This window comes from Sciurus carolinensis, chromosome 2, assembly GCF_902686445.1.
Source record: "Sciurus carolinensis chromosome 2, mSciCar1.2, whole genome shotgun sequence".
In the NCBI taxonomy this organism is placed as follows: Eukaryota; Metazoa; Chordata; class Mammalia; order Rodentia; family Sciuridae; genus Sciurus; species Sciurus carolinensis.
In genome coordinates, this window is record NC_062214.1 from 1,771,854 (window position 1) to 2,341,273 (window position 569,420).

Consider the following 569,420-nt stretch of genomic DNA (forward strand, 5'->3'; position numbering starts at 1 on the left):
TGCCTGGTGGTCAGGGACACTCAGACTGGGCACAACCAGTGTTTTATCCCCAGAGTGCAAGGTGCCTCCCCTGCTTCCTCATTGGCTGAGTGCTCGGGTGCACACTCTTCCCCAACACCTGGTCTCAGTGTCTCCTGTTGGGTTAAAGAAATACACCTCTACCTGTCCAACCTCCCTTGGTTCTCCCGTGGTGGGAGGGTCCCCTTGGAGCGAGTGCCTTTTGGCACTTGCACAGTTTTTCTCTGCTGGTCAGGTGGGGGGCTTCCTTCTCCCCTCCTGTCTGTCAGGGACTCTGACTCTTCACACTCTGGGGTCAACCGCCTGACCTTTCCATCCTGCTCTTCCCTCCAGCCCACTTTCCTACATCCCCAGGTTCTGACAGCTGCAGCAGGAAGGGGTGGAGGGCACGTGCCTACTGACGGGTGTGCCCGGGAGGAGCATCATGAGGCCAGCGTCAGGCTGTGCGGCCTCATGGGTACCCTGCTCTCTGAGTTCTCGGGGGGGGGGTCCCCAGTTTCCTTGGCAAAGCTCTGCTGGAATTGGATTTCTGCACGTGTGCTGAGTAACTTCCGCTTTTCTGTTTGTCTCCTGGATCCAGTGTGACTGCCAGGACTGTCCTGGTGCAGGGCCCAAGTCTTCCCCACAGACGTGGCCCTGGGGCTCTGATGGTAAGGCCCCAGGTGCCGCCCAGCAGCACCTAACCTGGCCTCGGCGGAGGGGCTGGATGGGGCAGTGCCTGGGGAAGGACAGCTTGGCCACTGCACCCCCAACTGGCAGCTCCACTCTGGTGAGAAGACGAAGGAGACAAGACGTCGGTCTTGGCGGAAAAACACACACAAGGTGCACCAGGTGCGCCCGAGTGCAGGGTGGGCGGGAGCAAGGGAATGGGCAGCAGGGACCTGGAACACACTACTGTGGCGATCGAGGCTGGGCACAGAGGCTGGAGGACCACAGAGCAGGAGCCTGGAGCAACCAGCACTTGAAGCGCAGGGACAGCTGACCAAGGGGGGCACACCCCGCAGCTCCTCACAACACACTCCTCACTGCTCACTCTTGTCTCCTCACTCTTCTCTCCTCTCTCCTCTCACTCCTCACTCCTCACTCCTCACTCCTCACTCCTCACTCCTCATTACTCTCTCCTCACTCCTCACTCCTCACTCCTCTCTCCTCACTCCTCACTCCTCTCTCCTCACTCCTCACTCCTCACTCCTCACTCCTCTCTCCTCACTCCTCACTCCTCTCTCCTCACTCCTCACTCCTCACTCCTCACTCCTCTCTCCTCACTCCTCACTCCTCTCTCCTCACTCCTCACTCCTCACTCCTCACTCCTCACTCTCACTCCTCACTCCTCACTCCTCACTCCTCACTCCTCTCTCCTCACTCCTCACTCCTCTCTCCTCACTCCTCACTCCTCACTCCTCACTCCTCACTCCTCACTCCTCACTCCTCACTCCTCACTCCTCACTCCTCACTCCTCATTACTCTCTCCTCACTCCTCACTCCTCACTCCTCTCTCCTCACTCCTCACTCCTCACTCCTCTCTCCTCACTCCTCACTCCTCACTCCTCACTCCTCACTCCTCTCTCCTCACTCCTCACTCCTCACCTCACCTCCTCACTCCTCACTCCTCACTCCTCACTCCTCTCTCCTCACTCCTCTCTCCTCACTCCTCACTCCTCACTCCTCATCCTCACTCCTCACTCCTCACTCCTCACTCCTCATTACTCTCTCCTCGCTCCTCACTCCTCACTCCGCTCTCCTCACTCCTCACGCCTCACTCCTCACTCCTCACTCCTCAACTCCTCACTCCTCACTTCTCTCACTCTCATTACTCTCTCCTCACTCCTCACTCCTCACTCTCTCTCCTCACTCCTCACTCCTCTCTCCTCACTCACTCCTCACACTCCTCACTCCTCCTCTCTCCTCACTCCTCACTCCTCTCTCCTCACTCCTCACTCCTCACTCCTCACTCCTCTCCTCCTCACTCCTCACCTCTCTCCTCACTCCTCACTCCTCACTCCTCACTCCTCACTCCTCCCTCCTCACTCCTCACTCCTCATTACTCTCTCCTCACCCCTCACTCCTCACTCCTCTCGTCCTCACTCCTCACTCCTCACTCCTCAATCCTCACTCCTCACGCCTCATTACTCTCTTCCTCACTCCTCACTCCTCACTCCTCTCTCCTCACTCCTCACTCCTCACTCCTCCTCCTCACTCCTCACTCCTCACTCCTCTCGCCTCTCTCCTCACTCCTCACTCCTCACTCCTCACGCCTCACTCCTCACTCCTCACTCCTCTCTCCTCACTCTTCTCTCCTCACTCCTCACTCCTCTCTCCTCACTCCTCACTCCTCACTCTTCTCTCCTCATCCTCACTCCTCACTCCTCTCTCCTCTCACCTCTCTCCTCACTCCTCACTCTTCTCTCCTCACTCCTCTCCTCCTCACTCCTCACTCCTCACTCTTCTCTCCTCACTCTTCGCTCCTCACTCCTCACTCCTCACTCCTCTCTCCTCTCTCCTCACTCCTCACTAGTCACTCCTCACTCCTCACTCTTCTCTCCTCACTCCTCACTCCTCACTCTTCTCTCCTCACTCCACACTCCTCACTACTCTCTTCTCTCTCCTCTCTCCTCACTCCTCACTCCTCTCACCTCTCTCCTCACTCCTCTCTCCTCTGTCCTCACTCCTCACTCCTCTGACCTCTCTCCTCACTCCTCTCTCCTCACTCCTCTCGTCTCTCTCCTCACTCCTCACTCCTCTCACCTCTCTCCTCTCTCCTCTCTCCTCACTCCTCACTCCTCTCTCCTCACTCCTCTCTCCTCACTCCTCTCTCCTCACTCCTCTCTCCTCACTCCTCACTCCTTCTCCTCACTCCTCACTTATCACTCGTCACTCCTCTCACCTCTCTCTTCTCTCCTCACTCCTCTCATCTCTCTTCTCACTCCTCTCTCCTCTCTCCTCACTCCTCTCTCCTCACTCCTCTCTCCTCTCTCTTCACTCCTCTCTCCTCACTCCTTTCTCCTCTCTCCTCTCTCCTCTCTCCTCACTCCTCACTCCTCACTCCTCACTCCTCACTCCTCTCTCCTCTCTCCTCTCACCTCTCTTCACTACTCTCTCCTCAGTTCTCTGTCCTCACTCCTCAGTCCTCACTACTCTGTCCTCTCTCCTCACTCCTCTCAACTTTCTCCTCCCTCCTCACTCCTCACTCTTCACTCCTCTCTCCTCACTCCTTCTTCTCACTCCTTACTCATCACTCCTCACTCCTCTCAACTCTCTCCTCACTCCTCTCTCCTCACTCCTCTCTCCTCACTCCTCACTCCTTCTTATCACTCCTTATTCATCACTTTTCGCTCCTCTCCCCTGTCTCCTCTCTCCTCTCTCCTCACTCCTCTCAACTCTCTCCTCGCTCCTCATTCCTCTCTTCTCTCTCCTCACTCCTCACTCCTCACTCCTCACTCCTTCTCCTCTATCCTCACTCCTCACTCCTCACTACTCTCACCTCTGTCCTCTGTCCTCACTCCTCTCTCCTCACTCCTCTCATCTCTCTCCTCACTCCTCACTCCTCTCACCTCTCTCCTCACTTCTCCTCCCCTCTCCTCACTCCTCTCTCCTCACTCCTCACTCCTCTCTCCTCACTCCTCACTCCTCACTACTCACTCCTCACTCCTCTCTCCTCACTCCCTCACTCCTCACTCCTCACTCCTCTCTCCTCACTCCTCACTCCTCACTCCTCACTCCTCACTCCTCACTCCTCACTCCTCACTCCTCACTCCTCTCTCCTCACTCCTCTCTCCTCACTCCTCACTCCTCACTCCTCACTCCTCACTCCTCTCTCCTCACTCCTCTCTCCTCACTCCTCCTACTCACTCCTCACTCCTCTCTCCTCACTCCTCACTCCTACTCCTCACTCCTCTCTCCTCACTCCTCACTCCTCAGCACTCACTCCTCACTCCTCACTCTTCTCCCCTCCTCACTCCTTCACTCCTCACTCCTCACTCCTCACTCCTCACTCTCTCCTCTCCTCACTCCTCACTCCTCACTCCTCACTCCTCACTCCTCACTCTTCTCTCCTCACTCCTCACTCCTCACTCCTTCTTCTCACTCCTTACTCATCACTCCTCTCTCCTCACTCCTCACTCCTCACTCCTCACTCCTTCTCCATCCTCACTCATCACTCCTCACTACTCTCACCTCTGTCCTCTGTCCTCACTCCTCACTCCTCACTCCTCTCACCTCTCTCCTCACTTCTCACTCCCCTCTCCTCACTCCTTTCTCCTCACTCCTCATTCCTTACTCCTCACTCCTTATCCTAACTCCTCCGTTATCACTCGTCACTCCTCTCACGTCTCTCCTCTCTCCTCACTCCTCTCACCTCTCTCCTCTCTCCTCACTCCTCTCTACTCTCTCCTCCCTCCTTACTCCTCACTCCTCACTCCTTTTCCTCACTCCTCACTCCTTCTCCTCACTCCTCACTCCTGTCTTTTTACTCCTCACTCTTCTCTCCTCACTCCTCACTCCTGACTTGTCACCACCTCACACCTCACTTCTTTGTCCTCACTCCTCACTGAACTCTCCTTACTCCTCAATCCTCTCTCCTCTTAGTGCTCTCAATACCTCTTGGTTCAGAGTCAGTTTGAGCCTCCTAAATATGTTAGAAGTGATATCACTAGCGATTCAGTCTTTTCAAATGCAGGATCATAAGAAGGAATTGGGACATCGTTCTCAAGATACCAAGAGTCCTGCCCTGCCCATTCACATTGTCGTGGCCCCAGGTGCTAAGTTTGTCCGCAGCAGTTTGTGTCCCTTCGCTGATGGACACATGATGGGCACTGTGGCCATGCTGGAGACACCAGTTGACCCTCCAGGCTTAAGTGTCATTTCTGTGGGATTGAGATTCTCCTTGCTCAGAGCGTGTCATAGGATTCCAGCTACTTTTTGGTTGTGACACAGTGTGGGAATCTTCATCTTTGGTTTTGAGATACTCAAAACACAGAGAGGAGTCTTTCTTGACCTGGACTCTGTGTTCTTCCCACTGGGGTAGGTGGTCCGCAGGCCTGGTGGACACCTGCCCTCAGTGCCTCCCTGAGTTGGCTCAGTAGTGACGGCCCAGTGGTGGGGACGTCAGCACCTTGGAGAGCATCCCGCAGCCTACAGTGGCCTAGGAGGCCAAATGCATGTCCAGGCCTGCATGGATTGGGGTGAAGTGGGCTGTAGGGTCCCTGCCGGGGGTCGACCAGGTCTCTTCGCCACCTTGCCAGTGAGTCTGTTGACACCTGGCTCAGCAGCCAAAGCCTTGGGCTGTTGGCTTGTCTATGGCTCTGATTCCTCTGGGGAGAGAAGGACTGCCACCTCTGTCCAGCGAAGGGAGTGAGCTTCCTGGGACTCCCTGCCCGGCGGCCCAGCAGTTGCCTAACTGAGAATGTAATTAGCTGCTCAGCACACTCAAAATTAGCAAGTGGCTAATTGTGCCTGCAATTATCACTGCACCGCAGTTAACCGTGTGAGTGATTTTGTTCTGCAAGTCATTGTGAATGCAAATTTGTGCCTAAGAAAAGGCTGGGGAGTGTGGGTGGAGTCAGAACAAGCACCTCTGCCCAGAAATGGGGAGGGGCTAGGAGGGAAAGCATTGCCCACCTGGTGCACAGACCTCACCCTGGTGGGACCTGGACTGACCTATTTTCCGAGCAAGGTTGTGGCTGCAGGGTGGGGTGCGGCTTGGGGCTAAGGTCTGGTGGCACCACTAAGTGGTGGCCTGTGGGGTTACTCAGCCTTCCTGAGCTGCCTTACCAGGGAGGGCAGGCCTCCGCATTCCAGGTGGCCTGGACAGGTGTGGCCGTAAGCTGTGAGCTGCTCCGGGCCCCTCCAGTGTGGGCTCAGGCCCGCGGTCAGGGCAGCTGGGTCACATGGTGGGGCAGTCTGCCGTGGAAACTGTTGTCTGGTACTGGCCTGGGGCTGGCCCTCCACCAGGCTGCAGGGCTGGGGCCCTGAGACTCAGAGGGCACACTGGCACGGGTGAGGAGCGAGGCGGAGGAGCGCGAGGCCTGGGAGCCCATGAGCACCTGCTCTGCTCTTGCTCTGGGAGTGGGTCCCTGTCACCACTGAGCAAGCAGCACCCAGGGCTGAGCCGCAGCCTGTGCTGCAGGAGCATCTCAGTGTCTCGCGCCTGGCTCCCTCGGTTCTGTCTCTGGGGTGGGGAGGAGGGTCTGGTCCTGGCCCAGGACCCCCTACCCGCTGACCAGGAGTGAGGGGTCCTCCCTGGGCAGCACCCTCAGCAGGACCCTGCAGCCCTGTGCTAGGCAAAGTCCAGATGAGCTTGTGGAGGGGCTGTGGCTGGGGGTGCTAGGACTTTGGGTGCCTGCGGGGGGCAGTTAGACAGTCATCTGCCCTGGGCAAGGCGCCTGGCCCTGGCCTCCCAGCGGCTGGCTTCTCAGTGCAGACACCACTGAGCTGGCCCCACAGAGGGCCTGGTGGTTCCCGTCTCCCACAGTCAGGCAGGAGTTGGGGGTTGAGGCCTGTCCCCTGCAGGGTCTCCAACCTGAAGGAAGATCCTGAACACCCAGGACCTCCAAGGTCAGGTGTCAAGAGGAAGCTAAGGTTTGACGCACGCGGAAGAGACCTGAGGCTGCAAAACCAGCTAATGTCCAGGTGAGTCCTGGCAGGCACTGTCCCAGCCCACAGTCCCGATTCATCTCTGGGCACAAGCTGTGGGCAGCTGGGGGTTGCACTCAACCAGAACGGTCCAGTGACCAAGAAGGACTCGTCTCCAGGGCCCCAGGATGAGAGCCCCTGCCTTATCCAGGGAGGGACACCCTCCGAGACTTCTCCACAGGAGCGTCTTCAAGCAGGAACAGAACCGGGACTCCGCCGGGATGCGTGGAGGCTGCCCCACAGCACTGCGTGTGGCAGGTGCCTGGTGGGCAAAGGGGAGGCCTTGGGTAGAGGGGTCCCTGGGGAGGCCGGGGCAGCCCAGCCCCGTGGAAGCGGTGGAAACGCACGAGGAGCAGGACCTGTTCTGAGTGTCAGGGGCTTTGCTTTCCCTGGGGCCCTGCAAGGATCACTCCGTTGTGTGAGGCCGAGCAGGAAACCGCCTGCTAGCTCTCGGGTCCTGGCTGCTTGGGCCATGGTCTTGCTCACCGCCTTGCTTGCTGGATGGTTATAGACACAGGGTCTGGCCTCCTCTTCTGAGGTAGAGGCAGCAGGCTGGCTCCCTGGGCTGGTCAGTGTAGACCACAGTTTGTTTCTTAGGCTGGTCAGGGCAGGTGGTGGACAGGCCTCCTGGGCTGTTGTCTTAGTTGTGTTGTTATTGACAAAACCTGATACTGGGTAATTTATAAAGAGCAGTACCTCATCTCAGTTCTGGAGGCCACAAAGCCCAAATCTGCACCAACAGGTTGGTGATGGGAGGGTTGCTCTGTGCTTCCGAGATGGAGCCCCTGCCGCGTCTTCCAGGATGGCTGGACACTGTCCTCTCCTGGTGGAATGTGGCAGGGCCTCGGGGTGGCTGGAGCTGAGCCTGGACGCTGCAGCGTCCTCCGGGGTTCTGAGGCCCGAGCTCCAAGGTGGCACTCAGAGACAACAGCTGCTCTGTGTCTTCCTGCTGGCTGTGTCCCTGGGAAGCCACCAAGGATCCAGGAGGCTCTTGTTCAAACCCTGCCCCTGGAATGTGGGTCTTTGGCTGATTCGGTGGGACTTGTAGGAGCTCGGGGACTTGTTCCTGTCCTTCTCTCTGGGAGGGGTTTTCTTAGCACAGGGGAGGCCTGGATGCCCCCAGAGCATCATTCTGGGACGAATCTGGACAGGAAGGAACCTGGACTCTCATCTAATGAGCACTCTGGGGGCCAATGGTGACCCCCCAGCAGCCCCAGCTGCCCCAGCTCTGGAGGAGCCCTGGGTGATGCTGGACCACAGGCCCGCTGAGGGCCAGGTCACTTTAGCCACCAGGGTCCCAGTGAGTGGGGAAGTGGTACTGCTCAGGCCTGAGCCACACAGTGGTCACTGCGATGACCTGTGACCACCACTTGGTGCTCAAGCCAGGGAGGGTTTGTGAGTGACCAAAGGCCTGTGTGCGTGTGTTCCTGTCCTTCAGCGCTTGCGTAGCTGTGCCCCGGGGGGTGCGCAGTGCCAGGGGCCCGTGCAGCCCTTCAGATCACTGGGCACCAGGAGCCGCTGCTCCTTGTGTTGCTTCCAGCCTCCCAGCCTCCACAGGCCTCTTTAGCCCATGTGTGTCACTTTTCTTTCTGTCCTTCCTTTCCTGTGCGTTGAACCCAGGGGTGCTTCACTGCTGAGCTCCATCCCCAGCCCAGTGTATTTTATTTTTAAACAGGGCCTCACTAAGTTTCCCAGGCTGACCCTGAACTTGTGATCCTCCTGCCTTGACCTCCTTAAGAGCTGAAATGACAGGTGTCACCACCTTGCCTGGCCACAGGTGAATTTTTATGAGATGGACCCATCCAAAGACCCAGGGGTGCTGCTTTTGTAGGTGAAGCTGGTACACTCAGGCTGCGGCATCCACAGGCACGCGGGTCCCGTGCAGTGTGGGACTGAGTGGTGGTGGGGTGGGCCGTGGCCTGGGCCTAATCATTCCTTGCTGCCACTTTCTGGCTCCAAGGAGCCTGAGAATTCTACATTTGAACCGGCTTCTCCTGGTGTCACAGAGGGGTATTTGCTGAGACAAGAGGGGGAACATATTTTGTTCGCTTGTTAGCTTGATTTAAAACTTCTAAAAATGTTAAATGTTTGCACATCTTGGGCCTGGTTGGGTTTGTGTCTGCTGTGGGAAGGGACCCCATGACCACCCCAGCCACCCCGTCCTTCCACCGCTGGCCCCAGTGCGTGGAAGAAAAGCAAGCAGGTGAGGCGACTCTTCAAAGGGGGTTTATTCGCTCCTCCGCAGCAGCGAGCGGTGCCTGGCCCCCTCCCCACCGCACCACACAGAGCTGCTGTTCCTTTGAACCAAGACCACCGGGCACTAAAAACACATTGAAAACATCGACTTTCTTCCCTTTTTTTTTTTCTTCTTCTTTTTTTTTTTTTTTCGGTACAAAATGATACAAACAACAATACAAAATAGTTGTGCTGTTGACGGTTACAAAAAAAGCCGGAACACTTGTCTACGGCGATGCTCCGCGTTGCAGTGTGAATACGTCATACTCCGGAATCTTTCCAAGACAACCACGGTCATGCGGGCTGCTACACAGTCTGTCCATTTTCAGAAAGAAACATGCAAACAAATAAAACAGTCAGAATGGAAAAAGGAGAGAAAGAAAACGTAAGATGCGTTCCAAGGACACACACTCAAGTAGTGCCCGCCTGGAGCCACTCGCTGCCCAGGCCTCTGTGCACGGGAGATGCTGATTTTTGGTGTTATTCCTTTTAGCTTGATGGAAATGGAGATTCCCTTCCCCTGGCTTCTTACCTCGGAGAGGACAGAGTGGTCACCTCAGTGGGCCATGTGCTCTTGCTAGGGAAGCGGAGGCACCTCTGAGGGCCCGACATTACTCTGACACTTGGTGGTGGAGGCCTAACATTTTGGATGTGCGGAAAGACGAGAAAGAAGAAACCCGCTGGCCAGGAGATGGGATGCACAGGCGGCCAAGACCGAGGTGTTCTTGACACCACCTTGTAGCACAGGCCTCTTCCACTCTGGAATAAAAATGCCCTAAAGAAACTAAAGCATGCCCTGCACCCTGCCGGCCAGCCCGGGCCCTGCGGCAGGGCTGACCTCAGACAGGTCACATCTACAAGCTACAGAAGAGAGACGTTGATGCTGATTGTACATTGGCTAACGCTAACTCGTCGGCCTCGGGACAGAGCTCCGAGTGCATCTGGTATGGGAACCCCATCTTTCTCTGACCCCAGGGGCTGCCCAGGCTGTGGGGTGGAGGGGCAGAACTGTCCAGCTGTCACAGGAAGCCCCCGTGGACACCACCCCAGCTGGTGCTGCAGCCTCCACCTGCATGATGCAGGGGCCTGGAGGTGAGGAGAGGAGGGGAGTGAGGAGTGGAGCCAGGAGACACGTGCGCAGCAGGCCACGGGCTTGGCTCTTCTAGGGCAGAGGACCAGGTTAGCTCGGGGTTCAGGGTTCACTGCTGCCCACTGCATGCACGTTTCAAACGGCCCACTCTCACTCGGCTCAGAACTGCTGTCCAAGGACGGAGTGTCCAAACAATAAGCAGAAGGGTCCAGCTCCCATCCCTAGCCCCCAGGCCTCCCATGCCTCCTGCCAATGGCCACGTCCCTAGATACTTGGGCCCATTGGCTGCTAGTCCAGAGCGATTTGCATAGCACGGCTTGGGACTGGGGACCCCTTCCTTCATGGGCCCATCTCCTGGACTGGCTGTCTAAAGGCAGGGACTCCAGGCAGGACAGGATGGCTCCCTCCCTCCTCCCTCCCCAGACGGTCTCAGGAGAGGTCAGAATGGACAGAGCTGAGCTTGTGACCCAGCTCAGCTCTGGGAGAACAGAGATGGGGAAGAGTTTGGTTTGGGGAAGAACCCTGACGTCCAGTGGGACACACCCACAAGTTTGGCACACATAGAGTCCACTCAGGTGCGTCTTGAGGCCAAAGCTATTTAGAAAAGGGGACAATGTTAGTGAGGGGAAAGACCAGAGGCTGGGGAAGGAAGGGATCAGAGCCCTTCAGGTGGGGAGCATGGTGCCCCTCGCACCCCCAGGCTCCCCTGCCTTCTGAGGCTCTCCTGACCACAGCAGCAGTGTGGGCATCCTTGTCCTTCCTCAATCCTCGGACCTCCTGCTCCCCGAGGCGCTCTGACACCAGGTCCCCAGGCCACTGGTTCCCTCACCCTCACAGTGTCACTGCCTGGGCTGAGCCAGAAGCTGACCAGGCACAGGACACCCCTCCCAGGGCCTGCCTCCTGCCCTGGCCCGAGGTGCCTCTGAGCCCAGACATGGAGGTGGCCCAGGCCTGCTGTCTTGCCCAGTGAGAAAGGCAGATGCCCCCTCCTGGGAGTCTTTGGGCACGACCTTATCGATTGATGTCCTGCAGGACTGATAGCCCCCAGGCCTGAACCAGACCACGTGTGGACAGAGCAGTGCCAGCTCTGGGGGGCCCATGGCCAGGCAGCTTGGACCTGGGACAGGAAAGGAGGGTCCTCTCTGCACGTGTCGCCCAGAGTCATCTGTGGACAGATGGCACAGGAAGGCCAGGCCTTGCGCTGGCCACCTGCAGCAGTTCACCCGCGTCAGGAGCACAGGTCTGACGGCTGGGGGAGGGAGCTGCCGCATCTGCACAAGCCGGTGCTGGTGCCAAGCCCGAGCTGTCACCGAGAGGCAGGCGACTCCAGCCACGGGCCAGGCGTGGCTCTGTCCTCTGCACAGCCCTGGGGTGGCCAGTGTCGTGGGCGTTCAGGGGTTGGGCCAATGCGTGTTCACTGGCCTTCGATGGGGTCCGGGGAGTTCAACCCAATGCGTGGAAAGCTTGTCCCAGGGTTTGCAGGAAGCTGTGGCTTCTTGGACCAAAGGCGAGGGGCACCCCCGTGGCATGGGGGATGACCGCTGGCTCGGAGAGAGGCCTTCTGGGGGACTGGGGTGCTGGGGTGGCCAAGGCAGAGGTGGGAGCACCCGGGGCAGGCCCTGGCAGCCCACCGCCCCAGCTCTCCACAGCATCTGGCCGGGGTGGGGCAGCTGCCAACTTGGGTGAAAGCGAAATCCACACAGTTGGGCGCCATGGCCAAGGGGTGGCCAACTCTGGGGTCTCTGCTGCTGGAAAGCCCCTGCAGTGGACGCAAAGGCTATTAGGACCTGGCCCCAAGCTACACTTTCAAGAGTCACACGCCTTCTGTTTCTTAGTAAGAGACGCAGGCACACACACAAAAACAAAACCCCAAACCAAAACCAAAATAAAAGAAACAAAGAAGGGCCTTGTCCGTCCCTTCCTGGACGCCTTCAGCCGGCAGGGCTGCGGGCCTCTGGGGCCGGGCCGGGCTGTCTGCTCGCTTTCAGTCACTCCTGAGTTGGGGGATCTGACACGTGTACCAAAGGCACTTTCGTTTTTGAAACAGTGCTTCTGTTCTGGGAAGTTCAAGTCAGGACGGTGCCTCTGGCTCTCCCTTTGCGGTAGGTGGCGACTGAGAGGGCGGTGGGCCTGGCCACGACAGGGACAGGTCCTGCTGGACAGCTCCACCTGGGGAGGGACCTCCACAGCAGAGCCGCTGTCCCTGCAGGAGCCGGTGCCTGCCTGGGCTTGGTCCTCGCCGGGTCCGGCTGCTCTCGGGTCTGGGCGTGAGGGAGCTAGTCCTCCTGGCCGCCTCCGTACATGTCGGCCAGCTTCCTGAACCGCGGACCCCAGTCGTTCAGGTAGTCGTAGTCCTGGTCCCCGGAGCTGGAGGAGCCCAGGGAGCTGACGGAGCCCGCGGGGGAGCCGCTCCCCTCGTAGTCGAAGACCAGCAGGGAGTCATAGGGGGGCGCCGTGGGGTCATTGTCAGCCGCGCGGAGTCCCTGGGGGTCACAGAGACACGGGGTTAGGGCTGGTGTGCCGCCTCTGCTCTGGTCGCCCAGAAGAGGTGGCAGGAGGGAGGGCCTGAAGTTCCACGACTTTGCACACAGTAGGCGCTCATTAAGCACCCGGGCGTTTACCTGAAGAGCATCGAGAGGGCCCTTTTGGGGTGGATGTGAGAGCCGTGGGCAGGGACGTGGGTGCCCGCCATGCCCACCAGCGAGGGTGAGGCAGGTGCCTGAGCTGCAGCAGGCCCCGTCCTCACCACCCTCCATGCCTGGTTGCAGCTTCCAGGGACGAGGACCCAGCCCGAGGTCAGGAGTCGGTGGCATTAAAGCAGACAGGGCGTGTCCCTGGAACCAGCCCTCTCCTCCAGCGCTTGCCAACCGCCTCTGCCCGGCCTCCTGCACAGCCTCCTGGGAGGCCCCGCAGCAGTGGGGTGCATGTGCACCCAGCTCCCTTGCCCGCGGGGCAGGGTCTCTGCTGCCAGCCTGAGGTCCTTGTGGGAGGTGGCCCTGGGGCCTGCAGCTGTCTCTGGCTGGCCGGGCCCCTCCCTGGCTCCTTCCCCTCTCCCGTGCTACCTGGGATCAGCCCCCAGGTGAGCCGCTTGCCTTCAAGTCACGTCTTGAGTCTGCTTTTGGGAAAACCCACTGAGACAGGAAATGGACTCAGTCTAGAAGCAGACTCGGGTGGGTGACAGGCATATCGGGGACCTGCCTGCCAGTTCAGGGTGACCCTGGAGTCTGCAGGACGAGGCGGTGTTCCCACTGTGCCCCGTGGGGTGCGGGGCCCGGCCTGGGCGGAGCTGGAGCCCGCAGGTCCCTGCGGGTGAGGGAGGCTGTGCCTCTGGGTCCTCCATGGAGCAGCCGACTTCCTGTTAGGTGCCTGCTGTGCGCTGAGCCTGCAGCCTTCACCTCCCAGCAGAGGTGGGACCTCTGAGGCCAGGCTCTCAGGGCAGCGCCCCACCTGAACCCAGTCTGACGCACTTCTCACCCTGGGCTTCTGTTGATGTGTGCACGGGATTTGATTTCTAGAGGACACACCCTGCCGAGGTGTCTCACTGCCAGGGCACCTACCTCGGTGATGAAATCCCCGATGTCACCTGGGTGGGGCACCACAGGCCGGACTGGGTACTGGGGCTCGGCACCCACTGGCCGCTCGTCCACCCGCCTCACTCCAGGGGCCTTGCTCAGCACGTGCTCCATGGCTTCTGGCTGCTGCAGTTGGCTGAGGTCATAGTCCTGGGGACGGAGGCCAGGAGCGTCAGGGAGGCCCTCAGGTGGGCGGCAGGGAGGGTCCCAGAGTCCCTGAGCACACCTTCGTCTTGTTCCACCTGCCCGAGTGCAGGCCGGCCATCCGGCTGCCCTGCTTCCTTACCCACCCGCTGCCCGCCTCCCCTGGGGTCCCCTCCTTGCCGTTTCCCAAGTCCTGGCTGACCCCGGGCCTTCTCTGGCCTTCTCTGGCCTGCTGCTCCCCGAGAGCGACCCTACCCCCCCACTGTTTGACGACTAAGCCTGCCTGCTCTCACCCCGGTCCTCCCCACAGGAGAAGCTGGCCCTTCCCCCTTCCCACTGGGCAGCTCTGGGCCATCCTCACCCCTGTTCCTGCAGCCGCCTCGTGAGACTGTTGGGCAGGTGGGCACTGGTGTGTCCAGTGGACCCTGGTCCCTCTCCACTAGGGTACAGGGCAGGACTGGGCTGGGGCTGCTGGCTGGAGGGAGGGAGGAGGAGAACAGGGGTGGGAGGACAGGCCCCTTGGGGAGGACACAGGGTGCATGGCTCAGCCCAGGGTCGGAGGGGCAGGCGTGAGTGACCCAGGTTGGAGAGCTGAGAGTCCTGTGCTCTCGCCCTGAAGGCACGCTTGGCATGGGCCCTCCAAGGGAGAAGACGGGGCAGCTGACGGGGCCGCAGGCGGCCCGTGGAGACCGAGGGCCGTGCTCCCACCTGGTCCTCCTCGCCGCCGCCCTCCTCGTCGTACTTGAGGATGTTGTCCCGCACGTCGTCCTCGGGGTCGATGAGTAGCTGCTTGGTGTGCCGCTCCTTCTCCCGCCGCTTCATCCACACCACGAACAGCAGGACCATGGCTGTGGAGTGCAGCGCTGTGAGCGGGCGCGCCTGGCGTGTGCGCGGAGGGGCAGTGTGTGCATGCCTTCCCACCCGCGCCAGCACGGCTGGTGTTTGAGGGCGTGCCATCTGCATGTGCAGCTTGGGAGCACACGTGATCGTGTGCGTGTGTTCCATGCATGTCCACACGTGTGCACATGTATGTGTGCGTGTGGAGGCACGCTGACTGCGTGTCTCGGTGCACATTGTGTTCCCGCGTGCACACGCGCACACCTGCATGTCTCACCCGGGTGCAGCGTGCATGCCCCAGTGGCTTCCCACCCTGACTCGGCACTGCCCAGCACGCAGGAGGGTTTCAGGACTTCGCGGCAGTGGTTCCCGGCACCTGTGGGGCGTTTGCTCCAGGGGACGCCACCCTGTGGGCACCCCGACCCACAGATGCTGGGTCCCTTCTATAGAGTGGCGGAGGGTCGCCCCAGGGCCCACAGCCCTCCTGTGTGCGGTGAACCGGCTCTGGGTGGCAGGATGCCTGGCGTGGTGTGAATGCCCTGTGGGTAGCCGTCCCCATGCCACTCAGGGACTGAAGGCGGGAAAGGCCGCACATGTTCAGCACGACCCTGACTGGTGTCTTCCTGAACATTCTGCAACTGCAGTTAGCGGGGTCCACGGATGCGGAGTCCGGGGTGCAGAGGTCTGGCTGCACCTCCTGCCCTGCACCCCGCAGGGGCCCTGGCCCAGCACATGCCTTGCCACTCGGGGGCAGGGGACCGGGTGGGAGCTGAGGGGCCCACCCACATGTCCTCTGGCCATTGCTCTTCTGCACAGCACAAGGGTGAGGTCAGAAGAGGAGGTGGAAGGGTGGGTTTGTGGGCACCACGGGTCTGGGCAGGAGAAGCATTTCTGCCCATCGGAAAGGGATGGGGAGGGAGGGGGCCCATAGAGGGCCTCGCCAGCCGGGAAGGGAAGGAGAGTGTGGGTCCCCCCTGTGCAGCCTCGCCCAGCACCAAGGGGTACCTGGGAGCAGGCTGAGGGTTCTCCCACCTCCCAAAGGACTTGGGGTGCTGCTCAGAGGTTCAGGCACAGACCCACACTTGTGGAGAGGGGGCCTCTCTCTCCCCACCCATCTGGGCCTCCTCCCTGCCTTTCGAGGTCTGTGCCAGGCCCCTCGCCCCCGGATGCCCCCGTGAATCTCCAGCCCCTTGGGGAGAGCCTGCCCAGGCCCCTTTGCCACCCTGTCCTCTGCTGTCTGCACCTGCACCTGCTCTGGGGCAGAGTCTGTGGGCGTGGCTCTGGCACCCCCTACGGTGCACACGTCACACCCCCTACGGTGCACACGTCACACCCCCTACGGTGCACATGTCACACTGTCCTGGTACTCAGCTCCTGTCATCTCCCTCTTTCACAGACTTGGAGACCAAGGCCCAGAAGTGACAGACAACTGGGACACCACCCCAAGGACAAGTGAGGTGGGCGCAGGGACCCGCCCCCGAGGACAGACAAGTGGTCCCTGGGTGCGAACCCTGGGAGAGCCCGTGACGGGAGGATTCTGCTCAGAGGGAGTAACAGTGTGTCCCCAGAGTGTGGAAGGACAAGTGGTGGCCAGGGGACTGCCTGTGGGCCCAAATTGTGGAGAGCGAGGAGGACCCCAGTACATTAGTGACTGATCCAGATCCAGAACCCGAGACCTGCCTAGCTAAGCAGGGAGGCAGGAGGCCAAGTCTGCTCAGGCAGTTCCTCTGCAGCCAGGGCCTGGGGCGTGTCCACCCTGGGAGACGAGATGGGAGGCTGTGGGAAGAGGAGGGAAGAGGAGGGGGAGGCCCCGGGGCCTTGCCCTGCGCCTGGCGGTGCTCCTGCCGAGCCTGGGTCCTGGCCCAGCCCGCAGCTGGACAAGCCGCTCAGGCAGCCTCCCTGAGGCCGGGCCCCAGGTGAGTCAGGCCCCATCTCCCTGCTCATGCGTGCTCTGGGCAGGGGGTCCCTCCCAGGCCAGGTCTTCAGAGGAGCCAGTGTCCCCACCCAGCCGGGTGCCCCCGCAGCCTGTGGGCAGCTCCGTCACACTGACCACGGTGGTCAACGTAAGCCCCGGCAAGAAACCCGGAGTTCAGAGCCGTCAGCAGACTGGAAAGGGAAAAGCAGCAGAGGCCTCAGCGGTGGGGCAGCTCGGAGGTGCTGGCGCCGCACCTGCGGGCAGGAGGCCAGGGCCGCCTGACGTGTGCAGGGAGGGAGCCGGTCTCAGGGTGCGGGGCTCTGGGAGGCAGAGTGGGCGGCGGAAAGGGGCCAGGCCATGACACCCTGAGCTGCTGGGTCGGGCCCCTGACCTCCATGGGAACAGGCCGTCCCATGTTGCCACAGTCCCCGGTCAGGTGGACGCGGCTGAGGGTGGACTGTGGTGCCACCCTGGACCCCCTCCGCCCGGCCGTCCCCTGGCAGAGCGCCTGCCCGCGAGGTCCCTCGTGCGTGGCGGCACTCACTTAGCAGGATGACGATGCAGAGGAGGATGGCCACCATGGCGCCCGTGCCCAGCCCCGCAGCCGCCACCGCGCCCGCCGCCGTGCAGTCGCCGTTCTCGTCGCACGGGCACACCTTGACTTTGATGACGGACGTGTTGGAGAGCGGAGGGTTCCCGGAGTCCGTGACGGTGACGGGGACGTCGTACACCCCGGCCTCCAGGTACAGGATGCGCAGGCCCAGCTGGGCATGGTCACCTGGCACAGAGCACGGTGACCCTCAGCACGCGGCCAGCCTCCTGTCCCAGCAGCTCTTCTGAGGGGACACCAGGGCTGGAGGTAGGGAAGCCTGAGCCGTCCATTTGGTCAGCAAGGACACGTGCATGCCAAAGGCGCACACGCACGCACACACACACACACACCACACCACACCAATACACACACACACCACACCAATACACACACACACACACACACACACACACCACACCACACCAACACACACACACACACACACACCACACCACACCAATACACACACACACACACACACCCCACACCACACCAATACACACACACACACACACCACACCACACCAATACACACACACACACACACCACACCATTACAATACAATACACACACACACCACATCATTACAATACACACACACACCACACCATTACAATACACACACACACCACACCATTACAATACACACACACACCACACCATTACAATACACACACACACCACACCATTACAATACACACACACCACACCATTACAATACACACACACAACACACCATTACAATACATACACACCACACCATTACAATACACACACACCACACCATTACAATACACACACACACAACACACCATTACAATACACACACACACCACACCATTACAATACATACACACCACACCATTACAATACACACACACAACACACCATTACAATACACACACACCACACCATTACAATACACACACACACCACACCATTACAATACACACACACACACCACACCATTAAAATACACACACACCACACCATTACAATACACACACACCACACCATTACAATACACACACACACAACACACCATTACAATACATACACACCACACCATTACAATACACACACACACAACACACCACTACAATACACACACAAACACACACACCACACCACACCAATATACACACACACACACCACACCATTACAATACACACACACACAACACACCATTACAATACATACACACCACACCATTACAATACACACACACACAACACACCACTACAATACACACACAAACACACACACCACACCACACCAATATACACACACACACACCACACCATTACAATACACACACACACAACACACCATTACAATACATACACACCACACCATTACAATACACACACACACAACACACCACTACAATACACACACAAACACACACACCACACCACACCAATACACACACACACACACCACACCATTACAATACACACACACACACCACACCATTATAATACACACACACAACCCACCATTACAATACACACACACCACACCATTACAATACACACACCACACCATTACAATACACACACACACAACACACCATTACAATACACACACACCACACCATTACAATACACACACACACACACACCACACCACACCAATACACACACACACCACACCATTACAATACACACACCACACCATTACAATACACACACACCACCATTACAATATACACACACACCACACCATTACAATACACACACACACAACCCACCATTACAATACATACATATCACACCATTATAATACACACACACACACACCACACCATTACAATATGCACACACACCACACCATTACAATACACACACACACAACACACCATTACAATATACACACACCACACCATTACAATGCACACACACACTACACCATTACAATAAACACACACACCACACCATTACAATACACACACACAACCCACCATTACAATACATACACATCACACCATTATAATACACACACACAACACACCATTACAATACACACACACACACTATTACAATACACACACCACACCATTACAATACACACACACACACCCCACCATTACAATACACACACACACAACCCACCATTACAATACATACATATCACACTATTATAATACACACACACACACACCACACCATTACAATATGCACACACACCACACCATTACAACACACACACACACAACACACCATTACAATATACACACACCACACCAATACAATGCACACACACACCACACCATTACAATAAACACACACACCACACCATTACAATACACACACACAACCCACCATTACAATACATACACATCACACCATTATAATACACACACACAACACACCATTACAATACACACACACACACCATTACAATACACACACCACACCATTACAATACACACACACACAACCCACCTTTACAATACATACACACCACACCATTATAATTTGCACACACACCATTATAATACACACAAACACACCACACCATTACATTAATACACACACACTACACCATTACAATACACACACCACACCATTATAATACACACACATACACACCACACCATTATAATACACACACACACCATTATAATACACACACACACACCACACTATTACATTAATACACACACACCCCACCATTATAATACACACACACCACACCATTACAATACACATACACACACACCACACCATTACATTAATACACACACGCACACACACCACACCATTACATTAATACATACATGCACACACACCACACCATTACATTAAATACACAAGTACACACAGCACACCATTACATTAATACACACACACACACACATCACACCACACCATTATGTTAAATACTTTGACATTACAAGGAAAAGGTCATTGCAGCGTGTAGGATGAAGACACAACTTCCTGCACATATAAAGAGTTTTATCAAATCAATTAGGAAAAAGCCCACCTGGAGGAAAGCAGGCAAAGGCATTGAACACCACTCACAGAAGGACACAGCAATACAGAGTTCAGACATCCCTCTGGTAGTCAGGAGACGAAATGAGAGAAAGGTTTGGCCATAAACTGACAGCATGCTTTGAAAGCAATCGCATTCTGTGTTGGTGGGTGGGACGCGCCCTCTGCCCGCAGAGTAGACCCTGATTTGGAGAGGGCGTGTTCAAAGTGCGACCACACTTCAGCTTCTGGAAACGCTTTTGCACCAGCCCGCCCCTGGGGAGGGGTCCCAGGACACTCGGCAGCCAGGTCTGATCCACCCACCTGAGCACGGGGTGTGGCCAGCGCATGGTCACTGCTGCCGGCGTGGTCACGGCGGGGCCGGAACAGCATGGACGGGGGATAACCTGGTGGCCTGGTGAGCTGGAGCGGGCAGAGCTCAGCCCTGGAGGCCGGGCCACGGCCCAGCCTTGCTCGGGAGGGCGAGGGCTGGGGGTCCTCCAAGAGGACCACCTCACCTCGCAGCTCACTTGTCAGGGGTCGGGCCCCGGGGGCCTGAAGCCCAGATGGGATCTCCCCAGGCGCTCGCCCAAGGGCTCACCGTTGAGGCGGGTGATGGTCCAGTTCTTGCGCACGGTGGCCGGGACGAAGGGCAGCTCGAAGACGTAGGGGCCGACGTTGGGGTCCACGTCCGCGTCGGCCGCGGTGATGTTGATGGCGCTCAGGCCCGGCTTCTCGCACACCTGCGCCTCCGTGGGCAGCAGCTCGGGGGCGTTGTCGTTGATGTCGATGAGGTAGATCTGCAGAGTCCCAGTGCCGCTGGCCGGGGGCATCCCTGAGGGGCAGGCACAGGGAGGCATGGGCCAGGCCTGCCCTCCAGGCAGTGCACAGACAGCACCCGGCACTCAGCAGACACAGCTGTGTGCGGCTGACCCGCCCAGCCCCGCCCCAGCCTGCGCCGCAGCCAGGGGCCTCGAGCAGCTCAGAGCCATCCTTGGACCAGCCGGTCCAGCCGGGCCGGGGACCTGCTCCCTTCTGGGGCCCAGGAGGGGCTCTGCAGGGTGCCAAGGCCTGGGCCTGCCCTCTGAGTTCTTCCCTGCTATTCCTGGCCCTCCTGTGTCTCCTGCCTCACAGCCGGCCTCTCAGAGGCTGGGAGCCCCAGGCTCAGGTGCCTCGTCACAGAGGAGGGACAGGCACTAACTGTCCCTGAGAAGGACCTGGAGGGTCCCGAGATGAGCTCTGGGTGGAGGCAGTCTCCACAGAGGCCCGTTTCCTCTGGCCTCCGTGTGGCACAGGTGCTCTGCTGAGCTCAAAGCCCAGTCCTGCTGCGGCCCAGCCTGGAGGGCCTGGTGGGCACGTGCGTGGCCAGGATCTAGGGCAGAGAGGCCCATCTGCTCCTCAGACGTGGAGGCAGTGGCCGCCCAGCAGCGTCCTCACCGCGGCTGCCTCCTGGTGGCCACTCTTGGCTCAACACCAGAGCCATAGTTTTTGGCTGAGGCAGCGCATCTCCTGCAGGATGTCTTCAATCTTCCGGAAAACGCATCAAGGCAGCGAAGCCCCACAGGCCGCGCTTGCCTTTGTGGATGGAGTTGAGCCACCCACTCGGGAGAGGCGGGTGGAGTCTGTTGCAGCCCAGGCCCCGCCCCCGCCCCCCCACGAGTCCCCCTGTGCGGACCCCAGATTGTGCCCCCTCCTCTCTGACCCAAGCCCCTGGGCTGGAGCTGTGGCAGGCGAGGACTGGAAGATGTCCCCAGCCGGCTGGGTGGTCATGACAGGCTGACTGCAGAGCAGCTTCGTGAACCCTGGGCCTGAGGGTGGGGTGGCCCAGGGTGGTCGCCTGGCCTTGACTTTGGCTTGCCACGGGTCCAGCTCTTGGGCGGCTGCTGCTCTTGTTCGTAGGTCTGCCCACCCCGCGACTCCCAGAGCCCCCAGTGCGGCGAGGTCACTGCCTCTGGGCACGTGCTTTTCCTGACCCGTGCACCCCTCTCCCGCCCGCTGCCTCTTCTAGCTTCTCCCTCTGGTCACGCGGGGCTTTGTCCCAGGGGCAGGTCCTCACCAGAGGAGCCCCTGGCCGCTCTCCCATCCTGGTGTTTCCTTGAGCTTCTCCATACTGAAACTACCTGCTGACTTGTGTCTCAGCTGCCTCCCTGCGGTGGAGACTGCAGGGATGCCCCCAGCGTCCATTTCTGCTTTCTTTTAATGAAAGAATTGGGGCCCCAAGTTTTACCTGGGGACCCACTGTCCCCTGAGAAAGCTATGTTTCCCAGCATGCCTTGCAGCTGGCCAGGGCAGCGTGAGTCAGTCTGGCCTTTGTGCACTCCAGAGGCCTGTGTGGCTGTCCCTGAGAGCCTTGGGGGTGTGCCCTGGCCTCCCCTCCCAACTCTGCTGTGTAAGAGTGTGGTCAGGGGCTGGCGCTCCAGTGGCCGTCTGGACCCACTCTGGCCCAGCCAGCGTGGCCGTGGTCACAGAACCAGGCTGGGTCATCAACCTGGCCCTGGGCTCTCATGAAGTTGCTGTTGTCCGGCGGCTGCACTGGCTCTGGCCAACAGATATGGCAGGGAGCTGCCTGCTGGGCAGGGCTCTGGTCTGCTGGGCAGTGGGGTCCCCCAGGTAGAAAGGGACCACCAGAGACGGAGCAGGAAGAGGCCCGCTGAGCACTGGCTGCTGCTTGCTGGTGCCAGCCTTGCCTGGGCTGTGGTCATGACTCACTTGGTTGGAGTTAGCAGGGTTCCCCCAACTGTGCAGAGGAGCAAATGGAGGCACAGAAGGTTCAGGTCCCCTCCCATCAGGGAGCGGTGGCCCTGGACTAACTGGCTCCAGAATCTCCCTCCCGCCCCTCTGTCTCTGTAGGGAATGACCCACAGGAGCCCTCGCTGGCTGTCGGGGTGCTGTGGGTCCTGGGGGACCTCCTGGCCGCAAGTGCCAGGACCCCGGAGACCGGGCCTGCGACCCTCAGATCCCCCGCAGCTCCAGGCACAGCTCCTCCGCTCTGCGGCCAGCCTGGCGTCCTGGCCGCTCTCCCTCCTGGGCTCCAAGGCCCCGAGTATGGGCCTTGCTCCGATGGTCGGCTATAAAGGGCGGGCAGCCACCAGAGGTGCTGTGCCAGGGGCACCGCTCGGTGTGCCGGGCCTCCCGCCCTCTCAGCCGGCTCAGCCGGGGCCTCTGGCCAAGAACCTGAGATTGTTCACAGGTGGAAGCTGAGCAAGGGCTCAGGTCATGGAGTTCAGCAGGGATGGGCTGGGACGGCCACGCAGTGAGTCCCTGATCCCGACTCCCGGGTGCCAGAGGTGAGTGAGGGCCAGCGTGAGTGGCCAAGTGGCACATGACCCGGCCCCCCGGGAAGCAGAGCAGAGGAGGCAACAGCAGGTTTGAAAGGTGGGGACAGGGCCCCAGACGTGCCTCCGGCTGCCTGCCGCATCCTGCGTCCCGCCCTCTGGGTGCTGGGGCCTCCGGAGCCCCAGGCTGGCACCCCCTCCCCGGGCAGCTGCAGCAGTGCCTCCCTGGAGGGCTCACCATTGTCGGCTGCCAGGAAGGTGGCCTCGTAGACGTTGTTTCTGATGTAGAGGGACTCGCGGTCCAGGACGGCGGCCGTGGTGACCTGACCGTTGGAGGCGTTGATGTGCAGCCAGTTTGCGGGGTCCGACAGCTTTGAGTACCTGCCGAGGGGGGCGGCGGGAGGTGGGCCCGGGGCTGGGTGCGCGGGCTTCCAGCGGGAGGGACCTGCACCAGCCTGCGTCTGCCTTGGCCTTCTGTGTCCCTTGTGTCCCCTGGGAGTCCCTGGAGGCCGTGAGCGCCTGGCAGCCTGCCTCCCACAGCAGGTGACACAGCGGGGCTCCCTTGGGGTGCTCCTGCTACTGTGGCCGTCCCAACCCTTTGAGGACCCCAGGAGGTAGGTAGTATGGGGACACTGAGGAACAGAGTGAGTGGCCTGCCCCATCGCACAGCTGCTGAGGATGAAGCCAGGACCTGCCGAGGGTCCAAAGCCCTCCCCCCAGGGGTTCGGAGACCCCACGGTGCTGCTGTGGGTGGGACTGGGGGCCGTGCACCTGCAGGCGCTGTGGAACAGCACGGGGGGGAGGGGGGACGCCCATGCTAGGGACTCTTGGGTAGGGAGCGGGGAGTGCTGCCCCGGGGACTCTTGGGTAGGGAGCGGGGAGTGCTGCCCCAGGGACTCTTGGGTAGGGAGCGGGGAGTGCTGGCCCCGGGGACTCTTGGGTAGGGAGCGGGGAGTGCTGGCCCCGGGGACTCTTGGGTAGGGAGCGGGGAGTGCTGCCCCGGGGACTCTTGGGTAGGGAGCGGGGAGTGCTGGTACGGGCGCTGAGGCCAGACCCACCTCACCGCCTGCTGCATGAAGCGGTCGGGGTCCACGGCCGAGAAGGTGGTGAGCGCCGTGCCAGCCGGCACGCCCTCCTCCAGGCGGATGAGCTTGTGGTTGGAGGGGAAGTAGGGGGCCTCATTGACGTCAGTGACTGAGATGGTCACCCCTGCTGTGGACTGGAAGGACATCTGGATCCCGCTGGCCAGGGCCGCCTGGTTGGACACCATCACCGTCAGCATGAAGGCCCTGTTCAGCTCGTAGTCGGCCGCCTGCAAGGAGGGAGTGAGCCGGCTCCCGTCCGCCCCTTCCTGCCCATCCCGTCCCCCTGAACTCCTGATGGGGCCTCCTTGAATTCAGTTAAAGGTCTGGAGGTGAGGTCATCTCTCCAGATGACCCCGAGCAGGGCGCTTGGGCAGCAGAGGAGCGGGCCTGCAGGGATGCGGCTCCCGGCTGAGGGGCCCAGGGCAGGGACTGGGAGAGGAGGAAGGTGCTCTTGGAGCCTCCCTGGCAGGTGGCCGTCCCCAGAGCCTGCAGGGAACACACTGGGTTTGACTGGGGATTGATCTCAGGGTCTGGCATGAGCCAGGCAAGTGCTGGACCACTGAGCCACAGTCCACCGCGCTGTGGTCCGAGCCCCGCCAAGGGGGCGTGGGATGCCGCACACCAGGGCCCTGACCCGGCCCTGCCTGGGGAGGGCAGCACGCGGCAGCCTGGTCCCTGGTGCTAGCAGAGTGGCTCTGCTCCACCTCCCCTCACGTTTTGGGAGGCGGAAGAGAAGCTGCCGGAAGCAGCCGGGGTCCTGACCAGGAGCTTCTGGGTTCCTGAGTCCTGGCAGGCTCACCGGACACTGCGCAGCACAGTGCCTGCACCCTGAGAGGGAGGAGTGCAGCGCTCCGCTCAGGCCAGCCAGGAGAGGGTCGAGCTTCGGCCTCGGTGGAGGCAGCGGGCCGAGAGAGGGGCCAAGCAAGGGGCCGGACGAACACCTTCTCTGCTGTGGCCGGGTGGCTGTCCACCTTGAGACATCCAGAGGGCGCAGCTCACCCACTGTGCTGTTCAGAGGGGCCTGTGGAGGTGACCGGGCCTGAGGGCCGCTGCCTGTCTTCGCCTGCGCCGCCCGGGACTGCCAGCTAGAAGGCTGTCACCAGAGCGGCCCCGACCGGCGCCTCCAGCACCACCAGACAGGATGAGCCCCCCTCAGTCCCCGGGCACGAGGTGAGCAGATGCCAGCATTGAGCACTGAGCGAGAAGCAGGTGCCGGCTTCTGGTGGAGGAAGCAGAGAAGACGACTTTCCTGTGGGTGTGTCCATGTTTGCAGAAAGCCCTTGGCAAGGATCCAGCAGAGCCAGTAGCAGTGGCGGCCTGTGGTCGGCGGGATGGACTCGTGCAGGCCGGCTGCCCCCCTCATGTACAGGTGGCCTTGGAGCAGGTGGGTCCTCCCACAGTTCAGAGACGTGAAGCCAGCTCTACAGCACACAAAGCCACCATGTGCCATTGGCCCAGTGTGGGGAGCCCAGTGTCCCTGTGGGACTTGCTCAATGGCCAACAATGGTTGCAAAGAAATCCAGACTCGTTTGGTCCTCGAGCTGCCTGGGACGCCTTGGGTGTGTCATTTTCGACATTTTGTGTCTCGCAGGGTAAAGTAAATAGGCCATTATACCAAGGACGGGACCCAAGGGCTTTGATGAAGAGGAGCGAGACAGGCGAGGGTGGCCGCGGTAAGCCGAGAGCCAAACGCCACTGTCAGGAACGGGGGTCAGCACAGAGCTCCTGCCTGCGCTGCCCTGCAGACGCCCAGGCGGAGGATGGTCAGCCCCCAGGGACGAGGGCGGCCTTGTGACTGCAGTTGCACACTCAGGGCTGAGTCTGGAGGGGGATTCGGTCAGAATCCGCACCTGCCCAGTGGTAACGGGGAGCGAAGCGCAAACCCAGGTGCTCCTCTACCGCTGCGGAGCTGAGCGGGGCCTCCGGAGACGCCTGGTCCCGGCTCTGGCCAGGAGACAGCCGCCCTCTGTGGACAGGGCTTTGTGGCTGAGAGAGAACCCGGGATCTGGGGACCTGTGGCAGCCACGGGGAGCAGGAGGTCACTCAGACGGGGAGGGTGACGGGGAGGGGAAATGAGCTTTGGTCCCCTTCCTGCTGGACTCAAGAGCACTGTGCTCCTGTTGGTGGTTTCGAGCAACAGGAATCTGCTGAGGAGACACGTGCACGACAGAAATCAGTGGGTGGTGGGCTCAGTCGTCTCCGCTGGGGCGACTGGATGGACTCGCCTTGGCGGCTCGGCTGCCAGAGGTGTGGGGCCAGCCCGTGCCCCCGGGCAGGAGCCAGCTTGGGGCGAGTGCGGCTCCCAGCATGCACTCTGCTCCCCAGCAGGAGGGGAAGCACCTTGTCCCTGGCCTGCTCCTTGTCCCCGTGCTCTGGAGGGTCCCAGGCTGTGGTGGGCCTGCTGCCCGGTGCTCCACCCGGGAGCCTCCTGCGGGATTCTGGGCCATGCCCCACTTGTGGGCTCAACCTCCTGAGGCAGGAGGGTGGGGACAGGGCCCTCCTCAAGCCAAGGGCAGGCTGGACAGAGGCGTGCCGGCCCTGAGCCTTCTCCCCACGGCACTGAGGTTCTGTGTGGAGCAGGGGTGGAGGGTGGGCTCCTGAGGGTGGCGACAGACGCTCCTGACCTTGGGATGTGGGAGCAGAGGGGCTGTGCATCCAACCCAGGGGCCGCTGGGAGGGGGCGGGGTTTGGGCCGGAAGGTAGGGTGCAGGGCAGCGCTGGGGTCAGCCAGACCCTCCCTGACCTCGCTTCCTGCACTGACATCCTCACGGCAATGGGGCGCCTCCACCACTGGGGGCGCCCCTGTGCCGACACGTGGCCACCGCCAGGGGAGGGGGAGGCCAAGGCGGGGCTGCCTTTCCTCCAGGAGCTGAGCTTCAAGGTGCACAAAGGGCCTTCCTGAGGAAGGACGCTCTTGTTACAGAGAATGCCTGGTAGTGAATGAAGAGAGACAGACAGAATCGAGCTCACTTCACAATCCCCAAGGAAACAATGGACACCCACCAAGGATCTGGACTCTGCTGGAGGGAGGGGAGCTGGCACGCAGGCGCGGGGCGCCTGGAGGTCTGCACACGAGGAGCAGGGAGGGAGTGAGGTGGGGCTGTCACGCTCCGTTGGAACTAGCCAGCTGGGGAAAGGCTGGCCTCAGAGATGACTCCGGTCTGGGACGGTGGTCTTGGCGGTAGGATGGAAAGCCCTCGCTGCTCAGGGACACGGCTTGAGGCACAAATGCCAGACATGGCAGCTTACTCTCAAGCACCCCCACCAGGAAGGTAAATGGGACACAGCAAAACGCTAGCGCTCGCTGGGCCGGGTGACAGGCATCGGGGCTCAATTGCTATTGCTTTTGTGCATCTGCGTTTGAGGAATTTCATACAGAGATAAAAACAGGACTTCATGGGGATTTTCAGCAGAACTAGCACCAGCAGCTTGCTTGGGATGCTGGGGAAAGGTCATGTTGGGCCCAGAGAACAGAGGAAGGGCCTGGAGGAAACCAGAGGCAGAGGTGGCACGGCTGCTCCTCTTTCCTTGGTAGCAGAAGTTTGGGAAATGTGTCCGCTGACAAATTGTGTGATTCAGTATCTCCTCTGGCTAGGAAGGACCATGTGTCCACATTTTGCCTAAGAAACCATGAACAAGTGTTTCCAGAAGGTCCCAGAATAAGAGGAGGTCCTTGAATAAAGAGACTTTGTTAAGGGTCCAGACAGCTCTTCGGTAGAGAAGAGGCTTTCTTCTCTTTTCTTTGTTTCCTCTTTCATGCTGTCTGTAAAATTCTTGTGCTGGCTGGAGCTCTTGCAGTTGTTTTGGACATTGAGGCACCCTCTAGGATGAAAGATTTGCACACCGCAGAGAGAGAGAAGGATCTGGGTTTCTGCTGACTGAAGCTGTCACAGGGCTCCTCTCGCTTCAGAGAATAAAGCCCTCAAGACTTGACAGCTCTGTGGTGAAGGTTCTGCTACCGTCAGCTGAAGGCAGTCTCTGAAGGATTCAGCCTCAGTTAGACTGGCGTGTCCGCCTCCCTCACCTGGCCCACGTGGCTTTAAGCTCACCTTCCGCTTCCTGTCCGTGCTCTATGGACACCGGATTCTCTCTTGTTCTTCTTGTTCTTGTCTGTTAACACTTGCTTGGGGCGAGCTGCTCGGCCGCTCCGTACCCAGGTGTCCCTGACTGGTAAGTTTCCTGTCACTCCCGCCTGCTCTCCGGGGAGGCGTGGCTGTGAGTGCAGGGAAGGACTGAGGCGGAGGCCAGCCCTGCTCCTGCAACACCAGGCTGCCTGTCACTTAGAGAGTTCAGCTGAGGCAGAGGACGTTCTAGAAGAGCAGACCTGAAGAAAGACCACTAAAGAAGCTGGACCGTCCTCAGAGCATTCCCACACCAAGAGGAGGACAAGCAGGAAGGGATCCGAACAGGACCAGGGCCACCCGTGTGACAGCAGGGCCACAGACCTAGGGCACCCAGAGGTGCGTCACCCAGAGGTCCTCGGGGACGGGGACAGAAGGAACAACCGTCACATGTCCTTCTGGTCAGTCCATAACCTGGGCCCCAAACCCAGGGGCGGCAGCAGGGGAAGGAAGACTGGAGGCCTCCTCATGCAGAAAAGCAGGTAGCCGGGTGTGGTGTGCCCGCCTGTGCTCCCAGGGAGGCCGAGGCCGGAGGAGTGTGGGTTCAGAGCCAGCCTCAGCAACCCAGCGAGGCCCTAACAACCGTTTTAGTGACGTCCTGTCTCTAAGTAAAAAATAAAAGGGGCAGGGATGTGACTCGGTGGTTATGCACCCCTGGGTTCAACTCCTGGTATGAAACACACACACACACACACACACACACACACACACACTCCCGCGAGAACTTCACGCATCAGGAAGTCCCTGGCGTCTCTAGTGCACCCTGCTTCCCACCTGGGTTCTGCAGGGAGGCCCGGGACGCTCGCTTGGGAGTCTTCAGAGAACCGCCTTCTTCCAGGTCAGGGGAATGTGGTCAGGGGACGGGGTGGCTCGTGGGGTGTGCTGGAGTCGGGTCCTGGTGGAGGCTGGCCGTACCTGGCGGACGCGGCCCGCACCCTGGGCTACCGGGGAGGCAGCCGTGGAGCCAGTTGGCCTCCGTGTGCCCAGTCCTGGCAGGTGTGGGCAGTCACTCACCTTCACCACGGTGACCATGCCCTCGTTGGTGACGGGGTCCGTGCGCACGCTGAAGTGGCCCGAGGGGTCTCCGCTGATGATGCGGTAGACCGCGTTCCAGTTTGCAGAGTGGGGCTGGTCTCGGTCCATCACGGTCAGGTTGGCGACCACCGTTTCCACCCGGTTTTCGGGGACCTCCCCTGCAAACTGTAAAACGTCAGAAAAGAGGGCGTCACGACCCTGCGTGGAGCCTGAGGCCTGAGGCCTGGGACTCTCCGCCAACCCTGGGAGGTGCCAGGCTGCTGCTCCAGCCAGGGCGCGGGGTGGGTGGGCAGGCCGGGCACCCGTGGAGACTGCGGGCCTCCAGCCAGACCAGCAACACCGAGGCTCCCGCTGCCGACACTGACGGAGCAAGCCTGGCCCACACGCATCTGCCAGGACCTCCTCAGGACGCTCCTGGCCGTTCCTGTCTGTGTGGAGACCAGGGCAGGCTGACGCGGGGCACAGGGATGGCGTAAGCTCGCCAGACAGGAGAAGGCGGTGACGGAGAGGCAGGTGCCAGAGGCTTCCGGAATCACCTCTGGGCTCCTTCCATCCCCTAGTCCCTGCCATGGGTCTGGGCTTGGGGTCGTCCACTGTGGATAAGCAGGTGACCTCCTGTCACAGCCCAGGAGGGCTGCAGCCACGAGGAGGCACAGTGTGTGCGAGTGTGAACCACTGGCCGCAGAGCTCTGGGCACCACCCAAGGCTGAGAGCCCAGTTCAGAAGGGCTGAGCCCAGTCCAAAGCACCGCCATCTTGAAACGGGTCCTGACTTTTGTACCAGAGGCTGCATTTGTGCTCTGCCTTGGGCCCTGCGCATGCGTGCGGTCAGTCGGGCGCTGTGCAGTCTGTTTTTGAGCCACAAAGACATGGAGACCCCAGCCAGTCCCTCTCAGCTCCCTAGAGCTTAGGGACCTCAGGGGTTCTGCAGGAGCAAAGCCAAGTCCGCCACCTGGACGCTAGGTGTGTCCACCCGTTTCCAGGGGGCTGGGGTCGGCCTGGTGAGCAGGGGGCGGAACTCAGGCTCACGCTGCTCTGCCAGGTCTTTGTTGGCACCCAGACACACCCATCAGGAGCTTCCCGGCGCCCTCCTTTCCTGCTCTGGCTCAAGTTGAGGAGCCACGACAGAGACCTGGCCCTTCATAGAAAAGGTTGCAGGTTCCAGTTCTAGACCCTGTGGCCCCTGTCTCAAAACCTGCTCAGAAGTGGGCATGTGGCCCCAGCTATCAGTACTCAATGTGTCCCTGTCTCTGGCCTGCACTGGTAACCACAGGATCTGAAGGGGTGAGTGGGGGAACTGCCACACAGAGCTTAGGAACAAAGCCAACCCAGGGGACGTGTGGCTGAAGGGAGGGTCTAGGGATGCTGTTGGAGCCTGGATACAGCCATGCCTGATGTCGTGCTTCAGGACCTTCCAGCCTCTGTGACGTGAGGTGTTTTCTCTTTGCTCATGTTGCCAGGGTCAGCGTAGTGGACATCAGTTGGGCTTCCTGGCTCTCTAGCGCCTTCTGAACTCTTCATTATTTCCTAGAAAACTGCTTTTCTAGTCTCCTCTGTGGCTACATCAGGGCCAGATGACCCAGGACCTGCCAGTCAAACTCACCTGTGCGGCTGTGATGCGAGGCAGAGGCGGGGGCAAGGTTCTGTGCCCAGTGTTGGGGACAGAAGGACCTCCCTGGAGCAGCCTCCAAGCCTGGCACACTGGGCAGCTTCTCTCTGCCAACGTGCCCGGGGTTCTGGCATCACCAGTGAGTTCAGTGGGCCCCCCTTGCCTGCTGCCCGCTCCTGCCCTCCGAGTCTGCCTGGGTGCAGTTCACGGGAGGAGCCTGTTTGAACCCAGTGGCCCCCAGAGGAGGGCCGGGAGGATGACCCTGGCTGAGGCTCCTCTTAGTCACCTTCCTCTCGCCACGAGGACGTTTTAATGGCGTGTTCAGGCTTCTGGGCGGAGGGAGAGCCCCTCACGCCCACGGGAAGCAGAGGCTGTGTGGGCAAGGAGGGGTCTCAAGGGCGTCACGTGGGATCTCTTGCCTGGGAGGAACCAGAGCCCATGAGGGCAGCAGCTTCCTGCTTCCTGAGGCCCCTCAAGCACAGTCCCAGCTCAGAGCAGAGCCCACTGCCCGCTCCGGGCGAGGCCCCTTCAGCAGGCAGGAGGGCGCTGGTGGGGCCGCGAAGCACAGACAGGGCCAGGGGGACCTGCTCAGAGGCCTGTCCATGGGAAGTGAGAACCCCGTCCTCATGGTGTCCAGCAAGCCCAGTGGCCTTCAAGGGGCCACATCATGCAGGACCCCAGGAGGGACGCTGACACCTGCCCCGGGAGCAGCCCCGCCTTCATTCCTTGGTGAAGTCTCTGGCCTGTTAGTCAAGGAAATGGAAACCCAGAGAGGTTGGACAACCTGCCCATGGTCACACAGTTCTAAGTGGTGGAACTGGGGCTTGAGCCCAGCCTGACTCCCGACACAGTGTGTCTGAGAATACAGGGCCTTGGGGGACGCCCGTGCTGCCCACACCCCTACTACCTACTGGCCACAGAGCAGGGAGGACCCTGTCCAAGGGACAATGCCAGGCCCCTCCTCACCTTCCCCCACGGTTGCTGGTAGCACCGTGAGGGCCAGCCCCGTGCATCCCCTCTGGCCGCTCCAGCAGCCCTGAGGGAATGCCTCCCTTGCTCCCAGAGCGGGCTCAGCCTGAGGGCCTGCCTGGGACGTGTCCTCCACGGGCGCCGCCACCCCAGGCCCTGCTGCCGGGGTGGGTTCTGGCTGGGCAGGTGCATTGCTGTGACCTCCTGTTGCTGGCACTCAGGTGACTGCGTGAGCTCAGGTGTCCTGCAGTGGCCCCGCCCTGCTGTGTGCCTCAGAGCCTTGTCCTGGAGGGCCCTGGTCCCCAGCTCAGGCGGGCCCATCGGGAGCCCTTCTGCAGTGGCTCGGGAGGGCCTCTGACCGCTTTCCCACTCTCCTGCCCTGGAGCAGGGATAGCGGAGAACCAGCTCCCCATCCCCCGCACGCAGCCGCCTCAGCAGCCTTTTGGCCACCGTGGCCCTCCGCCTGGCCTGCTGGGGTCCTAACGAGGCCTGTGGTCCTCTGGCTGCTCTCCACACGCCCCTGGTCCAAGGGCAATTCGGGGCTGTATCCCAGGCTGGGCTCTGGCCACCAGGGCCACCAGGGCCACCAGGGCGCTGGTTGGTGGGGGAGGCCCCCTCGCTGGTCCGCTGCCAGCGGGAGCTCAGGACGTCCCTGGGGTGAGCACAGCTGCAGCCGGCCCTGGCCACTCTGTCCTCCAGAGAGAGGAGAATTCCCGGGATCCGGGTCTCCGGGGTCTCCGGCATGATGCTTTCAGATTTTGAGGTTTAGTTTTCTCTTCAGGAAAACGACTGGGGTTTCTGTTTTGACTTCAGAGACCAGAATCGTGGGATCTGTGACTCTGATTCCTGCGAGGACCTCGGAGGCTGGATTCTTTCCTCCTCTCTTTGTGGACGGGATTCTTGCGGCCGGGGCCGAGGTGCCAGGGCAGCCGTTAGTGGGACTGCCAGCGGTCCCAGGGCAGGTACCAAGGCTAGCCCTAGCCCGTGGCGTGTCTCGCGCCGAAGCCGCGCTGCCTCCCCACACCAGGCAGGCGCTCCGGAGGGCAGCACTGCGTGGGCCTCTCTGGGTGTCCAGGCAGATGCTTCCAGAACAACCGCAGACACTCAGATCCCTGGTGGAATCACTTCTGACTTGCGAGTGAGCGGCCTCCGTGTAACCCCAGTGGTGTCCACTGTTGGAGGCCTGGCCCCAGCCCCTGGTGCTGCGGAAGGGGTGGCCTCTAGAGGCAGCCAGTGCAGGAAGTGAGGCCGTGGGGCCTGCCTGAAGCGGGCAGGGGACCCGGCCTCCTCCCTCAGCTCCTGGCCACTTGGAGGTGAGCAGCCTCTCTCCCCCAGGTGCTCCTGCCCTGAGTGTCCCCTGCCACAGGTCCAGAGTGACTGGGCCAGTTCACCAGGAGGCCTCGGAAACTGCGAGCCAAAGTAAGCCTCCCTCAGTTCAAGTGATCTGTGTGGTCAGAGCAGCAACTGACCCCATGCTAACACCTCCAGCTGCCATGGTCCCTGCGTCCAGCTGGGAGGGACTGAGGGCCACCGTGATCTCCCACCCGCCTCGGGACCGTTGGGCCCAGTCCTGCCCACACCCGGAAGCACCTCCAGTGCTAGCACACGCAGAGGCTCGCTCTCAGCACCTGGACGTTAGAGGGCCTCAGGGACCAGCCTGCGTCTCCCCCACGCCCCTGGTTCCCAGCACGGAGGACATGGGGCGTAGAAGGCTCTGGCAACTGCTCAAGCCCCTGGCCTTTTGGGAACTAGCTGGGCAGGACTCCAGGCCTCTGGATGCCCAGCAAGAGTCCGGATGCTTCTGGGGCCGTTGAGGGCACAGTGTGCTGCTTGGTGTGTCATACACAAGTGTGAAAGGGGGACAGATGTTCTGAGGTCAGAGAGGTCCAGCCACCAGCCTAAGCCACACAGCGAGGAGGGACCAAGAGGGGCTCAGGTGTCCTACCTCCAGGAATGTGCATGGGGCTGGGGGCACTGGTTGGGGGAAGCCAGCTGATGTGGACTCCAGGGTGGCCCTGTGCCAGGGGGGACGTGGCCCAGAGGCCTTCACTCCAGGACCTGTGGATGTGGCAAGCAGGAGACCCCTGGGAGGGGTCTGAAGGCAGGTGGACGCTGGCCCGAGAACAGGCTGCCCCTCAGTGCCCGCAGCTGCAACTGGACCAGGAGGGGTGGGACTTTTCCTAGAGCTGGAACAGGACGGGGCCCTGCAGACCCCGGCAGCCCCTAGCCTCTACCGATCGCTCTCCGTCAAGCCTGATGAAACGCTGGGAGGCATGTGCGGCCAGCCTGCCCCACCCACTGAGCCACCCGGCCTGTGTTCCAGGACCCCTGCCTGTCACATCGCAAGGGGGCCTGTCAAGGGCCACCTTGAACCTGGATGTTATGAATGGCCCGAGGGCCACACTGGAGGTGGTGTGCGGAGCTGGTGGCAGAAGGTGGGCATTCTCTGTTCAGCTGAATCAGTACCACGATCCCTGTCCCAGCCCTGGCCCAGCGTCCCAAGGAACCAGGCCTCTCCATGGCCATGGTAGTAGGGAGGTGGGACTTCTCCTGGGGACGCTCCGTGTCATCTTGGGTCAAGCGCAAGACCTCACCCTGGTCTCAGTGCATCTCAGGCAGAGCAGGTAAGGATGGCCCAGGGTTTATGCTGACGTCCTGCATGAAGAAAGGTGGCCATGCGCTCCGCAGGGCTCCTTCCTCCCATCGCCCGTCCCTGACCCCCAGGCCATCCTAAGACCCTAGAGGGGACCTGGCCTGGGTTCCCATGTGGCCGGCATGCCTGAGGGAACACAGAGTCCAGCCCAGGGCCAGGCAAGGGGCCACTGGCAGGCCGTCCCAGCTGCAGAACCGGTCACCTCCGAGCTGCTCTCCTGCTGAGCGAGGTGAGGCCCCGCCTGGGCCCACTGGTTCTCCATCCATCCCTGCAGCCTGGTGTCCATGTCCCTGCCCTCCTGGGCCAGCATGGCCTTCTCCAGAGCACATGGGAACAAGCAGGTGGCACGACCCTGCTTCCAGATGGGGGCTGAGCCTGGACCAGGATCAGGAAGCCAGCTAGGAGCTGGCCCCTCCACAGCCTGAGGGCTCCTCCACTGGCCTGCCTGCAGGGGCCCTTCCTGCGGGCAGGCTGCACCTTGTTCCCTCTGCTGCGGGGGATCCCAAAGCTGGGCTCGCCTGGCTTCCTTTGCCCTGGTTTCCATGGCAGCCACCTGGTCCTGAAGCTATTTCCCAGGGGAGGTGAGGGTCCCTGCGGCTGGGAGAGCAGCCACAGTTGCTGCACCCCAAGAACTAGACACCAGGAAGCTGTCACCGGGAAGGTTGTGTCCCTGGGCGCTGTCCTGAGCCCCTGGCCTGGAGCAGAGGTGCCTGATCAGCAGGGGCTCTGCAGAGGGTCCCGGGCTGCTCTGGGGCAGGCCCTGCTCCTTGCTGAGTTTCCGCTCTGGGTGGACGGTGCCTCCTGGGGCTTCTCCCAGGGATGCGCTTGCTCAGGGAGCCCCCACCCCAGTGGGCATCCTGCATCTGCACAGAGCGGGTGGGGCTCTGGGCCCTGCACTACCCTCTGTGGTGGGAAGGATGACTGGGCCCTGGGGTCTTGGGACCTGGGTATCGTCCTCTCAGGCTCGGGGAGTGGCTGCTTCCCCTGGGCCCACTCCCTACCCTGGCCTGGCCTTTCCTGCCATTGCCCGCTGTGCAGAGCAAGCAAACTGCAGCCTGAGAGATGGGCCTTACCGGCCAGCGGGACGCCTCCCTGGTCAGGCACACCAGCACTTCCCCCTGCTGGGCCCAGTGGGGACAGCATCCAGGGCCCCTGGCTGCCTTTGCTGCCCTCCCAGGTCTGCTGCCTGGAGCCTGTGGGGGCACCCAACCCAAGGCTGTTGGAGGGTGGACCAGCTGCTCCCTGCTCCGGCCACCTGACCAGCCCACTAGATGGCGCCATGAACTCACGGCCCACTGCCTCCTAGTCCAGCTGGGAGGGTCGTTGCAGGGGAGCGCTCACGGGGAGGAGCGCTGGGCTTCCAGAGGTCCTCCCAAGCTGACCTGCTCACCACCAAGGAGCCGTCTCCTCCCCCCGCCCCACTTACCCCTCCCTTGGTGGTACATTATCTGGAGTCCTGTGCCACCCGTTTCCTCTGGGCAGTGTGCCACCCAGAGCCCCGTGTCCTGGCCACCCCGAGTCTGACCCCTCACGGGCTTGGCGGGTGCCTGATGGGTGGACGCTGGCGGGCTGTGCTCGAGTCCATGGTTACTGTTGCCCACATAGGTCCCTCCTCACCAGGCCCTCGGGAGAGGGCGGGCAGGGAGGGGGTCACTTGTGGGAGCACCGCCAGCCCTGGTGACCCTCCTGCTCCCTGCCGCCCTGCTCTCGGCCTCTGGGGGGCAGCCAGTTGGACCACGTGCCTCTCCCGTCAGCACTGCTCGCAGGACCCAGAGGACAGCTTGGGGCCGCCGCACTGCCCACCCGCCAAGATCTGTGGAGTCCTGGCGGAGGGTGCGGTGAGCAGGGTGCCGGGAGCCTCAGACCCGTGGGTGGCACAGGAGGCCAAGGTGTCCTGCCGGGCCTGAGCCACAGGGTCCCGCGGGAAGGGACTCTGCAGTGGCTTGGTGTTCCGTGGGGCTCTGGGGGAGTGCAGCCCTGTGGGCCACAGTGCTGATCTGGGGGACAGCGTCCCTGTGACTGGGCGAGGGGCCCACGAGCCAAGCTGAAGGACGCACGCGGATGGGACCTGACCAGCATGGCCACTCTCAACCATTTTCCTCTCTGCTGATGGGGGTCACACAGGGCTGCCCACTGTCCACTGCCATGCAGGGACCCACCTGCCCTGGCCAAGGCCCACTCAGGCCTCTGCCATGCAGGACCCACTGCACAGAGCTGCATCCAACCTCTGTGGGACGGGACGTCAGTCCACCCTGCTGCTCACCACGCCCCATGCCGCTCACTCTCAGGAGGCCAGTGCTGACCTGGAGCCCAGGCCCCCACCCAGGCCACCTCCCTGTGGAGCCTCTGGCCTCTCTCCTCCAAGGGGACCTGACCCAGGGCCCGCCGTGCCTCAGCTGGCCCTGCCCAGGCCTTCCTCTCTCGCCTGTCAGTTCCTGGCCCGCAGAGCAGCGGTGCCGGCAGAGAAGCACCAGCAGCGGCCAGCATCCCAGCCTGGGGCGCCCTCGCCGGCCACGGTACTCACTGTGCTTGTGGTGAACTCGGGGGGGTTGTCGTTCACGTCCGTCACCGTGATGATGGCTGTGGCCGTGTTTGAGAGTCCGTAGTTAAGATTGCCTTCCATGTCGGTGGCCTGGACGATGACCGTGTACTGCTGCACTTTCTGAGGGGAGGGTGCGGGGAGGACAGAGGTCAGCCTCCTGTTAGTGGACGGGGGTGTGCCTTCCTCTAGAGCCGGCCACTGCTGGGGTGGGTGCAGGGCAGTGACCGGTGACAGGAAGAGGTCGGCTGTCTCCATATTAGGGGTCTCAATGGGTATGGGTCTCCTCTGGTGCCAGATGGAACCGGGAGATTGGGGCCAGAGACCAGTAGCACTGTCCTCTGTTTGGAGGAGCAAAGGGAGGGCCCAGCCCACAGCCTCGGCCACGGGTGGGGAGCGTCTGGCTGAAGAGCCAGTCGGGACTCAAATGGGGGAAGGAGAGGAGGGGTCTGGGAGGCCCGGGAGCCTGCCCAAGCGGGCCACCTGTGCCGTGTGGCTCTGGAGGGAAGTCAGAGCCGGGCAGCCCCGCTCCCGGCCCTCGTGGGAGTGCAGTGGAGCTGGAGGCCGGTCAGCCACGGTGGCCTCTGCACACCTCTTTGACTAAGTGGTCAAGCCTCTTGGAGGATAGCAGAGGGCCAGCCTGGGGGCAGCTACCTGTGGGACCCTGCCCCTCTCTCACTGGCACCATGTGGGGAGCAAGGACTCTGGGGACCAGCAGAAAGGGGCCCTCCAAGTGCGGCATGACCCTGACTCCCGCTCCTCCAGGAGCAGAGGGGACGAGAGCGGCTCCCAGCCCTCGACACAGTGAGATGTGCCCTGGTGATCCCAGCAGGGCCAGCCAGGATGGCTCTGCTGCCTGGGTGGCCTCTGCATGCAGGGTGGACATGCCACCTGGACAGGCAGTCCTCGGCAGCAGCTCTGCTGGGCCTGCCACCAAGGCAGGTGGGAGTGTGGGTTCGCAGGTGACTGGGCACTGACCTTGGGCATCACAGCACTGCTTATGGCAGAGGCCCCTTGTCTGAGGTCCTCGGGAACCCAGAGGAAGGCTGGGTCCCTGTCCTTCCCCACAGAGACCCGCCGGCCCACGCTGGCCGTGTCCCTCCTGGCGCTTCCTCCCTTTGCCTGTGGGCTGGCAGGCCTCCCGTGGCAGGGGGGCCTGGTGTGGTGGGGACAGCTGTCTTCCTGCTGCTGCTTGGCCCTGGCTGGGATGCTGCAGAGATGGCTGGGGCGGCGGCACATTGGCAGACAGGGTAGAGAAGTGAGTCCAAATGCCAGGTACCCGTGCCCTCTTGTCGAGGGCAGAGCCCCTTCCTGTCTACGCCTCCCTGTCACCTGGATATGCAGTGTCGTGCGGGCCAGCCCTGTGACTTCCCTCCTCTCTCCCCAAGGAGACTCTGTCCAGGAAGCTGCTGCCTCTTCAGAGACTTTCTTCATTTCCACCAGTTTCTCTTGTCCTTTACAAATCTGAGTTTTTCCCTCTTCTCAGGACCAATTTGAGCATCTGAGCTGCAGGGAGTCCTTAGCTCATCTTTCCCAAGTCCGGCAGGCGCTGTGGCCCCTCCTGGGCTGCCCGGCACCTCAACTGAGGGCCCAGCTCTCTCTGCATGGGTGGATGGGGCTTCTCCTCTCCACTCCCTGTGGCCCTGGAGAAGGGGCCAGACCTAGAGCCCCAGAACAACACAGGCCCGGGCCAAGGCAGGGACAATCAGAGAGGAAGAAGGCCACGCCAGAGGGTTGGGTCTCTGCCTGCACGGTGGCAGGAGGCACCCTCGGCCATCATCACAGCCTGTGCACAGACCCACTCAGAAGGTACTGAGGAAATGAACATGTTAGAAATAGACACGTGCATGTGTGCCCATGGGTGTGCACGCATGTGTGTGCATGTGTGCACGCGTGAGTGCTGGTTTGCGTGTGCCTGCAGGTGTGCCGCAGGCTGCCACTAGAGGGCAGGCCAGGCTCGCTTCTGGAGGCAGGACTGCTGCTTCCCACCACTGGGGGCGCAGTTCACCTGCTAAGAAGGCAGGAATGGCTGCAGGGACCCCGAGCAGCCAGTGGCCTTCCTGTGGGGCACTGACCCCCGGCAAGCTGGCCTGGCCCCGGGATCAACAGCATCCCCAGGCGCCTGGGAGGAGGCTCAGGCACTCTGCTGCCAAGGTCACCCTGCCCCTTCTGGAAGTGTGGGCGTGTGGGAGGGGTGGGCAGGGTCCCAGCTCCTGTCCCCGAGCTGGGCGGGGAGGGATCCCTGGAAACAGCAGCCTGAGGTGTGTCCTCTGTGTGGCAGGGGCTGCTCAGCTAGGGGCTTCGTGTATGAACCGGTGCAGGACTTTGTCCTAAAGTGCATCTCATTCTTCAGGAAGCAGATGGAGGAACCCTGGGAAAATGGCAGGCAGGACAGTGTTCTGGGGTCTCTGGCCCCAGCTGGGCCCTGAGAGGTGAGTTTGTCACATGTTTGTGGGTGAATTCAGCCCAGCCCTGCCCCCGGCCCCCATCTTGCCAATGGCCTATGTGTCCCTGGGAAGCCAGAGGCTTCCCTGAGGCCAGGGCTGGCCAAGGTTTGTCCTGGAGTCCAGAGATCTGTCCTGCCTCGTGGGCCTGAAACATGCAGCCTGCGCTCCTGATCAACCCTTCACTGAGATGAAAGGAAGTGACTGTGCGGGCAGTGTCCAGGGTCACCCCCACTGGACACCTGTGAACATCCAGAACCAGACTTTCTGGTGGCCAGTCCATGCTGGCTGCCGCTGGGCACAGAGAGCAGGGTGGACGCCCCGGACCTGGCCCACTGTGTACATTAGCACTGCAGTGAACTCATTAGAGTGAGCTGACCATTTTCAAGTTGGAGAGCAAGGAAGGACACACAAGCGCTGACCCTGGGCTTTTGCTCACCTCCTCACAGCTCAGCATGCAGGTTCCGCAGAGCATCTGTCCATAAGGCCGTGGCTGGCTTGCCCAGGGGAGCCTCCAGGCCTCCCCCACAGCCAGCCCCTCACACGACAGGCCTCCCTACTGGGCCTGGGCTGCAGGACGCACAGCCAAACACACTTCCTGGGGCATGTGGGGCCAGCAGCAGGGACCCTGAGGTTCCCTTGGGCACTACCCCACCCCGTGACCACTGGGGCCCGTTTTGCCACTAGGCTGCTAGCACCTTCCCCATACTCTGGGCTCTGTGCACCAAGCAGTTGGTCAGCATGGGGATAAATTCAAGCCAAGAGCCTAGACTTGCAGACTTGAGCATCCCTCCCTTCCTGATGAGGCTGGAAGCAGGGCAGGTACTGCCTGCCGCTGCTCTGGAAGGACTTCCAGCCTCTCACAGAGGTTATGCTGCTCTGTGCCAGCTTCTCATGGCCCTTGGCTGGGTCTCATGCCCTCTGGGGCTCTGCGGGTGGTCACAGCTGGAATCTCCTTCCCTCTGCTTCTGAGCAGTAGAGCAGGCTGGGGGCATCTCCCCAGCCCAGGTGGCTCCGCACCCACTGTCTGCCCCGGCCTGAGCACGGTCAGAGGACTCCCAAGGTGGCTGCCATCGCAGGGTGTGTGTGTGGGCACCGTGGAGACAGCGAGCAGTGGAATCCTGGTCACCACAGGACTTGGAACCCTCACTGTAGGGAAGAGATCTGAGTGAGCACTAGCCACTCACAGCAGCCCAAATGCCAAGTGAACACAGAGACAAGACGCAGTCCATCTGCCCAGTGAGGTGCAGGAGAGTAGGGACATTCACTGCCCTGGGGAGGAGCTCAGGCTGGGCAGGAAAGTTCACCCTGAGTGCTGCTGCCCCTGTGCGAGGTGCCAACAGGCAGATCTGCAGGGACAGACAGAGCAGTGGCCGCAGGGCTGGGTGGTGGGGCAGGCCCTGGGAGCTGGGGTGATCCCCAGCAGAAGGGGCCTCTGGGGTGAGTGGTCACTCACCTGGAGCGTGCCCCGAGCCCACTCTGCAGGACACAGGGTGAACTGTGTGGTGTGAGCTATATCCCAGGGAGCTGGCAGCAGAGCCCACCTGTCCCTGCTACGGCTCACTGGCGTGCACCTCTGGTGGCCCCAGGACTGACTCCACCTGGAACCTGCAGGATGGCCCCAGCTGCCCCACTCACACCTATCACCACCAGGCTGGGCCCTCCCTCAGCCCCTAGCCCTTTCCTGCCATGGTGGCCCACTCTGTGCTTCGAATACAGCCCTTGCTGCTCTGCCACTGCGACCTTTGAAGCGACCTTTCCTTCTCTTCCTTGCTCCCCCATCCCTGACCTCAGGGGAAACAGGATTACCTTTCTTCCCCATCTCAGGCCGAGATATCTGTCTTGAGCACACACCCACCACAGGCATGAGGACTTGGGGGTGGCACTAGCAGGTCTCAGAAATGACTGTCTCCCAAATTAACAAGTGGATTACGACTCCAACAGGGAACGTGTGGAACGTAGCCTTTGGGTCACCTCTTTGGATCATTTCTGTCTATTGTGATCATTAACACTGTAGATGTCATAGCAGGAACTATTTGGTTTAATGCTGCATATTGTTTGTGTTAATTGTTGTTATTATTTGTCTTCCCCTAAATGGTGAGGTACTGGAAACTTTCAGGGACACAACAACTCCACAGGATAGAGACTCTACTGCCTCAGACCCACACTGTTAGGCAAGCAGACACACAAACAACATGGAAAACCAAAGGAACAAACTGCCCCAAACAAACCAAGGTACTTCAGTAACAGAATCCATCAACACCAGAGTGGAAGAAATGTCAGAGAAGGAGCTTAGAATGTACATAGTTGAACAATCTGCAAGGTAAAGGATGATTTAAGGAGTGAAATCAGAGAGAAAATACAAGACATGAAAGAGCACTTCAATAGAGAGTGATTCTAAAAAAAAAAAAATCAAGCAGAAATCCTTGAAATGAAGGAATCAATAAACCAAATGAAAAATTCAGTGGAAAGCATCACTAACAGACTAGACCACACGGAAGACAGTTTCAGGCAATGAAGACAAAATAAATAGCCTTGAAAATAAAGTTGGCCATGGAGAAGAGATGTTAGGAGACCATGAAGAGAACTTCCAAGACATATGGGATAACATGAAATTTAAGATTTAACAGGATAGATGAAGGCTTGAAGACACGAACCAAAGGAATGCACATTCTTTTCAATAAAATAATATCAGAAAAATTTCCAAATCTAAAGAATGAAATGGAAAATCAAATACAGGAAGCTTACAGGACCCCAAATATACATTACAAGAGACCCTCACCAAGGCACATTATTTTGAAAATGTGTAACATACAGAAAAAGGATAGAATTTTAAAGGCTGCCAGAGAAAAATGACAGACCACATTAGAGGGAAACAAATTAGGATCTCAGTTGATTTCTCAACCTAGACCCTCAAAAGCTACAAGGTCTTGGAATAATACACAATAAGCTCTGAAAGAAAATGGATGCCAGCCTAGAATACTGTTCCCAGCAAAATTAAGCTTCAGAATTGACGATGAAATAAAAACTTTCCATAATAAACAAGTTAAAAGAATTCACAACTAGAAAGACTGAACTACAAAACATACTCAATAAAATATTTCATGAGGAAGAAATAAAAAGTAAAACTGAAAACCAGTAAGGAGAGGAACTAAACTAGAAGAATAGTCAAAGGAGAAACTACTTCAAATTAAAAACCATAAATAAATAAAAATGACAGGGGATAAAAATCATTTCTCAACAATAACATTAAATGTAAATGGCCTAAACTCATCAATCAAAAGACATAGACTGGCAGATTGGATTAAAAAACAAGATCCAACAACATGCTCTCTCCAAAAGACTCACCTCCTAGGAAAAGACATACACAAACTGAAGGTGAAAGGATGGGAAAAAACATCATTCATATGAATCTCATAAATAAGCAGGTGTTTCTATTCTCACATCAGATAAAGTGGACTTCAAGCCAAAATTATTCAGAAGGGACAAAGAAGGACATTTCATACTGCTTAAGGGAATCAATCATATATCAACAAGACATAACAATTGTAAATATTTATGCCCCAAACAATGGAGCATCTATGGACACCAAACAAACCCTTCTCAATTTCAAGAATCAAATAGACCACAACACAACAATACTGGGTGACTTTAACACACCTTTATTACCACTGGATAGATCCTCCAAACAAAAACTTATAAAAGAAACTATAGAACTAAATAATACAAATAATCATTTAGACTTAACAGACATATAGAGAATATTTCATCCATCAATGACTGAATACTCTTTTTTTTCAGAAGCACATGGATCCTTCTCTAAAACAGACCATATCTTAGACCACAAAGCAACTCTTAGCCAAGTACAAAAATAGAGATAATACCCTACATTCTATCAGATCATAATGGAATGAAATTAGGAATCAATGATAAAACAAAAAATAGAAGCTACTTTAACATCTGGAGACAAAATAATACACTATTTAATGATCAATGGATAGAAAAAGAAATCAGGGAAGAAATTGAAAAATACAGGTAAATGAGAATAGTGATACAACATATCAAAATCTCTGAGACACTGTGAAGGCAGTTCTAAGAGGAAAGTTCATTGCCTTGAACTCATAAATTAAAAGAATAGAAAGTCAACAAATAAATGACCTAAAATTACAACTCAAAGCCCTGGAAAAAGAAGAACAGATCAACATCAAAAGCAGAAGACAGGAAATAATTAAAATCAGAGCCAAAATCAACGAAATTGAAATAAAAAAACCCAAAAATTCAGAAAATTAACAAAACAAAAAGTTGGTTCTTTGAAAAAAATAAATAAAATGATAAACCCTTAGCAAAGTCAATGAAGAGAAAGAAATATGAAAGAGAAAACTCATATTACTGAAATTCATGATGACACTACTAAAATAAAGATGATAATCAGAAACTATTTTGAAAATTTATACTCTAATAAAATAGAAAATCCTAAATACATTAACAAATTTCTAGAGCCATATGACATATGACCTCCCCAAATTGAATCAGGAGGACATAGAAAATTTAAACAGATCAGTTTCAAGCAACAAAATTGAAGATGCCATCAAAAGCCTACCAACAAAGAAAAGACCAGGACCAGATGGATTCTTCAAATAAAAACTAACACCAATACTCCTCAAATTATTCCATGAAATAGAAAAGGAGGGAACCTTTCCAAACTCATTCAATGAAGCTAGTATCACCCTGATACCCAAACCAGACAAAGACACATCGAGGGCAGAAAATTTCAAACCAATATCCCCAATGAACATAGATGCTAAAATTCTTAATAAAATACTGGCAATATTTTGCATACAAACATATTCAAAAGACAGTACACTATGATCAAGTGTGGTTCATCCTAGGGATGCAAGGTTGTTTTCAACATATGGAAAACAATAAACATAATTCATCACATCAATAGATTTAAAGGCAAGAGTTCATATGATTATCTCAATAGATGCAGAAAAAGCATTTGACAAAATACAGCATCTATTTATGTTCGAAAATACTAGAAAAACTAGGGATAATAAGAACATACCACAACATTGAAAAAGCTATATGTGCTAAACCCAAGGTCAACATCATTCTAAATGCAGAAAAATTGAAAGCATTCCCTCTAAAAACTGGAACAAGACAAGGATGCCCCCTTTCACCACTTCTATTCAACATAATCCTTGAAACTCTAGCCAGAGCAAGTAGGCAGAAGAAAGAAATTAAAGGGATATGAATAGTAGAAGAAGAACTCAAAGTATCCCTATTTGCTGATGACATGATTCTATATTTGGAAGACCCAAAAACTCCATCAAAAAGCTTCTAGAACTCATAAATAAATTCAGCAAAGTAGGAGGATATAAAATTCACACTGATAAATCAATTTTGTTTCTATACATCAGTGATCAATCAACTGAAAGAGAAATTAGGAAAACTACCCCATTCACAATTGTCTCAAAAAATATTTGGGAATCAATCTAACTAAAGAGGTGAAAGAACTCTACAATGAAAACTATAGAACACTAAAGAAAGAAATCGAAGAAGACCTTAGAAGATGGAAAGATCTCCCATGTTCTTGGATAGGCAGAACTAATATTGTCAGAATGGCCATACTACCAAAAGTGCTATACAGATTTAATGCAATTCACATTAAAATTCCAAAGTTGTTCTTCATAGAAATAGAAAAAGCAGTCATGAAATTCATTTGGAAAAATAACAGACCCAGAATAGACAAAGCAATCCTTAGTGAGATAAGTGAAACAGGAAGCATCACAATACCAGACCTTAGACTACAAAACTATAATAACAAAAACAGCATGGCATTGGCACCAAAACAAACATGAAGACCAATGGTACAGAATAGAAGACATAGAGACAAACCCACGTAAATAGTTATCTCATACTAGACAAAGGTGCCATAAACATACATTGGAGAAAAGATAGCCTCTTCAACAAATGGTGCTGGGAAAACTGGAAATTCACATGTAGCAGAATGAAATTTAACCCCTATCTCTCACCCTGCACAAAACTCAACTCTAAGTGGATCAAGAACCTAGGCATTAGGCCAGAGACCCTGTGCCTACTAGAAGAAAATGTAGGATAACTCTCCATCATGTTGGCTTAGGAACCAAATTTCTCAACAAGACTCCTAAAGCACAGGAAGTAAAATCAAGAATCAATAAATGGGATGGTATTGAACTAAAAGCAAAGGAAACAATCAAGAACATGAAGAGAGAGCTGACAGAATGGGAGAAAACCTTTGTCACTTTTGACACCTGCACCTCAGATAGAGCATTAATCTCCAGGATATACAAAGAACTTGAAAAACTTAACACCTAAAAAACAAATAACCCAATCAATAAATGGGTAAAGAAACTGAATGGACACTTCACAGAATAAGAAATATGAATGGCCAACAAATATTTGAAAAAATGTTCAACACATCTAGCAATTAGAGAAATGCAAATTAAAACTACATTGAGAGATCCAAGATGGCGGACTAGAGGGAGGCTGCATTCCGTGTCGCTCCGTAACTCCGGTTTCAAGCAGAGGATATCTGTTTCTTGGTGAGGCAGTTTTTGCTGCTTATTGATCCCCTGCTGTTTACCTCATTTGTCTGCTGTGATCACCTGCAATCTGCCAGCATATGGAAGCCTTTTTTGAGTGCAGATTGCTCACTGTCAGGCGTCTATCATCTGCCATTTGCCTGCCTCTTGCCTGTCCATCGCCTGCCTTACACCTATCCATCACCCAGTGCATGAGGTTCACCTCCCGATCATCTGACAACAGCCAGCAAACTGATCACCGACTGCCAGTGGAGCACCAGCTGCCTGCTGTAGCCTGGAAGTTCTCTTTCACAGTACCTGCAGGTTTGATTACACGTGGCTGCCGCCATTTTGAGACAATAGCCAGGCCCCGTAGGACCCCTGGCCAAACTGACTGAGCCCTGTCTCCAGGATCCCACAGCTGACCGATCACTCCCTGCCTCTGGGGCCTTCACATCGACTGATTGCTCCCTGCCGCCAGGACCCCCAGACCAACTGACTGCGCCCTATCACCGGGACCCCAGACCGACTGTACCCAGCCTCCAGGATCCCACAACCACACCAAACACACCCGACCTCCAGGACCCCTGCCTGACCAACCGCATCCCGCTTCCAGGACCTCCTGCTGACCTCAGCCACACCCTGAGCTGCAGCTCCCCATTTGCCAACACATCTCGAAGCCAGAGCGGCCATCTTGGGTCATCCTGGAAGCCGTAGCTCCTATCTTTAGGTGGGGCAAATCCCATCCTGAGACGCCTGCTGGAGGCTTCAAGCTCATTGTCAGGTACCTCTCATGCATCAGCCACCGAACTCTGGGAGGTTTCATTACTATATGACTGTTATACTGTAGATTTTCTTTTTTCTCCTTATTGAAAAATTTTAAGTTTTTATTTCTTTACTTTTCTTGCTCTCTTCCTTTTGTTTACCTGTTCCCTCAGAGTCTCTTTCTCCCTTTTTGGCATGCTAACATCCAATTTCTTTTGATTACACTCTCACCCTTTCTATTATCTAGAACTTCTGTATATTCTTTTCTTATCCTTTTAACAGCCACATTCTACATCTCTCTGCATCCTCTTTATCCTCCATTAGAAACTGCAGACCTTATTGCAAATCTGTTTGTTTTACTGAAGATAATATTTGAACTCATTCTGTTTATTATGACAATTTTGTTATTGTCCTCATAGGGGCTATTTGGTCTAGGATTGCATAGTGTCTGAATTGGGCACTGCTAATACTGATCTCCCCTTAAAGAAAAGGTTTTGGAAACCTCTAGGGCCACTATAAGCCTATAGGGGGAAATCTGCAATACCCCAGATCTGCATTGCTAGAGGGGAAGATACATAAACAACATGAAAAAACAAGGGAAGAAAATGATCCAAACAAATCTAGATTCTATATTAATAGAATCCAATGAGAGTATGTTAGAAGAAATGTCAGAAAAGGACTTCAGATTATACATGATTAAGATGATTCACGAAGCAAAGGATGAGATAAAAGAGCAAATGCAGGCAATGAATGTTAATACCAATAAGCTGAAAGAGCACCTGCAGGAAGCAAAAGATCATTTCAACAAAGAGGTAGAGATTCTCAAAAGAAACCAAACGGAAATCCTTGAAATGAAGGAAACAATAAACCAAATAAAAAACTCAATGGAAAGCATCACCAAAAGACGAGACCACTTGGAAGACAGAACTTCAGACAATGAAGACAAAATATTTAATCTTGAAAATAAAGTTGCCCAAACAGAGAAGATGGTAAGAAATCATGAACAGACTCTCCAAGAACTATGGGACATCATGAAAAGACCAAATTTAAGAATTATTGGGATTGAGGAAGGCACAGAGATACAAACCAAAGGAATGAACAACCTATTCAATGAAATAATATCAGAAAATTTCCCAACCTGAAGAACGATATGGAAAGTCAAACACAAGAGGCTTACAGAACACCAAATGCACAAAATCACAACAGATCCACACCAAGGCACATTATAATGAAAATGCCTAACATTCAAAATAAAGATAGGATTTTGAAGGCCGCAAGAGAAAAGCATCAGATTACATATAGGGGGAGACCAATACGGATAGCAGCCGACTTCTCAACCCAGACTCTAAAAGCTAGAAGGACCTGGAACAACATAGCTCAAGCTCTGAAAGAACATGGTTGCCAACCAAGAATCCTTTACCCAGCAAAACTAACCTTCAGATTTGAAGATGAAATAAAATCCTTCCATGATAAACAAAAGTTAAAAGAATTTACAAATAGAAACCCTGTGCTGCAGAATGTTCTCAACAAAATATTCCATGAGGAGGAAATGAAAAACAACAATGGAGGTCAGCAAAGGGAGGAACTACCTTAGAGAAAAACCACTCAAAGGAGAAACCAAGCCAACTTAAAAACCAAAAATAAGCCACATGACTGGGAATACAAATCATATCTCAATAATAACCCTGAACGTTAATGGCCTAAACTCATCAATCAAAAGACATAGACTGGCAGAATGGATTAAAAAGAAAGACCCAACAATATGCTGCCTGCAAGAGACTCATCTCATAGAAAAAGACATCCACAGACTAAAGGTGAAAGGATGGGAAAAAACCTACCACGCACATGGACTCAGTAAAAAAGTGGGAGTTTCCATCCTTATATCAGATAAAGTGGACTTCAAGCCAAAGTTAGTCAGAAGGGATAAAGAAGGACATTTCATACTGCTTAAGGGGACCATAAATCAGGAAGATATAACGATAGTAAACACTTATGCCCCAAACAATGATGCATCCCTGAACATCAAATAAATCCTTTTCAATTTCAGGAATCACATAGACCACAACACAATGATTCTGGGTGACTTTAATGCACCGCTGTCACCACTAGATAGACCTTCCAAACAAAAACCAACCAAAGAAACCATAGAACTCAATAACACAGTCAATAACCTAGACTTAATAGACATATGTAGAATATTCCATCCATCAACAAGCGGATTCACTTTCTTCTCAGCAGCACATGGAACCTTCTCGAAAATAGACCCTATGTTATGCCACAAAGCAGCCCTTAGAAAATGCAAAATAATAGAGATACTGCCTTGTGTTCTATCAGATCATAATGGACTGAGAGTAGAAATCAATGACAAAATAAAAAACGGAAATTATTCCAACACCTGGAAACTAAATAATATGCTATGGAATGAAACATGGATAATGGAAAACATCAGGGAGGAGATAAAAAAATTCTTAGAGGTCAATGAGAATGACGATACAACATATCAAAATCTCTGGGACACTATGAAAGCAGTACTAAGAAGAAAATTCATTGCATGGAGCACATTCCAGAAAGAATGAAAAGACCTAACATTACAGCTCAAAGCCCTAGATAAAGAAGAACAGAAGAACAGCAAAAGTAGTAGAAGACAGGAAATAATCAAAATCAGAGCTGAAATCAATGAAATTGAAACAAAAGAAACAATTAAAAAAATTGACAAAACAAGAAGTTTGTTCTTTGAGAAAGTAAACAAAATAGACAAACCCTTAGCCACACTAACAAAGAGAAGGAGAGAGAAAACTCAAATTACTAAAATTTGTGATGAAAAAGGAAATATCACGACAGACACCACTGAGATACACAACATAATGAGAAGCTACTTTGAAAATCTGTATTCCAACAAAATAGAATCTACCGAAGACATTGACAAATTTCTGGAGACATATGCTCCTCCCAAACTGAACCAGGAGGACATACACAATTTAAACAGATCGATATCAAGCAATGAAATAGAAGAAGCCATTAAAAACCTACCATCCAAGAAAAGCCCAGGACCAGATGAATTCTCAGCCGGGTTCTACAAGACCTTCAAAGAAGAACTCATTCCAATACTTCTCAAAGTATTCCAGGAAATAGAAAAGGAGGGTATCCTACCAAACTCATTGTACGAAGCTAATATCACCCTCATATCCAAACCAGGCAAAGACACATCAAGGAAAGAAAATTTTAGACCAATATCCTTGATGAATATAGATGCAAAGATCCTTAACAAAATATTGGCAATGCATTCTGCTGTCATGTATAACTAATGAGAATAACTAAAAATAAATAAAAAATATAAGCAACAATAAATGTTGGTGAGGATGTGGGAAAAAAGTTCACTCATACATTGCTGCTGGGACTGCAAGTTGGTGCAGACACTCTGGAAAGCAGTATGGAGATTCCTCAGAAAACTTGGAATGGGACCACCATTTCATCTAAGATATCCCACTCCTCAGCCTATACCGAGAGGACTTAAAATCAGCATAATATAGTGACACAGTCACACCAATGTTTATAGTAGCTCAACTCAAAATAGCTAAACTGTGGAATCAACCGAGGTGTCCTTCAACAGAGGAGTGAATAAAGAAAATGTAGTATATTTACACAATGGAGTATTACTCGGCCATAAATAAGAATGAAATTATGGCATTTGCAGGTAAATGGATGATGGAACTGGAGACTATGATGCTAAGTGAAAGAAGACAAATCCCCCAAAACCAGAGGCTGAATGTTCTCTCTGATATGTGGATGCTAACACACAATAAGGCAGCGGGGAGGGAATAATAGAAGTTCTTTGGATTAGACAAAGGGAATGAAGGGAAAGGAGAGGGGATGGGCACAGGAAGACAGTAGATTGAATCGGACGTCACTCTCCTGCGTTCATATATGAATACACGACCAGTGAACTCCACGCCATGAACAACCACAGGAATACTCCACGGGCGCACAAGATGTCAAGTACACTCTACTGTCACGTATAACTAAAAAGAACGACCACAACAGAAAATAATCCAGCTACTGGAAACAAGAACAGAAAACCCCTCTGCTCTGCTCTGCCGAATGGGCAGAACACAGCCTCTGGGACAGGAGTCCCCTGCGCTGCTCCTTTGCTGGCAAACAATAACACTCTTTCTCCTTTTCCTCAAAACCCTGTCCTTGTTACTGTGCTGGCTCTGGGCACCAGGACAGCTTCAGTAACACTCCTCTGAGCCTGCAGCCCTTTGGGGTGTGCCGTGACCTGTGCAGGGAGGAGCCGCTACCTGGGCACACATCCCACCTGGCCCAGCTGCATCTTGGGGCACCCCGTGGCCCCAGAACAGTGGCCGTGCAGGGGTGCCCTGTGCTTCCCCTCTGAGATTCTCCCCAGCGGGTGGCTGAGAGTGGTCCCCTCAGAGGTGCCCAGGACAGTTCTGGATGGGTCACCCAGAAGCCATCTGAGCTCAGGCCATGGCTTCATGGCAGAGCACCCACTGCCAGCCCTCTGCAAACCCACACTGTCCAGCCTGCCCGGGGACCTGGCTTCCCACAGTCCTTGGCCCAGGACAAGGGCCTCCCCACACCCCAGGTGGTCCTGCTGCCCAGCTGCTGCGTGGCAGGAAGCGCCTGTCACTGCACCTCTCCTCTGCCTTTGCACACCAGATGTGACTTCTGCCTGCGCCCCCGCCCGGGGCCTTCGGGGCCACCACCCAGCTCCCCGACCCGTGACTCCGGGAGGCCCCTCTGTCCAGGGCCAGGAGCTCCTCCCTGGCTCGAGGCTTCCAGGCCAGCAGCATGGGGGAGGTTCCCAGGGCCTCACGCCCCATTTCCTCTCCCTGTCTCTGTCTCTCATCTCTGTTGGTGCTGAGGAGAGATGAGCTGCCAGGAAAGGCTGCTGATGACCAGTGAGGGCTTCCTGGAGGAGGTGGTAGATTTGGACGCAGAGGTAGGAGAGTACCTGGTGGGGGACAGGCAGGGATGCGCCCAGGGGGTCCTGCCAGGGCCCCAGGTAAGGAACGGACACTGTCTGTCTCAGCAGGCCACCCCCAGCTGCTCCCAAGGGCCACTGCCTGTGACCAGGCCCCGGCTGTCCAGGGTCCCTCTGCAGCCTGGCCTGGGCAGTGAGCCCCGAGCAGGAACGGCTGCCCCCCACGGCAGAGCACTGTGATCCCAGCAGCTGCCCCTGGGGGCGCGTGCGGCAGGGCAGCCAGCGGGGGCTGGGAAGGGCAGCTGCAGGGTCCTGGAGTGTGGCCAGTGCCCTGGGCGTGCGGAGGCTCTGGGATGGCTTTGAGGCCTCGCCGGCCTCAGACGGGACAGGGCCTTTCCTCTGTGCTGTCCTCCTTCTTTGGGGGCAGGTGTGGTGTGCGGCCTTCTCCTGGGCCTCTCTTCCGTGCTGAGAGAGGTGGAGGGCAGTCGCAGCTGGAAGGAGAGCTCTGGAAATCCAGGAGCCGGGATCCTTGAGGCCAGGGCTGTGGCACGCGTTCCTGGACGTGTCCGACGATTTTAGACATCTCCAGGGTGTTGGCCGTGCCTGGACAGTGTGGGGCACACTGGCATCTTCTGACGGACCTGGACCTGTCTGGACATTCCTGTGCCTTCCGAGACGTTTCCAGGGTGGTGTCTCCCTGTCCGGGCGTCCCTCCGCAGCCCTGCTCCACGGCTGGTCTGCTCTCAATGAGGTGTGTTCTCCAGGAACCGCACGGTGATCAAGACTCTCCCTGAAGGACGCAGGAGAGCAGCTCCTCTGGTTTTCTACAAACCTCCTTTTCCAGAAAAGCAGCACTTCACCATCAGAGGCTCTTGCAATGGTGACGAGGGTCCACCAGGGGGCGCCCGCCCGCCTCTCCACCTGGCCTCTGTGCGCACACCTGGGGCAGCCACAACAGGGCAGGGCGGGAGCTTGCTTGCCTTGGCCCTCCTGCCGGGCCCAGCCCCTCTGGCTGTTGGCTTCTGAAGGGGCCAGAGCGGAAAGGCTGAGCCTTGAGGCTGGAGGTGAGGAGGGCCCGCCTGAGGTCTCGGCACCTTTCCAGCATTTCCCCAACTATTTAAAGACACAAGACCTCGTCTCAGCCCCAGGCTGCCCAGTAGCTGGTGGCCCTAGGGGGTTTGGCTGGTGGCCACAGTTTGGCAGCCCTGCTTTGGTGGCTCCCTGGGGGTGTCTGATTGCTGTGGTACCCTGGTCAGTGAGGAAGCCGCCCATCCTGTGAGAAATAGAAGCGTGGTGGTCCATTTTCAGAACGCAGTTTCGGCCTTAACTGGATCCGAGGGCAGTCGTTTTAACTGCAGCCCTTCCCCCTTGCCCACTGCAATTTTAAAACTAGCCAGTTGCGTAGATTGTACCCCTGAGTCCTCCAATCAGGGCCCAGGGCAGCACCCATTAGGGATGTAGGCAGCTGGACTGCCTGCCCAGGTGCGCTTGCTGGCCCGGCTCCGGAAGCCCGTCAGGCAGCAGCAAAGCCTGGCCACCCGCTTCCGAGCAGGAGTCTGGTTCCTGACAGCGCTCGGTATTTCCAGCGGTCCTTCTGCAGGCTGTGTGGAGAGGGGCCTGTCTGGAACCATGGATGAGCCTCCTGCCTGGCCCCCCACAGCAGCCCCTCTCCCTCCCTGGCCACTTCTCACTGGGTCACCATTTCTGGGTGGCCAGGCTGCCCACGGAGTCTGCAACGTTCCCTGGAAAGTGGACAGAGTCTTGCTGAGACCCACTGTCCTTCTGGGGTGGAGTATCCTCAGTGGCCTGGATGAGAGGAGCAACCCTGCTGCTCACCTCTGGGAGACGAGGCTGTGCACACGGGCAGTGCCCACAGCAGAGGCACACAGGCAACAGGCCCACCTGTGCACACGAGTGCACACACACCCCACCTGCCTTTGTCCCTGGAGCGGAGTAGTCCACAGATTGCTCACTTGGAGGGACAGCAGGAGGAGGGACCCAGTGACCATGGAACAAGAGTGGCAAGAGTCACTGCTCATACACACACGTGGCTGTGGCTGCAGGCCTCCCTGCTCCCAGCAGGGACCCCTGAGGAAGTGCCCGGCCCCGTTCCTGCCATCCCACTTCTGGGGACCTCTGAGAAGAGCAAACAGCCCAGAAGAGCCTGTGGCAGGGCAGGTGCCAGGGAGGGAACCCCAGAGGCCCCCCAGGGATCTGCTCTAAGCAGGGTCACATGCCCCTCTCAGTGGGGACCTGGTGCCATGAGCTGGATGTGCAGGCGTTGGCTTCCTGGGGTGTCCTCAGCCTCTGGTGCCCGAATTACGCCTGTGCCCTGCAAGCCTGCCACACGTGATTCCTGGGCCTGGAGAAGCCTGCTCCGTCCCTTGTGTCTCTTATGTCCGTCGTGGGGGCCTCGTCACCAGCTCTGTCATCCCATCCAGCCATGTTCCCAGGAGCTCATGGTCTGCCTCTGCCCTGGGGAGCTGTGAGCGGAGTACAGCCTGGCGGGCAGAGCCCCACTGGCGCGGGCAGGATCGGAGAGTGGTGGGTAATACAGCCAGTGCCGCCTCAGTGCTGGGAATAGGCTAGGAACTGGGACGCGCACCGGTCACCCTGGTGGCCCTGTGGGCATGCCTCTGCATCCTGCTCCGCAGGAGTCAGCGAGTTCTGAGGGCTGATCACCTCCCCTGTGCCTCGGAGACCCTCACCAACCTTGGCCCCAGGCCTGGCCGGCGTCATGGGTGGCTTCTCTGCTCCGTGGTCTGGAAGCCTAGGGTCTCTCCTCCTCAGGAAGGGTGTTTTAAAAGTGAGATCCCTCCTACCACTGCAGAAACTGCAGGGATGTCCCCGTCTCCTTGGGCTGCCACAACAAATGGCCATACACTGTTTGGCCTCAAACACCTGTCTGGGGACCAGAGCTCTGAGGTCAAGGGGTCACAGGTTCCCCTCCTCCAGGGGTCCTGGGAGAATCCTTCTGCCTCTTCCAGCACCTGGTGGCACCAGTGTCCTTTGGCTTGTGTCCACATCCCTCCAGTCCTTGCCTCCATCTTTGTGTGGCCATCTCCCCCATGTCTGTCTCCAGTGTCCACCACCTGGGTCTTATCAGGATACCGGTCCATGGATGGGGGTTCACCCTAACCCCAAAGACCTCTCTGGACCCTAACACTTCCTCATGTCTGCAAAGACCTTTTCTGAGATAAGGTCACACTCAGGGGTCCCAGGGGTCAGATGTGGAGGTCTTTTTAGGACCTCCTCTCAAGCCAGACTGGCTGATCAGACCAGTCTATGCCCAGGTGGCACCCCAGGGGACCTGGGCCTCTGGAGATGGGCTGACGGACAGGCTGCTGCTTATTGGTAACGACCACCACAGACAGCACAGGGTGCACAGGGGACAGACGCTGGCCACGGACAGCCGGGCAGCATGAGAGCGACGACCATGGTCCTACCAGCATAGTGCCGCCCATGTGACTGGACAGCACTATGGTGCTGCAAGCACGGCTGGTGGGGACACACGTCTGAGGACTAGAGAGGGTGGCCTTGGGCTCAGGCGACCTGCTCGTTTTGTGTTGCTTTCTTTCTGCGTCTGTTTCCACCACTGGCAGGTGGCTTTTGGGGGACGAAGCCTATGGTATGACTATAGGAGATGCACACCCCCAGTGGCAGGGAAGGGCTGTGGCCTCAGGCAAGGGACCATGTGCCCTGTGTCCTGCATTTCCCACGGGCGTCACCCTGCTTCTGAGGAAGAGGGAGGTGCTGGGTGTCACCAACAGCATCTCTCTGCGAATCTGAATACCTTGAATAACTGACCAATCACAATGAAGACACGCCTCCCAGTGGAGACCAATCACAATGGAGACACGCCTCCCAGAGGAGACCAATCACAATGGAGACACGCCTCCAGAGGAGACCAATCACAATGGAGACAACCCTCCCAGAGGAGCCCAATCACAATGGAGACACACCTCCCAGTGGAGACCAATCACAATGGAGACACGCCTCTAGAGACCAATCACAATGGAGACACGCCTCCCAGAGGCGACCAATCACAATGGAGACACGCCTCTAGAGACCAATCACAATGGAGACACACCTCCAGAGGAGACCAATCACAATGGAGACACACCTCCAGAGGAGACCTTCAGAACTGAACCGGGGGTCGAGCTCACCTTCTGAGGAGGCCCTAAACACTCTAATTAGGGTCTGCGCGGGGGCGGGGAGCCTCCAGGTAGGAGAGCCGCTCAGCGCTCCACTTGGAAGTTCTCCCGAGTTTAACCACGTGGGAGCGCTCAGTTCACCCAGCGCTCCCCATTAGACGAGGGCCTCTCCGGGCCCTTCCCTCCTGAGGAGTCCTGCTCTGCGCGAGGAACCAAGCTCAGCGAGGCCCTCCAGGCCCTCTCACCCTGGCACTCTCCTGAGCGCTGCCTGCTTCATGGTGAGGGGTGCACATGTCCTCAAAGGGAAAAACCAAGAACTGTTGATGTGCTTTCCAAGCTCCCTTGTGTCCAACATAACCATGTTGGACTGCTGTGCAGCCAAGGCAGATCCAAGAACCTGGGTTGAGGAAAACGGCCATTTGGCGTGGCCTTCCTGCAGGCCAAAGCTCAGGCCTGAGATGGGAGGATCCCTCAGGCCTGTGCTGGCATGACGGGTAGGCTGGTAGAGGCCCCCAGTGAGGCGAACATGCCTGGAGATGGGTCATCTCGACCTCCACCTCTGTTGCTTTATTGCTGGCCACTGATTTCCCAAGCCCTGTCCATCCAAGATGAGCCTCTGCTTCAGAGGCAGTTGACCAAGAGCTGTTATTCAGATCTTCCTGTGCAGCCAGCTGGGGAGGAGTAAGGAAGCTCAGACAAACCCACACTGGAAAGACACTTGAGCAAGGCCTGCTCACCCCAGGGCTCCATCACTTCTACCTGGAGGCAAGAACCACCATAGGGTGGCCAAGAGACTGTGGGCAGAGAATCCAAGTGGTGGGAGGGAGGGGGAAAAGGGAGGGAAGGAGGGGGAGATCAGGCAGGAGCCGGGAGGGTAGGGGCAGGAGGGATAGGCTAGGGTAGAAGGGAAGGGGAGAGGAGGAGCAGGAGGGCAGGGAAGAGGAGGAGGGTGGGAGGGATACAAGGGGGAGGGGGAGGGGATGGGGAAAAGGAGAGAGGAAGAGGAAGGGGGAGGGGAAGGGGGAGATGGTGAGGAGCGTCGGGGAGGAGAGTGGGGGCACTGGAGGAAGGAGCAGGGGACCTGGCAGCACCATTGCCCTGCGACTGTGGCCGAGGCCAGGTCAGCCTGCCTCCCCAGCCAGGTGGGGAGCTGAAGTGTTGTGTCCTGCGCCTCGATGGCCAGCTGGGCCTGGGCCTGGATGAGCACGTGGCCTGCTTCTCCAGGGGAAGCTTCGGGCCAGCGACTCCCAGGGAACACGTGGAGGTTGACGTGGAGGGGCAGGACAGTCCTTGTGGATCACAAGGAGCCTGGGGACACCCGAGGTCACCCTCAGTCCCCAAGGCAGTCAGCCTGGGCCCCATCAGTCTCCAGGTGCCCATGGAGGGAGCAGCTCAGACATTGGCATCTGGGCCCATTTTGAGAGGGACAGTGGGGACCCATGTAGACCTGGTGGCCAGGGGAGGGGCCAGCTGTCGAGGCATCATGACCCTGGAGGTCTTACTTTTACTGCGGGGGCGGGGGGAAGAGGACCGTCATGGCCTCCGACGGGCCCTTGCCATGCCCAGGACCCCAGGACCATGCACGGAAGTCATGGTCTACCCTGCCCTGTCAGCCCTGTGCCCCTGTTGTGGCATCTCACCCACCAGGCTCACAGTTCACTGGTTTACCTGCTCTGCCTCCCAACCTAGAATGGTGTCCCAAGGCAGTGCCCAGATCTGTCTGTTCAGTGCAGGGTACACAGTAGGTGCTAAATAAATACTCGTGTGATGGGCCTGCTCTGTGTCACCCTTGCACCCCCACTTTGGGGGAGGCAGGTAGCAGAGAGACATGGGTGGGGAACATGAAGTTAAGGGGATAATTCTATAAACTGGGTCCACTGTGCTGACCCCTGCATGCTTTCTTTTAAAAAGCAATTTACCTGCAGCCCCACCTGACTTAAGGTGACAGGATAGCCACCTTCCTCAGCAAATAACCTGTTGTCTGCAGGAGAATCACAGCCCTAAACTGCTCCCTGCTGTTCGGAAGAATAGTCCCTGAAGGGACCTTTACAGGGACCAGATTCCAGGACTTAGGGAGACAGGGTAAGTGGAAGCAAAGCCCCAGTGACAGAGTCCGTGAGAACAAGTTCCAGTTAGAACAGGCAGCCGGGTGGACTTGGCCTCTCAGCAGTCACTGCAGCAGCCAGTCTTCCTGCCATGGGGTAAGACCAGGCACCACGGGGACCTGGAAGTCAGATGGGATCCTGCCGTCAGTCAAAGTCACAAAGTGGACCTGGGCGGGATCCATGGAGACTTCCTGGGACCCGGAGAGACTGGAGGAGAGGTGGGTGTGTGCTCCTGACCCACTTCTAGAGAGCCCTGTGTGCCACCACTGTGTGCCACTAGCCTCAGGCAGATCACGAGAGCCATGGTCACAGGCCCCACAGTCACCACGGCTCCTTGGGCGGATCTCACTCTGTAATGACTGAGACGCCCTGCACCCCACCCTGGACCCCCACTTCTTGCTTCGTAGGAAGCTGGGGTGCTCTGAGATGGTGTCCTATGTGTGGCTGGCAACACAGCATTCTTGGGCTTGGCCTGAGTTAGCAGAGGAAAAGGGGAGCTGGAGGCCATGGTCAGGTCTTGGCCCTGTGGCCACAGCTGGGAGGTCAGGGTTGGGTCCTGTGCTCACGTGGGTCAGGGCCTGTTGAACTCCCTGGTGTGGTCTCCCTCTCTAGCCCCGTGCCTTAAAGTCCCTCCTCTGACTGCCCTATAGCTGCCCACTGTGACCTGCCTAGTTAGGGTGACACCCTGCCTTGCACCCTGTGACTCTGTGGAAGGCTGGGGTCCTCCCAGTCACATCGTCACAAGTGTACCCCAAGCACTGAACAGGGGTCACACCCCCAAAGCCCAGCCCCACCTCGAGGACGGTGGCTCTGGTGTCCACTTCCACGCAGCGCCCACTTGCTTGGGGCCCTGGGCTTCAGCCCATCAACCAGATTCAGTGTTGTCAGCACAAGATGGAAATGGTGGAGAGAAATGAGACCTTCCCTGAATTTTCCCTGGATTGAATGTTAGCCCTGAAGCCAGCGAGCAAAGTAGAGGCGGTGAGTCCCAGCCCGAGTCCCAGCAAGTCCTGGAGGAGCAGCGTCCACTCCTGCACGCTCAGCTACGGCTGGAGCGGGGCCTGTGCCTCAGCCGGAGCTCCGCTGGTCTCCCAGGGCAGGCACGGTGTGAGCACGCCTCCTGGCCTCCCTCTCCACCACGAATTTCTGTTAACTACACCTCTAATGGCTTTTAAATGAGCGTTTTCATCTGGAACATTCTGCAGGCTGTGCTCAAGCCCTGGGATAGCAGCAGATGCAGCACAAGCTGGAGACACGCTGGGGGCTGTTGTGGGTTGGGGCAACTTGGAGCCTGGAGAGCAGGGCTGGTCCAGCCTCCCCTTGACCCCTGCCTGGGAGGACTCCAGCAGCTGCACCACCCCACCACCCTCATTGGGGCCTGGTTGGCGGTAGGGAGGTCTCTGTGTGGCCAGGATGCCACGTCTGCAGGGACACTGAGGGGCTGAGCCTCGGAGGTGGGACTTCGTCCTCAACATCAGTGCTGATCTGCCCACAGGGCCACCTGCACCCGGGCCAAGGGGTGTCCTTCCCTTTGGGGCCAGGCCAGCAGAGGAAGCCCAAGCACCCCCCGGCACAGCGCTCTGATTCCCTCGACCTGGAGCCCACACCCCCATGCTTGCTTTGGAGGTGTTAGTAATCTATTGGCCGTGGCCACAAGACGGGACACAAGCAGGCCATTTCTGGCCAAAGGGCGGGGCCTATGGTTCTTTGTGCCAGAGTCGGGGTCTGGCCAGCTGCACTGGGGGCTGCCCCATTCAGACGCTGGCCCAGGTCCTCAGGCCCTTGTCTGCTCACCTGTCAGTGGGACGAGGCATCTGGGGCTGCTCTGAGCACCATGAACATGGCAGACCCCTGGAAGTTACCCTCCTGCCCATTAGCCTCGGGCTCTGCTCTCTGGTAGATGCAGACCTGCCTGTTTCCCACTGTGGCTCTGGACACATTCAGCTCCCCTGCAGCTGGTATCTGCTGCCCGCTCCCCTCTTGCCCATCCCTGCCACTGCGGGGAGAAACGTGAGGGCAGACACGGTCCACCCAGTGCCACATCCCCTGGACACCACCCCGCCTCTCTTTCCACATTGTTGAACAAGAAGAGGAACTGAAGGGGCCCTGGACTCTGCTCCGGGGGTCTCTAGACCTCCAGCAGGGGCCCCTGGGAGCAGGAAGCACCTGTGATCACCCAGGCGCTACCTCCCACCCATGTGGCTGCAGGTGGTCCATGCATAGCTTGGGTCACGCCACTCAGTGCTTGAGCGGCTGGCCAGGTGCCTGGGAGTGGAGGCAATGTCCACTCTCCCCACACGTTCCCAGGCTCCCTCTCTGCTTCTGCACATCGCTCATTGTGGACCAGGGGCAAACAGCCTGTGGACCAGGGCAGCCCGGCAACTCCAGATACAGCTCCTTCCTGCATGGACACCTTGGGAGCAGTGTCCATGGCCTGATGCCCACTGTTCCCCTCCCCCTTCTCCAAGACAGCAGGGCTCCATGCCGTGCCTTCCAAACCTCTGGGATGCTGTGCAGGCACGTGTGTGTAAGGCTGTGTGTGTGCCGTGCACACCCGTCAGGCCACATTGCTCTTCACAGGTAGGAGATGCTCCAGGGGAGGCGGCAGGCTGGAGAAGCAGCTGGGGCAGCCCTAGGGATCGTGTCTGGTTGGCTGCATGTCGGGTGGACTTTACTGATGGCCCTCCACACACAGTGTTGCTCTTAGGCCCTTGGGACCTCTCCCCAGCTGAAGGACAGGAGCCAGGGTCAGGGCCGGCCTCAACCACAGGGCCTTGTCCAGGCTGGGCAGGCACTTGTTCTCTGTCCCTGGGGCAGGGTGACAGGGCCTCGATGGAGCCTCTAGTCAGCGTGTACGGTGCTGGGACTGACCATGGCGCATGCGCCCTGCAGCTCTGGCCACCCTCCGCTGCAGTTTCCACCAGTGCCAAGCAGGGAACCCAAATCCTGCAGAAAGGCCCTGTGTGTGCCCTGCACACCAGCCTCGCCCTGCCGCCTCACGACGCCTGTCTCCAACTCCTGGAGCCCAGGGGCCTGTGGCGGGGACCCGCCATTCCTCTGGTGTGCCCAGGCCCCCGCCTTCCTGGTGCACCGCCCTTCACGTTCAGGGTTTCCAAGATGCTCCCGTCCGCTGGGGCAGGAGGACTTTCCTGGTTGCAGGGGCACTGCTTTTGCAGGTGGGAGCCGACCGGTGGTGGGGGCATCCCAGTGTCCAGGGTCGAGGAGGGGCCTGGGGCCTCCAGCCCTCCCTCCTGTCAGGACCCCTCTGGGGACACCTGTGGTGGGAACCTGTGCTTTCCCACCGGCCTCGGCCCTGCACACCGGCAAGCCCACCCTGCAGCCGGCAGTCCAGCTCATGGTGCTTGAGAAGCAGCCCGCTTGGAAGGCACACTTGGGGCCACCAAGACAGAGTAGGCCGTGGCGGCTGTCCCTGTGACCACCCTGACTTCTCTGCGTTCTGTCCCAGGAGCCAAATATTTCAGCGAGTACCTCATGTCTGCCATGGCCCTGGCCTGTGGGGTCACAGGCAAGCAGGGGGCTTGGGCAGGAGAAGGTGGGCACGCTCTCCTATGGCCTGGCTGGGGCTGTCAGCCTGAGGCTGGTGACGAATCTTCTGGGCCTGGGGCTGTGTCCAGAGGGCGCAGGCAGGCAGGCACCTGGAGATGCGCCCATCCCTGGGGGGCTCCCCGGCAGAAACAAACCCACCACCTCTCGCCCGCTCGTTGGTAACATCCCACTGGGGACTGGCTGTGGGCCGTGGGCAATGGAGTCACATGCTGGCGAAGGAAGGCCAGTGGCCTCCTGGGCCATGGAGGGCTGCGCAGGTGGAGGCTGCAGAGCCCCTCCCAGACGAGTGACCAGTCCGTTTGGCCCTGGTCACCTGGCTGGTGCACAGTGCAGTCTCTCTGTCCAGGACAGCACCGAGGGCCCCAGCTGCTCGTGGGGGTCCTGGGATGGGAACTGAGCTTTCCCGGCAGGCATGCGTGCAGGTCCCCAGGTGCTCTGTGCACCCTTGGACCTGGGGCTCTGTGTGGGCCGGACCCTGAGAACCACCAGGGTTCATCTGGGCTTCTCCGCGCGGCCACCCCTCTCTGCTGCTCACACAGCAGGGCCTGCCCTGGGGACCTCTCACGGCGCCAGCTCAGGGGCTGGTCCACAGCAGCTGCAGGTGCGCCTCTGCTCACGCCCCCCAGCCCAGGCAGGAGACTGTCCTCCCCTGTGCCCATATCCCAGGACCCGCGTGGCCCTAGCCCACCTCACCTCGCGGTCCAGGCCTGCGGCCACCGTCACAATGTCCCCTGTCTCACTGTTGATAGTGAACATGTTCTGGGACGGGCTCTGAGGGGTCTGGGTCACGATGCGGTACCGCACCATGCCGTTGGCTGTGGCGCTGTCGTCTGCGTCGTTGGCCGTGACTGTCATCACGTAGGTGCCTGCAAGGAGGGAGCGCAGCTCAGGGGGTCTGCACCAGCTCTGCCCCCGCCACGCAGCCGGCAGCCATCTCCATCCAGCCCAGGGCGCTCTCAGGGCAACTGGGTGCAGCTTGCGCTTGACGCCTGCCCGGGGGCCCAGGCGGCACCGAAAGTGAACCCGGGATGCCCTGCCCCAGCGGGGAGGAGTCTCCTGAGGTGCAGCGAGCCCCCCTGCAGTTGCCTGCTGGCCAGGAAGATCCACCGCCTGGAGCTGGAGGCCCTTCTCCAAGCCCTCCCTGGGCGGGGCGTGCTCAGGAGAGCAGGCGGCCCCAGTCTCTGACCTGGAGCCTGTTTAGCTTTCAGTTGTACTGAGTAAAACATCCAGGAGACATAGCTTAGGAAAACAGGAGCAGGAGCACAGGAAGGGGGACGTCTCCAGCAGGTACGCAGGAGCAGACCGTCCAGGCTCAAAGGAAGAGAAGCCACAGCCGGCAGAGGGTGGACCTGGAGGTGGCACGATGGCCGGGGAGGTGCCCAGTGCCAGGGGCCCACAGCTGCCAGGCTCACTGCTCCACCATTTGTCCCCATCACCAAACACTTTTATTGTAAAAAAATGCACAGACCACAGACCACGAAGCTTGCCCTTTAAAAGTCCCGTTGCGTGGTTTCAGCGTTCCTGCGGGGTCGGGCGGGGCGACACTCTGGTCCCAGGGTGTTTTCCACGGCCTGCAGAGAGCTCGGCACCACGAGCACTCCGTCCCCATCCTCTCTCCCCAGCCCCTGCCTATATGTGAATTGTTAATTTATGTGGTTAATTATCAATACAAGTTCACCAAAGGCACTGGGTATTTAAAAAAAAACTCAAAGTTCTGCTTTTAGCAAAAGTGGGCTATGTTTTAATCCAATCTTCCTAAGAAAAACTAGAAAAGTCAGACAAAAATAAATAAACAAAATAAAACGACCTGTTTAAAAGCCCTGGAGAGCTCCCGAGTGGCACCGCTGGGGAATCGGCACCTGCACCCAGGCCCCTCGCCTCTCAACGCATTTGCTGATGGCAAAACTGGAGGTGGAAAGGCTGAAGAGCCGCATGGGACTTTCAACAGGCTCACGGAAATGGGAGTCAAAGCCCTCACTTCAGGTTTGCAAGGAGGACGGCCCCTGGTAGGACCTCTAGTCTTTGGGTTAGACCTTGAGGTGTAGCACCCTAAAGAGAGTGATGTGGAAATGAATAGTCCTACCAGGTAGAAACACAGGTCTAGTTAAGGAAGATTTGTTAAAATGACCTGAGGTTGTTATATCCCATAATAATAATCCTCCAAAGAAAAAGGTAGCAGCACATTTAGCCTCAAGTTATCTCTACAACTTTTCATATACAGTGTGCAGCATTTGATTAGTAAGCATACAAGAAGACCAAATTTGACTGAAAACGAAGAGAGAAAATAGATACCAAACAGCTCCAGAGGAGAGTCAGGTAATGAAGGAATCAGATGCAAACTTAAAAAAGAAACAGCTTACTATGTTCAGGGAGTTAAAATGATAAGAGGAAATTTTTTTTTTGCCAGAGAATTAGTAATTATTAAAAAAAATAGCATGGGAAAACTATATTTGAAAAACAACTGAAATTAAGAACTCGAGTGGGTTTAACAGTAGATTAAATACTACTAAAGAGAGAATTAACTGGAAGATATATCAAAAGAAAATATACAGGCCAAAACAAGACAAAAAAGTGCACAAGAAACATATGAAACTTTAGTAGAACTTTCAAATGTATAGCTGGAGCCCAGAAGGCCAAAAAGAAAGATGGGGCAGGAGAAATATTTGAAGAGAAAATGACTGAAAAAATTTCAAAACCAATTGAAAAACAAGTAATGGATTTACGAAGCATATAACCTTAAGCAGGCTAAATCAAAGAAAATTAAAGTTGGTCACATTTTGGTAAATGGCTAAAAGCCAACGCCAAAGATAAAAAAAATTTAAAGAAACTAGAGATTTTTTTTTTAAAAGGGATAAAGACTTTAATGGAGCAATAAGACTTAAATCTGACTTTTCAATAGAAATAAAAGAAGTCAGAAAACAATGGAATGAAAGAAAGTGATGAAAGAAAGTAACAGACATTATTCTTTGTTCAGTGAAATCCCCAACTTTCTAAAATGAAAGTACAATAAAGACACATTGAGACAATCAAAACAGATAATTTGTCACCTGGACAAATTCCCTACACTAAAGGAAATACTGAGGGTATTTTTCAAACAGAAGGAAAATGGCCCAGGAGGAGGCTAGAAATGTAGAGCTGTGGAGTTGCCCCCACACTCAAAACCATCCACACGGAGATGGGCGTGAGGACGCAGCTGAAGAACTTGGAGCGCTTAAGGCGGAAACAATGGCGCTGCTTACCAAAGTCCATCCACCCTCCGACACAGGCCAGACCTGCAGGCTTCGTTCATAAAGTGCGTCCCAGCCTGAGCGTGGCTCTAGCCTTCTGGAAGCTCAGCCCGGATCAGGAAAGCCTGGGTTCATGTGTGGGCAGTATTTGAAATGGCCCGTGGCTAGGGAAGCCTGGGCTGGAAAGTCACCAGGGTCGGAGGCGACAGAATGGCCTCCTTCTGTTGGAAGCCCAGAGAGCAGCCACTCCAGCTCTCTGAAGCTGGTGGCTCCCTGTACCCCACGCACCACTTCTCACTGGTGAGTGTTCCCCGTGAAGCCTGCAAGGATCGCCCTGGCAGACGGGCTGTGCCACTAGTGGGGCGGGTGTGGGAGGGATGGTGGGGGACAGGGCTGGACTACTCAGAGCGACAGGAGCAGGCTGGGCTTCAAGAGGCACCCATGCTTCTGGCTGGATGGGGACTCAGACGTTTCTAAGCACCTTGGCCGGCTCCCCTGGGCCCATCACTGGGTCCTTCCCACCAGCCCTACCTGCCCAGGGCCCAGGAGCACCCTGGGGCTGCACCTGTGGTGGACTTGGACAGATCATGCAGTGCACAGGTGGAGGCCAGGCCCAGGCCCTGAGCCCAGAACTCTTCTTCTCTGGGCCCTAACGACCAGGTGAGGTAGAGGGACAGCGAGTGGACGCAGGCTCCAGGGACCTGGGATCAACCTGCTCAGAAACAGGTCAGCGTGTGCCACCCTGGCACCTGCCTGAGTCCTTCATTTCAAGGAGAAGTCAAACGAGCAGAGGAGCCAGGAGCCCTGCACCCATGGTGCTGCGGGATAACCTGACCACACACCACGTGGGCACCTGCCACCCAGCTTGGGCTCACCCCTCACTCGAGGGCACGCAGGGCCTGGACTGTCACTGAGAGAGGCCAGGTACACAAGGCCACACGAGAGCCTGCCCCACCAGCCAAGGCTGCCCCCTCCGAGTGGCCTCCTCAGGCCAACCACCCCCTCTGCAGGCACAGCTGGAGCTTCCAGCAGTGGGCTGGAATAAAACTTTATTAACCAAGCCAAGTGGCAGGCAGGGCTTGGCCCACGGTGTGCTGACCCTCGCTGAATGCCAAACTTGGGGGCCAGGTTGGTTTAACAAACACACGGTGAATCTACATAGGGTTTCCATCTTATCATGGGAAGACAGTAAAGAACACACCCAGCTCCACTGCTTCATGAAAGGAAGAGACAACGTCTCGATGTGGACGTGGTAGGAGGACAGAGTCCAGAGTGCAGGTCAGTCCTTGGCATTGGTGGGAATCAGCAGACTGGGGGCTGCTCCTTCACCCTGGGCCTGTGAACTGTAGACCAGGCTCTGCTCATGGAGTCAGGCAAGGGGTCACTGACTGGCAAGGCTTGACCCTGGCCCCCTGTCCAGCATGCACCTGGCAAGGCCACCCTGGAGACCAGCTGCCAAGTGTGGGGGGCAGTGCTCCAGCAGAGGAAAGCCACAGGACAGCCAGGGTGGAGACACGGCTCAGGCCATCTGTGGGCTGGTCCTGTGGCACCTTGCTCCTGCCCTCTCGGCACGTCGACTGTCCCAGGACCGCGGAGCTTGCGAGGAAGCGCCTGGCTGTCTGTGGGCATGAGGGGTCCCTCGCTTGCCCACCGCCCCCCACTGCCTTAGCAGCAGGGCCTGGGGTGTCCTCCCCTGACTCCTCAGATGGCTAGCTCCTCCAGTAACTGAACGTCCTGTTGGATCTGGTCCTTCCCCTCCGCCAATCCCTGTGTCCCTGTCCTGTGAGCTCGAATGGCCCAGGATGGCTGCCCTGGCAGGGGCTCTTGGTGACAAGCCCCGCTCTGTGCAGTGCTGATGGCCCTGGCCTGGACCTAGTGTGTCAGTGTGGACACTGCCTGCGTGGGACGTGAGGTGCTGTCCTGCCTTCCAGGGCTAATCTTCATTAACCAAAGGCTAACTGGGTACTGACCAGGGGTCCAAAGTCTGTTGGCTTTTTGTTGAAAAATAACCATGTCCCTCAAGTTGGACATAAGCAACTTGTCCCCGTTTGGAGGTGCTCCCTCACGACACGTCCCCGTTTGGAGGTGCTCCCTCACGACACGTCCCCGTTTCGAGGTGCTCCCTCACGACACGTCCCCGTTTGGAGGTGCTCCCTCACGACACGTCCCCATTTGGAGGTGCTCCCTCACGACACGTCCCCGTTTCGAGGTGCTCCCTCACGACACGTCCCCGTTTGGAGGTGCTCCCTCATGACATGTCCCCATTTGGAGGCGCTTCCTCACGGAGAAGAGCTGGCGCCCTCCGCGGTGGCCAGTCCTCAGGACTCGCCGTCCTCAGCAGCGGGTCCGGCCTGGGAGCTGCCCTGATTCAGCCACCTGCCCCACAGTGGGGCGGCTCATTAGAAGACCCTGCGGTGGGTCATGGGCCCTGCCCTTGGCCTCAGGTGGCGATTCTGCTTTCACCTGCGGGTGCAGGAGCAGCGGGGAGGGCGGGCGGCGAGGAGGAAGTCAGTGAGCTCCTGGAAGCCTCCACTTTCCCTGGGCTCAGCTTAGCCCTGCAGGCCTTGACAGCAGCACCCCGGCCCCAAACAGCCCTGCCAGGCCAGCCGGAGCAGAGCCCTCGGGACGCAGGCCGCGCTCCAGAGCGTCCTGGACGGCACCTCAGGGGGCCTGGCTCCTCCTGCTGGCTCCTCCTGCTGGCTCCTCCTGCTGGCTCCTCCTGCTCTCCCGAAGAGGGACAGAACCCACCCTGGTCCAAGGTCCGCCACAGGAGCTGCTCGCAAGTTTCTGGCTGATTTAAAAAATGTGCAGGATCTAAGTAGCAGCCTTTCTGCTAGACTCAGGGGTCTTTTCAGAACCAAACGGCACACTCGATATTGGTTTCTGTGGCAAACATGGGGCCTGTGCACGGAGGCTGGCTCGTGCCCTGCAGCAGGCCAGGCAGGGCGCAGCGGCCAGCACCAGGTCCCCCGCCGGGCCGCAGGCTTCTGCGGAGGCCTGGGCTTCTAGTCGTCACCACAGCTGGCTCTTGCTCCTCTTCCTTCTTTTGTCAACTTTATTATTGATCAGAGAAATGAAACGAGGTGTGCACACGCGCCGGATGAGCAGAAGCTGCTGAAGCCAGGCACAGGGGTGCCCGCTGCAATCCCAGGGGCGGGAGGCTGAGGCAGGAGGACCCCAAGACAGGCCAGTCTCAGCAGCTCAGCAAGGCCTTGTCTCAAAATAAAACAGAGAAAAGGGCTGGGGGTGCAGCTCAGTGGTTAAGCACCCCTGGGTCCAAACCCCAGGACCACAATAAATAAATAAGTAAATAAATAATAGAATAAAACCGTGTTGTCGTAGAGGAAAGAGACCAGAGGGCTGTGGGTGCCAGGTGGCCGGGTGCAGCCTGGTGTTCCCTTTGTGTCTGTGTCCTCGTTTCCCTCCAAGCGTGAGGGTCACTAGGGTGTCAGAAAATAAAGTGTGAGAGGGAGAGAGAAGCCAGGTGACCGAGGCAAATGGGAGATGCGGGTTTCAGAGCCCAAATCACTGTCTGGTGTCTAAGAAGAGAGATGGTGACAGCCTGCTGTGCCCTGGGTGGCCCTGAGGATCAGGTGGATGCGGAGGAGGAAACTGGCAGCGGCCAGCTGCAAGGGGAGCAAGGACGCAGCAGTGGTCACTTCTCCCTGAAAGGCGTAGGGGGAGAAAGCGGTCAGACCTCGGGGCCTGGACAGATGCCGGGCTGGGGCTGTCGTGTGACCAGGGATGTCTAGGCCCCCCCTGGTCCCAGAATGGTCCACCCTCCTGGGGCTTTAGCTGCAGTGTCCTCCTCCCTGGGACCAGGGCGGAGTTCAGCAAGGTGTGGGCAGGTGGTGCCCCCTGAGGCTCTGAGTGCTGCCAGCCTGGTGGTTCTGGGCTGGTGGCCACCTGGCTCCACTCTGCCTCTGTCCTCGCGCAGCACGTCCCTTCCTGGAGGACACCAGCCTTGGATTCAGGGTGCACCCTACTGACGTCATCTTGACCTGGACCTTTCTAACCACGGGTCTCAATGGCTTTGGTGACCTCAGAGTCCAGGTGGGGCTCAGCCTGCTCGGGTGTTCTCAGCCTGGACCCAATCCCGCTGTGCCCTCCCAGCACGGGGCTCGGCCTGGCCGCTCTGGCTCCTCTCTGGGAAGCTGGATCTGAAGGTGGTGGAGCTGCTGGGTCCCTCAGGGGGTCTGCAGAGGAGTCAGCTGGGCTCAGTGGGCAGGTCATCTGCTATTGACCACAGGGGCCAATGTGGCCATGCCTTCATCCTGTATCCTGAGCAGCGCTGGCCTCAGATGTCTGGGAAGGTGGGAATCTGGTGTCCAGCATCCCCTGCTGACCGCATGCCCAATGTGAGCTCCCAGTCGCCCCACCCCTCAGTGCTGTAGGTCTGCAGAAGCCAGCAAGGTGTAGCCGCAGGCCCTAGCGGTGCCTGCCGGGGAAGTGCCCACGCCATCGGCCTCTGTGCCAACCCAGGGTGCTCAGTGGAGAACCAGGCAGAAGCCATCTTTCTAGGGCTTTCTGCAGAGGCCGCCTCAGGTTCCCTCTCCTGAAAGACTCTCCCTAACAAAGGGAGCAGCGAGCCAGGCCTGCCTGGGCCCCGCGCTCTGGAGGGTGAGCAGCCTCTCACCTGGAAGGTGCAGGACGTCTCTTTATTAACTGTGCTGACAGGTGGGGGAAGCAGAGAACTCCCAGCTCTGCTCTTCCTTGGAATTCATGTACCAGGCTGCCACGCACCTTAAAGGATTAATTTCACAAGCCTTAAATTGCAGTTTAATTTGAAAACTAATTCAGCCTCATAATTGGCTTTCTGCTCAAATCACTGAGGCTAAAGATTTAAGTTCTTAATATTCAGGTGACTTTCAAGTATCGGGTGCCATCTGTGCATTAGTCTGTGGCATTAATCTCAGGGGACTTCCACCAACCAGAAATAAAATAAATACATGGGGCCCCTGATAGAATAATCTATGTAACCCAAAACTCTGCCTCGCGTCGATGGTGGTCTCTGACTCCATTTGCAGCGTGGGGTTTCTCTGGTATTTAATATTGTGAAACGCCATTACTTTCAGAACTGGTGCCGAGGGCCCGCATCCTGCCGTGAGGGACGGGTGCGGGGCATCGGATCAGGGCCTCTGCCGCCAGAACAGTCCCTGGTGAGGCAGCTGTTCTGGCCCAGACTCCACCCTGGGTGCCCAGGCGATCCTGACCCAGGCAGAGGTGCTGGGGAAGGAGACGAGCCACCCCAGGAGGGCCCCTGAGCCCGGGGCCCGAGGCCTTGAGTGATCGGAGTGGCAAGCGGGGCCGGGCAGCATCAGTGGCTCGAGGACCAAGAGGACCAACACCTGCCAGCCGTCCCGCCTCAACCCAGGCTGAGCCTCAGAGCATTGATTCCTGAGCCCCCTGGAGCCAGCACTGGGGTGGTCCGTGAGGGGGTGTGTCCTCCAGAGCTGCCCACCCCTGCTTGGGAACACAGGGTGAAGAAGAAACTGACCTGGTCTGTCCTGCCAAGGGGCAGCCTGGTGGAGACACACTGGCTAAATGAGTCACCAAATATCAGTGGGGAATGCCAAGGGTGTGGAGAGGCTGCTCGGAATGGGGACCTGGGCGGGAAGACGTCTCTGCAGGAGTCAGTGTGGCCCAAGGAAGAACAGGGAAGAGCCTTGCAGAGGATGTGGGGTGGGTGCTCCAGGCCCAGCACGTACAAAGGCCCAGTGGCAGGGAGCTTTCCTGCTCCTGGCAGTCTCTGCCTTCTCCAGGTGTGTGCCGGAGCCGTGTGTCAGCACCCACAGCTTGCAGGCTTCCTGGTTCACTGCACCCCAGACTTCTTGTGGGCGGGTCCTGCTTCTTATCCTGCCATCCCCCAGAGCGCCTAGCTCGGACGCCACCTCAGGTAAAGGCACAGCCACACAGCACGCTTTCCTGGGCCCCTGCACGCCGCCCCTCTCCCCTCTCCTCCCTGCCGAGTGATGTGGCACCTGGGGGCAGGGCGACCTTGACCCAGGACCTGCTAAGGCCCCTCTCCCCTGCCCTCAGGGGGTCTTTCCTGGAGGCACACATGCTTCGCCCAGCAAAGCCCTGGGCCCAGAGCTGGTAGCAAGGGTGGCCGGGACAGGCCTGCGGGTCTGAGGCAGCAGCTATGTTTAATGAGCTGTTTGCTCTTGTCAAAAGAGGTCAAGTTAAAGGAGCAGAAGACGGCCCTTGAAGACCCACGGGTGCCCCCGGGGCCTGCGTGCTGAGTGCAGTTGGGCATGCCCAGGGTGGAAGTGTCCACTCGGGTCAGAACCACCCGTTTCTCCTGCGGGTCTTGGAGGGTCTGAGAAGACTCCTGGTGAAATAAACACCAAGATCCACCAGGAGGGGTCTGCTCCAGGAAGCGTGGCTTTGGGGTCTCACTCCAGGGATAGTGGGGGCCCGCAGGCCCGAGTGGGGGCAGCGTCGGCTGGTAGTGGCCCTGCAGGGCTTCCACCAGGCCCCTGGACAGATGGCCTCGACCGAGTCTGACGGCTGTGCTTTCCGGCTCCCTCTCCTCTGTGTAGAGAGCTCCCGAAGGCTACCTACCGAGCACAGGTGCTGGGCGCTCATGCCCTGGGGCCACGGCTGGGACCTGCGGATGCTGAGCAGTCAGGAACTGGAGGCCCTGGGGTGGGGCACGTTCTGCACATGTGCACACACACCTGCGGTGCAGGTGATGCTGGAGGCTTAGTGAGGCTGGACGGGGGGCAGCCTCCTGGATGCTGCGTGTGCCACAGCCCGCAGGAGCCACCGCTGGGGCAGCCGCGTGGAGGGTGGATGGGATGTGGCTACACCGTTTCTTACAACTGCATGTGAATCTATGATTCTCTCAAAACGGAACAAGTTTTATAAAAGACGCTTCTTCCAGCGAAATCCTACCCACCCGAACCTGGTGAAGGTGGGTGCTCGGGATGGTGGGAGGGACACGAGCCTCAGCTGTGGGCTCCCACCCAAGACCCTCAGGGACCCAGGCCCTGGCCCTCCTCCTCCGGGGCCTCCTGTGCTACTTCAGCTGGACCCTTCCTCTGGGGAGTCTAATTTGGGTCCCCTTCTGGTGGACTTGAAGTCACGGCACTTGCTTCTCTGTGGAAGACAGATGTATCGATGGCCCAGCAGGACTCTCCTTCCTCAGTCTGAGCTCATGAGGTGCAGGGTTGGTCTGGAGCAGCGGGTGTGGTGTCGGGGTGCCGGAGACAGAGGACGCGCTCTTCCTGTGCAGCACGGGCAAGATGCTGCCTGAGAGGCAGGTTGGCGATGGACGCAGGGAACCTGCCTGGACTTGCCTGGGACCTGGGAGGAGAGGCGCGGCCTCCTGGGGCCTGTGACCTGGAAGACATCCCGAGGGGTGACCCACAGCACGGAGGACAGCAGGTCAAGGACTGGAGCCACAGTCTGGAAACTTCCATCTCGGCCGTGGGAAACCGCCCCACCTGCAGCTGCCATGTCTCTGGACTTGAGCCGCGTGGGCCTGAGCATGGCCGTTCCCGAGGGGCCCCGAGGTGGGCTCTGCCGGCTGCTCTCTGGGGAGATCGAAGGGTCGCCACCCGAGCCGCAGGGAGTGCTGCTCTGTCCAAGGGGGTGGCCGGGGGCGCCACGCCGCCTGCCCACAGGGGCCGGTCAGCAGCACAGAGGGCTTCATGAAATGAGGGGTGGGCTCTCTGGCCCTGGGCCGGGCCGCTCCCTGCCGTCCCCAGGGGAACTCTCCAGCGAGTCCGTATTTAATCTCCCCCGTTCGTTTCCAGCGGGGCTCTCGTCGGGGCTCTCGTCTGAGCCCTTCGCCAGCCTGTCATTCCAGAAAGATGGCTGGCTTCTGGTGGCAGCTTTTCCTCACACACAAAGCCCCGGTAAGGCCCCCAGCACCGTCATTTACCGATGGCAGAGAGGAGGCTGCCGAGGCGGTTTCCAGGTGCCGGGGACTCTGCCGAGGGGCGTGCCCGCCTGCTCTTTTTGGACGGTGCGTCCTCGCCCTTGAGGGGCTGAGCAGAGGAGGGCATGCTGGGCTCAGGCTGCACACTGCGTGGCTGCTTCCAGGACCAAGGCAGCCCGCGGGGTCCCTGGAGCTCTGACAGTCGGCACGGAACGCACAGTCCTGGAGAAGCTCAGGCGTGCGAGGGACAGGGGCGGAGCAGAGCACGTGCTGGCCAGGATGCAGGGCCAGCGCTGCCCACGCCGCCTGTCAGCCAGGATCTCCAGGCTTAAAGGCTTATGGGGATTCTGCGGAGTCGAGGTGATTGCTGCTTTTGTTACCCTAATGAGTAAAGCCAGCTACACATTTGGGAAGACTTTCGCTATTGATTTGTTTTAAAATAAGATGTGGAAAATCTGATTTGTGATAGAAAGGCCAGGAGGATCCTGTTGCCTTTAAATAGGCCTGGGTCCCGGGGAGAGCGGCCACCTGCTCCCGGCTAACGGGAGTGCCCCCCAGCTGAGCCGCCTCGCTCCCGGCCCTTCCAGAGCTGCCCTTGCTGCCTCATTCATCTTCTCTGGTGGCTTGTGGCCACTCTGCCCACCTACCGCCTGTCCCTGCCCCTCAAGGGACTGCTAGGGACGAGCTGCCCATGATGCTGCAGCCCGTTCCCTCCAGCGACACTGGGCTCACCATGTCTCACCCTTCCCAAAGACAACCAATCCAAGATGCGATGCTTGTTGGGACGGTGGCCCCAGGGACAGAACGATGACAATGCCCCTTCCCGTCCCGGTGACACCGTGGACCCCTTCTCGGGACCGGCTAAGCAGGTGGTGCTTCTAGAGCCGGCCTCACCCGGGCTCCGTGCACCTGGATGTCATCGTGGAAATGGCCACAGGCTTCCCCAGAGCCCAGAGCCCACCCTGCCTGGGGCCCTGCCGGAGAGCGGGGTGGGCGGTCAGCTGAAACGCAGGACACCCCGGGAAACCGAGGTGCAGCTCAAGAGAAACTTCTAAATGTAAGTTCGTCCCCGAAGTTGCTTGGGACATGTGCATGTGGAACATGTCTCCCTGCAGAGTGCCCAGCTCCTGGGTGTCTTGTGCTTTGGTGGCCATGTCCAGCAGAGGCCTTCTAGTGGCCTCGTCTGCCCCTGCCCAACACAAGGCTATTCTCACAGAGGACCCTCCTGCCCCCAGGAGACAGCAGAGTGGAGGCTGGTCTTTCCCAGCAGAATCCACCGGCATGTTCCCTGGGATCTGCTGCTGCCTGTGGGCCACATGCCACTGGGCAGGGGCCAGGGTGCCCCTGGTTTCTGACCCCCTTACCCACTTGCTCCACTCCCTTGGCCTCAATGCTGCCGAGGAGGGACGCCTACTTCCTGGCAGTCACAGGACACATGCTTAGCAAGCGCCTGTGGCACATGACCAAGCCGTTGCCATCAGTTGTGCTACATGGGAGTCCGAGGAGGGACAGGCTCTTGGGTCAGCTTGGGGGGACAGAGGGCCCTGCACATAGGCTCACCTCCGGGAGCTGGGGAGCCGGGCTGTTTCCATTGTGTGGCACCAAACCCAACGTGGAGCCCACGGGACCTCCGATGTGGGTCTTGGCCTCCAGCCTTGCTTCCTGCCCAGGGCCTGTGCATGAGCTCCCTCCTCCCAGCTCACCTGCAGCTGACCCCAGACCCGCACTGGGCTCTGCTCCTCCCTGCGCGCCAGTCGCTGGCCCCCTGTGCCCCAGTCCCTGGCCCCCTGTGCCCTGCAGAGGGGCCTTCCTTGTTGACAGTGTCCCCGTGACACCACCCCCGGGCTTCCTCCCAAGCTCACGTCACCGTGGCTCATGGTGCTGCCACACCTTGGTCTGCACCCTGCTGGACCCCGCTGGTCCGAGGGCAGGGCTGTGAACCTGCCCTGTGCGTCCCTGGCGCCCTCAGAGCGCGAGGCCCTGAAGACCCGCCCCAGGACCTGCCGAGCCCCCGGCCCCGGGCTTGGGCGGCTCACCTGGCTTGGAGCCCTCGTCCACCGAGCCGTTGTAGACCTGGTTGAGGAACTCCGGGCGGTTGTCGTTCATGTCGATGACGTAGATGTACAGGTCGATGGGGTTCTCTACCTTGTTGCCGTTCATGTCCACGGCGTGGGCTCGCAGCTGGGGGGACACAGACAGGTCAGAGCCACAGCCGCCTCTGGCACCCCTGCCCTGCCCAGGGCACTTCCCTTGGACCACAGCACCGAGGAGGCACAACAGCAGGGGCAGCTGGCAGGGGTCAGCGGGCTTTGGATAGATCCAGAAACTTCTCCGACTCTCCGTTCTCTGTGCAAATGGGGGCCATGAGAGCAAGAGACAGGTGCGTCCAGTCTCTGCTGTCCGAGACCACCCAGGACCTCCTGGTCTCCTCAGGTGTCCCCAGGAGCCTGGGGTGGGGAGGAACCCTGAGGTGGGAGTTCATGTCCACCTGCAGTGGCCACAGGAAGGTCACTTGTGCCCGATGGAATAAGGGGCTTTGAGACTGCCCCTAAGGGTTGGCCCTGGGGAGGCCCAGGGCACAGAGAGGACCCCGTGAGGTCTGTGGGTAAGTGGTTAGGGAGGCTGGACGGGGCTCACCCCATTTGCTCCTGCTTGCTGTGTCCGTTCTAGGGCCTGGCCCAGCCGGGCAGGTGGGGACCAGAGCTGGGGCCTGCGGAGGGCGGCTGGGAAGGCCCTCCTGCCCCCGCTGGGTCAGGCCCCAGGGGCCTCTGTGGGAACTGTCTTGGAGGGAGAAGGGAAGACACCCTGACCTGGGGCTCGGGGGGCTGGCCAGGCCCACCCCTCAGGTCTGGACCTGTTCACTCGCCCTCAGCGAATGCCTGGCATGGTTGGGCCTTAGATGTGGCCGCCTCTGCAGCTCTCGTCAGGTGGGAGAGCGCACCAGGGAAGGAAAGAGGCCATCTATGCTGGTTAGGCCAGCGGCCCCGGCCTGGGAGGAGACGCGTGGCCCCTCAGGGGAGGGGCACTGGCCGAGACTGAGAGGAAGAACAGGGACCAGGACACAGGCCGGCAGGGTCCTCAGGCAGGGGAGGGGCTGGTGGGGCCAACAGGACCGAGATTTCAGGGGAAGAACCAGCACTGGGGGGCAGAAGCCGTCAGCCCAGCTATCCCCACGCCAGAGCCATGATGGCCACACGTGGTGACTCGACTCACATCTCTGCTGGGGGCGAGTCACCCCTGCCCTTGGACTCAGAAGGGAGGAGTGGCCCCCAGCCGACGGGGCCAGGAGAGGCACCTGTGGGGGCCTCCCCGGCCTGGGGACCAGAGGAGGCGCGTCCCCTGCCTGCGAAGGAAGCGCCAGGGCCCATGGCGGCTGCGGGGCTCCTGTGTTTGTGGGGTTCCACAAGCCAGGGGTGGTTTCGCCCTCTCGGCTGTGTTCGGGCGATGGAGAGGCCGCTTTACCAGGAGCAGGTGCCCGGGCATCTGCAGGCGGCCCTGCCGGGGTGGTGGCACAGCACGCCAGCTCCGTGCCGTGTTTGGAGATCTTTTTTAAAAAAAATGTTTTCCTTTAGTTGTAGGTGGACACGATACCTTTGTTTTATTACTCATTTCTACGCGGTGCTGAGAATCAAACCCAGGGCCTCACACGTGCCAGGCAAGCGCCGTGCGCGGAGCCGCAACCCAGCCCATGTTCAGAAATCTTGAAGCGCCACTGGGTTGTGTCAGCTGCGGCCCCGGGGGCCATGGGCAGGCAGCTCGTGCCATGCCCACAGGGAGGAGGCGTCCCACGGTGGCCGGGAGCTCATCTTGTCACGCCCAGCCACACAGTGGTGTGCAGAGCGAAGCTGGGGAGCCTTCGAGGCAGGCAGCTCTGAGGCGAAGGCCGTTTCCTCCTAATGAAAGCGTCTTCAGCGTCTGCAGCAGCCCAGGGCAGTAAGGAGTGTGCCCACAGGGGCTGGGGGCTGGCAGAGCCTCCGAGGGGTGGCGAACATCGAGAGGGGCTGTCCAGCTTCCCGCAGCTTGCAACCTGACGTCCTGGGCAGGTGAGTCTCCCAGGGTGCGCTGAAGAGGCCACCTTTCTGTCCTCAACAGAGGACGCGTGTGAATGCGGAAGCGTGGGCTTGGTCATGCTGGGAGGAAGGTGCTGGGGGTGTGCGCCTGTTGGTGGACGGCCTCGCAGCCCCTGTGGAAGCCGGTTCTCTCCCCTTTGGTCGCCCCTTCTCACAATCTGACAAGTGGGTTCCTCCAGGGCCACAGAACCCCGAACAGCCCGCGGGGCTGTGAAGGCCGCCTTGGTGGGCTCTTTGGTGACCTTCTTCATCATGGCAGACGCCTCAGCCCACCTCCCTGTTCGCAAGTTTCCACGAAACGGACATTACCTCCATCCCTGCTCTGCGGACGGGAGGCCCAGGCCAGGATGGTCAGGAAACTGGCCCAAGAAGACAGCACATGGTAGGATTCAGTGTGTCCTCCTCATGGAACCCTTAAGTGACTCTCGAAGCTCATCATTTTGCAAAACAAACATTTGAATGTTTACATGCTGGTTTGCTGAGGTGACGGGTGTCCACAAGTCACCAGCACATTCTCCAACTAGGGACCCAATCACGCCTCCCTTGTCAGCTGAAGGAAGCAGGTGGAAATGGAGCAGGGTTCAAGGGCTCTGTGGGGTAGAGACTCCACGGGGGCTTCATGGGTGTTAGGTGCTGGTCCCAGAAGTGGATGATGTGACCCCGCCTGGGGGGCTAGGTTATGTTGCTTGGCACAGTTGACCTGGAGGCTGGGTGGCTTGACCTGTCTTCCACATGGACCTTCTCGGCTGACCTGGTAGCTGGAGGGGACAGCAGGGGGACTTCACTGTTGCTGGGTGGAAGTGCAGGCCCGTGGGCCAAGCAAGGCATGGGTGCTTTGGAGGTGAGAGTGACCCAGGTGAACAGCCAGCAAGGACCTTGGGACTTCAGTTCTGCAACCCCAGGACTGGGAATCTGCCAAAGGAGCCATGATGCACGCTCTCCTCAAGTCCCCAGGTGTCCAGGTTGGCTGGCCTGCTGACTTTGGCCTCTTGAGGCCCTGAGCAGAAATGCTAGCCAGGCCCACCCTGCATCTCACCTGGTTTTGAGCACCAAGTGGTGCTAATGTGTCGCACAGCACACATCCTGCCTGCCTGCTCGGAGCCCTGACGGGCAACCAAGCCCTCCCAGGGGTGGGAATCCAGGGGTCCACTGGCGTCCCACAAGGAGGGCCATGCCCCCAGCAGAGGCTCCTCCTCTGTGGTACGCAGAGTCAAGGCTCAAAGGGACTCGAGGTTTTTACCCAGAATTCGGCAAATGGATCTAGCTGCTTCAGGTCGGGCTGTCGTTTCCTGCTGACCTGCTGTCCCCACAGTGGACGGAGGAGGATGGGCTCTGTGGCCAGGGCATCCCTGCTTGGCCCCTGTTCAGTATTCCTCACCCTGGAGACGGGAAAGGAGGTGAGGACAGGCAGTCCCGAGACGCTTGCTCGTGTTGGAGGCTCCGCTGGCGTAAGCCTTGAACCTTCAGGGCTGTGGTGGGAGGCGGGGGGGTGATGTTGGCAGGTCCCTGACACCACGCCTACTGTGGGCAGCCTCCTTAGGCTTAGGGTGACCGCTTCCTGCTGCTCAGCTGGCGGAATGTCACAACCGGTGGACTGTCTCCCTGTTCTATGGACGAGCCGAGGCAGCTGAGGTGGGCCAGGGCCACGAGGAGCGTACGGGGCCCCAGCCACTGAGGCCAGGTGTCCTCCCCAGTCTGGCCCAGGGCAGTGGGAGGAGCCCACTGCACACGTGGGAGGAGGCGTGGAGGAGGCCCTGGCAGGCCACGGGAGCCGAGCACCCTCGGGCGCAGACTCAGCCACTCACCCTGTCCTCCTCTGGGAGGTCCACCCTGCTTACAGGGTCTTCAGCGTCAGGGTTTTGCCCTTGGTGAGGACGAGCACAAGGGGCTCCAGACTGCTCTGGACACAGAGTGGCCCCGGGGAGTGCCCGGAGCCCCTCCCTCTCTCTTCTCCTCCAGGCAGGGCCTGCGGGTTCCCCTGCTCCCTGGAGGTGACGCCATCCTAATGCCACCTGAAGGGTTTGGGCGTGCAGAGCCAGCTCCAGGCCCAAGACCTGAGGTCACACAGCACTCTGCTCAGAAGGGCCCGCGCGAGGCTCAATACGATGCTCTGATCTCAGCCCCTTGAAATTCTCGATCGATTCAGGTCGAGGGGCCTGCATTCCACTTTCCAGCACGTGGGATTGTGTAGCTGTCCTGGACACAGAGGAGCAGAGCAAGGTCCCGCCCTGCTCACCCCGGGGCCACACCAGCAGAGGCTGCAGGTCCTGAGCCGGCCTCGTCGGCGGGGCAGGCTTTCTCTCAGTGGGAAGCTTCTCGGGATGTAGAAGACAGCCCGAGAAGACGCCGGCTGCAGCTGGACACCCCCAGCAGGAACACCAGCCTCACCAGTGGCCCTGCAGAGAGCTACCACCTCCCAAAAGCAACTCAAGCAATTTTGGAGACACGTGACTGACAAGAGCCTCATTTCAGGAACAAATCAAAGAGCTGCGATTGGGGCCTGGCGTCAAGGCCTCCGGGAGAAGAGGAGTTGGAAAGAGAGGGACTTTTCAGGCCAAGGAGCTTTCTCTTAGAGACCACGATAATTAAAAATTAATCTGCTAATCTTGGAAAAGGTGAATTTAATCAGCAGCGGCCTCCTCATTGACCCGTGTGGAGGCAAAGTGCCGCCATAGCCGGCCAGCTTCTGAGGGGGCCACCAGTCGGGCAGAGATGGCGGGCGAGCAGAGACCTGAGCCGCACACAGCGGGCTGCGGGTGGGTGGAGGGCTGCAGGGGCCGGAGTCCTGTTCACCAGGGGCAGGACTGCACCTGTCTCCTCCCCACTCGGTGAACGGTCAGCAGCCCGGGGCCTGGCGGAGCACCCTCTAGACTGGGCACAGCCCCCATGAGTGTGTTCTGGGAGGGCTGTGTGCCCTGGGGGTGGAGGTCAGCAGGGGAGGACAGGGCGAGGGGACGGAGCATGTGTGTGTCTGCCTGAGCACGACGTCCACGTGAGCCTGTGGAGCTGAGAGGGCCAGGAGGCGGGCGCTTCTCTTCTCCAGGGGGACTTCAGGGTGGCCCTGGAGCCTCAGCAGTGAGCAGAACCTTCCCTCTTGCTCAGAAGGACACAGTGGCTTCCTCCAATGCCCTGGTTCCCGAGGGAAATCTCTTCCTCCGCCAGCTAATAAGACCGTCCTTCCCCTTTACCTCCTCTCCCTGACCCTAGCCACCACTGTCCAAGAGGCAGCGTCAGAGACGTGCCTCCTGGGCCAGGTGCAGAGGTGTCCTGTCGCCCCCTGGAGACTGGGGCACCGTCCTTCTCAGGGGCTCCAGGCCGAGGAGGATTCGGGGCCTCTTCCTCTCAGCACTATGCAAGCTCCCCGCAGCAGCACCTGTCGGCTCCATTCATCGCTCCATCCCAGCACCCGGCCCTGGGCTGGCACATGAAGCCTGAATGGATGGACAGCTGGACGGAAGGTGGGGCGTGGACGGATGGATAAGCAGATCGGTGCATGGAGGATGGGCGGGTGGCGGGTGAGGGGATGGGCAGACACACACATGGACGGCTGGACGGCTGGGCGGCTGGATGAGGGGCAGGTAGCTGTGTGTATAAGTGAACAAAGTCCGGAAGCCGGGGACGAGGTTTCTCTTGGAAGCTGCCATGTCTGATTCCAGTGAACTGGACATCAGGTGCTGTGAGCCCGACTCTGGTCCACCCTCCCTGGCTACTCACGTGGTAAGAGGCTCGCTCCTCCCGGTCCATGGGCCTGGTGACGTACATGCGGCCAGACATGGAGTCGATGCTGAAGACCTCCGTGGGGGGCTGGTCGGCGCCCACGCCGGTGATGCTGTACCGAATGGGGATGTCGTTGTCTTTGTCTGACCGGATCTGGAAGGGAGGAAGCAGGCGGCGTCAGCCTGTCGGGGACAGGGCTGTCCCCAACACAGCCACACCCGAGGGTCTTGTGCTTGATGAATTTTGAGGTGCACTGGGGACCATGCGGATCTTCCATCTTCTCTGGGGACAGGAAGGACAGTCAGTGGTTAGCGTGTCCTGTGGCCCCTCAGGTCACAGGGAGGTACAAAGTCAGCACTCCCAGGTCGGCGTCCGCACGGGGACTGGGGAGATCTACTCGGGTTGGTTTGAAGACCTGAACGTCTGCCATCAAATCAAGGAGACCGAGCTGAGAACAGAGCAAGCTCCACCTGGGTGTGCAGAGGCTTCTGGGAGCCCTTGCTCCCTGGACGGAGGCACTGGAGGGAGGGCCTGGCCTCCATCACAGGGGGGTGCCAGAGGTGGCCGTGAGCAGTGCTTGGGAACAGGAGCCGAGCACGGAGAGCCTTGTCACTGTGACCTCAGAGCTGCGTCAGCACAAGACCTCACTCAGAGAAGCTCATCGTGCCAAACCACAGCTTCGTGGGGCCTGAGCCCCAGTGCCAAGGCCCAGACGAGACCTGGAAAGAGCTCAGGCAGGCACCAGGGCCTGCGTGTGCCTGGTGTGACCAGATCAGTGGGCAAACAGAAATCTTTGGGAAGCAGAAAGGATAATTGCAGAATTAAGAACTGCTTGTCTCTCACCAGCAGCAGCCAAATGTCTGTGGAGGGGAGGGACATGGGCTGGCGCCCAGCCCTGGACAGAGGGAGGCACCTCACCGCCTGGGGCACTGAGAGCCGTGGTCCATGAGGTGGCATCTGCAGACTTGCATTCAAGCTCGATGACGGCTTAGGAAAACACAGCTTCTAAAGAAACCCAGCCTCATGGGGCCTCCACGGTATTTTATGATAAAATGGGCCATAGGGAAAATCTCACAAATATTCTGCAAAACAAAATTGACCATGACCTTTTATTGAAACGCTAAAATTAAAATTTAGTGGTAGAACTTAAAAAGAAGACCTTTTGTACATTTAGAATATGTTCTGAAAGAGCCACCAGGTCAAGTAGGAATCACAAGTGCTGTTTAAAAATATTTATGATGCTCAACAACAGAACCAGGAGGCTATGGCGGGGAGAGAGGCAGAGACTGCGTGCAGCAAGCACACACCCTCAAACACACTCGCACTTCAACTAGAACTGAGGGGGCGAAGGAAGGACGTGTGAGGCGGCAGAAGGAAGGCACCCAAAGTGGGGTGCTGAAGCTTCTCCAGATCGGCAGGGACGGTGGCGTCTGACCCTGCAGACGGCAGGTCGGGAGCCATCCTCGGGGCGTGTTTGCGGGAAACCTTTAGCAAACTTACAACTTTTTTTGGGGGGTACCAGGGACTGAACTCAGGGTTGCTTCACCCCTGATCCACACCCTCAGCCCTTTTTTCTTTGAGACAGGGCCTTGTTAAGTTTCTTTGGGCTTCATTAAGTTGCTGAGGTTGGTCTTGAACTTGCCATCCTCCTGCCTCAGCCTCCCAAGTTGCTAGGATCACAGGCCTGAGCCATCAGGCCTGGCACCTTTGGTAAATTTAAGAGAGAGATAAAAAAGAGGTTTTTTGACGTCCTGTTCTTTATATGTCACACTACCACAGCTGAGAATCTCGGTGACACTGACTGTGGCTGTGACTCGATGGGAGAGAGTGGAGATTGGACAGGAGGGAGGGGTGGAGGGAGGCGACAGGCCTCCTTGTCTGTAGGAAGCCCTCGGCCTGGGGTGGCTGAAGCTGTGACAGCAGAGGAGGAGAGACACACAGCCCTCTGGGTCTTACAAAGCCGTGAACCAGGACAGGCTGTCCCTCCAGGGGGCGAGTCACAGTGCTGCCAGCCAACCCCAGGTGCGGTGGGCATGACCCCCAGAGGGCACCGGAGCCCCTCACCACGCGTGAGCAGGGGTTCCAGCCGCACCTCTGCAGTAAGGGGTCAAGCACAGGGGCCTCCACGGAGGCCAGAGAAGAGTTTTATGATGATCTTTCCTGTTCAAGGTGTTCCCCAAACCGCAAGTCACACCCCAGGAACCCCAGTCCTTAGAAAGCTCAGCTGAGAAGGCAGTCCTCACAGGAGCCCCGCGCACTGCTCCTGCCACCCCCACCCTGGAGCAGCACCAGCCATGGCCATAGGAAGCAGATGCCCGTCACCTGTGAGTGGGAAGGAGACGAGGTTTCCTCACACAGGCCTCAGGGTCCCTGTGCGTCTGGGGTGGTGGCGGGTGGGACTGAGGTGCAGCGTGTGCTGCACATGGCACTCTCCTGCTTGTGCACACAGCACCCAGGCTTCGAGGAACCTGCTGGGGCCCCCGCTGCACCTCCTCACCCACCGCCAGGCATGTGCTGGTCAGGCTTCAGGGAAAAGGACCAGAGAGGAAGGTCCGTCCCTGTGGGTAGCAGGGACACATGTGCCCAAGATGCCTGGCTTCCAGGTATGAGAGCCTGGGCTCTGTGCCCACGGGCCTGGGCATTGCCGGCAGAGGCTCCGGCCAGCCTGAACGACCCCCTCCTCTGCAGGGGGCCACGGGGTAGTGTCCCTCAGAGGCACCCTGGCAGAGGCACGGTGTCCCCCTGGTCCTCTGTGAGCAGGACCTGAGCGGAGTCTCACAAAGCCTTGGCCACCAGGCGAGTCAGGATGGGAGGGAACCCTCCTCCCGCTGGCCTGTGTGACTGTGCTCCACGCTGGCAGAAGGCAGAGACCAGCCCACGGAGCGGGAGGAGCCGTTGCCTCCCGGGCTGCAGCGGGGGCGCGGGAGGCCTGCGTGGACTGGCTTGGGACGCGGACACAGCAGGACCTGGGGTCTGCTGCTGAGTCGCCCCGGACCCCAGGGACACGCCAGCCGGGGGAACCTCCAGAGGCAGGCAGGGCATGGACGCGAGGGTCGCCAGCAGCCATGGAGGATGGCACTGGCCCATGGAGTTGCTCCTGCCACGTCCTCAGGCTGAGCTCCCATCTTTCACGGGAATTTAATTACAGAACTGCTGAAAAGATCCCGCCACATACTTAAAGATTTTATTTTTGAAAAGAAATCTCATTATGTTTTGACCACTGGGCCTCATTTTCTTAATTCTTCAGGGCTGCTCGGCGGTGCCTGCTGAAATTCACGGGCAGTGGGCGGCTGCGGGCCGGGCGTCCGTCCGGGGCTCTGGGCAAGGGCTCTGGAAACGCTCAGAACTCTCCACGGGGCGCCACGTAAGGAAGAAATACTGTGCAATGAATTCACTAGATCAGGGGGAGCGCGTTCCCCTTGATTTGTGTCTGGAAAATGAGGAAAACATCACAGGAGCCCGTGGCGGGCCGGGAAGGAGGAGCCAGGCAGTCATTTCCAGCACACTCTGGCTTTATGGTGCCTCCGAGAATCAGCCTCTTTGCATTTGTTATTAAAGGACAGAACAGATGGTGAAAGGTTAGTTTAAAGTGATGTCTGCATTAAAATAACTTACGGCGCCGCGATTCTGCTCGCCCAGGGACTTTTGCGAGGCCGGTTCTGTCCTTGGGAAAGGCTGGTAGGGGGTTCCGGCAGGACCAGCCTGAGCAGGAGCAGTTGCCGGGCTCCACCTGAGGCTGAAGCTGAGCAGACCCCACGTGTGGCCCTGTGCTGTGACCAGCGGGCTCATTCCCTGAGCATGCCGGGGGCGCGGGCTGCAGGCAGGAGTCGCATCTGGTTTCCACTAGAGACCCTCGCCTCTGGGGAGAGACCCTTGACCTCCATCATGGGGCCAGAAGGGCAGCAGGACCACACGGCCCTGCCTGGCAGATCATCTGCCACTGCTAGAGCCATCTCCCAAGGGGACACCTCCAGTGACAAACACGCAGAGGGTGTGGGGACGGGACAGGGAGCAACCCAGAGGGAGTCAGATCCACCCTCAGCTATTTGCTCTTGTACACTGCCCTGCACATTTCCTGAGCACACGGAAGCACACCGCACACACAGAGCACATGCACACACAGCCCCTCACATGCACACACAAGCCCACACATGCACACACAGACCCACACATGCACACAGACCTACACATGCACACACATAAACATGCACACACAAGCATACACAAACACAGCACACACACCATATGCACACAAACACGCCACATGCACACACAAGCACAGTACACACAGGCAAATAAACACAAACATACAACACACACACTTCACAGAAACACATGCAAATACTCACAAATATGCATACACAGACACACACAGACACCAAAAACAACAGATAAGCACACGCAAACACACAAGTGCACTCCCACGCGTGTGTGCCCCACCACCGGCCCCTCCCCGGCCCCCTCCCTGCATCACCTCCTGGAGAAGTGACAGCCTGTGGCTGGCGGCTCTGCCATCAGCTGCCTCCCTCAGTCCTGCATTTCAAAACGATGCTTTTACACTCCTGGGGTCAAGTTCTCCCGCCAGGGTGTCGCTCCTGTGAGGACTTCGGGGCCTGCTCCCTGCTCTGCATTAAACCTGAGGTCCCAGGAAAACAGGTGCGAACCCTCGGTTCTGTCACTTGTTGGACCCTCGAGCGGCCTGCGGGAGCCCTGAGCCCAGGCAGCTGGGCCGCCTCCTCCTGGCGCCAGCTCAGGCAGGCAGCTTTTTCCTTGGCCCCGGCCGAGAAAGGCAATTTTGTCTTGAGCCCTGACTCTCGCGGGAGCCCAGAGGTAAGATGCGGGTTGCTCCTAGATACATTTGCAGCTTCCCAGGGCTTAGTCGGGTCTCATGTGACGCTCACGCCTGTGCTTGACTCTCATGTTGCTTGTTTTCCCAGGCTTCTGTATCTGCGCTCTTGCTCCACATAGAGGGCTTCCTCCTCCTGCCTCCCTCCGCCTGCCTCCCTCTGCCCCTCGGGCCTTCCCTTCATTTCTGAGCACTGAGGATGCCCCACGGCTGCTCTGGGCCCTGGGCACACAGCAGGGTGGTCTGCCCCAAGAGCGGCCCGCCCAGCCCAACACCGTGGGCTCAGCTGGTGCCTGGTGACTACTGGATGAATAAATGAATCAAGGAGGCAAGGTCCAGGGACAGGGTGGACAGATAGCCACTGGGTCACCACCACTGTGCTGCGGGCGGAGGGAGGGTTTTGGAGGAGCCGCAGCCTGGAGATTCGGAGGACGAGAAAGGGGCAGTGTCGCGGGCAGTGGTGAGAGCAGGCTGCCCAGCCCAGGCTCGGCACGCTGGGGTGCAGGGGCCAGGTGGGAGCTCTGAGCCGTTAGCTTGTGCGGGGACAGGAGGGGCAGGAGGGAGTGGGGACAGGCAGGAGGAGGCACCCCCAGGCTGGCGGTGGGCATCACCCGCAGCTTCCAGGCCCCGCTCTGCATCCTTCATCTCGGGGCTCTTTGCTCAGATGCTGTTTCCAGCTGACCGTCCTCACCAGGCCTCGCAGCACAGCCGTTAGCTCTGGCACCAGCATGGGGGTCCCGAACGGGAGGGGCCAGGAACCTACGCCCCGCAGCCCTGGAGGGCCCCAGACGACCACCAAACCCGAGTGTTAGCCCCATGGCCACCACGCGCAGCCCGCTGTGCTGATGGAGACTTGGAGGCCCGGAGAGGAAGCCTAGGTGTCCACAGCTAACTAGGGATCGGGGTCCAGTTCCCTCCGTGGCACCGGTGCCTGTCCAGGGGCCTCTAACAGCAGAAAGCACAGCCTACCGTTCAGATGGGAGGACTGCCTGGTCTTGGAGCCTCCTCAGGGTCTCACTCCAGCCAGCTCTGCAGAACCGGCCTGGGGCGTGTGTGCTGGGTTTGGGAAGCCCCAGGTTTGAAGTCACCCTAACTCTGTCTACATTTCTGGGTAGAGCGTCACTTAATTGCTTTGGAAAGTGAGCATGAAATTGTAACCCTGTCTTCAGTGAGACACTTGGGACTTTGCGGCAAAGCTTAATCTCAAAGCCTTTGCCACAGCACCCGGCTGGCAGCAGATTCAGCAATGTCAGAACTTCTCGTCAAATTAATGGGACGGACTTGGGCACAGTGACTGTTTTCACTTTCCCCCTTCAACTCTTCCTGAATCACGGAACATTACTTGAAGGGGCTCAAAGATGTTTGCATGTCTTGCATTTTATGAAATGTTTTCCAAGCACGATGAAATTCAGCCTCCAGCTATTTTCAATTAGGTTCTTGTAACGAGTAGGAATCCTGGAACGCGCAGCGAAGAGGCACTTGCTCTGTGGCATCCTCTGACGTGGACTCTATCACACATCACGACTCACAGTTACTTTGCATTTTACAAATTAGGAAAAGTCCTCAAAGTCATATGAATACAAATGAAAGCCACGAACGTGCTTTTATGAGCTCTGCCTGGCGGGCAGGAGCGGGCGGCCACCTCGCGAGGGTGGCCTCAGGCTGTGCCCTGTGAACGAAGCTCAGCCCTACTTGGTGTCTGCTGTGGGGTTTGAGCGGACTCGACCACAGAGCCACCATGTGGCAGTGTCCCTGCCTGCCCTGCTGGGAGCAAGGACTAATATCCTTTTGGGGGTCAGTGATCCCCAACTGGAGGCAGTGTGGGGTCACAGTAAGGCCCCTGCCTTCCCTCGCCACAGGGCCAGCAGTGTCTGTCTCCAAGAGAACTTGGGTCGTGGCAAGTGTGGCCGGTGGCTTCCTGGCAGTGCCAACTCCCTGCTGGGGGTAGGTAAGAGGGTGTGGGGAAGGGACAGGACTGGCGGAAGAGGTGCCGCCCCAGACCACGCACGCCTGAAGCCCTCCTGCGAGGGCAGACGCTGGGGATGCGAGGGGCACTCGGGACCCTGAGGGAAAGTCCCTTTAGACTGGAGGTCGGGGTGCCCAGTGGCCTGGGTCCTGGGGAGGCTGAGGCGGGGGCTGCCTGTGAGCCTGCTGAGATGCCCGCTGGGTCGGGTATCAGGGTTGAGTGGGCACAGTGCCACAATGTCAGGCAGAGGACAGCAACAACGGGGAGACCGATGGAGGCCGAGACCACCCCGGGGTGCTCAGGGTCACACTGGGGGTGGGGGGCGGAGGGCGCTCTGTCCTGCAGCCCCTGCAGCCGCTTGGGTGAGGCCCGGCTGCTCTGGAGGGTCCTGGGGGTAGGAGGCCTTCCCAGAGAGGAGCTGCTGCCTGCTCCCTGGCTTGAGGGAGGAAGACCTGCTTCCTGCTTCCTGGGAGTCGCCCTCAAGTTTCTGCACCCTGTCGGGAGCCATCAACTTAAACTAAAGTGGCTGCTTCTCAAGTGGAATCAGCTGGGCCCAGAGGTCAGCTCGCCACAGCCACCACCCGGAATCCCCCACGGCCATCTATCCGTTTAATTGACATTTACCTCGCTGTTCCACCCTCTGTTGGGGCCTTGCCTGTTCCTGGCCGTCTGTGCCATGCCCCAGTCTGCATGCATCCCTGCCCCTGCCCCCCAGGCTTGGAGGTGTTCAGCTGCAGCGGGGCCAACCCACTGCAGCACACAGTAGGTGCCCAAGAAATGCCCGGCCCATGGGGACCCAGGGCCCCTCTGTCGGGCTCCGGCATCTCAGTCCCACCCTCTCTGGAGTTTCTGGCCATTTCCTTCTTGGGTCTGAGACCTGAGCCTCCATCTCTAGATTCCAGGCACACCTAAGAGCCAGGTCCTGGCTTCCTGAGTGGTCCCCGGGGTCCACAGACCTTCCACGCAGACCAGTGCTCGGCAGGCTGGCGTCTGCGCCGGCTGGTTCTCTGCAGGGTCGCCTGAGCACTCTCAGGTCTTAGCAGCCTCGCTGGCCTCGGCCCGCCAGATGCCAGCACACCCCCTGCCACCTGAGCAGCCACACTGTCTCCTGGGTACAGAGCTACCTGGCTGGGGACCTCCGATTCAGCCCATTAGCAGGGAGCCCTGTCTTCCCAGGGTGTCCTGACCCTTGCTCTCTTGGTTCTGTCTGAAGGGGACCAAGGGCCCAGCGGTGCCTCCTCTTGTCCACCTGGGGACACGATGAGGGAGAAGTGGAGCCCCAGGGAGCTGCAGCACTGCAGGCACCTGCAGGAGTCGCCTGAGCTGGGCTGGGTCGGCTCCTGCACCGGGAGGTGCTGGCTGTTTCCTGGCTCCACGGAGGATGACGACAGACACGCAGCACCGCCTGCTTGCGGGAGCCCAGAGGCAGGAGGCCCCTGCCCTTGCCCACTGCCCCATCTGGCCCCTTCCATCCCGAGCTCACAGGCCCTGGTTCCAGCAGCACGTCCTCCTGCAAGCACCGTATTCACAATGGAACACGTCCTCCTATCTTCCTTTCCACTTATCTGCCCATGTCTCTATTTTAGGGGAGGCGGTTTTGTGGTTCAGGGAGGATTCAATTTGCTGAGATCAAGAAAAGCAAGTTCTAGCTGTTGCCAGGCTCCAGCTCCCTGGGGGGTGTGGATGGCCACGCTGCATGGAGCTCGGCTCTCGGGACCCTGGGACCACTGAGAGCAAAGGCACTGCTTGCTCACGCTCTGGCCAAGTCCTGTGTCCCTCAGGAGGACTTGGAGTGATGGTGCCATGGCCTCCTGAAGGCCTGCCTCCTGTGGGTCATCTGTAGGTCTGCACGACGTCTCCTGTGTCTGCAGAGGGGGCGATGGCCCACGGTGCTGTGGATCCGCAGGTCAGCCTGTGAAGCTCGACACACCGAACCCCATGAAGATCCCTAATGAGAGGTGCTGACTGACCAGGTGGTCAACTGTTGAGGATCTCCGGTCATTTCTGAGTTCAGAGAGGGCAGCAAGGGCTGAGGGAACACCATGCTTCCCCTTCAGGTACACAGGCTGCATCTGCTGTGTGTAAGAGAGTGACTGGGGAGACAGGCAGGACCCAGCACACATGGACACGCTACACACTGTCCTGATTCCTATCACTGGTTCTTCATCAAGCAGTTTCAAGAAAATCCAACTTGGGGAACCATCATATCTCCTCCTGGGTCTAGAACTACTCAGGTCGGTCCCCTCCCGAAGTGGTGATGGTGGTGGTGGAGTGGCTGCTGATGGCAGTGATGATAGTGTTGTTGATGATGACTATAGTGACAATGTGAGTATGGTGGGGGTGATGGAGATAGTGGAGGTCACGGTAGTGATGGTGGTGGTGGTGTTGATAGCAGAGGTGGTAGTTGTGATGGTGGTGGTGGTGTTGATGGCAGAGGTGGTAGTTGTGATGGTGGTGATGATGGTGTTGATGGCAGAGGTGGTAGTTGTGATGGTGGTGGTGGTGTTGATAGCAGAGGTGGTAGTTGTGATGGTGGTGATGATGGTGGTGTTGATGGCAGAGGTGGTAGTTGTGATGGTGGTGATGATGGTGGTGTTGATGGCAGAGGTGGTAGTTGTGATGGTGGTGATGATGGTGGTGTTGATGGCAGAGGTGGTAGTTGTGATGGTGGTGATGATGGTGTTGATGGCAGAGGTGGTAGTTGTGATGGTGGTGGTGGTGTTGATAGCAGAGGTGGTAGTTGTGATGGTGGTGGTGGTGTTGATAGCAGAGGTGGTAGTTGTGATGGTGGTGGTGGTGTTGATGGCAGAGGTGGTAGTTGTGATGGTGGTGATGATGGTGTTGATGGCAGAGGTGGTAGTTGTGATGGTGGTGGTGGTGTTGATAGCAGAGGTGGTAGTTGTGATGGTGGTGATGATGGTGGTGTTGATGGCAGAGGTGGTAGTTGTGATGGTGGTGATGATGGTGTTGATGGCAGAGGTGGTAGTTGTGATGGTGGTGATGATGGTGGTGTTGATGGCAGAGGTGGTAGTTGTGATGGTGGTGATGATGGTGGTGTTGATGGCAGAGGTGGTAGTTGTGATGGTGGTGATGATGGTGTTGATGGCAGAGGTGGTAGTTGTGATGGTGGTGGTGGTGTTGATGGCAGAGGTGGTAGTTGTGATGGTGGTGGTGGTGTTGATAGCAGAGGTGGTAGTTGTGATGGTGGTGATGATGATGGTGGTGTTGATGGCAGAGGTGGTAGTTGTGATGGTGGTGATGATGGTGTTGATGGTAGAGGTGGTAGTTGTGATGGTGGTGATGATGGTGTTGATGACAGAGGTGGTAGTTGTGATGGTGGTGATGATGGTGTTGATGGCAGAGGTGGTAGTTGTGATGGTGGTGATGATGGTGGTGTTGATGGCAGAGGTGGTAGTTGTGATGGTGGTGATGATGATGGTGCTGTTGATGGCAGAGATAGTAGTTGTGATGGTGGTGATGGTGCTGGTGCTGTTGATGGCAGAGGTGGTAGTTGTGATGGTGGTGATGGTGATGGTGGTGTTGATGGCAGAGGTGGTAGTTGTGATGTGGAGGTGGTGGAGGTGAGAGTGATGTTGATGTTGGCAGTAGTTAACATTTAATACCTCATTGCATGCCAGGTACTCGCTAATCACTTTCCTCTCATGATCTCACTTATCCTCACAGGCTTTCTATGAGTCAGGTAAAACCATCATTCCTTACTCTTGGATGAGGATGCAGAGGCCCAGAGAGTAGAATGCCACGTGGATATGAGGTGCAGGAACTGGGAGCTAGCCAGGCCAAGATGGCTCCTGAGGTGGACTACAAGCAAAGGAAAGAAAGCCCCCTGGGAGTACTCTGTCCTTGTCCATCTCCAGGAACTCTGAGCAAGGAATGGATTCCACGGAAGGTCTGCATGCTGCTGATTATTCTCTCAGACCTCCTTGGATCTAAATTCCTCTAGACTTTTCTATCCTACCATGATTTATGTTGAAGAAACTGGATCATTGATCCTATTGTGTTTTCCCAGGTCTGGGTTCCATTGGCTTATCTCCAAGAGGAGCCACTTGAGATGAGTTTACCCATCTTCCTTCTCTGTGGCTCTTGAGTGATGATGAGATCTAAGGGCTGGTTCAGGATCTGCTGTGATAACAGAGGAAAATGCTCCATGGGTGGTGCAGGCTGTGTGCTTTCATTCAAAGCAGATAATGCCTGGTTTTGTGTCTTTTTTATTTATTGATTTTTTTGGGGAGGTTAGTAGCCACTAATGGTCACAGTCTGGGTCCATTATTTCATCAGGGACTATGAAACAGGAACACTTCATCACTTCTACTTCATCAATCAGGTGTTTAAAACTCCTATAAAGTACAACTTACTTGCATGTTACACTGAGGTATGGGCCACATAGAAATGTAAGGAAAAATGCTTAGTTCTTTAGCTTTATTTTCTTGTTTTCAAAATAATGCGTTGGCTACCTAATGCCTCAGGTAACTATGAAATTGATTTATATTTAAAGGATCATTAGGAGTTAATGAGTTTAACCTAAAGAGCATTTCAATCTTTTGCAATTGCTACACTAATGTGATTCTACTTGGCTTCAAGTTGACCAGCACGACCTCTTGGCATGACCTGCAGGCTGAGTGCTTCTGCACCCAGGTGTGACAAGGTACTCTGGGCTTATCTTGTACATTTCCTGCTCTAGACCTGGAATTAGAAGTTTTCAGAAAAGCCCTGACTCTTTTTGGTAGGAAATGCTTTTTAGAGACCATAGTCTGGGGGCCTGGGGTGCTCAGAACTATTGGGCTTGGCTGTTATTTCTTTATGGTGTTTAGAGCTAGGAAATACATTTAAAAAAATAATATAATATATTAGGAGTTCATTCTGATACCTCAAGCCAAATCAGGTCTGCAGGTTTATACTTAGCATCACTGGTTTTACATTTGTGTCTGTTCTCTCCCCAATCAACAACCCTGGTTCTCAACATCTACTCATGTCACTTATACATAAGACATAAACAAGCACCTCAAAATCCAATACCAATACTATCACAAACCCTATGATTACTGAAATCAGATTAAAGATTTTCTTTTTAGTCTTAGAGTACATCTTGCCAGGGGTATAGAGTAAAATTGTCATGTCTTTAGGTCACTTAAAATAATTCCCACTGGTGTAGCAAGGTCACCAACTTGATAGATTGATTAATTTCACTTGTAATTTTTAGGGATTTCTTTTATAAATGTAATTTTGAAAATAACATTGTAATAAAATCTTTGAAGTCAAACCTAGCAAGGGACATTCAACCAAGTCCAGCTTCTAATCCTGTCCCTCATCCTGGGCCTGAGCCCTTTCTCCCTACAGATAGCATGTGCTAGTTGTCTATTTGGGGACACACACAGGTGATCTCTTCTCAGGTAAATGCTCATTCCCAGGCACTTTGAGTCCACTTTGTTAATGTTTTTCTTTTCTTTTTTGGGGGGTTGGGGGATTGAACTCAGGGGCACTTGACCACTGAGACACATCCCCAGCCTTATTTTGTATTTTATTTAGAAACAGGGTCTCACTGAGTTGCTTAGTACCTTGCTTCAGCTGAGGCTGGCTTTGAACTTGTGATCCTCCTGCCTCAGCCTTCTGAGTCACTGGGATGAGAGGTGTGCACCATTGCTCCTAGCTTGAAGTTTTTCTTGTTCACCCTAGTTCAAGGTTCACCTTCGTACAAGGGTTTGCCACCCTAGTTCAGACTCCCTGTGGGCAGTGCAATTTATGGACTAGAAGGGCCAAGAACAGGGGCAGGAAGATATGAGGGAGGCCCAGAGGAGTGAGGATGGCATCCTGCTCAGAGCAGGCACATCTCAGGTGTCAGGTAGGCTTCCTGAAACAAAGGGGTCTTGAAGTCTCACAGGACCCAACACACTCCTCTGTGCAGTCGGTGTGGACCGAGAATGATTCATTCAAGAACAAGTCTTGGAATAGAGAAGTGTGTGGGTGTGTGTGCTAGGGATTGAACCAGGCTGCACGAGTGCCAGGCAAGCACTGCCACTAAGCTACATCCCCAGCCCTCTGGAGTCAGGAGGTCCTGTAAGACACTCCCTTTGGGAACACTGGCCAGAATGACTATGTAAATTTCCACCTGCATTTGCCTCTGGACACACTACCCCACCCAGTTCTGCAGGAGTTCCCTGTGGCACCAGGGGTCACAGACATGGGCTTAGATAAGGGCAGCAGCAAAACCTTCCCTGGTAAGGTGACACTGGGGCTGAGACTGGACAGAGTGAGGAGACCTAGCCACAGGGACACTGGGGGAAGTGTTCCAGCTGAGGATGACTAGGAGAAGCTGCGGTGGGAAGGGATGCAGAGCTGGGAGCTTGGCCATGACGGTCTAGGGCTGGCAAGGTGGCCAGTGGATAGGCATGTGAGGAGAGCAGAGCAGGAGCTCACAGGAGGTCAAGGAAGACCTTCCGAGGACGCTGACCTCTCCCCTAGCCGGGAGGGACCATGCTGCTGAGGAGGGCTGAGAGACTTGGGTGCTGGTCTTGCTGTGGATGGTGGGGGAGTGGAGGGCAGAGGCAGGGCGACCAACGCAGAGGCTGTAGCGTAGGACAGGCAAGGGATGACCCAGCTGGGGGTGGTCTATCCTAGTCTGCCTTGAAGGTACAGTTGCCAAGGTCTAAAGACGGACCGGATGGGAATGTGGGCAGAGAGGAACACAGCAGAATCCCAGGCCCGGGGAGGGGGAGCTCTTGCTAATTTTGCGGAAGCCCCTGGGAAGTGTGGGCTTACGTCTGAGGGGTCCAGGCCTGGCTGGACCTGCCAAGTTTGCAATGATGGAGCTGCCTCAGCCTGCCATGGGCAGCAGTTCACTCTGGGCTCGGCTGCCCAGGTCAAGTCCTGGCTCCACCCTTCTACTTGTGAACGTGGGTGCGTTGCTTAGCTTCCTCTTTGCCTCAGTGTGCTCATCGATGAAGCATGACGGGGGGAGGGGAAGCTGCTCCCACCTCCACAGACGAGTATGTGGCAGGGTGTGTGCAGGGCACAGGTGCAGCTCCCGGGCTGGGCCAGCCCTACGCCTGCACCCATATCCTGGAGTTTAGGATCATGGGATGAAGGGGTGATGGAGAGGACAGAGGGAGACCATCTGCTCCGCAGCCCAGTATTTCAGGAGAGAAGGCTCTGAGCCCTAGACCAGGGCATTGTGGCTGAGGCCGCGGGACCAAGCACAGGGCCTCAGGGACACGGGAGACCCCGCCTTACACAGCATCTGCGAAGTGACTGTGCGTTGCCTACGCTCAGAGCCTCAGCTTCAGCTCGCGGCCTCCGGAGGGTTAAGCCTGTTCTTACTGCGCATGGCCCAGCGAGCACACGGGTAAGCAGCAGAGCTGTAGAAGGTTAGGATGGGCTCCAGAAGAAGGAGGCCTTCAAAGTAAGGTACCACTGCTCGGGTACCTTCGGCCTGGCCTCCTGTCTAGCACCAGCTTGTGAATTCTTATCAAGACCTCTTTTCTCCCAAGCTTTCCTGCCAATTCCAAATAAATTAATGAGGCCAGCGTAGGAAACAGGAGCATGTGTTCACACAGCGTCTCTTAGTGGTTCGGCACAGGGGTGAAAACGATGTGACCTTGGTGGCCCTGACCCGTGACCCTGCAATGACGCTTCCCAGGGGCCTCTCCGATTTGATTCCTACCTGCTCTGCCATCAGGGATGCACCCTTTCCACTGGCCGGCGCAGGGAGGGAGAGCACCCTGTCCGCATTCTTACCCACCTTCGCAGGATTCAAGAGTCAGTTCTCATCTCGGTCCTTACCAGTTACCTGCAAGTCCAGCCAGCACAGCCTGCAGTGGACAAGGTACTGGGGAAGCCTTTCGGTGCCATGCAGGATGGGGGATGCTGGACTCTGGGGGAGAGCCCGCGAGACCCAGAGCTGCCATCCTCGGGCTGTGAGGACAGCGAGATGGTGTCTGGGGAACCTGTGCTCCCAGCACTGGGAGGAAACTGCGGTGCAAAGACAACACGCCGGCGCGATCACTGGTGAACGCAGTCAGGGCCTTAGGGACTGCTTGCTCCCGCAGTTCCTCGCCTGCTCAAGGAGCGCTCCTCTCAGTACAACGCAGGAGGGAGCCACCCACGTGGGCTTTCAGCATAGCCTTGCTTGAGAGGTCGTTCTCTGATGTTAAGTTTACTTAGCAGAAAACAGCAGGTCTTACTTTCTAAAGCAAGCACACGAAACCAGGAACAGAAATGTGGCGTTCACGCGAAGTCCTATGCTGTGACCATGAAGTGGACACCCAGGACCCCGCCATTCACATGGGCACACCTGACACAGATTCGAGGGAACACGCCCTACCATGATGTCAAGCATGTGGAAGGCAAATGGGTTCATTTCCTCATCGTATCACTCATTAATGTATCTTTGGACAAGGTTGACTTTCCTAATTTTTAGTCTGTTCTTCTGTGACACCTACTACATTAAAATTGCAAAGAGGATTAAAAGCAAGATATTTGTAACTTAAAGACTCAAAGTAGTGAAGAGATGGTAGTTAAAATTTCTTCTATGACCATCAGCACCATCAGCACCACCATCACCATCATTATCATCATCACCATCATCACCATAATTATCACCATTACCACCATCACCATCACTGTCACCACCACCACCATCACTGTCACCACCACCATTACCACCATCATCATCACCTCCGTCACCACCACCATCATTATCACCATCACCATCACCACCACCATTACCACCATCATCATCACCTCCATCACCATCACCATCACTGTCACCACCACCATTACCACCATCATCATCACCTCCGTCACCACCACCATCATTATCATCATCACCATTATCATCATAATTACTGTAATGATGATCATAATCACTTCCATCATGTTTATCACATGGTCACTGGTACCACCACCACCATCACCATCACCTTCATTACCATCATCCTGAGTGTCACCAGCACCACCATCATCATCACTGTGTGAGGGGCTCCTTGGCCCAGAAGGAGGGAGAATAAGATAAACAGCAAACGTGTCACCTACCCATGCTGAAAAACTCATGAATCCCAAAGATGGACACACCTTTGCCCTGTGGGTTTGGGCTGAACGGTCTCCAAAATGCTCTCCTGCCTCCAAGTCCCTGCCTGTGTTGCTACAGAGCACAAACCCAGGGAGTGGAGCAGGATGCAGCTCGGTGGCCAGTGAGCCTTCCTGAAGCAGGAGGAGTCTGACTGGCTTCATTTCTCCTGGAGTCTAAGAGCCAGGGTCACAAGAGTGGCCTTCACCTGGTTGCCTGGCTTCGAGGCAGTGGGTCCTGCTGCAACTGCCCGCTGTGTTTGTGTGCGGAGACTCTGTTCTCCACAGGGGTCACAGGCAAGGGCCACAGAAGCAGGATGGCAGGTGCCCCAGGAATGGTGGATTCTCTCAATCTAGTCAGCAGAACTCAAAGATGGAGTGCACACGGGAATCTGGATTTCCGGGTCCTCTTGGAAATTAGGACACCTGGCCACACTGGGTTCCAGACCATAATCAGGGTGCCGAGAGCTGCCCGCTCTAAATGGGCCACATGCCCTCAGGCTCACTACAGGCCCTCTCCCTTACCGTCTCACATCCAGCCTGGCCTCCGATCCATGGCCCAACGCCCAGGGCCAGGTTCTGCGAGGGAAGCTGGCCTGAGGGACCTGTTGGGCTTGCCTGAGCCCAGCTGCCCGGGTCAGCTGAGACCCACTCCATACGGCCACCACCCCACCGGTCCTGTGGCTCTTAGGCCCTGGCCTCTCAGGTCTAAGCTCCAGGCAAGTCTCGAGGGGGCTGGACCTTCCTCCCTGCAGTCTTCTCAGTCATGAGGGACCTGAGCCCCACAGGGAGGCAGAGAACACCTGGGTTGCAGGAGGTCTGGGCAGGTGTTGCCCCACCTCCTGCCGCACACACACTCCTGGACAGTGCCCTGCGCCAGGGGTGGCCTGTCGGCCTGATCTCAGCAGGCCGGGATGGACAGGCCGGCCCTGGAGATAGCGCTTCCCTTCGAGGACAGCTCTGGCCTTCAGTACCCTTCACTGTCACCCACCCCTGACAGCCTGTCAGGGGTGCGGCGGCTCCTGTGACCCCAAGCCCCCTTCTGCGTCCACGAGCGTCCTCTTCCGTGTCCTGGTTTCAGTGTCCCTCACAGCCCTGTCCCAGCCCTTCTGAACCCCGAGCTTGCTGGGAGTTCTGCTGCGCAGCCCTCATGCAGAGTGGAGCAGACTTGCCCGTCAGGGGCTGTCAGCCCCGAGCAGGGGGCTCCCGCCTCCTCCGTTCTGGTCTCCCTGCTCCACTGACCAGTCCCTGGTGACGTTCCGTCCCTGCAGAGCTCAGCGTTAGCCAAGGTTGTGCTGCCAGGCTGGTGAGAGGCCACCTGGGCAGCAGCCCTCCTGCACCCGGCGGGGGAGCTTCCAGGGCCTGGGGCTCTGCGCCTCCCCCAGTCCCACCCTGGGCACTAGTTCCCGAGAGGCTATTTTTGGGTGGGGTTGGTGTTTAAACAGTGGACTTCGGGGGGAGCGGACTGCGCTGCACCATGTGGGTGGGCTCCTCCTGGTTTGCTGAAGCCTGAACAGGAGAGAAAATCAGGCCCTCCAAGCAGGAGCCGTTCCCGGAAGAGGCCTTCAGACCGGAACTCCGCCCTGTCCGCCTGGGGCTCCTGCCGGCCATGCAGCCGCTGTAACTGCGGGCCCAGCGCCCATCCTGCCCAGACCTCCTCCCCGGCACGCGCCCTCTCGGCGGTTTCTTAGGGACCCTGGCCCACACCACCCTTCCCTCTCCACTGCACTGGAGACCAGCGGGCAGCGCCCTGGCTCTCACCTCCGCTGGCTACATGCACGGGACCTTGGTGCTGCTCTGGCAGCCTTGCCTCCCACCATGCGGGGAGGAGGGAGGTGGAGGTGGGCAGGTGGTCCCATTGGTGGGGCAGGAGGAGACGGCCCTACCTAGGCAGGCCTGTGGCCTTCAGTGGGCTGGGCGTGAGGAGAGTTGGCCTTCCCCACCACGAGCCCAGCGAAGCCTGAAGGGGCCATCGTGGCCAGCACTTTGGCCCCTGGGAGGTGCTGTGCGCTCTGCCTACCTTGCCACTGGTGACTGAGGGGCACCCTGTCTCAGAGGCACTGGTGACGGCCAACCGTCCACTACTCTGTCACCTGCTGCTTTAGCACCAGAGTAACAGTCCTGGTGGTCTAAACATGGCGACAGCTCTGCTCTGTGCAAACGGCCACCCAGGAGGTGCCACGGCCACACAACTCGAGACCACGTGGACGTCGTGTTGGAATGGGTGGATGGCAAGCTTCATTCCAGGAGTGAAGCTCTAGGCACCGAGGGGTGGACGCCAGGGGTGGACGCCGAGGGGTGGATGCTGAGGAGTGGACACTAAGGGGTGGACACTGAGGGGTGGACACTGAGGGGTGGATGCCAAGGAGTGGACACTAGGGAGTGGATGCTGAAGTGTGGACACCAAGGGGTGGACACAGAGGGGTGGACGCCAGGAGTGGATGCCGAGGGGTGGATGCTGAGGAGTGGACACTAAGGGGTGGACACCTAGGGGTGGACACTAAGGAGTGGACACTGAGGGGTGGACATCGAGGGGTGGACACTGAGGGGTGGATGCCAAGGAGTGGACACTAAGGAGTGGATGCTGAAGTGTGGGCACCAAGGGGTGGACGCAGAGGGGTGGATACCGAGGGGTGGACACTGAGGGGTGGATACCGAGGGGTGGACACTGAGGGGTGGATACTGAGGGGTGGACACTGAGGGTTGGATACTGAGGGGTGGACACTGAGGGGTGGATGCCAAGGAGTGGACACTAAGGAGTGGATGCTGAAGTGTGGACACTGAGGGGTGGGTGCGGAGGGGTGGATGCCAGGGGTGGACACCGAGGGGTGGACACAGAGGGGTGGATGCCAGGGGTGGATGCCAATTGGTGGATGCCGAGGAGTGAATGCCGAGGAGTGGACACTAAGGGGTGAATGCTGAGGGGTGGACGTGCAGCTCAGCAGTACACTCAGCCCAGGCCATGGGGCTGCAGGCTGTAGGCCGTGGCTGCCAAGCCATCAGTGGTCGACGAGACAGTGTCTAAACAGAAAAGTGCAAGGCCACCACCCTTCCTGAAGAAGGGAGAAGAAGCGCCCAGGAACTCCAACGCCCAGACAACGTCAGGTCCCTGCTGGCTGAACAGCATCCCCTGAGGAGCCAGGGATCCTGTCCACACCTGACGCGAGGAAGCTGGAAGGACACTCCTGGAGACTGTGAGAGAGTGACTGACCCCACAGCCCGAGGAGTCCCTCCTGTCCTCTTCCTTCCCACAGAGGCTGGAGTGAGGCCAATCACTGGCTCCCAGCCTCCCTAGTGGCTCAGGGTGGTTTGTGACCCATTTCTACATGAAGAAACACAGGGAAATTCCTAGTGGCTCAGGGTGGTTTGTGACCCATCTCTACATGATGAAACACAGGGAAATTCCGTGATAGGGGCCCGAGAAGTTTTTGCTTTCCTGATGACAAGCATTCAAAGATCATTACTAATGTCTTTCCTTGAAGTGGTCAAGATGGCAGGGGCTTTGGCATCTCTCTTGCAACCATGAAGACACAGTGCCAACAGCTAGGGTGGGGAGCTGGGGACAAGGGCCTGAGCCCTTGCTGGCATGACTGGGCTAATGTTACCTCCCCAGCAACCCCTCTCTTCACGTCTCCCACGTGAAACCAAGAACGCGCAGGCCCAGAAGGGAGGTTTGCCTGGGAAGCCCAGCCTCAGGGAGGCGGGAGGAGCAGGTTGTCTTTCTGGGACGCTGAGGGCGACTCAAGGTGCAGGAACAGAGTGAGGGTCGGCTCTTGTCTGGGGTGTGGAATTCCAGGTACTCCAAGTCTTGGGGCGCTCAGACTTGGGGGTACTGCTGGGCTCCTCCCCCTCTAAGGGGTCTCCCCGCAACCTGATGCCAACCCTACTGGCCAGCAGGGCCATGCTGCCAGGACTGCTGCTGGGCCCTGCTGCCTGGTGTCCCTGCTCCCTGCCTCCCGAGGGCATGGGCGCACCTTCCTCACCCTGCAGCAGCAGGCGCCGTGTGCGTGTGCCCCAGAGCCTACTGGTTCTTTGAAAGAACGTGGAAACAGGTCGGGGGTCGGGATGCTGGATCTCCATTTCCAGGCCGTTACCAAGTGTGGCTCAGAGTGTGGCAGATGGGATGGCTTTGCTCACTGAGCAGCAGAGGGGGCGCCTGACCCACCCCCACGCCGGCCTGGCCCAGCCCAGGACCAGCCCAGGACCAGCCCAGCATCTGCCCAGCCCAGCCCAGGACCAGCCCAGGACCAGCCCAGCATCTGCCCAGCCCAGCCCAGGACCAGCCCAGGACCAGCCCAGCCCAGCCCAGGACCAGCCCAGCATCTGCCCAGCCCAGCCCAGCCCAGCCCAGTCCAGCATCTGCCCAGCCCAGCCCAGCATCTGCCCAGCCCAGCCCAGCATCTGCCCAGCCCAGTCCAGCCCAGCATCTGTCCAGCCCAGTCCAGCCCAGCATCTGTCCAGCCCAGCCCAGTCCAGCATCTTCCCAGCCCAGCCCAGCACCTGCCCAGCCCAGCCCAGCCCAGCACCTGCCCAGCCCAGGACCAGCCCAGCATCTGCCCAGCCCAGGACCAGCCCAGCATCTGTCCTGTCCAGCCCAGCACCTGCCCAGCACCTGCCCAGCCCAGCCCAGCATCTGCCCAGCCCAGCCCAGCCCAGCATCTGCCCAGCCCAGCCCAGGACCAGCCCAGCATCTGTCCTGTCCATCCCAGCACCTGCCCAGCACCTGCCCAGCCCAGCCCAGCCCAGCATCTGCCCAGCCCAGCCCAGGACAGGTCCAGCATCTGTCCTGTCCATCCCAGCACCTGCCCAGCACCTGCCCAGCCCAGCCCGGCCCAGCCGTGTCCCCACAGTCTTACTCCGGGGTTCCGTCCCAGGCACGTTTCCACCATGACCTCACAGTCCCCTCTGTCATCCCTCAAGGCAAGGGATGCCCCTATGGCTGTCCCTGCCTGACCAAGGTGGGAACTGAGGCCACACTGAATGGGACAGTAGGGGGACGGTTCCTGCCCAGGCGACCCCTGGGCATCTCCTGGAGCACGGCGAGGCCAGGGTCTCCACGGTCACCCGGATCCTGTATTCACGTCCTCCTCCTCAGTCCACCAAAGCTCTTTGGCTGGCCCAATGCTGTCCAGTATGGAGTTCACAGTCACATGTGGCCTCTGGGCACTTCCAAGGTGACAAGGCTCATTGAGCTGTCCTGTAGGTGGCATTACTTATATCAGCCAGCAGGTGGACCCAGGAGTCCATCGATTACAGAGAGACCCGCGTCCGTCCATGCAGGGGAATGTGCTTCGCCTGGTTCCGACCCGTGCTACGGTCCAGCGAGGCCGACAGCAGGACACAGGGCAGGGCTCTCTTGTGGAGACAGAGCAGAGCGGTGGCTTCGGGGCTGGGGCATTCCGGCGCTCTGGGGATGGTGGTGGCCACGCACGGCTGTGTACCTACCCGTCCCTGCCGCGGCGAGTGTGCCTCACCTTACTTCACGCAGATTCTCTGCTTCTGGTCTGTCTTCTCAGTGGACCCAGGAGGGCACAGGCTTGGTGTGAGGCAACATCGTCTGTGGCCCTGAGCTCGCCTGTGAAGTCCTGGGGCAGGAGCTGTGGTGGCTTCCCACCCCGTGTGCACAGGTGGCTGCAGCTCTTACCCACATTTGGGTGACGCTCACGCCCCGTCTCCCTCCCGGGACTCTGCCTGTCAGGCAGGCGCATGGACACTTTGGGGAATGGAACTGAATCACAGTTCTTGCATTTTTCTCTCCTTAGTTCCTCCATTAAAAAGCAAAATCATCCTAAATAAATCCCAAACGGACCCACCAGAAAGTCACACAGGTAGCACAAGTGTGGGGCCACACCACAGGGACATGGAGGTGAGGGGCTCAGTCACACTTCCCTCCAATGCTGCCTCTGCCTCGGAGGGACCCCCACACAGGCCCTTCCCAAGGGAACCCCCACGGCAAGTCCTTCCTGAGGGGTCCCCCATAGCAGAGGCTTCCCAGGGACCAGGGAGAGGGCAGGTGGGGAGGAGGCCCCTGCCTCTTCTTTTTGCCGGTTTCTTTCTAATGACCTCTGCCCCACATTTGGGGGAGCAGGGGGCCTGTCCAGGAGCAGCTCCAGAGCTGGGGGCCTGTCCAGGAGCAGCTCCGGAGCTGGAGGCCTGTCCAGGAGCAGCTCCGGAGCTGGGGGCCAGTCTGGGTGCATCTCTGGGCCCAGAGCCTGGGATGCAAGAGGCATTTTTGAGGATCATTCCAGAACTTGGCATGGTGGTCCTGGTTCCCACCTGGGTATCTTGCTTCTCCAAATGCAGGAAGGTCCTGGGCAGGGGAGGGGTTGTGCCCTCCCTGTCCTGGCCACCCTGAGCTGGCCTGGTGCCACCTGGTTGGTCAGCAGCAACAGCAGGGGCCCGAGCCAAGGCCTGTCCAAGGCAGTGTGTACAGTTCAGTGACCCCTCCCTGCCTGTACTCCTGTGTCTCCACAGGGCTGATCCAGTCCTGGAGAGCCAGGCCTGCCGTGCAGTCGGGGCTCTGTAGCCAAGTCCCCAGTGAATATGCATTTCATCAGTACAACTGAAACAGCTGCTTTAGAACATCCTTCCTCCACGCAGTACAGAGAGGGAGAAGGGCTTGTAATTACATGCCTCACATGTCACCCCGGCCTGGGGGGTTCTGAGCCATCACACAAATTACACCAATCAGCTGCTGAGGGAGGGAACCTGCTTGGCTACCAAGAGCGAAGCCTCCTTCTAACGGACCAACACCGGTGCTAAATCCTGCAAACGGAGCTGGGGGCGGCAGCACGGGGCAGCAGCACGGGGCGGTGTGGGGCTCCAGCCTGGCTGCTTCCGCAAACGCATGATCATCTCAATGGTGTATCTGGGGAGAGGTGATGATCACAACGTTATGGAGGCTGTGGAATCCAGTGCACTCACGCTCCTGGGAGAAGACGGATGTCCGTAAACGCACCTGAGACCCGGCTACCCACACAGACATGCTCTGTCTCCGTCCTGGTGGTTCAAGTGGTCCTGGTCTCTCTCTGAGGGGACAGTTTCTAGTCTCGGGTGCTTTCCTGGCTGCTTGGTTTGGTCCCCACTGGCCTGGCTCTGATGCTGTCCATGCAGGTCCTGCAGCTGCCAGACCCCACACCTCAGGGTGAGGAAAGGGCTGCAGTGGAGAACCCAAAGGACGACGAGCCAGGGACCTCCGTCTGGTGAGGCCATCAGGGGCCGTCACAGAGTCCAGCGGCTCCCCCTGCCATCTGGAGCAGCCAGGACCCGGAAGGAAGAGGCGTGGAAGAGCCCACTGCTACTCTGTCATTAATGAGGTTGACCCGCAGGCTCCTGCCCGGATTGTCAGGGGGATGGAGGTAACCGAGGAGTGGCTCAGGAGCATGCACTTTCTCTTCCACAGCTTGGACCCCCCCAGGCACCTGAAACCCTCCCAGGCCCTCCAGCAGGCCCCTTCCTGATTTCTGGAACTTGGGCCTGGAGTTGGGGGCAAGGCAGTTTGGAGCTGGATGGGTCCAGCAGCGGCCTTGAGGGCTGGGCCTGGGCCAGCAGGCACCCCCTCTTCACTGTCGGAGCTTCTGAAATACACGAAAGTGAGAGCGTACTGACGGGTGAGGCTATAGGCTGCGGCCCGGCCAGACCCATGTCCTGAGGTCCCTGGTGGTCAGCGAGTCCTGGTTGCCCGCTCAGTGTGCGTGCTGCAGCTGAAGAGCCCTGGCTGGGTCCCTGTGGCCTGTGGGAGGTTGTCCAGGCAACCACAGCTCCCTAGTGTCCACTTCCCAGTCCAGTTCCCATCCAATCCTCACTCTTGGCTGTCTGCTGCTGAGAACGGCCATGCTGACCAACTGTCCAGGCAGGCAGCAGTGCAGGTGTCCCCGCATGCTAGGGAGACAGTTGCGGTGAGATCAGGGACTCTGGGGGTTCACTATTGATGCAGAAGAAAGCGAACGTGAGTGGGATTTTGGGAGGCAAGCTCGGGGGTGCTCCAGCAGGACCCAGCAGACCCAGTGGTGGGCTGGGGCAGGGAGTCCTCCTGGAGCTCGAGAATCGGGTCTGGGGTCTGAAGCCCAGCAGAAGCAGCCTCCGCAGGCTGGAGGGCAGCCAGCTTGGTGCCTCCAGGCATCGTGTGCGAGGGGAGGGGCCTGAGCATAAAGAAGGGCTGGGCACACACGCAGGCCCTGCTCGGGGTCCCGAGTGCTCCTCCAAGAGTTCACTCCTGTGATCCAGGGTTCAGACCCTGGAGTCAGAGGCCTCAGGTCCTCTTCCTGTGTAACCTGGCCGAACGGCTTGGCCTTTCTGGGGCAAGCTCCTCCTCAAAACGCTTGGAGAAAAAAGGAGCTCATGGTGGCCCTGAGGGTGACTTGGTGAAAGGGGCTCGGCCTGTGATGGCGGGGACCCTCCTGCTCTTGCTCTGTCCTTGTATTTGTGGTTTTACCTCCCCCACATTCAAAGCCCACGCTCCCCACCCCACTCCAGGAAGCCATCCCCGTGCAGCCTGCCTGCACTGAGTCCTCCATCCTCACAGCTCTGCCCCTGCCCGGTCCTGCCTCTCCATCCTGAGGAGCTACCATGTCCAGGGGTGCAGAGAACCTCCTGGGGATAAGGACGTGGGACTGGAGTTGGAAAAGCAAGCATCAGGTGAGGTGAGGACTCCTCACCGTGCACCATGGTGTGCTGTCCAGCCCGTGGCAGCTGCCCACTCCTCTTCCCCAGGTGCAGTGCCCTCTGGGGCCCTGGGACCCTCCTGTATACATGGCCACTAAGAGCTGATTTGTGGGAACTAGTGGGGTGACAGAAACGGGGTTGGGGACAGACATAAAAGACCCTGAGAGCCCCACAGAGGATGTGGCAGACTCCAGGCAGCCTGTGGGCAGAAGGCCCTGCAGCGCTGGCTGGTGTGCCTCCTGGGGAGTAGGCGGTTCCTCCGGACCCCACCAGGCCCCGTCCTGTCTCCACCCGCCTTGGGTGGATTGTAGGCTTCTCCCAGGAAGCCAGGGGGACAGCCCACGGCTCAGGTGCTCATTCTGCACATCTGAGTGGAGGGAACGGTTTCGGCCTTCGGCAGGTTGTAACTTGATGATGCTGACCGGCAGACCTGTGGCCCGTGCCATGAGCAATGCGTCATGTGAGCATGGAAAACAAAGCGTGTCGTGGGGGCTCCTGGGGTCTCCCTTGTCTCTGCCACCGGGACACTGCATCTCTGTTTGGAAACTCAGGCAGCAACTGAGACGCTCTTTGATCTCGCTGGGCATTTTGTCCCGTGAACGCTGGGGGAATGTTCTGGGGCATGTGGTGATGCAACAGGTGAGGACGTGGTGGGTCAGGTCGGAGGGTCGGCCGGGCCTCCTGGAGGTGGCCTCCCTCTTCTCCTCTTCCAGCTCCCTCTTCCTGAGGCTCCCGGGAGGCAGTTTCAGGTCACGGGCTCAGGCCTCCCCGCTCCCTTCCTGGACATTTCTCCAGCAGCACTGGCCAGACCCCTGCAGAGCCGCCTGGGAAAGCTCTCTGCTCGCACCCAACGTGGAGGCGCCTGCGCTGCACGGGTTTTATGTGACTTTAAGCTCCTCTGTGCCAAGGCCAAGTGAAATTGCTTCCTTAAACCTTCTTTTGTGAATTAGAGAAGGGGAAGATTTAAAACGTAAGTAGGACCACTGCTGATCTCAAGGCAGCTGGGTGACCAGGGACAGATAACAGGTCCTGGCTCCAACCTCAGCCATTGTGAGCTTTTCATTCGGGCTGGGGCACATTTTGCTCTTGATGATCTAGGATTAACAGTTTCAAAGATTTAAAATAAGGACACCAGTAGTCCTTTGGCTTCTTTTAATTCTACCTTGGAGTCCCTGTAGCTGGGGCTCCGGGGGCCTGAGAACATGAGTGTGGAGGCTGCTGGAGGCTCCCTGCCTCTTGGCTGGCAGAGGACTCCAGCAGTCCCTTTCTGCCTCGGGGGCTCCCTCGAGCTGTCTTGGGCACATGGAGCCTCCTCCAGATCTGAGTGAGGTTGCCTTTCACTGTCCTCCTGTGCGTCCTCTGTGGGTGAACGTGGCCACAGGTCCAGCCGGGGCTGGGAGCTGGACGGCTGCAGGGACAGCCAGGCTCGCTGATCCTGCAGCTCAGAGGAGCAGGAGTTGCTGGGGTCATTACTGAGCCTGGACAAACACCTCGTGCCACAGATCCATGACGTCCAGCCCTGTGACTTCCTGGGCAGTGACCTCCTGGGCCCCGGGTTGCTTTCCCTGGTGGGTATGTCAGACCTGGAGCCAGGGCGTCTGGGCTGGGAGGACACAGCTCATCCTCCTCAGCCCTCTCCACCCCGTTCTCAGCTCAGCCCTGTCGCCTGCAGGCGTCAACGCCTTCCCTCTGCTCTTTAGAGCAAGCCCAGCTCTCGAGGGCAGGGTTTTCAAGCACCCTATCCAACACTGTAAGAGGTCCTGGGCTGCTCCAAAACCAGGCTGGGGGTCCCCGTGCGAGGACCGGCAGGCACTGACTTGAGGGGCCACCTCCCGGGTCTACCTCTGTGCACACAGGAAGCTGCACACCCAGTGCTCAGAGCCAAGGGGCAGAGGCAGATAGGATTCCTGCTATGGGGCCGGGACCCCAGCACCTTAAAGGGACATGGAGGATTGCCCCTCACAAAGAGATGCTAGAACACATACGGTCCCTAGTACCACGAGGAAACAGCCCTTAAAATTTCATTAGCCGGGCGCAGTGATGTACACCTGTTATGAGCACTAGGGAGGCTGAGGCAGGAGGATCACACGTTCAAAGCCAGCCTCAGCAAATTAGTGAGACCCTGCTTCAAAATAAAAAAATTAAAAGGGCTGGGGATGCAGCTCAGTGGTTAAGTGCCTCTGGGTTAAATCCCCAGTACAAAAAAAAAGAAAAAGGAAAAGCAGCTGAGTGCATGCCCGGTAGCCAGGCCTCCAGAGTCGCCCTGCTCATGGCCTGCTCAGCACAGCGCCGGAATTCAAGGGGCAGCTGCAGACCCCCATGTCTTAGGTGCCTACTAGCAGTACATGCTTTGAACGGGGCTCACATTTGCCTCTCTGCAAAGCAGGCTTCACTTGCAGCTACAAACACGGTCTGGGCACAGAGCTCGGGCTTCATCGCTCACCAGTGAGCTCTGCAGGTCAATTGGGGGCCTCCAAACATGGCGGGAGAGGGTGGGCGGGCATGAGTCCCTCCACTCAGGAGGGGGCACAGGCCAACATCACGGGGCTCCCTGGGCGGGTTTTCCCGCTGTGGCCCTGGAGGTGGGTTTCCCTGGAGGTGGCTAAATCTGCCCAGGCCACCTGGGTCCCTGTCCTGCCCCCACATCCTGCTGTGCGACTCTGGACAGGGACTTGTCTCTGCATCGCTCTGCTCAGTTACAGAGTGGGGTGACTGCTGGCGGTACTGAGGTGGTTCCAGGGAGGTCAGCCACTGCCACCTAGCCAGGAACGGGGCCTGGATTTAATGCTGACCCCTCTCCCAGCCTCAGGGCTGTGGTCCCAGCCCTGGGTGGTGGGGAGGGCTCAGTGTGGGCTGGGGGCCTGCTGTGCTGCAGGGACTCTAACCTTCCCCAGTTCCTCAGACCCCGGTGCTGCCTTCCTGCCCCGTTCTGAGGCTAAGAAGCCCCTGGTGGAGCCCGGAGCTCTGTTCTGCATCCCTGGGAATGGGACAGCCTGGGGGCCACCCACAAACACTGAGTCCAGCTGCTGAGCCAGACTGGGAAGCCCTGGTGAGCAGGAGGGGCCCGGCCTGGAAGAGGGCCCCCCACCGGCTTGCCTCCATGAGGGTCCTCCACGGGGAGGCTGTGGGGCCCTGGGCAGCTCCCTAGCAAGGGCCACAGCCAAGGACCGTGGAAACAAGAGGAAATGAGGCAAAAACCAGAACGAAGAAGCAGACAGCCTGAGAGAGGACATCCTGACCATGAGCGGAGCCCCAGCAGGACACTTGGAGGGTCCCTCGCTGTGCCCTGACTACTGCAGGGCCCTGCCGCTCACAGGGCTTGAATCCCAGGCCTGGGTCCTGCTGTGTGGCCTGGGCAGCAGCAGCCTCTGACCTAGGCTCCTTCCCTGGGAAGTTGGCCCTGGGGTGCAGTTGCAGCGGAGGGGATGGGGGGGCACGGCCCTTGGCAACGACGAGCCCAGCAGGAGGCCCGACATTGTCACCAGCAGGTTCCTGGAGAAACCATGAGGCCAGCCGGGGGATGGGGGAGAGTCCCGGCTCCCAGGCTGGCAGGGCGAGGCCAGGGAGCTGGGGGTCAAGAGCAGGAGGGAGCTCACCCGAGCACGGCAACCCTGCAGTCTCGTTCACACTGCTGGTTCTCAGAACCGAAGGGCTTGCCAAGGACATAGGGAATTCTATTTGAAAGTGTGGCAGTGATAATTAAGCCCTCACCCTCTGCTTGAAGAGGAGGCAGCGGGGCCTGCACCTGGGTTGCCCGGGTTGGTCCGGCGACAGGCAGCCCTGGGCTGCATGGGCCTCTTGCTTTGCCATTTCCCTGTGGGGCCATCCTCCCTGGTCTGTCCCATTTGTTAGCAGACGGGCTAAGGCACTGTGGCAACCCAACTGGAAGAAAGTCCTGTGACACCGTTAGGATGTCTGCCAGCTGGGTCCCTGAGGCGCAGGAGGGGAGGTGGTTGGCGTTCGTCTGCACAAGGACCTGTCAGTCACAGGGAGGACAGCCATGTCACCTGTCCCCAAGCCAGACAACATTCACTCTGTGGTGACTGTGGGTGCAGCAGGTTGCTGGCGCAGTGTGACCCAGAGCAGGCTGGCTGGGCTGGGTACCAGCATCACTGAAGAAGCAGTGAGCCTGGCCTGGACATGTGTCCAGCTATGGAAGTGACCAGTGACCCAGTGCAGTGTCATCCCACACAGACGTGAACCAGGGGCCATCACATGAGGTCAGCGACTCTCCCACCATGTTTAATAAGCACAAAAACTGCCTTCGGGCAGGCGTGGGGTCTGTGGTGTGGCTGTAGGTTGCAGAGTGAGGGAGACCAGGTCCTGGCAAGCGGGCAGGAGGGGCGGTCAGGTGGGGAGGGCTCTCACCCCAGCGGAAGCCCTGGGTTCAAGAGCACCACGTCTGGGGGCACTGAGAAGGTCCCACTCAGAATTCCACAGGAGGCTGGGTGGTGGGGAGCTGGTCCTGGCGTCTGCATCTTCCACCCAGGGGCCGCTGTGGCTGGCCAGCTTGTGGGGCCTCCGCTCCCCACCTGGCTGCACAGGGACTCACACTTGCAAAGCCCTGTGCTCAGGCCTGAGAGCAAGACCAGGGCTCAGGGCACCGAGAGCTGTCCCTGTGGCTAAGCCAGAGCCCTGCCTGTGACCCCTGGGCCTCCGGGATCCGTGGGCTCTCTTAGGCAGCCTGGACTCACGGGGTCCCTCCAATCCAGTCCCAACCCACAGTTGCCTCACTTCTTACCCCAGTGCCCGCCCAGCAACTCCTGTGAATGTCACTCAGCCACCAACACACGCCCCTTTGGTGGCTTGTTTTCAGAACCACTAGTCCCTCTGCCCGGAGATTCTGTCCTGCCTGTCCCCTCTGCCTGGTGACCTGCCCCTCCTTCAATCCCTGCCAACGTCACATCCTCCAGTGGTGAGGCCCCTCTACTCTCGCCACACAGCTCATTCCCGTGAATTTCTTTTTTGGGTGGAGCAATTCACAGACACGAGCCAGTACAAGTGCCCACAGCCACACGGGCCCCCACCTGGTTCGGACCCTCTGTGCCCAGCCACGACTGCGTGAGGACAGCCTCTAGCCAAGCCCTGAAGCCTGGCGGCAAGAGCAGCAGCCCATCCTGCCCCTGCGGGCAGGGGTGGTGGACCCGCCGCCTGGCCACGCTGGGTGGTGTCCTCACAGCCAGCAGGGCTGTGGTGCTCGGCTCTGTTGCCTGGGAGATTCAAGGCCCTGTTCACTCCCCAGAGGTCCCAGCCCCTCAGAAAGCCCCGGAGAAGGTTTCCTTGCTCCCCTCTCTCGGGGGCCTCTCTGCTGGGCCCCACCCCAGGCCTCTGTGCTGACCGTCCTGGAGCACACGGTGACTGAGCCTCTGGGCATTTGCCTACATAACCAGCAACCAGTTTTTCCTATTTACCACCCAATTGCTTTCCAGGTGGTGGGGCCAATTCCTGCACCCACTGAGGGCTGGACCACCCCCTACTTCCTGGACAGCCGCCTGACGTCACCCCTTTGGGTCTGTGTCTAGGGCAACCAGAGAGCACCGCCCAACCTGCTCACCCTCACTGTCCTGGCTATGGAGTACACACACGTTGCCAGCCAGAGGCAAGCTTCCTGGGGCCTTCAAGGAAGGGGCCTGAGACCTGGGGCTGTCCCTCCCTGCTGTACGCGTGTGCCGGGGTTCCTCTCCGGACTGTGAGCATCTGAGGCTGGGCGCGGTGTCCCAGACAGGTGGCCCCATCCTCACCGACCTTCCTGCAAGCATGATGTCCAGGTGCAGCTGTGCCTGGCAGGCCAGAGGCTGCGGCCCAGCCCAGGCCCCCAAGCAACGGACGGCAGCCTGGCTCCTTGCTGTGCTTGTCCTGTGCCCCTCTCTTCTTCGTTGGTGGAGGGACCCCAATATTCCTCAGGGAGCTGGTTCTATGCTCCACTCTGTTCAAGGGGTTTGGCAGGGATGAGGCCCACGGCAGGTCACATGACCTGGGACTGGTCAATCAGAGCCTTGGACCTTCTCAGCACAGTGCTAGCTTCCTGCTGGATATGGGAACCAAGCAGAGTGGACTAGACGTTTGCTGAAACTGCTGGAGGCAGAGAACCTCCCTCCAGAGCTTGGAGTGGGGCTTGCAAACTTGGTGAAAGTTCAAGGCCTGGTGAGATTGGGGCTAACGTCAAGGACTGACCGGCACAATGAGGAGGGAGCTGCCCAGCGACATCCACAGCACCTGGGCTCCGGACCCTGCCGTGCCTGAAGCTCTAAGCTTCACTGACATGTGCTGTAAATCTGGCCCACATTTCTGGCTCTGCCTTCGAGAGGTGCCTCTGCAGTGAAGGAACCGATGTTCCGCTGCAGACCTCTGAGCCACTGTCTAGCCCCGGGTCTCCTGCTCACCCCCGCTTCCCCCACCTGGGCAATCTGCCCACGACTCCCTGAGCCTCTGTGACTAAGGTCACTCTCTTCTCTACCAGATCCCACTCTGGGGCGCCACCGCAGCTGGAACCCTACACACCCAGAGCCAAATGCCCCACCAGTGAGGGGTGGGTGAGCCAGGAGGGGCCCGGAGGTGCTCAGAGAGGGACGTGCACAGTTAGGCAGAGGCAGGGCTGGGGCTTCAGGAGGAAGGGGCATGGGGAGAGCTCAGCAAGCTCCAGGGGTCTGGTGCCTGGCTAGAGGCAGGCCAGAGGGGGAATGGAGGTGAGGGGAGGCTGGGGACAGCTCTTGGCCACCGTCCCACTGTCCCTGCCTTGGGTCTGCACTGTGTGGAACCACGCATGGGAGCTGTCTTCACGGAGCCTGGCCCAAGGGCTCAACTGGGACAGATCTCCACTCCCCTCTGCTGCTCTGTGGCTCCAGTGACCCTCGGGCCACTTGGATGACTGGATACTGCCCGTCTGAAGAGGTCTGCAGCTGGCTCTTCTCTGTGCCCCCTGTGGGAAGCACACTTGGGGGCAGGAGTCTCCTCTGGCAAGTCTCCTCTGGGCAGCGCTGAGGGCTGTTCCGGAGGCCCCCAGACACAGGAGGAGCAGCGTCCCGCTGCCCGGCTTTTCTCGGATGGTGTGCTTTTGGCTCCAGGTGTCCTGGACTGCAGCACCACTGGACGTGGAAGGTCTTCTTGCAACTGACTTCCAGTATTTGACAGTTTGTCCACCTAGTGATTGTGGGACATCTTCTTTTAGGTGGAGCGGAGAGCTCTGGGGTCTCTTGCCACAGCCATGCGGGGTGACTGCAGCCACACTGCCTCGGGTGCTGCCCCATCGCCTGCGAAGCCCCGCCATCCACCTGGTGGCTCCTGCCAGTGGCCGCAGAACTGCATTCCTAATTTGGATGGACTCCATCGTAGGAGGATAAACTCAGAGGTGACCCACCAGCCAAAGCTACCCTGACACGTAATCGAGTTGCTGCTTCATATTTCCAAATAAAGTTGAACAGTCGAACTAAAAGATCTCACTTGGGAACTGAACTTAAATCTACATACTGCCTGCCTCGCGGTATTAAGAGTTCTAGACTTTGAATAACCAGGTCCGGGAATTGGTCTGGCAGGCTCTCTGGCTGCACCTCTCTCTGCGGCACTGTTAATTGCCAGCTTGGACAGATCGTACCGAGCATACCAAGTACCCAGCCGGTGCCTCGTGATCTGAAAGCAGCCAGAAGGAGGTCGGAGCTGTCCTGTCCTGGCCACCCAGAGGGACCTGCGGCACTGAAGGCCACCCAGCAGTAGCAGAGACAGGGACGGTCCTTGCACACATGGGAAGCTGGCAGTCACGCTTGGCCTGTGAGGTGTGCTGGTGGGAGGAAATGCAGAAGGGAAGGTCCCTTGTCCAGTCAGACCACAGCAGGGACGTGCAACATGGCCCCTGTCCCCCTGCTGAGCCCAGGCCCAGGCAGGCAGAGAATCTGGAAGAAAGAGCTCAGAGCTAGAAGGCCTGTGCACATCTCATGGCAGACAGTAAGGACATAGGAGGGAGGTGGCTGTGCGACTAGGGCCTGCTGGGGACCTTGGTGACCCCAGCAGAAAGAGGGGTGGCCTGGGCACCTGCTCTGGGTCACCGTCCCGCCCCAATCTGGAAGCCTGGGGAGGGGCCTCCAGCCACCTGTGCTGCAGGGTCCTCCTGTCCTCAGTCTTGTCTCCCCTGCAGCCTCCCGGAGCCTGGGAGCAGCTCGGGAAGAGGGTGCAGGTTTGCACTCACATCCCCCCAAGAGGGAAGCTGTTTCTACCCCAGTTGTCCTGCAAAGGAGAACCGTGCAGGAAAGGTCACTTCTTCATAACTAACTCAGAGATGGTAAAAGTAGCAACAGGACTGCCTGCGAGTGGGGTGCCCGGCGCGCCCTGGTCCCTTCCCAGGGTGACCCGCCTCCTCCCCGTTGCACACAGCAGGGGGGTTGTGGGGTGGGAACTTTGGTCTGACTTTTGGGGTTCAAAGCCGGTTCCACCTTGAGTGACCTTGGGCCCGACTCTGGCCTCTCTCACACTGGCAGCAGTGTGGCCAGAGTGTGCACCGCCTTCTTGGGGCTGTGCCAGGCAGGGAGGGGCACCAGCACCCAGCATGTGTGCCGTGAAGGCGGCTGGCGTAGCCTCCCTGTTGACCAGAGAGAAGGGGCCAGGGGCACCCAGGACTCCGGCTGGGAGGCCATGTCCCTGAGGAGGAGCGGCTGGTGTGTCTCGGGAGCTGTGTGGCCCTCCACCTCCCAAACCACCAAGGGCCACGGGTCCAACAGGGAAGTGGAGCAAGCTGCCGGGCGCGGGGACGGGAGGCCAAGCTCCCGTGAAGAATGTGCCCACGACGCAGGCCCGCAGGCCTCGAGCGCCCCAGGGAGGGCTTCCAGCTTCTGCTTGCCCCCAGACACCGGAGACACGGAGACCACCTCCATGGACGGCGTGTGCTTGACCTCTCCCTGGAGCATGGCAGCTGGGCGCCAGCCCGCCCCACACGCACAGGAGCCAGAGGCGCAGACTGGCCTCTTCTACAGGCCCAGTTACGGCTATTTAAATGTGATTTAGACATTTAAGCTATTCAGATATTATCTGATTATTTAGGAACATTTATAGGGGCTAAGCGTAAGTAACAGTTGATCAGAAACGTAGCAGCTATGAAATCGATCCTCAAGAGCCACGGCTCTGACAAGTGGCTGGTATTTATTTAACGTACATTAAAACCTTTTAAAATTTGCATTAAGAGAGCCTCGAGCTTAGTGAAGTCTCAGGGGACATGCATTATGATAAAGATGCTGTCACCACTGGCCCTCGGTGTGGAACGAGGCCAGGTCAGTGGAGGCTCGTTTTCACTGACTGCCAGCCTTAAAAGGAGGCACAGAGCAAGCAGCTGAGAGGAAGGGCCAGCTCTGCCGTGGTCGCCTGCGACACAGGCCACAGAGATTCCTTGCTTCTCCCCTGGCGGCGAGGTGCAGCCATGGGCCTGTGGCCCACGTTGGCGGCTGACCTGGGCAGGCCTGTCTGCCTGAGCTCAGATCCGTGGGGACGTTTACCAACCTGCGCCCCAGGTCAGGGCATGGCTAACGATGGCACTTCACGGTGCCCAGACGCGGCTTGCCACGTCCAGCCAGGGACAGGGACAGCGAGCCGCAGAGGGGTGGCTGTGGAGCCCTGCTGGAGGCATGGCTTCTACTCGGGCTTAACCCAGGAGCGTGCACCCCCTGCAGCAGGCCCGAGCGCACGGCTGGCCTGGCCCTGGCGTCTGCGCTCTGTGCCCAGGCCCTCACCTGGAGGCTTGAAAGTACGACTCCTGGGCCCCAACCTCCTCCCCCAGAACCTCGGGTGGCGGGCTGGCATCTCTGTCCAGACCCCGGGAGATCTTGTTCCCTTCTGATACAGCCTTGGCTCTGCCTAGGCCAGACTGCTTGATCTTGAATCCTGGGCCAGCGAGGAACAGGGCTGTGCCCCAGGGCCAGATGTCCCCTGCTGAGAGCCAGCAACCGCTGGGCACCCATCGGGCTTCCCCACCTCCAAAGTGGAGGCCATGGGTGGGGAGACTCCTTTGGCTTGGCGGTGAAACTGGCGTCCCTCAATGCACAGGAGCAGGAGGGGCTCGTGTCCTCACGGGCTCCAGTGTGGCGGGCAGCTCCTGTCCTCAACCGCAGAGGACAATCTGCAGCCCTTTGGGCCTGGCTGGGCCCTTTCCCTTCCACCCAGAGAGAGGGTGGCTGGCCCTGGGCGACTCCTGGGGACAGTGTGTTCCGCCGTGCAGGCACCTGCTGGTCGCGCCTGGAGAGCAGTGTGGCCTTGAAGGACTGTGAACAGAAGACACCGCCTCTAGAAGGCCCGCTCTGCTTGCAGCTCTGCTTTCTCCTCCCTCCCACCCTCTCAGGGGCTCCAGTTCCCAACGTTCCCAGCAGATGGCCTCCCACACTTCAGAGGCTGGCCTCAGCCTCCCCCGCAGAGCCAGCCCAGCCCCAGGCCACAGCCGCGTTCTCACCCACCTGCCTGGGGCTGGAGGCCGGAGAGGAGAGGCTGCTCTGTCCTCCTCTCCCAGGCCGGGTGGATCAGGGCTGCCTCTCCACAGGGCTGTGAAGTGCCTTTCAGGAGAGGTCCTCAGACTCCTCTAGCTGCCAGCTTGTTTTGTGCCGTTTTCGGAGTGGTTTTGGAACTGCCTTGTGAAATCGGAACCCTGGGCACTCTGTGTCACCTCCCAGGCGGCCTGCACTGTAGAGGGCACACCGGTGACCGTCCAGGTGTCCACCTGAGGCCTCCTGCAGCTCCACACCAGCCCTGCAGGAGGTGCTCTGGCCCAGCGACTCTGCTCCCGGTGCATCACATGCCATCCACACACGTGGCTTTGCCGTGTGCTGTTTCGGCTTTGGCGAGTTGGTACGTGGCAGGGGGCAACACGTCTGTTGGAGGAGCCACCAGACTCGCCCCAGGAGCGGAGACGAGGTCACCAAGGGCACTGCCACCTGCACGTCCACAGGAGGGAGCTGGCCGGAGGCCCTCCTCTGGGCCACAGACAGGGTCCACGGGACAGCTGTCCTACCTCCAGAGAGGGCTGGGCTGAGGCGTGAGGGGGCTGGTTCCAGAGAGCCGGGGCCTCCTCGGGAGGCCCGGCCAGGCAGGCTGAGACCCCGGGCTGAGGCCCTGCTGGGCGGCTTCACTTTTGACTGAACCGGCAGCCTGCTGCTCCCGGAGTCCCCAGGCCGGGCACAGGACCAGGCTCCTCTGCAGGGTGCAGCACAGAAGGCGGAGCCCTCGGTGACACTGGTCTCTGGGGTGGAGCCTGATGTCCACGGCCCACCGTGGCCCTGTGCTGGGGTCTGGCTGCAGGAGGCTGTGGCTCCTGCCTTGTGCCGTGACGGAGGAGTGTGCCACCTTCTCCCTTAGCAACCGGCCGTGAGTGCCGCCCGTCGGGGTCTCAGCCCTGCAGCCTGCAGTTCTACTCCTCGCCTGGAAGTCTCTGTCCCAGGGAGGGTGGAGTTCGGCAGGCGCCATCTGGACTTGCTGCCAGAGAGGTGGGAGCTCTGGGGCTCCTCGGCGAGTTCCAGGGGTCACTGAGGTCATCCGGTGACAGAGGCAGCGCCTTTCTCCGCCCAGGCACCGTCCCACCATGGCCTCTCTCGCCCCGCCGGTGTCTTCTGAGGCTGGGCAGAGGAGTGGGAAGGGCAGGTGTGTGGGACGGGGGTGCAGCACAAGCCGGGGCAAGCCCAGCCTCCCTTTGCGGCCTCAGGAGAAGGTGACCAGGGGAAGCCTGGCCCCAGCATGCAGGGCTTTCCTTGGATGAAGGTCTGGGTTTGGGAAGGGGAGGATGCAGCCCCAGGCCCCGCCTCTTGCCCTGGTTCCGCCGGCTGCTCCGGGAGGCGAGCGGCATTACCAACCAGGGTCTGACCACCAGCCGTCTGGCCACCAGCTCCCAGAGACTCCGGCCCCTCTGGGTTGAAGTGTACCCTTCCTGGCCAGCTGGGAAGCTCTCTGCCACCCATGCCTTCGTTCATTCTCTCGACATCTCTCTGCCCTGGGCGGTGCCCCAGGCCTGCATGTCCCAGGGCCCAGCCTCCCTCTCTTCTGACTCACACCCCTGCTCCCAGCTCCTGTACCTTCCAGACACACTGGAGCTGCACATCCGGGTGGCCTGCTGACCTCCCGGTCTCTGCTGTGTGTGCGGCACCCTCTTCCTTTGGGTGGACGATCCCCCCTTGTTCTCTTCTCTGCTCATGCCTCTTTTCCAAGCCCGAGGTGTCCTCCCCAGGGGCTGCTAGTGTCACTCTGGGTGTCGCATTTATCCCACCATGGGTAACTTGTCATTCCTTCACCTGCCTGGGAGCTCCCTAAAAGCAGATCTGCAACTCATTCATAGCAGTCATTCAGTCATATCATCACCATCGCCATCGTCCCCATTACCATTGTCACCACCATTGTCACCATCACCATCATCACCATCACCATCACCACCATCATCACCATCACCAACATCACTACCACCATTGCTGTCGTCACCACCATCATCACCACCATTACCATCACCACCATCACCATCACCATCACTATCATCACCACTATCACTATGCCAGTAACCACTGACTGCCATGTAAGTAACCACCATCACCATCACTAACATCAAAGCATCATTACCATCACCACCATACCCAACATTGCCATCACCAGCACCATCGTCATCACCACTGTCATTATTATTACCATTATCACAGTCATCAGCACTGGTTGGCCAGCTGCAGTGGCCAGGTAGTTCACAGCAGAGGAGCTCAGATGCGCACACATCTGGTTTGGGTCACCTTTGGCAGCAGAGCACCCTCCTGTAAAATAGAGTTACTCAGGGTTCCTGGGGATGCCCCTTGCTGTACCTCAGCAGGGCTCCCTCCAGGATGGATGGGGCTCGACTGGTGGTACAGTCACCTCCTGCTCTTTGGAGCCCCAGCTCAGAGAGAGGGAGGACTCAAGGATCTTTCAAGTCCCAGGGCATTGGCTCCCAAATCTTGAATTTTACCAAGCAAACTTAAACAGTAAAAAGATTTATTGTGGTTTCAACTTTTATTTTAATTAAGCAAGATATTAGCCCCCGTCCTTACTGTCTCTGGACAGGAGTCCTGCAGAAGCCCCCTCGTTGGCTTCCTCCTGTGGCACTTGCCCCTGCTCTGTCTCACGTGCAGCAGCATGGGGTTTTTGGTGACCACATCGGGTTCCCCTGGGTCTCAGAGTAAAATGCTGAGTCCTCCCACAGACACCCACCCCAGGACCTGGCTCTGACACTCTGAGCTCATCACGCTCATCTTTTCCCTGGTCATGGCTGTCCATTGCTCTGACCTAGTGACTCTTGCTTGGGACCCTGAGCCTTTGTGGTGGCTCCTGCCCCTACATCACCACCGTTCTATGGCATTGCAGTGGGTTCCCTCATCAGAGGTGACTTTTTCAGTCACCTTATCTGAAAGAGCTTGAGGCTATCACCCGTGTCCTCTGGCCCCAGGTGTACCTGTTATTTGCTTACCCTTCTCCTCCAACAGATCCATGTGGGCTAGACTCTGCCCTATCTGCTCCTCTGCAGACTCCCCCTTCAGAGGGGCAAGCTGGCCTCAGCCTGTGAGGACTTCATGAGTGAATGAATGAGCACATGGATTGCTACTCACTCAGCTGTCACCTGGTGTCATACGAGGACATACTCACAGTATCTGTAAGAAGGCCACCACTTTAGAGTGAAGGGTACCCCTACACAATATGGGACTACCTTGCCCCGACACCCTGAGAAGACTCCCCACCATTCACCTCTGGTTCTCAGGGTAGTGCACCCTTAAGCAGCTGAACCCCACTACCTAGCACCTTGCTCACATATGGTCTGTATACAGGACCAGCTACATGAGGCCTCATGGTCACTGCTGGACTTGGGGTGGCCTTGGGCACCTGCTGGAGCCCTTACCCTAGACACCTACCTGACAGAGCGCTGCAGCTCAGTGACTGCAATAAATCCCCAAATATTAAATTGATGATGGAAATCTAAAATATTAATGCATTCTAATTGAATATTCTCTGATAAATTATCTGAGCATTTGCAGCAATTTGATTTTACTTTCATTTCTTAAGAAACTTTCAGTTGCATAAATACAGCCATTAAAGCAATTCAAGCAAGGGAACATTTTCTGCTCCTAAGGGGGATGGTGCACACAGAGTGCCTGCACGTTTCCTTCACATGATTGATCAAACCACAGAACCAAGGCAGCCAGGTCCTTGAACGATGCTTTCTTCATGTCCCTCTGGCTTTAGCAAGGATGGTATGAATTCCCCAGAGTTACAGGGAGATAGTGGGGATCCTTGGGCACAGCTGGAGACCAGTCCATCTGGCTGCACTGCAATGACTGGGGCCACTGGCCAGGCCACATGCGTACCTGCCCCCACCATGGGACAGGAGAGGGCAACCCCTGCAGGTGATGGGCAGGGCCAACTGCCACCTTGTCTCCATGTCAGCGCTTCCCCACAGAGGCCATTCCCTGAGGGCTGAGCTGATGGCCCAGGGATGACTCCCGCAATCACTCTTAGATGGTTTCCCCACTCCAGCCATGGACACAGTGTCTGTACAGAGGGCCGGGATGACATTGTCACCCTATGTCTATGGGGGAGAAAACCCAACACACGTGGACTCTGGGAACATGTTGGCTCCTTCCCAGAGACTAAATTCTTTATGTTCAACTAACCCATGGACTCTCTGGCCCTAGAGAACTAGGTTCATCAGGGGTAAGAGGTCAGCACTCTGCTCTGCGGGGACTTAGCTAGTGCTAAAACTTGTGTATTTATAAGGAGATTCTATAATTCTAGGCATCCTAACAAGAGAAGTATGGCAGCCCACCAGAGCTGATACTGAGCCAGTTACCAGAAGTAGAGAAATGGGCACCATGGGTTCTATCTACCCGTCTGGTTTTTGTCTAGTTGAGTTGCCATATTGTCATGCTTTACATCTATGCAAGTTATAAAAAAGTACAACACTATGCTTTTGCTTTACATAGTGAGCTGTCTTTTAAAGAAATTAAGAGAAGCTCACTATCTTTCACATTGGCCTTTTCCTGTGGATCTGAATTTTGAACTGATGCTACTGGGTTTTGGCCTGAAGAACATCCTTTACATTCCTGTGGGTATGCTGGTGACATATTCCCTCAGTGTGCATATCAGGGATGACTATCTCATTCTAAATTTTTGAAGAATTTTTTTCTGAATGTAGAATTCTTGGTCATTCCATTGGCCTGTGACTCCAATGTTTCCAGAGGGAAATCAGCGATCTTCCTCTCTGTGGTCAAGTGTACATAACTTGGCTTCTCTCTGCTGTAGAGGTTTTTCTGCTTAATTTTGAATTTCAGCAGTCTGACTATAAGGAATAACTTTTTTTGGTATTTGTCCTGTCTGGATTCATCAAGTTTTTTAGATCTATGTTTACTTCTCTACCAAATTTGGGGAAATTTCAATCTTTATTTTTTCAAGGATTTTTCTTAATATCTTTCTGTTCTTTCTCTGTAACCCCCACTTAGACAGATATTGGGTCCCTTGTCATTGTCCCACTAAAACCGTATGTTTCAGTCTCCCCACCAGTCATTATTCAGATGGGATAATCTTATTGATCTCTTAAATGTACTGACTCTTTATTTTGCCTGCTATGTTCTACTTCTCAGCCAATCCAGTGGGGTTTTCATTTGAGGGAGTATACTTCTCAATTTCACCATTTTCATTTGGTTATATTTTTAAAGATTCCATTTTCTGCTGTTATTTCTCATTTATTCATTCATTCTGACCACATTTTCTTTAATATATTTGAAGAAAATATATTTTCTTCAAATATATTTGGAAGAGATATTTAAAGTTTCTAGTTGCTTGTTTTAGTAAGCTCTTTTTTCACTGTTCTGACAAAAAGACCTGACAAGAACGATTATAGAGGAGGAAAGGTTTATTTGGGGTTCCTCATTTCAGAGGTCTCAGTTCATAGATGGCCAACTCTGTTGCTCTGAGCCTGAGGTAGGGCAGCACATTCATGGTGGAAGAGTGTGTAGGAAGAGAGCAGCTCAGGACATGGCACTAGGAAGCAGAGAGACAGCTCTGCCCATCAAGAACAAAATGTAAACCCCAAAGGCATGCCCCCCCAATGATTCACCTCCTTCAGCCACACCCTACCTGCCTACTGCTACTGCCCAGTTAATTTAAGTGGATTAATGCACCGATTAGGTTGAGGCTCTCGTAACCCCATCATTTCACCTCTAAACATTCTTGCATTGTCTCCCACATGAGTTTTTGAGGGACATCTCACATCTGTATCATAACACTGCTAATTCCAATATATGCATAATCTCAGGGTTAATTTCTTTGGGCAGTTTTCCCTTTTGATTATGGTCACGTTTCTCTTTCTTTATGCCTAGAAATTTTTGTTTGTGTACTCATCAGTGTAGACAATATGCTGTATAGACCTGGTTACGATCTCTCTGAAGTAAGTTTATTTTTGTCATAGCAGGGAGTTAACTTGGCTGAACTCAAACCTCAATCTCTTTCCCTTATAGAAGGTGGCAGCTGAAATCTCTGCCCAGTTCTTCTGCTTTCCTAACTTCTCTGGAGTGACCTACACGTGCACAGTTTCAGGGGCCTCCAAGGATCTGGGCAGCCTTTAAAGTCTGTTGGGGAGTCCCTGCCTTGTGGCTACACATTTTCTAGGACATAGCTTCTCACATTCCAGCTGCTATGTCTGCTCCCATGCCCTCTATAACTTGGGTGACCACTAAGACTGGTTTTGTGCCTGAGATCTGCCCACGATTCAAAGCCAGGACTGAAGGGAGGCCACACAAACAGGTCTCACCCGGTGTGGTTTTCTTCCTCCAGGTAGAGTCTTGAACCATTCCTGCATGCTACTGATTAGCACTCTCAAGTAATTTCAAATAGTTAAAAATTTTCCCAGAGCTCATCATCTGTAGAGAGTTAGTATGATATAAATTACTCCATGATTACTAGAACTCCCAACCTTATTATCATTGGGTACTTGTCACCTAACATAAAACTTCATAATGATCACAAAAGGCTGACCAGGAGAGATGGGCCCGAGGTTTACATCAAGCATTCTTTTGGTAAGTCCTTAACGACATCTAGTCCATGCTCAGCATCATATCTGATAGGAGGCCTATCCCTCAAGGAACTTTAGGTTAGTGGGGGACACTGAAAGACTGTCAAAACCTGTGACAGAAGGAAGGAGACTGTCATGACCCATAGGAGGGTCTCTGCGGGGTCCTGGAAGCAGGGCTTTCCCAGAGGATGCAGGAATAACCAGGTCAGGGAGGTATCCAGTCAGTGGAACCCTCCAGACCACAGGTCACTGAATGTGTGCATGAAGCTGGAAGCCGTCACCCAGCCTGGCTGGAGTTTGTGTGACTTGCGGCCGAGGGGACCTGTGTGACAGGAAGAGGAGGCGGACCCTCTCCTGAGGACAGGAGACCAGAAGGGGAGCAACACGCGTGTCCACACTTTGGCAAGATCACCTAGCTTCACTGGAGAGTGAACAACAAACACAGCCATTACTCATTCTCAAGCGGACACCTTCAGAGTCCGAGAAACAGGCTCCTAGTGGACTCAGGACTCGTCTGCCAAGTGACCCAGCTGGGTCTGTCGGGCTGACATGCTGGTTCAGCCAGCTCATCACGGGGTCACCTTCAAGCATTACAGAGGGTCCCCATCTCTCAGCACAGACCCCAGCGCACACGTTTACTCCACGAGCTCTGGAGCCTGAACAGGGAGGGTGTGTGTCCTTCCACTCCCTGTTCTGGAAGGTTCCTGAGCATTTCTGGCTGGCCTGTGGCACCAGAGCACAAAGCGGAACCCCATTTACCAAGGAAACATGAAGACGCCACTCTGTCACTCAAGGCCGGTGGGAGTCCCCTGGTATCCGAGAGGATGTGAGCCGCCCTCCCTGCCACGTGCGACCTCCTGCTCCAGAAATGGCCTCCCACACCTTCGAGTGGCTGCCTTTACACAGCCGCTGAGATCAAGAGGACTTCCTCCTGGAGCTCTGGGCTGGAGTGCCTCCTCCAGGGCTCACCCTCTGGCAGGACTGGTGACCAGAGACCTCCCACTGGCCCCACTGCTTCCACCGCCTCCCATAGCACCAGGCTGGGGACCGAGTCTTCAACACAGGGCTCTTGGGGACACTCCAGATCCGACCACTGCATTCTGTGTGCTGTCTCCCGAGGCTGCCCTGAGCTTCGGGTCTCTCACTGAAGCCGTGGTCTAGTTCCACGGGCAGAACTTCCAGGGGTGCACACGGCTCCACCTCCTGGCCAACGAACCACTCCCCACTCCACCGGGAGCCCCTCCGCCCTGGGGAGGAGGCGCTGGGAGACTCTTCGCCCACAGGAAGAGCCTGCCATTGCCCAGGCGTGGAGGAGCGTCCTGCCGCCTCCCGCCTGCTTTCTCACTCAACACCCTCCATCAGAAGGAGAGGCCTTAATGAGCTTGGCCCTGTGGACCCCAGCTGAGATCCCCGAGCATGTGCCCGGCCTGGTCGGCCTGTCCAGCCACACTGGGCTCTCCAATTCAGGCTCTGCCAGGAGCACCTTCCCACCCTGACAGGAAGCCGGGCTTCCTGTGGATGGAGGTGCAGGAGAGGCCCAGAGGCTGAACTGGGGCAGCAAGCAACCTCAGTGTGTGGAGAGGGTGTGTGCGTGTGCAGTGGGGTGTGTGCATGTACATGGCGGGAGTGTGTGTGTGCACGTGGAGGGTGTGTGTGTTCATGCAGTGGGGTGTGTGCATGCATATTAAGAGGGGTGTGTGCATGTACATGGAGGGTGTGTGTGTGGTCATGCAGCAGGGTGTCCATCTGGGGGGTGGTCCTGCAGTGGGGTGTCCATACAGTGGTGTGTCCATGCAGTAGGGGGCACATGCAGCAGGGTGGTCGTGCAGTGGGGTGTTCATGCAGTGGGGTGCACATGCAGTGGGGTGGTCATGCAGCAGGGTGCTCAGGCAGTAGGGTTGTGTGTGGTCATGCAGTGGGGTGTCCAAGCAGGGGGGTGTCCATGCAGCAGGGTGCACATGCGGTGGGGTGGTCAGGCAGTGAGGTTGTGTGTGGTCATGCAGTGGGGTGTCCGTGCAGCAGGGTGCACATGTAGTGGGGTTGTCAGGCAGTGGGGTTGTGTGTGGTCATGCAGTGGGGTGTCCATGCAGGGGGGTGTCCATGCAGCAGGGTGCATATGCAGTGGGGTGGTCAGGCAGTGGTGTTGTGTGTGGTCATGCAGTGGGGTGTCCGTGCAGCAGGGTGGTCATGCAGCAGGGTGCACATGCAGTGGGGTGGTCATGCAGTGGGGTTGTGTGTGGTCATGCAGCAGGGTGGTCATGCAGTGGGGTGGTCATGCAGTGGGGTGTCCGTGCAGGGGTGTCCATGCAGCAGGGAGTTGCTGTACTGCTGCTGAGACCTTCGTGGTGGTTTGGAGTCCATGTGCTGAGGCAAACCTTTTGCTGGAGCCCAGGTGGAGAGTCTGTTCCCATTTGCTACAGGTTTGTCTCCACCCAGAGCCCAGCTGGGCCTGGCTGCTGTGCTGGGCAAGTGGTGGCTGGATGTGAGGCTCCACACGGAGCCTGAGGAGCTCTGTGACTGGGACAGCAGTGCTGACACTGGCCGGGCTTCCCGGGCTGGCCAGCTTGGACTGGGGCTTCACTGGGATTGTCCCCGCTCTTCACCACGCGTGCCCTCTGGTCCACCGTGTGCCAGTGTGGTGACAACACGGGGTGAGGCCTGCCCTTGGTGGGGAGCCAGTGGACAGTAAGCTGTAGACATGAGGCCGGAGTGCACTCCATGGGCCAGTGGCTGAGAAGGGACAGGGGCGAGGGGAAGGGCTGCTCAGTTAGATCTGAATCGCTTGCCCAGAGCTGCCTCGGGTTGCGGGATCCCCAGCCACTGTGGGAAGGGCCATGGCAGAGACCAGCTGTCCACTGACACCTGTGTCCAGGTCATGCATCTGGACTATAGTTCCTGGGGTCCCTGCAGCCGGGTGTGGTCATGAGACTGGGCTTTGGGTAGATGCATGTCACCCCCGAGCCTGGCCAACCCTGTGGTCCCTGTCCTGAGGTCTTGGGTGGCCACAGCACAGGGCCCCTCCCTGCACAACGAGAAAGAAATCACTTCTCTTGTGTTAACTTTCTGACGTTTTGGACATGGTCCCTCTATAATGGTGGCCCACTCTGTGCTTTGAATACAGCCCTTGCTGCTCTGCCACTGCGACCTTTGAAGTGACCTTTCCTTCTCTTCCTCGCTCCCCCATCCCTGACCTCAGGGACAACAGGATTACCTTTCTTCCCCATCTCAGGCCGAGATATCTGTCTTGAGCACACACCCACCACAGGCATGAGGACTTGGGGGTGGCACCAGCAGGTCTCAGAAATGACTGTCTCCCAAATTAACAAGTGGATTACGACTCCAACAGGGAACGTGTGGAACGTAGCCTTTGGGTCACCTTAAAAACCCTGCTACCCCTGGTGGGCAGAACCACAGCCTCTGGGGCAGGAGACCTCTGTGTTTCTCCTTTGCCAGCAAAGCAACAAAACCTCTCTTTCCTTTTTCTCAAAACTGTGTTCCTGTTATTGGACTGGCACGGGGGACAAGGACCGAGCTTTTGGTAACAGGTCTAGCGGCCGAGCACCCCCCCACGCCCCGCAGCCTGTGTTGGAGTGGCACTTCCGACCTGGAGGTACAGTCCCCAGGGGGCACAGGGGGCACAGGGGGCACGGGAGCTGCCGGAGATGGTTTCCTGCCTGCGGATCTGCGGCGTCTCATTCCCACACCTAAAGGCCCGCCCTCTGTTCCTCCTGCACACTTCAGGCTCAGAACCTCGGCACCGCAGGTCGGGGGTCGGGGGCGGACCCTGCCCCGCTGCTCTCTCAGCCGCACTCGCTTGGGGGTGCACGCGCCCTGCTCTGCAGCTGCTGAGTGGACAGCCACCTCCCTGCAGGGCACTCAGCAGGGAGCAAGCCCCCCTCACTGCACGTCTTGAGGAGACAACCCGGCCCAGCAGGGCACCACCCTCTGCCGGCCCGGGGGGAGTGGCCCTTTTGCCAGCCCGGCCCGGCCGACTCCGTCCTGGCTGTTGCTCTGCAGCGGCAGAGGGCTCACGTGCGTCTTTCCCTGGGGTCCAGCGGAAGATGGATGAGCAGGACCAGTGAGCCCTGCAGACCCCGCACAGCCTGGGAGCCCTTCTGGGCACTGCTCTGCTCACAGGAACCTTTCTGCATGTGGCAGTGGAGGAAGAGAGACCCCCAGTCGGTCCTGGATCCTTAGCCTGAGGAGCCGCCAGCCGGGCAGACGAGGCTCCAGCCACCTTCAGGAGCTCGCCTTCTGTGGTGGTGGGCACGGGAGGCCCGAGCCCCCTCCCTCGCTCGCTTGACAATGACGTGCCACCGTGTGCCACCAGGGGTCGGTGGGCTGGCGGCTACCAGCCGTGGTCCTGGCCTAACCTGGCCCAGGCCCCGTTTCCTGAGTGTGGCCCTGACCCACAGCCCGCCCTCCCAGGCGTCTCCAGGCCTCTGTCCCACTCTGTGGCCTCAAGCCGTGGAGTGGCCCTTCTCGAAGGCAAGCCAGCCCCTCAAGAGCCACAGCTTCCCCTACGAAGGGCCTGGAAGTGCAGTGGAGAGCTCAGCGGAGAGCTCGCTGCCCTCCTTCCAATTCCTTCCCCAGGGCACCCTGAGGCTCCCGCCGCCCGTCGCACACAGAGGTCAGCCTCCAGGTCCCTCGTCTTTCTTCTTATTGTTTTTTTTTTTTTTTTTTTTTTTTGGTACTGGGGATGGAACCCAGGGTCACTTAACCCCTCAGTCACACCTCCAGCCTTTTACCTTTTGAGACAGGGTCTTGCTAAGTTGCCCTGCTGGCCTCCAACTTGGGATCCTCCTGTCTCAGCCTCCGGAGTTGCAGGGCTATAGGTGGGGGCCACCATGCCTGGGGTGACTTCCCTCGTGTTTTTGGCCGGTTCCCATCTAACACCACGCAGGCTGCAGCCACAGTCAGACATGAAGCCTCCTTTAGAACATACTTATTTACGTTAAGAACAAATTGCTTAGAGAAAGATGGTAAGGAACACCAGCGACAGCCAGGTGGAGCAAACACCTTGAACGTGGGGAGTGTGGCATGGGGACCACAGAACTGCCCCCAGCACCCTGGCAGAGAGCACTGGAGGTGCGGGTCCTGGATGGCTTCCCTTCATCCTGAGCCCTGTCTCACTGGCCGGGCCACCCTGGGGCCATGCTGACTCAGGAAGGCCACCAGCACCAGGGGAGACGTGGGGTGGGCACCTGGTGCTGCTGCAGGCACCGACCCTGCAGCTTCTGCTTGAAACAAACTGCCATTCCTGCCCCTTCCTGGCAGGGTCAGAGGACCCCTCACCGCTGTCATTGGGGTCTGCTTTCCCGGCCCCTTCCCTCCATTCTAAACACAGCCCAGTTCTGTGTGCTCAAAGGAACGAGGGACAAAGCAGGTTCCTCAGCACCAAGAACAGGACGTTCCAAAGAGAGGGGTGAGGCTTTTCCAGGGGGTCGAAATCACTGAGCAGAAGCTCACCATTGTTTTATCAAATCATTGCTCAGATCCGGTTGTGATTTTCTTTGAAGGGAAGAAGACAAGCGGGCTGCTGGGTCAGTGTCTCAATTACAGACACAAGTGCCCCCTGCAGGACGGGCAGCTGCAGAGGCCATGGGGAGCCAGGAGGCCCGAGGGTGACAGACAGCGCTGGGCTGTCCCGGCCTTGCCGATGCCCACTCGAGACCTTGGTTTCCATGCCAGGACCATCAGCCCAAGGTGCCACCAGGCCACGTGGAAAGGCGTGCGCACAGCCAGACCACAGGGCCTCAGAGATCACAGGCCGGCTCCATGTCCCTGCCCCACCTGCTTCCGTGCATGAGACAGTCCTTGAGAGCGACCTGGAGAGCCTGGGCCACGACCACGGAGGCCTCTGCCCTGGGGCACGGGCTCCCCACCCCGCTGGCCTCTGCTCTGCACAGCGCGGGCCTCACTATGGACAGGACCAGCCTCGGCCTTCCTGACACCCCGTGCAGAACCCGCCTGGCTCTTGGCGCCCAGGAAGAGAGGGGCCCCACTCACCCTCACGAGTTGCTGCGGGAAGGGCCCGCGCGAGTTCTCGGGCACATTGATCGGGGGGATGACCCAGTCCCGCTTCTGCCGCCTCAGTCCTCCGGAGCTCTGGTGCTGGGGCCACGGCCGCAGCGTGTCCCTCGGTGGCTGAGAGGGGTCCAGGGTCACGTCTTTCTTCTTTCCTCTCTGCGGCATTGTGTGGGGGGAGAGAGTCAAGGAGGTGTGGTTAAGTTCTGCACCAAGGAAAAGCGTGTCTGTCATTCTTGGTAGAGGAAAAACGTGAACTCTGGGAAAGGGGCTGAGACCAGAGAAGAAGTCGGGCAAGGCCCTCATCTGTACAGAGGCCCTGGGTTACCGTAAGGGAGAGAGAGGCCTCACAAAGGAGGCACTGCATCTCCAATTTAACCAGCGGTGTGGATAAGGGCTTTCGTTATTTATTTATGTTTTGGTGCTGGTGATTGAACCCAGGCATTCATGTTGCTAAGCACACATTCCACCATGGAGCTATATCCCAGCTCAATAAGGGCTTTGTAAACCCCAAATAATGGGGGAAATCATAAAAGATAAAAGATAAAAGAATGTTTTCTAATTTAAAACTCCTGTTTATAAAAATATAACCAAAAAGCAAATGACAAATTTGGAAAACATAATATATACCAAATTTGATGAAGGGTTAATAGCTCCTATATAAAGAGCTCTTACAAATCATTAAGAAGTAATGGAATATTTTTTCACAACAGGAAAAGGACGTAAAAAGATCATTCCTAGCAAAATAAATATCAATGGTTAATAAGTTTATGAAAATATTCACATCTTCCAGAAATAAAAAATGCAAATTAAAGTGATGCACCCTTTTCACCTATCGGATTGACAAGAGATAGCAGAATTAACACTTAACACTGAGGAGCACATTGTGAGTTAGGGTGTGAGTGGGGGCGAAGGCCGTGGGTGTGGGGTTTGGGTTAGGCAGCCTCACGTTCATGTGCCTCTCTACAGCAGCGTCCCTGCATTCTCTGTACCACCTCCTCTTTCTGAAAGGGGCGTGGTGGCGAGAGCTCTGGGTCCAAGGAGGGATGACCAGGAGGGACGGTGGCGTGCACCCAGGCTGAGCCTGCATGCCCTGCCACTGTGGCTCCAGCACAGCCTCCCCCACGAGTTGACCAGCAGCTAACCAGAGATTCAACGGCGCCTGTCCTGGTGACCCAGCAGCTCTGGAAAACCACCCTGGAAAACCTGGGTGGACGATGTTTTCATGACAGTAAAACCACCAGGGAGAACCTGGATGCCTGAGCATAAGCAGTCACTGTGGCCACATCTGGGACACCATGGTCACTGCAAGCCACTCTGACGTCGCTGACCTGGAGAGAAGGCACCAGAGGACACGTGTGGCCCAGCACCTCTCTTTTATAGGCGGAGGAAGAGCTGGAAGGAGGCACCTCAGGGTGTGTGCTGGTTTGCTCTGGTGGCCAGCGAGTCCTGTTTTGGGCTATTTGCTTTGCTCCTCTTACGTTCGGGGCTCCCTGAATGTTAGCACTCACACGACATCTGTCCCACGGGGAGCCAGCACGCCCGCACGGTGTGCATGGGGACGGGTCCAGGTCTCCTCTGCGCAAGCTCAGCCCGCCTGGATCCACACTGGTCTTGGGCTCAGTCTCTGGGAGCCAGGCGAGGCAGAGCCTGGGTCAGCGCAGCCCAAGGCAGAGGCACCGTGCGGGGGTGTCTGACCACAGGCTGCCCCTCCAGCCACAGACCCAGCGAGGGCACCTGCTGTCCTGGGCTCTGTCCTGCGGCTGCCGCTGCCCTTTGCTACAGGACAGCATAGGAACAGACTGGCACCCAGAGGCAGCTGCCCGCCCAGTGCAGAGCCTTCCTCGCACTGCCCTGCGTGCTGAGCTTGGAGCCACACCAGTGCAAGAGTCCACCTGGACGGGGCAACCAAGGCCCCTGCGCCTGCCGCCCCTCAGGGCCCCAGCTTGTGGGCCAGCGACTTGCATTCAAGAGTCTTTGGCAATTAAAAACCCAAAGTCTCCCTGGGTCCCCATCCCTTGTCAGAACGAGGGAGGTGTGACCTGTCCCAGGGGTCGGCTTCTAGGTCAATGTGACCTGCTGCCCACTTGGGTTCCTCTCAGACTTCCTGGTGCCCATGACTCAGGTGGCCTGCAGGGCACTGCTTCTAGCCAGTCCTGGCTGCACATTCTTCCCATTTCCATGGCCCAGATGAGGCTCGAGGGGCTGAGCATCAGGTGAGGACTCACCACGGCCGTGGACCCTGCTCTAAGACCTGGTCTCAGACAGATAGCACCTCCTGGGGCTCTGGCCTGACTGTCCCTTCCCTGCCTTGGAGACACAGCACTGGGGCTGATGAGAAATGTCAGATAAACCCAGCTACAGAAAGTACCTCCGAATGACACCAAGAGCACACGGACGTCAGTAACTGGAGCCTTGTTCTGACACTTAGGTCCCAGGCCCTGGCCAAACACTGTTCCATGTACCCTCCCCCAGAATCCTCCTGTCAGAACTTCGGTGGGAAGCTCGAAAACCTCACTCTGCTAGGGAGGAAGCAGGGGGACCTTGGAGAGGACAGGTAGCTCCTGAAGGTCACACAGCACCCAAGGCAGAGGTGGGCTTGACTGACCTCAAGGACAGAGCACCTGGCCATGTGCCTCCTTCCGGGGTCTGACTGTCCGAGGACCAGCATCCTTGACCTGTCCTCATGGGAGCTGTGTAGTGGGCGGGGTGGCCTGGGGCCCTCGGGGTGTCCCCCTGACCTCGGGGTGTCTTTTAAACTGAGGGGGGAGGACTCAGCCTCAGGCTGGTTGGGCCGGCACCAGGCCCTCTAGGAACACGCCTCCTTGGCTTTGGGGTGGGACCCCGGCTCCCACTCACTGGACTCCAGGCGAGGGACGTCTCCAGCTGGAGGATCCGCTCTGCCCACGCGCCCTGCCGCAGGCCTCCCGGCCCATGGGGAGCTAGGCTCAGCTGTGCCCAGGCACCTGCCCCCGGAGACAGGTGGGCTAGCATCTGTTCTGGAGCCTGGTGGCTGGCAGGGACTCTGCCCCGAGGGGAGGAGGAGGCTTGTCCAGAGGCTCCCCTCTGGGCCCCTCCTCTCCCTCTGGGCAGCAATGGCCAGGCTGCTGCCCGGAGATGCTTCTGGGCCAGCAGGCTCGCCTGAACAGTGCATCCCGGACCCAGAATCTCACAGGCCCCAACACAGCTGGTCTCAAACCCGCTCTCTCTCCTCTTGCTAGGGAGGAGCTGGCATGCCGTTAATTTCCCTAGTGTTGTTTAAATAAATTTCACATATTTGCTACTATTTTAAAGCTGTGAGACAAATGTAATAACAAAATCTGGTGAAAACCAATGCCATCTTCTGCCTGGAAGATGCACCCACTTCTTTGGAAGAAAACCATCCGCGACAATTAGCAGTTATCCCGTTGCATAGCATGTTCTTCTGAGCATGCGATCATCTGGGGTCTTTCAGATGCGGCAGATAAACACGGGTGCACGATCACAGCAGCTACAAGTCACGCTTCCAGCTCCTCTCAAAATATTTCCTAGCGGATGTCACCACTGCACTGTCTTCACCCTGCATTTCTGAGTGGATGGCACCAGTGAGTGTGAACTCTGCTCTTAGCAGAGATGGCGGCGGTGAGTGTGAACTCTGCTCTTAGTAGATTCTACAGAGTACACCTGCGTGTGTGTGTTACAGCACTCTGTATGGACATATGCACGCCCGCACGCACACACACATGTGGGGTAGTTGTGTGTGGGCATATGAGTATGCATGTGCAGAGTGTGTGGACTTGCAGTGACATACATTTGCCCATGTGTGTGTGCGAATGCTCATGTCTTAGACACCTGCATGTGCATCTGTGTGTGCATGTCCTCTCTGGGCGTGGAACATCACAGTTTTCTCAAGACCAGCAGCATGCGGGGCTGGTCAGAGCCATGAGCTAGTGGTCCTGTAACTGTGGGGTCTGAAGGGTCTCGCTGGCTAGGCTGTCCTTTGGTCCTGTGAATCTGCAGAACCAGGAGTCCCAGGAAGTCACCTGCTCCAGCCTGAGGTCATGTTGATAGCTAGAAGCTGAGGTGAGGAGGATAATCGGCGGGAGCTGCTGTGAGCTTGCAGGATTCCTTCAGGAGAGTGTTCCACGGAGCCTCCAGCCTTCTGTCCTTTGCCCCACACAGTGGGCCCTGACTCTGCTTTCCCCAGGCCCTTGGATTCTGCCCTGGTTCAGACACTACTTCCCACCTTGTACCAGCTGCCCACCGGGCTCCCTTGAAACTGCCATCCACACGACAGAGCGAGTTCCACATGGTGCTGCCTCTGGCCTCAGGTCTGGGAGGCCCAGCTTACTTCCAGAAGCTCAGGCCCTGTCAGCCAGCCTCTGCCTCCCCAGCCCAGGTGGCTCCCTCTTCCTCTGTCCACACTCAGCTTGACCTGGAGGCCAGCATTGCCCAGGGCCACCGATGTCCCTTTAGCTCACACCTGAGGGAGAAGCCATAGCCCAGGAGGGTCAGCAGGGTCCTGCTAATCACTCAATCTAACAGCAAACTCAGTGGACAGTTCCACACCAGTTCCAGGGTACCAGGCTCCAGGCAGGAGAAGGCAGAAGGAATGGCCCTTAGGCCCTGCCCTGAGTGCTCATGGGGTGGCCACCAGCCACCTGCGCACAGTGCCGCCATCAGGACTGAGCTGCAGAACTTTGTGGGCTCTCATCCAACCTCAGGACAGCCTGCAGGGGCCACGGGCACAAGGGCTGAGGAAAAGCCCAAGACCGAGGGTGAGGACCAGAGCCCAAGACATCTGCTTGGGGGTCCCTTGTCCAGACGGTCCGGCCCCCTCCTCTCCCACTGTGTTGAAGTCAGTACAGAGCCAGGGTCAGGCAGGAGAGCGCGGTTCTACAAGCAGTTTGACCCACGGAGGGGAATAGAGATGCTGGGGTCCTAACCGGGGCAGGGCGCTGCGGGGTGAACAGGAGTGTGCAGAATGGGCCCGGAGGGGCGGCACTCGGGCGAGCCACACGGAGGCAGGCCTGTGCGACACCTCCGAGCCACGCAGACATCACCACGTTAAAGGGATACTTGGGACCCAGAGGAGACGTGGGGAACGGGTGGCGTCACGGCTGCACGTTCACCCCAGCTCCATCCTTCGCCTGTTGAGGGGCAACCAGGGGCCTCCTGCCCAGGGTGGGGCAATACCCAAGGAGCACTTGCAGATGGAGAGGCCTTCAACCATTGCCAGGAGGGAGAAGGCTCAGTGACCCAGGACCTGGGCACTGGAAGGGCAGCTGTCCGGCAGCCTGCTCCCGGAGCACAGGGGTCTGAAGCAGGAGACGGTGTGAGGGTCATTCACTGGATGCAGGGGGACAGGTGTGGGGGAGTCTGCAGACTGTTGTCACTCATCTTCCCTGAAGAGCCATGTGGTGTCCACTGCAGCCACAGCTCTGCCCTGAGGTCCAGCAGGGAGGGACATGGACGGGTCTGCCTGATGAAGTCACAGGCCAAGCTCCCAGAGAGCAACCACAGCTGGTGCAAGGGGGCTGTCAGTCCAGCAGCAAGAACTCTGGACCAGAAAAGGTGGAGCAGGGAGTGACCCAGGGAGGGTAGAGATGGCGTGTCCAGGGACTCAGGTGGCCAGGCCTGAACAGAGGATGAGCATAGACACCAGAGCTGTCCAGGCAGCACCCAGCATCTGCAGGGAGCTGGGCATCAAGGAGCCACAGGGTTGGGGGTTAGGAAGGGAGAAGGGACATGTGGAGGGGCCAGAAATGTGGGAGGGGGTGATCCATGCCACGGGGGCCAGGCCCAGGAGCCGCAGCCCCCGGGGATACTGGCAGGGCTTCTACTCTGCCCATCTCAGGCCTCAGTCTGGGCAAGAGAGCCTACCCTTCCCACTGACCTAGGAAAGTCCTCTGCTGGAGGTCCCCTGTCCTCCCTGGAGCTGCCTCTGCTCAGGAGGAGCGCCTGTTCTGGTTGGCTGGCTGCTCCTCAGGTCTGTCCCTCCTGCCTGGAGGAAACCAAGGCCAGGACATGGGTGCTGGGGTCCCCACTGGGCTACCAGGAATGAGTCTGGGCCCATATCCCCTCCTGGAAGGCCCATGGGCCAGGTCAGGAAGCCCATGTGCTCAGCCTGCCCTCACCAAGCCTTCCCAGGACCTCCTCCCCACACCCCTGCCCCAGGCTCCAGGGCAGCTCCCCGATGGCAGGCACTTTAGGCCAAGCCTTCCACCTCCCTGTGCCCCAGCTCCCTGTGATTATCAGGGTCTAAGCCCCAAACCCATCCACCCCAAGCCCTGTGCCCTCCCAACACTTAGGGCAGGTCCCAAACCAGCTCTCCAGGACTCCTGGGCATGGCCCTTGCCACCCTCTCCCCCTGCCAGCCTGAATCCCTTCTTCAATGGGACCCTCTGGCCCTGATCCCCTGCAGCTCTGCCCAGTCCCTGGTTTCCTCTGGCAATGGTTGAAGGCCCCTCCATCTGCAAATGCTCCTTGGGTATTGCCCGCCCTGGGCAGGAGGCCCCTGGTTGCCCCTCAACAGGCAAAGGATGGAGCTGGGGTGAATGTGCACTGGGCAGTGAAGGCCAAGCCCCCGCGGGACCAGCTCTGCTCTGCAGCTGTGACGCCACCCGCTCCCCACGTCTCCTCTGGGCTCCAAGTATCCCTTTAACGTGGTGATGTCTGCGTGGCTCGGAGGTGTTGCGCAGGCCTGTCTCCGTGTGGCTCGCCCGAGCGCCGCCCCTCCGGGCCCGTTCCGCACACTCCTGTTCACCCTGCAGTGCGTGGTACAGGTCCACCTGACTCAGTATAAGCAACTTATGGAACCTTCTGAATCAGATCTCCATGGGACACACCAGCAGAGCACTTGCTGCTGCTGTGTACCAGTGCCCTAGTCAAGGTGTCCCCGTCCCTGCCCTCACTCTGTGAGATGCCATCTCTGGCTTTCATTGCCCAAGCGCTCGACTCTTTGGGAAGGTCCCTGTGTGAACCAGTTTCTCTGATTGGCACCGCAGACTGTGACCTGCAATGCTGAGACATGGCTTCCACAGACCTGGAAGCTGACTTGTGTGAACAGATAAGAGCCTCTTGCCTGGCAGCGTAAAGCACAGGAGCGCTGGGGCAGTGCTGTGCTGTTTCCCGCTCTCCTGGGCTCCAGGCAGGGTGGCGTGTGCTGGAGCATCCGTCAAGGCAAGAGGGAACACGCGGTGACAGCCAATGCCGAGAGTCCTGTCTTCCCCCTTGAACGCCCTCGGAAGCTCTGCACCAGACAGGAGCAGAGTCCCCTCCTCCTGCCAGGACAAGGACAGAGGCGGCGAGGGCCTCCAGAGGGAAATGCGGAGAGCGGCGGTGTTTGTGGTCAGTCGGTGCATCACATGTGCTGCCGCCACAGGGAGACCGAGATCAGAGAACGTTCTAGATGTGCAGAGACGCCGCGGATCAGCTCACATCCAGGGTCGGCCCATCCCACCTGCAGACTTTGTTCCCCTCCGTGGCTGCAGAGTAGTGGGGGATGCACAGCAGCCTGGAGATGCCACCACACATCCTCACGCAGACTCAGAGGGCTGAGGAGGACAGTGAGTAGGTGGAGCCCTTCGGCCCAGGAGGAGGCCCCAACACCTTGTGGACTCCTGGACGGCACCCCTGCCCGCGGGCTCTAGACCCTGATCCTGAGCCCAACCCTCGCCCACTGCCCTTCAGTGTAGCACCATCTGCACAGCCGGGCAATGGGCAGCGCGTGGATCTTACGGCCACCGAAGCGTCCTGGAGAGGGAGCCTGCTATCTGTGAACACAGGAAGAGCGAGCTCCCCGGGAGGAAGGTTCTGGGGCTGAAGCCCGGCGTACGTCCTGTGGCCCCGACGAGGCTGCCGTCTTGCTCATTGTCTACGATAAATTGTCCCTTACTGCCCACTGCACCCTGAGGTCACCAGCCACTCCCAGCCCCTCTTTCCTGTTCTACCTGCCTTTGCAGGAGCCCGGCCTCTGGCTCCGGGGCACCTGTGGCTTCTCATGCAGCAGAGAGCTGTGGGGTCACTGGCCTCAGCTACTGCAGTCCTGTTGGCCTGGGTGCTCTAGCGTCTGGGTAAACGTGTTCCCAAGTCCCAGACGTACAAATAGCACCATGTCTTGGCGTCCTGTGTTCTGAGATTATTGATTGCATAGGGATCTACAGTCCAAAGGAAACATTTGGAACATGATAAGCCATTTCTGCATTACGAATGAGTAGGACTGATGTTGGAACAGGAAAAATGAGATTTATTCCCCAAATATCGGTGCTATTTATGGCTCTTCTCTTGCTCTGCCTCGCCCACTCCCAGGTTCCATTGCTTCTTCAGAGCTCTGGGTTAAACATGCTCCAATACGGGAAGCAACAGGCCGGCCCCCGTGTCAAACCTATACTGATTTTAACTGAGAATAATTAGGTTTCTTAAAGAGGGGGCACTAGGGTCTCCACAGGTGGTTCATTCCTTTACTGCCTACTGGCTTTTCAACATACCTTTGAATAGGGGGATTTTACTTGCCTGCAAACATGTATATTTAAAATATTTAGCTAGGGTATTGTCTGTAGCCTGCTGGCGCGTTTCCATGGTAGCTGAGGATGGACAGAATAAAATGGTATTTAACAAACACAAAATAAAACAACAGAAAGATACCCACATCCTTGACAAATGGAGTTCGGGAGCTGTTCTGGACATTTGCATGAGTGGGTTCTGCCAGGGCCCTGGGGCTTTCCCTCATGCCAGCCACAGCGAGGGGGATGAGGGTGCTCCCTGCCCCAGGGGCCCAAAGCCATTTCTTAGTCCAGATCTCTTGCGAAAGGGGAGGTTCTGAAATTCCCATAGACAATATGTGAACAGCTTTTCCTTTAGCTTCTTCTCCCACCAGAACCAAAGACGTGGGCAGCAGGGAGCTGTAGCCAGTGTGGGAGCAGGTGAGCTCACCTGTTGGCCTACTCGGGGTGACCAGTGTTCCCTCCAGCCCTGAAAGCTGGGCAGGAGGCTGCAAGTGCTGGGTATGAAGAGACCAGATGACGTGTGCGTGTGTGTGTGTGCGCGTGCTTGTGTGTGTGGCTGCCAGGTCACCTGCTCAGGGCACGCAGTGTCCCTCCCTCCCCAGCACTTGTGAGGCCCCCAGACCCAGAGGCGTCTGGGTGTCCACTGGAGGCTGTTGGTCCTTGGCCTCTGCCCACATGATGCCAGGAACCCCTCCCACCAGACACCCAAATGGGTCAAGACCTCGCCAGATGCAGGGTTGAGAAAAACTTGCTCCAGAGAGTTAAGAAAATCATGTGCAGAAAGAAAACACCATAAACAAAATCGGTCTCAGACGTACAGAGAAGACACATCCTCAGTAAAGAAGTTACACTACAAGCCCAGGAGACGCATGTCCCTGGTCCTGGAGCCACTCCTGCGGTGTCCATCAGGGAGCGATGCTGTGTGGTCAGCCCGAGCCTGGAGGTGGGGCTCAGGGTGGGAGAGGCTGGTGGGGGCCTTGTGGGCAGCTTCCTCCTCTGGAGTCTCCCCTCTGCCTCTGCTGTCCACTGTGTGACATGCCTCGAGGGCTGGCTCTGGCCCTGTCGCTCCCAAGCCCTAGGTTCCCGGCTGACAGATGCCCTCCCCTTGTAGGGATCTGGATGGCCAAAAGGAACGTGTCCACAGCCTCCTCTCCTCCACGCTCAGGAAACTCGGCCATGTCGCTCTGAGAAATCCTGCCGCGATTTTTGCTTTCAACCCCAACAGGAGGGCTTTCTTCCCAGGGGGCTCTTCCCAGAGAGTCATGTGCACTCATGCACACGTTGCACAAACTCACATACCTGCACATGTACACATGTGCACATACACACCAGCCCAACCAGGAACTGAGGCCCGGGAGGAGCTTGACTGCCCTACACCACACTCTCCACGGGCTGGCCCTCTTCAGCCCCTGTGCCCTGTGGGCAGGGGGCCGCTGGCCTCAGCTCACTGTTGAGAGGTTGTTCCTGGGGCATCTTGCCCAGTTTCAGAGGAGGGGCACCAGGCCTTGTGACGGCCTCAGGATGATTTGAGGCCGTCATTGTCCTCTCTTCATAGAGAGCCTTGGAAAAAGGTGGGCCAGGCCGACCCCAGCCAGGGCTGACCTGCAGCACCTCTGCCCCTGCCCCTCATGCCAACTGCAGATCTGGGGACCCTGCACATGGGCAGCAGATGGGGTGACACAGCACATCTTGCTCCCTGGCCAGTCGCCCACAGGCCTGGACAGGCCATGATGCCTCCCGTTACCCTCCACCTGCAGAGTGAAGGCCCCTGGATGCTGCCCAAGTCCACGAGCAACCCAGAAACACCACCCAGGTTTGAAGGCTCAGCTATGGGCCCACACCCACCTGGGCAGCACAGCCCCACTGGAAAGATGCTTTGGGCTTGAAGGCCGTGTGCAGACCTTGCTGGTGACCGAAGGAGGTGAGGTGTGGAGTCCAGCGCACGCCCAGCAGAAGGGCACTGGCACCTTTCACATCAGCTACAGCTACCGCTGCGATTCCTGGGGGAGCCCTGGACACCCTCAAGTTCTGGCATGGACACCCATTGCCTGCCAGGAGCAGGGACCTCGGGTCTGGAGAAGGAACAGCCTTCCCTCCGATGGGTCTGCCTGGCACGTGGGCTGTCGCGTGTGAAGGAGCCTGACCAGGCCGCCCAGTCCCAGGGGCCAGGCCAGGCCTGCAGCAGCTTTGGAGGTGGCAACGTGGTCTGAACTTGGGGGTCGTGGGGTCACTGCCGTCCCTAACACAGTCAGCGTCTTCAGGGGGACAGAGAGGGGGCGGCTGTCCACTGCATGCTGGCACACGGCCACCATGTGTTTCCTACGACTGCTGCCCCTCAGCCTCCTCCAGGAGGACTAGAGAGCGCTGCTGCTTTCTGGGCTGCGGCCTTGCTGCCTGCCTCCCACCTCCAGCTGCTTCCTGCAGACTGTGGCCGTGCACAGCCGCCTCAGAGGGGGAGCCTGTGGCCGTGCCCTCGCTGCGCTGGCACCCCTGGCATCGGATGAGACCCTGAGCCCTTGGGCGCCAGGCTCAGGGGCCTCCACACCAGGCCTCTCCTGCTCCCGGAGGCTGCTGGTGGTCCTCAGCATTCCCTGCCCTCTGCCTTGGCCCTCCCGTGAGGTTCTCCTGCGTGCATCTCTGTGCCCAGTGCCCCTGTTGCAGAAGGACCCCAACCCTATGGATCAGGCAGCCCTAACGGCTCCCCTTAGCTAACTGTACTCACAAAACTGTTCCCGAATCTGGGCACGCACTGAGGTCCTGGAGGACTTCAACATTTGCCCTTTGGGGTCACAGCTCGGCTACGGACGTTTCCCAAGTTCAGCCTCTGGAGCGCTGACTCCCGCAAAGCCCGATATTGGTTTCATAAACCACAGTTTCTCTGTGGCAAACTGCACCCGCAGGTCCCATCGCCAGCTCCGGCGCTGCACCAGCTAGGCTGTCCGTGCTCGGTATTTACCGTGAGGCCCAGGGCTGGCTGGACTCCTCAGGGGCAACTCCTCGCTCCGGCGGGAAATATGTGACCTCATTTGCATTTTCTAATTGAATTGCTATCAGCTTTCCTGCAAGACTGCACAAGAAAAGTTCTTCTGGCTTCTAGCCCTGCTGTGTCTCCCACAGAAAGGCGCCTTCGAGGGCTGCCGGGGAGGGGTGGAGGGGAGGTGCCCACCGCCTGGCCCGTCTCACCAGGGAGCGTCGCTTTCACCCAGCGCCACAGAGTCACGGCGCACGGCTGGCTGCCTGTGCCGGAGCCCCCACAGGGGACAAAAAGGGCACAGAACCGGGCAATGAGCCGGCTCTGGCTGACGGGCCTTGAGCGACTGCTTCAGCGACCCCTCTGGCAGGAGCAGCCTCTAGGCTCTGCTTTGCAGGACGCTGTCTGCTGCTCTAGAACCTTCCACAATGGGGCTCCTGCTCAGTGGGCACCCCCTCTGCACTCCGGCCTCTCCAAGCCTCTGCATGCGACCACACACTTGAAAACGCACAGAAGGGAAGTGGCTGGGGAACAGCGTCTTTCCCTCCTCCCAGGCCCGGCGCCCTGGCTGCCTGCTGCAGGCCTCCTGCCCGCCGTCCCCGTGGCTCCTCCCGGGACACAGTGCTCGCCTTCCGCCTGGCACCAGCTTCCCGCCCTCAGTCCAGCACAGGAGCCCTCGTCCTGTGGCTACTAGCCGGGCTGCCACGTCACGGCCACTCTGTCCCTCTGCATGGAGCACCAGTTCACAGAGCCCTGACCGTGGCGCCTGGGTGTTTCTGGTTGGGGCCATTGTGAGAAATGCTGCTCTCAGCCCTCCGGGGCAGGGCCCTGGTGGCAGTACCCGTGTCCACGGGCACACAGCCAACACCACACACCTGCGGTCACCCGAGGTGGGAGCACCCGCTGCTGGGCAGGGTTTGCATGCTCCACACCCCCACAAGCCTTGGCAGAAGGCCACTGCGTCCAGTGGCTGCCCTCCATAAGGCCCTCTCCCCTCCTGTGAACCGCCTGTTCAGGTCTCTTGCTGTTTCTACCTGTGGCTTGAGGTTCTCCTATGGTCCAGAGGGAGTCCTTGGAGGACAGCTCACGTGGCCAGCATCCTCACTTTCTTAGACGTGTGTGTTGATGAGCAGAATTTCTTATTTTTACTGAAGTCCTATGACCTGTCTTCCTGGCTTGCTAAGTCACCCCTCTGTTTCAAAGCTTCGTGAACTTGTCTCAGCCATGTGTAGGGTCTCACACAGCTTTAGGGAGGTTCGCTCCTATCACATGACCGTTTATTGTGCTGCTGCTGACCTTAGGGACATAGTTTGGACTCCCCTTTCGGACCAAAGGCGTTTGATGGCTAGTAACATCTGACCTCACCCATCGATTCCAGTCTGACTGACAGGCTCTTCAGACCTTTGGCACTGGGCCATGTTAGTTTCATGTATCCTGATTTTTTCTTCTTATCTTACTGCATTGACTTGGGCCTCTGGTGTATTACGTGAAGTCCTCAGGGGAGACTTGGAAAGTCTCAACAGCGACCGAATGGCTGCTGTAAGATTTCTGCTGATGCACTTTGTGATAAGATGCAAGGCCTTAAGGAGCTGAATATTGTCATTTTAGTGGAGGTGAAATTTTAATAACTGATACTCAGAGGATCACACAATTTTTAATTCTACATGAATCATAATGATTAAATCTATCTTACATTCTTGGACAAATCCAATTGGGTCATGATTTATCAATCTATGAAAACAGCTAGATCCAAGTTGGTTAATTCGCTTAGGGATTTGCATTCATTTATGGGCAAGACTGACCCATAATTGTCTGTCACTTTTTTTAAAGGTTCTTGTTGTTTCTGGACACAGTTTTTGCTAGTTTTGGACATGGCTTTTTCCAGCATGGACAAGATGTTGGCTGGTTTCAGACATGACTCATGTAGGATTTGGGATGTGTTTCTTGCTCATTTGGGGCAAACCTCTTGCTAATTTGAGATGTGGTCCCTATTAAGGTTTGGGATACCAAAACTTTGAGGTAGTGACTCCTTGTTTAACTCTCTGAACAAGTTTGTGCGGGTTTAATTTTCACTTTGGAAAGTCTGGGAGGAGCTTACCAGGGCCGTCAATGAGATGTTTTTCTCTGATACAAATTTTGTTTGTTTATAACAATAAAACAGTGAGGATCTTCTTCTGTAAGTTTTGGGGAGTTGTTTTTTGTAGGCTCTGATCCATGCCGTGTGTATTTTCTAATATTTTAGAATACGTTTATATTGATTTCAGAGAATCCTGCCAGATGCCTTCTCCAGCGTCCACCATGTGGCCACCATGTCCTCTTTCTAGTCTGTTTTTCAGTCTGATCACTCCAGGGCTTGAGACCAGCTTCTGCCAGTTGCTCCTATTTCTTCCCCTTCCCTGTCTTCTCACATGAGCATAAGAAAATTCTTTCCCACCTGGGCAGACTTCTTCCTCCACTGTTTTGTATTCTTTCCAATGAGTTTATTTTTTCTATTCTTACACTTTTTTTTTTTTTTTACAAAAAATGTATCTGTAGTAAAATGCATATAGTTGGATTTTTCTTTATTCATTTTTTCTTTATTCAACTTTTAATTACATGTTAATATATTTTCTTTTTTCATAATTACTTAGAATTTTTTTCTAGTTATAGATGACACAGTATATATTTTTTTATGCGACGGAACCCAGTGCCTCACATGTTCGAGGCAAGTGCTCAACCGCTGAGCTACAGCCCTACCCCCTCATAATTACTTTTTTATAATTACTGATATATTTGTAAATCTATCACTTTACTCAAAAAGGAATGCATAGCCCATCTATTGTTTTTCTTTCCCTTCTCTTGCATTTTTTGCATGAATAATTTTCATTTTCTATTCTTCCTATTTATTACCTTAGAACTTACTCAATCTTATGAGTCAGTGAATTCCTAAAACCTTTCAACGAGTATTTTTGTTTTATTCAAATGTAATATGACTGATCACCCTTCATCCAAAAAGTCCAAAATCAGAAAGGCTCCGGAACTTGGAACTTCTTGGACACTACCACGATGTCACAGGGTGACACCCGTCCTGGGTGGTGAGCAGTCAAAACCCCGTCTAAGGCCCTCACACTACCATAGGAGGCACGTGTGAAACAACCAGCCTCTGTCTGGACTTGGTCCCCTGCCCTGGGCTGCAACGTGTGCACACACATATTCTGCAACCTGAGAAACCATTGCTCCGTGCGCTCTGTCCAGGCCCGTGGATAAGGCTCGGCCTCTGCGCTTAAGAATGCCCGCCTCTCGTGGGCTCAGTCACCCTTCCCGCGTCTGTGTAGTTCTGCCCGGTGCTCGAGTCCCCTGGTCCACACCGGCGGAGTTGCTCCTGCTCTCCTGCCTGCTCAGCCGTCCCCAGTGCTTCCTCCCCGTTCCTCCCTCCCATCTCCGCTGTCTTTGTAGCAGACACTGGACACAGGCGTGTGGTGGGATTTGAGGCCTGGTGTGATGTCACCCCTGGAGAAGGTTCACATTCACTTTGGTGGGCAGGCGGGGACACTAGGAACTGGTGTCACCTCCACCCATTTATAGAGCAGACATTTGAAAGTTGGCATTGATGCCTTTCAGACTGTGTCCACAGAGTAACCCAGAGTGCCGCAGCTGACCTTCCAGGTTCCAAATGGTTCCTTGTTCCCTGTCCCCCAGCACTGCCTGGCAGGGCCCATGGCTGTGATGAGCACGTGCTGTGAGGGTGGGGACAGGCTGTTGGTGGCGATGACCTCTGTGCTCCTGGTCACCTGACCTCACAAAGTTTTGTCGTGTACTCTCAGCAACCCTAGGAGAGTGGCAGCAGTGACACCCTCCTTCCAGGTGCAACAGCCAGGGGAGCCTCAGCCAGAATCCACCCCTGAGCTGCAGGGCCCCTTGCTGCCTGGGCTCAGCCACGCCTGCAGGGCCCCTTGCTGCCTGGGCTCAGCCACACCTGCAGGGCCCCTTACTGTGCTGGACTCAGCCACACCTGCAGGGCCCCTTGCTGCCTGGACTCAGCCACACCTGCAGGGTCCCTTACTGTGCTGGACTCAGTCACACCTGCAGGGCCCCTTGCTGCCTGGGCTCAGCCACACCTGCAGGGCCCCTTGCTGCCTGGGCTCAGCCACACCTGCAGGGCCCCTTGCTGCCTGGGCTCAGCCACACCTGCAGGGCCCCTTGCTGTGCTGGGCTCAGCTACACCTGCAGAGACATGTTCACTCCTTCCTGCAACACAGCCTGAGGTGACAGGGATCAGCTTCACCTTTTGTGACAGGGACAGTAGCAACCCCTGCTCCAGGCACAAGGTGGGGGTCAGCTGAGCTGACGCCACTGAGGGTGGGTTAAGTGGGGCCCTGGAAAGTCAGAAGGAAGTCACCAGCAACGGAAGAGATGTAAAGACCCGTGGGGAGGAGGACTGGCTGCACCCACAGGCTTGGGGTGAGGGGCTCACGTAGTCTGATCCTGGACGTGAGCTCTATGTCCCTGCCCCAGGGGTGGTACTTCTTGGGTCAGCCTGACGAGGGGCTGGAAGGTGACCACCCTGAGGCTGCCCACCTCAATCGCCACCAGCACTCGCACCTTCCACGGAGGACCAGGAATTAATTCAATCAGAACCTGCTGGTTTAACATCCTCAAGAAAAGCCTTCAATTAGTGGCTTCATCTGAGGCCTCCTCGCTATCAGGGCTCTGCCTTCTGCTCAGAAGGCATCCCAGTGGGGACGCAGGGGTGGCCTAGCTCATGAGGACACCCAGCTTCTGGAGGAAAGGCTTCTGTGGGATGGGGCCCCAGACATGGCTGCTGAAATCACCAGGAGACAGTGACGGACACCTGCTCTGTCCGAGAGCCCTCAGCACCTGTGGAGGCCACATTGGGGCAGAGATTCTTTTCCATGTCTGGTCCACCATGCCCAGGACACTTGAGACTCCTTTCCCAGTCCGACTGGCTCCCTGGATGTGCACAGTGACCCTAAGGAGTCCCTGATTTATCTTCCTGACACCTCTCCTTTAATTCAAGAACAAGACAAAACACTAATTTTCACTGGGCGCAGTGCATAGGCCTATAATCCCAGTGGATCTGCAGACTGAGGCAGGAGGATCTTGAGTTCAAACCCAGCCTCAGCAAAAGCAAGGCACTAAGCAACTCAGTGAGACCCTGTCTCTAAATAAAATACAAAATAGGGCTGGGGATGTGGCTCAGTGGTCAAGTGCCCCAGTACAAAAAAAACCAAAAACCAAAAAACAAAACAAAAACAAAAAAACCCACAATAAACAAACAACAACAGCAACAAAAACAAAAACAAAACAAAACAAAAAAACCCCAAAAAACCAAACCCCTAATTTTCCCAAAATTTTCTATTTCCAAAGTGGGTTCCTTGGCATACCTGCCTTGCTAGCTATTCCATGAGGATGGGTTCCTTGGTCAGACAGGTTTGAGAAAGCTTCCACTCAGGCTCACAAAACACACTTAATCATGGCAGGTTCTCTCCTTTCTTCCCTCCATCTCTTCCTCCCTCCATCCCCCTGAATTAGTTTTGTACCAGCTTCCCCAGTCCACTCTGCCAATCATGTGGTCTGCCTGCCTGTCATCCCTCCAGGCCTTGGGAGCCATTGGGGCTGGTGTGTGCAGCCCCCAGACAGGTAGGCCACAGAACGAGTGATGTCCATTTGGAAGTGGGAATAAGGGACCACGTACAACACTGGCAAGGAACGCTGAGAAGGTGGGGTGTGGTGAAGCAAGTGTGGCTGTCTGGTGGTCACCTGGGTGACTCGCCCATGCCAGCAGCCCTGCAGCAGGATAGTGCAAAGGCCAGGGCCCTTGTTAGGCATGGCTTTCTCTGCTGGCACAGACACAGAACTGCTGACCCTCATCCTTAGGGAGCCTGGGCAGAGGCTCTGCACGGGACCATCAGAGAAGCAGGACCCCTGGACTCTGGGTGCAGACTCTCCCACCATACAGTCACCCCTTACCTTGTGTCCAGGGTGCAAGGACCAGGTCTGGGCCACCAGCAGCCGCACCACGGCATCCCATTGCTCAGCTGTCCGGCGGTCCCGTGCGGTCACTGTGAAGGCCACCTGCTCGGAGGGGATGCGCAGCTCCCGGGTGGCGAAGACTGTCCCGTCGGCCCTGACTTTGAAGTCCAGGCTGTTGGTCTCGTATTGCATCCCCTGGCTCCCCAGACAGCTGCTGAACTCGACTGCAAGAGGAGGGAGGAGATGGTCAGCGTGCTGGGCGGGCCCAAGGGCGGCAACCAAACCGTGGTTCTGGGTCTGCAGGGAGCCTGGGGAAGGTCGCTGTTCTCCACCCTCCTCCCCGGAAGGTGGCGCGCCCTGTCGCTGTCCTGAGGGACTCCACAGGACGAAAGCTGGGGCCCACTCTCCTAATGCAGCCGGGCCCCCTCTGTAGACACAGCTCCCACGCTCCCCCACATCCGCTGCAGTCCGTGAGCTCCCCGTGGGCTCCCTGGTCTCTCCCCCTGCCTCTCGCAAACTCCTGCTGCCCGTAAAGCCCTGATGGATCTATTTCTACCCAAGAAGGCTGAGTGCAGGAAGGAAGCACAGGAAGCTGGCATTCGGGGACTGTCCCCTATGGCAGGGGAGTCCTGGGAGCGGAACCCAGATCTGCTCGTTTAGCATGAATGGCAGCTTGGGCAGGTGGGGCGGGGGCCGGGCGGGGCAGGCCTGTGCAGCCACGTGCTCTCTTGGTTAGTCGCCAGTGGAGTCGAGGAGACAGTTTCTTGACACCGCTGGGAACCACACAGTGCTTTGCTTCCAAAACATTAATTGGGTAACCAAATTGCCAGCCCCCTCCCGGCGACTGCCGTGCCACGACCGCGTCTAACTCTGTTGCAGAGAAAGGCGTCTCTGAAGCAGCACGCGTGTGGGCCGCATCAGCGCTTTTCGACATGCACGCTCTGCAAATGTCGCCTACTGCTGCAGAAAATCACAAAGCACCGACGGTCAGTGTCACATCTGCTGACAGAGGCAAGGGACAACGTTACCTAGTGTTCATCAAAATGTGGGCTCCAAGCACTGTGGTGGAGGGCTGGTAGGAATGAGTCCACTGTCACCGCACGCATCAGTAGATGACTATTTATTACAAAGCAAAAGCAGCGGGTCAGTTGCTGCCGTGTCTGCCAGAGCGTCTCCCTTGAGCTCACCTTCGACTGTGCCTGCAGGTTCCCTCCTCTCCAACCCCAGATGTCTCCCGGTTCCCAGCACCTCCCGCTTGTGGGTCCCATATCAGAATGTTTTTAAATGTGCTGGCACCAGGGTTACCCCCGTGGTCCACAGCAAGAGCTTGCCCCCGAGCTGCCAGGCAGTGACTCCGCTGGCAGCCCTGGACTGCGGCTCCTGGCACTACCCTGCCTGGAAGGATGAAGCCATTATGTTTTTTTCCAAGTGACAGGAGAATCCCAAACTGCTTCTAAAGCAGTATTTGCCCCACTGGCAAACAAAGTAGAATCGGTCACAGACTGAGCGGGTCAATCATGTCTGACATCCAGACACTGACCAGGATAAAAACAAGAGCTGGGTGACTGGAGGGGGCTAGCGAGATCACCTGTAGCTCCTCTGCTCTTGGAGAGAGAATTTCTAGTAAGACGACGGAGCTGGGCAGCACCGGGGGGTCGTGTTTCTGTGGGGTACATGATGGTGTTGGCGCAGTTTTATAATAACCTGAGCTGCCACACAGGCAGAGTGGAGCCACTGTCCGCAGGATGTCCCCAATTTGCAGATGAGGAAACCGAGGCTTGGGGACATTCCCCACCTTCTAGAGGTGACAGGAGGAGGAGGGATTTGAAGTTCTATTGGAAGATCTCAGTGGACTCTGGGCCTCCACTCGCCTGGTTCTGTGTGGCCAACTGGAGAGCTGGCCCCAGGTGTCCCTTGTGGCACAGCCTGCAGGAGCCCTTCTGCTGGACTCCAGTATTGCCGCCTGCAGCAACAATCCCGCGGGAATTTATCGGAGGCAGACTGGGAATGAACTACTTCTATTTCGGGGCTGCTTCCTTACTTGCTTTTAGAGGAAGAGAGGCTTTGCTTAGAGGAAAAGAGGTTTGCTTAGTTTTAGAGGTGCTACGCTTTCAGAGAGGCTACAGTTTCAGAGGTCTACTGCTTCTTAGAGGTGGGTCACTTCTTGGAGGTGCGGGGTGCGGCTTGCGGTGTGCGGCATGTGGCCCGCGTCCTGCAACCTGCGACCTGCAACCCAGAGGTGTGTTCTTAGTTCTCTGTCCTGCGATCTCCTCCCAGGTGAAGAGAATGTCTTATATACACTAAGGCAGCCAATCAGCTTAGGATTAAGTAGCAGGGTTGGAGCATGCGCCACGGTACCAATCAAGAAAGAATGAGGAACACGTGTCGCCCACTAGCGCAGAAGAGACATTAACCAATCAGACAAAAGTAGATCACGCCATGTTAACACTAATTATGAGCCACCTCTTGGCCCATCGCCAGCTGCCATCTTAGGGCTACTTAAACATGTCTCTACCCTCCAGGGGACGTCCGTGTGGATCACTGAGGCCTGCCAGGACCCGGGATGCCTGTCCTTCCTTACCTGTGCCTCACAATGCTGAGTGCTGCAGGGGAGGCTCGGGAGAAGTGGAGCCAGCCTGCAGCGCCTGGCCTTCAGGGACATGGCGGCCCTGGAACTAATGAGGGGAGAAAGCAGCCATGAGGAAATGCGGGTCTGAAGGCCTCAGGTCCTTAAAGGGCCACAGCTGGGACTCTGGCTGTGGAGGCCACTGTGCACGAGGCTGTCTGCTGCACACCCGCTGGGCACAGCCCTGGAGGCTGGCAGTGGGTTTCACCTGCCTGAGACGGAGCCCAGGCCCGTGGTGGCAGTGGGGGACAGTGGCCAGACTGCTGACCTGCCCAGACTGCTCTAAGGTCAGATGAGGCCCTGGCCAGGCTAGGGGTCCCTGAGGTGGGCATGTGGGATTCCCTCTCCTGCTCTGCTGGGGACAGTCTGTGGGGTGACGACTTTTGGAGTCCTGGGCACCCCTGGGCGTACTAAATGCCACTGACTGGCACTTAGACACGGTGAGACATGCTACGCGAATTTCACAATTTAAAGAACAGCAGTTTCTGGAGCTTCCTGAGACTGAGGTCCTGGCTGCTAGAAGGACAGGGAGAATGTCCCTGGGACTGCCAGCACCCACGGTTTCAGTGTCCCTGGAACCGGTCATGAGTACTGCCCTCCATCCCTCTCTCCCAGAGGCCTCCAGACCTGCTGAGGAGGGGGCTGCCCACGTGCTGTTCCACATGCCACTCACAGTGGCAGACCTGAGCTCACTGGCAGGGAGAGAGACCGAGGAGCCTGACATCTGGGAGAAGGGTCCCCAGTGCCACAGAGGACAAACCCAGAGCCCCAGCGAGGGCTGCGCTCTGCAGCCAGGGGAGGCAGATGGGCGGCACTCAGCGGGCTCTGGGGTGTGGGGATGGCTGTGCTGGCTGCAGCCCCAGGGCAACGGTTCCTGCAGGTGCTGGGACGTCCGCCCTGCAGGAACCTGTGCACGGCACAGAGACCTCCGCCACAAGTCTGCTGCTGGAATTCCTGGGAGTCACGCACCCCCTGCGGCCAGGACCAGACTGGGACGCAGAGACGCTCAGGGATGGGGAAACCCAGCTCCGAGAGAGACGTACGTGGTGCACTCCCTCTTTGGTGATCCCAGGACCTCCGAGAATCCCTGCGGTGTGCAGGCCCCGGGCTCACAGAGGCCACCTCCTCCTGGACTCAGGGTGCTTTCAGGACTCGTTCACCAACGACAACAGCAGGGCCCAGGCAAGCCCACGCCCTGCCTCTCGGGAGTTTCGCGTGTTCAGAGAACCTGCAGCTCACACGCCGAGCTCTCTGGATGAGCCCTGGTAGCGGTGCCCCTCCCAGCTCCGGTTCTGGAACCTGGGGATTGCTGGTTTCCTGTGTGCTCGCCATCCGCACCGGCCTCCCTCCCGTTTCTCCAGGATGGCGCCTGTGCCTCCCATGCCCTGCTTCTCGGTGCCGCCAGGCTTGTTGGAAACTTCTGCTAAAATGCGCCTGGAACTGGGCCGGAGAAGGGGCGGCTCCTTGCTAGGAGGTGGGCCCACCCTTTAGCTCATCATTTTTAATTGCTGGCTCCAGGGAGGTGGACGAGTGGGGACAGGTAGCCAGGGGCATTCGGCCGCTGCTCCCCGTCTGCAGAGGAAGCCTGACAGGTGGGGGCAGCAGGCCGCGTGGCCTCAGGACGGGTTTACTGGAGACTCGTGCTGGGGCCACGAAACACCTCTTTTGTTATTATTCTCGTTAGGTGAGTTGAAAAAGATCAGAGGTGAGCCTGTAGTGTTCAGTGTGGAGGAGCGTCACACCTCCAGGGCCACCAGCAGAGCCTGCCTGCCCCCCACCCCAAGGCTCCGACCCTCTGGCATGCTGCAGAAGGGGCACCCAGAGACCGTAAGGACCAGAAGGGGTGTCAGGGGCTGGAAGGAAGAGCAGATGGAGCACAGAGGACCTCAGGGCCACCAAGCTGGCCTGTGCAAGGCTGTAGCAGTGGCCACTTGCCTCAGGCATCCACACCTGTGGCTGGCACAGTGTCTATTGAGACTGTGGGCTCTGCCTGGGAACAGTGGGGGCTGGTGAGACGGGAACCATGGAAACTGCCAGGCAGGGAGGGGGTCCATGGAACTCTGCTTCCTGCTCAGTCTGTCCATAGCCCCCAAACTGCCCTAGAATATAAGGTCTAGTAAAAATGGACATGGACCACCATTCCACACCTTCTCCAGGGAGAACAGTGCCTCAGCAACGTGGGGGACTCAGACCGCCCTGACCTTCCTTCACGCAGGAGTGTAGACCCAGTGAGCCCTGAGCTCTGCTCACCGGGGCCAGCGCCGCCGTCCAACATTCACTGACTGTGTCTCCCACGGATGGAAAGTACCAGCACGCTCTTCCTGCCAAGAAAAACCCGCCCAAGTGGCAGTAAATGTGTGCCTCATGCTGCCTGGTGTGTCCTCCCCCAGAAAATACTGCACTAATAAACTCTCCGAATCTTTATTGAGTATTTATGGCACTGTGTGAAAACTGGTCTCTGGAGCGGAGAAGCAGCTCTTGAAAGGCTGGAGCAAGCCTGTGTGTGGCTCCCACGAGCCCGGCCTGGGCAGGGGAGGGAGTTTTCTGGTTCTGGACTGGCAGCCGTCCTTTCTTTAAGGAGGCAAAGCTGCGGGCGTGTCCAGAGGTACAGAAATGGGTGGCCAGGGGCAAGCATCCTTGGAGGGTCACTCTGGTGTGTTCCTGTGAGGTGGTGGCAAGGAGCCTTGAGCGGCTGGTTGGTGAGCCCCACGGACGCCTACTGGTGTGGGGGGCATGGTGGCTCCCACTGAAGCTGCCCTCGATGGCAGCCTCCCCGCCCCACCTGCCTGGGAGCCCAGGGAGCACCCCAGGTGAGGTGCCATGGCCCTCAGCACAAGCAGCCTGCATGCAGGGGACACAGGGGAATGGCTAGTGACTTGCCCCTCATCCCTGAGTCTGCAAGCAGGGCCGGACATCAACCTTCTTCCCTGGTTGGGATGCTGCCCCTCAGGCCTCCCTTCCCAGGCAGTGATGGGGATGACATCTCAGTGGCCTGACTGTCCGTCAGGGAAATGGTGGACACGGGGATGCCTGCGGACCCTGGAGGAAGGCCCCGTGTGCCTTCACTTTCTCATTCAAGATGGCGGGAGTCTGTTTAACTGCATAAATGGGAGTGATTTGAAGGACTTCAGAAAAGCCAGCTTTTAAAAATCAAATATCTGAAACTATCATGTCCTGAAGTAGCCGTCCGAGTCTGTAGGTCCACCCCTTCTCTCGGCTGCCCGCTTGGCATCAGCTCAGCCTCTGCTCCGGGTCCTGCTGGCCTGGAGCAGTTACTTCACTCACCAGAGGCCGAGCTATTTCCCTTTTCCAGAAGAAGCAACGAGGGTCAGAGAGAGCAGGTGGCCTTCCAGGGGTCCCATACCAGTAAAAGTCAGGGCCAGTGCTCACTGGGGCCCAGCTCTGTCCCCGCTGCCAGTCTATCCTCCCTTCTCACTCCAGACACGGCCTGGAGACTTCCTTGGGTGGTTGCAGAGTTACAGCTGAGAGGACAGGATGGTGACCCTCTGCAGGTCACCTGCTCCTTCACAGTGGCATTGCTTCCACCTCCTCACTCCTTGGGTGTGACGATTCAGGGTGTCTGTTCACACACGGGGTCACGCCCACCAGAGTGTGGCAGCCGGCTCACTCAGTCCTGAAGGCAACTTCGCCAAGACCCAGAGAGGCCAGGGCCACCTGGGGCAAACCTCCTGGCCTCCCCAAATGAGAGGAGAAAGGGAACAGCAAAGGGTGCCACCCAGGGTGCTGGAAGCTCCTGGGCAGGAGGCAGCTCACAGGGCTCGTCCCCTCCATGGAGCGTCATGGCAGTCCGACTGCTGCCGTGGGTGGGAGGCAGGTGCTGCTGATGCTGCCGGGAAGGAGCTGCTTCTAATTAGGGCCCTCGTGACAGATGACAGTGATGAGGATGGCGGCCACTCTTGCACACTCAAGGGGAGCATGTGTCAAGCCTGGACTGAGGCAGCAGCAGACGCCCCAGGGAGGGACAACACCTGTGCTGCAGACAAGCACACAGAGAAGGGACACCGGGCACGTCCCAGCCTCTGAAGTGCAGCCGGCTCCCAGGATGCAGCCGGCAGGTGGAGGCTCCCGAGCGGAACCACAAGCCCCTCTCGAGTGGAAACCTCCTGGGCATGGCTTGCCAAGCCCCCAGCTCCGGAGCCCAGCACAGGCCTGGCACCAGCGTCACTGTGTGAGGGACAGCACCCTTCGGTCTCCGTCCCCAGCGGCCTCTGATGCTCCTATTGCTACAAGAAGGTGCTGATCACGTCCTTCAGGGTCAAGCCATCTTGTTGCTTCTCCTTCCACAGGACCCTCGTCTTGGTGACCAGGGGCAGGCCGCTGTCTCCTCCCAGTGCTCTGGTCACACATTCAACGCCCACACACGTGAGGTGGTGAGACGCTGGAGTTGGCAGCAGGGGCTCAGGGGAGCCCAGCCGGGATGTGTCTTTAAAACACAAGAAACAGGACCGAGCGGGCTATTTTTAGAGCTGCCAGCCTCTCCCTCATTAGTGCCTTGCACATCAGGACTGCTAATGAAATCGTTTGCAATTAAGGCCCAGGTGGAGAGACGGCTCTCTCCTGTCCTGAGAGGCCCCGCCCACTGCTGCAGGAAGGGCGCCTCGGGTGGGCTCGGGCCCTGGTCCGCTGGTGCTCCAGGTTGGCGAGGGTGCAGGCCAGGCTGCTTCCTGCTCGCTCCTCTGTTCCTGCTCTGGCTTCGTCCCTTCAGGCTTGAGGGCGGTGGGGTCAGGTCCTCTTCCCCTCCAAGCTGTCACAAAGCTGCTCCGAACAAGTGGCAGGAAAGGAGGGGGAGGCTCTGGTGAGGCTGGGGCTGCTCCCGAGGGCCGTGGAGCTGTGATAACCCCGCAGTGCCCGGTCAGAGAAGGAGCTCTGGCGGAGCGGCCCGTGCTGCCCTGCCTGCCCCCGCCGGCCCCCGCCTGCCGCACAGTCCCGCAGGGCCGTCCTAGGCTGGTGTCTGCAGGTGGACGGAGGAGCCTGGGCGGGGCCCTTCCTGAGGCCGGTGGGACCGTGCAGATGTGTGGACAGGATCTTTCAGGACCTCACACCCCTCAGGGCGGCTTTCTTCACTCTTTCTGTCTTTTTGAATTAAAACCACATACATAATTAAAAAAATGTATGTTTGCTCTTGACTGTTGATGTACAACCCTGGAGGAAAGCTCAGAGGGAAGAGCTAAAGAAGCAGAGTCCTCACCCAGGGGCAGCCTGGGTGGGTCTGCTCCTCACTGCCCACTGCAGGCGCCCACAGCCTTGGCCATGACTCACTCAGGAAGGGCCTTGGACTCAGGAGCTGACCCTGAGCCTGGGATAGGCAGTGCTTGGCCTTCCCAGGGGCAGGACAGGAGCCCGGCTCTCTGATAGTCTCAGCTCACACAGTCCAGGATCCTCGGGGTTTTGAGTGAGGGGTCTTTGCTGGGGTCTCACAGGAGACAGGTCCTGACCTCTAGCCACAGGCAAGCGCCTGGTGGGTGGGACGGCTGCTTGGAGCACATGTGGAGGAGGCGGGCAGCAGTGGCTGGGGTGCAGGAGCCCCTGGGCCTCCCTGTGTGTGCACGGGCGCCGGCAGCCCACTCGTCTGGCTCATCTTCAGTGTCAGTTTGCTGGGGCCGAATCCAAACATGAGCCTGAACTTTACCAGCCTGGCTCCCTCTGCAAACACGCTTGGGTCCGCTGCCAGCCATTTCTCTGCGGTAAATAAGAAATGCAAACACATTTCCTCCCTGTAACTCACAGCAGCCTCTCCCGGGTCCTCGGGTCAGACCTCGTCCCACGACACATGCGGTTTGAGACGCAGGGGGCCTGGAGATGAGCAGACTCTGGGGTTTCTGTAGCCCTGAGAGGAAGCATCTGGGGCGGACCGTGCCCTGCATGCTTCTTTCTTACCCAGGGCCCAGGCAGACCCCACCTTGAGCAGAGAGCAGCCTGGCCCTCAGGAGGCTCTGGGTGCCCAGAAAACAGAAGCCACCAAACAGGCGCACGGATTCACCTACAGTGGTGGTGCCAGCAGCCACCAGCGGTCGCCAGGGCCTGGCTGGTGCTGGGCTCGGGGAGGCTTCTTGGAAGGGAAGGCTGGCAGGGATCCAGGGGAGAGCAGGACCTGATACCCCGGGGTGCAATCACCCCTGGGCAGAGGGAAGCGCCCTGTGGCCAAGGCCACCACACCCTGAGCGGGGTCTGCAAGGCCCCAGGGACGTCTTAGGGAGGCTTGTCAGAGGTGGGGCCACTCCTTCCCAGGACTGGATGCTAATGCCTCCTTGGGACTCTGGTCATCTGGGTCCTGGGAAAATGGGTCAGCAAGGACAGTGAAGTCCACCCCAACATGGAAAGAAGGTCATGATTCTGCTTTACAATGGTCTCCAGGAAAGGCCGCCTCACCACGGGCTGTCCCCAGGGCAGCCAACTGAGCTGTGTCTCAACCTGCAGGGTGACAGGAGTGCAGACTCTGGGGCCATCCTCATCGTCCCAAGGAAGGCAGTCCAGAGCTGGTGTTGGGAGGGACAGGGACATGTGGTCCCTACGTCTGCTGGGGAGCTTCAGAGAACTTCAAAGGGTCTGTGTGGTTGCTTCACCCCAGGAAACTTGTGACATCACTGGAAGAAACTGCACATTTAGGGCAGCCCGGCAGACAAGGCTGGGCTAGGCTGCCTCAGATCTCGTCACCTGGAACGCCAGGGCTTGGTTTCTAGTCACAGGGCAGGTCAGGGTGGCGGAGGGGTCTGCTCCCCTGACAGCTGAGCAGGGGCAGGCGACGGGGGGTCCCGAGCGGCACACACTGGCTTCTGAGGCTCCGAGGGCCACACCTTGCTCTTCTCCCAGGTCACTGCCAAAGCCACCCCGGCCTCCAGGAGGGAGGAGGTGAAACCTGGCCGTGTGGGCTCTGTGTCGGGCACATGGGGCTGTGACCTGAGCAGCAGCCAGCGCTCAAGCCGGTGCCTTTCCTGACTGCCTGGTGCGGGGGCCACACGCTGGCTGCCCTGGCGACGTTGCCAGCCTTTCCGCCACAGACGGAAGAGCCTCTGCACACAATGGCCACTGCCCTGCTTCTCTGTGTCAGGCAGCTGGCCTCTAGGCCTCCACATCAGGGCAGGGGCTTGTGTACCTGCCGCTCACAGGAATATGCCCCTAAGCTCCGCCTGGGCGGCTGGATTTGTGGCTGGCCAATGGAGTCAGCGTGGTGGCCACTGGCATGGACCCCACGAGGCATGTGCCCCAATTCCAAGAGTCCTCAAAGCCACCTTCCAGGGACGCCGCACGAGCCCCCTCCTCCCCAGAGAGCCGGGCGCACAGGGATTGTGCAGGCGAGGCCCTTCTGGAGAGGGATCACCCCGCGCGGTTTGCACAGATCCTGATGAAGAATCATCTTCAGGACAGCGGTGCCCAGCAAGGGCATGAAAGTTAAGTGGCGTTCCCCTCCTGGGCCAGCACTAAAACGTGCGGACAGCTCAGTGGAGCAGGGGTGAAGTTTTCCAGCTTAGACACCAGGAACTGGGAGGGCAGGGGGCTTAGGGAGAGCTCTGGTGACCCTCCTCCATCCTGTAGGGCTCTTCCCTGAGGCGGCCTGTGCAGCCACCTGTGGAGCCCATCAGTCTGACCATTCCTGCTGCCCACCCACTGTGCAGCCCACCCAGCTGAAACTCCCTTGTTCCCAGTGACTCGGCTCCTGCTGAGCGCACAGCTGAGGACAGTAGAAGAAGTTCCAGGCTTTCTTTAGAAAGAAAAGCCTCTCAGAGAAAGGTGCCTTCAGACTGCACCCTCCTGGCTGAGTGCGGAGGCGTGTCCAGGCACCTGGGCCTGCGTCTTGCTGAGCTCCCACCTTGTGGCCAGAACCTGCTCTGTGCTTCAGAAAGGGACCAGGCCAAACAGCGTGCATGCTGTCTTGGAAGAGGGCAGGGCTGTGTGGCTCAGGAGCTCCGAGCATCTCTGCACGTCATGTCTGATCCAGCACGAGCCCGCAGCCCCCAGGCATGGGCCGAAGCCCCCAGTGGGTTCGGGAAGTCACTGTGGTGAGGGAGACTGGAGCCAAGGCTTCCTTCTCACACACGTGGAAATGACAGCCTCCACTGCAAGGGCATTGTGACGATTAAGGCTGGGACTCCCAGCACGGTGCCTCACTCAGAGGCCACCCCAGCACGGTGCCTCACTCAGAGGCCACCCCAGCACGGTGACACACTCAGAGGCCACCCCAGCATGGTGACACACTCAGAGGCCACCCCAGCATGATCCTGCACTCAGGCCACCCCAGCACAGTGACACACTCAGAGGCCACCCCAGCACAGTCCTGCACTAGGCCACCCCAGCACAGTGACACACTCAGAGGCGACCCCAGCACAGTGACACACTCAGAGGCCACCCCAGCACAGTGACACACTCAGAGGCCACCCTGGCGTGGTGCCACACCAGAGGACATGTGCAGATGAGCCGGGGGGAGCACATTTGCAGATGATCACACCATCAGACTGCGGAGAAAAGCGACCAGCACGGCACAGGAGCGGCAGGAGGAGGTGGCCGGGAGGCAGCCCTGCACCTCTACCCGCAGATCTTGAGGCAGAGGGAGAAGCAGGCAGGCAGCCAGGACAAGACGGCCAGGGAGGACATCAGGGCAGGGCCAGACCCAAGGAGCAGGAGAGGGTCTTCCAAGGAGGTCGACAAAAGCGCTCGTGGACACAGCGGGGCACCGAGGCAGACAGACAAACCCATGCTCCCGAGCAGGGAGCCCACAGAAAAGCTAAGGGTGGGGGCGCCAGTGAACAAGAGTGAGGAGCACATGGACAGCGGAGGAGACAGGGAGGAGGGCCCAGGGCCCACAAGAAGAACGGGCAGAACTCCCCCAGGGGACTCCCCCTGGGGCCGCTTCTCTCTGGAGAATCTGCTATTGTGGCTTTTGCAGTAAACCTGCTGCTTGCTTGCTCTCTCTGTGTCCTGACTTCAATTCTTTGCTGAATGGAGACAGTGAACCCAAGACCCTGGACCTTAACGCTCTCGCTGAGAGTTGCTTCCCTGTCTCCTGCTGAGGCCAAGATGTGGAATGTCCCTCAGGGCAGGGGCCAGGTAAGGGCACCCAGGAAACCAGCCCTGGACATGGCTGCTCAGCACGAGGAGCCTCTCTCAAGCCCTGATGCCACTGGACACGTGAGTCGGCTCCTGTGAACACTGCCCACAGGGAAGCCACCTGCACACCCAGAGGACGCTGGTGACACAGCCAGGGCCTCCACTCCTCTTGGTTGCTGAGAAACGCAAGGCACTTGGAGGAAGCAAGACACTGGCTCCTCCGTTAGCAGGCGGCCAAGCGCCACACACGGTCTCGCGGCCCCCGCATCACAGGAGCAGGGCCCGTCCGCCCAGTCCAGGCCGCACATGCATCTCAGTTTAAGAACCAAGCACAAGCGAAACAGAAACTCCCAGGATTCCCATTCCTCAGAAAGAAAGAACAAAGGAAACGGCAGGAACAGGAGTCGCGGCTTGTGGGAAAGGTTAACGCGATGCCCACAGGCAGGACGAGGGCGGCCTTCCCGGCTCCCCAGGCTCCTCCTCCCGAGGCTTCTGGTGAGCACCCTGTAACTCTGCCCTGAGGGTTCCCATTCCCGGCTCTACTGGCTTTGTGATTTAAAGTAGCAATAATACAGAGGACCAGATAAAGACTGGGGAGAATCTTCTGTGTTGGGAGGAGAGAGAAGCAAACAAAGGTTAAGTAGTTAGTGAAGTGTTTCCAGTTATTTCAGGAGAGCCTTCTCACACCTTTCACCTTCCTCTGGGGGAAAGCAGCCTCTGAGTTCGAAATCGAGGAACAGGAGCCTGGTAGGCCTCCGCCGCTGACTTGTGCCCTGGAAGATCCAGCCACCAGGCTGCCTGGACAGAGAAGTCCTCACGTTGCATTCTGGAACCAAAAGGTGGGCTAGGCCTGAACAAAAATCATCCAGACAGAAGAGACCTGGGGCTCCTGGTGCGAGTCCTCACGCCGGGGGCCAAGGAGGTGGCTGTGGGCATCGTTAAGAGCAGGGCCACATCTGGATGACCGGCCTGGCCAGGACTTCCATGAGCACAAGGGTGCCAGGGAGGGCCCTTCTGCACACCAGGGTTCCTCACGCCTAGGGCCCCTGGCCTCTGCTCCTTGGTGCAGGCGGGGCAGGCCTGGGGTGACTTCACTGCCTCCGCTACCCGACCCATCGGAAATGGCCGAGATCAAGTGGCAGCAGAGTACTGTCCTCAGTCTCAGGGGACACAGGGGAGTCTGGGGGGCACATGCCAGCAGCCTCCATTCCTGGGGACAGCATCCTCTCCAACTGAAGTGGGCACCTGGTCGAGGGGTGGAGGTGTCGTGTTGGCTTCACGCTCCAGTGCCAAGAACATCTGTCGTGAGATCAAGCCGAGCCTTGTGATGCTTTGCTCTGCTCCGCAGATTTGGTTTAGATGATAAAGACGATCCCCTGAAGGTGCCTGACCATCTCACTGGGCAGGTGACCCCAGCACCCACCTGTCCCGACTGGGCGCAGTGGGAGGCAGCTGGCCGTGACAGCCCAGATCATGGTGGGCTGCACAGGGAGGGAAGCACAGCCCTGTTTTTGTATGACACTGCCCAGGCACTGTCCCCACACGGGTGGGCACTGGCAGACATGGCTCTGTGTTCCGTGTGTCCAGACCCAGGGGAGCTGCCCTTCACTCCCGAGGCCTCTCCTCCAATACCCAGAGGAGCCACGTTTGCACCCCTGGGCTTGCTGCGGGAAGAGGAGCACCAGCTGAGGAAACAGGCTCGGTGTGAGGAAGCTGGGCAGAGTGAGCCCCGGGCAGGTCCTGGAGAGGTGTCCTTGGGTGGACCACGGACTGTGTCATGTGGAGGAGCCTTGGTCGCTCTGCTCCTGCCCATGGCTACCATTAACCACTTACCTCGTGAGCACAGAGAAACAGGGTCTGTCGCAGGTAGCCGGCTAGCTTAGGTCCTTGGAGATGAGCACCAAGAATTCCAAACTTCTTCCAGGAAAAAAAAAAATCCATAATGCTTTTGAACGACAGCCAGGAAACAGGGCTCTGCTTGTAGGCACAGGACCCACGACTGCTTGTGTGCATTCGACCGTTGGTCCCAGGTCTCAGGTGGCACCCTTCAGCCCCGAGGAAGGTCTGGGAGCGGGTGGGGTGCCACGGGCATGACAAGGCTCAGCATTCCAGAACAATCCCTGGTGGAGCTGGTACACCTGCAGCCCACTAGGGCCAGAGCGCCAGGCAGCCTGCTGGGTTGGGATGAGCAGCTACTTTGCAAAAGCATCTTTCTTCTCTGCTCTGTTGGCAGGTTTTACCCATCTGCCCAGATAGAGAGGAATTAGGCTTCTCTGAAATGTCAGGAAGAGAAACAGGCCCGCGTGGCCACGAGGAAGAGAACGCTCTGTCCAATGCCTGCCTTGGCCAGACCAGTCTGGGGCATTCTGGGGAGCCTGTGAGGCGTCTGCTCCTGTTTCTGCTCATGTGAAATGTGATTTCCTGCCCACTGACCGCCCTGGGGAGCTGGATGTGGAGGGGTCCCTTTCCTGGCTGCCCAGGGCCTAGGTGTCCTAGGGCAGGGGCTGCCCTGAACTGGAGCCCAGCAGGGGGCAGTAGTGCTCTTACCAGCCACTGCCCCTTCTTTGGGCCCACCCCCACCCAGCCCAGTGCCACCTCTGGACCAACACGCCCTTTCCCCCAGGCCTTCCCATTGTCGATACCCACCCACCAGCCCAGGCAGCCACCATGCCATCTCTGGGGACCTCCTGTGTGCATGGCCAAGCCCTCCTCTTCTGACCACCCCATGGTCTCAGGGCACCTGCAGGGCTCCATGATCCTGGAATCAGGTCCAGGATCTAAACAGCCTTCCTGGCTCACAGGAGATGGCCCCTCAGAACACCCAGCCTCATGAGCCTCTCCAGCTCCCAGCCCAGCGTCCACGGTGTGGGCCTCCCATCCCCGCACCAGCCTCGCCTTGCTGACTTGGTGCCTTTGGCGCCTGTCTCCAGCCTGCAACGTCAGTTGCAGGGTCCAGCCAGCTGCTACGGGTCCTCCTGTGGCCCCTTGGACCTGTGCGGGGCTCCCCATGACTCATCTACATGTGCATCCACCCACTATCAGCACCCCAGGGCATTTGCACCTTCTGCCCTGGAGTTGCCTGTCCTTCCCTCCCCCAGGGGGCCATTGTTCCCTCAGAGACCCCTTCCCTGGTCACCCTGCCCTTGTCCTCCCTCTCATACCTGCTTTCTCTTTCCACCCAGCACAGAGCAGCATGATGCTGTGCAGCGTGATCTGTGGGTAGAGGCCAGGTAGGGGCCCCCAATCTCTGGGTGGGGGCCCCCTACTGCAGAGGGCCTGTGTGGAGGGGATTGGGCTAGGGATCTTCCAGTGGGGGATCGTCCTGGGTTATCTGGGGGGCCCACTGTCACCAAGGTTCTCTAAAGAGGGAAGCTGGAGGAGGGAGCAGAGAGGTGGGAGCTGCTGTGCCGCAGGCTCTGAACTTGGAGGCGGTGTCCAGAGCATGGAGGCCCCCGGGAGCTGGGATGGCCGCCAGGGCCAGGCCTGCGCACACCTGCCTATAGCCTGTGAGGCTTGCGGCCTTGAGGACTGTAAAGTAATATTTTATATTGTTTAAGCCAATAAGTTTGTGGCAATGTGATCCAGCAGCACCAGGAGTCTGATCCCCTGCCTGGCAGACTCTGCAAGGGCAGGGCCCCTTCCGGTGGACACGTCTTCTAGCACCTAGCAGTGCTGGGCAGTGTCTGTGGCTGAGCCCCTGGTCCAGGTGACCTGAACTGTAGGAGCTGGTGACCCTCTGTCCACTCCCTGCTCCACATGGACCCTGCCCCTTGACAGTCCCTCTGGGGGCAGACCCTTTTGTAGCCCAGGGCCTGGGACAGGGGCTGTGGTGAGTGGACAGAGTCTGTGCTGGCCACCTTGTGCTGCTTTGAGCATGACCCAGACTCAGCATTGGAGCAGAGCTCCCTGGGAGGGTGCCTGATGCACAGGTGAGCTCCAGGGGCTGCATGTGGAGGACCGAGGTCACTCCCAGCATCCTGTGTTCACCCTCTGGAACCTTCCATCCTCTTGTCTGTTCTGGGATCGGGAGCCCTGAATGCTCACTGATGGGAACTTTGCTAGGACACTAAGTTCAGAGAGGTGGCTAATTTGTCTGAGGACACATAGACAGCTAGCAGCAGAGGGACTTTGGCTACTGATTGTTCTGGAAAGTTCTCTGGGTGATCATTAATATGGACTGGGTAGAACCACCAGGGTTACTGGGGGAGACCCTCATGGCCTGGCCTCACACCCCTAGGTCAGGTGCACCCGTAACTGTGGGCTCTGCTCCTGCTGCTCCCAGGTGAGAGAACTGGGGGTGAGAAAAGTCCCTCTCAGCTGGTGTCTCAAAGTTTTCAACTCACTGCTGGTGGCGAGCGTCTCACTGAAATACACAGATGGTCCTGCTGATTCTGTTAATGAAAAATTCTCACGTGGCTATAAAAACGGACCTGATCATCTGTTTTCCAACATTCTGAAAAGAGTTCACAGAGGTGTAAGGTGCTATGCAAATGAGAATAATTAGCTTGCACCATCTGTGGGAAAGGAAAAAGGGAAGAAAGAGGACCCCTGCCTCCGGTCCACGCCACCACCTCAGGCTCTGTGAGGGCAAAGGGGTCTCGGGAGTGGTGGGAGGCCACCGCGCGTGGATGCCCTCTGCTCTTCCTTAAGAAACTGCGTGCTCCCTGCTCACCTTGGGATGAGTGGCCAGAAGGGGCCACCATTAAGAAGCACACAGCTCCAGGACCCATCCCACAGCTAGTGGTCAGTGTTCCGTGTTCTGCTGTAAGCAAAGGCCTTCCAGTCCCTTATATGTATGTATCTGTGTATCTATGCATTTTTATCTATTTATCACTGAATGGTAATAAATTCCTATAGTTAATGACAAAAAAGAAGTAACCACGGCTGGGGCATGGTCAAGCGGGAGCCCTTGCCTGGCTGCGTGAGGCCCTGCGTTCATAACCAATCTGATGCTTTGATGGCACTTCTGGTGGTCCGTGGTCAGCAAAGCCCCTGGAAGTGCTTTCCATGCCCTCTGGGCGCTAGGTCTGGGCCTGCCTCCTTGCTCATTTGCTCTGACTCTAAGGCTGACAGTATTGACTAATGCCCATGGGGGACAGCCCAAGGAGCTGGTGGCCCTGCAGAGGTCCTGGCCAGGCCCCCATCCATGCCCTGTCCATCTGTCTGGGGACCAATCTTTGCTCTTAATATCCAATCTCTGTCACATGCTGGCACTTCTATAACACATGGTAAGAGTGAATTCTCAGGGGCAGATCCCAGGCGGGGCTCCTGCTGCAAGTCTCCCAGCACTTCTCTGGACTTCTGTGCCCATCTGGTCCTGACCTCTAACAAGCAGCCCATGGGCAGGGGCCTGGCATGGCTTGGAGAAGCACCCACAGCAAGGCTTCCTGGAGGGACCAGGGGCAGACGGATAGGACCCTCAGAGGAGTGAGACGAAGGAGGAGCCCCCACCATTTTCCCAGGACCACCCTGGCCAACATTCTGCTTCCTGACCCCAGGCAGCCAGCCCTGAGACAGCGTCCCCTCCCTGCCTCCTCCTGTGTACGCTGTGCTACCTCCTCCTACACCAAGCAGGATCAACTCACATGACACTAGAAGACCACAGAAATGACCACATATGGCTTACAAGACTGGGTCTTGCACCTGGGAACCAGCCACCAGGCTTGAGGATTTCCAAGCAACCCTGGGGACGGTGACCAGTGGAAGGAACTGAGGTCTCACGCCCACGGCCAGATGGAAGAGTTTGGCTTTCTAAGTCCCACCAGGCCTTCAGGTGAGCAGCTTGACCTGAGCCAGAATAGCCCCAGAAGCCGCTCCCCAGGTCCTGAGCCACGGGAGGTGAGGCAGGAGGTGCTGTTTTCAGGTGCTAAGTATGCGGTGATGTGTCACTTTTGATACTCGACGACACATGAGGACATGTGGCCTCAAAGGAGGGATTCTGGGCCAGGCAGCCGAGTGTCGGCTGGAAGTCAGGGGCTGGGCGTGGGCAGCTCACTCCTCTCCACTCCCGGAGGAGCCCCTTTCCCCACAAGTGCTCCCCGCATGCCCCCTCACTAACCCTAACCCTAACCTTAACCCTAAACCTCAGCCTGTAGCATCCCACCCATTTCCCCCAGTGTTGGTCCCCGTGGGTCCCATTGCCAGCCTCTTGGGCAGGCAGAGTGGCCCTGGCCATCAGTGTGGGCCCTGTCACAGGCCTGGCAGGCATGGGCATGGTAAGTGCGAAGGACCGGAGCCCTGAGGCTGGGCCTGCTGCTTCCCTGAGGGTGAAGTGCTGCTGCTGAGCAAGACAGCGGCAGCAAACTGCAGTGTCTGGGGACAGTCCCCCCACTCACCCCAGCAGGCCTTGGACCACCTGGAAGAACAACACCTGCGTCCACCATGCTTTTGGCTAGCTTTTCATTGTGTTTCCAGGAAAACAACAGAGGTAGCTGCCAGATCCAGGGGCTTTTAGAGGTGGTTGCGGATCCCAGGGACACATCTAGACACACTGACCTGGAGGAGGAGAGCCCTCCATGCAGGGTCAGGGTCAGGCAAGGGCAGAGGAAGGCCCAGTCTGGGAGGCTACTCCACCTCACACTGGCCTGGCCTCCCAAGCCCTGCACAAGCAAGGCCGAATGCTGGGCCCGAGGCGGGTCTCCCAGGGGCTGGTCACTTTCCCAACATTGCCACTGTCCCTATCAGAGCATCTTCTGCAGCCAGGGTTGAGGCGATCCTCATGGTAGAGACTCCTTCCCAGTCACTTGGCTCTCCAGCATTTGAATGCAACACTGGCCACCGACGCAGCAAATCTTTTGGGGTCTCTGAAGAGCAGATCCTTCGAGGGGCGATTGCTGCTTCCGCTGCCACCCATCGACAGTAACGACACGGGGAGCCACGCCCCCGATCTGTCAGCCTGACCTCTGCCTAGGAGTCCGTTCACTGACCCAGGGGCCAGCAGTCCTGCACGAGCATGGCCCCAGAACAGGGCAGAGCTTCTCTTACAGAGTCTCCCCGGCCTTCCCCGGTGTGCTCAGAATCGCAGGTTTGGCCCGAGTCGTCTGGGGAGGAGGGCTGGGCAGGAGTCTGTCTGCTTAGCTCTCCTGCACACACAGTGCCTGGCCCCAGGACGTGGGCCGAATGAGCAAACAGTGGACAGAGCACTGGGCATGGCCAACGGATCCCAGCCAGGGTTTGGAGGAGAGAGAAGGGAGCTGGGAGGGGCACCATGCAGCGGAGAGAGTGGAGTGCGTGGGGCAGAGGTGGACAGAGCAGAGGCAGGGCCACTGAGGCCCACATGCCAAGGTGGGCGTTGCTGGAGGTGCCTGGACCCTGGAGCCCTTGCCACCGAGGCCACTGCAGCCTCTTCTCAGTTGTCAGGATCTCGGGTGACAGGTTGGGGCAGCTGGGGGCCTTGGTTCCTCGTGATCCCCCTCGGCTCTCTTGATGGTCCTCCAGTAAACCAATCCAAAGGCAGCACTGGCTACGTTTGTCACTGGGCCAAGCCCCAGGCCCACTGAGGAGGGGAGCACCCCCCCCCCCCCGTGTAGCCTCCTGGGTCACTGTGCTGTGGGCAGGAGCGCAGCGGGGGAAGAGCAGGACCATCCACCCCAGACCCAAGCTGGGCAGCTAGGCTTGGACCCTGGGAGAAATCACAGACTCTTTAAGGGAAGAGAGCAGTGCGGAAGTTTCAAGAGGCCACGCGCTCGGCACACCGCACGTGGGATTGGGCACAGCTGGGGAGTTGGGTTGCCTGTTGGTGACGTGGGTTGTCACTGTGGACACAGAGCCCAGCAGAGCCGGGAGGCCCCGGCACACAGCCTCTGGCCATTCTGCAGGCATCTGCCGCACTTAAAGCCCCACTGGTGCAGACTCGGAGCTGCTGCGGCAGAGGAGGCAGCCTGCGGCTTGTGTGACCTGCAGCCAGGCTGGGAACCACTGCAGGGCGAGTTTCCTGCCTGTCACGTGCGTCCCATCCGGACAAGCAAGGCTCAGCCCGTGCGCTGGTCTCTGGATGGAGGTCCCCTTGAGTGGTGGGAGAAGGTGTTGCTGCTGTTCCTCTGAACAGCCTTCAGTCAGCCCTGGCCTCTAAGATGCAGAGAGGCTGTTGGGATGGTGGCCGGAGTACCTGCACCCCTCATGGCACGGCTGGGGGAGCCCCGGAACAATCAGGTTATCACGCAAAAGCCGAAATGTGAACGCAGAGCCACAGGGCGGTGCAGCCCCCTGGCTGGAGGGCTGCAGCTTCCTGGGTCCCCTGGAATTCCTAAGGGTGGCCTGGCCAAGGGCCGAGGACTGCAGCCTGTGCAGGTGAGCCTGCCTCCGTGGAGGGGAGGACAGCGTGGCTGGGCGGAGGCCCTGACGGTGTGGGCGGGTTGGCGGTGTGACAGGAAGGCGCTGCAGGGTGAGGCCGAGGCTCAGCTGAGCGCCAGTCCCACCCGGGGCTCTGGTGCTGCCTCAGGATGGCCCAGCCCGCACGGGGGCACGTGGCCCAGGCGGAGGCCCCTGGGGTTGTGCTGCTGGCGTCCAGTGGGCAGAGGCCAGGGATGCCGCTCAGCATCCTCACATCCAGAGCAGCCCCGCAGCCGCCAACTGCCCCGCCAGGGTCCTCCTGCCAGGGCTGTGAAGCCCTGGTCTAGACTGAGACTGGAGAGCAGAAATTTCACATGCTAAACATCCATATTTTCTGCTTGTCTTGAAAATCACGATTGTCCATAGGGGCCCTCTCTGCAGCCTTCAGAGGAAGATGGACATGACCATGGCCCCCAGACAGCAGCCCGTTCCCAGGCTCCCCTCGGCCTCCTCCTGGAGGACCCAGAGGCGGCTGCTGGGCTCAGTGCTCCATGCCCAGCCCGCTAGAAAGCTGACCTCCCCCTGGAAGCAAAGAGGAGCCACAGCCCAAAGCGCACACCAGGCTCAGCCTGGGGGCAGGGAGGAAGCAAGCCCCTTGGCCTTCCCACCCGAGGGGCCGTCTCCTCTGCTCCAGCATAGGGACAGGGCTCCTGGCCACCAGCGGCAGTGCCCGCACCCTGCCTCCCCTGTTCCTTCAACCTTTCATTTTATTGGAAAAGCTTAATTGGGATTCTGAAAGGTCACAATTAATATTTCCAGATGAAAAATACAAGGTAAAGCAGCTTTGAGTAAATATGGTTAAAAGCCAATGTTCTTAAAATTAAAACGAAAGGACAAGATTGGCAGGGGCTGAACAGGGCAGGCTCTGCGGAGAGCAGCCGTCCCCACCCGGAGCTGGGGCAGCCTCTCCAGGGCAAGACCAGGGCGCCCAGCCCCCTCTTGGTCAACAGGGGCTGCCCACGTCCAGGCCTCTTCTGGTGGATTCCTCTGCTCGGGGTGAGACCCTTCTACCAAGTGGTGTAGACAGACGTCTGCTCAACACTGTTGGGGCAGGATCGCCCCTGCCTCGCACCCCCTCGTGGAAGTCCACGGCCAAGGCACCGCCACGCCGCTGACAGCACTGTCCACCAGTCGTCTCCTGACACTCACGGCCCCTTTCCCTTTGGCCCATGAGCTTGGACTCGCTGCCTGGGACCTCGCACCAGGGCAGGAGCTCTGAGACATAGGTCCCCACGTGGACAGCAGCCCTCAGCCCGCAGTCGGAGCTCAAGTGCACAAGGACAAGGAGAATGGCTGAGGCTGACTGCCCGGCACGTCCCAGGGACCCCGCTGATCGTCGGCAGGGTCCCTGCTGCGTCCGTAGAGCCCAACGGTCCCTAGAGTTCCACAGTCCCACCCACCCAGGTGTAAATCCAGCAGCGAGGGGTCGTATCTTCCACGTTCATGGCTGCACTCCAAAATATCGCGACAATCACGGCACACGGACGCAGCACCACTGGCTGAGAATGACCGAGCCCACACTGCCCTGGACCCCTCCCTGGGGATGCCCTGCTGCAGCCAGAGGGCCGTCAGGCACACCACACCCCACCTGCTTGGTGAGAAGGCACAGAGATCAAGAACTCCAAATTTCAATCAAGTAAAACTGCGGATTGATTGCAAAATCCCCCAAAACACTTTGGGACAAATGACATAACAAGCTCGACACAAACGCCCAGGCCCGCTCTGCAGATGGCGTGCAGAACGGATTTGCAGGGCGCTCTTAGATCTCGCGGTTTTGCAAGTCTAGGACGCAGATGCAGGTGGCTCCGACAGCGCACCCTGACAGGCCGCCATCCGCGGGCTTTGACGAGGGTGGCTTGGAGCAGGCCTGAGCTCACCCCTCAACGTGGCGGTGACAGCCTCACTCCAGAGTCCACGGGTCTGGCGAAACACAGAGGCACGGCACCATGTTGGTGCCCCTGGCTGCATGTGGAGGATGGCCTCTGTGTCACTGCCCTGTCCTGTGCTGACCCTGCCAGGGTCACCAAGTGGGCAAGCACCAGCCACTCTGCCATCTCCCTGTGGTTCTCAGTGGGAAGTGGCCCCATGAGAAGGGCACCTGGGCTTCCTGGGGAAGGCAGCCAGGCCTGGGCACATCATGGCGTCTCAGCCAACTCAGCAGGGAGCCCAAGGACAGAGGACACCGACCGAGAGACCCTGTCTGCCGCAGCTGCCCGAAGCACGTCTCACTCACCTCAAAGGGCGGCTTCGTCCAGACTGCCCACCCCCGGGCTCCGGCTTCAGTCCTGTCCCCGCCCTTTCCACCTGGACCAACAGGGCTGGGGCCCCTGCCCGCCTGTCCTGCTCACCCCTCATCACAGCTGCCGGGCCTCTGCTGGCCCTGCCTCTGCTGCCTCCCAGTTGCCCACTCCCTCGTGTGCTCCTCTGCCATCTGTCCCCTGGCAGGGGACGGTCAGCCTGATCACCGCCGTATGTTCAAACGGAGGCCCAAGGAGGGGTGGCCCAGCAGGGGAGTCCAGGGGCCTCTGCCTCAGTTTATTCAGCCACAGAGTGGGCTTCTGCCCCTGCTCCATCCCCAGTCAAGCCAGGCCCTAACCACCAAGGCAGGCCGCACTCCAGGAGGGATGCAGGTGGCAGGTGTCCTCATCACACGGCGCTCTGCTCCTGATCTGAGTCGATGCTGTCTCCAGCCGCCCCTCGGGGCTGACATCCTGGGGTCTGGGTCGAGACCACCGTGGCCGTCCTCACTCTCTGCAGAGCCTGGCCTGCCCTTGTGCAGCGGGCAGCCATGCAGTGGCCTGGGACGTGAGGGCTCCCCCGCTGTCCCGGAGAGAGGTGGCTCAGGTGGGCTGCTCGGCCCGGCTTCCTCCCTGTCTCCGCCCTGCTTGGCCTCGACTCCGCTCTCATTTTAAGGCCTAATGGCACACTGACCTCCAGTTTGCAATGGCCCAGCGGCTGCGGAGGCCGAGCGGGCCACCTCTGGCCCGTGGCCCAGGGAGACGACTGCTGGGTCCAGGATGAGGCTTCTTGAGTCGACAACTTGGAGCGCTGTGCAGGGCCGGCGCCTGGCGCTCCTGGCTGGGGTGGGCATTGCTGGGGGCACAGCTGCCTCCCGTTTCCTGCAGCTCCGGGTGCTGGCCGACCTCGTCACGCCCGCCCTCTGTGAGCCCTGCGGGAGCTGGCCACACGTGGGCTCTGGATGACGTGGCAGGGTGTGTCACGGTGGCACGCCCTCTGCTCTACCTTCCAGTCCTTCCTATCGGGCCAGTGTCCCCCGCCCCCCTGCAGAGTCGGCCACGGTGACCTTTACCAAGGAGAGGCGTCCAGCCAGTTAAACTCAGGGACATGGAGAAGGTCAGAGCGGCTGCCCACCAGCTCGTGCTCCACAGTGAACGTCTCACGAATCATGCCCGTGGCCAGGCTGTGACGTGGCCAGGCTGTGATGAGGACAGCAGGGCCGTCTTGCTCCAGATGAGACCTCACACACACATGCCACGTGACAGCCCCACAGAGGGACCCGGAGGCCATCCCCCTTCCAGGAGGGCTGGGTACCCTCCCCACTGTGTCGTGGAGCAGTGAGCACTGCACACCCGGCTGGTGCTCGGGCAGTGCTGGCCCTCATCGTGCTGGCCGCCGGGTCCTGTTGCTCTTGCGCCTTCTCCTCGAGGCTAGAGTGCTGTCCTGGCTCCCCCATCCCCGGGTGCTGAGGGTCTTCCTAGGCTGTGGGATGTGAGGGTGCAGGCCTCTGAGCGTCCCCCTTAGCGGGGAGGACACATGCGTTCCTCAGTCTTCAGGCATGACCAGTGGCCAGGCTGTGCGGGAGGGGCACGCAGACACGCCAGTCACCCTGGCACGGCACACCCTGCTTCCCCTTTAAGCCCGTCCTTGTGTTAAGGCCAGGCCTGGTGCAGGGCTCAGGCAGGTGTGGGGGGCAGCCCCTCTGGGCTGCAGGAGCCCTGGGACAGGCTGGTCAGATGCCAAGAGCTGGCAGCTGAAGGCAGGGCAGGGGAGGCCAGGCGTGGGGACCCACCGGTGCTGTGCTGCCTCCTTCCTCCTGCAGGGCCCATGCAGCAGAGCACGAAGTCCAGAGGACGAAGACTGGACCCAACTCAGGAGAATGGGCTCTCAGGGGTCAGTGTTGTAGCCACAGCTCTTCCCCGGCAGCCTGGTGGCAGCCTGAGCTTTTCGCTTCACATGTGGGCTGAACTGGAAGGTCCAGAATGTCCACAGTGGTCCCTGCAGAAAACCATCCCACGGCTGAGCCCGTCCAGGTCTCCCCGGCTGGTGGGTCTTGGGTTTCTCTGTGGTCACATCCACCATCTCTGAGGCAGCATCAGGCTCACGTAGCAGCAGCTTGAGGGGCTTGTAGGGCAACCCAGAAGGCGTGATGACTCAGCTCTAGGACCACTCGGGAGTGGAAGGCCACGTGAGCATGACTGACCCCCCAACAGCACTCAGGAGAAGCAGAACAAAGCAGATCTCTCCCCGTCTCCCTGTGCCCACTGGCTGGGCCTCTCCAGAGGACGCGGGCCCTGTGGTGGAGGGGGGCGTCTGCCGAGCCGTGGGTGTCTCTCCTTGTTTGGCCACCCTGTGCCTCCTGCACAAACTGCTAATCACTCCGTGCAGGTATCTCTGCTGTGGCAACGTTACAAGCTGGAGGCGCGGTTTCAAAGCATTAAAATTCTGCTCTCAGAAAATGCGGCTGTTTTGATCTTTGTATGCAGCCAAGCAGTCAAATCGCTGCACATATTTTCTGCACCTATGCAAAGAAATTTATCTTTCACACCCTGCTTCATGCCATATGTCGGAGCTGAAGGAATGAAGGATCTGGCTGTCAGTCTCTGAGGCACGACAGGCCTCACTCAGCTCCTCAGTGGCACATGGATCCCAAACGGTGACATTTCACTTCAGTTTCTGTCAGCACTATCTGCTACGTATCATTGCTGTGGAAAAGGCGCCACGGTGGCCCGGCAGAGGAGGAAACCATGGCTGGTCTCCTGCACACCGTGGGCAGAGAGGGGATGGCTGGTCCTTTCTCAGGATGCAAGAGACTGAAAATTTCAGGTGGCCACACGTGCTGATGCCATCTGGGAGCTGGCGGCCCTGCCCCTGCGGGATCCAGGTGGGGAGTTGTCCCTTAGACCCGTGTCCCTCTGCAGCCCTCCTCAAAGCGAGTCCGTTATGGCGGCCCTCGGGCCCCGAGGAGCACCGGGTCAGGAAAGCCTCTCGCTTTTGGGTCCGAGATCCCAGCTCAGCTTTCGCCAGGCGAGGTGATTCAGGCACTCGCCCTCCTCTGGGGTCATCCGTCCCCTTCCACCAGGACCTCAGTGAGAGGGGGATTTCTCCTGTGCGTTAAACTTGGGGGGCGTGGGCAGTGTTGACCGGCACTTGGCTCCTTGCTAAGGAGAGAGCAAAGCAGACACAGCCCTTCAAACACTCCAAGCGGAGGAGACGATGCTCCCTGCCCGCCCACCCTGCTCGTGGGAAGGTGAATCGGAGGCTCTGAGAAGCGTTTCAGGTGGGGGTGCCCTGGAGCCCCTCCTCAGGGCACGAGGCAGTCACCATGCAGTCTCCCAGGCGCTGCCCGCCGGGGGGGACTGGAGTGCTGACCGTGTTCCAGCAGTCCCGGCTCGAAGCGGATGAAACGGGGCCTTCCCTCTAACGTTCCCACCCAGGAAGCTGTGAGCACCTGACCAACAGAATCCCAGGAGGTGACAGCGCTGCAGGAGGCAGGGCAGGTGGGCACAGGCCAAAGGTGGTGTGGTGGGGCTGGGGCAGTGACAAGGGACAGAAGGGCTGATGCCCTCACCTGACATGAGCACGCAGCTGGCTGAGTGTGGCCCCTAGGGATTACCCTCACTCCCAGGAGCCCAGCAGCTTCATCAGAGGCACAGCACAAGCACAGCGAGTCTGCGGCTTGGTGGGCGACCCGTGAAGACTGCCTGAAAGGTCAGCCAGGGTGGCGTGGACAGGGACAGCCTGGACATGCCAAGCCTCTTCCTCTCCGGAGGCCCTGCTGCTTTCTGGCGTGTCCAGCAAGTGACCAGTCCCTCTGGTAGTTACCAGGTTGAGGAGTGACTAGTGGCCTGGTGGGGGCTGGTGCAGTCCTCACCCCCACGCGAGCCCTCAGAACCCCAGCAGCGCTTCCCGGGACGCCCTCCTGGGGCTGGCGGTCCTCATGGGTCGTTTTAATTGGATAACTGGAAAAATATTCTCCTTTCCTAAGCCTATCAACACCGTTAGCTCGAAGGCTTTCAGGAAAATGTGCTGACTTCCCAACGACACCCACAAGGGCATCTTCTAGTTCCAATCTCAATGTGCAAGAAAACCCGCTTGCTGCTGGTAGAAAACAGAGCATTAAAATGGACTCTAGATCAATTTTTCTAATCAACTGCTACAGAAATGTGTATAAGTGGCTGCAAATTGAGTCCCCTGGAGCCAGATGGGCTCTGCAATGCTGTGAAGTGGTCACACGCTTGCCCCTGCCCCTCGTGCCTCCACACATGGGGTCTTGCTGGCACAGACACAGATCCGAGAAAATTTCCTGTCCAATCAATAAATGCTTATGAGATATTGTGGCTTATGATGCCCCTGGCGGCACATGCACGGGGCCCGGGTAGGGCCAAGTCTTTTTCTCATCTTATTTTTCTCTTTAAGCCTAAAGGGAGATTAGCCTCAGGTCAGTCTATCTTTTAAAAAATAGATCCTTTTGGGAAGATGCTGGCCAGAATGGAAACAGAATATCTTGATATTTCTGAAAATAAATAAAATTTCCTCTAATAAATTCCTTGTTTAAACCTGAGGACCTGATGAAAGCAAATATAAAACCAAGTTACACACACACACATACACCTTATCTCCTTGAACTTCATTTTCTCTTATGTCTAGAAATGTCTTTGCACCAAAATAAGGTGAAGAATTTGGTACACCTAGTATTTATATCAGGTATAATATTTATACACACCCACACATACCTAATATCTATACCTACACTTCTACACAACACAAACGTACCTTGTATCCACATCCAGGTGTGCACAGATGCACACACACACACCTAACATCCATACCTGTGCATATACACAGGTGCATGCACACGCACCCCTAACATCTATACTTGTCCATATACACAGGTGCACACACACACACCCCTAACATCTATACTTGTGCATACACACAGGTGTACACACACACACACACATACCTCTAACATCTGTACCTGTTCATATACACAGGTGCATGCACACACACACACACACCCCTGACATCTATACCTGTGCGTACACACAGGTGCACACACACACACACACACCCCTAACATCTATACCTGTGTATACACACAGGTGCACACACACATACCCCTAACATCTATATCTGTGAATAGACACAGGTGTACACACACACACACACACACCCCAACATCTATATCTGTACATACACACAGGTGCACACACACACACACACACCCCTAACGTCTATACTTGTGCATATACACAGGTGCACGAGTGTGCACGTGTGCGCGCACATGCACACACACACACACACACACACCTAACATCTATTTCTGTGCATACACAGGTGCACGCACGTGGGTCTGGGACAAGATGCAGGTGAGGAGGGAGGAAATCGAGCCAGGACTCACCTTGGTTTGGGGGTCATTTGCATGGCACTGCTCACCCTGGTGGTGGTGGAAGGACTAGGCATTTGCCTAAGAGCACTATGGGTCATGATGTCAACCCCTGGTGCTGGGCCCAACGTTCCAGCTTAGTGAAGTCTCCATCAATGCTCAGAGGCAGCCACAGAGCAGGACTGGGACCGGCCAAGTCCTGAGGCCCTGCCCACCCCACCCTGGCTGACTTGCCCAGCCCTTGGGTTGGCTGCTGTACTTATTAAACACACTCTGCAGGAAGCAGCTAGTCCTCTGTGCCTGCTGGTCCCATTGCAGGGACTTGCCTTACCAGCTTTGAAACCATTTTTACAAAGTTGCTCTGTACTGAACACTTGCAGACTTTTCTCTTCATTATTCACAAACAATACAGGATAACAGTTATTTGCATGGATACATTCGAAATTCTAAGTCATCCAGAGAAGGTTTAATGTATAGGGAGGGTGTGTGCTTTCTGTACCATTTGGCACCAGGGACTTGAGTGACACAGATCTGGTGTCTGTGGGGCTCCTGGACCACCCTGAGCGATACTGAGGAGCAGCACTGCCGTAAGGGCTGGGTAAGCTTGTGGTCTTTACCAATGTGCCTCGAGTTCCTGCTGTGAAAGGCATAGGAGATTAAAGTGCCACAGGCCACCAGAACTGCCCATGGCAAGGCTGGCTCTGGACGTGGAGCAACATGGCTCACATTTCTAGTTTTCTTTAAATAAGTTTTTGCCTCATGGAGTGCTCACAGACTAGCAGGTGCTCCTGCGATAAATACTACCTGTCAAGCTTCCTTTTGATTAGACTTTAAGGAGGAAAGAAATTCCGAATCATTTACTTGGGAATTTAAAAAACCTTAAGTGCATTTGTTTGCCGGAGAGGAAGCCCTGGCCTACTTTACATTGTCAGATCTATTTTTAAATAGAGTTCTTCTTTGTGCTTAGAACTGCTCCCAAAAATAACTCCCTGGCTGGTTTGTGGAATTAAAACAGAATCACTGAATAAACTACGCTGAGTCAGCAAGTGCCCCCTGCTGGCCACAACCAAGGGGCTGTGGGCCTGGGACACCAGCTGCAATTGCTGCCTTCCTGGCCCCTGGCACCCAGAGGCCTCCCAGGAGGAGCATCCGCAGGGAAGATTGTGGGCTGCGGAAGAAACTGTTCTTAACAAATCACATCAACAGGGGAAAGGGGAGAAAAGGATGCCAACCCATTCCGCCCAGTGGGTGAGGCCGTGTCGGAAATAAGAAGGGGAGGGGGCCCTGGGGAGAGGCTACCACTGGGCTTTCCAGGGTCCTGGGCACAGCACTTCAACGTCGCCAGTGAAATCTGATGGTACTGGCCAGAGCAGGCAGGAGGGATGCTGGTTCCCCAGTGGTGGCTCTCAGTGACTGCACTGCCCAAGCCGAACTCCAGGGTTGGCAAGATGACAAGACAAGGCATCTTGTTAGTGAAGCAGAAGAGCCACTGTGGGCTTGAGGGGCTCTGCCCGACTCAGGGTTCAGCAGTAAGTTAACCACCCTCTGTGGGTGCACATGAGTCACACGCATGCATGCACACATGCACACACACGCACACAGAGAAGTGCACACACAGGCATGCATGTACACATGCGCACACATGCGCACACATGCATACACATGCCCACACAGAAGCGCGCACACATGCATGCACACATAAGCACACACAGAGGCACACATGCAGCACATGCACATACCTGCATGCATGCACGCACACACACACACACACACACGGACATATCCACACAGCAATGCACACACAGCAGTTGCACATGTGCACACACCAACACACATGTACACATGCTCATGTGCATGCACACAGGTACAAACACATGCACTTATACACACACACTCAGGGACCTCTGCATCTCTCTAGGCTCTGTCCCCTGGTCATAGGCCTCCTCAGTCACGCATGTGGGACAGGCTATGACCTAGTAGAGAAGCTGGCTCTGCCAGGACACCAACTGTCTTCACATCCATGACAGTTTGTAGAACTCCAGGTTTTCACAGAAATTATGATTCTTTTAGGAGAAGCTGGCAAGACCCTGATTCTCTTGGCAGGGAAGTATGTGAGATCATCTGTGCAGAGGCTGTTGGTCTCTGTTCACTAGGACACCTCTGCGGGTGCTAGGGGGAATCTTGTTTGTACCTTCAGCATTTATCAGAAACTTCGTGAATAGGGAAATTCCTCGATTGGGGAGGGAAAGGGATTGGGAGGATGAGGCCGTCTGGAATGCCGAGTGGCACAAGGTGCCCATCTACAGGGATCCCACGGCTAGTCGGCCCCACCTGCATTTAACGGGACGGTTTGTGGCTGAGGCACACTGTAGGCTTCAGGAGGTTGGGGTGCACACGGGACCAGGGTTCGCTCTCTAAGAACTGGAGTCTGTGGCGGTCAGAGGGTGAGTGCCCGAGTCAGCAGTCCCTCACTGTCCCAGTGGTGGGAGGGTCCTGACCAGGGCTGTGTGTTCCCCTTGAAGCAAGGTGGTCACTGATTGGATCAGGACCATAATGGAGAGGGCCAGAACTAGCGTGGGCAGTCAAGGAGCAGCCTGTTGCAGCTCACAGGGGAAGGGACTAATGGAGACCACCGTACCCGTACCCGTTCCTGGGGGTGTCCTGGGGCAGGCCAGGGAGAAACTGGCTTTGGCACCAGCTTCCCCTCTCCTGTCCCCAGGAGGTCAGGGCCCTGCCAGTTGCTCTGCAGCTGGCTCCCTGGGCTCCATCCTAGGGCTGCAAAGCCTTGGGGTCAGGCCCTAACCCACAGGGTCTTCTTGGGTAGCTTCATTTGCCCTGTGTCCTGAGCTCCATCAGCACTCTGGCACCAACAGCTCCCAGGTTTGCTGATGCAGGGCAGCTACTCCTTGTGTGGTCAGCTGTAACCCACCGGTCCACCACTGACCACCCCTTGGGGGGTAGTTCTAAACCTCTCTTGAACCTTCAGATTATTAATGTTTGTTGGGTCCATTTGTGACAACTTCACTGAGGCCCAGGGGACATCATAATGTCCACCTGCACTGTGCATAGCTCAGTGGCCTCTGGCCTGAGGAGCGCCACGTCTACAGGGCATGGCTCAGCGAGGAGCTCGCGACTTGACGAATTCCGCACCTTCCCATCGCACCACAAGGCAGCCCGTCCTCCTGGGCATCACCGCACCCTCCCGCCTGGCCACCCTGATGCCTGTCTTTCTGCTGCTGAGTTTGGCTCCTCTGCATATTTCGTATGGGGGATCGTTCAGCGTGGGCGCTTTGGTGACCGGCTTCTTCACTTGAGCACCAGGTTTCTGAGGTTTGTCATGTGGCTGGAATCTCTGTTTTGCTCTAGATCCTGTCTTGACAGCCACTCTCCCTGAATGGGGACGGCTCTGAGAGAGTCAGCGCAGGTGGCAGCACAGGGTAGGGTCCTGCTGGACACTTCCCTTGTGTGGCAGACGCTACCCTGAGGTGGTCGCGACCTCTGGTGACTGTCCTCCCCTCTGCCATGCTGCTGTGGGCTCCGACACGCAGGGATGAGAATTTTCTGAGACATACATGTGGCTCCCAAGACGAATCACACGCCCTGTGGCTTCTGGATGTGAAACGCAGCTGTGTGTGCTTACTCTGCACATCTGCATGGGCGTGAATCCAGACAAACACGATCCGGGGAGAAAACACGTGTCGAAGTCACGTGACACAAGTTCCATGCCAGCCTGAGTGCTGGGGCAGCTTCACATCTATTTCAATAGTCTAGTCTGTTGTTTTCATCTCTACACAAAGGGCAGGTTATTTTTTTTGAAAAGTAGGCAAGAGAGCACCATGCACAATGTGTTTTTATGCATCTTTTCACTGGGTTCATTTTCCTAAAGATGGGATGATGCTGGAGGGTGAGCAGCCTGTATCTATTTTAGGGAGAATTGCTTATGGGTATATTGCACCCCCAAAGTTTTCATGATGAATGCTAGAAACTTACAAATCTGAGAGTAATATAGCACTCCACATTGTAGAATTGTGGGGGATTTTCCATTTCCTCTTCACTAAGACAGAAACATTGAGCATTCCTCGAGGGGGGTGGGGAAAATCCATGCTTCCTCCGATTACTGAATGATCATTAATAAATCTCTAATGGCCTAGATTTCTCTTTTCCTTCCTTCTATTTTCCATCCATCCACCCACTCACCCATTCATTTCTCCTTAGCCCCTTCCATCCATCAGTCCATCCTCATATCCATCTTTCTATCCATCCATCCATTTGTATCTCTACATATCCCCTTCCATGCATCAATCCATCCACCATCTATCCATCCATCCATATCTCTCCATAGCCCCTACCATCATCAATCCATCTGCATATCCATATTTTTGTCCATCCATCCATCCATCCATCCATCCATCCATCCATCCATGTCTCTCCATAGCCCCTTCCATCCATCAATCCATCTTCATATCCATCTTTCTGTCCATCCCTTCATCCATCCATGTCTCTCCATAGCCCCTTCCATGCATCCACCACTCACTGCCCACCTTCCTCTACCTGCTGAAAGTCACCAAGCCAGGAAACTACCCAGACGCCAGGATCCAGACAAGGAGCAGGCACTTAGTAATCAGATGTCGATGAGAGTCACTGAAACCACTGGTTCTCTGCATGTAGCTGAAACTCCCTGGGCACTGCCTGCCCGCATCACCCTGGGGTTCCCGGCCACGGCCGCAGGTTCACGGCCCCAGGCACCAGGGTCTCATTACCCTCTACTGGACTTGCTCCGGCATCTGCCACATACACCTCAAAACAAGAACATCGCAACACATCTCTGTCCTCCCTCTGGTCAGGAAGCTGAAGCTGGGTCAGCTGAGCAGTCCAGGAGCCCCTGCTGACTGCTGTGCAGCTTGAAGCTCGCCTCTCTGGCCCAAGGGCTCCTTGAACGCACGTCTAGCTCTCGAGTTCTGGGAGTTTCCGTTTCCTTTCGGGTGACTTAAGCCTCATTTTTATGTGTGGCAGAAAATCTTAACAATTCAGAAAGGGTATTTCATAGGATCGGACAAAGGAGAAAATTCATACCAAGCCCTGCTAAAAGCTTCTTAGCTGAAGTACTGTACACAATTTGTAGGCAATTCACATCAAATTATGCCTCAAATTTGTATGTGGGCTGAAAGAGGGGAAAAGCTGTCAGGCTACGAGGCTGGCGTTGTCCCATCCTGAGGAAGGGCTGAGTCATCGAGGGCCCTCACTCTCTCCCCTCGGTGACACCATTGCATGGCTCTTTAATGAACATGGCACTGAAGGAATGTGTCCCAGAGAAGCCACCTCCCTGATGGCATGCCCTCCTTGCTGGGAGGCAGCCCCTTTCCTGAGGGGCAGGTGGACATGGAGGGGGGAGGAAGGAACCCTCCTCTAGCCTCACTTCCCAGAGAATGTGGTCCCTTGAGGCAGGTGCCGACTCTCTGGTCGTGTGAGTCAGGTAGTCCTGGTCCTCCCTCTGTCAGCTCTCTGAGGACACCGGGTAAGAAGCCACAGGACTCACAAGAGAGTGGGGCCCCGGGCTCCTGCTGGGCTGTCCAAAATCCTGGGTAAGACAGGCTTCCCTGAAGTTAGCACCTGATGACCACCACCCAGAAACACTGGGAATGCAGCTGGACTCGCTGGAGGCTCCTTGGAGGAGAAACCTGCTGGCCACACCTGGCTCACAGGGGAGGGGCGTGCTACATTCCCAGACATTAGCAGAGGACGCTGAAGTTCCTGGCCACCAGCTGCCTCCTGGGTGTGTCATGGCCTGGGTGACAGGGCTGGAGTTGACCTCAGGATTTTTGGAATCTAGAAGAGCCTTCCTTGTTTTCTTTGGTCAGTGGTCCTCAAAGGGGCAGGTCTCTGGGCACAGCATCACCCTGCACCCCAGGACCCACCCCAGTCTCCAGGTCGGACCTTGTGTAGGAACTCTAGGACCCTGATGCATACTCAGATCTCAGGACCATGGCTCTGCCCCATGCAGCTAAGGAGGCAGGAAATGGAGGAAGAAGGACATGACAGACCCATCCACTTGACCTTCCTGTAGCGGACACAGGGGCCCTGATTGAAAAGCCACTCCAGGCCACGACTGAGCTGCAGCCCCCGGGCTGGGATGCATGTGGTATGAACCTACTCCGTGTGTCTGTCCATCACTCGTCTCTCTCTCGAGCCTCTGTGTGTCCTGTATGAACCTGTCATCTGATTTCGAGCCATCATGTATGGATGCAGTTTCTACGTGTCAGGCATGTATCTGTCATGGGGGCACCTCTCCGTCCCCTGTCCATCACGTGTCTGTAACTGACCCTCTCTCGCCCACACATCTATTCACCATGTATGTCTGTACCTGTCCTTGCTCACCCAGTCTGTGTGGCCGTCCCTCCACCCTCTATGAGCAGCCATCCTGTGTGTCTGCACCTCTCTCCCCGTTGCCTTTGGTGGGCTTCCTGCTGACTGCTCTACACTTAGACCCACCCGGGACAGGCTGCTGGAAAAGGAGGCAGTCTGAACTTGAGAAAAAGTCAGAAGTGTGAAGTCTGCTGATTTTTTTAAAGAAAAGCAGCTGCGTTTGTCCAAGCCCGCACACCCGCACCAGCTCGGAGAGGAACAGGGCCCCGAGGGCTGGGCGCTGCCCGCAGCAGCCTGGCAGGTCCTCACGCGGCAGGGAGACGGGCTCCTCTCGCACCTTCCCGAGCTGCTTGTTGTGTGTGTCCCTGTGCCAATGGCACTGCCAGAACCCGCACGCAGGCCATCCCTGCGGACCTGCCCGTCTCTGCTCCAGGTCACTCCAGGGATTTTCCAAACTGCAGGCCCTGGGGGAGCGTCAGCCACACACTGGTCACACACCACACACCGGGGTCGAGGACCAGTCCTTGCTGAGGGTGACAGGGCCTATGTGGAACCCGTCTGCCTGGCCTCTCTCTCACCCTCCTGGACACCTCTGCTCTGGCCGCAGCATGGTCCTGCTCCAGGACCCTGGACTGGGCCATGTGCTCTGCAGCCCTGACTGCCCCTCCTGGTCATGGCTCAGGTGCTGTGGGTAGGAGGTCTGCCCTTGCCTCCCTCTGACAAACCTCCCTGTGCACAAGGACTCCTGACTCCATGTTCCCCTTGTCACTGCAAATGCCACCTGCTAGCACGTGGCATTGTGATACCAGCATCCCACTGAGGTCTACCATCTGGCCACTTCCCCAGCTCTGGAGGGGTGTCTGTTCAGGGCACACGCAAAGGACCGACAGCGAGGCTGCGTGCTACGTGAGCGAGCTGATGGACAGCCGCCCCAGAGCCTCCAAGCACCCCTGTGCTGATGGGGACACCTGTCCATTCTGAAAGGGGTCCGTCCCTGGAGCAGGGGACCCCAGGACCATGCCATCTGCCCTGTCTCCCTGTCCAAGCAGTTCTTTGTTGTTCAGGTGAAGGTCTCCCAAGACCAGAACCGGACTGGCAGGGAGGAGAGGCTGACAGCCTCCGGGGCTTTAGTGCTCCAGAGCAGCACTATGTCCTGATCTGAGCTTCACGGGGCTTGTCTGTGGCTGGCAAGTGGACCTGGTCAGTTACAGCCATCCTTGCTGACACCCCGTGGTGTTGCAGAGAGGCCTGGCCTGTGCACATTGCTGGGGCGGCTCTGCCTGCAGGGGCCCCGACCAGCCCACTCCCGACGGCACATCACACACCCTTCAGCAGAGGTGCTGGCAGGGTCCCGTCACCTGGAGGGCCTGTGCTCTGGACTCCAGGTCTCGGCAGGGGGAGAACGTGGCCTGGGTGCGCAGGGGACTCCTGCAGGAAGCTTGGTGGAAATATTCTGATCCCAGAGCTGAAGGGTAGGGGGCTCTAAGAGGACAGTGGGTCCCTTCCCCCAAAGTGCATGCTGCACCAGCTGGCTGCCCATCCCCACTGCAGGCCACCTAGCAGCCGGCAGGAGTCCTGCCCGCAAGACTGCAGCATGCCGTCCTGCCCAGCCCTTCCACTACCCCAATGAAGCCCCTCGTGGACATGGCAAGGTCCACCGTGCGAGCAGAGATGGCACCAGCCGGGCTCCCCACGAAGGGCAGGGGACGTGTTAGGCTGGACAGGCGGAGGCCTCTTTCCAAACCACTCAGCTGGTCCAACAGCAGCACAGACCACATCTAAGCAGCGGCTGTGGCTGCGTCAGTAGACTTTATTTACTTATTTAAGGAGACAGAGGAGCCAGATTAGGCTGGAGGACCTGGTCTGCAGCTGAGGAAGCACTTGAAACTGTCCCAACTGAGCTCAGAGGCCAGTCAGTGGAAATCCACATGGGACTTCGCCCACACCCAGAATGGAGACCTGCCCCTGACCGCCGCTTCGCACGCACTGCGGGCTGAATAGCGTTCTGGGTGCAGAGCAAGTCGAACGTCGAATCGGAGGTGCTTCATCCGCTTATTCTGACCCTTCTGACGTGTCCTGGAGAACCCAAGAGGACAGAGGCTGCGTGTCCCCATGGGCGAATGCCACTTCTAGGGGTCGGAGCTGGGCGGAGGGCCCCAGGAGTTCGGCTCAGCTGAGTCCCCTGTCCTGGTCCCTGGGGCTGCTCCTCCTGCTCCCTGTGAACTGGCTCCTGCCCTCTGTCAGCTGCTGCCCCACTGTCCCTAACTTCCTGGTTGACACCCATTCTCCTACCTGACCGCCATGTCTAAAGGGAGCTCTCTGGACGTCCCCAGCACTACAGGGCTGTTCCCATCCCTGACGCGGTGCCCTGGTCGCTGGTCTTCTGCACTTTTGCCCCTCAGTCCATTTTGTACCCCCTGGACTTGTGCCTGGTTGGCCTTCTGTGTTTCTCCCATGAGCCTGGTGGACTTGGGGTATTGGTGGAAGATCGTGGGCTGAAGAAGGAAGCTAGAAACCAAGCCCAGGTCACACTCCCCAAAGCCAGCCATGTCCCCCAAGCACCAGGAAACTCAGACCCTTCTTTTGAGGGTTTTTGTTTGTTTTTATTGAGATGTAAGCTAAGTGTGCAAGACACGGTTTTTGAACAGGTTCCCGTGGGGGGGCCGCTGTGTAAGCAAGTGCAGGAGGGCCTCTGGTTCCTGAGGCCGTGCCAGCCTGCCCCATTCTGCCACACCGACTAGGACAGAGATGTGGCCTCCTCCCTGGAGCAGCACGGTGACTAGAGACGAGCAACTGGACTGACAAGGCTGTGCTCCCGCAGACCCTCGCAGCTGCGGATGGTGGGGACGTGGAAGCAGATGCACGTTAAGGGAAGGGTCCTCTGGGCCCCCACCATGTGTTCTCGAGACAACGAGGCCCTAATGAAGATGCAGAGGCTCATGAGGAGCATCAGCGCCGATGCTGGGCTTGCCAGGACAGCCCCCGCTCCCTCACGGCCCCCTGCAGGCACTCAGGACCCAGGCCCGCGCTCCGGGTCTCACTGGGCACGAGACGGCGATAGCCTCCCCCTTGCCAGTCGAGCTGCGGAGTTTTCTAAAGGAGACCGTGGAAGAAAGCCTGAGGGGCAGGTGGGCACCGCTGTCACCCACACTGCTTCCAGGTGGGTGCCATGGGGCCAGAGCTACCGGTGACAGGAGGCCCAGAAGCCCCGGGGCTCCTGGGCTGCCCCAACGAGCACCTGCTGCCGCCTAGGCTCTGCAGGCCCTGCCAGCACAGGTCTCCCTGGCCCACGTCAAGCTGCAGTGGCCTCCTGCCCCGGGGCTCTGGGGACCCGTCTGCTGGTCCCATGGCTCCTGGACACGGCCAGCCTTCCTCGGCTCCGGGCCCTTGCTCCACGCGCAAGCCTGCCTCCACCTACCTCTCCCTCTCCTCTGCCTCTCCCTCTCCTCTGCCTCTCCCTCTCCTCTGCCTCTCCCGTTCTGACCCTCCTTCCCTCGCAGGGCACTCTGCACTCAGAGCCCACCCAGAAGACCCTCCTCGCAGGGACTCACCACAGGCCACATACCCACAGGTTGTGGGAATCAAGACGTGGACATTCTATGGTCTGTCACCTGCCTATCACACCTGCAGACCAGGAGCCCTGGTACAATGCTGAGGCCTGTCCTGGCGATTTCTAGCTCCTAACAGATGCCCCAAACAGGAAGTCCCTGACTCGGACGGTCTCTTGCACCTGGCCACAGCCTCCAGTCCCCGTGTCCTCTTCTCATGGCCGCCATGCTGCCTCCCATCTCCTCCCTGGGTCCAATGTGAGCTTCTGGGCTTTTCCTGAGCTCTCCCTCCCCTGCCAGGACTGAAGGCTGACCATGCGCCCACCACAGCCTCCTTACCTCCCCTGGCCCTGCGGGGATGCAGAGGCATCTCAGCCGCATGGGGCGCCAGGGCTTCCCTGGCTTTTCTTCCACCCGCTCCACCACTGCTTCAGTCCATGCTCATGACCTCAAGGGCCTGTATGGAGTCACTGCACCCCTGGCAAGTGGCTTTGCTGTCCACCTCAGAGACCATAAGCTCAGACCCCTGCTCCTGCTGTGGCTGCAGGGTTGCCTTGCCTAAGGGCCTGTCTCATTCACTCACTGGATCATGACGCCCCACTCATGGCCACCTGGACAATCAGGAGAGTCTGGGCGCTGGAGCTGTGACCTCACCCCCCAGGCGTGGCCTTTGCCCTCCCGCAACATGCAACTGGGGTCTGTGTGTCTAACAAAGAGATCCTTGAGGGAATGGGCTTTGTTGATCTCATCTTGGAAAGAACAGGACAAAGACAGAGCCTGACCACATTCCTCTCATGAATGGAGCACACACGTGCCTTAGGAGGGGTACTTCACCATCCATCCATCCACCCACCTGCCCAGGCAGCCAGTCCTCATCCACTTGTCTACCCACCCATCTATCGACCTAACATCTACTCAGCCAACATACGTCCCTTCTTCCTCCCTCCACCCATCCATCCACCCATCCAGCCATCCACCCATCCATCCACCCATGTATCCATGCATCCATCTATCCATCTATCCACCTAACCATCCACCCATCCATCCACCCACCCATTTATCCACCTAACCATCCACCCATCCATCCACCCAGCCAACACATGTCCCTTCTTCCTCCCTCTACCCATCCACCCATCTATCCATCCATTCATGAATCCATTCACCCAGCCAACATACCTCCCTCCACTTATCCGTCCACCCATCCATCCCTCCCTACATCATATGCACTTGAGTGTTGAGTACACACCAGGATTTGAAATGCATGTAGTTCACTGAGGGCAGGGACCACAGCTTGACTCTGGATGCTCACAGGGTTTTGAAGCCTGTGTCTATTTGTTCGGGTTCCCTTCCTAGAAGACCCTCCCCTGGTGCTGAGCTGAGCAAACTTGCTTGCAGTGCTCACCAGCAGACCTGCATCCCTTGCCCCACACCCCAATTCCCCCGTTTCTACCCTTCCCTTGGTCCTTGCTGACCTTCCCCCTATGCTGGGTCACAGAAGTCACAAGGATTCTGAAGAGCCACTGGGCTTCTCCTTTCCCGAGCTGCTTCACCAGCCTCCATGTCTGAGGGCAGGGCTGCCTGCCCCCAGGTGGCTCCCTCTTCTGGAAGCCCTGCCCTTGCTGTTCTGCAGGGAGCCACCCCTCCCTCCCGTGGTCCCCTGGTGGGCAGGGTGGCCTGATCTCACTGTTGGCCCCACTGGAAGGCACAGGACACTGCTCTTGCCAATGCATGGACCCCATTATCTCAGCCTGAGGGTCAGAGATGGACATGCCACTGAGGCTGTGAGGAAGGTAGTTGTTCCCAACAGTTTCCAGCAACTACGGGGGCGGGGCAGTCTTTCTCTTTACGCTAGGGGGACTGAACATCAGGAAGTCAGCACCTCCGGGGACCATGAGGGTAGGGGTCTGCCTGGGCATCCAACTCAGAGCAGCCATAGCCTCCTGGTGGTCTCATCCAGGCACCTGGGTCTAGCCGTTCCTGAATCCACATTTCCCTAGGTGTTGTAGGAACCCCCACGAGGCCACTTGGAGCTGTGTCTTAAGGTCTGTACCGGGGCGCCACCCAATGCCTGCCCCCTGCCAGCATCGCCATTTGGCCACTGCTCCTGGTTCTCTGTGGGTCAGTGGGTGTGGCAGCATGGCTGACCAGATGACTGGTGTCCGCTGCCCGGCTCAGCTCTGCCCCATAGCGCGGGTCTACCAGTAACCGCACGGAAGCAGAACCTGGCTCTGCTTTGCTCCAGGGTCCATGTCCTGTGCAGATCACACACGCTGGAAGTCCTGTCCCATCCCACGTCTCAGAAGAGCTGCCAGGGGCTGTTTCAGTGAGGCCCTTAGATGCCGAGGGAGGGAAGTGGGGCACCCGCCTTCGCCGTGCAAGAGGAAGAGCAGGGACGTGGATCTCTGTGGCTCCGAGGGGCTCGGGTTCCAGGAGTGCCGCTGCAGACGCGCGGCTGGGTGCCAGGGTGGCCAGAGGGCCCGGTGCCCTGGGTGGGAGTGTTGTGTCTGTCCAGCCGTCGGCGGTGCGCTTGGGGCCCAGCCTGGACGTTGGCGTGTGGCCACACTGACCCCACGTCCCTCTCGCCTGGCTCAGCCTGTCCTTCCTCGCTGGCTGCACCCCGGCAGGTCAGCTCGTCTGGGCCTTCCGCTCTGTGCAAGGTGGCCGCAGCCTCCTCACCGCCTCCCCACATCTCCTCTTGCCGGGCGGCCGGTGAACTCGTACAAACACCCGCCCCAGTGTGCCTGTTCCCGGCCCAGGGCGAGTGCAGGCCACCCACACCCCATGCTGCCTGCCCGCGGCTGCGCCTGCCCTGCTCAGCCAGCTGTGCCCTGGCCAGCGCCTGGGCCCTGCCGGGACCCGGCCGGTCGTTTACGGAGCTCTTGGTTCAGGTGTCGCCTTGTCACCTGGGCCTGCCGTGCTCCGGGCCCTTTCGGTTTGGATTCCATGGGGCTGCTCTTCCCAGGGCCTCTGTGTGGCCCCCTCACCACCCTCGTTCGGAGGGTGAAGCCTGCTCCACGTGGGGCCACTGATGACCGACGCTTCCGTCACTCGACAGCGCCTGAACTCCTCCGCCCTGCGGACACGAGCTCTCCGTGCAGCCCGAGGCCAGGAGAGAGCTCCGCAGGGCCTGAGCCGCCCTGGCACTGCCAGCCCCATGCTAGGCTGAAGGAGTCCCAGCTCCCGAGCAGGAGCAAGGGAGAAGCAGTGGGGAACGGGCTGGACTGGTCACCACCGCCCGGCCTCCATGGGCTCTGGCCCGGTGACCGCACCTTCACATGGCAGCAGGACCCCAGGGGGTCCCTGCTGGGAGCCAAGGTCACACGCGGGTTTTTGGCAGCAGCCCCATCCTGGGTGACTTGGGAACAAACCTGCATCTTGTCAGGCCAGCCAGCGGCCCAAGGGACTCCCTACTTGAACGTGGGTCCACTGGACCCGCACAGGCCCCGCCTTCTTACCCTTCCCGTGGCCCCTCTGCCAAAGGCGCCAGGGACACAGGAGGCTGGAGACTCCAGAGGCGTCCCGGCTACTCGCGCACGGAGCTTTCTCCCACCACATTGTTTGAGATGCCCCGACCCCTGCATGGAAAACCCGGCCCACTCTGTCACTGCCCACATCCGCACCCACACACAGGTGCACACTACACACCACACACACACAGCTGGAAACCAATGTCATGTCACTGATAAAAAGCAGCCCCCAAGACAGTAGGGGGCGTTTCTACCCCCTGCAGGACGTCGCTCGGGGCAGGGTGGTGTGATAGCTACAGACAGGAACCTGGGACTGGACTGCCTGGCTGAAATGCTCTCTGGAGCTTCTCTGCTGTGACTCTGGACAAGTTACTTGGACTCTCTGTGTCTTGTTTGCATCGACTGAGATGGGGTACTGGGAGGACCTGCTTCACTGGGCAGTGTGAATCAGTGAGCTCGACCCCAATAGGCGTGGAACAGTGCCGGGCTGGGGGAAGAGCCCAGCGGCCCTTGTCATCATGATGACCATGACCGCTAGGCTTGCCCTGACCATTGTTTCCTGGCTGAGGCTCAGTGCCTGAGGCAGTTCTTGCAGGGAAGCGAGGCCTTAAAGACACTGCCACTCTCCCCCAGACGCAGGCCCTCGCCCTGCAGGACAGGTGTCCATGTGCTCCCTGCGCCTCACATCGAAGGCCTCCCTGGACCTCCTGCTTGCTAAGCTCAGCCAGCGCTGGGCCTGGGCGCCCTCCTGCTATCCCTGCGTTCTTTGCAGAGGCTTCAGAAACATCCGTGAGTCTTGTGCTGGGGCAGGGAGGTGGGAAGGCTGGGAGCTCAGTGGTTTGCAGACACCAAGTCAGAACAGCACAGGCCCTGGACATGGCCTGCTGTGGGACCCAGGGAGACAGAGCATGGCTGAGCATGGCCTGGGGTCAGGGTCTCTGCTCCCCACCCTGCCCCATGGTCCAGCATCGATTCTGGGATGGGGCAGATTCTCCACGGAGCTGAGATTTCCCAGGTTCTTGGGCACAGAGCTCAGACCATGCTCAGACCATACACCCAGCAGGGTCACAGGCAGAAGCCCGACTCTGCCCTCAGCTCCCTGCTCTTTCAGAGCTGCCCAGCCTCAGCTGTGGGCCTGGCAAGCTGCCCCTCTGCCTGCCTGTGGCTTGCTTTCTAGAACCCACGGGTCCAGTTGGTGAATGGGATTTGACTTTAATGCTGCTTCCTGGAGTGACTGGAGGTTGGGGACTTGGGAGCCCCTGTGCAGTCACAGGGAACCCAGGGCCCCACAGGGTGCTTGCTGCAGGAGGAGGCTCCTGTCCTGCTGGCCACTGTTCAGGAAAGGAAAGCATCAGAGTGACTGGGCAGATCACAGGGACCCACCAGAGCCCCTGGGGACAAGGCTGCCCTGTGCTGTAGAGCAATTTTCCAAGAAAAACTCCCAAGGTACTCGAGAGTCATTGCTTCTGCTTGGAGTTCCCTCTGGGCTGCGTCCCCGCCTGCGTTTCTAGGACCTGCAGCCGAGCACACAGCTAGGAACACGTGCACAGCGCCCTGAATAGGAGCACGCGGGGCGCCTCCTGAGGCAGATTCTAGGGGCCCAGCCCAGGAGACCGATAGGAAGTGACCTCCTAACGCACCGCGAGTTCAACAAGTTAATCCTTTTGCTGTGAAATAGCTTCATGCCGCAGGGAGCTGGGACAAGCCCACAGGACACTCATGCTGTCCAGCCAGCTTCCTGCAGTGGTCACCTCTCACAGGACCAGTGCACGGGCTCACACAGGAAGTCCTCTTGGTGGGAACCAACACAGTTGGGGCCACCCATGGTGCCTGGGGAGCTAGTCTGCCTTCTGCTGCCACAAGAGAACAGAGACTGGATGGCATATGAACAGAGGTTCACAGAGCTCAGATCTGGAGCCTGGAAGTCCACTCAGCATGGTGCTGGCACTTGGCTGCCACACATGGTAGCAGATGGCATCGGGACAGGAGCATGTGTGAGGCAGAGATCACGTGGCAGGACAGAAGCCAGAGCGGGCAGGGCTGGGCGCCCTCCTCCACAAAGCTCCTCTGTGGAGCTCTGGGGTCCCAAGGGGCTACCTTGATTCTCTGAGGGTGGGGCTCCAATGGCCCAGTCACCTCCACTGGGCCACCATCCGAAGGTCCAGCACCTCAACACCACCACAACGGGGACCGAGTGCCACACAGGAGCCCTTGGGCGACGCGTCACGTTCACACCGCAGCACCTACAAAGATGGCGCCACGTCCAGGCCACGTCACAGGCGTTCTGTGGACACTGGGCTCTGTGCAGACAGTCCAGTCACAGCAGATGTGGGGAGGGTGGGCTGGACAGCTGGAGGGCCTGGGTGGCCAGGCTCCTGCTGGGTGCAGAGGCGCATGGTCCCCAGACCTGATGGGAGACACCGGAATCAGCTGTCCGCCCAAGCTCACAGCCACGTCCTCCTTGGAGCTGAGAGGGCAGCTCCCCCAGGCTGTGCAGAACCTGACGCCCAGGCCTCCTGTGGCCTCTTGCTGGCAGCTGACCACAAAAGCTATTGGGGTTTCATGAATCAGGACTTAGAGGGGAAGAGGAGGGATTGCCAACCTTCCGATTGTGCTTGACAGGCACAAGTCCTGAGGGACCCTGAGGGACCCTGCGTCCAGTCAAGGTGGCCAGGCTGAGCCCAGGCTGTGTGGAGATGGGATGCCCCCTGCCAACGACTCTGGGGGAATTCGGAGGCTGGCAGGAGCTCCAAATGTCTACCGACCAACTGATGACTGTTTAAAACCAGCTCGGCCAGACAGACAGAGCCTGGGTGAGGATGTCGGGTCCAGGTCAGGGCTGGGGTGCTGGGACCCTGGCGCCTCGGCCTGCTTGGACAGCACAGGTTCAGTGACCGCTGGGTGGATCGCCACCATCCTGCCAGGACTGGCTGGTTGGTAGGTGTACCTGTCCCTCCTCTGCCACAAACAGCAGTCTGTGTTCAAGGAGCCAAACACATCAGCACCCAGCAGACTGATGACCAAGACGTGGACGCGGAGACTGGAGGGGCGAGCAGGGCCAACCGAGGGCAGGCGCACAGATCCTCCTGATCGGTAAGACTCCCGGTGGCTTGATGGCCAGCCTCTGCAGGCTGCTGTCTAGCGGGTCTGACTGCATGCGCAGCACGGTGGATGGTGACAGTATTAAGGCTTTTTGTTTAATTCGGACAGAATAGATGCCTCGGGGTTGTCCTGTCCGCAGTCGCAGGGAGCAGAGCTCATGTCCAGGGGACAGATGGGCTGGAGACACAGGAGGCTGCAGCCTCTGCCCTGGAGGACTGCCCAGCTGCAGAAAGAGGCTCAGCAAGAGGAAGGTCACCAGGTCATCCCCCAGGGGACGGACTGGAAGACTGCGACCCATGATTGGGACATGACTCCTTAGGGCTGGGAGTCCAAGTCCCCTCTCGGCAACCCTTCCACCCTGTGACCTTGCAGCTGTCAGCTGACCCTTTGGAGCTCAATCTCCTCTTTGGAAAAATAGGAATCTTACAGGGTTATTTCCTGGGATCCAGGAAGTCAGCCACCTGGCTTGCACAGTGCACGTCTGCAGGAGTCAGAACCAGGTCCTGGCTGTCATCGACGGTGACAGGCCGCAGTCTGCGCCCACACTTACATGGACAGACACAGGGCGAGGGGTGGCTGGAAGGAGGGACCAGGAGGGGAGAGAAAGGGCTGGGGTGGGGAGCAGTGCGGGGGATGAGGGTTGAGGTGCAAGGAGACGCCATCCACAAGGACCCCCCCTGGCCTTCCCTGATGTGCTGGGGCTGGGGCCGGAGGGTCTGCTGAACACGGAGCCAGTGCAGAGAGGAAGCAAGCCCAACCCAGCCCCAGGAAACCCGTCGTTCTGAAACGCTGAGCAGCACAGCCTGGTGACACAGGCAGGCGGTTCTCCAGGAGCATCTCCGCAGGGTCCAGCTGGGACGCACAGCAGCGAGGTCTGCTCTGCCCTCTGTCCCTGGCACACAGCTCTTGGGTTTGTGCGGGGCAGGCTCACTGGGGTCCTGGTCCCTGGTCCTGCCTGGCAGCTCCCCACCAGAGCCGGGAAGGCAGGTGTCCCTGGCCAGTGCGACTGAGAGCCCCTGTAGCCCCTTGCTCCAGGAAGAAGCGAGGTTGTTATGAGTTGAATCCTTAAAAGGAAAGATGTGACTGGAGTTATTTTATGGCCCTGTTTTTGTTTTGTGGTTTCTTTTTAATGTAACACTAAAGGTTGAAATTGTTCCCTGGTGTCCTTTCAGTGCCTGAGCCACGCAGCAGTAAACTCAGAACAGGGCCGGCTTGGAGGAGGGGAGCTGAGAGAGCAGGAGGCAAGTGGACCGGCCCCTTCCCAGGAGGCCCTGCGGCAGGGCCCACAGCTCCCGAGAGCCCTGCCAGGCCCGGCTGACCGCAGAGCCCTGCCCTGCACCCCCGGGCAGCCCCGCCAGCCTCATGGCCCCATGCCCAGCCCCCGGCAGGGCCCTCGGCACCCCGGGGCCTGGAGGGGATTCTGTGGGGACTTGCCGGCTGCCTGTCCCCACGGCTGACCCCTCCCCAGGGGAAAGGGCCGCTCGTGGTTGTCCACGTGGCAATGAGGCAGCATAAGCTTCCCACTCACTGCCGGCGAGAAGCCTGTGCTGGCACAGGGGGGCTGCCGGGGAGCGCGGCCCAGGGAAGGAGGGAAGTGGGGTGAAGGAACGGAAGCCCTGGGCCGCAGCCTAGGCCACAGTGTCCAGGGGCATCCGGCTCCATCAGCCCTGGGGGAGTGGGGTGGCCCCACAGGCCGCACACTGGGCAGGTTTCTGGCCTCCGTCGGGGTGGGTGTGCTTCAGGACTGACCCCGAGGCCAGCATCCTCCTGCTGGGCCGCGCCTCAGGATGAACGGTGTTGCTGCCATGACAGGCGGCACCTCTAAGGACAGCCCTCTGGCATCCCTCCCGCCCCCGGGGTCCTCCTTTCCTGGACAAGGTGGCAGAGCAGGTCGGGCAGGGGCCCTGAGGCAGAGACAACTCCCTTCCCTGGCCCGCAGGCCCTTAGCTGCTGGCCCCCTACCACTCTGGGTGGTTCTCTGTGCCCTCCCGAGTCTCCCCCAGCCAGGCTGGGAAGCCGCCCAGGGGCACACCAGTAGGCTCTTAACGGATCAGGCCTTTCACCACTGGGATCCAACACTACCGATTCTGGCCTCTCACCCACCCCACGTAGTGCTCATTTCTCTATGCTCACGGGGCTGAGGTTGCTAAGGATGCTGCATCCTGCAGGAACACCGAGCTCCACACCACCCGCACGCGGTGTGTCCCCCTGCCCCTGTGGCAGCCCTGGACTCTGCCTCTCACCTGGGATCTTCCTCCTCAGAGCCTTCAGGAGGGTTTCATAAGTGGGCGAGGGGCTTAGAGGGCATTACCCAGCTGCCTTGGAGACGGTCTCGTGTCCACAACCCCTCAACTGCAGCCACGCACGCAGCATCCCAGGAACGTGCTCCCCAGGAAGTGCAGAGGGACGGCCTCGCTCTGCCCACGTGCACCGTGTGCTCATGTGCCAAAAGCACCTTTGCAGGACGTGGGATCAAGACCCGAGCCCTGGGGAAGATGGCAGTTAGGCTCTGTTTGTCTGCCCTGGGAGGAGGGCTGGCTGCTGGGCCCGGCAGGACAGCAGCTGTTCCGCTCAGGAGCAGGAACACTTCCAGACGCCAGGACACCATTCTCCAGAGAGTTGAGCCAGGAGGGTGACCAGCAGGAGCTAGCAGCTGTACTGTGTCCCTGCACAATGGCCCAGAACCCACGCTGGGCTGTCCTTCCTCAGCTGAGAACAGTGCAGTCAGACTCTCCCAGGGCCACCTGGCTGGTCTGCCAGCTATGTCCACATTCTTCTTAGAAGAATGGACCCGTCCTTGGACATTGCCTGCTGTTCCTGGGCCAGAGCAGGAACCTGGGAGGGGAGACCCTCTGAGTTCACTCCCATGCAGAGTGGGGAGCAGCCTGCCAGGAGCGGGGAGGAGTTGTGCTATGGTTCGGGAGAGGGCTGTGCAGCCCCTGAAGCGCCCCGTGGTCAAGGCTGGAGAAACCCAGAGCAGGCAGACCCACCTGCCGGGAAGGAGCTGCTCCGGCCACGATCCACCCCAACGAGCAGCCACCCCGAAGCACCAGCTCCAGCACCCAGCCCTGCTGCAGTGCTCACCGGAGCAGGTCAGAGGGCAGGCCCACCCCAGAGAGTGCTGCCCACCCCATGCCCCACTTGCGGGCCCCTCCCCTCGCCCCTCTGATCGGGGCTGCGTCCCCTCCCCCTGGACTGCCCACAACTCTGAGGACCACTCTTGACTCTCCCCACTTTCCTAACAGGGTGACTTCACAAGCTGTCTTCCTGGAGCAAAGGTACGTGAGCATGGCTGCTCTCCGTCAGCCGCCCCTGCTCCTGGCTCACCGTGCACGACGGTGCTCAGGCTCCTTCTAGGCGGCAGCCTGGTCTCTGACGGCAGGGGCCTGTGCCGGCCGCCACTGTGGGAACCAGCGCCTAGAACAGGGCACAGCCAGGAAGCAACGGGAGAATAAGCCACGAGATGGAACCTGCTCTCAGAGTGGACCGAGGGCAGGCCGATGGCTGACCTGAGGACAAAATGCTGTGCTTCCACCTGGCCAGCGAGCAGGGTCTCTCCTGCAGGGGGTCAAGGATGCCAGGGCACCCGTGAGAACAGCCGTTTCTGTAACTAGATCCCAGTGGCCACGTTGCTCCCCGGAGGCGGAGATCAGGGTGCGGACCTGCAGAGACGGGTGTGTTCACATTTGCTGCTTGTTAGAGAAGCAGCTCCTGCTTCCCAACAGAACTGGAGGCAAAGACACCGGCAGGGCAGGGCAAGCACAAGCCCACCCCCCAGGGCCAGCCTGCTCACACTCCGTGTGGGTTCCCACCTTTCCTGTGCTAGTGCACGCATGTACTTGTCTGCACACAGATGCACACGTGCAAGCACACTGTCTTGACATGGTTGCAAGCGTGGCATCCTTCTCAAGGACACAGACGGAACTTGAACATATGGAATAGATACGGAAGTCCCCCGCCTGCTCCTCCAGGGCAGTCAGCTCAGGTCGCTTGCTAGACAGACTGTCCAGTGGTGTCAGGTCCAGAGTCTCATCGGGGCCTGTCCCAGCGTATGCAGCCTGCTGAGCTGCGGCAGACAATGGGCTTGCCCTCTCTGGGACAGTATGTGGAGGGTCCCAGGCCAGTTTACCAGCCAGTCTGTGCAAAGTCCCTCTCGGGATCTTGCTCCATGCAGAACACAAGGCCTGCCTTCCCCTGAGCTGCGCCAGCGGTGCCATGCAGTTCACTTTGTAACATTTTAAAAATGCCACTAATGCAGAACAGCCTCAGAAGTAGATTGACACATTAAACAAACACCTGCGCAATAACTTACAGAAAGGCAAGGAGAACAGATGGAATGATCTTAACTGGACTAGCTTTAAAATCACACTGCTTCTCATACAATGTAAGTAGACAACTAATGGACAATTAAAACTCATTAAAAATTCTTGAAATTTCTTTGGCATGATGGGAAATGAAAACAGATTTTCCAATGAAAAATTAGTCGGTGAATTAATGGCCAAGTATTATCCTTGAGACTATAATTGGGTAAAATTAAATTCAGAATCTCACAAATTTGAATGGCTTTTCTCAAACACCCATGGTCGGGATTTGACAATCAATTATGTTCAAAGGACGACATGAAGTGTTTACCAAAAGCTTTATAAATGTCCACGCATTGTGACCTGACGATTCTATTTTAAGAATTTATCCTCGGGAAACAATAGACAAATGCAAAGCAGATTAAGAATGCTATCACCACAGTATTTATAATGTGGAAATATTAGAAATAACCCAAACATCTGTCACCGAGGACCGTGGTTTCCCCGTAATGCCGGGTCTGGACGTTTAGATGAAGACATGAACGGTGTGGACGGGTCATGTGGAGACCCGTGGTGAGGGCTAGGTTGCCAGGGAAGCGCTGCGCAACCCCGCAGGCCAACCGAGGGGGCGCGGGGCAGAGGAGGCACGCTGCCGAGTGTGGTTCTCAGCCCAGGGACCAGGGTGTTTTCTGCCTTTTCTACCACGGCTCTGTGCCCTTCTAGAAGGTCGAGAAGAGGTGATGAGGACTCAAACACCATCCCATCCGCCACCCTGCTCTTAGCGCTGCTGGGGGGCCGCATCCCAACCAGCACTCCCCCTGGTCGGCTCCTGCCCAGCGCCCGTCCCGAGGGACGCGGCCCTCCCCTGGAGTGTCCCCCTGTGCCTTCCCCAGGCACACACAGCTCTGGATGACCCGCCATCACCCTGTAGCAGCCAGGCGGGATGAGGAGGAGCAGCACCTTTTCACTGTGCCTAAGATTAAGGGACAGAATCCTGGGAATGCACCCAAATCCCGAGATCACCAGAGAATAAAAGAGCGGATATTTCACATTGGGGATTCCTTAATCGGGAGAAGAGGAGTGGGTGGGATTCCCTAGGGCAGGGCTGACCAGAGGGCCTCAGTCGATCTGCAAGGTGGGGCCACTTGCTGAGATCACAGGGCTCTCAAGTGGGGCGGCCGGGGTTCAGGCCCAGGTATGAGTCCAAACCCATGCCTGGGTCAGCGTCCGTGCTGGGAGGCGGCCAGCGAGGAGTTCACTGGCCCAGGGCCCTGTGGCACCAGGAGGCTAGTCATGGGGCAGGGAGGTAGAAAGTCAAGGAACACCTCCAGGCCACCTGTGCTCCTGGACTTGGGCAGCTGGGACGCGCCACTGAAGGGGCAGGTATCCCCCGAAGGTGGGACCCGTATGTGAAGTCACAGCTCCAGACCCTGTGGACTGGTGACCACTGCCTCTGCATGGGCCGGCTACGAGGCCTTCGGTGGCAGTTTAATGTTAGCCCTGGGTAGAAACAAATATGAGGGCATTTAAGAACATAATTACATAGAGGATCTATGTATGGATGTGTTGATTAAAACCCTGGCTCATGTCTGAGTGAAATAAATCTCACACCAGTGAGAGACGAAGCTAATTATTAGCACTTGGAAAAACTAACATAATACTACTTATTTCTGAATTAGAAGTACTAAAAACCTGTAATTACTATTATTACCTTTAGGTATGGAAATAAACCTTTTAAAACGGTGCGCACAGTCTCCATGCGACCCCACTCGAGGCTGGAATCCAGTCCGTGGATTAGGGGCGGCAGCCCGCCCACCTTCCTGCAGGCTGGGATTCCCCGCTTGGCCCAGGCCTCACTGCAGACGCTCGGGGGCTCTCAAAGGGGCCTTGCTCACAGCGATGCTTCTTGCCATGTTAAGATACCGGGTTTACATGTGTCAGACGGTTCCTGCGTGCTTCTGGCATGTGGTGATGTGACTCCTGAGTGTCCACACAGGGGGACATCTGTCCCAGATGGCAGCAGGTGCCTCTCGACCAGCACACACAGACAGCCGAGCACACGAAGTATGGTGAAGGTCAGGGACTCAGTGCTGAGCAGGACACAGACCTGTCCTCAGGTCCCTTACAGCCCGGGAGGACGTGAGCCATGCACAGTGGAGAAGGTTGGAACCGAGCGGGAGTGGGCATGGCTGGGAGCACAGGTGCCTGCTTAGACCCAGGTGAGCCTCTTGCAGGGCAGGGTGAGGCCTGAGGACAGGAGGGACCTGGCAGAAGTCTGGGGAAGAGGCGCTCCCGTCACTGAGCCTCGGTGCCTCAAGCGCTTGGCTCCATCTAGGGAGCCAGAGAAGGGCTCCCAAGGCCCACACGCAGCCCTGTGGGGACTATCCTGGTGTGGACGCGGAGATCGGTGGCAGCAGGGTTACAGAGGACCTCGCAGAAGAGTGAACACGACGGATGCACAGCCATCTGTGGGCTTGAAGCCAGGCAGACAGGATCGCTATAAAAGTACCAAGTGGCCGACAGCTGCTGAAGGGGAACAAATGGAGAGGAAGCAGAGGCAGCAGGGATGACGGGCCAGGCGACGGCTACCTCCTGGCCATCTGGGAAAGCCCTGCTGTGGGTGTGGCCTATGCTGACATGGGGGCCGCCGCAGGGCCAGGGGTGGCCACCCTGCCGTGAGCCTCATCCTGTGGGACCACAGACCACCAGGCCTTGCGGCCTGCACATCTCCACGAGCCTGCTGCTCAGCCACGCCCCTCTGTGCATGCAGGTGACAGTCTACCCAGGTCCTGCAGCCTTCTCCCAGGTACCAGGGCCCTGGAAAGACCTAATGAGCTCCAGGGACATCCCAAGAGAGGGAGCTTGCAGAAGCTGCTGGCCCCTCGTCCGCCTTGCTTGTGAACACACCACAGACACCTGCACTTCCTGCCAGTGGCCTGCAGTTTCCAGACATCCAGTCTCCTAAAGTCAGCCTGAGCCCTGGCTCAGCCGCACAGCAGGAGCCACGCCTGAGCTCCCCTGCAGGACACAGCACCTGTGTCCACTGTTGAGTCGACCAACAGCTTTGGTTCCTTGTGTCCACTGCAAGCAGAGAAGTTGACGGCACTTCCAAAGCAGAGATTTATGACAGTTTATGACTGTGACCTGGATGTACAGCTGACAGAATTTCAGTGACTACCGCAGAGTGGCGTGCAGCAGGAAGACTTTTAAAAAGGAGGTTCCAAAGAAAGCTCAGAGGAGTCAGAATAGAATGTTAGCCGCACTCCTGGCCTACAGGATGGGAGAGCTGAGCCCCGCCTGAGGCCCCTCCAGATGGGTCACCAATCAGTTCACTGTGTCCTGACTGAGCTCTCTTAAAAACAATGTGGCTCAGAGGTGGAGCAGCTGCCTGGCATACACAGGCCTCCAAGAAAGAAAAATCACCTATCTGAATCAATTATCTATTGCTTCTTATTCATTTACGTTCATTTGTATTTTTAAAATCTGTTAATGGTTCTTCTCAGCTGGCATATGGCTCTCACAGGAGTCAGGGTTCCTCGAGGCCAGAGACCGTGGGAAGGGAACGTGATCTGTGCTGAGAGCTACGGGCAGGTGGAGCTGTGTGGTCAGGGCCTCTGGTGGACAGAGCACTCCCTGTAATCAGGGGCTCTCGAGGACCAGTGCTTTGTCCTTCCCTTCTGCCTCCTTTAAGCAGAGCATCACCAGGAGGCCACTGCGCAAGCAGCTGTGAGGGCAAGTCTCTGCTTGGTCACTGTCCTCGCCGCCCTCTGCCAATGCATGACCAACCCACCAGACTGCACCCCCTCTGGCCCTAATGAAGAGTGCAGTGGCCTCAGCTGGGTGACCCTGAGGCTCTCCTGGTGGGGCCTGAGCAGGGGGCTCCAAAGGGGAAGTGGACACCCTGGTTTCTGCACAGCTGGAGTCCGTGGTTCCTCCCTGAGCGCTTTTCTCTCTCGGCCCAGGGCGAAACCTGTGTTTCCTTGAGGCTCTGAGCGTGGGGGAAGCTGCTCGTCGCCTTTGCTACTTAACCTTGCTGCTCTCAGCCCCTCTTCCTGGGCACAAAGTACTTCAGAACCCACAGAGGCATGCAGGGTGCTGTTGGTGAAAGAAGCCATCCAGCCCCTGGGGCCTTGCCAGCTTCACCTGTATGGCCACACCAGTGGACAGCCAGCGCCACCTCCGGAACCTGCACTGGTGACCTTCCACCTCTGCTCTTCTGGCACTCACTTGTCCGCGGTGGCTCCCCCTTGTCAAAGCCTCTTGCAATTCAGAGTGGGTTCTGCAATTCCTTTATTATAAAGAGCTGAGACCAGATCTACAGGGAGCAGGGGAGACCGGGCAGGACGACAGAGCTATTGAAAGCCTGGAGCAGGGTCCCCGGGACTGGCTTTGAACCCCTCCACTCCTCAGGAGCCCGGCGTGCTTCTGCATGTTCATCAGGGACGACCAGTACCTGCCTCCAGGGGCTGCTCTAGGATTAATTCTGTGCCTGAGACCGACTTGAGTCAGCCCTCTTCTCAGCTAGCCATGGTCCAGTTTTAGCAAAGAATCCTGCAAGGTGGTTTATCAAGAACCTCCCTTGCCCCACCACTTCCCTCGTTCCTGCCTTGGGTTGGAACTCCTGGTCATGCCCCTAGTGGGAATCCCACTGGGTCCCTGTACAAGGGTCCTGCACCCTGGCTATCTGGTCAGGGTCCCCTTAGCAACGTTCCACCTGCAGACTCCTCGCCCTTCTCTGGTAGCAAATCCCAGGGGCCTTCACGCATTCAGCAGAGAGCTCAGAGACCCCTTTGCCCAAGCCTCCAGGGACATCTTTGCTGAGGGTCACCACCCCCTTTCTCAGTGACAGCTGCAACGTAGTTGTGGCTTGATATCTTGAAGATGTTTCAAGCCCTGAACTGCACAAGAGGAGGAGTGAAAACTCACGGGAAAAGCTCGACCCACGTCAGAGCACACAGGGTTGGAGCCCGCGGTCAAGACCCGGCACGGCTGCCACTGGCACCAAGCAGAGCATGCAGCACTGCCTGCTGAAGCCACAAGGCCACCACTGCCAGCCACAGCTACAGGATGCAGCACGGCAGACTCCGAGCTGGCCAGGCCCCTGGCCTCGGGAGGAGATTGGTCTGATGTGCAGGCTGCAGTGCTAAGTGCTGGGTACCTCAACACGCACGCAACACAGGTGAGGTGGAGGTGGGGACAACACCCGGGTCCCACTAACTCAGGCCTCAACACAGCCTCTGCTGCCCCCAGAGGAGCGGCCAGAAAAATGGCTGGAGAAGAGACGTGTCCTTGAATTCCTAGAGGCTGAGAGTATGTGAGCTGACGTGGCAAAAGGGGCCTTGTGGGTAAGGACTCTGGGAGGGGCTGTGGTCCTGGCCACCCTGTGGGTAAGGACTCTGGGAGGGGCAGTGGTCCTGGTCACCCTGTGGGTAAGGACTCTGGGAGGGGCTGTGGTCCTGGCCACCCTGTGGGTCCCACGTGCCATCACAGGTCTGTGGGTAAGGACTCTGGGAGGGGCAGTGGTCCTGGCCACCCTGTGGGTCCCACGTGCCATCACAGGTCTGTGGGTAAGGACTCTGGGAGGGGCAGTGGTCCTGGCCACCCTGTGGGTAAGGACTCTGGGAGGGGCTGTGGTCCTGGCCACCCTGTGGGTAAGGACTCTGGGAGGGGCTGTGGTCCTGGCCACCCTGTGGGTAAGGACTCTGGGAGGGGCTGTGGTCCTGGTCACCCTGTGGGTAAGGACTCTGGGAGGGGCTGTGGTCCTGGCCACCCTGTGGGTCCCACGTGCCATCACAGGTCTGTGGGTAAGGACTCTGGGAGGGGCAGTGGTCCTGGCCACCCTGTGGGTAAGGACTCTGGGAGGGGCTGTGGTCCTGGCCACCCTGTGGGTAAGGACTCTGGGAGGGGCTGTGGTCCTGGCCACCCTGTGGGTAAGGACTCTGGGAGGGGCAGTGGTCCTGGTCACCCTGTGGGTAAGGACTCTGGGAGGGGCTGTGGTCCTGGTCACCCTGTGGGTCCCACATGCCATCGCAGGGGTCATGTGGAGGAGGCAGAGGTGGAGTCTGACTGTTGGCTTTCAGGGTAGATAGAGGCTGGGCCTCAGGTGGCCTCTAGATGCTGCAGAAGACCTGGAGCTTCCGGAAGGAGCAGCCCCCCATCACCTGGTGAATTCAGCCCCAAGTCCCCCTACCTCCAGCACTGGAGCTCACACCTCTCTGACCCTTGTTCATCTGGTCAGCTGTCACAGCAGCACAGGACACCATTAGGAAGGCCTTTGTGTGCATCCCTGGGCACTCCCAGGCTCACTGGTTTCTGTCCCTCCTCCACCCCACTGTGCCCAGCACTCCTGTGCCATCCAGCTCACTGCCTGCACCATCCAGGTGCTCACGGGCACTGGCCTCTCCGCCCTCTCCTTTGGTAGGAGCAGGAAGGAACAGATAACCCCTACCGTGAGGCTGCCTAGGGCCTCACGGTAGGGTGGCGCAGCGCCTCCACTGCCTTTGGAAATGCAGGCGGTGGCTCCCTGAGCAGCCTTGCAGCTGGCTGCCTTGGCTGAGGGTCACACATTTCCCCCAGCTTGGAGCTAGAACTTGCAGAACTGGGGAGTTCTTGGTAGAAACTGAACCAAGAATCACCAAAGATGGACAGACCCACTGCACCGCCTGAGCCCTGCTGCTCTTCAAACACGGATCCGGGTCTCGTGTTAACTGACCGTCCCTGAGTTGGCGGGTGATGGAAGGGGAACACACCTATGTGTTCCAGGCTCCTCCAAAAATTCTCTATCAGCAAATTCCTGCCGAGTCTCAAAACTCCCGGGCACCCTCACCACCCGTCCAGTGAGACCTGGACCTGAGCCTGCAGGTTTATTTCCACCTGATGGTGGAGGCCGTACTCCCACCATGTGATACTGGCTCATGCCCTTGTCCAGACACTCCCGAAATCTTAGAGTGTGGCAGCACGTGTGGGCCAGGCAGCATGGGCTGGGCAGCTCGCCTGCACCCAGTGGACCTCTGTCCCCCTGCACTGCTGTCACCCGAGCCGCCCCTGCATTTGTTCAGTGAAGGTTCACATTCACCCCTGGAGGCAGGTCCCCGCGCAGCCGGACGGGCCTGGGCCATGAGACACGTGTGCACACAGCACTGGGAACTCTCTGGAGCCTTCACACAGGAAGGTGGACCTGAGACACACCCAGGACAACATGGAAAAAGAGGAGTGAAGGATCGGGGTGACGCCGACCCAGTCACAGAGACCCTGCTGCTTTCTCTGGGGTTGATGTAAAGTCCACCACGGAACATCAGCCGCAGAGCCTCACGGGGAGCTGGGGCTGGACGCCCTTCACCTGTCGGCTCTCCCAGGTGAGGCTGCACTTAGAAGGAGAAGGCCATCACTCAGCCACGCGGAAGGCGGCACGGCCAGGCAGAGCCGGGCTCGGCTCTCCTAGGACGGCTCCGTGATGGCAAGCGCGGGCATTTTCAGTACAAGGCACGATCACATTTTCTGAGTGTGGAAAAGGACGTAAAGCACTTGGCCGGCTGACCCACGCCCACCAAGATGTCCACACGCGATCCTTGGGAGCACGCGTCTGTGGGAGCACGGACAGCCCGAGCAGGCGAGGCCGGAGGTCCTCTCGCCCTGGCACTGTGGCGACGGCCTGTCGCAGAGGACGCTCCGAGAGCCTGTGGAGGTCGGCGCCTGCCAGCCCAGGCCGAGTGCGAGAGCTTGTGGGGTGGCCATCTGTCCCTCCTCGGGTGCGCCCTGTCGGGGGCGTAGGCCAGCTGGGCCCCCCTGGCGCCAGTTCAGCGAACAAGGTCCTTATTCTCAAGTGGTCCTTCCTACAACCTCAGGATGCTTCATGCCGAAGACGGCAAAGCTAGCGTTTCGTAAGCTCTCAGCGATAGTTCAGGGAGATCGGGGCGTGACTGGCAGAGGTGGGTATCAGGAGAACAGGAAAGAGGAGGGGAAATCGGCAAGGGGCAGCGTCTGTACAGACACAGAGCTGAGGGGGAGGGCTGAGGCACGAGCCTGGGGGTGGCGCGACCCGTGGAGGGCCCAGGGCCACTCGCCACGGGCTGGGACCTTGTCAGCCTTGGGAGCCGGGGGTGACCACGGGACCCTGGAGGGCGGTCTGCGGCAGGCAGACTGGATGGTGACGTGAGCGCACACCCATGAAAAGCGGCAGAGCCGTCCCCGCGCCCACACTGGCTCTGGTGTGATCACGATGTAGCGGGGGTGGGGGCCCAGAGCCTTCTCTGTGCTGTCCTGGCAACTCGCTATGAACCCGTAATTACACACTTCAAAATTATTAAAGAGTTTGAATGATCAGAAGAAAAACAAGTGAAAACAGAAAGCAAAGCATGCCCAGAGGGATGGACCCCTGAACCACAGGTCCCCACAGACTGCTGCCCAGGCCTCTGGGGCTCAGCCGGGCGTTGGCGCTGGACCAGAGTCCAGCTGGTCCCTGCAGCAGGACAGAGTGCACAGCCTGAGTCCAGTTGCCGGAGGTGCAGGGCAGGCAGGGCCGGCGAGCTCACCAGGCTCCCCACCACCCAGCAAGCTTGCTGGGCTTCCCGCTGGGCCGGTCACACCCTAGAGGGGCAGGCTGCAGTCACAGCACTTCGAGGTGGCGGACGTCCCCTCCCACAGTCAGGGGTCTGGACAGACTCCCGCCCATGTTGGTGGTGAGTGATGCAACTGATACTCAGAGTGAAGACCCCCACTCCAACCCTTTATGAAAACACACTTCGCTCATTAGGGAGCCAGACCTTAGCTGGTCTGCCTCATAAAATTAACTTTCCTCTCTTATTTTTTAATGATTTGAGCCAAACTCTCCCACGTTTCTCATCTGTGCCTCCCGCCGCCATCTTGGTGTCTCCAGAGCCTGGAGGTTGAAGGAGTGGTAGGAGGGGGCATGCCTGAGCTCGGAGCGGGCGTGAGCCCAGCATGCCAGCGAGGGCAGGGGAGAGCTCTACGCTGGAGAGGAGAGGAGATGAGGACATGGCCCTCGAGTGAGCCAGGGCCACTCCCCTGCAGGAGGAAGCAGCACTAAGGGCCTGGGGCAGCGGCGAGCCTCTGACCCCCTGGTCTTTGCCCTCCAAGGACTTGGGGCTGCTGGCAGCCAGTGCATGCTTCCCGGGGCTCAGGAGGCTCTGCTTCTCCCTGGCAGGGCTCCTGGTGCCCCACCCCACCCAGGGCACCTTCCAGAGGCCCCTTCCTGGCAGCCGCAAGGCCTCTTTGATCCCAGAAGGCTCAGCTCTGGGGACACTGAGGGGAGGTGTGGGAGCTCGGAAGCTGGACGAGGCAGAGGGTCCCCAGGTGTGGGGTGGAGCCATCTGCGTGAAGGTTCCAGCTGCAGAATTCCAGAGCTATTCCCTCCAGGTGCTCCTCCTCAGGTGACATGCATGACAGCTCTGTCCTGTGCAGGTGGCCCCCAGCCTCCCCTCTTCCCTTATGGCCCAGGATTCTCAGGGGCCACCACCATGCTAGTGGTCCGAATGTGGGGCAGACAGCAAGCCCACAATAACAAGCACTGATGAGCATGGACAAGTGCCACGTGCCGCTGATGGGGACGTGAGGCCATGTGCCTGCTGTAGGGAACTGTCATCAGTTCCTTATGCAACTGGAACCACCCGAGGACCCCACACGGCCCACCTACAAGAGCCCGCACAGGAACTGAGGCGGGAGCGTGAAGAGCTATCTGTAGGCCAGAGTTCTCAGCACATGCTCGCGAGGGCTGCAGCAGCTTCCTGGGCCTTCCTGGGTCCCTCTGGTCACCACCGCCACTGGAACTGCTTGGGGCCACAGGCCAGGTGAGAGGGGCACCCTGTGTGCCACAGGTTGACCCCAGGCCCTGTGAAGCTCAGCCGAGGGCAGAAGCTAGAAGCCAGGGAGGCCCGGCTCAGGAAAGGCCAGCTGTGTGCCTCCCTCCCTTGGCTCTCTTGGGCCTGCACGTGGTCCTGAAAGGCCGCGTTCCTCTCAAGTCAGCCTGGAGAGGTGCTCTTGGCGGAAGGCCTTCAGGGCCTTGGAGGGGCCAGACAGGGGGACTGATTACCCAGAGGTCCTCCTTTATGATGTTCCTATCGCTTGATGGCTCAGGGGTCACACACCCTGGGCACTCTGGGTGGAGAGTCAGAAGGAGCAGGTGACTTCTTCCAGCTGAGAAGCTGGCTGAGCAGATGTCTGGTGGTGACAATGTGGGGTTCTACGAGGGCCAGCCCAGGGCCAGCTCTCGACTGGAGGCCGGCTCTCCTGCTCTTAGCGAGCTCCTCCTCCCTCAGTCCCACTGCCACAGGAGTGCTCGCCCCCAGGGTCCTACTCATGAAGCTGAGCAGAGGATGTGGCCTCAGAGCACCCCTTGGTGTGCCATGCCCACCACAGGGGGCCAACGTGACTTGCTAGTACTCCTGCCAGTCTTCAAACTCTGGTGCCTTGACACTGGGAGGTGGCACTGAGCAGACTCTGGGGGCTCTGACCCTGGGAGGTGGCACTGAGCAGACTCTGGGGACCTGACACTGGGAGGTGGCACTGAGCAGACTCTGGGGACTCTGACACTGGGAGGTGGCACTGAGCAGACTCTGGGGGCTCTGACACTGGGAGGTGGCACTGAGCAGACTCTGGGAACCTGACACTGGGAGGTGGCACTGAGCAGACTCTGGGGTCCTTGACACTGGGAGGTGGCACTGAGCAGACTCTGGGGGCTCTGACACTGGGAGGTGGCACTGAGCAGACTCTGGGGGCTCTGACACTGGGAGGTGGCACTGAGCAGACTCTGGGGGCTCTGACACTGAGAGGTGGCACTGAGCAGACTCTGGGGCTCTGACACTGGGAGGTGGCACTGAGCAGACTCTGGGGTCCTTGACACTGGGAGGTGGCACTGAGCAGACTCTGGGGACTCTGACACTGGGAGGTGGCACTGAGCAGACTCTGGGGACCTGACCCTGGGAGGTGGCACTGAGCAGACTCTGGGAACCTGACACTGGGAGGTGGCACTGAGCAGACTCTGGGGGCTCTGACACTGGGAGGTGGCACTGAGCAGACTCTGGGGGCTCTGACACTGGGAGGTGGCACTGAGCAGACTCTGGGGTCCTTGACACTGGGAGGTGGCACTGAGCAGACTCTGGGGTCCTTGACACTGAGAGGTGGCACTGAGCAGACTCTGGGGGCTCTGACACTGGGAGGTGGCACTGAGCAGACTCTGGGGACCTGACCCTGGGAGGTGGCACTGAGCAGACTCTGGGGCTCTGACACTGGGAGGCGGCACTGAGCAGACTCTGGGGCTCTGACACTGGGAGGTGGCACTGAGCAGACTCTGGGGTCCTTGACACTGGGAGGTGGCACTGAGCAGACTCTGGGGACTCTGACACTGGGAGGTGGCACTGAGCAGACTCTGGGGCTCTGACACTGGGAGGTGGCACTGAGCAGACTCTGGGGACTCTGACACTGGGAGGTGGCACTGAGCAGACTCTGGGGACTCTGACCCTGGGAGGTGGCACTGAGCAGACTCTGGGAACCTGACACTGGGAGGTGGCACTGAGCAGACTCTGGGGTCCTTGACACTGGGAGGTGGCACTGAGCAGACTCTGGGGTCCTTGACACTGGGAGGCGGCACTGAGCAGACTCTGGGGTCCTTGACACTGGGAGGTGGCACTGAGCAGACTCTGAGGGCTCTGACACTGGGAGGTGGCACTGAGCCGACTCTGGGGGCTCTGACACTGAGAGGTGGCACTGAGCAGACTCTGGGGACCTGACCCTGGGAGGTGGCACTGAGTAGACTCTGGGGGCTCTGACACTGGGAGGTGGCACTGAGGCTCTGGGGACCCCGACCTGGGCAGTAAGCAGATCCTGCAGTCCCTGACATAAGGAAGAGAGAGGGAAGTGACAGGACACAGAAGCCATGGACCTGGCACAGGGACAGCTGTGCTGGGGATGGCTCCTGCAGGGACGTGGTGACCCTGGCTCGTCTGTGGCTTCTCTGTTCTTCCCCGCAGCTCCAGGCCAACTTGGTTAATGCCGGCAAAGCAGTAGCTGCCTTAAGTGATCATTATTAACAGGTTTCCTGTAATTGGAAGATAAACCTTCCAAGTTCATTGCTGTCTCAAATTCATCTTTAACTTAAAAAGGAGTATCAATAATTAAAACCAACCGCACGCAGCACGGTGACATGTGTGCGGGCAGATAACAGCCCGCCATGCCTTTGATTATGGCTCGTGTTTGCCTTGGGGAATTTTAATCCTAGACCTTTGGAGTCCAAGCTCTTAATTATTTTTTTTATTTCGTTTCTGGTGTCAGTGAGCCATGTGCCACCTCCCTGAGCAGCTCTCCCCGTGGCAGCTCCCAGAGACCCAGTGGTTTCTGGGGTGGCCAGGCTGGTGTGGTGCAGGGGAGCTTCTCATTCTGCATGGCTGTCCTGCCCATGGCCGTTTCTCTCTGGCTCCACAAGACGGGCATGCTCCAGCCCCGGCTCCTGCAAATGAGGAGGCGGCCGCCTGGGGTCTGCGGCTGAGCCTGCTTAGGCTGATCTCCTGCCGCCTGCTGGGGATCAGAGGCGGCTCCCACAGAGAGAGCCTAGGCAGCTTGCGAGGCGCCCAGATAAGAGGCGCTCACGGGCGCACACTCATGAGGTCTTTATGAAGCCCTCACTGTATACAGTGCACTGCCAGATAAGGGGACGGAGAGACAAAAAAGCCCACAACATGTCCTGCCCTGCAGGCGATGCTGGTCCTGTGGTCCATTCCTACTAACCACCCACACGCGGAGCCGCATCTCAAGGCGGGCACTCAGAGACCCTCTCAGATGCCAAGGTGAGGCCTGCTCAGTCCCAGGGCTCTGGCTCTCAGCTGTGTGCAGTTCACCATAACTGTGCCTCAGTGCAGGGTCCCAGAGGTGGCATGCGCCTGGCAGCTGACCCTAATGAGCCCACTTGGTGGGGTACACACAAGCCGCCCATCCCAGATGCCTGGCCAGCAGCGATGAGGGCCCCAATGCCCCAGGAGGGCATTCTTCCACATCCAGAACAGTAACTGGGGTCCCTGTAGGGATGGACACCCTCGTTCACACTGTGTGCAGAGAACACGGATGAAACATGAATCTGGGAGGCGCCCACTACAAGCTCCACACAGGAATGGATGGAGGAGGGGCAGCGGGTGCCAGAGGCTGAAGGGCAGTCCCCAGTCATGGTGGCAGGGCAGGCCCAGCAGGGTGTGAGAGGGTGCCCAACTCTGCATTGGATGGGACCTGGGGGAGCAAAGCCTTGGCAGGGTGGGGCACCCCCTTCCCAGAGAGCGTGGACACGGGCATGTTTTTAGGCTACACAGTGGCCTGTGGTTGTGGGAAGGGGAAACAGCACATGCACACGGACCTGAAGAGCTCACAAGGGATGGGTCTGGGTCTGGGGAGAGCTGTGACCAAGGCAGGAAAAACCCACCCAGGACATGGGAGAATGGTTAGGGCCGTGAAAGCAAGTTGGAAATTTCTGGTGATGCCGCTCACTTGATGCTGCAGAGGAGGTGTGATGGGGACCCTCACAAGGCCATGGAGGAGCTGGTGGGGACAGGAAGCAGCTGGCCTGCAGGGAGGGGCAGGAGAAGCAGCTGTGGGCACCTCTGGGTGGATGTGGACCTCAAAGGGAGAGAGTGTGGAAAGGCCACATGAGCCCTCCGGGAGGTGACCAAAGTAGCTGAGCAGCACCTGCCCTCATGTGGGCCACAAGAAAGGTGGCTGCACAAGGCCACCTGGACACCCAGGAGAGCAGGCACCTGGGCCCTCGGGTCGGTGCCTCAGAGGCCCTTCTCGCCCCGCAGGGGCTGACAGGGTGATCCGCCTGCACCATCACTGAGGGGCCAGAGGTTGTCAAGGAGCCAGGAAGACAGGCGCCAACACTGCACACTTTTCCTGTCTCCCTTCTCTGGCCTGAACTTAGGTTTTCTGACTCTCAAGCGCAGGTTGAAAAATTCCAAGTTGTAACTCTCTGGTTTCTTGTAACTGTCCACAGAATGGGGCCACTGGGTGCCACACGCCTTTGTGCCTGGCAACTGAGCTGTCCACGGCCACAGAGCCCCCTCTGGTGGGCGGGCTCAGAAACTGCCCCAATCAGAGTGGACGTTCCAGCCAACGGAGACCTAGGGTGGAGCAGGTCCTGGAGAACGGACCACAAGTTCGGGCAGCAGCCTCTCGGCCCTCCTTCCCCACAGCGAGGGGCCCTCCGGTCTGTGCACGCCCTTCTTCAACGTTCAGGACTCCCTTCCCTTCCCACCAATGCCGGAACACCGTGCTTCTCCTGCCCTCGTGAATATCTACACGCGTGCACATGTGTGTGCTCTGGTCTCCTGAGCCCAATCAGACGTCAGTCAAACCTCCAAGCCAAGGACAGAGAACACAGTTCAGAAATGAGGCCTGGGAGCTGCGCCCACCACTGCGATGGCTTTGACGGGAGCCCAAGTCATCTCCAGGTGGCTTCCTCTGCTATGCCTGCTCCCCAGCCCAGCCTCCTCTGTCCAAGCCAAGGCACCAATTTTTGGTGGCCAGTGCACCTCCTGAGTGTGTCCGGATGCCCTGCACCCTGAGCACCCACTTCCCAAGGGCAGGGAGCACCTCACAGGGTGACAAGGGCAGCGCCATGCCAGTCAGCCTCGAGGGACTGGAAAACCTCGGCCCACCACTGGGCTGCAGGCACAGGGAGGCCAGACCCGTCTGAGCCTTGGCTTCCTATGGCTAAACAAGGACCACGTCGTGGTCCTTGCTGCTCTGAGCCAGCATGTTGGAGTGGGTGCAGACTGACACTCGAGTCTGAAATCCAGAGACGGAGTGTCTGAGCAGCACCTCCAGACAGAGCCAGCCTATCCGTACCACACCGCACGCGCCCTGGAAGACCATGCCGAACCGGGCCCCGCAACTCCTCTCTAAACGGTGCTGTTTTCACAGCTTTTGGCTCTGTTTTCTCTGATCTGCTGCTACTTGCCTCTCAGTATAGGAGGGTGATCATTATTTCTGACCCTAACACTGCCTGTGTTTTTCGAGCTTCTTACTCCTACAAGAGCCTTTTGGAACAAGCCACACAGACAGCTCAAAGCTGTGGATGCCACACGTCCAAATCCTTAGTAAAGCTGCCAAGTTGGTTCAGCAAAGGTCAGAGATTCCTGGTGTCACGGAGGAAGAGAACAACCTCATTAGGCATTTGATCGTTGAGTGTATACGCTTAGTAAACACAGGAGGCCACAGACTTGTCCAAGCTGCCCCTCCCTCGTGCCATTGGGGGGACGGAGCAGGACCAAGCCTGGGCTTGGTGGCCCTGGACACCTGGGCACCCTCAGATGAGTCCTGACAGGGCCCCAGCTGCCCTTGAGGGAGACCTGGGCCCTGGGCCTGCCTGGTGAGTCTTGACTTTGGGACCCTTCCACAGCCCGTGTCAAAAGGCGACTTGAGAAGCCCAGGGAGGCCCCAGCCCATGACTCAGAAATGCAAGTATCCCACCCGGGTCTGAGCTCACAACCTGTCTCAGTTACAGTCAACTGGTTCAGAGACTGACGGTTAGTTGTTCAGCTTGGCTAGCTGGTCTTAGCCTCACTGCTGCGGGTATGCAGGTGGCGAGGCTAGGTTGGGCAGGGCCAGGAGGGCTCTGCAGACTGTGTGGTGCCCCTTAAGGCTGTCTGGCCAGCAGGTCCACTTTCCCAGCTGACTTTGTCCACCTCTCTTCCTCCCCAAACGCGTCCCAGCTTCCTCTGTTCCTCAGCAGAGGACCCCTGCTTCCCTGGGCTAGTGCGTCTAAGTGCTTCTTTCCTCTCAAAGTTGATGTGGTCTCTTTTCCTCTTCACCCTATCATCTTAGTGAAAATATTGATTCTCCTGCTGACAGGTTTGGTGGAGGCTCCACTTCACTGTCCATCCACTTGGCCTTGGCTTCCATCTAAAGAAAACAGTCCTTTCAGAATCATCTTCTTGGGGAGTCAGAAGAGGGAGACAGCCAGGTTCCTGGTGTGGCCCAGCCTGCCTCCTGGGTGCATCTGTGAGACCAGAAAGGAGTTTGAAGACCAAAAAGCTCCAAGTTCCCACCTGCCTTAATCTGGATTTTGACCAGTGGACTTTGGGTCCACAGTCACTGATACGGCATCGGGGAGCCACTGTCTAATTGGGACTTGCCTCAGTATGCCACTAAGCTATGTTAAGATCTTTCCAACTCCTGAGGGACGGCGCCACAGTGTGGGTGGCCACTGGTTCTCTGCTTAGCAGGATGGTCTTGTGCATGTTTACTGGATGCTCAGGGCATCTAGATTTTTTTCTGCCAAGAGCCTCCTGAGCTGAGCGATGATCCCCTCATTGTACAGATGAGAAACCGAAGCCTCAGCAAGAGTGAGATTCTTGCCCCAAGACTGACCGAGCAAGCGAATGGAGGAGCTGACTTGAGTACCAGCCATCTGGTCCTCGCTGCTCGCGCTGAGGACTGTGTCGATTCTAAGGTAATTTTTTCATATTGCAAAAATACTTCACACTCCATAACACGTGATGGTCTTTACTGTGGATGGCTGGTCCCCAAAGTGACATGGTGGCATGACAGAACCTCCCCAAAGATGGGCTGTGACGCACTAGAGCAGAGGACCTGACCGCAGGATCGGCCCTCCAGCAGCCCGCCGGGGTCTGGGTGCACACGTGACTACGGCACTGTGCTTCCAGGTGTCAACTGGCTCTGACATGGCTTCCATCTTAGTGGGCTTCTAAAAGCTCTGATGAGGGTGTGAGCTGCATAAAAGGGACCCAAGAAGGGAACAACCCTCCAGGCTTCACCCAGAAGAGCAACCGGGGACTCAGTAGCTATCTGCCGGCGATGGTCTGTCCTGGACGCTCGAGGACCAAGCAGGTGCTGGTGGCTGACACGGTCCCACCACAACTCAGGCTTGGCTCCGTGGGGAGTACTCACCTCTGCCTGGAGCTGCAGCTGTGTGGGGTGGACCTGCCAGAACTCTTCTGGAACTCCAGGTTGCCGCGGGGGTACTCCCAGGCAGCCACGCTGGGTCCCGCTGCTTCTCCACGTGGACCCTGAGCTGGGGCTGCGAGCAGGCCCCACACTCCCTCTCACTCCATCCTCGCGAGGACGCCCTCTTTCTGGAGGAGGGGCCTGGGTCTGGAAGGATGCCATTCCTGCAGCCCCAGCTGGCAAGGGCAGGCAGGATTTGAGGCTGGTCCTGCTCCACCCCAGCTCACCCCAGACCTGCTCCTCTGCCTTCATTTCTGCCCCAAGGCTTGGTGCCCGCCATCTGCATGCACATGGTCTCGAAGGTAGGCAAACTGTCTTTAACCGAGAGGCTGGGTCACTCCCTGGCCCCACCACACCCAGGCTCCTCCCATCACCCCGGGCTGGAGCGGTGATTTTTAGTCTCCAGGACTGACAACGGCACTGGCCCGCACAACTGCCCCCAGCGCTCAGTTCTTCATGGCTGCAGCAACTCCTCTACCCAGGAGCAGAGGATGTCCGGATTTTCCACAGGGCAGTTCTGCCCTCAGGGGGACAGGTGGCAAGTCTGGAGACATTATGGTCGTCACAACTGGGTATGGGGGTGTCTCTGGCAGCTCCTGGATAGAGCTCAGGGTTACTGCTCAATATCCCATAACGCACAGGTTGGTCCCAGAACTGAGGTGCCCCGGTTCCAACTGCCGGGATCAGGAAGCAGTGGTCTGTTGTCCCTGCTGTGAGCTTTTCTGATGTAGAGTTCTCGGCTGGCCTTCTGCAGCAAGGCCGAGGCATCTGTAGAGTCAGGCTCCTGGCCACAGGCAGCCGTGGGTCCCTTCCACCTCCTTACCAGATGCTCGGGCACTGGCCACCAAAGCCTGGCCTTGATGGGTACAGGCTGCTTCCTCAGGGTCTAGTGTCAGCCTGTGACACACTAGCTGTCCAAGGAAGGTCTCACGCCGGCGCTTGGTTAGTGCCCAAGAGATGGTGGCCCTTCCTCTTCTCAGCAAGCTCCCTGCCCTGGAGGGTGGGTGGCAGTGCTCTCTCCTTCCTGAGGGCAGTGGTGGCCACGGCACAAAGGCCCTATGACCACAGAGGTTCCCCTCTGTGAACACAGCACCAGAGAGCAGATGGCCGTCAGCCACAGGACAGATGTGGCAGTAGGCTTTGAAGTTACAGGCTCCGAGCATCACAATCAAGCTTTATTTTCCTTACATCTCCTGACGCTCTGGACCAGTGCAGGCCCTGGAGGACTCGTCCAAAATGGGGCAGGACCCAATGATGCAGCAAAGTGTCCATCGTCGCAAACTAACTAACTGCCGCTGAAAACCTCCAGAGACAGGTGGCAGGCAGAGCTTTGACGGGAGCATTTTCTAATAACTATAGTTTATATACTTCATCTATTTTTGTTTTTAAATTAAACACCGGAGAGATCCAAGATGGCGGACTAGAGGGAGGCTATGTTCCTTGTTGCTCCATAACTCCGGTTTCAAGCAGAGGATATCTGTTTCTTGGTAATGCAGTTTTTGCTGCTTATCGATCCCCTGCTGTTTACCCCATTTGTCTGCTGTGATCACCTGCAATCTGCCAGCATATTGACGCGTTTTTTGAGTGCAGATTGCTCACTGTCAGGCACCTATCATCCGCCATTTGCCTGCATCTCACCTGTCCATCGCCTGCCTTACACCTATCCATCACCCAACGCACGAGGTTCACTTCCTGATCGTCTGACAACAGTCAGCAAACTGATCACCAACCGCCAGTGGAGCACCAGCTGCCTGCTGTTGCCTGGAAGTTCTCTGTCATAGTACCTGCAGGTTTGATTACACGTGGCTGCCGCCATTTTGAGACAACAGCCAGGCCCCGTAGGACCCCTGGCCGGACTGACTGAGCCCCGTCTCCAGGATCCCTCAGCCTGACTGATCACTCCCTGCTTCTGGGGCCCTTACATCAACTGACTGCTCCCTGCTGCCAGGACCCCCAGACCAACTGACTGTGCCCTATCACCGGGACCCCAGACTGACTGATTGCAATTGGCCTCCAGGATCCCACAACCACACCCAACCTCCAGGACCCCTGCCTGACCAACAGCATCCTGCCTCCAGGACCTCAGGCCACTCCCTGAGCTGCAGTTCCCCATTTGCCAACACATTTCGAAGCCAGAGTGACCATCTTGGATAATCCTGGAAGCCGTAGCTCTGATCTTTAGGTGGGGCAAAACCCATCCTGAGACGCATGCTGGAGGCTTGAAGCTCATCCTTATATCAGATAAAGTGGACTTCAAGCCAAAGTTAGTCAGAAGGGATAAAGAAGGACATTTCATACTGCTTAAGGGGACCATAAATCAGGAAGACATAACGATAGTAAACACTTATGCCCCAAACAATGATGCATCCCTGAACATCAAATAAATCCTTCTCAATTTCAGGAATCACATAGACCACAACACAATGATTCTGGGTGACTTTAATGCACCGCTGTCACCACTAGATAGACCTTCCAAACAAAAACCAACCAAAGAAACCATAGAACTCAATAACACAGTCAATAACCTAGACTTAATAGACATATATAGAATATTCCATCCATCAACGAGCAGATTCACTTTCTTCTCAGCAGCACATGGAACCTTCTCGAAAATAGACCATATGTTATGCCACAAAACAGCCCTTAGGAAATGCAAAATAATAGAGATACTGCCTTGTGTTCTATCAGATCATAATGGACTGAGAATAGAAATCAATGACAAAATAAAAAACGGAAATTACTCCAACACCTGGAGACTAAATAATATGCTATTGAATGAAACATGGATAACAAAAAACATCAGGGAGGAGATAAAAAAATTCTTAGAGGTCAATGAGAATGATGATACAACATATCAAAATCTCTGGGACACTATGAAAGTGGTACTAAGAAGAAAATTCATTGCATGGAGCGCATTCCAGAAAAGAATGAAAAGTCAACAACTAAATGACCTAACATTACAGCTCAAAGCCCTAGAAAAAGAAGAACAGAAGAACAGCAAAAGTAGTAGAAGACAGGAAATAATCAAAATCAGAGCTGAAATCAATGAAATTGAAACAAAAGAAACAATTCAAAAAATTGACAAAACAAGAAGTTGGTTCTTTGAGAAAGTAAACAAAATAGACAAACCCTTAGCCATACTAACAAAGAGAAGGAGAGAGAAAGCTCAAATTACTAAAATTTGTGATGAAAAAGGAAATATCACGACAGACACCACTGAGATACACAACATAATGAGAAGCTACTTTGAAAATCTGTATTCCAACAAAATAGAAACTACCGAAGACATTGACAAATTTCTAGAGACATATGCTCCTCCCAAACTGAACCAGGAGGACATACACAATTTAAACAGATCAATATCAAGCAATGGAATAGAAGAAGCCATTAAAAATCTACCATCCAAGAAAAGCCCAGGACCAGACGGATTCTCAGTCAAGTTCTACAAGACCTTCAAAAAAGAACTCATTCCAATACTTCTCAAAGTATTCCAGGAAATAGAAAAGGAGGGTATCCTACCGAACTCATTCTATGAAGCTAATATCACCCTCATACCCAAACCAGGCAAAGACACATCAAGGAAAGAAAATTTTAGACCAATATCCTTGATGAATATAGATGCAAAGATCCTTAACAAAATATTGGCAAACCGTATCCAAAAACATATTAAAAAAATTGTGCACCACGATCAAGTGGGGTTCATCCCTGGAATGCAAGGATGGTTTAACATCCATAAATCAATAAACATAATCCATCATGTCAATAGACTTAAGGATAAGAATCATATGGTTATTTTAATTGATGCAGAAAAAGCATTTGACAAAATATAACACTCCTTCATGCTCAAAACACTAGAAAAAATAGGGATAGTAGGAACATACCTGAACACTGTAAAGGCTATTTATGCTAAACCCATGGCCAACATCATTCTTAATGGAGAAAAACTGAAATCATTCCCTTTAAAAATGGGAACAAGACAGGGATGTCCTCTTTCACCACTTCTATTCAACATTGTCCTCGAAACTCTAGCTGGAGCAATTAGACAGACTAAAGAAATTAAAGGGATATAAATAGGAAAAGAGGAACTTAAGCTGTCACTATTTGCTGATGACATGATTCTATATTTAGAGGATCCAAAAACCTCCTCCAGAAAACTTCTAGACCTCATCAATGAATTCAGCAAAATAGCAGGCTATAAAATCAACACGCATAAATCTAAAGCAATTTTATATGCAAGTGACGAAACAGCAGAAAGGGAAATGAGGAAAACAACTCCATTTGCAATAGCCTCAAAAAAAAAAAATACTTGGGAATCAATCTAACCAAAGAGATAAAAGATCTCTAAAATGAAAACTATAAAACATTGAAGAAAGAAATTGAGGAAGACCTTAGAAGATGGAAAGATCTCCCATGTTCTTGGATAGGCAGAATTAATATTGTCAAAATGGCCATACTACCAAAAGTGCTATACAGATTCAATGCAATTCCAATTAAAATCCCAATGATGTACCTTACAGAAATAGAGCAAGCAATCATGAAATTCATCTGGAAGAATAAGAAACCCAGAATAACTAGAGCAATTCTTAGCAGGAAGAATGAAGCAGGGGGTATCGCAATACCAGAACTTCAACTATACTACAAAGCAACAGTAACAAAAAAGGCATGGTATTGGCACCAAAATAGATAGGTAGATGAATGGTACAGAATAGAGGACACGGACACAAACCCAAATAAATACAATTTCCTAATACTAGACAAAGGTGCCAAAAATATGCAATGGAGAAAAGATAGCCTCTTCAACAAATGGTGATGGGAAAACTGGAAATCCATATGCAACAGAATGAAACTAAACCCCTATCTCTCACCCTGCACAAAAATCAACTCACAATGGATCAAGGACCTTGCATCAGACCGGAGACCTTGCATCTTATAGAAGAAAAAGTAGGTCCACATCTTCAACTTGTTGGCTTAGGATCAGACTTCCTTAACAGGACTCCCATAGCACAAGAAATAAAAGCAAGAATGAATAACTGGGATAGATTCAAACTAAATAGCTTTCTCTCAGCAAAGGAAACTATTAGCAATGTGAAGAGAGAGCCTACAGAGTGGGAGAATATCTTTGCCACTCATACTTCAGATAGAGCACTAATTTCCAGAATCTATAAAGAACTCAAAAAACTCTACACCAAGAATACAAATAACCCAATCAACAAATGGGCTAAGGATATGAACAGATGCTTCACAGAAGAAGATCTACAAGCAATCAACAAACATATGAAAAAATGTTCACCATCTTTAGTAATAGGAGAAATGCAAATCAAAACTACACTAAGATTCCATCTCACCCCAATTAGAATGGCGCTTATCAAGAACACAAGGAACAATAGGTGTTAGAGAGGATGTGGGGAAAAAGGTACACTCATACATTGCTGGTGGGGCTGCAAATTAGTGCAGCCACTCTGGAAAGCAGTGTGGAGATTCCTTAGAAAATTTGGAATGGACCCACCATTTGACCCAGCTATCCCACTCCTCGGCCTATACCCAAAGGACTTTAAATCAGCATACTACAGAGATACAGCCACATCAATGTTTGTAGCTGCTCAATTCACAATAGCTAGACTGTGGAACCAACCTAGATGTCCTTCAATTGATGAATGGATAAAGAAACTGTGGTATATATATATATATATATATACAATGGAATATTACTCAGCTATAAAGAATAATAAAATTATGGCATTTGCAGGCAAATGGATGAAATTGGAGAATATAATGCTAAGTGAGACAAGCCAATCTCAAAAATCCAAAGGACGAATGATCTCACTGATAAGAGGATGATGACACATAATGGGGGGTGGGAGGGGGGCAAGAATGGAGGAAGGAGGGACTGTATAGTGGGAAAAGAGGGATGGGAGGGGTGGGGGGAAGGAAAAATAACAGAATGAATCAAACATCATTACCCTATGTAAATGTATGATTACGCAAATGGTATGCTGTTACTCCATGTGCAAACAGAAACAACATGTATCCCATTTGTTTATGATAAAAATAAATAAAAAAAAAAAATTAAACACCTATGTGTATTAGGGATCTTCAGAGAGAAGCACACACACTTAATTCTAAAGAGGGTTTTCATCTGTGGCAAATTAAGAAAAATACAAAAATTAACAAATGTAAATAATAAGAGCAATCTCAATTAAATATTATAACTGTCTTATATCCCAACAACTGCATTTTACTTCCAAAAAGGACCCTGAGCCGGAAACCCCCCACCAGCGCCACGCCCAGCTGCTTGGTGCTGCTCGCTGGAGCTGCAGCTGACCTTTCTTCGGCAGCTCGGCTCTTGCTTGCTGTACTTCTGCCAACCCCTGCGAGCCAGTGACGCTCTCCCAGGGAAGGACGAGCTGACGGAGGCCCGCTGGACAGATGCAGCGTCAACGACTCTGTTACTCTGACTGACAGCATGGTGTTTTAGGCAAATTAACCTGTCCAAAACATTCTTTATTACTGCGCTCAGGCACAGATGGAAATATGAACTTGACAATTCCGGGTACTGGCTTTGCAATTAACTGAAATGTTTCAATAGACTAATGAACTTCCACGAGGCACGTTCTCTTTGGCAGAGGCGGCAGGCTGTGTTGGAGACAGTTACAGACGTCAAGCAGCTGCCGACGGCGGCGCTCTGTGGAGCCTTGGGCAGGGCCGTGCGGGGCGACAGGGCAGTGCTGCAGGGGGGGCTCTGGGGAGCCCGGTGCCCTGCTCCGTAGCTGTGGCCCCTGCGACTTTCTTCCACTTTCAAACTTGCCTTCCATGCACCTGTCCACCAGTCCATCCACCCATCCGTCCGCCTTTCTCTGAGAGCCCCAGACCCCTCACTGTGAACCTGAGTTAATTTTTAGTTAACTGAAGACTCAGTCCCTTCCATGAGCATGTCCCGAATCCTGGAAGTGCCACACAGCACTCACCCACGGGTCTCTATCCAGCATTTATTGAATGCCGGCTCCATGCCAGGCATTGCGCCCACCAGGCACCTGTCCCAGGCACCGTGCTGGACACTGGACCTGCCCTCGCTTGGTCTGGGTGACTGACCTGTGTTCCGAGGTGTGAGAGCACAGGCTGGGGTGGACTCCCAGCAGTGGACCCAAGGGGAAGGAGCCACCTCTGAACCACGGGTGAGCCTCCCGTGTCCCTCTCGCCATTTACTCGCTCATCTACGAACGGTGTCCCACTGAGCTCCGCCACCTGCCTGGCGCTTGCATGTGCTGGGGATGCGTCCGCGGACGGTGCCGTGTCCTGCCCTCTTGGGCTCGCCTTCTGAAGGGAACAGAGCACAATGCCGTGACCGTTACCTCGGAGAGACGACAGCTGCACAGCACAGAAAGTGTCCGGGGGGCCGGAAATAGCTTCTGAGGAGGGACGCGAGACCCAGGAGCTGGACAGGCACGAGACCAGGTTCCCCTGAGCCTGCGTCCTGCACTGCTGGCCCCTGACCCCACGGCCACATCACCGGGCCCTGCTTCTCTGCCTCCTGCCCCCTCGGTCCTCAGGTGTCAGCGGGCAGCGCCGGCGCTCCTCCCTTCTCCACCTCCCTCTTCCACGCCCTCGGGCCTGGAGCCTCAGGAGGGTCTTCCCACGCTGGGCTCCAGCAGTGGCACGCACAGTGTGAAACGGCTGTGCCTCCCATTCCCAGAGGACACACGCCCTCTCTGTCAGGGCCATCGGCTGGGCTGTCCTCCCAGTGGCTAGTTCTGCTGTGGACGCTTATCTCTTCCTGGGCCGTGCCCCTCTCCCCAGAATTTTGAAATCGTGGATTCACTGAGGAGACTACTGGGCAGCAGGACACAGTCACAGTCTTGAAACCTCGTCTGGAGCTGGGAGGCTGGAAGGAAGTGGCCGTGTGGGTGTTCTGTCCTGAAACTCACATTTCTGGTCCAGGGGAGAGGCGTCAGTGTGCAGTTCTTCTAAGTCACTTGGGGCTTCTATCCATCCCTGAGTCACAGGGGCAGGTCAGAGGCACATTCGAGTCCCTCTTTGTATCTTGTTGAAACGCATCGGCTTGGGGTCTGATCCACTCGACTGCCCCTACCTGCCAGGCTGCAGGGCACGGCCTTCCCGTGGGACCTTGCAGCCTGGTTGGGGGCTTTCTCCCAAGCTCGAGTCTCTCCCACGTGGTCAGAGAAGGCTCCCTGGCTTCGTGGCCTCTCCCAGCCTGCTTTCCTAGCTTTAGATACAGTTTTGTGCCCTTATGGGCCTTGGATTCCTGACCCTATGGTGGGGTGCCGTGCTTCCTGGTGCTCCAACCGTAGGTGGTCACAGAGGCTAACAGGCTGCTACCACCGAGGCCTCACCCTGGGATCTGCCACTGTGGCTGGGAAAGGTGCCCAGCTTGACTGACCATCCCCAGCTACGACTGTCCTCATGGTCCCCTAAAACCAAAGTGCATGATTCAGCTGTGCTCAGTTTTGCATGCACAGATCTTGTAGAAATCCTTAATTCTGCTAACTCTCGAATCCCTACATTAGGGACTCCTCCCCGCCGCTGGGACACGGAGCTGGCCTGGGTCTATGCTCCCCCTCAGGATGCTACAAAGAGATGAGCGGAAATGCCAAGCTGAGAATCATGGTGTCAACAGGCAGCGTATTTAGCAGGACACTCTGCAGCCACCCACCTGCCATTGACTTAAGTTTCTTCAGGAACTATGAAAGCAGGAAGCTCAAAAGTCTGTGAATGTGCCACACTAGAGCTCTTGGAGGCTTAGCTGATGATAAATGTCTTTCATCATGGAAAGTGGCTCACTTATAAAAATCACAAAATAGGTCAGTAAGTTCTGCAGGCAGAGGCTGAGGAGCGCCCGCAGTCCCCTCTGGAGGAAGGCCGTCCCCCATCCTGAGCTCCCTGCAGGCAGAGTCCCTGTCCTCACAATGAGCTTGGACACAGTGAGGGGAAGGGCGGCTGGGGCTGTGGGTCTGAGCAGGCGGCTCCTTGGACCTCAGGATGTCAGTGAGAACGGGTCCCCCACTGAGTTCTGAGGAATGTAGTCAGCTGCGGTCACCCCTTTCCATCGGGTTTCGCCCACCCCTGGGGTGCCTCTCTGATGCCAATCACTTCTCTTATTCTCCAACACCCAAACCAGGAATCCCACAGTTGGTTCAGCTCTGACACCCCTCAGACAAGTCCCCAGGCTTGGGCCACCTGTACCTCTGACTGACCTGCTGCAAAGCAAGCTTCCTAGGTCCTCTCCTCGGAGTCCTTCACAGGGCGCAGGTGGGGAGCCCTGTAGGCCGCCAGGCCCTCTCGGGGACCCACCCTCCAGCCTCGAGGCTATTCAGGAGCTTCAGGGTCTCCTGGTTCAAGTGTTCGTACAGAGTTGGGTCTCCAGCCCGTCCTCCTGCCTCTGCGAGGGCAGTGCAGGGGGTGAGGAGCCTCTCTGTCACTCGGCCTTCCTACCTGAGTCCCACATTAGCACCAACTCAGGTGTGGTAGGCCGGCTCCCTACGAATGACCGGAGATGCTCTAACGCTCAGGAGGGGCTAAGGGTCGAGTGGCCCTGAGCCAGGGACTGGGGATAGGCACCAAGTCTGACTGTGTGGCTGCCCTGCATCCCTGGCAGCTGGCCTAGCTCTCCCGCCTGACACCTGTCCCCTCTGCAGGTGACACAGCGGCATCAGAGGCTGCTCATCTCAGCACTCGGGGTCCTCAACACGCATGCCTCCATGCCGCACGTGTGGAAAAGCAAGCACCAGGAATCACCGTGGGGGACAAACAGGCTTGTCCCCAAGGCCCCCTATCTGAGCCTTGGGGTGCCAGAGCTGCAAAGAACAGAAAGGCTGTGGGGCCAAGTGCCCTGGTGACCACATGCAGGTACTCAGGGCTCCAGGATGACGTTCCAGAGGCGGAGGATGGAGGGACGAGGGAGCCGGCTGCGGGCTGCCACACGGCACCCTCCTTCCTCCCACCTTAGAGTGACTTGTCCCCCGGGGTTAGCCATCCAGCTTACTAGAGGGTTCTCTTTTGCAGCCTTTTTCCTAGAGTTTTAGTCCACATTCCAGAGTCACAGAGAGATGGATGGTATATAAGTAAGTGACCGTTACTGACAGGACAGGAGAAGATGAGGAGACGCCAACACGGAGCCACCGTGCTTCTTGGAATGGAGGTGACGGTACCGCGCCTGTCCTTGAGGTCACTCCCCTGGCTGATACTGGCACACAAAGCCAGCCAGCTCTGTAATGAGGGGACCACGTCTGCTCTACTTCCCATGGGCCGCTGGGGCACCAGATCATCTGGCTTGCTGCGCCTGGAGGGCGGCTGTCCCTCCAGCGGCTCAGAAGGTATTTGCTTTCTGCAGCACTTAGGTGAGACCTGCGGGGGTGTGAAGTGACCCCTGAGAGGGAGCAGAGAGGGAAACCTGCTTTCCCAGGAAGCACCCTGAGGCGAGAGGTGAAGAGCAACAGGCACCCACCTCTGGAGGGACAGCAGGAACCTCTCACTCACCTGGGTCCCCAGGGGGTCGTCGGGGTCACCTGGGTCACGGTTGTTTTTTTTAAGCACTGGTTCTCTGTGTGGAAATTAGCAGAGAAGGTGGCCAGGGCCCAGGAGGCCGCGAGGATGGCAGAGAGTGCAGGATCTGACGTGCTGTCCCTGCCTCCCACCAAGGCCACGGCAGCCCCTCGTGGCTTGCAGAGCTGAGCGTGAGGCGTGGAGCCAGCTTTCCGAGCCTCGGTGGCAGGAGGGAGCTTTAAACAAGCCCCAGGGTCTGAGCTGTGATGGTGGAATGAAGGATTTTTCATTTGGCGAAGTCAGTAACTGACAAAGCCAACCCACGACTACTGGATCAGAGACCTCCTACCTGCTAAGACCAACTAAGTGAATGACGTCCAGGAAATCTTTGCCAATTACAGAAAAAAAAAAAAAAAAAGAGACAGAAAAAGGTAAGCATGGTGGATTCACAGACGGGCTACTGGGAAGGAAACAGGCTGAGAAGTTGCATCCTGTGAGACGCTGAGGGGCCAGCTTGCCCAAAACGCCAGGCCAGCCCAGCCCTGGCGTCCTCCTGCCACCAGGACGGAGATCTGGGGTCTGCAGGGTCTGCAGGACCCTGCCAGGTGTTCCAGGGCTCGCCTCCACCCTCGTGCCAGCCGCTGCCTCTCTCTAGCCTGGCTCACAGGGTTCCTTCCAGGTGGCCCCACAGGACTCTTCTTCAGGCCTACGAGTGTCAGCGCTCATGAAAACAAAGATCCAACGAGAAAGAAAAACGAAAACAAAAACCCCAAACCCTGCAGACTTGTGCTGCTCGGACCTGAAACCACACGGGCCAGCCTGCTGCAGAATCACAGCAAAGGCACCAGGCAGACCCGGGAGAGTCCCCAGGGGATCCCGGGGCAAGGAGGAGGCGAGTCCTCCCCACAGCTCACTCTGGCCTCCCGGCCACAGGGCGCGTGTGTTCAGCAAGGAGCATGGTGGCTTCGTCTGCTCGGCTTTCCAAAGATGAAAGCTAGAATGCCAAGCCTGCCCCGTGAGACCTGGCTGGACTGATGGTCAGCCACGTTAGCCTGCCCTGAACCTTGACCCTTGGAGGGCTGTGGAGGGGCGAAGGCAGCCAGGGAGAGTGGCCAGGGAGGAGGTCGGGGCAGGGCCAGACCCAAGGGGCAGGGGAGGGTCTTCCAATGAGGTCAGCTTCCTGGTTGGTGAAAGTGCTGACGGACGTAAGCGTAGACCAATCCGCCAGACACTTCTGCACTCATGCTCCTAAGCAGGGGACCCAACAGAAAAACCGAAACAGACACGCAGACATGGGACTGAGGGGAACAACAGAGAGCAGAGACCGGACCGGAGGAGGTAAGGAAAGGTGGAAGTGCTAGACACACGAAAAGGTCCAGCCTAAACTCCCCCACCTGACTCCCCGCTCTGGGGCCCCTTTCTTCAGAGGCCGTCTGTCGCTTTTGCCATAAACCCGCTGCTTGCTTGCTGTCTGTGTCCTGTTCTTTGGTTCTTTGCTGAGCAGAGATAACGAACCCAGCACCCTAGATAATAACAAGACTGGCCTGTGATTCTGCAAATGATGGAGGAGTCTGGGAAGGAGCTCAGCTGGGTGCAGCGCTTGTGGCCTCTGCAGGCTGCATCTTGCTGCTGGTGCCACGAGAAAACACTGCAGCCACCACCTAGAGGAGGCGGCCAGTTGTGTGCTCTGACCCAGGAGGTCCCGCCTGGTCAATCGCATGACAGCTATGTTGGCAAAAGCCTCAGAGACCCTCCATTGGGCCGCCTGCAGCCTGCAACCTCTGGCACTCGGCACGGATATTTACTGCAGGTGGGTGGGTGGCATGGAGCTCCTGCAGAACAAGGTACCGTGTGAGCAGCAGTGACCTGAGTTCTCGGCTGCATGGAACATCCCTAGAGTGCAGAGCAAAGCAGAGAGGACACAGGACCAGAACAACAAGGTCCAGGTCCAGGCTGCGGCCCCAGGGCCCCAGGGAGTCCAGCTACATCCACCTCACGGGAGGCCCTGGCTCCAAGCTGAACACTCCATGCAGGTCCTGATGACTGGGCTCCAGCTGCAGGGCCCGGCTGCTGCAGGTGGGTGGGTGGCCATCGTGTGCAGCACAGAGGCAGCGTGTTGTCCAGGGAAGGGTGCTTTTTGGTTGTGCCACCCACGGGCTCTTTTCCTTTATTCTAATGACAGCTGCAGCTTCCCCCTGACCAGGGCCATTTGGTAAATGTATCGTTAACCCTTTCTGGACAAGACTGAGATGCCTCCCTGCCAACCTGGGGGGCTTAAAAATAGCTCTGCCCTCGGCCAAGTTATGCACGCCGGTGGCAGGGCTCATCCAGCTCTGTGACAAGCTGCAGGTTCCCAGGCTAGACCCACACAGCTCCACATTGTCCTACAGCCCTCAGGCTGTACTGGGGAGGAGGTGGGAGGCCAAGGGAAGACTCAAGCAGGGGACAGGCTCTGCTTAGACTGGTGGGCCTGAAACCAGATGGGGGAAGACTTCTGGGTCTGGGTGCGGGGGGAGGAGGAGGAGGAGGAAGAGGAAGAGGAAGAGGAAGAGGACGAAGAAGTGGAGGAGGAGGAGGGGGAGGAGGAGGAGGAGGGGGAGGAGGAGGAGGGGGAGGAGGAGGAGGGGGAAGAGGGGGAGGAAGAGGAAGGACCCAGGTGGAGACCCCAGGTGGGTTGGCAGAGGCAGTGTGGAGGGTGGGCCTCAGCTGCAGCAGGCCTGGGGCAGAACCAAGCAGCCTTGGCTCTTGAAAGTGGCTGGCCAAGTGCACCAGACCCCACTGTTCCTCCACTGCTGTTCCTGATGAGACCCCCGAGACCGCCCTTGCATCGCCTGGGTGAATATGTGGCCAGGAGGTGGGAGAGCCTCTGAGACGCCGCTCACTGGGAGATGCCTGGTGGCTCTGGGGCCCAGGTTCCACGAGGCCCATCGCTCTTCCCTCTCAGGCTCCCCGGAGGCTGCGCATCCCAGGATCTCGAAGGCAGTCACGTGCTCTTCCTATCCTCGCCCAGCCCTGTCTGTTTCCTGGCTGCCAACCAAGCCGGAGGATTACCTCCCCGCTTTTTGCACTAACATGTCGGGTTTTACATCTGTTTTAAAAAGTTAAAAGAAAAATAATTTATGAGAAAATCATAAATAATGGGTGTGGGGCACAAATGTGTTTTCAGAATAGCACTCTCTTTTCTTAAGTGGAATAAAAAAGCTTTTTCAATTTAAAAAAAAATCTCTTTGCATTCCAGAAGGTCATGGTATTATTTAGTGCTTTTACGAAAGGGAAAAAAGAAGCAGACAAATGCTGAAAATGAAAATGTCCGTCAGTGCCGTGCGGCTGGGAGGAAATCCCACCGACACGTGTGCGTATTAAAATCTACCTGGCCCTGCATCAGGGCTGTTTGGTTTTCCGTTGAGTTTGTATATTCAGTTTGGCATCTGGGTTTTGGGTCCATGTGGAGAAGGCAGATTAAAAGTGACGGTGTTAGAACAAGATTGTAAAGGTTAACAGACCAGGAAATGGACAAATTACTGTCGCCACGCGGACAGGCCAGCAGCTCTGTCCCCTCTGTCTCGCCTCCAGCTGCTTGTCAGACCTTTGGTCCCATTTCAAACAGGCCAGTCAGAAAAATAATTTCTGGACATTTGGGCCTCCCCAGGGCATCGCAGCAGGTACCCTGAAGTCAATTTGGAGGTGACAGCATTCAAGCACTGTCCCCTCCCTTCTCCCCTGCCTGGGCCCTTGTGTCCTGGGGCCAAATCACACCAAGTCATCAGCATCACCAACTTGACCTCGACCCGAGTTTCCGCTCTTCCTCCGCAGCTTTGGCCACTACTGGGGTCGATGTCCCCTCTCTGCACAGGGTCCAGATTCTATGTGTTACAAAGACACCATTCCTGTGCAAACCTGCCTCTGTGTGCGGAACCCAGCAGACGAGAGCATCTGAGGGCGTGCGGCTCACTGCCCGGGACTCGGAGGAGCTCCCGAGGAGCAGGAGGACGGGAGAGGGAGGGAGAGCGGGTGACAGTCAGAGATGAGCGGGAGGGGCAGGGGAGAGAAGGGGCTGGGAGAGGCCAGCGCAGATTGAGAATCGCAAGCACCAGCCACTCCCAGGCACAGAACTCGGTGCCTTTCACCCTGGGGTCCTCAGGCCAAGCACCCCAAAGGCGGCCATCAAAAACCAAATATCTGTGTGGCAAAGCCTCACCATCTACCCGTGCCAATGTGGCAGGAGCCATTATTTCTAATAACAGCAACTCAAGCCCGTTGCTGGCCTCAAAGGTGACCTCTTCTGCTCATTCGGAACTGCATTTCGTGGAGAAGAGAAACCCACCCCTGGAGAGCCCCAGCCAACCCTGCACACACCACTGTCCCCTGCACAGATCACTCTGAAAACTCACATGAACCCCAGCAAGCGGGGACCTGGCTCTGGTCACGAGGGTGGTGATGGTGGCAGCAGGACCTGTCCTTCCACTTCCCCAAATTATGAGGACCCCCAGCTTATTTTGGTTCCTCTGGTGACGCCCACTGCAGCATCCCCAGAGCTCCATACTTAGGCCATTAGCACAGCTGCTGGGTTGGAGAGTGGACCCTTTGTCAGCTGCTTCATTCAAGAACAATAAAGGAAGGATAGGTCCACAGGTGTGGGACACCTGGGGCTGGGAACACAGGACACCTCCTGCCCGGCCAGGGCCTCGTGCTTCCTGCATGACCTGCGACCTGTGGAGCGGGGTCCTGCGGGCTTGAGCGCCCAAGATGCCCCAACAGCCAGTCTCCTGGCTCTCGGCTGCCTGGGAACGTGCCCCAGGGAGAGCCAGAGACCTCTTTCACCACTCTTCCTGTGCTCTTCATGCAGTTATTTCATCTGCTTCCTGGTATCAAGAGCTCATTGGGCTCATTAGGAGTAAGGTCAGCGCTGTGGTCAAGTCTGCACTGCACACTCTGCAGAGGTTCCCGGCCTCTGGCTATTGAGGTGGTCACTGTCTCAGCCTTCTTCCTCCAGGACTGGAAAGCATCGGACGCTTGGCTTTGGACACAACAGGTAGTGGGGAAGTGCAACCTCGGCACGTTGGACTGGAGGTAATTCCACCAAAGCGACACACAGGCTCGACTGTGGGGCTGGCCGCTTGGAGGGGCTGCCTTTCTAAAGACAAGTACCTCTGTGTATGCGTGGCTGTGTGTGTGTCTGCATATGTGCACGTGGGTGTGTTCAGAGGCTCTGCACGAGCGTTCTCTGGGCTCACGGTGTGCCTGTGCGTCATGAGTGTTCTCTGGGCTCACGGTGTGCCTGTGCGTCTCCTACATGACAAGAGACTCTCCTCAGTCACAAAGGGCTCAGAGCTGGCCTCGCTGCTGTGCCGAGAGGCCTGGGCACATCCCTTACCCCGTCACGGCGCTCCCCCAGGAAGGCCTCACGGCGCTCCAGGTGTGTGCCACACTCGTCTGCCCTGGTGGAGGCAGGATTGGGAGGGCTGTGGAGACAGTCCCTTCAGGGAGGCTGGGCCAGGCTGTCTGCTTGGTCCTCCTGGGCTTCCCTCGCCCCAGCATGGCCTCCACTGCCCCACTGCCTGACCGTGCTTCCCCTCCTGGACTTCCTTGCCTGGAACTGTGTGGTGGCCCTGAGGGCCCGTGACTCTGTGGAGGGAAAGGGGTGGCGTGGAGGCCCCTGGCACTCTCCACCCAGCAGCTGGCGTGCCCCCTGCACTTGCCCTACTGTGCTATCTCAGGGGGCAGCCCGTGCTCTTGTGACCTGGCAGATCTGGGGCACAGCAGGCACTCACATATTTTTGGAACAGAGGAATGCATGAACTCAGCATCAGAAAAGGACGCAGAGAGTGGGTGGCAGCCCCTGGGCCTGCCTCTGCAGCCAGAGTGATCCTCCCGCCAGGTTCCTCGTGGCCGTGAGGACACCGCACGCAGGACAGAAGCGGGCTGCACTTCGTTCCGTCTCCTCCGTTTTACTGTTTCCCTTTGACTGCTTCCTGTCCACCTGGGCAAGACCTGTGCACCCGCCCCTGTCTGTCCAATGTGCGCAACAGAGCGGCCTCTGAGGCCCTCGGGTGTCCTTTTGAGGACGTGGGCATCCTATCTGGGATTTCTCCAGAAGGGTAGGACCTTCTGTCCACTCTCACTGGGGGATGAAGTGCCCCTTGCGTTGGGCAGCAAGCCCGCCAGTGAAAGGCAGCGAGAGCGAAGCCCGAGCTCCTGCCGCTTCCTGCGTGTCGGGGGCCACCCCTCCTGGCCCAGAGACAGGGACAGGTCGGGCTCTCACCATCTTCCTCAGAGAGCTCCTGCCCACGTGCACCTGTGGAGCAGAGGCTGGCATTGGCATGTCCCCACCTCCCGGGGGTGGTTGGCCTTGCTGCTCCCGCTGGCTCTGGGCAGCATGCTGGGGGTTCTCCAGGGGGCACACGCCTGACCTTCCCACCCTCTGCCGGATGTCCCCTGGCTGATGTTCAAGGCCACATTTTCTACAGGGTTCCCAGCTCAGCCCCATACTGCTGTTCCAGTGTTGGAGAATGGTGCCCCCTAGGCACCATGGCATCGGCGGGCACCTGCACCACAGCTGAGCAGGCAAGCAGAGGCTCGCTCACAAAGGGGAGCGGAGGGCAGAGACGGGGCACCAAACTGGGTGCATGCCCACTGCTACCAGAGAGGCTAAAAAGAGGTGCCATCTCGGTCTGCCCTCCTGTGCCCACCCTGCATTGTGAGGGACAGGTGGGCACACAGCGCTGCAGAGGGAGGCAGGCAGGGCCCGGGAATGCCTCCAAGAGGCACAGCAGGAGCAGAGCAGGTGGTTCCCCAGCCTGGCCTGGCAGCACACGCCTGCCGCCTGGGCACTCAGGGACTCGGAGAGCTGCTGGGCAGACACCAGGGGAGACCCAGGTGAGGAGCACTGGGCGATGGGGCACCAGGGAGGGAAGCAGAGACGCTGCTGAGGAGTGACCATCTCGCCAGGTGTGGAAGACTGAGTAGGAGCTGGCCAGAGAAGCAGGGTAAAGGGGACTTCAGGAGGTGGTGACAGTGACAATAACCAAAGCAGCTGTGGTTGCCGGGCACTTTCCAGGCACAGGTGCCTCCTTACTGGAGGCCCCTGGCCACAAGCACAAGCCTTTGCTCAGCACAGATGAGAGTCCACAGCAGACAAGCTGCAGGAGCCACTGGGAGCACCCTGCTCTGGGAAACCCATGAGCCTGCAGTTTGGAAAGCCTGGAATCCAGCTGCAGTGACCCGGTCACATCTCTGTCCGCTGCACTTGTCCTCAAATTGAAAGCACAACCTTTTGGTTTTACTCTAAGAGCTGCAGGGCCAGGCCCTTCCCACTGCACCAGCCTGCAATCCCAAGTCCTGCCCAGGTCATAGGAGCCAGATGGTTCTGAGAAACAGCTCTGGACAGTCAGGTGGTCTGTTCAAATAGAGACTCTCACATCCTAACAGACCCTCACGTCCTCGCCCTCATTGTCACCACCCTGTCAATTCGACTCGGGAATCGCGGCATCTCCAGCAGGCGGACGGGCTCGTGCCTGGCATCCCTCCCTCCCTCCCCTTCCAGGCTGCTGAGAGACGCTCCTGGGCTGGTGGGAAGGCGGCAGGGCCGAGGCAGCGTGGTCAGCAGGGGGGAGGGGAGCGGCGTGTGCAGGAGGGGCGAGGGGAGCCGCGCGCCAGACGCGGACTTGCACCTCCTGCAGGGGCCACCTCTGGGGTGTTCCCACATCTACTGGGGCCTGCCCTGCTGGGAGGGCTCACGTCCTGCTGCCCCTGCTCTCCACGGGGAGCGGGCGGGAGGTGTTCACAGCTGCTTTTCTTCACCTGCGGGAGCAGCGCAGGGGCTGATGGGCTCCAGGGTGATGGATAACCCACTGGTGAGCAAGGGTGGGGCCTGAGGCAGGTCTGCTGCCCAGACTCTTGCCCTGGGGCTCACCCCTCAGCAGCCCTCCATGGCCAGCAGAGCCTGCCCAAAGGGAAAGCCCCCCCAGCCCAGCCCAGCCTGGCTGCCCCTGGCCCAGCCTCCTGACAGCCACCAGGGCCATCTCTGCGGCAAGTCACTCACATCCTGCCCCCTGCCCTCACCAGGATTCTAAGGCTCACCACCAGCTCAGCACCCTCGGCTCTACATGAAGTCCAAGTCCTGCCCTCCGGAGACTGGAACTGCCAGGCTGGAGCCTGGCGTGGGTCATGGCACTGGCTCTGAGGGTCTCCTGCCCAGCTGGAAGGCAGCAAAGCCAGTGCAGTTACTGCTGTGAGCAGGAGAGGGCCAGGGTGACCAGCAGGGGCTGAGAAGCTGGCCCTCCTGTGGCCACCTCTTGGGGGACACATGGGTGAAAGCCCCAGCCTGGAGGGCAGGTGGGACATAAGTGACCAGAAGGCTTTGCAGGGGTGTGGCTGAGGAGGTCAGTGCAAGCTGTGGGTTAAAACAGAGAGGGACGCTGAAGGTGCAGAGGCCATCCACTGTGGCCCTCAGAGGGAGCCCGGGGTCGCTCAGTGGGCTTAGAGACTCCTCTAAGATAACCCTGATCAAGGGCAGTGCACGCCTGGCAGAGGCTTCCAGAACTATGGGCACTGACCACAGTCTGGCAGATACCTGCAGGAGCCTGCAGCTGCCCAGAATGTCCTGCCACGGAGGACCCATCTCGGGCTGTACCCTGAGCTCTCGGGCTGCTGCCTGGTACTGCGGATCTCTGGGACAAGCAGAGAGGAGACAGGCACACGGAGAGGCCGTCCACCTCTCTAGCAGGGTTCTCAGGTGACCCAGTCTCAGGACGCAGGCCCTGTTCTACAGAAAAGCGAGAGCCCAGAGGGCGGGGAGGCTGGCTCCGGGTCTGCAGGCCCCTCCTCGGTGCCTCCCAGCTTCACTGTGGTGCAGGCAGGGCTCTGGCCTCTCTGTCCCTCTGAAGGGCCACAGGTGGAGCAGACGCGGGGGTGTCGGGGCTGTCGACAGGAGGCCACGTCACCATGGAAGGAAGGGGTGCCTGTCCTCTGCCAGGGTCCAAAGGGAGTGTTTTGGGGACACACACACTCTGGAGGGACCCCTGGGGTGACAGTGGCAGCAGGAGGGAGGATAAGTCCAGGGGGTGGCCCAGCACTGGGAGGGACTGGTGATGGGACGGGCAGGGAGAGGCTGAGTCCTCCCACTTGGAGCGACCCTGAGTGGAGCCTGTGGCCCTGAGCTGGCCCTGCTCAAGCTGTCCAGGCAGCAGCAGCTGACCGTCAGGGGTCATTTGGGTCAACTCAGTACACGGAGAGTGGGATGGGATGCCTGGCCCCCAGACACAGCCTGGATGACCTCAAGGGAGGGGACCAAGTGGCCTTCATCTACTGCCCATGCCCAGCATGTGCTGACCTCAGAGGAGAGCCAGAGCAGGGAGGACACAGGGGCATGGGGCTAACCAGGTGACAACGGGGAGCCCTGAGGCCTTTCAGAAGCAGAACATCTAACTGCAAAATGAGTGTCTAAGGAAAAACCTTGGAGAAAATAGAAAACTAAAAAACAAAATCTGCTGATCTACCTGTTGATCCAGGATCAGAGCCGAGATTGCCCTTCTGTGGCTCCTGCCTGGATTCTCAGGTCCCGCCAGAGTGGGCCCCACCTTAACCCCAGCCATCTGGGCAACTCTGTGCATCTCCCCGAACAAGGGTTGGCTTCCCTGTTACCCCACTACTGCGCACAGTCTCCCCACAACAGCCAGAGTAACCAAACCTTCCAGCCCACAAAGCCACACACCCAACAAACCCTCCAGCCCACAAAGCCACACAACCAACAAAACCCTCCAGCCCACAAAGCCCTGCAGCCCACAAAGTCACCCACCCAACAAACTCTCCAACCAACCAAACCTTCCAGCCCACAAAGCCCTGCAGCCCACAAAGCCCCGCAGCCCACAAAGCCAACCACAACCCTGATGGAAAATCCTCTAGTGCTTCCCGCTGCTCTTGAAATAAAATTGGAACCCTCAAGTCCCACTTGACGCTGGACGCTCACGCTGGCTTCCTCTGTCCGTGGAGCCCACCCTGCCCTTCCCCTCCTGTGCCACCTGTCCCAGCTGGGGCGCGGTGGCTCTTTCTGCAGCGTGTGACCGAGGCAGCCTCCCAGCCGCCCCACTCTGCCGTCCGGCGCTGAGTCCGCGGGCACTCACTGTTGCTAACCATGTGGCTGCTGCTCGCTCTCTGTGCCCTAGTGGCCTGGGGGCTCCAGGGGCTGGGCATCTTGTCTTTCGACCAGCACGGTGGACAAGGGTGGCTCTGAGTCTGCTGGCTCCCGCGGGGCCTGCACGGTGTCTGAGCCTCGCCCGTTGAACTGTGTGTGGGGAGAAGAATGGCACCTGAGAAATCTCTCACCTGGAAACTCTGCAGAGTCCACACGTGGAAAAGAGTGAAATCAGGTGGGTAAAAAGGCCAGCTCCACAGCGTCCCGCACAAACAGCTGGAAACCCAGACCAAGAGAAAAGGCTCCCTTTGAGTCTGACCCCGTCTTAAACCCAAGTCGAGCCCTTGGGTTGTGACATCACTCAAACCTCAGCAGAGGAGGCTGTGGGTTTCTATGGAATTTTGGGGGGACTGCGGCACTGGGGATTGAACCCAGGGGTGCTCCGTGAGCCACCCCAGCCCTTTATTTTTTACTTTGAGACAGGCCCTTGCTAAGTTGCTGAGGCTGGCCTGGAACTTGCCACCCCTCAGCCTCCGGCCTGGCACTGGGAGACAGGCATGGCCACTGCCCCTGGCAATCTGTTCTTTTTAAGGGAAATGCTCGAGTTTACCTGCAGGTCGCCATGCAAGCACAGCTAGCTCTAGGAAGCCTGTGTGGCAGAAGCCAATCAGACCTCAGAGATCAAGCTCTTCCTTTATATTACTCATGCATTTAAAGTTGTGAAGAAAAATTCTAAGCAAATAAATCATGTTTTACAAATTACTAATACCCACGGAACAGATTAGATAAGCAATGAGCCACGTTTAAGCCTCTGATGTTTAGGTACATGCGTATCTCTGATCTATCGTCAAACGGCTCTAAATAAAACAATTATAGATGTTTGCATGTATTTATCTTCTCGTGGGTTTTTACGAGCCCAGTGCCAAAAGTGTGCTTGGAGCTTCACAAAAGATGAAGCAGGACGAGGTCTCAGCCCGCGGGCTTACAATCAAAGTAAGACAGATAAAACAATCCAGACACGCGGAACACATCAGTCGAAGAGGCTGTTAAAATTTATGAGGTGCAAGGTTTTCTGGGCTTTTCCAGGGAAAGGCAGAACCAAAAAGGAGGGCAACTGACGGCAAGCCACGGTGGAGCGCCAGTTCTTGGGGACAGCTGGACAAAGGTACAGGTGCCAGGAGTGGGGGGTGGGGCAGGCTGAGGGGCGGGTGGGGTGCAGGAGGCCAGGTGCAGGAGAGCCAGAAGGCCGCAGATCCTTGGCCTCAGATGGGCGGCTGCTTCCCTGGGGAGACTGCCACTGCTCAGGTCCACGGTCCCGTGTTCGCAGGTGGCGACTCCACTTAGAATCCGGGGTCTTTGTTCTCATGGGGAAGGGCCCAGAGACGCTCCTCACACTGCTAGCCACGAGCTGGAGGCAGCAGTGGAAGTGTCCCATCCCCTACTCTGCAAGTGGGTGGTCACCAACGCTGCTGACTGCTGGCCCAGGCCAAGCTCTCCAGGGGCACCACAGCCCTGCTTCCCAGCGCTCCCCGGCCCTGCTTCCTCGGTTTAACCACCTGGGACGCCCACTCACAAATCTGGAGTCTCAGGTTTGCAGATCCAGCTCCACCTCTCTCCTTACTTGGATTTGAGAAAACCCACAACACGACAGGGGAGACTTCCAGAAGGCTGTGCCTGCTGAGCACTGGACTCCTCTTGTTGGGCCTTCTCTCCAAGCATCGCCAAGGTGGGTGAGAAACGGGAAGCGAGGTCTTTATTTCTGCTCTGGGGCATCACTGTTTCCAAAGTGCCACGGAAGACAAATCTGAGTGCGTTCATGTATTTCTGGCTGCTCGGGAGGAAGGCACAGGAGCAGGGAACACTGGTGGACGGGGAATGGACCTAACGCAGGTCCTGGCGGGCGGGGAAAGCCAGCAGCCCGTGAGGGAGGCACCAGACTAGAACAGTCAGACACCATGGAACTGGCCTGCACACTGCCATGCCCTGTCCTGGACACAGGAACAAGGTAAGTGGGTGAGGCCATGGCCCTGCCGGTCACAGGCTGGCTGGAATGGACGGGAATCAGTGGAATCACTTCTCCCCTGGCTCTACCCAGAACCCACCTCCGGAAGCAAGAAGGCTGGTGAGTGGCTCAAACGAGACCTCCACAAGAAGACCACAGCCTGTACTGTGGGCTTCAGACTCGGCCTTGCCTTGGTCAGACCAGTTGTGAAACACGTGAAAGGTCCGCAGAGGAGCCGTGACCCCCTGCCCCACACAGCACAGCAGTCCTCCCGGGGCCTCTACAGATGAGGAGGCCAGCCTCTCTGACTCTCAGCTTCTCTTCGGCATTCAGACCTGGAGTGACAAGCTGCACCGCCATCTCCAGCTCTTGCTGACACCCTCACCCCCTGCCTCCCGAGTGCCACCATTCAGGAGCACCTGCTTTGCCATGCTTTTGTCACCAGGCTTGGAGCACCTTAGATGCTCAGGTGTTAGGTGAGTGAATGGATTAACCACTGAACCTTACTAAGTTGTTCTGAGCTCCTATCTAATGGCTGTGTGTGTGTTGTAACCCAAGAAGCTGGTGGGATTTCCCAGGGCAGGCAGGATGGAGCTCAGGAGTGTGACCTGCGGTTCTAGGGGGCTGGGGTTCAGATCCCAGCTTGGCCACTCACTGGCTGGGCCCCCTGGTGAAGTCGCTCCAACTCCCTGTCTTAGGTTCCTCATCTGCAGAAGGAAGGTGCTTCACAAGGCTACTACTGTGAGCATCAAGTGACTTAATGAGCATGAAAGGCTTAGTCTATGTGAGGACCCATTGGTGTTACAGGTAGTTGTCATCATCACTATCATTACCATCACCATCATTACCATCATCACCGTCATCATCAGCACCACCATACCATCAATCACCATCATCACCATTATCACCACCACCATCACCACCATCACCACCATCATCACCACATCACCATTACCAGCATCATCAGCATCATCATCACCACCACCATCATCACCATAACCACCACCATCACCACCATCATCAGCATCATCATCACCACTATTACCATCATCACCATAACCACCACCATCAACACCATCACCACCATCATCACCATCATCACCACCATCTCTAATGCTCCACCATGTGCCAGGAATCTCCCACAGTAGATCCTCAGTAAAATTCTATTGAACTAAGCTTAACCAAATATTTAAAAAGATAGTGGGAAGAACAGTGGAATGAATCAGTCATTATCATCTCTGTGCATACATGATTCCACGACCAGGGTAATCCGACATCATGTACAACCAGAAGAGTGAGAAGTCATACTCCATTTATGTAGGACGTCGAAATTCATTCTATTTTCATGTATGGCTAATTAGAAAAAATAGTGATTAAAACAAAAGATAAAACTTCCCATGGCCGTGAGGATCAAGTACTAAGAGGAAAACGGCAGGTAAGCGGCACGCATTCTGCAAACAGACATCTGCATGTCAGCGGATACTGGCTGCACCCAGACAAGATGGAATGGAAGTAATTTTGCTGGTGGGTTCTCAGTCGAGGAGGGGTGGCTGGGCGGGGAAGGCTGAGGCTAGGAGACCTTCCGCAAGGTCAAGGGGAGAGGCTGGAGAAGACCGGCCACCCACCACATGCACCTCTGCCCCGCATGGCACTCCTCCCTCCAGCTGGTGCCTTTGGCAGTTGTACTGGAGCGTTTCAGAGCAGAGCCATGGCTGGGTTCCAGCTCTGCCACTTACTATGCTGGCCACCCTGAGCCAAGATTCCTCCATGCCGGGGCCCCGTTTCCTTATCTGTGGTGTGCAGGCGGGAAGTGGAGGGGAGCCCAGGCCTGGAGAGCTCTCAGTGGTGGTGGCCTGAAGGTCGAGGCCCCTCCACATACGCGGGCTCCGCACGAGCATGCGTCTCCCAGGGACCTGCAGAAAGAGGACCCGTGCTGCTTCCTCAGGGGTCTGCCCTGCGGCCGGGTCCTGCTTCTGCACCGGGGGTTACTTCCCCCGTACTCATTCCCGAGTTCCCCTCTGACCCAGGCGACCACGCCCCCTGCACACACTCTCAAGAGCATCTGTTGGGCTCACCTACATTTCACTATTGTTCTAGCAAAAATCTACCTGTGCATTTATGCAGCTGAAGTGCCCCCGGCACCCACTACAGCCAGGCAGTGGCCAGACCATGAGCTACTAGCTGGAGGCAAAACAGTAGGGGGGGAGAAGCTGTCCCTGCCCCTGAGACAGGTGTGCCCCAGAATGGGTCCCCAGCCCTGTGACCCAGAGCCCATCTGGCCTCCCCACCACCTGTCTTCCTCAGAGCCCTGCCCCTCCTGAACCCCTGCGGGTGGAGCACAGGCAGCTCCCTGGAGCCACTCAGGTCTGTCTACTGAGGCCTGGGGCTTACACCTGCTGATGGCCACTTACGCCTGTCCAGCGACCCGTGTGGCTGATGCCAGAGGTGGGGGCCAGGGAGGCAGACCCCACGTATGGGGCCAACTCAGTGAGCTCAGAAGTTCAGTGAGTGACTTTCAGATGGCAACAAATGTCACCAGCAGCCTAACGGGGTTGGCCCCGGAGCCCCTGGCGGCATCTGCACCCCACGCAGGAGACGAGCCCCAGGAGCTGAGCCTGGCTGCCCTCTGCTTCTGGGTTCACTTGCTTGTGAGCCTAAGGACGAGTCCTGGTGCAGGGACCCGGGGCTCCCTTCAGGGGCCTGTGCCCTGGGCCAGAACTGATTCCTGGGCAGTCAGGAGCCTAGAGCTGGCCATGCACCCAGCACAGCTGGTGGGTGGGGTGGGGTGAGCCCAGGCTGGGTGCTGCCCACTGCTGGTGGCCCATTGCACCTGGGGACCTTTCACAGGCCGGGCTCTGAAGACAGTCTTCTATGACAGGAATGTGGCTGCAGCCAGCAGCCCTGCAGAGGGACAGTTCCTCCCCCAGGGCCGACCTCAGACGTCCAGGAGTGTCCTTCAGTGGGTGGCCACGTCTGGGCAATGAGCCTGCAACTCCCACCTAAGACAGGAGGCTGGAGTGCACAGGCGTCCCGGGCGCCCAGGAATAGCAAGGAGCTAAATCTTGAAACCAGAGTTTGCCCGGTTTCCATGCGAGACCCCTTGCCTTTTCTTCCACAGCAACCCGAGCATCGAGGCCTCGGCTGCGCTGGCGCTCCAGTTCTGTGGTGGCCAGTTCGCCGACCAGCTTGCGCAGGAGCTGGATGAGCTTCGAGAGCACAGATGTTTATGATACGGCTTTTTTTTTTTTTTTTTTAAATTCAGAAAGTATACGCAATTTAATTAGCCATTTTATTTTGCAGAAATAAAAAGGAACGTGTCTTGGCTCTGAGAGTTTCTGTGTAGCTGGAAACAGGGGGACTCGATTCATGATCAGCCCCTCGGCCCTGCTCCAGCCTGCCCATCCCCACAGGAAGGCAAGTGCCACCCAGTCTTGCACAGAGGCCCAGGCGGGTCTGACTGCATGGTCTGGGTCAGGTGCCTGCGGTGAGCTGGGGAGGGTGGAAGGAGCAGAAGCTGGGCCTTGTGCGCTGAGTGGTGGACCTGCCTTCTCCAGGGAGGGTGTTCAGACAGCCTGCAGGAGTACCCTGGCTCCAGTGGGCAGGCTGGGTCCAGGGAGGTCCACACACTGTCCACCTATGACCCTGCATTTCCTAGAGAAGCCCCTCCCCCATCCCTGGGTCCGAGGTCTGGGGAGCCGGGAGGACTCACACCGATGGACTTGCTGTCCCTCGGCCAGCAGGGGGGAGCGCAGGGCAGCCCAGACTCTGGGAAGCAGAGGTGCTGCTCTTCACAGCACCCAGGACAAGACAAGAAGCTGCTTCCTCCCGGGCTCGGGTGTGGAGGGTGGCAGCTGTCTGTTGCTCACTGCTTGTCGGGAATCCAACCTGCCTGGGCTGGGCACGCAAGCGGCACAGCAAGGCCAAGGGAGGAACGAGACACCATGTGGAGCAGCATCAGCTAATATCACCACCTAGACCTCGGACCAGCTGCAATGAGAGGGCCAGACGGGTGAGCCTGAGAGCCCAGTCCGCAAGAGAGCTGGCAGGCCACCCGAGCCCCTGCGCAGTGGCTCCCAGCACCAGCAGTGGCCCTCGTGTGAGGTCACTGGTGTGAGTGGAAAATTCCAAGCTGTTGGAACTGCTTCCCTTTGATGAGCTGTAAGTGATCCTTTGGTGACTTTCACTCGTCTCTAGGAGCCCAATGCCTGGGACGCAAGCAAGTCCCAGTTATCCTGCATTAATTTGAGAGAAAGCTGAGAGCTACATCCAGCTGCCTCAGCACCAAGGAACAGAACCTCTCATAGAAGCCCTGGGTTAGACAGGTAGGGGGACCGGCCTGCAGGGCTCCGCCCCACAGCACAGCTCCCCAGAGTGCCCGCCCACTCTGGGAAAGGACCTCTCCAGACAGGACTTGGAGGGCAGTGGGCCACCTGGAGAGGGCTGGAAGGAGGGAAGAAACTTAAAGGGGAGACCGGAGAGAAAGACAGACATTCCCACCCTCCCCACACGGCCTCAGGCTACTGTGCTTCTAGGAGGACACAGAGGCCAACAGTCCAGCCGAGGCGCACTCTGGTCCTGAACTCCTCAGGTCCTCCTGGGGAAGCCAGGCCACCTCCCGGAGACTTGGTTAGCCAGGACCACAGGCCGAGCCACCTGCTCCCACCCTCCCTGTGCCCAGAGACCCCAGGGCCACGGTCAGACGAGGCTAGGCATTTTCACTGTGCAGATCCACCCACAGGCAGACACACAGGGTGAGCAGAGGGTCACCCCACGTGCCCGCGGCCCTTGATCACGGTCCCCACATAGTTTCTAGTTTCCTCTGGCACTCTATGGCTCCGCAGTGACATTCTTGTCTGGCATTAAAAATGCATCAATCTTCCAAGACCCTGGAGTCCCAAGGTTTAATAGGGCTAATGGTGGATTTGCATTTTTAATCTTCCAAACAAGCCTCTGAAGGGCATGGTCGTTGCCAGAGAAATGCACACACCTCATGCAAGCCTCTTCCCTGCGTCCGTCCCGCGACCAAGTCCACCACCAGAGCACGGGCTCCCGGCTGCTCCTGAGCTCAGCCAGGAGGGGCGGCCACGAGCTCCAGCCTTGGGCAGCCCAGGGGAAGGCAGCGGGGTGATGGGTGATGTCTGCCCAGCTAGGGGAGGGAGGACGGCTGCAGAGGCCACATTTTCACCCAGAGTCCACCTAGGTGTTGTTGGTAAGGCCAAGGCCACGGCGGGTCCAACAGAACCTGGAGAAGCTGAGGACGTGGGTCAGGGTAGCCGGTTCATGTGCATCGGGCACCGGTGGGATCTTCGTTTTCTCCTGAACTGACCCCCAGCTAGCTGCCACCCGGCCGGAGGCAGGCCAGGAAGAGTCAGTCACAGGGGACAGACTTTGTTCCATGTTCACCGAGACAAAGTGTCAGCACACAGCCGGGCTCCCAGCGGCCTGCTCCGCTCCCTGCTCAGCCTTGGTGCAGCCCACGCCCATGCCTCCTGCCCTGCGAGCGGCACCCCCGCCGGCTGTCACCCTCCTGTCACCTCTCCTCCCAGTCACAACAGGAGCCCCAAGAGCAGCACCGCGCCCCGGAGCCAGACTCTGGATGGGAGGGGCCAGGACGCAGGGCCCCTGCCGCCCCGCAGCCCCTGTCCACTCAAATCCATTTATTCCTGAGGCCCCAGTTCATGTGTCCAGGGAAGAACCTGCCTGTCGGCCCTCTGTGGGTCCCTGGCCAGCTGGCAGACAGCGGGAGGCGCCCACCCTGCTCTGGGACGGGCCAGGCAGACAGCGGGAGGCCACAGCCGCTGCCACTCCACCCTGCTGTGCAGGGAGCCGCGGCCCCAGGCAGGGGAAGCCCCGGTGTGGCGATAGCCAGCAAACTTCACCTGTGACCCAGGCAGAGGCTGGCGGGGCGCACGGGCCGCAGGGTACCGGCCGTCACTAGACGGGGCTCCTTCCTGCCCAGCATCTTTCTTCATTCCAGGGTGGTAGGTACGTCCGCCTCTCACTTCTAGATCTAAGCCCCTCACACTCAGGTCTGTCTTCCAGTCCCACCGTAGCCCATCTGACAGGGACACGGAACCTGCAGTGGACCTAGGCTGACCCATAAGTGCGCGCCCTGGGGTTTCTGTTAACAAAAACCCTTTCTCTTTCCCCCTCTATTTGAACTTGGGGATGTGTGGGCATGGACCTGCTCTGCCAGCTTGCCTCCATGAGAGGTGAGTCTGACAGCAGGAGTGGAAACAGGCCCTGATGATGGCTTCAGCCTCTGGACCAAGCCATGCCTGAAGCTGTCATTCAGATTTCTGTTACCTTTCTGTGCTGGCCATTGTGAGTTCAGTGTTTCCATTTGCAACTGATAACCAATAGAACCAAGAGACCCCTAACCAATAGAAATTGATTAGTGAAGGACCAGGTCTTGGTCCTGTTTGGGCCCTCCTCAGGCCTGGTGTCTTAGAGTGGCTGAGCTGTCGTTAGGTATACGAGCAGCCTGACGTACCTCTGCTCTATCCCCAGTGGCTCTTCCTCAGCAGAGGCTCCACATGTTAGTTTCGCCCTTGCTGGTCACAACCTGTGGGCACGTAGCTTGCTGTTGCTCTGGCATATGGTGGAGGGCGTCCCTATCCCGAATTTGGCCCAGAGTCTTTAAGCGGCAGGGCTAGAGCCCATGGAGCAGAGGTTAGGATCAGACCCTGGGGCAGAGCCCAGCTTCAGCCCTGCAGCTGCCCAGCAGAGGCTTGGTGGGGGGCGAACACTCCCGCCGGGCCAGAACCACTGCTTCCCGTATGTGGGTCATTCGCTGGAGCTCTGGGGTATTTCTTTTATTTAAATTGTCAAACATTTTTGCTCCATAATTAAGATTCACAGGTTTTAACAACGTTCACAAATGGGGAGGCAGGCAGGAGGGGAAGCGAGGGCGAGTTGAGCCCAGGACTGTGAACCACGTGGAACCGCATCTCCTGTGGTCCCGTAGCTCCCCGTACGTCAGAATGCAGGTCTGTGGGAGATGGGGCTGCAGCCTCTGTCCTGGGGCCCGAGGCCAGGTGCCCGGGTGGGGAGCCCACATGCAGCCCCAGCCCTGCACGGCCCGGTGGTCAGCCAGCGCCTGCGCGCCACCAAACCACAGTGCATCCTCCTGCTACCAGACGCACCGTCTCCCTGCAGCCCCGCACCAACGCCGAGACCCACTTAAGCACCTCCACGCTGACGGCTCAGGAGGAGCTGTCAGCTTAACAGCCAATGCACATCCAAATGCGGCTCACTTGGAAGAGGGAGAAACAGCAGCCCCCCGTGGAGCGGGAGAAGGTGATTTAGCATTGATCACACACAGCGGCAGCATCAGCCAACCTGGGCTGCAGAGCCCACCGGCACGCCCGCCGCGTCAATCAAGAGCTCCGCTGTTTTGGCATCATTTCCCTGACAGTGCAAACCAAGCATAGCAGGGAGGTCCAGCAGGCAGGAGTCCTATGGGGCAGTGGGGTTCACATCTGTGTAAGGGGCCAGTAAGGAGCCAGCATCTGAGCAGAGCCCCGAAGGAGGCTCAGATATTCCTGCCTGAGCAATAGCAGTGCAAAGGCCCTGAGGTAGTGACTTGGCAGGAGGGTCACAAGTCTGTTAAAGTAACTTCCAGAAGGTGATGTAAAGAAGCATTCAGACCCCACATCTGGCGAGACCAGCAACACCACACCCAACAGGGAGAGTGTATGCCATTCTAACAGAACTCTGACAGCTACTTCTGGATCTTGTTTTTCTATTTTTAGGTTTCCATCAAAAAGTGTTCACTAGGCCAGGCATGGTGGGGCACTCCTGTAGTCCCAGTGGCTTGGGAGGCTGAGGCAGGGGGATGGCCAATTCAAAGCCAGTCTCAATGACCTAGCGAGACCCTGAGCAACTTAGTGAGACCCCGTCTCAAAATAAAATATAAAAAGGGCTGGGGAGGGGAGGCGGCTCAGTGGTTAAGCACCCTGGGTTCAATCCCTGGTACTAAAAAAAAAAAGAAAAAAGTATTTACTTAAAAAATCCTTCTCTCCCTTATGACCACGTAAAAGCACGTTCACATGCCCAGCACTTCTCGTCTGCCCTCCTTCTCCTGGGAGGACCCCGCCTGCACTCCTAAGGTCTTCTGGGCTGAGGGCTGGGTGCCTGGGTCCCAAACTACCACATGGAGACCTAGCCCCAGGCCATGGTGGGAGGAGGCAGGGCTGCCGGAGGTGGCGGGTCACCAGGGTGGAGCCCCTCCCTGCTTCTGCCACTTGGGACACAGTGACAAGGCAGCGGATCAGCAAGGGCCCTCCCAGACCCTGAATGTGCGGGCACCTTGGTCTTGGACCGAGGACTGAGAGGTGAGCCCTGCCTGGGCGCCTGGCCTAGCAGCTCGGACGGCTCAGAGCTGCAGCCTGTCTGAGAGGACGTGCCCTGCAGGCCCCTTACACAGATGTGAATCCCACTGCCCCACAGGACTCCGCCACTTCTAAGAGGCGCTGAACCTCGGTTTTGGACAGTGGTTGCTGAATTAGGGAGATGGCCATGCCCAGGCTAGGGGCTCAGGGGTTCAGGCAGAGGTCCACTCTGCCAGCGCTCCCAGTGCCCACACAACAGTGCCCCCTTCCCTGGCCTGTCCTGAGGCGGGAAGCCACTCAGCAGCAGTTGGGGCTGGAAGGGACCTGAGTCCCCGGGACCCTGCCTGCTGGGTGGGGGTGAGTAGATGCCCTGCCCAGCCCAGCACACCCCCACGCGGGGCAGGCCCAGAGTCACCCAAGGCCGTCAGGGGTCCCGGGACCCTCCTCTGACAGACCTGGCCCTGCTCAGGGCTCTGTGGCTTCACCCCTCCTGCCTCCCAGCAACGCCCGCAGGTGAAGTGTGGGCGATCGCGGACCACGGCTCCAGTCTCACGGGTGCCCCGCGGTCACTGAGGCCTCGGGCGCACTGCGCGGTGCTGGGCGCCCCAGACACAGGGCTTCTCCTGCCCCACCTACACTCGGCCGTCAGCCTGGACTCAGCAGACAAGGCAGCGGCTCTTGCTGGGCACTGCAGAACTCGCTTGCTCTTGGCAAATGGGGGACCTTCACTCTGCCGGCTCAGAGCTATTGCTCAGTGCAGTGCCTCGCCCCAGGTGGGGGCGGAAGAGGAAGCCTGAGAAGCGGCTGCTCGCCGGGAGAGCCACATCGCTGGCAGGTGACGTGCTGAGCCCCGCTGTTTTCCCTCAAGGAGGCACGGAGACAGCGTGACGGGACGGGGCAGCAGGGACATGGTGCCTCTGTCCCTTCCAAGAGCCCTGGGAACAAGGAATGGGGAAAGAAATGAACTCATGTGACCATGGCTGGCTGCAGGACCGAGCAAGGGCCCAGAGGAGCCCGTAACGGGACTAACCATGAGTCCCCAGGGCCAGGCGGCAGCTTGGCACATGTCTCAATGAGCCACCCCAAGTCAGGTCCATCCTGCCCAGTACTGGACCTCGGGGACTGCTCCTGAAGCACCCGATGACACAGTATCCATGGGTGGACACTTAGAAATGGTAGGTGTGATGGTGAATTTGAATTGTCAACCTGACTGGATCAAGGGATGCCAATGGTTACGAGGCTCTGGGTGTGTCCATGAGGGCGTGTCCAGGAATGACTGGCATGTGGGATAGCCAACTGAAGTGGAGCCCCTCCCGAAGCGTGGGCAGCACCGCCCAACAGGAAGGAATAAAAGCTGGAAGAACAGGAAGCAGATGCAGAGCAAGCTCAGCTCTTCCTGAACCGGTTCCTGATCGCTGCTTCAATCGTCTGAGGACGTCAGACTCTCGCTTCTTCACTCTTCCAGAGTGGACTCTGCCAGTGATCCTCCAGGTAGTTTCCAGAAGCCGTGGTCCCGGACTAGGGTGGCACTGTTGATCCTTCTTGTTCTGGGCTTCTGCCTCTTGGACTGCTTGTTCTTCCATCTCTCCAGCTGCAGATGGGAGAGTGGACTATCCAGCTTCTGGTCTTGTAAGCCAATCTAAAAAAATCCCCTTTTATAATCTTGCTTCCCGTGGATGCTGCTCCTCTAGAGATCATGACTGATACAGTAGGCTTGCACCCAACAGCATCCTGAGAAGAGGGGGAACACAATGCCCACGGTTTTAATGACATGTATTGTTGTTATTTGTTGTTATTGTCAATCTATTCCTGTATTTAATTTGTAAATAAGACCTTCCCATGGTCTGTATGCACAGGAAGAAGGGGGTGTGTAGGACTGGGTATGATCTGAGCATCAGGTACCCACCGGCTGTCTTGTAACACCTCCCCCACAGACGGAGGGGTTATGTCGTGTGGCTCCAAGAGACAGAGCCATAGCAACAAGCACCTCGAACAAGTCGGGACAGGGTAGGGCGGGAGCTGGGTCCTGGGATCCGCAGGCCCTCCATCCTCTGCCTTCCAGAGCCAGGGCCCTCTGCCCATGGCTCTCTGGGAGCAGAGCTGCACGCTGATCCCCAGCACAGCCAGCACCTGTGGTTTCACATTGAAAGGGGACTTTCATGTCCCTCTTCCAGGGCCAGCAAGAGGCTGCTGGGGAGGAAAGAGTCCACGAGCTCACGCCCTGAGCCACAGGTCCATGCAGCTGCAGCTGGCGTGGGCAGAGGCAGCTCCAGCAGCAGCCTGACCCAGCCTGACTTCCAGAGGACACTGCCATCCCTGGCTGAGGGCCCCTGGTCCTGCCGTTATGTCAGGACCCATGGGATCCTGGCTCTGGGGTCACACAGTCCTCAGATGACGCGTGCACCTGTTGGGCCTGATGGTTTGCTTGACTAATTTACATATAAAGTCGGTTTATTCAACTTCTGAAATTTAAGCCTAAGAGCTTTTAATCAAGGTAATAAATCAGAGCACCGGTCTCTCCCCAGCACCAGGGCTGGCTGTGGGTCACTCTCCCCTGCTCTGCAGGCCTGGCCACCAGGCTGCCAGAAGCTGTAGGACACCAAGTCCCAGTGGTAGGAGTGTCAATGGCCAGCGCAGCTCTGTCCCTCTGGTTTCCCACAGGACGACTGTCCTGAGAGTCAGAGAAGCTGCGGCTCCACCCCTCAGGCAGGCTGCCCGTCTCCTCCTGGGAGCCCAGGGTGTCAAGTTTGCCCCTGGCGTGGCCACCTGCCCCGCCAGCTGCGGAGCCTGGAAGCAGACGCGGGGCGGGGGCTGGGCTGTCTCCTCCCGTCTGTGTGCGCGAGCAGGGTTGGCCGATTCCTCTGCAAAGGCCGGAGAGCTGAAAGCTTTCTGCCAGGTGGCCAGACGGGTCTTGGTTGTAACTACTAGACTTTTAGCACAAGAGCGGCCACACTGGCTGTCACAGGGCCCCGTGGGCGTGGCTGTGGTCCAACACGAGCTCCATTGTGAACACCTGCAGCGGCCAGATTTGACAGGGGGCACCTCCAACCCCTAGGAGGAGCATCGCGCTCAGGTGGCCCCATGCACCGGCGGCTCTCTTCAGGGGGACATCCTGAGGAGCTGTCATTGGCAATCCCATCGGACGCACACAGGCCCCCAGAGGGAGGCAGGGGTGCAGGCCCATGCCAACACCCAGCTTGCTTCCCTTGCTGTGTGACTGGAGGCAATTACCTGCCTGCTCTGTGCTCCAGTTCCTTCTATGAAGAATGAGGACATCAACCATGGCCTCCCTTCAGGCTTTGGTGAGGACGTGCATGGGCTGGGCCTAGGGTGCTACTGGGCAGGTACTGGGCTCAGTCCCCAGATAAGGGTGTGGCCCAGGCGTGGCCCCAGGTCCAGTGGATATGAACAGAACTGACATCTGATTCCCTACATTTACTGTACTGCCAGAAAGAAACACTTAGGATTTCCTAAGTCGCACATGCCCAGGGTGGCAGGGGTGGGGACAGTTGTGTCCACCAATGGCAGAGATCCTCTAAGTGTTCAGGTACCATTGGTGGCCTGTCCTTGGTGAGGGGTGTAATCAGTGGCCTCACCTCCCACATGACAGCACCATGGCCCCTCCTGCTCATCTGCCCATCTGGGTACAAGCAGCCAGTCCTGAAGGAACTCCCTGGTTCGTCCCCCCCACAGGGCTGGGGGGCTTCAGGGGCCAGCAGCCTGCTGTTTTTCCTGGGTGCTCCTGATGAGAGGCCCCAGAGGCCCCTGGCTTGACCTGGCTCCTTCAGGACCCGCGCGGGCTCTCACGGGGGCACACCAGGCACTGGTCCAGACTCTGGGTCAGCCGCTCAGTCCTCAGCAGAGCCCCACAGCTGGGAGGTATTCCCCTCACCTCAGAAAGGGCCAGACCCCGGAGGGTCAGGCAGCTGCTAGAGGCCTATGCCCGGGCTTGGACCCAGCGTTCTGGACCATCTCTTTGAACCACGCGGACATACCTCCAGAAACATCCACGGGATCACGGGATCCCTTGACTGCAATGGGAAAGGAGCATGTAAACTTCCAAGCCTGAAGCAGGCTGCCCCATAGCTGACCAGGACAGGGTGGTGCTGATGACCGGAAGGAGCGCAGTTCAGACGTGCGGTGCTCTGGGGTCAGGGTGAGTAGGAGAGGCCTCCGCCCTCCCAGTGTGCCGGCATCTGCCCAGGAGCAAGCAAGAAGACCTGTGGGCAGGGAGGGGGCGCCCAACAGAGACCTGGGGTAGAGCTCCAGCCGCCGGGTCAGACACCGACCCTCTATGGCATGCTGATTCTTGCTGGGCTCACGAAGGCCCTCCGTTCCCTGAAGGCACCTGCCCCACTCTGGTTTGCTGTATTTGCTGAGTTCCTCCCAGGTCTGCCTGACAGGAGAAAGAGGAGTCTAAGGCCACCTAGCTAAGCGGATGACTCTCTGTGAGGGGACCCTGCGGCTGGCCCAGCTGGAGGCCAGCAGACCTGTCCAGAGGCCCCATAGCGTTCTCTATGTGGGGGTTTCCTCCATGGGGATCTCTGCCCTCCACGTGACCTCTGTCCTCCACGGTGACCTCTGCCCTCCAGTGACGCTGGAGGTGGAACTTTCCCTAGAGGCTGTTGTGTACAGAACGGATCTTCGGCAGAGGCTGGTGCTGGCCAGGTTGCTGCGCGTGGTGACCTCTGGTGGGGAGTGAGCAGGCAGAGGACACTGGCCCCTTAGGCAGGCCTCTCCTGGACCGTCTCCTGGTGGTGTCATTGCAGCGTGCCCGGGGTTCCCACATGATCCCTGTGGTGGCCTCCACCCACCCACTTGACGCGCTGGCTGGACCAGGCCTCCACGGCGCAGCCCCCGGTGCAAAGGAGAGCGACTTGGAGGGCACGGTGCGCGTGGGGCGGAGGACGGCCATGGAAGCAGAGAGGGCCTCTTCCACCCTGCAGCTCTGGAAGCTGAGCACGGAGCCGGAGCGGCCCAGGCTTCTGCCTTAAAACACCCTCCCCACGGATGCCGGTGGTGCCGACGGGACGGAGAAAGAAAGCAGGCCTGGGCACAGCCAGGGGAGGACCTCCGAGGGCAGGGCTGGGGTCGGGTCACTGTGGGGTCCCGAGTCTCCTCAGCGTGGACACAGAGGGGAAGGGTGCGACCTCAGCCCGAGCCACCCGGCTGAGCAGGTCAAGGAGGTGCCGCTGCATTATTAACCAGTCATCGCGGTTGGCCAGGTTTGCTATTAGAGTCTGGCTAAAACTGTGTTCAGAGTTTAATGAAAATGAGTAAAGGAGAATTACGCCACCAAAATCCCAACTTGAAACCTGGCTGTGCTCATTCCAATGGGCAATTTCAGCACAAGCCACAACCTACTCCTAGAACCATTTTATTGTCACAGCTTGAAATTTGTTTTGAATTACCTTCATGATAATACGGCCATTCATTTAGCAATGGCGTAGCACACGGCTAATGGATCTCGGAGGCCTAATTTCTAAAATCCAGTGCTGCGCAGTTGCTGTGGAACTAGAGCTAGGGACGCTCCACCCAATGGAATGGCCTCGCTCGTCTTTGCATGATTAAAACGCAGGTAGTTGCCCGTTAATGTTGTTAACTAGACTTTCTGGATTACAGCAGAGCACCCGTCTACGCCAGCCGCCAACTCCCGGGGGAGTGCAATGGCTCCTTTCACTCTGGAAACCCAAGTGCATCCAGAAAACGAGTGATTCGTTCAAACAAAGGCACAATTTGGAGCAAGACCGTAAAAGAGCAGTGATTCTGTTCATGAATTTTATCTCCTCTCGTCCCTCTGAGCTATCTGAATAACGGCTAGCGCGTAAGAAACCGATTAATAACTGCAGACCAGCAGCCCTGTGAGCAGAGCCAGGTCCCGTAGCACACCAAGGTGGCTCCCCACTCAAACGCTGCCTCCAAGCGGAATTTGCTTTTGCAAGGCCCAGGGTTCCCCCAGTCGACGTGCCACAGAGCCAGGAGCACCGAGGCCAAGCCACCAGCTGATCTCAGCCTTGCTGCTGAGCTGCCGCCTGGCCCTGTCCACAGTCCCACCCGTCCACGTCACCTGTCTGCTTTTGTGCCCCCAGGATGGTGCAGAGACCTGGCAGCCACGCAGCTCTGAGCCTGCAGCACCGACCACCTGGGCCTCTGCAGCGCACACGGTTGCTCCCGTCTGGAGTCCACGCCCTGCGAAGGAGTAGTCCGGGGCTGGCAGACCCTCGTCACCCGGCACCCTGCCTGCTTCTGGTCAGTGCTGACCTTTTCAGTTATTAGCTTTGGCCCTCAGGATGCCCCCTCATGGAGAATGCAGCACCCAGAAACACCCAACAGGAAGGCTAACTCAATAAAGTCTTCACTAGCTCATCAAGGGATGACCTTATATTTGGAAAAGACCCAGAAATCCATTTCTCTTTTGATTAAATTGAAAATCAATTTCCAGTGACATTTCTATTCATCAGGTCCCAACTGAGGCAGGGACCAGAGCTGCCATGAGGATGCGGGGATGCAGGAGCTGCTGAGCAGAGAGAACCGCCAGCCACGGGCCCTGAGGCAGACCCAGCGCCCGCCTATCCTGGGGCAGGGCACTAGTGGGACGCAGCCGTGAAGACAGGGGCCACCAGAGGCACGTGGACTCCAGAGGGACGCTAGCAAAAGTGGGAGCTCCCCTCCCAGCGGCACCTGGAGACGGGTCAGCCCCCGAATCCACTGGTCTCGGGGAGGCTGGGAAGCATGTCGAAGCTTCTGGCTAGACTGTGGTCACTCACCTGTGGGCTCTTCCCTTTTAGTAACTGCAGGACCCCCGGCCAGGGTTTATAGAGCAGCCTCTGCACGGAGGCCTGATCCTGCCACTCGGCCCACCCGGGGCCTCTCTCCCACACTTGCTTCCCTCTCAGTCACAGAAAGGTCTGAGGGACTTGCCGCCACGCAGGGCATTCTGGTGGCACATGCTGGGAGCCCACAGGAGAGCAAAGCCTGACCTGGGTGGACACCAACTTCAGAGGAGACCCGAGCGTGAAGACACAGTGATACCCAAAGGCACATTCTTGTCTCCGCCTCTCAAGCCATTCCGCAAACATCTGTGGTCAGTGTGCCCTTGAGAGGGAGAGCAGGAAACTGTCCACACAGCAGGGACACCCAGGCAACCGAGGTGCACCTGAACGAGGGAGGTGGCTCGCGCTCGGAGGGCACACGCAACACACACCTTTCCCTAAAAGCTTTCTAAGCGCACACGCTCCCGGGCCGGCCGAGGGGGAGGCGGGATGGCACCGTCACTGGTTGCCACCGTGAAGCCTGTCAGAGAGGGGTGGCATCGTGCTTCCTCAGCAACACTGCCGCTGCCTTCAGGTGGGTGTGATTGTTTCCAAGAATGAACCTTCTGTGTGATTTAAATAAACTTAATACGATAAAGGAGTGCGCTCGGCTACACTAATGAGCCCATAACTCAACCTACGGGTCCAATTCATCCCAAATGGAATCGCTCTTTATGTGGAGTTTTGAATAAAGTGTGTGATTTTGTGATTCATCACATCAAATCTGTTTTAGACTCTGCACAAATGGCTCCAGAGGTGAACGTAATCAGGAAGACAAAGCAGGCTGCTGCCACAGGCGTGGGGCGGGACGGTCACAAGCAGAGCGGCAGATGGCGAGGGAGGCACTGGGGCAAGCCCTGTCCTCAGGGCCTCTGGACCCAGGCAGCACCCGGGTCACCCTGCAGTGGCCACCCTGGGGAGTCCACTCGGTCCTTGCAGTCAGCTGAGAGGCAAGACGCGGGCTGGTGTCGGGGCCCTGTGGTTCTGCCGCCCACTGAAGTTGAAGGGAACTTGGGCGCTGAGTTCTTCTCCACTCCTCCTCTCACTCCGACAATACGCAAAGCTCCACCCAAAGAACGAAGCCCACGCCCTCACCCCACGCCCTCCCGGGTGCCCGGACCTCAGCAACAAGCAAAGGGAGGAGAGCAGCTGCTCGTGGTGCAAGGGGGGCCTCGCACACACAGGGATGCACGCCGTGCACATGGCCTGTCAGGAAGAGCATCCCTTACATGCCAGGGTGTGCTCAGATGTGCACACACATCCGCCCCTGGGTGTGCGCACACACACATGGCTCAGACAGCGGGGCCTGGCCATGCATGTGCACCTCCCTGCACACTGATCCAGGCACACACGGCACGTGTTCTTATTCTCACATACACACATGCATGCACACTTGCATACACACACACACCCACATGGGCTCATGCGCACACACTCGTGTGTGCCTGCCACGCTGGGTCCCCTGTGGGAGCAGGTGCAGCCACCCAGGAACCTGGTTGGTTATCTGCCATCAGCCCGGCTCGTCTCCTGCAACCAACTTTGACCCTATGGTCGCCGCCATCTTTGGACTGCTGAGCCCCCCCAAAAAAGTTCTTGGTTCCCAGCAAAATGGATAAAAAAAAGAAAGCTCCTTCCAGAATCCCCAGTCTTAGCGCCCTCTGACAGGCACATGACTGCTGAGAACTTTAAGAAAAGAGATCAGGCTCTCGGATCACAGCTGATGGAAGCTGGGAGGCAGCAGAGTGGTTCTGAGTCTCCCCCCGCCTCCCCCTGCGAAGCTTCCCTGCCTCCTGTGCTCCTTGTCTTGGGAGCAGCCCCTCTCCTTGGCTGCTGCTGGAGTGGCAGTCCAAGGTAGAGGTGACTCAGGGAAACGAAGCCCCACACCAGCGATGACAGAAATAGGCAGAAACCAGGCTCTGGCTGATGGGTTCTGGCCTGTCCTGGGGAGACGCGCCTGACCGTGGGGACCCTGGGGGCAGAGGGGGCCACCGGCATGATTGCACGGGGAGTCTCCACCAGCTCTTGGGGTTACATCTGGCCCAGCAAAGAGCTCCCCGTGCTGTGGACTGTGAGTGGCCTCTAGTCTTTGGGGCCATGACGGGCCTGGGTGGAACGTGTCCCAGGACCCTGGTCATGGGATACGCCCATCAGCAGAGTGTGACTTGACAGCCACGGTGCTGCTCCAGGAGCCAGTCAGGAAGGCGATGGCAAATGGGGTTGGAAAGTTCTTGGTTTCTGGCAAAATGGATTTAAAAGAGAAAGGCAGACGTGGGCCTGAGCCGGGCGCCTGTGCAGATGCGCTGCTCAGTGGAGCTGGTGGGGTGAAATCGGGTCCACCTCTGGAAACCTGGGCTGTGTCCACACAACAGGCCAGCTCCTGTGGCCTGAGGACTGCACCACCAGAGATGCACACATGCCTGTCCAAAGCCATGTCAGTCAGGTGCAGGGGCATAGACCTGTGATCCCAGTTACTAAGGAGGCTGAGGCTGGAGGATTGCAAGTTTGAGGCCAGCCTGGGCAATTTAGGGAACTCCTCAGCAAGACCCTGTCTTGAAATAGAAAATAACAAGGGCTGGGTGTGTAGCTCAGGGGCAGAGCACTCGCCTCGTGTGCGGCCCTGGGTTCACTCTCCGGGGCTGGTGGAAGCGCCAAGCCAAGCCATGAGCAAGGGCGCTCATGCACCACACTCACAAGGGCCCCAGGCTGTCTCGCCCCTTTCTGAAGTTACAGCACGAGTCACATGGTACAAGTTCACTCTTAGGTGTAAAATTCCATGTTTTTCAATACACTCCTGAGGTTGTGTAACCAGCATCACCAATCCAGAACACTTTGATCCCCCACAAAGAAACCCTGTGCCATTAGCAGTCTCTCCATGCTCCCCTCCAGCCTCTCTGGCACCCACGCAGAAGCCTGCTGTTTCTGTGGATCTCCTACTCTGGACATTTATGGTAAATGGAGCCACCCGACGGGCAGGTTTCTGGTTGGCTCCCTGTACTAGCATGATGTGGGCAGCGGCCATCTGTAGGGCCGCACATGTCAGTGCACCCTCCTGGTGCAGGCTGAACCCTGCACCGTGTGGACACACCCTCCTGGGCTAGCTGGCCACTGGCTGATGGACGTTGGGGCTGTTTCTACACTAGGGCTGCTATGACAGGTCACGTGTCCACTGTTTGGGTGGAACGCTTTGCAGTTCTCGTGGGAGGGTCTCCAGGGATGAAATTGCTGACCCACAGTCTATTTTCCACCTCTTGAGGGACTGCACAGCTTTCTCCGAAGGTGTCTGGGCATTTCCTCTTCCCTCCAGCAACGTGTGCTGGTTCCAGTGTCTCTACATCTGCACTAGCAGTGCCGCTGTCTCTTCTTCACCATGGCCGCCCTCGTGGGCGGGTAGAGAGAGCTCTCTGTGGTGTCGATCTGCATTCCCCTGGTGACTAATAGTGTCTAATCCGTCTTCACATACTTATTGGACATTCGTATGTCTTCTCTGGGGAAATCTGTTCAAGACTTTTGCTCATTCGAAGCTCCTTGTCTTTCTTACTGCAGAGCTCTAAGAACTCTCACTACGTTCTAGATACTGGACCCTAACACCCAGGGCTTACAAATACTTTTGCTCATGATGTGGGCTGTCTTTCTCTTCTTGGATTCTGTCCTTCAGAGCACAGACATTTTCAACTTTGAGGAAGTCCGATTTCATTTTTTGCTGGCTTGAGCTTTGGGTGTCATATCCAAGAAGTCACTGCCTAATCCAAGGGCCCAAAAATTCCACGTAGGTCTTTTGCTAAAAGTTTTACGGTTTTAGTTCTTACATTTTCAACTTTGATCCATTTGGCGTTGACTTTTTACCTATGGTGTGAGGTAGGGATCCTGCTTCACTCTTTGGCACATGATTATCATAACCAGTTGTCAAGGCATGATTTGTTGGAGACTGTCCCTTTGCCACTGAATGGCCATGGCACCCTTGCCAACGAGCAGCTGACCGCAGGCCTGGGTTTCTTTCTCGATGCTGAATTTACTTCTATCGATCTATGTGTCTCCTCAGCCCCATGCCATGTGTCTTGACGGCTGCAGCGTCACAGCAACATTTGAAGTCAGGAACTAGAGCGTCTTCACGGTGATGCGCTTTATTCTACAACGGTGCTGTGCCACAAGAGAGTGAGCGGTGACACCTGCCCACTAACTGGAGACCTTGCTGTCACAGGGTGGGTGCAGGCAGTCCTTGGAGCAGTGGCCCTTGGTGGCTGTCCAGACGATGCTCACAGCAGGATGGGCCCCCTTCTCCCTGCGGCCCTGGGAGCGGCACCCAAGGGGAGATAATGGGCTTTGGAAGAGCCGGGAACGTTATGTTGCTCAACCCAGTTGCTCGTTACGCATCTGAGCTCATTTTAAAAAATACGCGGAGGCATTCACCAGTGATCTGGGAACTTTCTCTACTATTTTACAAACCCATAAAATTTACCAGATAAAATAAGAAGGCTGAGTTGACATGGCGAAGGCACAGACAAGACAGTGAGGACAGTGGCCCTTACCAGTCCATCAAGCCCACTCCACACGCATGGAGATGCGGGCCATGGCAACGTGCTGACTGGCTAACAGTCCTGAGTGCGCCAGGATCTAAGTGTCTCCTGTCTGTCCTTTGGTATACCTCTGTCAGAGCCCAGGTTGAGGAGCACGCTTACCTGCATATCCTGTTGGAGGGCTCAATGTAAATCTTAAGCAATCTGACCCCAACCCCATGGCTAGTGGGTAGGCCCCCAACTGACTCAGGATCCACTCTCCACCTCGCTTCCCTGTGTCCCTGCTTGACTGCAGACAGTGGCCCCTTTAGAGCAGCTGGCTGGGGTCTGGCCGCACGACCACCTTCCATGCAGTGACTACACTGGGGCCACTGTCTGGTGGCAGAGGCAGGACCTGGTCCAGAGGCTGAGTGTGGACACCAGTGGGGAAAGTGCTGGCTCTGGGCATCCTGCATCCCCAGGGAGCCCGAGGAGAGAAGTGTCCGGGTCAGGGCTTATCAGTGGTCACCGGTGGCCACAGGGTAAGTATGGGTGAGAGGCCCAAGGTCTTGCAGGATGTGGATGGCTAGGGGGAGAAGGGCGGGCGTCCTGCAGGGTGAGGGTGGCCACAGGGGTGGTCAGGCGGGCAAATGGGGTAGGGTCGGGTCACAGGGAGCCCTGGAAGCCTGCGGAGGGCAGAGGCCCCCATGGTACCAAAGGAGTCAGGAAGGACAGTTGGAGAGAGGCGAAAGGGAGCAGCCCTAGGAGCTGTGAGCAGGTGTTTGGCAGGAGCAGGGGAGGCCGGCCGGGCTACACAAGCCCAGGTGGGACCAGGGCTCTGTGGGCAGAGGGTTTTGCAAGGAGTGGCTGGGGCCCCCTGACCAGCCGGTGCCTCCACCAGGAAGCTGACCAGTAAGCCCGGGCAGAGTGCTGCCAGCCTGGCCTGGCTGGCCCCTCGTTGCAGTTCTTCCTGGTGCGGCTCCTATGTGCTGGGTGCCCAGGTGTCCTGTCTGGGGGACAGCCCAGAGCTCTAGTCCAGTGTTTCTGGCAGGCCAGGGGCTTCGCCGCTTGGTGCCTTGGCCTCCGCAGGGTGCTAGGACATGGACGGCACGGTTCCCACGTCCGGCCAGCACACTGGAACGTTCTGGACTCAAGAGTCTGTCAGGCATGCCCTCAGCAGCCTCTGCCCCTCTGTCAAAGCCCGCAGCACTTTGCTTTGCCCGCTGAGTGGGACCTGGCTCCTGGACACCCAGCCTGTGCTCCTGGGAGCCCCTGTTGGCTCCTCAGCAGGGAGAGGCTGCAGGTCCTCTGCGCCTCCAGCCTTTGTGGTGAAACGCACGAGGGGGGACGGTGGCCTGCTCCCCGCTTGTCACCCCCTCTGGTTCCTGCGACTCCTGCTGTCCCACCACGCAGCCGGGCATAGTTCACATCCCTGGCGCCTGGCTGCCCCGGGTCAGAGCGCTGTTTCTCAAGACTGGGGGAGGACTTCTCATCGGGACGCTGAAGGCAGGGGATGACATGCTGTTCTTGGCCTGGAGCGTTGGCACGGCCAGCTCCACGTGGCAGAGGGAGGCTGCCTAAGCAAGGTCCCCGCCACTCCACCTGCCCCACTGTCTCCACCTGCCAGAGAGCCAAGGCCGTGCAGCTGAGGTGACTAGATGGCTGCGGCCCCACTCTGCCTGCTCCCCACCCGAGGGAGCCCGACCCCAGGCCTCCTCCAGCAGGGTACCCCGGCCGACCTCCTCACCCCCAGGTCACTCCTCATTCGTGACGATCTCCTTGGGAGTCAGCACCGTGGTGGGTCCACTGCCTGTCTTCTGAATCCTCGAAGGCTGGGCTGCGTGACCAGCAGTTACTAATTTCTGACTTCTCTGTGAGTCACTAAAACTCTTGCTTTTAGAGGCAGTTTACTAAGGAGATCCTGGGAATTCACATGCAGGCAGGCAAGACATGGCCCCCTACTCAGGCACAAGGTGACCCTTCTCCATGAGAAAGGGTTTTTGCAAACAGCAGTGCATTGAAGCACCTAGCCAGGGCAGCACCGCACCCAGTCACCTTGGGAGCGGACATGCTGGCTCAGTCCTAGGCCTGCATGGGACTCAGCCATGTCCTGGATGACGTCCCTCAGGGAGCACAGGCCTGGCCCTGCATGGGACTCACCCGACAAACCCACAGAGCAGCTGGTCCAGGGCACCGAGGTGACGAGGAACTAAAGACAGAAGGGGTGCTGCCGGGATGGAGGAGCCCCAGAAGGAAGGGACAAGAGTGGGGGGCCGGGGACGGGCGGACTCTGCAGTCCTCACTCTCGGGAGACCAAAGCGGGCAAGGGAAGTTTTCTTCAAGGGGACTAAGCAATGCGAACTTCCTCCTGGGGAGGGAGGAGGGGTCTCCCTCTGGTCAGGAAAGAGTGTTTAGAACTGGGCACAACCGGCCCCCACCAAGGCAGTGGAAGCCACAGCAGTTGAGGGCTGCTGATGCCCGAGGAGGGGCCTGAGGCCGTAGCCTGTTTTAATTTCCACTCTGCTCTTAACGTTATGTTCATGGGCTCCTCTGACCAAAACCAAAGCCCACCCAGACAAAGCCACCTGACCCTGGCTTGAGCACACTGCGTGGACACCACACGCACTCTCTGGTACACAGGAGCCTTGGGCTGGAGGAAGGGCAGGGGTCTGAGTATCACGGTCACTTGGAGCTGAGCGAAGGGGCTGTCTGCACGGTGCCGGAGCTTGGAAGATAAAGCAGGAGGAAACGCTCTTTCATTCAGTTCTTAAAGGCACGTGGAAGAAAAGGAACCTGGGAGGTCTCACCTGCAGCCAGCACGCTCCTGAGCGCCCAGGGCCTCCCACGTGGAACGGAGGCCACGTCCCCCATCTTCCCCATCCCTGCTGCCCAAGCGTGTCCATCCACTTCTCCACAGCAACCTAGGCCCTAGCCTGGCCATGGGATGGCTGCCCAGGAGGGCAGCCCTTTGGGGAGCAACATGGGAACCAGGTGGCCCCGGGAGCACTCAGGGGAGCACTCAGAGGAGCACTCAGGGGAGCACAGACCACAACCATCAGCCACGTGAGAAGCCAGCACTGTGGAGGCAGGGGACGGGTGGGGATGGTGTGGACACTGGGGCTTCCACTCCACATTCAGGCATCTCGAGAGATGTGCTGCCCTCCTCTGAGCCCAGGCCAGCTGGCCACGTGCCCACAGGGAGGGCGGCCCACACCGTGGCTCCCCACCCTCTGCCCGCCGTCCTGCCCTCCCTCCTCTGACGATCCTCTGCCTCCATCACCCTTCACCCTCCCCCACCCCCTTGGCCATGCCAGCCCCTCTCTCCTGTGGCCACCCCTCGTTGTTCCTCTCCCACATCAGAGACACTGCCCACGGCAGCCACCTGCTTCTGCCCAGTCCTCATGCACTGCTGCCTCCTGCCCACCTGCCCCATGCCTTTTAGTGAGGAAATCACTCAGGTCTGAGGTCCTGCTGAGGCTCCCCAGTGGGCATCAGGGCACAGCCAGCTGCCTTGCCACCCAGTCTCCACCCTCCAGCCCACCTTGAGCCTCGCTGCCCAGCTCGGGGCCCAGAGCATGGAGCTGTGGCCCATGGCAGCTGAGGAGCCACAGCCTGGGTACCGGGGGTCGGGCAAGGAGGGGAACGAAGCCAGTGAGCTGGCGAGGGCAGGCCCTGCTTTCTGCTTGTTTACAAATGTCCAGGCGATGTGCACACCCTGCCAGCAGGCCTTCCGCAGGAGCGCACCCCGACGTCCCTCCAGAGCCCAGAGCGGGGCTCTGTTTCTAGTGCGAACGTGCGTCCGCACGGCTGTGTGCACCCGGGGCCTGTGCCTCACCCTGAGTGACGGCTTGGTTGCTCTAGGAAAACCTCAGTGGCACTGGCCTCACCTGCAAGGCAGAGTCTGGGTTGGGGACAACATGGCTCCTGCCCAGGAGCCGTACTCAGAAGCATTCTCACTCGGGGGTGTCAGGAGATGCCTGTTCCTGACCCAGCCTGGGGACAAGGGACCCTCTCGGCTAAGGCCCCACCGCTAGGGCAGAAGGCACACACTTGTACAAAGACCACACACCCCGCAGAAGGCTCCCGCCACGCTCGGGGCTAATTAGTTTGAGAGTGCGTCTAGTGGAAGCCATTTGCTCCTGGGAGGGTCTGTGGGTGCTGGGAGGTCTGTCCTGCCCAGCAGCTCAGCGCAGACTGCTCAGGACCTGGGGCGCCCCAGGAGGCATGGTCATCTGCTTGCCCTGACACGAGGCCCAGCACGGGGAATGTGCGTGTGTTGACTGGGCCAGGCGGGGGCACGGGGACCCGCGCACCACAGACAGGACAGGCGGGTGTCCCATCAGCCTCTGAGCAGCCCTGCCCACAACTTGCTCGCCCAGCCCTCTGCTCTCTGGGCTGCTAGCCCAGCACCCATCCCAACACAGGCCCGCCTCCCGTGCCTCCCGGTGGCTCTGTGGGCCACATCCCCACAGGGAGGGCAGCCCGCACCTTGGCTGCCAGCTCCTGCCATGCTCTTCCCAGCAGATTCCCACCCTCCCTGGGGCTGCCCTGGTCCTCCTGGTGAGCTTCTTCCTCTTGATCCCACAGACAGGAAGCTCTTCTCATCCAGGGCTGGACCTCCAGGCAGCAGGCACAGCCCTTTCCAGCTCTTCTCACACCGTGCCCTCCTGATGGCTCTGCCACGTCTCCAGCAGCTGGACGGGGCTGACAGGAGACGTGGGTGCACATCGATCGTGCAAAGGCAACACACACTGCTAGCTGGCCTTCGCAAGGAAGAGCACAGCGTGGGGTGGGAAGACGGCGCCCAGACAGATGGCCGGCTCTGCGGCCTGCACTTGGAGACGGCACACTGGGGGCCAGCACAGAAAGTCCCCTGGGTGGCGGGTGTCCATGCTGCCAGATGCCAAGAGCCGACCCTACGAGAAAGGCACACGGGCCTGGACGGGCCGTCTGAGCTCTAACACGCAGCCCGCAGTGCTGACGTGCTGATTGGCTTCCCTGGGACTCACTGCCCGTTCCCAGGTGTGCCCTTGTTGGATACGGCCATAATTTTAGCATTTTAAGGTAATTTTCAACATGGCAAACTGCTCAGCCTCTTAGAAAAGTGGTGGTGTTCCTGCGTGGGAGCAATAAATGCCCACATGGTCCCGACATCACTTGGCAAGGCCCTGGGCTCACGGCGTCTGCTCTTTAATGTCCCACTCTGGTCCCTGAAGGTGGCCCAGAGACACTGTTGTGTTGCCCCTGGCAAAGCCCAGTTGCTCCTGTCATCTCGGGCAGCCCATGGAGTGGGGTGGGGTCCACCAGAGCCCAGCAGAGCAGCTCAAGAACCAGTGTGACTGACCCCTTACCATTGGCACGGTCACCTCCTCGTCACCTAAGTATGACTGTACGGGCGTGTGTGTTTCCCACACTCCAAGGTTCCATTGGTAGAGCCCTTCACTAGCCCGGAGGGCCACGTTAGTAATGGATACAGACCTGCTTCCTCAGGACAAGGCAAGGGGACCCTCTCACCCTGTCGGGCAGATGCCTTCAGCCCGTGGCCCAAGCCTAACTCGCTTGGCTTGTTCTGCTCCTCAGGCCTGCAGACTGCCCGGGTGCCCTCGTGGCAGGAGGCAGAAGTGTGGTCACATGCTGGCCATGAGGCCAGGCAGGGCAATGTGGGGTCAGGGCCCTGCATGTCCCCGACCTGTCCCATCACAGACCGGGTCTCTCCACAGTCCATGGAGACTCAGTCCTCCACACTCCAGGTGTGCTCTGCTGCCGTGCTGCCCTCACGGAATGCCCATGGGCAGGGCAGAGCCCTAGGCCACTTTCCTGGGCAAGCTGAATGTCCAGGGAGGGTTCCTGGTGGCACTCATGGCACATGGACCACAAGGTTCTGTGCTGGGGTATCCTGTGCCTGGTCTGACCTGCCGAATGCTCCCACACCTGGAGCAGCCACACCTGGAGCCGGCGCCATGTCTCCAGGTGAGAACTGCAGATCTATGAGACACCATGGTCCATTTCTGCCAGGGGTCAGCTGAGGGCTGACAGGAGGCTCTGTGGGCAGGTGCCCTTGCTGAGGTGGGTGGAGCCCAGGTCGCCTCCGGCCAGCCTCCAGGATCCCAGGACCTCTGTGGCTCACTGTAGGAGCTGCTGGCTAGGCAGCCACCTCCTATCTGCCCTCCCTTCCCTAGTGGCTCTGGGGCAAGAAGGCGGAGTGCTGACAGCAAGGCTTCTGAAGGCCACCCGCCCCTGCGGGCTCACCTGACTGGCCCGGCCAGGCCCCGTCACGCCCCTTTGCCTGCTTCAATCCTGCAGCCTTTCTCAGTCCCGGAGGATCAGAGGTGCCATCAACTTTGCTGCTTTTTATATTTTAAGTTTTACAACTAAGTTAGAAAGCAAATAGTGCTGGTTTGGCAACGTCGTAAGTGACAAATGAATCTTATTAGGTTGTGAAATCGGCAGAGCTAAGGGACATGAGTGAATTCAGCAACACTTATTGCTCAGCCAAACACTGTCATCCAGCTTTTACCCACAAAGAAATGGTCCCTTCTCTACGCACGGGAGCCGCACGCCCCTCCAGAGCCGCACGGGGCAGCCGGCAGGCAGCCTTCGTCCAAGGAAGCAGGCCGACGCCCCGCCAGCCCGCACCGCGAGACTCGGCCGTCAAGAGGAAGGGATCCCACCTGCCGACATGCCCGCCTGCTTACACACATCTGCTCAGCTGCTCAGGGCTTTGTCTTTTTTCTTAGACCAATATTAAAAGAAAACAAAAAATCCCACCAATTGCGTGTAAAACGTTCGCATCCATTAAAAGGGTTGTGACTCAGGATCAGAGAAGACTGATGTCTGGGAGCCTCAGCGCTCAGACCCTGTCCGTGGAGCAGACCCACTGCCGAGGGGCCTCCCCGAGCCGGCTTCACACTGCTCGTGAGCCCCGGGACTGGGGACGCCGGTGACGAGGCTCAACTGTACCCGAGGGCGCTGCAGACACAGGGACACTTACAGGGCGGGGTGCCTGCGCAGCCAGGTGTCCCCCACGGGGACCTGTGAACCATGCCTGTGCCACCTGCCAGGTGCCTGGCCCTACCTGGGAATTACCGGGAACTGGGGGCTGGTGCTGTTCAGGCAGGTGGGTGTACTTCCTCCCCCGCAGCTCTGCAGGGGCTGGGGTGACCCTGCTGCGGCCAGCTGTACTGCCCAGGGCCAGCACTGCTGAGGACCAGAGAGAACAGGCTGCCGCCTATGACTCCCGTGGCCCCTTTGTGACATTTCTCCAAGCCAGTTCCAACACCTCAGCCTCCAGCCCCAGCAGGTGCGTCTCAGCTGCTGCTTTGAGAGGCCTGGCTCCCCAGGTGTCGGCCTTCGAGGCTGCAGGAAAGGGAGGAGGGCCGGCTGGCTAGTCTCGGCCGGAGGGGGATGGTTTCCTTCCAGGTTTCCGTCCTGCTGTTTTCAGCGTGAGACTGGAGGCAGGTTGTTTCCTTGAAAGGTGGAGACGGTACCACCTTCCCACCTTGCCGGCCTGGGGCTCCTGGACCACCTGAGGACACAGCTGCTCCCACCCAGCCCCTCCCGCCCGTCAGGATGGAGAGGCCGGGTTGGCGACCCGCGTCTCTATACCCAGTGGTTATGGGGGCGAGAGTTTCAAGATGAGAAGAGAGGAAGGCGGGAGGTCAAACATCAGACTCCGGGGGCCTGAGGAGAGGCCTGGTAACAGTTTCTCCCCACTCACCTGCCCACCAGCGTCTGAGGGAGCTGGGGCAGCGCGGAGCTGCCAGGGCAAGTGGCCAGGGAGTGGGTCGGGCAGGGCAGACCCAGGGAGCAGGAGAGGGTCTTCCGATGAGGCCGGCTTCCCGGTAACAAAAGTGCTCACAGGCACAAGTGCGGGACACAATCAGACAGACACGTTCTCACACTCCTAAGCAGGGTCCAAGAGCATTTTTTGAACTGGGGATCGAGCCCTCGGTGGGTTTAACCACTGAGCCACATCTCCCCTTCATATTATTTCGAGAGGGTCTCGCTAAATTGCTGAGGCTGGCTTTGAAACTTGAGATTCTCCCGCCTCGACCGCGTGAGACCACCATGCACAGGGTGTGCCACTGCGCCCGGCTGCAGGGATCCAACAGAGAAACTGAGACAGACAGTGAACGTGGGGTTGGGGCACCATTGGTCAACAGTGAGGAGCGCGTGGACAGGGGAGGAGACAGGGCAGGAGGAGATTCCAGGGACCCAAGAAGAACCGGCCGAAACTCCCCCTCCGGACTCCCTGTGCTGGGGCCCCTGCTCTCCAGAGTCTGCCTCGGCCGCTTCTGCAGAACACCTGCTGCTGGCTCCCTGTCTGTGTCCTGTTCAACCCTTTGCCGAATGAACCCCAAACCCCTGGTCAGTAACATGTCCACAGTGGCCCACATGACAAGGGCACAGGGGCCTTTGGGAAGAGGACGCGGCTGCTGGAAGCGGGAGCTGCCTGTGTCTGGGGCGGAGGAGCTGCGTGCCAGTCCTGCCTCAGGTCTCTCCGTGCCTCGGGGCCACTCGGGGCACCGGCCACTCGTATGCTCCTCCACACCCAGGGGTCCTGAGCCCTGGTCCTCCCTGCTTGGTGGGCCGAGGCAAGGCCTTCCTGGGTCCCACCGTGCTGCCCGTTCTTGCCAGTGATCCTGCTCCGCAGGGGCACCGCAGGGTGTGGGGTGTTGTCCTTGCCCTCCCCACGGGCGCGGGGAGCAGCTGCCAGACATGCCACCCGAAGGCGTCTCCAGATGTGCGTGTGTGGGTGTGCGCACGTGTGTAAGGAAACGGGTCGTAGGCGCGGGTTTTAACCTCACTGTGCTGATGACAGTCTGGCGGGGCTGCAGCTCCCTCTGCTGTGCTCGGCACAAGCACTGAGGCTGTGCTGCAGTTCGGGACGTGGTCCCTCCTCCTTCCACTGTCACTGCCTGTTGGAGACTTTTTGTCAGGTGGCCTCCCTGTCCCCTGCCTTGGTCAGTAGAGCCTCCCTTGTGTGCCCTGAGGATGCTGGTGGGCAGCAGGAAGGGGTGTGCTGGGGCTCTAGGGTCCCTATGCAGGCGGTCACACCCTGGGAAGCCCAAGGAACAGGAAGAGGGATGCAGGACTCCTCCCAAGCCCGTTCATGCTCTGGCCGTCCAGCGGGCCTGGCCTGCAGGGAGCCCACGGTGGTTTTCCAGGGACAGGCTCGCTGGCTGCAAGGTGCCCGAGTGCTCTCCTGGTGGTCCCGCCGGTGGGCAGCAGGCCTGGGCTCAGGGTGGGTCTGCTGCGTCCTGGAAGTCTCAGTTCTGTCTGAAAGAGGGCCCCTGCTCTCGCTTTGCACTGGGAGCCACAGATACGCTCGGTTCTGACGCTCCCATGTATGATTTAGTCCTAAAACATGCCACTTAAGAGCTTTTCTGGACAACTACAAATTGATTTGTTCCAAGCCTGATACTATGACCATGATTTTTTCTGTGTTAGCAGCTACCTCAAGAAATGGCCCCATGTTTCCCCAGATCCAGGCCCTTCCTGCTCTGTGGGCGTGTGCAGGCATCTGCATACACTAGGCCTAGCCCTGGGGTATCCCCTTGGTCAGGGCCGCCATCTGACTCAGCCCAGCCCACCACGGGGCTGCTGGGACACTACCCACCAGCAGTGAAATCAGTACATCAGAACTCTTTTCTGACCCTCGGCTTCCTCATCTGGGAAATGGGAGTCACAAGAGCTGTCCGGCCTAGAGGGAAGGCTTCCGGGCCGTCGACCTTGCAGAGGGCTCAGCTGACCCCAGTCATCCTGCCCCTCAGAGGGAAGGCTGTTTATAGCAGAAGCCCCATGGGGAGGAGTCCAGATGGTTCAAGGAAACGGCTCCTCTGTTCAATGGTCCTTCAAGTCATTGGCTGGCCCTTGAAGGAACCCAGGATGAATTTGCCTTTGCACTGCCACGCTGGAGGCTGCCACCAGGGGGACCCCCAGCAGTGCGGCCTCGGGTTGGCCCAAGGTGGCTCAAGATAGGGAGGGGCCTCCGAAGAAGTGGAATCCAGCCAGGGCAGGAGCAGAGGCAGCAGCTCAGCAGTATCCGGGCCTCCAGCTCCTCCCCAGCCGGTGTGCAGGCAGCAAGCCTGAGTTCTAGACAGCCCGCCTCTGGCCAAGGGGCAGGCCGGTGATTTGCTAACTCACCAGCTTAAAAAAATATCTTAACTAGGGAGTGTATACGGAAAGCCACGCATGATTACAGAAACCCGGCAAAGGCAGCAGGGCTCTGCCTCGCCTCTGCCATCTGACCGTCCCGCCCTATTTTCATCCAGCCTGTTAGGATCCCAGATCCACAGTGATGCCCGCATGAGATGCGGGAAGCAAAAATGGAACAATCTCAATCATATTTTAAGCCACGAAGTAATATTTCCATAGCAGAGTGCAAATAGAATTTTACATAATGCACAGAATAAATGCCTCTGAAAATCAATATTTCCAGCTGGATGTACAAATTAAATGATGATATTCAAGTGCGAGATTAAAACAATGATTTAAGATAGAAATTGAGTTATGCTATCTCATGCCTGCCTGCTGCTGAATATGTTAATAGAACAAATTTGTTAGCATTCAGTCCATTTATCTCCCTAAACAGAAGGCGGTGGATTCCTGTTTGAGGGTGGAAGAAGTGGCCAGCGAGATCGGGAGGGGAAGGCCGCACAGCCGGGTGTGCGTGGGGGAGGCTGGGCCTGGACGCACTCCTCCCGCCTTCCAGGGGCCTGGGCTTCATTTGCCAGAAGCACTTTTGTTCTGAACCTGCAGGTCCAACTGCCTCTGCCCATCTTTAGCTTTGCTGCCTGGGAGGGAGGTCTGCGGCCACCCAGGGAGGGCTAGCTCCACAGCCAGGCCCAGCCCTGCCCACCCAGCCCGAGATGCCCGTCAACGGCGCCACAGGAGGTGGCACTCGCTCTTCTAACTGCAGGGCAAGCCAGCGGAGTGGCCACTCTGCATTCTCTGGTGTGGCCTCGCCCTCACAGGTGGCCTGTCGCTCAGCCCACCCACGTCCTCCCTGAGGCAACCAGCATCCAGCGAGGGAGGCACTGGCCTGGTTTCCGAGTTGCTCCGCTGCAGGGGCATGTCTCCTCTGGAGGGAGTGAGCACGTTGTCCTTCAGCTACTGTGGGCACACGACCACTGGCAGCCCAGACCTGTCCTGTGCCAGGGGTCCTGCTATCCCCTGGCCACCCTGCAGTACAGGCTGCCACAGATCCTTCCTCCTTAACTTGCCCCTCAAGTCACCCCGGGCCCCCAGCCTCCAGGCTCCCTCCTCCCTGCAGCACCCTCCCCAGTCTCAGGGTCTTGCCCCAAAGCTGTCCTCCCCACTCCACACCCCCAGGCAGCGTCCAGCTGGCATTCCACCAGGAAGGCACCGGAGGGTCCCGGGAGCTCAGGAGGCCCCAAGCCCTGGAGGGAACTGCAGTCCTGACCAATACCTTGATCCTACCCCATGGGGCCCTGGGCCATGCTGGCCCTCTATCCTGCAGCACTGTGGGTGTGGATCTGAAGAAGCCGGGGAGGCTCCGGCAGTTGCCGCCTGTTGGACCCAGCCCTGGGCAGGGCCTCCTCTTCCAGAGTGCACCCTGCAATGCAGGCGGCCTGCTGGGTGGACCCAGCTGCTCCTCCACCAGGGCTCCTTCCAAACAGCCTCTGTGCAGCCGAAGCATCCCCCTGCGGCCTGTCTTCCCAGCACTTCCCAGCCTGCTCTTGTCCAGCCTCCCTGTCTGGCTAAGGACCTGTCCCATCCTGATGGATCTTTCTGGAGGCATCAGGGTGAGGGCCTGCTTTGGAGGACACAGTGAGGGGACTCCAGTTGGTAGGTCGCAGCCTCCTTATACCATGGCTCGACTTGACCCCCTCACGGCTTCCATCCACAGCCACAGACCCAGGACTGCACGGGAACAGGCTCCCGAGAGAGGCCAGGTGTACTGGCCCTCATCAACTGGAGACAAAAGAAGGCCCAGCAAGCATCTCTTGTGATCAGAGAATCTAGAGAAAGAAGAGGTTCTGAAGCAACCTACAACTCCTCAAGGCATCCTGCCATAGATTTCCTACAGACCAGCCCACAGCACCTTAGGACACATTTTATGAAGTTATGAAACCAATATTCACAGAGCTGGGGCTGCGGCTCGCTGGCAGAGCGCTCGCCTAGCATGTGCGAGGCACTGGGTTCAATTCTCAGCACCGCATATAAATAATAAAATAAAGGTCCATCAACATCAAAAAAAAAAAAAAAAACAAAACAACAATATTCACCCCAGGATTGTTCAAAAAATAGAATACAAAAACAGCCAAGAAGCACCTCCAGTGAGCGCTTCATCTCTGATCCAAATTTTAATGGTACACTCATAATGAGCTAAGCAGAGCCGCACCTGAATAATCCGGTCATGGCCAGTTTTATCACAGGTCCCCATTTATTCCAAGTGGCTGCACGGCTTAAGCACGGGTAAATGACGATCGGGAGGGACACCAGGAACAGAGTCGCGGTATTTGCCTTTGTAACTTCTGCCCAACATCTCAGGTCACTAGACTTCGGCAGTGAGTGAGAGCAGAAAGGACCCACAGAAGTCAGAAACATGACTTGGGTCTCAGGAGGGAAGTGTGACGGTCTGGCCTGGCAAGGTCCTCTCCAAGGCCTCGGGGCTTGACTGGCATCTGGAGCAGAACACTCTGGGCCAGCTGGAAACCGAGCTTTTCATCAGAGACGCTCTGGCCTCTGCGGGCACCTTTCCCACACCTCTGGCTCCCTGCACTGTAGGGACAACTATGGACAGTGGGCCCTCCCTAACCAGGGACGGGGCCGTGCATTTGTCAAAACAAAACCAGAGAGCAAGGGAGCAAGAGATTGCAAGGCCAGGAAGAGCTGCGGGGCTGTTGACCCCCAAGTTCTGGCCATCTCTAGGTTCTCTAGGAGAAGGCTTCCGCAGGAGCCCGGTGGCCCTGGCCTTCTCTTCTCTCTCGCTGGGTGCTTGGTGTTTCCTCCAGTTTCATTTCCAGTGGTTTGATGTGTGCTATTCTCTGGCTACTCAGTAAAATCTTTAGGAGAAGGAACCAGGCCAGCTTTGCTGTCCTGAAACCCGGGACAACAGGCCCCCTGTGGGCGGCCGCAACGTCTCGAGGCCCTGATGACCAATGGCCGCCCTCAAAGCCAAAGCTCCACAAAGTGCACGAGAGGAAGAGATGGAGGAGTCAGCGCCTGGAGGGCCGGGCAGGTGGGCGGGCCGGCTGGCGCTCCTTGGCCCGGGGCCACTGCCAGGGTGAGTGGCCCTGTCCTGGGCAGGCGGGCAGCCAGGGAGGGACCGACGCCCCTGAGGGCAGAGGCAGCCGCCACCAGGCTCCCCCAGGCCCTTGGCCTCCCTGGAGAGGCTGGCAAGTCTTCTCCTGCCTGGTCACAGGGGCACGGAGAGCAGGCTGACCCCAAACCGGGCTGTGGCTGAATGGGCCTCCCCGTGGTGGGGACCACCCCCTGCACCCGGCAAGGCCCTTAGCGCTTTTAAAAAATCCTTATTTAGGAATAATATGGGTGCTTGTCCTGAGGGGAGGCTGGGTTTGGGAAGGCCGGGCTGTGGTCTCTGGATGTCCAGAGGGGCTGCCACACATTCCGCTTTCCGTGTTGTCCTTCACGCGTTTCACCTCAGCAAGAGGTCCCCAAGCTCCAGTGGTACCCAGAGGCCATGAGCCCCGTTGGAGGCCCGGAAGGTTCCGGAACATCCCAGATGGGCTGTCACCACTGCCTCGGTGGCAGAGAGGCTGACAGAGCAAACCTGAGTCAACTTCAAGAGAGCTGTCTGGAAGAACATAATTAGATTAGGACGTTACACTTGTTAATTTTTCAGCTGCTCATTAAAATTGACACGTCATTTGATTTTGACATAAGCCTTTTTATCTTGATGTAAGGCGGTAGGATTAAAAAAATAAAGCTATATTTGGGGAGTTCTGAGATATGACAATCGCAAGACTGAAACCAAAGCCCGGCTCCGCCATTCACACCCGAGGATCGCCAGGCAGACGCCTCGCCCGGCTCGCCATGGGAAGACCAAGGAGGACGCCGTCTTCACCGAGAGACTTTTAAAAATGGAGTCTACAGCCGGAGGAGCTCCTGTGCTCTGGTGGGGCGTGTGGCACAGGGACGGGTGGAATCCCGGGGGGCACCTCAGGCTCCTGGAGGAATCCCCTGGGGTCGGCCTCCTGTGGGACGGCGCTCCGCCTCCTCCTGCTCAGAGTGAGCCTCTCTGGGCGCCCCTGTGAGGTGTGTGCCATTTCTTCCTACCCAGGGAAGATGCTTTGGTGTCTGGCTGGGTCTGGTTTAGCCTTGGTGGGTGGGTGGTAACCATCAGGCCAGAGACAGGCCCAGGGACACAGGGGACTGGGGGAGAGGGGAGGGCCCGGCGTCCACACCCCCTGACAGGCTGCGTGTGTGCTCTGGACGAGGTGGCTCGCTCCTTACACATGGTTCCTCGGGGTGAAGGTGGTCTCAGTACCAGCTTTGTGCAAAGCCAGTCCTGCTGCCAGGGGCCAGCGAGGCCAGCCTCCTCCACAGGTGCTTCCTTCCTGGTGTGGCTAGGGATGTGGACCCGCCTGGCACAGCGGTCAGAGGCCAGGGCGGCTTCCCCTGGGTCTCTGCCAGCTCCCCAGCTGAGTGAGGACCCGAGGAAGACAGACGTGGTTCCGGAAGGAGGGCGAGCAGGGGACACCTGTGGTGTAGCACCCCAGGCCTCTGTGTTGTAGGCCTCCGACCAGACCGTGACGGTGAGCGCACAGAGGCTGGGGCACGGCCCAGCACTGGCCGCAGCAGAGGACGGGGAGTCTTGGCTTCCCTCGTCCTGCGGGTGGAGGCTGGGGTGGGGAGGTCCTGGCGAAGCAGTCCCGGGCAGGTGCATCTGAGAACCTCCTGGCCGTGGTCCCTCGGCGGTGCCTGCAGGAGGTGACCACAGCCAAGCTTCCCAGGTGGGGCTTGGGCTTTGGAGCCATGGGAACCGCCCAGAACTGTGCCCCGCAGACCCTGCCCCTGGGCAGGGGATGCCATGCCGGCTCAGCCTCTCCCGGGCAGCTGCCTGGCTGGTCATCCAGGCACCACAGATGCAGCAGCAGCCCAACTCCCAGCCAAACCTCGCTCTGCTCCGTCTCGTCACCGGAACCCTCGAGCTGAGCTAAATCACAGGGAGGGACAAGCAGCGGGGCTGGGACGCAACCAGGAATCATGCCCTGAGAAGTCCAGCAAAGGCACCACTCGGGTTCAGAAACCACGGCGCTTCGTTCAGAAAATGTCGTGTCTGGGTCCTGGTGACGCGCAGCTGGTGTGAAGCCAGTCTCGCGGTCTCCATCAGAGGGAAGGGCTGCGTGTGAGGGAGCCCGGGGGCGAGGAGGCGCAAGGGACAGAGAGGAACTGCTTCTGCTCGTGAGATTCTGGTTTTTCTGTCAAAAGGTGGCTGTGAACCAAAGGCATTGCCAGCTGCCTAATGAGTGAGAACACAGTCTTAAGAATGCGCCCTTAAAAGTTGTGATTTTGAAACTTTAAGACTCAGAGGCTGCAAAATCCATGCAACGAGCTCCTGAGTGTTCTCACCCAGCTTCCTCGGTGACGGTGCAGAACCTCAGAGCTCTCACCGTCCACTCCGGAAGCGGCACGATGCCGTTGACTGAGCCCAGGCCTCGTCCATGCCCTCCTTGACAACAGTCAGTTCAAGGTCCCCGCCTGCTGCCTGCTCCTAGGAGTGTTTCCCTTTTAAGGCAAAGACTGCTTTCTGCAGTGCTGCCCTACTTTGCAGGGAGGAGAGCTCCCACAGTACTGGCTCTCGACTCTGGAGAACAAGTACGAGTGTGCTTCCCGTGTATTTCGAAGCGGGGTCCTCGGTGCTGTGTTCCTGCCTGCTGTTGTCACCGGGTTCCTCCTCTCTGTGTCCCAGCCTGGCCCCCTCAGCTTCCTGGGCACTCTTAACCACAGGGCTGCCCCTTCCCAGCCTTTCTGGCTCCCAGGACTTTCTGGTCCCCCACCTCTGGGCACCACTTATGTCTGAATTTAAGTGAACACTTACATTAAGGATTTGCCAAAAAGGCCACTAGAAAGGGAGCTCCCTGGGTCGATAACAGGCCTGTGAGCCCACGTGCACGGGAGTCCGTGCACGCGCACACAAGAGCACACGCCTGTGAGCCCACATGCACACACCCACGAGAGCACACGCCTGTGAGTGCTCCTATCCTCCCATGTTCTCATGAGAACATCTTATTATTTATATCTCAGAAGTAAATTTTTTGGGAGTGAGGGTAAAAGAAAGAGAACAACGAACAGGGTTTTCTCTTAAGAATTTCACATACATACAAATCTGATTTCCTTCCTATTCTTTTCAGAAAATTTTCACCGAGGTCTGGACAAGTAGGGAGGAGGTAGGTGGCTTTGCCGTTCATGCCCCTCAACTCCAGACAGGCACCAACCAACCAACCGCCACCAGCTGCTGCTTGTCCTCCTGCCCCCATAAAAGGCGTGTATTTAATTTGTCAGTGTTTTCCTTTGTTCCAATTCAAGTTCAATTAGTTGGATTAAATGGCATAATAGTACGAGAAAGCTCTGAAAGAGTCTAAAGCCCTAGACGGTGTCGTTCTGAAGACCGTGGAAAACAATTTGTCCCAATCACACTGGGGTGACGTGTGTGGGCATGGCAGCCAGCTCCCCACTTACAGAGCAGGCGTGAGCCAGGGGACGCAGCTCCACAGAGCCGCGAGTCCAGCCATGCGCGTCCTTCTCCCAGCAGATGAAGGGGGCAGGGGACACTTGCCTCTTCACCTGGGCCATGCAAGCCAAGTGGTCGGCTTTATTCTGGAGGACGCCCCTCCACAGCTCTCCTCAACGGGACCCTGTTCTGGGTCAGCCACGGTCAAGTTCACTTGCCTGGCACAAGTTGCCCCAGGGAGTGGGCGTGGACATCCTGGTGCAGGGACTCCCCAGCTCTGGGCGACAGGAGCAAAGTCACCCACCATCGTCCTGCAGGCGACAGCCAGTGTCCCCTCCCCAGGCCTCAGGCAGACACGGGCAGTGCCTGCACACACGTGCCAGCCATCTGGGTGGACTGTGAGGACACCCTGGGTGCATTCTCTGCGAGGCCCGAGTCCCCAGCTGTGACCGGCGGGTGTTTATCGAGTGGGTTTCAGGAACAGTTCCTGCTCCCAACTGGTGGGCTCCGGGAGGGAGAGATGTTTACAAAGACACTGGGGGTGAGGTTCCAGCGGAGGACGTGGGCCGGGGTGGCAGAGGCCGGGGAAGGGCAGGAAGAGCCGGATGCGCGGGGCTCCGCCTCCGTGGTGGGCAGGGAGGGCCGTTCCCTGCACAGCAGACAGCTCGGGGTCACCACGCTGCCCCAGCACACACTCACCCGCGGACACAGGCTGCGGCCTGAGACTGCCGCCCAAGGAGGGACCGAGGCTCGGCCCCCACGTTGAGGGTTGTGAGATGGGCGGAGCTGGATGGACGAGGCCAGCCCGCCGGGCGGCTGCACCCTCCCATCTGTGCGTGGGCAGGCCCAGGAGGGCACTCCAGGCCACTTGGCAGGCTGAGCACAGCCTGAGTGTGCCCGTGCCTGCGCCAGCCCTGGTGGTAGGACCCGCTCAGCAGCCAGCAGGGCCGCTGCCACTGCACGGCGGGCGGAGACGGGCAGCTCCCTGGCAGACGGCACAGCCAGAGGGCAGCGGGCAGGCATTAAGGGTCCTGCAGGCCGGGTCCACGGGAGGGAGGCACTGCCGGCACGTGGCCAGCGGCTCTCCTAACCGAAGGGGGAAATGAATCAATTAGTAAAAACAAAAGGCCTTTAACCCAGTTAAATAACAGCTGACATGACGGAGTCGCTGGGCACGTGGCAGATTCATGCCAACCGCGACCACTCCATTCCAAGGTGGACTCGCTGAATGTGATGCTCAAAGATCAAATTACACTTTGATGAATGCGAAGCCCAGTGTCAGAGACGCCCGCACGCCCTCTGCATCTGCACAGCTGACGGAGGGCCAGTCCTCCTGGGTCCCCTCTCAGTGCTGCAGGGCGGGGCTGGAGAGGAAGGCTGGCCCCGCTGGCTGGCCGGCTCCCTCCCCACTCTGTCCACCACTCAGCAGAGACAATGCTGCTTGAAGAGGAAGCAGGTGGACAGGTTACAGCCACGCTGGGCCCCAGCTCCCGAGGACCATGGAGGGTGGAGGTGGGGGAATCTGGTATACCAGGCAAGAGACCAAGTCCCCATGAACAAGCGACCTCCTGTTCCTCCAGAATGGGCAGCAAGGTGCAGCTGGTCTTCACCAGCCCCCCGGGACCTGCGCTCACCTTGCACAGGATACGGTTGGACACGCAGAGCCCTGAGGCTTGAGGACGCTGCGGAGACTGGCCAGCATGTGCAGCGTGGGATCCTCCCCCTTAGCCGGGTCCAACAGACAGGGTGTGACCATAGGCAGGGCATAGGAGTGAGGCCCTCCTGGGTTCAGACCCCGCTGACCTATGGTTTGTGGACTTTGATTTTCTGGGCCTCAGTCTCCCCTGCACAAGGCAAGGCTGGGGGGTGGGCTGGGCGGCGGGCACTCCCCAGACTCGGGCACACGCTTGCTGGGTCTCCACCAAGAGGCCTTCAAGCCAGGGCAGACCAGCCACAGGCGCCTCTTCTCCCCTTACACGCCTTCTCAACTCCTCCTTCCCTCCTTCCAGAAGAGACGGGGCTTCAGCTCTGACACCATGGGGAGTTGGCCCGTCCACCGGCCTCCTTGGTGCAGAGGTCACTTGGCAGTGCTCTGCCCCACAAGGCCCTGGGACACAGCTGCTGGGATGTGCTGGTCAGGACACAGAGCCACATACTGAGGCCCCATGTCCGCCACGTCACAGATCCTAAAAAGGAAGAGACAGAAACCCCGTCCTTCCTGGTGGGAGTGATGGTGGAGGAAGGCAGCCACCCTGGCAGGTATCCTGCCAGTCTGAGCAGACCGGAGCCCAGAGTCTGAGCTTCCTCTTGAAAAGGGTGCATTGCTTTGTGGGCGGGAGACCCCCAGCATAGCCCACCCACCGAGGAGACTGTCCCTCTCCAGTGAGCAGAGTGGACGCCTGCCACCCTCCTCCCCTGCCCATCTGACAACTAGCCAATATTTTCCCTGCCAGACTGGGAGCTCCCGGAAGCTCCAGGTCCACTCAAGTCTACCTTTATGAAGGAGAGACACCTGGATGGGCCGGGGCCCAACTCCTGACGGAGGCTTTGTAGCTCAAACGGAAGGGAGACGGCCTCCGCCCTCTCTGGCCACTGTCGGGTGTGGGTGTCTCCTGTCTGCTCTGGACAGTGCTCACCAGTGGCTGCTCCTGGGTCACGGGTGGTCTCCTGGGACAGCAGTGTCCTTCCATGCCCCTCCGGACCCTCCTGAGCTCACCAGGGTTCCCGGGCCACGCTGTGCGGTGTGAAGAGCGGGTGACTCCCACCTGGCTGTGCACAGAGGCTGCACAGCCCTGGGCCCTGCTCTGTACCAGCAGGAAGTGAAACTCTTCGTCTTAAACAAGAGCCAGGCTTCCTTTCCTCTCAACACACGATCACCAACGGACCCTTTGGCAGAGACTTGGAGACGGGGCATCCTGGCCCCAGATGAAGGGCCAGCTGTGCCACTGGCCCCTGGCCCAGGCCGAGGCTGAGGGGAGGTGAAGGCCCACCTGCCCTGGGCTGCCGGAGACTCCGATTCCCTCCTGCCTCCCCTGCTGTTGGCCTCCTCTGGTGACCACCCAGGAAAACATATTTATGACCCTCAGAACCTCCCGCCATGGTTCCAGAGCTGCGCTCAAGGTAAAGAATATTCGGGCTGCAATTCCACCTCTATTTCCCAAAGCAAAATAAATCTGTTGCTTCAACTCAGCTCCACTGTGGAGGGCCACGTCCTATATCACCTGCCGACTTCAGGGCCAGGTAATACGTGGCCCTTTCACAGCCCAGGGATGAGGGCAAGGTCAGAGGCTGGCGGAGACTCGGGGCGGGGTCCTGAGCCTGGAGTGGCCTGGGGATGAGCCAGCGGGAGGGCAGCCCTCCTCCCAAAGGGAGCAGCCAACACAGGTACCGCTGTGACCGTGCTGGCACACAGGCCGTGCGTGTCAGATACTTTAAAATCGTTTTTAAAAAAGAAAAGAAAACCGGCGGCGTTTCAGAGATGTGATGTGCTCAAAGGACACGGCAGTGTAAAGTCCACGTCATGTGCAGAAACACCAGGCCCTCGGGGTCCCAGCCTGGCTCACCCTTGACAGTGGGCCACTAGGCCCACCTTATCCTTCTCTGCCTCAGCTTCCTCCCTGGGGATTGGGGAGGATGGCAAGGGCGTGACCTGCAGGCTGCACGTTAGAGCAGGATGGGCTTGGAGAGCTCTTGACCAGGCCCTCCAGGGCTGTGGGGTGATGGGCGGCAGAGACGGTTCCCAGGACGGCGCCCTCCTTCCACCCCCACCTGGTCGCCCAGACCATGGCAGCTTCCTCCCCACCCGCCCTGTGCCTCCTCCCCTGGCAGCAGACAGGGTGAGAGCTCGGATCCGCTCCAGGAAGGCAGTGGCCTGGCCAGGTTGCTGTGCCCGTGGGGGCCAGTGTCCCCCGCTTCAAGGGTGGCTGTGCTGACAGGTGGGGTGGCTTCTGCAGGGGACTTAGTACTTGGAGGGCAGGCATCCTTTACAAATGGAAAAGAGGAGAAACGCAACTGGTGTTCTGATGCTGTTATTAAAAAATCGATTTTGATGGACTGAACTTGCAATTTGCCAAAACAAACCCAAACAAAACGCAGACACTCCCTCCAAGCAAGTCACCGAGGAGCCCACCCTCAGGAACTCACGCTCCACCGCCTGGCGACGGGCTTCCCAGGAGAGCAAGGCTGGGCTGTGCCCGCCCCTGTTGCCGCGGCCTCATGAAGCCCCTGGCCAGCTCGCTGGCTGCACCGGGAGCAGAGCAGCGTCTCTCAGTGGCGGCGCTGGGCTGCTCGGTGAATCTTCAGAAGCCAGCGCTGGGCCGTTTCAAGGGCTTGCCCTGAAATGCCCTTCCCCCTGGGTTCCTCTCTCTCACGACCTACTTTCAGTCCTTCATGACGCCTCCTGGGGAGCTGGGTCACGGTGTGCACAAGGCACCAGACGCTTTAGCAGGCTGTGATCCATCCAGCCTCGGTTCTTCCAGACCTTAGACAGCGCGAGGCTCGTCACAAGGTGGGAATAGGGGACTCAGGAAGGACATTTAGATGTCCGGGGCTCATTTTCTCTCAAGCTGGAGGCCCCTTTGCAGGCCTGGCTACAAAACTCCTGGGGCATCCTCTCTGAGGCACACAGGTGCATGCACACCTGTGAACACCAGGCACGCCCCAGGGAATGCCTCAGGCGAGGGAACAGGAGACACAGTGCTGGTTAGAGTGGCCACCTTCTGCAGGCCAAGTCACTGGGTGGCCGGCTTCCGGGCTGCAGGACAGGAGCCTCGCCCTGATTGATCATGTGGTCATTAAGAGACAGCCACCTCGCCTACATCCTGGGAGGCTTGGGGGGCTTGGTCGACAGCTTTGCAACAGTGAGACTCGGGGCTCTGGTGGTTCGGATCCGCTGGGCGCCGCTGCACTCAGGGCAGAAGGAGAGTTTCTCCGTAGGTGTCTCCCCGGAATGCGGGATTTCCAGGTGTTTATTCTACAGCATGGTCATGGAGAAATGAACTTAAGTTTAGCTATCAATGTCCTCAGGGCAGGAGGAGGGCGGCCAGGACGACTCCGGCTCCCAGGGACCGTCTGGTTCTGCTGTGGATGCTCAGAGCTTTCCAGGGCCTGGCACCTTCCCTTGTCCTTCTTTCTCTGTCTAAAAACGGCTGCGGTCGCCGCGTGCACACGCCAGTTTCACGATTCGGGAGCACATTTCTCAGCAGCTCTGAATCGTTTTAATGGAAAGCTGTGCAGCACCAGCCTGGTCAGGTGAACAACCAGCCCCTCAGGAGCCCCAGCCTGTGAGTAGGGAGGGCACCCCACGTGCTCCACGGCCTTTCTGAGCCTCTGAGTGGACGGCTTTCTGAGTGAGTTCTCCATTTCAGTGAAAGAGACAAGAGAATCACAGAACAGACGGTAAAATCAGAGGAAGTCTGGAGAAACAAGAAGCCCGTGTCTTCCGGGCCAGTCACTCCAGGTGTGGATTTCTAGGTCCTGGTGGAGACTCTGAACAGGCTCCGGCAGGCACAGGGGTCGGTGGCCGCCCAGAGAGCCGACCTCCAGCTCCACTGGTAACACAGTCTGGCCCTGCCGTGATCCTAGCTCAGGACGCGCCTCTCTGCTCCCTCCGTCATCTCATAACCCCAAACAAGCCTGCCACGACATTCACACTGAGAGGCAGCAAGCTGATGGAGGTGGGCGGCAGCTCCCCGCGCCCAAGGCCATGCCTCAGAGGGCAGGCAGCCGTGGCCTTCCACGCAGGCTGAGTCTCTTCTTAGGGCGTCGTGGGCTCAACTGGCAAAGCGGCCTTTGGGTCACAGAAGAGCCCATGGCCTCTTAGATGGAAGCTGGAGAGAGGGGCAGGACAGAACCACAAACTCCCTCGTCCCAGGGTGGGGGCTCCTCCAGGACAGACCGAGACCTCAGAACACAAAGTTAAGGCCCTCCAAGTGACACGGCACATGACCAGTCCCTGGTCCGCCCTTTCCTAGACGTGACTCAGAAGGCTCACCCCAAAATGTAGGCTTCAGCGCATTTCAGATCACTGAATTTCTGGGTTGAAGCTCGTTCTGATCAGATTTTCAAACACCTTTAATGACTAACACCGCACTGAAAAGCACAGGCAGAGCTACGGGCTTCAATGGGCCAACTCCGCATGCTGAGTATAGACGCAGCTGATATCGATAATGACTTCCAAAGGATGTTAACCCAGCCGCTGGCACGGCTGACAATTGAACCTAACGAGAACTTCACCATTTGGAAAGGCCCTACCTCTCCCCTCCCTGCTCCTTTCTACCCTCCAACGCACTTCTGCAAGGCTCCATGATCCTTAGTACCCAGGGAACAGCTGCAGGGTGGGGGCTGCCTGCTTCTCACATCTGGGGAGGGATCTGCCTCTCCCCCGACTTCAGTCCCTTGCACTGCTCACTGCCCAGCGTGGCCTCAGCGGCCTCCACTTTTCAGCCTCTCCTCCACATCAGGACCTCCCCCAGCACCAGTGCCTCCTCCAGCTTGCAAGCCACCCACCCCTAGGCTCCTGGGGCACTATCCGGGACTCACAGTTCCTGTACCACTGCTACAGGCACAGCTGGGACCTAGCTGGTGAGGTTCTGAGGGCCAAAGTCCACGCGGGCTCTGATACCAAGTTGTGTCCATCAACACTGTGTACCTGGGTCTTTCCAGAGGTTCCCACATAGCAGGTGGCCTTCCTGCTGCAGGGACACCATGCCCTTATGCCTCAGTCCACTGCCTGCCAGGGTGTGGGGTGACTGGGTGATCCCATCCTTCCTCCAAAGGTGGGCACGAGGGGTGGCCCCTGGTTCTGGAGCAGGTGGTGGGCACTTACCAGAAGCAGGAGGGCAGGTGCTGGGAGATGCTCCCCTCCTGAGGAAGCTCTCAGAAGCCAGCACTGGGGGAGGCCCGAGGACAGGGTGGAACCCAGTTCTCCCCACCCCCAAGCCGTCACCAACCAAGTTGGAAGCCATCCTTGTGATGCAGGTGTGACTTAGCATCATGCTGGTAGAGTAGAGGTCTCTGTGCCAGCCATGGGCAGCCTAAGGGACAGCTGTCGGAGTCCACAAGGCCACCATTCCAATCCACTCAGTGCGGAGGCAGTCCAGCTGGCCTCCTGGAGAGCGGCCCCCGCAGCCCTCACTGTCGGCTGGTGTCTCAGTGTGACTAGAGATGGGTGCAAACACCCACGTGCCACCGAGTCTCCCAGTGCAGAGAATGGAGCTGGGTTAGCACCCTTTGGAAGTCACTGTGGCTTCAAGCCACAGTGCCCATGTCCAGACCCACCTCCCTGCTGGAATCGCAGTCCTGGGGCCCGGGCTGCCACCTTCTCAGCCTGCACAGCTGCGTCTGGGCAGAAGCGCCATGCTGCGTGCCTAGGCTGGTGTTCCCCTGGGTCTTGCGCTCACTGAACACGCTCCTTCTCCGTTTGGACTCCTGGCTTCAAAGGAGAACCAGGAATACACTGAATCGACTTCCGCCACAGGTGTCGAGAGAGCTGACGGATCGCCACGTTGTCTGAAGCCAGTTATTACCATCAAGATGGCTCCGCCTGGCTCTACAACCTCCTAATTAGATGTGGCACCAAGAGCTATTCTGGCTTTTTGAAAAATCACCTTTGGAGAAAATGTATATATTGCTAAGTGTCTGTGTATGTGCGCGCCTGCATTTATTTTTAGTTGTTTTATCTGACTCAAGACACACATCCATCCCCAAACTGAAACACCACGCTGTTGCCAGCTCACTTGGAAAAGCAAAATACTCCAGACTCCAACGTGGCATCCTCCTAAAGCCCAGAGCAGAGGCTTGCAGGGGGGTGTCCACAGCTTCTGCCCGAGTTGGACCTTTCCGCTCCTTCCCTGCGGCTTCCCGGGCACTCCTGACCTGCAGGGACCAGGCTCCTCTCTGGAACATTTCCACCCCCACAGCACCACCCCTGCCCCCAGTTCCCACCCAGGGGAAGTGGGGAGAGCAGGGCCAACTAAGGGCCTCCCTGGGACCTGCAGAGGCCTGGTCAGTGGCTATGACCGCAGCATGAGCCCCTGTGCTGGAAGGGACTGTCCTGTTCTCTCTCCCCTGCCATCCAGGCAGACGACTGTTTGTTTCACATCAACACTATTTGCATCCAGTAGGTGCCATATACGTATGCATCAAATTAATTCTTGGATGCCATTCAGCCTGATTCACACATTAGTGAAATGGAGCTTTATCTCATTTTAAGGGAGAAAGAAAAAATAAGATACAGACACAACATAATGTATTCAGCGGCTAGTTTTTTGGAATGCCGGCGGCAGCAGGGCCCAGCTCTGTGGTAGGGCCCATGAGCTTGGCTGTGCACAGGAAGGTCACTCCTACACTTCTGCTGCACGCAGCCAGGCTGAAGGTGACAGCTGGGCGCCTGGGTGACCTGGACAGAGCCCTGCCTGGAGGTCTGCCTGCTCCCAGGGCTCACAGGAGGACGCTGGGGCTTCCCACCGGCTCCAGGAGTATGAGCCCTCTGCCTCATGAGTTAGAACAGACTCGCTCCCTCCCAGCGTCAGACGCTGTGCTGCTGATGCGCCACGTGATACTTAATGCCACCTGTAAGCCCCCGAGTCTGCCATAGTCACACGAGCACGTGGTCACCATGCGTGCCCAGCGGGCACCTGCCGCACGATGCTTCATGGCGCTTTTCTAATCCCAGCTCCGCACTCCGATGCTCTCTAGGCTCTGATGGGCTGGGCAGTCTCCTGTGTACCTCAATTTCGTTCTTGGCCTAGCCAAAGAACTCCCCACGTTTACCAGTAGGGGAGATTCAGCACAGACGGGGACACTGGGCCCTCGCGTGCCTGGACTCCTCCATTCGCCTCGACACCTGCAGGCGTGTGGAGGGGGTTCCCTGGAACACGCAGTCCCGGCTTCTTGGGAGGGGGCCCTCCGCCCCGTTGTGCCCCTTTCTCTCCCCAGCAGCTTGTGTTGAGTGTCCCTTGTGCTCGAGGCATGATGCCAAGGGTCAGCCTTGCAGAGACTGGAAGCACCCACAGGGCTCCCAGCACGGCCCACCCACCCGGGCACCTCGGAGAGGCAGGGCAGCCGAAAAGGCACACGTGGCCCTCCCGGCACAGCCGAGTCAAGCGCCAGGCTCCCTGCCCCCAGTGCTGGCTTCTCTCCTGGGGACCCTGGAAGCACAGATGGAAAGGCAGTCCCTCAGGGCCGCCCCTGCCTGGACTTCACATCCCATTTCTGCCGAATGGTCACGTGCGACTGGAAGGCTTGCTCACTCCTGGAGGGCTGGGGACAGTCGGACCCTTCTCAGAGCCTGGGATTCCCTGCAGTGCACCTGTGTGCAGGCTGCTCAGTGCCGCCGACCTTCCCGCTCTTGTCTGCTTCAAGCTCTCTGCAGCTACCACCTCGCCGTCCACCCTGGCCTGACCCTCCCTGAATGGAACCTGCCCATAGGCCTCACATCCCAGCCTGCTCTTCCACCACGTGGGTGAACGCAGACGTGGATCTAAGAAGGATTTCCACAAGAGAAACAGCCTGGAGCCGCATCTTAAGCAAGATGTTGGTGGGGGGAACACAGGAGCGCGGCGCCGGGTCTCCTTGGTGGCTTCATCTCTTTCCCCATTAAATCAGACACTTCCGAATCAAGCCCTCGGGGAGGAACCGGGAGAGGCACGAGCGCCGCGCGGGTCTGAGCGGGAGCTGTGTTCTCGCTGCCGCTGCTGCGATCAAGGGGCGTCACCACCCAGAGACATGGGAGCATCAACATGATTGTGCTTCTGATACCAATTAGGCCGCCAGTCAGATCTGCACGGGGCATGGACACCGTGCCTCAGCCCCCAGGGGCCTGCCCAGGGCGAGCCAGCTGCCTGAGAAGCCTGGCTCTGAGTCCCCCAGGGTGGGGGCAGGAGCACGTGCACCTGGCAGGAGGGAGCTGCCCCTGCACCAGGCCCTACTTATGGTCCTACTCCCATCGGGGGAAAAGACATGGGGAATGAAGCAGCACCGGCGGCAGCCAGGCCGGGGTCTCGGGCAGCTGTCCAACCGGTATGAGCCTCAGTTTTCCCATCTGCACAGGGTGGGCAGAACCACAGGTACCCCGGGGTTGGGGCTGAAGGATCTGGTGAACAGAGGCTCCCTGCCCTCTCAGCCGCAGCCCTCAGGCTCACTGTCCACACCTGCTGTCCCTGCTCGTCAGTACCGACACTTCCAGAGACGGCCATCGCCACGGCTCAGGTCCCTCAGTCTCCACCCCTCTGGCACTTGCGGTGGGTCCAGGCTTTGCTGGGGAGCTGTTCTGTGCACCACGAGGCACTGAACCCCAGGCATTCTTGACTAGCCGGCCACAAGCGAGACGAGGCACCCCCTGGACTCGTGACAACCAAAATGACCCGGGGTGCCCAGGGTCCCCTGGTCATCATCAACCTGGCTGAGAGCCCCTGAGCTGAGGCAAAGAGGCCCAAAAGTCACCACAGAAAACCCTCCAGAAAATCTGTTTTGGTCATTTGAGGTCCAATGCTGAGCGTCATTTTAGGAGCGAGGCATCTCTGGGGCCGTGGATAAGCACCAGGTGTGAAGTTTGACTATGTCATCGGGCCCCTTAGGGAGAGGGCCCTGGGCATGACACAAGCCTCAGCAACACGAAGACGGGCATCCGGGCAGCTCAGGTGCCAGCCAGGACGGCGCCAGCCCCCACCAGCGACACCCACAGGGTGTCCTGAGCCCTGGATGGAACAACCCAGACACCTGCAAAGGCCGCATTCCCAGCACAGGTGTCCTGACCACACGCCAGGACACAAGCCAGGTCCTCGCAGTCCAGAGAGGGTGTGGGAGGAGGAGCGCCCCCGACCCCGGGCGCAAGCAGAGGGCATTTGAGGTGGGATTTCACAGAAAACCAGGCCAGGGCCGAGGGCATTCTTGGTTGACCGGTTCACGTTGGATCCCTCTCCTTCAGGGTGAGCCGAACACCCAGAGTTCTGCGGCAGAACCCTGGTCATCCTGAGAACAAACGCACTTCTCAGGAGAAGCAGAAGATCACGCCCAGCGTACCCACAAGCCCGCTGCACAGGACCGGCAGGAGCCAGCTGGTGGTCACCAGAGCAGGCCAGTGCCCAGAAGGTGGCTCCTCACACCCTGGGGCAGCTGCCACCCCCAGGTCCCAGTGTGCACCCCGAAGTCCCCATGACAATGACCTCTGACATGACTGTGTCCCTCCATGGGACTGGGGGCCGGCGGGTATTGACCCACCCCAGCATCTGGGACCTGCTTGTGCCAGATCCTGATGCCTGACCCGGCCTCTGGGCTGCTTCTCCAAAGGAAATTCAGGACGTGTAAAGCTAAAGCGGCAACGCAAGCTCAGAGGGTGACAGTCAGCTAGGCAAGTGCACGGTGGGGCCCTCACCTCTGGCGAGGTGCCGGGAGCCTCCTGACCACACAGTCAGTCCAGGAAACGCCGCCACAGCCTCTTTAATGAGCCGACCAGACTAGCCAGCTATGCCTTTCACGTGTCTTTCTTTAACCAAAACCACCACTGAACTCATCACCACAAACCAAAAGGACCACAGCCTGGTGAGAACCCAGCTCAGACAACTTGGGGAGTGGCAGGCTCCTCCCAGGAGCACGGGAGGGCGTGGAGGCTGCCTGGCTGCCTGCGGGGGAGACCTCGCCAGGCGCTGCGGAGATGGAAGGAGCCTTGCGGGGAGGTGGGATCCTGGGCTCCAGCTGGGCGGGGCCTGTGCTGGCCTAGGGAGATGGGCACACCCACTGCCCTTCCCTGCCGCACAGCTCGGCCTCACAGTACCCCTCCGCTGGCACCAGCAAAGCTCCTCGGGCCGGGAAGATGGGACCGACGCCCTGCGCGCTCCCCAGGGCCTCTTACTTCAACCGGGTCTTCATCGGGCATCCTCAGGGGAGCCAGGGACACCTCTGGGAGGCACAATAGGCAGGTTCAAGGACCCATGTGTCCAGCGTTACAGCGAACCACTTACCTAGAAAGAAGAGAAAAGTCTCATTAGTTGAGTCCAGTGGCCTATCCGTGAGGTTCCCCGATGGTGTCAATGGCCCTGGCAGGGTAGTGCCCGCGGCACCAACCAGGGCTCCGTGGCAACTGGTGTCCTTGGGGTCACACACATACCAGCTTTCCTGAACACGCCCCTCTGTGTGCCCGGAGTCTCACAGCAGCTCCCTGGGCAGCTAGGGACATGTCTCGGGGACCTGGGATGACATATGCTCAAAGGATTTGAGATTCAGTGACCACTGTCTCCTGGCCCCTCAGCCTGGCCTCTTACAACTGTGTCGCTCGCTACTGGTCTCTTGGTGGCCAGGTGAGTACCAGTGACTCTGGCTCTTCTAAGTGGGTCCTGAGGCCCCGTCGCTCTCCCGAGCTCTCCCTTCAGTTCAGAACAGCTCTTCTGTGCAGGACCCACCGCTGTTGACCCACAGAGCTCGGGGTCCAGCCGGGGAGCAGGCAGGTGGGCTCCGGTGCCACCTCTGGTTCCACTCTAGCTCAGGCAGGAGCCTGTGCGGCTGTGGAGGTCTCTGAAAGTCACATGCATGTCCTACCTGGAGAGGGCTGGAAGCTGTTAACTACCTGCAGGATTGGGGCCACCCTGAGTGAGCACGGGGGTGGGGTGCTGCCTCTGGGGGACATCTCAACCCAGTACTGCAAAGAGGGCTGAGAGCCCACAGCTTCAAGAATCAGGAGTGTTCGTTTCCTGCCCCACAGGAGAGTCTGCCTGGGTACCCGAGTGCATCTGCCGGGCGCCGACGTCCCAGGAGCAAATCCCGCCCGAGGCTCGTGCAGGATTTTCGAAGACAAGGCTGGGGAGGAGCTGACAGGCCGAGGTTTTAAGAGAACAGGATTTAGGAAGATTAAATATTAACATTTATAGGAGAGGCCTCCACCTAATGCTGAAAGACACCGCCAGACAGCCTGCTTCTCACGATGACACCTTTTATGGTACGCGGTGTCTGAGCTCCCTGTATCTTTCCTCCCCAGGTCTCAGGAGGAAGGAACACGAATCACAAAGCGCAGCATCTTTTCTTCTGCTTCCCGCCCAACAACCATGGTCACCCAAGGGCCCTGAGGCGAGCCTCCACGGCCGGGCCGGAGCTGGTGGGCATGCGCCAGCAGCGGAGAGGCCAGCTTGCACCTCCCACCACTTGCACAATGCAGGGTCTTAATGGGCAAGTACTGCAGGCTCTGCTCCCAGGTACATTTTCATCCACTCCAGGCCACCTGCAGGTGAGGTCAGCGATGAGGCCATCACTTGTGGTTACCCCGCCCAGGCTTCCTGGGGCGCAGCCCTTTTCATTACCTCGGTATATCCCAGCCAAAGCTTCCTCTCCACGTCCAAGCACAGCCTATAGTATTCCGACAAACTACGGTAACGTAAAGGGGTCACTGACACACGCGCCCAGGCCGGTCGGCTGGGCCCCCTCTGCCGGGCTCTGAGAATGCCCTGCAGTTCCCGAGGGGGAGGCTGTCCTCACACCCATGCGGTTGCCATGGTGATGAGAGCCATCCTCATGCTGATGACAGTAGTTCTAATGGCCCAGCCGAGTGCTCGGGAACGCCTAGGCCGTGACTGGCACCCTGAGTGCTCCCCGCAACAGCTCCCTGGCCGGCTCCGGCCCCGGCAGATGGCTGTCACCCACAATCTGGGCATGAGCAGGGGAGGTTCAGAGGACCTGGGGGTCCAGTCTCACCTGGGGACATCTGGCTTGGGGCCTGGAGGTTTGGAGTCCACACTGTCCTCCAAACCTGCCCTCAGGCCAGTGTTCCCATGCGGGGTGGGGCTAGGGCTTGAGAGCACTGCCTCTGGTTCCTGCCCCCACAGGATGGCAGGCAGCCCAATGGCCACCTGTGGGGTGGACTGTCCACAGGCTGAGATCCCAATGCTGGCCGGGCCACCTCCTCACTGTGTGACCTCAGGGTCACAGGGGCTCAGTCACATACAAGGCGGCCCATGAACTACCATGTGCACCCCCACTGTGCTGAGACCCTTGCTCTCAGTGAGACCTCACTGAAGGCTCACGGTCTCCCCCATAGCTACTCAGTCCTCAGCACCCCAGAGCAGGAGGAGGTAGGGACACTGAGGCTTGGAGGGTGAAGGGCTTGTCAGGGAGAGGAGTGGGCTTGCCCAGGGCCTGGTGCTGGGATTTGGTGCTCTACCACTGAGCCAGGTCCTCGGCCCTTTATATGTCTTATCTTGAGCAGGGTCTTGCTAAATCTCCCAGGCTGGCCTGGAGCGCGGGTCCTCCTGCCTGAGGCACCAGCCAACCCTGAGTGTGATCTTGATCTAGGGCGAGTGGAGAGCTCTGTGCCCCCCAGCGGCCCCAGGACCAACCAGCACAGCTGCTGGAGGGGCCTCCCGAGCACAACGCAGGTGGCCTCAGGGTCCTGGGGGAGAGGGACCCCTCCTTGGGGGTGTAGGACCATGGCCCGTGCTGTGCAGCCTGGGGGAGCGGCTCCTGGGAAGTCCCCTGCTGGGCGCTGGCCTCTTGCTGCCCGAGGCCCATGGTGTACGCTCTCCCCATCCCGGGGGAACCCGGGACTTAACTCCAGGCCACCCTGCCACAGAGGACGGCAGCATGTAGGTCCCAGGCTGTCCTCCCAGGACCACAGGAGACCGCCTGCACAGCATGATGGGCCAGAGCCTCACCCATCACTCCCCGGAATTCATCTCCAAATTCAGTGTTTTCAGAGCAAGAGTGCATTTTACAAAACAGCAGTTACTGGACTGAACTCTTCAAAGGTGTAACCAGCGGCCTGCATCTGCTGGCCTGCTGCTTATTAAAATGCGGGTGGCCTGGTGGGCAGGGAGGGTTGGGCAGGCACCTGGGGCCAGTCAAGGTGGACATCTGCACATCCCCTCCACCAGCGTGACCCCCATAGGCGCGTCAATCATCCTCCCCACCCCAGGCCTCTGTGCTCACCCGATCTGCTTCTACCAGTCTTTATCCTCAGTTTTAATTTTTAAATTTTTATTACTATTTTAGTCACACATATTTAGGGGCCACGGTACGATGATTTGATGGTGTATATGGAGTATAATGATCAAATCAGGGCAGTTAGCTTTTCTATCTCTCCACACATTTGTAAAGTTTTTTTGAAAGACATGCTATCTGCACATATTTATGGGGTACACAGTCTCAGGTGTGTGCTGCGATTCCTCGCGCAAGCCCTAAAATGGAATGCAGAGAGGAGGCGCTCAACATTCAACAGAGAAGTAAAATAAGGTTCAACTAACATAGAAAAGGAGGGAAAGGGGAAAAGAGAGGCCCTGAAGGACAAAATTCAAGGGACAGACACCGTCCTGCCCACCATGAGCCCAACAGGGACAGGGTAGGGCGAGAGTGGTCAGGAAAGACGGAAAAGAAAACCAAGATCCAGCTACAGCTGCAGAGAGGTTCAGGTGCAGAGTGACAGGTGGGACTGAGGAGATGGGGCCACGTGCCTGCCCCCCACAGGCTCAGGAGACGGTTACCAGCCAGTACGACATCCCAGAAGAGACTCCAGGGCCAAGCACTCTCGCCAAGCAAGGCCAAACCCTGGCCCCAGAGACCCGGGTGTTCCAGCAGCCCTGGTCCTCAGAGCTCCAACGGCCAGCTGCCTTCCAACTGGCCAAAGGCAAAACAGAAACCAAAGCAGACCTGTGTCCAGAAAGAGGCCACCGCTGCCCAGGCACCCAAGGCCAGGCCAACCACACCAGAGGACCCCCCAAGCGCCTGCACTGAGGTGCCTGGGCCTTGCCCACACAGGCCGGGCCTCGTCAGGAGCTGGAAGTTGTGCTTAATGGGGGTCTTCTCTGTGAAACGTTATCTGGAAAACGTGCGTGAGTGCGGAATCCTCCCGAGAGGCGGGGGTGCAGGAGTGAGGACCACCAGAGAGGGGTGAGCAGGAGGGAGGACACCAGAGGCACAGTGTGTGGGAGGGAGGACACCAGAGGGACAGTGTGCGGGAGGGAGGACACCAGAGGGGGGCGTGCAGGAGGGAGGATACCAGAGACCGGGGTGTGGGAGTGAGGACCACTGGGCCTCCCCTTTCAGCCTCCGTGGGTTCTCTGCTCAGCTCACTCAGCTCTCCTGAGTCTGAGGCTCTCTCTGCCCTTCCGGGGGAGGCTCCCCCCACACCGAGCACCACCTGGGCCCCTCCTCTCCTCCTCTCCCACCAGTTGCTCCTGGATCACTGCCCTGATGTCCCAGCCTTCTTTCGGTCTCTTAAACGTCCATGCTGCCTCAGCCCTGCCCAGCTGCGCCTTCCTCTGGGACCCTCCATGCCTGCAGCCTCCTTTCTCTCTGGTCTGTCCCTGGACACCTGCAGCTCAACTGCACCTCATCAAAGAGGCCCAGCACCTGGGGATGAGGCTGGGCCTCCACGGTCACCTTTCTGGACTCCTTCCCACTCTTCTCTGGTGATTCTCACTACATTTCCTAGCTAAGCAGAGGCATGTTCTAAGAGTGTCCCCCGGGTTCTTGAGCTGGGGCTTGGGGTCCTGTCCCCTGCTCATCTGTAGTTCTAGACCCCTACACAGGGCTGTGAGACTACAGTCAGCTTGGAATGGAACAGGTGAACACACTCCCCTCCCTCTGGCTGTCCCCTGGAGGCGACTGCATTTGGTCAACAGGGCCTGGTGGTGACTTTTGTCCCTGCCTGGGCCACCTCCTCCACTTGGGGCCCTGGCCTGGAGCTCAGTCCCTGCTGCTCTCAGCATTCACGGTGGCTGCCTGTGGATAGACCTATTCCAACCTGTTTCCGGTGTAGAGGGAGCACGTGTCCAGGAAGACTGGCTGGGGACTGGAGGCCAGCTCCCTGGCTGTGGTCTGTTACATACTCACGCAGAAACGGGAAGACCCTGAAGCAGCCTGCAGCCCAAGAGGCTCCACCTTCCAGAGGAACCAATCGCCAGAGAAACAGGCACAGAGCTCTGTGAACGGGGCCTGATGCCAGCTTTCAACAAGTTCCTTTCTCTCCCAGACTTCGTTACCCCAAATTGATGCTTTTGACTAAATGTCTTTTAGAAAAATTCTTAACTGCTATGTAATAAAATCTATTAGAGAATAATCCCAGTTCTCCCACATATGGATTTTTGTAGATACAGAATGCTTTAGAAGAATTATTCTCTTGCACATAATTTTATTAAAAAGCCTGGCGCTAAACATCGCTCTTCTTAAAACAAAATTACTACCTGCAAGGAAATAGCTGTTTTTGAAAGAAGGAAAGAGAAAAAAAGCCCTTTCCGTTGAGCCCCCCGTATTTCATTAGGAGCTGCTTGTTAAGTATTGAAGGGATAACGGATAACAATGCATTTGTTAAATGACGAAACTTCACGTGTAAAGATCCTTTTATGTTCCCCTTTCACAGCAGCGTATGATTTTCCGAACTTATTCCAGGGTTGCAGATTTCAGCGATCTGCACACAGACTGAAGGCAGAGGCAGGGTTTCCTTATTAGGTTCAGTAAAAGCAGGGAGAAGGAGCCACGTCCACACAGCTCCTCCAGATTCAGAGGAAGAGCAAAGCGGGATTTCCAGGGTCGTCAGAGCCTCCAAGACTCAGGGGACCGTGCTCTGGTGGGGTGGGGTTCTGTCCCCCCTGGACTTCGGGGAACGCTCCCCTCCTCGTGGTGCCGGGGACCTAGTTCTGTGTCACAGGGGCAGCTTGGCAACAAAACGTCCCCTTCCTTCCCTCCCTGTTTCCAGGCACTGAGCTGAGAAAGGTTGTCACAATGCACACCAGGAGTTTTGGGGTCTTCTCCAGGAGCAGTCTGGAGGCCGTGGAGGATCACCGGGCGGGCCCTGACCCTGAGGGCAGCCCTGCCTCCAGTCTCCTGCCCGGCCATGCTGTCCCCAGGGCTGGGGTGGGGACACAGGTGGAGGGATAAAGCCACCTGCTCTCCCATGGGGTGGACTGTGAGGCCATGGTGGTTCTGAGCCCTGCGTCGCCCAGGAGGAGACAGCCTGCCTGCCTGCCCAGGAGGGGAGGGAGAGAAGGAGGGAACAGGGGCCCTGGAGGGAGGGGAGGGGGGGGGTAGAGCAGCTGCACAGGAGGGGAGCGGCCACCTCTGAGGGGGACCTGCCCTGGCAGACCGCCACCCCAGGGGCACACAGGGCCATGTTCTCTTTCATCTGCTGGGCGGCTGCCGCCACCACAGGAAGGAGGTGCATGAGCCCAGCTCTGGCCCTGGAGGCACTTCCGGTGCCCCCCCGTGGTTCCGGCATTCCAGAGGGCTCCCAGAAACTTGTCTCCAAAGGGCAACAGAGGCAATGTCCTCCAGAGGGGAAGACTGTTCCGCAGGAAGCAGACAATTCAGAGAACTGGAAGGTCACTCCTGGGCATTACAGGAGGAGAAAACAGATCTATAAAGCAAGCAGGGACAGCTTGTGCTCGGGCTCGGGAAAGGCCCACCCACGAGCAGGCTGCAGGTTGGGGGCTTCGAGCCAGCTTCTCCTGGAGAAAGGTCATGAGATGAAAAACCAGCTTTGGTGAATTTCCAAGAATGTTCCTGAGCTGTGGTTGAATGGGTCTGCACGCTTGACCTGACGGAGCCCGGGTGAATTACAGACGTCGCCCTCTCACGCCGCACGGCTCGAGGCCAGCAGGAGCTCCACTGTGCCTCTCAGACCCTACGGGGTGCTCTTTCACCCCTGCAGACCCAGCATGCCCCCCGCTCAGGCCCTGGATCCACGAGTTAGGTCACCTCCGTGTCCAGCTGCTCGGACATGGACGGTGTCCGGCCACGAGCTCCATCTTCTCATCCGTACTCCAGCTCTGCTCGGAAGGCAGACCTCCCAGGAATCTCCTGGGGACACCGCAGGGGTCACTGGGTTTGTGGTCGGGGTGGCGGCACAGGCGTGGGAACCTCAGCCTGCCTCCTGCCTTCTTGCTACGTAAGGCTGCTGTGGGCGAAAGAAATGCTCAGTTGTTCGCTGAGCTGTTGGGAACGGGAGGCACAGCTGCAGTGCTCAGCGGGCTCCGGGCCTAGAGGAAGCTCTGCTCCAGGCCTGGCGGTCTCTACCCCCAGCTCTGCGCCGTCTGAAGTGGCAGCCAGAGCCTGCGGAGCAACGGGCCCTGCACTGCTGGGTGTTTCAGAGGTGCCGGAGAGGAAGGAGCCCAACGATGTCAAACAGGGTGTGGTGATAAAGGGACGGGAAGGGGCTCTCTGGTGTGTTTGCGCGTGGTCCTGGAAGAAGCGGTCCTCTCTGGCACGCTGGTTCAATACGAGGCTTTCCTTAACTAACGCCACCGTTCCTCCTCACTCTCTAATGGGGCTGCTAGACAATCCCTAATTCCACGGCGGGCGTTATCTTCCCATTGGACCACTCTGTCTTTCCAGACTCGCCAGGCGGTGCCTCAGCTTGGCTGCCCAGGTGGCTTGTCCCTGATCTCTCAGGACAACTCCAGCTCTCGTCCCAGCTCTGGCTTAACCTGCCCTCCAGAAGAGGTCTTCCTTGCCCTCGGCCATGCAGTTTAGAGATGCCTTCCCCGAACTCTGTCTCGTGTTGCCAGTGTTTGATATTTTGATTCTTGCTTTGTGACATCATCATCATCTGTTGACTGATCATCACGTGCCTCCCACTCCCAGATGCTCAGCTCCATAAGGGCGGCATCTCCTCTGCCCTCGTCACCAGGCTATCAGGAGTCTGAGCAATGCTTGGCGTACGGCAAGAGTCATCACCAGAAGACTCACAAAGAGCCCGGCCAGCACCAGCCTCACCAGCCGCAGAGCCACGTCAGCACCTGCAACACTGGCATGGCCACCACCAGCATCGACGTCGGCATCGCCACCTGCACCACCATCGACGTCAGCAATGACACCAATGCTGTGGCATCGCCACCAACGTCAACATTAGTGTTGTGGCTGGAATATGAGCTCATGTGAGATGATGCAACAATGCTCATCGTGACTAGATTAGGAGAGATGCAACTTAATCCGTGGATTAATCCACTGACATGGGTTAACTGGGGTGACTGTAGATAATGAGGTGTGGCTGGAGGTGGAGCCCACGGGGGCGTGCCCTTGGGTTCAGGTTTTGTCTGGTGAGCGGAGCTCTCCCTCTGCTTCCTGCTGTCATGCTCTGACACCTGCCGTGCCGTTCTGCCATGATGTCCCACCTCACACCAGCCCAGAGGTATGTGGCCAGCTGACCACGGCCTGCACCTCTCAAGCTGTGAGCTGGAACGAGCCTTGCGTCTCTAAGTCGTTCCTGCCAGGCCTTGGCCACAGTGAGACAGAGCACCGTGGCTGACTAAGAGCTGATGGACGCAGCCGTCAACACTACCGGTCTCAACAGCACCAGCGTCCCGCCCGCACCCCGTGTCACCAGCGGCAGTGCCACCAGCAACACCGCCATCCACACCACAACGCTGCCCAACGCTGACACTACCGAAGCGCCACAGAAGCAATGGCAGCCCAGACAACAAGGAAACCAGGGCAGACCTGTCTTCAGTCTCCCTTCTCCATCCTGCAAGGCTGCTTCACGGATTTCCGGCATCTTTGACGTTGGACGCCTTGCGCGGATTCCCCAGGACAGGGTCTCCGGCTTCGTTCTGGGTCGTCTCCCTCCTGTTGTGTCTAGCTTTCTGCTCACTTCCACTTGTGTCACCAGTACCCTGAGTCACACACCACCTGTCAGAACAGCTGTCTGCAGGAGGTCTGGGGAAGGAGCTCTGGAAAGCCCACCTTGGTGTGTGGGTGGTGGACATGAGAACCAAGCTTGGAGCCCACAGCAGCCCAGGCAGGGCTGAACCTGCTGAATTCCAGCTGCTTTGGCCCAGCTCGTCACCCAGGAAGCTCCACTGGGAGCCACGTTCTACCTCTAGGCTCTCCGTATGATGGACGTGTGCTGGGACAACTCAGCATGAGGGAAACCAAGACTGCGCAAGGCTGCATGGAGGGCCGTGTCACGTGCACATGTGGTGTGCTGTGGGGTCAGCGGTAGCGTCCTGTGGTTCTTGCACACGGTGCTTCGTTCCCCAGGACTTGGCACAGCAAAAGGGTAGACTGATCACGTGACCAGCCAGATGTGCACAGTGTGGCCGCACAGACCTTACGCAGGTTGCCTGTTGTCAGATGGCCGACGTGCCATCTGCCATCCCTGGGAGCACGTGGACCATCCCAGGGTGATTTTATACCCTCTCGTGATTCAGGAGGGATTGCAGCTTCCACAGGGGTCTCTTACATGGCGGTCACGCAGCCCTGTGCTGCAGGCAGGGCTTGGTCAGGGCGTGCCCACGCGCAGTCTCAGGACAGCCCATGTCCCGGCTGGAGCTCAGGTAATGCTGGCAACAACCCAGCGTGAAGGTGGGTGTCCGGGACGTGTGCTGTGCTGACCACTGGCCAACCATGGCCTCTGCCCAGAGTGCCCCTGGAGCAGCAGCGTCATCACTGGGCACAGGGCTTCTTCCTGGACTCTCTCTGGGACATCCTGTCCTCACCGTCATCAGCCAGGTGAGCCATGGGAGAGGCTTACAGATGGCGAGGGCCCCGGAAGTACAGACCCCGGTCCTCTCAGCAGCAAGCACGGAGGTACCCTGTGCCCAGGCCACACGGCACTGGTGGCTTTCCCACCCGCTGCAGGCGTGTCACGTGAGCACAGTGCTGGACCCTGAGCCCACCCCGGCAGGAAAGGCCACGCCGTCCAGAACAAGTTTGACCTGCAGCCTGCCGTCCCACCTCTCAGTGACCAATAAGAGACCACGGTCACCTTGTCACTGTTGAAGTTGCTGCTATTACAGGACAGCAGCGATCTCAATGGAGTGACGACAGTACCTGGCGCCTCGAGGTACCAAAGGCACCCACAGCAGTGGCCGCCAGCGTCCGTGGACGTGGCCCTGCGCTGGCCACCACCCCTCTGCCATCTTTCCTTCTTCTGTAAACAGTTGCAGTCAGGCCTCAAAATAAAGCCCAGGAGGCGGAGGGACCACCAGGCTTGGAGGGCAGGAGTAAGCCGAGTGGAGGTGTCCCCTCCCCTCGAAGGACTGCTGCCAACAGAGTCCAGTCAGGGCCAGTTGTCTGGGGGCTGTGCTTCCTGGGCCAGTTCACTGTGCGGAGGCAGCAGGACGAGGCTAGGAACCTGAGCTTGGTCCCCCTTCCAGATCCTGCCCGTCCCAGAGTCTAGGTCTGGTCCACTCTGCTCCCCACTCAGCTCCCTGTATCTCAGCCAGCCTGAGGGACAAGGGGCCACTCATACCTCGGTGGCTGAAAACTGCGCAGGACCACTGCTTGGCGAGCAAGAGTCCCCAGACGTCCCGCAGGTAGCTAGTCACAGTGACCGTGCTGCGTCTCAGATCCGCCTGAAGGAAGACCACTGCAGTCCGTCCACAGTGTTATGGTCTCAGGTCATTCACCCAACTGTTCGGAAAAATAACGTGTCCCTTAATGTCCCCAGACGTGACAATCCATTCATTGGCATCTCTGAGACAGAGCGGACTCCCAGATCTGGTGTGGAGGCCTCTGGGCATCCATTTCTCACCTGAATCACAACCTCTCTTTGCTGTGTCACGTGTCTGTCCGTCTCTCTGTCTCTTGCTAACCCACCTGGCAAGCCAGCTGGACACATGGTCACACACCCATCAAGAGGCCAGTGCTTAACGTGGCTGCCGTCCTTCCAGGGCAGGTGTGCAGAGTGACCTCCCCCCAGGACTCAGGCGTGTGCTGTGCACACCTAGGGCACGCGCCCTGTGAGTGCCTGGGGGGTGTGGGGACAAGGCCACCCACGTCCCGCAGCCCCAGGACGGTGCGCACAGCGAGACGCCGTGTCCTTGCCTCCCCCGACTCCCCTGCCAGCAGACGCAACGCCTTGGGAATCTTCAAAACATCCAAGGGTTGGGCTTCTCCCCGAGTCCCTGTAGATGGACCCATGCGGGCCTGCGCCCTGGCCCACCTGTGGCCTCGCTCCTTTGCTCCCAGGAGTCCTGCGGTCTGGAGAGCCTGGTGCCTGTGTCTCGGGTACCCCGGCTTTGGAGGTGCTCAGGAGTGCTGCCTTGACGTTCTCTGAACCTCTTTAATTTCCCTGATAAAACCCAAGGGAGGAATTGCTGGGCCACTTTGCAGATGTAGGTTTGATGCTCTTGGTGGAAAACAAATTATTTGACTTTTTTTGGCCAGGAATTTGTGAGCAGCTCCAAAAGCTAGGCCACCATCTGAAGAGATTTTTAAAAGGCAGATCCTTGGCCCGCTACTGACCTGCCTCCCAGGAGGACTGTCGGGGTGGCTGGGACCGCAGCAGACAGCTGGGGAAGGGGCACAGGTGTGGGTCTGACTGCTCCGCCTTGGTATTTTAAGCTGTGGACTGTGGCTCAGGACTTCCCTACGTGCTAGGGTTGGAGAGAAGACAGCTTCCTGAATGTGTCTGTGGCACTCGAGTCCCCTGGGAGCAGGGGTTCCTGTGGTCACTGCTATCAGAGCCCCTGGATGCCTGAATCGGCCCCGTCCAGGTCCACTGGACCTGGGCCACAGCCACCGGCAATCAGCACTCAGCCTCTGGGGGACGGGGAGGGAAGAGTCCAGTTTAGACGCAAGCTCAACGCTGCTTCGTCACAGTGCTGCTGGGCAAGCCCGGGGGCGGGTGTGAGCTGGGTCTGTCTGCACCGCAGGACGGCGGACAGCGCCACGGGCTGCAGACCCGCTGGACAGGGCAGATCCACATGTGCAGAGTGCGCCTCTCACACGCCTGTGAGGGGGAAGCAGAGCAGAGCCATTTCCAGCCTCACGACGGTGGCCTGAGGGACGGGCCCAGGGTCAGCAGCACCAGGATTCGCTCCTCTCTGCCTCTCCTCGCTCGGAGCTCCTGCTACCACAGGCCCCTCGATACCTTTTACCGAGTACGTGCTTCTCGTACCTTAGAACTTATACTGCAATTTAAAACAACTCAGCCCGGTATAAATCCCTCCACAGGTATCATTCACCACACGGGAACAACCCTCAAGCAATCACCGCCGTGGGGCGTCTCTGAGCCGGAGCCGCTTAGAGGGGCCATTCCACAGAGACCCCCGCAGGCTCCATGCGTCTGTTTACAGAGGTTGGAACAAACAAGTTAATCTGGACCATCTCTTTACAACTCAAGAACTGCTCTGTTCCACTACAGAGGCAGGAACTTGGTGCTAGCTGTTAGTCACACTCATGTCCCCAGTCCCGAGCTGTGCAGAATGCTGGCAGCGAGCGTGGAGCCCCCTCTCACAGTCGCCAAACTGCCACGCCAAGGAGAGGTGGGACGGCCCAGGGACACGTCGGCCCTGCTCGAATCACACCCTCTCTCCCCACAGCCAGGGAGGAGCGGCTGCCCTCAGATGCCACCTGTTGAACAGCCAGCCACCAGGACAGCGTGGCCCCTGTGGAGGAAGGCCACCGCAGCTTGCAGCTTCTCAGGCCTGTCAGGAGCAGATCTCTCTGTGGACGGGAGCCCGTGGCTCCGAAAGGGACGTGGGTGACCTGGCAGATGGGCATCCTGAGGAGTCCCCGTGGGGTGACCATGGCAGCTGGGGACCCAGCTGTCAGCTGATGAACACTGGAGGGTCAGGGTGTCACTGATCCTGGCAGGGACACTGCGGGGTTCATGGTGGCCCAGAGACTCCATTGGCAAAGCACCAATGGGTGGCTGGAGCCGTCCCAAGGGCAAGCTGAAATGGAACCCCACAGTCGTTTCCCCAGAGCCATGTCCCCCTCCTCAGGACGAAGCTGACACCACCAACGAGAAGGCACAGAAGCCCACGTTGGAGAGCAAACCATTAAGTATGTGGGTCAACGCTGTGCTCAGAAGGCTCCCTGGCAGTCATGCAGTGGACGCAGGTGACCCGCCCAGGTGGGGCCCGCTCCTCGCCTCCCCAGGAGCGCTGTCACCACCAGCCCCTATTCCTCCAACCCCCGAGCAGCCAAAAACCCCTCCACATACAGGTGACCCGTCACACTGCAGCCAGCCCGGCTTTGAGAGGAGAAAGGCAGCCCCGTGGGGAAAGGGCTGCCCGGGGCATCAAAGTCCCTGGAATAAACAGGCAAAGAAGGAATCCAGACCCAGGACCTCCGCCCTGCACAGAAAGCAGGCCACAGAGGATCACAGGCTCACTCAGAAAACGGAGGCTGCGAAACGCTTAGAAAACAGCAGATGGCGGTGACCTTGCCTGACCTGGGTTGGTGATGGCTTTTAGATAAAGCGCCCAGGGCATGGTCCACGACGGAAGGACCTGCGGAGCTCAAGACACCATCAGGAGGGGAAGAAGACCCCGGCCGGGAGAAGACAGACCCCAGACACGTCGGACACGGGCGGAGTGGAGACCGTCCACCGTATCCACAGAACTCCACAGTGGGCACACAGCAGCCCGACCTGAGAACGGATCAAAGGCACAGCAGACACTCCCCGAAGGAAACGCACAGATGACAAGAAAGCTCGTCACCAGGATCTCAAGTCAGAACTACAGGGGTGCTTCTGAGCCCTGATCAGACCTGCCCGGTGGCTGCGTCCTCGCTGCTGGGGACACAGCCTGGCGCTGCCACGGTGGAGGGAGGCCGGCCCCTCCTGCAGAACGTTAGCTCTCACCAGGGGCTGCGGGGGGAAGGTGTGTGTCCACACATCCTGCGCAGGACGCCTGTGGCCTCACCCGTGAGCCCCGGCGCGGAGCAACCCGAGGCCCCAGGGCACGGGTCAGCCGAGGCTGGGTCAGCCGAGGGAGCACCGTCAGCAACGGAAGGAACTGTGTGGTGGAGCTGAAGAGGCCGGGCGGGCCCCTAGACTCATGTCCTGGAGGGAGGGAGGCCAGTCTGCGAAGGCTGCCGCCGTGGGGCTCCTGCCCCGTGATGCTCTGGGGGAGGACAGCTGGGAGACGGCAGAGCAGAGGTGCCAGGAGAGGGAGGGGTGGCCGAGGCAGGGGACCGTCCGGCACGGTGCTGGTCCTGACCCACAGTGTGCAGCAGTCAAGGCGGCCTACGGTGGACCAGGGCTCCAGTGACCTGGGCGTCCACATGGGCTCACCAGGGTCGCAGGGGCCCACCCACATGGGGGAGGCTGATGGGGGAGGCTACGTGTCCTTGGGGCAGCGTCTGGGAAAGACCCACATTCCACTCCATTCTGCTGTGAACCCAGAACTGATCTAAAAAGTACAGTTGTCACACAAAAGCCCCTTCTGGAACGGGACAGGACCGAGCACGCAGGCGTCCTCTGCGTCTGCAGCAGGTGGGGGTCATGCCCTCGCTCCAGCCTGGCCCTCTGGTGGCTCCAAGCTACTGTCAAACCCACTCCTTGACCTCTAACACTGGGGACCAGGGAGCTGGAGGTCCCCGGATCACGACCCTCAGGAGGTGCATCTGATTCCTCTGGTCCAGCCCGACCTTCTCAGAGGCTGGCCCAGAGTGGTGCTGAGCACACGAGTCCCTCCGTCCACCAGGCACTGGTGGGCGTAAACAAGGGCGAACACGGTCCCTCGCTTCGCGCACCCGAAATGTTCAGGGACCCACACGTGCAGCTTAGAAAGCAGACTCTTAAGTGAGGTGCTCACAAGTCGCTCACGTCTAGTAACAGGGAGAGTCGCAGAGAGGGCCCGAGACGACACCGGCACCAGGGACCTGGTGTCCCTGAGTCATGCACGCAGAGGTGGCTTCTCCCACAGAGCTTCCACCCCGTGCGCCCTGGAGGATGAGGGCAGGATCCCAGCAGGACAAGGGAGCCCTCCTGGGACCGTGACGTCCACGCGTGAATGTCACCGGCCGCACTGCCCGCCACCCCCTGCGGCAGCACCAGCCCCATGCTTGAAGCTCCCAGGCTGCTGGGGCCACAGGCCCTGTGCCAGTGTGTCCTCCCAGGCTGCTGGGGCCACGGGCCCTGTGCCAGTGTGTCCTCCCAGGCTGCTGGGGCCACGGGCCCTGTGCCAGTGTCCCCATGTCACCGTGCATGTTTTGGGATGTGTGTACACGGGACTAACAGCCAGAGCTGGACACAGCCCTTCGCTGAGGCCCTGTCTTGTGTTTGAGGGTCTTCTGGCCCCGGGCCTAGGACTGGAGGGAAGCAGGCTCTAGGCGGCAAGCTCCACCCTCCTCTCCTCCGCCACGCTCGGGCCTGCGTCCTGGAACTCCAAGCAGAGAGGGCGACCTGGGCAGGGAGCGACGCTCTCTGGACCACAGGTCTTGGCTCCGAGGGGACGAAGCGCGCTTGGCTCTCTGGGAGGGGCTCTCCCTGGAGGGGGGTTGGGAGGAACTTGAGTCCAGGAGGAAGGAAGCGAGGGGCGACTCCCAGGGCCGCGGCTGGGAGGCCACCAGAAGCTGCACCTGGCGCGGGTCCGAGCCTGGCTCCACAGCACGGGCAGCTGGACCTCCACACTCCAGACGGTGACTCCTGCTGACGCTCTGCTCTTGCCTGCTCTCAGCAGTCAGGAGCATGCTGCCTCATGGCCTCCAGGATCCAGCCTCGGAGGCTGCAGGGGCCCACGGGCCCCTTGCCCCTCGCTCTGCTCACTGGGCCACATCTAGCTGTGAGTCAGGAGGTCCCTGCCTGGGCCCGGGCAGCCCAGGAGGATCTTCAGTGTCCAGGGCCTAACTCTGCCCTCAGAGTGGATGCGCTCTGTACAGTCCAAGGCTGGACCCAGGGGTGCCCAGGGGCACTGGTGAGCTCACCTCCCACCTCTGCCAGATGTCTTCCTTGGGAATTTTCTGGAAGGCAGTAGGTGCTGGGTCCACAGTCACTGGAATCCAGGCAGCAAGGTGGGCACTGGAGAGGCACACGGCAGGCAGGTTTCCCTGCCATCCCGCGATCGCATGGAAAAGAGAACTGAATACCATTCTCAGTCGGCGGCTCTTCAGAGGCTATGGCAGCCAGTCACCTCCTGCGAAGAAAGCTGGGTGCTGACCTCAGTTCCAAAGGGCCCAACCCCTTTGCCAAGTGCTCAGAACAAAGCGCAGGGTGCCCGTTCATTTCACGAGGGGAAGCTGCCTGCTGGAGAGGGCTGGTGCTCCGGTTTCTTCGCGGGGAACTGGTCTGACATGCTGATTTTTCAGGCTGGATGCCTGGGCGCGTCCCACCCGTCTCCTCTGCCAGCCCCAGGAGAAAGCGTTGGCAACGGGATGCTCGATCGTGTCAGACCTGATCTGAAGACAGACGAGGCAGAAACACCGTCCACCCTGATCCTGCGGCTCTCCACACGGAGGGAGCCTGGTAGTGAGGACTGGCTCGCTCTGCGTGAGGTCAAGTCCAGCCGCAGTGTCGCGAGCGCTGCCTGGCGCGCAGGTGTCACTGAGCAGCACGTCCCTCACCCGGCTGGTCTCAAGGATCTGACGCATGCAGCCGCTGCTGCCCGGTGCCTCAGTGAGGCCTGCTGCCGTGGCCGAGCCTTCCAGGTGTCATGGAGGATGGTGGGCAAAGCTGGGTCTGGCTCCCAGGCTCGCTCTTGTCGCCTGGCCCTGGTAGGAAGGGTCAGAAGCCATGCCAAGGCCACTAAGCACCCAAGGTGCCCACCTGTGAAGAGGAGTGGTCCCGACCAAGGGCTGGCAGGCTTCACAGGCACTTGGCCCAGGAAGTAAAAGTGCGGATCAAGGGACTCCCTGCCATGAGGAGGGCAGGAGCTGAGGGGCTGGGAGGTGGTGGGACCTCAGGGAAGACCACCCGCACTGTTCTGGGAAGAGCACGGCAGGGCGAGAGACCAGGTGTGGTGTCCAAGCACGGCTGCGGGTTCTGTCCCGGGTGGAGGATGCGGGGGCTCGCGGGGTGGAGACTGGAGAGGCAGCAGGAGGACCCCAGGCTTGGCCGGAGGGGCAGGGCACCCTGCAGCCCATACTTCAGGAGACGCTTAACGATGGGGAGGAAGGAGGCCAAGCCCAGAGGATGGTCGGGGAAGGAGGAGGCCAGAGGAGGGACTGCCTCAACATGGCCGGCCAAGAGGGACTGAGGACATTGGGAGCCAAAAAGGAAAGACAGAAGTGGTGGGATAAGATCAGGACAAGAGGAAGGACAGAAAGAATGGGGTGAGATAAGATCAGGAATGGACTCCTCAGTCAGCTTCAGCAGTCCCGGCTACCCGACAACTCGCCCCTCTGTGGGTCAGCATTTGGCCCTGCTCAGCAGGACAGCTTGTGGGCAAGTCTCATCCGGGAAGCCCACGGTGTCTGGTGCCTGGGGCGGCGTGAGCAGGGGCACGTCCGTCCATCAGTTCTTAGCTGTTGGTGTGTTCCTCGGATCTCCCACAAGCTCAGCTTCCCAAGAGGGCTGGCCCAACGCACAGGTCGGGTCCAGCCTCGGCTGGCTCATATTGCTGATGCTCCACTGGCTACAGAATGCCCAGCGGGCAGGCCCAGGCCTCAGAGGAAGGAGAGCCAACTCCAAGCTCCAGGGTGTGCACAGGGCTGGGTAAGGACCATAACCACCTCCATGAGCAATCCATGGGGGCCGAGATCAAGAGGCATCCCAGGGTCAGGGTCACCAGGGTAGCATAGGACAGTCCGGCAGAAAAGTCACACAATTCAGCCTGTGGCAGCTGAAGTAATAAAAGGGAGGGTTCTGTCTCGGTGATCCTCCCTCAGGGATGGCTGGATCCAGGTGTCCTGTTCTCTAGGAGAGCTCCAACTCTCCCTCTACCTGTCAACTCTACCTGTTGCTCCCAGGAGTCTAGTAACTGTCTGGCCCCAGTGGCTCCAGGGGACAGAAAGCCTGTCTGAAAGTTCACCTCGGCAGGACAGAATGCTCTGGACCATCCTGTGGCTGTACCGTGTGATGGCTGAGAGCGCCTTCCTGGAGGAAGTTCATCTGAGTTCTAATCCCACTTCAGCATCTCCTGGAAGCCTAAACATGGAAGTCCAGGGCCTCGGTTTCCCCATCTGTGAAATGAGGATGATGAGGGCCCGAGGCACCTCGTGGAGGTCAGCTGGCATGTGCAGAGGGTGGACGGGGCCCACACATGGTCCTGCAGAGGGTGGACGGGGCCCACACATGTCCAGGCCACACTGGCTGCTGTTGCTGTTGGTGTCATCTGGTCCACACCTGGGGTCCTTGTCCATCTGCAAGGCTGGCAATTCAAGACCTGTGTGCAGTGGGCATGCAGCACGGGCAGCAGACCCAAGCCTGACCCCCAGCCTCCCGGGAACGGCACTCTGGGGCTGGGCAGTTTGCCAAAAGATGGAGGGAAACTGAGGCAATTGTGGTGGTCAAGAATGCCTCGTGGATGAAGGAGCTGCAGCTGGAGGCGGCCGTGAGCCGGAGGTCGAGAGCCTCAAGGGTCTGCCTCTCCGGCTCTGCGTGCCTGCATCTTCAGGGCCCTCAGAACTGCTCCTCGGTCAGCCTGGGTTCTGCAGCAGTGTGGCAGGTACAGAGGGTTTCAGCAACCTGGATGGAGGGGCTGCAGGAGAGTGGAGTTCCAAGTCCCAGCTCGGCAGAGTGGGGCACCTTCCCCTGGGAACGAAGCGTGGGCCTTTGGCGCAGGGTCAGCCAGCAGGACCTCAGGAGGAGGAGGGAAGGGATACTCAGTCGTCTTGGCTGAGAAACAGGAAACCATGGGTAGGTGTGGGACCAAAGGAAATGTCGTGTGGGAGCATTTTATAAGTAAAAATTTATGAGCATTTTATTGCATTTGAAAACCATTGGCTGAAGCAATTTGGTTCCTGGAAGGAAAAACTTCATCCTATATTCTGATGTTCTCTTATACACATAGAAAAGCACAGGCGGTTCTGACGAGAGGCTCCGCGCCTGCCTTCCCTGTTGCTGCCTTTCAATGGGTTGGTCCAGAGGTCCGAGTAGGCGCTCAAGCCCGCCCGTCGGGGCCCCAGAAAGGAGCAGGCCGCCTGTGGCCTGCTGGGACCTCGCACTCACTCGGACCCCCTGCCCCTGAAGAAAGGATTGCCGTGTGTCTGAAGCCCTGCTGGAGGGAGCGGGATGGCAAGTCCACCTGAAGGGCAGCCTCGGCGCCTCGGCCCTAGAGCAGGAGGCAAGGCCTCGTTGCTCCCTTGGCGACGGTGGTCGAGAGCCAACAGTGGAGCCAGCTTGCTGAAATGGCCTCCTGACTGAGCAGCGCTACCTCTGCTGTTCGGATCCACAAGTGGACAAAGCGCCCAGGGTCCACCTAACACGGGGCAAGCAGACGGGCTCAGAGGGGCCTGGCTCCCGCCAGTGCAAGCAGGCACGTCATGACCCACTCGGGCGGGGCTGCAGAGCCCGGGCGGGTGTGGACCTCGTCCTTGCCCAGGGCCCAGCCCGATGCCCACGCAGAGCACATCAGAGGAGACCCTCACCCCAGGCCTGCATGCAGCCACCTCTGCCTCTGTCCACGGGCGGCTGGTCACGGCCGGGGAGCACGGGAACTGGTGCCCCGAGGCTTGCTGCCCGCCTTCCCTGGCTCTGTTCCTGTGGGTCGTGGGCTCCCACCTGCCAGGCACTCGGACGAGACCTGGACAGAGAGCGGTACCAGAGCCTCCGCTGCACGTGTTGCAGGACCCTGTACCCAGCACCCCTGGGAACAGCTGACAGCTATAAGCACAGTGTTCAGGTGCTGGACGCGAGGCAGCACAGGGCAGTGTCTGTGGAGGAGGGGACGTGGGACAGGAGGCAAGCCCCTCGACTGTTTGGCCAGCTGCCCGGACGTTTCCAGGTGACAGCACAGGGAGGGGAGCCCGGCCGTTCCCCACCAAGGAGAAGGAGCTTAGGGCCTGTGGCGGACAGAGTGCACCGGGCGGGGTCTCGCTGGGTCCTCGGCTGAATTCTGATCCTACCTGGGGAGAGCCACCAAGAGAATTAGAGGGGCCAGGAGTGGTCAGCGTTCCCATGGCCAGCTCCCACTGGTCAGCTCCCCAGAGCAGATGATGCAGGAAAACTGCCTGAGCAGTGGTCAGACAGACAGCCTGGCTATGGGCATCATGCTGCGTGTCCCCCGGGGCTGTGTTCAAGGCCTGGCCAGTCCCCAGGGTGGTGCCCTTCCATGAGGCGAGCACTTTGCTCCACCAACACCCCCACATTGCCATCTGCTCCACACTGAGGCCCAAAGCCACAGGTCCTGCCAATCATGGACTGGAACCTCCAGGACTGTGAGTTGAGTGAACCTTTTTTCTTGTCATTTAATTACCTCAGGTGTTTTGCTATAGCGATGCAGGGTCAACCAACACAGCCCTGGACAAATACTCTAATCCTGTCTCACAGAGTTGAAGAACAAGCCCCAGAGGTACCCAGCTGTCTCCAGGTAACCTAATGGTGCCTAGAGCAGCAATCAAGGATATCAACAGGCAGACAAAAATGCTCACATCCACTGGAGCAAAAGCTGACTTCCAATAAACACATTCCAAGCCTGCAAAGAAGCACGGCCCGTACGGGGGTGAGAAATCAATCAGTAAACCTCAGAAGGAGGGAGGTAGTACGCTAGGAGCTTAAGGAGGTGTGATGCCTATTTCACACGCTCAGGAGCAGAGCCAAGAGCCAGCAGAGAAACGCAGAGGTGCCCAAGCAGAAGTCCTGGTGACGGAAACCACACGACCCCACCAGGAGACTGGGCTGCATGGACGGGCATGAGCTGGACGCCACAGAGGGGACAACGTGGACCTGAAGGTGGGCAGCAGAGGGACCCAGAGTGAAGCCAGGAAAACAGGACTTGTCCAGGGCCCAGGGCAGCAAGCTGGCCCTCTCCAGAAGGCTGGTGCTGGTGGCCAAGCCTCACGGGGGAGGCAGGCACCTCCTCAGAGGAGCCATGGGCACGATCTTCTGGACCTTGCGAGAACTAACGGCAAAGACCCAAGAAGCCAGCAAACAGGCGACCGACGCCCAGGCCTCTTAGAACCAGGGCAAAGAGAACGCCTTCACGCAGCCGGCGGGGAGCCCGCGCAGGGGCGCCCGGAGGAAGGGCGCTGGCCCACGGCAGAGGACGCTGCGGCAGAGGACGCTGCGGCGCATTTTTAAAGCACAGAAAGAAAACAAAAGCCCTAGAGCGCTAGACCCTGCAGAAGCATCTGTCACAAGACTCCATGGAGAGCCATTCAGAGGAGGAGGCTGGTCGGGACCCGTCACCAAACCACGGGCTCCAGGGCCGAGAGCTGCCTCCTCACAGAGCAAAGGCCAGCCCGGGGGCCGCCAGGAAAGGCCGCTTTCTGATGTCCCTCCGTAGGAACGGCAGAGGAGCAGCTCTGCCTCCCTCCTGTCTGCCTGCCTGCCTCGTCCTCGGGTCTCTCCCGGGTGCGCTGGCGCCCACTCCTCAGAGGACGCTCCCCCAGCACAAAGCACGGCGCCCGGCACGCGCCAGGCCCCCCAGTCCTGGCTGACCAAGATGATGGGGGCGTGTGGCACCTGGACACATCTGCTCCACAGCCCCTGGCTCCTGGTACTGCCCAGGCCACCCCACTGGTCCGTCCTGACGCCCGCGAGGGCTGGCAGTGCCTCCTCGTCCTCTGGCTGACCTGCACACGCCGTGGCCGCTGTCCTGCAGTGTGGGTGGTGTTTGGGACCCAAGTCCCGTCTGGGTTGTCTGGGCGCCTGCTTCTCAGTTCCCGATTTAGAGGTGTGATTTGTTCCCTGAACAGCTCCGCTCCCGGCCGGCCAGTCACGGAAGGAGTGACGTCGCTCAGACAGGCCCAGCCGGCCAGCTCTCATCCCGGGAGCACTGCACTCACCAGGACACATGGCCACTGCTGGGGAGCAGCTGGAGCCAGGAGAGGGGCAGTGCGGGTGCCAAGCCTCATGTCCCTCCTCAGTCCACTCAGCCCTCCCAGGGTGACTGCCAGGCTGGGGCAAGGTGGAGACCCTCCGGACGAGAACGTCATCGCAAACTAGAAAGATCTCCCGGGTCGCGCGGGCCTGTGGTCCACATGCCTCCCAGCCTCACTCCCTGAGCCTCGCTCCCCCTGAGGCTGGGAAGGTGGAACGGCGTGACCCTGGGGACGCTGAGCAGGCAGGAGGTGAGCACCTGCCTGCCCAGCCTGGGCCTGGCCCAGTGCTGGAAACCAGGCTGTGACGGGGACTGACCTGCCACTCTCTCTGTGGTTCCTTGAAACCCACACGGCTGCAAGTGGCTGGTCAGGGCCCTGCTGGGCAGTGCAGGCCCAAGGCGCGAGGGCTCTGGTGGGAGGAAGAGGTTAGCTCTCGGGTCTGGGCCACCGATCCCTCTTGGCCCCAAGTGGCCTTCCCGGGGTCCCAGCCTCAGGCCTCTTGGAAGCTCACTCTCATCTCTTTGGTCCCGAGGTGCCCAGCCTAGATCTGCGGGCACTTCTCCCACTGCCCACACACCGTCCTCCTGTCCTCTGGTGCCCAGGTGCACCCCCCTTCCACCGCTGCCTGACGGGTGCCCACTCCCCTTCCTCAATGGCAGACTGAGCGCCCTCCCTCACTTCTGCTCACCTTGTAGGGCCTGCTCACGTCCCAGCCTGTCCTGAGACCATGCGACACAATCTGGACGCCACTTCTTACTGCCCACTGGGGCTGCAATTGTGGTCAGGCCTGGAATCTGCCCTGCCCTCCCCGCCCTGGGCCCTAGTGCGAGGTGCTGGCCCCCCTCCACCCACCATGTGGACGCCTACAAGATGAAGGCCGTGGCTGAGGCATGGGGGCTCACGGTGGCCTTCCCACAGCACGGCCCAAGGGGAGGCAGTGGCAGGGCCCTTCTGGTGTCGGAGGGGCTGGCTCTGGCCGCCAACTGTTCTGTGGCCAACTCCAGCTCCTCTGGGACTGCGCCTCTGGCAGCCACATGCACAGGTAGACGCAGGACCACACTGTCAGAGGACAACGTTGCAAAATCTGTACAACAAAGCACTGCAGATTTATCCCAGAGCGGGGTTCATTTGTACTCCATGATCAAGTGCAAACACAGAGGTGTTTACAGACCACTGTGGGAGCAGGGCTGGTTACTGTGCAGTGCGGGGCAGCATCTCCCAGCAACAGCCACATCTGTGCGTGTGTGCGTGTGCGTGCGTGCGTGTGCGTGTGTGTCAGCAGGTACATGTGCATGTGATGTGGGGGAGGTTGGAGGGAGGAGGCTGGACGGAGGGTGAGGGAGGGAGGGGGAGGGAGGAGGGGGTGGAAAGAGGGGGAGGGAGGGAGGCCAGTGGCAGGGCCTCGGAGGCTCCAGTTCAGAAGGCCTGGGTTTCCGATAGTGCTTTTCTGGATTGGCATTCCAGGTCTGGGCACTTAAAGAAGGCCGGAGTGCCACAGGACACTGCTGAAGGCCATCCCTGTGTGTTAGTGAGGTTTTTCTTCCCGATGCAAAGTCAACAGACAGTTTCCTTCTTGCTTTTTAAGGCTGTGCTCAGAGTGGTCATGGGGAAGTGTCACCTGCGCGCCCACCACTGTCCAGCGGATGTCCCTGCTGGTCCATAGGACGCATCCTTACATCAAGCACATGATTAATTACATGGTGGCCACTACGACCAAAAGGCACCACGCAGCAAAACTGAACAGAAGCTGTCCTTGCTTTATTTGAGTCTTTAATATGTTCAGAGATACCAGGAATACATTATATTAGGAAGCACTTTTCTAAAACAGCAAAGAACCCTAAGTTCACAACCTGACTCTGCAGCCTGCACTTTGATGTAACTTTCCAAAATGTTCAATGGTACTATAAAATCTCACCATGGCTGAAACCACAGACGGCTCCAGACTCCTGCTGCTAGCAACTGCCGCGGCAGGGATTTCTTAACAGGACACGCGGAAAGCACTTGCAGAACCAGAAAAGGAACCAGGGGAAAAGCAAAGGAAGGGTAATTCGTGAAAAGAGAATTTTGGAAGCGACCAGAACTGTGTTCTAAGGAGAGGGTTTGATTGCTGACTCGGTGGCGCGGCAGTGATTCCAGACCCCACCTCCCTCCTCCTCCCGGGGGCGGGGCCTTCCTGAGAAGCTGAGCGTGAGGCCGTCTCTCTAGACCCGCAGCAGTCGATGGCATTTACCACCCCCAGGCACCGTGTCGCCTGTGCATCAAGGGACACCGGTGAGAACCAACGGCCACCTGGCCCAGGAGGAGTTTTCTAAAGCTCCAGAGAGCGAAGGTCTCCACACCTCAAGCGCGGTGGCCCTCGACTCAACAGCTGGGTCCGTGCAGCAGACTGAGCCGCCCCACCCTCTGCAGGGCCTTCGCAGCAGCCAGAGAGAGGGGTCCCCAGAGGAGACTGGGGGTGGCAAACAGGCCAGGTGGGAGACCCCAGCAGGCGCTTGCTGCACAGCTCTCTGGAGCCACCCTCCTCACCACCCTGACCCAGAGGTAAAATGGGAGGCCGTGTGCCCACCACCCTCCCTGCCTTGCGACAGCCACCTGAACACAGGGGTCGAGCCGTGGACATCGCCCACAATGGGCTTTGCTGCACGGTCGCAGGGCTGAGGACCGTAAGCAATCTGCTCAGTGAACCGGAAACCCAGCTCTTTGCTTATGAATGAAGCTATGATGCCCCCAGTTAGCAGTGAGCTCCTCAAAGGGTCATTTTTGGAAGTGAAGGCCGAGGTTGAGTTAAAGGACGGGCTGACTGACAGACCAGGTGGTCACTGCTCTTCAAGGGAGGAGCTCCCAAGTCCCTGGCCGCAGCCCTCCCCGAGGGACAGATGGCTGTGCTCTGCTGCGGGCTCCTGCGATCTCACTGGAGCCTGCTGGTAAAAATCCAGAAGATCTGCCAGCCTGTTAAACAGGCGGTCACACGTCGCCATTCAGAATTCAGTCACGGACTCACAACGAAGGTGTGAAACTGGAAACAAAGGCAGCCTCTCACTTCCTCCTTGTCTGGCCATGTTTTACTGCCATCTATGCAACTGAGTTATTCAGATAATTGCCTGAAGGGAAGACATACTGCCAGGCACAGGATCACAGCACAGTGATGGACCATCTTCCAGGCTCTGTCACCTGACTGAGGTTCGCTGTAGGTCAACTGGTTGCGGTGCTGCATCTGACGGGAGCTGGGTGGTCCCAGGAGGGAACCTCCCCAGGTTGGGCCCGTTTCTCAGCAGCGCTCTCAGACTCTGCCGCGGTTGTTCACGAGACCTGGCTGTGACGGTGATGGAGGAACCTGGACAGCAAGGACACGCAGAACAGCAACTGCCAAAGCAGAGAGTGGCTGCTCCGATGGGAGAGAGTGGGGACAGGGGCGCAAACTGGAATGCATGGGGTGCACAGGAAATGGGCAGCCTAAGTCCCCATGCTGGGCGGGCCTTCTACCAGGAAGGGGCCGTGTCCCTGCAGTGAGCGGATGCACGGTGTGACTCGGATCGCCCGAGTCCCCTCTGGGCTTCTCTTTTTGTTGGGGGAGACGATTACTCTCTGTGGTTTAACACAGTAGTGTGCAGCCCTATCCCTTCCTAGCACACGAAGCAGCAGCACAAAGAGGACCACAGAGGCTCCACTACCCTGTAGAGCAGCCCAGCTGTGTTCACACATCTGGACAGAAGCTTGGCCACATCTGCATCAGCCAGTCTGACCCGTGGGCTAACGAACGGGCTCTGCAGGCCTTTGTAAACACCCGTTAAACTCTGCTGCTTGGGGGCGGCTGTGGCCCGAGGGCAGCCAACGGGGGACCTTCACAGCTCCTTAGGTGGGTGGGTGGTGGGAGCACCTCCCGCCCAGGCCACTGGTGAGTTAAATGTGGTGCACTCTCAAAATTAAAACTGTCCCAAGAGAAGACGTGACCCGTGCCTTCCAGCCGCAGCCGAGGCTTTCTTCCTCTGTGGACTTGGGCAGACACAGTTGTCTGGAAACTGGAGAACGTTCCAGAAAGTCGAGAGCTGCGCCCGCCCCCTGAGAGTCCTATTTTACACCCTTCAAAGCCATCCGCAGACTTGAGAACCTGTAATTTGGTCTATGGTTTCTAACAATTTCCTAAGCCCCAAATTAAAAGTAACCTTTGCAAGCAGGAGTCTTGCCACAGAAGTCGAGTTTAAAGTGTATAAAGATGGGCAGACAAACACCAGGAGACAGATACTCAGAACTCGGTGCAGCCACTGACCGTCCCTGCTGACAAACAGGACTCCTCAGGTGTGTCCAGCAGCTGTGTGAAATAGCATGGACACGGGCTTTTCAGGAGGGTGCCACGTGCCACCAATCATGCAGGGCCCACTATGCCACAGGATGATAACGTCTTAGAAAATAAAAGCACAACTCCGTTATTGTGGGTTGGTGTACTAGGCTACAAAGTACCTGACGTGTGAGGAGAGAGGAGAGGGGACTGGGGAGAGACTTGAAAACCCGCTCCAGTACATGCTGCTCCCTCCCCGTTATCATAGCTCCCTGGAAAGAGTTTTTTTTTAAATGCTAATTTCAAAAGAAATTCCATTCTTTCTGGAAGCTATACTAAAAACTAGGAAGTAACAGGTTTTCTATTTTCATATAATCAAGCACAGAATCTCCAGCAGACGCTCTGACAGACTCTCGTTCCCAGAGAGGCAGAAACGTACCCACTGCACCGCCCCCCACCCCCACCCCCGGCCAGGTCAAGGCCTGTGTCACAGGCGCCGGCGAAGCCGGGGCACAGAAAACCCACACGTGGGCAGGCCTGTCCACGCCTCAGGCCTGCTTAGTAAAGAGTCCAAATTCGACATCTTCAGACTTTTAGCTGATTAAACAGGGAGAATGGACATGCCTGCCCTGGATGAAAGGGCCGTTCTTCTCACTGTGCTCTTGGTTTTGAAGCCGGCATCTTTGTTCTCAGTGAAAATGAGTTTGGTAACAGCCCCGACGCCACAGTGTGAGCTGGCAGGCGTGTCCTGCGGGCTCAGGAGGGGACTCGGGCTCAGCTCACACAATGACTGGGTCACTTCTCACCCGAGAGAGCAGGTCCAGTCAAGGCAGCTACGGGACATTTAGTAAGGCTGGATCCTAGAGGCCTGTGGCCCCACTGGCCACTACAGCCTCTGTCCACAGCACGGGGAGAGCCTTTGTGTCCAGCATCATGTAAACCAATTAACCTCCCTGGTAGTGCGCCCTGCTCAGGGACCAGTGCTGCATGCAGGAGCAGAAGGGTGCCTGGCCTGTGACCAGGCAGGGCCTCGGAGGCCATCACGGACGCGGAGATCCCTGGTCACAGCCCAATTCGACTGTCGCTTCTCAACTGAATCATAGGGCCGTGGCAACGTCTCATCTCCCACACCGAAAACAGCCCAGAACGCCCCCACTCACGCCACCCACGCTGGGCTGGACTCAGCAGGCCCGCAGGTTACACCCACAGTGGCCACAGGAACACCGTTGTGAACTCCCGTACAAACGCCCTCTGTGGCATCCGGTCAGGGGTCCCCTCTGTCCACCTAAGTGCGGCCTGCCCCTCCTTCCAGCACCTCACTTCCAACCCCAGTCTGGCCCTGACATGTCCAGTTTCCTGAAAAGCAGCACATTCTGAATCAGTTTTTCTTTTATTTAATTTTTTTAATTTATTTTTAAAATTTGTTCTAATTTGTTGCATTTGTGAGACGATTTGGGACAGAACCCAGGGAGGTGGGACGGGGCCCTGGGGCACCCAGAGTGCAGCCCCAGGCAGTGCAGGGCAGGGGGCCGTGGCCTGGGGCGGGGGCTCCAAGGCAGGCCAGGGAGGGGGACTCGGCCCTCCGCACTGGAGCAGGTGCAGCTTCACGGGGCGTCCGCGGCACACTGCACGGTACAGCGAGCTGTCAGCGAGAACGTTCAGGCAGACGGACTCAGGCCCCGGTGGTGGGGCCCCTGCTTTTGCAGAGCGACAGGAAGACACTTTAATCAGGTTACTGGCTGCACAGAGGCGGTCCTCCCCATCCTGCCTTGCTCCCCCTCCCCCCAAGAGCGCAGAGCAACCCACCCGTTTGGCTGGATGGGGATCTCGGGTGCCAGGAGGCTGAGGTGGTTTCAGAAAGGCCAGGAGGAAGGCGGACGCCATCTCCATCCTGCGTCTCCTCCGACAGGTCCAGTGCCACAGGACGCCCAGCCGGCTAACTCAGAGGAGTTCCCGAGTACAGCTAACACACGTCCTCGACAACTCTCCCGCCAGAAAGCCTCAGTGTCACCAGATGATTGACGTGCAGGCCAGCACGGGGTGGAACCTGAGGGGAGTCAACAGGGGCAGTCCTTCGGTCCAGCCCAGTTTCCGTGGGTAGCTCAATTCTTCATGCACTTGGCCTGGGCTCAGGCTGACCCCTCAGCTCATCCGTCCTCACTGGTGGCCATGTTCAGGGAGAGCCCTGTAAGGCTGGCGTCTCTGGCGGGGACAGCATACAGGCTAAAAGGACAACCTCCCAGGTGCAGAGACCACGCTGGAGGACAAAGCACCAATTCCAGAGAGTGGCAGGTTAGGACAAAAGCCATAAGCTCCTCTCCACCACAGCTGCCCTTCCTGGGGGTCCCTGGCACTGCAGGGCCCGGGCACCAGGGCTCAGATCAGGGCTCAGGATGGGGCCCACCCGCTGCCCAGTTCACAGCCTCCAGGAGCCTGTGGGAAGAAGCCACCATGCCAGGCCTCAGCCTGGTCCTTCCAGCAGGGACAAGTCACTTTCAATTTCCTACAGAGATACTCCACGGGGCGGGGACGCCTTCCCATGCTGGCGTGTCAGGTGCTGACAGTCAACACATTATTGTTCCGAGAACCAGTGTAGTTCATTAACCCTGCACAGCAGAGGGTGGGGGCAGCGCCTGCTCGGTGCTTCCTAAGACCCTTCCCTCTGGGGAGGTGGAAGTGGCTGTCCGCAAGGCCGCCTGCTTCCCCACAGCTCCCAGGTATACCTGCCTGAAATTCCAGACCCAGGGATTTGGCTTTTTTTTTTTTAAACATCTGCCTCCTAGATTGTCACTGTTCACTTGTGTAACACTGGGGACAAGGACATGACACACATTTCCCAAGTTCAGCATCAGGAAACTGGCCCTCACTGCCTCACTGGTAAGTCAATTCTCACAGTAAGGGCCCCAGAAGCAGCAGGGCTGGTCTGCAGCAGGGTGTCCAGTCAGGGTAGGGGGCTGCCCTGTTGGGGGGCAGAGGTCTGGAGCAGAGAGCCTGAGCTGGCCACAGGCTGCCCGGAAGCACGGTAGAGCTGTTCGCAGCAGCAGGTGACAGTCCTTGCTTCTTACTGAGGCAGACACCCCCCCACAATGACCCCAGTGACCCCAGGGAGCATGCGGCCACCCTGCGCCCAAGTGCAACCCCCTCTCCCACGGTGAGGCCTCTGCTTGGGGCCAGGCAGCTCTGCTGCCCGAGGGTCTCCAGGATACCCGCTCAGCACACTCCCCTCCTGCAGGGGCTACCTGGCCACCTGGGATCCCTCATTCCAACCTGGCCAGGCAGCCTGGTCCCTGCATTCTCAGCAAAGCCCTTCCATGCCCAGAGCCCTTGGCCCCAGACACAGACCCCATGAAACCAGGCTGTGCCCAATGGCTCAGGGACCACTGTCTGCGTCCCTGAAGGTGGGCACACTGGAACCGCACCCTGTTAGTCATTCCAACAAGGCCAGGCATCAAGGGGACTGCCTGACCCCCAAGTGGAGGTCACACTGAGATCACAGGGGCACCTGCAGAGCACCTTCTGTACTATAAAGGACCAGCATCAGGAAGAGCTGCTCCCGTCACTCACGTTGGCCGTCTTAGTAACAGGGCTGCATGGACCACACCAGTAGTGGAACCCACAGTCAGTGTCCGTTACTTGCCAGCGGGGTGAAGTGCTTCCAATGCTGGGTGCTAGTTCGCACCCGTGCATACCTCCTGCTTCCTGCTGAGGTGGACGAGCCCTGACCCCAGTGTGGGCCCAGAGCGTGGCGTCAGCCTCTGCTGGCCAGGCTTCTTTCCTGGGTCTCTACCCCTGGTGTCCTCACGGCCCTACAGCTGTTTCTTCCTTGCAGACCCCGGGGTCAACTTGGGATGGCTGCTCAGACAGCACCTCAGGCACGACATGGTGGCTCTGTCAGGCCCTGCACTGGGACCTTCCGTGGTCACTGAGGTCCCGCCTCCCTTCTCCCATCCTGGGGTGGGCTGACTTCTGCGCGGTCCTACCTCTGTCTCTAATGCATGTGCAGGCGGAACCGCGGGGAGCCACCGCGGTCTCAGAGGTCTTGGCTGACCTTTGGTTCTTTAGCATCAACATCAGGAAGAGACCTGAGGGCACAGAACACAGCCCTGCTCCCCAGAGGGTGACAAAGGGAATCCTGATGCCTGGGACACCCCTCGCCATCCCAGATCTGTGACATCCTCCCAGAGGTCTGCCTGCTGTGTCCCTCCCCTCTGCCACCTCCTAGCTCTCTCTGTGGGTACACTCTCCTGTGCACTGGTCCTCAGCCTTGCCCAATGTGGACAGCCTCTAGGGAGCTTGATGGGTGGCCAGCACTAGGGTCCTTGGGCCCAAGCCCCTGCCACTCCAGTGGCTTCAGTGAAGAACCACCGGTCATGAAGGACCATGGCTGTGCTTAGACGGGGTCCTAGGTAAGCTGACTGTCACTCCATCTGGCTGGTTCCTGGCAGGCCCAAGAGCTGCCTGGACTCTGACCCAACCCCACAACGGGTACAAAGCTATCAGCAGGAATTCTCGCTGACAACTTCCTGCTTGAGGACCATAACCTGAGGACAAGGGTACAGCAATGCCCCGCACGGCTCCCGATCTCACAGGACCACCTTCTAGAGCAGGCGAGGGTCAAACAAGCCAGAGAGAAGCAAATCCAGACCCTGGGCAATGCTGGTCAATGAAGACAGACCGTGACGGGGCCGTCGAGGGATTCTCCAGGGGACAGTGTGAGTCGCAAACTTATTGACCAAAAGGAGAGAGTCAGAGGGAGACCTGGTGAGGCATTTCCACAGAGGATAGAAAAAGGGACTGAGGCCAGACCCAGCTTGCTGGGCCGCAGGATGGAAGGAAGTGCGAAGGCTGGGGCTCAGATGCAGGTCGAAGGGAGGAGCAGGAGGCTCGAGGCATGAGGGGTGCAGGTCAGAAAATGCAGCTCATCCATGGGGTGGGCAGAGCCAGTGGCTTGCTCTGCTATCTCTGCCGGGGCTTCACCCATTGAGGCCATGCCCAACAAGCCATTACTTCCTGTTATCATTCCTGTGTGTCCATCACTGCCTTGACCACCATAATCGTTATCATACACAATGTCACTACCACCACCACCATCTTCGTCATTATTGTCAGCACCATGTACACTACCATCACCATCATCACCATCATCATCGTCACCACCACCACCATCTCCATCACCACCATCATCACCACCATCTTCATCATCATCATCACCACCACCACCATCTCCATCATCATCACCATCACCACCATCACCACCATCTCCATCATCATTGTCATCGCCATCACCATCACCACCATCTTTGTCATCATTGTCACCACCATCACCTCCATCATTATCATCATCACCACAACCACCACCATCTCTATCATCATCACCATCACCACCATCTTCGTCATTATTGTCACCACATCACCTCTACCATCATCATCATCACCACCACCACCACCATCTCCATCATTGTCATCAACATCACCACCATCTTTGTCATTATTGTCACCACCATCACCTCCACCATCATCATCGTCACCACCACCACCACCATCTCCATCATCGTCATCAACATCACCACCATCACCACTGTCACCTTCGCTGGCCACCACCACCCCATCACTACCAGTGCAGTTCAACAGTGTCACCACCATTGTCACTGCTCCTGCAACTTCACCACCACTGCCACTGGCATTCTCACATCACAGGCACTGCTGCATTCTGAGTGCTTTGTGTGTGAGTTTCCTCAGGTGGCTCCATGTCTTGCTCACGCCTCTGGCTCTCTGTCCAGGTGGCACCCTGCACAGCGTTACTCATAGGAGGAGGCAGCAAGCCTCTCCTCCATACCTGGCACGTGCAGACAGGATGCTCTGGGGTGCGAGAACCTGGCTGGAGATGAGGCTCATGACCCAGGGAAGTGGAGGAGCTGACTGCCACAGCCTGCAGCAGATGAAGGAGGCAGTCCCGCCTCGAGAACGGCCCCGTGGTCATGGCAGCACCGTGGCTGGTCTGCAAACTCCACATAAGTCCTCATCGTCCTCACTGTCTGCTCTGCTTTGTGGATACTGTCAACACAGGTTTTCCCTCTTTCAAGGAACATTCACACTCTGAAAGAAGAACTCTGGTCCAAGGCACCTCTCACCATCAGTAATTTTCTGACAAATTAAAACTCTGATTCTTCTTTGTGCGCGGATTTCCATTTATGACCCTGGTGTGCTTCCAGGCCTCTCATCTCTGTGTTAACTTGCTCACCCCAGAAGAAGCCCTCCTAGTATTCTCAGGAGCTTGGCTGCATTTACAGGACAATTGTGTCTTTACCTAAGTGTATGTAATCACGCTAATGTCACGTTCAACATGCAGGACACATTGTTTCTCTAAAGACACCCCGAGAAACATCCTCCCAGAGCCCCTCTCTGAGCGGCCTGCCCCACGGCCTTTGTTCCTGTCTGTGCACCAGCTCTTTCAGCATGCATTTTGTTCCAGGAAGTCTTTAGTACTCTGAGGACTATATAAGTCACATCACTGTGGCTTTTAAAAACAATACAGCTGGTCACCTTCAGTGGGTTCTTCAGCCCCAGCACTTTTGACAATTGGGATGGATCATTCTGGGATGGAGGGGCCACGCTGTGCATCAAGTGATGTTGAGCAGCACCCTGGATTCTACCCACTAGAGGCCACAGCGCCCACCCCCAAGTTGTAACAATCAGAAATGTTCCTGGAGCTTGCCAAATGCCCATGGAGTGGGGGAAAAACCAGCCCGGCTTGAGAACCACTGACCCACAGAAAAGCCTCGGATTTTTAAATACCTTAAGGTTCTTACAACAGCAAGCTTTTATGTCACCTACCACGTTACTACCACGGTCTGCCTGGGGTGGAGAGGCCCACCTGTACCACAAGGGCAGCCATGGCGAACTAGCACATAGGCTCGGCAACAGGCTCCTGGGAGTTTTGGAGGAACACTAACATTTAAAACTCATCCATCCATCCAGTTATCTTCCTATCTTCCTTTCCTTCTATCTGTCCATCTAGCCATCCTTCCATCCACCCATCCACCCATCCATTCATCCATCATCCATGCATCCATCTACCCATCCACCTATTCTCTCTCTCATCCATCCATCCAGCTCTGAACTCACCCATCCTCCCTTCTACCCAACCATCCATCCATCCATCCTCCACCCATCCACCCACCCACCCATCCATCCACCTCCCCCTCCGCTCCATCCAGCCACACAAGTGTGCCTGTGTGGCCCCTCCACACCTGCATGGGCCCACCTGAGGTACAATATACAGACCACACACGGGGTCTTTCAGGACCTCAAAGTCAAGCAGTGGCTCTCATGGGTTGGCACCACCACCAAGGGCAGTTTTGGGAAAAGTGGGAAGACATTTTAGTTACTTCAACGTCTGGAGTGCTTGCACCTTTTAGGCACGAGTCAGGAATGCCAGGGCATCCCGAGAGGCACGGAGCGGCCACTGCAGGCACCTCGCATGACCCGCTGGCCATTCCTGTAAGTTTAGCATTGAGTCCAATCTCACACCCACCCCACACTTGCAGGATTTGTTAAAATTGCACATTGAATTTTCAGGGGGGCAATTGCCATAGACACAGAAGGAAGTCACCCAGAACCTCCCCAGAGTTCTTCGCCATTCCAGAGCAGCACGTCTCGGCCTGAGCCAACGCGGCCCTGGGGCCTGCAGTCCACACTGTGTTGGTGACATCTGTGGACATCACCTTCACACAGGCCTGGGGGCCAGCCGTGGGTCCCCTGCAGTGTGTCCTGCAGGGTGCTTACACGTGAAACTCCCCCTCTACACAAAGCCTTCCTGCTTGCCCTCCTTCACGCTGTTGCTCACTGAGTATTGATTTATGGAAAGGTATGCTCCTGCGAGACAGAACAGTCAGGGGCCTTGACTGGGTAGCGACCCAGATCTACACCTGGGATAATCACATAGGACTTTCTGTGGGATGGAAGTTTTCTAAAATCAGATAGTGGTGAGGTTGCATAACCGTGAATATACGGGAACCAATGAATGGTGCATGAATCATATCTCAGTGAAGTCACTCCAAATTCCTTAAAGGTCCTGAGCCACCACTGCTGTGCAGACCAAGCTTTCTACCCGTCCGCAGGCTGTCCAGCAAGGAGCCGCCTGTGGCTGCTGAACCTTGGCCTCACCGAGGCACAGCCTCACTGAGGCATGGCCCACCGTGACCCTGAGCAGCGCTGGGGAAGCCACTCGGCTTCGGGCTCTGAACGTGCTGCAGAGACCTGACCTTGGGCTGCTGTCTCCGCTGCTCCCTGCCTGAAGTGCTCTTCCCTCACCTGCACCTGATTGGCACGTCTCTGTCACACTCTTCCTCCTTGGTGGTAATGTCATTTACTTCACTGTCCCCTCTTAATAGTCACACCCAGGGAACAGACCATGTCCACCACGGTCAGCAGTGGAAGAACACGCGGCTTCTTGACCCAGAGCCACCAGCACAGGCAGGGGCGTCCTGAGAAGCCTGTCGGGCCAGCACAGGTCACCCAAGCTGCTTTTCAGTCTCAGATGGCACTGCATACTCCCACAGAGGGACAGACACAAAGCACCTGGCTGTTCAGTAGGTAAGAGCACATCAGCTGCAGGGTGTGGGCAGGTGAGTGGCCCCACAGGGGCCGCATGGCCGTGAGGGCAGAAGCAAAGGGCTGCTCCCGGCACAGGCTCCTCACTCCCAGGGCGGGGAGCTGATGGCAGCCTGCTTGCCTCCCGGCAGGACTGTGCAGGGCTGAGAGGCCCAGGCCCTTGCCCGGGGAGACTCGCTCTGCACCAGGACCGGACAACTGTGAGCACAGCGGCCTCAGCCTTGCCTGCTCGCTGGGCCCCCAGCAACCTGCATCTTCAGAGCACAGTCTGGGCTCCTTCCTCAGATACCAGGAGGTATGATCCCCATCAACGCCACCGCTCCACGACAGGAAGATGATGCTTCCACTTGACAGTTTCGAGAACTACAAATTGTTCGTGTTCCTGGATATCAAACGGTGACATTAAAATTACTTAATTTAATATCCTCAATGTACTCTTTGCTGGTTTTTTTTTTTCTTCCTTTCAAATTTCTATGACTTATTATAAAGTGATATAATTACTTCCCAGGAAGTTTGATTTTCATTTCTTCATCTGCTTCTTAATAAAACCTTTTTCTGTGCTGCTGACTTGGGAGGAGACACATCACTAGTGTAACTTTTAAGAAGTTGCAAGATTAAATGCCAGGTATACTTTTTCTCTGGTGTATTATTATGGAAGTCAGATCCGTTAGAACACGGGGTGGTGGGGAGGACGGACGGATGGGAAGAGGTAAGAAACTGAAGCTTTCCCCTGGCTGTGCCGGTTCAGGACCCAGCTCTCTGTCTACGAACTACCTGGTGAGCAGGCATACCCTTGAGGTCCTTGCCTGTCTGAAACAATGCCTCCAAAGAAGTGACTGCAAAGAAAATAGACAAAGGATTCATCTCTCCTTCCTTACTGTCTTCTGTACAAAGCGCTGGAAAATCTTCAACAATTGCAAAAATTTAAAAACTGAATAAATAACAACACTCAAACAGCAAGCCCACCAGATCAGACGCCTCAACCACCAGCTCCACCTTTGAAATTCATTAACAAGGCAATTCACCGAGCCTGCCACCAATGCATTATTCACCCGAGAAGAGTCGCATTTGATAAATATGGAAACCTGGGCTATTCTGCAGGGGCTGAACGCTTTTACATAAATTCCCACTAGGATTAGCAATCTTTTCGGAAATCAAACTACACACATAAAGCTACTTAAGGATGGTTCTTCTTCTCCATCAAGCAGTGGAAGGAATCCTTAAATGAGGAACTAAGATCCATTACGGACCAGCGGAGTCAGGCATCATCTCGTATAATTTCCTGACACATGAGATAAATTCCAAGGATGCCTGGAACTGGGCGTGTAAAGTCGCTGCCTGTTTGTGGGCCCAGCCGGGAAATGAATTGCGATTACTTCATCACGCCCTGCGCACAACACTTCGGCAGTTCCACAACTCGGCAGTGGGGCCGGAGTGCTTGGTGGCTGCTCCTCTGACACAACCAATGATGGAAAAGCAGCGGGCCTGGTCACGTGGTGGGGCAAGGCGGTTTCCCCAAAGACACAGGGTGAGTGTGTCAGACGACAAGCAAGTCTCACCCTATGAAGTGCAGAGCTAGGCAAGTAACTGCTGATTAAGTTTCAAACACTTTCTTCCTAAATCATTTACAAATGAAGAAATCCTGGGGACAGTCTCAATTCCCTTCTGGAGTAGGTCCTGCAGCTGAGCTGCAGCCATGGTGGTCTGTGACAAGGGGTGAGTCTCACCTTAGGACTCATGCAGCTTAGAGGCATCTCGCTGCGGTCCTGGGGTGGCAGGACCAGCCAGCGCTGGAGGCTCACTTGGTTCAGGGGCTGGGGAGGTCCCGCCTGCACTTCACCTTGCAGCAGGAGCTTGGGAAGCATGTGTCTTGGACCCTCTGCCTCCTAGTCTGCAGAGGTTGAGGAGCTGATGCCTGGTACAGTGGCCACCCAAGACCTGGGACGGACCTGGGTGTGGTGGCAGTAGTCCAGGTCAGCCACCTGGAGGCTCTGCCCAGCCCTCTGCCTCTGCCTCCTCAGGGGTCTGTGCGAGCTGAGCTCAGATCAGCCCCCCCCCGCATGCTTGTGCTCTGGCCAAGGGGGTCTTCAGTCCTGGCGGCTCATGCAGACACACACTGGCTGCCGCACGGATCCTCACCCCCAGGCACAGACTAGAGAGCAAAATGGAGGGTCAGGGAGACACAGGTCCACTTCCTCATGAGCCCCTCCAGGAGGCCCTGCTGCGTCAACATGCTACGGCCTGTGGGTTGAGAGCTGACCACGTCCTGAGCCTTTCCTGTGCTCTTGGTTAGTGTGAGTGCTGTCTGCAGTGGGGCCCTCATGCCCCATTTGCAGGCTAGGAAGAGGGTCTTCCCCTACTTGCAGGTCCCTTCCCCTCCCCTGGGAGCAGGACCTGGCAGGTGGGGAAGAGGCCTGAGGAGCTGGGGTGAACACAGACCTCAACTCTGCAGGCACAAGATGCATAGGGACCATGAGGACCAGCGCTTGGGTCAGCAGGGACCTCTGAGGACACTGGATGGCAGATGCTTGCTCATACCCTGCCTGGGGGGCAGTCACTTCTCAGCAGAAGCTACTCCTCCGAGAGACGCCAGACCTCCCAAACCTCCAGGAGGAGGGGCAGAGTGAGGTCTGTGATCCGCCGAGCTGGGAGACCAGCGCGCCCTTGGAAGAGGCCTCTGGAACCAGCAGGCACAGCGAGGGCACTGGGGCCTTGGCCAGGCTTCCCTCGCCTCCCACCAGCCAGCTCACCTGTCTGGGTGGGCAGGCCTGAGCACTCGCGCCTGTGCAGACCCTCCCCTTGTTCTGAGTGACCCAAGCCTGTGGGACCTGTCACAGACAGGCTGCCCAGGGTCTGGTCCACAGCTTCAGGACTCGCTCAGCAAAGTGCCAGTGGCCATCAGCCATGGGGTCTGTGCAGAGGAAGTCTGCTCCGCACCACTTGGGCAAAGGAGAAGATGGACCTGGGACTCAGCTGGGACAGAGTGCTCACTCAGATAAGGCCACTGCTCTGGACAGCGGAGCCCACCAGCCCTCGCAGCACAGTGGACATTGTGTTTGTTTGGGACAAAGATGAGGGGACTGAGATACACACATTTAAGCCATGCTGAACAACCTGTCGCTCGTTCCTGTAAAAGCGGCACTTCCAGCCAAAGCCTTCCCTCGTGAACCCTCTGCGGAGTGCAGAATCAACATGGGGAGTGTCTGCTGGTATAAACTGAGTTCTGGGGCAACATAGGTGGTGCTGCAGCTCACTTGCACCGAGGGAGAACAGAGCCAGATGGGCGAGGAGGGTGTCTGGGGATGCGGACCCTCTGCTGTGGCTGGGTGGCCAGGTACTCCGTGCCCCACAGCTGCTGTGGTGTGGTGCTGTCTGGTTCTCACTTAGCTTCCCAGGGAAACATCACTCCCCTGATCCCCAGCTGGTCCAGAAGCTTCGTTCCTGGGGTCCCACAAAGGCCCATTCTGGGGGACAGTCTCAAGGAGGTGGGTCTCAGGAGACAGCATGGCACCCTGGGGTTAGAAGCTCATAGTAGGTCATCCAAGAAGACTTAGACCACCCACTAAGACAGCCTGGACCACAACTGAGTCTTCACCAATACGCAGAAGGAGTCAGGGGTGTCACCTGGAATCCCGCTGGGAACCAAGTCACGGGGCAGAGTCCCACCCCACAAGTGGCCCCCCTCCCATGTGGAACCTGGAGAGCGCCTGTGGTGGTGTGCAGGCAGTGTGTGCAAAGGCCTTTTCCTTGAGGGGTGGGACATGAAGAGCAGAGTCCCTCTCCCTCCTTGGTGTGGAGATCCCACTGCGTGGAGGTGGCTGCGGAATCCACTCCACTCTTAAGAAGGGCACAGAGAACTCTGTCCAACGTGGGAAGTTGCCACAGCAGATGGTAAGTTGAGGGGAAGAGCAAACTTGTGATGTAGTTTCACCTTTGCAGTTTAACAAAGACTAGAATAGATACTTGCAGACCAAATGGGGACTTTGTGTTAGGCTGTCCGTCATTACGAGCCCTGCCCACTGTGGACGCAGCACTGTGGAGATAACTGAGAAGGCGGAGCGGTGGGCGAGCCCGTCCCACCTTCTCCCTGCCTGCCCTGCAGGGAGATGGAGACTGCCTGCCACGAAGCAGGAGATGCCCCCAGCACATGCTCCAGGGTGGGGGCCTGAGGGCAGGAGCAGTGCCCCCTGGCAGAGGGACGAGGGAGCAGGGGGTCATGAGGACGTGGGGACGAGGCTCTGCACAGAGCAGGGAGGACGGCACTGGAGAGCAGGCAAATGGATGGCTTTCATTTCCCATCCTTGGTCTGGCGGCAGCTGGCCCAGCCACCCACGCTGACCTTTGTTCCAAGGCCCCCACTGGAGGTGGGTGCACAGGTCCCACAGGGCGGCTGGCACCAGTGCCCAAACAGCAGCAAGGATTAAAGCCTGTGCAGACGCCAGGGTGGGCAGGTGCCACCCAGTGCCCTGTCGCCAGGAGGCAGCCTGGGAAGTGACCCAGAGGTGAGAAGCGGCTCGGCACAAGGCAGCCGGAGCAGCGGCCTCCACGCGCCTCCTGCACAGTCCAGGCTGCGCTGCTTTCCTAACGAACACTTAAATATTCTAGGGCCTTTTGATTTGGTTTTATTTCTCTGTGCTGGTGTTATTATTATTGTTATTGCTATTTCTCCATCACTAAGCTAGAAGATTGGCCTTTAAAAAGGAGAGAATAGCCTTTGCACACATAAAAGGAAGGCCGCAGCTGCCACGCCTGTGTGCACGTGGTCCCGGAGTGGAGCGTCCTCGCAGGGAAGCTCATCAGAAGGAGGCCAGGCTGTCGCGGGCGCCGACTCCCACCCCAGGACGAGATGACGCAGTGCGAGAAATCCCTCTGCGCCCACCACTCCCCCAGATGAAATTGAGGTCCCTTGTCCTTTCAGAGGGAGCCATTATCTTACCAAGAGCACGACCTGTGTTTATCCTGCAAACGTGACACAGACGGAAATAAAAAGCACATTGTGGAGATGAGAGGAGCCGCGTCGCCTCCCGTGACTGCCTGCATCCGCCAGCGGGAAGGCCAGCAGCGCCCCCCAACGCGCATGGCGAGGAGGCTTCCTCCCCGAGTCCCGTGTTCTACTCTTCAACGTTCAAGCACCTTTCCAGCCTGGAAGAGCACAGGCTTGTCTTCCAGGAATCGGTAGAACGACGGTGCCCCCATCCCAGCCCGCGGGGTGGACCCCACCTGAACACGTCCACCCGCAAGGCTGGGACTTCTGCAAGGGGTGTCTGAAGACCTGCTGGGCAGCCCTTCCCCGAGACCCCTGGGCTCACCTCCAGAGGACCCCGTGTGGAAATCAGTGTGCCAGGTTCCAGCCACGAAGGAGGCTGGACTGTGGCGTCCAAGAAAGGCAGAGCGCTACTCAGTGTCAGGACAATGAGGGGAGGAAGAGGAGACTCCTGGGAGAGCATGGCAGGAAGGCAGGGGCGCCAGTGCAGGAGATGGAAGCAGGGAGGAGGAAGCCCTGGAGCAGGGCGGCCAAGGAGCCGGCAGGGCGCAAAACAAGCCTCCCCAGAGCCGAGAGGGCGCGTCAGAGCTACCCCGGGCAAAACCAGAGCCAGGGGACGCCAGCCACAAAGGTCAGTATGTGACCCACACAAACCACTCCGAGCCAAGATGTGGGGGAGGACAGAACTCCAGCAGGATGAGCCAGGGAGCGCGGCCCTCAGGAAACCACAGAGACCACCAGCTCAGAGGGAAGCAGACGGCCAGAGTAGCAACCGAAGCTTGGCTTCCACGATCAGGACACGCACAGCTTTAAGGAGCAATTCTCCCTAACAAACTGGCCAAACTCGATATTTAGAAACAGCGATGCGTGATGTGCAGATGTGTGCAGGCACGTGCACTGGGCTGAGGTCGGAGTCTCTCGCAGCTCATGAATGGACCTCGGCCGGGCTTCTGGAGGGCAGGCAGTCCAGCACCACGTGCAGAAGCCTGAGAAACGCCCCATCCAGCAGTCCTTTGAGCCGAGCTCCAGGAAACCGTCAGAGGCGTGTGCAAACACACGAGCACGCCCGCTTGAGGGTCGTGCTCTCTGACGGAGACGGAAGCCCCTGAGAAGCCACGTGATGGGATACTTGGCAGCCAGGTGTCTTAGATGACCTGGGACAGCAAGAGACCAGCAGGATGGAAATATTTGTTTAAAAGCCCAACTCCCAATTTTGTTTAAAATTGTTTTAATTTAAAATAGAAGTATGATCAAAGTGTAGACTTTCCTTTCCGGAAAAGCAATTTTTTGGGCAAGGCAATTAATCAAATATTTATTTACATAACATTAAAGCCTTACACTTTACTTATTTTTAAGTCTATAATTGAAATCAAGGTAAATTTATGGAAATCAGTTTTACTGGAAAATAGCAGCTGGCCTTCTGGCCTCACAGATGCATCCTGAACGGCCATCTCTGGCTGACGGTGTGTGGGGTGGGGGCCCAGCTCTCCTCTCGGTGGATGACAGGGGGCTGGCTCCCAGACAGCCTCGGCAAGGTGCCCGGCACAGGCCGACAAGGCTCCATCTTCCTGGGCACGCACAGCATCCCGAGCTCCATGTTCTGTAAACAAGTAGCTGGTTAACTGTGGTGCCTCTGAAAGTAGTTTTTTCAATTAAAAAGCCTTCACACTGTACCATTTTCAAGTGAGAGGATAAGACCTGCGTCAATTCCTAGAGAAGCCTGAGCTCGTCATCTTTCCTTTCTGGTCGTCCTTCTCGAGCAGACCTAGGAATCAACTCTTCTAAAGAAGCGCCCGCATTCCTCCAGTCCCGCTGCCCTGTCTGCTGCGTCCTGACCTGTCCTCAGAGGCCTGGGGAGTGAGAGGCTCCAGGGCTGAGGGTCTGGAGGAGGCAGCAGGCATCCGACCACTGACTACAGCCAGGCCAGAGCGGAACAGGGCAGGAACATCACAGACGGCCCACAGTCCCACCCCGTTACACGGGCGGGGGTGTGAAGCTAGGGACTCACCCCGCCAGGGGCTTCAGATGCTGTTTTCTTTCTTGGATTTATTTAACTGCAAGCACATTAAATGTAACAGGAACCAGGAGGATCCTGAGGTTGGTGATGGGATAGCAGCTCTAGGGCCAGAAGTAGGAGTCGCGGACCCTGCGTCCACACTGAGGGGCGCTGGGTTTCCAACCACACTCCCACCCTCCTGCTATGGACACTCGCATCTGCCATGGTATCCTCACAGGACACTCCTGCCAGTCTTTCTGCAGGGCACTGGGGCCACCAGCTCAGGACCTTGGCTTGGTCGGCTGGACCCTTCTTTGCAGATGGCCCTGACCACTGGTGCTTCCCCTGCCTGAGGCTGGTCAGCAGAACAGGCTGAGGGTTCAGTTGAGCAGCCAGATGGGCCAAGTCAACCTTGCCTGGAAGCCCCCTTCCTGTCCCTCTGGGTCCCCTGCACCATGCAGGTCTCCTGGCAGTCCCAGGTTGCTCACAGTGACCAGAGGTGCTAGGGTCAGGCTCCGAGTCCTGCCATCAGAGGGCAAGGAGATTGACCAGAGGTGCTAGGGTCAGGCTCCGAGTCCCGCCGTCAGGAGGGCAAGGAGTGCACAGAAAACAAAGGGAGAAGGATACCCCAATCAGCAGGAATGGAACGTGCATCCCTGACACCTGTGCACACGCAGACACACACAGGAGCATGTCCCTCCATGCTCACATGCAGACACACGCAGATGCACACAGAAATGCACGCCTGCACACTTACAGAGGCCCACACATACAGATACACCCAGGCATGCACATAGATCCACACAAACCACCAAGCAACACCCAGCCCTGCCAGTTCTGCCCGTAACATAAATCAAATGAGCTGTATTCCTCACACAGGCTCATTTTAATAACTTTGCCCGCAGACTTCTCTCAAAATTCATATCTGTTCCGGCGGCTTCCAGCTTTGCCTATGGAAGTAGCGGCAGTTAATGGGGAAAGGGCGGCCGAGCGCCAGACTCCGGGTACTGCTGCGTGACAGTTTTGTGACGGCTGGAAGAGAGGTGTGCTAAGACAAAAGGCGCGATCGGAGTGAGCACAGAGCCAGCCCTGGATTTAATGTTTAAATGTTTTAATTTAAAAGAACAATGGCTCCTTGAAGTGTCTTCACAGCCGCGCTGACAACCTGCCATTTATTAATCAGCGTTAAGTAACCACGGCTCGGGTTTGACACCAAACAGCAGATGATGTGTGCTGATCCTAAAATAGCGGCCACGTGGCACGGCTGACTCCAAATGACTCCAGCCCACACGCGGCCCTGGGACAGGCACCGCGCCAACCGAGAGCCCTGGGTGTGTGCTCGGGTGGGCCACACCCTGGGCGGCGTGCTTCTCGCCTAGGTGGGGTGGGCGATCCCGGCCATCTGGAGTCGAGAAACAAGCAGCTGGCGGAGGTGCCCAGGCTGCGGGTCCCAGCCGGGGCCGTTTGGTCTCCAGAAGGCATTTCTGATGAACCTAACGGGGAGCAGGAGGGTGCTTCTGGGTCCTCTGCTGGGGGCGCCCAGGGATGCTGCCCACCAGGCCCAGTGCACAGGCGCCCTCGCTCCAGGATGTGGCTCCGCCCCTGATGTGAACGGCTCGGAGGCCGAGGAGCCTGGGAGAAAGCCCTGCAGCCACACTGGAGAACCGCGTCCCGGATGTGTGCTCCCGCGAACACGGAGGGTTGCGGCTCTGCACGTCCCTGGGCCCCGCGTCTTGCCTTCATCCCCACCTCACACACTCCGGCCCACGACTGCAGAAGCCTCAGAGCGGTCGGTTAAGATGCCAGGTGAAGCCCAAGGGCCCACGGGCCACCCAGGAGGGCCACCCAGGAATGCCACTTCTACTCCTAGTGGCGGCGTGTTCTGTAGTCGCCGTATCCGAGTCTCAGAATCTGCGATGTTTTCAAGCCATGCGCAGTTTCACAGCAGAAGGATGAGCATGAGGAACACGGGCTTTGCTGACCTGCCACGGTGATGTCCGCTTAGCAAGGGGTCCTGAGGCGAAGCGTCTGGGGTGCCTGTCCCTGAGGGGAAGCCATGGCTCCGCCACCGGGCATGCAGGATTCTCGCGCTCGCCCAGCAGGCCACCCCAGCAGCCTCTGGTGTGGGGCTCGTGAAGAGGGCGCTACCTCTCCTTCAATGCATCTGAGACACCCCCTTACCTGCTCAATCTGACACCCCCTTATCTGCTCAATCTGACACCCCCTTACCTGCTCAATCTGGGACACCCCCTTAACTTCTCAATCTGACACCCCCTTACCTGCTCAATCTGACACCCCCTTAACTGCTCAATCTGACACCCCCTTACTTGCTCAATCTGATACCCCCTTACCTGCTCAATCTGGGACACCCCCTTACCTGCTCAATCTGACACCCCCTTACCTGCTCAATCTGACACCCCTTTACCTGCTCAATCTGGGACACCCCCTTAACTGCTCAATCTGACACCCCCTTACCTGCTCAATCTGGGACACCCCCTTAACTTCTCAATCTGACACCCCCTTACCTGCTCAATCTGACACCCCCTTACCTGCTCAATCTGACACCCCCTTACCTGCTCAATCTGACACCCCCTTACTTGCTCAATCTGATACCCCCTTACCTGCTCAATCTGACACCCCCTTACCTGCTCAATCTGACACCCCCTTACCTGCTCAATCTGACACCCCCTTACCTGCTCAATCTGATACCCCCTTACCTGCTCAATTTGGGACACCCCCTTACCTGCTCAATCTGACACCCCCTTACCTGCTCAATCTGACACCCCCTTACCTGCTCAATCTGACACCCCCTTACCTGCTCAATCTGGGACACCCCCTTACCTGCTCAATCTGATACCCCCTTACCTGCTCAATCTGACACCCCCTTACCTGCTCAATCTGGGACACCCCCTTACCTGCTCAATCTGACACCCCCTTACCTGCTCAATCTGACACCCCCTTACCTGCTCAATCTGGGACACCCCCTTACCTGCTCAATCTGACACCCCCTTACCTGCTCAATCTGGGACACCCCCTTACCTGCTCAATCTGACACCCTCTTACCTGCTCAATCTGGGACACCCCCTTACCTGCTCAATCTGACACCCCCTTACCTGCTCAATCTGGGACACCCCCTTACCTGCTCAATCTGACACCCCCTTACCTGCTCAGTTTAGCAGAGGTGATGGATGCAATCCATCATGCTAAGCAGCAGCGTCTGAAACAGTGATAGCCACTTCCTGAAGCTCAGCTGCAGGGGCACCTCGGGGGTCTTCTAGTGTGGTTCGCTCCTCATGGTCTCCTGCAGGCACCAGAGTGCGAGTGCAGACTCTGGAGACCTGGGATAAGTCCCCCGACCCCCACCCGGGGCTCGAGCTCCTCTGAAGTCACATTGGCTCGTCGGGACACCAGGACCCTGGACGCGCACCCTCGCCAGTGAAAGTGCCGCCTCGCCCTCCTTTCAAGACCCGTCTTACTGGTCCCAGCTGCTCTAACAAAGTGCCTTCGACGGCTGCAGAAATCTTTGCTCTCAGTCCTGGAGGCTAGAGACCGAGGAACCTGCAGAGTCAGTGTCTGGTTAGAGGCTCGCCAGGTCCTCACGGGAGGGAAAGGGGAGGCACTCTCCGGACCTATTCTGAGGAGCCCCTCATGGCCTGGACACCTCGGGACACCATTCCCTTGGTGATCAGGTCTCATCTTGTGGACTCTGGAGGTGTCAACTCAGGCAGGGCCAAAGTGGCAAAATGGCAGGGGGAGAAAGTGGCTCTTCTAATTTGAGGACAACGAGCAGTCTGAGCCCTGGGGCCTGGGCAGTGCTGCAAGTGTCTGTGTCCTGGCCGGTCACCTGGCCTGACTCCTCTCTGACCTCAGGGCTGCCTGTGGCTCCCTCTGCCTTCCTCTCCTCCCAAAGTCCCGACTCTCAAATTCAGCCCTCTCTTTACTCGTCCTGGAGGATGGCTGGGGCAGCAGCAGGGCTTGGACCCGAGGCTGCAGCCCACCTGCTCTTCCAGGAGCAGGGGAAGCCCTCGCAGAGTGCAGGCCTGGAAACTGCTCTGAAATGACGAAGAACTGAATCTTTTTCACACCAACACCAAAAGCAGAGGCAGAAATGTCTTTGAAGCTATAGCTGAACTCGATGAAACTTCCATTCAGACGCAGCCTGGGCTGGCTCCAGCACTTCAGGAGAGCAGTGGACCTGCAGAGCTGCTGACCCCGGCTCCTCCCGCTCCTACATCCTTCCTGAACTTACCATGGGACCTGTGTGCCAGACCTAGCTCCCCACTCCTCCCATCTCAGCAAGGCACCGGGATGCCCACCCTGGATCCAATGACAGCTCTGTTCCATGGAACTCACAGTCCGGCAGGGAGAAGGCTGGAATTCCAGTCCCGGCCACCTAGATTCAGACCTCAGGAGGGCCTTGTTCCTGAGCCATCCCAACTCCCAGGCAAATCCACCCACACCCAGGGTAGTATTTGAAAGTGACAACTCAAACACTTGTTTAATACCACATATGAAGAACAAAGCTAAGGTGGGCGTTGTGGCCACTCAGGAGGGAAGCTGAGGTAGGAGGATCACGAGTTCAGAGCCAGCCTTGACAACTTTGTCCCTAAGCAGCTTAGCAAGACCTTGTCTCTAAATAAAATATAAACAGGCTAGGGTGTGGCTCAGTGGTTAAATGCCCCTGGGTCCAATCTCTGGTACCAAAACCAAACCAAACCAAACCAAACTAAAACATACTGAAAGTTGGTGTTCTTTATTTGGTAATACTTGCAAATGCGGACTTTTGAGTGAAAGGTGACTTAAGCAGTGGCCTTTTCTTTTGGTGCAGTCAGTTAGAGGTGTCCAGCAGTAAGCAGCTGTCCCTCTTACATCCTCCCCCAGAGCCCATGCTCTGGAACGGCTTTTACAAAAGATAGTCCAGAATTCCATTGATTTCCAGATGATGTTCTTTTGCTGGTTCATTGTGTCAGCTGTAACCCTCTTTTGATTAGCACATCCTACCTCTGGCTAAATAGGTTTAGCCTGCCCGGTGGCCCCTGGTGAGCTGCACCCCTGGCATGGCCGTGACCCTCAGCTTCCCAGCGGCAGCCTCGCTGTCCTCCTGGAATCCCACGCCTGTGTTATCTGCACTTGTACTGGGCACCCAGTGTGCTTGGTGTGGGGAGTCATAGGGCACTTACCAGACTGGCCCAGAGCCTGGCGTGTCAGGGTCTCTGTGGTGAGCAGGAGGCGTGCTGGAGCCAGGATTCCATTTAGGAGGGGTCTGTACGGGGACGCCTTTCTTTCCCCAAACAACCACACCAAGAGGTAAGCGGGGAGCTGGCCTCCCCAAGTGCTGCGTGGTGGTCTCTGAAGAAGGCCCACACGTCCTCCCTTCTCTGTATGTGCAGGCTGCTCCCCTCTTCAGGGGTGATGCCGGTCTCCCTGGCACCCTGGGTGGCCAGCACTGCTCCGACCAACAGGATGCAGCCCCTAAGGCTTGGAAACAGGAGACTTCGGCTTCCACACGGCACTGTGGAATGTTCCCTTTGGTATGTGCCCTCTCAGAACCCCGTCCTCCTGGTATGAGAAGCCTGACCCATGTGCAGCCTACAGCCACTCTCCAAGCTGATGCCAACTTTAACTGCCAGTCACGTACACGCACCATCTTGACATCCAGACTGGGCATGGCTTGGGAGGACTCCAGCCCAGAGCCCCACCCAAGAGCAAGGGCATGAAAAGCCCCAAATTTGAAAAGCCTGCTAGGCCTTGCCAATCCCTAGAACCATGGAGGCCATGACTGTTGGCTGTTGTGGGTTTTGGGGCTCCGAGGGGCTCGCTTGGCTCATTGGACTGCAACGTGCCTGGCGACATCCCTCTGGGGCTCTTACTCTTAAAAGACAGGACAGCATCTTCAAATCACGACTTCAAGCACTGGTGGTGTTTCGACCGTTTTGACAAAAAGTCAAACTATTTTTCAGTTAAGAGACAAGTCTTTTAAAAGTTAAAAATATATTCAGTCAGAACAGTCAACACATGAGACATGTTAGGCTGAGAGGAGAAATAAAAGAAGTGGAAACACACTTCACCCAGGGACTTGTGCTGTGTAAATAACAGTCTTGTTATCTCAACGCTCCTGCGAGAACTAAGTCTTTGGCTAATTATTACTATTTGTTTGGGGGCACTGAAAAGGAATCGGGCTTCCTCCCTCAGGTTTCTGGGTATTGATTTAATATAGGTTTAATAAGATAGCAGGGTCTGTTTTTGCCTATGATGTGTTTCTGAACACTGTGTAAGCCATTTACTTAATCAGCCCAGGGATAGGTTGCAAAGTTTTGCCAAAGTTTTTTGAAGCACAGAATACTCTTTTTATATAAATGCTTTCAGGGCCACTCTCTCCACCTTATCCACTCAAAGTCCTGACACTCAAATAAATTTTGCATTAAGCAGAAATGCACGACATCCACAGTTAAGGACTATGGCCAACCAATTATACCTACGTGCCATTTTGTACTTTTATAAACCCCTGATAAAAGAGAAAAATCTTGAAGAAAGCACTTCACACATAAAATATTTCTTTTATAGCAAAATGTGTCCAATTGATTTATGAGGTTCGCTCAAGGAGAACAAAGAACACACTATAAAACCGAAACTTGCAGAAAGGGCGCTGTCTTCTTGAGAAGTTCCATCCTCGGATTGCACAGGTGTGGGTTTTCACAGCTCCTGGTGAGAATTCTCCGTGAAAGAGGAGTTTTCAGACTAGGGTTATGTTCGTGTTTTTAAGAAGGCAGTAAATCTTCTCAAGATGCTTGGCCTTGAATTCCAGGCACAACTGGAAATTTTGATCCATGAAAAGTTTTGATCCATGAAAAATTCCCAGGTCTGGAACTTCTGAATCAGATCTGTGGACAGGACCAGCTGCATGTGAAACACAGCCCCTGGGCCAGATCTGGTCTGCACTGCATGGGAGTGGAATGTTCCAGCTGGTCATTTCAGTGTTGCCCTGCCTGCCTTTGTATTCAAAGGTGAAGTCCAGTGGGCGTGAGGGGAGGTGCCCAAAGCAGGTGGTTACAGCTGCCTCCATGGGAGACATCTGCAGACCGCTGGACTGACTGAGAGCAACCAGTCTCTTTGGAATCATCCTTTACCACCTGTTGTCCAAGGAGACATCCATTGGCTGAAGGATTTTCCCATCAGTCTTCTGGGGCATGTCCACTAAATGGCACATGGACATTAGGGTGGTCACTAAAGGGTCCTCAGTGGCTTAGTTCCTTCTAAATGGAGCAGAGAGGACCTGGATCTGACAGGAAAATCCTGTTGATTCCTATGTCCCTGCTGACACACTGAAGACCTGTTTTTAAAGGGTGACCAGCCAGCATTCTCTCCCTGCGAGTCAGGCCCCGTGGCTGAAACTCCATTATGGCTCCTCTTCAGATGAAATGGTTAGAGACCAGATACCTCTTTTACTAATTGGTGCCCTGCACAGGGATGTGCTGAGCCCACTGGAGGGAAGCAAGGTGCTTAGGTTTGTCGCAGTGTTTGTGCTGTGTCCTGACAGATGGAGGAGGGGCTGCTACAGTTTAAGCATCATTTCAAAGAAAACAGGGATCGCACCAGAGGAAAACGGCATACAGCAAACAGGGAAAAGAACATCAGGGCTCTACCTGCCTTCCAGACAGGTGCCTGGGTGAGTCCTGGCCTCTTGGCTGCTGCTATCAGCTGCTGCCCTGCCACATCACACCAGCTGGCCGCCCCTTTAAGGTGTTGGCATCTGGGGAGCATCTGCCCTGTGAGAGGCACTTATTTATGCTGAGTATGCTGCATTCTATGTATGTATTAAGCATGTATGTACACAGGCATTGCATGCCTGTTAAGGATATACACGTGTATAAGCAGGTGTGCAGGCCTGTATGCGTGTTAAGGGGTACAAATGCATTTGCACATGTGTAAGTATGTCTGCATGTATGAATGCTTTATGTAAATATATATGTGTTAGGTAGGCATGGTATGCTAAATGTATATGTGTGAAATCATGTATGCATGCAGCACATGTGTGCATGATACACACGTCTGCATGCAGTACATGTGTGCACAATACACATGTCTACACACAGCACACATGGGCAAAATACATGTATGCCTGCACACAGCACATGTGTGTATGATACACATATGTCTGCATGCAAGCACACAAGCTCCTCTGTATGGGTTGAGTGCACGTGTGTACATAAGTAGGAACCATATGCATGTTAGGTGTGTATGCATGTGCATGCATGTAAATATGCAAGCACCTATGTGTAGGCTCTATGTGTGCTCAATGTTCATGTCTGAGCAAGTATGCATACATGTAAGTAGCACACACATATTAGAACAGGAGAAAGAAACGCTAGACAAGGGTCTTCCTGATCCCACCAGCAGTGAGGCAGATGAGAATGAGCAGACAGACTTCTAGGTAAGGAAGATCCAGTCTTCGCCCCTGGATCCTGGTATACCTTCTAAGACCCTTGGATTCCTGGGAAATGGGAGTGTCTCTGTTGTGCTAATGAGGTAGCCCACTGCTGGACCGTGGGTAATTTTACGAACTGGGATCCTCCCCAGGAAGACCAGCCACATGCTGGAGAAGGGACCTTGAGCCAGTCTGGCCTCCAGGGGTAGGGGCTGGGGATTAGGTTCAGTGCTGGGGTCCAAAAGCTCCTGAATCAAGCCTTTGCAATGGAGCCAGAGAGAACTCTGGACACCAAATCTCACTGGGGCTGCCTGGTTGATGAACAGAGGGGACGGGTGAACTGGGAAGGGGCGGTATGCAGACACATGGGAGGGGATGGAGCTCTGCCCACCCCAACCTCGCCCTATAATCCTCGATTATAAAACTGTAATTTTAAGTACAGAGCTTTCCTGATGCTGTGACTCGTTCTAGCAGATCATCCATACTAAGAGGCTGTGGGAACTTCTGAATGTGTAACCTGCTGGTCAGGAGCTGGTCAGACCTCGAGACCCCACCCTGAGACACAGGCTCTTAGCCTGGGCTCACAGCTGCATTCTGGGAGAGAACTGCAGGGTGCCAGGGGGCTAAGATAGAACCCTCAGGCACGGATGACGGGGCAAGGCACCAACGTGGTACTCATCTGGGTGAGGTGAGCCAGACAGTGGGATCAAGGTTGAGACCAGCAGGTCCCCAGGTTGGGCAGGCCCTGGGGAAGTGTGAGTGAAGCTGAAGGTGAGCAAGGTGGGCCAGGCCTCGTGGCCGCTCCAGGCAGAAGCAGCAGCTCACGCCAGGGCCCACGGAGGGACTGGAGAACACTTCTGCCTGCCCGGTCCCTAGCAAAGGGTGGGACCCCAGCGCCCGCCCCAAGGCTGCTGCTATCACCTCCATGTTAAGTACTTGGGACTGCTCAGGGACCCACCCCTCCTGTGTCCAGGAACCAGATGCCCCGCCCACTGCCTTTAAGGTATAGGCTGCAGGGAGTCAGGGATCAATCTGTGGGTGGAGGCTTCCGCAGGGAAAGAGGCAAATCATGTATACAAGTGGCTCAGGGCCAGGCCTGCCCGGAAGCCACCAGTTACCTGGACCACAGATGAATTCGGGGGCCAGGCAGCAGAAAGATGGGGAGGCCCAGGGAGCCCACTGCCCAGCTGGGCCTCCTCGGCATGGAGGGGCATGCGTAGCCCTGGTGTCTTACAGGGACCCAGGGCGCTGCCTGGAAACAGGACGGCCACATGTCAGTGGCCTCCAACGTGACGTTGGTGCTGTCCCTTTCCCCGTCGTGCCTCCAGCTGGGAGTCCTAGCTTGGCTGGGCAACTCGGGCGGGGTGGGTAGTGGCGCCTGTAGAGATCTCTGGGAGACGTGCAGGCCCACCAGGTAGGAGTCTCAGAAACGGGCCCCCGGGCTGCAGTGCAGACGCTGGTCCAGAGCAAGTCATGGTGCCGTGGGGTTCACTTTTCTGTAAAATGGGTGCAACAGTGGATCTGCAGGGGACTTTGGGGACATGTAGGTGTGGGGTCATAGTTACTAGAAAACAGACAGTCACCAATCCCTTAGAGGAAAAGCCACGTTGTCTCTACCACCTGCCTTGAGCAGAGGGCACCCGATGCCACAGTGTATGCAGGGTGGGGCTGGGCAGGCATCCACTGCAGGACACCCAGGCTCCAGGGAAAAGCCCAGGAACCCATGGCTTAATCCATTGCTCCAAAGGCTGAGCGGTCAGCAGAGAGATTACCAGAGGGTGCAGGGAGAGGAGGGCGGGCAGCTGCCCAGATCCACGAGCATCACAATCCAGGACTGGCTGGCCACAGCCTGGCACAGTGCTGGAAGAGGGTGGCTCTGGCGGGCTCTGTGTGACAGCGGAGAGGGGGCTGGGCCTGGCATTAAGTGTCCTATGAGCCACTTAAGTGTTCACGACCTTCACTAATGTGCTTAAACGAATACAAACCAGGTACTTGCTGGCAGGACCAGAGCCACAGAAGCAATTTCCACCACGGCTTTCGTACTTAGCACTCGCAGAGGGGTACTGGATTACGCAGAGGCCCCTAATGCAACCCGATCGCGGCCTCGCTCGCACAGAACGCATCTATCTCATAAATGCACCGCAATGTTCCACAAATCATCCACGTTCATCCCTCGAGATGTCTTTAACTCAGGGCTTAGAGCTACAAATGAATTCTCCTATGGATCTATTATGCTATCAGCTAACAGATAGGGGACTAGCTGTACAACCCCTTCTTAGAGCCAGGCTAAATTAGATCACGCAGCTCTAAAGATGCTCAGCAAACCAAGGGCAGATATGAGCTGCAGGCCAGCTCTCACCTGGGCAGCTGTCCGAATGCAAAGGTCCCTGGTGGATCAGGTCCAAGTGCTACTGGGTGACTTGACCTTTGACACTTTGGTTACACTTCTTGGAAGTAACCATTATGTAGCATCAGCTCCTGGGCAAAGCCCTGGGGCAGTGGAATGTTCTAGAGCATAGAACCTGGCTTTGCACAGGACATCACACCTCCCCATGTCACGCAGAGTATGAGGGGAAATACAAAAGAGTCACCACTAGATACAGAGCTTAGTTTGGCAGAGAAGTGGGTCCAAAAAAACTGGAGTTAGAGGCAAATCCCTGTTCACAGCTCACCTGCCAGTTACCATATTTTATTTAATCCATTCAACAAATGACTGTGTGCGTGTGAGGGTCAAGGAGTGCAAATAACCCCATAAGCCCACAGGCACGTACGCTGGGGAGACGCTGTAGGATCTGCCCACAACCGCCACCACTCCTGGCCCCTCATCTGCCCACTGCCCTTCCCCTTCCCTGCCCCCTCTGCCGGTCCCCTGAAGTATGTGCAGCCTGCACACCAAACCCTCACACACCGCATTTTAGAGTCAACCCGAGAGACTGTCAAGAGAGATTTTGACAATTCCAATAAAAATCCCCCAGGTTTTATTTGCTAAAATTGACAAGCTGATTCTAAAATTTATATGAATATGCAAATGACTTAGCCCAGCAAAAGTGGTTTTGGAATGAATGAGGTTGGATGATGCGCACAGCCAGGCTGGAGACGTGCGCTCTAGTACGGGAGCCCGACGGGACAGTGCCTAGAACCTGGCAGAGCGCAGGCCAGAGGCCACACACAGGAGTCACGGAGGTCGGCAGTGCCAGCAGGGGGACTCAACATGGAGACGGAGTCCTTTCAACAAATGGTGCATGGGTCGGGGTGTCACATGGAAAAGGTAAAAAGCAAAAGAACTCTGGCCCCGACGCAGCCCAAACAGAAATTAAAACAGAAGAGAGATCCGGGTGCAGAAGCTAAAACTGCAGAACTTGCAGAAGAAAACAGGAGAAAAAGAGATTTCTTAGAACACAAAAAGCATAAACCATGGAAGGAAAGGTTGGTAAACTGGATTCTGTCAAAGTTAGAACTTTCTCTCTTTGAAAGGCCTTCTCAAGAAAATAGCAAGGCAAGCCACAGATGGCAAATCCCACCAAAGACGGAAACAAACCCCAAGTGTGCACACACGTGCTATCTGTGCACATCATGCAAACTTGTGTCCAGTGTATGTGGACGTTTACAACTCAGTAACCAGACACGCAGCGCGGCCTAAGGAAGGGTGAGAGGCTGAGGTCAGAGGGTGCACGAACGACCGTGGGGATGTGAGACGACTCCCAGCCACACTGGACGCTCCCTCCCCACTGGCTAGACGCCGTCATTCAGTGGCCGACTGGGCCCCAGGGCAGGATGCGCAGGAACTCAGCTCTTGCCCACCAGTACTGGAGGCACAGAGGTTCGACCACTTTGCAGGACGGCGGTCAATTTCTCATGAAGTTCAAGTTGTGCACCTGAGGCTCAGGCCCCAGGCAGGTGAAAACAGAGGACCGGACATGTAGGTGGATGTGGACGGTAGCCTTAATCACGCAGCCCAGGGTGCCATCAGGAGGGGACCACAGAGGAAACAGGCAGCAGACCTCCAGATGAGTAAGCTGACGGCAGGGCTGAGGCAAGAGGGCACCTGCCCAGTGATCCCGCAGACATCGCCTTGACCTGGAGGTGCCCCTGGCACACAGTGCCGGGAGTGGGAGGGCAGGGAGACCACAGAGGGCCAGCTGGGACTCACAGGCTTGACTACAGTGGCTTCAAAAGTATAGTCAATTATTGAAACTTACTTGATTGAAAAAAGAGTGATTCTGACCAAGCCTCACTTTTTCCTGCAGTGGAACTCGAGCAGCCAAGGTCTCTCAAGTGAGCTTCCTTGAAGAGCATTTTAAGGTTGGAAAGAGTGGGGCGAGTGGGTTTTTAGAAGAGAACCCCTAGAAGGAGACTCGGGAGAAAACGTCGCCCTCTCCTTTACTGTCCTGCTCAGCCAGGATGGGCCCTGCCTGCCTGTGTCTGACCACTTAGGAGCTGGGAGAGGCCCCACTCCACCCCCGGCCAAGCCCACAGCAGCCCCTGCCCCTGAGCAGAGGCCGCGTGGCCTTGTGGAGAAAGCTTGGCGGGCTGGCCGTGCACCCCGTCCTTCACAGGGAGCCGGGGTTGGGGGCTCGAGCTCAGGGGAGCGCCAGTGGGAGGGAAGGAGGCACTCTCGGCTAAAGGGAACTGCAGTGTGTGGGCGGGGCGTCGTGGATCAGACGCAGGCCCTAAATAAAACTCAATTTTCAGGTAATGTGAGGGGCAGTGCGGCTGCAGAGCTGCTTTGCATATCGCAGGAGACAGCAGGTAATAAGGAGGGGGCAGGGCTTGCCGCGGATCTGTCACCGCGAGCTGGGATTGTTTCCTTCCTTCCCTCCTCTAATCGCACCATTGCAGCGTTGATTCGGAACACGGCGGCCCATGAAAAATGTCACCGTTCTGTCGATGGTGCGGATCTGCTGGCAATTCCAGCGAGCGGTGGCAGCACACAGGGCGATAAGGCCCCGTATCCTGCCATGCTCAGCAGGTTTCCCATTTCCTCCTGCAATTACACATCAAACTGCTTCAGCTTCACAGGCAGCAGACTACAAATGGCCTGGAGGCAGAAGGCTGCCTGGCACGGTGAGCAGGGCTGCAGAGCCCAGCGTGGCCCGGGCTTGGGCTGCAGGAAGGCGTGCCACCCCTGCACACACGCCCACCTGCAGGGCCCCTGGGACTGGCCTGAGACAGCATTCTCGCATCCTGCCTACCAGGTCCACTGTCGGAAGGCTTGGGGCCCAAGGCGGGTGTGAAGGCTCTGCAGAATCTGGTGTCCTCGCCCCTTGCAGGACCTTAGGGATGGGATGGCAATGCAGCAACCCGGGGAACCTGCTAGAAATTCAGGGTCTCCAGAGCCATCGAAACCTGCCAACGCAGGATCTCTGGTGTGAGTACAGAAATCTGCTTGAGGGGCATCTCCAGGTGAGACATGGTCCCAAGCCATACTTGGCACTGCAGGGTGCTGAGTTTCTGGTGCTTTTCTCAGGGACTGTTCAACACCAGAGCCAGACAGCAGACAGACTCAGAGGCAGGCTACAGAGGGGCCACTTTTCGCGAATTCCATCTGTCCATCCATTTATCCATCTATCCATCCATCCATCTGTACCTGCATTCATCCATCTGTACATCCATCCACCTATCCTTTGTCCACCTATCCATCCACCCACTGATCCAATAAACAGATAATGGTCACCAATTTGATGGTGGGTATTGAAGACACAGGGAAGAGGAACCTCACTGGGTGCTGGGCTCTTTGTGGTACCTGGCACATAATTTGATGTAAGGAAACTCTTATCAGTAGAAGAGGTGAGACAGACTGACGGCCAGGCCTGCGTGGGCTCTGGAGCCTCACGCTGGAGCAACAGGCTGGCCTTAGAACCGCTCTGCCGTTCCCTGGTGGTGTGACTCTGGGCAAGTCCTACCTCGAGGGCCGCTCACAAAGGTTAATGAGTGAATTCCCAGCGGCACTAGAATGGCATCTGGAACAAGCAGCAGCCAGATGTGAGCCGTCACCATTGTCTGGCCATCATCGTCTGTGCAGAAAGAGTCCACGGTCTTGAAGTGCAGCGATACATCGTGGGAAGACGATGTGGACAGAAGTGGCAGATGACACAGACACAGAACACGAAGAAAGAGATGCAACTGCCCATCAGTCCCTGGGACACCGGTGCTCTCTCTGTCTACCTAAATGGATCTTCCAGTGGACACACACATGGACAGTCATCAGCTGGAGGCATTTTCACGGAAGCACAGCCAGAGCTACTGGCGTCCAGGTGGAGATGAGCACATCGGGAGGGCACAAGTCCCTTTCCTGCCCCCCTCCCGTAAAGGTAAGCTGCGTTACCTCCCAGCACCATAGGGCTCCAGAGGCATCCTGATGCAAAGGGCAGTTGCCCGTCCTTTCTGGACGGTGTGTAGTACTCCCCTCTGGGAAGACCCCAAAGTCCACTCATCCGTCCTGTTGTAGACTGAACGTTTGGGCGATTTCTAGTTTGAGGATTAACCCATGATGTTGCCATGAACATCATGGGTTAATCCATGTTTGTCTTCTGATATGTACACACACATATATATATATATCCATCCCACGGTTGGGGGACACTGCAGAGGGGGGCGGTGCAGAAGTTTCCCCAATGGGGGACCAGCATCTCCTCCTCTGGCTGTGTGCCAGGAGTCCAGATGCTGCCCATTTCTGCTAGCACCTGGCAGCACCTGACTCCCCCTTTACATGGACTGAGTGAACCGTCTTCCCACGTAAGGAGCCAAGCAGCTGGAGCGATGCCCAGCCTGAGCCACTTCTCAGCCTCTCAGCCACTGCCTCCTGTTTGGCGTCTCCTCCTCGCAGCTGAGGAGTCACACAGCTCAAAGGAAACATCACGCACAGGCAGCACCTCACCTCTGTTCTCCTCCCTGGGATTTCCGCTACTCGAGTCCTAGCTGTCTTGGGTGCTTTCAAAGACACCTGGGCCCCGCTTCCACTTCCTCTTCCCTCCCTCCCTTCTTCCCTCCCTCCTGCCTTCATTTCTTCCTATCTCATAAAGCCTTTGGTTGCTGCTGCCCTGAGACCAACCCCAGCCATTCTGTCATATTGGGGCCAGAGGTGCCAGCAGAGACGACGGCTGGGCCGCCTGGCGCGGTGGGGAGGGAAACCCCAGCAGAGGGCTAGCGGCCACTGGCAGGCCTTCTCCTGTCCTGGAGCTGGGGCCTGGGGCGGCCCTCCAGGTAGCAGACAGCTCGGGCTGCACAGCCTGGGGCCCGGGTGGCCAACCCAGTCAGGACACAAAATGGAGCAGCGTGGCGGTGTGGACAGCATGGAGGGGCGGGCACAAGGGTGTGAGAGGTGCGCCCAGGGGGCTGGGGGCCGTCAGGGGTCCAAAAAGTCAAGACCCCAAGCAGACCTGCTGTTGACGCACACAGGCTGACCTACCTACGAATCCCGCGCCAGAGAAGGTGAAGCCCTGACTTCACACGGCAGGTCCCCAAACCTACAGAACCCTGCTGACACCTCTGACTCGCAGGACCCGCGGTGCCAGAAAGAAACGTTGCCTCTGTCCAGGCCTGGGCAGAAGCAGCCAGTGAGTCGGAGAGCGCAAGGCAGACAGCGCTCAGCAGGAGGCGCCGGGCACCGGCTCGCTGCCGCGACTCCCTCTGCGGTCCGGGTGCAGAGCTGGGAGGCCATCAAGCAGCGCTGGGCCTGCCTCCACCTCTGCAAGGGCAGCAGAAGCTGTGCGCCGCCTTCAAGGTTGCTTCTAATTGCTAGTTTCAAAGACGCCAGCCTGCGAAGCGCTTACTTTTCTGATTTTTCTTCTCCCTAATTAGACTTGGAGCGGCTGTCACACACAGAGTGTCCCTTCAGTCCTTCAGTCATAAATGAGTGACACGAACATTATTAAAGATGATCGTCACCTGCCTGGAACACAGTCCCCAATAACAAAAAATCACTGACAATTAGCCCAGGACCGTACAGCTGGCTCTGCATAACAGGCCTCCGGCAAGATCTGAACGCAGAACGATTCATTTTGACTCCTCCGCACCTGCACACGTCTCCACGCAGCTTGCCCTCCTGGGCGCCCGGGGTGAGGCCCCCGAGGCGCTGGGCAGGGAGGTGGCGCTAGTCTGCCGAAGCTGGGGACAGTCCGGCCTGCCCCACAGGGCCATGTCTGTCACGGCTGGGATCCAGGACTCACTCAGACATAAAGCAGAAACGCAGGGGCCAAGAAAGGGCCTGGCACACGGGGAAGCAGCCCCTGAGGTCTCAGAAGCTGGGAGCTGAGGAGGACACCAAGGATGAGCCCACGACCCTCCCGCGGCTGCAGTGCAATCATGTCACAGGGAGCAGCCAAGGACATGGACCCTGCCCACTCCGCATCCCCACGCCTCCCCTGCTTCTCACCTGTTTAATCAGAGTGGTTTCCGAGGCAAAACTGTCGGCTCTACCCAGTTGTATAAAACAGTGAGATTATTCCTTTCAAAAACACAGAAAATGCATGTCCATCAAATCTTGCCTTTACTACTTTTTCACTGCTTTTTTTTTTTTTTTTTTTTATAAACTTAATTCTTCTTTCTAAGTATTTTGCCTGCAAAGGGTTACTTAGGGTGTAACCCCCCAGAGGCGCCACCCCAGGTCAGCTGTTGGCCTCTGGGCTTGTGATTCGCTGGTGTGTTCAGCAAGGGCAGCAATAGGGCTCCCTAGACCCGTTTCCACCTGGGCCCAACTGCTGCCCAGGGCTCTGAGGCTTGTGGGCCCTTGTGCCTGTCTGCTTGAGCCAGGTGCCACGCCTGTGTCCCACAGACTGCGGCGCCTGCTGCCCTGCCTGGGCCAGCTCTGATGGGCCATGCCCACAGGGTCTAGGCTGCAGGCCAGGCATGGCTTCCCTCCGTACTCAAACAGGGACTGGACCAGCAGCCCGTCCCTCGGCCTCCCTGGCCCCTGCTCCATCTGGCCGCCACGCCTAGGTTCCCTCGGCCCTCCCTCTGCCAGGGACCCCTTGGCTCACATCAAGTGCTCTGCTGCAGCAGCACCAGGTTCAGGGTGCCGTCACCTTCCTGGTCACCCCTCTCTTCTAGCCCCAGCCCCCACTGTGGCGAGCACGGGTGCTCAGGAGCCAGGCTGGTGTCCCATAGGCTGGGTGTCCTTGGCTGCTGTCAGCTGTGCACACTGAGCCCGCACAGCACTCAGCTGGCACTACAGTGGCAGGCTCGTCACCTTCTCAACAGGAGTGACCTGTCCCACCCTGCTCCCATGGTGTCTGCAGACCTTTCCTGGGTGGGCAGTGAGACTGAGGGATGAGGCCGCAGCGCTTCTGCAGAGGGGCCCTGGGCTTCATGGGGTGGACCAAGTTTAAACTGCTCCAGGTGGACCAGGTTACCCAGTGCCATTCCTTCCCCTCCCCCAGGGCACTGGGTGGGGACACTAGAAGGGGCAGAGCCTGAGATGGCTGGCTCTGGAGGACACCAGGGGGCGAGGAGCACAGAAGACTGAGGCCCCAGGTCAAGCCTGGCCTGCTCCCCACCCTGAAGCGTGGGAGATGGGAAAGGGTGGAGAGGAGAGAGCTTGGGGCTGAAATCCAGAAGAAGTGAGATCCAGAGGAGCCTGCGGGGACCCTGGGGCAGGGAGGCCCAGGGAGGCCCGGGCGATGCAGCTGCGGCTCAGGGTCTACCGTGAGTGTGCATGAGCACGCAGGCTCCTTGGTAGCACATGCACGCACGTGTGCACCCGGAGGGACCGGCTGTGAGGCTGCGGACAGGAAAGGTCTTGGGAGCCTGTGACATGCCATCTGTGTGGGGCTGTTGGCTCAGGGAGGCCAGGACACGTCACCAGGAAAGCACCACAAGTGACGCAGACGTCAAGGGTCTACGTGTGCAGATCTCAAAACATAAGGGAAGGAAGGAAAGAACTGGACCCACTTGCCAGCAGAGGAGGGGCCGCGGCCCGGCAGGGCACCCCAGCCTCACTGCGCCCAGGGGCATCTCCGGCCCTCCGACTGCAGCTGCAGGCAGAGCCCACCCCAGCGAGGGGAGAGGGGCCTCTCGGCCTCAGTGGCCCTGCTTCCACCAGGTGGATGCAGTTCCCCAAGCAGATCCGGGTGGGACAGGCAAGAGGCCCGGCGGCTGCTGGCTGGGGCCAGGTGTGCGGCAGAGGCACAGGCTCCCTCCTGGACCCGCCTGGCTCCAATGTCACCTGTTGGCCCCCTAGTGCCCCCTCCCTAGGGTGCACCCAGCTTCCTCACAAATGCGCCTGTGCAGAGCGACGCCTGGCTGTGATCCTTCACCGTGTCAGAGTCGCTCTGGCTGTGTCTCTGCTCCACCTCTGGCCCTCCTACCTGGTTCTGCTTCCCTGATGGAATCCTGACTGGCAGCTCACTCTCCCGTGGAGCGTGGTGGGATTTAATAGCAACACGAGGGGCCCCGCAGGCAGCCGAGTGCCCAAGAGGGGCACCCTGGTCTCTGTGTGGCCCCGCAGTTCACGTGTCAGACATCAACCTCCAACGCAGAGTGGGGCTTTAGGAGGCGAGGAGGTCACGGCTCTGCCCTGGAGCACGGCCCTCTGCGGGGCAGGTCAGTGCCTGCACTGGGGTCCTGGAAGAGGCGTGTGCCTTCTCTCCCCTCACGCTCTTGCCCTTCCACCCTGCATGCAGGACGAGAAGGCAACAGGGCCTCACCAGGTGCAGGCCTGACCTGAAGCTCCCGCCTCCAGAGCTCCAGGCACTCTCTGCTCTCCCGAGACCCAGGCTCCCACCCTTCTACAGCAGCCCAGAACGACGCAGGCATGGGGTCGGGGTCAGCCTGCAGGCGAGCACCGCGCCTCCAAGCACAGGACGCAGGGGTGAGGGCGGCCCGGGATCCCAGCTCGGCGCTCATGGGCCCACTGAGAGAAGGGAAGCTGCGGTGCCACCTGCTCACAGTCAAGGACGTGTCTGTAAGTGCGCCAGCATCCCTGGCCAGCACCCGAAGGCGGGGTCACCCCCGGGGCTGGGGGAGTCTCTCTCAGTAGCAAGGTGCAGGGGTCCTCATCAGAGCGGTCCTGGTGCGTCCCATGCGTGGGCTGATGTCCCTCTGTGACCAGTGCTGGTTTCCTTTGCCTCTGTGTCCGGCCTCAATGGTGGGTGGGTAGGGTGGGTTTCAGCATGGCTGCTCTGCACCTGAGTGAGGGACTCCAGGCTGCGTCTCCCTGCGGGAGATTGTAAGGCTGCTTCTCTGTTCCATGAGGGTGAGTTCAGTTCAAGCCAGACACTCAGTCCCAAGAGGGCAGCAGCCCAGTGGGGCAGGCGTGGCTTGACTGGAGGATGGAGAGGACCCGAGACCCAGGCAGGCAGCGCCTTCCTGGAGGAGAGGACGGGAGGACCCGAGACCCAGGCAGGCAGCGCCTTCCTGGGCAAAGCTCAGTCTGCACGGGAAGTCAAGCACGGCCTTGGTCCGCTCTGAGCTGGCCAAAAGACCCTTGACACGAGCCAGGCAGTGTAATGAAGCCGCGCCTGGCAGGGAGCGTGGACTCTGACCTCTAGAACTTTAAGAGGACACAAGAGTGTTGTTTTCAGGTTTAATTTATGCTACTTTGTTACGGAAGCCCCAGGAAACCCGCGCATGGTTTCTTTGTGGTAAGTGCTATCAGGAGCCCATTTTACAGACAGCAAATCAGAGGCACAGGGAGAAAACTGGCTCAACCACGACCTCACTTAGTGAAAACTTCGTGGCTAAAGCTGGAGTCCATCATCCACCCGAATCTGTCTTGAGATGAGAGGGCAGGACGCCAGCAGCCACCTTCCCCTCTGGTGGGCATTTCTGCTTCATGGCCCGAGAGCTTCTGCCCAGCCCCGTGGGAGCAGGCACGGGGTAGAAGGCTCCCCACCTCCAGAAACCCACGGGTGGCAGGCTGCCCTCCACCAGCGAGCGCCTGCACGGAGGGGCACGAGGCTGTGGCGCCCACTCCGGCGGCACCTCACACAGCCTCCCAGGAGAGCCCAGACCGCCTGGCCTTGGGGCCTGGGCGGGTCAGGGCTTGTGCCCCTTCCAGCATGCGGCCTTGGTGGTCTCCAGGCCTGCTGCCAGTGCCTCAGCCAAAAGAGAGATGCCCCTGGAGGGGAAGCCGGCGTTCCGGAGGCAAGAGGCTAGAGACCTCCTCCAAATCACGCTGCCGATGACTGCGGTCAGACATCCCATAGGAAGGCTCTCCCGCCCGAAGCCGGGCTGGGTGCTGCTGACCGTTGACGATCACCCGCCCAGAGGGACGGTCCTGATGGCCTGGCTCCAGCGCCTGCGGCTCCTCACACTGGAGGAATTTTTAGAGGCAACAGCTGGGGCCAGGGCCTGTGTCCCACACGCTGCAGCTGGCTCAGGGTCCAGGCGCAGACCTAGCCGGCTTGCTGGGCAGGGTGGGAGGAGGAGGAGAGTCAGCAGGACGTGCAGAGAGAGGAGGGAGGGGGAGAGAAGGAGAGAGGGATGGAAGGAGGCAGAACAAGGAAGAGAGGGAGATAGGGAGGAGGAAAGGGAGAGAAGGGAGAGGAGGGAGGGGGAGAGGGAGAGAGAGAGGAGGGAGGGGGAGAGAAGGAGAGAGGGAAGGAGGGAGAGCAAGGAAGAGAGGGAGAGAGGGAGGAGGAAAGGGAGAGAAGGGAGAGGATGGAGGGGGAGAGAAGGAGAGAGAAGGGATGAAAGGAGGGAGAACAAGGAAGAGAGGGACCAGGGAGGAGGGAGGGGGAGAGGGATAGAGAGAGGAGGAAGGGGGAGGAGGGGGGGAGAGGGAGAGAGAGAGGAGGGATGGGGAGAGAAGGAGAGAGGGATGGAAGGAGGGAGAACAAGGAAGAGAGGGACCAGGGAGGAGGGAGGAGGAGAGGGAGATGGGGAGGAAGAAGGAGAGGAGAGGGAGAGGAGGGAGGGGGAGAGGGAGAGGAGGGACGGGGAGAGGGAGAGGGAGAGGAGGGAGGGGGAGAGAAGGAGAGAGGAGGGATGAAAAGAGGGAGAACAAGGAAGAGAGGGATGAGGGAGGAGGAGAGGGAGAGGTAGATGGGGAGGAGGGAGGGGGAGAGGGAGAGGGAGAGAAGGGAGAGGAGGGAGGGGGAGAGGAGAGAGGGATGGAAGGAGGGAAAACAAGAAAGAGAGGGATGAGGGAAGAGGGAGGGAGAGAGGGAGAGGAAGATGGGGAGGGGGAGAGAAAGGGAGAGGAAGGAGAGGGGGAGAGGAAGAGGAAGGGGACGAGGGGGAAGGAGAGGGGGAGGAGGAGAGGGGGAGGGGAGGGAGAAGGAGACAGATCCAGAAGGTTGTGTCTGGGCCTGGGCTGCGTGCCCCCAGGGTCTTTTCTGAGGAAGGGTCTCTAGGCCCTGGGCCTCCCCATACCTGCCCCATGCCTGGGTCAGCTCTGGGCCACATGGTATTCTGCCCAGCAGCAGCAGGGCCTGGGGCGGCCTCCTGGGTCCTGGCCGATACCCCTGCCTCCCCAGCTCGGCCTGGCTTCCCTTGCCTGGCAGCCACTGAGGCAGTTCTGAGTCAGCCACACGAGACGAGCCTGAATGAAGGTGGGCGCTCAGTGCAGGTGTGCTGAGGGTGGCGCCAGGAAGCTGCAGTGCCCACTCCCACACATCAGGGGTGGTCAGGAGGGGACAAGGACAACATCTGACCTGTGCAGCCAGGGACCTGGTCAGCCTGATGGTCAGAAAACCCCCAGTGTCCAGCACAGACAGAGTGATGCTCAGAGGGTTGGGGGGAAGGTGGACAGGTGGCTGCATAGACGGGCAAATGATTGACGGAACAGATGGACAGACGGAAGGATGCATGGGCAGGCGGCTGTGTGGGAGGGTGGGTAAATAGACAGCTGGAAGGATGGAAGGTGAAGGATGGGTGGGTGGATGGACAGCTGGAAGGATGGCCAGGTGGACGGACGAGTGTGTGGGCACGTGATGGACGGGTGGATGGAGGGTGAACACAGGTGTTCCTCCCAGGACCCTGCAGGAAGGCTGCAAGCTCACGGGCTCCGTGCACCCCTCCTGCAGCCCGAGGTCGGAGCCGACTGGGGCCTGCTGCCCGCTCTCAGCACTCACGCAGATCCTGCCCCTCCTGGGCTGCACCCCTTCACTTCGAGAATGGGGTGAAGTTGCCCTAAGCTCGAGGCTGGGCAAGGGGAGCAAGATGGGCCAAGAGCGTGAGGCTGGGTGGCGGTGGCCCAGACTGCCTGTGGTCCCTGCCCTTCTATTTGGACTCTGAGTGGACGTTTCCAGCTCTGTGACTCTTGACTTCTCCCCTTCCACGTGTCCAAGTTGGGGCACTAGATGGTCGAGAACATTCATCTGCAGGGAGGTCACATCGTGACCAAGAGCCACCAGAGCTTCTGGGGGGTTTCTGGGCCTGCCCAGCTCATGCACAGTGGCTTTTGCTGCCTGGACTATGCAGGGTGTTCTTAGCTCTTTTCCTCTTCAAAGTGATTCCAAAACGCACAGGACGGGCTCCATTCTGGCGCCATGCAGACAGCTGGCCCGACGTCCCCAGCGGCCCCTGGTCCCCAGGGAGACCTTGTGTTTGGTGCTCCGTCTTCTGTGTGCTTCTTCACCACGGTGACATTTGATCCAGAGGAGTCGGCCCATCTTGAAACACTCACCTGTCAGGGTCCCACTTTTGTTCCTTATGGGGAGGGGACCCTCTCAATGAGCTTCTCCCCGAGTCCCAGCTATTGGAGGTTTGATGCTGGCGCTGGGGGCTCAAGACCAGGAGCACTGCCCGACGGTGGGTGTGCTTGCCACGCTGCGGCAGCCTGGAGCCCCCACGGCAGGGACCTCTGCGTCCTTTGCAGGTGAGGCAGCCCTGCCCAGCCCATGAGCGTTCCTTTCCGCACACCTGGCCCACCACTCTCTGAACTGTACGTGTGCAGAACCTTAAATGCTGCACTAGAGAGAGGAGAGGCGCAACAGACTCGGTGCCTCGAAGGCCAGGCGGTGTGTGGTCCCAGGTTCCAGCAGGCCCCTGACCCTGCAGCCGTCTGGCAGGCACTGGGAGGACAAGTGGGGATGGGTGACGGTGATGGCCTCCCACAGACGTCTGTCCAGGGCTCGCTGGAGTCCGTGGGGGCCCCTGGAGACATAAGTCCCCCACACTCCATGGCTGGTTATTTCCATGGGTACCAGAGGTGAGATGGAACCAAAGGGGAGACAGCAGCACGCCAGGCTGGCCCCATGCTCCTTGACTCACCCCACTGCCCCAAGTTGTCACCAGGTGGCAGCGGTCCCATGAGCCAGGTTAGTGCTGTGGCCCTCTGGGCCCAGGAGGCCTGGGCTTCCTTCCTTCTTGAATGGCATGTAACACGCATGCAGAAGGGCGCCGGGTTAGGGTCAGGCTGGTCAGTTTCTGGGTCTGGGTGGGCACAGGCAGCAAGTCTGAGGTCGGGTGCAGAACAGTGCAGCCCTGGACAGCCCCGTCCATCCAGGCACCTGCCAGTCAGCCCGCAACTCCACTGCCGTCGGGTAGTGTGGGAAGGCTTCCCAAGTGCCATGCCCCACCCCAGCCCCTATGGGGCACAACGACAGTGCTGGTGTGATCACGCTGACCTTGAGATGGGGGAAGGTCCTGGACTGTCTGGGTGGACCCAGGTGTTGCCACACGGTCTTTATAAGAGGGAGGCAGGACGCACCATGAGTCCAGTGAATGGGGGAGAGCATTCCAGCTGCTATCCTGGCAGGATTAATACCCGGAATATACAAAGAACTAAAAAACTACTAACACCTAAAATACCAAATAACCCAGTTAACAAATAGACAAATGAACTAAGTAGCCATTTCTCAAAAGAAGAAATGCAAATGGTCAACACATACGTGAACAAAGCATTCCATAGCCTTAGTGATCAGGCAAATGGGAATCAAAGCCTCATGGAGGTCTCACCTCTAGTGGGACGATAGCCGTCAAGAACAGGGCTAGGCAGGAGGAAGTCCCAGGCCAGCCTCAGCAACTGTGGGAGACCCCGTCTCAAAATAAAAAACAAGGGCCGGGGATGCGGCTCAGTGGTGAAGCACCCCTGAGAAAAGAAAAGACTATAAATAGTAAATGCTGGTGAGGGTGTGGGGAGAGGTGAACGCTCGTACACTGATGGTGGGCTACGAGTTAGTACAACCACTGTGGGGCGTGGCCACCATGGGGCACGGCCACCATGGAGAGTGGCCACCACGGAGCACGGCCACTGTGGAGCACAGCTACCACGGAGCAGGGCATGGGCTCCTCAAATACAAGGCCTGGAACCCCACGTGACCGGCTACCCCGCTGTTGGTATTTAACCAGAACTGAAATCAGCATCCTGGTGTCCGCAGCAGCACAGGTCACAATAGCCGAGCCGTGGAACAGCCCGGGGCCCATCCACAGAGGAATGGACGAAGACGACGTGGTCTAGGTACCCGATGGAGTTCTGCTCAGCCATGAAGAGGATGAAGTGATGTCATTTGCAGGTAAATGGATGGAACTGGAGAACATCATGCTAAGTGGAGCCAGACGCAGAAAGTCAAGGCTCCCGTGCTTTTGTCTGCATGTGGAAGCAGGGGAGAAAACGGGAATGGAAAGGGGTGAATCTCATGAAAACAGAAGGGGGCTGGCAGGGCGGAGGGGAGACTGGGAGAAGAACAGAGGTGTGCTGTGTGCACGTGAGTGTGCACCATGCCGTCCACGGTCAGGGAGGACGATGATGGGCGGGGGACGGGAGGGGAGGGCACGGGCGGTTCTGGGGCTGAACTGGAGCCAGTCATGCCGCGTGCACACGTGGATCTGCCTCAACGCACCCACTACTGCACACACGCATAGTGCACGAGGAAAACACCTGGAGAAGAGGGAGGGCGGGGGGAGGGGAGGTGTGAAGACGGAAGCAGAGGTTGGAGGGAGTCGGGGCTGCGGCCAGGGCAGCAGGAAGGAGCCAGGTTCCCCTCAAGCCTTAACAGGGAGCCCAGCCGAGGTCCCATCCCAGACGTCTGACCTACAGAACCAGTGGTGCGGCCTGGCCTGGCCGCGGTGCCCTGTGGAGCTGCCCTGTGGAGCCGCCTGCCTGCCCCTCGCCTGCGCCTCGAGGTCTCCACCAGAGGTCTGCCCCGGGCCTGGCCCTGCTCGGCCCTCTGTGCCCTCGCCTGTGCCACCTGCATGGCATGACACCCAGTCACCTGCATCCACTCCCAGTGTGCAGAGGGGCCGTGAATGCCCTGGACACGAGTGCTCGGTTCTGCCCCTGAGTGCGAGTTCTGCAGAAGCCACAGGAGAGCTCACGCTCGGCCCCAGGAGACCCGGCCAGCCCTTGCCAAAGCGGCTGCCCAGTGCCCGCTCCAGAGCCACCTGCTCTCCCTGACATGGCGTCTGAGGAGCCGCTGCAGGTGCAGGGGCTGGATGGGATGCAGGCACAGGCCGCCTTCCACCTGGACCCCAGGCCTAGGGAGGAGCCTGCAGGGCACCAAGGCCACCCCGGGTTCGGCTGCTTGTGCCTGACGGCGCCCCCAAGGAAGAACCGCCCATCTCCACACAGATCCCCCCAGTCTTCGGGTTCATGGGAAGCGGGTCTTAGGAGACAGGCTGGGGCGTCTCCGCGTTGTCTCCTGCCCCAGCCCACGTGCACCAAGGGCTCGGCCTCCTCTCAGGCCTCCTGCTCGCAACTGAGCTGCCAGGCCCCAGGAGGGAGCCAGGTGCCCGGGGGCTTCCCTGCCGCTGGCGTTTCAGAGAAGGCAAGACCGTGAAATGCACCCAATGCCTGGACGTGAACCCCTCTGCCACCCAGGGCGCGGGCAGCGTGGAACCAGCCTGGCAGACGGGCACCGCCGCCCAGCATGCACACAGCTGTGCTTGCTGCTCTGGGGACCCCGCAACCAGGAGAGGCAGAAGCGCGGGAGGCGCAGGGAAGGAGGCGCGGGGTGGACGCCTCCTGGAACGCCGTACCTCCTGATCACCAGCGTGCGAGAAGACACGGCCTTTCATTGCTGCTTAACTGAGGTTGTCAGTCACCTAATTGCTTCAATAAAATATAATTAATGAGGAATAACATGTGGAGATTTTACACGAGCTGAGTGCGCTCTGGGAGGCCGGGATTTTCCCCACAAGGTGGAGCGGTCCCGCGGACGGTCGTTGCTGCGTCAGACGCGGGGGCACCGCGGCCAGCAGAGCTGCTCTCCCGACGCTCACCAGGCTCGGGGCCACGTAAGCTACACTCTTTGCCCCCTGTGCAGTTCCGTGAAGAACCAGGCACAGACCCAAGCGCCCAGGGGAGAGTCCAGACCAGCCCCTCGGGAGAAGGAGCTGGCGTGATGTGCTGAGGCCGGGTGCCCACCGGGCTGCAGGACGGGCCGCGCACGGGCTCGAGTGCACACGTCCTGGGTTACTGCTGTGGCTGGGGAGGGGTGGCCCCTCTCCAGCGTTCTGATCTCCAGAGGTGACCAAAGGCCTAGGACTGATGACCACCCAAGAGGAGCAAAGGAGGGACCCAGCACCCCTCTCCACACTCACCACGCCCAGGGAAGACATCAGGTATTCAGCAGGAAGGGCCGCGTCGGGCTGAGATTCAACTGCATACAACGGAATCGCCTCCAACTCAGGAAGGGTTATTTGCTTGTTCAAATGAAGCCCAGAAGTTGGCAATCCAGGAAGCTTACAGTGGTGGGGGAAGGACAGAGGCGCCTTCCGTTTCTCTGCTCTGTGTGTGTGTAAGCAATTGTGGTTTCCATCTCTACCTCATGGTCCAAGGTGGCTGCTGCACCTCTAGCCATCATTTCAATGCCCCGCACAAGAAAAAGAAGATAAGGAGAAGCAGGGGGTGAGTAGAGGGAGCAATTGCAAAATCAGTTCTCCAGGGTCCCACAGATTATTTCCATGTGATTTCACTGACTGGAACTTATTCACGGGGTGACACCCAGCACAAAGGCTCATTTCCCAGGCTCTTCGGTAGATGGGTGTCACTCTGTGACTGGTTCCGAACTCGTGAATCTGTAACTAAGGAAGAAAGGGAAAAGCGCTTTCTCCCACAAACCTCACCACTCTGACCGGGGGGCATGGCTTAACCCTTCTGTGCCTTTGCACTCTGGCTGAACACCTGCTTCAGGGAAGGTGATATGGAATACATGCTGTAAGCCTGAGCCTCCATGTGAATACGTTCACAGCTAAAGGCTGGGCAGAGGCTGTACAGGGAGGTCCCGGCCTCCACAAGGGGCTGGCCTTGAACGAGGTGGTTAGGAAACCAGCCTGCACAGACCTGCAGGTGATCAGAGCCCCCACCGCATTCTTGCAGGTAGCTGTGGCCTCTGTCCCAGGCTTCACATGTCTATGAGCCTCCATTCCAGGAGGTTAAGGCAGGAGGGTTGGTCACCAACTCACCTGGGCCTTGGCTGTGGGTCCTCTACCCAGGCCCAGTCACTGTGTATAAACATAGCACTCTGTCCCAGGTCAGACCAGACGGAGGGATCTTTCTGTTATCAGAAGAGACTGGAAAATAAAAGGTCTGACTGTGTCACAATGCCCCCAAGTGGCGAGATGAAGCATTTGAACGCCTGGATCCAGCCACGCCTGAAACCAGATAACCTTGCACTTCAGAATACATGAGGAATCTGTTCCCTTTCTGTTCACACCAGCACGAGCTGGGTTTCTCTCATTTGCAAGAGAGTCCTTTCACGAGAGTCCACAGGTGCACGGGTGTGGGGGTGTGTCCACATCAGAACGGACTTCTGAGCACCTCGGGTAGGGCACAGGGTGCCTGTGGGGCTCAGCAGGGGCACCCTCCCTCCCCTGGAGTCTGCTGGCCTGCGGAACAGTGTGTGGCCTGGCAAGCGTCACTTCTATTATGAGGATGGCCCTGGGGTCACCAGAGGTCAGGGCCATACCTGGGGCTGGCAGGGAGGTGGAAGGGCATCCGGGACCAGAAGGCAGGCCAGCAGTGTGCCCTTCTGCCCCCCAGTTGCCTCACTGGCCCTCAACTACCATAGGCAGCGTAATGGATGGCGAGGACCATGCCCCTGGGAGGCCGGGACTCTCTCTGGCTCCTCTTCAGAGGCAGCAGCTGCCCAGCAGCACTGAGCAGCCCAGTCTGACAGCTGGGCCCACGCGTCCACTTGGCTGGGCGTGGTGCAGCCTGAGCACCTGGAGAGGGTCTTGCAGGTGGGAGTAGCCAGGAGGCCGGGAGGCTGTGAGCAGAGCAGTTGGCCCTCCGTGGCAGGGCCTGCAATGTGTTGAAGGGCTGGTCGGTTCCCAGCTGGGCAGGGCCAGGAGGTGGGGGAACCTTAGAGAGGTGGGCCCGCAGGTCTGTGGGTCACAGGGTGTGCCCTTGAGGACAGCCTGGGACCCGGTCTCTTCCTCTTTCACTTTCTTTCCCAGGTGGTGGACAGACTGCTGCACATGTGTGCCTGCCATCAAGGGCCACTCCAGGGCCAAAGTCGCAGGCTGAATGGTCATGGACTGACACATTCAAAACCCTGAGCTAAAATAACCTTTCCTCTTGGTAAGTTGATTGTCTCAGGTATTTTGTCACAGTGGAAAGCTGACCCACACACTGAGTCTGCCTCATCCCATCAGTTGAAGACTTAGGAAAAAAGGATGCAGCTCCCTAGGCAAGAAGTCTTAAGTCCTGGTGTGTGCTCCTCCTGGCTCACCAGCACAGGCCAGCCCCGCCACCGTCGCTTCAGCCCCATCATCCTGCGCACCAGCTCCCAAAGACAGAGCTCGCTGCTGCCTCCAGTCACGCGTGAGCTCAAGCCCCGCCGCTCCCCTCACGCTGCAGTGACACCTCTCCAGGGTGAACTTTCTGCCCCTTCTTTGGGATTTTGCAAACAGTACACTCAGGAACAACATGTCTTCCATGCTTAACTTGAAAAAAATCTAGGACGCAAATCCCTCACCACACAGGCTCGGCCTCTGCAAACACTGAAAGCTGAAAATCTTTGGAGGAACATTACCAATTCCAAGATAAATAACCAAGACTGATGCACGCAAATGCCGCCCAGCCCTAACGTGAGGAAGCCAGCCGCAGGAGCAGGCAGGGTGCCTGCAGAAGGCAGCCCTTCCAGGACCCTTCACCGCGGGGCTCAGCCTGCGCAGGGCCGGCACGCAAGGCTGGCCATCTGGTCACCACGTGCAACCTCTGGGTGCGTCTTCCCACCGCCACCCAGCAAGCCAGGCCAAGCCCCAGGGACGTACCTTTGTTGAAAAGGCCCAGCTTAAGAAGCACAGCAACACAGACATGGTCCCTCGGGCCACTCCCCGAAGCAGGTGCTCGGGGGCCTGGGCACACGCACAGCAAGGCCGTGCTCAGGGGCAGCACCCCTGCTCCCCACACCAAGTGCAGAGTGACTTCGACCTCGGCTTTAGTGTGGTCACACTTTAAGTGGGGAAGCCGCTGGGCACTGTGACCCTGCTGTCCTGCAGAAGCCGCAGGATCGATAACAAGCAGCACGCCACACGGCGCCACGGCCACGCCCACGCCCACGTCCAGTCCCGCCCAGGCTCTGCGGGAGAGGTCGTGGTCTGCACCCTGGACAGGGGTGGACTCTGTGCACCTGTCCCAGCACTCCCAATGTTCCACCTGGGGCCCCACTGCTGCTTGGAACAGCCAGCAGGCTCTGAGGACCTCGGGGTCTCGGTGGCCGCCACTGGCACAGGTCCAGCCCTGAGCCAGCAAGACAGTATCCTTCACAGGAAGAACCAGCGGCCACAGCTCCAGTCCCCATCCAAGCTGCCTGTCGGCCACGTGCCGAGGTTAAGGACGATCAAGGATGCGACCACATGCGCTAACACCATCCCAAACCTCCGACATTAGCGAGGACTGCTGAGGATGGGCTCGCTGCCACTAGGGCGAGGGACGGCGTCCCGAGTGGTTCACGTGCCCGAGACGGCAACGCCCGAGAGCAGAGTTGGCGAGGGCTCCGAAAGCCAGGCGTGTGGAACAGCAGCAACGTTTGCCGAGTGGCACAGACACGCGGCAAGGCCACGCGTGTAGAAACGCTCTGTGCACGTGCACGCATGTCTGCCGTCCTGCGAGCTGCTCCTTAATGCGGTTGGGCCCTCTGCTCCCCGCCCTGAACACCACAGCTCCGGCTGCAGGCTCCCTGGCCGCAGTGGGCCGGGAGCCCCTCCATGGCTCCTGAAGGGCCAGCGCCTGCGGGGCTCAGTGGTCAGACTTTTCCTCGGGTTGACACCGCGGACCCAGGATGAGTGCCCAGCCTGTGACTATACAAGCCTTGAGATTTCGGGTCAGAGGGGGCGAGAGCGAGAGGCTGAAGGTGGCCCCACCCTGGTCTCCCCAGCCCCACGCCCTGTGCGTCCCACCCACCGGGGAGCTCGGGAAGTCTGAGCTGGGCTGGGACCCTGGGGGGTGCAGGGGCCGGCTCCAGGGTGGCCCCAGGGTGGGCACGCAGGGTGAGGTGCTCGAGTGGCCGGCCTGGTGAGTGCGTGATTGGCCCTCCCAGCACCTGCTGTCTGTGTCTAAGGAGGCCTCCGACGTCTAAGGGCTAGAGGAATCCTCACCACAGCTGGACTGGCTCCTTCGGAGCTGCTGAAGACGTGGCCGTGCTGGCTCCATGCGGCTGGCGGGGCGGGTGGTGCTCAGATGGTGCCAGGGCCGCAGGCCCTCCCTCCAGCACGGGCTGCGCAGAGCCTGCCAGCAGGGGCTGCCCTTCCGCCACTCTGTAGGGGGTATCCCGCAGGGGTTCGAGAAGCCTCCCCTTCCAGGGGCAGTGATGTGAACTCAGAAGTGGGCGGTGCTCCCAGGGTCTGGGGCCGAGGCAGCCAGCTCTGCTGAGGAGGCTGGGCAGGGCCTCAGGAGGGCACTCCAGAGCCTTGGAGAGCAGGGAGATGCAAGGAAGGGCCTGTCTCAGGGGGTGGAGGTGCGGCCAGGGGCCTGGCTGGAGAGAAGAGCCAGAGCCCTGTGCTTTGCCTGAGGCTCTGGCCCAGGAGCAGACCAACTCCTCGGGGTGTGGTCAGTTCTACAGCAGGAGTCCTGGTCAGGACCCCAGCTGCAGAAGACAAACAACACCCTAGAAGGTGACATGCCTGCCTTCCTCTCTTCTGCTCTCTAAACACAGCACAGTACCAGACTGATGATACTGCAAAAGTCCGTGTGTTTTATTACAACTTGGGAGACACGCATGTAGACTAAGGTTGGGGGCCACTGTGGTGACTTGTGGCAGTCATCATCCGGGCAAGAGTGCCCACATGGGTGGTGATGAGGACCAACATCGAGTGCACACTCTCCCAGTTGCATTACAGACCCATTTTACAAAAGATGGTTGCAGGACACATGTGTCCTGGTGGCTCGGCAGATGCAGCTGGCATTCACCAGAAGACATCACGGTGCAGTGGTCAGGCGAGCAGTGTCCTGGTCAGGTCGGAATCAAGGCTCTGCTCTAGGCTGTAACCTCAGAAAAGCCACGTAATGGCCCTGTGCTCCACGTCCCCTGATTGTGCATCTGAAGAGTTTCTCCGACACTCTGGTCGTGGGCTGATGTCCCTGGGATGCTGCGGGACCACAGCTCCGCCCCTGCAAGGACCCGGGAACTCAGCAGTGGCTGTGACTGGCGGTGCTGATCCTCATTGCCACGGGACACAGACCCCTGGCTCCTGCTCAGCTCGAGTGTGCGTTACCCCAGGGACTCCTCGTGAGAACCAGCAGCTGCAAACCTCACTCCCCCTGGGGGGCGCCTCCAAATTCCTGCGGTAACCCCGGGGCATCGGGCACCTGCCACCTGCCGGCTGCACTGCCCATGCTGAACAAGGCTCAGTTCCAGCAGCGGCCTGGAAGTCATCTGCTGAGATGGCCGAGCTGGACAAGGACTCTGGCCCAGCTTGTGTCCACACCAACGATGGTGAGAGTCTGATTTAGGGGTGTCCTTTCTGCCACCCATCGAAGCACCAGTTCTTGGCAGTCCCCAACTCAGGGGCTGGTGGCTGCTCACACTTCACCAGACATGGGTAGGGATGGGCACACTGCCAGGCACAGGGTCCTCTGATACCTCTTCACCTTATGGGGACCAGGACCCACCGCCGTGCAAGCCCCTGGGAGGCCCCACAAGCAGGATGTCTCTGGCCAGGGTTGGCTGTGCACAGCAGGGAGGCGGCCAAGGGAGGAGTTAAGGACTCTCCGCCCAGCTCAGCGGGAGCCTCGGAGGAAGCAGCTCCAGTCGGGAACCCCCAGCAAACGGGGAGTGCTAGGCAGGAGGACCGGGTGCTGCTGGGGCATGGGCACTGCCCCTCTCCCCAGCGGGGTCTTGGCGTTAGTGCTCTTGTCCCCAATAGAGTGACTGGCGGGGGCAGCCCGGGGCCAATGTATACTAATGCACCTGACACCCAGAAGGCCAGGGGGCAGGTGTCCACCCAGGAAACAAATGCCCCATAAGGAGCTTCTGGCAAATGCTGAGGAAGAGCCCCAGGTTCTCCGAAAACGTCAGGCTTCAGAGCACGGGGACGTGGCTTCCGGGTCAGAGGAGGACTTGGGAGCTGGGTCAGCAACACGGCACAGGCTCCCCCAGAGGGCCACATCTCCAGGTTGTGGGGCGCTGCTCGGGGCAGCAGTTAATCTCTTGAGCTTAATGAACTTTTGAAACTACTCCATAAATACTTGAAGCTGTGACAAGCTCTGTCACAAGATAAATCCAGCCCCACTTCAATGGACTATATCATTTTTGTTATTAAAAAGGTTGATTTTAATATTCAAGGAATCATCTCTCTGGAAAACGATGCCGGGTCTCCACGTTCCGTCCCGGTGGCTCCTTGTGACGGCGCATACTGAGCAGGAGGCGCCGCGGCTTCCAGAAGAACCTGGAAACGGACAGCGAACGCTCACTGACGGGGGACTGGTTGGTCCTCCCTTGCTGACCCCAAGGGGGGCGTTTGTCCTGGTGAGAAGGTTAGTGATGTCCAACTAAACCAAGGGCTGGCCTGCTTCTCCCCATCCCTAGACCGCGTCCTGCAGCTCGAGAGACCCCTCCTTATTCTGCAGAGTCCTCGGGTGTGGGCTCTGGAGCCCGTCCACTGCCACACGGCTCCAAGGCAGGCAGGCCGGGAAGAAGTGGAAGAGGGCGACTTGGCCCCTAGTCCACACTGGCTGTGGCCCTCTACACAGTCAGGGCCAGCTTCCCCTCCCCGCTTGTCATTAGCTCGCCCTCCGGGGGGCAGGGGGGTTCCTGCAGAAATCGGTTCCTGCAGCCTGCGGGCCATGGAGCCTGTCCCTCTGGCCGGCTTGGTGTCCCCAAGGGCTTGCCTCAGGAAAGCTGCCGTTGCCGGAAAATTGGACACAGGGCGGGTAATTAGGGACAGACGATGTCCTCCCACTGTGAGTTCTCCTCCCCTGGGTGAGAGGAGCCACCAGTGCACAAGCCTCGTTCCCCATTTCTTTACCTGAGGACCACACAGCTCACGTCCCCTCAGGGAGGAGAGCAGGAAGTGGACCAGGCCCCTAGTGCTGGTGCCAGAAGCGTCTCCACAGAGACAGGCACCCTGCCATCCAGCTCAGTCCTGCGTCTCACAAGCAGCTTCCACCAGGCTGCCTGAGCCTCGTGCCCTGCAGAGGATTTCTGGAAGGGCTGCAGAGGCAGCAGGGCGGGGGCAGGTGCGTCCAGCTGGGACAGCACCCTCAGTCCTCAATGGAGCAGCTTGGTGGCTCAGGGGGTGGTCGCTCTGGTCCACTGAAGCCAGTGCCCTGGCCAGTTGGTCACCAATGAATGGCTGAGCCCAGAACTTCCTCCTCCTGTTGCAGGTACGGGACCGAACGTGTCTGGCCAGTCCCCAGTGTGACCCTGCTAGCCCTGACTATTCTGGGCTGACCACAGCGCTTAGCCCTGTCCCTAAATGATGATGTTTCTGTCCATTTGTGTGGATTTCTATGTGCCTGCACTTTCTAATTTGGCAGCTCCCTGAATAGGTATGTCTCAGGGGTATTTTCTAGAACATTCTCTGCACTCTCCAGTGTCCTGAGGCCTGAGGACAGGAGCAGGCATTCAGGCTCACAGCAAAAAAACTTCCCACACAAGACAAAACCTGGATCACGTGCCGTAGCCGGGACCCTCCTGAGAGCCGCTGCGCTTCCCACGGCTTGGCTTCATTAATAATACCTGCATAATAAGTATTTCTTAACTACAGAATCACTTCAGAAAATTTGCAAAGCTGATACAATGAAAAGGGAGGCAAGTGCCTCTGACTTCGTGCCCAGACGGTTTCCCAGGCCTGGCCACACTGACCCTCCGGGCTGCACGGTGGCTCCGTGGGGGCTCTGCAGGGTGCTGAGCAGTGTTCCTGGCCTCTGCCCAGGAGGTGCCAGGAGTGTGCAGCCTGCTGTGACAACCCCAAATGTCCCCAGCTATTGCCCTGTGACCCCGGGCCCAGCTGGGACACGCCCATCTCTGTCACCAACACGGGCACACATCCCTCCCACCTTTCCTGATGCACTGATCAGATCAAGCCACACCCACACTGCACACAGGTGAAGCACCCACTGGTGCCAGCCCTGGAACCTGGTACCAGGGACACTGTGTCAAACAGGAGGCCAGGCTCACCTGACAAGTTGGCGTCCCTCGCAGGGACCCCGCTGGGGTCTACAGCTGTGCATAGTGCTCAGCACTCCTGCCAACGCCACCCACAAGGGCACAGCCACCTCTGCCTGGGGCCGGGATGGCCGACGTCTGCACACAAGAACCCTGGGCAGTTTGACCTGCACAAAAGGAAGTGTCTCGGGTGCGTCCTGTGGCTCAACACTACAGGTCCTCAAAATACCTCCAGAGGGGACAGACACTCCAGCCTGAGGATGTGATATCCAGGCTGAGTGTCCCAAAGTGACTCACGATGGTGCAAAACCAAAAGAAAACACATGCAACCCGTGACACTCACATAACGCTCGTTCTGGACGTGGGACAGCAGAACTGACTGAGGACAGAACTGACTGGTCACGTTCCAGACCCCAGGCTGAGCATGTCTGCAACCTTTTCTCTTTGGACACTGACACAACTCTAGAGTGGGTCCATTGTCCCCAGTGGGAAAGTGACTTTTCAGAGACATGAGAACCTCCCTGAGGCTCCAGGAGGGGCAGGGCCAGGGGCAGGTGCCCCTCGGGTCCAGGGCCACTTGGCCTTCTCTGCCCATGGAGGGGCTTGCTCCCGCTCCCCCAGCGGGAATGAGTCTGTAGTTGGGAGGCTGGTGGAGGAGAGAGGAGGCAGAGCAGGACCGCCAGCGGGGACAGGGCTGACCTGTTTAGAGGGTGGCCGCCAGGCGGAATCCAAAGCCCATGCTCCAGGATCCCTGGCTGTCACTGAGGAACTCTGTCAGCATGGCAGCGAGAGGCCTCCCTGGGGGACCGCGAGGCCACGCTCGAGCGGCCTTGCTGGGGAGTCTCCCCAGGAGCACCCCAGCCAGCAGAGAGCAGGACAGCTGGCAAGGCAGGGGCAGCCCGCCACCACACAGAGAGCGCAGGCTTCAGGATGGGCGTCCCGCTGACAACCGCGAAGCTGACCACGGGTCCACAGGACATGCCCCGGGGCACCCGTGCACCCGAGCAGCAGCCGCCCTGGCTCCAGCTTAGGTCAGATGTCAGGTGCCCCAGCAAGGACATGATCGCAGCTACAGGGTCAGGAATGCCACCTGCTGGAGCCTGGGCAGCCAGGGGTCCTAGGAACAGAGCGTGATGTTGAGGTTCAAAGGGCGGCCGGGCAGCAGTGGGCAGGTGAAGAGAAGGAAGACTCCAGGCAGTGGGCACTGTGGCGTTCCTGAGGCTGCGGGCCTGGGTGGGAGGTGGGTGGCTGGGAGCTGGACACAGTGGGAGGTCTGAGCTGCCTGGGGCCACAGTGGGGCAGCTCAAACCAGGCCTCCCCTGACAGCTGGGCACACTAGGAGAACACAGGATGCGCTCTTGGGCCAGCCCTGGGCTGTGTCCAGCCCTTTCTGCCCAGGAACTTGCTCACGTGGGCATCCCAGTCTCATAAGGAAAGCAAAGCCCAGCCTTCCAAGGCGGGCAGACTCAGGAGACCCCAACCCCAGGGAGCCAGCACCTCATGTGCACGCCTTGGGGTGAGGCTGAACTCGAACCTTGTGCCACCCCAGAGCCTTCAGGCAGGTGGCCTCGAGGGGTTCTAGGAGGTCACAGGGATACACGGCACCAGGGGTTCCAGCACAGCCCAAGGTCCTGTGCCCAGCAGGGACCATTGCAAAACCTCTTAGCCCTCACCTGCTTCATCCTGGGCCTCAGAAAGTCCTCCCCAGTAACATCCCAGGGGAAACGAGTAGCTCAGAGTTAAGCTAAGTGACTAAGAGATGGCGGCGGCCACGCCTGGCCTCCTGGGAGGGCCCAGTTGGACCTCCCTGGGCAGCCTGTCCCCACTCCCAGCCCTGCTGGCCTACCTGCCTCCTCTGGCAGCGCACCCCCCTTACGATCCCGACGGAAAACGCCCCTCCCTCCACCCCATCCTACACAGCGAGCTGGAGACGCTGAGCTGCAGACCTTGGCTGGGCCCGGAGGGTCAGCAAGCCTGGGCGAAAGTCGCTCCGGTTCTCATTTCTTATGTTTACTCTGAAGCCTCCAAGCAAATGGGTATCGCGGTTCAGCAGTGGATGTCCTTCCTATTGGACATGTCTGTCATTGGTGTTCCCTTTAAACTGGTCTCGAAAACACACGATCTGACGTCTTCCCTGTCACTCAACTCTACAGGGCCAAAAAGCCAAGAGCGGGCACGCGCTGGGGCGTGGGTGGAGGGGCTCCCTTCTCCCTCGGGGCTTCCCCAGGAGGAGACCTCGAGTCTGCAGGGAGGCTCCTCAGCAGCTTGCGCTGCTTGTGCTCTGAGCCTGGAGACGGCCCCAAGGGGTGGGGGCAGGGGAGCACGCCCTTTGTCACCGAGCTTCTCCTCTTCTAAAACTAAGAATCTTCGTGCTAAGTGGATGTTTTCATTTATCGTCAGCGGTCGGAAAGTGCGATGTGGACTAATTATTTCCACGCAGTCTAAAACAAGCTCAAAAACAATCGTCTACATTCTTCTGCGTTTGCTTTCTCCTTGAGAACTCAAGTCCCTGATTGGGCCCTGGCGATACCATCTATAAACATAAGCAGCAGCTCCTCAAGAGTCCGGGGGACCTCAGGGCCAAACACCCCTCACCTGCCTCTCTGAAGACAGGGCTGGGTGAGTCCAGGACTCGGAGCCCCGTTCAAGCACGGTGGAGAAGTTGCTGAGCCAGTCTCTCTTCTCTCCCCACCTGCTCCCCAAATGTGAGAGTCTCCACCCCATAACCCACCTGAACTTCCCCTCACAAAGTAGCACTGCATTCCCATGTGCTATTTTCAGAGGGTGACGAGGCGCTGTACACAGCTCATAGTTTCAAATATTTGCTGGATGACACTCCAGTGTTGCATTGCATGCAAACCTGCCCACTCCTTCCCTGCGCTGGCAAGCGTCTCAGAAGGCTTCGCAAGTGGGTGTCGCTCTGGAGCAGCAGAGCACAGACGCCACACTGCTCTGTAGAAGCCAGACCTTCCATTTGCCAAAGCCACGACCGGCCCCACACCCTCTTCTTGCACTGTTAAAAATCTCCGAGTTGTAATACCCACACGGCCGCCACGCTGAGACGTTTAGCGGCTCACATGGTCTTCAAACGCACACCCTGTGCTGGGGCCTGGATTTATGAATGACAGCTTTCTATTAGAGCTGCCTTCCATCCACCCCAAAGATATTATCTTCCTGTCGTTGCAACCTCTCAACAACATCTTGAAAGATCAGGGGACGGGCGGAAGCCAGAGGGCAGTCTGTGGGCGGAGGGTCAGTCCTGGGTGGGCGGTGCCGAGAAAGGGGGAGCCCTGGGAATCAGAGCCCCTGAGTGACAGGACTTCACAAAAACTGGAGGATGCGTGTGTGTGCAGCATGGGTTCAGTGAGATGACCACAACTCTAGCAGGAGTGGCCAGAACTGGGTGGAGTGGACAGCAGCGTGAGTACAGTGTGAGTGGTGTCCACTCGACCAGCCAGGCGGTGATAAAGGTATTAATTTAGCTGCAAACATTAAACGTGTACAGTAAGATGGATTTTTTTAACAGTTCAGTGTGGCATAACCTTAATGCAGAACATTAAAATCATTCATTACGATGAATAAATAGCTTAATGAGATTTGAAGCATCGAGCACTCTCCCGGTAAGCCTGTGATCAAGTGAAGCGGGCAGGGCTGTTGCTGGGCATAAATTATGCAAACGTAATACTCCTAATTCCTGCATTCTCGCTTTTGTTGAATATTCAAAGGGACGGCTCCCCAGGACAATATCAAATTAGTCTGTGTAATAAAAAAGTCTGCAACAAAATTATCTACACAATCCTTATCTGCAAAACCGTCCACTTTAAACAAAGGCCAATTACGGCTGATTTCCGTGAATGGCTTGCCCTGCTCCGAGGGAGGCTCCCCACCACGAGCGAGTTTCTTTTTTTGAAATATTCCTGAGGTTGACAATTCCCTACTAAAACTTGCAGTGGAGATTGAAACAAAGAATGTGCAAGCACATTCTTTGAAAAATCCTTAGAAAAATCCACTCAAATCCATGCACTTAAATGTGGCAGGGGTTCCCTGAACTAACTGTAAGAATCTCGGCTTTCCTGCCATGTCCCACGTGGCTCTTCCAGGGAGCAGTGCAGGACTGCTCTGCAGGGCTGACCATCAGGGAGGGTGGCCCTGGAGCCTGGGCCCCCTCCCACACCACTGCCGTCTGCACCTGCCCTCCGATCCTCCCACCACCAGGACCTTGGAGTGCACTCTGTCTGCGAGCCCAGCCCTGCCTACCTGAAGGAGCAGCAGGTGCAGGCGCGCGCTGGGCCGGGCCCGCCATCCTCCAGCTGCCCCCACCTTCTCGCACTCAGCACTGCACAGGTAGGAAACAAAGGTGCTGGGCACACTACTGTGACCCCTGCCTCTTCCTAGGCCTCCTCTTCCCTGGTGCCCTGCGAGGATGCCACCTTGGAATGATAACCCACCTAAAACCCGGGACCCCTTTGTCTCCAAATTCCTGAGGCCCAGAGGGGGTCCTCCGGGGTTCACATGCGAACCTGATTCAAACTCCTGCCCTCAGGGGAGAACCAGGCCTAAAACCTGCGGATCGTGTCCGTCCACGTCCTGGTTGTGACAGCATGCCGCAGTCAACGAGAGGTCACCTGAGGGAAAGCCAGGGCCTTTCCCTGCCGCCTTTGCTGGCGGGGCACCCTCTGGATGTGTCAGAGCCCAGGGGCTCCTGCTCTGTCGTTTCCTGAGGGAACCAGCAGGTCAGAGCAGGAGGGCCCAGCTCCTCTGGACCCTGCCCCTCCTGGCCCCTCCCGGGCACCCAGCTCCTCCTGGGCACCTGGCCCTCTCTTCCACTTTCTCAAGTTCCAAATCTCCTCAGCTTCAGACTGAGCCACAGGTCTCCAGTAATTACACAGCTCTGCTTGCAAAGTATGTCACTCGGCTGTCCCTTCCAAATCCCCAGTTTCCTTGGCAACGCAGGCACGAAGACCAGAAGCTCTCTCACTCGCTGGGGTGGGTACACGTTCGCATTTTGATCGTCCCCAGCTTCAGGCTTGCCTGGCTAGGGTTGGATGAGTCAGCCCTGAAGACATGCAAAGCAGGCTCTCCCCTCAAGAAACGTGCCCGTCCCATCGTCCCATCGTGTGGGGCTACCCAGCAGGCAGGCGCTTCAGGAGAGTTAACAGGAGGACGTGCGGGCAAGGAGGGCGGGGTTGGTGGCACCTCATGCTGAGAGCGGCCCGGTGATCCTGCCCTGCGCGCTCATGTGACCAGGTCATCTCTGAGCCCATGCTCTTTGTCTCTGAGGAAGTACAGTCACCACCGCCCAGGGCCTGGGCGAGGAGCTCTAGGGCAAGAGCTGAGCTGCTGGCCAGGTGGAAGCGTCTGCAGCCCCTCTACCCGTGGCCATGAGGACTGCCTCCCAGGGAGGAGCCTCCAAGGTCAGGCCCCCTCTCTGACTGCTCCAGGTCACCTGCCCACTCCACACCGCTCCCGTCGCCAGCCCCTGAAAGCTGGCCAGCCTTCCCAGGCCCGTCAGAGGCTGTCCTGCTCCCAGCAGATGGCCCCAGCTATTCCTGCTTCCTGCCCTGGAACCTCTCCTAACAGCACCCTCTCCACACCGCAGGGGTCCAGCGGGAGGCGTCCTTACGGCCACTGTCTCAGGGTGTCTCCTCGTCTCACCAGTGCCCAGGGGCTGAGAACACAGCCCACCACCGCCATCGAGGCTGTGGATACCATCATAGCTGCCAGCACCGACGGAGCCCAACCGCCAGCATCCACGTCAGCACCATCTCTACATCACCACTGCCCTACGGCCACTGGTGCAGTTACCCTCACCACCCGCCACTGTCACCACCTCCACCACCAAGCTGTTACCCCTGTCACCAGGAGCACCAGCACTAGCATCACCACCAGCACCACTACTGCCAAGTGCTCTTCTGAGCACCGACCAGAGACACCCCTGGGAGGTGGGTACTGCGACTACCCCCGCAGCTGGGAGCCTGAGGTCCAGCCACCTCGGCAGCTTGCCCAGAGTCGCAGGGGGAGCAGGGACCTGGGTCCAGGTGCTCTGGCACCATTCTCGGCTCACCTGGAAGCTGCTCAGACCCCTGGAGCTCCCCAGGGCAGCGTGGCAAGGGTGCTGAAGGACGGCCGGTCCTGGTCCACACCAAGTGGCACACTGCCCGGCATCGCCTCCCGAGAGCCTGGAGTCCTGAGCAGGGGCCATCCCTGACCTGCCCCACGCAGCTCTCCACGGGACGCTGCACAACGCACTGTCCCGCGTCATTCTCCCCGATGGTGAGCTTCAGAGACAGGCTGCACTCACACGCCCGCTCCCCGCTCCAGGCCTGACCTGACAGACGCTGGGCAACCGTCAAGAAGCTGGGACCCTTACAGCCCTAAACATGCCTACGCCTGCGTATGCCTGGCCAGCCGTGCCCCACACCAGAGCGCTCTCCTGCCCTCGGAGCTGGATGCCCATTCCCGTCACTTTCCGGGGAGCAGGAGTCTCACATCTTTAGAGGGACCAAGTCCAAGCCGTGTGCACAGACGCCACACAGATCTGTGTCTCTGAGTCTGGGTGTCCCTGGGACAAACCACCCCTGGTGCCCCTGGTATCCCCTTCACAGCACGACGACGTATTTGACAACCGATCCAAAGAGCACCCGAAGGTGTGCCACTGTGCCCCACGGCTGACAGAACGGCCCTGGTCCTGTCCCGTTCAGGAGTCAGGAGCGGTGGCAGATTCCCCAGCTCCTCAGCCTGCTTTGCTGGGAGGCTGGACACAGGAAGGCGGTTCTACTGCCCAATCTGCTGCTTTTTCTCCATTAAGTCCAATCGGCCCTGAGGGGGACGTCCATTATGAGAAGTGCAATGGAGGACCTCTGCTACATTATCCAAGGAACAGAGTATCACTGTTGCTTTTAGAACGATCACAAGGCCTTTGAATGGCCTCTGAGGAGTCGCTGTGCATGGGGAAAGGAAGCACACAGCCCGTTTCGCTCCCCACTGGGAGGGTCCCACCAGCTTCCTGGGGGTGGATGGCTGCCGCTGGCCTGGGCCCTCAGACTCCCAGAGTGGAGGTGGCCATGCTGATGACCACAAGTGTTCCAGGCCACAGATGCTCAGGATGTGGTGACCACCAGGCCTGGGTAGTCATAGAGCACAAGCCCTGGTCATTTGCAGCCAGCTGTTGGACACCCAAGGAATGTGCCCCTGGCAGCCGAGTCCTCCAGTTATTTAGTCAGTGAGCCAGGACTCGGGATATCTGAAAACAACCAGAAGCATCAGACAGGACAGAGACTGTACCGTGGGCTCTGGCCCCTGGGTGGAGTGGTGCCCCCTGCTGAGTGCTCCAGGTTCACACGCCTCTCACTCACCCCAAGAACCACCAGTGCACTCTGGCACAGCTGCAGAGGTGGCGCACTGTCCTGCTCTGGTGAGCATGTTCCCTGCTCTGCGCTGGCCGTTGCCACCACAGGCAGGGACCTGGAGGACACCTGTGCTGCTCCTCTTCCAGCAAAACCGCTACCTGGCCTGCTTGCGGAGGGGTGTGCAGGCCCTGGCTGGAGCCCTCGGGAGTGACACAAAGGTGGCCAAGTTCTCCACAGCCCCCCAGGGCCACCACAGCTCTGGAGTGACCAAGAGTCCCCGGCCTCGAGGCCCAGTGAGGCTCTGCAGCAGTTCCTAGGCACTGCTGCTGGGCAGAGAGACGACTCTGCCAGCCTCGGCTGGAGCAGGACCCCGCGTGCCCGAGGTCGCTGGGCAGGCGAGAGCCTACGCGTGTGCTTGGGCTGTTTCTGTCTGATAACACGCTGGGAGGGGAGGCCGGGTGCCTGGTCTGGGCGGCTGGTTCACATCTGCCGTGTCACCACACAGTCTATGTCACCACTGCGTGACTGACACAGGCAGCCAAGCCACAAACGAGGGGTGGGCCACTGGGAAGACCGGCGCCTGGCCCTCTGTGACCATGGGCAGCCAGTCGGTCACATGCTGCATTCTGGGGCCAAAATCCCAGCCCAGCGAAGAGCGAGACGTGTCTCCACTGTGCAGGGGACCCAGGACAGGGGTGGGCGGAAACCCGGTTCTGATGTGAAGGCAGGATGCCGGCCTGCGTGGTCCCCTTATGGAAGGTGAGTCTGGCCCTGAAAAGGACACTGTTTACAAACAGGAGTTGTCACGTCAGCCTGTCACCAGATCAAAGTAGCTCTGAGTCATCTCTGGAGCCTGGGCTTGGTGCCTCTCGGGCCAAAAGGCAGCCGCACCAGTGTCTGGCTGGGGTCAGGGCAGAGCACGTTCCCACCACCCTGGGCCCAGCCTGGCCCAGAGGTGCACCACACGCTCCTGATGGGCTCTCCCCTGCCCGTCCCCACGGCTCTGCTCAGGGCTGCTGGGGATGACCAGGGCCCCACCAGGGACACAGGGCCCCCTGCTCCAGAGGCTGGCCTAGTGACAAGACCCTTGCAGGGACGGGGCCCATGGAAGAGGCCTGCCAGGCGCCCCAGGGGTGGATCCTTCTGCTGCAGAATGAGCCACGAGACTGAGAAGTCCCAGGAAGAAAGACAAGGAGTTTGGGGACAACCAAGTGGCCCCTACGTGGCCATCAGTGTGACAGGTTTTCCCAGCCCAGCTGAGAGGGGACAGGTGGGGCTCATGCAGAGTGTGTGCAGCTCAGGAGTGGGCAGGGAGGCTGCACTGCTGAGTGCCTGCTGGATGCAGGGGCCACGCCAGGGTGTGGGTCTCTGACTCTCCACCGGCTCCTAGGACCTCAGAGCCCAGGTGCCTCCTCAGGAGCCCCCGATGGCGACGGCCCAGTGGCCTCCGAACCCGGTGGAGCCCCCCGCGGCTGGCGCCCACCCCTCCTAGCTGGTCTCCCACCCTCTTGTGCCCCGTGGCTGCCAGCACTGCACAGCCCAGACCAAAGCAATCACTGCTGCTCCTGAGCCTTCTGCAGGGCTCAGAGCACCCGGCTGCAATCAGATTACACGCTCCAGCGCCCAGCCCAGCTCGCTCCGCGCAGAACGAATCCATTCATTAACACCAAGGCCAATTAAAAAGCAGGCACGCTCCCAAAGAGAAATCGCCGGAGCCGCGCATTCCCACCCTCCCCAGGAAGCGGCCCCAAGCGACCACTGCCCGCGCAGCGTGGCTCCTGGGGCACAAATGGGTGGAGCCAAGGGAGAGAGAAAGGACGAATAGCCGCCACTGTTCCGTTTCCCCGGCAATGACAAAAGGGCCGTTCATCTGTCCCTTGGAGCCCCGGCCACTTCAGTGCAGCATGAGCCCCAACACAGCTGGTGCCGGACCAAGTTTTATTCAGCTGTTTTGTGCACTCTGACTAAAGAGCCTGATATCAAAGTGACAGGGGGAGAATCGCCTTCTCACTACAGAGTCCGTGAACACAATATTGTAAAAATTGACCATTTTCAAAGCCGAAGGTGTAATCAGTATTCAAACACTCGCTGGGAAGATCCATCCTCCAGTGATGGATGGGGCCATGGCACGAGGACTGACCAGCAGCATCTGTTTAAACCTTTCTCCCAACCGACTGGAGGCCCTGTGCACCAGGGACCGAGTCCTGGACTCGGGGACTGGCAGATGCAGGTCAGAGGCATCCCTCAGAGCCATGAGCGTCTCAGAGGACAGGGCTGGCGATCCAGCCCTCCACCCTCACCACGATGACACCCCCCACAGTTGACCTGAAGGAACAGGGTCATCCAGGAGTCTCCCGCCCTGGCTCAGCAGCACCTCCTCCAGAGCCGTTTCTAGCCACCCACTCCTCTCCGCCACTCCCAGGGAAAGGCCCCCATCTTCCATGCCCAGCAGCAGGGCCGTCCTGGCTGGAATGGGGAGCCTCCCCCACCCCAAGCCCCACCAATTCTCTGATCAGCCACAGAGGATGCATCAACCCACGGAGCAGGCTGCGACCCACAGCTCAGGACTCCCAGGCTGGCCAGGCACCTGCATCAGATCCAGGCCCAACCCCTGGTCCATCAGGCCCTGTGTGCTCTGGCCTTGCCTTCGTCTTGAGCTCCACGGTCTGGGCGCTGACCTCGAGAGGCTCCCCGCCCTCCATCGCTGCGTGGCCAGTGCTTCTTCCTGGCTCTCGTGAGACCCTCTCACCTGCTCCTGGTCCCAATCCTCCCAATGAGGGGCTCCCCTGCTCCTTTGTTCTCTTTTAACTTTCACTTCAGTCCAACATCAGACCTCCAGCAACTGTGTGAAGAGGGCCACGGGCTCTGTAGTCCTCCCGGAGACCCACAAGCCCCTGCCTCACCCCTGCCCATCCTCACCAAGCTCTTCTAAAAGCTAGGACACCCTCTTCCACCCCACTGTTCACCTGTCAGGCCAGCAAGGTGACTTCACCACAGCACTGCCTTCCAGTCCACAGCCAGGTGGACCTGCCCCAGGCGGGCCTTCCCCAGGCGGACCTGCCCCAGGCGGGCCTTCCCCAGGCGGACCTGCCCCAGGTGGGCCTTCCCCAGGCGGACCTGCCCCAGGTGGACCTGCCCCAGGCGGACCTGCCCCAGGTGGACCTGCCCCAGGCGGACCTGCCCCAGGTGGACCTGCCCCAGGCGGGCCTGCCCCAGGCGGACCTGCCCCAGGCGGACCTGCCCCAGGCGGGCCTTCCCCAGGCGGACCTGCCCCAGGTGGGCCTTCCCCAGGCGGACCTGCCCCAGGTGGGCCTTCCCCAGGCAAGGCCGCTGTCCCAGGACAGTCTTACAGTAAAGCTATCCTGGGTCAGCTTGCTGTCTTCACATGAGTTTTCTTTGATCTGGAAACTTCAAAAATGACACTGCCCTCTTCTCAGGGGAGGCCCAGGACAGCGGCCAGTTCAATGGTGGGTGGTGTCAGTGTGGACCCTCCTGAGGGGATGCTCAGCCTGTTAAGGCTGCCGTGACAGCACACTACAGGCTTGGCAGCTTGCACACTGCAGAAACCTGGGGCTACAGTCTCGGAGGTCAGAGGTCCAAGGTCAAAGGCCTGAGGGGTCTTGCTGCTGCAGAGGAGCCTCCTCGCCCTGGCCTCAGGGGTGGAAGGACGAGGGCCCAACCCCTTTCAGGAGGGCACCACCCCTAACACCCCACCTTGGGGTGCGGGCCTCAGCAAAGGCACGTGGGGACCCAGGCACTGGGACAGCAGGAGGCACCTGCCATCCTCCTCCAGTTTGCCTTTCCTTTTTCTGCTAAGAATCCAGGAGGAGGTCCCACCCGAGGAACGTGCCGTGACTCCTCGCACTCTCTCCCTCCCTCTGGCACCTCCTGATTCCTCCGGCCCTAAACATACTCAATACGTAGCTTGTCAAATGGCGATTCCCAGTTCTGCCCCCGCCTCGCGATGACCTGGCCTGCTGGGCAGAGGGGGGCTGCCGCGCCCGTGTCCCCGTGGCTGGGGACGCCATCACTCCAGAGTCACCAGGCGCTACCGTCAGTACTCATTTCTGATGCCCCGTTTCCCAGGCCAGGTGGGGGAACCCTTGGCGTTGGTGCCTGGGCCTGTTTTGTCCTGCGTCCATTGCTCTTAGAGGGCCTCTCACCGCCCACATTGTCCTTCCATTGTTTTAATCAGCTTTGCTCACAATTAGCTGGAGATTTGCTGTGTGCTCAGTCCTCCACTGACGGTGCCTTATCGGCAAACGCACTTCGGCTGTGTCCTCGGCCCCACAGTGCCTGGCACAGAGCTGGCACTGACCAGAGTCCAGTATCAGGCATAGGAGGAGGACGAGCGGGAGCAGGAGGCCCGGGACACGCCTGGCACCTGCCCAACCCGCAGCCCCAGGGACTAGCCCGTCAGCGGGCCATTGTGGCATGGGGTCTCTGCCTGAGGACTTGCACATTTCCTCCGCCTGGACCGGGCAGGCTGGGTCTCCAAGGGATGACCCCCATCACTCTCCACCAGGCATGGCTTGGGTACTGCTCCTCACTGTGCTGCTGGTTCCTCTCACGGGTCCCCAGAGGCCCTGCTAATGTGCCCTTTGGGCCCCTCTGTCCCACCTCCCGGCCTTCCCTCCGTGTTTCTTGTCATCGTGTCCCCTGCTGCAGGAGCCACTTCTAAGGGACTCTAAGCAGTCAGGATCTCATCTTAGGACGAGCCTGACACTGCAGACACCTGCTAGAGGTGACTTAGTGCCAAACCCAGTGTCACCTCTGCAGGAGTTTAGTTTATTGATCCTGGAGAACTGCAAAAACTCCAGTCTTTCTCCAGAAAAATCTGCTTTAATTAAAACAATCTCTTCTCACGGAGTCCATGCTTCCTTCCCATCCCGCTGGCCTGCTCATTTGAAGAACTGCAAGCTTCAGGAAACCCTTCTATACCGACTCCGAGACTCCAGCTCTGGGCCGTGTGCTTGGCCAGATCTGCGTTTGGGTAATTTACTGGTGCAAGTTTCCTTCCGGCTCGGGCACGCATTGCCATTAGGAGAGAGCACCTGCTCCTCCTGTCTCCGTGGAATTCCCACTGTGCTCACATGGAGTTCACCTTGGGTCCCAGGAGCAGATGGGTGCATCCACTGCAAGTCCTGGCAGCTGAGTCCTGACCTGGAGATTCTTGCCAGCCACACCCAGGAGCTTGGTAGCTCTTTCCCAGGGAATGAAGACAGTCCCTAGAAGCACGCCCAGGGCCCAAGCCTCTGCCCACCGTGTGCACACATGCACGGCCACATCAGAAGCAGGGCTGCCTCCGCCCACACACCGGCCCTCAGGCCCAGCCTGCTCCCTGTCAGCAGCACCCCCAGCTTACCAGGACTCCATGCTGCACCCCACCTCCCCTGGCTTCACCCTGGAAACCTCTCTGAGTCCTCTTGGCCGTGTGGGGTGCTGCAGTCTGTGAGTGCCCTGGTTGGTCCTCTGTGGTCCTCACACAGTGGTACAGGTCCCCTCTTGTGAACTGTTTGGGGGGCAGGGACTGTGCCCTTGCTGGTCCCACCATGCCACACTCCCGAAAGCTTCCTAACAGATGAGAGCAAATGACAGAGAAAAGGGTCTGCAGAGAGGGTCACCCACCCCCGTGAAGTGACCAATGCAGACTCTGCCCTCCCCTGAGGAGAAGGAGGGTGGAGTACATTCACAGGCAATGTCCCTGGGCAGGTGGCAGGCAGAGACACAGGCAGAGGGCTGGCGCTGTGGCTCAGCTGGGGCCTCACAAGTCCTGGGTACAGTGGGCCTCGCACTCTCTCGGCACCAGCTAACCCACCGAGGGTGTGCGGCAGCCCCTCTTCAGGCCTGGGGTGTGCTGTGTGTCCTCTTTGGAGGACAACTCCATTTCCAAATGTGGTGGTGTGCCCTTGGTCTGCTTCTCAGCCTACACCACAGAAGGCCAATGCTACCTTTCGCGATAACGCTGCCCGGTAGTGAGCACAGTGCTGACAACAGACCAAAGGCTGGGTCTGGCTGTGATCAGGGGATGGCAGGGCTGGGTTTGGGCCAACTGCCCAGGATCACACACTACCTGCTTGACAGTGCAGATTCCTGGGTCCTGGCAGACTCACTGACCCAGAATCTCCACATCTGAGGCCAGAAATCTGTGTTTAATCTCCACCCTGGTGCCTTGGATGGCCCTGGCATTGGAGTCCTGCTGGCCTGGAGGCTGGAGGCAGGGCTTCTCTGCTAGCAGAGATGTGGCCCTCTGCGTGGCGTGTGCAGCAGAGCCCGGGCAGGTGCAAGGCTGGGCTGAGCAGCCTCGTCAGTGCACGCAGGCCCGTGGCGGCCCCAGGCTCTGGAAGCTCACAAGAGCTGCGGGAAGCGCCCGGCTGCCTGCTAGCCAGCCAGAACACAGGTGCCAGGTGGGCTCAGACTGGTGGAGCTGATGGGGCAGCTGATTCCTCTCCTAAAACAGAGGGTAACTAAGTCACACACCCGACGCAGGCTGGTCTTCCACCTTCCACCACAAGCCCAGCCGCAGAGCACCCTGGCCCCCAGCCCCAAGGCTTTCCCTTTGAGCCAAGGCTGCGGTTAATGGGAACCACTCTTCCAGTTCATTTCTGCTGCTCTCTGCTATGCCCAGCAAAGGCTGTCCCCCCATGGCTGGGATGGGGTCCAGGGAGCTAAGAGCTGCCAGCACAGAGCTTCCTGGTCCACCAGCGTCAGAGGTCTCCAGAGGCCTGTGAAGTGCAGAGAAGGGCATGGAAAGAGGCCCAGGCAGGGCACTGGCTACGTGCTGAGCCATGGCTGTCTCTGTGGTTCTACAGTATAGGGCTGGGCCTGCCCTGCTGTGGTGCCGCTGCCTGAACTCAGCTCTGCTGCTCCTGAGTGCTGGGACCGGGCCAAGCTTTGGCTTCCTCACACTAAAGCCAACCTAAAAATAGTCCCTCTCTCAGGGCTTGGGGAACTTACTTTGAGATCATCCTTGTGAAGATGGCGAAAAACACAGAAAGGAAGAAACAACCCTGGCCTGGAGGGTCGTGTGCGGAGGGAGGCGGGGTGCACGCGTCTCCCATGGTATACTGACGGCACCCAGGAGACAGAGGCAGTGTGAGCCCCGCTCTGCAGGCAGAAGAGTGGCAGTGTGCCCAGGACTCAGCCCACAGACGGAAGCCCCAGGTTTGGGCTGGGACAGCCTGCACCCTGTGGCACATGAGGGACTTTGAGGATGTCAGGGAACCTACCTGGAGACTTAGGATCAGCAGTCTTGGGGAGGGCATGGGATCAGCCAGGAGGAGGTACAGGAGAGGGTGTCTGCCACAGAGATCAAGATGGCAGCATGTGAGAGGAGGAAGGAGCGGGTTCTCTTGGGCAGTGTCCCTGCTGGCTGGGATGTCCATGCAGGAGACCCCAAGGCCGATGCTGAGCAGATGGAGCACCTCAAAGGCATTCTGTGCTCCTTCCAGTCATCTGCTGAGCCCTGAGCACATGTCAGGATGGGGCGGAGGCCAGGGAGGCCAGAGGAGCAGGACCAACCAGACTGTGTCCTCATGAGCTGCATCTGTGGGGCCTCAGAAGAGAATCATTCAGGGCTGTGGTAGCAGCTAAGATGTGCTGAGCAAAACACAGAAGCAGAGACAGGGGGGCGGGTCTGCCCTGGGCAGATGCACTTCTTAAGGGCTGCCTTAAGAAGCCACAGTCACTAGGACGCAGGGATGAATAGGGACCAGCACACAAAGAGAGTGGCCATCACGGCTACCACGAGGTCCTCAGGCAAGAAAGGGGACAATGGACTTAAAAGTTAACAGACCGTGAAGTACACTGGATGGGCACCAACAAGGGCAGCCGAGGCCTCCTCCAGCCTGGGCTTCCCAGGAAGGGCGGGTTCCAACAGTCCTACTTGGTCTGCATTTCCTACCGCCACCCTGGCTGGTGAGTGGGCACGGACAGCCCTGGCATGGAGCAGGTGCAGGGGAGCAGCTTTGTAGCCATGAAGGGAAACAGCCCGTCGTCCTCAATGGTCCTCACACACGCGCACATACGTGCGGTGCTCTCACACACATGTCCGCACACACACAGCCCTGGAGACTTACAAGCACCCTCTACCCGCTACATAATCTCACTCAGAGCAGAGGAAAGGGGGAGCTCGCTCCTTTTTGTTTCGAGAAGTTGGGATCCCCTTAATTCCCAAATCAAGCAAGTACATACACATGTGTGGAAAAAAAATCAGAGGCAATTTTACCCTTGAACGCAGCTGAAAAGTTATGCACCAAATGCAGAAAGGCATGATAAAGTTGTGGTGACCAGGACCAGCTTACCTTGGCAACTCACACGAGACCCGACAATAGTTGGTTTATTAATATAATTTTGCATGTTAACAGATTAAAGGGGAAAATTGTCCAATTACCTCCACAGAAGAAAAAAATCCTGATAGATGGCATGAAGTGAGTGACAGGGAACTTCCTAAATTTCACAAAGGCAGTTCTTCAAACCTCCCAGCAAGCATCATGGTGAAAGATGCATCGTTAGTCGGCTTGCTTTTAGATCAGGAGCAAGACAGCTACCCACCATCAATTAACACCTCTATTTAACATCGACTAATTAACAAGGAAGAAGAATCAGTGATTGGAAAGAGATAATTAAAATTAGCACCACTCATAGATGATAAGATTCTCTACGCTGAAAAACTCTGAGGAATCTACCATTTATTAGAAATTAGCAGTTGAACCAATTGCTAGATGCAAGATAAATTTACAAATGTCCACTGAGTTCCAACACTCCGGAACAGGCAGGACCTGCCATTTACCAAGAGATAGTAGAAGCGAGCCCACTGAAAAGAAGTACCTGTGAGGAGCTGTAACACCAGTTGCTCAGGGACTTTCATGTAGAAAATGGCCCAACCGTACAGAAATAACTAGAATGTCTGCATAGATCAAGACACAAACCTCTATTGTAAATCTAGATTCTCAGATTTGGGTTATAGGTTGGGTTATAGGTTCAAAGACATTCTAGTCAGAATTTCAGACTGTGTTTTGTGGGAGGTAATTCCAAATTTATATGGAAGAGCAGAAGATCTAAAAGAGGCTGGAGAGTCCTGCTGAGAACAGTGGAGGGACCTGCCCAGCCTGAGACTGAGACTGAGCACAGCACAGTGAGAATCCTGGGGATGCTGTCCAGTTCACATCCAAGACAATGAGAATCCAGAGGATGCTGCCCAGTTCACACCCAGGACAGTGAGAATCCAGGGGATGCTGTCCAGTTCATACCCAGGACAATGAGAATCCAAGAGTTGCTGTCCAATTCACACCCAGGACAGTGAGAATCCAGGGTATGCCACCCAGTTAACACCCAGGACAGTGAAAATCCAGGGGATGGCGCCCAGTTCACACCCAGGACAGTGAGAATCCAGGGTATGCTGCCCAGTTCACACCCAGGACAGTGAGAGCCCAGAGGACACTGCCCAGTTTGCACTCAGTACAGTGAGAATCCAGGAGCTGCTGCCCGGTTCACACCAGCAGGAAACCCAGATACATGCCCATACCCACATGAAGGTCCATCCACAGGGTTGGAGACACGGTGCTGAGAGTCAGTAGGGATGGGACCCTGGCCTGTGACTCCTGCAGCAGGAGCTGCCCCTCGGATGAAGCGAGGTGGTGCCCATCTCACACTGTTCCAAGTCCACTCCAGAGGAACTGAGGAGTCACACGCTAACAGCAATGGACTTTGAGAAGACGTCCAGACGCAAGTGGAGTAGGATGCGTACAGGACGTGCGTCTAGGAAAGAGTTCTTAAACAGGACAACAAAGCCCAGCACACCTTGGGCCCACAAGCTTGGTCCCCTACGCTCGAGCTCCGTCCCCCATGCTGGAGCTCAGTCCCCACGCTGGAGCTCAGTCCCCCATGCTGGAGCTCAGTCCCCACACTGGAGCTCAGTTCCCAGCTCAGTCCCCCATGCTGGAGCTCGGTCCCCCACGCTGGAGCTCAGTCCCCACGCTGGAGCTCAGGTCCAGCTCTGTCCCTCACACTGGAGCTCGGTCCCCCACACTGTTCACCAGCAGGTGCTGTGGGAAAGGCAAGACGCTCGCTGGAGATGCATGCCTGTGGGGAGACCTGCCACACACAGCTCTGGTCAGGGCTGGCATCCACAGCAGCTCCCAAGGCGGACAGTCCCCGCAGAGCACGAAGGAGCCACAACTCAGCAGAGGGACAGGTAAAGGCCCCACGAAATGCAACCCAGGAGGATGTCCGCATGGCACACATGTGGCCTCCTTGGCTCGCTGGTGAGGTAGAGGTGCTGCGGGTTTCCTCCGGAGTCACACGGTGCCATTCTTACAGGCCACGCCTGCAGCACCTACGCGGGAGAACTGGTTCCGGTCTCCAGGACAGCGAGTCACAGGTTCTGAGTGCAGCAGGCCTGATCCACGTGGGAGAGACCGTCACTGCCACACACTCGCTCTGTCATTGACCTCACTCATTCACTACCCAGTGCTCATCCGAGTGTTAGGGACGCAGCGACCAAGGGACGAGCAGCAGAAGAGATCATCCCTGGTGGGCCTGTCCTGTCAGAGGCCAGAGATCTCCCCCTGTCCCTCACACGCACACTCTTCCTCTCTCACACCCACAAGTAAAGTGAAGACCAGAGGTGTGAAGTGTTGGACAGGGGTGTGGCCAGGTCTGGGTGGCAGGAGCTTCCCAAGGAGCGAGCGTCACGCTGATGCCAAAGCACAGAGGCAGGTAGAGGTGCCCAAGAGGGTCCCGGGTTCATGACAGAGGCAACTGTACATGTGCCCGGCCAGAGGAGCAGCTCAGTTGCTCCCCTGGGGAGAGCCAAGGAGGCCAGAGCTCAGGGCCAGCCAGGGGAGGCCTGGCCAGTGAGCAAGGTGCCACAGAGGTGTCATGTGCCACTGCGGAAGGACACGGGGCACAGGAGGTGGTGTAAGGGGTGTGAAAGCATGCCAGCCCAGCCAGGGCTCTGGAGTCTGGGTCATCTGGTGCTGACCTCTGCTCACCTCGGGACCCTTCTCTAAACTACCCTGGCCCAGGCCAAACCAGGGCACTTCCCCGGCCCACGAGCCAGACACCAGGCAAGTCCCCAGCAGGCCGAGCTCTGCCCTGGTCTTTCCTTCTCTGCCCACCTGGGCTTGCCTGGCTTCCTCTGCTCCTCCAAGCCCAGCTCACAGGCCTGGCCACCTCACCTGCCCACAGAGCACGTCCGTGGACAGAGGGGTCCGCAGCAGCCTGGCCTGGACTGGGACGGCTCTGGCAGTGACCTGGGCTCATGAGAAGAGAGTGCTAGGCAAGGAGACCCTGGTCCTGGGATGGGGCTCTCAGCACATGCTGCAGCCTCACTTTGCCCTTGTCTGTGGCTCCTGTGGCGACTCACCGTGCTCGCCTTCCTTCCGGAGGCTCCGTCTGGCCCGCCAGGCTGATGATGCTAATCACTCAACAAAGAACCTGCTTCCCAGGCCCTGCCTCGCAGACTCATGGGGGCCCGTTGTCCCCTCTGGACTTCCCTGCCTCGCAGACCGACTCTTAGGCGTGTGCAGACCGGTGGGAGCAGCCAGAGAAAAGGCACCTTCAGCCTTGCCCTCCCCTCCGCGTCCCCGTGAGTGCGAAAGATGTCGGATGTGGGGCAGAGATGATGACTGTAAGCCCCTTGCCCCAGAGAATGGCACCGAGGGTCTGCCGTGGCGGGGGCCCAGAGCTGCATGCTTCATTTACCACTTTGTGGGTCAACACAAAGACCCAGCTCAGACCTCAGTGGCTGGGAGACTCCCCTGCTGGGGCGGTGGGCAGAGCTGCCTCCTGGACAGGCATCTTGGGCAGGGAGGGGCCTTCAGACGCGAGTGTTCCTGGTGTGCACCTGGACTCGAGCCTGTGTGTTGGGACCCTGCTTTTCACGTCCCCGTAACAGGGCAGCTGGAAGCACACACCTGCGCACAGTCACAGGACTTGGGCGAGGTCAGAGGGCTGGTGAAGGAGCCGCCTGGCCACAGGTCCCTGCCTCCTGTGGAAGTGAGGGAGGGGCGTGACGAATTCCCAGGCCTTGGAAGGGGGTTCTGGGGGGAGACGTGTGAGTTCATTATTTCTTCAGGCAAAGAAAGCCCCAGGAGAAGTCAGTGACCCAGAAAGTCCCCTCCAGTTAATGGACTTGGCCACCGGGGAGGGAGATGCTGCCCGGTCCTCTCTGCTGGTCTCTGGGCAGCTCTGCCTGTTCTCCACATCCTGGCTCCCGACCTGCCTTTGACAGGAGAGAGGCTGTTCGTGCGGGGCCACTCCGGCTAGAGACGCCCGGCCTACCCCAGGCGCTCTGTGGCGGGTGCTGGAGCCTCCCCCTTCCTCTCCGTCTCAGCTAGAATTTATGGCGAGCATTTGGCCCACGACTCCCTGCAGAGCGAGGGTCGTACGCTTTATGGAGGTTCCCTCTCTTCCTCCAGCAGTAATGGGCCTGTTTTCTCTGGGAAGAATTACTGTCTTCGGCCCCAGGCCAGGTTTGCCTGAGCCTCCACACTCAGCCTGCAGGGACAGAAGCAGGTCTGTTCTCAAGACAAATTCCTCAAGGTCTGTTGCGAGGGCGAACCCGGGAAGGGCTGAGCATTTGACCCTCGTGGAGTGACGCTCTGGCACAGCCGTCTGCAAGGGGCTGGATTCAGGCTTCACTAGTTAGCAGGATAATACCGACTTGCCCTCCTTTGGACTCCAGAGACACTGGGCAGGAGTGACAGGGAGTGAAGAGTCCACGCGGCCCTCATTTGGCAAAGCCCTGGTGGGGCGGTCGCTCTGCCCAGCCTGGGGGGCACTGGGTGCCAGAGAGCCAACCAGGCATGGACCCGCCTTCCTCGGAGCACACGGTCAAGGGGCCTGCTGCGGGGCAGAGGAGGGTGGGCTGCACACCTGTGGAGATCAGCACGGCTTCCTCGCTGCACTGGAAGTCCAGGGCCTGCGGCCCACAGCCCAGCTCCAAGCAAAACCACCCGTGTGTCGAACACGACCCCAAACCACAGCAGTTAATCCCTCCCCAAAATACTTGCTAATGACTATGAACCGCTCAGTTACATGGGTGTCCCTGGGAACACAGGGACAAATATAAAGCAGAGCTATTCCTGCCCTCAGAAGTTCTAAACTCAAGACCGGAGATAACTGGCCAGACCAGTCCTGTGGGCATGCGGTTGGCCTTGTGGCCACACAGTGTTTGCAGGACACTTGAGTGGCTGTGTGGAGGGAGGACGTTTCTCCAGGAAGTCCTCCAGGAGCACATGAAGAGGTGGTAATGCTGGGCCACGTCCATGCTGGGGGACCAGCTCCATCCCCAAGATGGCCATGCCTTCCCAGGTCCTGTTGGATGGGATTTGGGACCAAGAAGAACGGGCAGCAGAGATGCATCAAGAGCTCATCCTCAAGCTGGAGACTGATCCAGGAGCCCAGCAGAGCCTCCCAACAGGGAGGGCAGTGGCCACAGGGAGCATGAGTCTTGCTCAGCTGTGCTGCTCTTCCTGCCTGGACTCTCAGCAAAGGCTCGGGAAACTCTCGAGGTCAGGAGAGACCTGGACGTAGCTGACACTGGTGAGAGAGTAGGAACAGGAGCCGGCGAGGAGGAGAGGAGACAGATCCAACTGACCTGCGACAGGACTTTCCCAGAGCCCCCTGGGCACACGGGCCAGGGCAGCTCTGGTGACTGCGGCGGCCATCTGAGCTGACAGGCTGTTGGGGGTCAGGAGATGACAAGGCACCCAGCATCGGACTCGGTGGCGAGCAGATCGCTAAGGCTGATGCTGACCCAGAGGGCTTACCCCACTGGGCGTTTCCTGTCTCCCTATAAGACCCACCTCATTCATCCAAATAGCTGCCAAAGGGACAGGAAACACCAATAACCTTGAACTGCACCTCACACTTCCAAGTCTGTCCAGCTAATCCCAACCTAGATCCCAACTGCTGACTTTAAATAAGCATCCCAAGCTGGCTGATTTTCTGTTGCTTGGGTTTATTTTTTATTTTTTTTAAAAAAGGAATATTTTCTAATAGACAAAAAAATTCCTTTTCATGCTTCACTAATGCAAAAACAGCTGAACCAATTTAGCTCAAACTTTCTCAATAGCTTGTTACAATCCTAATTAAAATATCCACATACGGTGCAAGCTTTGGGGAAGGAAATACCGCACTGTCAGTCAAATTCTGGCTGAATATTTACTATCAGCTAAACAGAAAAGCTGCGGCCTGGCGTTCACTCTTTGTTGCTTCTTGAAGAAAATGTAGTCAGACAATTAATGGTGAGTGTACGGGAGCAAGGAAGAGGGCCAGCGTCTCTCCGCTTGGCTTACCTCACAAACAACGGGGTGGCAGGCGCCAGCGCTCGGCCGAGCTGCAGCAGGGTGAGAGCCGCAGACCTCATTTACCAGGCTCCCCAGGGCAGGGGCTGTCCACTCAGGGCAGCCAGTCAAGTGGGAGAGCGAAGGCGCTGGGGAGACAGGACGGGGGGCGCCCCGTTGGAGCCCCCAGACGCAAATCCCTGGGCAGACGATTCCTCGCCTGTTCCGTGGGGCAGTGACGGCCCACAGGCCCTTCATGCAAGAGCCCCTGCACACCATCTGGCGCAGTTGGTGCCCCATAGACGTCCTGCTCCATTCCATCCTCCCACCTCGGTGGGATGCCCCCGCGGGGTGCGGGGGAACACAACCTCTTGAAATGAAAAATGCAAAGACAAACGGTAACCTTTCTGGGAGAAACCTTTTCCAAGTGTATGTTCTCCTGATGACCTGATGGATCATTTCCAGAACATTCCATGAGCCTTCTGTTGCACAGATACCTAGACCCTATGGGCCGTGAGGATGGTAGACAACCTTTCACACATGTGAAGTAACCCAGTGGCTCCTCATGCCTTTCAGTTCTCATGACTGGTGTGTGTGTGTGTGTGCACACAAGTGCGTGCTTCCACAGATGGGCAGACAGGCCCGGTGGATGACAGACAGGTGTGGACAGTGCCCACGCACACATGTGCGTGCACACGCTGTGGGCATGCACACGCAGGACACGGTTCCTCCCTATCTCAGGGCTCACTCCTCCTTCCCAGCGTGTGCATCCCTGAGTCCCAGTTTCTTCTAAACAGAAAGCCAGGCGGTTGACCTTGTGTGCAGCAGCGGCCCAGCCCTTGGTGAGGACAGCGCAAGACCTGGCTGGACCTCCCGTTCATTTCTGATGCATGTGGTCTTTTGCTTCACCTTGTGTTTGAGGTCTGTGAATTTCCACAAGCAGGTGTCCCCACCAATGTCCCCTCAGTCCTGCCACGGTCATGCTAAGCTCCAAGGACGTTCGAACCAAGAGCGACCCTCTCAACCACATCACGGTCAGCAGGGGCAGAAGCCCTGGAGCTCCCCACCCTGTCCCGGACGCTGCCTCCTTGTCACCGCCGTGACTCCCAGCTCACCTCAGGGCAGGTTTGCTCAGCGCTCACTGCCCGGAAATGAGAGGATTGGGTCTTTGCTAAGGGAAGTAATGGGAGCATTTCTCCCTGTTCCGGGTGCTTGCCGGCCACACGTGAGGAACGCTATTCCCACAGTGACTTGTCTGATGTGCTGAGTATGAAGTCAAAACCCCAAAGCCAGCAAGAACAGTGTTGGCTTTGATCTTCTCCACGAGAAAGAGGCGTGTAAAACCCTAACACGTGGCTCCAAGCGTGGCCAGAGACGCCTAGTTAGGAGCAAGCCGTCAGCAGCTGGGGGGCTCCTGGGCTCCACTGTCCCCTCGAAGACCATCTGCTCAGCCTCCTGGGAACCCTGGAGGCTCCAAGGGTAGAAATCATGATCAGGAGGGTGGGAAAGAGCCTGGGAAGGACATCATCCCCAGGACAATGGGCTGAACACCTGCGAAGTCCAGGGCAGGTGCTTGCACAAGCAGCTGGGTGGCGCCCCAGACGGCCAGCAAGCCCCCAAGAAGCCAGGCCAGGAAGCAGTCCAGGCAGATGCAGATGGCCCGGACGCAGGCTGGGGAGGCCACATGCCTGGTGGGAAGGCTGGGCTTCCCTGTCCTGTCTGAGCCACGCCAGCACCTCAGCAGCAGCTGCCGTGGGTGCGGCCCTCTCGCTAAGCCACCGTCACAGACCCATCCCTGTGGGCAGTTACCCTCAGCACACTCGGCAGGAACTGGCTCAGAGGTTGAGATGCTAAGAGGCCAGGCTCGGGGCTCCAGAGGTGTGTGACCTGAGTGCAGAAGCATCCAGGAGCACCCGTCCTACTGGATGAACATTCCGGTTCCAAAGACAGCGGCCTCTGGGCCACTGTGGGAGAGTCCTGGGCACAGCAGGATGCTAAGCAGCATCCTGGCCTCTGCCCACAAGATGCCAGCAGCACCTCCAGCTGTGCCAACCAGGAATCTCCCTGTCATTGCCGAGTGTACCTGGAGGACAAAGTCACCCCTAGCTAAAGCACAGGGCTCCAGAATCCTCAGATTTGTCACCATCGCTGTGAATGATCTGGTCCCCATGCCCAGACAGGAAGGAAAAGGCTTTGACGCGGAGCCTGAAGGCAGGTCCTTTAAACACAAGGCAGGCCCGGGGGTGAGAAAGCATGGCTCTCTATTATGCTCAAAGATAAATTTCATTAAAGCAGCCAAGCTAGAAAGCAATTTCCATTTTCAGATGTTTCTAACGCGGCACATTCCAGGCCTGGGTGGGGAGTGCCGTCCTCAGCTATTGGGAGGTGAACTGGGACGAATCGTAAATACCGCATTTCATCGACTTTTCCAGGCAAATCAAAAGAGGGGAGGAGGTGGAGGAGGGTGGGGAGGGAGAAGGAGCGGAATTAACCTGAATTAAAGGCTGGGCTGCAGCAGGAGTGATTAATTTGAGCAGCGTCCACTCTCAATGCTGCGGAATAAAACCTCGCCTTACAGGAAGACTATATTCTGTGGAGCCTCAGTATATTAAGGCAGTTCACAAGGTAATGAGTTAGATAACGGTGGTGAAATGAATTTACAGGCCAGAGTCGCAGCCATTATGCAATCCACGATGGCTTGGCACGTCACCAGCAATTGCAAAATTAATTTTAATGGAAGAGGAAATGTTGGTCGGGAGACAGGCTGCCTCAGGGTCCCAGCCCTGTGCCTTCGCACCCCAGGCACTGCGTCCCTGACCTTGAGACCCCTCCTTCCTGACCAAACTTGGCCTCTAGGGGAGGACGAAGCAGCCTGTCCTTCACAGGCTGCACAAACCTGGAACATCCAAGAGCAAACCCCCACGCGGAGCCTGGCCAGGCAGGAGTGGAGACGGCACAGCGTGTGCTGTGGTGGGGCTGGAATCAGAGGGGCCAATGTGACCTCTTTCTTCCATCGACTCTAAGAGTGGAGGAGAAGAGACCCCAGGATCCCCAGGCACCCGTGAGCCGCTGTGGACCAGGCTGAGCAAAGCAGTCTCCTCCGTGTGCCCGAGTTCCCAGGGCCCTCCACCTCCTGAGCCGTGAGAGGGGACGCTGACCCTGGGTCCCGCCCTCTGTGTTTCACATGTGCTCAGGCATCAGGTCCTGCTGCACAGAAAGCTTAAGAACATAGAAGAGCTGGAGAAAGGCAAGCAGGGGCCCACCAGAGAGTGGTGAGGAGGAGGAGCACGTACAGAAACCCACACGGCCACAGCCACGCGCAAAACAAGAGCCGTCTGCCCCTCTTGTTACCACGGCGATAGAGATGGAACAAAATGCAATGCAATGAAATGAAAATACCAAGGAGCACCGCAGACACGGCGGCCTGGGAACCAAAGGTCAAGGTGGAGGGTCAAACTGCTTCTCAGGGCTTCAGACCGGCTGGCCCAGTGGAGGTTGCTGGCTGTAACAGAGTGACCCTCGCACAATGAGAAATGGCTAAGCGAGTTAACGTGATCCACGGGACATGGGCAGTTTTGAAAGAAAGTAAATAAGACTATCGGTCCTGACACGGCTGGTGCTCCACGTATTAAAATGTAAAATCAACTCCAGAACAAGAACATGGTGCCCTTTCTGATTGAGCAGCAACGTGGGCGCAGGTGCTAGGGGTCAGCTCTGCAGAGGAAGAGCCAGAGGTGGTGAGTGGCCTGCCCCTGCTCCACGCCTACCATGCTGGCTGAGCAGGACAGTGAGGACATGTTCATGTGCATCCATGATGTGGGGACGCCGCTCACTGCAGTGGGACCGGAGCTGGCACAGAGGCCACACCCAGGGTAGCTCCTCCAGACCGGCTTGTCCTCCTGGGACTGGTGCCACCCAGGCAGGATCCCACGAGCACAGCACGGCCTCTCCCCACTTCCTCCCTTTCCTTTACCTCCGGAGCAGCAGGCTGCCAACACCTGGACACAGGGCTGACCAGGGACACGCTGAGCTCGGAACTGAAAAGAGCTGGGAGTGTCACATGTCCCCACCACCAACCTCCCTGCACAGGTGTATCTGTCCCCTGAATCCACGCACATCCCCAGTTGGCACCCCAGTGCGGCCACGGCCAGACGACACCTCACTCTCCGCCTAGTCACAGAGGGCAAGATGGCGCCGGGGGACAGGTTGTTTCCTTGCTGATCTTAAGTAATTGGTCCCCACCTGAAGTTGACAGTTCTCCCCAGGGTAGATACACAGTGACCCCTGGCCATGCTCAGGATGACCCACTTCCACGGTGGACACCGATCCTACCATCCCAAGGTGGGTGGGAGGAGTCCAGGTTCCTTACTCCTGCTGACCACCCACCCACCCACCCACCCTGTTGTCCAGCAGCCACCAGCCAGGGGCAGGGAGGGTGCACCAGCGGGACAGCACCCCTTCCCTGTGAGGACCACCTCCTGAGTGTCTGGACCTCAGGGGTTCTGGGTTTTGGCCTGAGTTGGGACTAGCTGCACCCCGTCCTGCAGCACAAGTGTGCTCTTATAAGCACAAAATCCAAATGTTAGTGCGACACAGCAAGAGAGAAGAGGAACTAAAAAGCACAGGAGCGTTTGTGACCCAGGTGGCCCCACCCCCACTCGTTATCCAGGGATGGACGCGGACACCCACCAAGGGAAGGGCTGCGCTCCAGACGGCGAACCTGCGGGCATCTTTATGCCTTTACTTCAAAACGTAGCTTGAAAATAAAAGCAAGAGTTTTTAGAGGCCTTGTGTTAATTATATTAAAAGCCCAAAGATTTCCTCTGCACAGGAGAAGCCGGCTCCCTGCCGTCTGAGTGCTTCCTTGGAGCCAGGAAGAAAGCAAAGCTCCTAAACCCGAGTCCTTTGTATTTCTTGAGGTCTCCCCTTTGCTTCCCCACGCTTGACCTTCCTGCCCTGGGCCATGGCCTTCACCCACTGGCAGGAAGTCGGTCGAATCATCATCAGAAGACACCTTGAAGGGTAAACGGATTCGGGGTTACTTAAACACAGGAAGTGGGAGAAAATCAAAGAGGGAAGAAACGATGTTCTCACCGGGAGCTCAATCTTAAGGTCAGAGGAAGTTTGGGCAGAATTCAGGTCTTCTGCCTCCGACTGGAGAGAAACGCTGGCAACGATCCCATCGAGAAAGTAAGCGCTCTCTGCTCCTCCTGCTCACTGCCTCCGAGGTGGCAGGAAACGGCCACTGGGAGCCCCTCTGTGCTATAGGAAACGGGGCGCCTCCCGCTTTTCTCCAACCACCACAGGCGTCCTGATTTGGGGAGTCCATTGCCCTCCCACAGAAACTCGGGCAGCTACTGAGATGCCCGGCCCTCACGCCCAGCCCAGCTGAGGTCGCTGGCCAGACCAGGGACCAGCCCTTCACTGCTCTGAGGCCAAGGCGGTGCACGGCACGGTGGCCTGGGCTGCGCGGTGCTGCCTGGGAGCGCCCGCAGCCCCTGCTTAGGTGCCTCCAGGTGGGCCGTGGCAGGGCCACCTCGCGTCTCCCAGCCTTTCCCTCAGGGCGCCGGAAAGGCCTGATTCATCTTAAATAACGCTGCCAGCTGCCAGCAACGAGTCCTTCTGTGACTGTCACAGATATTTATATCTAGGTGCCACAGGAAGCGTTGTGGGAGTCGGAATCCAGTTCCGCTTTCTCTTTGGGGAAGCGTGGAGAGGGGATTGGGTTGGTGGGTTCCGTCCCTTTAAATGAAATCCAGGTAAGAACACAGAACATCTGAATGGAGGCTCCTCGATGGATCGCAGGTGCCTGTCTAACCGTGAATCAGCTGTTGCTCAGACTCGGTCCCTGCGGATGGGTGCCAGGCCAAGGGACAAGTGAGCGCCTTTTAACTTCAGGGCCTGGTCTCGGGGCCACGTGGGCCATGACACCACGGCGTTGGCCACTCTCGGAGGTCAGGTTCCGAGGGCCGGAGTCAGTCAGCTGGGGTCCCTGGGTTCCCGCTGGGAAATCAGGACCTACCCTGGGTCTGGAGTGAGGGAGAGTGAACTGTCAGCCACATGATGCCGTAGGCTACGGGGCACGGAGGGGGCAGCTAGCAGGCAAGGGACGTGCAGGTCACTGGTGTGCCTACTAGCCTGCATCCCTGGGGACGTGTCAGCCACGAGGGAAGACTGGCCGGCCAGCTGATGTGGGGTCAATTCCAATAACATCCCTGTCCCACGCCCTCACCATAGCCATCCCGGCCCCCACTTCCCTATAATCCACCCCACCGCAGCGCCGGGCTGCCTGGATCACGAACCCCTGCCACGCTCCTCTGAAGCCCTCCAGAGCCCTCCAGGACACCGCCGCTGCAGCCTCTGAGAGCCACAGCTGGGCCGCTCCTCTGCCCTGCCAGCTGCCAGCTGCCACTCACCCTCGTCTCAGATTTTCTGCCTCTCGGACTCCCTCAGCCACAGAGGTTGAGCCCCGGGCCTGACCTGCCAAGTGGCCACCCCATTAGAGGGAGCTGGCGAGGGCCATCCTCCGCTTCCTCCAGGAGCTACAGGGGCTCCGCACACTTGTGTTCCTGTGTCTCAGCCCCTCCCAGCAGCACAGTCCCCACAGGGGAGGAGCAGGCACAGCCGGAATGCATAGGAGGGTCCTGGCTCCAAGCACCACCCAGCAACCATTCCTCAAAGGGACCGGGTCCAGGCGCACCGAGCAGGTGCCGCGGGACACCTCTGGTCCCCCACCACTGCCTCCCCTACGGCCAGTAGCCCCTCAGCACAGGAAGCCCTCCTGGAAAGGAGCCCCGGGCCGTGGTCCCTGGGAACCACCTTCTTATTCAAGTCCTTGGCACCCAGCTGTCACTCAAAGCCTGTCTTCCTCTTGTCCCCAAAGGCGAGTGAGCCCACGGCAGTGAACGCCCTCTCGTCTGATGGGTGACTGCGCTATTAACCAGGCAGGATGGGATGCTCTTGTGGATTTGATACCCCATTGTCCACCGACCTGAGCTTTGTTCACCCCACACGACATTAAGCTGAGTAAAAGGAAACACTGAATGTTCAGCGAGACGTCAGATTCCCGATGAAACACGGCTCGTTACTGACTAGAAGGAACACTGCTGCTGCGATCCAGGGAGCCCGCTTCCCCGCGTGAAATGTGCGGTGGTGAGCTTGGGGTTTTAGGTACTCCAGGTGAGCAGCGGGGAGGACCACACACACCGCCCACCCTCGTGTCCCTGGGGCACAAATGTCGCCCACAGGGGATCACACCTATGGGTACGTGGGCAGTGAGGGGACAGAGGAGGACATGCAGGAAGGCGCAGTCCTTCAGGGTCTCAGGAGAGTGGAGGGTGCTCTCCAGGATGAATCAATGGTTCACCAGAAGAGACAGCAAGGGACAAGCACATTTCAGAGGGCAGCTCAGCCCGGCTCCCCCTGCACACGCAGCACCTGAAGCGGCTCCTAGCTTCACCGCGGCACCCAGGCTTGAGTCCACGGGTGCCTGAGGACTGTACTCCGGCAGCACCACCGCCAGGGGACAGAGCTACTGGTTTCACAGAGGAGACGTGCCACATCAGAACCCAGAGCCTAAGGGTTACCTTCCTGCCCATTCGCTCCCTTTATGGGGGGACCTCCTGTCACCAGTATTAAACTTGGGGGGCCTCATTTGAGAGTCTGTGAGTTATGTTAGTCGTATAGGTGCCACCAAGAGATCAAACTGTGAACAAGGATTCGAGGCACTGGGAAACGAGGATTCAGCCACAGTACCCAAGGAAAGGTAACACCGAGGATTCAGCCACAATACCCAAGGAAAGGTAACACCGAGGATTCAGCCACAGTACCCAAGGAAAGGTAACACCGAGGATTCAGCCACAGTACCCAAGGAAAGGTAACACCGGGACTGAAAATCCACAGGACCTCACGAACTCACACGCAGCGGGAGCCTCCTGCTACCTTGTGCAGGAGAAACGGCAAACCAAACGCAGAAACCGGAACTGCCCGGGTATTCAGAGGCCAAGAGACGCCCTCTCCAGGAGTCTCTGTCGCTCTGCGTCTCAACACCCTGAAAGGACGTCTGTGTTTTGTTGCCAACTACCTGACATCGTTGTGAACACAGGCAGATGAGCCACAAATACACAATGAGGAAACCCAGAGTGGCCGCGGGAGGGCTGTCCCACTGTGGTACCCAGAGGCACCTGCAGATCCAGGGCCAGCCTCCTCATCTGCTGAGGGACCCGAGGAGGGGCCGCATGCCCCCCTTCCTGGGTCCCACGCAGACCACGAGCTGCCTGCGTGGCGGGCTGCCCCCTCCCCTCTGCTCGCCACTCTGCCTCCTGCTGCACACTCACATAGAACTGGCTGTCCCTGGCAAGTTCTAAGGGTTGCCCGTCCCCTGTCTTTGCTCAAAGTTGTCCTCCCAGAACAGGCCCTCTTTGTCGCAACTGGGTGCCCTTTCTCTCCAGGCCAGCCAGCCTCTCCGGAGCCTCACCCGTAGCCTGAGGGCTGTGCTCTCGGCTGACATCTTTGATGGTCTTTGCTGTGACTGCCACGTGAGGCTGGCACAGTGCCCTGTCCCCTGTGGGGCTCAGAGCCTCACAATCCTGCCAGGCATTTCTGATATGAACGGTGACATGTGCTTTGAAAAACAGGTACAGGGATGAGGAGAGCCGCTGGCCTCTGCACCAGGACTCTGGGATGAGGACATGGTCACCCACAGCAGCAAGTGTGGGAGCAGACACGGCTTCCCGGTGCCACCGGGCTTCTCGGGCCAGCTGTCCCTGCAGCCGGCACCTCCCAGGGCTGATGGGTGTAGCACAGGAGTTTTATGCTCTAACCCGGTGGCAGAAGTGGGAATTCATGCCTGGTTCCTGCTGTGGGGTCTTAACCACACACCTGCACTGCGGGTGGAGACCTGCCTGGGTTCTAACACTGAAGCTCGACACGCACACACCTGCGCACACACACGTCCTCATATAACCACTTGAGAAGTCTTGTTAAATATTGTTGTTTCTGTGTTCCTGGCTCCCGGCCAATCTTGCAACAGAATCTGAATGAGAATTACTTTCTGGCAAGGTCTACTAACCTTAAGTTTCTCTAACCTTAATTCATAATCACTTTGCATCTAGTCTTTGGGCCTAGAACAGATATTCATCCACTTATCCACACTACATTTGCTGAATGAGAAACCTCTTCAGGAGCATAACAAGTGGTGTGGAGAGCGCCCGCCTCCCCAGCCACAGCGAGCTGCTCCAACCTGCCACCCGGGGCTCGGAGCCCTGGACCTGGGAGTACGGTGACCGGGGAGCCAGGCGGGCGCATGTTCAGCCTCCACTTCCTCCTGACCAATGAGGCCATCTGTGAGGAGCCGCAGCTGGGTGATTTCAGATCCATCCATGTTTAAGGGTCTTCAATTCCTGGTTTTGCTTTGGTTAAAAACAATATAAGACACATTTTCCTTTGAGATGCTGCTTTTGTCCGGCCAGCATCTCGGCATGGAATTTCAGAACAGGGATGCTCCCTTGTGAGGCCTTGGCCACCCTCACTGGCTCCACAGCCTCCCTAATTAGAAGGGGATCACTTCCAAGGCCAAAGGGGGCAGGGAAGGGTTCGCACGCTGTCCTCCCTCCCACCAGGGCAGGAAAACGGCACAGGTGGAAGGACCTGTGCTCCTCGGGGAGCCGAGGCCCAGCACGCCCTGGCCCAGACCACAGGCGCCCTCCCACGCACCACTGCCTCAGCCTCACGCGGCAGCCGGTGCGCACGGAGCGCCTCGTAGCCTGATCTCGGACTAGACGGCCAGGCCTCCCCGCACCCCGCACCAGGCTTTGACCCTGGGTGAGAACAGGAGATGCCAACCCTGCAGTCCCCACGTGAGCCTGGCACCCAAAGGCCCACGCTCGGGTCTCGGGCCAACCGCCAGCCACGGAGGCCACTCCGTCTCACCTTGAACGTGCACCGCACTGGAAAAGCCATAAAAATGCAATCAGCAGAGAGCCTACAGAGTCTTCTGCCAATCACCTCCAATTACTCAGCTTCCTATTAATAGCACGCGGCAGTTAATCAACAAAGGTGTTTATCATCTGAGAAGAAAGAGCTCGGGCTTTGGAATAATGTTATTTGCCAATCTTTTCATTTGCCAGTTTTTGAACTGCCAAGAATTGTCATCTCGAGCTCCTTCCTCAACACCAGTTTATCTTAAAACAATTCACATTCTTGAAGCCAAGTCCGCCTCCTGACAGTTTGGTCCAACCAAGGTATTGCTACTGCTTGGCTGCCGGGCGACTCCCAGATGGGTCCATCTCAGGCCATGGAACTGCTCTGTCACCAGAGTCATCTGCTGCTCCCCTGAGCTGGCCCAGCTGGAGCCAGAGCTGGATGAGAGTCAACGATGACCAGCACTTGCTGGGCTCAGGCCTGGCCTGTACCCTCCGTGGCCAGGGCTGCAGCCAGGGTGCCCTCCTCTGTGAACACAGCAGCCAGGCCGCTGGGGGAAGCCAAGCCCTCGTGGAGGCCGGGGTGCGGATGAGGGTGCCTCCAGGGTGCCTCAAGTGGGCAGCAGGGTGTGCGGTGCCCTGGGCCCCCACTCTGCCCCTGGGAGGGGTAGGAGGCAGGGTTCCTATTCACAACCACGTCACGCAGCTTCAGCCAGCGTCACCCTCGTCACTCGAACGCCATGTCACTCTCTTTGCCCCTCATGACCAGGGGTGGGTCAGTGAGCAGAGCCAGGCATAAACCCCCGGGTGAGACACCGCCTCTTCCGTGCACTCTGCATCCTTGGCCCAGAAACACTTGGCAGGTGAATCACTTCAACGTGAAACATCATGAATCACGTTTGAAGGTCCCTGAAGCCACCTCTGGAGACACCGTGGGAAGATCAACAGCCCCCAGCCTTGGCATTACTTAGGGGTGTTATGTGGGGGGCAGGGTGTGGGCGTGGCCTGCTGCAGAAGGCACTGGCTGTTGGTGACTTGTCCGAAAGTCCACCTGTGTAATCTCCTGATGTCCCCCTGTGCACGGCCACCTGAGGCCCAGAGCAAGTCCTCTAGCTTGCCCCTCGGTGCTCCAGGTGCTGTCCCTGTCCTTGGCCCTCCCTTTCTGTGCACAGCCTTCCTTGGGGATTGCTTGCACCGCACAGTCAGATCAGTGTTTCCTTGTCTCCCATTTAATTTAAGGTTTTAAATGGGATTACACCTACCTGGGTTTTTAAATTGTGTCAAAGAGGCTTTTGGGGAATTATAATCTGTTAATTAACTCACCTTAAACACAATAATACCCTCTGTACTCATACAAGGAGCTCAGAAGCAACAAGGCAACCCTGGGAATCAGCAGGCAGATCACCCTAGAGGTGGGGCTCATACGGGGCCTTGTCCCTCTGTGTCACATGAGGTGGTGGACATGGGGCCCCAAGCTCACTGCTCTGGCCACACACGTAGGTGGCCCTTCTCAACTCCTAGGGTGCCTCCTAGCTGAGCCTGGGAGGGTCCCTGCTCCTGGAATCCTGGTCTGGGGAAAGGCAAGGAGCAGGAGGAACGCATGTGTTCCCACCCGTCTCTGGTCCTTCACGCAGCTCCGGCAGCCCCCCACAGCTCCGGGCCTGCGCAGGACTTTCTCTGGATGTAAGGTCGCACCTCCCATGAGAGACCATGATGCTTGAAAACGATCCCTTAGCAACTCTTCTCTCAGTCTGTCACTGGATAGCACTTGCAGGTTCCAGTGTGCAGAGTGGCCTCATCCACACACACACACACACACTCCCCATCCTTGCTCTGGGTCCTCAGGACCTATTGTGCCTCATGGTGGACTCCTGTCCCCACATTGTGCCACCTGGTCTCTCCTTCCGGGGCAGCAGCCGTGACGTGGAGATGGGTCCACGCCCTCTTGGTCCTGTGCAGGCTCCGCCTCCCATGGACATGAGCCCAGTGCAGTGTCTGGGTGTGCTCTACACATCCTGTCCAGCTGTGCCTCTGTCAGCATCACGCTGAAGGTCCTCGTGCCTTCCTGCTGCAGGGGAGCCATGGGGCTCTGTGTCTGTCACCAACTGCACTGTGGGAACATGCCGCGCGTGGTACACATGGTCTCCTGGTGGGGGGGCTTTTGTTTGCTTGGGCTGTTTGCAGTATGAAGCATGCTGCAGGGACTCCCCAGCCTCCTCTTGGGACACAGGTCAAGAGCCTCCCAGGTGTCTGGTGCAGAAGCAGCAAGTCCGCTCACTGCAGGACTTCTAGGCACGTGAACAATGGGCTTTCACCACGACTCTGCCCTCCAATGCTGTCAGGCCCCAAGGATGGCTCGATGATTAAAAGCAAACACTTTCTGGGGAGTCATTAGTGCCCTTAAGAAGATACTTTTCAATTCTAATCTAAATGGTGATGTTGGGCCAGGGCTTGACATTATTACTGACCATCAACAGAAATGGTCAATCAGGGAGCAAGTCTGGAGGGTCAGGGAAGACCCCATGAAAAATCAGAGTTGAATCCATGTCAGGGGATTGGGCAAGTGTTGGGGCAGGGGACAGGGCAGGGGACAGGGCAGGGGACAGGGCAGGAACAATTCTGAGGCCCCCACGCTGAGGTGACGGCACCCGCCCTGCTGTCCCCGCCGCTGGCACGTGGCCCAGGAGAACCACTCGGCCAAGCCAACGGAGGACGTCCTCCTGGCAGCGTTCAGGAGAACCTCCCGCTGGTTCTCTTCTCATCGGTCCTCCCCGATCTCCTGCTGGAAGCGTCCTGATACCCTGTGCTTTGAGACCGTCCTGAAGCCAGGTCCGTAGAAAACGAAGAGCTGAACAACGGGGCCGTGTCTGAGGTCTCTCTCCTTGGTCAACCCAAACGGCGCAAAGGGCAGACGGGGCCCGTGACCGCTCGAGGACATGGGGTGGGGCTGTGGGTCCTCCACCTAGCCTCTCGGTCACCCCTCCCAGAGGCCAAGCAAAGAGGCTGCGTCTTGGGAGTCTGCCCAGTTAATAAGAAAGCCCTAACCTGATTGTGGCGTATCCAGACTAATCAACCCCCTGCTGCGGGAGAAAACTAAACCCTGGAGCGGAGACTCACGCCGCAAAGAGACGGTAGAAAGCAGCCCCTGCTCCTGCACAGCAGACACATTAGCGGACAGTGCTGGGCGGACAAGAGTGAACCCACACAGCCGCGGAGAACCACAGCTTCAAGATCAGAAATCCCACAAACTGCGAAGGGCCCAGAGTGAACGTCAAGCCTCCCAAATGGGCTCTGCAAGGTGTGGAAATGTGAGGTGAAGGACTTGGGGAGAGGGTCCTGAAAACGAGTGTGTGCGAGGCTCGTGGATGCAAATGCAGGATTAGACCCAGGAGGTGTCTGCAGCAGCAGCACCACCACCATCACTACCACCACCATCACCACCACCACCATCACCACCATCACCATCACTACCACCACCTTCACTACCACCACCATCACCACCACCATCACCACCACCCTCACTACCACCACCACCACCTTCACTACCACCACCACCACCACCACCACCATCACTACCACCACAACCACCATCACCATCACCATCAGCACCACCACCACCACTACCACCATCAGCACCACCACCATCACCACCACCACCACCACCACCACCATCACTACCACCACAACCACCATCACCATCACCATCAGCACCACCACCACCACTACCACCATCAGCACCACCACCATCACCACCACCACCATCACCACCACCACCATCACCACCATCACCATCACTACCACCACCATCATCAGTACCACCACCATCACCACCACCATCACCACCACCACCATCACCACCACCACCATCACTACCATCACCATCACTACCACCACCTTCACTACCACCACCATCACTACCACCACCATCATCAGTACCACCACCATCACCACCATCACCATCACTACCACCACCTTCACTACCACCACCATCATCAGTACCACCACCATCATCAGTACCACCACCATCACCACCACCCTCACTACCACCACCACCACCACCATCACCACCACCACCATCAACAGCACCACCACCACCACCATCCTCATCCTCATCATGAAACATTGTGCACCATCCACAGCAGCAGCACCATCTTCATCGTCATCGTCACTGTCCGACAATGCTTTCTGACAGCCACACTGAAAAATCAACTCGCTTAGCAGGTATCCCTAGAGTATCACTGCCTGCACCATGCCCACTGCACGGTGTGGCACAGGTCACTCAGACGATGTAATTGTCCAGGGCCATCCCAGCAGAGAACAGTCCCATCAGGATTCCCACCCAGGCCTGTCTATTTCAAGCCCTTGCTGTGGCCCTCGGAGTCGGAGGGAGCCGAGCCCAGGGGAGGAGGATGGTGGCCCAGGTGGCACACCTGTGTCAACCACGACCCTCCCAGGCCACCTGCTCTCCCTATGTCCGCTGCTTGCCTTTGAGTCGGGTGTGCCTCTGTGGGCGCTGGACCACACCTTGGTTTGAATCTGCTGCAGACTCTCTGGTGGGAAGCTGAGAGGTCCTGGCTCTCCGATGTTGTCTGTTAATTCTCTTTCTAGGAACAACTGCTGGTGCAGACAGTGCCCCATGGGGCTGCCTCTCAGCGGAGGGACCATCATTGTCCCCGAAGGCCCAGCTGAGTAACTGGCTAGCAGGTATTCAACCCAGATATGAGTCATTCCTGTTGCCAGTAACCACCGTGCGTCATGAAAAGGGTGCAGTTAAGCTCTCAAAACACTGAGTCCCTTTGCCTGGAATCCTAAAGTTCTTCCCAGGGCCTTATTCCTAAGTTTGGAACAAAGTGACTACAGTACCTTCAACTTCCCTAGCACTAAATACACTGCACCTTTGCTGCACGGGGCAGTTACCGTGGCTGACGGCCCCTCCTTCAGTCCAGATGGGCCAGCCATTAAGGGGGCACAAATATAAGAATGCTGGCCTTCCTCAAGGGCCACGGGCCCTCTTCTCACCATGGTGGGATGCTGGAGCTGAACCACACAGAACCACCTTGGGGGGTGTCAGCTTCTTCCTGTGGCTGCACGCTCTAGGGTGCTGCGCTTGGCAATGCGACACAGAAGCCTCTACATCTACCAAGAGGCCTCAGCCAGCACCCTGCGCAGTCGGCTTGCATGGGGAGGGCTGCTGGGAGTCCCTGTGGGCAGGTGAGGGAGGGCACCACCGTCACTGCAGCCTGTGGGAACCTGCGGGAGGCTTCCTGCCCCTCCAGACTGTTCCCTTCCCACGTCACCGCCACAGCAGCGCCCACAGGCCTCCATCCGAGTCTCAGAGCCCTGGGGACTCACCCGGAAGCAGGGCACAGGTGCTGGTGCTCAGCGGCCCCTACTGTGCGCCAGGCCAGGGGAGCAGAGCAACCAGCAGACAGATGCTCTGTGTCCTTGCTCGCCAAGGAAAGGACGGCATGCACGTGGGACAGTGTCAGAGGGTGGCGAGCACCACCTTGAGTTGCAGGGACATGCCCTGAAGAAGGCCAAGGTGGGGGACGAGGGGCTGAGGACAGGTGCCCCTTCACAACCCCATCCCCAGGAGGGGCATCAGGGCTGAGCCCTGGGCAGACGCCAGCTTAAGTGGGCAGGGATGAGGGACGAGGACTGAGGGTGCTGTGGGAACCAGGAGGTCGCACGAAGGTCACCAGTGGATGTGGGATGGGGAGAGGGGGCTGGTGCTGGCGGCCTGGGAAGAGGAAGGGGGCAGGTTCGGGCGGATACCTCGTAAAGCAAAGCAGGGAGGCGAGAGTGGATTTCGGCAGAACCAAGGACATCTCGGGCACGAGGGAGACTGTTCTTAGGAAACGAAATACCAACGCTCCTTGCAGAGACTGGAGGTCATACACTTGGCTCACACAAGGTAAGGCCACTGGCAGGCGGAGGTCACCTTGAAACAGCCCCAGTGGGGGGTGTTCAGCTGGGCCAGGGGGAGACAGGTCATGAGGGCCCTGCGTGCAGAACCGACCTCTTGCCATGGGAAAGAGCCCATGAGGCTGTGCTTCCCCTCTGCCAGCTGGGGCACAGACAGGTGCCTAGGTAGGGAGCAGAGCACAGCACCCACGTGACACTGGAGCTGCTGGCCTTGACCCTGGCCCTCCCAGTTCCAGTGCAGGGGCGATGCCTCCCTGCTGTCTATGGGCCACCCAGCTCCAGGTGCACGGTCAGAGCAGCCTGAACAGACCAAGAAGAAGGAACGCCCTTCCCAGTCCTTCAAAGTGCAGGTGCTGTGTCCTCCCACCCGTCACCTCCCCATGGCCAGTTGTGTGGTGCCCCGTGGCTAAGCCTGGCAGGCTGCAGATGTGGCAAGAAGCTAATGGTGGCATCAGGCTGCACGGAACCTGTTCTCACAGCAGGTCTCCAGGCAGCCCGAGCTTAATTCTGAGTCACTTTGCTACCAGGACAACTTTACATTATGACAGACCTTGTCTGGAATAGCAGCCCACGGCCCCTGAGGAGGCATGGGTGGCCCAGGCAGGAGCAGATCTGCTGGCCATGCTCAGGCTGTCCCGGGCCTCCCTGTCAGCACAGGGGCCACAGAACCCAGCACAGGCAGCTCCCTGCACAAAATGCTGCTGCCTGTCCCCTCCCCTAACCAGAGTCCTGAGGCTGTCCACTAGGCTGAAGGGTCTGTCGTCCAGGACAGTGCCATCCAGGGCTTGCTAGGCTAGAGCTGCCCAGCCAGGACCATGGCCGGTGCCCGCCACGGATTTGCCAAACATTTAAGAAAAGAGAAGGCGATTGGCTCCCAGCCCACGTGTGTTTGAGCACGTGTGTGAGCGTGTGTGAGTGTGTGTGCGTGTGTGAGCGTGTGTGAGCACGTGTGTGAGCATGTGTGTGAGCGTGTGTGCGTGTGCGTGCGTGTGTGATTACGAGCAGTCATCATGCCTACTTTTGTTTCTTTATAAGAGTTGTTAGAATGCCTCTAAAATCGCTCCCTGCTCTCTAACTGCCAAGGCAGGCACACCCACGGGGGCTCCTCAGAGCTCAGGGGCTGCTCCTGCCCCACACGACAGCCTCACCCAGCTGGGCCGGAGGGGGCAGCCCTGCAGGGTGGCGCTTTCAGAGGCTGCCAGTCCGGGAAAAGACGGCGCCTCAGACCCTGGGCTGGGCAGAGGCCTGGCAGAGGCGGCTCTGTGACCACAGCCCTTCCCAAAATAGCGGGAAGTGGTCTAAAATGCAGGAGGGCTGAGGGCGGGCTGGCGCGGTGCCCAAGGCAGATAGCGACACCTGCTGAGAAGGCCAGTCTCCCAGTGCAGGCGGCAGAGGGACGGCGAGGGTGAGCGAGGGCACCCTGCCCTGAGCAGGGGTGGAGGCGGCAAGGCCGAAGCCCAAATGGGCCCAGGCCTCGCCCTGTGGACACGGAAAGAGCCGCGGATTACCTACCACTCGGCAGGAGCGGGAGGGAGGGCTGCATGCGGCTGGGCCAGCTGGACGGGTCTGCTGCCCGGGAGGAGGCCGGAGGGCACATGGAGGCTGAAGGGACGCTCGGAACGCCCCCATCGCTCTCCTGAGGGGCGAGGGCACCAGGGCAGGCCCGACCCTCCCCTGGTCTGTCTGGGGTCATGCTGGATTCTCGCCTGTGTCACAGGAGGTGACACTCCTGTGGCTGGGGACACTGCTCCCTGGGCCAGCAGTGGGGGGTTTCCTGGGTTCTCAGGGAAGCAGCCTGGCCTGGCTGGCTCTGCAGGTCCATGACCATGGAGACCCTGACCTGAGTGGTCAGGCCCCTGCCACACCCCTCTGACCTCTCTGGAGAATGGCCCAGGGGCACCGCAGTGAAGCAAGAATGCATGAAGGGAGGGCCAGCACAGGCCCAGGAGGGCGAAGGAGATGGAGGGCCGGCGGGTGTGCGGAAGCAGCTCGCCCCGCGAGGCCAGCCAGCTGCCCGGAGCTGTGGGACTGCGGTCACGCCACGGCGAAAGCTGGACGCACCTCCGCTCAGACCCAGACCTGGGGGCCGAGGCTGGAGAGCTGGCCCAGGGGCGCGCCCTCGGTGGGACCTGGCTGCAGGAGCCAAGAGCAGCAAGCCCTGTGCCCCGGACGCTCTCCACCACGCACAGAGCAGACAGAGGGAGCCCCGCAGCTGCTGAACGGTCAGCTGGACTCCACGGGGCAGGACTTGGAGCACTCTCATGGGACTGACTTTCAACAGCTCCTCTCCCGCGGGAAGCATGTTTGCAGCGGGTACGTGCGTTATGATGTGTGTGTAACGGGGCGTCCTGCCGCGCACGTCGGTACCCATGGTGACTCCTCGAGGCGGCTGGCCACGTAACCAGCAGCAGGCCAAGGGGCTCCTGCCCAGAGGCAGTGGCTGAGGCTGAAGCTCCGGGAATTCTCGAGGGCACTGCCCACCCTGAATCTTACTCAGCCGAAGCACAGGCTGCTCGAGTGACAGTCCAAGGCAACAACCCAGGGTCTGCGGAATGTGGCGGATGAGACCCAGGGAGACAGGCCTGGCCTTCCAGTGTGAGGAAGAACTGCCATTCAAAGAGCCGGCGAAGGGGCAGAGCAGGAGAGAGCGGAAGGAAGGCGTGCGGGCACGGCAGCCTGTCCCACCCCCTGCACAGGGACAGAGCCACAGGACGCACGAGGGAACGGGGTGCCAGGGCCTCTGTCCCGGGCATTTCGGGAACATACTTGTAACAGACATGGATGCAGTGATTGGAATAAAAATTCATGCCCACGTGTTTTAACACGTGTAAGTATGACAGGAGTTTTGACCATCACCGCTACCCCACAGAAAGGGCTTGAGTCCTCCACCAGCAAACTGCCTTCAGTTAGCAATTTCATTAGAAAGGAATTCAAGTCCACCACACAAAATTCGCAAGGAAAGCCTCTCGTCTTCCTCCCGTGACCCAGTCCCCAAAGGAGCTGTGTGACTTTGTAAATGTGATGAGCACGGTGACGACCAGCCCCACGCAGGGCAGCGTAGCAGGCGCTGAGACAGTTGCGGACAGCCGCCAGCCACTCGGGGGCAGAGCCCGTGCCTTCTGAGTGTCCGCTCCCTCGGGGGATGTTCCCCACCCGCTCGGAGCGCCTGGGACAGTCTCACACCTGTGAGTGCATCTGCAGGACAGGGTTCCGTAGGATAACATGGAATTGGATTTCGACGGATTCCGAGGTGGAACCACTAGGCTGAGGGTGTGCACCGAGCCCCGGAGGGTTCTGTCGAATGGCCTCTAACTGGCTGCCTGGCCTCCCACAACCCCTGCAGGGGGGCAACTTCCCCGGGGCCTCCAGGCCTGAGTCCTACTCCTTAATTTCTGACTGTGTGATCAATAAACAGCAGCTCCGAGCTTCGTTCTGAGGTAAGCAGATTGGCTCCTCTGCACCGCGTCCCGGGGTCTGAAGGGCTTTTTCTTCGACTGCTGGTCCCATCATCTCACCAGTTTTGTCAACACCCCTCCCACACACACCAAATCGAGCCACTAGTTTTCTTCTCACCAATCTTAGAGTTTTTACTTCATTAAGAACAACATCCAGGTGTATTTTATAAGTTTCTTCTAGGTTTCTATTTTTCCCTGTAAAATTTCAATGGTGTGAATTTTGATAGTCAGGAACTTTCATTTTTATGAGCCAAACATATCTGCCTCTTCGATGGCCTTTGGGCACATGAATTTTTCAGGTGAAATATGAGACTTCAAAGCAAGCATTTGCTTCCAGCAGACCACTGGAGGCGAGGTCCACAGGCCCAGCGCGACGCCCGCCCTCTCCTCTGCGGGGAACAGCGGCCGCCTGGTGGACGTGCATCTTAAGCCTCACAGCCAGCAGACGTGCACCTGGCCCTCCAGTGACGTGGCGTGACACAGGGAAGGCAGGGTCACAAATGCCAAGTCACAGAGGCGCACACATCAGAACAACTCCACCTGGGTCCTCGGGATACTGAAGGGCAGCCTCCAGGAGAGGCGGCCTGGCGTTTGCCTGTGTCTGCCCTCCACCTGAGGCCACAGCGCTGTTTCCCTCCAAAGAAATGAAAGCAACTCGTTCTCGCTCCCAACCCACGTGACCTAATACAGGCTCCGTCCCGTGGCCTCTTGCCACCAGATACCCACTGTACAACTGTGTGTAGCCAGCAGGGTCGCCAACGAGCCAGGGTCTGCAGAATGCCTGCCTGCTTCCTGGATGAAGGAGGAATCCGGTCCACACAGCACAATTTTATTGTGAATTCTATTTTTTATGCTGGAACTTTTTAAATGGGGGTCTACACAGTGGGGCATGCAGGGTCACAACACCACCGCAGCAGTGGGCTAACCTCTCGGACCCTGCGACCACACTACTGCAGCCTGGGCTTCTGGGGCATTGAGAAGCCACCCAACATCCTGAGAGTCAGGAATCTCCTAAGAGTAACTCACGCCTTTCCTCCAAGCGAGTCTCCTGTGGCACGCTGCTTCGTATCGAGTCAGCAGAGTTGGAGACACGTCTCGGTCACTGGCTCATTCAGGATTCATTCACGGAAGCAGAGGCACCAGCCAAGCTCTGGCCCAGGCCCCGCACGGCAGCCCGGAGGGCGGGGGGCAGCAGCACGCCAGCGGCCACTCAGGAGTCTGTGGAGAGAAACTCCCTCTGTCCCTCCACGTGCTTGTCACCTACACGTAGCGTCTGGAAAGGGGACACAGAAAGGGGACACACTGTCCTCCAGAGCTCACCCACTCTGAGAGCATCTGTGCCTGGCGGGTGCCGCCCACTGGGCAGCGTGAGCAGTGAGTGCCAGGCCTGGCCGCCCCACGGGAAAGGGCAGGCCGGCCAGAGCGAGCACCCGCGAGGAGAAGCAGCAGGGAGGCCAGCGGACCTCGCAGGAGGCGGCCTCCACGGTCGGGCCCACGGCGCTCTGCAGGCTGGATGGCCCTGGTGAGAGCAGTGCCCCTGCCCGCCCTGTCGGGGACCCTGTGCGGGCACCGGGGTGCTGCCACCCTCCCAGCACGACGGGCCTTTGCACTGCTTCCCTGGCTCCATCCGCCCAGGCTGCTTCCTGCCCTCACCGCAGCACTAAAAAGGAACCTCTGCCTGGGACCCCCTCCCCAACCACCTCCCACTCTGACTTCTCTCAAGAAGGACCCAGGGTCCTGGTTCTCTGCCTGCTGTGGGGACATGAGGATCACCAAAGCCCCACATCTGCAGCTGGTTAAGACAGTGTGCTCACCCCAGATGGGGACGAGCACCTCAGATCTGCCCTTCGACTACACGAAATGACAGCTGGGCTCTGGGTTCCTTGGAGCCCCTTTGAGAGATTTCTATATGCAAGAACTTGAAAGTCAGGACTTGTGTTTGTGTGTGTGTGTGACCACGTATTTATGACCCGACAGGACAGGGAGGGATGACGTTAGAGAGGCCAACGGGAACACCGCCCACTGCTTCCTGAGGTGGCTGGGTGCTGGGCACGGAGCGGAGCCTGGGTGTGCTGTTTCGGCATCCACGGGGCCCGTGGTGTGCTCATGGCTCGAAGCCTGGGCTCTGGCAGGTCACGTGACTCACCCAGCGTCGTGGGGGAAGCCAGGGCTGCCCTGGGAGCCCACCGCCTCAGCCCAGGCGCACGATCTCTAAGAAGCCGCCCTCCCACCTCCTCACTTGACACACCCTGGCGTGCTCCATGTCTGGACTCCTCCCACAGGCCTGGTGCTGGCACTCCTGGGTCCGTGGTAGGGGCTCGTGGCCCCGCACACAGTCCTGGTTCCTCGGGCTGCTGACCTGGGGAATGGCTCAGAGCCACCCTTCCCAGGAAGCTCCTCTGGTCCTCCTCTACCCTCACCACGACCCAAGGCTGGGCTGAGCAGTGGCCCTGTAATTCATGTCCATCCGGGAACCTGAAATGTGCCCATACTGGAAACGGGGTCTTTGCAGATGCCATCAAGTTAAAATGACGCCAAACAGATCACAGTGGGTCCTGGACCCACTGCCCCTATCCTTACAAAAGAGGGAAATCTGGACACAGAGCCACTCAGACACCTCAGGGAGGCCACGTTGTGGGGGCGGCAGATGCTGGAATGCCAGAGACCACCAGCCGCCACCAGGAGCTGGCGGAGGCAGGAAGGACCCTCTCCCGGAGCTCTGGAGGGAGCAGGGCTCTGCTGACGCTTTGATTTCAGCCTCTGGCCTTCAGACGGCCTACTGTCTGAAGCCATTCACCTCGGGACTTGTGACCACAGCCCGAGAGCAGCGCGACGGGTTCAGCTTAGCACGCAAACTCCTCCAGGAGGCAGGGCCCACCCCAGCTTGCCTGCTGTGCTCCGGGTGCAGGGGGCGATGCCAGCCGTGCCAAGGCTAGGCCCGTGCCACACAGTGGGGGTCAGGCTACTTCTGGACCTCCAGGGTCTACCCAGCACCCCACACGTTCCTACACACCTCGGCAGCCAAGGACAGACAGACGGACTTACGCAGAGGTAAGGAGTTGCTGCGGTGTGAAGTTCTAGCTCAGGGGAGGCATCCTCGCGACCTCCCTCCACATGTGTGGCGCCAAGCTCACCCGCTACCTCAGGAATGAAGGCTTCCTCGCTGGGTGGTCACACCTGTGGGCTCCTCTCTTCCAGTCTAGTCCACAGCACTGTGAGCCCCGCTTCCCTGACAGGAAGGAGTCACTGCAGTGAGCCTCTTGGAGGGGCTCCAAATCTGCACGCAGAGAAGGTCACAGCAGAAGGCTCTCACGGGAAGCCTCCTGCAGACCTGGTGCCCTGTCCACTATAGTCCAGTGGGGCCCCAAAGGCCAACAGCAGCATCCAGGATGAGCGCAGGGTGCCTTCCAAAGCTGGTGGCTGAAGCCACCGGTATGGATGACTATCTCAGAAAGTCATCTCCATCAGGGACACAGAGCAGAGACGGTAACATGACAAAATGGTGGCAGAAGTCAGGTCCCTGGCCTGGCTTCGGGCCGCCCAGGAACGGTGCACTTGGTGTCCGGTGCGCTGCTCTTCCCGGGGCGCGGACGCAGCTGACTGGAGAGGACCGTGCAGGCAAACCCACCAGAGCACCCGTCGGGAGGAAAGGTCCCCACTCAGGCCGAGCTGGAGCTCCCGCCCTGGCAGGTCCAGGAACGAACGCGCAGAGTCCCAGCAGAGGCCAAGGGAGGGCCAGGGGCTGACCTCGCCGTCCACTCAGGTCACCAGGCCAGCAGGCCCATGACCACTTCTCACGAGGAGAAGCTTCTGACGCACAGGACGCAGTGGGGACTGGAGCTGACTCTTGGCCAAGCCTCCCTAGCAAGGGGCGTCCAGCTGCTCACCACCACCCTCCTCACCGGGGAGCCTGGGGGCAGGGCAGGCCCCGGCACAGCTCGGACAGACCAGCAGGACCTGACGCTGGCGAGGACTGCCCACCACCTGCAGGTAACAGCCGCTCAGTTCCTGTGAGATGCAGGCAGGAGGACCTCTGCACAGCCTGCTGCGGTCGCCAAACAGGACAATGTAGGTGGAACGTGTAGCTCAGGCCTGGCGCAGAGGGCACCCAAACCCTAATGAGAAAGGGTCAGAAGTCGGGGCAGCGCCTCTCCACAAACTCCCAGCGGGAACTCGACCAAGAAGGCACGTGCCCACGCCGTCACTTCCGCCTCCAGCGGCAGGTGGTCCACCCCTGCCACCCCCGTCCCCCTGACATCCCCCCCAGCGGCTGCACCTCAGCGTTAGGTGAAGTGACTGCTGCGTGGCTGGCATGTGCCCACGCCTGGGAGGGCTCTGGGCCACAGGCTGCTCCTGGCACAGCTTCTCACTGCCAGAACAGCCACCCGACTGCCCCGGTGAGAGCCGCTGTGCACACAGGGACTCCAGAGGGCACTCGGGTGTGGAGGAGGGAACCCAGCTCACCCACCCCACCTCCTCACCCTGCTGCTTCTCCCTCTGCCAGATCTAGGCAGGAAGGGCAGGAGGCCCAGTCACCTACTGCTCTAGGTGAGGCACAGCTTTGGGGTGGGCTGAGGATGCCACGCCTGTGCCTTCCAGGGTCTGAGAGAGGCCAGACACACACGCGCCACCAGGAGAAAGCTCAGGTGTGGAGCAAACTCAGTGCCCCTCCTGGCTCCTGTGTGCATGTGTGTGTTGTGTGTTGTGTGGTGTGTGTGTGTGTGTGTGTGTGTGTGTGCATGCACAGTTGGTAAAATGAGAGACGTGAGATAAGACCCACAAGACAGCAGAGTGGGAAGCAGAAGCTGTCGCCTCTGTGTGTGTTGGATGAATATGTGGCCACTGCACAGGTGACCCCAGTCCTGGGATTTGTATTCTGGCTTGACCTCTGACCAGGCACGGAACCTTGAGCACAGTTGGTCCTGGACCTTGGTTTTCCCATTTGTAAAATGGGAATAATGCAGTTGCTTCCTGTATCATACACATACTGCATATTATGATAGCGTAGACTGTGGAAACGCATGTCGTCAATGACTCTGTGGTCCTGGAGCACGAGCAGACCGGCTGGGCAGCCCGTGGTGAGATTTTTTTTTTTTTTTTTTTTTTTTTTTTTTTTGCGGTGCTGGGGATCGAACTCAGGGCCTTGTGCTTGCAAGGCAAGCACTCTACCAGCTGAGCTATCTCCCCAGCTCCTGTGGTGAGATTTTTGCTGGCTCCTGAGCGGTGTCATGCACCGTCACTGCTGAGGTCAGGGGAGCAGACTCATCTGTTGCTTTGGGGGCTCAGGTACAGAGTGGAACCGCCACGCCCATCCTCAGGCCCCAATTCTGTAGCCCTCCAGGGAGCATCCCACCACCAGGCAGGGGCCGTGGCTGGTTCAGCAAGGCCCAGGGAGTCGCTGGCTCACTGCAGAGCCTCAGGCAAGGCCCTGCACACACAGGGCGTGTCTGGGGGCAGCAGGGCCATGTGGCGTCCCCCGCAAGCTCACCCTGGGGAGAGAGCACTGTGTTCTCACCACACACAGACACACACAATTTGTTTTTTTTTTTTAAGGAGAAACTTAATAGCATTAGTATTCTAAGGCCACATTTTTAAGACATCAGAAAGTGATAAAAGAATGAGAAATCGAAGAAGCAGGGTGATCAAGGCTTTTTGCTGTTGAAAGGCGACCTCGCCTTGGGAATGGGAACCTGCCTCGCCCCCCACGCTGTGCTCCAGAGGTGGAGTGCAGTTCCCTGGATCAATGAGGAGACTGCATTCACCTCCCAGGAAATTAACTGGTCTAATTTGCAGAGTTAAATAAACGCCGGCGCTCTCTGACCTCAATCAACTGCTAATGAGACCGCGGAGGCCCTCCCGCTCCCGCTCCCGCTCTTCTCTGAAACCTGTGCTGGGACTGACCAGAAGTTAGTCCAGGCAGGTCACTACCCCACAGAGGACCAAGTGCCAGGAGACCCCAGAGGAGGAGCCAGGTGGCTGAAAGGGCTGGAGCTGGACGAGGAGGATCTACTGGACTGATCGCAAGGTCCGAGGGACTCCCCGAGCAGGGCGGAGACCAGGTCCCACGCTCCTGCCAAAGACCACCCTGCACCCCTGCTGTTGTCCCTCCAGGGTGCCCACCTCTGGCCTCTGCCCACTCCCAGTGTTCTCTCCCCCTGCTCCCTGCCACAGGCCCTCTGCACATGCCACTCCCTTCGCCTGGGTGGCTCCTCGTCACGTTCAGGCATGAAGCTAGTGCTCCAGCGGCCCCACGTGGGGTCGTCCCAGAGGCTGAAGAGATGTGGGCCCCACCAGCTCCCTGTGGTGCCACTCATGAACGCCAAGGGCAATACCATCCCCGGGCCACGCAGGGTGCAGGGGCCCAGAGGCACCAGGCTGCTCCACGACACTGCTTCACTGCAGCCCCTGGGAGAGGAGGGGCAGCCACTCTCATGGTGGAGCCCTGGAGGGCCGGGAGGCTCCACCCAGGCCCACACCTCTGCACAGACCACCACACCGTCCCTTGGAGCACGAGGGTCCGGGGCCCCCACGCCCGGGCAGCACAGGCACAGCAGGCCCAGCAGCTGCCTGTGGAAGGAACAAACGAGGGGAACAGCGTGTGCAGAAAAGGAGCAGGTCCTGCCCGTGATCAGCCCACGGACAGCCAGGGCTACCCTCTCCATGCCGGGCACGAGGTGACGACGGCGGGCACCCCACAGGTCCAGCGCACTTCCGACCTCGTGGGGCTCACACCGTCCAGGCGGCTGGTGTGCACGGAGCATCTTGTTCCACACCACTCATGTCACCTGTGTCACTAGGCTCTTCAGGGAGCCGCGGCCCAGCCCCCCAGCACCCCAACCGCTCCACGACCTCGTAGTAGAACCCTCGCCTCGGGGGAAGCTTCCCTAGGAAGGAGGCAGATTCCTCCTGGGAGGCAAGCCAGGCGGGGCGGATGCAGTGTCGCTTCCAGCCATTTGCACATGTGGGGATTTCATCGTTTGAAGCCGTAGATCCCAGTCGGGACCCAGCACACAAGGCTGCGTCCCCTGGCCCCTACTGGTCAGTGAGACCGGTGGACCCGCTGCCTGGACAGGAGCTGGGCCTGTGTTGGGTGGCGCTGGCCTCCTGCACGCTCCCAGAGCTGCAGCAAGGCAGAGCGAGCCCCCCAGCACGGCCCACTGCTCTGGGTCCGTTCAGGTTTGTTAGGAGCAAACAAGACCAGCAGTTCTCCCCCAAAAGTGCCCAGGGCACAGCCCTCCAGGAGAGCAGGATATCCCATGCCCCCAGGCACTGTTTGGCATGGCGCCCCACTTTCTGACACACCCCCGCAGAGACCCCAGCCAGTGCACCCTTGCCTCCTGGACAGACACCCACAAGTAGACACAAAGGAGCTTTGCTGGCCTGTCCCCAACTAGAGCCACAGGGGTCTCCACCAGTGGGCCTCTGCCCAAGGATGTGGCACGACACGTAGGCAGTTTTGATCGTCTTGGATGGGGGTGCTGCTGGCACCTGCTGGGTGGAGGCAGGGTGCTGCTCTGCACCCTCAGCACACAGGACGGCCCTCACAGCCTCACCCAGCCCAGCGAGCCCATGTGCTGGGGCGGGAAAGCTGGCCTAGAGCAAAGACGGGAGAGCGCAGCTGGCCGCAGCCGCCGGCCTGGGTGGCATGCGGTGGGGCTGCGGTCCCGTGGGATCAGGTCCCGTGCTGGGGCTGCCTCGCAAAGACTTCAGTTCAAAGACAACTTGACAGAACGTACAGGGCAGCTGCCTGGAGACCGGGCCGCTTCACTCCTTAGTGTCTCCCTTTGGAGAAAGAAGAGGCGCACAGGATTGGCGCTCCACGCAGGTGCTCTTCAGAGCCGCCGGGAACGGTGGCAAGAGTGCCGTGGAGGCCCTCCGGCTCAGCTGTGACTGCCCTGCTGCAGAGGAGGCTCAAAGACAACAGCGGGCCCAGCTCTGGGGACCAACCCAGGGACTCTCTCCCAGCCCCCAGTAGTGCAGCAAGGCCATCCCAGTCAGTGGGCCTCCACGTCCATCCTTTCTCAGGCGGCCAGCGCCTCTGCACCACCCATCCACCAGTCTGTTTGATTAAACCTGCTCCGTCAGTCAGCAGTGTCTGTGGCCTAAATTAACTGCTGAGCAGCAACGGCTCTTCCTTCCATAAGCAAAGTCGTCCTGCTGGAAGGCTTGGCAGATGGTGGGCAGAAGCAGGAGAGCTGCAGAAACCCAACAGGAGCCAGGGAAGGCTTCGCTCTTCCTCAGCCAGAGGCTTACTCGGTCCCTGCTGAAATGATACACCTGCTTTGCTGTGTGAGGCTGGTCTAGGGGACGAGTGGACCTTTTCAAACTCTCTGGAGCCTTCGAATTGTAAATCCAGCCAGGTGCAGGCTCCATCTGCAAGCAACAGCCCTGCCCTCTCCGGTGTTCCAGAAAATTAGGCCTCCCTTTTCCTAGCTTCTTCCCATGGAATGGATTTTGAAAAATGCAGATCCATCAAAAAGCCTATATGAAAATATCCCTCCATCTGGGGACTGATTTCCACGTCTTGTTCCATAGGCTTCCCTGAAACCCACCTGCCCACACCCAGAGCAAGCTGCTTGCTGCACAGGCAAGGGGAGGGGGCTGGAGGAGAGGTGAGGGGCAGCTGCGAGGCATCTTCACAAGGAGCCGAGCTTCTGGTTCTGCTCAGAGACCATCTTAGGCCCACCTTCCAGCCCCACAGGAGCCCCTTCCCTCGGCATCTCCCACCTTCCTGAGGGCCAGGCACAACCTCAGGTGGCTCCTTCCTCCCTGACCTCCTACTGCCCGGCTCTGGGCATCCTGTGGCATCCAGTTCTCATGCCCTCTCCATCTGCAGCTATGGACAAAAAGCCTCGTGCCAACCAGCATTCACTGCAGGGGCTGCTGGGCCTGAGCAGCTGAGCCTCTGAAGCCCCTGCTCTGCTCTGGGGCCTCAGGGTGCCAGCTCAGGGCCAGCTTCCTCTCTGCTTGAGCTCCAGGCTCCCTGGGAGCACTACTGTCAGGGGTTCTCCTGTTTGGAGACTTCTGTCTGCCATTTCCTGCCAGATGAGGAAAGGTTTTTCCCCAGAAGCACAGAAAGCTGAGAGCATCTCATGGGCTCTGTCCAGATCACAAGCCCCCATCACTGTGGCCCCAGAGACAGGAGGGGCTGCTGGAGGGACTGGGGGACCCAGGGCCCCCTAGGAGACTGAGCCTGCAAGGAGCCCACCCCACATGGAGCACTGGGCTGCAGGTGGAAATGTCTGCATTTTGCTTTGGTTTATGAGGCCCACTCAGGTTTAAACCCTGGGGTCAATATCAAAAATACATAAGAACTGCGAACAAGTCAAGAGTAAGAGGACAAACACCCAGTTAAAACATGTGAATGTCCGATGGGTTTATGAAAAGTCCTCAGCATTGCTAATTAACAGGAAAATGCAAATTAAAGTCACAAAGATGTATCATCACACCTGTTAGGATGGCTATTATCAAAAAGGAAAGGGGCGAGCTTGGCCAGGTGGCTATTATCAAAAAGGAAAGGGGCGAGCTTGGCCAGGTGGCTATTATCAAAAAGGAAAGGGGTGAGGTTGGCCAGGTCCGAAGAAGAGCTCCCGACGCTGCTGGTGGGACCTGCACCAGCACAGATGCTACAGGGACAGTGCAGAGGCCCGCAAATCCTGTAAGTAGGACCACCACATGGCCCAGTAACACCAGGACTGGGTGGACAGCCAAAGGAAATGAAACTAGGACACTCTGCACGCCCATGACCGCCGCAGCATGCTCAGGACAGCCGGACATGGAATCCACCCAGGCGTCCATTCACGGGTGGACGGATGAAGAAATCGTGGTCTGGATCCCACACTGGACATCCTGCCCACTGCAAGGTCATGGATGTTAACTGAAATAAGCCGCCACAGGCAAAGCCCATGGTTTCATTCACATGTACGTCTTTAGTCAAGAGCAGAGGCAGGTGTGGAACAGGGGTCTCCAGGGTCCGTGGGGCATGGGGTGCAGAAGTGACAGCCAGAGGGGTCCACTGTTCAGCTGACAGACAAGGGAGCTCTGGGGGCCACTGCACAGCGGAGACTCCAGCTACAGCAGTGTGGCTGCACTGGAAATCTGAGATCTTAAATCTGTCATCACACGCACCAAGACACTAGGTGAGGTGGCAGATGTGGTGCTAACTAACCTGACTCTGCCTGTGTTATCGAATCGTCAAGTTGTGCCCTGTCAGTATATCAAAGTTTTATTTGTCAATTGTACCCCAATAACACCAAGAAAAGAAGGGAAAAGAACCCTGAAACGAACCCAAGCGCAAGGCCTGCAGGTGGACAGTGCGCTCGTCTCACAGGCGGCTGCCGCAGCCTGAGCATGGAATCAACAGCACTCTCCGCCTGGTTCTGAAAACGCCTGCTGCACCGGGCGCAGTGAGCTGGCTGCCGCACAGGCTCATCTGCACTGGAAGCAGTGCTGAGGCTGACCCGGGGTGGGCTGCACCAGAGACAGGGTCCCCTGGAGGAGGAGGCACAGAGCGGGCCTGCCAGCCCAGCCCCTCCCAGCCAGCTCCGGGGATCCCCGTCTGTGCTGTGCCCCGGCAGTGGCTGCAGACTCACAGTGAAGCCCATGACCAGCAGGGCCCAGCTGATCACTCATCAGACACTTGGGCTAAACCAGGCTCTGTGCACGACATGCATCAAGACGCGATGGCAGAAGTGAGACTGTGGATGCAACGTGGCCTCCATGAGCCAGAACGCGAGGCTCTGCTGGAGTGGAGCCAGCCGGCCACAGGAACGCGCTCTGCCTTGTCAGCTGCACCCGTGAAGGCCCTGGGGCTGCTCCAGCAGACATAGGGAAGGGCTCCAGCCCTGTGGGAGTGAGGGTGCTGTCACTGTGGGGTGTGTGCAGGTGGCTAGGCCTAGAGGGAGGGGGAGGCCTGCTAAGCCTCATGCAAGGCCATTACTAGGCACTGGGGGTCAAGAACAATACAGGATAAACAGGGTCTGAAATACAGGTTGAGAGGCAGAACAGATGAGCTGCTGGCGTGCAGGAGCTAAATTCCATCCTGAGGGCATTGCTGGGCACTGCACAAAATGAACCCCTACTTGTCCATCCTGCATTGTGTGCTAGGTGCCATGGGGACAGAGACAGGGAATCGGGGGTCCCCAGGCACAAAGGGTTGCTGGAAGGAGCTCCAGGCACCAAGGAATCAGAGGTTGACAAAACCAGCGGGTGGCCACCTCACAGGAGAGCCAGGCAGAGATGATTCTGACAGGGTGGAGCAGCCCCAGCAGGACAGTAACTCAGGGACCAAGGACACAAGGGCCTGGTGCTGGGCACTTCCAGGGAGCTTCAGGCTGAGCATGTGGGAAGGGGACAGAAAGGGCGAGGAGGTGGCAGGGGAGATTTGCTGGAGAGCCAGGCAGCCACAGAGGGCTAACGGCCATTTGCCCACAGACCCAAGCTCACCTGCTAGCCTGCCCATGTGTGCACAGGTGCACACACACACACACACACACACACACACACATGCATGTGGACTACATGAGCACACCTGCCATGCACACATACACATCAACACATCTATCACATGATACGCACATGCTCGCACACATGTGCACACATACATGTTACACGTGTGCACATATAAACACGCACACATACACACGTGCCTGCACACACACATTTGCAACACATACCTGTATGCAACTACATGGATGTCTAGGGTCACACCCATAAATTCCTCTCTTGCCAAAAAGAACCCTAAGCGTAGGGCCAGCAAGGGTCCCGTTTGGGGTAAGAAAGCTGAGGCCCTGGGGACCAACATGGTGCTCGAAGTCCACGAAGACACCAGCGGCAGAGGTCCAGTTAGTATGCACGTCCCCGTCCATCCTGGGCTCCCGGCCTCTCTGGCCTACGGGGTGCGACTGGCCTAGGCTGTCACTGCAGAGGACTCTTCCAGGGCCCCAGACGGGGTGCAGAAGAGGTGGTTCGACCACAGAGCGCCCTGCCAGGGTGCGTCCTGCGCGCCCCGCTCACTGTGGTGACATTGCCCCTTTTGGGGCTGACCAAGACTGGACTCTGGCTCCCACCATAGTTTTTCTGTGTCAATTTAACATTTCTCAATGCCACAAAATAAGGCAAACCCAACAGGTCTTGGCCAGGCGGGAATAAATCAAGGGAGCGCACAAGCCCACTCGGCCAGCCTGGCGAGGCCAGCAGGCAGGTGCTGTTTCCTAGTCATTTTCATGCTGCTGGCAAGGCTGCACGCGTCCTTCGTCCCCTCGACACTTGCATCTGCCACCGTGGCTTCGGCCATTCGTTAATCGGCACTCTTCTTGTCTCTGGAGTGCCTCTTTGTATCTGAGGGTGCGAAAGTCTTCCTCTCCCTGTTTGTGGCAGCTACGTCCCCGTCGGCTGCCTTTCAACACAAAGCCTGTTTGCCCTTTTGTGAAACGTTTAAAAAGCTGTGGTCGGACCCAGGTCCCTTCCTCTCGGGTGTCACCCCTCCCTTTCTGTTCGACAGGAGCTTCTCTGTCCGTCCCCACCACGCCAGCCCTTGCCCACCATGCCAGCCCTTGCCCATCTGGGTTCACACCTTGACCCTGTGAGCACAGGGCGCGTAAGGGTGACGTCACATCCATCAGCCGACGCTCATCTCTCCACGCCGTGGGCCGCGTGGCGGTGAACCCCACTCCAGCAGCCAACTGGGGAGTCTCCATGCTGGGAACAGTGTCCCTCCAAGTTCATGTGTGAAGCCTGAACCCCACCCGTGGGCGTGGCTGCACCTGGAGGAGAGCCTGGAAGGAGCAGAGGAAACCCAGTCCAGGGGCGCACCCTCCCCCAAGGTGACCGCTGTCCCCGCAGGAAAGAGGTCTGCACACAGGCCCGCCTGGAGGGAAGGCAGGGAAGGACCATGGAAGGGACAGCCACCCACACACCACGGACAGAAGCAGCCCTGGGCACCTTCACCCAGAACTCCCCGCCTGGGCACTGGCTGCTGGGTGTGCCATGCCCTCAGCTCTGTCACTCCAGCTGACGAGGACAGGACACCCTCCCCACCCGCCCTGCACCACAAACCCTCCCCTGCTCTAGCAAAGATCCCTGCTTCCAGAACAGCACGGCCTGCCCTACCCCTCCCCTGACCCAACAGGGAAAGCCAACCTGTCCTGCAAGGCCAGGGGGCTGGAGGCCATCAACGGCATGAGCGTTGAGTCTGTGCGGGGCCTGTTTCCTCACTCAGAAGAGAGCTGCCCTGCAGACAGTCATCCCGTGCAGCTGAGCGGTGCAGAGAGGGACTGCCCAGCCACACTCGACCTGAAGATCCCTAAGCAATGCAGCCTCCACCGCCGACTCTCTCTGTCCTGGACCCTGCTTGGGGCTGGAGCTGGGTCTGGCCCCTGACAGGCTCCAAATCTACGGAATGTTACTATCGAGGCCACGCCTCCCTCAAGTAGCAGCACAAAAGGAACTGACCATTTTGGAAAATGGCTCTGGAAGCTCCAAGTCTACGAGCCGTTTCTCTTCCTTTTCCCACAGTTGTTTCTGGTTTCCTCATTTTTTCCTTTAACTTTGCTTCCAAAGTGCTTTCTGGTCACCAGTCACCCTGCACAATGCAGGTCATGTGAACATGCAGAGGAGGACGGCAGGGCAGGCCACCCTGGGCAGTTGGAAGGGGAGGAAGGCAGCCCTACTGTGTGCAGAGGCTGGGGTGGCGCAGACACCGGACCCCCACTGTGAGGCTTCACCGCAGCCCCCAGTCTCAGCCAGACAACCTGGCTCCAAAGAGGTCCAGGGCCCTTCTGGGCTCCTGCTGACCCATGCAGGGCTGGCCTTGCTGGGAGAGACCTACACGGTCACATGGGCCCTGTGCTCGGGAAGTCCTGCACTTGATGCCATACTCTGCTGCAGTCATCTTGGAACCCTTAGTGGATCTGAATAAGGATCCCCATGTTTCCATTGTGCTCTGGGCCTGCAAATGTGCAGCCAGTTCTGCTCTGACCAAGGTCTGCCAGGAAGGGCGAGGCTGGGAGCCCACCCCAGGGCAGGGCTTCCACCCGTCCAGGCAGGTTCCATTCTGCAATCCCAGGCTGCACGCTCACCTCCTCAAGGCCTACCCTCTGGTCAGATCCTGAGTGACCTCAGAAGCACAGGAAGGAGGATATTTAAGAAAGCAGACAGGCTGGCAGCAAAGACCCACCTCCAGAAGGCTCTGTGCCCGCCTCTCCTGCACCTGCCCTCATCAGGGCCCGGGCGGTGTCTCCACAGGGTCCCATTAGCCAACGAGAGCCACGCTCCGGAAGACAGAGGATGCGGAGCATCTCATTGGGATCCTGCCAAGTGGTAAGCCCAGCGCTCACGGTTTCCACACCCTCCACGGCAGTTATTCCATGAAGACAAGCAGCAGCCTCATCAGCAGGAAGTCTGAGAGCTGCTGGTGGGTCCGGCTGCTGCCAGAGCTGGCAGGTGGACAAAGCTGACTGCACGGCTTCCCTGCACAGGATAAGGGGAGCGTGGCTTCACGGCTCCCGCAAGGGACGTGGGGCCGGAGAACCTGAGCACAAAGCCACGCCCCCGCCCCCGTGCTGCAGCTGACGGCAGGCCTGCGTGTCTCCCGACGCTCATCTGCAGAACCCTCGCAGATCCCACCGCTCCTGGCTTGGTGAGAACACGTGTGGCCCGTGCCCTGCTCACTCGCTACCAGAGCTCACACGCAACCTCCACGCGTTGCGGGGAACACAGCACCTTCCCGGCAGCGGCACTCAGCCCTGACACACTCCACGGCTCCCACTGTCCTGTCTGCTGGCATCCTGGCCTCTTCATTTCTACCAGAAGATCTGTGCTTCAAAAGTCCACTACTGACACTCAGCAGGTGGCCACTGGATGGGCAGTCCCCACACAAGACGGCATCGTCAACACCAAGTGTCACAGAGTAGCCATGGTCAGTACCATCGTGGCAAGGAACACTCCCCAGCAGGGGCGGAGGAAGCTGGAGCCACATCCTCCACAGTGCTGAGCAAGGCGCTGAGTGTGCAGTGTGCAGATCCACTTGCGCAAAGCTCAGAAGCAGGAGAAACCCATCTGTCGTGGGTCCCATCGCAAGCGGGAGGACTGGAAGACAGGAAGAGAGGCCATGCCCCGTGGTTCTTTTCTTTTGGTGCTGAGCACAGAGCCCAGGGCCCTGCACAATCCAGCAAGTGTCCTACCACTGAGCTACTCCCCAGCACTAAGATTTGTTTTTTTTTTTGTTTTGTTTTTTGTTTTGGTGCTGGGACTTGAACCCAGGGCCTCATGCATGCTGGGCACAGGCTCACACGCTTGCCATTTGAGCTGGCTGGAGCTGGTGCCAAGGGTGGGCTCACTGTGGGGTGACTCACACTGAGACACGTGCCCTTTCAGCATGTAGTTACACATCAGTGGAAAATCCTCAGAAGCCAAGGACATCGCTGTCACAGCAAGGCATCCGCTTCTTGTCGGGGAGCCTAGTGTGTCGTGCCCCCGATTCTAATCTGTTGAGTCAAGATTCACAATAACCATCCTACCCAACAACCTCTGAAGACTTCCGGAAGCAATAGACAAAACTTAACCCTAAGCCGTGGAGGAGAAGGGAAGTTCCCAGAATCCCCGAGAGTGGCAGCCGGGAGCTGAGCACACAGCCCTCCAGTCCTGGCCTTGAATTGCAGTAGAGAGCAGAGGACCAAAGGAGGAAAAGCCAACAGGGTGCTGTTAGAGGTCTGCAATGCTCAGGAGTGATTACAGACCAAGGGTATTTATCCCCAGGGATCAACCCGCGGCCGGGTGTCACAGCACGGCCGTGCCTGTGGACGGGCTTCCGCTTTCTGTTGACTTCAGCTCCAACTCCACACAGCTCCTGGGGCCCGTTAGCCACACCCATCTGTGACATGCACGCACACTGCATGGTTTATTTCTGTCTTCTTTCCGAGTGAAAATGGCAGCACCAACTCCCAGTGGCCGGGGGCAACCCTGATGTCGTCCAGACCCGTAGGTGCACTTAAGCCGTGAGCCAGCTGGTGCCCGAGCCCTGCTGCTCACCTCTGGCTGCTCCGGAAGCCCGGTGGCAGCAGAGCTGAGGCATCGGAGCCTCTGTAATCCCTCAGACATGGGCTCAAGGGACAGGAAGGCATCAGGACCCGGGCCTTCCGACTCTCACCCCACGAGGTGGGGTCCCCAGCCCGGCAGTGTCGGCATCACTGGGAATTTAAAGAAATGTACTCTCAGCCCTGTTGACCCTCCAACTCAGGCCAGCCTCCTCCACACTCCAGTGTGACCCCTGAACGCACTCGACCTGAGGAGCCAGGGGGAAGTGAGACTGTGGCCCCGCAGGTCATTCACCAGACGCGGCCTCTGCCAAGCTCTGCTGCGCTCCCTGGGACGCGGACACAAAACAACACACAACGGATACCAGCTGTGAATCCACAAGCATGCTCGTGCACCATCAGGCACAGAGCCAGATGACACTGCACACACGTGCACATCACACGGAGCACACGCATGACACAGCACACGCATGCACCACACACACGTGCCACATGCAGAGCCAGAGCTCAGAAGACAGCCTGCAGACGGTCTTAGGGGATAAGAGGTAAGTCCAGAGTAATCAAAGGTGGGCACAGAAAATCGGATTCAGGAGGACTGGCGCTCGGCCGGGATCACCTGGCACGGGCATCCGCTACAGAACTGAGGCCGTCCTCCACATTCCCTCCGAACACTGACCTCTGCGCGCGGGGCTCAGAGGATTATGGGAAGAACTGAAATCAAGCTCCGCCTTTGGGCAGTGTGGCTGGTGAGGCGATTTCTCCATCTGTGGCTAAGAAAGGGCGCAGCTGGCCTTCCGCAGGAGACACCGCAGGCCACGGGGCCTGACTGTCCTGGGCCAGAACCACAGGCCGTCCTGACGTCAGACCGGGCGGAGCCAGGGTGTGCCTATTGCTCGGAAGCACGTGCCACCTGGGTCCCGAGTGGCCAGGCTGTGAGTGGCGGGCAGCGTGCGCAGCACAGGCTCGGCTGCCCCTGCGGCCTCCTCTCTCACAGGCTCCTGTCACTCAGGACCCCCGAATGTGCGTGTGCCCCACCCCCATGCATTCCAGGGTGCCAGCGCTGCCCCAGGACTCAGCTGTCCTCCTCTGCTCCCTGCAGACAGCCAGCGGGAAGTGAGGTCAGTGCGCAGCAGGCAGGAGGGCAGGGAGGAGAAAGGGTGGGCTCTCAGCGCCTCCCGGGCGGGCTCTGCCTCACAGCTGCCCCCAGAGGTGGGGGAGAGGTTCACACCCCCACCCACAGGGGACAGCCAGGGAGCCCACTGGGCCCCATCCAGCCTGTTCCAGGGCCCCCCTGGGAACGGGAGGCAGCAGAGGACAGGGCAGGGGAGCTGAGGGAAGGGAAAGGCCTGAATGAGGCCCCTGTGTGGGAAAGCTGAGGCCAGGAAGGCAAGGTGACCCGCTGTGGGGCATGCTGCTCTCCGCTGCGCAGGGACGACTACCAGGAGCCCACGGCTGAGACGACACCGATTCCTACTGAGTGGAACTGCAGGTCAGAAGCTGGGTACAGCCCACGCGAGGCCAAGGCGTGGGCAGGGCTGGGTTCCTGGGCTGCAGGGCAGAGTCCTCCCTGACCCCAGCTCCCGTGTCCCCCACACCTCTCCAACCTCTTGTCACTTCCTCACGACCGACTCTGACCTTCCCCCCTCTCAGGAGGGACGGCAAATGACACGAGCCAGCCTGCCTAACCTCCCACCTCCTTGTCCTTAGCTTTAATCCCAGCTGCAAAAGTCCCTTCTGCCACACCAGGTGACACATTCACAGGTCAGAGGGTAGGACCTGGGCATCTTTGGAGACCACTGATCAGCCCCACACACAGGGGCCCAAGTTCAGTCCCTGAAGCAGGGGGGCTTCACGCAGACCCAGGCCCTGCGCAGCTCTGCCTCAGGGGCACAGGCATGGGGCAGTGATGGCCGGCTTCCCCATGGTCAGTGTGGGGAGTGAGGACTACGACGCCTGGACATGTGCTCCCTGGACCCACCCTGACTTCAGTAGAACCTCCAGGGAGGATGAGGGGCCCTCCCATGGCTGAAGACCAAGGCTGGAGGCCACAGGCCTCAGGGAAACACCCAGGGCCTCCCTTCAGGCCCTCCGCCAACCTTCGTCACTTTGGCTGACTTAATTGTGGAAAGACCTGTTGGCGAAGACTTGAAGATTGGTAACAAAAGGAGACGCGGTTGGTCATGCCTCACACTGCAGGAGACCCTGGCGTGATGTGCCACGCAGAGGTACTGCCAGGTGCCCAGGCGGGACCCCCCAGACCGCCCTGCCCTCCACCTGAAGCCCCATGGGAGAGGCTCCTGCACCCTCCCACAGCCTCTCCTCTCAAAGGCCGCTGTTGGGTGGGGCCTCCTTCCTCCGTCCAATGAAATCGAACCCAGTCCACTTTAGCCTTAGTTTTAGCACTTAGCATCCTTCAGTACTTAGGCTGTAACACCCTCTCCGTCTACCTGCAGACGTGCTGGGTAGCTTCCCATACCGTACGTCGGCGTGGAATAGTGTAAAAGCGCATGTAATTTCCAAACCCCCGGTTGTTAATGAAATCCCAAACATTCAGATTTTAATTGAACTAGATAAAGATTAAGAAGCTTAGCAGCAGCTGGCATTGCGAATTAGTCCTCAGCAGAGTTTTATGTTGTACTCTAAATCATTGCTTTAGTAATCGTCCCAAATTGTCCTTTATCTTGCTAATGCAGATATGATTCTCAGGGACCATCAGGCTTCCTGTCTCCACACTGCCTGAAATATTTTGATGAGCAGAGTCTTAATAGTAATTTTAATAATATTGTGATCTATACATATGATGTATATTCAATAAATCCTTACACTAATTAGAAGAAAAGTCGAGGCCTTTATGTGACCTATTTTTAGAGATGAGTTTTATTGCCTGAGAATAATTGCTGGAAACAACTTAAAAAGCAGCAAACTCTGGAGTCGATGCCCAAGATGGGGGCCAGCACCACCATCATCAAGTCAGCAGCGGGTCTCTGAACCAGACAGGTCAGCAGAGCAGGCCTCCCAGGCTCAGCAAGTGAGCGACAGGTCAGGGACACACCTGCAGACATCGCTGCTGTGATCCCAAGTGGCCAGAAGCATGTTGCTGGTGGCACCCGTGGAATTCACGAAGGCCGGGACTGTTCTCCCCTTGGCTCCTGTGCAACAGGGTGACCCTGACGTGTTTGTGGGCTGCGCTGGGAGCAGGATCCTCTACCCATGGTGACCACGGCCGTGGCCCAGCTCGGCTGAGCCAGCGAGAGACCTGACCTGCACACAAGGGACTTGGCACAAAGCTGTGCCCTGGCAGGGAACTTTGGGGACCTGTGCCATGCCCTCGCCAGGCAAGCCGCCCCCAGGGGTGCTGGTGAAGCTGGGGTAAGCCTGTGGCTTCTCGGCAGCTCACATGAGTAACAGCAGGGTCCTGGGGTCAGCTGTGGCCACCAACTGCTGTGCTCCTTGGCATTGCGGCAGGTTGGAATGTTCTAGAACAAAGGGCATAGGAAGTGGACTTGTCGTCCTTGGTATCTGCCTCCTGTGGCCCTGCCAGAAACCAGAGCTTTTCACCTGAATGGTGCCCAGGGAGTGGAAGGCCTGCTCATCCCCTGCAGAGGATGTGCCAGCCTCCGAGGACAGCAGGAGTGAGGCCAGGCAACCGTCAGCAGAATGGGGCCCAGGGGCGCACCCAGAGGCAGACCAAGAGGCAGGGCACAGATGAGGCGATGCAGGGAAGCAGCCAAGAGGAGAGCAAGGACAGAGTGGGAGGAGACGTCAGGGCGGTGGCAGCTGAGGCCAGGGCCTGTGCCCAGGTGAAGGCGGGCACTCCACCCTGCTGCACCGGAGCCCTCGTTTCCTTCTTGACTCCTCAGTCTCTTCCCTTGGTGAACCGGCCTTCTCAGGCTACCACAACACAGCGCCACAGGCTGGGCAGCTTCGGCTGCAGAGAACGATTCTCTTAGGCCTGGAGGCCAGATGTCAAAATCCAGGTGGGGACAGGGCTGCTACTCTGGAGGCCCTGGAGCTCCTTCCTGCTCTCCAGCTTCAGGTGGTCAAGGGCAATCTGTGGCCCCTCACCTGTGTCCAGACCACCAACCTCTGCCTCTCTTAGACGGCATGCTCTGGGGGCCTCCGCCTGGCCCTGGGTCAGGTCTCCTGATCTTAAAAGGACACAGGCCACTGAACTGAAGGCACAGGATGGCCTCATCTCAACTTGACTCCACCTGCAAGGACCTCTGTTCCCCAGTAAGGTCACGTTCACAGGTACTGGGGTCAGGACTTCAACAAACCCTCAAAAGAGAAACGATTCAACCCTAACACTCAACGACATTCTGTGACGAGTCCTGCCAGCAGCTCTTGGGGTTCATTTGCTGTTTTCAGAATCCAGCCCCGTCCTCCCAGAGCACTTCCGCTCCTGAATTCTGTCAAACCATCTTGTCTATCACAGACACAGAGTGCACTTGCTTACCTTGTTACCAAGGAAAAAAGAGGCACTCAGCAGTTATTAATTTCAGACCCCTTTGCAACTTGACTTGGAAAAGATTCTCTTGTCTCTGTTCTTTTAAGGTTATTTTTGCTTATTTATTTGGCAAGAGGAGAGGGTGATGATTCTTGGAGCCCGGGAGCCAACTGTGGGAGCAGAAGTCTCCGAGGGTCTCTCAGAAAGCACCAACTCCTCCTCAAAGAGCGCTGTCTGCAGCAAACACCAGGACTGGCCACAGAGGACCTGAGGGCACAGCAGACAGGCCGAGCCATCCTGCAGGGTCCTGAGTCCTGAACAGGAAGTGGCCCATGAGAACCCTCTGCAAATAAGCCCAGGAGAGAGGAAAGTGGGAAAGTCAGAAAAGAGTTTGGCCATGCCTTCTGCTGAGCTGTGGGGCACTGGTTCCTTCAGGGGCCATGGATGGGCCAGAGAGTCCTGCCTCTTGATGTCAGCCTGACACGCTTGGCCTGGCTGGCCTCCTGGCCAGTGCAGAGCTGGCAGCGGGCATACCCAGGGGTGCCCAGGACTAAGCCACTGTGCGTGTGTCCACAGCTAGGCAGCTAGTGACCACACTCCAGAAACCTGGCTCCCCGCAGGTCCCCTTTGGGGCTGGGGGTTCTTCCACTACCCGAGCACCTGCAGACACCTGCTCCCGGCTCCACCTCCACAGAAGGTGCAGTGTGGGCACCAACGTGGGATAATGGGTTGCCTGAGCCAACTCAGAACCCCAAGACCAGAAGGTGAAGCACTCTGCAAGAGCAACCCGCCTCCACCGCCACCAACGAGCCCTGCATGATTGTCATTCACACCACGCTGCGTAATGCATTCACCGTGGTTCCCCACGGACTCCTGAGAAGTTCAGCCAGGGGCGCCTGCTTATTAGATTAAAGGCACACACTAAGACGACGGGGCCCGGCACAGGGCTGGCACGCACTGACGTCTCTATCACACCGAGGGGCACAGAGAGCAGTGGAGGCCCTGCACCAGCCTCTGCAGCGAGGCCAGGCAGGGAATCTTCCTCGTGCCACAGACAGAGGCTCACCCAGCATCTACATGCCAGGTGCTGCCCTTGCCACAGGGAACAGCAGCTACCCAGGCAGGCAGGGCCCCGGCTCCCGCAGAGCTGGCCCGGCAGTGCAGTTCTGCACACATGCCCAGGACCCTGCCAGACCTCCATGGACCACTGTGCAACCGATGCTTCAGGTAATCAGCCCTTCACCCACTTAGGCCGCGTGGGGGTGTGCAGGCTCCAAGGCCGTGCGTTCCACTTTACAAACAGGAATCCACCTGGGTGTGGTGGATGCACATGTGGCACCAGCCACTTGGGACTGAGGCAGGAGGAGCATTTGCACCCAGGAGCTGGAGGCCAGCCTAGGTGACATGAGACCCTGTCCCTAATGAGAGGACAAATAGAGAAATCCTCATTAGGAGCCCTGTCATACGCCACACGCACGGTGATAATTATTCTACTGGCAGCTCAGGTGGGGCCCAAGGCCCTGCTCACTTAATTCAGCCCCCAGGTTCTGCCAATCATACCCTGCAGCTCCACAAAACCGCTGAGTAATAACCATTATGAAGAAACTCAAATTAACCATCACTCCTCCACCTACTCCCTATCCCTGATCCATCTAGCCACCCTCCCTCCATCCACCCATGATTCCATCCATCCATCCATTCTCCATCGAGCCTCCATCCATTTGCCCTCCATATACCTCCCCTGCACACATCCATCGTACATCCATCTATTCCTCCACCCACCCTCCTTCCATCCATCCGTCCATCCATCCATCCATCCACCCACATTCCAGTCATCTGTCCACCCATCCATCCAACCTCTACTCACCCTCATCTACCTGCCCTCCATCAGTTTGAGTCAGTTTTTTGTCACTGTGACCAAAATACCTGACGAGAACAACTCAGAGGAGCAACTTGACGCCCTGCTCTGGGCCAAGCTGAGGCAGAACAGCCTGGCAGCAGGGCGTGGTGGGGGAGGCGGCTCAGCTCAGGGCAGCCAGGAAGGGAAGAGCCAGGCACAAGATAAGCTCCCGGGCAGGTCCCCAGGGACCTTCCTCCTGCCACACCCCAGCTGCCTACAGCTGCCACCCAGTCCATTCAAATTACTAATCCACTGGATGGACATCCACTGATGGGGCTGCATTCCTCCTAGTCTGGCCACTTCATCTCTGAACGTTGCTCCGCTCTAAGACGTGGACTTTTGGGGGACACAGATACAGACCATAACTCCATCCACCCCGGGGCCCTCATCCTTGGGTCTGGCGTGGCCTGAACCTTGTGGGCCCTGCTCTGCACCTCCTCACCTGTTCTCTCCAGATGGGAGCCCCAGCGCCCACTGGGTTCCTGGCCTTCTGGAATGTGCTTTGCATACACAGGACTAATTTGGTATGTGGCAATAGACATTTTTAATTGAAGAAGAATAGAGTAAGGTAGAAACACCCATTTGACCCATATTGCAGGTGCCGGGAAATCCCTATTTCTGCCTGCAGGGGTCTGTCTGAGTGGGTGGGGTGGGGTTTACTGGCTTACAGTAAAAATATGCTTTTTTGTGAGTCATGGTGGAAAACGTGTGAGACCAGCCTTGGGTGGAACCTGCCTCCTTGGGCTGCAGGACCCTCACTGCTTCTGACTCCAGCGCTGAGGACACTGTCTGACAGGCAGCAGGTCACACTCACACACGTGTCCCAAGGGCTCCAGCTTGCGTGGCCAGACCCGGAGTGGATGGTCCATGGTCACGGGCCTCCCCACTCGGACAGCGCCCCTGCCCCCCGCCGGCTGGCCCTCAACAGGCTCCCAACCGGCTCCCCGCCACCACGCCTGTGCTCCAGAGCGCCTGCTGACCGCAGCTCCCTGGGCTGGTCCCTCCTTCCAAGGGCTACAGGGCATCAGCCCCCAGACGTGGCCGTGACCTGAGGCTAAGGAGAAGGGCCAGTTGCCATGAGCTGGTGCCACAGGCATCCTGGGGCTCTGCAGTGCAGGAGGACAGGCGGCGAGTGCAGCCCTCTTTCCCTCCCTTCCCTCCCGCGGCTCCTCTGCGGATGGCGCCTGCGCCTGCTCCCTGCGCCTGCTCCCCAAGCCCACTCCCTGTGCTGTGCCCACTCCCTGTTCCAGGCCCACGCCCTGTGCCCACCCTGTTTGCCCACTCCCTGTGCTGTGCCCACTCCCCATGCCCACTGCCCATGCCAGGCCCACTCCCTGTGCCCATGCCTGTTCCCACTGGCTGTGCCCACTGCCCGCCGTACCAGGCCCACTGCCTGTGCTTGGCGACTCCTGTGAACTCTCCTTCCTCACAGAGAAACAGAGAAGCACAGTTGGGGGCCTGTGGCCAGCTCCAGGTCCACAGCTTCAGGGACGATCGCAGCCGAGGAGCACAGAGGTCACAGATCCAGAGCCACCCTCTGCTTCGTGAGGTTTGCAGAGTGGCGTGTGCGAGCCGCGTCTGCACCCAGGATGGCATCTTAGTGTCCCCACAGTCCTTGACATGCAGGCTCAGGGTCACGACCCTCCCTGCAGAGGACGGCGGTGGTGCTGGCTGAGGTCACACGCCAGTCAGCAGGTCTCCACTCCCCATGGGGGGCACTGTACCCCAAGGCTCACAGACACAGTCCCAAACACCCATCACCATGTCCCTACCTCAGTCAGGCGGAAAACCTCCCGTGGCACAGGGAGAGGGCTTCCCCTGCACCGTCAGAGACACAGGGTCCTCCCGCCCACATCAGAGCCCGAGTCACCAAGGACGCACACAGGTGTCCGCAGACAGGCCTTGCCCGCCCAGAGGGCTGCTCCTGTGCCGTGACGGAGCTCCAAGGAGCCGCTGCAGTCCACGTTGGCAGTGCGGGTGGGAGGCCTGCTCTCTCTGCTGCTCGTGCACAGCCTATGGCTCACTCTGCTCCTGAACGCAATGTGAACATGGCAGAGGCACAGAGGACAGGCCCCGGGCAGCAGGTGACAGACAGGCCGGTGGCCACACCTGCACTGTTGGGCGGCTGGGAGACAGAGTCCAGAGTGTGGATGGGCTCCATGGTCCCCTTGTGCCTGTGCACGTGGGCAGGTTCTGTAGCCCCCACCTTAGAGGGCTGCTGGGGTGCGGGTGACAGGAACTGAGTTAGGACGTGCCCGGAGGTCCACAGAGGAGGTCAGCCACAGGAGACCGCACAGGCAGCACTCCACACGCAGCGGCACTGTCCTCCCGAACAGCAAGAAGGGACGGGTCAGGACAGAGGGGTTGCCGGTACTGGGGGTTCAGCTGCAGGTCTTAAGCACCCCCTACCCAGATGCTGGCCTCTGCACCCCCCTGACAGCAGCCCAGCCTCAGTTCAGAACCCCATGGGCACCCCGGGTGGTGACCTCCCTGCTCCTGGTCAGCCGTGGGGCTGCGGGCTGGCCTGTTGACCATGGGGCCATGCCAAAAGGGGTGTGGGTTCTCCACCCAGTGCCAAAATAGGCCCCGTGTCCTGCAGACACTACTCATACCGACTGTCCATCCTGGGGATCTTCACGCCCATGGAGGCCTTGCTGGCCCACAGCTTCCCAGCCACACCCTGACGGGCATGGGAGCCCTCTAGTCACCACATCCCACCTGCCCAAGCCAGGGCTCCAGGTTGTGCCATGCTGTCTGTCTGGACGTGGTGCCCAAGTTGGGCACTGTGGGCAGCTGGGCCTGTGTGGCCCTACATGGGGCCTGTCATGTGCACTGAGGGACATTTGACGGCCTTGTGGCCTCTGCCACTGCATGCCAGGAACACCCAAAGGTGTCAACAGAAGCTGTCTTCAGATACTCACTGTCCATGACCCTGAGGCCAGACTCGTCCAGGGTCAGAGGCCAGAGGCCAGAGACTGGTGTAGGTCAGACACCAACAGAGAGAGCAGCTCACCCTGTGGAGGGCTCACAGTGCCAGGCTGAGACATCCCATGTCACAGATGAACCATAAAATCTGACCAAGCCCATGAAAGCAGGATTTTCCTGGGAAAATATAACTGGATCCCATGACCAAAGAACTCCAGAGGAATGCACTGTACTTGGGAAAAACAAAACCATGCCCGAGTCTTTTCCACCCATGGATCTGAAGAACTGCCACGTTCGTCCAAGGCTTACAGTTCTCCTTCCACGTCTGTCACTGGCTGTCGCTCTTTCTCACTTTGGAAATTCACATCTCATTGAAAAACACGGCCCCCAGATGGCTTTTCACTGTTCTCAGAGGTACCAAGATGTGCCCCTACAGAACAGGCACGGCTCGGTGCCGGGATTCCTGCCTGACACCTGGCCCTGGCCTCCCAGCTTCTGGACTGTCTTTCACAGCAACCTCAGGAAGCTGGTGCCCACGGGCACATTCTTCCCACGAGGGGGTTGCCCAGCAAGCCACACCTGACCAGGGAGCGTCTGGCAAGCAAGGTGCAGATGCCTGGCCCACAGCAACACAGGCACTGAACCCAGCCTGGGAACCAAGTTGGTGGGGCTCCACCTGCCTCACCCATTGGCCCAGGAGGGAGCGAGAGGGGCCACTGGCTTGCCCCTGAGCATTGTCCCACTGTGGGAACTGAGAAGGAAGGTACCCAGAACCCAGCACCTACCACCTAGCACCCAGCTCCAAAGTGCCTAACGTTGAGCCAGCAGGGTCTGCATGAGGGCTCCTGCCAGGATCCTGTGAAGTGTCTGGCGCACCAGCTCTCCCGGGCTGGAGGTCAGTAGGAGGCCAGCGCCAGTCTAATCCCCAACTTCAGAGGAAGAGACTGAGTCACAGAGGGGTCACAGCTTCAGGACCAAGGAGCAGCCAGGAGAGGGGACCTGGGCCCATGGGTTCTTCTGCATGTCCCATCTGAAGTTACTGTTCCACAAACCAAGAGCTTTACGAAGCCACTGAGAAACCTCCCAACAGATATATTTAAAGTTTTCTTGAGAAAATATTTCCATGCCTCCAGCTGGTCTGCTTGACGTTAAGCCCTGGGCAAACATCCATCTCCAGGAGCTGCACACAAACCCAAGACCAAACAACCCCAGAGGAAGCACAGACGCGGCTGAAACCCGCCTATGAACGGGAAGGAGCCGACAGCCGCCCGGGCCCTTCCGGAGACTGGCACACGGCCTTCCTCATGTTTCATGTGCAGTTTGCACCGTCTCCTGAGCCAGGCCAACATGCAGGGTTGCTCTGGAGCTTTGCTCTGCCACCTGCCTTCACAGGTGGCCGTGATGAGGTGTTCGCTCACGACCTGGCTCTTCAGCACGAAGGCATCAGCTACCGTCCTGTTCTGAGCTGGCACCAGCACACGCCCGGCTCCAAGTCACCTGACAAGAACACGCCAACTTCCTGTCCCCACAGAACTGCCGTCACTCCATCCGGAAGGTTCAATGGATCCCGGGCAAGTCAGCATTATAAAGCCAGACAGTTGGTTTTGGTTTTGATACGTGGTATCCCCAAAACCTCAGGCGTGAGACAATGCACGAGTGTTCAGAGGTGGAGTGAACAGATTATGAGGTGTGGCCTAACCAAGGGACTGATCCACTATCCGGGCTAAGCAGGTGTACCTGAGGGCAGGCGGGGTGTGGCTGGAGGGCGGGTCACTGGGGCGTGCCTTGGGGGTCCTGCGTGGTCCCTGGCTGCTTCCTGCTGTCATGCGCTGAGCCGCTTCCCTCCACCACACCCTCTGGCCATGATGTTCCGCCTCAGCTCAGGCCCACAGCTGAGGTCGGCCAGCCCTGGACTGAACCTCTGAAACCGTGAGCCAGAACAAACTTCTCCTTTAAGTTGTTCTCGTCAGGTCTTATGGCCACAGCAGTGCAAAAGCTGGCTGACACATCCTCACAGGGAGTGGCACATGGAGCCAGTCCTGCTCACCCACTGTCCCTGGACTTAGAGGGGCTCTGAGCAGAAAGCACCCACAGGCCATGTCCCTGTCAATCTGATCAGAGGGAAGAATGAGGGGCAGGTCTGGAGGTGAGTGGTGCCCCACCACTGGCCAGGATGACCAGCTCTGGGGTGGGCCGCCCCACCCACGGTGATCTGAACACTCACTCTTCCGCTGACCTCTCACTCCGGCCGGGATGCAGGTGGATAGGCGGTGGCTTTTACCTCCTGCGCTCTCCCTGGGGTCTGCAAGCAGTCCATGCCTCGTCCAGGTGCCTGCTCCCAAGCAGGAGCAGCGGTGGCACATGTGAGGGAGTCTGGGGCGCCCGCGGAGAAGGGAAGCGGACGTCACTTCCAGGTGCAGGGTGGCCACAAGCCACTCGCTCTGCCTGCTCTGGCCTCGGGGTGTGGCTCCTGCTGGGCCCCAGCCTGAGCAGGCCAACGAGTGAACAGACCTCTGGAACCCTGTGGGCTTCCAGGCGTCTGCCAGGACCCCTAATGAGGCAGAGCACTGAAGCGTGGACTCCACGTCAGAGCGGTGGCCCTTTCATTCCTCCTCTGAGACGAACAGACAGAGGGGAGGTGAGGAAACCGTCTGTTCTCCCCGCAGACCTTCAGCTGGGGGTCTTTACAGTGCAAACTGACTTCGCAGCCCACCGCTGCAGGCACCGCCCACCGCTGCAGGCACCGCCCACCGCTGCAGGCACCGCCCACCGTCACAGGCAGCCGCCCACAACAGGCAGCCGCCCACAACAGGCAGGGCCCACCACCGGCACCGCCCAGCACCGCGTGCGCCGCTCAGTCCTTCCTCTCCGTACTCCACGTCCTCACCCGGTTGCCTCTATCACCAGCCCTGCTGCGCTTGACTGCGTCCTTGCCCTCTCCTCCCGCTCCAGGCTGCTCAGCACCGCGGCTCCGCCTGGCAGCCATGCCCGTGCCTCGTCCCCACTTCCAGACTTGCCTAAGCCACACTCACACACCAGCGCCAGCGCCAGGCAGCTGCGGGTGCAGGCTCAGCTCTGCTGCTGGGCAGCCCTGTAACCTGGGCTGTCATCTGAGCTTCTGGTCTCAGCTTCCTCATCGGCCACAGGTGCTGAAAACACCAAACTGGACAAGGCCACGTCGGGGAGTGAGGGGCAGTGTAGGCAGAGCCAGTGGCCAGAGCCGCCTCCTCCACAGAAAATAGGACAGGTGGGCTGAGCGGAGCACAGGACAGGAGAGCAAAGGAGAGAAGCAGCAGCAAGGGGCTCGTGTCCCTAGAGAGCAGAGGGGCAGTGACAGCCTAGGGTCAGATCTGGTGCCACCTGGTTGTGAATAGAGTCACTGGCTTCATCTCCGCCTCTTCCCTCCACTGTCCATGGAGGGAGCTAGTAGGTCCTGCCATCCTGCCTGTCCCATCTGCCAAGCCTAAGTAATCACTCTCCATCTCTTATGAAAACTCTCGCCACCCTCTGCTCTGGGGGGCGCTGACTTGTCCAGTCATTTCCACCCTTGGTTCCAACCAGACCCCAGAAAGCTCCATTTCCTTCTGCAAACAGCTGTGTTGGTGGTTCAGCTAGTTTGAATGGGTTTTGCTCTCATTAATATAAACGAATGATCCCTGGAAAAACAGATTCCATTAGGCACACATAGCAGTACGTCCTTCCTGTGTGCAGCACGAACACGCAAGCATGTCACACATAGGCCCAGCAATTAGGGGTGACCTCTTAGAAAGGCTCTGGAACTTGAAAAAGTGTGCACATGCTCATCAGGGACCTCGCAGCTGAAGACACCAAGGCCACACTCCAGGCACAAGATGGCGTTGGAGCTTCCGCTGCATCGCTAGGCTCACCCGAGTCCGACCCAAGCACCCAGAACAACTGGCACCGCGAACACGCAACTCAGGGTGGGGAAGGAGCAGAGCAGGTTTTAAAAATCACTCCATTCATGAAACGACAGCAGACTACGTCAGGCCGTGCCACACCTGTACCACAGGAAAACATGTATGAAAGGCAGCCCCAGGGCAGAGCCAGGCCAGGACTGTGGGGACGTGGGCGTCACTGGCACCCTGCTGGGAAATGACCTGGCTGCCCCTTTCTGACAATCCCGTAGATGCCTGGGTGCAGGGCCACACAGCAATCGCGGCCTCCAGCCAGGGACCCCAGCGCTGTCTCCAAGGGCTCCTCACAAAAGAGCCACGAGACGGGCTGGGGGCGTCACAGCATCACTCCCAGTAGCAGCTGGAGCTGTCCCTCCAGCCCGCCCCTCACACCACACGTGTGCCCACACACAAAACCACAGCTCCAGGCAATGCCCTTGCCTCCCAAAGCCCCCATGCATGCGGGTGCACGCACATGCATACCACTCACTCACGTGCACACACAGGGCACACAGAGTGCACAGCACACTTGATACAAGCGTGCACACACACGGGGCACACAGTGCATAGGACACTTGACACAGTGTTCAGACACACAGGGCACACAGTGCGCAGGACACTTGACACAAGTGTGCACACACACGAGGCACACAGGGCACAGGACGCTTGACACAGTGTGCATACACATAGGGTACACGGTGCACAGGACGCTTGACACAAGCATGCACACACACGGGGCACACAATGCGCAGGATGCTTGATACAAGTGTGCACACACATGGGGCACATGGTGCACATGACACTTGACACAAGTGTGCACACACGGGGAACACAGTGCACAGGACACTTGACACAAGCATGCACATGCACCCACCTGCTATGCATGTCCACTGTGTAACCATGCACGGCACGTGTGTCTGCACAGGCACAATCACACAGAGGACTCACCAAGTGACCCACGTGGGCTATTCAGTGAAGGGAGAGGAGGACACTTTTTTCTTTGCATTTTTCTCTTTTTCGAGTTTTAGCAATAATTTCTTGGCATTTTAAGAACACAAACTGTCCTACTTCAACGTTAGGATAGGGGCGAAAGGGACTTATAAGGAAAGCATTCACAGGATCTGAGGTGCACTCCCCAGGAAGGCTCGCTCTCCTCCTCAGTGCTCCACTGCGCCTGCCTGGCCCTGCGCCAGTGCCCCTCCCCCTCCTGGTGGCTCTCCTCCTATCAGCTGGAATTCCCAGAGAAACACTGCAGTAGATGCAGAATCATGTACACAACGTGCTCATCTTGTCAGCCTGTGTTTTCTTTTGTGTTAACACATCAGCGACCATGATGGACACCAACATGTCCTGAGAAGGCCCAGGAAGGCACAGTGGTGGGGGCTGCCCTCCTGGGGTCAGAAGGCGAGCACAGCCCATACTCCCAGGCTCCGCTGTGGCCCTCCCTCCCCCACAAACACCCAGGACTGTTTCCCCGGCCTGCAGGTGGTACCTGGTGCCTGGCTTCTCCATGAGGCTGCGCACTGCAGCCTGGAGGCAGGCTGGGAAGAGACACCTTGCTGCAGAGAACAGTCCACGTCCAACAAAATACCATCGACGGGGTGGCTAAAAACCAACAGAACATATTTCTGACAATTCTGGGGGCTAGATGTGCAAGATCAAGGTGCTGGCAGACACTGTGTCTGGCAAGAGCCCCTCCTGGTTCATATGGTGTCTTCCCACTGTATTCTCATGTGGCAGAAAACACAACAGTCTTCTGGGGTTGCCCTCACAAGGGCACCAATCCTGCTTGGAAGAGCTCACCCTCCTGACCTGGTCACCTCCCAAGGTCCCAACTTATAACACCGTCATTGTGGCAGGAGGATTTCAGCTTACAAATTTTAGGGACAAAAATATCCAGACCACACAGCACTTGGTCAGACGTGCCTCACTTCCTAAGGCAGGTGTCCACGATGGAGAAGGGCTGCCCTCCCATGCACTGCTGTCCAAATGCTAGGGCCAGCTCAGAGCGCCTCTGGCCCAGCCAGGATTCATGCCCCATCTGCAGACTGCGCCCACCATTACGTCCCTTCTGTTTTCTGCTAACAACTTACAACTGAATGGGAAACACTTCCACACTGTGGAAAGCCAGCACTGGTCACCATAAAGGGAACTAGAGCCACCATGAAGAACAATGGAGACAGCAACGTCAGGGGACCTTGCCTGGCCCTGCTGTTGACTTCACACTCCCTAGGCACAGGGAGGGTCATGATTCCGGAGCCCGGTCCCCACAGCAGGGAGAGGGAGGTAGCGCTCTCAGTACACACAGTGACACCACAAGGCTGCCTTCCCCCAGGGTGGCCCGAACCGAGGTCACCCCATGGCTCCTTCCTAGCTTCAAGGTTTCTGCCTTTACTCTAATTGACCCCATTATTCCGTGTGTCTGAGGGAAGGTCGCAGCACTGCCCTGACGCTGTGCTGATGAATGGCACCGTCCAAGCAGGACCTTGTCCTGCCTGTGCCTCATACCAGCCTTGCCATCTCTGGGACAAAGGGGACCTCACGAGAGTGAGGACACTTGAACGGGGAGGCTCCCTGCCTGTGGAGAGCACTGTGAGGGCCACGGGGCACCTGCTGTCCCTGAAGATCACAGACGGCCACCTGGCAAGTGCCAAGGGAGCAGGGGGCTTCGGGTGACTCGGCCCTGAGAGCACGTGTTTGAACAAAGCAGTCAAACCCCTGGCGTCCAGTTTCCTGAGCATTCCAGGTAAAAACGAGCTTTTCTTCCACATACGGCACCACAGGGTCTGCCTCACCACTGTGCCCACCTCACCACTGTGCCCACCTCACCACTGTGCCCGCCTTGCCACTGTGCCTGCCACGCCACTGTGCCCCCTCACCACTGTGCCCGCCTCGCCACTGTGCCCGCCTCGCCACTGTGCCCGCCTCGCCACTGTGCCCGCCTCGCCACTGTGCCCACCTCACCACTGTGCCCCCTCACCACTGTACCCGCCTCGCCACTGTGGCCCCCTCGCCACTGTGCCCCCCTCGCCACTGTGCCCCCTTGCCACTGTGCCCACCTCGCCACTGTGCCCACCTCGCCACCGTGCCCACCTCACCACCGTGCCCACCTCACCACTGTGCCCCCTCACCACTGTGCCCACCTCACAACTGTGCCCCCTCACCACTGTGCCCGCCTCGCCACTGTGCCCGCCTCACCACTGTGCCCACCTCACCACTGTGCCCGCCTCACCACTGTGCCCGCCACGCCACTGTGCCCACTTCACCACTGTGCCCCCTCACCACTGTGCCCGCCACAGCACTGTGCCCACCTCACCACTGTGCCCCCTCACCACTGTGCCCGCCTCGCCACTGTGCCCGCCACACCACTGTGCCCGCCTCACCACTGTGCCCACCTCACCACTGTGCCCGCCGCGCCACTGTGCCCGCCACACCACTGTGCCCACCTCACCACTGTGCCCCCTCACCACTGTGCCCGCCTCGCCACTGTGCCCGCCTCACCACTGTGCCCCCTCACCACTGTGCCCGCCTTGCCACTGTGCCCGCCACACCACTGTGCCCCCTCACCACTGTGCCCACCTCACCACTGTGCCCGCCTCGCCACTGTGCCCGCCACACCACTGTGCCCGCCTCACCACTGTGCCCACCTCACCACTGTGTCCCCTCACCACTGTGCCCACCTCACCACTGTGCCCACCTCACCACTGTGTCCCCTCACCACTGTGCCCACCTCACCACTGTGCCCACCTCGCCACTGTGTCCCCTCACCACTGTGCCCACCTCGCCATTGTGTCACCTCACCACTGTGCCCACCTCGCCACTGTGCCCACCTCACCACTGTGCCCCCTCACCACTGTGTCCCCTCACCACTGTGCCCACCTCGCCACTGTGTCCCCTCACCACTGTGCCCACCTCGCCATTGTGTCCCCTCACCACTGTGCCCACCTCACCACTGTGCCCACCTCACCACTGTGCCCCCTCACCACTGTGTCCCCTCACCACTGTGCCCATCTCGCCACTGTGTCCCCTCACCACTGTGCCCACCTCGCCATTGTGTCCCCTCACCACTGTGCCCCCTTTGCCACTGTGCCCGCCTCGCCACTGTGTCCCCTCGCCACTGTGCCCACCTCGCCACTGTGTCCCCTCGCCACTGTGCCCGCCTCACCACTGTGTCCCCTCACCACTGTGCCCACCTCGCCACTGTGTCCCCTCACCACTGTACCCACCTCGCCATTGTGTCCCCTCACTGCTGTGCCCACCTCGCCACTGTGCCCACCTCACCACTGTGCCCACCTCACCACTGTGCCCACCTCACCACTGTGTCCCCTCACCACTGTGCCCACCTCACCACTGTGCCCACCTCACCACTGTGCCCACCTCGCCACTGTGTCCCCTCACCACTGTGCCCACCTCACCATTGTGTCCCCTCACCACTGTGCCCACCTCACCACTGTGCCCACCTCACCACTGTGTCCCCTCACCACTGTGCCCACCTCACCACTGTGCCCACCTCACCACTGTGCCCACCTCGCCACTGTGTCCCCTCACCACTGTGCCCACCTCGCCATTGTGTCCCCTCACCACTGTGCCCACCTCACCACTGTGCCCACCTCACCACTGTGCCCCCTCACCACTGTGTCCCCTCACCACTGTGCCCACCTCAACACTGTCCCCCCTCACCTCTGTGCCCCCCTCACCACTGTGCCCCTCACCACTGTGCCCACCTCGCCACTGTGTCCCCTCACCACTGTGCCCACCTCACCACTGTGCCCCCTCACCACTGTGCCCACCTCGCCACTGTGTCCCCTCACCACTGTGCCCACCTCGCCATTGTGTCCCCTCACCACTGTGCCCACCTCACCACTGTGCCCACCTCACCACTGTGTCCCCTCACCACTGTGTCCACCTCGCCACTGTGCCCGCCTCGCCACTGTGCCCGCCTCGCCACTGTGCCCGCCTCACCACTGTGTCCCCTCACCACTGTGTCCCCTCACCACTGTGCCCACCTCACCACTGTGCCCACCTCACCACTGTGCCCACCTCACCACTGTGTCCCCTCACCACTGTGCCCGCCTCACCACTGTGCCCACCTCACCACTGTGTCCCCTCACCACTGTGCCCACCTCACCACTGTGCCCACCTCACCACTGTGTCCCCTCACCACTGTGCCCCCTCACCACTGTGCCCGCCTCGCCACTGTGCCCCCTCACCACTGTGCCCGCCTCGCCACTGTGCCCCCCTCACCACTGTGCCCCCTTTGCCACTGTGCCCGCCTCGCCACTGTGCCCACCTCGCCACTGTGCCCCCCTCACCACTGTGCCCCCTTTGCCACTGTACCCGCCTCGCCACTGTGCCTGCCTCACTGTCCCAACACACCCCTGGGAACCCCATGGCTGCCCATCCAGCCCAGCATACATGACCAAGGATCAAGGCCAGACACACTGGGAGGATCCACGGCCAGTAGGGAGATGAACGAACATCCTCAGTGCCACCTCTGAGGCCCCTGAGCACCCCTGGCCCACCCCTCCACCCTGGCATCTGACCTATGGGTAATTCACTGCACCCACCAGCCCGGGAGAGGTCAAGCCTCCTGGAAGAAGGGGCCTTCCCTGCAACAATGGGTCTGACCATGGCCTTCCCTTCCTGCCAGTGACCTATCTTCAAGAAGGCTGTCAAAGGAACATAACGCTGGTTTCCATGCAATGGCCCTGTCACTCAAAATAGCCAATGGGGCCCGAACTATACCTGGGATGCGTTGTTTGACTCATCAACTCTTACAAAACGGAGTTTTTCTCAAGGAGTGTCAGGCCACCTGCTTCCTGCAAACTGGAATTGAGGCCAAGTCTATGTTCCCAGGAAGCTGTGGAACTTAGGTAGAGGGTAGTCCCTCCAGTGCCCACTTCATGCTCTTTTTGTCTATGTCCATCCCACTTGTTCCCTCTCGTGCCACCCAGCATGGGAGGCATTGAGAGGGACCTGCTTTAGATTTGGACCTATCTCTCAATCAGGAAGCCAGCACCTGTGTGTGACTGGGTGCTGGCCAGTGGTGAGGGAGACACAGAAGACCCTGCCTTTGAGCTCCAGGGACTGGGCCACATGGTAGATACAGAAAGACAAATTCAAGCTGCTGGAGAACTCCTTAACACCATGGCATGCAGTGTCTAGGGTGCCCAGCTCCTGGGGAAGGGGCAGGGATGCTGGAGAAGATTCAAAGCCTGTGAGGGGAACCAGTAGAAACTAGCCAAGGAAAGAGAGGTAGAAGGGTCAAGGGGTGGGAGGGATCCCAGGAGGCTGGAGAAGCTATGATACTCAGGCAGAACTCACTGCAGAGTAGGCTGTGGATAATGAGCTGAGGGTACACAGAAGCTGGTATATGAGGACATCACTGTTTTCCTTTGGAGATCCCAATGCATTGAGGGAAACTCAGCACAGACATGACTCCTGGTCCTAAATGAGCACTGGGTCTCAGCTAGGAGTATGGGCTGCATGCTCACAGAGTCTCCCAGTTTTGCAGGTGAAGGCTGACATGTGAGAGAACAGCAGAGACTATGGATGTCCACAGGCTCTGCCAGGCTGACCAGACAGAGTAAAGAGGGAATGGGGAGGATGTGAAGGCCCCTTTGAGGAGAGACACCTGAGATGAATCTTGCTATTGGGACAGCCTAGAACAGAGGTACAGGGGGCTATGTGCTCAAAAACATTGAGTTATGGCCCTATCAGAGTCCCCAGGAGTAGTACAAAGATTAGAAGAAAATCAGAGAGCAGAGGGTACATCATTAGGAATGGAGTTCACAAGGAAGGATGAGACACACATAGAGCTTTCTAGTGTTTGTCAGTTCTAGGACCTATGGGGTTTTGTTCATGAAGATCATTCTAGCATTTATGCAAAGGGTGAGTTTGAAAAAGAAGACAGAGGAAGAACAGCACATGCAGGGCTCTTGCTATCAACTAAGCAGGGAGGACGAGATGCCTCACCGCATCCTTCCGTGCCAGTCCCTGCCCAGCGTGCCAAATGTTCCTGGATGCTCATTTAAAACATGCTTTAATAAGAGGCTGTGGGGAGACTTGCTGGGGCAGATCTTAAGAATGGCAATCATGACTGTGGGACTTCCCATTCCTAAAAACAAAGAATATGGATGGCATATAGAGAGGTGGGATCCATCCATGTTTGGACCCTCGGCTCTCAGCAAGCTTGTGTTATTCCTGACCCCCAACGGACCCACTGGTGCCTTCAGTTGCTCACACTAAACACACTATGACAATGACGTTAAAGTTTAATTCCAAATCTCCTAAAATAAGGGATCCTTGCCACAGGATTCTAAAGCCAAATCCTTCGAGAAGTAAATTTCATCGAATTGACACCTTCAGTTAGGAGACATTATCAGCCCATTCAGGTGAGACTGTTGGGGGTGCTCTTCTCCTCTGGGTCCCTGGCATTCCATGGGATTGTCTCTCAGAGGGGTGGAGGTATCAGAGGGACCTGGAAAAGCCTCAAATCCTTGCTTCTGAGAGAATATGAACTTTGCAGACCACTTACATTCTGTCCCAATTCCCCTTCCAAATGGCCTCATTTTAAACATTCTGATCTTACAGTAATTATTGTAGACACTTCTAGAAGACTCTAAAGGGAAGCTGAGTTCTTTACCAGGGCACTGAATACCAGGTTAAGGGAATCCTCTGGTTCTCAAAGCAGAAGGTTCCCAAAGCCACCCAGCCAGGTGTGCTAATGCCTGAAGTCATTGTAGGCAGGATAATGATCTATATCTTGAGCCCATAAACACATTACTTCAATACCTAGAATGAGGACTAGCTATGGTCAACACAAAAACACCACTACTTCACTGGGGAAGTCTGTGGCTCAGTGAGGCACAGCAAGGAGAAGAATCAATAAAGTGCTATCAGCCTAGCAGTTTGATTCCTGTATATTTAAGAACAGGGGAATCTATAGATCTCAGCTCCCACAACCCGATATCATTTTATAGAGGTGCCCAATTTTCAGAAGTGAAACAAAACTGGCATACAACACTACTGAGAGAAGGATGAAATGGGAGTATTTGAGTTTGAAATAACTCAAACGTTTTTAAAATGATTCAGGTTTCAAAAAGTGCACCTCCTTGGCCCCTAGACCCCAAGGCAAGAAACTGCTTGGCTTTCAGTCTGTAGGACAAGTCATAGTCACGGAGTGAAAGTTTTTACCAAATGGAAGTACATGTGCTTTTCATCCAGGTTACTATAGGACTACATCAGAGAACACTCTCAGGAGTTAAAAAAGGAGGCCAGGCCTCCATTCTGCAGTTCCATATTGGGATTTGGGTTTAGAAAGTCAATCTTCCCCACTTCATCAGGATGCTTATGAACTGCATTGTGCAAAAGACCCAGAAAAGGAGTGGCTACCCAGTACTAAAACTCCCAGTGTAGTAATTGTCATTGTTATAAAATTATGCTCTAGAAACCTGAAGCCAACACAGCTCACAGTGGGACGATTTCATTAGACTAAAACCTACTTGTCTTACTTTACTTTGATAAAGGCTTAATAAATTAACTGAGCAATCCCTAATACATAGGTACAAGATGAAAAATATTTTGGCCTTTCCACTTTATGCCCATACTTCTCCAATTACCATGCTTTCATATTTTCCTACTTGTCAGTTATAGCCTCTTCCCACTTCTGGAAGGGGAAAAAGCTCACCTCCTTTCTCTCACAAAGATTTCTTATTGGGAAGGATGTCTCATATGGATGCTCTGGGGCATCTGTCTCTCTCCAGTTCCATCATGCACACCCTCTCCTCACTTCCACAGTCATACAGCATGCATCAATGTACACACACACATGAAAAATCACAATATGGCCACAATTTGAAAAGACATGGAGGAGACCATACTATACATTATATCATTACACATTTTAATAAAATAATGAGACATCAGAGGTAGAAGTAATAAATTTGATTTAAGCAGAAGGGAAGGGAGAATAAAGCAAGAGAAAGCTGATTGAGAATTTGAATTTGATTAGAAGACCCTGGAAGGTACTCCCATGTACAGGGCATAGATAAAATAAAGGAACAGAGTAAGTAAGGACTAGAACGTTCTTACTACCTCATAGGTAGTTCAGTGTTGGTGCCTAGAAGGGAGTGGGCGTGGCATAGGGAAAAAGGGAATAAAGGCTGGGGACTATTGCATGGAGGGACTGGCATGGCACATTTGGTCTTTAATCTTTGGGGAGCTGAAGTCTTCAAAGGCAATTGAGAGTCTGAGACTCTCTGGGATTCCCTCATGACTGGAACATTGATCACCAGAATTACTTTGGTATCTCAGGATACTGAGATCTACAAGTATCTATGAAGTAAATCACCAATGAAAACAGCAAAATGAACAAGATGCTATATTACTGAAAAGTGTTGAATCTTCCTGGCCCCAGGCCTCCCACTGTCTATTAGCTGCTGACCCTGTGACAATCTTAGAGCCATTATTATAAAACAGCAGGCCCAGTCTCTATTGAACCAGGTCTATCTAGGGCTTCATAGATGTTCATTCCTTTAGAATAGCTGACTTAGCCACAAAGAGCAATGCCAACGAGAGAGTCATACAATACCAGTCCCAGAAGGGTATATAGTAGGGATCCTAGGAACAGCCCTGACATTTTCCTAGAGGGGACAGGAAAGCATTAGGAACACAGAATGACATTTATCTACCGCTCAATTGTGCCTTCCTAATCCTCTTTTCCCCTACCCAGTTAACTGCTAAGACAGCACCTTAATCAAAAATGCCTACCACATATTGAACTATTTGCATTAAGTTGAACCAACTGTATCTAAGCTCAAAGCTCAAGATCACTGAAAAGCTATGGCATGAAACCTCTGTAGATGTGTTTAGCTCTAAAAGTGCAGAAATGTACTTCTGGTAGGTTCTAGCTTAAGTTCAAATAGAAATAGGCTTTAATTTATGCTCAGAAAAATAAAAATAGATTAATAGGATCCAAGTCAAGCTGCTAGAAGAGGTTTTTCTGTGCCAAAAGAGAGGCACTGTGAGTTTCCCTAAACAGGTTATCATTTTAACACTGTAAAGCACTAGATTTATTTTTTAAATAGCAAAACTACAATTATCTCTGCACGTCCCATATCGCCACTCTGCAGTGCTCCAGCATAACGAACCGACTGTCAGTGATACGAGCGGATGAGAGTGTCTGCGCCATGCAGACGGCCAGCCTTATCAAAACCCAACTGCATTAATCCTTTTCCTTACATCAAAAATCAAATAACTTCCCAGAGAGAGGCCATAGTCTCACCAAGAGCAGTTCCACTGGGAGACGGCAAGTTGAGATTACCAGTGCAGTGTGTTAGGAAATAAAATAGATAACAGTTTGCTTCCCGTCCTGCTGATGTTCAGAACTAGGACTCCTTCAGAAAAACACAGACAAGGGTCTTGAATTGCACATAGTCTTACTGTCAGCATTTGCCATCCCTGAGGGTGAACAGGAAAATCTTCAATAAACAATGCATTCATTCATGATGCCATTTTCTGACAAGTAAAGTTTGAATCACATGGCATTTAAGCAGAAGGAAATAATAATATTTAAACCTTGATAAGGGGGAACTGCAATAAGAGGACTCCTGGGTAACCACATGGAGGGGATGCCTTCCTGATAGAATGAGCATCTTTCATAGTGAGGAAACAATGTGATTTTCCACCTGGCAGGGAGGAGCAGCCATGCAGAGGGCAGCCTGGTGTCTGCAGCCTGCTTATCTCAGGAGCAGCTCCTTGGCTCCCCTGGGGCTGTAGGAGGTGATTAATTAGTGCCTTCTTGAAGCCACAACCTGAGAAAGCTACTGGAGGACTTTTTATGTGTACATCAGAGAATGATATTCCTCCAGAATTTTCCTTTTAGAAGCCAACAATGGGGCTAGTCTCTGACAATTCTGAGCAACAGCAGGCTGAAGTCTCAGGCTGCTAAGAGGACTGAGGCCCAGCCTGAAGAGGACTCTCCTTGGAGCTGCTTTTGTACAGTGAGGAAAAGCTATTAATGACACATCTGTAAGTGAAAGAAGGAGTCAACCAAGTATGAGAACATCTTTGTGTTTCTTGCCTGGTTCTCCCTGGCAGTTCCCCACCCATCTGCTCCCCATCCATTCCCACCCCTCAGTTGGCCTGGCCTCTTGCTCAGTGAACTAACTGCCTTATTTGAACACAGCAAGCATGAGACAAGTGGGTCAGCCCAAGTCCCACCCTGACCCCCAAAGCAAACCTTGGCACACTAAGGGGAGAACTCATCCACACTTCATTTTTATTTTTCAATTGTAAAAAATGAAACCAAGATTCTCTCATATTGTGACAGAACCATCTCGTTAATGGCACCTTTTCCTTTGTTCCAGTGGGCAGGTACAACCTTGAGGTTGACAGTGCTGAAAAATCCAATTCTTCCTTTACACTCACATGGCCTCATGCTCCATATGAGAATGACAGGTGAGAGCCACCACTGCAGAATCAGGGGTGCAGGAGAGATCATCAGAATTTAGATGCTGACATATGAACTTCCAGGCTGGCGCCTCATATTCCAAGACAGTAGAATCATGGCCTATGGCTCCATGCCAGCTTGCAGGGTAATTTAATCCTGCTCACAAAGAGATTACAGACAGCTAACTGGCCCTCTTTTGCACTGATTCAGCAAGTTGGATGCAGAGGGCCATCTTCTATCACTAGGAAAGAAGAATCTCCATTGTCAATGGGCTCAGTTTAATAAAGCAGGAGATGCTACACCCAAAGGGCACTGGGATATTAGCATGCAGAGAGAAATTAGTTTTTAAGTCGGGATCTCCACACATCCTCTAGCAACATAGGCCTGTGCTCCACCCACTCAATCCTGCACCCCAAGTAAAGAAAACGAGGCAGGGAAGTGGAGGTGGTGGTGCCAGGATGGAGTCCTTATTCTCCCACCTCCCAGATCTCCGGCTAAAATCTCAGAAGGTTCTGGAACCTATTTGTGTGTGAATTCCAATCTAAAAAGTGAGGATAATCCCATTCTCACATCACAGGCTGTACAAAGTCTGCCCATGCCATCATATTTTAAATGCAGCATTTTTAGAGAATATTATGTTCATGGTATTTAATACTCCCATAGCATCACAGAGGAGACTCAGAGGGACAGTTCAGGTTTCTTCAGGTGGCCACATTGCTCCCCAATAAAATGCATCTGCAGTTTTCAGGACTACAAATCCAGAAAATGTGTTAAGAGTTTAAGCCAAAAATACCCCAGAGAAACACCTTCGCCACTTGGCAGACTCACTACCTCTCTCACAAGTACCATCCCCCAACCATGAAGAAAAGACACTTGATGCTCTCACACACACCCGGCCATTTTCAAAGAATGCAAGACTTCAAAATGGATTTCTAAGGCCCCTGTAATTTTGGCAGCATGACATTTTATGTCTTATAAGCTATTTTTATTAGCCAGGATTGTAGAAAATTGACGTTTACCAGCCATTAACCTTTCAAGCATGTAACTCTATTTCTTCCCCATATAGAAGTCTATCTTACACTTCCATGAGGATCAATCCTTAAGTGGTCTAGTTCACTCAAGACAAAAAAGTTGCTGGGCATGGTAGTGCCTGCCTGTAATCCCAGTTACATGGGAGGCTGAGGCAGGAGGATTGAAAATTCAAGGTTAGCTGTGCAATGTAGAGACACCCTGCCTCAAAATAAAATTTAAAAGAAAAGGCTCAAGGGTTGAATGTTTTCTCTCATATGTGGAAACTAGACCATAATGAGGGGGAAAGTGGGAGTCCTATTCAAATAGAAGGGAGCCGAGGTAGAGTAGAGGAAGGGGGTGAGGGGAAGGCGGGGGAAAGGGAAGAGAGAAATGGTGGAACAGAGCTGACCAGCCTATGCTATGTGCATATATGAATATACCAAGCAGTTCCACCTTTGTGTATATCTATTCAGCAATATTTGTATAAAACATGTAAATAATAAAAGACCAAGTAAACAGAAAGAGGGGAACAGGAGAGAGAGGAGGGAAGAGGGGGACATGCTAGGGACTGACGTACAGCAATTATATTCCATGCATGTGTGGCAATGTCAGAAAGAACCCCAATGGTCTGTACAACTGTAATGCTGTAATGAGAAGAAATACAAAATTAAAAAGGAAGGAAGAAAGGGGAGGTGGCTCCCTGGTGGAATGCTCACCTAGCAAGCATGAAGCCCTAGATCCAGACCCCCAGGGTGGAAAGAGAAATGAATGAAAAAGAAAGAAGGTCAGCATGAAGAGAACCCTCTCATTGAGCAAATGTAAGTTCTATGATTTTCTGAACGCGGCCACAATTTTATAGCCTCGAGTCTCACCGTGGAATTCATTTCATCTTAAAATGTAAGAACTAGATAAGTAAGTTGTACATTCCCTCCTTGATAAGACAGAAGGTGGCAAAGAACACAAAAATCTAAGGGAGAAGCCCAGCTTTGGGCCTGTGACCAATGGAGCACCCTGCCCAGTCCATCAGCGCACAAGCATTAAACACCGCATGACGTAATCCAACCCCACTGACACCCTATTAATAAATAACAGCAGCAGTAACTCGTCCCTGTGCTGCCTGTCCCCCCAAAGCCTGGGGGGTTTTAAATAAGTCACTCCATAATTTATTTATTCAATTTTAAAAACATGCCTTTGCCAAAAGGTCCCTGGCCACACATCAAAACGTAAAGGCCAATGAGGGAACAGTCCCCAAACAAAGCCATAAAACCCATCAAATGAAGCCACTGCCTAATGGAGGAATTACTGCCTCAAAGGCCAGCCCACGTGCTCTGCCTTGCAGGGGCCAGACTGCAGAGCGGGGTTGCTGGGCGGACAGAAACAGAAGTGCCCATGTCTTAAAGCATGCCATGCCACTCGGCCCGGGGCAAAGTCTTCGGGCAGGCAGGGGACTGTGGGGATTTGGAAGCAGTGCTGCAGGGAACTCTGAGGGCCTGCTTCCTGCAGCAGCTTGGAAGACTGAGGCCAGCACAGGGACTTTGGTGCTCACGGTTGTCAGGCGGGGAGAGGGGTGACTACCCCACAGGAATCAGAGACGAGGAGAGCAGGACTGGAATCTGCACTAAGGTCAGGGCGGGCCAGCTCAGCCAGCTGTCCCCACAGGCCTAGCATGTCCCCACACTCCTTGCACACACTGCCACAAAATGGGAATTACCTCCCATCTAGCAAGGTGGCACAGGTCACCAAGGCAGGGGACAGGCTGATGCCATATGGCTGATAACTGAGGCCTGAACCCCAAAGCCAATCAGACTCTGAACCCAGATCTCCAACAGGGGAGTCCAGTTCCCAGGTGATGCCCAAGGCAGGGGCGGAGGGTGAGCCTCGAAGCAGGTAGCCCTGGTTCAACCCCTGTTCCTCCAGGGCCAGTGGAAGTAACGTGACAAGGGACCCAACCATCAGCACCCTGAGCTCCGCCCAGAGGGTAATCAATGAGCTCCCTGCTGCAGAGCGAGTGGCTAGCACAGGCCAGGCACCTGCATGGATCCTGGCCCAGGGTGCACCGGCCCAAGAGACGAGGAGGACAGGGCGGCTGGGCTGTCCACTTCTGCAGTGGGGTGAGTGGATGATGACAGGCTGCCACAGGCCCTGACTACAGCCTCCTTAACTAGTGCCAGTGGTGTCCCTGACGCGTCACTGGGCCTCTGTAAGTGTCCCACCACGGGAGAGGGGGCAGGGTGCCTCTCCTTCCATGTTCTTGCTGATGCAGCAGCTCCCGCCTGCTCTGCCCTGCCACCTGGCTTTGGTGGGGTTTGGCTGAGCTGCCAAGACACCAGTAGGGAAATGTCTCCACAGCCTCAAGGCTGCTTCCCTCCCTTAGGCCCAGGCCTCTCCTTGGGCTCCACACTGGGGAGGTGATGGCCTGCCATCCTGGTGCCCATTGTATCTGAACCGGCCAGTCCCACTCCTGTCCCAGCACCAGCTCTGGGGCCACCACAACCCAGAAAGATGGACAGCCAAGCTGCATGACCCTCAGCCAGCACACCCGGTGAGCACAGAGCTCCCTGCAGGTCCCAAGGACTCCTTTGTGCACCAGGGACCCAGAAGCAGGGAAGGCCACCCCTGCATCTCAGGCAGCGGCAGCACCGGATGTGGCCTCAGACCTGGGTTGGCACCCTGTCCCAAGCCTGTGCAAGCCGGCCCTGGCAGCGTGAGGGCCAGGTGGCAGATGCAGCTGCCCAGACACGAGGAACGAGTCAGCCAGAAACAGTGGCTCTTGCCTTTCCCCCGGACGGCAGTTTGGGGGAGAGAAGGCGCGTTCATTCGCTTCCCCGCAGGCCTCCCCATCTCATCAGCAGAGGGAGCGAGCCTTCCCTCTGCCGCTACGGAACGGCCCTCTCCGGAAGGCAGTCCTGAGATTAACAAAACATTTACAATGCAGCTACTTGATATCCTCTGAGCTACTATCCTTGTTAAGGCTCCATCTGACAGAGGCCGAAGCTGGAAGAAGAGATGCTGCAGATACATGTTGATCCCAGTGAAATCATTCTGTGTCTCACTTTATGACATAAAACAACACATCACGACACGGAAGCACCTCCTTTGCCATGGGGGTGAGAAGAAGGTGGGCACCGTGTCACCTGGGCTGCACCTCAGGAAGCCGGGTACCAATGGCAGACACCTTCACAGATAACAGCCGCTCATGAGGAGGCTGACCCTGGAAGTCTGGGGCTGAAAATCCTCTAAGCCTGAAGCCCTCAGGCTTTTGTGAATATCAGATTCCCTGGGAGATGGATTAATAGGCAGAATTTCCAATTCAGTGGGTGGATTAGTTCCCCGTGGCTGCTGTAACAAGTGACCACAAACTTGGTGGCTTAAGATAACAGAAATGTGTTCTTCTGTAGTTTGGAGGCAAAGCCTGCACCTGTGGTGCCAGTAGGGCAGCACTCCCTCCAAGGCTGCAGCTGATGGTCCTGGCCTCTTCCGGCCTCCTGTGACTTCAGCTGCTCTCGTCTCTGCTTCCGTTTCCCAAGACCTCCCCCCTGCATCTGTGTCTCATCTTCTGAGAAAAGCTGTCATCAGATTTAGGGCACATCCAGTTAGCCCAGGACAATCTCATCTCGAGATCCTTAAGGACCTCTGCAAAGACCCTTCCTCCAAACCAGGCCTCATTCAGAGGCTGTGAGTAGAGCATCTCTAGATGGCCACTGTCCATCTCACTGTACTGGACAGGACAGTGGAGACCTGGGACAGGACCCAGGAGCCTGACAAGATCAGCAAGGTCCCCCAGACAGGCAGTTCCTAGACCAGAGTGGAACATCCTACTCTTTGCTTTGCAGCAAGGAACCAAGGCCCTGGCGGGGGCAGCGGAGGAGCAAGTACACACTAGAACCTGCCTCCCCCCAGTCAAGAGTTCTCTGCTCCTTTGGTGGCTGGGGGCCTGCATTCCTGTCGGCCCTTCTGTGGGCAGAGGCTGGGCTTCAAACCCTGGAAAACTCGCATGCCAAGCCTCCTCAGTTGTCCAAGCAAAGCAATGCAGACAGCTGCCATGCTTACAGCTGGGCAGCAAAAACAAATGCAGAGCAAACCCCCGATGGTTCTCCAAGTCAGACACAACTGCAGCCACCCACAGCTGGGCCCGTGTCCTCCTGAGGCCCACATGGCATCTGCACACCCACACTTGGGGGCTGCAAGTCAATCCAGTCACATTCCAAATGGAAAGTGCCCCCATCCCAGGGACGAGCGTGCCTCTTATCACCTGCGCGGGGCAGGGAAGCACCACAGCTCCTGAGGGCCACCTGCCATTAGCCAGGCATGGGGTGGAGCTAGTAGGCCCTGAGAATATTTATCGGTCGCTGAAAGCTTACCTTAATCCTCCCTAAATCCCCACACGCTGTCAGCAAGGAAATGGAGAATCCAAACACTGCGAGTGGAAATAGCAGACTAGAGGCTGCCATGGGCTGCAGTGACGTCCCCTCAGCCTCCTGTAGTGAGCTCTGCAGGAGGCAGCTGCCCACCAGAGCCCTAATTACAGACACCAGGTGAAGCAGGAGGTTCCACAGGGTGGGGGCTCTGAACAGGCAGGATGGGCCAAGAGCTGCAGAGGCGGGGCTGAGCCTGGAGCTCCTGCTGACAGGTCTCCCTCCCATACAAGGCCCTGCTTCCGGGGTTCCTCCGTGGAGTGGGGGCGCCAGAGACCATGGAGGCGCTGCTGGAACCACGGCTCACAGTGCTTCGCGTGGGATACACCACAAGCCCTTGACGTGTGTCACCAGAGAAACCACCACACGCCCTGCCAGGCCACGCCGTCAGACACTCGCAGTCGGCAGAACAGTGGTGCCCTGGAGAGGGCCTCATCCTGACCCAGAGCTGGTGAGCACCCTGCCTGTGCGCTCAGGGACCCTGCAGATGTGACTGAGGTGAGCACACAAGGCGGGAGATCATCCTGGATCATGCTGGAGGGCCCACAGCAATCGCAAAGATTCTCAAGTGGAAGACGAAGGCGAGGCGCGGAGCTGTGACCAAGGAGACAGGCAGAGGTTCTGCAGGGCTGGCCTGCGGTGGGAGGCGGGCCTGGAGCCGGGGCAGCACCTCCGCCCGGAGGCCGCAGAACCAGCCCCACTGACGGGACACCTCCATGCAGCCCAGCAAGGTCTACTTCCCTCTCCTGACACCCAAACTGCAAGATAATGAATTTGCGCTGTTAAGTCGCTATGTTTGCGGTGATCTATACTAAAATAAGAACACACAATTTGTAAGCTAAGCAAATCTCCCCCGGAGAAGGCAGTGGGGCCACAGTCCCACAGACCCGCCCCTCCGTGCCACACCTGACCTGGGGCAGGCATGGTAGAAGCATCATATCTGAGGACATGTCAGCACATGGTAAGTCCCCAAAACTCCGCTGCTTCCCTGGACGGCATTGGAAGAAAATGGCTTTGGAAGCACAACTGGCCAAAGTTGATCAAATAGGGCCTTTTGCTTTGTTCTCTTTGGATCAGGAACTAAAGAGCCCTGCCCAGCCCACGGTGAGGAGCCCTGGAGGCAGTACTGGAGGGCGCCAGGAGAGGGCAGCCTGGAGCCGGGGCAGCAAGGCACCTGCCTCCTCTGCGGAAGATCAGCTCAGTGTGCGACCACCACAGTGCCCTCTGGGGACTCGGGCAGTGCACAAGAGCACACCTGGGGAGAACAGCGTCCTTGAAGGGAAGACACTTCACTCAGCTCGAGGAATGTTTTATGGTGGAATTCACAGGAGGAAACACGGCTCCTTCGAGAAGTCAGAATAATAGGCACATTTTTTGAAAAGACGAATGCTGACTTGCTCTCTCTCTGTTTGTGATTAGTTCTGGCATTTATTTAACCAAAGTTTCAAAGAAGAAAGAAAGGAAAAGAGAGAAGGAGGGAGGGAAGAGGGAGAAGAAAGGAGAGAGGGAGGGAGAGGAAGGGAGGGAGGAGGAAGGAGAGGGAGGGAGGGAGGGAGAGGGAGGAGGAAAGAGAGGGAGGGAGCCTTCTCCTTAATTTTAACCCACATCCATTTGCTGCCTGAGAGAATTCACAAAATTTCCACATTTTGAAATTAATATCATGAAGCAAACACTAGAGGTAACTATGTACCAAATATACTTCATTTAAACTGTAGTATGAATTTCATTGTGATTAAAAAAAGAAGAAAAAATAACCCTACAGGGTAGAGTTAGAAAATCACTATTTCTGAAACAAAGACTTTGCAGGTCTTGGTAGCTGATACGGAACTCCAAGCACCATTCAGTCAGAGTGGAGGTGCTCCTGAGCGGGTAGGTCACACAGAGGGGCAGGCCCTGCAGAAGGCACACACATGGAGACATGAGCAAGCCTCTCACCAGTGTCCTCTCAGGCGACTGTGTGAGGGAGCCCACATGTGACCTGAAATCTGCCTCGCCAAGGTCCTGGGGCCCAGGCACAGTAAGCACCATGACGGTCCAGGGCATAAGCCCAGCTCCAGGCAGAGCGGCTTCCTGGGCTGGACCCTTCATCAGGGTCCTTTCTTGCACTGTCCCCAGCACGGCGCAGTCAGAAAGCGGGTGAGAACCTGGCCTGCACTGTCCCCAGCACGGCCCAGTCAGAAAGCGGGTGAGAACCTGGCCCTGGGACTGTCCGCTGGCATCACAGAATTCCAACCCTTCCCATCCCAGGGCTGGTGTGCAAATCCCCGGTGTCTATGGAGTGTGGACCCATTTCAGAGAAGTCCTTGGACACCAGCAACCATGGCCAGGGCCTTCTGACACACCGGCCTCATGTGCTGCAGCTGTCTGCGTGGAGAGACCACCAGCAGGTCTGAATGCTCGGTCACCGCTGACGGCAGGACACGGCCTGACCACGGCCCTGGACATCTGGAGCCTCCTGTCTATAGATGGCTGCAGTGCTCTGAAACCCACCTGAGGGGCATCACAGGAGAGGTGGAATGCGCAGCAGGAAGGAGGGTCTGAGGAGGGGCAAGCTAACCGCACCCTGGGCCAATCTCTGGGTCTCGCCGATGGCCAGCTTCTGAGCCCCAGCAAGGGACCCATCCTGCCTCTGGAAGGGCTTTTGTGAAGGCTGAAGGAGGTGGCACCCAGAGTCAGTGCAGCCTGACCCCACCGCACTCCCTCCCCTGAGGTTCAACTGACACACAGGTTCCCAAACACGAAGCCTAACTCCTGTTCAAGTCACAGACCGGGAGCGCACATGTCCACCTCTGTAGCTCGCCCGTCAGCGCAGAGGACGGAGCCTCCAGACTCAGAATCCTGGCGCAGGGTGCAGAATGCAGGGGACTGTCCCCATGTGCAGCGAGGCCACCAGGCGCCTCCCCTGGGCTGCAAGGCGGAGCAGCCAGACACAGCCACAAACAGGTTTGTGCGGGCAGAGGGCAAAGGAGACGTAGCTCCTGGGAGAGTCCCTGTGTGAACTGCGGCCAGCGAGCCGGCTCCAGCTGCCGCTTCCTGCCTTCCCACTGTGCCCTCCTCGCCTTCATCCAAACCCTGGGACCAGTCCAACTGCAGCGGGGAAGTTGCTGAAAGCCCACCACAGTGGCCAGTGACCAGCCAGGACTGTCTCTCAAGAGGGCCAAAGAGGGGTGGTGAGGACAGGCAGGACTCGCGCCCTGGGCGGCTCAGGGCGAGGCCCGTGGCATCCGGCTGCAGGAGCATGTCATGGGGACGCTCATTTCGTTTGTCCACAGACACTCGAGTGCCCGAGGAGACCTCAGGATTCGGTATGCTGGACGGAGACACTGACTCACAAAGAGCAGGGGCTCAGGGCGCCTGGAGGGAGCCTGGGGTGGCCGGCTGGAGGGTGCGCTACCTTCCCCTGAGCCAGGGAGGCGTGCGGCGGCAGGTGACCAGCTCGACTGCGGGGTCCCTGATTTGTCACCTCTCAGGGGACAGTGTGCAGGGCTCTGCAGGTGTTCAAGGACACCACCTGGGCCAGGTCTCCCCACCCTCCTCAGCCACAGACACCACCGGCTGCACCCCAGACATCGGGTCTGCTCCAAGAAGAGGAGAGGCGAGGCCCAGCGCAGAAGCAAGGTCCACTGGGCCTCCTCCTTTCCACCAGCACAAAGCCCGGCAGGCCCTGAGCCTCGCCTGGTCGACCAGCACGCCTGTGTGGGCACAGGGTCAGCACAGGAGAGGTCGGTGGGTAGGCGGACAGTGGACCTGGAAGGGCAGCTCGCAGGGCCTAGAAGCCCAGCAGGTGAGCCACCCGCTTGACCACTCCCCGCGATATTCTCTGCCGTGGGCGCACCAAGGACACGGAGGTGGGAGCGGCGCCGTCGCTTCCTCTGACTGAGGAGCGCTGCTGGGTGGCGTGTCCGGGGCACGCCACGCACCTGGCCTTCGCTGTCTACAGAGGCAGAGGCCAAGCTGGACCACGGGGCACAGCAACCCTGTGGCAAAGACGGTGCTTCTGGCCCCGCTCTCCACGCTGGGACGGACTCTCAGAGGCGGACCCAGGCCCTGCCGGGACCTCTCCCCGGCACCTGTCTCACGTCTGCACGTGCCTAAGAGTCACTCCCCATCCGCTGCCTGTCCACTCTCAGGCCTGCTGCTGAGGCCGGGGAGGCTCTGTGCAGCAGACTCCAAGGCTGTCACCTCGGCACCCTTTCCTCCCTCCTTCCTAAAGCAGATCCCAATCACGTCAAGCAGTCTGCCCATTAGTAAGGGGATGAATTATCATGGACCTAAGTCAAACATGACCACGATTCTGTCCTCCCAACCTCCCTGCCTCATTCAGCTAGAGACATGCTACCGAGTTCTAGCCAATGAGAACCTCTGCAGTGATGCTGAGAAAGCTTCTGCTTTCTTCATACAGGTAAGATATGCACAACAGTGCTACCATTCCCTCCTTCATCTGCTCTGAACTCAGATGCAACTGTGGAGCCATAGCAGCTAGTTTGTAATGATGAGGTAATAAAATGACAAGCCAAACATGGTAAAATGGTAATAATGGAGAACATCAGGCTTGTGATAACATTACTTATCTGCTGCTCCCACCCTTGACCATATCTCTGCTCTACTGTAAAGTGAGAAAAACTAAACCCCATTTATTAAGATTCTGCTAATTGGGTTTTATCGTATTGACCAAGAATATCCTGAAGTGACATAAATAGTGAACAAGAATGAGGGGGCTCCTGCCTATGTGACCCTTACATTTTGAGGTGGTTGTCCAGACAACGTAAACTCTCCAAGGAAGAAGCCGAGTGTGGCACAAGGACCCAGGAGGGACCCAAGCAGATGGGACACTGGGGGGCAGAAGTTGCATAAGTACATAATTAAAAGCAAAACTCTTCTTCCTATGTCGTCTGAACCCACAGTGTACACACTCCCCTCAGGTAAGGCCCAGCCCTCCTGCCCCTCAGCACAGCACCCCCCACCTTCTCCTTCCCTCCAACATTAGGGGGAGTGACCCTGGAGCCCTCCGCTGCCCCCACAGGGCTCTGCTGCAAAGCTGCTGTGCTGTCCAGCGCTCTGCATGCCAGCTGGAGGGCAGTGCAGGTCACTGCGGAGGGCGGCAGCCTCTGGGCAGGCTGACCATTAATTATTAACAAAGAGAGAAAAAGACACCAGCCGAGCAGTTGCTCCAGCCTGAAGTACGGCTGAGCCCGGGAGGACGGCTCGCCCGCCCCAGTTCAGGTGTCACCACGCATGGTCGAGACCACAGCCAAAGCGAACTACCCAGAAACAAAACCCAGGCAAGGCAATCCATGCCGGTCGCTCCAGTAAAAGCAGACAGGTACCCAGGTGGAGGGGACGGGGACGCTGCAGATCGGCCTGGGAGCACCTGCAACTCCACACTTAGCAGCCTCACTCCTCCGAAGGTCCTCAGTACGTAGTATTTGTTACCCTATTGGGGGAAACTATTTTAAGCCTAATTAGCATGAAATTTTTGGAATGCAAATGCTTTTCATTTAGACATAAAACAAAATGCCACGACATTTCTTCCATCCATTTATCATAAACAAGTTAATTACTGCGTAACAAATCGTTCCTGCTAGAGATTGTGTCTGGGGCTGCTGCGAGCTGACTCAGGCAGAGGGGGAGCCTCGGAGTGGTCGTTAGCAGCTTATGGCGAACTTACAACAAAGCCTGCTCGGCGAAGCTTTGCTTGTCAAATGAAGGTTAAGTTCTCTCTGTTGGAATAGCTCAGTTATAAGCAGCCGTTACCTATTTAACGCGACTCCTACCAGAGCAACAGGAACACCGCTCATTTATTTTTGACACACCATCTTCGCTGTGTTCCTGCAGTTGCAAAGTTTTCTACACACACAGAAAGGTTTACGTGTCCTGGCTTGCGTGAATTGCAGCTTTAGCTGTGTCTGCACATGTGTGAAATTATTTCTCAGTCTTCCTTAAAAACAACTCTCTGCTCCTGAGATGTGACACCTTAAGAAGAGCAAGGGGAAGGAAGCAGGAAGCGGGGTGCACCAGGCGCAGGAGGAGCTGAGGCGGGCGGAGAAGGCACCAGCGCGGTGGCCCTCAGCCTGCTCCCCTGAACCAGCTGAACCAGGCCTGAGACGAGCCGCGTCTTGGGAACAAGAAGTGCTTAGAAAGCGAGCTGCATATCCACAATGACCACAAGCCTGACTGCCTCCACCCAGGCGCAGGGACGCCCTGTCCGGAGTTAGGGGGACACCTTGGACACCCAGATGCCAGGCCCACATCTGATCAGTCATCCAGCTTCCCCACTGTACCGGCCAGGAGCAGGGCAGAGTGCAGCCCGCATGCCCGTGGGGACCGTCTCATGCAAGCATGAGGCCACACTCTTCTGTCAGGCAGGCCCACTGCTACCGCCCCCGAGTACGATGAACGCTCCAAGGTCGTATCAGGCTTATCCCCGTGCTGCCAGAGGCCCCAGAGGACAGACTCGACTCAGCAGAGGCACCTAGGAAGCACCCACAGCAGGCAGACAGCTCCACCTGTCCAGTGTGGTGGGCAGCAAAGTGCCGGGGCACCCCAGGACTCCTCTGCCAGCGCACGGGGATCTCAGTCAACCCAAGGACCCTGATAGATGCCTGTCCTGGCAAACTCCACAATGACACACATGCACAATTAGCAGAGCATCTCTTGAAAACATTTTCCCACCCACACCTCCAAGACAGCGAGCCCATTCTGCTCCCAGGCTGGCTACCGGCAGACTTTTTGTTTTTTCATAATCACTGAGAGTCAAAGGTATTACAAATTGAAAACCAAAAAATAAGTATGCAAAGTGGTGCCTGGTACAAATACAAGCCCGATTTACATGGCCAGAATAAATAAGGACCTCAGCAGGCTGGGTCTCGAAGGAAGGAGGGGGACAGAAATGTCCCCTCACTGTGCGTGACTTGGCGTACCACTGTGTGCACACACCCAGGAATGGGGAGCGGTCAACAGCCTGGAGAGCGTTTCGGTTTGAATGCTGAAATTCAGCTTCGACACGTTATAGAAAGTCTGCTCCCCACCAACACTCTGAAGTCAGCTCCAGGCTGCCACTTCTGAGAAACTGAGACCAAGAAGGGACAGTTCCTGGCCAAGGTGCTCCCAGCACAACTCAAACCTCAGGAAAGCAAGAACTGATTTATGCCCCCTTCTATGCAAATATAAAGTTTAATTAGTTCGTCTTAAAAAAGAAACAGATCGATGTACAGAATGATCTATTGTCGCGTGGGTTCCCGAGCTGCCTCCCGAGCACCCGTCACAAATGTGGACATGATCCTGCAATTACGACAAGGCTAATTGGTCGTTCCCTCCTGCGTGTTTCCGCGTTGTCAGTGGGGCAGTAATGAAAACGGATGCCACATTTGTGAACAGGACGTCTGTGGGCTTATTTACCGCATTCCCAACAACATCGTCTGCTTTATCATGCATTTCAGAGCAGGGATAATTTAAGAATTCAGAATTTCATACATAAAAATACTTGGTAAGAAAGTCTCTCTCTGCACATTATTTGGGTGACGTTACATCCGAATTCCAATTTGTTGCCCAGGAAATGATTCACCTCACTCAAAAATGACAGGGATACTGAATCATTCACCTTGATGCAAAATGCCTTTGAGGCCGACCAGTTTGCACCTCATGGACCTGGCAGCGGCCACCCGCGGCAGCTGACCGCCAAGACCAGCCAGGCCTTGCCTCTTCTGCCCAAGTGACCTCGGCCACAGCACAAAGACAACCGCGTCTACCCTTTGCGCCCTGTCCTACCTTTGAGCAGCCTCTCTCCTTGCAGAATATTTGGCGAGATTAATGCCGTGTAACCTTCTTCTGAGAATCCAGCCTTGCAGGTCTCGCTGGCTGTAAGATCCTCTTGTGCCTGAGAAGAGGGAGGAGACACATTAAACAGAAATAAGTTCACAGAAATGCAAACAAACCAACATTTATGGGGGGTGTACGTAGGTCTCTGACTGAGAGATGCTGAGAAGCCACAGTCTCCACCCAGAGCTGCATTCTCTGCTCTCTAGGGACTTAGGGATCCTGGACTGGGAGACTCGTCTTCGGCACGGGCAGCTGTGGGGAGCAGAGGGCCTGCTGACAGTCAGATTGGGGACCTGCCAGGTCTCATGGGCACATGGCAAGGGGAAGACGGCAGAGAAATGTCCAGCTGGGAGAAGACTTCAGGGTCAACCCATGGGGCATGGGGAACAGGCCAGAGTGCGGCCTTCAGGCTCCAGTGCTCTGGCTTTAGGTAGGTGGAGGAGAAACCCAACTTTCCCCTCTGCTGACCACAGGGAATGGGGGAGAAGAGGAAAGAGCAAGAAGGGGGAGTTTCCAGGAGGGGTTCATACTGGGCCAGGAGGCCAGCTCTGGAAGAGGCCGGGCAGAGGAATGAGCAAGTGGGGTAGGGAGGGGCTGTTCCCATCCTCCAGTCCTCCCCTCTCATCCATGGACACTAGTTTACCCCCTCCTCTTATCTCCAGCCCAACCAGGCAAGACTCCCCTAAATGACTAGGAAGGGCATATGTGCTTCTGTCCTGGGCAGTGGGCTCTGGAACTCTAGAGAGCAAGGCAGTAAGAAGCCAGGGGAGGACTGGGTCACCACAAGGCCCCGCCCAAGCTGCAGGGGGCGAAGAAGGAGGGGCAACGTTTGCAACTGCCTGGAAGCCAGCCCTGCTCCTCAGCGAGATCAGGAAGCCCAGGGCGCAGCCTGCACCCTGCAGTTGCGCTTCCAGGAGCCTCTGGAGCAGAACGCCTCCCTCTGGCCGCTGCCTCCAACCCCGCTTGTCACCGCTGCTGGGGCTTGAGCTCCAGAGGCTGCTCCTAGACCAGAGCTCAGCTCCTGCCACTGGCCTCATGCAAGCACCCTCCCACCCAAAAGCACAGAGCGGGAGGGAAGGCGGGGAGCAGCGTCTTTCCTTGGGTAAAGCTCCAAACCGCTGCTCCGTTCTTCGGAACGAAGCTCCAAATAGCACATACGCCGGAGTGGGGAGTGGGGAGGCGAAGCTCATCCCGGAAAGTTTTGATCCCCGAGGTGTGTGCCCAGCTCAACCCCGAACGACCCCCGGCCTCGGATGGGGCCTCCAGTCCCCGCGCTAGTTCGTTTCCGAGGTTAAGACAGCAAGGCCAGGGAGGAGGCAGAGAGACCGATCGGCCACGAGAGGGGGTTCCTGCAACTCCCGCGGCCCCTCTGCCTCTGCCAGCCGCCCACACCGCCCCTCCGGGCCCTGCACAGAGTGCGGCTGGGGACCCGGACGAGGGACTCGGCAGGAAGAAGTCGGGCGCGGGGCTCGCTCTCCCGGGGCGTAGTCCGGCCCTGCGCCCGCTGGTGCCAGGATTCCCGGCGCCTCTCCAAGTCGTGAGGACCCTGCCAGACACTGGGACTCCAGACTGCTCTGGGGGCTCGCAGCTAAGGTGCCTGGCGTTCGTTCGACATTAGACACCCATCCGCAGAGATGGACCCGCCAGCATCCACAGGACTGAGGCGGCAATGCGCTTCGAACCCCATTCCGGGGCAGGAGGGATCAGCCTCGGCGCCCCCACCCCTGATCTTCAGCCCGCTGCCGCCAGGCTCCCCACGCCCCTGCCCAAGCTGGGCTCGCCAACTCCGAAGGCGCGCGGCGCCCGGGCGATGGAGGGCGCGCCGGCTCCGCCAGCAGGCAGCCTGCCCCGGAGCAGGCGAGCCAGCTCCCGGTAGTGGCCGCGGCTTGGGGCGGCCGAAGGATGCTCGGCGGGTTCCGGCGCGGGCAAGATCCCCGGGTTCCCCACCCACCGCACTCCCACCCCGCTCCGCACCGCCGCTCCCCGCTGCCCCGGCGGCTCCTCGTTCCGCCGACCGCAGGCGGCTTAGCGGAGCGCGGGTACCGGGCTGGATGCAGCGGTGCGCGCGGTGAGGACGCCCGGCGCTGGCCGGGGAAGCCCGGGAGAGCCCCTCCGGGCGAGCGCGCGCTCCGCCGGCTCCGGGGCCCGGCCCGCGCTGCCCTGGGCTTGCGGGCGGCCGGGCAGGAAGCGGCAACTTACCCGGAGCGCGCCGGAGAGCGAGAGCAGCACCAGGAGCACGCCGGAGCCCGCGGTCATCTTCCCGCCGCGCCGCCCCGGCGCCCGCACGGTGCCTGGCGCCCAGAGCCCGCTCCCCGCCGCCGCCGCTCCGATCGCCGCCGCCGCCCGGGTAGCCGCCTCCGCCCGCGCCAGCCCCGAGCTCCGGCCACGCTGCGCCCGCCGCGCTCGCCGCCCCGGCTCCGGGAGCGAGGCCAAGACCGGCCGGCGGCGCGCTCCCTCGGGCCGGTGCGTCCGCCGGCCTCGCAGCCGCCCGCGCCTCTGTTCCGCGCGCAGAACTGCAGGTGAAGCCGCGCGGGCCGCCCGCGAGGCCCCGCCCCGCCGCCCCGCGCGGCTTGGCCTGACGCGGGCCTTAAAGGCGCCGCGCCCGCCGCCAGGCCGCCTCGCTGCGCCGCCGCCCCGGCCCCGCAGGTCGTCTGGAGCACGTTCGGGAGCAAAAGGCCAAGGACATTCCCTCTTCCGGAGCCACGGGGTAGGGGCCATGAAGACCGAAGAAGGCGCTGGGTGCCCGCCCCAGGTCCTTCTGGATGGGCTGCCCCCGCGGTCTTGGTCCAACTTCCTTCTCTAGCCCACGTTGGGAGTGGGCACTGCCATTGTGTCCTTTATTTTTCGGGTGTCTGCTCCCTGACTCCTCAGGCTCAGGCACTCGGGCAGCTCAGGACTGATGGCCACCACCTTGAGAGCCCAGCAGATGAGAAGGGGAGAGGCAGCAGTCCCTGCTCAGATTGCAGGGCTTTGCCGCCCTCCAGCTCTCAGGAATCTCCGAGGGTCTGGCTCCTGAGCTACCCTGAGGACTGGCAATGGGTCTAGTTCTGGTTTGTGCATCAAAACACAGTTAAGCCTGAGAGCCAAGAGACAAAGAGGCTGCGGGAAAGGAAGAAATCCTTGGACGGAAGAGCTGTCGGGCTTCAGTACCCGAGGCAAGGTGGCTCCCGTGTGATTTCCAACTGGGGGGACATCAAGTGATCATGGACTGAAATATGTGTACAACCTGGAAAGTTCAAGAAGGGTTCTGCATGGCTCCTTTTGGCATGGAGATTTGAAGGAAAGTGGTTTTGTTTGCTGCAATATTTCAGATTTTCTTTGTCTTGACTTGGAGGAGCTCTGTGTCCAGAATACAGTGGTCTGGTTTAAGAAGTACATTAGGAGGGGGAAGAAGATTGAGTGGCACTGTTGAGTCTCAAGGTCAGAGTCAACTTGGGCCAGAGAACAGGGACAACACCAGAAAGCCCCTTCCTTCCCTCCCTGCAGTACCCTCGCCCTTGGGCAGGTGGTCCTGTGGCTAGGGTTGAGTTACTATGAAGGAAATCTGGTTTTAAGTAACCCAGGAAGGGTGGAGTGCATGCTGTATTCCAGAGCATGGGGCTAGCTTTGTTTTCTCAACCAGAACCAGAACTTATAAAGTGGACACCAAATTTGTATCCACCTGCCACCCCTGCCCACCTCTTGTCCCATCCCAAACTGCTGAGAAGAAGGGGTTACCAATTTACATGACTTCTTCATGTGTTCAGACTCGCTCAGAGGTCCCAGGCAGTCACCAACTGTCATGACAAAACCCATCCATGCTGGGGGAACGTTCCCCTCCTCAGCCACTTGCTCGTGCCTTTGAAAGATGACCTCTGCCCCCTCCTTCTAAGGTGCCTCATCAACGTCCAGTGAGATCAGACTGCTGGGCCCTCCTGTCCTGAGGCTGTCTTGATGTGTCTGCAGCTAGGGCCACAGCTGTGTCCTCGGGAGGCCTACACCTGGTGTGGACTCTTTCTTGGGAGAGGCATCCCATACCCCAGCGCTGGCTCTGACATGCTTCAGGAGGTTCCTCAGGGCTGCCAACATGCTAACTTGGGGGGTTGTGGGAGTAGATATGTCCTGAGGTCCAAAGCTGTCACCTACAGTGCAGGTCTAAAGGCCTGGACTCTACTGAGCAGGCCAGTGCTGCAGCTTCAATGAGGCTGACTCCCAGACTCCTACCTCCCCAGGTGGGGCGCGTCAGGCAGAGGGGGTGTGGAGCAGTGGGTCACACCAGCATCAGAACCCTGGCCCTGGGGCCCTCGTGTGGGCAGCACCCTGACATCTGTCCCAGGGAGCCTGCAGGCCGCGTGTGAAGGCTCGGGAACCGGCTGCTTCAGAGGCTTTGGAAGCCTTGCAGTAACCCACAGGAGTCCAGTAGGGAGCATTGCTTTGTCAGACTTGCTCTGAAGGCAGCAGAAGCAGGGAGGGAGCGCTGAGTGGGGAAAGGCAGCCTGGGCTCAGCGCGGGCTCAGCCAAGGCCTGCCTGTCTCCCTCTTAAGCAGTCCCTGGACCAGCAGGTGAAACTTGGGCCTGTCACTTCCCTGCCAGTGCCCTGGGCGTGGGGAGGCCGCCCAGGCAGGAGGGGAGCTGGACTCGCACACCCGCATAAAGGCCCTGGAGAGAAGTGTGCTCTGGCGTCTAAGTGAGATTGAGGAAGTGCAGTTGGGGGTGGCAGGCCAGTGACTCTGCTCTCAGCACCTGAAGTTGGACTACAGATGTTTCAGGAGTGGTAGACTCTCCGCCCGCCACATGCTGAGGGGTCCGGGAAGGGGCTCTTCTCTGGAAGCGAACGGGAGCTCCTATCAGGCCTGTGTCTCCCTGGTGTTAGATCCTTTTCCTTCCTATCCCTCATCACTGTTTTAGACACCTCAATGTCAGGCACAAAGTGTTTTGTGAAGAAAGCAGGGAATGTCAGCAAAGCGGCGCACCTGACTCGAACAAGGCCTGTAGGGCAGCTGAAGATATCTGGGGCCCTGTGGGATGAGATGCCACCCCGCTCAGGAAGGCCTCCCTGCAGGGAGCGGAAAGCCATCGCGAAAGGAGGAAGAGGTGGAGACCAGCACCAGCAGCTCCTGCCTCCAGGTTCCTCTGCTGCCCTGCCGAGGCTGCGGGCGCGCCCTGGGCACGGTCTGTAGAGCAGGCTTGCTGTGGAGTGTTCTCTCACACGATCCCCTCCCCCTCCTAGGAAGGAGGTGGCTCCTCCTGCTCCAGAGACAGAAAACACATTTGAACATGTGGGCAGCCTGTCTTGGCCACGAGCTGCTGTGAGGCCACGCTGAGGCACTGGGGCTGGAACCAGGGGCTGGGCTGCCAGGCGCGAGTGCCCACTACCAGACTAACCCATCCTTTCTTTCCCAGCCTCCGCCTCAGTCCCGACTGTCAGCCCCGCCTCTCGCCACAGTCTGGTGGAGGTCCTCTCCACGGTCTGGACCCTGAGACTCTGAGCGCCTGGTCCCACAGAGCCCAGCATCCGACCTCGAGGACCCCCAGTGGACAGGGACCAGGCGATGCTAGCAACGATGGCCGCAGCACTGCGCATGTAACTGTGGCTGCTTCTCACACTCCCCATGATGCAGACGAAGAAACCGAGGCCCCGGGCCAGCGGAGGAGCTCGGACTGGGACTCGAGGCTGCTGGAGGCTAAACCCACCCTGACCGCGACACTGCTCCCACATTCGCTGGGTTGAGGAAGGACCAGGAGCCGCCGTTTCCACTCCTTGGAAGGGGAGAGGAACTTGGAATCTTTGGAAATGTCTGTGGAGCAGGAGAGGCGCTCAGAAGGGGGAAAACCCAGAACAAGACAGTCGAACCAGGCAAGCATCAAAGCCACCAGGTCTGCTAGAGAAAGATGTGTCCTGGCCACAGGGGCTGGGGAAGGGCTGTTTCAAGACCCCAGGGTTCATGTTGTCACTTGTGTCAGCTGCTGGAGGAGAAGACACACCCGCAGTAGATCAGTGAGGCACGGGATGCTGGTCACCGGACACTTGTGACCTTGTGTCTGGCTTGTCACTCGCCGGCTAATAGAAGCAGTACATCGGGAGAAAAGGTCAGAACGGGAGCCACTGACGTGGGAGGACTGATGGCCTGAGCTGCAGGCCACCTGGTCACCTTCCTCTGTTGGTGGATGGGCGTGGACCCCTGTCCCCAGACCGCAGCACTGCACCCCATGCTCCCGGGGGCCTCAGGACATGAGTGGAGCTGTGCCTCTCTTGGATCACTGCGTTGGACAGCCCGAGGTCCAGCTACCTCAGGGTGGAGCCGAGAACTGATTTTTTTTTTTTTTTTTTTTTTTTTGGTACTGGGGATCGAGCCCCCAGGCCATGACTACTGAGCCACATCCCAGCCCTTTTTATTCTCTATTTTGAGACAGGGTCTTGATAAGTTACTTGATAAGTCACCAAGTGGCTGAGGCCCAGCCTTGGACTTGCAGCCTCCCGAGTTATGGGATTTGATTTTTTTATTCTACTTTACTTTTAAATTCCCCCTTTTCATTGTGTTGGTTCTCCCCTTTCTGAGCCTACACTTGGGTGCAGCAGTAACTTCCACGCATGCATCTCGCCTGGATCCCTAGCTCCTTGTCTCTCTGTACTCTGCAGCGGGTCCTGGAGGAAGCCCCTGAAAGCTTGAATCCAAGACTGTCTCCCCATCACCCTGGCTTGCAGTCTGCAGGCAGCTGCCTTCCGCCCTCAGTAATCTCTCATGGCCACAAGTCCTATGCCATCTGGCCCTGCCCAAGTTCTGCCCCCTCTCCAGCTCTCCCACCTGTCCTCCAGAGCTGGGTCCTGCAGCTGCGCCTCTGAACTTGCCTTCTGGAACATTCTGTCCTCAGCTCTCCTGGCTGACGGGGCAGCTCAGTGTGCAGCTTCTATCAGGGCGGCCTCTCCTGGGGCAAGGCTATGCATCCCACCTCCCACAGAGCCAGAAGCACTTGCCCCCATCACGCTGGTTCTCAGCTTCTCAAATGTCCCCCAAAAGAGCATCTCGGCCTGGTGCACTGTGCTGTTCCTAGGACAGTCCCGAACTACTGCTATCCACTCTGTCCAGGCCCAAGACACTCAGGTGCATGGGAAGTATCTAAGCAGTGAACGCCTGGTGGGTGATAGGAAGCCCCAGGAGGACAGGCAGAGTTTGCCAGGGCTGACTCTGAACAAGGGGAGGGGCTCTGTGCTGCCCCACCTGCCCAAACCTGGGACCCTGGGGTGGGAGGGAGGAGGGAGGCTGGTGGACTGGGTCGGCTCAGCAAGAATACCGGTGCTGTGGGGTCCAGAGGCAAAGCGGGGGCGGGGAGTTCAAGGGAGAGTTTAAAAAGGAACGGCCAAGGAGGGGGCACCAAAGTAAACTGTAAAGCAGATAACAGCAGATTTAAGGGAGGAAGAGAACAGGGAGGTGCTGGGAACCCAGCATGCAGAGCAGTAAAACACCAGAGAGACCAAGAAAATGGGAAGGAAGCAAGAAACAGGCTTCACAGGCGGGGCTGTCGGTCTGGAATTCTGAGACCTGGCCCCCAACAGTGTTCTGGGTGCTTCTCTGCCTGGGCGAGACTAGGGGATGCAGCTCCCACCCACAGAGGCCCAGCTGGCTCCTCTCAGGGTATATTTAACTTGGTTTGATACTAAATATTTGGGGAGTACTGCTGGTTATTCTCTCCAAACATGAACCCCAGGTGGCTGAGTGGTGACTGGATCTCTGGGGGTGACAGGCAATTCCCAGCCCAGGCCATTCTGCCTGGGTGAACGTTGTCACTGTAACAAAATGCCTGAGAGAAGTCGTTTTCAAAGAGGAAAGGTTTATATTGGCTTGCAATTGCAGAGGTTTTAGTCCAAGGTCACATGATCACTTGGTTCTGTCCCTGTGGTGAGACAGGGAATGTGTGGTGGAGCAGAGCTGCTGACCTCATGACCTCACAGTGACCAGGACACACACACACACAGTCACACAGAGAAAGGGGTGGGGCAAGATAGACCCTTGAAGGATAGCCCCAGCACCCCACTTCCTGCACCTCCCACCCCCCCAGGAGCGCCATTAGTGGGCAACGTCCACACAGGAGCCTGTATGAGAATCCAGCTTCCGAATGACAACCAACCCACGTGGGGCTTGCCAAGGAGAGTGCCCTGCGGGGCGCCCATCCCAGGAAGCATCCCCAGCTCGCTGCCCTGGCTCCAGGACTTTCTGGGCTGGCCACTGAAACTCCGAAGGAGAGAAAACCACGTGGACGGGGCACCAGCCTCCTGCCCACACCCGATTAGAGGGGTCGAGCGGCAGGACCACTTGGTCAGAGTGCTGAGCTATGAACTCCGGGCTCCGCCCAGCCTGGGAGACTCACTCAGGCCTCGTGGGGCCTGAGCAGCTCCCTCATTGACTCGGGCCCAGGGAACTCAGAATGTCCACCATGCCTAGCCTGGCAGCTCGGGCTCCAGCGTTGCATCTTTCCAGCCTGGGGGCTACCCTGGGGAGGAGGCAGAGGATGCCTGCTGTGAGGAGGGAGAGGGGCCGGGGGTGTGACAGTGGGGTCATCAGGACAGCCAGGAGGGTACTGCACACTGTGGGAGAAGCAGAGCCCCGGAGAGGAGGCTGAGAAGGCAGGCAGCCCTCAAGCCCAGACTGCGGAACCGACCCGACCCAGGGACAAGGGCCCTCCTGTGGACAGTGGCTTCCAACAGACCTGGCCATGTGTGCAGGAGGTGGCGAGTGCCGGGCAGCTCTGTGCCATGGGTGCCAGGCCTCGGAGGATGGAGCAGGAGTGTGCAAATGAGCCAGCAGATGCAAGACCCCTTCTCCATCCCCAACAGCCACAGAGGAGGAGCACGCGGAGGGCCCACAGCAGAAGGTTGAGGTCAGCAAAAATGGCTTCCTTTGGAGCTGTCCCTGGACCAGGAGGAAGAGTGGAACTAAGCGCTGATCCAAGAGATCCAGCGTCCCCAGGACCACCCAGACCCAAGAGAGGGAGGCCTCACTGGCCACCGGGCTGCGTCCGCTGGCTCCTATGTGCCAATGCAGGAGAGCAGCTCAGGCATTAGCCTTGCAAGCTCAAGCCCAGGCCGCTCCTGCAGGAAGCCTTCAACGCCCCTTGGCCACCCTGCCTGCAACTGCCCACAGCGTGGTGCCACTCTTCAGGGAGGCCCGGGAATGAGAGACCGGCCCGACCACAGGCCTCAGTGTGGTGGGAAGCTGGGCCTGGGACAGGCACGGGCGGTGGGCTGGGTGGGCTGGGTGGGCCCTGTCCTGGTGGAAGTTCTCAGTTCGTCCTCACTCCCTCCCAGTGCCGAGGTGGGACTTGCAGGTCAGCCTCCACTTACAGGTGAGAGAGCAAAGCTGGCAGCTCTGGGATTGGAGCTGGGCCCCCTGCAGAGCCAGGCTCAGGGCTCCGGGGGGCCTGGCCAGTTAGTGTTCCAGGACAGCGACAGAGGAGCCTGCAGCAGCCTATGGCTGGCCCCGGGCTCTCCCCCACCTCCTGGGGTCTCTTGTCTGTGCACTCTGAGAAGGAGATGCCCTGAGCTTCCCTCTCCCCACTTAAAAATGCATATGCTTTTCGAGAGTAGTTTTAGGTTTATAGAAAAATGGAGCAAAATGTACGAAGATTCTCCCGAGCCCCTCTCCCCTCCACGAGCAGGAACACGGGCTCCCGAGTGATTGAAATCTGGCACCGTGGCCAAAAGATCGTTGCCATCCTAGAACCTGGACAGACGGTAAACTGTTACTAAGGAGGCCCGACTCCTTCAGGCGAGCGTCCCCACCTCCCGCCACAGGGAGAGCGTCCGCCCTGAAGCTCCGCCCGCTCCCCCCCCAACACCTGGCAGCCTCTAGGCTCTGGCTCCAGAGCTCCCCCGGCTCCAGGGCGCCCTGTGCTTGGGACCTCACCTCATGGAGGAGTTTCAGGCGAGTCCGCTCTCGAGTCTCCTCCATGTCTACTTCCTGCCGACAGCTTGTCTTCTATCCTGACTTCCATCCCGTCCTGTGGCTGTTCCGTGGTGGCTCTGCACGCAGCGTTTCCTCTGGGTCTCTGTGTGGTGAAGACGGAGGCCTTTCTTCACCCACCTGCCTGCTCAGTGAGGTCGGGTGAGCGGGCCCTCCCTCTCCTTACCTCAGGGCCACCCACTCGCTGTTCCACCTCCTGCCTTGCTGGAGGGCTGGATGCTGCCCCAAGTCTCCACCTGAGGATGGAGAGGGCGGAGTCCGGCATGGCTGGTGGCATGACCACCCTGAGGACAGCGCCCGGGCCCTGGTGGGCCCTCGCAGCGGGTTGTTTTGGATACCAATCAACAGAAGCACCCGCACTTTCTCCCCCCGCGGAACTTAAGCTTAGGGATTGGCCAGGATGAAGCACTTTGCATTTATAATTGGTCTCCTTCTTCTTGGGACTTCAGTGGCTATTGTGATTTTTCTTTCATTTGTGAATTATGCTGGGGAAGGCATCTTCTCACAAACGCTGCTGTTCAGCCATCACGACCTTAGTGGTGTGCCCTGGAGTCCTCGCTCAGCATCCCCAGGAGCGGCACGAGGGTGCAGGAGAAGCAGCAGCACCCCACTTGGTCTGCAGCTGCTGAGAGGCTCCACGTCCAGTGAGTTTCCATTGCAGACTGGACCAAGACGTGAGCCCTGCCCGGTCTAGGGCGGAGGACGCAACACTGAGAGGGTCCTAGCCTCCTCTCACGCCCTGCTCTGGGGGCCTCGGGTCTCGTGCCCCCAGCGTGGGACACCTGACTCATAGGGAGGAGGTCCCTCTGAGGAGCAGTCACGGTGGTGGCAGCCGTGGCTTCCCTGCCCACTGAGGTCACTTCCTGCCCTTCATCCTGCCGGGCCTCAGTGACTGGAGATGGAGGAACTGCCAGGTCTTCTGAGGTGGGCGGGACAGGTTTGCAGCTCCGTGGGGGCCTCTTGAAATAGGCAACCCCACCCTGTCCTACCCTGTGAGAAGCCCCTGCTCAGAGGCCACATGCTGCAGGGCCACATGTAGCTCACCTAGGGGACCTCGCCAAGGGGCCAGAGACGAGAGAGAAGCCGTGCTCCTGGGCCTGCACCCAGCCCTTCCCCAGCTGAGAAGGGCCAGTGGCCTCTGGGGACTCACCTGAAGGGGAAGAATCACCCAGCTGAGCCCTGCCTGAATTCCTGACCCACACAACCGAGAGCCAACCAAAGGCCACCAGGGCACAGACAATGTGTCACCCAGAACAGTCTCCAACTGTGACACTCCCTGTGAAGAGAGGCTTGGCTCAGTCCCCTAGCAGCCATACCAGAGCCTGAGTTCTTGTCACCGGCGGGTTAGAGGCAGGAGGGAAGCCACTGCCCTTCTGTGCGGCCTCAGGGGCTGGAGCTCCAGGCCCCCAGGCAGCTACACGGCCGGGCGGGGCAGGAGGGCTTCTGTCCTTCCTGGGTGAGACCCGGCGGAGCTCAGGCCCTGGAGACCAAGCACGTCCCTGGTGAGGTTCTCTTCCCTGGCAGCTGGACGGCAGTCGTGGGTTCCCGGGAGGCCCTGGCTCAGCAAGCGAGTGCTTCCCGCCTCTTTTCCCGCCTGGAACCTGCTCCTCAGTTCACACTCCTTGTTCAGAGAGAAGCGTGGTCATGTGACTTCACTAATGCTTTTCTCCAAACAGCCAGATGGGGTGGACGGGAGGGAAGAGGATGAGCTGTGCCGTGGGTTCACGTCCACCCTCAGGAGTGGCCCGCTGTTGTCCTGCAGACCCAGTGGCCTTGGAGAGGCGGGGCTTCTTGGAGATGAGATGGCCAGGGCAAGGTGGGGGTGTCCAGCAAGGGGAAGGAGCATGTGCTGCCTCCGGGGCTCCTGGCCTGGACAGAGCGCCCTGGGGGAAAATCTCGGGGAACTGGCCTTTCATCGGCTCTAAGACAACAACTGGAAGAACTAAGCCAGGGGCGCGTGGCCCGTGAGCCCTGCTGAAGGGCAGTGGCACCGCATGGGGTGGCAGTGCTCCAGATTTGCCATGGCACCTGGAGAGCACATGGGGCAGGGGCAGTGAGGGAAAGACACCACAGAGGGCTGGCAGATCTCCCACCCTGGCTCAGCAGGGCAGCTTGGCAGGAGAAGGCCGTGCCCAGCTCTGCCGCTCTGCCTGCTCTGCAGCTCACCTGCAGGGCCCTGATTCCAGGCACGCCAGGCAGGGGTTGTCTGTCCACACCTCCTTCTGGCTCCAGGGAGCTCCTTCGTGATGCACAGGCAAAGCCCACAGCACCGGGGTGCGGGCCCGGCCACCGCAGGGGAGGGAGCTGGTGGACTTGCAACCCTCCCCGTCGCCCCCGCTGTTAGAGGGCAGAGTGACAAGACCTTAGGAGGAAATGCGCCTATCAGAAGGGGCAGGCCGGGGCGTTCTGGGGGTGCCCACAGCGGGTCTGAGAGTCTCCTGGGCAGGAGCCCACGCCCACCGCCACCTCCCAGGTCTTTCTCCTTCCCGCTCCCTGCTGCTGAAATCGTCCCTCATTTAAAAAGTGAATGCAGATTGTGCAGTGAGGACACTTAGGTGAGATCGGCCCACGAGAACCCAAGGCTCAGGCTGCACTCGTAGCTGCAGGCAGCGAGCTTGGCAGCCCCTGAGCCTCCTCGTCTTGCTTCACCAGAATGTGTACTGCTGATCACAACTTGCCCCACTGGCTGGCTCCACACAGCCTCTGTCTCCCGGGAAGGCTTCTTTCCCCCGCACGGCGCCTGTGGTGTGTGGGCAGGCTTCGCTTCCTAAGGTGGAATGCGATTCCTTTGTGCTCATGGTCCGCACTCTCTGGCATCCCTCCGTCCTGGGCACTCGGGTTGCCTCCACAACTTGGCCTTCGGGATGGTGCTGCAGCGGATGGGGGTGCAGGGGGTTCTCCTCAGGTGCATCGGCATGTTCTGCAGGGTAGGTCACATCTTAGACTGGAGGAGACTCCACCTGAGATCACCGAGACCACAGCCACGTGGAGTGATCTGGAGACCAGGAGCAGGGGTACCAGGAGGTTCACAAGGACACAAGGCCCTGGGGCAGCCGGGGTGGAAGGAGAGTGAGAAGGAAGTCAGACCTGTCTGGAGACATGCGACAGTGAACACACCACGTGCCGACAGGCGTACCCGGCGGGCGGGCGCCCACTGCAGGAGAGCCGGCACCGGAGGCCTCGGATCAGCAGCCGACGGGACACCCGGAGGAGGTGGGGAACCGAGTGCATGTCAGCAGCAGAGAGGGCTAGCGGTGGCCGGGTGGCCAGAGAACTCCGACCAAGTCCTGGTCCTTGCTTTGAGCCACCCAGCAGGAATCAGGCGTCCACACAGGCAGCCATGCGGGCCAGAGTCAGCCTGGTGGCCCTGCGTCAGAGCCCAGCATGTTCTGGACCAGGTCAGCATGCAGGGTGCCCACTCCGGACTCTGTGGCCCTCACCACAGCTGCGCGTGTGTTCACGTGGCCTTTTACATAATTACGTGTGATCATTTGCCTGGATTCTCCTGTCCTGTTCAAAATGCCATGGACTCTGGTATGTAAAACAGTGAAATGAACAGTCTGACCCAAGTCAGGTGCGCTCATGTGTATTATTCAGGGCCGCCGGGAGCCTCGGTCAGGGCGGCCAGCTGGGCAAAGGGCTGATTGTCTTCCCTGTTCTTGAATCCAAGGGAGGAGTCTGTGGTGCTGGGGACAAGGCCACTACCAGCTGGAGCATCTGCCTGCCTCCAGGGCAGGAAAAGAGGATGGAGTGGGAGTGCTGGCGATGGCAGGACCGGCACCAGGCGCACAGCCGGCCTCCGAGGAAAACGCCCCTCCCTGCTCCCCTTCGGGCGGTGCGTCTCCTCACACAGCCAGCTTCGCGCTCCAGCACCGGAGAGGCTGGTCTTACAAAGGCTGGGACCTGGCGGAGTCCCAATGCTGCCACTGACTTAGAACCAGACTCCCGGGGTTGCAAGAAAGGCTTAGCAGTTGCCAGAGGGTTGGCAGCACTCGACTCCAGACCGTGGAATATGGGCTCTAACTTACATCATCTAGACATTCTTTCCCAGTGAGAGGAGAGCCAATCTTATGTTGGCTTTAAAAAAAAAAAAAAAGATGTAAAAGCCAAGATCTTTGCATCTTGTAAATTGGTTTCAAGCAACCCTGGGCTGAGACAAACACTGGCTTCAGGAATGGCTGAATCCAGGTGTTCAGTTGATTTCTCTTGACCTGTGGGTTTTGTCTCCTTTTGTATTCGCACATATTAGCTTCATTTTGAATGTTTTCTTTTCCTACCTTCAAGAAGTTCACCAGCAGCTCCAGGTTCATACTCTACCTTCTTAGCCACCTCATAAGCAGGAGAGCTGAGTTTCTTCAGTTGTCTCAGCAAAAGTCCTAGAAATAAGCCTTACCGGGTCAACCTCAGTCCTCTCTGATAGTCACTGTGCCAAAGTGATTCCACGCCCCGACTGCCTGGATCTGGGCCATGTGACCACAGCCAGAGGCAGTTGGAATCAGTCCACTTGAGTCTCACTAATGAGGGAATGGAATCCCCAGACGGAAACTGAGAATCTGTCCTGGGGCGGGGGTGCTGGGGAGGCAGGAGGGTGTGGAGCCTTGGTTCTCAGTCCAGGCGGGTGCTTCCCGAGGAGCCCAGGTGCTCCTGGGTCTGAGCCAGTGCGGCTCTTGGGGTGCGGGTGAGGGCCTGGAGCTGTGTCAGGGCCACGCCTTCTCATCTCCCAGGTGACACTTCACCTCCTCTCACGCCAAGCTTCCGAGGAGAAAAGAGGTTTGCTGGGCACGTGGGGCTGGAGTTTCTGACCCGACCACTTTAACTGTTCACGCCGGCTGCACCCAGGACCCTTCCAGGAGACTCCAGCCCACCTGGGGCAGCTGGGTGGGCAGGAGCTGGCCCCGCCTCCCTGTGCTCCACCTGGGCCGTGGCCACAGGCCGTGCAGCCCTGTCCCCACCACCTCGACCTCCCCTGTATGCAGCAGGTCACTGGACACATCAGCCCGCCTGGGCGCACGTGGAGGCGACTCTCCTAAATCAAGGCAGGACAGCCCAGGCCCTTGGCCTTCAGAGAGTGCGGCCCTCCAGCGCCAGCTCCAGCAATGAGATGGAAGCTAAATGGAATTTCAGGGGTGATGGTGGCGGGGCCGGGGTGAGGCTGCCTTCATAGCATGATTCACATGCATTCTAGCAAATATCGCCCGGATCTGAAGGCCTTGGCGGGATTCCAGGAGCCGTGCAGGCACTGGAGTCGTGTTTACCCAGCATGCTTCAGTGAGCTTTCAATCTATTTACAGGTATGCATGACAAACTGCCTTGAATGTGTGAGTTATTGGTTCTGCTATAAATGAAATTAATAACACGGGGTGGAGGGGCTGCAGGAATAACACGTTCCCGAAGCCCGCCAAGCTCGCAGGCCGGAGGCCGGCTCTCAGGGCGGGAGGTTCCTCCGTGACTGCATGCGCGGCCAATTGCCCCTGTGCCCTCCCAGGTTACGAAAACAGAAAAGCAACTGTCTTAGACAGGTGATGAGCCGGGAAATAAGTCCTGGAGGCAGGGAAAGGCTGGGCAACAGGGTCCGGCCTCCACCACGGTGTTTGAAAGGTGCAGGGGGCTCAACCTTCCTGCAGGGGCCAGCTGTTCAAGACAAGCCCTTGTCTGGTGCTCAGGAAGGTGGGCGATCTTCTTGCTCAGAACAGCCACCCTTTACTGGCTAGGTGCAAAACATCTGCAGAAAGTGCTTCACAGGATGGTGAAGTGGGGATCGCTACAGGTGATGCTTGTTTCCCTGAAATCGTGCACACACACACACACACACACACACACACACACACACCACACAATTCCGTGTTCTCCACAGGCCTTTTCTCCATTCATCAAAATATGAAACCTGAATAATTCACCCCAAACTCATATCCAATAATGTAGAAGCTCACCGTGACTGACAGGTGGGTGAGCGAGGCGCCTGCAAGCCTCTGCACTTCCCATCGCTCTGGGCAAACACAAATTAGGAAGAGCAGAAGCCACCCGGGAGGGCGGGCGGCGGAGAGCGTGCCCCTCCCGGCTGCTGGCAAGGGGAAGGCTTCCCATTTATTTGTCAGAGGCCAGGGAGCTTTATAATTATTGAAAAGAAGCCGCGGCTTGAAAGTGATGTCAAGTAGCTGGCAGCGCACTGATCCGGTGGCCTGACGGCTGTCACGCAGGGAACACGGGTGCTGCACCCGGGAGGCCTGTGTTTTGGCAGCTACGGGGCTGGTTTCCATCAGGCTCCACGGGGACCTCGCGCTGGGAGAAGTGCACCTTTGACAAGCATTCCAAGGTCCTGGGACAGGAGCATGGGCCGCTCCTCCCACGGGCATGCTCTGTGGCAGCGCTGCTGCAGACCAGCTCGGGATCCATTCCGTCTTGGCTGGCTTGGGTTGACTCGGCTTCCATCTGGGGTGGCCTGGGTTAGCCTGCCTTGACCTTCTCTGTCCTGACTTGGCCTGGGTGTGTCCTAGATTTAGCCTGGGGGGTGCGTTGAGCCCATTGGCCTGGATTGGCCTGGGTTGGCCTCTGCTGTCAAACTGTGGCCTGTGCTAACCTGGTGTTGGTGTGGGTTGGTCGCTTGGCTGGTCCACATGCTGTGGTCTGCGTTGGCCTGTCCACCTACTGTGGTCTGTGTTGGCCCAGGTTTGGACAGACCATCTGGGGCACCCTGGGCAAGTGCAGCCTGACGCCCTTAACAGGCCTCTGGGAGGATGAGCTTTTCTTGCTGGGGAGGCTGTTTTGGGGCCACACCCCTTTCTCTGAAGACACCAGGAATTGCCTTTGTGGTGTGCATGGGAGACGTCAAGGGCTTCAGCAGAGCAACTGGGTCAGATGCAAACTGTAATGCCCCTGTGAAGCCCCCAGGAGTGTGAGACTAGGAACTGGGATGGCCTGGCAGGGGCAAGGCAGAGAGGGAAGGTGGTCCTCACCCCAGGCTGTGCCACGCAGCATCAGCCCAGAGGCTAGGGACCGTAGGCACCTGGTCAGTATCACCTTGCCTGGACCTATTGAAAGTCCAGACTTGGAACCTCTCATAGCCAGGGGTGGGACCGGCAGACTCTCCCACAGGCAGCAGATCCTGATGGGGCAGGTTTCTTTGATGTGTGACCTTGAACAGGTGAGTTAGCCTCTCTGAGCTCAGATTCCGTTTTGTGAAGAAACAACGGTGACTCCTTTGCAGGAAGATGTTGAGGAAGGACATTTGGTGCTGGTGAAGCAGGAGCAGTTTCCTCCCAGGAACCATGGGGCCATGTCCAGAGGCATTTCAGTTGTCACAGGTTTGAGGGGGGTTGCTCCTGTCCCCCCTAGGCAGAGGCCTGAGAGGCTGCTGCACCACCTACCATGCATGGGAAAGTCCCTGCCGCAGACTCACCTGGTGACACTGGGGGTGGGAGCTGGCCAACAGTGACTGGAATTAGCATGTCTTCCTTGCTCTTCAGACAGCCAGAGCCACTGACGGACACTGCCCAGCTCAGGGGAAGCAGCTGTCCCTATGCGGAAGCCACAGGAGGTTCAGTGGCCTGTTGGCCTGTCAGGTCAGTGGCTTTGACAACAGGCGCTTGCAGCCTGGAGCCTGGGAAGTCGGAGCCGCAGGACCCCATGCCTGTGTTCCTGGGGAGGCCTCCTCCTGCTTCTGGGCAACAGCCACCCACCCCTGTCCTCCCTGGCCTTCCCCCGCAGTGTGCTGGGGCGGGAGACTCCTCCTCTCCTTACAAGGCCACCAGTGTGATCGCCGGCCCATCCTTCTGCCCCCATGTAGTACCAATCACCCCCCAAAGGCCCCACTCCCAGAGGGGCCCAGCCCCCTAGATGTGCACAGGGGGCACAATCCAGTCACAGTCTGGCTAGTGTGGCCGGTGACCACAGGCCCACAAGGCCAGCCTGGGGCTCCAGGGCCAGTGGCGCTTCCTCAAGAAGTAGTCAAGAATCTGCGCTGAAGTCCTCTGGCCTGGGAAGTGGGCATCAAGAGGACCCGCCCTGCAGGGCTCTGGACACGCTGCCTGAGGGGTCTCAGCCTCGGCCACCTCGGCCACCTCACTTCTCAGAAGGGTGCAGGGCAGATGTGCAGCCTTCTCTGTCCTGGGGCCCCTTCCAGGCCCACCCTGGGCACCTGACTGGCTCTTTGCTCACTGGTGGGGCAGGGTGTGGACTCCAGCGCAGGGCAGCCCCTGGTCACCACCTGGATGCTGTGTGGGCCTTGTCTGCAGGGGAGCAGGAAGGGCTGGGCAGGGAGGGGACGTCGGATGGTGACTGCCTTGGCAGCACAGCTTGGACAGACAGGCAGCATGGACTCCGCCAGGACATCTGAGCGCAGCCGGTGCTCACAGTGTGAGACACACTGCTCAGTGCAGCTCGGAACTGCTGCACGCCTGGTGGGCCTTCTCCATTGCCAGGTCGCTTCCTTGTCTCGCGATCACACGGGGCCCTTATAAACACCCGTGCTCAGGTTTGGACTTATGTCTTTGTCTCTGATAGATACGCAGGAGTTAGCCGTGGGCCAGAGGGTGCCGTGTGTCCAGCTCTGTGAGGACCCGCCAGGCTGCCCCTCGGACAGAGGGCGCCGTGTGTCCAGCTCTGTGAGGACCCGCCAGGCTGCCCCGCGGACAGAGGGCGCCGTGTGTCCAGCTCTGTGAGGACCCGCCAGGCTGCCCCGCGGACAGAGGGCGCCGTGTGTCCAGCTCTGTGAGGACCGCCAGGCTGCCCCGCGGACAGAGGGCGCCGTGTGTCCAGCTCTGTGAGGACCCGCCAGGCTGCCCCGCGGAAAGAGGGCGCCGTGTGTCCAGCTCTGTGAGGACCCGCCAGGCTGCCCCGCGGACAGAGGGCGCCGTGTGTCCAGCTCTGTGAGGACCGCCAGGCTGCCCCGCGGAAAGAGGGCGCCGTGTGTCCAGCTCTGTGAGGACCGCCAGGCTGCCCTGCAGCACGGTACATGCTTGGCGTCCCCGCCAGCCGGGCACGTCCTGCGCTCCACGTCCTCCTCAGGTGTCGCTGTGGTCAGGCTTTCCTTTTGGCTTTTTGAATCACCGTTTTCTTGATGATTATGCTTCTACTCCGTCTTCAGTGTGATGCCGCGTCTGGAGGAGGCTTGGATGTGCGTCTCCCTGAGCGGCGGCTGCACGCCTCTTTCCATGCGCTCAGTGCCTCCCGCTGGTCTTCTCTGGGGAGGTGACGCGTCTTCCTAGCACGCCATCTGAAACAGCGCCTGCCCTGCCCAACGTGCTGCCGGTGGCAGGTGGAGACGCATCACATGAGGTAGGGCTGTGCTCACAGGAGCCCTCCTCTGGGGCAGGGTGCAGGCCAGACGTGGACACAGGGCAGGAGGACTTCAGATGGGACCTCAAGTGGGGCAGAAGACAGGGTACCTGGCAGCCCTTTGGGGGCAGGACAGCCAGCCGTCCATGAGGAGTCGGGAAGGGCTTCTCTGCAGAGGTGACACCCAGAGAAGATCCCACAGATCCCAGGCAGAGGAGGCAGCAGAGCCGGGTTGGGGGGCCTGAGAGGGACTGGGGGGACTGGGGAGGGAGATCAGGGGCTGGCCCCTCCTGGCCTCAGCTGATTGGACCCAGCATGGGCATGTGACCTGGAGAAAGCCCCCTGGCTAGGAGCACCCAATCACAGTCTCCCTTGGGAGAGCCAGGAATCAAGGCCAGGCCCAAATCCTGTGGCCAGCACTTGGCGATCAGGGGTCTTTGGTCATGTGGAGGGCCTGGGCTGGTCACTCCCCATCCTGCCTCTCACAAGGGCTGAGTGGAGAAGGAAGCAGAGGTGAGGCAGCGGGGAAGATCGGAGGCTGACAGGGACAAGCCACAGAGAGCCTGGCGCGCGGGAGGCAGGCTGCCGAGTGCTAGTCCTCTTCCACGAGCACATCATCCGTTTCCCAGAAAGAGAAGCTACACACATGGCTTCCCTTCATCAGGTCCCAGTGCCAATGTTAGGCTGATCCGCTGGACAGGTTTCCATGTCTCAAATGGGGATTCCACAGCGCCTGTGGAACACAGGAAGGAGCACATGTACGTGCTCTTTAATTCTTTAGAGTCACAGCTACTGCCTTTGAGTTCCAGCAGAGAACTCTGGCTACAAAATGAAACGTTGACTGTAGGAGAAACAAACGGGTTTTGTTTTTTCCCACTTACACGACTCCCCCCACCCAGCCCAGCTCTGCAGGCAAGGAGCGCCTGTGGCTGAGGGACACTAGGTGGCGCTGTCTGCAGGCTGGCATCCCAGGCCTGCGGGGGATCGGGGCCTGGGGCAGGACTCTCAGACCACAGAGGGGGATGCTGTCCAGGCACACAGGGAGGAAGAAGGGGTATGCTCTCAAGGCCAGGAGACTCGGCGAGGGTCACAGAGCCGGCACCTGCTGCGGGACAGCTGTGAGGAGGAAGGAGCCGACTTGCAGACAGAGGCGAAGGGTCCAGATGGGGCAGGACCAGGACAAGGCCTCTGGCTTTCTCCCTGGAAAGTAAAAAGAAAATAGAACAGACCATGCTCAACACGGCTCAAAGGAGGGGGATGAAACCTCTCCCTGCGGTGGTGGAGAGCACCACCCGGCTTCCACGCCTCCCAGAGATCGCAAGGGGCTTGCTGTGACATGGGTGGCCGAGGCTGTCTGGGCCCTCTTTGTCATTAGCCCCCAGTCAGTCAGGGGGGTCCTGGCCAGGGAACGGCATGGAGCTGGGGGAGGGGTGGGTCTCCCCAGGACTCAGCACAGAGCCGACTCCCAGGGATTCAGTGGAGGCGTGAATGGAGAGGAGACAGAGCTCGGATTACCAGCCGCTCCGTGGACAAGTGAAATAGTTCTAAGCTGCAGGCCGGTAACTGTTTACAACAACTCCATGAGAAGCATGGACTCGAGCGTGATCACCCGCTCCATGATGGACTCCGAATCTCGCTTTCGGAGGGACACAGTCTCTTCTCTTTTTCTGCACAAATTATGACTTACATGCATTGTGTGCCTGTGATGGGCCACGTGCCTGTCGGTGTAGGGCCTCCCTCACCCCAGGTGGTCCTGCAGAAGTGGCCTGGCCGTGCCAAGGGTAATGGTGGGCAGTTTGAACCCAGCACCGACTCCAGGGCTGTGCGGTTTCCTGTTGCTGCCCAGACAACACACAGGTACGCTCTCGCCCTGCTGTGGCTCTAGGGAGGATCCGTGTCCAGCTTCTGGAGCTCCCGGCATGCTCGGCTCTCAGCCCCGCCTTGCTCTCCGGGATAATCTCCCACCTGAGGTTCTTAGTCAGGTCTGCAAAGCTCCTGTTGCCACATGAGGCATCGTGTTTGTAGGTTTTGGATTTGGGGGGCTCACGTTCCTGGTGGGGCATTGTTTTGCTGACCACAGAGTCCACCTTGAGCGTTTACGTTGTCTCCGCACAGCCCGGCAGCTGTCACGTCCAGTCACTGGTGAGTTCACGTCCATTTCCTTTTTATAGCTCCCTCCCTACCCTTCCGGTTGGTTTTGAGTGTTTTTGAATTTCTAGCTATAAAAACAGTTGCCTCCATTTTAAATGCTCCCAGAACAGTCTGCGTTCTTCACATTCTGAATAGACGATGTCCTAGAGCCATCCGCCATTCACAGCCTGCCCACTCTTCCACTGCTGGGGCAGCAGTTGACCCTGCCATCAATTGAAATCTAGAGTAACGAGGTGAGTGGGATTTCCCAGGGCCAGTTCCCAAAAGACACCGAGGGACAGCTGACCTGCTCATTCGTCTGACCCAGATAATAGGTTGGTGTGGTGGAGCCAGTTAGCACTGGAATTCAATCAGAATATTAACTCCCTTTAAGGCAATTTCTGCTTGATCTGATTTAATTTGCTCTGCGTACCTGTGAGATAGATTTTGAGACTGAAATTGATGCGTGGATCCTCAGCATGTTGTGAGAGTAAACAGCACAAGCCGTGAGGGCCGGGGGAAATAAACCCTGCTCATCTAAGACAGCATGAAGGTGGAAACAGAGGGGGAGAGGGTGAAACGTGGATGTTGGGAGAGGCGGGCAGGAGGAGGCCTGGCAGGATTCCGATGGCCGGCCAGCCGGCCAGCCTGCTGGCCAGCATTTGCCGCAGGTCCCAGCTCCTGGGTGGGAGGCTGCGTTGTGGATGCTGCTTCCCGGCCAACGCCCGGCAGATGCTGCTGTGCGGGTGCAGCCAGCTGTGCTCCTGGAGGAAGCCGGGTCCTCTCGCATTCACTCTGCGGCCTCTGAGACGCCGCCTCCTTCAGGCCAAGTCTTTACCCAGCATCCGCAGACCTGCGGCGATGCGGAGCCCTGCACGCAGCTGCCCAGGCCTCGTGACCAGGAGCACACTCAGTCTAGGAGTGGCAGGCGGAGGGCTCCCGAGAGGAGGCGGCCTCCAGAGAGGCCTGCAGAGAAAAGGAGAAATGGGCACACCCCTGCACACGCGTGGCACGTGTGCACATGGACACGAACACACAGGGCACGAGATACCCCACAGAGGATGCAGACACACGAGCACATGAAGCCATGCACACAGCACACCCACCACAGAGACACGGGGACATGTGGCACACGATACACGCACAGACACACATGTGCACATGCGACATACACACACACACAGAGACACTGCATGGGTGCACACCTCGTTAGTGGATCATGCTGCCCACGTGGCTCACAGGCCTGCAGGGAAGAGCAGGAGAGCAGATCCCGGGGATGGGAGTGATGGCTGATCCCATGTCTGTGTGCTGTGCATGGCTCCACTGCTGACCCATGGAGGGGACCCTCAGGCAGCCCTGGTACCTTCCAGGGCCTGTGCCTACTGACCTCAGCTGCCTGGCTGGAGGCACAAGGTCGGACAGAGGCTGTGAGGGAAGGTGGGCCTGGAACCCTGGTCTCACCCCTCTGGTCCTGCCCACTAAGACCACTCTTGGATGAAGGAGATGGACATGTTGTTAGTGACCAGAGGGTCATGTGGCACCCAGGGCCTGGCCCTTCTCCAGCTTTTCTTCCCTTCTCTCCTCCACTCCAGGGAGCAGGGACGAGTGACCACAGCATTTCTGGTCACCTGGCAGCTTAGTCCCCCGAGTGCAAGGGCTGCTGGTCCACGGCAGCCGAAGGCAGGAGCGGCTCAGAGCTGCCAGCCATGTGCTCAGGACACACAGCTTGTGTGCGGTGACGGGCTTATGCCCGGGTGGGGGCCATCAAGCGTACCTTGGGTCCAATTCCTAGTTTCAGACCAGCACGGCCATGAGTGGAAAGCCCTGTCTGTCCTTTCCAGGTTTCTTGGGGATGTAGTTAAAAGATCCTACAAAAATTAAACTAAACTGAAAAGACCAGACGAAATCTGCTTTGATCATCCGTTTTTGACCTGACACACCCAATGTAGCTCTGTCTCGACGTGTCGTCCCCACGAATGTGGCTCGTGGGTGCTGGAGGCGCCTTTGCTGCGCCAGGCCCTGGAGTTCCAGCCCAGATTCCACTCTTGCAGCCAAGCTCACTCAGACTGGCCGCGTTTCTGGTGCTGACCAGCCACTGTGTGCCCAGTGGCCTCTTGCAGGGCAGCACAGGACGGCCTTCAAAGGAGGCACTTCCAGATGTGCAGGCGGCCAAGGGAGCTGGGCCTGTCTCCCAGAGGAGCCTCGATGCCTAGCTCCAGGAGATGTGTGCAGGACGCTGCCCACAGGCCCCGGGGGCAGAGCCATTCAGCATGGGTGACGGGAAGGGTCGTGGAGGGCTCTGGTCCTGGTCCTGGGGTGGCTCCTGTGCTCCTTACCATCACTGTTATCTCAGTTGCTAAAACATAAAGATACCTGGAGCCACAGACAGGGCCCTGGGCCTCGCCTGTCTGTTGGGCCCCAGCAGAGGTGCTTTTAGGTAGTGCCTCTCCCATCTGTGCCTGACTGGCACCTGAGGACCCTTCTCCTGGCACCCAGGTCTCCTTTGGGGAAACTCCTGGCCCTTCCGCCTGGGCACAGTTAGGTGGGCTGAGGCTACCTGGTTCCAGGTTGCTGACCATGGCCAGCTGTCAGTGATGGACAGGGTCGTGGAGTGGAGAGTCTCCTGCTGGACAAGCACTGGGTGCTGCTAGCTCCTGTGCTCCTGTCCCCAGCCTTGGGAGCACGGGCAGCGAGGTCCAGGTCTCTTGCAGGGACTCCTCTGGAGAGAGGCGCAGCACACCTGCTGAATGGGAGCATGCTCCGCTAGGCTCAGCAGGGAAAGGACAGCCCGCCAGCTACAGTGTCGGGAGCCTCCCTGACTTGCACTGAAGGAGAAGCCAGGCTCAGGAGGACGCACCGTGAGGGCCCTGGACGGGAGGCACAGCTGGGCAGAGCCAAGGGTGCGACCATGCTGGCCAGGGTGGGTGAGGCGAGGTGGCGGGGCTATGGGGTTGGGAGCTGTCGGGGCCTCACTGGATTTGGGATTTCCTTCTGGCTGGCCCAGGAGACACATGAGTGCAGGATATCCTTAGAGCCTCTGGATTGTTTTTAAATGATTGAAAGCTGGAGACCAGCACGATGGGAGGAAGCCTTTGTGGCTGTAAAAGTCGTGTGGGGAACAAGGCAAGTCCGGTCCTGAGCTCAGGAGGGACAGGAGCTCTCTTAACCACAGACTCTTGACTGACATTTTGTATCCCACACCGTGCCTGCTGGTATCCGGAGAAAATGGCCATGGAGGACACCTTGGGGGCTGAAAGCTCCTTCGTCCACTTCCTGTGGAAACTCATCTCGAGTCCCTCTTGTGGAGCTAGGAAAGGAAAACGTGTCTGATGCCCGCCTCTTTTGGGGAGCCCCAGGGCGAGGGAGGCGGCCTCCTTCTCCACCTGTGAGGTCGGGGTGGGCCGTTCGAGGGCCCCAGTCTGCGCTCTGGGCACCGGGGTTGTGTGTCACAAGGCGCTGTGGTTATCCATGCCCTTTGACTGGCAGGGTCCAGTCACAGCACTAGCTGGACAGATGCCTCAGAGTTGCGAGTCACGTGTTCAGAGTTGCTTGGAGAGATGCCTGTCCGTGGGCCCTCGACCCGCACATCCGTAGAGCGGCTCTGCGGAAGCGTGTGCAGGAGAGCACAGGAAGGCACTCCCGAGGGTCTGGCTGACTTCAGTGGCCCTGCGGTTGCGGAGACACTCGGGGCTGTCACTTTCCCGGGAAGCCCAATCAGGCTCTCCCTAAATAACACTTGTCGCCTGCACAGTGCTCAGCATGGGATCGGCACGCTGAGATGGAGGAAATCCATAAAACTCCTTCTCCTCATCTGAAAATGTCGTTCGACCTGGATCACGATCCGCGTGCCCTGGTGCCTCTGCAGAGACTCGAGACGGCTAACCGAGGTCGAGGAATGTGAGTCAGGATGGTCTCCATCATGCCAAGGTGGCAGCAGCCAGGACGCTCTTCACCGGGTCCCCACAGTGAGACTCGAGGACAGGTTCTCCTGGACTGTCGGACCCAGAAGTATCCTCCACTCGGGGAGACATCTGTCTACCAGAGGTTCAAGGGCACTTTTAATTATGAGCCACATTTTAAATTGATGGTTGTAATTAACACTTGTATTAATCCTGCATGTGCAATAAAAATGCATGGAGCATGGCCACCCCACAGTGGTGGGGCGGGATCCCAGGGGAGGAGGCTGCATGATGCTCATTGACAGGTACAGTAACCGACGACAGATACAAGACACCCAGACTAAAGGTCTTTTTAGAAATGACAGGATGATGGATGAGTAGCACAGCTTTTCACAGAAGGATTATTTTCCTAGATCCTGGAGGTGGGGAGGAGCCTGTCCACAAAGCCAGCTATTCCACACCCAGTGGCCACTGGGTGTCCAGAAGTTAGAAGGTCAGTGTCCTGTACAAGTGCCCCTAGCTCTGTGTGGGCACTCAACTTTAAGTAGAAATCACTGAACTTAAGGTTCATTTCCTCAGTCACATTCGCCAATACAGTTGCTAGTGGAGACCAGATTGACCAGGGTAGATATGGGAAACCTTCAACGGGTCTGCTGTACTGTCAGAATGACCTCTGGATCACGGTCTTTTCCTGGCCTCATATAATAAAAGGGCCACTGCCAAGGCAGGGGGCGTGTCTCAGATGTGAACACTGCTATCACCCTTCTGTTCTGGCTGCAAGCTCTCAACATGCATACGGGAGAGGGGCTGAGCCCCGAGGCCCCTGGGCAGCCCCGGGCTGTGTCCTGTTTACATCTTAAGGTGGGTTTACTAGCTGGAAGCCCCTCCCAGCATTTCATGCTGCCCTTCACAACCATGAATCTGGAAAAGGAATAAAAGGGTCTCGTGTATGCTCTTCTGCTTCAGAGAATGATTTTTTCCTCCATGGAAACTCAAGTCCCTTTTAGGAAGACCCCTTTATAGGGGCAAGGCAAGAAGGAGACCACACCTTGAAAGTAGATGTTTCTCACGTAGGAAACTCATCTTCCAATCTCCTGTAACCGATGGAGGCTCGATGAAAATGAGTGGAACCCAACACTTGACCTTGAAGGCCAAAACCCAGCAGGGTTCAAGTGCAGTGCTCCAGAATTGCTGCTGGGTAGGACGCTGAACTTGCATTTAACCACCTGAGTATCCTTCTTCTCAACTTCCAAGTCGAGCAAACGGTCACTCAGAAGAAGGGCCAGGTGGGCGGGTGCGCTGATCGGAGGGCTCCGTGGTGCTCCGGGCTAGGTGGGGCCCGCCGGCCTGCAGGATGCCAGGGGGACACTAGTGTCTGCCTGGTGACCTCTCTCCTCCCTGAGCCTCTGCTCTGATGGTGAGATGTCCGCATGGGCGTAGCTGAGTCTCACTGCAGGCCCAGGAAGGAGCTGGCTCCCAGGGGAGAGGTGGTCAGGGTATGGCTGGGAGCACATGAGCTGCCACACAGGTCAGGGGACGCGTTCTGGCTGCTTCGATGCACTTCCGCAAACTCAGAGGCTCAAATGCACATCTGTTTCCAGTTGGTCAGAAGCCCGAGGTGGTCTCACTGGACGGGACCAAGGCGTCACAGGACCACATTCCTTCAGGGACTCTAATCCTGGGTCCCTGTCCCAGCTCCCAGAAGCCACCCACGCTCCTTGGCCCATGGCCCCCTCCTCCATCTTTGAAGCCTGCCATGGAGGGGCAGGTCCCAGGTCACACCACCCTGCTTCTGCGGTCACATCTCCTTCCTGTGACCCTTCTGCCTCCATTCCCCTCAGTTCGGGGACCGGTGGGGACAAAGGACCTGTCAGCTGGTTCTGCATCCCCATTTCCGCCGGCCTGTTTTAAGGTCAGCTGGTGACCTCCTCCACACCTCTTTGCCAGCAGCCTAGCGGGCTCTCAGGTTTGGGGGATTGGGATGCAGACATCTTTGTGGGGTCATCATTCTGCCATTCTCAACGAGAAATAAGAATGAAAGGTGGGTGTGAGTCCCAGGCCGCACTGTCCTGCGTCCTGGCTTTAGCTTGGGAAAGATGACTGTTGGGGTGTCCACTCTGCTCCTGCCCTTGGGGAGGGAGGCCCACCGGGGACCTACACTTGTACCTGGCACCACATCTCTCCAGGCACAACAGGAGGCAGGCCACGGTGGCAGCTGGCTCCTCTCCTCACTGGGCTGACTTCTGAGCTTCAGGACCAGACACTCTGAAGATGGTTCCTCCTCAAGAACCTTCCAGACTGCTCACTTTCCTGTGTGCCCCTGTGGTGGCAGTACGTACGTGGTACGTGTTGATTGACTAATTCCCTAGCTCGGAATCTTCTGCAACAATTACATCATGGCCCATGACAAACAGCATTTGTCTAATGATACTAGTTTTTCAGCATGATAGTTAAGGAGATTATTTAATGAGGCTGAAGTCAATGTTACTTAACGTTGCATTGCTTAACGTAACTTTACAGCATTATTTAATAAAACAAATTTTAAAATGATGCTGGGGAATTAGGTGCATAACTCTCATTATTGCTAATGGTTGTTGCATACCTAATTCCCCACTCCGCACACTAAAACCTTGGCTCCGGCTCCTCCTCCTGTGGAAATGAGCCCATGCGCATCTGTACAGAACGCACCGGCTGCAGGTATAAATAACCGCAGTGATGTTTCTTTGTGTACGCAGAAATTAGCCCTGACCCCAGTAGAGGTAACGCCTGCATATAGATTCAGTTTGACAATTAGTGGCATGTAAGGGTCATTACCAAGGAAATGAGGTAAACATCTAATTAGTTTTTATTGACTTTCACGCTCAGAATGTAAATCTTGGGAATAGGTAGACTCATCGCCCGCCGGGGTCCTAGCACTGGCATCCGTGTTGGAAGCAGGATGGTTTATGTGCCTGGTGGGCAGCTGGGGAAGAGGCAGACCCCGGTGATGCCGGGAGGGGCACCCGCAGGCTGGAGCGCAGGGAGGCACGCAGGCTGCCTCCGACCTTCTGTGGCAGGCACAATGCTTTCCCAAGAGAAGGACTGAGGTCCCCAGAGACTGGCTCTATGAGAGTCAGACGTCGGGCAGAGGCACGGCTGGACTGAGGACAGCAGTCAATGCTCTCTCAATCACAACAGCATGCCGGTGGCCGGTGAGACTTTGCCTAACCATCCAAGATTGGAATTTAAAGGTATACGTGGTCTTTAGGACACCTTTGTTGGGCAAAACTCAGTTACCTAGACCTGAGTTAAGCATGTAAGAAAATGAATTATCCCATATATAATTCGGAAGACTGAGTCTTCAGGCAAGGCTAGATTCACGTGCTCAAATTTTTTCTCAGGATTCTACCTCTCTTTCCTGTTGCTCTGTTTTCCTTTTGAGGGCTTAATTCTCAGGTATGTCATCTTTTATGGTAGCTGGATGGCTATTGGCACCCCAGGCTAACCAAACTGGATACCCAAGAGAAGAGGAGGCTTCTTTCTCAGTGATTTTCGGCCAAAGTCCTGGGATTTCATCTCACTGGTCAGTCTTGAGTGTCTGTAGTGAGTTGTGACGGGGCCGTGGGGGTCATACACAGACTTCCTGACCTGGACCTAAGGTCAGCTGTACCTGGACACACACCTCATGATGTGGGGAGGTGCTTTCTTGAAGGAAAGATGGTGCCTGGCCGATGACGGGGGCAGGCCTGGGTCCCCTGCTCTGGGAAGGTCACCTGTCTCACTAGCAAAGCCAAAGAGGTTGGAGAATAAAGGCCAGGAGGCCTGAATCTGCTACAAGCTTTACCACCTGGAGGCCTGGGACAGTGCTGACCTTCACTCTGATGGAGCGATGGCGTCTGCTCTGCCGTCTCACTGGCTCTGTGAGGAACGATCAGGATGACCTTGTCCAAGACAGCACTTGTCACTGAAGAGCCCGTGGCATGAACAGAGCGAGCCATGGTCTCAAGTCACTTGATAAACACAAAGCGCCCAACTGCATTTGAATTTCAGATAAACACTGCATGACTTCTTAGTGTATGTTCCTTGCAACGACTGGGAAGTGTTTACGTTGAACACTGCCCATCGTATGGGACAGACATAGACCAAGAAACTACTTGTTATCTGCCGTCCACATTTCACCCGTGTCTTCTTTTCTTTTGTGCTAAGTCTGGCCCTTGCAGGAGCCCAGCACACGTCATTCCTAGACGTCAGGTCTGTCTTCCATCTGCAAGTGCTGGGAATGGGGTCTACTGCACCTGGACGCCACCTGCACTGCTGGTGAGGGGCCCAGAGACGTGGCTCCCGTAGAGAGTGGCCGCCACAGATGGCAGGCCCAGGGGAGGGACCGCTTTCCAAACAGAAAGTGAGAGGATGCGAATTCGATGTCTGTGGTTAGGGAGGGAAGGAGAGACTGAGGAGCAAATGTTCTCTAGATTCCAGCTCCCAGTCCAGGTGCTGTTTCATGCAATGTAGAGAACCTCCCCCTGGGCTGAGTAAGGAAGTGTGATTTCGTGCAACCAGTATCAGGCGCATAGAAGTCACTAGCAAAAGGCCCCAAACGTGTATGCACAAAGGGCCTTCAGCGCATTGGTGACTGTGAGCATTTTTTGCATGCTTTGTGTGTGCCCGATGTGGTGGGCACTGGGTGTGCAGGAGTTCATTGGCCAGCCGGGCACACTTGTGAGTTCCGGGTAGGTAAGGAAGATATTGACCATTCAAGATAGGGACACAGTGCCAGTTTCACCTCGGCGCCTGGGGATGGCTTTCCTAAGCTGACTGTGACTATACCCACTCTCCAGTACAAACTGCACCTGCCTCTCCATCTCCACCCTTCCCTGCACCACGTCCGAATCCCCTACATTTGTGTCATCTGTATGTGTGCAGATGGACACAGTGCATAAAAGGAAAGACAAGGCTTTCCCAAGTGGGGAAGCACAATTACACATTTGCACCCATATTTAGATCAGATGCAGAACATGACCAGAAGCCCCCTTCTGTTGAGGTGACATCTGAGCTAGGTATCAAAGCATGAATAGAAATCAGCCACTGAAGAATGGCGGGGAACAGAACCTGGAGGCAGTTATGCTGTCTGCTGGAGCCAGACGCCTTGCTCTGTAGCAGCCGGTGGCTGAGACCCAGGGTGGAGTGCTCCACCACGGGACTGGGATTGGGGGTGGCTCGAACAAGATTATAGCGATGTCTCCAAGCAGAAGAAACCTGGAGAGAGGCATTTGGGACGTGGCAGCAAGTAGCCGTTGTAGAGTGTTACCTGCTCCTTTTTACACGGCCTCCATTTATGAGAACAGCTGATGGGCCCAGAAGACAGCTGAAACTGGCCAGCTGGAAGGAGGGAGAAGGCACACAGGGAGCCCAGAGCTTGCTTGTGTGCCTGAGCATGGCCTCATGATACACCTCGTGCCTGTGGATTTCCTTCCATGCTAACCTTGCCCTCAGCCCTGGCCAGTGGGGTCCCATCAAGTTGACTGTGTGTCCTGCTGCCTGAGTCTAGCCACCTCCGACGTGTGCTTAGCTCTGGACACAGGCATGCTCCAGTCCCCTCTGGCTATTGCTGGCCCCACCCCCACACCTTGCAGCCCTGGGGTCCCAAACAGCCCTGCTCCCCTTGATGAGGAGTGGTCTGTGGGAGAAGCAGCTCGCCCCTTCCTTTGTGAATCTCTGCCCCTCCGCTTGGGCAGCTGCTCTCCCCGGCCGGACTCCTGCTGTGGGCGGGCTTTCCAGGCCTCTGCTGGCAAAGTAGATCATGGTCCTTTCCCTCCCTGTCCCTTCCCCTGGCACACTGTCCCTCCCTCCTTGGGTGACTCTACCCATGCCACAGGCCTGGGGACTGGCGTCTGCCCTGTGACTCCCAGGTGGCTCTCCCGCTCTTCTGGTCCATCCTCTGGGCTCAGGCGCTCTCAGCTCTGCTCCCGGGTCCCCTCAGGCCTGCAGACGTCTGGCTCACTCTCCTCACTTCCAGTTCGAGGTTTGCCACCTGCATGGCCTCCCAGCTTCTCTCTTGGCCACCTGTGTTTCTATGTAGTCACCTGTCACACACCCAGCCCAGCAATATCTGCACCTCACTTTCTCCCTGCCTCACTCCTGCTGCGTAGACGCCAGCCCTCATCCCTTGCTCCTCCAGTCTCACAAGTCACCCGACCCCTCAGGCTAGTTACCTCCTTGGAGTCAGGTGAGGCTGACTGTGTGGCAAGCACCCCTTCCTTCCCTGCCACCTCCCGGGGAAATCCTGGTGTTGGCTGGCACATGGTGCCACCACCCACCTGGCCATGTTCTCTCTAATGAGAGGCAAGGAAAGTGTGGCGTGGGACTCTGAGGATGGCCCGGCATGGCTGCTAGAGCCACTGGATGAAGAGCGTTGTCCAAGGTCCGAGGCCCGGGGCCAGCCACTACTTCTGAATCAATGAGGGCTAAGGGAACGTCATGCCAGAGGAACCTGCCGATGCCCTCAGCCACGCGCTCAGACTTAAGGTCATCGTCAAGGATAGAACGGTGCCTGTGCCCCCAGATGCAGCGCACTGCAGAGGGGACATTTCCTGTGCCACATTCTGACCATAAATGATTATCCTGGGCCTAATGGTGATCAAATAAAGACGCTTGAAGGATATGTTGCAAAATAGTCACATGGACTCATCAAGGACGGGCGTGGGACAGACACAACAGCAGCAATGGCGCAGAGCACAGGGAGACTGGGAATCGTGCGGCCAAAGACCTTTTTTGGTCTTAATTACTATTGGATTTTTTTTCCTGGATGAAAATCAAAACCATCTGTTAAAGTTCTCATGGAACAATTGAAGAGACCTGAACACAGGAGTGTTTTAGGTGACAAAGCCTTGTCCCCGTGATTATAGACAGTGACGCTCGGGTCCTGTGAGCTCAGCGCTGAGGTCGTGGGGAAGGTCTGCCTCTGGGACACACGGCTGGTGCGTCTGGCGCGAGGTGTGCTGAGGGCCTCTCACCCCTGCTTCAGGGAGTCCCTGCAGGGTGTGTGTGTACCCCTCTACCGATCGCCGGGCAGCCAGCGTAGACGCCTGGAGCTTTTCAAAGTGGAAGTTGGGTAAACAGCTGGGCACCGTCCACTCTCGCAGGAGCCCAGGAACATTTCTGTGTGTCTGCCCTGCCACACGTGTGTGCCTGGATGTGGGTGGGGAGGTGGCCTTCCTGGTATCTCAGCTGATCCTTCAGAAATGAGCACATGTTCATAAACATGACGCCGAAGGCTCTTTTTGTATGAAAAACAAACTAAACAGTCCAGAAACAAATGAACTATCCATCCATCAATGGTTTAAAAGTGGGACACGTATAATGTGGAATTTTATGCGGCGATTAGAAGAACATCTCCCGGCAGAAGGACGGCTGGCTACGACAGGCTCCCGCAGCGGGCCGCAGCCCAGAGCCCACAAACGGCACTTCACAGTGCGGGGAGTGCCGCCCCTGGAGGCAGCGGCTGAGTACCACCCGGAACCCCAGCACAGTGGACGCCAGGGCAGGGAGGCTGGTCCCATGTGGGCACCTCTGGTCACCTGGACACCTGGCTTTGTTTCTGTGGCCTCCAGGGTTTCCAGGGAGAGAAGTGGTAAGCTGGGACCCCAGAGGGCTGCACCTTGGCGTGGGGTCCCGTGGAGCGTGTCTGCCCCCCTGGGGAGCACGTAGCCAGCTAGACTTGAGAGGGACAGTCCTGCCTGCATAGTGGTCACTGAGAACTTGGCTTCATGGTGAGCTCCTTTCCCCCAGTCTGTACGAGCTAACACTGAGACCTCAGCTTCAAGGTCTTTCTGGTGATGCTGGGCATCCCCTTTCCACACAGGTGGGGGGATCCCCAGAGGAAGAGCCAAATAAACAAGTTCATTCAGAAATCATGGAGCTGCCGCACAACTGGGCACCCCAGACCGGATCAGCAGAAACAGCCAAAGGTGTAATCATGGTGTGCAACGTTCAGTATTAACGTTATCGTGTGCAAAACAGAGAATAAACTTGTTCAATCTGTTTGCAGAAGTGAGAGAAAGGATTCAAAATACAAAGGACATTTAAGAGAATAATATAAGATAACCAAGCACATGAGGAAAAAAAATCCAAACATGAGAACAAGCATCGGCCCAAGATCAGAAGTTGGAACAAAAACTCAGAAGAGGCCTTAAGGACAGACTGAACACGGTGGAAAGAGAATTAGCTTATTGAGGTATGTGTCTGAAAATATTATCCCAAGTGCAACACAAAGAGACCAAAAGCACGAGAAAAACGCTCCGGGAAATCGCCCCAGGCAGGCCCTGAGACCCGCTGGGTGTGCCGGAAGAGGAGGGAGGAGGGGAAGAAGCACGGCTGGAACTTCTGGAGCTGATGAGACACGGTTCACAGGTCTAGGACGGCAGTGACTCTCAGGCAAGATGAAAGCAGACATGTTTTCATGACACTGGAGAAAAGTCAGGAGGAACAGGCAGATGCTCACACCTGGGGTTGATCCAGGGGCAAAGGCGGGCTCCCTGACAGCGTGGCACCTGCTTCCCTCCCCAGCTCCCTGCAGCTGCCGGGCCTGGTCCTGGGGCTCCTTCTGCCCCGCTGGCTCTTGGTGCTGCGTGGGCCTCTCACGGTACTGCCTCTGGCTGGAAGTCTCTTCCTTGATCCCCTTCCACACAGCCTGGCTCTCCTTGTCACCTCTGCACCTGGGCTCAAACGCTAGAAGGACCTGCGTCAAGTTGCGCTGCACAGAGACGTGGAGCCCTTGGCTCTGACTGCGATCTGCAGGGCACAGAGGAGGGACTTGGCACGGTGACTCCTGATACCCGGTCGTGTGCTCAATCTTTTATCTGTTTAGGTTTCTTTATGTGCCAGTGACAGTTTATGTCCCCCCGGGGGGGCTGCAGAGCTCATGGATTTATTCTTACCCAGTTAGCATGTTGGTACCTTTTTCATTAATAAAGATTCACTTCTGCTTGCAACTGGCACATTGAGATGAAGTGAATTTTGTGGAGTTCTATTTTTCCAGGTAACTTAATAAACTGTCTTATTAATTCTTCTTATTTTGTTATTTTTAAGACTGCAATTTGATTCATTGTACACAAATGGGGTACAACTTTTCATTTCTGTGCTGGTGCACGATGTAGATTCACACCATTTGTGTAATCATACATGTACACAGGGTCATGAAGTCTGTCTCATTCCACCACATTTCCTACCCCACTCCTCCCCCCGCTCATTTCCCTCTACACAATCAAGAGTTCCCCCATTCTTCTCTTAACCCCACCACCCCTGCCACTTCCCCCCAGTATGTATCATCATCCACTTATCAAAGAAAACATTCAGCCTTTGGCTTTTTGGAATTGGCTTATTTCACTTAGCATGATCTTCTCCAACTCCATCCATTCATCTGCACATGACATAATTTTATTCTTCTTTATGGATGAATAATATTCCATTGAGTATATATATACTACAGTTTCTTTATCCATTCATCTGCTGAAGGGCATCTAGGTGGGTTCCACAGTTTACCTATTGTGAATTGAATTGCTATAAACATTGATGTGGCTGTGTTACTGTAGTATGCAGATTTTAAGTCCTTTGGGTATAAACTGAGGAGTGGGATACTGGGTCAAAATGTGGGTCCATTCCAAATTTTCTGAGGAATCTCCACACTGCTTTCCAGAGTAGCTGCACCAATTTACAACTCCACCAGCAATGTAGAAGTGTGCCTTTTTCCCCACATCCATGCCAACACCTACTATTGTTTGTGTTCTTGATAATCGCCATTCTAATTGGAGTGAGATGAAATCTTAGGGTAGTTTTGATTTGCATTTCTCTAATTACTAGAGATATTGAACACTTTTTTTTCATGTATTTGTTGATTGCCTGTAATCTTCTTCTGTGAAGTGTCTGCACAGTTCCTTAGCTCATTTCTTGATTGGGTTCTTTGTAATTTTGGTGTAAAATATTTTAAGTTCTTCATGAACTTTGGAGATGAGTGCTCTATCTGAAATGTGTGTGGAAAAGATTTTCTCCCATTCTGTAGGCTCTCTTTTCACATTATTGTTTCTTTTGCTGAGAAGAAGTTTTTTAGTTTGAATCCATCCCATATATTGATCCTTCCTTTCATTTCTGTATTTTAGGAGTCTTGTTAAGGAAGTCTGGTCCTAAACTGACATGATGAAGATTTGGACCTACTTTTTCTTGTATTTGTTGCAGGGTCTCTGGTCTAATTCCTAGGTCCTTAATCCATTTTGAGTTGAGGATTGTGCAGGGTGAGAGACAGAGGCTTAATTTAATTTTATTGCATATGGATTTCCAGTTTTCCCAGCACCTTTTTGATGAGGATATCTTTTCTCCATTGTATGTATCCTCTAAATATAGAATCATGTTGTTGGCAATAGTAATAGTTTGAGTTCTTCTTTTCCTATTTGTATCCCTTTAATTTCTTTGGTCTGTCTGATTGCTCTGGCCAGAATTTCAAGGATGATGTTGAATAGAAGTGGTCAAAGAGAGAACACCTAACTTGTTCCAGTTTTTAGAGGGAATGCTTTCAGTTTTTCTCCATTTACAATTATATTGGCCATAGGCTTAGCATAGATAGCCTTTACAATGTTGGCTACTCTCCCTATTTTTTTCTAGTGTTTTGAGCATGAAGGGGTGCTGTATTTTATCAAACACTTTTTCAGCATCTATTGAAATAATCATATGATTCTTAACTTTAGGTCTGTTGATGTGATGAATTACATTTATTGATATCTAGATATTGCACTAACCTTGCATCCCTGGGATAAACCCCACTTGATCACGGTGCACTAACTTTTAAATATGTTTTTGTATGCAACTTGCCAGAATTTTGTTAAGGATTTTTGCATCTATGTTCCTCAGGGCTATTGGTCCAATGTTTTCTTTCCCTGATGCATCTTTGTCTGGTTTTGGTTTCAGAGTGATACTAGTTTCATAGAATGAGTTTGGGAAGGGTTCCCTCCTTTTTAATTTCCTGGAATACTTTGAGGAGTTTTGGTATTAGTTCTTCTTTGAAGGTCTTGTAGAACTTGGCTGAGAATCCATCTGGTCCTGGGCTTTTCTTAGTTGATAGGCTTTTGATGGTGTCTTCTATTTTGGTGCTTGAAATAGATCTGTTTAAATTGTGTATGTCTTCCTAATTCAATTTGGGAGGATCTCTAAAAATTTGTCAATTTCTTTGATATTTTCTATTTTGTTGGAGTATAGATTTTCAAAGTAGCTTCAAATTATGTTATGTATTTCCATGGTGTCTGTCATGATATTTACTTTTTCATCACGAATGCTAGTAATTTGAGTTTTCTCCTTCTCTTTGTTAGTGTGGCTAAGGGTTTGTCTATTTTGTTTACTTTTTCGAATAACCAACTTTTTGTTTTTTCAATTTTTTGAATTGTTTCTTTTGTTTCAACTTCATTGATTTCAACTCTGATTTTAAGTATTTCCTGTCTTCTACTACTTTTGCTGTTGATCTGTTTTTCTTTTTCTAGGGCTTTGAGATGTAATGTTAAGTCATTTAGTTGCCGACTTTTTATTTTTTTAATGTGAACTCAATCAATGAACTTTCCTCTTAGTACTGCTTTCACAGTGCCCCAGAGATTTTGATATGTTGTATCATTGTTCTCCTTTACCTCTAAGAAATTTTTATCTCCTCCCTGAGGTCATCTGTTATCATTGCATCATTCAATAGCACATTATTTAGTCTCCAGGTGAAACTACTGGAGTAGTTTCAGTTTTTTATTTTATCATTGATTTCTAATTTCATTCCATAATGATCTGATAGAATACGAGGTAGTATCTCTATTTTTTTGTATTTACTAAGGGTTGCTTTGTGGCATAACATATGGTCTGTTTTAGAGAAGGATCTATGAGCTGCAGAGAAGAAAGTGTATTTGCTTGATGATGGATGAAATAGTCCTTATATGTCCATTAAGTCTAAATCATTGATTGTATCGTTTAATTATATAGTTTCTTTGTTCACTTTTTGTTTGGAGGATCTATCCAGTGGTGACAGCAGTGTGTTAAAGTCACCCAGTATTATTGTGTTGTGGTCTATTTGGTTCCTGGAATTGAGAAGGATTTGTTTGACATACATGGATGTAGCATTGTTTGGGGCATAAATATTTATAATTATTATGTTTTGCTGGTTTATGGTTCCCTTAAGCAGTATGAACTGTCCTTCTTTATCCCTTCTATTAACATTGATTTGAAGTTCATTTTATCTGATATAAGGATGAAAACCCTCGCTCTTTCACTGAGTCTGTGTGCATGGTAATTTTTTTCCCATTCTTTCACCTTTTGTCTGTGGATGTCTTTTTCTATGAGATGAGTCACTTGCGGGCAGCATATTGTTGGGTCTTTCTTTTTAATCCAATCTTCCAATTGACTAATGAGTTTAGACCACTAATATTCAGAGTTATTATTGTGATATGATTTGTATTCCTGGTCATTTGGGCTTATTTTTGGTTTTTAATCTGACTTGGTTTTTCCTTTAGTTGGCTTTCCTTTAGGGTAGTTCCTACCTTTGCTGACTTGCATTGTTGTTTTTCAGTTCCTCCTCATGGAATATGTTGCTGAAAATGTTCTGTAGTGCAGTCTTTCTATTTGTACATTCTTCCAATTTTTGTTTATCATGGAAGGATTTTATTTTGTCATCCAATCTGAAGGTTAGTTTTGCTGAGTATGAGATTCTTGGTTGGCATCCATGTTCTTTCAGAGCTTGAACTATGTTGTTCCAGGTCCTCCTTGCTTTACGATCTGGGCTGAGAAATCTGATGTCTGTATTGGTTTCCCTTTATATGTAATCTGATGCTTTTCTCTCCCAGCTTTTAAAATCCTATCTTTATTTTGTATGTGAGGTATTTTCATTATAATGTGCCTTGGTGTGGATCTGTTGTAATTTTGTGCATTTGGTGTTCTATAAGCCTCTTTTATTTGATTTTACATTTCATCCTTCAGGTTCGGGAAATTTTGTGATATTATTTCATATTGAACAGGGTGTTCAATTCTTTGGTTTGTGTCTCTGTGCCTTCCTCAATTCCAATAATTCTTAAATTTGGTCTTTTCATGATATCCTATAATTCTTGGAGGTTCCATTCATGATTCTTGCCATCTTCTCAGTTTGATCAACTTTAAGATTAAATATTTTGTCTTCATTGTCTGAGATTCTGTTTTATAAGTGATCTAGTGTGTTAATGATGCTTTCTATTGAGTTTTTAATTTGGTTTATTGTTTTCTTCATTTCAAGGATTTGGGTTTTTTTTCCAGAATCTCTATCTCTTTACTGAATTGATCTTTTACTTCCTGCAGTTGCTCTTTTAACTGTTTATTGGAGAGATCATGCATTGCCTCCATTTGCTCTCTTATCTCATCCCTTGCTTCATGGATCATTTCAATTATGTACATTCTAAACTCCTTTTCTGACATTTTTACTGCCATGCTGTCATTGGATTCTTTTAAAATAGCATCTTGGTTTGTTTGGGCACTTTCTTCCCTTGTTTCTTCATGTTGTTCCTGTATCTTCCCCTCTAGCAGTGAGGACTTCAGGTATTGCAGGTATTGCCCTGCAGTTTATTGTGACCCTGCAGGTTTCCAATACATCTCCTTTAAGGGGGAGATCAATATTAGCAGCACCCAGTACAAACAATATGCAGCCCTAAACCAGAGAGCCCCTATGAAGATGTTAACAGTATTGTAAAAAACAGAGAGGATGAGTTGATTATCTACAGTATAGCCTATAGACTTTCAATGAGATCTACAATTTCTAATGGTGGACAAAGAGGATGGGGAGGGGTGTAGGATGTAACTGCTAATGAAATAAGAAGTGAGTATATAGAGATATTAGATCATGGAAACAGTGAGAGCAGGATCAAAGGAAGTTGATTGTTAGCATGAGAAAAGGGAGAAAGGGACTCTGAGGAAACAGGTAAATAAAAAGAATATAGAGTGAGAAAAAATAAAGAAATAAAAAATAAAAAATTTTAAAAATCTATGGCATAATAGTCATATACTATTAAAACCTCCCAGTCTTCAGTATCCTGATGAATGAGAGGTACCTGACAAAGAGCTTCCAGTCTCCAGAAGGCATCTAAGGATGGGAGCTGCCCCACTTAAAGATGGCAGCTTCCCCTTCCGGGATAATCCAATATATCTGTACAGCTTCTGAATGCACTGGTAGATGGGGAGCCACAGTGCGGGCCCCAAGTTCGTGTGGGGTGCAGGTGGGCAGACAGGATCCAGAAGTGGAACATGGTCTTGGGCAGGCTGGATCCAGAAATGGTGCCCTATCTTATTAATTCTGTTACAAATTCTGGAATTCTACTCATAATTATGATTATATTTAAAACATTCTTATGTATTTATTTATCTTCTGTTAATCTTTTCTGTAATATGCTAATTTCTTATTTTATTTTGTTAACTTCTGCTTTGTTCCCTTCTAGTGAATTTGGTTGGACCACTGATGATGTGGATGCCTACCTCTCTTATTTTCAGCCTTCCTTCTCTTCTAATGTAAGTATCTGAGGCTATAAATTTGCCCCTAAATGCTTCTTTGGCTGCATTCTAGAAGTCTGACATAAAGAGCCTTGTCATTATATACTTCTAAATATTTTTAAAATTTCTACCAAGATTTATTTTTGATCCATGGTGAATCAAGTTTTCAAAAATACATCACATCTGTGGATTTTTGATTATCTTTCAAAGCTTATTTATTTCTGTTTTATTTGCCTTGAAATGAGATAATCTAGTTTATGTAAGAGTCATCCTTTGAAATATTAGCTTTTCTTGTGGCTCTTGTGTGCTCTTTGGCTTTGGACTGTGACTATTGAACATGGGGCCCAGGGAGGCCTGGGGATTCTGGTGTGAACATCCTTCCTGGGGCTCTGGTGTGAGAGATGTTGGGAAAGACAATAGGAGAAACCAGAAGACCTGCCTCAAGCTGGAGGAAGCTATCTACCCACACACCCAAAAGGCCACTAAAATACACACACTGTTAATATAACATGTTTTCCAATAAAATGAAGATAATCAAATGAGATGGGCACCACAACTTGAAAGGACACTTCAGCAGGGAAGTTCTGAATGGTCCCTAAATGCATGAAAAGTACTGGAAAATATGAATTAAGTAAAATGAAGCACCTTTCAAGTCCTATGAGACTTACACACAACCCAACACCACCACAGACAGCTGAGGTAGCTCCCGTCCCTGCATGTGACCATCATGCAGCTGGACACTAGTGGGCTCCTGAGGTTCCTGTGGTCTCTGTGTGAAGCTCCCTTCTCTGAAGACAACAGAGACAACCTGGGACAGAGCTGAGAACATAGGCTGGCATGGAGTATTGAGCATGGCCACAGGGGGAGAAGCGTCTTTCTCACACGGCATCTCCACATTTTCACTATTTCTTTAACTCTTGGTGACAATCCAGCTGTCAAGTGTGCTTATGTCATTGTTGAATGACCTTGAGGTGGACAAGGGAAGCAAGAAACACACCAAACACAAATCAGGGTTCATTCAGGAGGCCTCTGCTGCAAACATGGTGCAACACACCCTTAATTAGTTAATTGAAGTCCCCAATCTGAGACTGAGATAATAGTCGCAGTGAACTAATTAATTGCTTGTTTTATTAGTCTTGTGAACTGAGTCATAGGCTATGTAAAAAACACATATATGGATTCTCCCTCCCTGGCACCCACCACCGAGTGTTTTGCTGCCTGGGAGCCCATAGCTCATGCATATTCATGCACATGTCCACCCCGTCTGATCTTTGTGGTCCCTCTCTGTCCTGGGACCAGGAGAGCTTGACCAACCAGTGCTGTGCTGCCCACCCCTACTGAAGGGCAGAAGCCTGCTCTGTGTTGCCTTTCACCAGAGGGTCCTCTAGCTTCTCTGAGACGTGGTTCCCACCATAGCGCCTGGCCTGTGCATTACAGGACTCCTCGGTTTCTGTGCCCCCACAGAGTTCCACAGCTGTAACACATGCCTGTTTGACCAGTTTTGGAGCATTTTTATAATCCCCCAAAGACACTGTGCGTCCCCCAGCCATCCTCCCAGCCCTGGCGCCCCACCCCGGTCCTTGGCAACCACTGCCCTACATTCCATTTCTTTTTTTTTTTTTTTTTTTTTTTAAAAAGTGCATTATTTTATTTTTTTTTATTTATTTATTTTTTTTATTTTTTTTTTTACGTTTACATAGGGTAATGATGTTTATTATATTTTTCCCCTCCCCCCCACCCCTCCCACCCCTCCCACCCCTCCCACCCCTCTTTTCCCTCTACACAGTCCTTCTTTCCTTCATTCTTACTGCTCTCCTTAGCCTAACTCTAAACCTAACCCTAAACCTAATGCTAGCCCGTCCCACCCCCCATTATATGTCCTCATCCGCTTATCAGCGAGATCATTCGTCCTTTAGTTTTTTGAGATTGGCTTATCTCACTTAGCATGATATTCTCCAATTTCGACCATTTGCCTACAAATGCCATAATTTTATCATTCTTCATTGCGGAGTAATATTCCATTGTATAAATATGCCACAGTTTCTTTATCCATTCATCAACTGAAGGGCATCTAGGTTGGTTCCACAATCTGGCTATGGTGAATTGAGCAGCAATGAACATTGATGTGGCTGTATCTCTGTAGTATGCTGATTTTAAGTCCTTTGGGTATAGGCCAAGGAGTGGGATAGCTGGGTCAAATGGTGTTTCCATTCCAAGCTTTCTGAGGAATCTCCACACTGCTTTCCAGAGTGGTTGCACTAATTTGCAACCCCACCAGCAATGTATGAGTGTACCTTTCTCCCCACATCCTCGCCAACACCTATTGTTGCTTGTATTCTTGATAATCGCCATTCTAATTGGGGTGAGATGAAATCTTAGGGTGGTTTTGATTTGCATTTCCCTTATTACTAGGGATGTTGAACACTTTTTCATATATCTGGTGATTACTTGTACATCTTCTTCTGTGAAGTGTCTGTTCATTTCCTTAGCCCATTTGTTGATTGGATTATTTGTATTCTTCGTGTAGAGTTTTTTGAGTTGTTTATAGATTCTGGAAATTAGCGCTCTATCTGAGGTATGGTTGGCAAAGATATTCTCCCACTCTGTAGGCTCTCTCTTCACATTTCTGATAGTTTCCTTTGCTGAGAGAAAGCTTTTTAGTTTGAATCTATCCCAGTTGTTTATTCTTGCTTTTATTTCTTGTGCTATGGGAGTCCTGTTAAGGAAATCTGATCCTGAGCCAACAAGTTGAAGATTTGGACCTACTTTTTCTTCTATAAGATGCAGGGTCTCTGGTCTGATTCCGAGGTCCTTGATCCATTTTGAGTTGAGTTTTGTGTAGGGTGAGAGATAGGGGTTTAGTTTCATTCTATTGCATATAGTTTTCCAGTTTTCCCAGCACCATTTGTTGAAGAGGCTATCTTTTCTCCATTGCATATTGTTGGAACCTTTGTCTAGTATGAGAAAATTGTATTTATTTGGGTTTGTGTCCATGTCCTCTATTCTGTACCATTGATCTACCTGTCTATTTTGGTACCAATACCATGCCGTTTTTGTTACTATTGCTTTGTAGTAGAGTTGAAGATCTGGTATTGCAATACCCCCTGCTTCGCTCTTGCTACTGAGGATTGCTTTAGCTATTCTAGGTTTTTTATTCTTCCAGATGAATTTCATAATTGCTTGCTCTATTTCTGCGAGGTACATCATTGGGATTTTAATTGGAATTGCATTGAATCTGTATAGAACTTTAGGTAGTATAGCCATTTTGACGATATTAATTCTGCCTATCCAGGAACATGGGAGATCTTTCCATCTTCTAAGGTTTTCTTGAATTTCTTTCTTTAGTGTTCTGTAGTTCTCATTGTAGAGGTCTTTCACCTCTTTTGTGAGATTGATTCCCAAGTATTTTATTTTTTTCGATGCTATTGTGAATGGGGTAGTTTTCCTAATTTCTCTTTCTGAAGATTCATCACTTATGTATAAAAATGCATTGGATTTATGAGCATTGATCTTGTAACCTGCTACTTTACTGAATTCACTTATGAGTTCTAAAAGTTTTCTGGTGGAATTTCCAGGTTCCTCTAAATATATAATCATGTCATCAGCGAACAGGGATAGTTTGAGTTCTTCTTTTCCTATTCGTATCCCTTTAATTTCTTTGGTTTGTCTGATTGCTCTGGCTAGAGTCTCAAGGACGATGTTGAATAGAAGCGGTGAAAGAGGGCATCCCTGCCTTGTTCCAGTTTTTAGGGGGAACGCTTTCAGTTTTTCACCATTTAGAATGATATTAGCCATGGGCTTAGCGTAGATGGCCTTTATAATGTTTAGGAATGTTCCCATTACCCCAATTTTTTCTAGTGTTTTGAGCATGAAGTGATGCTGTATTTTATCAAATGCTTTTTCTGCATCTATTGAAATAATCATGTGATTCTTAACTTTAAGTCTGTTGATATGGTGAATGACATTTATTGATTTCCGAATGTTGAACCAACCTTGCATCCCTGGGATAAAACCCACTTGATCGTGGTACACTATCTTTTTAATATATATTTGTATGCGATTTGCTAAAATTTTGTTGAGAATTTTTGCATCGATGTTCATTAAGGATATTGGTCTGAAATTTTCTTTCCTTGATGTGTCTCTGTCTGGTTTAGGTATCAGGGTGATATTGGCTTCGTAGAACGAGTTTGGTAGGGTTCCCTCCTCTTCTATTTCATGGAATAGTTTGAGGAGTATTGGAATGAGCTCTTCTTTAAAGGTTTTGTAGAACTCGGCTGAGAACCCATCTGGTCCTGGACTTTTCTTTGTTGGTAGGCTTTTGATGACCTCTTCTATTTCATTGCTTGAAATTGGTTTATTTAAGTTGTGTATGTCCTCCTCGTTCAGTTTAGGTAGTTCATATGTCTCTAGAAATTTGTTGATGTCTTCAAGGTTTTCTGTTTTGTTGGAGCATAGATTTTCGAAATAGCTTCTAATTATGTTTTGTATTTCATTCGTGTCTGTTGTGATGTTTCCTTGTTCATTCCGAATTTTAGTAATTTGAGTTTTCTCCCTCTTTCTCTTTGTTAGTGTGGCTAAGGGTTTATCAATTTTATTTATTTTTTCAAAGAACCAACTATTTATTTTATTAATTTTTCCGATTGTTTCTTTTGTTTCGATTTCGTTGATTTCGGCTCTGATTTTAACTATTTCCTGTCTTCTACTACTTTTGGTATTGGTCTGCTCTTCTTTTTCTAGTGCTTTGAGCTGTAGTGTTAACTCGTTTATTTGTTGATTTCTACTTCTTTTTTTGAATGCACCCCATGAAATAAATCTTCCTCTAAGTACTGCTTTCATAGTGTCCCAGAGATTTTGATATGATGTGTCTTTGTTCTCGTTTACTTCTAAGAATTTTTTTATTTCCCTCCTGATGTCTTCTGTTATCCATTCATCATATAATAGTGTATTATTTAGTCTCCAGGTATTGGAGAAGTTTCTGTTTTTTATTCTGTCATTTATTTCTAATTTCAATCCATTATGATCTGATAGAGTACAAGGTAGTATCTCTATCTTCTTGTATTTACTAACAGTAGCTTTGTGGCATAAAATATGGTCTATTTTAGAGAAGGATCCATGTGCTGCTGAGAAGAAAGTGTATTCATTCTTTGTTGGATGGTATATTCTATATATGTCCGTTAAGTCTAAATTGCTGATTGTGTTGTTGAGATCTATAGTTTCTTTATTCAATTTTTGTTTGGACGATCTATCCAGTGGTGAGAGAGGTGTGTTAAAATCGCCTAGTATTATTGTGTTGTGGTCTATTTGATTTCTGGAATTGAGAAGGATTTGTTTGACGTACGTGGATGAGCCAATGTTCGGGGCATAGATATTTATGATTGTTATGTCTTGCTGATTTATGCTTCCCTTAAGTAGCATGTAATGTCCTTCTTTATCCCTTCTGACTAGTTTTGGTTTGAAGTCCACATTATCTGAGATGAGGATGGATACTCCAGCTTTTTTGCTGTGTCCGTGTGCATGGTATGTTTTTCCCCATCCTTTCACCTTTAGTCTATTGGTGTCTCTTTCTATGAGGTGAGTCTCTTGCAGGCAGCATATTGTTGGATTTTTCTTTTTAATCCAATCTGCCAGTCTGTGTCTTTTGATTGATGAATTCAGGCCATTAACATTCAGGGTTATTATTGTGATATGATTTGTATTCCCAGTCAGTTGACTCATATTTGTTTTTGACATGATTTGGTTTCTCCTTTATTTGGCTATTCCTTTAGGCTAGCGCCTCCTGTTGCTGATTTGCATCGTTGTTTTTCATCTCTTCCTCATGGAATATTTTGCTGAGAATGTTCTGTAATGCTGGCTTTCTTTTTGTAAATTCCTTTAGCTTTTGTTTATCATGGAAGGATCTTATTTCATCGTCAAATTTGAAGGTAAGTTTTGCTGGGTATAAGATTCTTGGTTGGCATCCATTTTCTTTCAGGGCTTGGTATATGTTGTTCCAGGCCCTTCTAGCTTTTAGGGTCTGGATTGAAAAATCTGCTGATATTCTTATTGGTTTCCCTCTGAATGTAATTTGATTCTTTTCTCTCGCGGCCTTTAAAATTCTGTCTTTATTTTGTATGTTAGGTATTTTCATAATAATGTGCCTTGGTGTGGGTCTGTTGTAATTTTGTATGTTTGGAGTTCTATAAGCCTCTTGTACTTGGTTTTCCATTTCATTCTTCAGATTTGGGAAATTTTCTGTTATTATTTCATTGAATAGATTGTTCATTCCTTTGGTTTGTTTCTCTAAGCCTTCCTCAATCCCAATAATTCTCAAATTTGGCCTTTTCATGATATCCCATAGTTCTTGGAGATTCTGTTCATGATTTCTTACCATCTTCTCTGTTTGTTCAACTTTGTTTTCAAGGTTAAATATTTTGTCTTCAATGTCTGAGGTTCTGTCTTCCAGGTGTTCTATCCTATTGGTTATGCTTTCTATGGAGTTTTTAACTTGGTTTATTGTTTCCTTCATTTCAAGTATTTCAGTTTGGTTTTTTTTCAGTATCTCTAACTCTTTATTGAAATGATCTCTTGCTTCCCGTATTTGATCTTTTAACTGTTGATTGGTGCGATCACTTAATGCCTGCATTTGCTCTTTCATCTCCTCCTTCAATGCCTGCATTTGCTCTTTCATCTCCTCATTAGCTTCCCTGATCGTTTTAATTACGTACATTCTGAACTCCCTTTCTGACATTTCTTCTGCTGTGCTGTCATTGGGTTTTATTGATGTAGTATCTAGGTTTGTTTGGGACATTTTCTTCCCTTGTTTTCTCATAATGGTCAGTTGTCAGTGGGACCCTGAGATATTGCAGTTTTCCACTATTGGCTTATAGTGTCCCAGTAGATTTCCAGTGTATCACCTCCCAGCCTTCAGTAGCCTGATGTCTTGGAGGAATCTGATAAAGCAGCTCATTCAAAGAATACTGCCCCTAGTCCCCTACTGATTCCACGTTTTGGAACTGGCTCTGTGCGGAAATGCTCTCACTGTGGGCCTGCACCGTGCAGCTGGCCGTGTGGGAAGAGCCCACTGCCGGAGTGTGGAAGACTACCTTGGGAAGACTCGAGCTGCCCTGCCCGGCTCTGCTAAGCCACCTCTATCTGGGCCTGCCACCTGGGCTGAGCTTTACCCAGTGGGCAGACTCACCCGTGGCTCTATTTCAGTCCGAGTCTCTCTGTGCCTCCCCCTCTTAGCTCCTGGGTTCTGGAGCGACCGGGGGTGCAGTCTCCCTCTAGGCCGCCATCTTGGATCTCCCCTACATTCCATTTCTATGCATTGGTCTATTCTGGAAATTCCACACGCTAGTGGCTTCTACCCCTTAGCGTACTAGTTTCAGCTCTGTGCATAACTGCTTGGTCCATTTCAAGTTTTGGCCCTGTGTGAAGCAGGCTCCACAGGTACTTGCTGGTGGTGGGTACCAGCCACTCAGACACCTTGTTGAGAGGTGAGCCCTCCTCCGTGAGGAGTTGTGGTATTCTGTTGAAAGCACTTCTGGTCTCCAGACTGTTCCGCCGCTTGGTGTGCCGGTGCGCGCTCTGGGCTGCTGCAGCTTGGTGGTGTGTTTTGGAATAGGGCAGTGCAAGCTCCCAGCTTCATGTCCTCCTCAGGACTCTACTGGCACGATGCTGCCTGTACCTGCCCTCCAGTTCCTCCTGTCTAACCCACAGGGCCTGCCGGGCAGCCTCTGTCCCACTCTGACCTCCCCAGGCCCCGGAAGCTGCTCCTGCTCTCAACTCCTTAGATAGGTCAAGAAGTTGGAGGAGAGGGTTTGGAAGTACTCACCATGAGCAAAGGTTTAAGGTGACAAACACACGAATTACCCAGAGTTAATCACTACCTAAAACATATGGGGATTACATCCTCACTCTGGGCTGGCCACAGGGGCACCTGTACTCAGGCTCAGGGGGCTGAGGCAGGAGGACAGCTCAAGCCCAAGAGTTTGAGACCAGCTGGGGAGTGCCCGTCTTAAAATAAATAAACTAACAAACAAATAAATAAACACAAACCCCTTGTACCTCATAAGTGTGAGAAAGAGCAAGTCCATGGTCCATTTTCAGAACACAGTATTTAGCCTTAAATATAAGGTGACTGGGGATGTAAGAAAGGGGGCTGGAGGGAAGAGCAGGATGGTCAGGTGGTTGACCCCAGAGTGTGAAGAGTCACAGCCCCTGACAGACAGGAGGGGAGAAGGAAGCCCCCCACCTGACCAGCAGAGAAAAACTGTGCAAGTGCCAAAAGGTACTCGCTCCAAGGGGACCCTCCCACCACGGGAGAACCAAGGGAGGTCGGACAGGTAGAGTTGTATTTCTTTAACCCAACAGGAGACACTGAGACCAGGTGTTGGGGAAGACTGTGCACCCTGAGCACTCAGCCAATGAGGAAGCAGGGGAGGCACCTTGCACTCTGGGGATAAAACACTGGTTGTGCCCAGTCTGAGTGTCCCTGACCACCAGGCACCTGATCCTAGTGACCGTCATTAAAGCAACACCTTGCTTTTTGCTGTTCTGTGTCTCTTAGTTCACTCCTTGAGCTTGGACAGGTGAGTGTGTTTCTCACAATAAGTATGTGCACAAGTCAATCAATAAAATAAAATATAATACTTAAAAATTGGCTTTTGGCAATTTTGGGTGCCTCAAAATGCCATGGATTACAGTGTCCAGGCCTGCAAAATATTCAGTTGACTTCTGCAGGGATTGTATTGGCTCTGAAGATCAGTGTGGGCAGGAGGGGCATCTGAACATGGGGACTTTACCTCTAGGTGTGCAGGGCAGCTTCCAGTTTCATTAGGGCTTCCTTGGCTTTTCAACAGCATTTTGTAGTGTTTAGAGTGAAAGTTTTGTACCTTTTTTTGTAAACTGTATTCCTATGTCTTTAATTCTTTTGATGCTATTATAAATGGGACTGTTTTCTTAATTTTCTTTTGGTGTGTTTATTGCCGATGTATTAAAATATAATTGATTTTGTGCACCGAGTTTGTACTTTGCAAACTTGAGGAACTCATTTATTAGTTCCGGGAGTTTTTGTTAGTGGGCTCCTTCAGGTTCTTTATTATGCTGTCTGCAATTAAGCTTTGCCTGCTTTTCCAGTCTGATGCTCTTCCACCCTCCCTGCTTCCCTTTACTTTACTTCTTTCTCTTTTTGTACTGGGGATCAAACCCAGGGGGCATTCTGCCACTGAGTTATATCCCTGGCCCTTTTTATTTTTTATTTGCGACTGGACTAAGTTGCTGGCCTTGAACCTGCAGTCTTCCTGCCTCAGCCTCCCCAAGGTGTGTGTCACCACACCCACTTGGTGCTGTTTATCTAATTTTCTTGCCTAATTGCCTTGACTACCACCTCTAGGACAAAGATCTTCAGAGGACAGCATCAGTCCACCAGTGTGTGGTACAATATTGACTAAGTTTTCCAAGTATGCCCTTTACCAAGCTGAATAAGTTTCTTGTAATTCCCACTTTTTTGCATGTTAATTTCACACAAGGGTGTTGAATGCTGTCAAATGGTTCTTTGTGCCTGTTGAGATGATTGCGTGGGTTTGTGCTTTATTCTATTGATTTGGTCTATTACATGAGTTGATTTTCAGAAATTAAAGCAACCTCAGATTCCAGGGATAAATCTCACTTGATCATGGTGTGTAATCCTTATTAAATAATACCAGACTTATTTTACTAGTATTTTGTGGAGGCTTTTTACATAAAAAGGCAAAAATACTCATAAGAGATTTTTGCCTGTGGTTTTCCTCTGTGATGTCTCTGTCAGATTCTAGGATCAGAGTGATATTGGTCTCGGAGTCAAGTTGGAAAGTTTCTTTTTTATTCTTTTGCTGTGCTTTTGCCCTGTCTGTGTTCTCAGCTGAGGGGTGCCAACAGAAGAACTTACAGAAACATGGAGTCTCTTCTTCACTTCTGAATTTCAAAAGCCTAAGTTCCTAGGCAACTAGCAATCAATATCCAGGGAGTAGAAGGCAGGTTTGGGAGGAAATGGGAGCAGACTTGCCTGCCCTCGAGATGATCATCTATGGGATGGAAGCTGGGCCGTCTTGGGGGACAGTGGCTGGTGGGCACTGTAGAAACAGGCCCCACTCACTGCTCTCTGGGTGGATCACCAGGAGAGGCAGCCAAAGCCCAGAGAGGCTGTTGGCTCCAAAACAGAGAGACACTGCTTTCTCTTGGGGACGGCGGGGAAGACACAGATTTTTTGAGGAGGCAGAGGGGGTACAGGGGACGCCCCACATTTCCCAGGTCCTGGCATACCCCTGGAGCAGCAGGAAGTGGTAGAGAGGACTCCAGGCCTCTGTGAGTGAGGGTGTCTCCAGGTGGCCTCCATGGGGCATGCAAATGGCTGGCCACCTGGGTGGACACGACAGCCCAGCAGGCCCCCTCTCTCTGGCTTCTCTGTAAACGTCTGGAACGTGGCCACCACTAAGGAGCAGAATCAGATGGACCGAGACGCGCTTCCACCCACCCAAGTGGGGTAGTTCTGGGGATCAGGTTGAGTTTTGAAAAAAATGCAAGACGTTCTGTTTATTAAATATGAGCATCTGCCGGCCAAGGTCGTGGATGCCACTCGTTTCACTACGTCTCCGTGTTCTAAAACGAGGGGCTCAGAAACCAAACCAAACCAAACAAACCAAAAACCCATTGAAGGAGGTCATCCGAGGGATTGCTGCTTAACACACAACCACAAAGAGGTTCACTGCACAGAAAAATAGGCCTTGACGTCCCTGCATCTGGGTGGCTGCTGGGGTGCAGGCCGGGGCACTGCCTGGCTGGCTGCTGGTCTCCTCTGGGCTCTGCTTGGCAGTTTTGAACTACGACCGAGGCTTAGAATTGACACTTCCCTTTTACCTACATTCCACTGGCGAAGGCAAATAATGTGACCAAATCCCAAGTCAAGGTGCTGGGCAATAAACCCCACGTACATTAGGAGTCACTGAAAAGTGCTGAGTGCAAGGATCCAGGAGAGAAGAAGGTGGATCAGTTAATCCACTGATTACAGAGAGACAGGGAGAGACAGAGAGGGGCGGGGGGGGGGGGAGAGAGAGAGAGAGAGAGAGAGAGAGAGAGAGAGAGAGAGAGAGAGAGAACAATCTGGGAAACATTCAAGCAGAGAAGAGGAGAGGAGGAAGATGTGTGCTGGAGCACAGGAGGGACCAGAGTGTGGCCCAGGACAGCTCCCTGGAGGGCGGTGGTGGAGCGGCCATCAGACTGGCCATGGGAAGTCGACTGTGCGGGCTGTGGTGTCATCAGAGCAATCCCGCTGGGCTGGGCGGGGCGGGGCTTCTCTGTCAGGGCAAATGGGAACGCCTGCTTGATCTTGGAGTGAATGCCATTTTCCAGAGCCCACGCGTCGTATTGGTTAAACAGAAAGGAGGGGTAGTAAATCTCCTGGCAGGAAAAAGTGCAGTTATTCTTTTCTGCAGAAAATAAACACCAAGTTCTAAGTGGTATTTTTGGAGGCGTCCACTGGGTAGCTGAGCCCGCCAGCCCTCTCCAGTGCGTCCTGGATGCTGATAGACAACTGTAGAATTGCTGAACGCAACGGGTAATTTTGCCATCCACGGCCTCACTCTGCGTTCAACACTGGGAAATCTCAATACTTTTGTAAATGACTTAAAATATTTGACATGTATGTCTCAGGCCTTGAATGCACTGGAGTTGCAGAAAGAAATCTTGGTTAAGCTTGGCTTCTGAGAAGCTCTGAGCAGGGAGTCCCACACACGGCGAGGAGAGCCGAGTGCCCCACACAGGACACTTGGTGCCCACTTGACTCTCTGTCACGATGCAGATCATCACACACCTGGACATCAGTTTGGAGGTTCACAGAGTCTTGGGAAGACAGCCACCTGAGTCCCGCTTGGCAGAGAAGGCCATTGACTGCTGAGACGTGCAACGCGGTGATTTCCAGTGGTGTTTCTGTGGAATTCGTCACAGCTGTGATGGAGCGAGGGTGGGAAGCATGAGGCATGCGGGCCGCTACTCCCCAGGAGGCAGCACGCTCTGCCAGCAGTTCTGAGTGGAGAGGAGAGGAGAGTCCTGAGGGCCAGAACCAAGGCATTGGACCTGGACCATTTAGAGCTTAGGTGTCAGGATCCCAGCCGTGCTCCTGAAGACAGGCCACCTCCACCCAGACGAGCCAGAGAGGAGCCCTCGTCCACGCACACCTCCAGCCCAGACTCCCTGGCACTCGGCTTGTCCAAGTCAGGGGCCCTCTACAAACAGGCTTTCTTGTCTTTGTTCAGAGGGGCATTTTCCCTGTCCTGTGACATCCCTGTCATGACAAGGCCCACCAGGCTGTGCTGTAGAAGGTTCTCACACTGCATTGGTCTAATCTCACCCTGCTGCCATGACATTCCCTGGAAACTGGACGTTAGCTCTGAAGACCTGACTTGGGTTCACGTAAACACACACTAGAGTTGCCTTCAATGGTGACGCTGTCTGTTTTCTCCCTACGTGAGTCACATGACAGGCTGCTCCAACACAAGCAATGTTACGTCTTGTCACTGGGCCAAGGTGGGCGTGGGCTCCCTCCATGGTAGAAGGGCATTTCTCTGAGTGTTCAGCAGGTTATCTGAGGACTTGTAATCGGGCCAACAAGTCTCCAGTCCTGTGGACATTCACAGATGGTCTTGCAAGCTTCATACTAACTGTCCCCACTCCGAGCACCGTTTTGGACCCGTGGTTTTCCACTGAGTTGGCTCACTCTGACACCTGAGGGGTCACTGTCCTGGTGACGGCCCCATTGCCACAGAGCAGGTTGGCCGCCTCTTGTTTGTCCTCTTGATAGTATTCGTAAGCCTTCCAGAAGGAATTCTGGCAGGAAGATATCCCAGAATCATCTTGACTTTCCTTTCTCCAGGACGTGACATCGAGCACTCTCTGAGGGGCTCTGTTCCTCCTTTTGGAGACTAGTCTTGAAGTCAAGCCCTGGGGCTGAGGAGGGCACATCAGATGACCCATGTGAGTTCTAGGAGGGGACTTGCTGTAAAGAACAGCTCACAACCTAACCGTCACGTTCCTGGATTGATCAACCGCGTTTTATTCTACTGTTGGAAAAGAAGACTCTGCTTTCTAACATGCTACCCTGAATGTGTAATTGCAGCTGCAAGTGTGATTCTTGTGCATTTCCTTGTGGGGTCCCCTGACTGAGCTGGTCTGTTCCTCTGTTAGCCCTCAGCCCACTCTTCACCCTTCCGGAAGAACTGGGTCCTGGACAACGGTGGTCAACAGGACAGATGTGTGCATTGGACTCTGAAGGTGTAATTTAGAGGACACACAAAGCTCTTATGGAGAACAGTGACGGGAACCGTGGGCGACACGGGGCTGGACCTTGTGGGCTTGGGCAGGAATGGGAAACCAGAAACAGGCATTTCCTCCATCTCAGGGGACTGGCCTCCTGTCCTCTCTGCTCTGCCTGCTCCCCTCTCTTATGCTTCCATGACCCCTGCTCCCTGGTTCCCTCTGGCTGCTTAGTACCCACTTGTCAATGGAGATGCTCCTTTCTGAACCACTGGCCATTGCCTGGGGTGGGGAATAGGGTTCTGTGCTGGGTGGAGGCTTTTATGGAGTAGAGCAGGGCAGGTAGGGGGCTAACAGTTTGGAAACTCCTCAACTGCCACCTCCAACATGGTGGTCCTGAGTCACAGGGTGCTCAGGAAGGTCAGGAGTATACTTCCAGCTGTCCCCACTTCTGCTCCAATCCTACACCTGACTTCTGATGCCAGGCCTCCCTGTTCTTGTAGGATAAGGGCCCTGGCTCCTGGTGGTCGGTCCTGCCCTCCAAAGGGTGCCAATTCCCTGCAAGGATGCCCCAGAGGGGAGCCTCAGGAGCCACTGTGACTCATGAAAGATCATTGGACTTCTAGAAGTCTCTAGACCTCTTCAGGAGGACAACTGATAACTCCATTTTCTAAATTTTCGCTATGAATTAAATGTGTGTGAGTGTAAGATCTGTTTCCTAAAGAGGATTCTATGGAACTGACTGGCTCGGGGATCCCTTTTTAATAGGTGACCTCTGGACTTCTGAGAGTGATCAGCTTCTCCTTGATATGGCCATTAATGGATTCCCCAAATTCTTAAGATGTAGAGAGTCAGGTATTTACTTCTAAAGTTATTTTCAAAGCAGACATTTCTTGTATTCTTCATTATTAGGAATGCAAAAGCAAGAAAAAGGAGAAGCAGAAAAAGAAAAACTCTCAGCCCTAAAGACTACAACTCCCCCAAAGTGAGAGCCACACACAGCCATGATAGGGAGGGGATAAGTTGAGCCACATGTGCAGTCAATAGATGGTGTCACCGCGATTGAATTACCACAGCTGCACAGATGAAAAACAAGATATTTGTCAGGAACAATTACCCTTCAAGCAACTTGATTCTGGAGGATTTGCTCAAAAAGGAGTCAATCAGAAGTAAAACAGCTGCCTTTAGTGGGGGTGGGGGAGGAGGCTGCCTTTTGGAGTAACTTCTGCTGCAGGGAAGAGGAGAGAGTACAGAACCCCAGGAAGTGAGCCAGCCACCGGCTGTGGACAAGGTGGCTGCAGCCATTCCCGGGCTGCCTCACTTGTCAATCCCAGCCAGGCCAGGGAGAGTGGCCTGCCCCGATCTTCCAGGGGAATGGCGAACTCAGGAAGGTTAATTTTCTTGAAGGTTTGTAAGTCCAAATCCACACTCACAGCCTTTCCCTTGGATTCCCAGGTTCTGTTAGTTAGATGTAAAGGGGGCAGTTTTGGTTCGTCGATAACTCCCAGAAAAGATGCTCTGCAGATACAGGTCTCACACAAGGAACTTTTATTCAAGCGGACAAAACGTGTCCGCTCGGGGGAAAGGGGAAAGGGAAAGAGGAAAGGAGAAGATGGCGCACGGTTCTTTGTATTGGAATTTCGCGGGCTGGGAGGAACCAATCACGGAGGAGGGTTATTACAGACTGACTGATGGACCAATGACATATTGGAACGTAATGTGGGAGGCAGGAAGGTTACGGCGATGTAAGCCGGAAATTCCTGTAACGGGAAAGGTGGGCTTAATGGCAGATTGACAGGTGGATTTGGGAAGCTGGATTACCTAACAGGTTCCATATGGACTTTTACTTGAGGAATAGGGTCCCAGGTCATCTGAACTGCTGGGCCGGGTTGTGGCTTCTTAATTTGGTGTTGGGGAGTTAATCCCCCTGAATGCATCCTACTGGGATCCAAGGTCAAATATTGACTTCATTCCTACCCCATTAAAGAAGGAACTTGATGCTCCTTGGGAATCTGAACACCAGGATCCAAATGCTGCTGCAGAGAACCATAGTTTGTGCCAAGCACCTACTCTGTGCCCAGCTCTGCTGATCTCATGCACCTTCAGGCCTGGGAGGCAGTTGTGTTACAGGGATGGGAAGGACCAGGGCTTGGAAAGGCTAAAACTTGTTAAGGTTCAAAGCAAGGCGAAGCGGAGTCGGGGTGGAGCAGGGCCTAGTTCCCAGTCTCTCTGCTGAGCGCCTCCCTCCAGGACACGGAGCTGGAGTCACTCCCTGGCCTCCCTGGTCTCCCGAGTCTTCCAGCTGTTCCCTCTGTGTTCTTGAACCTGCTCAGCTCACGAGCATTCAGCCCAGCCTCTCTCCTGGTGAGAAGGGTCTGGACCAGGTGTTCTGGAGAGCTGGACGTGCCTGCCTGCCTGCCTGTGAGCCCTGCAGCCGCTCAGGTCTTCTTCCTCGTGTGCACACTCCCAGGCGGCTCCTTGGGATTCTTTCCAGCATCATCTGGAACGGGGGTAGAACAAGAAAAGCTGCAGCTGATTGACATCAGCCGGTGTCTTTCAATCCCTGCGCCCGTGTATTTGATCAGCAGGGCGATGCTGTTTTCCTGTAGAGGATACATGTGCGTGCTACATGATGGCAGTCCCTAAAATTTCCTTACTTGATAAATTACATGTTTCTTCAATTGTGCGCTTGCCAAATCTCAATATTAATTGTGTGCAGGCCCCTTTTCAGGCCACAGGGTAATTGTATCTACTTAGAATTTATCACTATTGTTTCAACAATGCGCTATCATCCTCTCTTGTTCGGTGTTTTGCCTCAAGCAGAAAGGAGCTAAACAATGGATTGGAGACAGCTGGCAGGAACCAGCTCTCCAGGAACACAGACCTGGGAGAGATGGGTCTCCTGCAGTATTCCAGCACTCGCTTTCCTTCTCACCGAAGGTCGGAGGGGCTTGTTTGTCATTTCAAAGTCGTGCCAGTTATGGAAGCTGGTAGAAACTGCCCTATTCCACTCCTTTCTCTGCATCTGGCTCCAGGTTCTTAGGATAGATCTGAGTCCATGGCAAAGCTCATGGGAGACCACTTGGATCCGGGGGCTCCTTTGCATGAGAACGTAAGGAGGGATATGGAACAGACAGAAAAGATAGCCCCTGTGCGGTCCAATCAGAGACGAGAAAACCAGAAACCCCTGCTCACAATCTGAACCCACAGTCAGGTTTTCCAAAAAGAGTAGTCCCAGGCTGGAAGAATCCCGGGGTGCTGAGGACTGGAGAAGGCTGACTGTCTTGGACATCTTCTAAGGGGGCAATTACCAGGTCACCATGGAAACGCATCCTTGACTCTGCAGAAGCTGTGTGAGCTCTGAATGTGTGGGAGGCAGATGCACAGGCCGTGCACTCAATCAAGGCTGCGCGGATCCTGAGCCCCAGGCAGCGGGAGGCCCCACCCGAGAGAGGGGCCCCAGGGCTGGATCAGATAAGGACCGTCCTCCATATGGAGGACACTCAGTGCTCAACAGAAGCCCCAGGTGGTGAGGAGACAATACCACCACACTTCAGGATTCTGAGTCCAGGTTTTGTTTTCAAACTCTTCATTTTGAAATAATTTTAGATCCCTAGAAAGGGTGTAAAACTAGCATGATCCTGCCACCACCCCTGGGGCGGCACCTTCCCTAGGCAGGCACCCTCTACGACAAGGAGGATGTCCAGCCCACTCCCACGCTATTGGTCACCTGCCAGACGTGACCCGACTTCTCCGCATGTCCTTTCCCGTGCTGGGACGGAATCCAGGACAACCCCTTGTATTTCATTGTCCTCCTTGGTTACCTCCAGCCTGGGCTGTTTCTTGGTCTTTCTTCATCTTCCATGACCTTTGTTAGTTAGATGTAAAGGGGGCAGTTTTGGTTCGTCGATAACTCCCAGAAAAGATGCTCCGCAGATACAGGTCTCACACAAGGAACTTTTATTCAAGTGGACAAAACGTGTCCGCTCGGGGGAAAGGGGAAAGGGAAAGAGGAAAGGAGAAGATGGCGCACGGTTCTTTGTATTGGAATTTCGCGGGCTGGGAGGAACCAATCACGGAGGAGGGTTATTACAGACTGACTGATGGACCAATGACATATTGGAACGTAATGTGGGAGGCAGGAAGGTTACGGCGATGTAAGCCGGAAATTCCTGTAACGGGAAAGGTGGGCTTAACGGCAGATTGACAGGTGGATTTGGGAAGCTGGATTACCTAACATTCCCCCATTTCCTTTTTTATAAAGAAAATAAAATTTTTTGGGTACATGGATGAAGGTCAGTCTTCTGTAATTACTTCCTGCTGGGGTGTGGATGTAGAGCTGGTATCATTGTGACAGGGAGAACTGGAGACTTGATAGTTTCTCTGGAGGCACATCTGCAGCCAGGCTCCAATCCTGGAGGCACATCTGCAGCTAGGCTCCAATTTTTGTGAGATCCTGATATTTCTGCAATACAAGTTGATTAATTGACATGAAAGTAAAGACAGGGGGCTCCCCTCCTTGGCTGGCATTCTATTGGAAAGAAAATTCGGTGGTTAGGAAAATTGTAAGTAGGCCTCCGGTTCTCATGGCTGGGCATGGTCATCTGGTATCGTCTGGCTCCGTTTCTGGAATGGGAGGAAGGGTGGAGGGCTTCATGATCTTCAGTCTGAGACGAAGGGGTCCCACAGGAGTGGCTGAGTATCGGTTGGAAGAAGCCTGTGGATTAGGAGCTGGAGAAGGGTTAGTGGACCGAGAATAGAGCTTAACCCGAGAAATGTGTAGCCATCCTGGTAGATTTTGTACCTTGACAGCTGTTGGCGTGGTTAGGATCACTGTATGGGGTCCCTGCCACTTGGGAGATAGAGGGATTGTAGCTTCTTGAGGAGGAGAAATAAGAACTTGGTCTCCTATTTGAAGAGGTTGGGTAAGGAGGCCAGATAAAGGTTTGGGTAGGGTGGAGTCAGCATAACCCCATAGAAATGCTCGAATGTGATTCAGGAGAGGAATGGATATTTGAGAAGGAAGAAGGGAAGGAAGGGGCACTATTCCAGGGGGCAGGATGGGACGACCATACATTAACTCAAAAGGGGAAATATTAGTTGGTTTCTTTGGGAGTGAGCGAAGACGCAGAAGAGCGAGAGGCAGGAGTTTAACCCAGTCGAGATGAAGTTCTAAGGAGAGCTTGGTTAAAACATTTTTAAGAGTTCGGTTTGCTCTTTCTACCTTGCCTGATGACGTTGGGTGAAAAGGGATGTGGAAATGCCAAGGGACCCCGAGAGCCTTGGCAAGTTGTTGGGTGACTTGGGAAATGAATTCAGGTCCATTATCTGACTGGAAGGAAGTAGGTACTCCAAAGTGAGGGATGATTTCATGAAGGATGAAGGTAGAGACAGTTATTGCCCTTTTGTTGGAGGTGGGGATGGCTTCAATCCATCCTGAAAAGGTGTCTACCATAACCAATAGGTATTTAGACTTCCTTACTGTGGGCATGTGAGTGAAGTCAAGCCGCCAGTCTACCCCTGGAATGGTGCCACGGGCTTGGTGAGTTGGAAAAATGAGAGGCCTGACAGCTGTAGGATTTGTTCGCAGGCAGACTTCACATGAGGAAGAGAGTTCCTTTAGAAATGAGATATCAGAGGAAGACAGTTGCAGATGAGTTTTAGCAAATTGTAAGAGTGAAGAAAGGTTGGGGTGAAACAGACGATGGAGATAAGAAAGTATTTCCCTGTTGGGGGGTGGTGAAGGCAAAGGATTATGGAAAGCCATAATAGGGGCTAGCCTGGATGAGAGGGCAGCCCTTTTAGCCTCCTCATCTGCCTTGTTATTACCTGAAGAGATGAATGATTGATGTGTTTGATGGGCCCTGCAATGTACAAGGCCTATAGTTGCTGGGAGGTGAACAGCCTCAAGGAGGTTTAGAATGTAACTAGAGTTGGTGATGGAGTTTCCTCTTGTACTAAGAAGTCCTCTCTCTTTCCAGATAGCAGCATGAGAGAGGATAATGTGAAAAGCATATTTGGAGTCAGTGTAGACTGTAAGGGATTGTCCCTTTGCGAGGGTGAATGCGCGGGTAAGGGCAATTAGTTCTGCCTGTTGATTGGTAGTGTTGTTGGGTAGTGGTCCCGATTCTATTACCTTTTTAAGAGAGACAATGGCATATCCAGCTCGACGGATTCCTTTATGGAGAAATGAGCTTCCATCAGTGAACCATACGAAAGTAGGGTTGTGTAGAGCTCCTTCCTGGACGTTAGAGGAGTAGGGAAGTAAATCTTCCAGTGTCTCAAGGCAGCTGTGGGTTGCAGAAGTATGTATATTGGAAGGTAGGGGTAAGAGGGTGGCTGGATTTAGAGGAGAGCATGTTTTGAAGGAAATGGAAGAGTCTTCAATAAGAGCGGTTTGTAAGGTTAACACCCGGCAGGGTGGTAGTATCTGCAGACCTTTATAAGTAAGGAGCTTAGATAGATGATGAGGTGAGTGCACTTCGGTGGGAGCCCCGAAAGAAAGTTTTTTTGATTCCTGAATTAAGACAAATGCTGCTGCTAATACTCTAAGACATGGTGCCCACCCCCTTATAGTGGGGTCTAACCTTTTTGACAGGTATGCTATTGGTCCAAAAGTAGGACCAAACATGTGTCCTAAGACCCCCAGGGCGAATCCACTTTTCTCAGAGACAAACAGGTAGAATAGTTTGGTTAAGTCAGGGAGATGTAGGGCTGGAGCTTGAAGAAGGGCTTTCCTTAAGATCTGGAAAGGGGCTTCCACTGTGTTGAGAAGAGGTTCAGTGGGAGTACCCTTTGAAGCCTCATATAGGGGAGCTGCTAGGATGGAAAAATTGGGGATCCAGGATCGTAAATATCCTGCTAATCCCAAAAAGGAAAGGATTTCTTCTTTGGTGGATGGAGTGGGCAGGTCCTGTATTAACGCTTTTCTCTCTACAGTGATGGCTTTAAATCCAGGTGAGAGGCTGACACCTAAGTAAACGACCTGAGGTTGGGAAAGTTGCACCTTTGCTGGAGAAACTCTATAACCCCAGTCAGCCAGAAAGTTCAAAAGCTTAATTGTGTCCCTTTGGGAGTCCTCAAGAGAGGGGCTACATAGAAGAAGATCATCAACATACTGTAAAAGGAAGGAGGAAATGAATGTGAGAGAAGCAAGATCCTGAGATAATGTTTGGCCAAAAAGATGGGGACTGTCTCGGAAACCCTGTGGGAGAACTGTCCAGGTCAGCTGAGAAGAAACTCGAGTGAAAGGGTCAGTCCAGGTAAAAGCAAAGAGATCCTGTGAATCAGGGTGAAGTGGGACAGTAAAAAAACGCATCCTTTAAATCTAGCACTGAAAAGTACGTGGTAGAAGACGGGATAGAAGAAAGTAGGGTGTAAGGATTGGATACAATGGGAAAGATGGGGACCACTGCTGAGTTAATGATGCGGAGATCTTGCACTAGACGGTAAGATCCATTAGGTTTCTTAACAGCCAGGATGGGAGTGTTATAAGGCGAATTGGCAGGGCGCAGAAAGCCTTTTTGCCTTAGATCCTGGATGATTGGTTGAAGTCCTATGAGGCTCCTTTGGGGAAGGGGATATTGGGCCTGGGCTGGATAAGATGTTGGGTCCTTTAGATGAATGAGTACAGGTGAGCATTTAGCTACAGAGGGTGTATGAGTGTCCCAGACCTTGGGGTCAACCAGGGAGGGAGGAAGGGGATATGAGGACTCTATTTGAGTTGTATATTCACGTAGAGTCATAAGGAGAGGAATAGCAGAGGAGTCTTGGCTAAGGCGCATGGTGGGTGAGAAGGAAATAGAGGCACCCAATTTGGTTAGGATGTCCCTTCCCAGAAGGGGAATGGGACATGAAGGAATTATTAAAAAGGAATGAGTAAAGCCAATTTGTCCTATATGGCAGCTTATTGGAGGGGTTTGTAGGGGATTATATGGTTTTCCCTCTACCCCGACAATAGAGGATTTGGCAGGGGAAGTTGGTCCCCAAAACTCCCGCAGCACTGAGAATGTGGCTCCAGTGTCTATAAGGAAAGGGATCTGCCTCCCTGCCACCGTAAGGGTCACCCGGGGCTCCTGAGTCGTGATGGTTGTTGGGTGTAGAAGTCCCAGGCCCCTTCATTCATCCATTGCCAATCCCAGCAAATCGCCGGAGGGAGGGGCCAAGGATGACCTGGCACTTCTCTGAGCACCAGGGCAATCCACTGCCCAATGTCCCAGTTGGTGGCATTTTGGACAAGGACTTGGGGGCTGCCGGGGGTTGGGGCAGGCTCGTGCCCAGTGGCCCTCTTGCCTGCACTTGAGGCATAGACTTGCAGGTCTTCTGGGAGCTTGGGCGCCCCTAGCGGTGGACAGTTGGGCAGGTCTAGCCGGCTGAAAGGCTTTGGCCAGCATTTGGTATTTTAATTTTTGTTTTTTTCCTTCCCTTCCGTTATAAACCTTGAATGCCACTGCTAGAACGTCTGGCTGTGGGGTAAGGGGCCCCCTATTCAACTGCCTCAATTTCATCTTTATGTCAGGGTAACTTTGGGAAAAATAATAAGTCATAAGTAGCTGCCGTCCCTCTGGGGTTTCAGGATCCTGGTTGGTATACTTAAGCATGGCCTCTGTAAGGTGGCTTAGAAATGCTGATGGGTTTTCATCTTTGTCCTGTATTACTTCCTGAAGTTTATCATAGTTAATGGGTTTAATAGTAGCTTTTCGTAGACCTGCAAGGATGCAAGTTGAAACCTATCTCACTGTAGACACCCAGCCTCAGTATTATAGTCCCATAGGGGCTCTCTATTTGGTACTGCTTCAGCTCCAACGGGATGGTTTGGGGTCGAATGATGAATATCATCTGCATAATTGCGTGCCTGTTCCCAGACTCTCCTGCGTTCCTCAGGGGTTAGGGTGTTGGACATGATTACGTAAATGTCATGCCAGGTAAGGTTATAAGACTGGATAAGGTATTGAAATTCCTTAATGAAGTTGGCAGGGTTGGAGGTGAAGGAACCTAGCCGCTTCTCTATTTGAGACAGATCAGACAGTGAAAAGGGGACGTGAACTTTGATTACTCCCTCCGCACCAGCCACCTCCCGTAAAGGGGCTAAGATATGTGCACGAGACCTCGTGTTGGGGGGACTTGGTGGGCTGAATGGAGGGGCGGAAGGAGAAACAGAATGAGGCGAAGAAGAAGAATGGGTAAGGGATTCTGCAGTAGGAGGCTTGTAAGGAGATGACTCATCGGCTGGATCGAACTCAGAAGTGAAAGGATTAAAAGGTGGGGGAGAAGCCAAGAGAACAGGTTCAGGCTTTTTGGGAGAGCAGAGATTAGGTTTAGGCTGAAAGAAAGAAAAAACACGAAGGGGAAAATTTCCTTTCCATTCACCAGGTTGCCCACATATGTATTTAATTATAACTAGTACAATTAGGCATACAATTATACCTAGTAAAAAACTAGAATTTAGGGTGTCATAAATAGACCATTCTGACTTACTATCTAAAGGACAATTTAGCTCTGATTCAGGGAATAGGTAAAGGGGTTTGAGATGATTTAATAAACATCTCAGGGGCGAGTTTGCTGGGTTGGATGTTTTGAACTTCATGGTAAGCTGAGACCCACCTGGGTAGTGGATTTGGCGTCCCAGAATCCACGGTACCAGGCAACGAGAGGTTAAAAACAATGATTAGGTCGTCACCCGAAATCACTGTTTAACCGGGCAAAAAGCCGAGAGAGAGTTTGAAGACCTGGCCAGGGTTTCGAGAGGGAGCCGCGAGAGGAGGGGGAGAAAAGCCGCAGAGCGGCGAGAGGGACTAGCAGCGGCAGAAGTGAGTAAACTTCAAACTCGAGAAAGAATCACAGCACCATAAAATTCAGACATCCACCCAACAACTAAGACCAATTATGAGGACCAAGGAGGTACCCCCACACCTCGGCGGTTGAGTGGCAGGAGCCACGAGAGGTGAAGCCGCAGGGCGGCGAGAGATGAAGCCGCTGGGCGGGCAGCGAAAGGCTGCGAGCCGGCAGAAGGGAGCTGGGGACTGGCCGCTTTATAATAAGGAGGGGGGCTGCAGCGGACTGCAGGTGGAGGTGCGGGTAGCCGAGATGTGTTATAAATGGTCAGGGGCCTGCCTAAGGGGAACTCACCAATTTTGGAGTCCGGTGTTGTATGCAGAAAACTGGGCATCCAGGTAAATGGAAGGTGAGCCTGAATCTGCGGGCGCAGGAGAAATCTGATGGGGTTCCGCTTGCTTAGTCAGCGGAAAAAAAACACCCATCCCGGGTTTCGGCACCAGATGTTAGTTAGATGTAAAGGGGGCAGTTTTGGTTCGTCAATAACTCCCAGAAAAGATGCTCTGCAGATACAGGTCTCACACAAGGAACTTTTATTCAAGTGGACAAAACGTGTCCGCTCGGGGGAAAGGGGAAAGGGAAAGAGGAAAGGAGAAGATGGCGCACGGTTCTTTGTATTGGAATTTCGCGGGCTGGGAGGAACCAATCACGGAGGAGGGTTATTACAGACTGACTGATGGACCAATGACATATTGGAACGTAATGTGGGAGGCAGGAAGGTTATGGCGATGTAAGCCGGAAATTCCTGTAACGGGAAAGGCGGGCTTAACGGCAGATTGACAGGTGGATTTGGGAAGCTGGATTACCTAACAACCTTGAAACTTCTGGGGTAGTCAGATGTTCCTGAAACACACCTCTGTTGGGTGTGTCTGGTGTGCTCTGATTTGGTGGAGGCTGTGGATTTCGGGAGGTCTTAGAGTCGGAGTCTGCATCCCACCCGGAGGTGTGTGTGTCAACAGCCGCACAGCTGAGGCTGTGACCCCCGTCGCCTGCAGAAGCGGGTGGTGCCAGTTTCTCTTTCAGAAAGCTCTGTACTTGCCGTACTGTGTTCCTCAGAAGTGTTTCCTAAAGTCAGGACACCTCAGGGAGAGACAGCCTCACCCCTGGAGCGAGGAGTACTGGAGAGTTTGTGGCTGTATGTTAAAACCACCCACAAGTTGACAGACACCTGGGGAGAGCTCCTTGGAGGCCACGTAAAGACCCATCTCCCTGAGGCTCGCCCGCTGAGGCCGGCCTCACCCCAGACTGCTGCCCTCCACGGTTGCCCTGGTGCTCAGAGGGGCTTTCCCCCTTCCCACCTGTTACTGGAATTCTGCGGCGAAGGCTTCTCACTCCTGTTTGTCTCTTCAGCCCTTGATTCCGTCAGTGGGCCCAGATGGCCCTGGCTTCTTTGACTGCAGCCCAGCGCCAGGTTTATTCTGCTGCTTGAGCGGGTGCCGTGCTGGCCGCTGGAGGCCCTTCTGACCGGCTGGCATGGCCTGACTCTTCTTTCTAGGAGTCCTTTGCCCCTGGTCTTAAACAATGCTCCAAACCCAGTAGTATTTTCTCTCCAAACCCTGGAAACTCCATTTCTCCAGGGGCTCTGGAGACAGAGACGTGTACTGGAGGTGGCATTGGAGGCCACCACGTGGGCTGGAGGCGTGCAGGTGGCTGCTGGGCAGTCAGCGGATGGAGCTGGGAAATAGAGGGGGCACCTTAAGGGTGTAAATGTGGATTTTATTGTTAGTAAACGTGATACATCATCTTACATGGTTTACGTATTACTTATTTCGGTGTCTGTGCATGTATTAGGAGCTGTATTGTACTGAGAGGAGCGAGATTTGTGCAGGTCCCTAACAGCCGGCAGGTCCACCCTGTCACCGGTTTGTCTTCCTTACGTAATGCGAGAAGTCTGGCTCGTCCACAGGCTCGTCCACAGATCTCATTGTCCACAGGGCACTCCTGTGTGTGTGGGTGTGTGTGGGTGTGTGTGGGTGTGTGTGGGTGTGTAGGTGTGTGCAGGCGAGTTGAGATCTGTGTGTGTGCGTGTATGGCTGTGGTTTCAGAACCGCCTCGTCTTACTCCAGGAGGAACAAACCTCCCCATGGAGTGGAGGTGGGTGTATGATGATTCCTGTCTCCAGCTCAGCATCTGGCAGAACACGCTTCCCAAAGGCATTTGAGGCCCCACGAGGCAGGTCTGGGTCCTGTGATTCTGGAAACCGCCGCTTTTCACCCTGCCTGTGCGGGCAGTAAGAGTCGCCCCTGTTGGGTTTGTGGGTCTGGACCAACGGTCAGGGGCCCAGCAGTGCTTCCCTGGAGCAGAGCCATGGCCCTCACAGCCCAGCAGCCTCTTGCGGTCGGGTCCCCCGCCCTATCCCGCAGTCAGCGCGGTCTGCATTTCCCAGAATGCCATACCAACAGGGCTGTGCAGGGCGTTGCCTCTGGGTCTGCCCGAGGTCGGGTGGCCATGCACCTGAGGTCCACCCGCATCTCCTCGCTCCCTCCTTCCGTCTCCGGGCAGTGCAGCTCTCACAGACCTACCGTTCGATTATTCACTCAGCCTTTAAAGAGCATCCAGATTATTCCTAATCTGGGGAAATTAGCATAAAGCTTTTGTAAACATGGAGGAGGATGTTCTTGACCTCCTGTCTTCAATCCACTTGGATACACACTTGAGAGAGGAGCTGTTGGGTTGTTCTCCAAAGCCCTGTGCCATCTGGTGCTCCCACCACGGTGGGCTTCCCGCTGCCCAGGCTCAGGGCACCTGACGGCGCTGAGGAGCGTGTGGGGCGTTGGCAGCAGCCTGCCCCAGGTGACTGAGTGTCCTTAGGGTGCTTAGGTTGCTCGTTAGCTGTGCGCACCTCCTCTGGAGAAGCGTCTGTTGACATCTTCACCCACGTTTCTCTTGGGTTATTGAGTTTCATAGTTTCTTTTATGTATCGGATGTAAGTCTTTTATTAGATATGTGATTTTCAGCTTGTCTCTTTATTCTCTTAGCCATGTCTTTCACAGAGTAGAAGTTTTCATCTTAATAAAATCCAACTTGCTAGTTTCTGTTTTTTTGAAGGATCAAGGTTTTTTTTTTTTTCTCTATCCAAAACTCAAAGCCAAACTCAGGTCATGCACATTTTTTCATGTGTTTTATTTTAGAACTTTTATAATTTCATGTTTTACAACTAGTTTTTTAAAAATTGTGGGTGAGATTTGGTTCTTACTTTTTCCCATATAAACGTCCAATTGATCCAGCACCATGCATTAAAAAGGCCACAGGTTTCCGTGGAATTGTCTTCCACCTTTGTCTAAAAGGAACTGACTGTATTTTTGGAACTTTAAACAGCATCTTAAAGTTTCAGACTCCAAGCGTTCACTGAGGGTATGGATAAATACACATTACTTTGGTGTGCTGATCTTCTATGCTGAGAGCTTACTAAATGCATGTGTTAGTTCTGGGAACTTTCTCTGTGGCTTCTTTGCGATTTTACAAATAAAGTATTGGGCTGGCCACAAATAAATATAGTTGTATTTCTTCCTTTTTAAACTGAAGGCCTCTTTGGCCAAGGTACCCAGCCGGGTGCTGCAGAGCAGGGGCTGCTTGCTGTGGCCCAGCCCTAGGGGACCACATCAAGTCTCTTGCCACTAGATGTGTTGTGGGGAGAGCTTCCTGTTGTGTTGCTATGACCTTCACCAGTCACAGAGTTCCTAGCTCCTGGTGAGGCATCATGAGTGAAGGTCGAATTTCCTTAACGTTCTCGTACATTTGTGGATGGGCTTTAGTTTCCACGACTGGGCAGCCCTGCCTCGCTGGAACAAGCCAGTTCCTTCTTCCACAGAATGCAGCTGAGGACTCTGCCCTCACTTGAAGGGACAGGGATCTGCGGATTTTTCTTTCTTTCCTTGATAATTTTTTCCCGACATTTCCTTTTTCTAGTATTGCATCCGGACCAGCCTGGTCTACACGGACCTTGGGCGGTGTGCTCTTTGCTTGTCTTCTGTGAGGAGCAGGCTGACTTCCTGCTGCTCCCTCCTTCCTATGTGTTTGGTAGAGTTTGCCTGGGAAGTGATCTGAACATGGAGTTTCACTGTTGGAAATTTTAGCATTTCTTTACCAGGTGCAGGATTCCTCAGTTTGCCTGTTTGTTCCCAAGTGAATTTTGATGGTATGTGGCTTTCAGGGACTGGGTCCATGTCATCTAAGTTGCTGAATGTCCACACCCAGCCAAGCTGGGCATCTCTCCACTGTCCTTGCTGTTTGGGCTTCAGCAGTGAAGACCACTCTTTCATCCTGTTATCAATGATTTATATTATCACTGCCTTTTCTTTGTCTTCCTGACCAGAGGTTTAAACATTTTATTGATTTCTTTCTAAGAACCAAGTTATGATTTCTTGGATATTTTAAAAGTAGCTTTCCTGTTTCCTTCCTTCTTCTTGCTTTGGGGGTAACTTGAGTTCCCTCTCTAGTTTATCAAGGTCGTGACTGAGGTCGTGGGCTTCCGTACCTCCCCTCACAGGAGTCTCTGAACTGCCTAGGGCTGTCCTCTGAGCCTACCTGCCCACGTCCCACAGGATCTGGTGGCCTGGGTCACTGTCAGGTGGGTCATCCAAATCTCCCCCGACAGCTGCCTTTTACCCACCCCTTGAGAAGTGTGCCATTTAATTTCCAAAGAGGCATCTTTGTTACGGGTTTTCTAGGTTGTCTGCTCTTGGAAAACGAGTTTGGGTGCAATTTCTAGTATTTAGAATCTGTTCAGACTCTTCTACGCCGGCACGGTGGCTGCTGGTTAGATCCATCCACCCCGGGAAGAATGTGCCCGCGCCTGCTCCTGAGTGGAGCGCTGGGCACGTCCGTCAGGCAGGCCGCACCCCCAGGCCCCCTCTCCTCCTGCGCATGGGCTGCTGCGGCCGCAGCAAGGCCGGGAGGGGCGCCGACCTGCAGAAGTCCCGTCCCTCCCAGAACAACCCGCTTTGCCTCCGTGTGGTGGAACAGCGTGGTTAGCGTTTTCTTCTTGGAGAGCCCATGCGTCCATCTTCACGTCACATCCCGCCCTGTCGCCGGCAGCATCCCGGTTCCCGACTGTGCTCTGTGCCGTCAGCGCTGCCGCCCCCTCGAGGGCTCCGTCCTTGTGTTCCTGCGGGATGTCAGTCTCTTCCTTCTACTTTTGTTGTATCTGTTTTTATATTTGAAACGAATTTTTATAGGTGACATATAATTAAGTCTATTTAAAAATTGATTTAACTTTAATTTTTAAAATTTCTATTTGTTCTAATTAGTTATACATGACAGTAGAATGCACTTACGCATTTTCACAAATCATGCATAAATGTCTTCTTTTTAATCCCACTTGATGATCTCTGCCTTTTAACTGTCATTTTTTAGACCATCCATATTTAAAATGATTATTGATAAAACTGGATTAAAATCTATTTTGCTAGATAGTTTCTATTTGTTTCTTTTTTTCATTTATTTCTCTCTCTGCTTTCTCTAGGTATAACAGACCATGTCTATTTCTACTGCTTGTTTATTTATTTTTTTATTCTTAATAATTTTTTACAGACTGCATTTTGATTCATTGTACACAAATGGGGTACATCTTTTTGTTTCTATGGTTGTACACAATGCAGATTCATACCATTCGTGTAATCATGCATGTACACAGGATAATGATGTCTGTCTCATTCCACCATTTTTCATATCCCCTCTCCCTCTCCTTTCCCTCTACATAACCTAAAGTTCCTCCATTCTTCTCTCACTCCCCACTCCCCAACCCCCAGTATATATCATCATCCACTTACCAGGGGAAACAGTCTGCTTTTGGTTTTTTGGAATTAGTTTATTTCACTTAGCATGATAGTCTCCAATTCCATCCATTTATCTGCACATGCCATAATTTTATTCTTTTTTATGGATGAATAATATTCCATTTTGTTTATACACCACAGTTTCTTTATTCATTCATCTGTCAAAGGACATCTAGGTTGGTTCCACAATCTAGCTATTGTGAATTGAGCTGCTATAAACATTGATGTGGCTGCCTTACTGTAGTATGCTGATTTTAAGTCCTTGGGGTATAAACTGAGGAGTGGGATAACTGGGTCAAAAGGTGGGTCCATTCCAAGTTTTCTGAGGATTCTGCACACTGCTTTCCAGAGTGGCTGCACCAATTTTCAACTCCACCAGCAATGTATGAGTGTGCCTTTTTCCCCACATCCACGCCAACATCTATAATTGTTTGTGTTCATGATAATAGTCATTCTAATTGGAGTAAGATGAAATCATAGAGTTGTTTTAATTTGCATTTCTTTAATTACTAGAGATGTTGAACATTTTTTCATATATTTATTAATCACTTGTATGTCTTCTTCTGTAAAGTGTCTGTCCAGTTCCTTGGCCTATTTATTGATTGGGTTCTTTGTATTTTTGGTGTAAAGTTTTATAAGTTCTTTATAAATTTTGGAGATAAGTGCTCTATCTGAAGAATGTGTGGGAAAGATTTTCTCCCACTCTGTAGGCTCTCTTTTCACATTATCGATGGTATCTTTTGCTGAGAAAAAGCTTTTTAGTTTGAGTTCATCCATTTATTGATTCTTGCTTTGATTTCTTGTGCTTTGGGAGTCTTGTTAAGGAAGTCTGATCCTAAGCCAACATGATAAAAATTCGGGTCTACTTTGTCTTCTGTTTGGTGCAGGGTCTCTGGTCTAATTCCTAAGTCCTTGATTCACTTTGAGTTGAGTTTTGTGCAGGGTGAGAGATAGGGGTTTAATTTCATTTTGCTACATATCGATCTCCAGTTTTCCCAGCACCATTTGTTGAAGAGGCTATCTTTTCTCCATTGTATATTTTTGACTCCTTTGTCTAATATGAACTGTATTTATGTGGGTTCATCTCTGTGTCTTCTATTCTGTACCATTGGTCTACCTGTCCATTTTGGTGCCAATACCATGCCATTTTTGTTACTGTTGCTCTGTAGTATAGTTTAAGTTCTGGTATTGTGATACCTCCTAATTCACTTTTCCTGCTCAGGATTGTTTTGGCTATTCAAGTTCTCTTATACTTCCAGATGAAGTTCATGATTGCTTTCTCTATTTCTATGAGGAATGTCATTGGGGGTTTAATTGGAATTGCATTGAATCTGTATAACACTTTTGGTAGTATGATCATTTTGGCAATATTAATTCTGCCTATCCAAAAACATGGGAGATCTTTCCATTTGCTAAGTTTTCTTCAATTTCTTTCTTTAATGTTCTGTAGTTTTCATTGTAGAGGTCTTTCAACTCTTTCGTTAGATTGATTCCCAAGTATTTTATTTTTTCTGAGGTTATTGTGAATGGAGTGGTTTTCCTAATTTCTCTCTCAGGGATTCATCACTTACGAATGGAAATGCATTAGATTTATGAGTGTTGATTTTATATCCTGCTACTTTACTGAATTCATTTATTAGTTCTAGAAGTTTTCTAGTGGAGTTTTTTGGATCCTCTAAATATAGAATCATGTTGGGCAATAGTGATAACTTGAGTTCTTTTCCTATTTGTATCCCTTTAATTTCTTTGGTCTGTCTGATTGCACTTGCCAGAGTTTCAAGGACAATATTGAATAGAAGTGGTGAAAGTGGGTGTACCTGCCTTGTTCCAGTTTTTAGAGGGAATGCTTTCAGTTTTTCTCTATTTATAATGATGTTGGCTATGGGCTTAGCATAGATAGCCTTTATAATGTTGAGGTACATTCCTACTCTCCCTATTTTTTCTAGTGTTTTGAGCATGAAGGGGTGCTGTATTTTATCAAACACTTTTTCAGCATCTATTGAAATAATCATATGATTCTTAACTTTAAGTCTGTTGATGTGATGAATTACATTTATTGATTTCCAGATATTGAACTAACCTTGCATCCCTGGGATAAACCCCACTTGATCATGGTGCACTAACTTTTAACTATGTTTTTGTATGCAACTTGCCAGAATTTTGTTAAGGATTTTTGCATCTATGTTCCTCAGGGCTATTGGTCCAATGTTTTCTTTCCCTGATGCATCTTTGTCTGGTTTTGGTTTCAGGGTGATACTAGTTTCATAGAATGAGGTTGGGAGGGTTCTCTCCTTTTTAATTTCCTGGAATACTTTGAGGAGTATTGGTATTAGTTCTTCTTTGAAGGTCTTGTAGAACTTGGCTGAGAATCCATCTGGTCCTGGGCTTTTCTTAGTTGATAGGCTTTTGATGGTGTCTTCTATTTTGGTACTTGAAATTGATCTGTTTAAATTGTGTATGTCTTCCTGATTCAATTTGGGAGGATCATATGTCTCTAAAAATTTGTCAATTTCTTCAATATTTTCTATTTTGTTGGAGTATAGATTTTCAAAGTAGCTTCTAATTATGTATTTCAGTGGTGTCTGTTGTGGTACTTCCTTTTTCATCACGAATTCTAGTAATTTGCATTTTCTCTCTCCTTCTCTTTGTTAGCGTTGTTAAGGGCTTATCAATTTTGTATACTTTTTCAAAGAACTGACTTTTTGTTTTTTCAATTTTTTGAATTGTTTCTCTTGTTTCAATTTTGATGATTTCAGCTCTGATTTTAATTAGATCCTGTCTTCTACTATTTTTTATGTTGACCTGTTCTTCTTTTTCTAGGGCTTTGAGATGTAATGTTAGGTCATTTAGTTGTTGACTTTTTATTTTTTAATGTATGAGCTCAATGCAATGAACTTTCCTCTTAGTATTGCTTTCAGAGTGTCCCAGGGATTTTGATAAGTTGTGTCATTGTTCTCGTTTACCTCTAAGAATTTTTTTATTTCTTTCCTGATGTCTTCTGTTATCATTGCATCATTCAGTAGCATATTATTTAATCTCCAGATTTAGGAGTAGCTTTTGTTTGTTATTTTATCATTCATTTCTAATTGAATTCCATTATGGTCTGATAGAATACAAGGTAGTATCTATTTTCCTGTATTTACTAATGGCTTCTTTGTGGCATATCATATGGTCTATTTTGGAGAAGGATTCATGAGCTTCTGAGAAGAAAGTATTTACTTGATGATGGATGAAATACTGTACATGTCTGTTAAGTCTATATCATTGATTGTATTATTAGTTATATAGTTTCTTTGTTCAGTTTTTGTTTGGAGCATTTATTCAGTGGTGAGAGCAGTGTGTTAAAGTTACCCACTATTATTGTGTTTTGGTTTGTTTGATTCTTAAAATTGAGAAGGGTTTGTTTGATGTACATGGATGCACCATTGTTTGGGGCATAAATACAGTTGTTATGTCTTGCTGGTTTATGGTTCCCTTATGTACTATGAAATGTTCTTCTTCATCCCTTCTGATTAACTTTGACTTGAAGTCCGTTTTATCTGATATGAGGATAAAGATCCCGCTTTTTTACTGAGTCTGTGTGTGTGGTAAGTTTTTTCCCATCCTTTCACTTTTAGTTTGTTGATGTCTTTTTCTATGAGATGGGTCTCTTGGAGGCAACATATTGTTGGGTCTATTTTTTAAATCCAATCTGCCAGTCTATGTCTTTTGATTAATGAGTTTGGGCCATTAACATTCAGAGTTATTATTGAGATATGATTTGTATTCCTGGTCATTTTGGCTTATTTTTGGTTTTTAATTTGACTTGGTTTTTCCTTTAATTGGCTTTCCTTTAGGGTAGTTCCTCCCTTTGCTGACTTGCATTGTTGTTTTTCAGTTCTTCCTCATGGAATATGTTGCTGAAAATGTTCTGTAGTGCAGGCTTTCTATTTGTACATTCTTTTAACTTTTGTTTATCATGGAAGGATTTTATTTTGTCATCCAATCTGAAGGTTAGTTTTGCTGAGTATGAGATTCTTGGTTGGCATCCATTTTCTTTCAGAGCTTGAAATATGTTGTTCTAGGCCCTTCTTGCTTTTAGGTTCTGGACTGAGGAATCTGATATCTATATTTGTTTCCTCCTATATGTAAACTGACCCTTTTCTCTCACAGCCTTTAAAATCCTATCTTTATTTTGTATGTGAGGTATTTTCATTATAATGTGTCTTGGTGTGGATCTGTTGTAATTTTGTGCATTTGGTGTTCTGTAAGCCTCTTGTATTTGATTTTCCATTTCATTCTTCAGGTTTGGGAATTTTTCTGATATTATTTTGTTGAACAGGTTGTTCATTCCTTTGGTTTGTATCTCTGTGCTTTCCTCAATTCCAATAATTCTTAAATTTGGTCTTTTCATGATATCCCATAATTCTTGGAGCTTCCATTCATGATTTCTTACCATCTTCTCAGTTTGGTCAACTTTATTTTCAAAATTAAACATTTTGTCTTTGTTGTCTGAGATTCTGTCTTCCTTGAGACCTATTCTCTTGGTGATGCTTTCTATTGAGTTTTTAATTTGGTTGTTTCTTTCATTTCAAGTATTTGTTTTTTTTTCCCAGAATCTCCATCTCTTTATTGAAGTGATCTTTTACTTCCTGCATTTGCTCTTTAACTGTTTATTGCAGTGATCATGCATTGCCTGCGTTTGCTCTCTTATCTTTTGCTTCACAGATCATTTTAATTATGCAGATTCTTAACTCTTTTTCTGTCACTTCTATTGCCATGCTGTCATTGGATTCTATCAAAATAGCATCTTGGTTTGTGAGGGACACTTTCTTCCCCTGTTTTTTCATATTGTTTCTGTATGTTCCCCTCTAGCAGTGAAGATCTGAGGTTGAAGTTTCCCTCTGCAGGCTTATTGTGACCCTGCAGGTTTCCAGTACCTCTCCTTTGAGGGGCAGATCAGTACTAGCAGCACCCAATACAAATAGTATGCAGTCCTAAACCAGAGAGCCCCTATAAAGACTTTAACATTATTGTAATAAACAGGATTAGTTCGATTATTATCTACAGTGTTTCTAGTGGTGGATGAAGAGGATGGGGAGGGTGTAGGATGTAATTGAGCAAACAGAGGCACCTGATCAAGGAAGGAGTGAGAGCAGGGTCAAAAGAAGGTGGTCTTTAGCATGAAAAAGGAAGAAAGAGACTCCAAGGGAATAGGTAAGTAAAAGGAAAATAGAGTGAGAGAAAAAAGAAGAAATAAAAAATTAAGAATTAAAAACAATCCCCCCCCAATCTATGGCAATCTATGGTTCACATTCATCCACCACTCAAACCTCCCAGTTCGGTATCTTGATGCAAGTGTGGTACCTGAGAAAAGGCCTCCAATCTCCTGTAGGTGTCTCAGGAAGGAGCTGCCTCTCCAATGATGGTGGCCACGCACTCAGGAATAATGCAAAACATCTGCACCAACCTCCAAAGAAGCTGGGGAGTCGCAGAGCTGGCACACCAAGTCTGTGTGGGGGCGCGGGGGCGCCGAGGTCCATCTGTGGCAGCAGCGCCGGCAGGTGCCGGCAGGTGCCGGCTCCGGCATCCCTCTGTGGCAGGCAGATACTGGGCAGGCGCCTGATTGTTTATTTCTTAATGTTTTAATCTCTGCCTTGGAATTCATAAAGCACATTTGAAAACAACCCAGTTTCCTCTTCTCTATGCTCCAGTTCACGGGTGGTGGGGACATGGATGTGACAGTGTGTCTCCAGTCCCCTTCCCTATCACCCCACTTCACGGGTGGTGGGGACATGGATGTGACAGTGTGTCTCCAGTCCCCTTCCTGTCCTTTGTACTGTCACCACAGATTTCACTTTTTATTTTTTTATTTTTATTTTTTTTAAATAAAGGCATTCATTTTATTGAGGTTGAATACATAGAACGTAATGGCTCATATGCAGTTCAAGGCAGTTTTGAACAAGAACAGTTAAGAGAAACAAAATCAGGCAAAAACATTGAACCTGACTCAGACAGTTTGGAGGTCCATGGAACCTGTATGTTATTAGTCATACTGCCATCACACAGATTTCACTTTTTTGGGGGGTCCAGGGATTGATCCCAGGTGTACTCAAACACTGATCACATTCCCATCCCTTTTTCTTTTCTCTTTTATTTTGAGACAGGACGTAGGGCCTCACTGAGTTGCTCCAGCTGGCTTTGAACCTGTGGTCCTCTGGCCTTGTCCCCCTGCGCGGCTGGGATCACAGATGCACCCGAGCCTGATGCGCGGATCACTCTTACTCAGGCTGCACACACAGCACGTGGTGTGCCTGCGGGAGGGAGCACACCCTGGGCCGTCCGCACTTCCCGGGACCGGCGCCCTCCTGCTGTCCTCACCTGGTCTTTCCTCTCCGGCTGACAACCCACAGCTGAATCTCATTTTCTGTGTTAGGTATCAGGCAGCATCTGTTCCAGGTAAATCAGCACTTGGATCTTTGCTGCTGATACCATCCCTCTCCTTCCGGTTTGTGCTGCGGTTTTGATTCTCTGATGGGTTCAGGGAGAGTCAGCGGCTGGCAGCTGGGTTCCTTGCTTGTGCAGTGGAGATGGTACTCCTGGGTCTCTCCATCACCCAAGCAGAACTGGAACCTTTTGACTCCACTTTGCATTGCATTCCACTCTCTCTGCATGTATAGAAGTTCCATTATAGAGTCTTGATCTTATCTGGCATCTTCTAAGAAGCTGGAGAGTGCCCTCAGCGACTGCAAACACCTACCGATTGTATCTCACCCTGGAAATCTGCAAACTCTGCTGCACCTGCTCAGTCCTCTCAAGATTTCTTTCTCTTCATCTCCACAGAAGAATTCTCAAGAATCTGCAAGGTGCCCTTAGAAAGTCAGTAAGGGCTGGGTCAGGAAGACCTGGACCAGATTCCTGTGCCACTGTGTCCCACTTGAACCACAGGTCAGCTTTCTTCTCCTGAGACCCCTAGAGGGACACACTGACCCTGTGCAGCATGTGTCCTTTCACGGACAGGCAGCGCACGTGGCTGCCAGTGGGTTGTATCTTGCACTATTATGCAGACTAAATAACGACTGGGTAACTCAGAGAAAGCCTCAAGGATATATGTATTTTTTTCTTTAGGTAAGCTCCTTTGATAGATGTCCTTGAAGGACAAAATCCTTTCTTATTCAAGGATGACATTTTCCTACCCACAGTTGTCTGTCCTTCCCCACAGGACACAGCTGCTTCTTGTTCACAGTTCACCCAGAATCCAGGAACTGTTCCTTCACCCTCATGTCTGGTCCATCTTCAAATCACTTCTTTCTGATCGTCTCCAGCGTGTGCTCTCCCTTTCCAAACTGGCAGCGTCCTCTGGAGGAGCAAGCACTGCCTGCAAACTGGCCACCCACCCTCCCTCTGCCCTCTGCTGTGTGCTCTTTCCAGGTGAATCCTGATCGAGCCCTGCTGCTTCCATGCCCCACAGCAGTGCCCATGCCAGCCTTCGCTGTGGGGAGCAACCTGCACAGCCCTCCCTGGGGCCTCTGTGGCATTTGCTCAAACTTTGGTCATTCAAAAATGCAAAGTTTGCTAACAATTCAAAAGATGGATTCAAGATGATTCATTCAGAAAAGGTTCTCTTAGGTCCTTGTTTAAAACACAGTTGCAGTCTGGCATCTTCGATTCTTTTTAATTTTATAAAGGGCTGGTTGGGAAATCAATCAGTGCCCTAAAAAGACTCATAAAACAATCTCATGGAAATGCCGTGCTCATAAGATCCACGGCAGTCATTTGAAAGAAAAACTACAGCATGCCATTTTTATAACTGCAATAGGCTCTGGGGTCACCAAGACACACTTCCATGCATTATGGAAGAGACAGAGAGGGAGGGGGTGGGTTGGGTTTGGCTCGCCGGGCTACAGTGCACAGTCTCTCCTGGAGACAGGTGTTGAGGCAGAGGCCAAGATGGTCCAAGGAGACCCGCTGCTGGGTTGAACCTCAGACGGGTGCATCAGAAGTCCTCACTGGACTAGGACTGAGCTGAGTCTATAAGATATCCTAAAAACATACGTGATTTTTGTCAATTAAAATTTAGTTTTAAAACCCCAACATGTCCTGGCTGCTCGTACTCTAAGTGGGACTGTAAACCACCACAGCCACTCTGGGAAGCAGCTCAGTGGTTTCTTAAAACGCTAAGGCTGCCCCTACCACGTGATCCAGCCATACTCCTCCCAGGTATTCACGAGGAAAGAAAGCAGAATCTATATGAGAATGTGCCACATGCATGTCCTCAGTGTGTCATTTGTATTAGTCCTGGGCTGAACACAACCCAATGCTCACAAGCAGAACTGATAAACAAATTGTGGTGTGTCATGCCAAGGAAAGCCACACAATAAGAAGGCGCCAGCTGTTGATAAGCATATCGTTTCAGTTCCACGCTGGGTGCCAGAGCCAGACATAACCATGTACCTAGCTGGCGATCGCATTTGTCTAGACTCTAGAAGTGACCATCCATAGTGACAGACAGCAGATCGGTGGTGCTGGGGAGACAGAGACAGTTGCTTAAAGGGAGCATCCATGGTTCAGGAGGAGGCTTCAGGGTTCGCAGGTCCCACCCCGACTGCGCTGACGGCCTTGGGGGCCAGTTCATTGTGCAGCCTCACACCTCGTCAAAGTCGAACTTGAAAGGTCAGGGGTGCTTCCCACCATCCTCTGGGTCTTCATGGCTGCCCTCCCTGGACAGAGCAGGCCACCCTGTGTGTGTCCCAAGTGAAACAGAGCAGTATGGGCAAGTGATTTGGTGGTTCCAGTTTTCTGTTATTCCTGATGTTTCCATAACTGTGTGTCTTTGATCATTTTTGTCTTTACTTCTTAAGCTATCTTCCCAGAGATGGAATGTTGGGTGGGTGGTATGTGCAGTTTGATTTCTAAAGGATTTGGATTCTAATTTCTGCTGCAGATTGAAAAACAATCCTCCTAAATATACAAGAAATAACCTGAAGTGTTCTACAGAAGCTCTCGCCTACTGATGGAGTGACAGTGGTCCGTCCCCGTCCTCACCACCCCGAGACAACGGGTCCTCTACGCTGCTGTTTCCGCTAAATCCATGGGACAGTTGACCTACCGTCTTAGGGACAGAAGTTCTGGGGTGAGCTGCCACCTGGGCAGGTCCCTCTTCCCGAGGGTCCGTAAATGGAAGAGGGGTCTCGTGCATGTACACGGTAGCTTCATTTGTAAGGGGACAAGTCAGAGTCACCACTGCTATGGAGAGTTCTGGTCCCACACCACCGCATACACCACTGTGCTTGGCAGCTCGGCCTCGCCCCTGCACACAGGCCTTCCGTGCCAGGCGCAGTGGCCAGGGCTGATGGAGATGCTCAGCCCAACCGGCTGAGAAGGCTTAGCCTCCTCTCCTGGATCTCGCAGATGTGGCCTCCCAGTCAGAGGCTGTTTTGCCAGTGCTGTGCAGGATTCTGCTGGCTGCACTTGACCCTTGACTCACACTTCTGAGATGTGAATTTCATGACCAGCTGTGCTTTGAGCCCTGGTAATTGGCCACATTTGGATCATGGCTCAGCCAGCAAAGGACTGCCCCTCGCTACCCACAGCCAGGACGGCTTCCTCGCTCATGCTCATCCCCAAAGCCAGCTAACAGAAACCAGTCCCGGGGGCTTTTCAAGCTCAGATCACACTGCTGACCAAGCCCTTCTCCTTTGGCTACTCAAGAAAAATCCAAGGCAGGGCAGTCAGCCTCTGTCCTGGGAGTGAAGTGGTCGGGTTTCATGGAGGTCCTGCCTCCAGCTCATTCCCCAGCCTCTATCCCAGGGGACATAGAGGCTGGGATTTTATTCTAAGAGGCACTTTCCAACCAGGAGAAGGCAGGGCCGGGGTGTGGGATTTGAAATAGGAGAGTCAGGCTAAGAAGACCTCATTCCTCCTGCTCGGGTTCCTCTTCTGCTCTTGCTGAGAAGTCTACTTGAAGGCCGGAGGGTTTTCTCGTGTGTTGGGACCCCGCTTTCCCAGTGTACCTTTGGCCACTTTGATTATTTTGAGAAAATTGCTTCCGCAGGTCCTCGACCTTTGCTCACGTGTGCAGCGAAGCTTTTGGAGCTGCAGGGTGTCTTCCACAAACACCTGAAGGAGGAGCGCAGGCTTCCAGACCCGCGCCTTCTGGCAGTTGGACGAGCATTCCCAGATACTTGCGAGGACCCTCAGAGGGAAGCAGGTCTCCTGGAAGCGAGACCCAGTTTGGCCCCTCCCACGGGAGGCTAGAGCCGTCTCCTACCCAGTGGAGCCAGGACGGGGTGACGAGTGGACCTGTGCTGGGTGGCCTGGCTTCCTCACAGGGGTCGGGCTGGGTTCTGTCCTAGGCTCACATTGTCATAGTGGGGCGGTCACTCAGGTGGAGGGATGGATGGCAGAACAGACGTCTCAGAGGTACTGCGCTGAGTGTGGAAGGACACAGCGCGCTTGCCGCCTGCTCCTCTTCTGCAGGGCTGGGGGTGTTGGAGCGCCTGCCCAGGTGCCTTGTGCTGGGAGCTTACCGCTAGCTGCAGTGTGGCATTTCCAGCCTGGAAATTGGCCAGCGCTGGAGGTGGGGCCTGCGCCGTCTTCTCCCATGAGTCACTGCTGAACTTCCGCCAGCACCTGCCGCTTCCCTGACCCCAAGTCTCTCCTGTGGTGTGGCGGAGCCCCCGGCCTCAAGGAAGAGCCTGGGTTCCCACTGTGTAGGCAGCGGGCATCTCCCAGGTACACTCTGCAGCGCTCGCGGGGACAGGGACTTGTGGCTCATTTTTGAAGAGCGTGACCATGGCAGGAGGGGGCAAGGGAGGGACGGGCCGAGGAGGCCAGAGGCACCTGGGGATGGGCTGCCCTTGCTCCAGCTCCGGCTTCACAGCTTCCTCCAGAAGGGACAAGGCATCCGTTCAAGCGGCGGGAGGAGAGACCGGTGGCCCTCAGGCATTGAAATCACCAGTAGTGGAATAAAGGGGAAGAGAGGAAAGAAAATCAAGAAATTAATGAAGTAACTGAAATCATAAGAGGCCTTGGATCCTGAGAAGAACCAAGAAATCTCTTAACAAAATGTCTCATTTTCAGGCTCAAAAAAATCTGCGAAGAAGTATGGATTGATTGATTCGTTGATTGATCATTTATTCAGTCAGAAGATTTAGAGAGCATACTGTGTATGGGGTAAAATGTGCTGGGCCTACCGTATTGGACAAAATAGACAATGTCCCTGACTTACTGCTCAGCAGGAGGTAAACATCCATCAAACGAGGACATCAACAAGGGCATGATACACATCGTGGAGCAGAGAGTGAGGCTTACGGAGCAGCAGGTGCGGAGGTCCTGAGGGGCAAGTGGCCGGGGACCAGGCTGCTGGTTATGTGGGGGAGGAGGACAGCAGGGCCTGAGCCAGGAGCAGAGGGAGGTCACCCAGGGCAGACAGCAGGCAGGGCCCGGCAGGGGGACGGTTCTGAGGACCACTCTCAGGACAGAGCCAGCAGCTGCAGGTTCTCCTGGGACGGGATGGGCGATGTGACCGACAGCTGTGCTCTGCTTCTCTGGCCTCCACTCTCAACTCTGGTCTCCACAACGTGGAAGGAGACGAACTGGCTTCTGCTCCTACGCTTACTTCCTGATTTTCATAAATGCAAATTAAAATACTTATCTGCTCTGAAAAGACTCAGCGTGTTTAAACAGCCATTATCCCTTGCGTGCATTCCCAGGATGTCACACCATTATTCTCGCAGATAGGACAGGCGCTAAATCCCGGGAGGCATTAAAGATGGCCGTTTCTCTCTGTCTGACCGGAGCTGCGGTTCTAATGTATTTATTCAGGATTTAGAAAATGGGATTCAATTAGGATGGAAACGGTGTTAAATTAAGTAATTCCTACTGTGTTTGCCTGACCGAAGGGGCGGGCTGACCTGGGAGGGAAAAGGGCCCCGGAGTGGGCTGAGGGGGTGGAGCCTTCTTGACCCCGCCATGCCCCTGAATTCTGTCGGTGACATCGAAGAGCCCGCAGCTTATTGATGCAAACTGAGAGCCTGATGGGAATAATCAGTGTTGTCTGAGGCTTGCCTTCTGTGTGGTGCCCCCAGGTGTACCGCATGGCTGGTCCCTTGCTCCCTGCGCAGGACACTAAATCGCGGGAGGGCGGAGCAGAGGGAAGGGTTCTGCCAGCTCCTCCCTATCCTGCCTTTACAGTGACACCGAGGTTGCCAGCGACAAGGAGACTCTGGGATATTTGGACAGAAGTTGTTCCGGGGCCTCCCACAGCTGGATTCCCAGTCGTGTGCACCACAGGACGTGCACTAATGTGATCCCGCCAGGCCTGAAGACAAGGGCTTTAGCTAGTCAAGAAACAAAATGGAAACTGATAATGGCTTTTTAAAAAGCACCAAGAAAGCCCCTCCGGAATGGCTGTGCTTATAACAGAATGTTAGTGTGCACGCGTCACACGCGTGGAGCTCCCTGTACAGAGAACTGCCTCGGTCGGCCTCGTGCGTCTCCCCTGCAGAGCGGCCAAGGTGCAGTGTGGATGTTCAGATGGTGTGGGGGCATCAGTGCACACGACCATGGCTGAACCTCACGCTCTGCTAAGAGGGACACCTCAGATGCGCCTTCCAAAGGCACACACAACGGCCGCACAGCTGGAGAGCACAGGAGGGCTGCTGCCCAGACTGGCCGCCCAGAGTTGCGGCTCCCTCCCTTGCACAGACAGACAGAACCCAAGGCAGGGCCTCTTTCTGTTCTTAGAGTCCGTGGTGGGTAATTCTGTTGTGGAAGGCGAGGGAGGAAGGATGGGGGCCTTCAAGGGGAGACTGTGGGCTGTGGAGATGAGTGTTGACATTCAAGCAAGGATTTAGACAAATGATAGGAAATGTTTGTGGTCCCTTGACAAATAGCAACCTCCATGAATTTCTCATCCACACAGGAAGAGGAAGGTGGGCTCGGCAGCTTTCAAAATATTGCTTCCCTCGCAGAAGTGGCTGACATGATCAACATTCCATAAGGCGCTGACGTCCCCTTCGGAGTGTCTGAGAGCAGATGGTGTCTCTGTCAAGACTGGGGAAGGTGTGAGGGAGTGTGGGGAGTGGGCCGGCACAGTCACCTTGGGCCCTGTCCCCAAAATGCTGGCCCATGCCTGACTGAACCCGGGGAACATTCCAGAGTTCAAATGAAAGGTTCCTTTCCCCAAACACACCAAGGAAGCAATAACTCATGGCAGGAATTTTTGTTGATATAACATGTAGGTTCTCTGTTTCTACTTCAAGCATTTCCAGAAAAGTTTATGGCAGTTGGGGCTCATTCTTGAGAAATGAGGTCACTGGCTGGAAAGTGGACCCAAACCTCAACGTCCTGAACAAGAGAGATGCTCAGACCTCTTCATCCTGGCCAAGGCAGATCCTCAGGCACTTGGGTTAGATGGAGAATGGGAGGTGGGCTCCTGGAGAGTCCCCTGGCTTGCTACCCCGTTGGTTGACGATCTCTTCTTAGCACGTTGGATGTACGTAGTATACAGGACGGGGTGCTTGGGAAGCGTGTGTGTCCTTTAATAAGGCGCACTTCCTGCTTCCTCCTGGAGAGAGCTGGTCCTGAGCCCCAGACAGCAGCAGCTCTGTCTTCCTTCTGGAGTCCCCGTGAGCCCGGCCAGGAGGCAGGCTGACTGACTGCTGCTCCCCCAGTGCTCCCTGTGGGACCCAGGGTCCCCAGGCCCCTCATGTTCCTGATGTGCTGTCCTCTGTCCTCACGGAGGGCCTGCAGCTTGCTCCACACACACCTCGGCCGCCCTGGTCTGGCCTGCCTGCATTCACACGAGGTGTGAGGTGGAGGCCAGACCTGACAATCTGGGTGACACCTCCGGGTGGCTTTACACACTGAGGTAAGTCCGTGGGGCCTCCCGTGACAATGGGATTATAATAATAGCAAAGTCTATGTCGGGGAAATGAACGTTTACAACAGCGCATGAATCTTGAAATGCTTCACCCACACAGAGGGAACTGCACTTCCACTCAGATGCCCTGGGGAGGTGGCTGGTGCCCTTGGGATGCATGTGGTCACTCCTCTTGTGGGCACACCAAAGTGAACGTGGGAAGCCCTTATGGGGCCATCAGGAGAGACACCATTCTGTGCTCTTTTCATTTCCTAATTCACAGAGAAATGTTCTATTGCTGGTGCTAGTGTCCAGTGTCCAGCTTACATGGCCACATCCAGTTGATTTCTGAGAGAGGGATCCTGGGAGCACAGGTCATTGGTTATAATAATAATAATAATAATAATAATAATAATAATAATACCAAATGCTTGCTTTGTGTTGTTTTTCATGTTACCTCATGGAATTCCTACACAGCAGGAGTTACAATGCTAATCTTACACACAGGTTTAGGGGTTCAATGAATCCCAGCCAACAGATAGGAACATGTGGATCTGAACTCCTCACTTGTGAGTGGCAGAGGCCCTCAGCAGGGATGGCCAGCAGAACCTCGCTGAGTCAGTACTCTGTGATGTTCATGGTCACTGAGGCCTGGGTGCTCAGGAGGACCTGGCTGAGTGCCAGTACTCTGTGATGTTCATGGTCACTGTGGCCTGGCTGCTCAGGAGGACTAACCATACGTTGTCACGGCATGCCTTATCAGACGCACATCGCTACCCCCAGGACATCACAGGTCCTGCCTTCAGACATAAGGGGCTGAGACTCCCCTCAACACCTGCTCTACCCCTCAGCAGTGTATGTCCCTTGGCTCTGCATCCAGTGAGAAAAGACAGCCTGTTACCAAGACCTCATCAGATCCAAGGTTACTTGCTCACTTCTCGGCCGCTTCACCAGCTATGTGATTAGGTCAGGCTGAGAAACGGGCACCACATAGGGTTGAACTTTCCACAGGAAATAAATGACCAAAAAAAAAAAAAAAAAAAAAATCACGGCTTCTCGACTGCATGGCTTTAATCTCTCACTGGTGATTAAAATTTTAAAATGTTTCTATTATAAACCCTGAAGCATGGTTTCATCTGTAAGTCACCCCTTAATAACTGCAAACCTTGAAAAATAAAACTTGGATAATAGTAGCAGAGTTGCAAGTAGAATGATAAAGGTTTTTGCTAACACTTTTTTCCCATTCAAGTTAGGTGGCAATTTTGTTTTCTTGATTCAGGTGAGATTCGAGGTACATTGTGAGCTTTTGAGAAGAATGAGAAATTGATTTTCTCCCTGTGGAGCATGGAGCACACAAACTTGTACCATCTTTATGCCATCATTACAGTGACACATGAGGAAGGGTGCCAGTGCACCGAATTGGATCAGCCTGTTGGAGACTCACCCACACTTAGGTGTCCTCATGCACGAGGGCCCCAAGGTCAAGTGTTGGGCTGCAGGGTGTGTCTGGGGGAATAGCATGTTCTGTCCTGGTGGGCAGGGGCCACAGGACTGTGATCACATGTCCCATGAAAAGCCATTATTCTCTAATTATGTTGATGTGGTATCTCTCAAGTTTTAAACATTATTAGTCATTAGAGAAGAAAACCTGGAAGCACCTGGGGAAGAAGCTAAACAGCAGCCAGTCAGCTCCCAGTTTGTGACCTGGTTGGCTCCTGAGGTCTTGTAGGGGCTGTGCATGTTCCCATCCTCAGTCCAATGTGCAGATCACTCTGAGCTCCTGCTTGGACACTGGCTTTTATCTACACACATTTTTACCTTGTTTTTACTAAACCTTCTAGGTACCCAGTGTGTGCTTTGCCAGGTGACCTACTGTCACCCCAAAGTCATTACTGGCACCTTGATTGGCCTGGATGTCCTCACTCCCATGGTCTCCCACTGCCTTGTCCTTGTTGTGATACTTCATATTCACACAAGGACACATCAGGCGCTCTGCTTCATATTCACATGAGTGCATATCGGGTGCTCTCACCGGCCCAGCTCCAAGCATGGAGCTCAATGCCCTTTGGAATCCTTGTACTTAATATGCATCCTTTTTTATTTACTCTGTTGGGCTGCCCTCTGGGACTGATGCTAACATCACCTGACTTACCATTCAAGCCATAATCCAGAAAACAATCAGTTTCTTCCATGAATGTCCTTAAATTCCTGACTTTAATTTCAGAGTCATTCTTATTAACTCCCCAGTCTAGTGAGGGGCAGCTTCAGGGCTGTGGCTGCTGCTCGAGAGGGTCTATGCCAAATGCCAGTGATGTGCAAGTGTGAATGATCAGGTGATAACTTCTGCCCTTCCTACTGTTCAGTTTTAATCCTTCAGGGGAAGCCATTTAATTTATGTACCCCAAAGTAACTTCATTTAAAATCCATAGGGGTTGTCATTTAAAAATTAATCAAGCCTCATATGTCTCTAAGTGTGCCACAAACACCTGTCCTATATAGGATATGAAGGAATTCAGCAAAACATTCCCTACAAACAATTCATGAAGACTTAAGGTCAATAGAAGCATGAACTGCTGGTGGTGATTGCTTCTTCTGGCAATTTGTTTTTACAAATGAAAGATGTATTCTCAAAATTAGATATTAACAGTGGTTGCTGGGAATTGACAGGAGCAGTGTTTTCACAATATTCCTGGCTTTCCTGATGCCAGTGAAGAGTGGGTGCCATGAAAATCAATGACTTTATTAATATATACAGGACTCAGTCCTCATCCTGCTCAGAGGCTTTTTAATGAGGTCGATGCTGAAAATATGGGGTTTTGAAAAAAGTTGAATAAACAGTATGTCAGCTCTGTTAATTCTCAATTGGTGATGCAGTTTTTCCTTTTTGTCCTCAAATCTGGCAAGCTAAGTAGCCAGGACACTGGGATACCATGTGGCCCTATTAACATGGGCTATTTCCCCTGGATGAAGTCACAGAAATGACTTCAAAATGCTCTCTACTGAGACTGCCGTGCCCGGGTCTGGAGCATCTCTGCTGGGTGGGGCTCGTCTGCATGACACACGGGATTGTGATGCTCATTAGTGCCACGGCGGGTGTGATATTAACTTTCAGAGCTGCGAGAGAGCTAATTAGATGGAATGAGTGATTTTCTAAACACTTCAGGCTGTGGATGACACTCACTTTGCAAAATAAATCATGCTTTCCATGCATGTTTCTGGGCCTAGTGTGTTGGGAGGAAAATTGCAACCTGTCTCTGTTAGATGCTCTTGCTTCTGCACTTCTCAGTGCAGAGGTTAAAGCACATTTTGTGGTGGTGAAGGGTGAGTGAGGGAACATTGAGACCTCGTCTGTAGTTCCTTTCACTACCGCCTCTTAATTGGAATTTTTTCTTCTAAGAGAGGAGAAACATCTAGTGTACAGGAAATCCAACGCAATCCTCCTTTCTTTATTCCTGATAGGCCATTTCAAAGGCAAGACATGTCACATCCTGTGCACAGATTCAGCAAGGTGGGATGTAACGGTTATGTCTGTCATCTTCCTTAAGGCTGCTGACCTACCCAGGAGCATGTCTGCGGAGGCACTGCGGTGTCTGAGTCTCAGCATGGCTGGGAATGGTGACCTTCAGCAAGTGCTGGGTGTGCAGACCTTCTGAGTGTCACATACATTGTCACAACATTATGTCACCTCCTCCAAAGCATCGAGCCAGTTGTGACAACATGTGACTCGTCAAATCATCATGGAGTGAGCTGATCACTGCAGAGGGCCCATGGGGTGTTTCTGGGGGGTGGAGCCTTCAGGGGGCTGGGCTCAGATGAGATGCACACAGGCAGCTGCTGGGACATGCCCGCCCCAGGAAGTCAGTGCTCTGATTCTCCACAGAGGATCTCGGGAAGCTCAGGTCTGTAGTGGGCCTGCAGCATTCTGTGGAAAAGCACAAATGTCCTCGATGTGCCCAGGGGAGGCTCACTGTGGCGCTGAGCCAGGGAGTCGCTGAGGCCCTGCCTCAAGGTCGAGGGGTGGGAGAGTCGGGCATGCCAGGGCATTCCTGAGCCAGGAGGTGCAGGCCCGAGGAGCAGGGGGTGCTCAAGGGGAGAGAGGACTGTGGGCTGGCTGTGCTCTGCTCCTGATGCGGTAGGAGGATGGCACGGCTGCAGTGGGATGGTGGCCCGTCTTGCAGAGTTTTGCGGGCCACAGCCTGGAGCCCAGGATGGAGGAGTTGAGGTGGGGGAACCCTGAAGAGGCAGGACCCAGGGAAGGTGACTAGCAGCACTGAGGGACCCAGGGAAGGTGACTAGCAGCACTGAGGGACCCAGGGAGGGCGACTAGCAGCACTGAGGGAGGGGACGTAAGCCAGCTGTCATTTGCCCCCGGGATCTTCTGCGCACCGCTGTTTCTCTTCTGCTTCTCTGCACATTGTGACACAGCCGCTGGGGTCCTGGCCAGGATGCCAGCACCACACTGTTTGGACTTCCTAGAGGCCAGAATTGTGAGCCAGACAGGCCTCTGGACATACGGAGAGCCAGCCTCTGCACTTTGACAAAGCAACTCGAGGCAGACGAGCACAGCCTGGACACCAAGACTCCCGCATGTGTCTGTTTCCGTGTGCATCTGTGTGCACGTGCACATGTGTGTGTCTGTTGGTGCCCGTGTCTGCAAGGCCACACGTGTGAGCTTTTTGCTTGGTGTCGTGGCTTTCATCTGCATGCCTGTGGCTATCTTTACTAGAATGGATGTGGACTATTTTGTAATAAAAGCAGACACGCACAGGACTACACTACCAGTAAAAACAGAACGAAGGGCCTTCCAGGGAGGAGCTGGCATTCACCATATGACCCTGAGGGAGGGTCTGGATGCTAAAGTTGGAATCCAGTTGCATCCTGGGCTACGTGGCCCTGCACCCCTAGGAAGATCAGACCACTGTGGCTCTTCTAGAAGGAACTGGGCTTAGTGGGGCTCCCCTGGGGTGCAGCAGGCACAGGGGTCAACAGACTGGGGTCCTAAGCATTCTTTTCCCCTTGGTTTGCAAAAGAGGACAGGAATCAGGTCATAATGTCACTTGTGATGGCCACTGACATTACCTCTTCAAATACTGCTTTCTCCAAATCCTCAAAACTGGAGTTTGACACAGAGATTATTAAGAATTTATGAATGAATATCAAAGCTCAGTGATAGAGCCATAACTGTTCGGTGAAACTAGTTTAGTGGAAGTGATTGGAGAGGGGTCCTTGTCACCAGCAGCTGTTCTTCATCTGCTCCTTCAAGGAGGGTCTCCTGTCTGGACAAACTGGCCACATGGGACATGCCCCTGGTCCTGCTGACTCTGCTCAAGCGCTGTGGCTGTGGTCTGCTGCCTAGCCTCCCCACCTTGGCTGCCCAACTCCCTATGGAGTGGGGACAGGCACTCACAGACGTCTCTGGGTGGCTGAGCTCTGTGAAGGCCGCATCTCCCAGACACTGATGCCTGAGTCTGTAGGGAGGGTGGGACAGGGCCAGGCCCAGCTTCCCTCCTGACGTGGCCTGACAGGTTTCCCTGTGTGTCTGCAGCTGTGCACCGCGGCTCACGGCAGGGGGCTGGCCAGCGGGAGCACAGCTGCTGCTCCCACTGTCCACCACAGCCTGGCCCCTGGATGAGCCGAGGCTGCTGGCATGGCGCTCCAACCCCAGTCGTGTGGAGCAGGGCGTGTGGGACTTGGCCAAGTTCTCTCCTCCCTATTTCCCTGGTGCTATTTCCTCGGGTTCCAGGGAGAATCCTGGGGTCAAAAGGCAGATTTGGGAGGTGCAGAGTTTCCCAGGCAGAGAAAAGTCACCATTATTATGCAAAAGCTGGATGTGGAAAACATGTCAATCTTTCTTTCACATTATTTGCAAAATTTATTTTAATTACACTAGTAATTTTTTATGCTTGTAAAAATAGTCAAGAACCAAAGGTCTTGGAAAAGTTCCCCTTGACCTTCCCCCAGGTCCACTTCAGAGGTCACTGCCCTGCACGGCTGTGTGTCTCTGACTGCTCACTGATGGGTGGACGTGCAATACAGAAACACGCGGCTTTGTCTCCTGTGGGTGCCATCGGGCCACATCACATCACGGGCCACATTGTTTGTGGTGCAGTAATCTTGGGAATCTTTCCGTTGTCAGTACATAGAGAGGTAATTAACTTGGCAATCTACAGATTTTTTCATAGTGTAGACGGGGGTCTGCAAGCTGCTGCCCTCAGGCTGGTGGCCCCTCCTGGTACAGCAGCCCCAGTTCCCCACTGAAGCATGGTTCCCACTTGCTAAGGACTAGGACATGTGTGTCCCCTCCCAATTCAGGTGCTGAAGCCACAGCCCAGGTGATACATTGGCAGGTGAGGGTCTTCAGCAGCCTTCGGGCAGTGAGGGAGTGCTGGTACTGAGACCAGTGTCCCCACAGGGTGCCCAGGGCTCACTGCAGGTGCACAGCACAGGAGGACAGTGCCTGCAAACCAGGACGTGGCCCTCGCCAGAGCCCGGCTCTGCCCACGTGTCCACCCTGGACTTCCCAGCCCGCAGAACTGTGGGAGATAAGTTTGTGGTTTAAGCTGCTCACCTGTCTGTGGCAACTCCTTCCATCGGCCCTGACTGACTAAGATAAGGCAGTCCCAAGTTTAATTTTTTATTGGCAAAATCTGCCAGTTTAAGCATTTAAAGTGCGCAGTTCCCTGGCACCACATCCTGTAGTCTCACTGTCTCCAGAACTTCTTCATGGTCACAAGCAGAAACCGTCCAGGGAGCAGCGACTCTCCACGCCTGCCCCCACCCTGTGGCTGACATTCTGCTTGAGTCTGAGTTTTCCTTTGTGCTCGAGGTACTTCATGTAAGTGGGATCAGATGTGGTCTGTCCTTCATCCGGCCCGTTTCACTCAGCATGGTGCAGCACGGGTCAGAATGCCCTCCTTTCTGGGGCTAAACGATGTTCCGCTGTACCTAGAACCCATGTTTTGCTGATCCATTCATCTGCCATGGACACTGCACCTGTTTCCCTGTTTGGTGTGAACGGTGCTGCTATCGACATTCACACACAGAGTCTGCATGGGCCTATTTTCAGTCATACGGGGTGTGGACATGGGAGAGGCCATCTGGTTTGATTTTAATTCTATTGCTAACACCAGAGTGCTGCAGTGAACACCCCTGACGGCTGCTGCGTGGGCCTGCATGGACGCACCTCCCTGACGCGGCACTGGTGAGAGCTCTGTGCGGGGCGAAGTCTGCTTTAGCTTTTAAAGTCCCCCTCCATGACACCCAACAGGGGATGCCTCCACCATCACTGCAAGGGTGGGAGCTGCAGCAGGCTTGTCGGAGAGAGAAGTCCTTGGGGTAACGGAGTTTGCAGGACATGTGGACTCCTGCCTCCCTGGAGCGGCCTGAGAGAGCTGCTGGTACTTCTAGGAGTAGAACTGGCGTAACGTTGCTCTGCATAGCTCTGCTTTATCCTGAAGATAATTGCCTCTGATCTTCATGGTCCGGTCCTGAGAAGCAAGCCTCAGGTTTGCACTCCTCTTATTTTTCTGATGCTGCGCCTGCTGTGATAAATCTCTGGCCCACCATGGTGGCCTGGCTCACCTGCTTGCTGTTTGCTGTTTGCAGACTCTGGGCTGCACTCTGTGCCATGTGGGCATTAGCCCAGGCTCCCCCGGGAGCAGCTCTGCCTGGGGGCAGTTTCCTCTGCAGGAGCCTCGCTTTGGCCTTTGTCTTGCATTCTGGAAACTGTTAACCCACAAGATTGGCAAAACAGGGGCATGCGTAGGGGCTGTCAGGCATCTCCAGCTGGGAGTGAAGATGCCAGTCTGCGGTGACGGGGACCCCATTGCAGGGAAGGGATGGGGAAACTGGGTTCCAAGGCCCGCAAGCAATTAGGAACCCCAGTGCCACCTGGGCAGACAATGGCTGGCTGAACCAATGGGAGAATCACCCAACGGGGCCAAGCCTGACTGGAGAGGTCAGTGGAGAATGGAAGGGACCAGCAGAGCAATGTTGAGGAACCTCCCTGCCCTCGGGCCTCAGGGGACCCTGATGTTTTAATGCTCCTATTTCCTGGGGTTCCCACACTCCCTGGGTCTCTCTACGTTGCCTTTTGTGTGTAAAGTTGCTCCTGCCGATGGGAGTGCTGCACCAGCACCAGCATTAACGGAAGAGCCAACGATGATGATTTCCTCCGGTCTCCCAGCCAAGCAGCTGGACAGAAGGAGGGACAAGCAGGAAACCCTTGGGGCTCACGTTTTCCAGCCCACGTGGCAGAGGGCCAGGCAGCCGGTCCCCCACCTCCTGTTTCTCTTCACTCTGCAATCCGACACATTTTCAAGCTAAGCACTCGGGCCTGCAGCTGCGAGATCTGTTCTGGCTCCTGGGATCTGCAGAGACTGGGCTCAGGCGCAGGAGCCTTCCTCATCCCTGCTGGCCTCTCGGGACACAGCCACTGTGATGCGGCAGCGCCTGCCTCTCCTGACTCAGGGAGAACAGCCACCTGCCCGGAACCTTGGTTCTGCAGAAGTGGTCCAGGCCCCTCCCCTCTGAAAGTCCAGCAGATGTAAATTGGAAACTGACCTGCTGTGAAAGGAGATTCTGCAAGTCTGCTCATCCATGCCCCTCCATGGGGACAGCAGGCACTTTGGCAGCCTGCGGTCCTGCCTCTCCCAACTCGACCCGTCCAGGAAGTGTCCCTTCCCTGGCTGAGCCAGAGCAGGGCCGTGCACGCAGTCTAGGCCAAACTCAAGCGTGAGCTGAGCTCCCAGGGAGTGGCTGGCATGCCTGTGCCCGTGTTCACTCACATGTCACACGTCTGGGTCCCCAGTGCAGGCCAGACCCACCTCTGGGGACTGAGGAAATCGTGATGAGAAGGAGACAGTTGTCCCAACCCCACAGAATGAAAATAACCCAAGACAGGCCAAGTGGTGACAGGGACATAAGATAAAGGCACAGAGAGTGCTGAGGTGGCGTCCTGCCCACCGACACTGAAGAGCCTGGGAGGACTGGCAAGCTGGGCATGGGGACACCTTGGACATGGTGGTGCTGTTGGCTGGGTACTGCGGAGGAGCGCGTGGCTGCAGGACTGTGCTGGAAATGGCCAGCTGGGCAGCAGGACTTGTGTGTAGTGTACAGGAGAGGCCCTTGTCACCAGAGAGGGGGACCCTCCACGCAGCCATAACAAAAGCTGAAAGTAAGGGAGAACTGAGGGCCATGCTGCAGAGTCCCCGTGGTCAGTTGAATGAGACCCTGAGGGGTGCGTCCTCCTCCACCTCCGAGTGGGGTCTTACGTGGAGGAGGGGTCTCTGCAGATGGAATCGCGTGGGGATCTGGAGGGGAGGTCATCCTGGAAAACCCTCATGCAGTGACAAGTGTCCTGTAGAGCGAGCAGACGAGGAGGACACAGGTGGACGGTGGCTGCAGTCCCACCTGGTGCCACCGTGCCTGCAAGGGGAGCGAGGACGTGGCCCCCGAAACTCTCCCATGCCTCCGTCCACGCTTCCATTCCTGGAAGTGAGAGGTTTCATTTCTGTTACTTAAGAGGCCTGGCACGGAGGGACAAGCCGAGCGGGGCAGTGAGGGCCGGCCCTCAGGCTGCAGGCTGGCATGCCGGCAGGAAGGCCCAGGGCTGGCACCAGGGGGCAGGCAGACCTGCAGGCCATGGACGGGCTCCCACCTGCCACCAGGAGACAGGGAGGATCAGGCACGGAGTCCAAGGTGGTGAGGCAGCTGGTTCCTCAGCGAGCCTCAGGGAAACTGAGGCAGGAGGGGAGGAGGTGGGGTCTGGGAGGGTCTGACCCCGACAATTAATGTACCTGGAGAGAGACGCGACTGTCCACAGCCAGGCAGTGGGGCCAGCACTGGTAGGGAAGCTCCTTCAGGAGCTTGGAGGCAGGGGGCTGGGAAGACGGTGGGCACGGGGAGGGTTCAGGCCCTGGAAAGGAGAGAGGGTTCTTGGGACAGCTGAGCCCTGGGGGTGGGCTGCCTGGATTCTGCCTGCATCTATCAGGAGTGTGAAGCCCCCTGCTGGGTGCGCGGGAGAAGCCGTGGGGGGGTGTGTGCGGGGGAGGGGGATGCAGAGGAGGCTGCTGGACCTCGCACTCCCCACCACCTGCACTCACACCTCGTCATGGCCTCACACAGGCACAGTCTTCAGAGGGGGCAGCTCAGGCGAAGCAACCTTCTCTGTCCAGTCTTTCCAGAAGAAGCCCCAACTCAGAGCTCACGACAGCCACCAGGGCGACGGGCCTTTCTCCAAGTCCAGCTTGGAGAAAACGCGTGCCGGGGTGTGAGTGTGTGTGCGTGTGTGGCGTGTGGGCGGGGTGCTGGACCAGCCCACCTGCGCCACACAGGCTGGGAAGGGGAGTGACCCTTATGGGGCCCAGGGACTGACGGACCCCCGCTAGGGGAGAGCAGGATGGGCGCCCATCAGCCCAGGGCTACTTGCCCGAGGGGTCTCCCACACTGGGGACCCACTGTCCTGGGTGGACCCACCCTTGGCTTTCACAAGCATGAGGCACAGAAGGGGGTGAACTTGAGAGAGACCCCAGGGCGAGGCTTCTTCTGTGCCAACCGCGGCCTCACCAGCCACCAGCAGAGCAGAGGCTTGGGGGCCGCTCCCTCCCCCTGCTCCCTGCTGGACAGCAGCAGGAGGACAGCTCTGTCATTAATATGCAGAGTATTTGAAGATGCCTTGGACGGTGGTCTGGCCAAAGTGCACACTTTAATTAGGATCACAGCCCGTTAATCATGGTCATCATCGTCAGCCTGGTGATTCACTGGCTGCTCAGAGGCCTCACCTCGCACGGTGATTAGGCCTGCTCCTGGGGCCCATGCCGGTCTGCGACAGGAAGCCAGGCCACTTCTTCATTTTAATTGCAGAGGAAGCGACACTTATGAAGGAGACAGCCCGTCCCCTCCCTCCTAGTGGACGAGGCTCTGCGTTCCCGGGAAGAGCTGCAGGAGGAGCAGGACTCTACCTGGAACTCAGGTGCTCACGAGAGGTGGGAACATGGAAGAGGCACTGCCCCGTGACAGATCCGAGTGTGCAGGAGATTTCAAAGCTCTCGTGGGGCCGGTGCTTTGGTCACCCAGGAAAACGCACAACCCCAACCAGCACCACCTCCGGCTCCACGTGCCGCCGGCCGGCAGGGCTGGTGGAGGCAGTGCCGCCAGCAAGGTGCCACTCTTTATGTGACTTACTTTGGGCCCGGTGTTTTAATTGTGAGAAGCCATATTATTCCATAATGAAGTTAGCACGGGTTAATATGGTTGGTAATCAGCACATAAGAAGCATTTACGGGGAAGGAGCGCTGCCTGGCAACGGCACCTGCTCTCAGGCCTGGCGCGTGCGTCCTGGGGAGCCATGTTGCATGAGGTCCGTCTACTAAACCACAGTTGCCTGGTGAAGACCATAAAGATATTTTAAAGTCAGCACCTGACCACATGAGTGCAAATTTGAAATTAATGCCACTTCTTGCAATTAAAGCTATTTGTAGTCAATCACTGGGTCAGTACTTGGGGGCTGTGCCCCATGGCGGTGCTCTTGGAGATGGAAGGGCTGCTTTTGGCTGAGCAGCAGTGCGGTGGGGGCAAGGTGCTGCAGGAGGACCAGCTCCCACCTGATACCCCAGTCTGCATCTGCAGGGAAAACAGCCCAACTCTGGCCTGCAATTCACGACTCATGCCCCGGCCACCTGGGTCCACCATGACCACGCTGGTTGATGTTTCTCTTTCTAACCAGGTTTGAGCAAAGCCAATCTCTTGATGTTGACAGCTGGTGCTTGCTTGACATAATTTGAATATTACTTTCTTTAGAAACTGAAAGGAAAAGAAAGCTCGTTCCCAGAAATAAAGTTTCAGGGTGTGAGATAACTGCCACATTCAGCATCTAGGATCCGTTTATCTTCTGTTTCTAAAGAAATATTAAAAAATATTTGCAGCGGCAAGATCTTACTTGAGCAGTCTACAAGATAAATTAGAAACAACGGTATCTTGCCTTTGATTTATTGCACAGAAAATGTAAATGCCTTCCTGGGGCTGAGGCTCAGGAGTGAGGAGGGCCACTGTAGTTGGCCATGATTATTCCAGCCTGAAACCCCCGCCCGGCTGTCCTGGCCCCGAACAAGCTGCTGGGAATGCAGGCTGCGTGTCCTCTCCTCTGGAGGAGTGCCGGGGTCTCATTCTCTTGCTGGGGGCGTGAGCAGGATTCTACTAGTGCCTTGAGGTGGGCAGAGTTCTTGGCTGAGTGGGCGAAGGATTGCTGAGGTGGGGCAGGTTGTAATGACACTGGATACCTCCCCAGGTCCAGTCACAGCCGTCCAGGTTTGCTTTGTCATGAGCGGGGCTCCAGCACTGCCACCGGAGGCTGAGTTTTCCCCAGGTGTCCAGTGCTCCTCCCGGCTGAGGCGAGGCTCTCCCTGGCAGCAGTGTGCCCTCCTGCAGCTGGCTCTCATCAAGCTGGCTGGACAACCCAGGAGAGCTGATGCACTGTGCACAAAGACTAAGCAGCAAGCCAGACTCGGGTCTCCCTGACCAGCCATGTGAGGTCACCAAGGCCTCCTTGCAACAGGTGCCATGGCTACATATAACCACTGCCCATGCCCAGGCCTTCCCAGAGATGGCCAGTAGGAAAAGTCAGAAAAATGTTTCAAAAACTTGAACACATTAGTCTGACATCTGATGTCAAAGTAAGGGACAGCACAGAGGTACCAGCGAGATTCCAGCTGTTGATCCGGCACCAGAAACGTTCCGTAGTCTTCAGGCTCTGCAGTCCTAACCGTTTCTGGGGGGTGGTTTCACGATCGTCAGCCCCGGTGTGGAATCCGAGGACCTGAGAGGCACGGTGACTGGCCACAGCAACACAGGGGGCCAGATGGAGGCAAGGTTGAAGCCTGAAGGTTGGCCTCCTTCTCCCCAGGATCTTAGCAGCAAAGCAAATTCCACCCAGCTCCAGGAAGGTGGCGATTTGAGACAGCATACTTGAAGAGAAGTACCTTTAAATGCACTCAGGTCATTGTGTGACCGCTCCGAACACAGCTTCTTGTCTTTGCTTGGCCTCTCTGGGCCATGGGAGGTCCCTGGGACTCTGCATCCCTCTGCTTACAAGAGCATCTTTGCGGACCACTTGGCACAAGCCCATCCTTGCACAAGGGCTCCAGAGACGAGGCAATGTCAAGAACAGTGGACTGGACTCCCAGGGAGCCTGTCACCCGGTTAGGACACTGGACCAAGGCTTGAGTTTACGGTTTGGATCTTCCATGTCCCCTAGAGACCATATGCTAAAGACCTGGTCTCCTGTCCGTGGCACTATTGAGAGGCAGTGGGACCTCGAGGAGGCGGGGCGGAGAGGGAGGAAGTGAGGCCACTGGAGGGGCATGCCCTTGGAGGGGATATTGGACCCTGGCCCAGCCTTCTTTCCTTTTTTGTTGCTTCTTGGCTGTGATGAGGTGAGCAGTTCTGGTCCTTCACATGCTCCCTGCCATGATGTTCTGCCTCATCACAGGCCCAAAGCAATGAGTCCCAGCAACCATGGACTGAAAACTCTGAAACCTTTCCTTCTTATAGGCTGATCAGCCAAGGTATTTTGCCACAGCGATGGAAAGCCGACCAACACAATGGGAAATAACAGCGGACCCCTTGGGCAGGTTCCCAGAGGCATTGTGGAGATGTGTCACTGTTGCGAACTCTTCAAGGGACAAGACCCAAGACTGGCCTTTTAGGGGACAATGCGGAGTCCACATGGTGGCGTCATCAGGTGATGGATGCTCCAAGGCCCCTTGCAGGCTGGGGGTGGGGGCGGGGCTCTGGACACACCCGTGTCTTTTAGGAGCGGAGGCTGCTGGCAAAGCTCCAAGGCACCTCCTTGAGCAGTCTATGATGGCCACCTCCTTGAGCAGTCTAGGATGGCCACCTCCTTGAGCAGTCTAGGATGGCCGCCTCCTTGAGCAGTCTATGATGGCGCAGCCCCTTCCTTACCCTGAGAGTGACTTCACTGATTTCGGTTCCTTGCGCATCTCGGCAGTGACCGGGAGCCCGGGGGCAGCCTGCCCGTAGCCCCTGGCTCTGAGGGTGGGTTTCGTCTGCAGGAGCTGAGGGAGTTGACTAATGGGGCATTTTTCACTTCCACGTGTCTGGGGAGCTCAGCGTGGCCACTCCGTCTGGCGGCATCGTGGAGACTGAGGTCCTGTAGAAGCTCAGCACTTGCTATGTCTAAGTCTCGAGGTTTGAGAGCCAGAGCCCGTCAGTGCTCTGTAGCTGCTCAGATGAGCTCAGCCTGTGTGCTCGGGCACAGGCCGGCTGCCCACCGGTGACTGACTGGGCGTCCCTGCCAGCCTGGGCTCCCAGCGGCCCTTTCTCAGCTGCCTTTGGAGGCTGGGATGAGAACTCGTGAGCAGCAGGGAGACCCCAGTGAGCGTGCAAACTGCATCCAGCCCATGGTGCAAGACCCAGCCTTTGAAAACCCACCAAGGAAGATAAATAAGGATACAAATCTCCTGGAGCAGTAAAGACAACTTTGACATTTTAGAGCCAATATGGTATCAGGAATAGATTTTTTTATCTCTATTCTTCATTTGCCCTTCAGTCTATAGATCACAATCCAGTGAGGCAAGTGAAAGGACCGATGTTACCGGCTACGTGTTCTGCAGGATGGAGACGCGGGGTACAGCCTTCTCCTACACGTCATCGGTGAATACAGAAAGCTTCCTTAGGAGACGCGATCAAAGAAACAAGAACGTAACCTGCACTGTGGAGCAGGCCCTGCCCCCGGTGCTCTCAGGGAGGGCCCAGCACCGAGGCAGGGTGGACTCGCCGTTTCGCTCCCTGGTCGGTCGTGTCTCTTGCTGACATAAATAGAAACCCAGTGCTTTCTGTGTCCCTGGGACCAACGCTGCTCAAATCACAGAGCACAGCACGGGGCCCACTCTGCTGTTGCATAATAAAGACACTGCGTTCTGGGACTCTGAGCCCAGCAGCCCCTCCTGCTCAGGGCGAGTCCGGGACCGCAGCAGGGAGGGGAGCAGGTGGGGGTGGACAGGGATGGCCTGTGTGCCCAAAGGACCCATGTTGGACCAAGCGTAGCAGGAGGCAGCTGCTCTGCCTCACGTCCAGCACGGTCCCGGCCACTGCATCCCTGCCCACGATGACCTGGACCTGTCAGTAATTGCACTTTAAATTTTTTATTTGTTTTAACTAATTATACATGACAGCAGAAGGAGTTGCGTTTCCATCTGGTTGTTATCACCCCTGGAGGCCCCGAGGGGGCAGAGCCTTGCCTTAATGAGCCTAAAGTCTGCAGTCCTTCAGGCTGGAATTCTGAGTCCCAGTACCTGGTGTTCCTCGGTCGTCACCTCTCAGGGGCAGAGACACCTGTGCAAACCAGCCGTGGAAGACGCTCAGCCTCTCTCCTACGCAGGGCCTGAGTGGGGAGCCCTGGGACTCCCTGGGCCCGTCCCGTCTGTGGGTATTGGAATCTATCCTCCAGGTAGGGCGGAATTCAAAAGGTAGACACCACAAGGTCGTGGTGACAAGAAGCAACACAGAGCCCTGGGGTTGAGGGGACTGGGACCTTGGACGGGCTTGCTTCTCGGGCACCACCAGGGAAGAGCTGGCGCTGGGAGTGGCCCCTGCTTCTCCTCACGCTCCCATGGTGGTCTGGGTGCCAGCTCGCGCCCCGGGGTGGCCGGCGTAGAGATGCTGCAGCCGCCTTCCTGAATCTCAGCGTGCCGTGCGGACTGAGGGACGGCATGATTCATCACTGTTGAACATGCGCTTTGCTCAATGACAGGGTAATTAGACATTCCTTCAGCAGCACTTTAAATATGCGCTTATGCGTTAAAGCTCTGCGTCTCGGATCAGCACTGTTGATTTATTCTTTATGCTTGGATCCGTGCCTGTTGATAGCCATATAAAACTAAACTTCCAGGCCCAAAAGTAAGTGACAGGGAAGAAGCAATGGCTTCCAGATGTTAACTAATTCAAGTGGGGGGCACGATGGAGCGTGGAGGGGGACGCGGGCACACGCACGGGCACGCACGGGCACACCGCGCACAGCCCTCCTCAACAGGCCACGGCTTGCGTCTCTCCTCCCCACCTCAGCAGGCATTAATTATGCAGGGATCAAAATAATTTTGCATGCATAATGCTGACCTCTTTCACTAGAGGGCAACAAAACCCAGCGTAAGGAGCCTCCGCCCCGTTCCTCCCGTGACAGGAAGCACTTAATAAGATGCCACGTGGATTTTATAATGAACACCCTATTAATTTTACATAAGTGTGAAGTTACTTTTGAAAACCCAGTTACACTTCTGGATATTTATGATTTGGCCTCAGCGGGTGGCGAAGTGGGGTCCCCGTCCTGCTGCTGCCCCGCAGGGCCCAGCCGCTTTCCATGGGGTGCATCTTACACCCCATCCAAAGTTACACTGGATGTGCAGTCCAGGCCACTCACTGTCCGCACAGGGACAGTGTAGGACTCACTGCAGACTCTACGTGGCTGCTGTCTGTGCTGCATCTGAGGGGCTGCTTCTCTCTGAGCACCTGCCTGAGTCTCTGATAGCTGGTCCTCTGTCCCCTGCCTTGGAGGGGTCTGAGGAAGGAGCCGGGGCTCGGGGGACAGCCATCCTTTCCCAGAGTCATTCTTGGGTTCTCTCCCTGAAGGCTTGGCCCTTAGGTGCAAGGAGTACAGCCTGTTTTCTTCTCTGCCCAGCACGTGGAAGGTCAGAGGATTCGTGCACCACTGGAACGTATGCTCGCCGGGCTGATTTAATTTTTAAAGGTCCACTTGACTAGCCAAAGGGTTCCTGGATCTTCGGTCCAACTTACAAGAAGTATCTGCTAGACCTGCTGAGGAGACTCAAGGCCCACCTGAGAAGTGGATCTCCAGATTTGTCCAATGGAAAACTGCGGACACGAATCTGTCTTTTGTTCCTGAATGTGTTGAAAACACTAGGAGCTATTAGAGAACAAGGCAGAGCTTGCATTTCAAGGGTCTCATGTCCCTGTTACACATGCCAAGGGCACTTTGAGCTGCTTCTGTGAGAAGCCTGTGCGGACCAGGGGAGGGAGGGGCCTTCCCTGGCAGGGGCTTGGCCTCCCGCCAGCACCCCCACTCTGCCCTTTGCCTCAGGAGTTCCAGGGGGCCGCTTTGGAACAGGCGCTCGCTTGGCAGGGCACGTGGAGAGGCTCTGCATCCCTCCGGGAGGAGAGTGGGTACAGACACACGGACGTTTGTTCCTCCCACAGCTGACCAGCCTCGGGAGCAGGGAAACAACACAGAGTGTCCCACCGTCCTGGTCCTCCTGCCCGACGTCCTCACTGGGCTCCATGCCTGGCACCTCATCTGTCTCTCCAAGTGCAACACCCAACCAGGCCCAGCCCCAGACATGAGCAGGGTGGCGGGAGTCTCTCCTCCCCCAGCGCCTAGAGGTGACATGCCTGTCCAGTGCTGGAGTATTTAACAATTTCCTTTGAAATGTAACTCATTACACCAAAGCAGAACTAAATCAAAAATACTCCAGAGAGGGAACAGATTGTTAGCTATAGATTAGAAGCGCAGCCTAATCCTTCACAAGCATTAAATATTTAACATAATTGCACCACAGGTGCCGGGAAGATGTCGGCATTGTTTAATTAGACTTAATTAAACATAAGGAGAAATTTAATACTAATTCAGGTCGAGGTTTTTAATCGATTACAAAAGCTCCCCTTTTTGAGGTCCCTATGTGGTAGCTGTGTGTGGCACCTCAGCCTGGTATTTCCTAGGAGCCAGACTGGCTGGGGGCAGAGGAACCAGGGGAGAAGAGTGGAGGTGCTTTCAGGTTGCACGGGAATCCACCAACCCACCAGGCAGGAGTCTTTGCAACAGAGGTTTGCAGCCGCCTCTGACCTCGGGCCAGGCTGGCTCGGGACTCCGCCTGTCTCAGGTCTCTACCGCCGGCCCACCGAGGCTTCCATCTGCTCACCGTTCACGTATGCACGTACGCATGTGTGTGTGCCTGCCTCACACACAGAAGGATCGTGTCCAGACTGTAGTTTTCCATGCTGGGACGGTAACAGGACCTGGCCAGTCCTTTCTTGACCACCTGCCTCCAGCAGGCACTCTGAGTTTACACAGGAGCGAGGCTGCGTGTCCACTTACCACTGAAGCAGCACTTTCACACCTATGCCAGGGGCTGTTTCTGTCTCCTGCGTGTCACGTCTCTAAAATGAAGAAGGGACCCAGGACTCTGGTGACAATATTTAAGGTGAGTTGTTGTCAACTGTTTAGACCACGTGCAGAGCTCTGAATGCACACTCATTGCACGAGGGTATCTGGGCTGCAGGAACGTCAGCGTTGAGCAAGGCCAACAAGGCAGGCTTGCAACACGTGACAAGGAATTGTGGGCTTGGCACCACCCATGCAGGAATCGACCTTGAGAAATTTACGCTATAGAAATAATCATGGATGTGCCCAACTAGACAGATGTTCCCTTCAGTGGTGTTCACAGTGCAATGTGAGAAAGAACCTCAGTATTTCACCTGCACTAAGGAGGTGAAAATGTACATGGCTGAGCAATAAGGATGGGAAATGTTCAGTGAAACCAGCTCCAGAGCTGCTGTTTTGGCTTCTAGGTATCTCAATGTAGCTGCTGATTTTAGGATCCTAAATAGGTGGAAGGCAGGTGCCCTGGCCCTGCAGAGGGAGGTGAGGCCAGAGGGAGGGAGACCATCATCTCCCCTCCTTCCGAAGGAACTCAGGCCACAGTGGGGGTTAAGCCAGTGGATGCTTCTGTCCAGGATGTGGACCCCGAGGGGGTGGACACAGGTATGGATCAATCAGAGGTTGTTTGGGGCAGTGGCAGAGAGGGTGGAAGTCCACTGTGAAGGTAGGTGTTTGGTGGGGACGCTGGGAATCTCCTAGTGGGAGGTGTCTGGTGGGGCATCCAGGGGATGCCAGAGGGTCTTGCAGAGGGTCTGCTAGCAGGACTTGGGCCCTGCCATGCTGTGCTGGCTAGTGCCCACTGGCCTTTCTGGCCTTCTGTGGGTTCTGTGAGCTCAGAGGGTCCTGCCACCTCAACGCCAGCATGCGTTTCCCCAGGTGCCACTACAGGTCTCCAGGGCTTCTGCCTGAAAATAACGTGCAAGGTTGTCTCGTGGTTTTGGAGGTTGGACCCCTGAACTGGGCCTGGGGGCTAGTCAAGGAGTCTGCAGGGTTGGGCTCCCTCCAGGGGTCCCTGGGGAGGGCTACTGGGGTGCCTCGCTCCTACCCGCCCCCAACATCACATCTCCTCCTCCTGGCTCTGGCCCTGCTTCCCTCTCACAGGGACCCTTGTCCTGGCGTTTGGGCCCCTGGTCACCTGAGGAAGCCTGCCCTCTCAAAACCCTTGACTTGATCACACCTGCAAAGCCTGCTTTCCAGGCGGTGACGAGGACACAGGTTCCAAGGACTGGGACGTGGACGTCTTTGGGGGTGACTTCAGTCCACCATAGTGTCCTTTCTGCTGGTGTGGGCTGACATCACATTTGTCTTTCCTACCAGGCTGCTGGGCACAAGCAGGCCCCTTCGGGAGGCTGGGGGTGGGGCCGCGCCCGCTACACATGTGCCCACACATGCTGTGCACAGGAGGAGACGGAGCCCGCTGTGTGGAAGGGCACGTGGCTACTTCTGGGTGAAAGATAACCAGCGGCCCGATGGCCTTTGTGCACCTCTGCTTCCCTGTTTTGTGACCCTCGTGGTTCTGCTACTTCATCATGAGCTTAACCACCTGTCAAAGTTCAGGATTGACCTGTTAGTTTTCCACAGGAAATAAACCCATCTGGAAATTAATACAAGAGTCCTCTTTGAAAAATGGTCTACGACTTCAAACTTAATAAATTGTATTTCCCTACCAGTGATCTCCCTGATTCTTCCTGCACTTTGATGCCAGCCAGTGATGGCAAAACAGCACCAGTTGAGAATTTTTACTAAAAGCCACAGGGGTTAATTTTGGGCAATTAGACTTTCTCTCCTAGGGACCCCCAGTGTCTTGCTGAGCATTAAGAAAGCGTAGAGTCCCTGGTCTCTCAGCCTCACTGATCCAAGAGGACTGAATGACACCTTTGAAAACTGTGACGTCCTGTTAGCTGTCCTTGGATGGTGCTGGGAGCTGCAGCTCTGGTCTGCACATGGGTGCTTCTGTGTCTCGGCACCACCAGCAGAGCTGCCCCTGGCACAAGAGTGGCGCCTGCGCGTGGGTGTGACTGCTGGAGCCAATGCCCTGTTCCAAATGTGTCCCCAACCATCACATGCCAGAAACTTAATGCCAGTGTGCATGTGTTGAGAGACGAGACCTAAGAGGTGATGGGCCAGGAGGGCTCCACCTCTGAAAAGATGCACATCACTATCACCGTGGGACCAGATTTCTCATCTCAGGAGGGGCTCATCCTAGCAGCGAGTTTGTCCCCTCCTGCTTCATCCAGTGTGATGCCTTCCACCATGTTGAGCTCCTTCCAGATGCTGCTTCTTGATCCCGTGCTTCCCACCACCTGAACTGAGCCCAGTAAACCTCGTTTTATGAATGATTAGTCTCTGCACTCCATCCTAACAGCAGAAAGTGGATGCAGGTGGTCATACGTGCGCTTTCCACTAGGAAGCCTTCCTGTTCCTCTTTGCACCCACTGTCCCCCCTCCCACACTGGGGTCTCAGAAATGCAGAGAACATAAAGGGGCCCATACTTGGCTGAGAGGTTCAAAACAGCCTTTGGAAACCCAAACATTGCTCCTCGACTGGCCAGGGAAACCTCAGAGTCCGAGATAGAAGCTGAGACTGAGCAGCAGGCATAGACACGCACGGTAAGTCGGAGAAAACTGGGTTCCCCCATGCTCCCCGGCCAGGCAATAGTGCTCTTCACTTGGGGATGGGAAAGAATCTGGGGAAAGTGGTACCGAAGCTGGAAGCATCCCGGGAGTGTGCCCATCCTCCTGTCCTGTGCCAAGCCCCTGAGGAGCAAGTCACAGCTTGGGGACTGAGAGGAAGTGGGGAGTCAGCTCCCACCTGGAGGCTCAGGGAGCAGCGAGGCCCCAGCACACTGCCCTCAGCCACAGGGTGTGTAGAGAGGACATGGGCAGGCAGCCCCGCTCCCTGCAGCTGGGAGTCAGAGAGGCGGGCAGAGTGTCTGTGCCCACCACCAACAGAAGAGCCCAGGCTGGTCAGTCAGAGGGCAGCCAGTGGCCCAGGGTGAGGACACGGGGACAGCTGGAGAGCGGGCAGGCTCGTGCCCACTTGGTGTGGGGGAAGACAGGGGGACATGGACACCCTTGTGCTGATATGCAAGGTTTCTGTCCTCTGCCTGGTCACATCAGCCTGTCCCAGCTGTGGCATTCAGTGCCCTAGAAGCTGGGCTTAACTTCGGGTTAGAATGAGGAAGGACAGCCCAGAGCATTCAGGTAATCCTGTGTGGCCGAGCCCAAGGCCAACGAGGTCCATTTAGTGGGGATTCAAGTTCTCCAGCAGGTTCAGTGGTGGGGAGACAAGCCATCGCCACTGGGGCCTCCATTAAGGTGTAGTTTATTAAACTTACAGATATTAACCCAAACTCTCCTGCGATTGAAAATTCAAGTTCACTTCTGCCTTTCAAACTTCAAAGTTAGACACAACATAAATTAATGAAATTTTTGCAAAACTTACCAAAGTATCCCACTCTAACCCAGCTCAGAGTACCACCTCCAGGACTCAGTTCCTCTCCCCTTCCTGCCTCACTCCTGGGTGGGCACCCTGCTGTCCACTGTGGGGTGAGGGACCATCAAAGGGCAGCCAGGGCCGGGTCTGCCTTGCCAGCCAAGAGTTCCCGGATGAAGTCCATTGCCCTCCCCGTGTGACTGTCAGGCAGCCTGACCTTGCTAGGACGGGCGTCTCTGCTTGTCGCTGCCCGAGGACACATGAGACCTCTCCTTCCTGCTGGGATGTCCCATGGGACTGCTAAGCCCTGTGAATTTCCCTTTCTTGCTGGGCCATTCTATCTTCTGAAAACCATATGCCTCGCAGGTCTGTTTTGACAGCTTTATGTAACTTTATCCCTTCTGTGCATCAGCCTGGTCTTTGAGGCTTCATTCTTAAATATGATGTTATTGAATCTCTGCTCTTTTCTAGGGCGACACCAGTCGCTGAGGTTGCCAGGTGAGTGCAAGTTACGGAGAGATGTAGTTCCTTCCTCGTAGGCCGGGTTGGGGCTCCGGGATGTCGTCCCGACTGCCGGCTGCCTGTCTTCAAGTGCTGCCTCAGAGAAGGCTCCGGGCACAGAGTTTCGCACACAGTGTCCCTCAGCCTCACAAGCCCGGCCAGGGGGACTTCCATGCGTTTGGGGGCGTCTCCACCATGCAGCCATGAGCAGAGAGGTCGAGTGGGAGCTGCCTGTCTGTCTGACGCGCCTGCTCCTGGGCCCCTGATCTGTCACCTGTCCCCAGTCCTGGCCTGAGGAAATGCTCTGCATTCAGGAACCCAGTCTTTTCCCCACTGATTCCCCCAAATTTCTGAAGCCAAATTAAGGTGACACAAGAGGAAATTTCAAATATTTGAAGATTTTTTTCTAAGACATTATTGAACAATGTTGAAGTAATGATCTTTCAGGCAAATTCCTTGTGACTGGATTCCAAGGGCCACCTTGTCCTTTTTCTCCATATTTTACTTTGTTGAAACTGGGCTGGGTCATAAATATGAGGGGACCCTAAACCTAGTGGGCCCCTTCCAAGAGTTGTTTTAAATTTAAAATACCTATTTTGCATTTAGTGGTGTTAACCAGTCGACTTAACAAGGTGGCTGAGGAGCCTCCTCCTGGTGGCTCTGGGGTGCCGGTTGCTGAGGAGCCTCCTCCTGGTGGAAGCCCCATGTTGAGCGTGAGGTGAGGGTTGGCAGCCTGGGAGCCTCACTGCTTCTGGGGAGACCAGGTTTCCACCTCCACTCTGAAAGCCGAGGTGTGTGGGGTTGGCTGCCCAGGGCTCTGACTCTGGGGCTGTCACCCGCCTGCGGGAACCACACCAGCTCCAGAAATCCATTCCCTATTTCACTTCTTCTGGAATTTTAGGCTCAGACCCAACTCTTTCCACGTTTTTTTCTTCCAAGGGCTTGAATTCAGCTCCCAATACGTTGCCTGGGCTCTTCTGGAAGAACAGATGTGAGCAGCAGTGGTACAAATCTCTACAAATCTACAAAGCACAGGTGAGGAGGGTCTCCAGGGAGCTGTTTGGGAGGGCGTGCAGTTGAGAACCCTGGGTCCTGTCTGTGCTGTGTCCCTGCACCTGGCGGAGGCAGGGGTGGGGCCTCCCAGCATTGCCCCTGCCCGTCAGCCCTGTGGGCCAGCGGCTCCTGCGGGGTGGTCATGGGGCGTGAAGTCCTCATGTCCCGCGGCTCTGCCCTGGGTCCTCCTCAGGCTCCTCGGCTCCGCCCACCCTCCCTGCCTGGGGCCCAGCCTCGGGGCTGGAGTCTGTGACACCCCCTTTTTGATGGCATTAACAATGCTCTGCCTTTTCCAAGGCATTCGAGGGCTCGCTCATGAGAAAGCACGAGAAAGCACGAACATGAACAAGTTCATCTGACTTGGATGCTGGGTGACAATGCCGTAAAAACACCCTGAGTGTCACCCTCTGATCTACAAACACGCGGTGGGTGTGAGCAGACCGCTTCTTCTGCACTGAGAGACAGCAAGCTTCCCTGAGCCCCAGCCTCTTGTGAGAGCTGAACTGACCCTGCGCCCACTTCGGAGTTTCTGAGGGCACATGGAGCTACAGTGGGCACCAGGGGGTGACCATGGGCACTTTGCATTCCTGAGGGACCGTGGAGCTACTGTGGGACCATGGAGTTTCTGAAGGACCATGGCATTACCATGGGTACCTGGGGTTACTGTGTGTCTCAGGAGGCCGGGAGTTTGCTTCTAGTTAGAGTCCTGGTCTCAAAACTCAGTCTGCCCTCGTGGCCGGATGATCTCAGGCAGAACTTCAAACCCTCTGATTGTGCGTATTCTCTTTGGAAGGCAGGCAATCACATCTAGGTTGTTTTGAAGATTCAATTAAATGAGGCTTTCTACGTGAGGTCTTTTGGCAGTTTGCTGAGGCACATGATGAATGATAGATATCATGATTGTTATTTTATATACTCCCCAAAACCCAAAATGAGTTATTTTTTAACATCACTTCAGAGATGAAAACGATGATTTGACATTCATTTTTACAGAAACCGCAAGAAGTGTTCTCCTTCCACCCCGCCCCCGGGTGGACTTCTACGTTAAGTGATGGTGTCCACCGTCCCTCACCTGCAGGGAACAGTCACAGAGCTGTCACTGAAGTGACCACGACCTCACCACCGAAGGCTGTCCCTTCTCCAGCCTCGCCGCCGAGGCTGCTCTCTACCCATGGTGTGACCGGGAGCTCACTAAGCACTGTGGGCCCCGACCTGGGCCTCCTCTTCTTGCTCCCCTGTCCTTCCCACAGTAGCCTCTGCTGGTTGGCTGCCCCTCGCCCCCCACACCTGCTACAAAGGTCTGTCCCCTTCAGGTTGACCGAAGCCCTTTGCACTTCCCCAGCCTCCTGGGCTCAGCTATGGCCAGCTCACCTGGCACCTGGAGGATGCCCAGGACCCACCTTCTCTGTGCTCACCACGTCCTCTTAACCTGACCCCACTCAGGTCCCAGGACATGGTGAGGTTGGGGATGGTGTAGGTGGTAAGGACTGTGCTCTGGAATGTTCTTGGTGGGTAGAGGGACCAAGGACCAAGACCCTCCCGTGGTGTGGGACTTGTGGCTCGCTGCTCTTGAAGGTGGTTGTACCCACTCATGGAGGTTCAGGGAGCTATAAGGGCAGCAGAGCCCAGGCTGCACTGGGAGGTCAGCCAGCCCTAGGCCTTGGGAAAGGTGTCCCAGGAAGACAGGCTTGTTCACACCACAACTCTTGTTTATGCAGGTTCTTCTGGCATGGAAAGCGATTCCTTCAAGTGTAGGTAAGCATCACACACACACACACACACACACACACACACACACACACAAGACCTGGAATTCAAGTCTTTAAGATTTGACACCAGGAAAAGGAGCTAGATCTTGCAGATATTTTATGTCCCTTAAAATTGTTATTTCATGCTGTCTTCACTTCACAGACGTGAAGGGAAGCCGGACTCACGCTGGGCACTGCTAATGGACAGTCTTTGTGGACGGCAATCCTGGAGGAGATAGGCCACATGCTTTGAGGAGGCACACACAGATGTGCTCACAGGAGTGAGGACAGGTCCCTTAGAGTGTCCCCAGCACTCCTGGGCTCTGCTGTGCACTGCCCTTTCCTCTGACCACCAGGCATTGCTGGCCACAAGTGGGTTTATGGGACCTGGCAGGGACCCAGTCTTTTCTAGCTGGGTGCTGGGTCTGGGCAGGGTTGGATGGATTTGGCTTTCTGGGAACCGGAGGGCTGAGGCAATGTGAGGCAGGGAAGAAGCTCAGCACTGGCAAACCCCCTCCCTGGAAGAAGCACATGGGCCAGCACTTTCCACAGGGGACTAGCTGTTTACAAGGTCACATGGAATGTGTCAGAGAGACCATGTTGCAAAATATACTCCACCTCCATCAGGGATGCGCTCTGCAGGAAGCAGAAGGACCCTTCCTGGAGAAGCTCTGTTGCTGTGTGGACACTGCAGCTGGAGAAGCTCCCTCGGTGTGTGGACACTGCAGCTGGAGAAGCTCTGTTGCTGTGTGGACACTGCAGCTGGAGAAGCTCCCTTGGTGTGTGGACACTGCAGCTGGAGAAGCTCCCTTGGTGTGTGGACTCTGCAGCTGGAGAAGCTCCCTTGGTGTGTGGACTCTGCAGCTGGAGAAGCTCCCTTGGTGTGTGGACACTGCAGCTGGAGAAGCTCCCTCGGTGTGTGGACACTGCAGCTGGAGAAGCTCTGTTGCTGTGTGGACACTGCAGCTGGAGAAGCTCCCTTGGTGTGTGGACACTGCAGCTGGAGAAGCTCCCTTGGTGTGTGGACTCTGCAGCTGGAGAAGCTCCCTTGGTGTGTGGACTCTGCAGCTGGAGAAGCTCCCTTGGTGTGTGGACACTGCAGCTGGAGAAGCTCCCTCGGTGTGTGGACACTGCAGCTGGAGAAGCTCTGTTGCTGTGTGGACACTGCAGCTGGAGAAGCTCCCTTGGTGTGTGGACTCTGCAGCTGGAGAAGCTCCCTTGGTGTGTGGACACTGCAGCTGGAGAAGCTCTGTTGCTGTGTGGACACTGCAGCTGGAGAAGCTCCCTTGGTGTGTGGACTCTGCAGCTGGGGAAGCTCCCTTGGTGTGTGGACACTGCACTTGGACTCAGTCATGAATGCAGTCAATGGATGAAGGCTTCCGACGTGCCCCGTGTGTGGATGGCGGGGCTGCAGGTGTGCTGAGTGTCTGCAGAACCCATTGTTCTGCACTTCCACCTAATTGCTCATGGGTGTATTTTTGATTAAAGGAAATATTGCTTAGTGGAAAAGTGCTCATCCGCATAACAAAGCACCACTGGCTGGTAGCTCAGGCAGCAGACATTTGTTCCTTGCAGTCCTGGGGGAGGAGTCCAGATCAAGGTGCAGGGATTTGGTTCCTGATGAGGACTCTGCCTGGCTTGCAGATGGCCACCTTCCTGCTGTGTCTTTGCTTGGCAGCAGAAGAGGCTGATCTGTCTACCTTTCTTCCTCTTATATAGACAGCAATCCCATTGGGAGGCCTTGCCATCATGACCTCATTCATCTAAACCCAGTTACCTCCCAAAGACCCCATCTGCAAACATGGCTTCCACCCACAGACCTGGGGGACAGCTTTCAGTCCATAGACAAAAGCCTACTTGTTTTGGAAAATCTTTTAGATACAGAGAGGAATGGGATTCGAGATCAGTTTATCATTTCCTGATGTTTCAGTCAGCTTTTTCACTGTGACCTAAAGACTTGACAAGAACAATTAGAGGAGGAAGAGTTTATTTTGGGGTTAACAGTTTCAGAGGTCTTAGTCCAGTGACAAGTGGCTCCATTTCTCAGGGCCCGAGGCGAGGCAGAACATCATGGTGGAAGAGTGTGGTGAAGGGAAGCAACCGAGGACATGGCACCAGGAAGCGGGGGGGTGAGGGGGTGGGGGTGGGGGGGTGGGGGGGAGAGCGCTAACTCAGCTCAACAAGGACAAAGTAAGTACCCCAAAGGCACAGCCCCAGTGACCCCTCTCCTCCAGCCCACCTGGCTGCAGTCACCACCCTGTTAATCGTTATCAGTGGATTAAAGCACAGATTAGGTCAAGACTCATAACCCGTCACCTCACCTCTAAACCTTACGTTGTTTCACACGAGTTTCTGGGGGATACCTCACATCTAAATCATAGCAGCTGGCGTAAGATTCCTCTGAGACATGCTGATGTCAGGTTGTGGGGGCAGTAACTCCTGCCACAGGTAGTCTGTAAACCCCTCTGAGGCAGCTGAAGACTGGCAGCTCAGAGGCAACTAGCAGTGACCCCGTGGCCATGGGTCATCCTGCGCTTAACAAACGAGGCAGGCAGAATCAAGGGGACACACACGTGACTGATACGAAAGTCTTGCCCCGACCTGGAATCACAGCGACCGCCGTGGCCTAGGATGTTCTATGGCTTGAGTCCTACCTCTGTTCCCACACTCCCCTCTGCAGCCCCCGGCCCCCTTTCCTGCTTGGAGAGGCTTATTACCCAGCGCTGTTCTAGAGAGCCTCCCAGAGATGCCTGGCTCCTCTTCCCTCCTGCTGAGTGGACCTCCACTTAACTTCTGCCAATTTAACTTGCTCCCTCCAGGACTGCAGAGCTCACAGCCATGTCCCAGGGGAGGGCAGACGCCCTGGCACAGAGAGGGCATGGCGCAGAGCTGAGGGGCCAACACAGTGTGTCAGAGGCCACGCGAGGCGGTCAGGAGTGCAGGCACCCTGAGGGTCCTTTGGATCACGACCTTCAGACCTGGCAGGAACCAGCTCCGGCCCCAGGACCACAGGGAGATCCTGCCCAGGACGAAGCTGCCCAGAGCCTCAGCCGTAGGGTCTGGAAGACCCGAGGATGGTCCCTGAGAGCAGACCAACTGGCCACGGGGGAGGGGTGGCCGTGCCTGGGCTCATTCATTTTGTGGGCACCGCTTTCTGTTCTTTTGACTGCAGGGCTTTCAAGTAGAATGGCTGGTTCACAGGGTGACGGTGTCCAACCTTCTGACTAACGGCCAAACTGTTTTCTGCGGTGGCTGGGCCACTTCACACTCCCACTTGCCATGGACAGGGGTCCCAGTTTCTCTAACGTCACCATCAACAGTTACTGTTATTCTTTCTTTAAAAATTGTAGCTGTCCTTGTGGGTGCGAAGTGGGATCTCCCTGTGGCTTTGATTTGCGTTTGCTTAAAGACGATGATGTTGAACATTTCTCACGTGCTCCATAGACCCTTGCCAGACAGGTTATCTGCACATAAAGTATCCCGTTCTGTGAATTGTCTTTTCACTTTCTTGATAGTGTCCTTAGAACTATAAAAATTAATTTCAATAAATTCACATTTTAAATTCTTTTCTGCTCACGTTTTGGAAACATATTAAAGACACCATCGCCAAATCCTACACCATGAACATTCACCCTCATGCCTTCTAAGAATCTTGCAAGTTCAGCTCTTGTGTTGGAGCTTCTGATCTGTTTTGAGTTGATTTTTGTGTATGGTGTGAGGTAGGGATTCAACCTCACTCACTAGCACCGGGTACCCAGCTTCCCCCACACAATTTTTGAGCATGTGGTTTGCACTTTTGCAATGCCGCTTATTTGTTTCTGCAGTGAAGCAGCCACTTCATGAGCAGAAGACTTGAAAGGAGATGATTGGATCTAATTCCCAACTTACCTGAAGTCCCATGTCACCAAATGTTCTATCTGAGTGGGGACTTCCTCCTGCCCATGTCTCATTGGCACTGACAATTTCCTGCACTGCTGTGGAAGCTGACCTCAGGCTCAGCTTTCTCATTGGTGTCACATCCTCTGATAAAGAAGGACTTTGACAATAGTCACCTATTCTGTTGGGGTGCTGTCGGCGAAGATGGGGAGCAGGGAGAGAAGTTTTAAATGGTGATGATTTATATTTCTGAAGAGTCAAGTTAACAACATCCACATTTCAGAAGGGTTGGCTGGTCCTGTTCCACATGACTTCCAAAAAGTGGATTTTAAAACTCTGTCAATTCACACAAACTTCATTTCCTAGTTGTAAAATAAACCTCGAGTATCTGTTATGGTTTGGATATGAGGTGTCCTCCAAAGCTCCTGTTGATGCAGGGATATTCAGAGGTGAAATCATTGACTTGTGAGAGCTGTAACCTCATCAGCCCACGTAGTTGAATGGACTGATTGGGTGGTGACTGTGGGCAGGTGGGCGTGGCTGAAGGAGGCGGTCACTGGGGCTGTCCTAGCAGGGGCATCGTCTCTGTGACCCTTTTCCTCTCTCTGTCTGTTTCCTGATCCTGCCACAAACTGAGCCACAAACTGAGCTACCTTCCTCCACTGGGCCCTTCTCCATGATATGCTGCCTCACCTTGGGTCCAAACAATGGACTCGGCCATCTGTAAACAGAGGCCTCTGAAACCAGGAGCCCCAGGTAAGCTTTCCCTCCTCCTACTTGTCCTCGCTGGCTGTTGTGGTCACAGGGGTGCAACAGGTGACGAAAGCATTGTACATCAAGGTTTCCTAGGTTCAATATCTTCTTCTGTTTCACCCACAAACAGCACCAGCTTAGGGCCCCGCGGTCAGGAAACACATCATGGGTGTCAGTGGGCGTGTTGGCTCCCTCGAGGTTGCGTCCACATGGTCTCATGGTCAGGAGCCCAGGTCACACTTGGAGGCACTCAGGATGAAACCTGGTTCTACGTGAAACAGCATTTTGAATTTGCTCGGAGCGCTGGGCTTCTCTGAGCACTGGGGAGCACATCTTAAGCTTCTCCCTCCTGGGACAATCCCGGGCTAGCTGGAGAGGGCCATCGGCATCTGAGAAGCACTGTCCATGGCAGTGCGGGTCATAGCGCGGGCCCAGCAGATGAGCAGTGTGTCTTTTGGAGGCAGCAGCTGCAGTAGCAGCCTGTAACTCTACAGCTGCACATTCAAAGCTGGGTGGATGGGGTGAGGGTGGGCTTCAGGAGGAGCTTTTAGTCTGGAGGGATTGAGCCGGGGGACAACCTCGGCTTGAAATGGGGAATCAGACTGGCGGAAGACTGAGCACGGGGTGCAGTGAGTGTCCTCTGAGAGTCACGAAACCCATGACAGGGTTGGAGATCACATCATGGGGGAGTCCTATCTTCCCGTTGGGAGAGAAAAGAAACCAAACAAGGAAGATGGGTCAGCAGCCAGAAGTAACGCTTGCTATACAACAGGAAGGAGCAACTGAAGCAGAAGGTGAAGGAACAGGCTGGAGAACACCTGCGGTCCAGGGGAACGCAGCGACGCGGTACCTGCCGCTGGCAGAGGGCACATGGAGGCTGTGGTGCGGAGCACCTGGGACAGTGTCCAGAGCGAGGAGCTCCCGGAAGTGTCACTTAGATGGTCCTTTAAATTAGGGCTGCAAATGAATCCAGGAAGCCCAATAAAATTGGATGCTCAGAAAAATAACAATTAACTTGTTAATGTAAGAATGTCCCCAGTACTGCACAAGATCTACTGTACTAAAAAGTTACTTGTTTATTTACCTGAGTTAACTGACTGCATGGTAGTCTTATTTCTTATTCTGGCAATCTTGTTTTAAGTAAGCGAGTGGAGGATGTTTAAGGGAAGGGCTGAGCACCACACAGGGACAATTCACAAACCACCTTAACCTTGTAACAATGAAAACACTCATCCTCCCGAGTGTAGCAAAGTAACAATGAAGAACTGCACTAAAATCAATCAAGTTCGCTTACTGAAAAACCAAAATGTTGACATTGGTGATGCTGTGTGCACACCTATAAATTGCTGGTGGCAGTGTACATTGGCACTGTTCCTTGCAAAAGTACTTTGACTATCCATAAAAATAACTATAAACATGCAAACAACCTAGACACTGCAGATTTGGCCCCCAGGAGTCCACCTCAAGGGAGAAGCTGAAGCTGGGCTCAGTTAGGAGCAGCCTGAAGCCTGTCCCCACACAGCAATGGCCAGAGGATCCATTCCCAGCCAGCTGCCCGTTCCCGGACTGGAACCCAGGACCCCGCAGAGGCCATAGAGGCCTTGCAGCCCTGACCCAGGCCCCTGCACCTGTCAGCGCACCTGTGGGTGCCGACTGCCACCAGGGGCTGGAGACCTGGCGGCCTGGAGCCCTTCTGGAGCCTGGCGCGGGCTGGGGCTGGCTTGCCCCCACCACAGTCCCGTGTGTCTCTTCATTGTCACTTACGAAGTGTTCGCACTTTACCTTCCTAAGTGTCTCACTGCGGGATCCTCTGAGCATGAGGTGCCAAATTGCCCTCTTCCTGCCTTGCCTCATCCTCGGTCCGTCACTCCACTCTGAAGGAGGCACGACAGCACATTCAAGCCCTCTCCACGCGGACTCCTGCCTGACACAGCGAGTGCCTTGCTCTGCGGGAGGGGCCGGCAGCTACCTGGGGCAGGTGCTTGGAGGCATGCGTGCTGATGATCACCCCTCCCCAGCTCTCAGGGAGCACAGCCCTGCCCAGGAGGCCAGCGCCCGCGCCTGCGGGGAGAGGCGGCTGAAAGCGGCTCTGCCTGCTACGGTTAATGACGGCATTTAGGAATTGCGGGCTGCTTGGTTGTCACTTGAATTCTGCCTTCCTCCTTCCTTTGGGGGTGAGGACTAGTGGCAGGGAGGACGGGGCAAATTAGTCTGATTTGACCTCAGCGCTTCCCAGCAAATCCTCATGAGCCCAGGCAGAGCCCTCCCAGCGGCTGTCAAGGCGGGACTCGCCGGAATTCTGAGCAAGGCCCCTGGAGAGACCCGCTTCCTGCCATGCGCTCCTGCCTCTTCATGGCAGGAGGGTGGTTGTTGACTCTCCATGACCCCCAAGCTTGGAATTGGGGTCTGATTTTATTTATGAGCAGATTCAGAGAAGTCAGCGAGGGAAAGCTGCCTTTGACTTTGGTCTCCATCCAGGGTGGTTCTGAATCACACTCTGAGGACTATGCCGCGTGTCAGTGGCGGCTTTGGCAGGAGCCCCAGACGGTCACTTCACACAGGGCCCTTGGCTATGATTGTCCGACCAGCACAAAGATCAGTTGGTTCTTCTGCAGGTGGGCCATGGGGCCTGGAGGGAGTCTGCTCAGGGTTCCCGGACCCAGCGCAAGATCTGAGGGAAGGAACCCAGCAGGGCCCTCCAGGGCCTCCTTGCTCACAAATCCAGGCCCTCCCAGCAGCCTGCGACCTTCTCCCTGCCCAGGAGGCCTTGTGCTGCGATGTGGTGGCCGTCACACAGCAAGCCTTGCCTGGCTTTCAATGTTGTTGGAGGTTGGAGGAGAGAATTTAAATAAATAGCCACGAGTTGTTCTAAGCCTGGTTGTGGCCCTCGCAGTGAACGGGCAGGCTTCAAGTGCCAGCCATGCATCAACTGTCGCTGGGTTTGTCCCAGTCAGTAGGCAGCCTGATCCCTCAGCTATCAGGGATCAGCTGTGTACACCCACCTTGCTCAGCTGGCACCCACAGAAGTGCTGACGTGTGCCAGGGTCTAACCTCAAAACCCAAGGTTCTTTTTTTTTTGGGTGCCGGGGATTGAACACTCAGGGCCTCATGCATGCTAGCTAACTCTACCACTGAGCTGTACCCCAGCCCTCAAAACCCAAGTTAAGTTAGAGAAAGAGAAAAGGAGAGGGAGAAGAGAAAGCAGGGAGAGAATTGAAATGAAGACACCAGAAGGCGTTATGATGGACAGTGGCCTCCCTGGCCATGCTTCTCAGCCACGTGGGCCTCACCTGCTACAGTGGGCAGCGAAGCATCCAGGACCCCTTGCCCAGGACAGGGGCACCTGGTGCATTACGGGTTGACAAGGCTCCTTATGTTGTTGCTCCGAAGTGTGTGATCAGTGTCTCCAAATTATCACAAAGCATCTTTGGACACAAAAGCCTTGGAACAGGCCACATGCTGGTACTGAGAGATGCTGGGTCTTGTCCAGGGCTTGCATTCAGGGCTAGCAGTGCTCCTGTGGAACACTTGTGTGGACAGGGTCCTCAGGAAGCTCGTCAGGGGAGCCTGGGAAGCCCTGAGGACCAAGAGAAGAATTACTAAGGGGCAGCTGCAGACCTTGGCACCCAGGGGGCACTTGAGGAGCTCAGACAACCCCCACGGCAGAGTCACAGGAGCATGGCGACTGCTAAGCTGGGCCATTAGGGAGAAAGACGCCAGCCCTGAGGGAATTCCCATGAACCTCCTGAATGGACTCCTGCTGTCTGGGACAAGAGCACCAAAGTGAAGAGCCTGTGAGGGTGAAGAACGGAAGACGCAGCTCACAGACGCCTCAGAAGGGAAGCCCAGGGGCTGGTGTGTGTAACTGAGGAGCCCGGGACAGGTGGGACGTAGCCAAGCTCAGGCACACCTCCGGGCCAGGTCTCTGTGGGTCTCTGCTCCTCTCCTGAGCCTCTTCCTGTGGCAGTCCTTCTGGTGGCCCGGGAGAATTGCTGCTGGCAACTCGCCACTTCCTTTTGGCAGCAAGGGGAAAAGATTATCATGGAATCAAATGCCCGAGACTGTTCTTTCTTTGGTCAGCTCAGGTGGTGGCTGGGGTCCCCAGGTGCCCGGCCTGCCTGGAGCAATGTCAATTGTCCTGGATGAATGAGTCCTC

The 569,420-nt window shown here is 56.8% G+C and overlaps 1 protein-coding gene across 2 annotated transcripts; it reads right to left on the reverse strand.

The window, feature by feature from the left end:
* Positions 1 to 8,979: 8,979 nt before the first annotated feature.
* Positions 8,980 to 455,627, reverse strand: Cdh4 (cadherin 4). Of its 2 annotated transcripts, none has more exons than XM_047534707.1 (16): positions 455,451 to 455,627; positions 453,201 to 453,309; positions 145,775 to 146,001; positions 128,330 to 128,506; positions 80,732 to 80,887; positions 74,984 to 75,128; positions 62,529 to 62,701; positions 37,281 to 37,418; positions 29,506 to 29,691; positions 24,344 to 24,540; positions 23,524 to 23,666; positions 20,612 to 20,845; positions 16,986 to 17,219; positions 14,398 to 14,537; positions 13,531 to 13,695; positions 8,980 to 12,456 (listed from the first exon to the last, which is right to left on the reverse strand). In XM_047534707.1, the coding sequence occupies exons 1-16, from the start codon at positions 455,505 to 455,507 to the stop codon at positions 12,250 to 12,252; spliced, it is 2,688 nt and encodes an 895-aa protein (XP_047390663.1). In that variant the 5' UTR covers positions 455,508 to 455,627; the 3' UTR covers positions 8,980 to 12,249. The 2 variants fall into 2 exon arrangements, with proteins under 2 accessions (XP_047390663.1, XP_047390654.1); XM_047534698.1 differs by having other exon boundaries at positions 24,344 to 24,597.
* Positions 455,628 to 569,420: the final 113,793 nt, after the last annotated feature.

Excerpts from the sequence above, each read along its gene's own strand:
- Cdh4 (XM_047534698.1), bottom strand. The coding sequence starts at position 455,507 with ATGACCGCGGGCTCCGGCGTGCTCCTGGTGCTGCTCTCGCTCTCCGGC. Across the intron at positions 17,220-20,611 it reads GACCATCACCCGCCTCAACG|GTGACCATGCCCAGCTGGGC; the intron begins GTGAGCCCTTGG and ends GCTCTGTGCCAG. Across the intron at positions 14,538-16,985 it reads CTGCATCGTCATCCTGCTAA|CCATGGTCCTGCTGTTCGTG; the intron begins GTGAGTGCCGCC and ends TGCACTCCACAG.